This window comes from Drosophila yakuba, chromosome 3R (genome assembly GCF_016746365.2).
Source record: "Drosophila yakuba strain Tai18E2 chromosome 3R, Prin_Dyak_Tai18E2_2.1, whole genome shotgun sequence".
NCBI lineage: Eukaryota > Metazoa > Arthropoda > Insecta > Diptera > Drosophilidae > Drosophila > Drosophila yakuba.
The window spans coordinates 26,992,172-27,526,092 of NC_052530.2; the positions used below are offsets into that span (position 1 = coordinate 26,992,172).

Genomic DNA, 533,921 nt, shown 5'->3' on the forward strand with positions numbered 1-533,921 from the left:
AGCAACAGCAACAGCAACAGCCACAGTGACTGAGGCAGACAGGTCAAAGGAGCAGTTCTTGCCCCCTGCCACGCCCCCTCTCCGTCTACATCTCAGCCGCCCATCGCGTGCCACGCCCCCGCAGAAGCAGCAATAAATTCTGCCAGAAAGCGTCTTCGATTAGTTCGGAAATGGCGAGAGAAGTGACTGAAACGAATAAAAAGAAAATGTTCTAAGAAAAAAGAGTCATTTATCTTCCCAACTAAAAGATACCTCTTATTTCATAATTCAACATTTTAAAATAGGTTAAATTGAAAGCTAAAATTAAGGGTAAAATTAATAAATACATCTTAGTTTGTTGACACTTAAAAACTTTGGCATAACTAAATTTGATAACAGTTTGATAAAAGCCAAGCTGCAATAAATTTAGTTGTACACAGTAGACCCCAAGATCCAGCCAAGAATACAGGGTATTAACAGGACAAAATCACTGACCGAACCACTGATGGCAATATCTAGTCTGCAACTGATGTTCCCGGAGTTTATTACCGCTCAAAGGTGGAAATTTATAGCAAACTGCGCATTCAGCAAATTTGGGTCATAAAAGTAATTAGTGAAATCTGTTCCAGTACAGATTGGTATTGTGGGTGGATTTTAATTACCGGCCAGAAGTTCATGAAAGTGCCAAGAAGTTTCCCAGACCACCGCCATTGGCTAATTGATTTAGCTTCCATTTTATTGATCAGCAGAAAGGAGTGAAACCCTTGGCCGGCGGCAGTAAAGTCGAACACGTGGGGCTCTCTGGGGTTAAGGGCGGCCTAATAATGAAACGGCCATAAAATTAAACAGCGATTTCAGTGATTTAAGGCTCAATAGAAGAAATATATGCAGCTTTCATGCAAGATTTATTAGCAATATTTTAATGGGTTTAAGTTTCAAGATAATTATTTATTTTACAAATACTCATACTCATTCCTTTTCAATTAAATTTACTTTATTCAAATCATAGACTATTCCTCGACTGTGTATAGTTATGAGCACATTTTCATCTTAAGTGCTTAGTCATACATCGGTCCCTACAATTTCATTAATGCTTACGCTAGCAAATTTTAGTCAGGACACTTTCAGCTTCATTCCTCAGCGAGATTAATGTCCTCGGCGAGCCCTTAAGTCCGATTTGAGTCGTTAAAACTACTGCCAGATGAAAATTTTATGACTCTGCCATGGTCTTTGGTCCTATATGGTCCTTGGTACTTGGTGTGTGTGGTATGGTGCTTGTAGCTCTGCAAATCACAGTGCTGCTTATGCTCGTTGCCTGTGCGAATTGTGCGCATAACAATTAGGCAGCTTAGGCTGCTCCTCCTGTTTGCCACCGAGAAACGGAGAGCCCGACTGCATGTATCCAATGCCATAAAAATATCAGGAACACATGTTGCCTGCCGCTGATTTTCTGCAGCTTTAAGAGGGGGATGATATGGGGGCGGTCGGCATTATACGGTGGGGCAGGCGATACGCTGTCGTCTGCCAGGCATGCCACGTCTAGTTAATGAGCACGTTGCATTCGTGGGAAAGAGGCGCACAACCCATATACAGGATTTTGGGAATGATTGTTCGTTAGATGATGTCAGACTGTTTCTGAAAATGTCTCTTAACAATTTAATTTTAATATTTTTACCTTCTAGGAAGATTAAGAGAAGCGTATGCTGTTACTTTGGCATAAATTATATTTTTTTAAATTTATTTAATTAAAATATATTATTAAAGCTAAATAAAAAATCTTCAAAACCAACTTCCTCCCAAAACGCAGCAATACAAAAGTGTATTTTACCCTGCAGCCGCAAAGTATGCAACTCTTTTCATTGTGCTTTTATTCCCTGCCACTTTGAAATTCATTTCCCGTATGGAAAAGCCATGAAAACGGAAGAAGTGCAAAAGTACTGGGGCGACTTTGGCAAAGTGTGAGAGTTGACCTTAACAAGCGTAATATCATCAATCAGTGCACAAATTTGCATTTCATTTTAGCCTATTTCTGGCGGACAAGGGGTAACACACATGCTGCCCCTGCCATAGCTATCTATAGCTATATCTGTATCTGTATCTTGTCGCCGATGTCCGCCTGGCGGTGACGCCGCATCAACGCGCTTCATTGGCCAGCGGACTGATATGTAAATCTCATAAATCATGCACACCTGTCGTCGATGGCAGCGACAGTTCAGCTCGGTTTTGCTCAGGTCAGTCAGGACGACAAGGACGACAAGGACATTGTCAGCAGCCGAACAGAGAGTGGGCGCAAGTGTCCAGTTCATGTCCAGTTTTTGCAGTGGCCAAGCCTTTTCATCGAGCAGATGCACCATTAGTTGGATAGTCTTTGTTATAAAAATGTACTTTTTAAAAAATTTATAATAAGAGTTTAATAAATTTAAATGCCAACAAATAGCCACTAAGCTCCCATTCCCCATTCTTAAGGTGGCCATTGAAAAAGCGATTCTGGTCGGAACTCCCACTAATTGGTCGGCCACAACACCTGCTGCCAGCCGCTTTTTAAGGTGGCCTTTTTTAGCCAGGCTCTGAAGAGATGTTCAACTGGCGGCAGTGGGTAAAAACCACAAATTTACATAAATATGCCACAAATCATAGAGCTGCGTCGTTACAGCAACTTGTGGTCCATGTGACAGTGTCTCTGGTTATTATGAATGCATAAAAAGCGCTCATAAGTTCATTTTTTTCAACCACACTTTCATTGCAATTAAAATGCCGAAAATAAAAACGGCTAAAAACAGCTTCGAAATATATACCTAGCCCATAAAAAAGTACCAAGGAAAATTTATGTGCTGCACATGCCACGCCTGAAACTAAAGGATTTTCCCTTAAATTTTGCACGATTTTTTGTTTTGTTTGGCGGATTTTTGCGGTGTGAAACGCACGTTGCATAATAATAAAAGTTGGAGTTGTGGGTGTGGCACTTTGGTTCTTAACTCCCACCGCCACAGTGGCAAACTGCTGCAATTGTTTGTCATTAGCAAATGTTGCCTCTTCCGGGGACTTTACGAGCTCATTCCCACACCCCAAAAAGTATCCTTGTAGGCCTTGTCCAACAGCAGACAAAATTTGTGACTGCGACAGTTTGTCCGGTTGCCCTGTTGTCCTCGCCCCCATTGAAATTTGATTCTGCCCCCCGAAACGAAGGTCTCCTCTCATTTTTAACGCATCATTTAGCCATTGTATGTAGGTGCAACATTGCAGCACAAAACACAACGAAACATAACCTCAGGCTGTTGCCCGAATGAATGCATAAATGTGGGAGGTTGCAAGTGAACAAGACCGCAAAAAATCCCAAAACTACACGGAACACAGGGAATGAGTGGAGCTCAGATATTACAAGCTGAACTTGGGGATAATTTATGAATATTTGTAAAATATACATATGTAAATAGGTAAAATAAAAATAATATATTTTTAAATTTTTCATATGGACAAGAAACTATTTCCAATTTTCCATATTGTTGACTAATTTTGTGCACCTTAACTAACTTTATGGTCTCCGCTTGATGGAATTTCATTAAAAGTCCGTTTAACTTTTCACTTAAAACAATTTGTGAACACACATCAATTGGAGTGAACTCAAATCAGTTTGCCAAATAAAACCCCAACCCCAAACATACCATTTTCACAACCCCTTTGGCTTAACCCCTTCTACGTTTCCAGTTTTTTTATTTGACAAAATAACGAACTCGGTGACTGAGCGTATCCAACAACTGTATTTATTTTTTCGTCCTTTGGCGACAAATTAATTTTAGTCGTCGGAGGGATAAATACTTATAGCACCAGAGGCGACAAAATAAAAGCTACATGTTTCGCAATCCATCCATCCAACAAGAGTGTCTATAAAGTGAGGTTCGCTTTTAATTTGTGCATTTTTTAAACACACTGCTCAGTGCTAAACGGTTCACATAATGAAATGGTAAATTACGGAAAAGTTATGTACTCATTTTGGAGCTCCAATACGCGATGCGAATGGCGATGGAACTTGGCTTTATGAGCACATAAAGTTCGCCTGTTGCCACATGAGACTTCGGTCTCATCTCATTAGGAAAACTTTGCCGAGGACCCAGTGAAACGTAAATAGATTTCAGCTCAAATTGCATAGGCCCTAGTACAGCTGAGCATTATGGGATTGCATGGAATTTAATAAAAGAACAAGGGAAAAACACGCTTGACTATTAAATACGCTTAGCTTAGATGGGATAATCCCCAATATTAAAAAATATATACGAAATACGCCTTGCTTAATACCCAAAAATTCCCAATATTAAAAAAATATAAAATACGCTTAGCTTAATACCCAGAAATGCGCAATATAAAAAAATATATACGAATTCAAGGTCGGGAATATATAAACATTTAATAGCAATTTAATCAACTTAATAGCTTTGATTAAACAGGAAAAAAAGCCAAAAAAAATGTGAGGCAAGTATTTTTGGCAGCGATTATTTGTCCTTTGCTTATCAACGCACTTCCGCATCATTAAATAATTTTATCATTTGCATTATTTTCACTTTCCTAAGCACAGCAGATAATGTTGGCCATAATGATGAAGCTGCTTGGTGGTAGAAGGTTACAAAGTTCACTGGGAAAGTTATGAGGGATGGTTGGTTGTGGTGTTGTTCGCAGGCTGAATTAACTAATTTGTAATTTATGCGGCACTTCTTGCGGCTAAGTTGATGAGCAATCTTTTTTTAATTAACTATGGAATAATGCTAAGCAATTTAGAGTTTTTACCAATTCGAAAACTTTTTGTTTTCGGTGGCAAAGCACTTGAGACATAACATTTAAAAGCATGGCTTACATTTTTAGTGCAGTTCTCAAGTCTTTTAAGATCCAAATCGGAGGCATATATTTTCCACAAAAGGACAGCCAGAGTTGAGTTCACTTCAGCTACATTACAAACCCATTAAAGTTGCCAAGAGAACACGAAAAAAGTTTCTTATTATTATGGAAATGCAAATGCCAAAAGACATGAGAGGAGAAGAACATGGGACAAACGATAATGAGGACAAACAGCAGTGGCAGCAACAACTGCCACTTGCAGCTACAATGATAATGTTGCTGGCTGTTGATGACAACAACATCTAGCAACGCCAACAAATGCCAGCAACAACCGCCAAAGCAACTGCACTGAGAGAAAAGCAATCTAAATCACATGTGGTACTATGGCTATGCAAATCTATCAGTTTGTAGCAATATTGCTTGTAGAACGCAATACTTGTTGCAACACCTTATTACCTTTAAAACATTTAGCCCTGGATAACAATTACTTGTAATATCCCTCATATTTTCAGTGTAGTTGCAACCTCTACTAACAACCAGCGGAAATCAGCCAAAGAATGCGCGCCCCAGTGAAGCATTCCCTTGCCCCTTTTTTTTCGTTTTCCTCAGCCCCTTTTCCACATTTTGGGTCCCTGGGCAAAGGAACAGAATCTAAACGGTGTCCTCCGTCTGCCAAACCCACTTCTTCATTTTTTTTCCAGCAAGGATATGCCTGCCGCTGCTCATTTTCGCTACTAAATAAGACAGACCGCCGCGTCCTCGAACAATATTTTGACATTTCTTACTCTTTGTCGCGATTTTTTGTGTGATTTTTGCTTCAACATTTTTTGCACTTTCGTGCCACAAGGCGAGGTCGCATTGAAAAAGAAACATGTGGAAAAATACATCAGCCGAACTCTTCAGTAAACTTATTAATTTTATATATACCTCAGTTTATAGAGTCCTTCTAATAAAATACACTGCCACATTGAATTCATTATTTATTATTAAAAATTTGGTTCCGAAGATTAATTCTACCAGACAGCTGCTCACCTATAAAAGTAGTAAAAACCATCTGGAAAATGTCTTTTCGATGCGGTTATATTTTTGTGGAACCACTGAATGCTCCATTTAGTAGAGGAAAAGCGAAAGAAATCGCAGTCAAGTGAAAATGTCAGCCACTCAAAATGTGTGCGCCATTTCGCATATATAATAAATCTACGTAAACCGAAAAAAAATGGAATGGAAGAGTGAAGAGCGAAATAAGCTGAATGGAGTTTATTTTAGGTTTAACGATTTGGAAATAACGCCACAAAACAGGACGACAAATTATTTGGCCATCATCTGCAGAACTTTCGCATGGCATTGGCAGATTGGCGAGGGTCTGAAAACTTATTAATTTTCACAAAGTCAGCCACACGCAAAAAGTACACACACACACATAAACACACCCACAAAATTGTGAAAAACTGTGACGTTATGCACATGAGTGAGCAAATAGCAGCAGCCACATCAGCAACCAAAATGCATAGCATACTTTGTCGGGCATTAAGTAGTTGAGTTTCTGACAGGGCGGATATGAAATTAAATGGTTCCCAAGCGGAAACAAAAAAGTATATATTATATTAAAATATAATATATAAGCTTATAAATCAGTTTTTTAATGTAACATATTTGAACCATACAAATAATTATTATTAATTATGTATTTATTGGTTATTTCTGACTTACAAATATTGTTTTTAAAAAGCCAATATTTGCATTTTCTGATTAGCTTATCTTAGCGCTCCAGCAGCCGCTTATACTCGATGAGGATTTGCTCCTCCTGCTCCAAAGGCAAGTCCAAGTAGTGCAAGCTGTTTTCGGCGAGGTTCTCGTTGAATCTCTTGAAGGCATTGTAGGACTCCATCTCCGTCTTGGCCTGGCTTAGAACGGACTTGAGCATGTTCATCTTGCTGGTGGATAAGCTTACGAGGGGTGTGGTGCTATTTGTGGATGCACTAGTTGAGCTCGAAGGTCCTTGGACCTCCAGAATCTTTGTCATGGTTTCAATAACAGCAAGTAATTCCGCTTCGGTGGCGAAACTTTTCAAAAGATATTTTACGGATTTGCGGAAACTGTTGCCCGTAGTTTCCAATGCATCGCGAGCGGAAGTTTCCGAAAATCCAAGTTGTTGCAGAGTGGTGAGTAACGATTCATCGACAGGCGGAGTTGGGGCCAGATTGGCCCTAAGTTCATCCGAATGACGTTGCAGCAGATCCAAACTGCGATCGAGATTATTTTTGGTCCTTTTCAGAGCTTCCACAACCAAACACCTTTCGTAGCCCATTTCCATGAGCCGGCAAACGCTGCGCGGATTCACCCATTGCTCTCCGGGATTGGCGTCCATCATCTCCTGGTTAACTTGCCTCTCGGCAGCCGAGTTCTTGCGCTCCTCACGTACTTTCTCCCTGCGCTCCTGGATAAACTGAACAGCTCTATCCACTTGCCCGGCACAGGATCTCAGGGCCAACCTGGCATCCGATTCCTCATAGCCCATTTCCACGAGAGTGGTCAGCTCAGTGTCATTCACCTTCAGCTCATTGAAGTCCCTGGTCGCCTCCTCCAGTTTTTCGTAGGACTCATCCCGGCGATTTTGGTGAAAGAAGAGCACACCTTGCAGCAGGTGTAGCCGCATGATCAGAGCTCTTTCCGGGCAACTGGGACCCTTCATCGCATACAATCGCATGAACTGCTCGCCGTAGCTCCGGAAAAAACCCCTCTCACAGATATCCAAACGTCGCTGGGCATCCGTAAGTTGGGTGATGTTCTTGAGGCGCAGATAACACCACACAATATCCAGATTGATTAGGGCATAGTTATCCACTGTTTCCAGCAGCTTTGAGTTACACAGGTTAAAGAGTTCATCGCACTCGAGCAGCAAGAGTAGAGCCTCATCGAAGTTCTCCTTACGAATGGCAACTTTGGCCACTTCGTACATGCTCATGGCCATCAATAGCGAGCGATTTTCCTCGGGCGGCAGGAAAATCGGTCGTCCATCCTGGTCCTCCATTTCCATAAAGCGATTATCTGCATCCGCAACTATCTCCAAGTCCGCACGTATCTTTTGGATACGTTCGTGCAACTGACCATCATTCGCTCCGCCCACAACCACCATGAGCTGTTGATTGGTTTTCAGCCCCTGCGAGGCCAATGTCTTCTGCCCATTGATTATGCGTCCTCCGGAGATGCATCTCACATGACTGGCATCACCCAGGTCCAGCTTCTTGGCCACCTCCGCCTGCAGATCCGAGCCCAGTCCACCCAGCGAACACTTGATCTCCAGCATCTGCGAGGTGCCACCTTTGCGATCCACACACCGCACATTGAACGTGGCCAAGCCGGTGTCATTGAACTCCCGGCGAGCAGCCAGCTTCCTCAAGGCACCATCCTGCAATTCGGTTAGGGCAATCCTGCAGTCCGATACGCTGATGCCCAGGTCACCACTGATGTCCCTGGCCAGGCGCTCCATCTCCGCCTCGATGCTGCCCACCTCCTCGAAGTAGTACGGCTCCTCCCACAACTTGATATCGCGCTCCCGCAGACGGGCTCGCAGCTTAATGAATGTATTGTTTATCTGGGACATGTTCCGTGCGGTCAGCTACCGAATCGAACTAAATAATTTCTAAATTTATCACAAACATTTTTGACGTATTTCTCTGGGTTTGCTCCTTCTGTATTCCAAGTAAAGCTATCGTTTTAGCTCTCTAAAAATTATATATCATCACAAAGCTAAGCCTATCCAAAACGTATTTATGGTACCATATACATTGAGTTACCATACAATGAGTTAGATATTTCTAATAGCAATTAAGCTTTGATTGATACTTCACTTCCCATATCAGTAAGAAGTACTTCAAGAAACCTATCTAAACCTCTCAAGATATAGATTAGATTCCATAAAGTACCACTTACGGAACCTTAATTAAAACAGCTTCAGCTATCTAATCATACATGTATAATATAACACTATTAAATAGAATTAAATCACGAACTTTCAGATTTTTTGTTTATTATAACACTTCTTTTAGTTAGCAATTATAAAAAATTTACATAGACTCAATGCAAACATCGATGTTGGGCAGAAAAGAGTTAAAGGAAGCCGTGACCTTATTGGTGGCATTTACGAAGCAGGAACTGGTATCAGCTGGCAACTTGGCAATCAGTTTCAGGGTCTTATTAATCTTACGAGTCAGCTTCATCGATGCCTTGAACAATTTCCAGAAGCATTTCGACGAGTTTTTGATGAACGAGCCACCGGTTTCATCCGTGGCACAAAGTTTCGAATGCAGGTGCAGAATATCGTCGCTGATTTTGATGATCTGCTTAACGGAGTCCACGATCTTGGCCACATCCTTGGGAATGGCAGTGCCACAGTCATCGATGGCATCCACATAGCTGGTGCAGGCACTCAGGATGTTAGTCACTTCCTTGATGATGCAGTTGGTTCCGCGCACCGTTTTCAAAGCCTTGCGAAGGATTTTGCGGCAGGTTGTAATAAAGCCCTGTGCCTCCACATCCATGTAGTCGGTGTCATTGTCCAGTGCATCCAGCAGCTGCTCCAATTCCGATTCAAAGTCCAGTTCATAGTCCAGGTTTTCGTCCAGTAAATCTATGGCATTGGCCTGAAACAAAGTTATATTTATTATATAAAAGATACATTTATTTATTCTGCAAACTTACCCGAGTAGTCAGCAGACAGGTGGCCGAAACCAGAACCAGAAGGCAAACGGTGATGGCTTTCATTTTAGTGTTCAATTAACGATTATTTTCTGGGCCACTATCTACGATCAGTTTATATACCCACGGAAAACTACGTCCTATCAGTACTTAACATAATCAAACTGGCCTCTCATACTATCTCATGCTTTTAAATGGTTATCAGCTGGACATTTTGAATCATTTTGAATCACCTACCTTAAATACCTACCTCAAAAGTACTTGTTTCCACCTATCAACAAGTGTCAATAAATGTCAAGGCCATGAAGAAAAATATATATATTTAAATAAAAATAAATATATATATTAAAATACAAAAAAAATATATATATTAAAATAAAAAAAATATATATATTAAAATATACACCTCTTATCACTTTATTTAAATATAGCTCAACGGAAGTATTTTTAATGAATACAAATCCGAAATGATTTATTGTATGCCCCATTTAAATGCAAACGAAATGTTCGCTCGCAAAATGTCGAATTTTTCTGCTGGCAATTAGCACACAATATCCGGTATTGTCAGTGCGAAATCCACTTGGGCACCCTTAAGAATCGAGGCTCAGAACGAATTAAAGGCCATAAACCGCAGACAAAGAGGAAAAAGTAGCACCACAATTGAATGGTGGCTGCCACCAGATTCCGGGCACAATAGACGACAAAAACGAAGAAAAAATTTGTTGCCATTGTCAGCTTAACGCGCTCGGTTCACTTTGTTCGGGTTATAAATGGTAACGTGTGGTTAAGGGTTAATAACTCCCACTAGGGGTGTGTGTGTGTGTGTGTGTGTGTATGGTGTGTGGAAAATAAGACACTGCGACCAGATCCAAGACATTTTCCGGATACAAAAGAAAGTTTCTGGCTACCCGCGACAACGGCAAGTGTGGCTGCTAATGAAAAGTGCCGTAAAAGTCTGTCGTAATATCGTTTGTATGGCCATTGGTAGGGTGTTCGGTTGGTCGGTCTGTCATTAGTTTGGCACGCGGGGTCTTTCCAATTTTCGCCAGTTGGGGATGGCAATATCTCTCTGGGTGATAAAGTAGCTGACTGAGTTATTTAGGGTGTCGATTGCGCATCCTTAATTTGTTCTTCCGGAATGGCTTATTTGCTCGGGAAATGCGTTTGGCAGGAAGTAAGTATCTTTAATCCGCAGATGATTCATTTGGGAAATGGTGGCTCATTCTATGATTCATTCTATGAAATTCATTCTATGATTTCCTTAAATAGTAAACGCTACTTTTTCAACCTAACTATAAGTATAACTAACTAGTTGGTCGCAATTCATTATGCTCAGAACCTCAGACTTTCTGTTAGAGAATTACATCCTTTCACATCCTGGCTTCCAGTTTTCCTGCTCGTGTCCGTCGTCTTCATCGCATCTGCACTTGGCATAAGTTAAATGTCGAGTAAATGTGGCTGACAACCATGATGATGCATCGTTGCCTGCATGCGGCACTTTTTAAGATCCTTGTCCTGTCCTTTTTGTGTCCTGAGTTCTGAGTCCTGAGCTCTGAGCTCTGAGTCCCTAAGTCCTCAGTCCTGGGCATGCAGCGTGTATGAAATCAATGACATGTTGTCGGCAAACTTTTCTCGGCACTAAGTGAGTTTTATCCCCCCCTCGGGGCATTAGACTAATATGAACTGATTTACCCCCTCGGCCAGGTTCCGACCAAAAAGTTGACAAGTGACAAGTCACATTGTTGTACATTAAATTAATGAAATCATTCCGCACGTTTTACAGGTCATGGCCGTGCTCATTGCTCTTCTTCGATTACGGGAAACTTGAAGTGTCTCTCCGGATCTGCGGCTCATAAATATCGAGCACATTATGTCAGGAGCAGGCAAAAAAAAAAAAAAAAAGATACAAAAAAAACGGAGGGCGGAAGGATGCGGGCCTGCAGTCAATTGTTGGTCATCAATCTTTTAAACAAATGCGGTTCAATGGCAGTGACAGCAGCCAAGAGGGTTGAAATGTAATGAAGAAAAGGGGGCGGAACTGCGATGCTGAAAAGCTGACAAAAGGCCTGCAAAAGCCAGATAAAGATGAGTGGTAAAAATCAAGTAGAGCTCGTCTAACACATACCCAATTTGTGTATACAGTGTAATTGAATAATATTGTTTTTATGCGTTAAATAAAATTATCCACGCTTCAGCTTGTCGATTAGTGAAAACTAAACTGGAATTAACTAAGCAAAACGTTTGGCTCTAAAAATTTTAATTTAAATTTCTGAAATTTCTTTATAAGTTTTTAAAGTTATAAAATGATATTTCAAAAGTCTCTGGGGAAATTTATTATTGGTTTGATATTTCTCCTTTGCTTGACACTCAATATGGGAAATGCCGAGCACGTTGCAACTATTGGACACTGGAAGAAATCGGATATTCTCCTGCTCAACCAGGACATATTCGTTCAAGGACGAAAAAGAGCCAAAGTGTCGCACAAGTTTCATTACACACAAAAGGTGACTAGCAGTCAATTGGTGACTCCATTGATGATGATTAATATATTTTTCCAGAGCGATCCGCGAGTTATTAGTGCCATTGTACTAACAAACTATGATAAATCCACGTTTGGCGCCGAGGGAAGTCTGCTCGAAGGTGGCCCGAATAATGTCTACTGCTCCATTCGATTGTCCGCTAGAAGTAACCATAACATAAACTTTAATCTCAAAATTTATAGCAATAACAAAGTTTTAAAGTAAACACAAAAGTCTCTGTCTTCATCACTAAACTTAATTTTAATTTTAAAATTATGACCAATAGTGTTAAGCTGTGACTAACATGCTTATTGTTTGTGACTAAGCGTTACTAGAAATAGAACAGCTATTTCGACTTTACTCATTTTTCGATCAGCCTCTGAGTAATCATGTCGCATTCTATTAATGGCATTTTTGTGGCAGTTGCAATTGTGGCAGTGCTGAATGTGGCATTTGCTGGCCACGATGGCTCTACCACCTTTGGGGTATTGAAACCAGGTGACAAATTAATACACAAGGAGGAAATTGTCGAGGCCAAGAAGTTTTTGCGCGTCGTCACAAGAAAAGTTCACTTTAAGCCTCAGGTAAGAGCACTTAATAACTAATTTAGTTCATTAGTTATGCATTAGTTTTCCAAGCAGCCTTACAAATTGAGCGCAATTGTGATCACCGATCACAGTGAATCGAAAGGAGGAACAGCTTCGCTGCTCGAAGGAGGACCACCTGGCAAGTTTGCAGTGATTGGTTTCAGATCCGATCGAAATCACGGTCTGAATTTCACACTGGAGATATACAGCGCTGCATTTTGAGTCTCGAATGATTAATTTGAGTGAAAATCTATCCTACCGTAAGATTATAATAAGATTATAAACTGTTTCCTGGCATATCCGTTTTATTTAAATATTTTTCGCTGTGCACTTGACTCGCAGCAGGACAAACCATCCCTCGTCTGGTTTTGATGGCCATGGCGGCGACATATTACTTCCTTATTTTTGTGGGCCGGCGACCTTTCACCGTCACGCTCCGAAAAGTGAAACATTAGGCCCACCAATCGCATTGTGTGTTGTTGGTTGAGTGTGTTGTGTGTTGTGTGTGTGAGTGTGTGTGCTGTGTGTGTGAGTGCGTGTGTTTTGTGTTTCGCATTAAAACAATGACGAGGCGCAAACATTTTTAGCGCTGACAGCGAGCCAAACATCCGCCAGATAAAAATGCCCGCGAACAAGCACACAAATTTGATTGAATCAACGGCGGCGCATCGTCCTCTTCCGTCTGTATTCCTCGTCCTGGCCATTGTTACCCCTCCCCACCCCCTCCCTCTCCTCCTAGCTGGTATCCTGGTCGTTGGAGTCCTAGTCGTTGTGGGATGATAATGATAAGCGCATAAAACCATTAAGTGATTCCACTCAAATGAGCACGTTAGCAGGACTGCGAAGCTTGTTTGGACCGAATTATTCGCTTACTGGCTGATCTACCATCGCGTACACTCAAAAAAAATCATAAACTCATTGCTAAAGTAATAAAATAATATAGGGTAGAAAATGGTTCGGGCAACATAACTAAGTTTGTAATTAAAAACATACCTTTTATATCAATTAAAATATATTAATGAACATGCTTACCTAGTTGCATCCATTTGATTACATAGGACACATTTTCCACTTTGTAACTACAGTGAAGCCCACATGGGTTCACTGTAGTCGCATCCACTAATTGAATAGCTCACAAGGGCAAAATCCTCGCTCTGAACCCACGGAAAGTGAATCTATCGAAAAAAGAAACAAACGAATCGAGGTTTTTTTTACTTTCAGTCCGAACAACACGACATGGGAGGTCGGAAAATGGGAAAATGGGGGAGTGGCCGTAACTGTAACGATGACAGCGATGTCCTTAAACCGCCGGTAAAGCGGAATACGAGGGGAGGAGGGTGGAGACAGGACTCGGAATTGGAAAGGAAAGGACGCCCCGTTCATGTTAAATGGCCAACAAGGTGACAATGCAGATATAATGCTCATAAGCAGACGCCATAAAGCGACAAACGTGATGCCGACCAACGACCATTATGCTGACGATTTCGCAGGACATTTCGCGATTGATAACGCTCACTTACTGGTGAAAAACAAGAAAAAAAAGTTCGCTTATCGGTTGACTTTACGCACAATATAACAGACAGATGTCAGTGGATTGCTGAGTGATGTCGCGTAATGCGATTAAATGACAAATGAGGAACTTCCATGAAGTGGCACTTTATCACCGAATAACGAGTATAAGTTTATTATATTGCATTAAAAGTGTAAGCGGTGTACTAAGAAATAGTTTAATATATTTGAAATGTTAAAAACTCCACAATCAATACTATTTATGATTTCATTTGAGTTGAGTTACATTTCTTTCTTGTTTTTGCAATTTCCAAATGAAGTAACACAGAGTCATAAGTCCAAAAGCCACCCACATCTCCGAACGAAACTTTGTGCGGCTGACATTAGTTAATTGTCAGCCGCTTCAGTTTGCAAACATGCATTTGGCCAAAAGCCAACAGGGCCAACAAAAAAAAGAAAACGAACACGCCGACAGTGTGGAAAAAGCTGTGAAAACGATAGTCGACTATCAGATACCCGTTACTCAACTGCAGAAGTTCATTTACCCATTTTACTAGTCTAATGATTCAGATTAAGGTAGTAAATAGAATCGAAAAACTCACTACCTGCTTTCCAACGTTTCGAGCATACCCTTTTAATTAGCGCGTAAGGGGTGTAAAAAATGGAGAAACGGTTACAATTTAATTAAGTTCTTGGAAGGCAATTTGCGCCAACACTTAAAGTTGTTCCCTCGACTTGTTTTCATGGAGCTCCCAGGACTTTTTTTATGTGGCTATATGGTGTTGCACCTTCGGGCTGGCAGCAAACTAACCAGCGAACGGAAAAGTCGCCTGCTAATTACGCAAATGTTTCAACTTTAAAACGGCGATGCCATTTCACGCGCCCTGCGTGTGAAATTTATAAATGTCAACTGCAGGAGCCACCCGCCTTCACTTTGCACTTTGTTTTGTCTGTTTAACTTTTGTTCATAGCTGGCTGAGTTTTGCTGATTGTGCAGAGGCTGGTGGAACTGGTGGTAAAATCCACTCGAACCTTTATCTCCGTCTATTTTTTTTGTTGCACCGCACTTGCAATTTGTTATATTTGCTAGTTTTTGAAATTAAAAAACTCTTCTTATCCGGGAAAAAAGCAAGTGAGTAGGGACTAAAGACATTATGCTTTATGCGAGTGCAACAGTGCGTATGCGTGCTAAAAGTCCTTGTACTTCACAGATGCAATGGCAGTTGCAGGAAAAGCCCATTTTTATGCATGAATATTAAATTGCTGGTTTCGCTTTAAATTATTTTTCACCATTTGCTAGCTTTTTTTTACAGCTAACTTTTGGTATGAACACTTAACTTAACAACTTAAATTTTAATATAAAACAATTCTCTACTCTTACAAATTTTTATAGAATGCAATAGAATCGCTTTCGAAAGGTGAAAAATTGAATTTGACTCAAGGTCTTGCCAAACTTTTCCAATTCAATTTGAGACGTCGGACATGTCAACACACGGCTTTTCCAAGCAGTTATTTCCAAAGGAAAAACACAACAGACTTAGATTTGCAAAAGGGTAAGGCCCACACACACTCACAGACACACACACACACACACACACACGAGCCAATATATACATATATAATATACACGAGTACACATAAAATTGCATTACAAACACAAATACGGGTAGTACGCGTATAAAGCTCCGGAACACATTTGGCAGTTACTGTCACTCAATCTCCATTAAGTCCATCCCCAACACCTTATTGAATTTTATTGTAAATTGGAAAGAAAAAAAAATTGCACCGACTGCAAAAGGCCAAATGGGAGCTGGAAAAACCAGGCAAAACGAACAGCAAACGTGGCGCAAAGATTTGTGGAAAAAAAAGAATGGAAAATGGAAAAGAAAAGGAGAATATATGGCTGGTGTTTGCATTGGGACTGAAGTTTTCAATTAATTTGCATAAACTGCCAAACGATTATGTAATTTGTATTCGCCACATAAATTATCACGCAATGCAAATAGTTCTCAAATATGCGCCCCCACAGACAGCAAGGACTCAAATGGGCGGAGGTCCTGCGAGAAGGAGGGTCGGCTTATTAGAAGCGCATGAAACGGCCAACTATCAATAAATTACCAACTGGGGCGTGGTAACTCTAGTGTCCCAAAAACCACAAAAGGCACTCGCATTAGAGTTGTAACTTTGCTGGCTCTTTTGAACTAGAAATAAATTAGTAAATTGAATGTAATATTTTAATTTAATTTATTAAACATTATCCTGCCATTTAGCTAGGTACATAAAGTAGTAAAGTAGTTTATTAGGAACATAAAATTTTGATATTTTGTATAAATAATTTGTAAATAAGATTTACATTAGATATTTTATTTTTATATTAAATTCATAATTGTTGCATACAAGAACTAGCCTTAAATGACTATCAAAATTTTATAAATAATTTTTAAACATGATTTATAGAATATATTATACTAAATTCATCTGTTTGCATACAAGAACTAGCCTTAAATGGCGCAAGGAAATGAATATGTTACCTCCAATTCCAATCAGTTTATCAACCACGAACCGAACTAGCTCCTTTGGGGGCCTCAGCTCCATTCGTGATGCCCTTTGACAAATTTTTGGGGCTCTGGCATTTGGGTTGGCTAGGTGCTTTGCCAGGGACCGCAAATTTTATGCACGTTATAAATCACGGCCAAACAACGACGACAGCGTCGACGACGACTGCAAAACTGTTCACATTAATTGTTGCAACGTCATTTTCGGGCCTATTGTGTTTTGGCCAACACCACACCCACACCCATTGCCATTGCCATCGCCACCACCAGGCCAAAAACCCATCGCAGCCAAATCCCCAACTCACATTCGGTGGAGCTGGCCAATAAAAGGCGCATTCTGTATGTGCTCCAGACGCCTTTGTGTCACGTGGCAATTTTCGCAAAAGGAATGCCAACAATGTAGACGTTTTCCCTACAGCAAATAATCAGGGGGCCAAAAAAATTGAAAGTCCAACTACTTTATACTCGTTTTTTTGACTTACCCGAGTGCATAAAAAACTGCTGTTTAGTAGCTGGATTTGTGGATTTGTCAAAGGCTCGTCGACGAAACGCGATACTGAAATTCTGCTCATTACATTATAACAATGAGTTTTAAGCAGATGATTCAGAATCTAATCAATTTCAAAACAGGAAAGACTCACATTATTTCACAATTTTGTTTGCCAGAGATTTATCTTTAGTGCATTCATTTTCATTCGTCGGCATATATAAGTCGCAAAAATATATTTTTCTCAGAATCATTTCGTTATTCGCTCACAATGTTCGTCTGTCGCTATTCTGCCGCCATTATTGGGATCTTTATCCTGCTCCTTGGATATATTTCAAGCCAACCCATCGTGCCCTCATGGATATTCGATCCTGAAAAACTGGAAAATACTTCCCGAGAGAAACGCGCCGTTATCTTTTCTCACTATCCATGGGAACATAATTACAACTCGAAAGAACAGTAGTATGACATCTGGAAGTAGTTTAAGATATTTTCTGAATGTGTAATGCCCCATTAAACTTATATTAAATGTATTAATACAAAAACGATTTAACGATTCGTTGTTCATTTGTGCCCAAAAAGGAATAATATATAATATGTAAAAATAAAATAAATAAAATATGCAGACGTCTTAGCAACTCGATATTCGCAGATGGTCAAACAAACAGAGGAAAAATTTGAACAATTCCGTCTTTAATTGCTTAATCACGAAGCGATAAGAAACATATGATTTAAACTAATAATAAACATCGACTTGGTATAATTTTAAATACAAAAATCGCATGTGAGAAGGCGTAACTGATTTCGCCTTTGTGTCACGTGGCAATTTTCGCAAAAAGAATTCCAACGATGTAGACGTTTTCCCAACAGCAAATAATCAAGGGCCAAAAAATACAAAGTCCAACTACTTTATACTCGTTTTTTTTTGTTTGTGCTCCGCATAGGCAAATGGTTACTTGCCGGGGTGCATAAAAAACTGCTGTTTAGGTGCTGGATTTGTGGATTTGTCAAAGGCTCGGCGACGAAACGCGGATACTGAAAACCTGCCGCGTTTTTTTCCTGCCCATATTCGTAATTTCACATTTGCGACACAAAAGAGCAAAGGATATAACTACCAGTTTATGTTGACGGCAAAGGAATGCCTGAGTTAATGGGGCTGGGATTTTGCATTGGGCAATATACAAAATATTGCAAAAAATGAGCATAATTTTAAAAATTATTTCGATCTTAACTTAAAAATCGCAGTACACATAAGAGCTATTTAGATGCTACTCGAATAAGATAGAAATATTATTTTCGTATATGTAATGCGGGGAAGTATTAACCATTTAACAGCTTTGCTATCTTTTGCAGCCCAGTCTGTACGCATATGTCCATATTTACATACCAACTTTCGTAGCGTACGGATGCGTATCCATTGTTAAATGATAATACCGGCAAATACATAAAATGCAGGCCCAAACACTTGAAAGCAAAGTTATGAACTGAGGTGCTGGGGGGCCAGGCGGGTGGCCCAAAAAAACAGCAAAAGGGCGTCGTTAATATTTCAAAAACAGAAACGAAACGAAAACACGACAGAGACATAAACACAGGCAGAAGCGACAAACAACAGGAGCAGCAGGAAATGGGAGTTGTAATCTCGAAATACTTGGACAATTGCACAAGGAGCCCACACTTGAGTTTTCCGGGTCCATTCGGAATATTAAGGCATATTTGCCGCTTGGTCAGCGATTCGGGGCGGAAAGGTAAATGAGTAAGTGAGACACAGCCAAGCAGACGAGACGAGGTGAAAAGTCACCTTCGTGTGGCACTGAATTTATGGCCAACAAGGACACCTTTGGTTAATCAGGCTAGGGATACCCTGGAGGACTTGTAGATTGCATGCCAACCAGTCAAGTTACCAAAAAGTCACATACACTGTACAATAATTATTTTATTAAATAATATCTCCGAGTTCAAAACTTAGAATATGAACAAACAAGTTTCACCAAAAAATGGCATTAAAAACAAGTTGTTATTTTCAAAGCTTAGTCCATTGCATAGTTTATTAATCTCTGTTATGAGTTGTTATTTTCAAAGCTTAGTCCATTGCATAGTTTATTAATCTCTATTATTAGTTGTTATTTTCAAAGCTTAGTCCATTGCATAGTTTATTAATCTCTATTATTAGTTCTCGAAACAGTCGGTTGTATCTATGAGTGCGGTGCAAGCTTCCAATCGAAATTAAAATACCTTATGGCAAGTGTCTTAGGAATGGGTGCTCAGGATTGCAACTCCGGGAAAAGGATGCCCAGGATGTCAAGGATGTGTGCGTGTGTGAGGACAAATTAATTGTTGACAGCGCGACATCTTCGAACCCCCCAAACTGCGTTCCATACAGGAAGTTGTGGGTTAAGTGTTTCCTGACACCAAACGCATTTATCACCGCCCTATCAACAAAGTTCAGAGGTCCCACCAGAGCTATGGGTTGACCATGATGGCTCCGATTTGTCTAGGCTAAAATTCATTTCTTTCAATTTAAAAATCTCTTTCAAGTTCCCGTGCAGGTTAAAAAAATATATAGAATTTCGCAATGGCATCATAGCAATGAGTTTGAAGCTGATGATTCAGAATCAAATCAATTTTAAAACAGGAAACGAGCATCCATTTAATGATTCAAATTATTTCTTACAAATTTTTTTGTTAAAGTATTAATTTTAGAGCATTCATTTTCTTTCGTTGGCATATATAAGTAGGAAAATATATATTTTGCTCAGAATCATTTGGTTTTTCGCTCAGAATGTGCGCCTGCTACTATTCTGCCGCTATTATTGGGATCATTATCCTGCTCCTTGGATATATTTTCAGCCACCCCATCGCGACCTTAAGCATATTCAACCCTGAACTACTAAATCTCACCACAGAGGAACCCAGCGTTTTAAACTCTTTGGGTGAAGTACCATTTTCAAAAAATACAGGATCAGATGAAACCGATCGAAGTGAAAGTAATCAAAATTAGTGCAAGAGTAATGGCATCTTTAAATGTATTTTAAATGTATTAATAGAAAAAATGATCGTTTAACGTGTATGATGATTGTGCTCAAAAAGGATTAACATTTAAAATGTAAAAATAAAATAAGCAGATACGATGGAAAAATTGACTGACTAATAATTAACATATACGAATAATATGCGAATAATTTAAAATACATAAACAGAATGTGAGAAGGCCAACTGATTACCAGAGATCACTCCCAAAAAAAAAAGCCTCGAGTGCTCTTTCTCTCTCCCATAAAAGCAGATTTGTTTACGATTTCATAAACAAGCAGATCATACGAACAGAATCACTTAGTTGGCGTTTCAGAATGCACGCGACTTTAATCTCGGCTCTTGGGACAGTATATCTGCTCTACCTGTTCCTGTTCCAGGTACACCTCACGGCACAAGCCACCGTGAGTCCTTCGGTGTACGATCCTTCGGAGGTTGACAACACCCCGGAAAAAGGGGTCGAAAAGTGTGCTGTATGTCCTCCAAGAGCGCCAACACGTTTTACAAGTCAAGTAACGCCCAGCACCAGAATGAATTCAAAAAACACAAAAAGAAAAACACAAAAAGAAACTACGACCACAAATATCTACAACTACAACTATTTTAACGGTAAGGAAACTTTGGTTATAATCAAATACATATGCAACCGAGAAACAATATACGAGTATATATGTACATATATCCAGCATCAATTAAGCAAAGCACTTATATAGTTGCAATATTATTCTCCTTTTCAATGTGTACGCACTCGTCGTCTAATTACAACTAACTCAACCACAGCGCCGTAAAGCTAACTCAGGCAGAAAAGACAATTCCCAGATCAGACAATCCCAGATTAGATTGCCCCAATCTAATTTCCGCTAATCAATGAGGCTTTTGCTTATGTCCATATATGTATGGTCATGTTAAATCCATTATCATGTATACAATTGTATGTATGTATGCATGTTCCATTTGTCGACTTATGTCCATCAGAGAACGTAAAGTATTATATAGGAGCGACAATGTTTTGTTTTCATTTTTAATCAATATGTATGAATATATTTTCTTTTTTATTCGATAGTCTACCAGTACTGATTACGAGGCAGACGAGTCCACGATGTCCCCCTGCACAATCGCAAAGTCCACTGACTGACTCTTCGTTCTCGAATCGCTTATCACGGAGCCGTAAGCAACAGGTTTTGAGCTGCTGAACGCATGCCCATAGGCCACAAGTTCAGTAGACTAAAACTTGTTTAAAATCAAGGTCCTTGCACAACATGCTCTTATCAAAATGTATGCATTATAAGTGTTTAATAACATTAAAATATAAAATGTACGATCCTTATTTGAGCGTGTTTTGTATGTGGATAAGGAAGGCGCCATAAAAATGCGCCGCCAACTGTTTCAGCACACAGTCTGCCTTCTGGAGTCACCATGATCGCACGCATCGCGTTTTTTATTCTTCCTGTCCTGTTCATTTGGAGTCTGGTGGCGATTGAGGGACTGCCGAACACAGAGGATTCCCGGAAGAACCTGCTCCGCCAGGACGACCTGTTGATCAACTGCTGTCGCAGCCTCAGGATAACTGATCCCAGCAACGATTGCATGTCCTGTGAGGACCAACTCAAGGCCATGGATCCAGTCACCGAGGACTCGGGCGATGTGCCCAAAACTCCACTGGGAGTTCCGTGTTCTCTCACTCATAGAGGATGCATTGGAAAACAAATTGCTTAGGCAGCCGGTAACAATCAATCATCAATTTAATTTGGACCAAAACAACAAATATCAATAAATATTTACTCCATAATAAAGCATAAAGCACAAATAATTATATTCATACTTTTTGCAATTCTGTGTACTACAAATTCTTTTGTTTAAAATTTGAATATGTAGCGTATACTATTTGGCGACATAATTTGAATATGTTTATCGATTGGGCAGCACTGTGCATTTCGAAAGAGCTGCCACATCAACGCACAGCTGATTTTGTTATGGTTTGAAAAGTGAATCAATTTAAAAGATTGTTGTAAATTGCTTTTAACCACCCAAAAGCAAGTATGCTCAAAAAACAACGATTAAAAAAGAGAGCCACATTTATTTATTTCCTGTAACAAAGGCCACAAGCGACAGTCTCCAGCATTACCGACACCCTAAGTTCTCCAACAATAACATATCATATCGATGATCATAAACTGAAAACATATACTAGTTCTTCAGCGGAAATGGAGGCACCCAGCCGCCAAAAGTGCGCTCCAGTTCCTCGGCGACCGCCAGGCAAAGGCGATCGTTGTTTGGATTGGCCACCACTTGGATGCCCAGCGGCATGCCCTTGGAGTCCAGACCCATGGGCACCTGTGTGGCCGGCAAGTGGAGCACATTGAAGAGGCTGAAGTACGCGAAATCATTGAACTTGATCAGCGGATAGTAATGGAATGGCGCTGTCCGCGGAGAACTGTGGAAAAACAGCACACCATCGTCGCCGAGCAGCTCCTGGACAGACTTCCGGCACTTGGCCGTGGCTTCCCTCATCAGCTTCTCCTTTTCCTTGGGCAGCACACTGTCGATCAGGCCATAAATGGCCGCCATGCTGTAGTCACTTTGTCCCAGGATCTTCTTGAAGAGCTCCACGAATGGATTGAGTTCGGCGCCGTTGCCCAGCAAAAGATTAAAGTTGGCCGGCTCCTGGGTCATCCAATAGCGCCACATCTTGCCGGTCAGCTTGGTATTGGGTAGGTCGGCGTGTCGCACGTCCTTTCCGCTCACGCCCTCGAAATGTTTGCGTATCTTGTACATAACTCGTTCGGTTTCCCGGCTGATAGGATTGCACTGAGCCATGCCATTGGAGGGCACATAGAAGTAGCGCAGTCGCTTTAGATCCACCTTCTCATCCAGTTTTAGTTGGGATTTCAGCGATGGCTCCACCAGAACCCGCATCATGGGCAGTAGATCCCGCGCAGAACGACTCATTGGACCGGCACACACCATTGTTTCCTTTTCCTTGCCGGTTCTGAACGTGCAACCGGCCATATTGACCGCACCGGATGTTGGTTTGTGCCCGAAGATGCCGCAATTGAAGGCCGGTATGCGTATGGAACCGCCAATGTCCGTGCCCAAACCGAAACCCGTACAGCAGGCGGCGATCAGTGCGGCCTCACCACCCGATGAACCGCCCACGGAACGCCGCAGATCGTACGGATTGTTGGTGCAGCCAATTAGCATGTTCCTCGACTCAATCCACTTGTTGACCTCCGGCACATTGCTGGTGGCAATGATGATGGCGCCACTTTCCCGCATCAGGCGCACGCATTCCGCATCCGTGGTCGAACGTTCCGATTTCCGGCTCAGCAGGCCCAAAGTGTGCAGCTTGCCAGCCACAGCGGTGCTATCCTTGGTGGAGAAGGGCACGCCCAGGAAGGGCAGACGGCGAAGCTTCTCATCGCTGTACTCCTTCTCGTCTAGCTTGCGATCGATTTCGCGTGCCTGGTCCAAGGCTTCCGGAAATGGACCGTCGACCACCGCATTCAGATCCCGATTAACGCTCTCGATCCGCTCACAGTAGGCCTTGACTATGTCGTAACTGCGCAGCCTGCGTTCCCGTATCTGTTGCGCCAACTCCACGGCGCTCTTCGTAATCAACGACTGCTGTTCCAAACTTGGTGGACCCGCCACCCGTTTGTGCTCGCCCAGATACCAGCCCAGCACGAACTCCAGCAGGCGATCGCTCAGGATGTGGACCAGTGCCAGCAGGGCAGACAGTACGTGGCTCCAAAATGACATGATGACGCCGTTTCCAATTTCCGCTGAGTTTTGCACTTTGCGCAATGCATATGCAAACCGAAACCGAGCCAATGACCAAAACCACTGTGGTTGCGATAAACCCAAGACGTCGGGTTGCCACCCGATATGGTGGAAAGCTGGCGCGGCGAGCTTTGCCGCCAAACCAGTTTCAGTAGCAGGTACAGTGGGCATCGTGTAAAGTGGATTTTTTATCTTGCACACTGGTTGGAATGTTGTAGAAACCCAAAAACTATTTGCTTTCTTAAGCTCAATTTGCAAAATGAGAGGGAACTAAATACTTGAAATATTTTGTCATGTAAACATTACATAATTAAAAAAATAAATACATTTTCATTTCTAAATAGTTACTCCAATTTCATGAAATATTCCGATATAAGTTATACGCCCACCAAATAATAGTTTTTTAAACAAATTTTCTGTTTTTTTTTAAGTTGCTGCTGCAAAAACTAAAACCGATAACTTATAACGGTAATCGAGCGTCCTTGCTGGAATACCACGCACATCGCCCCGGCTCGCGCGCATGAACAGCTGAGCGCGGAGGCCCCCCAACGCCCCGGTCGCATCGTGCAGAGGCCGCCGCGCACTCACCCAGCCGTCAAATCGTCGAATATCGATTCGCAGCTGCTGCAGATGTTTTTTGGTCAACAAAACAAAACAGCCGCCGCTGCGCCGCCGAGCAAGCAAAAATACGTGAAAGTCGGTCAGAGAGAACCCGAAATAATCGCGAATTGTGAATTAAATGCGCTAAAATCGCGGTGGCCCAGTGCAGTGCGGAAATAAGGTGTAAAAGCCATTCAACTTGCAGCCCCAGCAGCTCGTATTGAATTTTCGTATTTGAGAGTGCAGTGTACGTAGACCGGTAGCTCGAATAGCAGATACCCTGCGTTCGGGGTTCGCTCACCCCGATAAGAAAAGCGGCCGCAACTAATCAAAAAAGTTACGCTGTTATCTGCACAGTGAATCATTACTTAATTGGCATTGCTCATAGAAAACGACCTTTCTTGATAATTCGATAGTGTGTGCCATACGTAACGCATTAGTCAGCATGCCCTTGCTACCCTACCCCGTCGGCGGGTAAATAGAAAGTTAGCGAACATACATAACATAAATGTGCATTTGCCCAGTTATTTACCATTTTTGCGTTATTTACCACTTGCAGGCGCCTATTTACAGCGAAAACCAAACAAAAAGCGCATTTACAAGCCGTGTAAAATGGCAATTACCGGTTAAAAGGCTGAAAAAAAACAAGTGTTAAATGCTACCTACTAACAAAAATAAAATGTGGAGTGTGCGTTTGTTTGTTTGCCTGGGAATCGGCGCAACTGCTCATTTTCCAACGCATTTCTTATTAATTCGACTGCCCAGTTGCCATGCACATTTAATTCCAATTTTTTTTTTTTTCCAATTATTTTTCCTTGGCATTATCTTTGCCACTCGAATTTAAAGGGTGTGTGGTTTTATGGCTTAGCCAGTGCTGTTTTTTTGCCTTTTTTTATGCCCGCCCAGGTGTTTTGGGCTCACCTGATGAGTGACGTTATCAGCAGAACTGCGAACGTGTCGTGACACGAGCGTGCGTGTCTTTATTTGCGCAGTGTATCTTTGAGATAGGTCAGCAATCTTTACAATCCCAGTCCCAGTTTTACGGCCACCACTTAAAGAAAAGTCGGGCACTGTGTAGCGACCCAAAAATGCCATATAATTCTAAATTTGTTTTATGTACATTTAAGTATCTTAGCTGAGAGTAAAACTGAATTTAAAAGGCCAAAATAACCATTACAACCTTATTGGCATACAACTAAGTTCATCATGCCACCGAAAATGACAACCAATTAGAAAATTCACAGACTCGGCTTTAAGTTAAGCGTTGTTTTCTTTTTTTTATTATTAACTTAAGGCTTTATCTGAGGGTAAACACGCGCTCACCTTTAACACGCAACATTCGCGGCTAGCCGCTGATTGCCTTAACTGCTTATGAATCCGCCAGATAATCAACCTTTGGGATAGCAAGGCACTCAGAAAAACTTATACCTTTCATGCACACGATCCCTTGGAGCAATGAACCTGTAATCTATCAGATACAAAACTGCAAGTGCACTGCACATTTCACAATTCCCACTAAATTCTTTTTCAAAACAATTCGTTTCAATTTTAGTGTAAATAGGTATCAGATTGTTACAGTTCAAATAATATATATGCTTATTGCTGCGACCCTTTGCGGTACACATTTTCTTCCAGTGCACGCGATATCTCAGCAAACAGCGAGTTTATGGCAGTGTGTTTGTGTGTCATGTCTGTTAAGTGGGGCCGCCTGCTTGACAGTTGATTCGTCAAATAGCAGCGCACTCGACGCTGTTTTCCCCTTATTTTTTTGGTCAGTCAGCTACCTCTAGAGATTCTCATTGGATCCGACGCACGTTCTTTTCCATTTCCACAGGTGAAGCGCAGCGCGATGGACAGGAATCCAGTGAGGCGGTCGGCAAACGGCGCCGTAGCAGGTGCAGGTGAATCCAGTGAACAGGAGGAGCAGACGACGTCCAGTAGTGCCGCCGAGTACATGAGGAATTTCAAGAACATCATAGCGCCGGGAAATGAGGCATCCATGACCAGGGAGTTCAATCCGCAGGTGGCATACGAATTCGAAAAGTATCTCAATCCGCAGAAGCTCAAGCAGCACGTCCTCAAGAGCGAGAAGCTACGCTCCATACTGGAGCACTATGCCAAGGAGTCGGGCACGCCGTTGAAGCAGATGGAGCGACAGGCCAGGGCGATCATCGATGAGATCGGTCTGGACCGGAATATGGCCATCATCCGGTGGTGCGGCATAGCCATCACGGCAATTGGCAAGCGCATCTGCGATGGATTCTATGTCAACTCGGCCAGCATGGCCAATGTGCGCAAGGATATGGGCAAGTGCCCGGTGCTCTACCTGCCGAGTCATCGCAGCTACATGGACTTCATCCTGATGTCCTACATCTGCTACTACTACGACATCGAGATACCAGGCATAGCAGCCGGCATGGGTATGTATCCAAAGCTATGAGAAGATACGTACAATCTTGCGGAAAATGTGTTAAAAATATTTAACGCGTTTATGTGTTACGCTAATTATACGCTACTTCACAACTGTGCTTGCCAAGTAATTAGCATGAATTAGCATTTTTGAGTGTCCACGGATTTGTTAATTTTTGTGTGCTGTTTCTAAAATAGTCGTTAACATTCTTAACTGCCCAATAATATTAATTGTTATTAGCAGGTTAATTGTAAAGTTACTAATTATATCCGTTATTTATGGTTTATTTTTATAGATTTCCACTCCATGTTTGGCATGGGCACCATGTTGAGAAAAACAGGAGCCTTCTTCATGCGCCGCAGCTTCTCCAACGATGAGCTGTACTGGGACATATTCCGGGAGTACATGTACGCACTGGTGGCCAACTACCACATCGGCGTGGAGTTCTTCATCGAGGGCACACGCTCCAGGAACTTTAAAGCCCTAGTGCCCAAAATTGGCCTCCTTTCGATGGCTCTGTTGCCCTACTTCACCGGCGAGGTTCCGGATGTGATGATTGTGCCAGTGAGTGTGGCCTATGAGCGTGTCCTGGAGGAGCAACTGTTCGTCTATGAGCTGCTGGGCGTGCCCAAGCCCAAGGAGTCCACAAAGGGCTTTTTCAAGGCCCTCAAAATCATCGACGAGCGATTCGGCAAGATGTTCCTCGACTTCGGCGAGCCCATCTCTGTCAAGGAGTTCTTCGGCCACGACAGTGCGCAGCGAATGCAGCGGGCAGGCGTGGGCGGTCACCTGCAGAAGTTGAACCGCCAGGAGGTGGAACTAGTCAAGCAGCTGGCCAATGAGATCATCTACCAGCAGCAGCGACGCATTGTCATCTCCACGTTCAATCTGCTCAGCCTCTACTACGCCAGTCAATTGTACGCCCAAAAGAGTGTTACCCTCGACGAGCTATCACGCGGTGTTCTGCATCTAAAGCGGATCTTCGAGCAGCTGGGCGCCCATGTCAGCACGACTCCCAGCAGCATAAAAGCGGATGTGATCGATGCTGTGGAGATACACTCGAATATTTTATATTTCGCGGCGGGGCGATTGCAGTTTACGCCGATGGCAGCCAAGCAATTGGCGGAACAGATCGATGTTAAGCGCCTGAAAGCACATGCCCTGTGTCCACAAACCATGGCGGTGGCTGTGCCCATGCTGGCACTGCAGCTCTACATCAATCCCTGCATGTTCTGGCTGGCCAGACCCGCCTACCTGCTGCTGGCAGCGCTCAAGGAGCAGAGGAAACAGGAGAGGCAATCGACGGACATCTCATACGATGCCAGCTTAGGTGCCCTGCATGCGCACGTGTCCACCATGGACGCACTTTTCCAGCACGAGTTCATCATTGAATCGAATCGCGAGGCAGCCGAGTTTGAGACGCATCTGCAGCTGCTCCTGGACGAACGGGTTGTGGAGGTGGAAAGCAGTGGCCGGATCAAGGTGCAGGACAATGAATGCTCCCACGTCATTCTGGCCGCCCTGGCGCCATTCCTGTGCCTCTACTACCAGCTGGTGGTCACGTTAAGAAAGGTGCGTAGCTTCTCATATCTTGGATAAATACATATTTGAAATACATACTTTCTTGCAGATCCCTTTGGAGCTGGAGTTCAGCAACAAGGATCTGCTGGTGCGCGTGCAGCAGCATGTGGAGCAGCTCCTGCAGCAACCCGGCGCTTCTGCCTCTCATGTGCACCCGTATTGCCTGGCCCTGGACAATCTGAACATTGCCATTTATGCTCTGATCCAGCGGGGCTACCTGGCGAAGTGTAGAGAATCGGGGCAGATGAAGATCGCATCAAATCCAGGAAAGTGTCTGCGAGAACTAGAAAACCAGCTTCTGGAGTACTGTCAACTAATGCCATTTGCTCAATACTCGACGGCGGCCAATCAGCAGGCCCAGTTCCACATAGCCAAGTTATAACTGGCAAACGGAAAGAGGCCGGCGGGGGAGGCGACAAGGGAGCGGGACAGCGATTCGAGTACCGATCCCCAGTTGAGTCCCAAACAGTGTAGTACAATTACAATTTCATTGCCCATGCAGTTCATCCAGTTTGTTGTCGGCCTGCTCAAGAATTGTCGCATCATCTGCATCCTTTTCTTCATTGTGGTGGTGGCGCCGCTTTGGCAGCTGCTCCACTGGATCATCGTATCCACCCACTCATTCACGTAGGTTTATGGGGTGTCTGGTTAGGATGGGTCGATTCTAATAGTATCCTCTTAGTATCCCGCCTAATGATTATTTATATTGGCATAATTAACATTCCCTATTTTCCACGTGCTATTTAAGATTTTTAGATAATGTACATAACGATTGCCATTTATGAAAAGTCAAAAGGGCTCATCAAAATATAAATATAGAAAATCAATGCTAGGATAAGATTGCCCTACAGTTTTTTGACTAGCGAAATCGATCCATCCTTGAGTGTGAGTGTATCTGAGTGCTTAGAGAATCTTGAAGCCTAACAACTGATATTTTATGTCCAGTTCGCCATAAAGCAAACGAAATTCACCAAACCGCCAAGACATACACTTGCAAAAAAGTCGAATTTCTAGCAAAAAATGTTGTATAGATAAGCCGGTTAGTGGTAGATCCCATCGAAATATATATCCCATATATTTTTAGCCGAGGAATTCGAAGAAATGTTGCCAACAAAAACGTAACATTGAATGCACACTCACATTTTGAACGATGTTTAAACAAGCAAGTCACTGCTTATTACTTAGTTGAGATTTCAAAAATGCTTCTTTAACTAGCTTCGCAGTTTTGTAAAATTCACCTGACATAAATGGGTTTAAACTTTTTAATTTTTGCATTAGAGTGATGAACGCATTTTTGTTTAATTTTAAGGCATTTTATCGTATAGGTTTCTCTTAGTTTAAGCTGGTGTTAAGTTTGTTTCAGTTTTGTATCTTAAGTTGGTTACGCTCATCAGCCATGCACTATTGTTTAAATATTCCATTGTGCCAATATTAAAGTCAGCACCACACAAAGAAAAATAAATAAAAAACTTGCCCTAGTTATAAACAACAACGGTTGATACGATATCTGATCCCACAAGGGTTTAGTTTCGATTATTTCTAGAGAAAATAACACAGCACAAAATGTCAGAGAAGTGCAATACAAATATTATGCTTAAATATATTTTTAGAGATTGTTTCGTTTTTAATTTTTGGTAGATACTTTTATATTTGTATAGAATTTAAAACAAGAAAAGAAAACCAATCCTAACTACACCCGCTAATAAACCAACAAAAACGAGAGCAATAATAAACATTTAGTCGGTGCCAGTTGCGCCTCAGAAATTTATACGAAGGCCTTCGAATTCCAGGGACTTGTGTGTGTCAGCGACAGAACTGTCGCTTGAACTGATCCAGTGTGCGTTGGCTGATGACCACGTGCATCATGAGGCGTTCGGGATTCTCCGCATCCGCTGTCGTTTCCACCACGGCTGCGTTTTTATAGAGCCAGGCCATTTCTGGTCCGCCGCTGGGCACTCGCATCTGAAGTTTTCTTCGCCCGGTGGCGCTCAATATCTGCTGCTCGATGTCAACCAGCAGCGGTTCCAATCCAGTCTGTGTTCTTGCTGATATATGATGCACGGGGTCTGCAGACGGCTGAGCCTCTAGGGAAACAAGATCGCATTTGTTGTACACATTAATGATCGGCGGCAACTGGCTGGTCGTGGAATCTCCGCTAGCCACGTTGAAAGCCAAGGAACGAAGCGTGGCCTCCACATGGCTGCGCTGAGCAGCGTGACACGGGTGTGAAAGGTCCTGGACGTGCACAATTACGTCCTTGGGGGATAATAGGTTGTTATATATAATACTTTTAATACAAAAGTAGGAGGTTTACTTACCGCCAGCATGGCGTCCTCCAAAGTGGCCACAAAGCACTCGAACAGACCCGTTGGCAAATCGGACATAAAGCCCACCGTGTCCATGTAGATCACCTCCAGATTGCAAGGCAAACAACCGGCATGAGCAGTTACATCAAGGGTGGCGAACAACTGATTCCTGGGCTGCAGTGCATCCTCGACTGTGAGAGCCTTAATCAAGGAGGTCTTGCCAGCATTTGTGTAGCCCACCACGGCAACAATGGGATAATTTTGCTGCTTTCGTTTCTGCCGTAGCAACTGCCTCTGTCGCCGGACACGATCCAGTTCCGCTCGCAATTTTCGCTCCCTGGTGCGCAGAATCTCCTTTTGCAGATCGGTCAAGGCGTATCCTTGTCGACGCGTCTGCGTCACACTGGCATCCTTAGCCTGCGCCCAAATGTAAGGCAGCTCAGCCATGGCTACCTATAAAACATGATAAGTGTTTAATTGGTTCTAGCGCTTATTTAATAATTGTAGTAACCTGTAGTTTGGCTTCAGCGCTGGTGGCGTGCAGTCTTAGTATCTGTATAACAACGGAATAGCGATCCATTACTGGCAACCGAAACTCCGCCTCCAGGAATCGTTTTTGGGCGAACGATAGTGTTCCCTTGCTGACGAACAGGCAAGTTAGCTGCCGTTCCTGTCGCAGTTCAGCGACCAGTTCCTTGAGTTCCACCAGCTTTCCACTGCCAAAGAGGGTCTTCTTTTCGAGGCTTTCCAGGGGAACCTTAAGAGCCCTGGCTACCTGCCAGTTGGGCAGGGAGTGGATCAGAGCAGAGGCCTCCGCAAGTTGATCCTCTGGCCGGACATCGACGGGTGTGTTCTGCCGTTTTGCTGCCCATTTTACGTAAGGTTGAAGGATGAGCACTTGCTGGGAGCTGGCTATGTCACGGGTGATTCTCATAGCTCCTCCAGCCACCTCATCGTAGGCACTGAAGTAAAAGGTAGCTTATATCTTATAATTTTCATTGGTTTTAAGACCTACCGATCATCTAAAAACCGCATATCCGCCAGATCGCTACTGGCTGTCCGCTCCAAGTCAGCATCCTCATCCTCCTCACTTCTTTGACCTGCCTGTATTTGGGCCTCAAAGAAGCTCTTCCTGTTGCGGATACCCTTAACTCCTTGATGTTGGGTGTACTTGCAGCGTGCGGGCATCTCCACAATCGAACGTACTTGCAGAGTCCTGGTGCTGGCCAATCGGGAAAATAGTCGAAGAGCAGACATGACTAAAGCTAATTGGGATTTTGAAGGTGTTAAAAGGTTTCCTCTTTGAGCACGGAATGCTTGTCCTCAAAGGCCATCCACGCCGCTTGGCAGGCTTTGGTGCGTGTCGATGTGGTTTGGTAGGACACTGCGGTGGCCACCAGTGAGGAGATGAGTATGTTGTACTTGCTCGGGTAGCGAATTCGGGACTGCACGATCTTCTGGGCGAAATAGGTGCCGGAAAAACCTGTAATATGCGCATTTATTATGCAATTATCAAAGATCTAAAGCTAAGTACGCACTTAAACAAAATGTGGCGAGCCCTGTGAAAAGGGAACGGGTCATGCAATCCATGTAACCATCGAATCCGGGATGCTTCTCGCGCTGCTGATCCTTCAATCGCTTAATATCGTTCATAATAAACAGTCAGAAAAATAATTAAACTTTTATTTTCATTAGCTTTTTGCCGGTGCGCGGAAATCAGCTGTTTGGCAGAGATGGGTAATACCGTTTGAAAATAGTATCGATTTTAAGTTTTAAGTCGATTGTTATTACAATTTCTAATACCTTAAAATTGTAATTTTTAAAAGCGCTTCGATATTAATAAATATTGCATTTGAAAATAAATAGATTGCCATGCTTTCTTCGTAATAAGAGCCTTCAAAAAAATAATTAAAATAAATATTTCTGATTTTAGTAACGTTTATATAGTATTTACTTTCTATATTCTGTTTATAGGAAATTAATAATACGAATATTTAACAATTTGATTTCAACCGCCACGGCCCGATATCATGAGTCAAGCCACCGATAACAGCCCGCATCGATAACTCGTCCGGCGGCCTGGCAACCCTAAAGAGTTTAGTATACCCAACTTGCAATTGCGGCGGCTTCACGCTGAAAAATAACAATTAAAGGGTCGCGAAAAGGAGCAGAAATCGAGTGGCAGGACGCGATGAAGCGCCCACGCAACCAGTAGCAGGTGAAAACAGCTGAAAAAACCGATCTAGTGCTTATATCCATGTGTAAATTGAAGGGTTTACGGATAAATAATAGATGTATCACTGGTGCCGAAGCCACACACAAAAAAAAAAAAGAGAGACAGACGCAGATTGCAAAAAAAAAGGCGAAGAGAGCGAAAAGAGGAAGAGCGATAGGTGGAAAGAAGCAGAGGAAGCGAAGCGAAGAACGCGCGGCAAATGCTGACAATAAAAATATCAGAACGAACGAAAAAAAACAAGAACATTACCTTTTGCAGGGTTAAAAAGCACAAAAACACAAAAACCAGTAACGCAACAAAATCGCCTTTCTTGCAGATCTTTGCAGTGCTGGGCGGACAAACAGCCGGTTACCTATGGGAAAGAAAAACCCCAACGCCCGTCACACAGATGCCGCAACACCTTTGACCACAGACGACTCCAACTGCTCATCCGTATCTGGGCGCGAATCCGCAACAGAATCGAAATCGAAGTCAAAATCGGAATCTGAATCTGAAACTGGGACCGAGTCCTTGTCGGCTAGATCGAAAACTAAGCAGTCCAGAACGCATCAAAATGTCAAAGCATCCAGAAAGGCCACAATCAGTAGCTCCAGTGATTCCGATTCCGATCAGGCAGTAGCCAACAGTTCAGCCAACGACGAGGATAAGGAGCCCGTTTGCAAAATACGCATTGTGCCGCTGGAGAAACTGCTGGCCAGTCCCAAAACCAAGGAGAGGCCATCCCGCAGCAGCCAACAGAAGAACATTACGATCAACGATTCCAGTGACGAAAAGCCTGTGAAAGGAAGCAGTAAGCTTGTGTTGCCGCCTCGCAAAAGTCGCAACAAGAACGCTTCTATTATAGAACTAAGCGACAGCGAGGAAGAATCTGAAGGCGAGGAACCAACACTGGTGGTCAATCCTTTGCGCAAAGAAGCACAACAGACGAAGCCAGAGAAGAATAGCAGGAGGGCAACCAAGGAAGCCACCACATCAGCCAGGGCAGGCAGAAGCGTCAACGGCGGACGAAGAGGATCCCTGTCCAGCGAAAGATCGTCCAGAGCCAGCTCCTCCCGAGCAAAATCACCGCCGAGGCCAAAACGCTGTGTTGTGCGCTTAAAGCGAGTCAGTCTGACCAAAACGAAACCCGCCCAGAAGTCAAAAACAATGAGCACGGATTCGGAAGAGGCGGCCACCACCTCGAAGAAGAGCAGGCAAAGGCGCTCCAAAAGCGAAAGTGAGGCTGATTCAGACTATGAAGCACCAGCAGCGGAGGAGGAGGAGGATGACAGAAAGTCGTCTGGTGATGAGGAGGAGGCCGAGGAGGCGCCTAACAGCAGCGACAGCGAGGTGATGCCCCAAAGGAAGCGGCGACGAAAGAAGAGCGAATCCGACAAGGGTTCCTCCGACTTTGAGCCCGAGGAGAAGCAGAAGAAGAAGGGTCGCAAGCGCATCAAGAAGAACTCAAGCGGCGAGAGCGATGGCGACGGAGATGATGACAAGCAGAAGAACAAGCGCAAGCACATTCGCAAGATCATCAAGACCAAGGACTTGGATCTGACAACCAAGGAGGCGGCCAAAGAGGAGGATGACCGAAGGAAGCGTATCGAGGATCGTCAGAAGCTCTACAATCGCATCTTTGTGAAGTCCGAAAGCATCGAGATCAATGAACTGGTGCTAGACTTTGACGAGGATTCCAAAAAGGCCCTGTTGCAGGTGGACAAGGGACTGCTGAAGAAGCTGAAGCCCCATCAGGTGGCTGGCGTGAAGTTCATGTGGGACGCGTGCTTTGAGACGCTCAAGGAAAGCCAGGAGAAGCCCGGTTCCGGTTGCATTCTGGCCCATTGCATGGGTCTGGGCAAGACCCTGCAGGTGGTTACCTTGTCGCACACGCTGCTGGTCAACACAAGGCGAACCGGCGTGGATCGGGTACTGATCATTTCGCCTCTAAGTACGGTCAACAACTGGGCACGGGAGTTTACCAGCTGGATGAAGTTCGCCAACCGCAATGACATCGAGGTGTACGACATTTCGCGCTATAAGGACAAGCCCACGCGCATCTTTAAGCTCAATGAATGGTTTAACGAGGGCGGCGTCTGCATCCTCGGCTACGACATGTACCGCATTCTGGCCAACGAGAAGGCCAAGGGTCTGCGCAAAAAGCAGCGTGAGCAGCTCATGCAGGCCCTGGTCGATCCCGGCCCGGACCTGGTTGTCTGCGACGAGGGACATCTGCTCAAGAACGAGAAGACGTCCATCAGCAAGGCTGTCACCAGAATGCGCACCAAGCGCCGGATTGTCCTTACTGGCACCCCACTCCAAAACAATCTCAGAGAATGTAAGTATGAAGGGCAACGACAGACTGCTTATCAGTTTCAATACTTTTGAGCATAAACAGGGCCACAAGAGGTTACTCTTATGAGACAGTAGGGATTTCCCCAACGAGCTTATCACGAATTGTTATGAAATCTATGTTTCCCCTTAGATTACTGCATGATCCAGTTTGTTAAGCCGAATCTGTTGGGCACGTACAAGGAGTACATGAACCGTTTCGTCAACCCGATCACCAATGGTCAGTACACCGACTCCACGGAGAGGGATCTTCGCCTAATGAAGCACCGCTCACACATTCTGCACAAGCTGCTCGAGGGCTGCATCCAGCGGAGGGACTACTCGGTCCTCGCACCTTATCTGCCGCCAAAGCACGAGTACGTGGTCTACACGACGTTGTCGGAGTTGCAGCAGAAGCTGTATGGCTACTACATGACCACACATCGGGAGCAGAGCGGCGGCGATGTAGTTGGCAAGGGCGCAAGGCTTTTTCAGGACTTTCAGGATCTGCGGCGCATCTGGACGCATCCGATGAATCTGCGGGTGAACAGTGACAACGTGATTGCCAAACGGTTGCTCAGCAATGACGACTCCGATATCGAGGGCTTTATTTGCGACGAAACCGACGAGGATGAGGCCGTATCCAACTCTTCGGACAGCTGCGAATCCTTCAAGTCGGATGCCAGTATGTCGGGACTGGCGGCAAGTTCGGGAAAGGTGAAAAAGCGCAAGACTCGCAATGGTAACGCTGGTGGCGGTGATAGCGATTCGGATCTGGAGCTGCTGAGCGGATTGGGTGGAGGACCCAGTGTCCAGAAGGACGACCCTTCGGAGTGGTGGAAACCCTTTGTCGAAGAACGAGAGCTGAACAACGTGCACCATTCCCCAAAGCTGCTCATCCTCTTGCGGCTACTGCAGCAGTGCGAGGCCATTGGTGATAAGCTGCTCGTGTTCTCACAGTCCTTGCAGTCCCTGGACGTCATCGAGCACTTTCTTTCGCTGGTGGACAGCAACACCAAGAACTACGAGTTCGAAGGTAAAGTCGTTATCACTTTCCATTCATAGGAAGTAATATAATTTGGTTTTACTTTCGCAGGCGATGTGGGTGACTTCAAAGGTTGCTGGACGAGCGGAAAGGATTACTTCCGATTGGACGGCAGCTGCAGCGTGGAACAGCGCGAGGCCATGTGCAAGCAGTTTAACAACGTGACCAACTTGCGCGCCCGCCTATTCCTCATCTCCACACGGGCCGGTGGACTGGGCATCAATCTGGTGGCGGCCAACAGAGTGGTCATCTTTGATGTCTCCTGGAACCCCTCGCACGACACCCAGAGCATATTCCGAGTATATCGCTTTGGCCAGATCAAGCCGTGCTATATTTATCGTCTGATTGCCATGGGCACCATGGAGCAGAAGGTGTACGAACGCCAAGTGGCCAAACAGGCTACAGCTAAGCGTGTGATTGATGAGCAGCAGATTTCACGGCACTACAATCAGACGGACCTTATGGAATTGTACTCGTACGAGCTGAAACCCAGCACCGAGCGTGAGATGCCCATTCTGCCCAAGGATCGATTGTTTGCCGAGATTCTCACCGAGCACGACAAACTGATCTTCAAGTACCACGAGCACGATTCGCTGCTGGAGCAGGAGGAGCACGAGAATCTGACGGAGGAGGAGCGCAAGTCGGCTTGGGCCGAGTACGAGGCGGAGAAGACGCGTACCGTTCAGGCGTCACAGTACATGAGCTACGATAGGAATGCCTTTGGCAACCAGGTGATGGGCCAGTTTGGCAATGCCTCCGGCAGCGTGACCTCCAACAAGATCTTCGGCTTCCGGTCGGACATACTGCTGCAGCTGCTGAACATGAAGATATCGAAGGATCATCAGGAGCTTAACCAGAACCAGGTCATTCAGCTGGTGCCCACCTATCTGCAGCAGCTGTACAATGAGATGAACAACGGCGATCCCACCATGTACAAGGATCTCCTCAACCTGCACTCAAATATTGTCCATCCCAGCGGGATGTACATGAATCCGCTGCTCTACGCCAACCAGAATCCCAACGCGGCTGGCTACAACCAGGGCACTGGTGGTCCGCCAATGGCGGCCGGTTCGGTGGCACATGGGCCACCAGCAGCAACACCTGCTCCGGGCTTCGAACCGGATAAGGTATACGAGATCGACTAAATTACAAAATACCCGAATCGAACCAATGCAGTGGTTACACTCTTTAATTTAATCGTAGGTAATTCGTCGACCTTGTCGATATTTCCTTTGGACTAAAGTTACAAATGTGGTTTATCCTATCTAATTACAATTACCAATTACCCATAACCGAGCGCATAAGATTATACTTTCGTCAACTCAGTTAAGTTCAAAACTGTCCTAATTCATGTGTAGACTTACATTAGATACAAGTAAAGCAAAAAGTAAAACAAAATATACAGCATCTGATTTAAATGCATATTTACACGATATAGATCATGGCTATATACAAAACACTCTGCGGATCCGGCTAGGAGATGCAGACATCTATTTAACACGCGACATAAAGATAACAAAAATAAATGGCACAGATATTACAATAAATGCGTAACCATTTTTCTCCACCAAACTTCATGTTTTGCAGATAATGGGATGGATTAATAATAATAAAGGAACCAGTATCTTTCTTCATATAGGGATTATAAAATCGTTAAGTGATATATAATCAGTTTATTTAACTACACGAGATACAAGTAGACTAATTCAGGTCTATACAAAATTACAAGCTAAAAGGAATGCATTCCCCAGTTCATTTGGGTGGCATTTGTCTGCCCATCATGCGGAGCTGCTGCATTTGCTGCGCCTGCAGCATGTGCTGTGGACTGGGTTGCATGGGTCCGCCGGGCTGCATTGCACCCGGTGGCATTCCGGGCATCATTCCTGGTCGCGGCGGAGTACCGCCCATGGGTGGCATTCCGCCACCGGGACCCTGCAGCATGCCAGCTCCAATCGGCGGCGTGGGGCGACTGTGGACGCCCTGTTGGATGTCCGACAGGCAGGCCTTCCACTCCTCGAGGCGATTGTAGTGCTTCTGGAGAAGCGTCTCCTTGCGCTGAATCTCGATGCTCAGGTCCTGATTCTCGTCCTTGATCAGCATGTAGGGCTTCAGCGTGGAGACGAGGAAGCGCTTCTGCAGGAAGAACGCCTCCATTTGGCGGGCCACGTCTATGAAGCGATTGGTGGTCTTCTGTACCTCCAGGTCGATTTCCTCCTTGTTTGTCCCAGAGTTCGGTTCCTGTTTGGTCAGCGACAGCAGGCACGACTGGAAGGCCTCCTCGAACTCGTCCATCAGGTTACCGCCGCCGGGCTCGTTGCTGGCCATGATTTCAAGAGCTTTGACAGTCGAATAAACAATTAAATACAAAGAACTTCGCCGGTTCAGCGGGAACAACAAAAAATCAGCAACACAATTTCGGCAGAGTTGCTACGTTTTGCAAAGTGATAAAGTGTAATCTTATCGATAATATATGATAGTCTACGATAAACATACATCTATCGATAGTCACAATCGCGGCTTGCATGCGGCTGTTTATGTAAACAAAAAGTTTGAAAACTAAATGACTACAAATTGTGCACCAAGATGACTGCCCAAATGATTCAACGCGGCCTGCACACCGCTCGCTCCTGTCTGTTGGCCAGAGTTCCACGTCGCGCCAATCCCGGACTGGGATACCAGCTGGAGCAGCTGCAGGAGCATCCAGCAAAGAGCGGCGAAGCTAGTGAGGATTACGCCGACCTGGAGTCGGATTTCATGGATGTGCAGAAGACGCACCGCCAATACGAGAAGGAACAGCAACAGCACCGCGATCGCATCCGTCAGTTTATGATAAAGCACAAGTATTTCCGGGACGCCAAGTTGCCCAACCTCTTGCTCCATGCCGAAAAGGAGCAGATGCGTCTGCTCCACGAGCGAGATCCCGAAGAATGGAGCGAGGAGCGTTTGGCCGAGAGTTTTCCCGCCACTCCGGACATTGTGCAGAAAATTCTGAGGGCCAAGTGGCGACCAAGAAGTGTGCAAAGGATACGCTCCCACGATGAAACTGTTATTAAAAACTGGCAGCTTTTAAAGACGGGAAAGGGTGACTTCAGTATCCCACCTGCTCTCCTCCAGCATCTGCAGAAGTTCGCCGAGCGAAGGCGACAGGATCTGCGGGAACTAAAGACGCAGGATTGGCCCACAAAATCACAATTACCCACTCCGCAAGTCAACGAATTCCGCAAGCTGCTGGGCAGCAGTAGTTCCACACCAGAAGAGACGCCTCCACCACAAATCCCATCTGGCTATGTGGCACAACCGTCTGTTGCCGAAGATGAAACCTATTTGCTGGATAAAATCCGTAATAAAAAGAAGATGCGCCTGCAGGAGCTTAAAGAGCTGCAGTTAGTTGAGTCTGTGCCCACAGTTCCAGAGGAACTGAAGCGACCCATCGAAAATCCCAGTGGCACCGGATTCCTGCCCAGCTTCGTGCCCAAGTTTGCGAGTAGCGAGATTGTGATCAGTGCCGCGGATCAGCGCAAGTATGAAATAACCCACGTGAAAACACGCATCGTTATACCCCGAAAACTGCATCGCGAAGGCGCCACTTACCGGGTGGAGGATGCCTACTACGACGATGACGGGGAGCTGCTCTACAGAGTGCCTGGAATGACCAGAGCCGGTGGTGATAAGTAGCCAAATAATGTCGCTTTTAAGAAATATTTATTCGAAAAAAGAGCATTGTTTAAGTTGTAAATTTCAAAAATTGTTAATCACTAGCTTTGTCATCATTGCTGGTATAAAAATATATATAAAACAGTTGATACACAGATTCTTAGTTACTTCATGGTCAGTGGTTAAAGGCGGTGGCGATCAAATCGCTGCCCGCCATTAGGGAGTCGGATGCCACGGTTATTTGGGCACCTGTTAGCTTCGCCACAAAATCGCAGGCGGCGATTTCCGCATAACTGGCTCCGCCCACAATAAAAACAAAGAGATTCCTGAGACGCAGGGGGAAAACATCGTGATCTGCAACTCCGTTTGCCTTCAGCTGGCTGGCAAAGGCCTTGGGCGTGGTTCTGCCGCTGTCCAGATGAAGCTGCAGCCCTTCAATCATTCCCAGCTTCGAGGACAACTCCTCGGCACTATTGGTTTTCAGCAAAATGGAGCAGAGCTGCGCCACCAATGGGATGTAGGTGCCGTTGAAAACAAAACTAGGACACGACTGCAAGCCACTAGCTTGGCTTCTGGACGAGGAACCTCCATCCTGGCCATCTCCGCTGGAGGTGAGCAGCTTTAGCCGATTAGCGTTCGCCTGGAACTCGGTTTGCTGGAACTTGGGCAGAGGTAGATTTGAGAGCAGCTTGGTTGGCGCCTTCTTCTCAGCCACAAGTGGTGGCAATAAGCCCGCCTGCGACAACTGCTGGAACACACCCAGTTCCTGGTGTCCAAACAGATTGCAGTAGTTCCTCGCAAAGATCTGCAGCTCCTCGGGCGCCACGCCAACGCAGTGATGCAACAGGCACAGCAGTCGCAGAGTGTTGTATCTCTGTCCGTCTGTGGTCAACAGCTCGTCGATCTCGCTCAGCAATCGCTTCCTTGAATCATTGTTAAGTATGTCCTCCTCCAGGGTTTGCAGCTTCCTGAAGTTTCCCATCATTTGGATCACAATCTCGCTGGCATTCAGATGCCTGAGGACTTTGCTTTTGAGCTCGGTTAGTTTGGGCAGCTTTCTGGCCACATAGTCGTGCATCTCGTCCAGCTGCATGTCATTGAGTTTCTGCAGTTCCAATCCCAGGGCTTTCACTTGTGCGTGAATCAAACTGCTAACCTGTGCGAACCTCTTGTAGCGATTATCGCCGTAGATCTCATCGGAGGTGGAGTTAAGTCGAATGGAACAGGGCTTGCTGGCTGGGTTTACGCCTGTCTTGGGCTTCTTTCCCTGGAGCAACTCCACACGCTGGCTGCTGATCTTGTTCTTGGAATTGTCTACCAGAATCTCGCCGGAACGTTGCTCGAAAACTTCTAAAAGAAGACCTGCATAGATGGCCGGAGTGAGCAAGCTGGCGGGGTAATCCTTATCCCGATCGATAACCAGCCAGCCGCCATAGTCCGGAGGATTTGTGGGTGCCGGGAGTTTGCCGAGAGTCTTCAGCATTTGCATTAGCTGCGACGAGTGATTACCAAAGCTAAGAATCAAGGACGGTTGCCCGCAAATCATCTGAAGCAATCGCAGGCTCTGGGCCATCGAAGGCAATGGAGACGTGTTTCTCTGGAGGTAGAGGCACTCGTACAGCTGAATGATAAGGATGTCCGATATAGAAACCTCTTTTGTTACTGTTATAGGTGCAGCTACTTACATTGGGCAGCTCCAAGCTAAGAACTCCCTGATCAAAGTAGATAAAGTCCCAGTTGAAGTGATGCAGTTGCACCAGTCCGTAGAGGCCAGCTTGTTCCAGCAGCGTTTGGAAATAGGAGTAGCAACTGGGCACACAGACTATGTGGTACATCTTCATGGCTATGTCCGGCATTTCCTCCAAGGCCACTGGTTGCAATTGCTTGAGTAGAGTCTGAAATGTGCCCAAAACACTGCGAATCATGTAGATGTGCACCTGATCAGCGGATCGGGGTAAAGGTTGTGCGGCATCATGTTTGTAGATCCTTTGAATGCCCTTCAGCCTGTTAAGGGGTATATATAAGTCGTATATGTTTATAAAATATGAATTAAACACCTACTTCAACCAGGAGGCAGTGACAACATGTTCCAGTGGCTTTATCAAGTCGGGCTCCAAAATCAACTCCTTTTTCCCAGGTATCGAACATAGTATGGAACAAAGCTGCAGTTGAATTACAGATAGTTAATAGTTTTCCTCTTCTGACGCACTATTTCACCTTCTCCTGGGCCACCAACTGGAATCCCTGCAGCTTTTTGTCCAGCGTCAAATCCATTCTTCGCCGAACAACACGAACAGCTGATGCAGCAGGGTAGCAAAATGTAAGGTGACGCACGCAAAATGTAAGTGACGCACGCAAAATGCAGTAAGGTTGTCACAAATCAATTATATATAGTTTTGAATTTGTTAATAATTTTCACAGTTAAATATGCAGTTTTAATAGTTATTCTTAACAATCTTTCAGGCAGACTCTGAAATATATAATTGAAATATTCAGATTTAATATATTCAACTTTTGACTTCACAACGCGTGGAGTTAATTTAAAAAACTATTTATAGCGCACAGTTTGAATTCCGACTAAATTGGAAACTTATTTCAAAGTTTATGCCTGCCGACTTGTTTACACTTAATATTTGTCTAATGCTTGGTTCGATTGTACAACTCACACGCTTTTGCCCCAATGTGCGAAGGCTGGTCGCTCACGAACTATCGAACCGGTTCGTCGTGCGCTTCCATCTCTAGTCGGGTATTTAAGCGCGTTTCGCTGCAAAAGTGTCAGTTTCGTTCCAAATTCCGAAGCGAGAGATTGTCGTGGGAGGTTGTTGCGCGCGCCCTGTTCGCATTTATGTGTTTTTATCGTGATTCTGTCAACCGAAATCATATGTTTTTAGCCAGGAGAGAGACGATTGCCAGAACAGCAGCAAAACGGGCGGTGTACTGCGGTGAAAAATTGAAAATTAGCAAGCGCACGGCACACACAGTGATTAAGGCGAATTAAATCGGAATTAAAATATGGTTAGCCATTCGAATTGCGTGAAATAAAATCGTGAAGAAAAACCAGAAAACAAATTTGTTATCGCTCTCCGTCTCTTTCTCTCTCCCATTCTCGCTGCGATTTGCTCTCCGTGTGTTTATGTCTCAGCTGTCCAAGTGTGTGTGCGTCCCGTGTGTGTGTGCGGGTGTGTGTGACGTATGTGCGTGCAAGCGTTTGTGATTTTATGTTGTTGTTTTGCCTGCTTTCGCGTGAAATTCAACAACAACATAAGCAGCAATAGCAACTACAACAAGCAAAGCAACAGCCAACAACAAATTTAAATTGAGATTTTCCATACAATCCAAAGTTACAGGCGCCTATTTTCCAGTCATCAGGTGAGCTAGCACTTACTTTGTTTATAAATAAATTGGTTTTGGCGAATGTGGGTGAAACTGTGCGAAAATAGGTGCGAAAATATCTGAAATATTTAATCTAATGACAAAAATAGCCGTGCGGTCTGGTTTGTTGTTGTTATTTTTTTTTTGGGGAATTGCAGCTTGTTGCATGTACTCGGCTTCTCTTTTGTGCCGCAGATTCGTCTCTTTTTTTACCGCTCTCTCCTTTTCGCTCTGTCCTGGTTGCAGTTTTACATTGTTGCCTTTGTCAATCATTATCTTTGTGATTTCGTTTCGTTTCATTTCATTTCGTTCTGTTTTTGTTTTAGTTGCTAACATTATTTTCTTATAGTCTGTGTGTGTGTCTTCTTCGCGTTTTCTTTGCGGTTCAATTGTTGTTGCGATACCGGTTTGTGCAGCTATCTCACTCTGGCACGCTGCACAGGTTGCCGTTTAGTTTACTTTTAGTTTTCCTATTCTTTGCGCTCCCGTGCCGTCTAATCGCATCTTCTTCTTCGCGCTCATCTTTCTAATGTCCGTGTGTTGTTGCTGTTGCCCCTCCCAATTATGCTTTATTTGTTTGTGTCTCCCTCTCTCCCATTAAAAATAAGTTTTGCTCTCGGATTTATAATTTATTGGCCTTTCGATTTATTTAAAAGTTTAATTTTTGCCCAGACTGTTCAACTTTTGTTAATTGCCCAAAAGTTTTAAAAGGTTTTTAAGTAGTTTAGCTTGGAACAGGTTTTTCAACAGAACGTTTTGTTAGGCGAGTCACGTTAGCATGTTTTAACAAAATCAGATTTATAATTTATAGGTTGAAATTCCAAATAATTTAGTATTTACGCTCATATTCTTTTTCTATTTATTATTCATTATTGTAAGTTTGCTCTCGAAAGTGAGAGAAAGTTTTAAAAATGAATCATCACAAAGTTGCAGTGAGCAATTTAGACTAAACAAATTTGAAGAGAATTGTTTGTAATTTCCTGTATAAATAAGCATAAATCAAAAATAATGAGTACTGCTTGTTTTCACTGGAAATATCTCTGAAAATAATGTTCTTTCAAATTATTATCTATCGCTTAAGGAATGTTTGTTTGTTTTTAAAGTAATAATTACATTCATATTGCAAATGATACATTTTATTAATCATAAGTGTTGTTATTCCTTAGTTTGTTTAAAAAAAGAGATTCATGCGAATTTGAAATTCCGCTGAATTTTCGAGGCCGTCGGGGTTTCTCAATTCGATTTCTAGTGCGAGATGCGCTCCACTTGCCCAATAAAAACAATAATAAGCAGCCAGCAAAGCAAATCGAAATAATTCATTTGCATTTACTTGGGTAAATAAACAACACCATCGCCCGAAGGTGATTCCAATCCCAATCCAAATCCAAATCGCACCTCCCCCATAAATTCTCTTGCCAAAGTTCGGCACTAATTAAAACCTGAAACAAATTACGCATCTACGGGGGTGAAAGAAACGGAACAAGAACTTGTGCAAACAGCAATGATTTTGAAAAAGAAAGCAGAAAGCATTTCTGCAACGTGCGTTGCTCTTGGATATTTTTTCCTTTTATTATTCCAAACCCCCTAAACCCCCTATCCCTCCAATCTTCCATTTGCTCCCCCCAAAAAGATTCTCGTTTTTGTTCGCCGTGTGGAGGCGTGTGAATTTTCGTCGGTTTGATGTCTGTTTTTGCTCTGCTCATTTCCACGCTCACACATCAAACCCAATTAGTATTGTTCTTCTGTTGGCATATGGCAAATATTTCCATTTGTCTGTTTGTGCACATATGTACATATAAATTGCTTTGTATTAGCTTCGTTTCACTCGATTTCGATTTCTGGTGTTTGGCGTAAGTCTGTTTAAAAATGTAATTATTCCCATACTTTGCGGTTCTATTTTTGGGCAGCTTTCTTCGGCACTTTTGAACACAGGTGTTGGGAAAATGTGATTGAAGTTTCTTAGCTGATTTGTGCTTTTGCTTGGTAACGAATTTCTTTAAAGAACACATCCATTACGTGTTTGTGTATTACAATTGCATTATTTTTAGTCCCAAAAAGGGACACATAGGTACATACATATATGTATCTGTAAAAAGTGAGCGTTTTATTTTAGCACACTCATCAAAAAACCGCAAACAATCGCGGCAAGTCGCACTCATGCGTTTCTTCCCATTAGGGTGACTCACTCGACCCACGAAGACAAGAGAAATAACAAAGAATTGTTCATTCTACGGCATTCTTCGTTCTTCGCTCTTCAGCTTTCATCATTTCTTTGGGGCGGGAGCACTGAGCCATGTTTGTTTTTCTTTCGCCGAACCAGAATGGCGAAAGTGAGCCCACCTCGAGTTGCGACATATGTACATATATATGGATATATGTTGAGGATATAGAATCTGGGATGGATGGCTGGGCAGCACCTATCCATCCGAACGACCGACTGACTGCCTTGGGCAAAGTATTTTGGCGCGTGTCCAAGTAGAAACAAAGAAAAGCAACGAAAGGTGCGGCAGATATAGCAAATAAATCAGCAAATCGTTATTTTGCCACTATGTTCGTGGAACTGAATTTACTTTGAAAAGTGCCTACGTCTCAACGCTCCAGATGAATTAATACATGCAATATATTCTCTATACTTGATTTGTATATTTTAGGAAAATGGTTCTTTTAATAAAGCAGATGTGTCGGAGAAACCAGTTTCAGAACAATTTTTATTTATGCATAAATTTTCAATTTAAACTGATAAATAGCAAAATGTTTGATTTTACGTTTTGCCCAAAATCAACTTTGTACCTATTTTTAGAATAAAGTAAATACAAACAGGCGATAAGATAAACAGCTCTGATCAGAGGTCATTGCAAATTTTCGACTTTGGACTCTGGAAAATTAAAAAAATTGCAAACTTAATTGGAAATTCGGGGAAAAAATTTATGCAAAGCAGCTAGTCAGCCATTAGGTTAACTTCTTTCGACACGGCCAATTCATTTGGAAAACCTAGCCACCTAGCCACCTGCCAACCATTTCACATCGATGGCTTTCACAAGTCCGGGGTTTTCACATCCTCGTCTTAAACGCTGCCTAGCCGAAAAATGACGGCACTCAAGCGCAGAAGGAAAATCGGTTTTCCTCTCTGGTCTGGATTGCTTTGGTCGTGCAATCTCCAGTTTAGTTCCCTCGAATTTTCTCACCTTTCTCAGCAATTTGAGCGCGCGGCAACGTGCCACGCATAGCTGAGAAGGCGGAAAAGCGTTTGACGCGACTCCGTCTCAGCGTTTTTCCTACTTTCCCTCGATCTGCCTGCCTCGCACCCCCACCCCCACCCCCATCCTTTGTTTATTCGGTTCAGTTTGAATTTCCCGCGATGTCGCCGACCAAAAAAAAAAAAGGCAGGCAAAAACCAAACAAAAGCGGAACCAACTAGTTAGGTTAACTCTCTTAGAAACTGCCGACGTACATAGAAGGCCAGAGTTGTCGGATCTTTAAAATCACACCTCAAGTTTCAAAACCTCGATTCTAAACAATTTATACCATTTTAGAAACGAGCCAAATACTGTTCATTTATATAAATTTTTGCGTTTTTGCAGCTATTTAGTTTACGAACTTTAACAAAAAAGCTGTATTATTATAAATATCAAATTTCTAGATATTATGACAGAAAATCTCAAGTGTCAACACTATTTGCCAGTTTTTTTTTGCTAAATGAACGAGGCGATGAAGACAAAAGGCCAGATTTGACCAATTGAAACGAGCTGAACTCTTTATTTTGCACTTTGACTCAGCAGAAATTTCTTTTGTTTTTCGTTTGGCTAGTTCCTCCTGGAGTAGACACCACAAAAAAGATACAAAAATACTTTAAGTCAAATCCACCGGATATTGCAAATTTTGCGTTTCTTCTGGTTCGGTTCAATGGTCACTCGTGATCTTATCTTGAGCAATTCTTCGTTGATTCTACTCTGATTATATTAGTTATTTTTAGGGGGTGAATATATATGTTCTGCACTTACCAACAAAAAAGAAGTATAGTTCTAACTTATATTTATTTTCGCAAAAATCAAGTAAAACTAAGTCACCATGTTTACTCGTTTTATGATCCAAAATTCTTTTTATGCTCGGGATATTTTGCGATAATACAAGTGCCTTCTTTTGGGATAAAAATGAAAAAAGCTCGAAAATCAAGCAAAACTATCGATGCATTCTGTGCAGTCAACCAAGTTGACGTTTGCTAACAAAATACGCTAGAAATATGAACAAGGAAAACTGTTTATATGTTTGTTTACCAACAAAGGCAGTACTCCCAACTCAGCCCCCTCATCTCCCCGTTCACTTTCTTCAATGTCGAAGAAATGTTGCACACGAAAATATATTCAAAAAGCTTCTGCATTTTAACACATGATTTCATATGCAAATATGAACAATGCAAAGAATATGGGGAGTAGAAACGAGATGCCGAGACGAAAATTTATGGGAAATCACAAAATTTATGGCATTTCTTGGTGGCAGCGAGTGGGACAGAGAATGCGACAGAGAGAGAGAGAGGTGGATATATAATATCTGGGAAAACTCCGTGCAGAGTTGGCAAGAAGTTGATGTTGTCTAAGCTGTTTTCCCCGTTCATTTTCCGCTCTCTAGCTCGTTTTTCACTTACTTTTCTTGTTTGCCAAAGTTATACAATTTTTTGAGTGTATAAGTGTGTGTTTTTGTGTGTGTGTGTTTGTACTTTTTGGCACGTGACAATAAATTGTTGTTTGTTGTCTCCCGCCGTATTTGTTGTTCGCTGTTCGTTGTCGTTGTCTTGTAAGAAAGCCCGTAGAGAAGTGTGTCATAAATGTCATAGTTAATATTTGCTGCTCTGTAAATTTTTTGGCTCTTTTTGCCAACTTGGGAAGCTCACTGCTTTATAAATAAAAAGTACAAAAAAAGCATAAAACGTATATCGCAGCGCTCTGTCAACCTTGACCCAGCAAAAAAACAAAGGCGTTCGCGTCGAAGTGAGATGGGGATGTTCCATGCGAGGCGATATAAATTGCACAGCCAGCAAATTTATGGATTTAACTCAGTACCCCAACCAATAACCCACAAAAGTTTCAGACGCAGTTACTCGTATTTTCAATTAGAGAAGCACTGCCAAAGACAGGAAATCAGTGCAAAAAAAAAAAAATGGTAGTGCTAATGAAACTTGATTTAAAATAGAGCGAAAATTGGAAAGCAAAAACCCAGAGGTTGCTGAAAATAGAACTCATAAACTTATTATTATTTTTTAAACTAACTGGTTTTTATTTTACTCATAAATTTATCCAATATGTGCCGTAAAAAACAATAGTGTTATTTACTATTTCATAAGCTGAACATTCATCGCGGTAAAGCTGAATAAATTTATTAAGCAATCGCACTGCATTTTCATTTTCTATTATTTATAGTGCGGTTTCGGTAGAAACTGAGGTTCCATAAATAAAAAATACTTGAAAACTTTTAAAACCCAACTTGGCCATGAAACTTGGTTAATTTTTTATAAGCCGACCATTTCTGCTAATGGTTTTGGATTTCGCACATCAATGGCTATTTGTAGTGCTAAGTTAAGGGATTTCTAATTCACTGAACTACGACTATATGTATCTTTAAAACACACTTCGCTTCCGAGTTGTTTGCTCCGCCGGCTACAATCATGCAATCAACTTAACCCTGAAACTTGTTCGCAACAATTTGCGTCGATAAAAACCACAAAGCTGAAATTCAATCGACATATTGCAGTGGCTTTCGGTTGCCTTGAACAATCGCAATCAGAACGAGCAGGTCAGAGCGAACGAGCTGATAATACGCATTAATCTCTCACCTGCCGAGCACCTGAAGAGCACCAGCTAGAATCTACAGAACTATGAAAATGAAATGCGGGAAAAGCGTGAGGGAAAACTGTAAAATTGTTCACCTTGCAAGCTCGGAAAAGCAGCAAAGCACTCACATCAAAAAAAAACAAGAGAGAACGCTATAGTCGAGTTCCCCGACTATCTGATACCCGTTACTCAGCTAGTGTAAGTGCGAAGGACAGTTTTTGGCGGTTTGTGGGCGTTAGAGTGGGCGTGGCCAAAAGTTTTTTGGCGAATATATAGAAATTTACAAGACTAATACAAAAATGAAAAAATATCAAAACATTTTTCAAAAATGTGGGCGTGGCAGCTTTGGGCGGTTTGTGGGCGTTAGAGTGGGCGTGGCAAAGAGTTTTTTTGCAAATCGATAGAAATTTTCAAGACCAATACAAAAATGAAAAAATATTAAAACATTTTTCAAAAGTGTGGGCGTGGCAGTTTTGGGCGGTTTGTGGGCGTTAGAGTGGGCGTGGCAAAAAGTTTTTTTGCATATCGATAGAAATTTACAAGACCAATACAAAAATGAAAAAATATTAAAACATTTTTCAAAAGTGTGGGCGTCGCAGTTTTGGGCGGTTTGTGGGCGTTAGAGTGGGCGTGGCAGCATGATTCGACAAACTTGCGCTGCGTCTATGTCCCTGGAGTCTGTATGCCTAATCTCAACTTTCTAGCTTTTGTAGTTCCTGAGATCTTGACGTTCATACGGACAGACAGACGGACGGACAGACGGACAGACGGACAGACGGACAGACGGACAGACGGACGGACAGACGGACATGGCCAAATCGACTTGGCTATTGATCCTGATCAAGAATATATATACTTTATATGGTCGGAAACGCTTCCTTCTGCCTGTTACATACTTTTCAACGAATCTAGTATACCCTTTTACTCTACGAGTAACGGGTATAAAAAAAAATGTTCATTATTGTTTTTGTTTCTCCTGTTGCTTTTCCGATGGCTTTAGTTTTCTGATTGCAGCTCAGTTCTTCTGCTCGTTGGCTGTATTTTATTTTTTATTGTTGGCTGGCTGCTCTTGGCCTAAAGTTGATTGCATGACATTGTTCTTAGCCAGCTCCCTTGTGTGTGTGTGTGTATGTGTGTTTGTGTATGTTTTGTTGTAGTTTTTTTTTCAGTGCGGTTTGTTTACATTTATTTTGTTGCTCACAATCAGAAGGCTTTGCTGGAACCCACCGTCCGAGCAAACCAAACCACTCACCATTTGCAATATTATCGAAAAACCACTTGAATCGACCACCTACCTACCACCACCCTTTTTGTTTGCCGTTCAACTTTGATTTCTATTTAGTTTTTCCCCTGTTTTCGTTTTTTGTGTAGCTTTATTGTTAAGGCATTTTTTTGGTTGAAAATACTTGAAGTGCATTTTCATTTCGTGTTGCAATTGATGAATGCCCGCGTAATAAACTTGAAAAATGCCCATTTCGGTGGATTGTCGGCAGTTTCTAAGGAGCTAGATTTTTCCAACTTAGTCGGTTTTTCCTCACGTATTCAGGGGGTCGTTTTGGGTGTAAACTTCTGGGAGCCGTCAGGCCCGATGGACAAGACAAATCGCTTTTTTTTTTGGCTTTGGCGGTGTGGGGTCGTTAAAAATAGTTGAAATATTGAATATAATTTGGGCCAGCGCAAAGGAAATAGGAAAAAGACTTCACACAGTGATTGGCAGCCGCTTAACAGATGTTTTTCGCTCCGAAATTAGGTGATTTCAAATGTGAGGATGTTTGAGTTTTATTCGGGTTGGTATTTTAAAATATTACCTGTCAGCTGTAATTTAGAAAATTCGGTTAGTTCAACAACTCGTTATTTGAGTTACGATTCGTAAATTATTTAGTAAGGCTTCATAAATTATTTAGTTAGGCTTCATAAATTATTTAGTTAAACTTCATGAGTTATTAAATAACTGTAAATAATTTTGTATAACTATTTTCTGTGTATGCTGTAATGCATTCAATAAATATACAACCTTCGGTGAAACCGCTTTGGCTAATAAAAATCTTAAAGGCCGTCAAGAAACCCAATACCAAACCAAAATATTTAAAAGCTAATTGGATTTTACTCAAAGTATGCTAAAGAATATAAACATTTTAATGTTTCGTCTTTGACATTTGGTGGCACCCAATGGAGTGTCCATATTGCAGCAACCACTGAGATGCATTTTAACTACACTTTAATGCGGACATTGATAGCATCGTAAAAATCGAAGAGTGTTCGCAGCACATTGTGCGAATCGAATTATTGACAATAATGCGACAAGTCAGGACAAACATTTTCGAAAAGGCGTTTATAATAATAATCGTTATTATTCGCTGATGGAAGGCGATGAACATAAAGATGCCAGGAAGTGAAAGAAGGCGAGTGGCGAAAGAGGATATCATCGCCATCAGCACTCGACTTGCATTTTATGCTCGAATTATAATAAATGAAGAGGTTGATGGAAGTCAAATTGTGTGACAAAGAATACGCTTTTAAAAAGAGCATCTTTAAGAATTTCAAATAACATTTCTCGTTCCTTTCAATATTATTATTTTAATTTTTTGTAGTAAAATTGTTCATTTTTAAATGGGGGAAAAAAATATCTTTATTTTGATGGCCTGCTTAAAAATACATTAACCCTCTGGGCAAAGAACTTTTTGCAACTTTTGTGACATTTTGCCACGCCCCCGCCCACAGCGGTGTCAAAAGAGTTGTCAACTTCAACTCGGCAGACACAGCACATGCTATTTTATAGATACACATGTATATAAAGTGTATATACATCCGCTGGATGAATCCTCTTTGCAGTCGATGGTTGCTGGGTAAAATGGCATAATTGTTGGCTTTTTGGAGGCTGTCCTTTGACACTGTGTCGTCTCTTTTAATTATGATATACAGTATGCACTTTATAAGAAGTTCTTAAATACATAGCTATAATAATTTGGGAAACATCTACATTTGATAAGGTAGCATGTGAATTTAGGTAAAATGTTTCTATTAATTTAAGTATTTTGCAAGTGTACAAAAATGCTCGACTTAAATTTCGACATTACTTCACCCATTGTTTCTTGAATATTATGCATAAATTCCATCGGTTTTGATGCTCCTGCTTTTAAAGTTATTTCCCCTTCTGCGAAATTGCGTATGTCCGCTTTTAATGCGTTATTGTCGTGGCTTTTTTCTGTTTTATTGAAGTGCCATTAATTTGTATGCATCATTATAATTAAGCATAATTACGATTAAAAAAACCAGACAGCAATTTCAGATGATTCCAACTTGATGAGCATTTTCTTGGGCATCATGACATGACGAAAATTAAATGCAAGAGTTACCAAACCGAAATTGAACCGGTCCGTTGACCCTCGGTCTCAATCTACTTAACTGAATGGAAAATTCACTCAGTTTTCCTGTTTCTTTTTTCCCCCCTGTTTGTTGCGCTTTGCTGATTTACATGGCTTTTCACAGTTTTCGGTAGCTTTATCTTTAACCCCTTGCCAGATGAGTATACTTTCTGGTCAGCTGAGTAAAACGAATAGTGTTTGGATATTACCTTATCTTTCATGGTGCTTACCTCACCTTCGGCAATGACATAATGAGTTTTTTGGTTCAGTTTGTGTGTTGCTTTAATTTTATGATCATTTTCTGTTCTGTGTGTGTTTAAAAAAACATAACTTCGTTTGTTGAACTTCCTGTTTTTGGGGCTTTGGTTTTCATGCATTGATTAATGCGGCCACGAACTTGGCTTTGCTTTTTTTCATCGCTGGAAGCCGGGTGTTAAATAATGAGTTGAATTTGGGACTCCAAAATAAGTTTGTAAGGTTAATTGCTGTTAAAGCATCACACGGGTAATAATGTTATTGATATAAATCGTGCTTGCCTTATTTAAAAGCTATATTTATTTAAGCTGATTGTTTTATACTTCCTCTGCTGGAAATTCGCGTGTATCACAGCTCCTCCTTTAGTTTGCGCCATATTATACCAACTCCAGTTCGAAGTCACGTACACCAAAACTCAAAAAAGGACGGCAATACAAATTGATTTTCGTGGCTGCTGTCTGTCGGCCAGCGAATAATCAAATCAAACCAGCTAAATTCATCTCAGCCAAGAAACACATATTCATTCAGCGTTTGCCCCTCGAAAATATACATATACAGGCGTATACATATATGTACATACATATGTATGCAAGTCATATACCAAAAAATCAATCTTTCAGTGAAGAAGAACGCCCCGAAAATTGTGGTCATTAGTTTTTGGCAAAGGAATCAAATTGGAATTTTTGTGTATGGGGGGGCCTTCCCGAAAAAGTTCATGACCAAAACGCCAGAAAACTACTTAGCCAAGTTGGCAGTGGCTGATTTTTTTTTGGCCATGGCTTTTGTTCAAACATCCAGAGCGCCACAATTCCGCTCTCTCTTGCCGACTTTTGATGCGCGGCATCAATCAGCTTGGCTCTCAACTACCCATTGTCTGAACTTGAAATCGACTTTTAAGCAGCCACAAAAGGCAGCCGGAGACAGGCGAGTCTGACCGCAACATAAAAGCCTAATGATCTCAGCCTGCGATTGAGTTACATGCATCGAATCTCTGGCGATCTCTGTCGATCTCTGGCTCCTCGGAGCCCCAGTCGAAATCCCTGCCGATTTGTTGGCCCTCCACCTCTCAACAGTTAATCACGAACTGGCCAAAAGAATGCCGGATTAAGGCGGCGTCACTTTTTTTCAAGGGGACCACAGTGGAACCAGTTTTACGGAGCGCCGGCTTCAAAGTTGTCGATTGTTTGTATTGTGGAAGTAGCTTCATACAAAAGGTATATGGATTTTTCATTAGAGCAATATACGTCTTAAATGAAATAGTAATTACTTTTACTTAACTTTATGTTTACAAATTTATTTTTCATAAGTTCAGATCAAAATATGGGATAGTTTTTATGTAAGGAACATTGGTATGTTCCAATTATAAAACCAAATGTTTTTTCTGAGACTGTTCGCATCCTGTGCTTATGTAATTATATATTTCCCAAAATCACTTTATTAGCGGTTTGGTTTCGACTTATGTTGGCATGTCTACCTCGTCGTAGAGCATCTGTAGTTTTTATTGTGTGCCCGAGCAGAGCATTCTTCTTGTTTTTGTAAATCAAGTTTTGCAGTTTTTGAAGTCGGGGTCTGGCTTTTTGAAATGTTTGTTATTCCGCCAGAGTTGGGGAGCAACTCGTTTATGGCCAAAAGGGCGAAGGGTCTAAACGGCGGAGGAGGCAGTGGAGTCCCTGCTGGATGAGCCGGGGCTCTGGATGATTGTGTCTGGGGTCGCTTTAACTTCTTCGCCTCGCGGGCTCTGGCTTTTGGCATATTTACTGTGCGGGCTGTGAAGCAGCAAAAGCAAACGCAATGCCAACAGCAACAAGCAAAACGTGCAACGCCAAAATATGCAACTGCAACAAGATCTTGAGCTTGCAATGCTGCAGCAACATCGTCGTCATCCCGTCTAGCTTGGGTTATTTTCTTGTTAGCTTCCTTGACTCTGGAGGGTTCGACTTTTGGTCTCTCCGTTGGCCTGGCTATCTGCCAATTGTTTGGCAAATTAACAGCCCAAAAGGAGTTGCCAGTTGCGAGCTATTCTCGGTTGTTACTGCATTGCTGCTGTTGCAGTTGCAAGTGCCCCAGTGGCTCGCACACTGGCGCGCTGTCTCTCCAAATGTTTGGCCAGAATAACATTTAAATATGCCTTTGTTTGGCCAAGTCTTTGGCCTTTCTTTCTCGGCAAAATCCCGCATGCAGTCGTTTGCCGTATGATAATCTTTTCGGTTGTCCTCGTTTCATTTGCGTTGCTAAGTATACTCTTACTTCAGGGCACTATGAGTACCAAAGATGTTAAATTCCGTGGTAAAATATTTTCAAATTTAACTAAGCATTTATTAACTGCGATATGTATATATTTCAATGCTGCGTTATTAATTCATTATTTAATTGTGTCTTTAATAGAGCATTCCAAGTTCGGTTTACTTATTTAGTTATGCATGCATCGCCGACATTATCTGGGTTTTTGTAGCCATTGAATTTATTCATGCATCTATATTTGGTTAAATTACATGTTGGCGAAACGCAAAAAGCCACAAGAAAAGCTACTTCGTCGAGATCGTATAATCCCTAAGTGCCCCCTTTCAACCTAATTAGTGGAGAGAGTGTGTGTGTGTGTGTGTGTGTTTGTGTGCGAGTTAGTTTTCTTTGCCGAGAAAAGTTTTTCTTGCATTTCTGGGATACATAATTAGCCAAGCAGTCACTGCTTTTGCGGTGGTTTTTGCATCTGTTTTCGTTTTAGCCTCATTTCTAAACTCTCTTTTATGCGACTGCTTTTTTAATGCACTTTTCCACTCTATTTCATTGCAGGTAAGCTCATCATTTGCATCCAACGATAAATTGCATCAGAATTGCAGCATTTGCGGGTAAACATTTTGGATCTTTGGCAGTTGGAGTGAGTGAGAGCTAGTTAGGGGATTAATTGGGATTATAAAGTAGTTTTCAAACTTATTAGGAAAATTGTGGTTAAAGCTGACCAAGATGTTTTGCAATATGCAAATTAAATCTTATTAAAAAACAGGCTTCTAAAGTGCCCAAGGATGGATGCAAATGGGATGTAAAATCAAGATTTTATTGGTGGGTATTATTCTTCAATGGTTTTACGATACTTATCGCAGTAAAATAGTTTAATTTAAGCGCTCTTCTCATATGTCTCACATAAATAGCACATTTTAAGCATATGGAGCTATATGGTGCATTCCTTCCCATTTTCCGCACTAAATTCTTTGACTTGAAGTCATAAAACAAGACTTGGATGAGCAACGAGCTATGGCCGCTGGTATAAATTACATAAATATAGAAGAAGAACGCCAACTGCCATTGCAAGTGCAACTGCCACCGCAAGTGCAACTACAACTTGCAGCGTCAACTGGGCCAAACTAAATGTCAGCAAGTTTAGCTCGGCTTCTCTGAGCGTTTTTCTTTTATGACTCTGCCGTGTGCACTCGGGTATCGGGCTATATATCTGCAATTGTACAGATAGCAGTCTACGTTTTATAGGCTAACTGCTTTTCGCTCTGCGCCTTTGGCTGACTTCACCTTTTTGCGATCAATCGGGCCAAAAGATACAAAAATCGAAAAAATTATACTAGCTGCTGCAGGTTCAAAAGTGCAATGAGAAAAATTATAAATTCAAATATATTTGAAAATAAAGTTTTAGTCATAAAATAGACAACTTATATAAGTAGTTTATACAACTAAAAAAGAAATATTTATAAATGATGTATTATTTAACGTATTCGGTTTCTTAGAATGAAGATTAGGGTTCGAAATAATTCTTACTCAACCAATCTAAGCCGGAAGTCAGTTCAAAGTGAACGGCAATCGTTGGCCAGTTTCGTTGTGTTTTCTCCACCACTTCGTGGTCATTTTTGCAGTCGGCCGAAGTTTCGCAATTAAAATGCCATTGAAGTGTTTGAGTTCTGCCTTTGCCTTTGCCAGCCCTAAGCCAGTAATCAGTTAACGAGGAGAGCCTTTCCTTTCCCTTGAGCTTTTGACAACCGGAATCGGCTTGATGGATGCGTGCAGAAATCGTCGTCTGATTGGCCGCCACGCCCCTAATTGAACAGGTGTGTGCTCAGTGGATCTGATTCACTTAGGCGATTAATTAATTCGCAACAACTGGTGTTGCACCTGGACTGTCGTCGATAATTGGTGCTGGTTGGTTTTTTTTTTTGTGTCACAATCCCAGTGTTTTTGTGCCTCACTTTGAAATTAAATGAATTGCAATTGTCAAGCGGCCGGGCATCAATAAAAATTGCTCCATTTTCAGTTTCAGTTTCATTTCCATGCCAGTCCCCCCACTTCCATTTCCATTTCCCATTCTCGTTGGCCGCCTTCCCATTGCCATTTCCTTGGCGACTTCTGCGTGTGCGGTGTGTGAAAAATGTAACAATAATTGAAATTTAATAGCCACGCCGACAGCCCGCAACCAAATGTCGTCAGCAGCCAGCGGCAGTGGCAGGCAGCAAAAAACTGTTGTAAACCGCGTCGCAACGTCGTTTCCCCATCATCAGGACTTGGTTTCCTCCTCAGCATAAATGCATAAAGATCGCTGGCAACGAGGGGAAGTCGGGGGACGAGAGGCGAAAAATCGCATTCACTTTTACTATTATATTCATAGGCGAGCAAAGTGGAGAAAAGCGTTTAAAAAGGTTCAGGCTAGACGGTACCCTGCTAAAATAATTATTAAAAAGTTTACATTTATAAAAATCTTATTAATATTTTAACACTGTAAATATATATTTGGATTGAGTTATATTGGAGTGAGTTTGACATTTTTAATAAATGTTTTTAAATATATTCTTATAACCATTTTAAGATGATTATATTCATTAGTTTACATTTTAAAAATATAAATCCATCAGTAATTTCTAGTAACTCGTTCTCAAACCTTAAGGTCCTTAAAGGAATATACCCCACAAACACTGGGTATCGAAATGCATACGTTGCTGACGTTGTCGTCATCGCCGTTGGCGGTTCATAAAAAGGAGCTGAAATAAAAGTGGGTCAAAAACTGTAAATGATATTTGTTCTACTTGGTTTAAGATGTTGTTGGACAAACTCCCTGGCGGTGGCTCCCACTTTGCATCCCGCGATTTCGCGCACATATCACATTATAGTGGGAATGCATTTGGTAAAACGATTTGTTGGCCAAAGTTCATGGAACCAGGCAACAGGAAAAGGGGACATTTGAACCATTAAAATGCTAAAATCATTCCCATAGCTGGCAACAAAAATGAAGTGTAAAATTCAACACCAACCAAATCTCACACTCGACTGCCAGTAGTGTCGTCACAGAAAATGATGTCGAAGTCGATGAACTTTGTTTGCTGCCGATGCGCAGATACAGATACAAATTCGAATACAGTGGCAGATTGAGATATGTACGTATGAAGCGAAGATTGAGAGAGCCGCAAATCTGTGAAGGGCGATAACGTTCACTGGTTGTCACTTGATCGGTTTGGGCACAGACTCCACTGGGAATTAGCATACATGCGCTAACTGGTGATCAGTTTCCAAGGTGCATAAAAACACAAAAAAACCAGACCAGTGCCCCAAAAATACCGGAATTTCTATAGAACATTTACACGCTGGCTACCGAGAAAATATTCTGATAAATGACTCAAATTAAAGCCATAAGAGCGAACAAATATAGCAAGCTACTATAAAAATACGATTTATTTTGTGTCAACAAATAATCACTCTAAGAAGAAAATATTAAGTGGTAAAATGATACACAAATTTTCTTGAGAAGCTTGAATAAATAAACAAGATTATGAAAATATGTCTAGAAACTGGTTTTATGGGGCACTTTACCATTTTGAATAAATTTATTTGCAGACTGAACACAATCTTTTATTCTTATCAAAGACACTTTTTAATGTCGGCTTCTTTAAAAGGATTTATCTAAATTTTTTAATTGCTTGAAGTGATTGTAAAAAATGATTTTTTTCCTTTCTCAGAGCTAAAAGAACTCGCATTTAAGAGCAAAAATAAGTATTTAACTCATTAAATTATTTTGACAGTGATACAAAATGTTCATCAAACGGAAAATTGTCCATCAATATGGCGAAAAGGGGAATTCAGCTTTTTAAAGCAACGGAAAAGCTTCCGTCATAATTTGCCGGCATAAATTCAAAATTCAAAGTGAAGATTTTACTGAAAGCAGAAGCAAATAAAAACAAATTGGAATTTCCTGTTAGGGCCTTTGGCTCCTGGCCAAAATCATCATCATAATCATATTCATTAGGTTAATGATTATAACAGACATTAACATCATTATCAGCGGTTGTCTGGAATTCTCATATTGTGCACAAAACCAAATAAAGTTAGCACTGAGAATTTGAATGAGAGCCTAATTAGGGACCACTACGTTGCCCTTGGCGGGTATTTTAGTACTGTTGAATTGTTTGTATAACATTTAAATGTAAAATAAATATATTCAATATTTAATACCTAATGTATAGTTCTTCTTATAACTGGCATCAGTAAAATCTATTCAATTAAATTTAATTTAATTAAATGGCAGCTAAGAGGATATCAGTTTTATTATATCCTCCATTCGACCCTTCTCGCCTCATCCCCAATGAAATCATTAACTGGTCCACCTTAACCCCTTGCCGCCCTAAGGCTTAGGCTCCAGCTAACTAATTCCTTTGTGGGTTGGGTATTCTAAAAGGATCCAAGGAGTGGGTCAGTCTGAAGTCCCCGGGCATGTCTGTAAATCATATCAAAAAGGGGTCGGGTTCACTTAGGTCTGCTTGCCGCTTAATTTATGTGGTTTCACATTGTTTGTTTTCCCGGTTATGTTTTTGATTTTTTTTTTTTAACCGGAAGTTTTTCTTTGCCTTAACTTAATTAATGAACTGATGAATTTTTGCTGCATTTAATGATGAGTTTTTAAAGTAAAGCCATTGTCCGGTTTTTTATAGCTGTATTTCTGTTAGTTAATCAATTGCATTATTTTGCAAGTTTATGGACATTGATTAATCGACTCTTCAATTTGTTAATCGCTTTTTTGTTTTTAATTTTGCATAATTGATTAGATTTACGTCGCATGCAAATATGGAAATTAAATAAGAGCACACTTATTTCAGCATTTCTTAATGGCTTTACGTTTATTTGTAATTTTGTCTTAGTCTGATAAGTGTGTATACTTAGCAGATAACTAAGAAGACTTAATCATGAAAGAACGACAATAAACTCTGAAATAAAAAGGCATTTTGTATTTTGGAAAAGTACTCAGATAACAAAAAACGTGGCCAACCACCGAAATTGTTTTAGTTTTTCTGGGAAATGTTCCTGTGCTCCGCACCCTGTGCTCAAATTTCTAATTTTAATTAAAGGAACCTTATTATCAGTATGCTGCATTAGGGGCACCAAGCCCCGTTTTCCCAAGAAAACCCATTAAATTTATGTTGAAATCCAATTAACTATCGATTTCTGATAAGAGTTTATGAAATGACACCGAAAGTTCATCAGCCTTCCAGCGGACTAATTTAGCAATAACGACGGGCCGCTGCAAATTAAGTAGTTTGATCATACAAAGTCAGTGGGGAGTATTTGGTAAAAGGAAATCCAGCCGAGCAGCCACCCTTAGGAAATTTACCCAAAAACCCAGAAGGGACGATAACAGATGACCGGCGGTAAGGTGACAAAAACCGGGGGGAGTTACTCAAATAGAGGGTAGATGGTGGGACGAACGAAACGCGATGTCCGTTGCTTTTGGACTCGGACAATACGTGCGAAAAATGTGGCAAAAAGAAAAGTGAGGAAAAACTGTGGACAGCTGGTTGACAACCGAAAGCAATTGTTCGTCCTGATGAAGAGGGTGCTGGCTGGTGCCCGTCTCCTTGCCATTGATGATGATGAGGAGCAGGGCAGAGCAGAGTAGAGTAGAGCAGAGTTGAGTTGAGTTGAGTCAAGGAGGTGGCGGCACATACCCACATCACATTGCAACGTGACTGGAGAAGTTGCCGCCCGTGCACTGCGGTTCACTTGGCCACGTGTTTTTCCCTGTGGTTTTTCCACCAGAACTATGGTCTATCCATACTATCCTCGTACTCGTACTCCCTCCGAAAGGACCGTGAAATCCCCGGCCTGTGCGCCGGATACACGCGCAGACAGAAAACGGATGTAATTAAGGATTTTGCGTGTGCCCATTGCAAAATTTTCCAAGTCTGTGTATGGGTGAGTGTCGGTGTGAGTGTGGCTCGAGTTCCCCCGGGGCGAGAGCATTTTCCACTAAAGAAGCACACTTCGAATAATCGTTTGCCATGTCCCTAACTCTATGTCTCTCTGTGTTTGATTAGCCGCCATCACAAGAGTCGGTCGGTCTTAATTGCTTTTGTTCGGAGGGACAGGACGAGGGAGTTGGAGATGGGCCTCTGATTTGCTTATCCTGGTAAATTACATGCATAGTTGCCTCCATCGCAGGTAGAGCTAATTATGGCACAGTAATGAGTTGTCTTAAAAAAAAAAAAAAGAAGGGAATTTCAGCTACACGACTAAACTGCTTGACAAAAGCCTACGATGAACCCAAGCAGAGCGGGCTAAAACTAAATTAAAATTTCTCGCCCACAGCCGAAACTCATTTCCTATGCGATCCCAAACTAACCCAAAGCAAAATCCTCGCCTAAATTAATTTCGCACATAAAACATGCCGAAACCCTAAGCATATTTTCTCCTTTTTCTGGTTAGGGTGCCATAAAGAATCACAAAATCAAGGCGAAACGAAACCAGAATTAATTTTCCCAGTTCTGCAAACCATAAAAAGGTTAGACCTAAAATCCCAAAAATCCTTTGAGCGGACTAAGGGATAGCTAAGAAAATTTGCAATCTTTCAGAGAATAAACAGAAAATGGATATATACACGCAAGTAAAAAAATATAATAAGAAATAAAACTAAACTCGACGTTATCAGTTATATCATTTCAAAAACTTCTCGCACACTAATTAGGAAACAATGAAATGGGAAAAATAATGTAATTTCGGCGAAGGCGAACCAATAAAATTCATTGACCACAATTTGGTTAGAATAACAAGCCGCAACCCCCTTGCCGAAAAGCTCAAAAAAGGGACAGATGACAAGAAGGTCTAATAAAATAAAAATCAACAACATGCACATCATAAAATAAATAAACTATGGAAAGGGAATTGGGGCTGGTTACACGACGCGACTTGAATTTCTACGCAATTTAACTTTCTTATGTAACAACGGCAAGGGGAACTCTGCCAAAATTGGCATAATAAATGCGATAACAGCGCCGAAGCATCAGCAAACTTAAGCGAACCGAAAAAAAAAGTTTGGCTAACAAGCGCCTAACAAGTATATAAGTATATGGGCATACACACATAAATATGAATGGATTCCCCGAGAAGTATATCTTTGATGACATATAGAGAGCAGAACGGCTGGCGCAACCAACTCCAGCGAATATTGAACCAATAAAGGCCAAGATTTACTCGTCCTCTTCGGCGGATGGCAGTCTTTCAGCGGGTTCTTCTGGCCTTTTCTCCCTGTGGCCGAAAACTCATTTATTTGGCCGAATGATAACAACAGCTGAAAAAAGGAGCAGCAAACTGTCAACGGCCAACGACCAAGTCAAAACACTTCCCAATTTCGAGTTGGCTTTAGACGAGCTTGGTACTTCTTAATATGAGTCATAAGTTCTACAGTTTTCCACAACTGTGTTTTTTAAAAGCATTAGTTATAAATCTATTATAATTTATATAAAAAATATGTGGATTATCTCCCTATTATATTAAATAGGTATTACATATTCGCATAATCAATTTAAATTATTAACTTGCTCATTCCTACTTAATTCTCTTTTGGCGTTTTTCCCAACATTTGGCACATCATATGGCACATAGTTAACGATTTTGTTGCTGCTTGTCGCCATTGTTATGGTCACAGCACGTTTTATATGCATCGCCTCAGTATAGAAATACAAATACATATATTGGCAGCCAAGTATGTAATGTAATCATGATTTTAAGCAGCTTTAATATTGTATCCCGGCTCCAACATCCTTACCAACCATTCGACCCACAACCCCAAGCAGTCTGGAAACGTTAAGAGGTTTGACATATAGGGGGTAGAAATATAAGGAGATATCGAGGGAGAAAGTGAAGAAGAGGAGTGCCGAATGGGGTGAGATTCAAGGGGGCCTCGCAGGCATGAAATTTTTATTGTTATGTTGAAAGTTTTTCTTTTGGCATTGAGAAGAACAGCAAAAAAAAGGGAGACTTGGGCTCATGTTATTTTTGTGTTACTCGGGAAAGATGAACTGGTCAAGCAGTATGGGAAAAAACTCGGGAAAAAAAACATATAGCTCAAAAAATTGAACAATAATCTCAGACTTTTTCTCGAGGATTTTTTTACACCACTTATCGTAATGTGCTGCATTTAATCTTTTGAATTGCGTGTCCTCAAGTTGCTGTGATTTTGCTCCGGTTTCATTCGAGTCTGTTTTGTTTGGATTTCCTCTTTTATGCTCGTCAAAATGTGACAACAAATTGCCTTTTGACGTGCTTAATGAGCGGCATTTTCCCCGTTTACTTCCCGTGGCTCCCTTTCGCTTTTCCGGCCAAAGTTTTTACGAGAACATTTGGCTTCGTTATCGGATTTTTGCATGGAAATCGCTGGCGAAAATAGCCAAATAAAGTGACAGCTCTCTGAAATGCTCGCAAAGATCAAAGTTATTTCGAGGAATTTAGGCATTTTGAGGTACCGGATACGGAAGTATGGGTATAAAATGAAGAAAATTGGTAATCAAGAGGATATCACTTTTTTAAAAATGGAAAAATATATAATAAAAGATACTACAAAAAAAGTTATGTGTAAATTTCATTCACTTTTTTTCAATTTAGAAGCGATTTATTTGCAGTCAAGTTGGCAAGAACTTAAGTGACTTTCTTTTTAATTCCCTTTATAGCCACACCTGCGTGCGTTTTATTTACTAATGCAATATTTTGGTCACATCGTTCGCCTTTTAACAAGATTAAACATAATTCAAGCTCACCGCCCCACAATTTCCGCTGCGAACTTTCCTTTGATTGTGGCAAAAAGTGAGTTTTTAGGGCTTTCAATGAAAATGTACTTTCTTCCAGCTGAACGCTTCGGTGAGCAGATCAGGTGCAATTGCAGTCCAGTCAGTTGGTGCCCCACTTAGTTCGTTCATTTATTTATTTATGATTTATTACAAAATTCTCTCTCAGCGGCGACGTCATGTAAATGCCACAGAGTGCAAACAGCTAGATGGGTAAACAACCGAAAACAGACACACGTACTTATCGAAAATTCATTTCGTTTCGTTTTCCCCATATCATTAATAATTATGCATTTGTTTTGGTCGCCACACCGGCGTTGCCGCAAAATGTAATTAAATGCCATCGCTTATCAAAAGCCAAACACAAACTGAACAAATGGAGGGACAGATAAGCTTCGTTTTGCGAGTGATCCGTAAGCCTTGACATTATTTCCGTGAACGCATTTGACCAATAAACATTTATCGTAACTTGATTTCTTTTCATCAAAATGTTGAATAAATTTTATTCAAGTCTTTTCTCGTGTTTTTCTTTTTCTTTCTGTTTACTTAGCTCTGTTTGCGACCACCTGTTTATTTGCTTTTTTATAATTTCAGTTGTCAGGGCGCCACAATTTTTATTTGTTTTGGTTATTTCTTTTTTCCAAATTTGTTGTTTAATATTGTTATGTCGGTTTGTTGACAAACGATAAGAGGACTAGATATATTATTTCAAGGGATTTGAGTGGCGTCAACTCAAACAGAAAATCCCTAGATTTCCCCCTTCACTAAACTGTTTGTAATTTTTACTCACCTCTACCTTTTAAAATGGCACTTCATTAAACACTCACTGTATTATTTCCACTAATTGAATGTAATGAAAAGTGTTTGAGCATTATTAAGTGGCCATTTCCTCTTTTTCTTCAATTTCCGTTTCCCTTGCCCTAACAACTTATGGCACAATATATGTAAGTATTTATGATTGATGTGAAAAACTCATTAAAGCAAAATTCCTCATTTTGCTAATGGCCCGATCAATTAAACTTACATTCCCATATTGATGGAACACAATAAGCTAATTACCTGGCAATCATACAAATTGTGTTAAATAATTAGCAAAAATTGTGTACATGTGTATGCGTTTGTTTGCATCCAATACTGATAAGATAACAATTGATTGCAAAATAAAAAAATGTGAAAAGGAAATTCATTTAGCAGCAAACAATGACTAAGAGTAAATAGAAAACAGGGAGTGGGAGGGCCAGACACATAAAATAACATAAAAGTTGGCGTGACAGGAAAACACTCAGGAATCACTCGAGACATGGTTCCTGTATGAACAACCCCTTTAAGGTGAAATAGCCATGATAGCCAGGATTAAATGCATGCGGGCCAACTTAATTAGAGTGGAAAAGCCTCGGGTGGAGAATGAAAACTCTAGGAATGACAATGAATACATTCATAATGGCCAGGGAAAACCTCAAGTGGCAACAACACACGGACCTGGCCACGTAAGGATCATTAATCAAATGTCCAGACAGGTGTAAAGTATGAAAGAAGCCCCCAGCCATCAACTGCTGGAAAGTCTTGAAAATAAAATGAAGTGTGCTCCTCGAAGGCTGTGCGGAAGTACAGTGGGTAATCGACGGGAATACCTTGGGGGTGAATAGGATAAAGAATTAAAAAGGCATTTTGTTTTATTAAGTCCAAGCTATTAGGCAACCCATAAAATATTTATAGTTCTGAAGATTTAATTTTCTTAGCTATTTGTAATACAAAGCATTAGCTCACCTATTAATATCTAGATTGGCTTAATACAGATGAAAGAACTGCATCTAACAAAATTAAGTGATTTTCTTATTGTTCACCTTATCAATGCCGCACTGTAAACTCCATTGCCTCTGGCTGGAAACTCGAAGATGGCGCCTGGCGCTCCTGAACACGTACTCTTCTGAAGAGCTTGCCAGGGCCGTAGGCCCAAACAAGGCGACAGACACTCCCCTGATGCCCCAACTAACTGTCCTATTGCTTCCCCAGTGGAAAGTGCCACTTGAGGCACCTTTGGCTGTTGACAATAAACATTGCGATTTACCGACGACACCGAATAACGCAGAAAACACAGACAACGCACTTTGTCAACCAGTGCGCTGTGGAATATTATGGCTGGATGTTGCTGGCGTTAGTGGGACCAAAATGGGGGGGAAAATCTAATAAGCGGCTGTTGAAAACAATATTAAGCGTCTAGGGCGAGGGACCCAGCCAAACCAGCTCGCCATTCTGCCTGCAACTCTCTGTGGCGTTCTGAAAACAGACGCACAAACACGCACACTGGAAATCTAGTCAGGGCCAGGAGGTTCAGACCCGCACCGCATTGTTGACATGGATGACATTTTAGTGTCCCAGGTGTGATTAATTCCCGTATTGTTTGTGGTCGCACGCAATTCTGCTCAGCACACTAGAAGAAACTAGTGTTTACTAAGTTTAGTTTGGAGACTATTATTTCCCTTCTACTTCCACTTAATTTTCATAAAGATTAAAACAGGATACAAGAAAAGTGTTTCTGCTTGTATTGCATTCCAATTACCTTAAATTGCACATGCAATTCATATTAATTCGTATATTTTTTTTTGGTGCCTAGAATGAGTTGGTAATGTTGTTTTCATTCCGCTTCCATGGTTTCCGAGATATAATCGCTTTCTGCACTAAATTGTGTTGATAAATAGTGAAAAAGTGCGATGAAAGCTTGAATTTCTGGCATATGGTGCTAATGAAATCTTTCTAAAGCAAATAACTTCATATTTGTAAACGTTTTAAAATCGTAGCAGGGAAAATCAGACCATTTAAAAAACTGGTGTGTTACATTTTCATGTAGAACTCGCGGATAATGTTTCCCCTAAACTTTTTACCACCATTTTACGCCCTCATTGTATGGCTAAATGTACCCCGATAACCACTTTCAACCAACATATTTATACCATTCTCCCTTCTGTCGAAAGTTCAATTAAATGCTATTTTAAGCAGCGTTATTAGTTGTACTGCATGGCAGGCAATCATTATTTTAGCGCGTAATTACTAATTTCATGCAATTTGCGAGTGATGAGTGAGAGTGGAATTGCATACCGAGAATCCCATGTATGTACGTAATTTCCATGCCTGCGAATTCACGCTGCACTTGAACTGCACTGCACATTTTATACACATTTATACGCGGAGATCAACTGTCGCTGTACTTTGTGAAAATGGAAAATAATTAAACTGGAAATTAGTAGAGCGTAACGCGGCTTGGCCCAAAACTCAGCTAAACTGGCTTTTGCACCTTTTTGTCCCGACTTTTCATTTATCTGGGCCCGCATTTCCATCGTAGGGTGTGTGGTGTGTGGAAATGGGAGCAAGGTTGTTAGAGGTGTTGCCTTAATTAGATGCCCATGTTTTTCCTTTGTCTTTGGCAAAATTTTGTAGCTTGCTGTTTGCCCAGCTCTCGCCCGCTATTCGCGTTCATTATCTTTATCGCATTCTGGTTTAAAGTGCTGCAAATCCCCTGAGAACATCGTAATGAATTGATTTTGAAGAAACTTTGACAACCTCCATGAGCCGAAAGGATTTGCCACATGAAAACATTTATGTCCAAACTTTATTGGACCATGAAAACGCATTTAAGGCGCCATTAAGAATTAAATGCTGACAGCCTAAGTCGCTTTTTGGGGTTTATTTTCAAGTGGTTTCGAGAACGATTATAATTTTCTGTTCTTCGTTAAGCGTTGTTGGTATTAAGTTGTTATACGTTTGAGGCAACATCTGTGCAATTTCTTTTGGCCTTGGTAATAATATTTATATGAATTGAGAGAAAGAAATAAATATAACAATTTAAAGTTTAAATTTAAATTTATATAGAATGGAGTTCTGTATTTCTTGTTGTGTACTTGCGTTCAGTTTAATAACAATATTTGCAGTATTAGCAACATGTGCCGCTAATTGCCGTTTGCAGTGTTGCTGCAGCTTTTTATGATGTTGTCGCTAAATGTGCCATAGCATCTTGATACAAATGGTTACTGCCATATTGCTTTTGCTGTGCTGCTGATGTTGCTTTTGCTGTGCTACTGCTTTGCTTTTTCAATTGCTGTTGCTGGCACGTGTTGCTGCTGTCGATGTTGTTGCTGCTGCTGCTGCTGCTGCGGCGGCTGTTGCTGTTGCCAGATGCGATTGCATGTGACATGCTTTCTGCTCGCCACGCGTTCTAATTTCCGAGCTGCGAACGTCGCATTTAAGCTTATTGGGCCGCATTCATGGGTTTTGTTGCTGCACCCATTTTAATTGATTTTACCGTTCGGAAACACCTCTCAATCGGCCAACCGATTCGAATTGGGAATTGCAGTTAATGCAGCTGCAACAGGAACACGATTAGTTGCCATCGTTTGACGCTGTTCCAGCCATGGCCTCTAAATTTGGCCAATTCCAGAGTAGTTGATTGCTTTTCGGGATTACCTCTGCATTACTTTCGATTGCGCTACGCGCAGAGAGTGTGTGGCAAAAGTATAATTAGAAGTGGAATTAGAGTCAGCGAAGTTAATGGAGGTGACACTGAGTACTTTGCGCAAGGATTCAAATCCTTAATCTTTTAAGATCACGAATTTAATTTGATTCATACACAAAAGCCAATCATTCGATTTAACCACAAATCATTAGGTTCTAAATACGAGACCCCAAACATCTATGCAAACTTACCTTTCCTCCAAAATAATTCAAGGCAAACAAAACTAGATAAACACAACTCGGTTGACTTTCAATTATTTGCAATTAAATTAGGAAAACCTCTTTTTGTGCAAACATTTGCGCAGCAATTAAATATTATTTACTCACCATGCCACTCATTCTCTTTACTTGCAGGTACGAGTGTTTTGTTTTTGCCATAAGACTCTGACTAGCACTGCGTAAGTCGAACAATACTTAACTACTCTCTGCCATTTGGGCAAATAAATAATAAAATTTTATATTTGAGATAAATTCAACTGACAATACAGCAACAAAAGACAGTGCTTGAATATGCAAACAAAATATTTCTTCCGTTTCGATATAAGTTTATACAAATGTAAATGTGAATGTGAACGTGAATGTGAGTTGAATAAATAGCATTCGCTGTGTGTGCGAAGTGTGCTGGGTTGGGAAAAATGCTTACACTCTGAGTATTTCGTATTTGACTTTTGATAGCCAGCCAATCGTCGCATTGTGAACTTGACACACAATCGAAAGCGCCACACTTGTTCATTATGAAATGGCAGCAGAATTTCTTAAGAACACTCTTTCCAAAAGCGTATTCACTTATGTATCTGTAGTGAGTTATAACGAAAAGGGAAACATCTGGTTTGAATTATGTTTCACTTAAAGGGCAATTGTCAGGAACCATTTTGATTATATGTAATTGACAGATTTGAAACATCATCTGTAAGGGTATTCACAAATGTATTCACTGTTCGTCCAACTCCATTTCATTAACTCACTGTGCAGTGGTCAAATTTCCAATTCAGAACGTGTGAAAAGGGTCCCTCAAAAATGCAGTGAATCAGCTCAGATTTGTTTTTTATTTATTTATTTTTTTTAAATTTGTTATTATATAAACCTAAAACAGCAAATAGTATAGTAGCTACGTGTTAAGCTAGTTAATCTCCACAAAATCGCCGCTGGATGGGATTGGCATCAGAATATTACAGATTGCTGTTTTTTTTTTAGAGTGCATCGTTGCACGAAATTTTGCAACTTGAGCAGAGTTTGTTGATTTAGAGTCCATCTGTTGGACACAAATGCGGAATGTTTTCTCGTTTGCATATCGAATGATGCAACAGATGTGTCATCGCAGGGAGTTGCTCGGAATAAATGAAAAGCTAAAAGCACGTTTTATAAATAGATGCCGATTGAGTGTACTTTAAAAGTGCTCTTATAAAACGGTTTCAACACAAGTGCTGCTTGTTATATTTCACGATATTATTTCTACTTGAAATGAGTGGTTTCAATAGTTTGTTATAATATGCAGTATAGTATTATACCAACCTGTTCGCCAGGCAATCATCCCACTGAATTGTGTTCTTCCCACGCAAATCTGATACCAAATTATTTGAAGAATACACCAGAGATTACATATTTATGACACCGTCTCAGGCTGCAAACAAAACATACTTCACCCAAATCGATTGTAAAGGTCTGGGATTTATGCGTTTTGAAAGTCACAAGAATATGAAGTGATTCACACAGCTAAACGGTGGCTGGCTGCCTCTTCAAAGTTGAAAAGCCTAACTAATTTCCATAACAAACACACAAAAGATAAGTTTTGGTTGCTGGTCTCTGTGGAGGTGCTAAAAATATGTAGTTCAAGTCCGAAGAGTTGGACAATCTATTATACATCAGCCATACAATCTCGCATTTCTTGGTTGACAAAATTGAAAACAAATTTAAATGTTAATGTGTGCTCCCAATTTAATATATGCCACAATGCGACGCCGCCTTGGAGATTAATGAAAACCCATGCTGTTTCCCCAAGGAGCGCCTGTTTTTGTTGTATTGTTTTGCATTTTCCAGTCCGAGGGTGAGTGCTAAGCACTCGTGGCTTTATACAGATATCTGACTTGCTGCACGCAATTTGCATATAATATTTCATATAAATAGAAATTTCAAGTAGCTTCGTGGCAGCTACACTCGTGACTGGAAAATTGATTATGCGGAACAGGGAATAATACAAACGAAGTGCAGATCAAAAGATAATGAACTCATTTTAATACCACGTAATTAAGCATTTATTTAGATTTATCTGATTTAATCTGGTTTACAAATGTGAAACCTCCATATGCTTTAAAACAATTCAATTATTAAATATATAACTGACAAATCTTTATTCAAAAGGTATAGTCCGTCTGTGTGTAATAACAATCAAACCAAGTGTTTTAAACTTCATGGTCAGATGTGCAATATCAATTGACTAGGTTCGCTTTATGGACCACCACTGTAGTTAATCGATGTAGTAGTTCAATAAAACGCAGTGTGTGCATGTGTGGATGCACACTGTAAACAAATCAGCAGTTAGACTGCATCTTTCTGTGTGTAGAGGCATTTGTTTTTGTGTTCTTTTTGGGTCATCCAACCAAATAAATAAAAAAGGGGTAAAATCAAATATAGTAGCACTGGCCATGGCGGTCGCACAGGAGACCCGAATGAGATGGCAGTAGGGAAGTTGAAAGAGATGGCTATATGGGAACCCATTGAACTGTGCACCCAAGCGCCGGCATTGATGTGGAATTAATAAAGCATAGCCCCACGCTTAGAACAAACAAAAGGCAGGGAACTACGAGCACACATACATGTATAGCAAACATGGCACAAAGGCGGGATTCTCGAATGGAGAAAGTGAAAAGGAAAAGAGAAAGAGCAAGAGCGAGAGCAAGAGAGACGGCAATAATTGCAGTCAGCGGCGCGACGGTTCAGCTGCAGTTTGGGTTACTCCGCAGACAGCCCCTGAGCCTGGATGCTATAAAAGCGATTTATTAATGTCAGCCAGACAAGTGCCTGCTGGCGTCAGTGGGTGCGGAGCCGGAGCTCCGGGCGGCGGAGTGGACGCGGAGCAGCACATAGTAGCTGCAACTGCAACAGCAACAGCACTGGCACCACCAGATCCAGCTTCAGTATCAGCATCAGCTGCACCACTGCTGTGGTTACAGCCCCGCTCACAGTGACATTCATCACTTTAATTAGCCAGCGGGGTGAAACTATGAGTCAGGAGAGTGTGTCAAATAAAGTCGTTTGTCTATCAATAAAAGTTAATCGTTAGTGTAGTAAAAAAAAACAATTATGAAAATCAATTTAATACACTTAATGCAACAAAAAATTTAATATAAATGAAATAAGTATTTTAGCGGTGTTTATTTTTTGGCTTTTAGCCAAAGTTTCTTTTTTTTTTTTTTTATAAAAAGTTTGTTAACTGCGTACGCATTTTATTGATTGTCCCCTTTTGATGCTATCTTGCCCCACTGTGCAATGCATCGAGCATGTTTGTAATAATGTTGCTAGTGATGAGCATCGGCTCATGTTGCTGCTGCTGCTGTTGATGTTGATGTTGGTGTTGCTGTTGTGGCGGCAACGCAGCTGCAGTTGCTTACCCTGTCTCCCTCCCGCACCCGCAGGCCATCTCTTTCGCACTGCGTGTGTGGAAGTGCAGTGTGTTCGAGTCGTGGACAAAGTGATTCATTCATTCATTCGCCTGGCAACTGCTCGCTGGCAACATTAATGTTGATTACATGCCGACAGTTTGTACATAGACTTGTCATTTGCACCATAAACGGCACCAAAGGCCCCATTTTACCTCATCGACTTCCACATGCTCCACACAGCACCAATTCGGTTCGTAAATCAGAATTTATTTATCGAAATTGTAAAAAAAAAAAATATTTTAAATCATCGGAAATACTTTAAAACACATTTAATCTATATTCAAAATATGAAGTTTAAAATTTTTGATGATTTCTAACTTCCTCCATGTTGAATATAATTATTCGGTAAATCTTTCAAGTTCAACATTATGGCTTGGTTTTCTCTCAGTGTATCCAAAATACACAGACACAGCCAATTGTCAAGTTGTTTTAATTTGAATTTCTTTTCTCGCTCCTCTTCTTTTTTTTTCCTTTATTAAATTGTTGCATTGAGTGAGATGCTGGATTTTGGGGGAACTGGTACTGGAATGCGGTAATTTCTTTCTTGCAATTATTTACTTTGCTGCCCCACGCACTTAACACCCGTTTCCCACACAAAATTTGGGGTAGGTTCCACCCTTTGGGATCGTCTTGTAGGAGTTTTGTTTGTGTTATGTTTGGTAATTACACTAATTATTATGGCAGCATTATGGGTAGCAGTGGTGTGTCAATTGGGAACTTGATTTTACCCATTTCTGTGTGCGTTACGCTTGGTTAACCCTTTAGCAACGGCATCAAAGGCCGCCGAGATGTATCTCTCAAATACTTGAGAGTGCCTTTCAGCCGAGTTGAGTGCAATCGAAAAGTTTGCATCGTTTCAATTGCATAGTTTTGCCCCAGCCCCCACTGGTATTAATTAACCAAAGCAGAACCAAGTTGATCCAGTTGCTGAGTGGCGAGCGGCGCAATGCAGGTACTCCAGTGCTATTAACAGACCGAAAATAAAGTTTTAGCCAAAGTTCGGCTTTGGCTAAATGCATTACCCAGCTCAAAGTTGAAGATGCATTCAATTCGCTGGTTAAATTTCACAACTTTCGCTCGGAAATTATCATAGTGTTATTAAATTAGGGACACCATCGAAAATCTTAACAAAACCCTAGTTTAGAATGGTAATTTATGGTAATTTATTTATAACCCTAGTACATTTGCGATATTAATAATGGAAACAGTAAGAAACATAAATCTTGCACCACGACCCAAGCAATGGAATCGTTGAAATAAAATATTAACCCAAAAAAACCTTGATGTGGGTTAACTCACAAGGAAAAACGAAATCAAATTAACAATGTTTTTGGGGACAAAGCCACAGAACGCATATTTCACGCCAAAACCGGAGAAACGACCCAAATTCTGCTGTTTAGTGTAACCGAAAAAGAAATCACGAAATTATGTGAAAAATGTGCAATATCATGTTGAACCCGTTTTTCCTTTTCCCCTTTTCTCCTAGTGGATTTAGTCCTTAAGCCCCCCAGGATCCAATTCACTGTGCTCCACTCACCATTCTTTATACGCCTTTTTCGGGTTTCTGTTTCATATTTCTAGTCATACAGTTGAGTGAATTTGACAAATTATAAAATGGCGCACAACCCAAAAATCCAAGGACTACAACGAAAACATCAAGGCGAATAACATGCAAGTTTTTGCCCATATATACATATATACGTATTATGAAGGACATGTTACTCAGTGTATACTAATGATTATTAATGTTCATAAGGATTTGGCCAAAAGTTCTCGTTTCGCATTTTCTTTGTCCGCCTCGAGGGGTTATCCTCGTACGAGTTAAATTGCCTGAGAGATGGACCTACTGTTGCCCCTTTTTGTGTTTTGAACCGAAATGTGACATGTAATTGAATAGGAATTTAATAAGGTTTTTACAATCGAAAAGGCTTGATTTGGTGGAAAAACAAAATATAAATAAAGGCAAAAGCGCAAAATGTAAACAAATTGTATCTGATCGGAATAAAATTTAGAAATTGTATTAATGCTTCCCAAAAATAAAGTAGAAAATAATGCAAATCGGAAATGACTGTTTTTTGTAGTACAAATTACGCGCAACTGCACGCATAATTATTTGCTAATTAAATCACTTTCACAGTGTCGATTGCACAACCGCAAAAACAATGCCATCAAAATTTGTTTAATTATACAGATATTACAAATATATTGTGTTTGCGCCACTATAGAATTAAACAGACTCACGCAGATTACGGAACATTTACAAAGTCCACAACATTTCACAATTACGAATTCAGAATTTTATGACGATCAATTTCTAATTGTCAACAAAGCAAAATCATACAATTAATAATTGCTGCCCCCTGGAAATCGAACCAAAATGAAATTATAAATGCAATTTGACCGGCTGACTTTAAAATCCGGGCGTGAAGGCTAACGACACATCTGATAGTCAAAATAAATTTACGGCGCTTAAAATCAGAGTTGTAAATTAAAAAGTCATGACAACAAAGTATTAATGAGTGCTTCTCACGAATAAAGCTCTTTAAGCTCTGAAGGTGAAGGTTATTAGCGAATGATAATTTGTTAACAATTTTAATTTAATCAGGAAATATGTTAAAATGGATAATTAACAGAAATGAATAAATAAAAATGCCTCTATAATCCTCAATAGAATGAATTTCATAGCTTTTTCTTTTCGACTTGACAGCGAACTAAACTAGTTGCGCTTTTAAATTGATAAACTTTGGTCTGATGCCACCATGTCCTGCACAATTTCTGCACATCTCCCACCGAGGGGTGTAATTACTAACAAAATCAAGAAACTTTTCCTCTCCTTTTGGCCAGCTAATGATTGTTTGATAAGCTCTTCCGGGGCAACAGGGGGATTGCATTGAAAGAATGGAGTGCTGCTCGAAGGAACAGAATGCGGCAGATTATTTATATATACTTGGATACGGTGCAAAAGGGGGGAAATGGACTTGATGAAGGACCCTGAATGGCGGAGCACCGAGGCATAAATAAATAAAACAAAAAGCCGTGGAAAGTGCCGAACAAGTTGCACTTGTCGTCGACCATTGGCCATTGGCCATCCGTCTCATCCTTTTATCCTTGCGCGTTGCTAGTTTGCCATTATACATATATATGTATATATATATATATATATATAGACCATTTCTTTTTGGGCTGTCCTGCTGTGCAGATATGCAAGTTGCATGACAAAAGTTTCACAATTAAAACGGCAACAAGAGCTACATTTTAAAGAGAGACTTGTGGCTGGAACGTTAAATTTTATATGCTGGCCGAGTGAAATTCATAGCCAAAGTCTATTTTATAGCTGCAACACAAGTTTTTCCACCCATTCCGCACTGCCCACTGCCCTTTGCGGAAAAGTTATCCATTTTTCTTGTTGGCTTTTTATATGTTTTTGTTTTACAGCCTTCTTTTTCATTTTGGGTTTTTTTTGTGTTGTCTGTGTTGGCTAGCCGGAAGTTGTTAGCATGAAATCTGATTTGGGAAGGCAGCGACAGGGAATTTCTGGCTTTTTGGATTTTGTGCATTGTGTCGGCTTAGTACTCGAAAAGTTAAGGGCTGGCAGATAGTTGAATGAACTGTGAAAGGGTTCTGCATTAATATAGATTTGCTCGATGATTTGCTCAACAATAAGTTGGCAAACTTTATGATGTCTGCATTAATGTGGTTTATTGTGCAAGTTGAAGTCAACATTTAAAGTCAAAAATGTTGGCATAAAACACAGTAATTCCGGACTATTAGTCATCAGAAACACACATAAAAAAGCCATTATATTAGTTTTAATGGAATTCCAAACAACACTCAAATAATTTATATTCAACTTTTGACATCTCTTAAACTACAAATGTCAAAAGCATCAACATTTTGTGGTTTTCGACAGGAGACCCAAAAATGCAAAGTTATTAACACTTAGCACACATTTAACCCTCTAACTTCAGCATTGTAATATCTATGGAAATGCTTTTTAATGACCACAGAAACGAAACTTAACTTTCGTATATGTCGATTACACAAATTTGTAGAACAAAACACAACAAAGTCGGTTTGGGGCGAAGAAGCTTGAAGGGTGTTTTAATTAAAAGTTTTCCCTTTTGGGACTTCATAACTCTTTTCTCCTCCCCTATCCATGAGTATTCAAACTCTTCTTCAGGGTATGTAAAAATATTTGGAACAATATTACTATAATTTGGCCAAAGGGAATTTCGGTAGCCGGAATGCAGATAAACATATCCTAAAGGACATATTTAACTATGAAACATAACATTCTCGTTAAACTGACATTGAATTATCGAAAGGGTAATTATAAAAAGTAATAACCCAATACTTGTTTCATGCTTCAATAATTTGATATATTCATTCCATATTAACACCATAACGTAAACCGATTTTCATAAAGCTTTGCCACCTCAATAACCACAAATTAGAACTTAAATAAAATCGAAATGGTTTTGATTGAACCGCTCTCCATGAAATATATGCACATACATGCGGATGCAATTGTATAGATATGGATTTATTGTGGAATTTTAAGTTCCTTTTTCCCCACCACAACAGAGCAGGCCGCCATTTCGAAACTAATATGAAATGCAACAATTCCGTTGCCCAAAGCACTCCCTTTGGGGGCGTGGCACTGCGGACTAAAAATTTCTCGGCTTATGAGTTTTACATGCTGTAGTATAAAGGGGAAATTGTGAGGGATTATACTCACTCTATTTTTACGTTCACAGACCGCAAAACACGTTCGAATCAGATCAATTAAATCAACTAATATATAGATATTTCTTAGTATGAGAATAATTTCCAATAACTGTCGATCTGGAAATAGATAGGTTTAGTTCTGAAAATAAAATGTATGAATGCTGATGAAAAAAGTGTAGTTTATTATTGACGCTGTAGATGAATCATGAAATTTATAATTAATAAGCATCTGTTTTATAAATCCCGCTAGTACATATTCCTGGAATTCTTTGTTAATCTACAGCTTATCTTAAAGGTTTTATTGTTCATGGCGATAGGAATTAGCAATTATACATTTCCGGCCATTATTTATAAGGCACGTTTCTACTTGATTCTACTGTTTACCCAATAAAAATGGATTGCTTTGTGTTGCCCCACAAAAGGAATAATGTGCACAAACCAATTACTTGACGAGCAAAAATCTTAGAGAAAAACAAATGCCAGAAAAGTGCTCAAATTCTATAAAGAAATTCAATTCCAAGCAGAATCAAAATAAAATATGGTGGCAGTGAAAGCGCGAAAAGATCAGCAAAGAAACTAATTTGCATGCAAAAGATTCCAAATTGAGTGAGCAGAATGAAATAAAAACATATTTTATTTTTCTGAAATTATCCTAAACCGAAGGCCAAAGGATTCCATGTTTAAATCACTTGCAATTATAACTAGGATAAGGACAAACCGAAGGCGGGATCAGCACAATTATGTAAGTCAACATACAAACATTGCACATTTAGATAGAATTTGGTTGTTGCTGCTTCTGCCGGTTGTCAAGTCAATTGCGTAATTAACATTCGTAAGCTAGTTGCAGGCAATTTGGGGGAAGGGCACCAACTCGAACCCCAGGCACTACTCAACCTAATTGAAAATTTGGGCCAAAGCCAAATAGAAACAAGTAGCAGCCAAACTGTTTTGCCTTTCAATTGGCATCTCTAGTCGTCTATGGGAGTCATAATTCTACAAGGACTTCGGACGTCGCCTTAAGATGTCCTTCCAGGTTACTTGACATTAGAATATGCTACTTATGTGGGTCCTCGATTTGGCCAGTTGGACAACAAAGCAGCAACATCATCATCGTATAAGATGTTGCACAGTTTCAATATGTGTTTAATGCCATGCTGCAAGTGGACCTAATGAGCATTCATTATACATGAAATGTTACATTCACAATTCATATAGCATTCTATTAGTTCGTATTTACGGTGACTTTAAATGAATAGATGCGAATTTTCTCAGCAATACGTAATAATTGCTTGTTAAAATTGAATTTGTCACCGCTTATAACGCTTCAATTAATTTAGTTTAATTAAATTACTTAATGCTCTACTTCTCTCTTTGCAGGTAAACCAGAATTAGGCGAATGCATCAATTATGTTAACAGTAATAACCCATATACCTCATTTTAATGTGTGAGTACAATAATCTGAATCAAAAATTCTGAAACGATGAAATCATAGGAAACTAAAAAATTGGTTGCGGCATAAAATGTTATTTGACTTTCCTAGAAATATTGTTGATAAAAACCTCATTTTAATGTGTGAGTACAATAATCTGAATCAAAAATTCTGAAACGATGAAATTATAGGAAAGTAAAAAATATGCTGCGGCATAAAATGTTATTTGACTTTCCTAGAAATATTGTTGATAAAAACAAACATATAATTCCCAAGAGGACATCACTCGTTTTGCAGTAGAGAGCACTTATATTATTTGTTAATTATTTTTACGGTGATGAATTTGCAGTTGTAACCAAATGTTGTGCTACAGTCACGCTCAAAAGTGCTTAGTGGCATCGTGATAATTTTTAGCCCAGCTCAACGACGCCCACTTAGTTTTCCCCGTGGTAATTACTAAAAAATCTAAACCGCACTTCGTGTTCGAGTGATTTTTTAGCAGGTTTAAGGAGGGAAATGATAAACATTTCGATTAGCGGTTCAATTGAGTGCACATAACTGTAGAGGAACCTGCAAAACGGGCACCTGTCACAGTGGGAAAACTGTTAATTGAATTGCCCTAGAAAATCGAAGCCTACCTAGGTTCATTAGGGAAGAAGTCGAGCATCGGTATTTCTGTAAACAACGTTCTCATTCACAAATTACACCAAAAGAAATTTAGGGTTGTAATGTTTAAGAAACCAAGTAGATTTGTATATCACATAATATATTTATATTATATTTAAATAATTTATTTCTTAAAATGAATATGAAATTGAAACACATATTTTAGTCACCTCAATTTCGTTCAGTGCAATATTCTTCGGATGAAATTCGAATTTGCTTTTGATTAGCACTCCGTAAATTCGTTGGGCAAAGCCCGTGAGTCTGCGTAACTGTATCTCGTATCTTGTATCTTGTATCTGCTAATTGCTCTGATTACCGCATTCGCTGGCAATTCAGGCAAAAGTTCAGTAAACTCATGCATGCCACAAACGCAATTATATTATAATTTATTATATATTTTATAATTTGCTGCATGTGGAGGTACTGATAGTACAGAATCCCTCGAGTCTTATCACTTCGACCTGTTCCACCTTACCCTCAGTCTCTGTAAATCCCCAAAGTAAGCAGATAAGATAGAAAATATATATTCTAAATAATAATATATTACTTTTAGCATTTTTAGCTGTTCTGTAGTTATAAAATACTGCATCTGTTTCGGCTTTTGTTTGCTTCGTAATTGCAATGCTTTGTTTTTCGAGTTTTATAACCTGCCATTAAATGTAGATTTTAATTTCGAAAAACATTTTTTTACATTTACACAAGCATTGCATTAATATCAGCCCCTCATCATCATTATAAGCCCGCAATTGATTATCAGCAATTATTTGAAATTCTGTGTGTTTATTTCGACCGCTCGCATTTCCCCTCGAAATCGACGAGAGAATTTCCCCCAGCTAAGTGATAAGCCAAACACGTTCTCATGCGGTTCAGTTGTGTTTAGACCTTGTGCTTAGCCGGTTCGACTTTGAAGAGCGAGCGATAAGTTTAGTGCAATTGTTCTGGTATGTTAGCATTATTTATCAGATTGTTTACAATTACTAGTATTGTGAAATGATTTAGCAGTGCGTTAATATGTGAATAATTACAAGAGCTCTTGAAAAATGTTTACTTGCTAACAAACAAAATAGTGAATATAAAACAATGTTTTCTCGCTGCTAAAAAGCAAATGAATCAAATATTTCGGAGTAAGATAAGAGTTTTCAAGAGTTCCAAATAATATTATGGAATTTCAAGAACTCAATTATTAAACTATATATATTTTTCTAAGAATTTATTTATGGGCTTTCTCGTCATGTTGATTCGTATAAATGTTGAACTCATTTAAAAGCTGCCACACTCAAGTGCAATACATATATTCTTTAGTCAACAGGCAATAAATCAAAGTTAATTCGATTAGCAGCCTTGAAGATGATCGCCCACTTGAGAGCCAAATAAATAAATAATTCTGTAGTGTTGTGCGACTACATAGCTTTTATTAAGAATAGCTAAATCTTTAGCTTGCTAATATCTTGTCATGGCAGAAAATCACTCAACATGAAGCAAAAAAATTTGGCTATAAATAAAGACAAGATGTGAACTTCCGCTTGAGACACGAGCCACTCGATATTCAATTGCAGAAATCTTCAAACCCCGTTTTTTGTACTCTCAAAGCCGGTTGCCAAGGTCGAGATGTTGTTATATTTTTGGCATTTGAGATAGTTTTGGTTGTGCATATAAATAATTTCAATTTATATTCGATGCGCTTCACCGAGACAGACAGCTAAACAGATAGAGCAACAGACTCAAGACACCAATTAAGTGTCTCAAGAAGTGAACGGACCATGAAGCACTTTTCAATGTCAGCACGGAGATAAAAAATGTTCATAAACCTATATCTTCAGCCACAACCAGCTTCAGCAAAAGGTCAGCCAGTCAGAAGTCAGTTTGGGGGCTCACTCAATTGAATTGTGTAACTTGAAATGTTTAAGTATAATTAAAGCAGCCCCAAGGCGGCGACCAGCGATGCCGAAGATTGAAGTCCCAACAGATCGCTTTTGAAGTTCATATTTTGAGTGGAGTGAGTGATGAGTGTGCGGAGCGGAGCCAGCTGCTCATCAGTGAGCTTTGATCTCTTACTACTCTGACTAATAGCAGAAGTACACTTAAATAAAATAGTAAAATGAAGAACTAAAACTGCCTTGTGTTAGATGAACCAATTATATCACTATAACCAGGCTATCGCATTTTTAAAAATGACTCCATGTTTGAAGGCATCAGTATTCCGCATTAATAAACATCACTTTGAACGTATTTCCATTTGACCTGTTTTTTCCCAGATTTTTCAACTATTTTCCTAGTTTTTCCCTCACCTTCCTCTCTTTTTTTCTTGTAAACGCCCTGAAACGAGCATGTGAGGCGGCATCTTCTTCAACACTCTTGAGTTCCAAGTCCTGTTCAAGTTTTCTACTGCAGCATAATTTTCAATTGCTTTGGGGAAAGGCAGAGCCTTCGGTTCAATTCAATTCGATTCGATTTTTGCCCAATCCACCGCAAACTGTCAGGTGAGAAGGTAAATGGGCAAATGGGGAAAATTCTCCATTGAAACGTATCCTGCACTGATTTTGCTGCACAAATGAGCAGACCTCGATGTGTCTGAGTTGTCATGTAGAATGGTTGTCAAATCGATGCCATGCAAAATTCCATTTTTGCCTGAACGAAGAGGTTGAAAAGCATTTCTACCTTTTCGGTTTTCGGTCAGAATATTTAATTAGGACAATTGACTTGACTCTGACTCTGATTCTGACTCCGAGCCCTGCCATTTTGTGAGTCAAAATTTGATAAACTCGTTGACGTTTAATTGTTGGCAAATGGTTTTGCATACTAAACACTAACAAATTGAGGTCGTCTTAGAAGTGAAAGAAATAAAAGAACTTCGTGTTTGACACGGAAGAGTATAGATAAACTAAACATGTATATCTTTACTTTAAAGAATCGAAATTTGTCATATACCATCCATTTAGTAATTAAACCATTTAGTTATGATAATTTAAAGAAAACGCTTGTATATGGCCGCAAAATAAATCATAATTGTGGTTAATTTTCTTCCCACTTACAAACCAAAGGCACAGGCAACACACAAACCCTGTCATCCCCAAAAACCGGCAGAAAAAACCATTTCGCATAAAAGCCGCAAACAGATGAAACCAACAGGGAAAGCCAAAAATGAAAGCCAGAAATGAGAGGAAGACCAAAGCCAGCCACAGATTCATTCCACAGGCAGGCAGGCATATGAAAAATAATGCGTGTCGTACCAATTTCATTGCACTTTTCCAGACAGCCCTTAATCTCTGTCCTAAAATTGCAGAGAAAAATATATATATTTTTTTGTTATATTTTAAAAATAGTTTTTAAATATTTGAGGTGCACAGGTTTGATGATTTGTGGTTCGGATTTATTTTTGCATATCTCTAAATATATTATTTTTAACCATCAAGGTATATTTAATTAAAACTTCCCAATAATGTATTGTGCTGTAGGCAATGTTTTGTTTACAATCTGTTTACAAAAAAACCATGATACATTTTTGTTTACTGTGTGAGGGATTTGATGGACACAGGGCATTGCACAAAAATCTCATTCGGCATGGTAGACTCGACCAGAAACTGGGTTTTGTGACGGATTCCGGGCCAGTTGAAATTAGCATGCATGTGGATATGTGTGAGCGTAATTACCAAAGGCAACAGACACTCACTCACTCACTCCCCGCTTGACAGACACCAACCACCACCCATACGAGCCAACCACTGACATTTGACCCACCTTAATCAGTGCTGGCATTGCATTATGTTTTTGGGGCGTGGCGCCATCACTTGGCATTAAATTGGCTTGCAGGCTTTCGGGCCAAAAAGCTCAATCGCTTGTCAATCATATAATCATAATAAAAAAAAAATCGTGAAAAAAAAAACAAAAATTACGCAAAAAACAACAACCCGGGGCGAGTGGACTTAATTGTTTTTGCTTGTTTTGGCTTTTGTGGTTTTGCATTATTCATGAGAAGGAAGTGGAACAACCCTTTAATCCTCCTCAAATTCACGGGGGAATTCGGTGGGTGCAATTTCCGAGCCCCGTCGTCTGTCAACTGCAGTCGGTTTAATGTTTAAGAATAATTCCCCCACTTATGTTGTCGCCCGGAATTAAGTGAATTGTCAATTTGCTTGTCAATTGCGCATTTACCCCTTGAGGTTGGTCTCGTGGTTTTAAATTTGCGGATACCGCCGCGGCGGTTTCGATGGGTCAGTGTCGGGTCGTAAGGATTGGCTTAAGGGTCGTTTACTTTCGGTTGAATTAGGTCAAAGTTGAAAGAACCTTTTACCGCATATTAGGGGTTGAATTGAAGGCTTTACAATAATGAGGACTAATCATAACATTTCGGAGAATATCCAGTTTATTAAGAAGTGGGCTACAAATTTCCTTGATTCGTGCAAATTAGTTAATGAATTTTATTGATTTCATTTGATATTCGTCATATATCACATAGCGTGCTTTTAATTGGGTTTGTCAATACACATATATATTACATATGAACCACATGCTGTAATCTAATAACCTTTAAAATTATTTTCAACCGCAGACTGCAATTAGTTTGCACTTATACATACATTATTATCTGCTGTCTCTCACCCGAAAATTCTCGGAAAAAAAAACAAAGCCAAAACCATGAATGTAGACCGCAAAAATTCCAATTCGCATCCCGTGAACACTTTGCACTATAATCCGTTTAGCCCAGGTATTTGTTTATACAATGGCGGAGGTGAAAAATATAGGAAATATCCAGGCGAACTAAAACCACACAAACCACCCAACTGCCTATGCCGATAACAAATCCCTGTCATATTTATGCTGAGCGTGGAGGTCCTTGCCTGTCGAGAGTGATGCTAGTTGTTTGGGGCAAGTCCTTTGTCAAAATGCGGCTTAAAATATTTTGCGCAAATATTTTCATGACAGGTGCATGAAGCAAATACACCCACAAGCATGCAACCAGAACTGTATTAGTGTCAGGACTTGTGTGGGTATATATATATATATATGTATATATATATATACAGATATAGGATACCGCACATCCTGTTTTAGTTTCATAAAATCCGTTAATGAAAGCCAGCTCAACCTAATGGAGATTTATTGTTTTTTGCACTTTCTGCCATACGAACTGACTGTCACATTTATTAGATTACGTTACCTGTCTTCTCCTGTCATCATTGTTGAGTTACTTTTCTGGGTTTTGGGTTCACGTTTTTTATCCGACATCATGTGCATGATGTTAATGCGCTAAGTGCAATGCGAAACAAGTGAAAAACCCAAATGATTTATGGCAAGGGGGTCACGTAAGCCAAATTTTTATAAATGTATCCACAATTTAAATAACTTGTGATTTATTTGGGGATAACGTCCGTGAGTGGCTTTTTAGTTATTGATATTTTTAGAAGGTGACTTAAGTAAAGTTGCATTTATTTAAACGACAAGTCTGTATTTATCAATCAACCTGGGTTTGTTTTGAAATGCTAATCATCTGTGCAAACTACGTGTAAGTAAATTGCTGCTTGTAACATACTTGCTACACTCCGAAATGTAATCATTCATGGGTGCTTATTATGTATTCAACTTTGATATCTAATTATTGATCGGCAAGTCTGTGTAGACACAAGAAAGAGGGAGTATGCAAAACCTTTCAAACTAATTAGTATAGCCCGCAATGAGCAGTAATTAAATCATATTCCAAAGACGGCAGCCAAACGAATCTCTACTTTCGCTTCAGTTTGTGCCTGTGTCATCTGCCTCTATCCTTCCGTCCTTTGCTATCCTTTCTCTGTTTATTTAAGCCCATCGACAAGGACTTAACCACGCACAGAGGCAGAGACAGCTTCAACGATTTGCCTCTGACCTGCTGCAGGAAGATCCAAATGAATGGTTGGCTTCCACCAGGTGAAGAAAGTGGCGAAAGGGGCCGACCACTTGACACACATACACCTACATCCACACCTACACCTACACATACTGATACAGTTACAGTTACACCAGCGGCCAAGACGGCAAAGTCAACAATGCGCCAAAGTAGAAAAGAGGGTTTGAGGTTAATGGGTGCTCAGTGCTGTCAGGTTTAAGATAGCTATAAAACAAAGTCAAATGAAGAATACATTAGTATATAACTGAGAATATTAAAGGTTTTCCTGATAAATATTTACGTGTCTTTTAAAATCTACGCTATTCTTTAATGTTTAAACTGCATTCTGTGTCAGTGTTTGCCTGAATGTCTTTTCTAGCTTTGTTTCTAGATTATTTGTTGCTGCCTTTTTCGTTTTGTTTGTGGCCAACCCCGTTGGCCAAAGGACTTTACCTAATGCTGCGGATAAGACCTGTGCACCAAGAGACTCAGTGTTATTTCTTAAATGTTAGGGAAAGTATGTAGAATAGTATGTAGATCCATAAGGAAAAAAATATATATATTTAAAAAAAATTATCTTTAAAATGCTTTTTAGAGAACATAGGCTTATGTAGGTAATATTTCTGCATAGAAAATATAAATTCATATTTTTATATAGATTTTTTTTTATTTATTTTATAGAGCATGAAAGTCTCGACTTGTTTCAAAAGTAGATTTTGTTTGTGGCAATTGTTGTTGCTTATGTTTGGCATTTAAATTCTAAGCGCCTGTCAGCTTATTGGGTGTGAAAAATCCGGGCAACGGAGCAGAGTTTTCCCTGGATATTGACAAAGGATGGCGAAAAGAGAGTGAAAACTGCAACTCTGTTATTTGATTTGCTTTTGGCTTTCGATTTCAGCTGTCACGTCTTGTCTCCGTGTGGACTTGACTTCCATCGACACCATTCCAATCTACATGGGAGTGTTGCAGTACACTTTATATCGATTGCAGTGGACTTTTCGAATTTAGTTTTTTTTCCCATGAACTTTGCGTCATTTTTGGTTGGGTTGATGTCACCTTTTAAGTTTTGTACATTACCCCGAAACTTTTTCCTGCACAGAAAGTTTAATGCAAACTGTCGACGAGCACACAAAACTAGGCAACATAATGTTCACATAAAATGATGTGCAAACTACTTTGACACAAGCACGATTAAACAGCAAATGTTTGCGTTAATTTCTGCCGAAAAATATCTGGCTTATCACATTCTAAATAATCATTTGGGAAGAGAATTTTCCCAGTGGTCGTCGTGGGGTCAGAATGTATGCCTTTCCACAAGTAAAACTAATTGAGTCTGCCTTTTCTTTCCCCATCTCGCACTCAAACTGCCCTGATAATGCCCAAACTTTTTCTCATATACAAATTTTCTCCTTCTGTATTATTTTCTAGTCTGAAGTCGGTCTGAAGTGCTATCCTGGACATTTCGTTTTAGCCGCCGCCTGGCTTCATCTAACGTAAGTCTTAATTTATGCTTAAGAGTGGCCTCAGTTGGGCCAAAATGTCTGGGCTGAAATGAATGAATAACTTTTTAGTCAATGCCATCGAAAAGTTATTTGTTTAGGACAGACAGGCTGTGGCACTGGGGCGGAAAAGACGACCCTAAAGAAAATCAAGAAAACAAAAGCAAAATGATGACAAATGATAAATGATTTTATCGCAGTCAGGAGCGAGTGTCTATGACAGGCTAAAAAGAAAGAAAGTATAGTAAAAAAAGGTTAGTTAAGATTTGGGAACAGCTTAGAAAAATAATTTTCAAATGACTTTGTCGAACAGAGCTCTGCAACTGCAGCTTTGTTATTAAAATTGTACATTATTGGGAATTTAATTACATAAAAAGAAGGAGTAAAAGAAAATTATACATATAAGAAATATATTAAATATTGAAAAATGTCAAAATATAATATATTTTTTGCTCTTGCTCCTTCCAATTTTCTGCTCATTCCACATCGAAGCCGAATATTTGTAAAAAGACCATGAAGAAAAAAGCAAGGAAGTTGTGGGGAATTAGATTTGAATTTTACGCTTGCCGAAAGCAATGATGAACATTTTTGGCTTGAATGCCTTGTTCAACTATCTTTGATGAGCTGCTGCGATGACTGCAGAGCAAAAATTATTTTTATTATGCCACCAGAAAGTGATGGCAAATGTAAACAAAGTTCCGGCAGCAGAACAATAAGCGATGATACTTTGCATAATGAAATGGATTTTGAAATGGAATTGTGTACATAACAAATCCATTCAAATAAATGTTTATTTAAAGTCACGAAATGTCTTTGAGTATCTTTGAGTTTTAGTCAGTGTTGGTCAAAAATTAAATCAGAATAGTATAATCCACCTTTCAATCAACACCTGTTTAGAGCAAACGTTGAGTCCATTTAATTGTATAACGTTCAAATAGTTTGCTTATGCTGTACCACCCTGCGTATGCGTAATATATTTGTTTTGCGGCAATTTTAAAACCATTAAACCAACATTACATAGCCCCGAGAACAGCCACTGAATTATGGCCAATGATTAGAAATAAGGTTGCAAAAAAGTGTACGAAAATAAAAAACAGAAAAAAGAAACCCGGAAAATCCTAGCTCTTAGCCCGAAGTCATAAATTAGTTGTAACCGGAGAGCAAAAAGAAGTGGCGTGGGGGGACTGTAACATAAAAACGTCTGCTTTTGCTATAATTGGCCACATATTTCGCCCGACCCGACCAGGCCCAAAACAAACCAAAAACCAAAGTCAGGTAACGTTAGTCCTGGCTTTTGCCAGTACTTGACATACGGGGATTTGTTACCATTACCAGAGGGGGAAAGGAGGAGAAGGGTGCGCGGTCCTTTTTGGGTTATGCATCCTGTAAACTAGTGCTCTGTTTTCGGCCATATCAATATATATTTTCCAGAGCATGGACATGCCAACGAGACCCAAACCGAAAATAAAATACAAGCAAATAAAATGGCAACAACTATCCCAGGTTGATGTTTGTTATGGAAATCCGGCCAGGATTGCTGAATGGTAATAATTTTGTAGATAGTTCCGTTGGGCTTCGCCTGTGAATGGAGATTTCGGGATATCACGTAAATGGAAATGAGCCCAAAAGAGATTTTGCTGGATGACGATGTGACCCGATGAATAAAGATGGTAGCGGTGGAAAAACTGTGATATTCGAGGCGGAAAAACTAGGGGAAATTAAATGTTTATGTACCTGGAAATATTACTCTTTTTACAATTCTTTAGAAAATATTTGAACTTTATTTTTTAGATACAGTTGCCCATAATTGCGTAATGCTCTTTTATAAATGCCTGATAAAACACATTTGCCAAGTTTGTTTTTCTTGTTCACAACTTCACGATGGAAAAGCAAAAGTTATGGGAAAAGCAATCAAGGTATAACTTATTGGTTGCAATCCCATGCTTAACCAAGTCAGCACTGAACCTCCTCCTAAAGCAATCAAAGAAAGGGGCCTAGAGCAGATGCAGTGAAAAAGTGACTGCAAGACACACAAATTGGCAAATGCCGATGAGTTTGTTGGTCCTGCAAAGGACCTCGCAGCTGCAGAAAAGCTGGCCCAACTAAAATGCCAATTCAATCGCTCGCAATAGGAGACACACACGAAAAACACATACAAATTGATAGAGCTTTTTTATTTTACCCCAATATCCATCCTTCTCCATTTTCTTTAAAACATATTGGCAAATGTCATTCGGTAGTCGTTATAAAACAAACACAGACACACAAGTGCAGTTATAAAGACGCATAGACGGCATACACAATGCTCTCTAGTATGCCATTCTAATAATATAAACTTTACATAAATGTTTTCCTTGCAAATAGAAGCGAGCAGCGAAACAGAATGGCTTGAGTGGGCTGCCAGCAAGGGAGAGGGGGTGGGGGTGGTTTATGTGGGGGAGTGGTTGGCCTTATATGTGAGTGGGTGTGTCTGTGTGTGTGTGTGTGTTTGAGTGTGTTTGCACTGGACGCAGCTGCTGAGCTGGCAATCGCATTGCAGTTTGTCAGGCGGCGAGACAGTCAGTCGACACAGTCAAAAAGGCTTTTTATCTCAGAAATAGTTTTGCCATTTCCACGGTATCTACATGGCACAGGAAAATAGTAGACACAAGCTACAGAGAATTGGCTATAAAAGGAGTTATTAAAAAATGTTTATATTTAACTTTGTCAATACCCTGTCTGTAAACGAACTTCCTAGAACTTCCTTAATGGCTTCACCTAGTTGTATTATTTTTTTTCCACTTTTAGTAACAGGTATCAATCTAAAATGTTTCCCTTTCCTTTCCGAAAATTTGCCGTAGACAAATATTTGGCTTTATTTGCTTTCGGCTTGATGTGTTACACATGTCGTATGATTGATTTATATTACAAAACTCACATTCGAAATTTGTTTCAGTTTTGTGATTTGTGCCTATGCTCTCTATCTATGTTTGCCACAGTTACCATTTCTTTTTTGCTTAAAATGGAAAAAACTGAAAACTGAACATGGAACCAAGCAGAAGTTTGTGACTTATCTTGTTTTCGGCTGTTGCGCTTTTTGATGGTTCTTCCTGAAAAGAAACCAAAATTGAATAATTAATCGGGATTGATTGGATGTTTGATGCGATGTGCAGGGATGTTGAGAGTGGCCGAGCTCTGAAGTTGAGACCACACAATGCAAGTGTCCTTGTGATTGGCCCCCAACATCCGTTCGCCCAACTAATTGAACAGGCTTGAGCTGCTGTCAGACACAGAGCACACATCCAGTCACATAAATAAACATGACCCAAACAACTCAGGCCACACCTGACCAGTCCTGACCAATCCCTTGCCTTCCGTTGCCGCATCCACATCCTTGCAATCGCTTCATGTGGGTCATGCCGTATATGCCGTATATTGACCACGAAATGGCAAACATTTCCGTGGTTATTTCATAGTTCAAATGTGTGTGGCTTGGGCAAATAAATAATATATAGTATTGTACTGGGACTCCTTCTACATATATATGTACATATGAATTTATGTTCGTAGGTACGTGTGTTGGACGTGGGGAATATGCGGTTTAAATGACAAACTAAATAAAATGAAATACAAAATGGCGCATGGCCAAGTGAAGTCAATGATGCACAACCACATCTTCGAAAAAAAGGGTTTTGACGGGTATATGTGCTAAAGGAATTAGTAAAGTGGAATTTTAAAAAAGCCTGCTTACTTCCTTTAAATATTAGATATTTGCAGAAGCTTTTATCATTCTGAAAAACCAACATATATAGATATAAAGTTAGTAAGTGTATTTACCCGAAATGCATAAGTTTTGTTTTATCAAGGCAAGGCTTAGAATAATGAAAAATCCTCAAAACAAAACTATTATTTTATTTTATTATTTTTTGTTAAAGAACTCTGAGTGCCTGCCATTAATTAAGGTTATTCGTGCTGGTTCCCTTGAAAGGCATTTAAAAAAGAAAGTATTACACTGTAGCTGAGATGGCTCAATTTATTTTGCAAAAAAATAAATAGCACATATCTCCGGAACGATATATTTCCTTTGGTTACATAAATCGCAAATGTGAACCCCTTATTATCCCACAATCTGGGCATTACTTACACCCAACTTTTACTCTAATTGACCACGCCCTTTGCCATTTTTTTGTTGTCAGTGGGTGGCAGATTGTATTTAACTTCTCGGCTGAGTAATATTTCAGCCATGCTTGAACTGCCCGGTTGATTTATGTCGTGTATGAAGTTGTGTTTTTATTGTTCGCCTTTATATATATATAGGAGCATTGCTATATATATTTTATTGCCAGAGGTAGGCGACGCCAGGTGGCGCCACCTAAAGTGGAACATAAATCTACGGAGTTGAAAGGGTTATAAAAACGAGGCGGAAAGTAATTTGAGGAAAGATCGAGTTCATCTGGGCGGAAAAACTGCGTAATTTCTTTCCGTATGTAACTTAAACTGTTGTACGAATAAAAACACATAATTCTCATAATAGTTGCGCCTGAAAAGGGAAACCAATTAAATGTAAACCCAGCACGAATGGTTGATCACACGGTTTATTATATTGCTGCATACGTTGTGGCGAGTGTCATATATAAAAATTGTGCTCTTTTTCTATTTTTCTTCAGTCCAATTGAGGAACAGATGTGTGAAATTGTCCCTATACCAGGAAGGTGAAAAAATTGAGCAAATAAGACGAAAAGTTGGGGGGAAAAGCAGAAAAGAGTGCCGATGGCGCGAAAAATTCCTGTTCATTATTTATTTTATGTTTTCGCTGGAGGGGCTGGTTTTATTTATTTACCTGTGCATTGGTATTTATTTAGTTTTTCAATTCAATTGAATTTCCATTAACAAATTGCGCACTCTGCTCCTCGTCAGTTCCGCATCAACGTCACCGTCATCGCCAACGCCATTGCCATTGCCATTTCGATTGCCAAACGAAGTTTCCACATTTTTCTGCTTGTCCAATTTATGGTCAGGTTTTGTTTCCTCTTATTTATTCTGCCGTGTGATCCATATAAAAAACGCTATAAAAATAAATCATCTCGTTGTGAATGATCGTTGTGTGTGTGTGTGTGTGTGAAAGCAGCAGAATTTTAGATTTTTCCCGAGTCTAAATTATAAATTTAGAAAATAATTGAGAGCAGCTCTTTGTTATGGTTGTATAACAAATTGATGTGAAATTAAGATTTATTTATCAGTGAGCAATGAATTTCAACTGTCCACTGGTATTTTATTATTTTAAATGTTTACCTACCTATTACTTAAAATAGTTGAACTATGAATTGTGAATAGTAACTTTAACTGGTGAAACTAAGGTTCTGCCCAAGTGTTTGACACATTTCCCATTTCGAAAGTGAAATTCCATTAGCATCCCGGGAAACCAAATTTCAACACTTTGTGGTGTGGCCAAAGTACTTCACTATCAGTCCTCAGATATCTGACACATACTTCCCCACACTCTGAAGTTCCAGGCCCAACAAAACCACACCACATCCTCCCACTTTTGAGGACTCTTGAATTATATATTGGCTTCATTACCCATCCAGCCTTGGCCGCCTTACAATCTGGCAAATGTTGTGTTGAGTAGTGGGTATCCTGAGACCAGAAAGGGCGGACTCTTTGACATTCCCATTCAGGCCAGTCGGTTCAAGTCGGTTTCCGTTCCATGGAGAGTGAAAATAAATGGCGTGCAACTTGCAAACCAATTAACCCACAAATTTTGCACTCAATTAGCTGTCCTCCTGCCTGCTGCATATATTACACAGTTGAAATAATTTATTTATTACCACGCCCTGACATTTTATCAAGTTTTACTACTGGTGGCCAATGCACTTCCTCTTCTTCCGCCAATTAGCCTGGGTAAAAGCAAATTATTTTCCGCTCTGGCGGAGAAAAAATAATAAATAATTGAATAAGTTACTCATTAGTGTGCCGACTGGCAGTGACTTCTGGGTGGCTGCTTGGTTGGGCACCAAACAAAAGCGGGTGGAGGTGCAAAAGTAAAAAAAAAAAAACAAAAACACAGAAAAAACATTGAAAGCAGGAAAGTACTCACAATATCCTGGTAACTGTCTGCGTGGGTGTCTCTTATCTAACCTTAACATGCACATTTAGTTGCCTCATCCGCCTTCCCCACTTAACTTCCTTTACCCCCCCACTCCACCCCCTGCAAACAAGCAACTCCGGGTCTTCTTGTCTGTCTGTCTGTCTGGCTGCGTGAATTTGTCACCATTTTGCTGGCAACCTAAGTTGCACTAACTTGTCGCTGTATCTTTGTATCTTTTGCCCTGCCATGGGGTATTATCATATTTTGTATAACAGTAAATAAGCTCTTAAATGGGATATTACAAATGAAGATTTCAAGTGTCTTACAATATATTGCCTCTGAGAGGATTTTCTTCTGATAGTTTTGTAATGCTTGAAGATAAGACTACCTTAAGAGTACCTAAATAAACTACTATCTTTTCTGTGTTTTTTTGGTCTGATTTGTTCTCCTTCCTTTGTCCTCGTTTGCTCCGTCATTTATCAATCATAATGCTGAGTAGACTCATTACTGTTTTGCGCTTAGCACTTTGCCTTTGCCCGGCAACGCAACTGCTTTCCCTTGCCATTTCCCTTAATTTTTCGCTTAACATCTATCCATCTGCCCCCTGCTGTTGCCCTGCCTTCGCCTTTGCGTAATTGCTTTATGCCCTGATTTATGCTTATCTTTAGTCATATTTTTACATTTACCTTTATCACACCATCGTGGATGGTGGGCTGGTAAGGGGGGCGGGAGGAGGCTGCTGGGTCTGGACTGCAAAACGGAGGTTGACCTAATTTCATTGAACTTAATTTTTTCCGCTCATGTCTCTGTCAGCAAAAAGCATTGAGGTACATTTATATACAGGGTGTTTTCGTTTTGTATTAAAAGATCCTTAAAGCACAAAAGCCAAAAACCACAATCAAATTAACTTGACTGCATTTCAAATGTTAAAATTTTCTGCTTTCAAAGATAAAGTATATTTAGCTTTGTTAGTACAGTACTTAAAGCTATAAAATTTTATAACAAAATATATGTGTTTTTTGATAGTTCTAAAGACACTACTGGCCACCTTGCCATTATTCTGCAACAATCATCATAAAACAAGCATTAGATAAACTTCATCGAGTCACATCTGTATCCTGTCTTCTACTCACGTTTTTGTGCGAACATTTTGCGAATGAAGAGATTTTTATCAATCAAAGTGACCATCAGGATGCTCATTTTTTCCCCGCCCAAACTAAATGGGCTGTGTGAACTGCTCAAGATCTCCATCGTTTCAATGCTGAAGCTGGAAAAAAGTTTCCCATGCCCTGCACGTAATGAGGAAGTCACAGCGCAATTAATGTGGCTCATTATTCGTTTTGTTTTTGCTTCTCTGCCACATTTCCGCTCTTATCAGTGGGGATACCATGGGAAATATACGCTCACAAGGCGTGAGGAAAGGACATTAGATAACAGCAGAAGTAGCCGAGTTAACATATAGGTTCGTCCAAAAGTTGAATAAAAATACAATTAAGCCCTACAACCAGTCCTCCCACTCGTTTTTCTTTTCTCTGATATCTATTTCACAGACTGGTATTTGTTTTGTGATGCAGGTCTCAGCATTAATCTGCAGGAATTTAGCTCGAAATTTGTTTTGGCCCAAACTGTGTTACTTTTTAGCTCCATTAAAGCGTGAGAGAGCTAGGTACAGCAGTGAATGCAATTGTAACTCGGATAAACTTTAATGCTTTTCTTCCTTTAAGCACATAAAATAAAGCAATTGTAGTGCTTCGAGTGATTTTAAGGCCAAGTGCTCCCTTAGCCTACAAAAACCTTGTACATCTATTCAATTTTTGAAATCCAGCCACTAAAATTTTGACTGCAGCTGTACGTGTGCAGCAAGTACATGTGTGAGTGTGTGTGTGCAGGGTATTGCCGCATACGTGCCTGCAACACCTAAATACATGCAACAATGGCTTACAGCAGCGAAAGAGACGGGAAATGAGGATGAAAGAGCAGCACAGAGATAGAGAGTCAGACAATGCACGATGCTTAAATTGAAATTCTTTGTTTCTTTAAACGTCCCTGGCCCTGACTATCCCACAGTTTCTATAGCTAAATCTCCTCCTGTCTGACTGACTTGTACGTCGTCGTAACAAAAAGTTCTACGCTGAGCCTTAAAGTATGCTCGGGATTTTTTATATTTAAATAGTTTTTCCCCCATCTGGTGGGGAATGGGTTTGAGTGAATGTGCTGCAGACAAAACAGAAACTTGATGGGCATGTGAGCGTTTGTTGCACATACAATGCGTGCTATGCAGAGGAATTAGAAATGTCGGAGGTAAAACAGAAAATGGAATTGCGAATGCACTTTTTCCGCGCTGTCAGTTGATTATTTTTGAAGAATTTGATGTCCTTTTCTGAATATTAAAACAATTATTTCGGGGTATAAACTAACTAGCATATATTGAATAATATTAACAACTGCAGCCTAATGAAGGTAATTTAGTAATTCAACTAATATAAATTAATATTTCACCAGTTTGCCTAACTTATGAAAATGCAAGAATTGCAGTGATTTTCATTAATTCTCCATAGCTGACAGCAACTGTCTGTCAATTGAAATTTGACTAGTGAAAACTGCACTCAACGCATACAAATTAAGTGACATGCCATGTTTTTGTAATTGGTGTTGTCATTGTCATTGAAATGCATTATTTTGCCATTGCCTGCATTTCAATGACCACAGAGCTTTTTCCTGCACTCAAAAAACAATGATTGTTCCCACTTTGATTGACAGCTAACACGTCCGAGTATCTAACAAAACCGAATTGAAATTGCCTTGCATATGGTTAAAAATGCATTCAGCTTTGGTAATCATGGAGATTTCCACATATTTTGATGAACCATCCGACAGGAAAACAAAAACTTTTTAATTAAAAGGAATGGAGAGGCGGCACCAAAGTTAAAACAAAAAAAATTTCAAAATTTGCATTTGGATGGCATATAGTATAGCCAAAGGGCACCTGACACTTGTGTCGCTCGGGTGGAAAAACCCTTTTTCCCTCTCTTTCTGCTGCATATTAGTCTACTCACTCCGACAGTTTACGAACACACACGCACACACACACACACTGCTATACATTCTCCTGGCAATTCAATTAGAATCTAGAATCTAGGCAGAGTGCACGTCACATATACACACATTTTAATTAAATAAATTCAGTGTTTGCCCGATGCTTGGGCGCCATAAACATTTTGGCGAAGAAGCATGAAAATGAAAACATTTAACTGCCGGTTAGGTTAGTTTGTCCCTTGGGTGGAAGGGCGTATCCGGTATCCGGCTGCTGCTGCTCCGGTTGTGTTTGCATAAAAGCAAGAAAATTGCCCAGCCTGCAGTTTTCCCGAGAAGTAGAAGATGCAGAAGAAGAAGGAGCAGCTGGAGGAGGAACTGGAAAAGCAACACATCGTTTTGCAAAACGTCAACAGATTTGCTTTTCAGCCATCATGCAAGTTTTCCCTGCTCACTACTCCACATAATCAAATTTAACCTGTCTGCCAGGAATGAAGGAGCTCCAAATGATGATGATGTGGCATTTGGAAAGTGGTGAAAACCCAACAAAATTCATCCCACTGCACTATGTCCGAATGCTGCAGTATTTAATTGAACTTCCTACGTACTTGCACCTCATGCATTCCGATCTGCAGAACATGCACATCGTAATGAACTGAACCAATTTGCATGTGCTATTCGGGTAATATGAAACCCATGGTAGAGCATAAATTTCTCAGCCCTTGGGGTTAATACTCAGACTTTGCTTGGGTATTTAGAAAACAATTTTCCCAGCAATGTGCATTTACCTCCAGCATAATCAAGTTCCTCCGTTGCCAGAAGTATGACAGAAATTTCAAGTGAGGTAAAACTTGCGTAGGCGATTCCATTTCACGATAATTCACTTCCCAAAATTGCTATTTCATATTTCTCATGTATAAAATTCAGCAAAACTCGAATGCTCATCTAAATTTCTCCAGGAATTTTCGAACTTTACCCTCTTTTTCCCCCCAGATGACTGAATTTTGAGTTCTCAAATATTTGCAAAACCCAACAACTTTAATATTTATCCTGCCATCCAGCAATGGCAACTAATTAAGCCATTTTTTATGGCCCACTCTATCGGTTAGCCAACTCAGTGCTGCAGCTGGCCAACACACCATCATACCAACTGTCTGAAACACCCAAAAGTCCACCGGAAAATCCACCCGCACCACCGCAGACTACAATGAACGCTGGAATGCGGGTTTTGGGTCTTCATGTTATCCTGCGGCTTTCGGTTTCATAGTAAATTATTATTATTATTATTTTACGGGGTCGAAGGAGGAGGTGAAGTGCCAGTGCCAGTGCCAGCTGCAGTTTCAGTGTTGTGGTTGCGGACAGTGTTGAAATTAAACAGTGTAAGCAGATTTCCTAAGCTCGTCCTTTTGCGAATGAAATCAAGTTTCTGGCGAATGGTTTTGCGGCTTCGGTCTTTCGACAAAATTAGTCAACAGCAGATAATTATTTATATTTTGCTGCAAAGGAACAATAACCCAGGCATAATTGCCCGTGGTTGAAGCGTCTAAATTTGTCAATGGTTTCGCCCAAACTTTTTGGAAATTCTTGTGGTCTACAGTCCAAAATATTGATGCTGTTCACCACTTGCGTTGCTAAATACGATTCATTTGCATTAGTTTGAATTGCACTGCGCAACTGTATAGGTTGGCTTTTTCGACGAAATCCGGCTTAAACTTTTGGCTCATTTAAACTTTTGTTTCCACCTGTAGATCGTTTATAAAAATCCCGCCCAGCGCAAACAAAATAGTAATAACGCTTAGTGCTCGCAAAAGTTTACGCGATTAAAATGCGAGAAAAGCCTGGACTTCAGACCCAAAACGATGGTTTAGCGGACTTCCCTAAAATCCGAAAAAAAGAGAAACTTTGTTAAAGTCTTTAATTTAATGCTTGGTTACCTTTTCTTTTCTCCAGTTTGGTTTTTTTTGTTGTTGTTAGGGCAACCAATCTCGAAATTGCTCGAGTGGCCCCCCGGAACACTTGAGCAAAGGAATAAGTTTAAAGTGTGCTCACAGCACTGCCGAAATGAACGAAATTGAGACCCAGCCGCTTACCTTTATTGTAAGGGATTTACGCCTGAAAGCATGTTAAAAAACAATAACTAGAAGATTTATTGTATGGGCCACCCGGCTGCCGTTGGTTCTGTTTTCATTAATATATGCCCAAAATGGTGCCTGCTCCTTTCATAAATTTTCCAGGTCAACTGTACCTCTCTGTATGCGAAATGTTTGCAGAGGCCTCTTTCTTAAAAGGTGTTTTTTCCATACCCTTATGATTATTGTCAGTTAGTCGGTGGACTAATTCGTATTTATAACTTACGACCAAGAGATAAATATGGCCGTTTATCTGAGCCAATTGCCCTTTAGCTAAGATGAAACTGCAATTAAAATAAATGGATTTATTTTTTTGGAAAATAAATGTTCTCCCATTACCAACACTGAAATTTATATAAGCGCTACTAGCACTGGTGATAACAAAGCTTTTACCAACACTGTGTGAATCAACCCGTTTTCAAACTGCGCATACATATATCTCTGTCTATTTAATTGTTATCCATCTAAAGCAAAATGATCAAATCCGGTGAACACTGTACAGCTTAATTGAAGAGGTAGTAACTTTTCCGCAAGTCAACTTCGAGCTTAATCATCCGTGCTTAAGTGGGGGAGATTTAGATGCTGTGGTCTATCAGCTAGACAAATCCCTGAGGCAAATATCATTTTAACAATGGCATTAAATGAATTTGCATAATTAGCTGCAGCTTAGTCAAGTGCTGGGACACCCCACGACCAACTTCCATTTATCCACGCTTTTCGCTCCCCTTGTGGCTTCGGTTGGTCCTGTGGCTATGATGCATGTGTGACATTAGCTCAGACACGTTATGCCAAATGTATTCACAGTGGGTGTGCCAGGACTGGGGGGAAATCCAGAGTAACTGGGGATGCTTAAGTTGAATTGTGAGATTTATGTGGTCCAAGGGATCTATAGGGAGGGAAAAATAATTAAACCGGCATGATTATTGTGCTATCTATAATGCGCATAGCTCTGGATCGATTTTAGTGGTTTTCGATTATGTTTACAGCTAACTGCGCACTTTGCATCAATTGGAAATGCATTTAACCAAGCAAATCCAGCTAAATCTGCATCTCAATTCATAATTCAAGCTTAAGCGAATCAAGTGAACAGCAATTTGCGAACTAATTAATTATGGAATAGCTGCAAAACGCATGCAAATAGAATGCGCTTAAGATGAAATCGCCGACAGTTAAATGAGATTGCCATAAATCTCTCAACGGCAATAAGGGGGCGAAGCGAAAGGACTTTGGACCAAGTTGGTCGAGTGAAAGTGAGATGTGAAAAGTTTAAAGGCCAAGTTAAGTCAACTCCTTGGCCAAGCATGTTTAGCAAAGTTCATTAAGCACTTAACAAACAGAGCGCACCAAGGGAACTTAATGTGCTTTGGCGTAATTCAACTAAACAAAGTACCAAAGTTCTTAGCCCAGTTTTCCTCGGTAGAGGGGAAACGAGATGGCTTGCTGCATAGATGAAAATCAAATGCGGTCATATCCCCACACACACTCTCTCCCCGAAAAGGACACCCCCATACCCACACACACACACACTCTAACCTATGTGTGCACATTCCACCCATACATGCAGGTTGAATGTTTTGGTCATTCAGCAGCGTCCTGGCATTTTTGCATTTACCGTCATCGTCCTCCGTCAGTGGCTGTAAAACTGTGCCACAGGACAATGTTGTGGATGCGGCGGTGGATCCTCCTAGTTTGGACACTTTAAAAAAAGGTCTACAAAGATAATAATAATATTATTTGGAGTTTTTAATTGCCAAACTAAAAAAACTGGGATGTTGAACAAACCATAGTTATTTCGCTTTTTCTTTTATATGTAGTATTAGAAATACTTCAAAGGCTCATTAATATTGACCCAATTGCTGGGTTACTTCATATGCTTTCGGATTCGAAAAGTTTATTTTCGAGTGCACAAGGATGGCAGATTGTAGCCAGCGAAAAGGTTCAGGGGGCACAGTTTGTTCAAGCGAACATTGTTAGCCTGCGGCCAAAAGGCTTTCAAAGTTTTCGTGGTTTGGCTGCCAAAGGGTGGTAAAGGGTGGCAAGATGGGCCAAGGGGTAAGGGACAAGAGGTGAGGGGTAAAGGGAAGCTGCTCTGAATTATTGCCAAACATGGTGGGTGGGCTGGTCCTGGCCCCGCAGAAAGGGGCAACCAATCGGCCGATGGTCTTTTGCCAAAGGATAAAAAAAAAAAGTTAATTGGCAAATGGCCAAATGAGTTCAAATTGAAGTTGGCTCAAAAGACAGGAAAAGCGGGTGAGCAAACTTGATTCATTCCGAATGAATTCAGTTCGAACGAAAGAAATAGTTGAAACTGCTGAAACTTCTAAAGAGGTTGAAGTTCGGAATTTATTTTATAATTTTAAATGGCTTTACATTACTAAGTTACTATATGAATAGAGAAACCTTAGGTGAAACAAGAAATCTATTTTAATACATTAATACAAATTTGACTGACATAAGGCATCAACATCAGAAAACCCCGAATCCCAAATTGTCATTGATAAATTTAGCCCGGCTGTCAACGCCTTTTTGTGGATTTCCCCGTTTGTCTTGTTGCTATTTTTAATATGCATCCCATTTGGATTTCGTTTACCCAGATACAGATACCCAGATACTGATCTATATATATATATATATATGTATATGTATCTTTTTGCCTACTTATCTTTGTTACTTTGAGCGACATATTTTACTGCTACGGTTTGCCCTCTTTTTCTACCTTTTCATTCTGTTTTTTTTCTCTGCCATCTTGGCCATTACCATTAGCATAAAATGGCTGCTGTTTCGCTGTCCATTTTGGGTATCCTGCACTTGGAAAGCTTCTCTAATTACGCTCTTAAAACAAAAAAGTTAATGCATAAAAAATAGCTCGTTAAATGTTTCCCCCCAGCAGCTCAATGACAACTTTCTTGATTTTATTATTTCTAAGCATTTTGCTCATGCAACAGACTCATAAAATAAATATTAAAAACTCTTTAATAATTTCTATATCTATTTCTTTGCAGATCCAATTAATTGAAATAGTACATTTGGTAAGTTTTGCAATTTTGCTTCAATTGGATTTGAATTTCAGCCTTGGTTGTATGCAAAAATATTTCTCTCAAGGACACAACTAACTAAATTGTACTGGTATTTCTCATAAAGCTTTGGGTTTAAATTTAATTTGGACAATGTATAAAGAAAGTTCAAGCTCTTAAAGTGTGAATAAAACTTCCTAAGAATTTAGCTGCTTCAACAAAATGCAGGAAATGGTTTGGCAAATGATTTGAACTTTTGCATCGTGCATTATGCTGACCTCAAAACTCATTAACTATGCTTTTTTGGGGGCGAATTCGAGCAATTTAGCGCCACAGAATATGCATTCCTTTTCGGGCTCTAATTGCTGGCATTTGGCATCCGAAAATTTGCCTGCCCAATGAAGCATGCCACCCAAATCCCCATTCCACTACGATTAAGCAAAAGATGAAGGAAAATGCAGTCGAAGCGCTGGGAAAAATGTAATTTAAAACTTTGTGCGACGTTGGCGCGAAAATACTTTTTTCTTTGGCGTTTTTTTTTCCAATGATTAAACGACATTAGGTGTGCTTATCTCAGCTCAAAATCAGTTGCACCCGCCAACCCGCATCTATGTGAAATGCCAAATTAGAGCGCCAACTTTTGATGCAACATTGCGATTGAATGTTTGGCATTTGGGGTTGAGTTGAACATGTACTCGCTTTGAAAATTGCATTCGGAAAATGCCTTTGGTTCGAAATTTCGGCGTTTGCTTAATTAACTGCTCTTATTGATTCTGGACGTGGCTTAAACCACGCACACAAGCTGGCTAATTGCCATTTGGTTTGAACCATTTCGTAGCATACTTTTGTGGGTCGCAATTATTTATCTGCCTTTCTAGCATCAGTTTATTATATTTTCGAAATCAAATTTGCTACTTGCTACTTTACCATTTAATTAATTTAATAAAAAATTATTAAGAACCATTTTATGTGCCTCAGTAATTAGTTAAACCACAACAAATGTTCGACATTTCATTTGTATTTGCATTTGGCCACAGTTTACTCAATATTTAGTTATGCTGGCATTATGACTGTTTCTCTATAGACCGGAAATCAAATTAACCACTTCTTGCCCAAGCACTCAATACTAATTCAATTAATTAATGTCGGACCGTGACCCCTTCTCCAATTATTCAACCATCAAACATGATGAACAAAACCGCACGAATATGGCTGATGAAAGCGTTGGTAAGTGGGCTAATGGCTTGATTGTCCAAGGTACCGGCCACTCAAACTCGTCCGGCTTCGGATATTGGTCCACCTAAACAATTGTCAATTAAATTTTGCTCCTGCTGCCCGGTGGTGGTTATAAATGCCAAGACACGTTCGATGCGGTGGTGGAATTTTCAATCGGTTAACACCCCCAAACCCCAGCCCCATACCACAGGACCTTCCACCCACCGGAGGTCTGTAGACGCGTCCCTAATTTGCATTAAAAGGTGCGCCATCTGGTTGCACCCCTTTTGGCCACCGGCAACTGGAAGCTGAAAGCTGAAAGCTGGCAACCAACTGTTGCTCAACCGGGTAATCAGTGGCAAAGAGGGGGCGAGGGTTGTGGCACGCATAACAGGCATTCGGGCATTGCAACCCTTCAGCAGTTGTTGATTTAATTTTATAATTTTAACGCACAATTTCCACAATAAATTTCCATTGTGGGGAGCCATGATTTGCGGGTAAATGCCTGTTGTCCTGGGAAATCATTTCGCAAATGGAATAAATTACTCACTGATCGGTGCCTGCAGCTAGAAAATAGTTTTCACCAAAATGAATTTATTATTTGACACGATTTCCAATCAACGTGAACGGCCATCAAATTGGCTAATTAAAGATGTGCGGTAACTACTTTTTTTTTTTTTAGATTTACACCAAAGCCACTTTCTATGTAGATTATCACGTGTGGGTGCAGCATGAAAATATTTAGTCAAGTGTTCGATTTCGAATTGAATGGCCAAAAATTGTGACACACTTGAGGTCTGAGCACAGAACCCAATGGAACATTTGTTTTTTCCTTTTATTTGGACAAAAATTGAAATTTAATTTCCTAATTGAACGGTTTTGCCATGTGCTTGCTTCTCCTACATCGCCCACCACTGGCAATTCCAATTTAATTGAAAATTTATCGGTTGCATTTGCATATGCTACGTTCGCTCTCTCTCTCTCTCTCTGAAATTGACATTCCCAACATGCACTTGTGGACCTTTCAAAGCCAAAAAATTGTTACGAATTGGATGTCTTCCTTTTTCCGAATTTCTTGTGAAGTGGAAGGGAAGCTTGTTTCTTTTATAGCCAGATATTCAAACTATTTTGTACTAGAGAACAAATTAAATGGGATACTACACATCTAAATCTTAGGAAACTGGCTTGTAAAAAGAATTTCCATACTGAGTAAGGGTTTTTTATATTTTGTTTAGAGAAATCCAGTAAAAATTGGCCATATAAAAGCGTCTGAAGAACGTTTAACTTATGGCCTCTGCCTTTCAATTTTCGACTGCAGCTGCATATGCTGGTCTTAATAATACATTCGGGTTATTGCGGTGCCCTTTTTCACTCCTCCCCCTGCGCATTTAATTTGCCATTGACAACGTGAAAAACTTCACATGGCATCGCTGAAATATTTGCGTGGTTCTCACCCTGCCATTTCCTCCGACGCTTTCATCAACATTAAATGACTGCGGCGCTTAATTGAGATTGTCGTGGGTGTGGGTGTGGGTGTTGGTGTGAGTGTGGGTTTGGCTCGCTTATTAATTTATTTTTTATGTTTAATAACAGGCGCAAGGCAGTGGCGCCATTGCAGAGTGTGACGCCAAAAAAAGCAGAAAAATCGCATAAAAAACGGGACAAAAATGTGGTTCGATAAAGCAGCAAGCCAATGACAATGACATTGTGAAGAGGTTGTAAATTAATACACCAACAGCAAACCGAGCTGGCATGCGCCACCCACCAGGTCATCATTATCTATCGCGTTTGTTTATCGTTGTTTATGTCCAGAGAGCCGAGTAATAGGTTCATAAATTTCCCCCCCATTTTCACGGAATAATTTCCGAATTGCGGCGTCGCAGGTTTCCTGTTTTTAAATGCAAGGCAGCAATTAAAGCCCTTTCGGGTGCAAAGAGCCACTTCTGTGTGGATTATGGATATCGTTAGCTTGCCAGTGTTCCCTCGCCTCATTTGGCGGTCGTTTAATTAATAGCAAGCTGATTAATTAGTGTTTGTGTGCGATATCCTTGGCCGCTGGGGAGCTGCAGGCTGCAGTGGGGGGAGTCACTCGGGAGTTGCTGGGGAATGCATTTCCGGGCTTAAACTGCACGAAATTGCATTATTTGCATCTACTGCCATGTAAAAGCTTATACTGGCAATGCAAATTGCCATTAATTTCATTAGTTGATTGTCGTCATGGAAATTCCCTTTGTGCATTTTATAATTGCCCGAACCGCAGCGAAACGATGGTGGAAAAATTGTAAAGGATGGGAACATGAACATGAACTAAGTGGAAATATGCATATGGTGCCGGCTAATAAATTAATTGGAGTGGGTGTGAAAATGGCGAAATTCTGTTTGTTTTGCGGTGGCTGATAAGTGCATATTCCCTTTGCACTTCCAACCATTGATTGCATTTAATTAAATAACGTTAGTTGTACATTTTACTCAGCCAGTTATAGAATAAATAAACATTTATATACTCGTTACTCGAAAGGTAGAAAGGTATACTAGATTCCCTCAAAAATATATAAAATATGATATGACATTTCACAAATATTTTATGATTACAAATATTTCGTGAATAAATTCATCAAATAAATGCCATTTATTTCAAACTCAACAGAGCCTGCCAAACTTCTTCTTTGGCTTTCGTTTTTCTCGTTATTTTCCATCGTTCCCTTATTTCATTATCCTTCAGCAATCGCTTTGCTGCAATCGAAACTTTTCAGATTACCCTAGACCAAAGCGAAGGAGCAAACAAATTTTTATATGGAATTATATTGCATTTTTATTACCTACCGCACATAAATTTTGTTTGTCACAGCAGCCGCCGGGCACGTAACATTTTAAAAAACAATTTTGTCTTGATACAATTTCTTGTATTATCACCGAAAATGTATGCAAACACACGAACTTGGCCAAAAGCAGGCGGCAGCGGAAAAGGAGACCGTTCAAAGGGGCGTATGGGCAATTTTATTTGCATGCTTGCGTTTCAACCGTTGCCCTGCGGCTCCTTATCACTTTATATACGACTGGGTGTGAGTGCGTGTGTGTGTGTGAGTGAGTGATTGTGTGTGTGTGAGTGAGTGAGTGTGTGTGTGCCGGAAGAGAGCCTCGATGGTGTGTGTAAGATATGGATTTGCTGGGAACGGGGACTCCCAATCGCGCAGGCAATCAAACTCGATGTTCCGGAACACGTATACGCCACCGTTAACTCAAATGTAATGAAAATGACAAAGGGTAAATTGATATAATCCGTTTTTGAGCTATGAGCATCGCAAATAAATGAAATCAATACAAAAACCGATTGTTTTAAATTTAAATTTTGTTTAGTTTAAATTTCGAATGTAATGTCATTTCTCAATTAAAATAGCTGGTATAAAAAGCTGTAAATATTGTGCATAATTTACATTCCTTACCTTTCTACTCGCACATAAAATACACAAAACAGACAGGTACGTAAATAATGCCAGACCTTTTTTTTTCCGGATATCAGCGTAAAATGGAGGGAAATCGGAGTGAGTGTGTGTGCGTTTAAAATTATATACATATTATACAGCCTGGGGAAAGTTGTTGTTTATTGTCTGACAAGGTGGCGCCGCTTTAATGCGTTTTCATGCCTTATTTAAAATGATTTTCCGTTTACCACTCATGAAATTACTTGCATTTATTGCATTTGTTTTGTTATTTCGTACATGAAATACAGTGTCACATAAAATTCCTCTATCCTCCCACCTGTTGCCAAGTTACAACATTTTTTACAAATATTTTTTATTAAATTTTCCGCAAAAGGCGATGTGAGAGAAAGTAACCGCAAAATTAAAACTCAATATGTGCGAAAGGGCGGGACATTCAATTAATGGACTGGAATGGCGCACACACATACACACACAGAGTAACCAAGTTGAATTAGTGGCAAACGGCAAAAGACAAACATCAATGTGTGGGTGTGCTGAGCGAGGGAGGGCGATAGCAGATGAATGGAGTGAGCGAGAGAGGACGATGGCCAATTCCCAGGACTCAAAGGAAGCCAAAGCCCCAGAAAAACGCCCTCGAGGCTCTTGAAGACAAAAGCGTAAAAGGAAAAACTCGAACATCTCAAAAGGAAGCCGAGCTATAGGGAGTGGCAGGAAAAGCATGACAGCTCAGCATATTCTGAAATGGGTAGAGTCGTTAGGTTGCTTCTTGGCAGGTCTAAGAAATGGACATGTACTGAAGAGCGATACATATGCAGATTTGGTCAAAATAATAGAAATATATATATATAAAGTTCATATCTGCACATATATTAACATTCCCCTTAAATAGAACTTTCAATGCGCTGCTACTGCATAAGCATATAAAGTATATTTGTATATCCCTAAGGTTCAAGTCTGCACATAAATTAACATTCCCATTGAATACTCATAGTCCTTCAAATGCACTGGTATTGCATAAGCAAACGATTAAGGATAAGACAATGCGGCTGATATCACAGACGACATATACAATTGCTTCAATAGCCGGAGAGAGAAATCAATGTCAGTATGACGCCCTTTGATGTTGTGGGCGTGCCCGGGGCGAAAGTAAACTGAATCTTATGTGTAATTGAATGTGTGCCTGTGTTTGCTGGGGGTTTTCCACTAAGCTCCCTAAAACCGCCCTCGACTGTGTATGGGATTGTTTAGCATAAGTTTCTTACATCCCATTTCCGGCCCCGCCTTCCATCTCTTTATGCAAATGCGTTGGCACTTTATTGCTTTTATTTATGTAATTTGTAGCATCTTCTTGTCATTTACGAAGACAAACATTTGCATTTTCCAACTTAGTTCGAGTGGGAATTCCGCAAAATAGCAAAAAGTTTGCGCTTGCTTTTTAATGTCATTTTGCTGGCAACTTGGAGAGAGCTTTGGAATTTATTGTTGCAGCCAAAAAGCCGCGGAAAGTATTTGGAATATTTTTAAGATGCCATTTTATTGACATCAAATTATTCTCTTTAATAGTTCTTAAGTATTTTTTTCATTCTAATGGCAACTTTCTAAAGTACTCAGATCTAAATTTATAAGAGAAGCTTTCTTCAGAATAGAATACTAAGTCAATTAGACGACCCTTTTTATTTTCCACACACTGAAAATGTCTGCCGCAAACATATTTATGCTAGTCAGCAAACTCCTTAAAATGGAGCAAAGGAAAACTGGGAAAAGGAAAACATACTGATAGAAAGAAGAGGTTGGGAGACACTGAGGAAAAAACGGAAAAGAACAGATGGCAGTCAGACAAGAAGGCAGGCAGAACCTCCCTATGTTTTATTGTTATGGCGATGTGTGTTATCCTTTTTTGTCGCCAAGCCTTTTCCCCGTTCGTCTGGCTTCCAATCGAGTTGTGGATCCGGATTCTCAGACACAATCTGAAACAGAATCAACGCCAGAATCTGAAACTGAACCTTAGCCTCTGGGCTCCTCACTCTGGCGGCATCAATCACATTTTTTCACAGACTTTTGGGGCCCAGCACTTTCGTATTTCCACTTCATTTTTGTCGATTTCGTGGGCAATCAGGCGCAAATGCCCACGGTAAGCTTGATTCTACGGCGCGAGAACCTGGGTGATTCACCTATTTATTAAGTTCATGACATGGCGTGAAAACAATCCCCACCCTCTGGTCATCATCATCATGACGTTGGCACTTTTGTAGTATTTTTCAGCCATTTTTTAAGCTATAGATATCTCTTTCCCCTTTTATTCGCTTTCCTTACCATTGGCAATCAAATTTTCGCCATTTGATGTCCTACTTATGCTTCATTGGAGACGTTTTAACCGCGCTTGTTCATATTGTAGACTGCTATGAGTTCCTGGAAAATCATACAAGAGTTCACTTAGACTTCTACATATTGTGGTATTAAATGTCTCAATATTTAAATCAATATACATTATTGATTTGCTTGGCGGATGTGTTAAAAACAAGAGATATACTTTCTGGGAGAGATGGAAAGTTGTATATACAATTACGACTAAATTTAACTTGATATATATTTCGGCTAATGATTCATTTCAACTTTTTGTAGGGGGAAAATTACAACGACGCAAAGCCGAGTGAACAGGTCCATTTCGTGGACTCGAAAATTTCCGCCACATTTGCCGCCATGATAAAAGAACATTTTTCCAACTGACCGAAGGCATTTAAAGTTTTCGTTTGCATTTTCCAGTTCTTTCCCTGCTTTTTTTTTATGATTGTCACGACTTTTGCCCGGCTCATCTGGCTTGTCCATCAGAATGAGGACCCGAGGCGAAGCTGCGACTCTCATTAGTTGAACAACTGAATTTGCCAGAGGCCAACTTTTCGGAGATCGGGGGAATACAGATATATACGGACGGATACATGCCTTAGCATTTCAATCGATGAGGTGGCTGAGGGGGAAAAGTTGTTCCTGCACTCGAACGCATACTAAAAAGGCCGCCAGCTGATGATGGGGAAAAAAGATGATGGTGGAGAAAAAAAATTAGAAAGCGAGAAAGTTGGAGCAAATTCAATTTTGTGCAAAAAAAAAGTTGGTCGTTCCAGCAACGAAAAAAAATCTTTTAATTCAATCGGCGCAGCGTTGGGAACTCTAGAGTTGTGTTAAGTTATTGACGTCTTGTTGTACTAGGCGTATACTTGATATTTCTCATAAATTTCTTTTCACCATTTCGTTGTATTAGGCGTATACTTAACATTTTTCCGAATTTTTTTTTTTTTTGTCGGTCCTTTCTCATCTTTCTCGTTGGACCGGAAGACGCAGATTTGCCTGCCAGATGCAGCTGCTGCTGCTTCTGGCGAAAACGGAAATGAGAAGTCATGGAGCATTTATCCAAGGATCTAACCACCATGGAGAACCGAACCCCTTGCCGCCCCTCATCGCCGTGCTTTGGGTTCTACTTTATTTTATTATTACGTTTTTGGGTCTGGGTCTGCTACTCACATTTGCATATCAATTTGTTGGCATTCGTTCGTGCTGCCTCCCCCCTTTTTTCCCCATTTTCCTATCTCGGCCCGCCCCATTTCATTGCATACTTTTGGGAGTCACTACCGAAGTGCATTTCCCATTGTTGTGTTTGGGGGGGGAAATACTAGAAGTGAATGCTGCGCGTAATCAGGCAAAAATCTGTCTAGCTTTTAGTTTTGTTTTCGCTTGGGGAGTGTCCCTACGGTTTTCGGGTCTCCGGCTTTGAAATCGGGATTTGGCATTGGGTTTCTTTGGTCCGCATTCTAATATTTTAGTGCCTTGTTTATTTGCCATTTGCTGCTACGTTTGCTTATCGCTTCTGACAAATGGCATCTGGTTAGAGGATTTCTGCTGCTTGGCTTTTATGGAGATTCCTGCGCTGAATGATTCTCATCTAAAATTTGTCTAGTATTTATGATGAATAAATCTCCAGGGACTTAGCTTGATTAAATGTGACTGTCGAGACATGATTAATGCCGTCAATGGTTCTTGACAAATATTGCTTACCCATTTTCGCCTTATATAAATTAAATATCTAGTATTTAGACTTTGCTGTATCTACTGTAGTAGGATAGATACCCTTTAGGCCCACAGTACCATGTATGTATCATGTAGTAGTTTAGGTTAACGTATGAAGCCCATGGTGGCAGAGAGAAGTATGCGATCATATCCCCGTTATAAGTAAGGACAATACTGTTGTCCCGCTCTTACTTATAAGTTAGCTTTAAGAGATAACAATGTACATACACCTAGCTCTCACGCATGAGAGAGCATAAGAAAAACGAAGAAGCAAAGCGCGGCATTCGGTCGCTGGTACTGGAAGAATAAAGTCGCGAATAAAGAAGAACTGTACTAAGCAAATCGTCGCACCGGAGGTATTTCGAGCGTTTACAACACCAGAAGTGGTCATTACTCACTATGCCTGACACCATATTAAATCAATTCTCGGTGCAACAACTAAAAAAATGGTTGGGAGCCCTTGGACGCCAAACTTCCGGCACTAAAGCGGAGTTGATAGGGCGTCTTCAAGCCATTTCTCCGGAAAAACGTGGCGATCCACCGTCAAACAACGGATCAGCAACGGAAGCAACGGATGGAGCTGCATCGCAGCTAGCACAACGAGAGCTGCAAGAGGGAGACACACCAGCGACCCCGTTAGACGCGCAATCGGCGGCGTCAGAGACCCTAGAAAGTCTGGATTTGGAGCAGTTATCGCTAGTGGATGCCGAAAAAGCCACCCTGCAGAAAATTCGTGACGAAATAGATGCAAACATGGCCGTGTTGCAGAGCATTTACACAGAAATCGACGAGGCGAACAAGAACAAGTCCGTTCATGCTGGGCAAGCCCATGACGTCATCGAAAATAACATTGAAAATGATGGCAATGTTAACATGTGCGCTAACAGCACCAATGTTAAAGCTAACAGCACCAAAGTGACCATCACTGCCGATAACATGATCGGGGGAGATACCAGTGTTGGAAAGGAGACCACTAGCAGTGACGATCAACGCCAGAGTACAAATGTAAACAAACTCTTGGAATCGCCAGCAGCAGCGCTCGCCTTGGCAAAAGAGGTCACCATGGAGTACGACGGCAGCGTGTGTGTGCGTAATTGGGTCACACAGTTCCAGAACATCGGCAAGATCTACAATTTGGACGACGCCTGCTTGCATATGCTTCTAATTGCCAAGCTGAAAGGGAGTGCACAACGCTGGCTGCACGCAAACACCACGCGAATTCTGGAGTCAACCGATCAGCTGTGTAAGCAGTTAATTGTGTCATTTGGGGTCAAAATGTCCAAAGGAGAATTGAGGAGCGCATTCCAAAAGCGCGAATGGCGTTCAGAGGAGAAATTTGCGGCTTATTTCGAGGACAAGATGATGCTGGCCAACGATATCAACATCGATCTGGAGGAACTCCTGGAAAACATTATCGAAGGAATTCCGGCACCAGCGCTACGCAATCAGGCCCGCATACAGTGCTTTTCCGAACCGATGCAGGTTTTGAGAGCCTTCTCGGAAGTACGTCTGCCAAAGCACAAGCCGGATAATAGTTCGCCAAAACGCTTCTATGAAGGAGGCCCAGCTAAGAAGGATTTGCGTTGCGCCAACTGCAACTCAAAAGGACACTTCGCCAAGGAGTGCCTGAAGCCGAAGAGAGAGCCCGGATCCTGCTACGCTTGTGGAGCGTTCGGACACTTCGTCGGACAATGCCCGGAGCGCAAGAGCGCCAATATCAACAATTATGTAAGGCAGGTTAAGATTTTTTTTCACAGTAGCTATAAAACCCCACTAATTACAGAATGCCTCATAGACACCGGGAGCCCAATATCATTTGCAAAACTAAGCAGTATATCCAGTGAAGTCAACTTAGAGTCTGCTGCTGAAAACTATTTCGGGCTAAATAAAAGCCAACTAATAATACTCGGAAAAACCTTATGTGACATTACAAAAGAAAGAATAAAATGTTATTTTGATTTATACGTAGTTCCAGACGGGTCTATGAGTCATAATGTAATCCTTGGACGAAATTTTATGGAAGCTTGCCAGCTTAAACTGGATCCAGATACTTTGGGAAGGATTACGGTTAACTCATTAAATGAGGAAACAGTTAGTACCTTAGACAATGATACAGTTAGTGAGACAGTTAGTAAAACAGTTAGTGAAACAGTTAGTGAAACAGTTAGTAATACAGTTAGTGAGACAGTTAGTGATACAGTTAGTAATACAGTTAGTAAAACAGTTAGTGAAACAGGTTATGGAACAGTTAGTATAGCAGATATCGAAACGAGTAGTAAAACAGGTAACCCTGCAGTTATTAAAACACTGAACGAAACAGTTATTCCTTTAGGCAGCGTTACAACGGATTCCGCACTTAGTCAGAAATTTTATAATACAGTTAGGCCCAGTTATGAAAAAGCAGTTAGAGAAATTTTTAGCATTGATTACCAAGAGGATGAGCAAATGAATTACATATGCGGCGCAGAAAATGACCGAGCCTTAAACTGTCAATTGAAAGAGATTATCAAAAGCAACTACTTAAATGTTAGAAAGCCTACCGAACCTCTAGTCAGATGTGAAATAAAACTATGTTTAGAAACGTCAAAACCATTTAGCTGCTCACCAAGAAGACTTGCCTACTCAGAAAAGGAGAAATTACAAAAATTGTTAGATGAATATATGAAAGAAGGGATTATACGACCTAGTGAATCCGAATATGCTTCGCCAATAGTTTTAGTTAAAAAGAAAACGGGAGACATACGACTATGCATAGACTTTAGAAAACTAAACAAGATATTAATCAAGGACAATTACCCGATACCGCTTATCGATGACCTCTTAGACAAACTAGTTAACAAGAAAATTTTTTCGAAACTTGATTTAAAAAACGGTTATTTTCATGTATTTGTTAATAAGGATTCGGTTAAATACACCTCATTTGTTACACCGTTAGGTCAATTCGAGTTTCTCAGGATGCCAATGGGGCTAAAAACTGCATCGGCAGTGTTTCAAAGATTTGTAAACAAAATTTTCGAGGATCTCATTAGGGACAACAAAGTAATTGTATACATGGACGACATCATGATCGCCAGCAAGGACACGGAGGAACACTTAAGAACCTTAAAGGAAGTGTTTCTCAGATTAGCTCAAAATAAATTAGAATTAAGAATGGATAAATGTGAGTTTCTTCAAACAAATATTAAGTATTTAGGATTCATTATAAACGGCGAAGGCATTAGGGCAGATGATAAAGGTATAGATGCCATACAACATTTTCCAATTCCAGACAAGATGCAATCCGTTCAAAGTTTCCTAGGTTTATGTTCATACTTTCGTAGATTCATAAAAGATTTTTCAACATTAGCGAAACCGTTATACGACCTCTTGAGAAAAGACGAGAAATTTAAATTTGGAGAAAAAGAAATGAGCTGTTTTTCTACGCTCAAGGAAAAGTTAGTGCAGGCGCCGGTTTTAGCCATTTATAATTTCAAAGACGAGATAGAGCTGCACTGTGACGCAAGCGCTCTTGGCTTCGGTGCCGTATTATGTCAAAAGAAAGAGGATGGAAAATTGCACCCCATATTTTATTTCTCAAAACGTACAACAGTCGCTGAGGCAAAATATCACAGTTTCGAACTGGAGACGATGGCAATTATTCACGCACTGAGACGATTTAGAATATACTTGTATGGAAAACGCTTTAAAATTATCACTGATTGTAATTCACTTACTTTAACACTGAATAAGATTGAACTGAATCCACGAATAGCTAGATGGGCGTTAGAGCTCCAGAACTACGACTATGAACTTATACATAGAGAAGGTAAAAGGATGCAGCATGTAGATGCTCTTAGTAGATGTACGAATATCATGAATCAAATACGTTTGAAGACAATTTAGTAATTTGCCAAGCCAAAGATCAAAAAATTCAAGAAATTAGAAAACTGTTAGAGGAAAATGAACATAAGTTATACGAAATGAGAAACGGAATAATTTATAGAAAATGTAACGACGGCAGACTATTATTTTATGTTCCCACAGACATGGAAGATCATATTCTATTTAAATATCACAATGAGATCGGACACATAGGTAGAGACAAAATGTTAGATATAATTTTGAAATCTTATTGGTTTCCCAATGCCAAAGACAAATGTTTAAGCCATATAGAAAATTGTTTAAAATGTGTTGCGTTCTCCCCTAAGACGGGTAAGGAGGGATTTCTGCACTGCATTCCAAAAGGTAGTCAACCGTTTGAACTAATACATATCGATCATTACGGCCCAGTCGACTCGGGTAGATCCAAAAAACATATTTTTGTTGTCATCGACGGTTTTACTAAGTTCGTACGTTTATACACTACAAAGACCACCAATACAAGAGAAGTCATAACAGCTTTAAAAGACTATTTTAGAGCATACAGCAAGCCTAGATGCATTATTTCAGACAGGGGAAGTTGTTTTACATCCAAGGAGTTTGATGATTTTATGTTAGAGTTTGATGTTAAGCATATGAAGATTGCGACTGGATCACCACAGGCGAACGGACAGGTTGAAAGAGTCAACAGAAGTTTAGGTCCAATGATAGCGAAACTGGTAGAACCAGAGAAAGGTATATATTGGGATACAGTAATAGATAAGGTGGAGCACGTTCTAAATAATACACAACACCGCAGTATCAAGCAAACTCCAAGCAAAGTTCTTTTTGGTTTAGAGCAAAGAGGAAAAATAGTAGACGAATTGAAAGAAAAACTAGAAGAATTAGATAACACTCCAGAAGATAGGGATTTAGAGAAGATTAGGAGCGAAGCAGAAAATAATCAAGGAAAAGCTCAAGAGTATAACAAAACCCAATATGACAAGTCCGCCAGAAAACCTTCTGAATACAAAATAGGAGATTATGTAATGGTAAAAAATTTCGACAGCACAGCAGGTATTTCTAGAAAATTGATTCCAAAATGTAAAGGTCCATATATGATTTCCAAAATATTGAGAAATGACAGATTCTTATTAAAAGACGTAGAAGGTTTCCAGGTATCCCGTAACCCGTACCAAGGTGTCTGGAGCATTCAAAACATTAAACATTGGATAGGCAATAAGAAAAATAAACGAACACACAATTAAACACTGTTAACAAGGTCAACAAACATATATAGTACGTGCAATTACATAAATATTTAAGATACAAAATCATTATATATGTAACTACAAACAAAAAAAAAAATGTAAACCATGATCAGGGGATCAGCTAGTCAGGACGGCCGAGTTGTAGTAGGATAGATACCCTTTAGGCCCACAGTACCATGTATGTATCATGTAGTAGTTTAGGTTAACGTATGAAGCCCATGGTGGCAGAGAGAAGTATGCGATCATATCCCCGTTATAAGTAAGGACAATACTGTTGTCCCGCTCTTACTTATAAGTTAGCTTTAAGAGATAACAATGTACATACACCTAGCTCTCACGCATGAGAGAGCATAAGAAAAACGAAGAAGCAAAGCGCGGCATTCGGTCGCTGGTACTGGAAGAATAAAGTCGCGAATAAAGAAGAACTGTACTAAGCAAATCGTCGCACCGGAGGTATTTCGAGCGTTTACACTACTTAATCTAAAGCTACGATTTTAAATATAAAACTTACAGAACTAATTTGTATTTTGCCTACATTTTTAATCAATTTAAGTGTCATGCTGTGACCCCAATTCACTGAAAAACTTCGTCGTTTTATTACCAATTTAACAGACCAAATTGTTACACAACATATATGATTGTCATCAAGAAGAAAAAAACCCCGCTGGGAAATTCCACAACTGCTAAATGGAAGCTGTCGTTTGTTTTGACATTTCGCTAATAACTGAAAATTAGTGTTTTTGCAGTCTGTGGAATTGCAATTCCCAACAAAAAAATAGAGTACCAAAATTGAGCTGAATGTAAAAAGGTAGTTAAAAATGTGCCCGGATAAATGCAAGCAAATTAAGAGTCAACGAAAGCTAAAAAATTTAGGTGTAATTTGACTGCGAATATAGAAAAAAATTTAAAAATATGTTATACATTTTATATAGTATTGGTTTGTCCTGAAAAAAGTGCTTGTAATTCCTACATTTTCCGGACACCGAATTGTTTGCAAGTGTAGTACTGACAGCGCTATTTTTGTTCTCATTTTTTGACTTAAACCGGAACAAAGCTGCATCAAAAAATTGTTTACTTGTGCAATTTAACCACTTATAGTGGGTTTTACCACTGGATATTTGCATATGCATGAGCAGGGATCCATGTAGTAGAAGTCCTTGGCTGCGAATCCCGGGTGGCTCGACAATATGGCGACACTAAGCTCTGCACTCGAGCAACACAATTGGCGCATTGAAGAGGAATTTGCGCGTTCGCGGTTTTTTGCTGCATAAGCATCCAGAGGGAGGAAAAGGCAAAATCCAGCCACTGATTATGAAGTATTGTGCCAATATTAAACTGCTAAGCCATCGTGGCTGTAGACATTGGTGCAACTAAGCCCGTTGAGTTCCCTAACGAGCAATACCAGAACATGGTCAACTTTCGGCACCCCCATTTGTCATGCAAATAACAAGGACAAAAACAAGCGAAAAAGTTTTGTGCAACAACAAGATGCAGGAAATGGTTACAGGCGCAAACTTTCTAATTGTCTAAATTACATAGACACCGCACAAACTACACCTACTACGACCTAATGAAATGGGGGTACTGGGGCTTCTTTTACCTTGGCTTGGGGTGCCCTAAAGTGGGTGGCATGATGCGGCGATGTCTGTTTGTTGTTGCGGCCAGCGGTGGGCTTTGGCGCAGCTTTTCAGCTTTTCGCAGTTAATTTTTATTGGCCAAGTCCTTGTTTGCATTACTTTTGTGCAGCGACTTTTGGGGATTTTCATTTAATTTAATTTCTTAAAAATTTCCAAACTGTATGCAGGCAAAAAAGAAGATTTCTTATTAGCAAATAGGTTTAGACAGCGTAATTTAGATTATGATAACTAAGTACTATACATTATGTTGGGCCTTACGTGTGCCCACTGTTTAAAACGAAAAAGCTGCATAGGAACTTGGTTGAAATACCCATTTGCTTGTACCCAATTTCCATGAAATTCTCGTAAAATAGAATCGCCTGTTTGGCAGGCTTCGCAAACAAATGTTCTGCATATTTTTTGGAGCGTGAAAAAATTATTAGCGCATTGAGTTCCATTGCCAATGTGTGAGAAAGGCTGTATATATATTTCAATATATCTGTATTGTGGCCCTGTCATTTGCCACTTTTGGCACATTTGTTGTGCGTAAAATGTGCTGTCTCACTCTTTGGCCTTTCGGCCATATCCCCCTCTCGCTTTCCCTTCTCTCGCATGCAATGGCATCTCCCCTGCGAGCACTTGGCATAATAATGAAAAATTAATCGGTAAAAATCCGCAGGAAAAGCATCCATTGCATACATTTCGGCGCCGGGCTTAATTGAAATGACGACAATCGGCAAACGGGCGCCACTACGCCAAAAAAGAGATATAAGTGAGAAAGAGAGGGGTGTAGGTTGAGAGGAAAGAGAAAGAAAGTTGTTGAGAGAGAAAGAGGGAGCCACCAGCATGAGCGAATAGACACGCATAAATTTTGCACAAACAGGCGAACAAGGTCCCTGAAAGTATGCAGCAAGCTGTGCATACTAATAACCTGCATTTCGGTGGTTGGCTCTGGATTTTTCGGTGGTGCCGCCACCGAAACCATTACATTGCCTCGCCCCCGGGTAACTGATGCCATTGCCATCAGCAGCACTAGGTCCCCAGACCTCAGACCCCAATCCCCAATCCCCGATCCCCGATTTCCAATCCCCAATCCCTGATCCCTGATACCCAATACCCAACCACCGTCACCAGACTCCATGCGGATTACACGCCGTTTTCTTGTTGCCTTTGCTGTTTGCGTTTTTGTGTTTGGCGTCCTGCAACTGCAGTTGGCATCAAAATTGTGCGCATATTAAGTTGTTGATTTGTTGATTTACACTTGGCCTCGCCGCTTACCACCTCCACGAAATTTCCCACAGAAATTCAACCGCAAAAACGCCGATTTAGCCAGAGATGGGTATCAGATGTGCACAGTGAATGGGCTGTGAAGTACGAATTGGAAAGCAGATGCAGTACTTTTATAATGCTCTCATTAATTTCGGTTTTAACAAACAAACATTTACAGATTCAAGACAAACTAATTACCTCCTTGGAACTTTTCTCTGCTGTTACTGTTGATAGTTGATATACTGTCCTTAAAAACAATTTCATTATCATTGTCAACGTTAATGCAGTCTATCAAGGGACACAAAGCAGCAAGAAGTGCACTTTGCCCACCTTAACTTCTGTTTTTTTGTTTCGCCCCCTTTTACCCACAACGAGTCGCATCTTCATCAGCCTTCGGATCATCTTCACCTCCTTTCACAATATCATCGTCATCGTAGTGGGCAACATCATCATCGTCGGGCTGCTCACCTTTCTCAGTGTTGCATTACCCATCTGCATTTCCGTCGTGAGCGTTGCAACTTGCGACTGTTGCAAGAAATGGCTGCTGCACCATCCTGAAGAAGACCCTGACTTTTCTGGATGGCTTAATAGCCTTTCCCGGGCTACAAAGGAGTTCTCTTGCGACTTGTTGAGTGTTGAGGAAATATGAAATTTTCTAAATTCCGGTAGTGCAGCATAACAGCATAAGTTTGTGGTAGCTTGGAATTTTGCTGAACGCAACTAGATCTTTTACACTATGTAAATTGTTGAACGAGGTGAATAATGTAATTCTTGAGGCTTTCAGTAATTATAATTTTACAATTTATAATTATTACATTCCACATTTTTTTAGAGTATGCAAACTTTCGTGTACCTCCTGGGCATTGAAATTGTTTAAGAAAGAGAAGTCATAATTGCGCTTTATGTTATATGAGCAGCAAAGTGATGTTGAAAATTCAGTTGAGTTGGGGGATTCTTTGAGTTTATGGAATGAAGAGCTGTCAGAAAGGGTCCTTTTTACTCCTTTTTTTTTGTGTTGTGCAAACCCTTCTACTGTCGGATTGCACTTCAGGTAGGTGCTGTTGTTGTACGCTCTTGCCCTGAGGCGTCTTTTGTTTGGAATGAAATTTGTATGGACTTTTTTATATTCGCATACTTTTAGGAGCTCCTCCTTTTGGTTTCCCAGGTGGTGCTTACATTAAGCGGTATTCAGAGCCCACTGAATGGAGTGCGCCCAGCCACGATTTCCACCTGGAGAGTTAATTTCGCAAATGCAGCGGCGAAGAAAAGCAAGTGAAACAAAAGCTGAAGGAAAATCCCTTCCATCGCCATGACACATGTTGGTATTGGCGGCATTCTTGTCTTTGCTTTTTCTTTTTCCCCAGTTTTCACCATCCTTGGTCATTTATCTTACGCCTCGGTCGCTGCAAGTGACCATGCAAAATCAATTAATGCCGGCGAGGCACTCAAATTGCATTGCATACCGCAGGGTTTTTTCACCGGCTATTTCCACCCATCCCACCCACTTTGCTGGGCCTCACTTAATACGCATCGTTGTTTGCACATTAAGAAGCAATCCGATACTCAAGCCGACTCGAAATGGAAAATACCGAGCGGTGGATATATATATATATTCGTACGGTGTACAAACAATGCAAAATAATTAAGAATTCGTTGGTCCGAAAAGCACACGATACCATTATCCTTTAAGTCGTCACAGCGAACGTTCGAGGGATTTCATTACCGCATGGATGTCGGCATTAACATAACTTTAATTTTATTGTAGATCAGGTAAATTTGCACGCCGGCGAAATGATTGATTGACACCCGAGATTTTATCGAAATACGCATCGTTGATTTTGCATTCAATTTTCCCTTTGACTTTTTAATTAATGCGGGCTCATCTTTAAGCATTCTTAATTATTTTTATACATTTTCTATAACAGTTAAAAGTATTGGCAATTTTATAGTCTGCTTAAATCTGAAAAATATTGTAGTACAATTTAAATGCTTTTTTGATTTTTTCGTACACCAACTAGCAATTTGTGGCACAACTGTACGTCTTTGACATCCCTTGACATCAGAGGAAATCCTCGAAAGTCCTGTTGATTTGGTCAAACCTAACATGACCGCGTAGCTTTTGGCCAGTTCCCGATGCAAATTCTCACACCGTCATCTGTCACAGCCATTTGGGTTTGCATTGCTCAACCAACTTGGTACAGTCACCACCACATTCCGCATTCCGTGCGCTGTAGCAGGTGCAAGTGGCAAATGGCGTTTCCATGCATTTAGCTGGCCGCAAAAACGCATGCAACACCTTTTGTTTGGCGATCGTGTGCTAATACGCTATGAAAAAAATGGCTCACCCCTCCTCATGTCTCCTTACCTGACACTTTGGCGTGGCTTTTTGTTTGGCATTTTGTTTGGCCAGGCTCCTTCCTTTCTAGCCTTCTTTTGGGCCTTCAGCCGCTTTTCTGCGGGCGTTAACCGAGGCTGTTTGGTTGTTGACTTTGCGCTCCAGTTGCTGGTCGCGAAAAAAAAAAAGAAAGAAAGGATGCTGTGGGCTGGGCTTGGGCCAAGGGGTTGAGTGGGATGATGAGTGTGGTGGCCGGAGTAAAAGCCAAACGAGTGTTAGAGAGTGCATATTTGCCTTTGTGGAACTATCATTAAACAAGTGAAGCCACCAGCAAAAACTGCGGAAAACTACTATGCACGAGCCACCACACAAGCAGCTCACCTCAATCCACCACACGAAACACATTAAAAGCGAGGCCAAAAGACAAATGCACCAACACAAACAAAGCAACAAAGGAGCACAGACTACACTGAAACAAAAATTATTTCAACATGTTTAGTTTAATGATTACACAGCTAAGTGTGGCCATTAAAACTACAACTAGGTTGAAACTCAACAAATAACAGTGCGAGCATATTTGTAACTAAATGTGCATTAATTAGGGTTCAGCAATTCATTGAATCATTTCTTGTTTTTGCTCAGTGCAGGTGCTGCTTTTTGACTTCTCGCCTGCAGTTTTGTAGCCCTTTTAAGCTTCTAACTGCCGCTGCTTCAACTGCAGCTTCATTTTTCCCACCGACGGCGCAGGAGCCTCTTTCTTGGCTTAACTTCTCCCACATTAGAGAAAGTCGGTATACCGGTGTCCTGGTATTCTGGTATTCTGTTATCCTAGCTATCGCTTTTAGCCCTTTCAGTCCTGTTTTTGACACGACATTTTGCATAGAACGGCGATCCCCAGGAACTACAACACTTGCAGGGCAGGAGCCACCACAAAGGATACCAAAGGAGCAGGCAAGTGTCGGTCTGTTTGCCGAAAAAATGCCTCGAGGACTGTTAAACCGATGCCTGGCATTGTCATCTCCCTATGATGTGCTCTTTTATTCTCTGGCGTTTGTTTTTCTTGTGGTTTAAGCAATTTAAGGATTTCTGTTGGGCATTTGAGTGATTTCTGATTGCACAGTTTTTCTACGGAATACCCAAGCCGTGTTTGCTGAGTGCAAATATATCAGATTATGATGCGAAAGCCCTAGGGATGTTAGCCAGGCTTAGGTATTTGCTATGAAGAGTCGTTAGTTTCGGGTTGAGAAAGTTGGGACCACAACAAAGCAAAGAATAATGGGTTTCGATGAAATTATACGAATGGGAAATTCCCATGATTAAAGTCTTCATCAAAGGACATATATTTACTCACAATTGAAGACACTTCCGTGAGTGTCAACCACATTTTTGTTTGCAAATTCATGAACTGAAACCTAACTAGTTTTAGCACTTTATTGGTTGTCAAACGCTTTCGACCCCAAAAAGCCACTGCATGGGTCCTTCCTATAAAGAGAAACAACGCTTCAATTTGTCTCAAGTTGTCAGGTCGCGTTGTTAGTGTTGTTGGTGTTGTTCCACCGTACACTTTCCACTCATCGCTGCCACTTTTCTCGCCCTGCAACTTTCATCAGGCAGCTAGTGCTGCTCTTGTCGGTGACTTTGACACCGTTTTCCACTTTTCGTTAGCATGTGAGCGTCGCGAAGAAGCCAACCAGTCCCTCCTGCCACGCCTACGTTGACATGGCACTTATTTTCTTATTATTAAGTATACGCTTAGTGGGCCGACGAGGAGATGCCGAAGCTGCAGCTGCGGAAGTGCGCCAAGTAATGATTACTTTGTGTCTGCCACTGACAAATGCCGTCAGTCAAAGTCAAAGTTGGTGATGAAGGACTGAGGACGGAGGAATCGGGAAGCGGGTACCAGGACGCAGGACGCCGCTAAGGAACAGGGTGCTGGGAAGGATGGTGGCGACGACGACTCAATGCGGAAGGAAGTTCAAGCACAAAAGGTGCACAGTCAATGTAACGGAGTCCTTTGGCCTGTGCATTCATGTGCATCGGCTTTCGATGGGATCAGAGAGGTGAAGCAGTACGTTGACAGTCCATTTCAATGCCCAGAAAGTAAGCTGTAACAAGGCAACGGAAAAAGTGCACATCTTCATTTTTGAAATTCTAATAAGAGCTTCAATTTTTCATCCCCCGGAATTCATTGTTGCAATTCCAATAAGAGTTTCGTGAAAATGAAAATAACGCTCTCACATCTTAAGTGAGTTTGACGGAACGAGGTGACTTTCAATATCGAATAGTAAACAAAATTTTGCGTTGATTTTGATAAGATAGGTATAGTGAAAATGGAATTGACGGCAAGTCGCAAGACCTCGTCTGGAGATAAAAACTTTGAAACATTGGAGGTGCAAAAAAATTTCGAATGTTAAGTGTACAGCATTCAAAGCTTTAGACATCAAAGCCTTTATTCTAAAACTTAAAAATTCTATTTGGAATGCCATTAACCAGCTTTAAACGTATTTGGAGGGACAGAAAGAGATCTTGTGTAGATAGCGAAAAATCGTTTCGCTTTAGGCCACTGCCGATTCAAAGCCAACCCCCAAACAAAATTCAATTTCCTATCCACTTAGCCAATGATTACCATGGCCCGAACACTGCACACCAAGCGCTTCCGTCGCCACCCGTCAAATCCGTCCAAACAACACATCGCCATCGCCATCGCTGTCTCTACTTCAACAGGGCTCCCCCTCCAAAAGCGATCCATCTCCTTGTGCTTGGCATTTCCGCTGTCACTCGCTTTAATTACGCCCCCCACTTCAGTGGACTTTCTGGCCAGTCGAGTGACTGGCCAAATCCAGAAATCCTCTATCAATAGATGAAATATGCCCGTCAATGCACTGGCCTCTGGCCATCATCAGTCATGGGCATATTTTGACAGTGGCATTAGTCGGAAGCTTCGAATCTTCTATCGGGTGTAGTTAGCTCCGCGCTGATTCTCATTTGCAATCGAAACTTGTCTACGGGTGACAATCAATGCGCTACTGGCTTTTGGCCAGCAGTTCCCCTTTGGGCCATAATCCATTCTGGACACTGGCTTCGCTCTGGGTTTCCTCGCTAACGATGCAAAGTGGCAATCAATATTTCTTTTGTTGCCCTCCCCAATTAATGGCAGATAAAAGTTCTTGTGTGCATATTTGGTCTTTTATACTATTCTTCTGGCCTATTTGGACTTTGTGTAATAAGCGAAAAGTTTTATATGGTCGACTGAAATTGGATGTGTCACATGCAGGCGATTTGTTAGCTTGATTGGATACAGCAAGGAAATGACAACATGGCTTGCAAATTTTGGGTAATTATTCAGTGATATGTTGATTTATTGCGGTAGGCCGGTTTTTTTTCTATATTTTTAATGGCGCATTATATTTGGAAACCACTACTGTTAGGAATTAAAAATAACTTTTGTGCCCTCCATCAATTACCATTTTGCTTAATATCACCCGTCTGGCTGGTTATCAAAGCATGAAGTGCCAAATAAAAACCAACGAAATTTTAAAGATAACGTGTCCGGAAGCTGTAGACACATTGAAAACTATTAATAGCCTACCATTGTAATTTGTATGGTTAATAGATTTCACTTTGAAAAATATTCTTCTCTGCCGGAATATCCAATAAATTTCTGCAGAATTTTGATAAGATGTCAATCAGCCATGCTTACAAAGAACAACCATGCTTATAAAGTTACTTACTTTTAATTTTGTAAAATGCTTAAATATATAAACAACTGCAAAATAAATAAGTGTGATAACAAACACTTTGTTTTGTGGTATATCAGAAATACATATATAATATTTAAAAGAATATTTTTTACTTGCCAAAATTAATTGTATAAAAATATGTTATCTTCAAAAAAATTTGTATTTAAATTGGTAGATGTACAAAAAAAAGATATACAAAATAGAAATAAGATATTTAAAAAGCAAATGGAGAAAAATCTTGATTCTTGATTGAAGACGCGTGTGCTGATTGTGATAACAATGAATGAGATAGAGATCTTGCTAGTATTACAGTTTCGCGAAAATTTCGTTAACCAATTTGTTAATGAGAAATTTGGCAATTGGAAAATGTTTGCGGTATAAATACTGTCGCCATCAGCGTTAAGTGCCCACAGTACCTTCCCAGTCTGAGGAACGTAAACTTGAACCAACTGCAGACATGAGGAATATATACGGTAAACGCATCCACAAGGTAGCCAAATGGTTCTGTAATGCAGCCCTTTTTTGGTTCCACAGCTTTTGCCCTGCTGCTTATTGCAGTTTTTGCAAGCACCACCAGCGGTGCCAGCGTTTCCGACCTTCTGTGTCGCAACAAGGCCAACGGCATTCGGGCTCTGGTACCCGGCAGTTGCTCCAGGTTCTATGAGTGCCAAAATGGCGTTGCCAAGGAATACTCCTGTCCCAAGTTCTACGACTTCAAGATCCGCAGCTGCGTAACCTATAATCCTGGTTGTGTCGAGGGCGTTATCGTTGAGCCAGAGGTCCATCAATCGGTCCGTGACACGGCCCAACCGTGCAATGGAGCGACAACCACTCCACCACCTTGTGAAACCACCACACCCCCGTGTACTAAGACCACTACACAAACTCCGTGCTCAGGAATAACTACAACTCCTACGACTACACCAGCTTCAACAACAACATGTGCTCCAACAACGACCACATCCACAACTACTACAACGACAACGACAACCACAACTACTACAACGACAACAACCACTACAACAACAACTTGTGCCCCAACGACAACCACAACTACTACAACCACAACCACCACAACTACTACAACCACAACCACCACAACGACAACAACCACTACAACAACGACTTGTGCCCCAACGACAACGACAACCACAACTACTACAACCACCACAACTACTACAACGACAACAACCACTACAACAACGACTTGTGCCCCAACGACAACCACAACTACAACGACCACCACAACTACTACAACCACAACCACCACAACTACTACAACTACAACCACTACAACAACGACTTGTGCCCCAACGACAACCACAACTACTACAACCACAACCACCACAACTACTACAACTACAACCACTACAACAACAACTTGTGCCCCAACGACAACCACAACTACTACAACCGCAACCACCACAACTACTACAACCACAACCACCACAACGACAACAACAACTACAACAACGACTTGTGCCCCAACGACAACCACAACTACAACGACCACCACAACTACTACAACCACAACCACCACAACGACAACAACCACTACAACAACGACTTGTGCCCCAACGACAACCACAACTACTACAACCACAACCACCACTACAACTACTACAACTACAACCACTACCACTACAACGACAACAACTTGCGCCCCTACAACGACGACAACAACAACGACGACCACAACAACGACAACCACAACTACTACGACCACCACAACTACTACAACGACAACAACCACTACAACAACGACTTGTGCCCCAACGACAACCACAACTACAACAACCACCACAACTACTACAACCACCACTACAACTACAACCACTACAACGACAACAACTTGCGCCCCTACAACGACGACAACAACAACGACGACCACAACAACGACAACCACAACTACTACGACCACCACAACTACTACAACGACAACAACCACTACAACAACGACTTGTGCCCCAACGACAACCACAACTACCACAACCACAACCACCACTACAACTACAACCACTACCCCTACAACGACAACAACTTGCGCCCCTACGACGACGACAACAACAACGACAACCACAATTACTACGACCACCACAACTACTACAACGACAACAACCACTACAACAACGACTTGTGCCCCAACGACAACCACAACTACAACAACCACCACAACAACTACAACCACCACAACTACTACAACTACAACCACTACAACAACGACTTGTGCCCCAACGACAACCACAACTACAACAACCACCACAACTACTACAACCACTACAACTACAACCACTACCACTACAACGACCACAACTTGCGCACCTACAACGACGACCACAACAACGACAACCACAACTACTACGACCACTACAACTTGTACAACTACCACAACTACAACCACTACCACTACGACGACAACAACTTGCGCCCCTACAACGACGACCACAACAACGACAACCACAACTACTACAACAACTACAACCACAACTTGTACAACTACAACCACTACAACAACAACCACTACGACGACAACAACTTGCGCCCCTACAAAAACGACGACAACAACTTGCGTCCCTGAAACGACAACAACTACATGCCCAGAAGCCGCTCCGACCACCACCACTTGCTCTGGCGTGACAACAACTGTCTGCCCCACTGTGGTAAAGGCGGTGGCTGCTAGCCAATCAAAGCGTAATCCTGTCCGCCAAAACCCCGTCCAAAAGCTACTTTGGGAAGTAGCCGAATGGGCCGGTTTCTCGTCCGCTAGTTCGGAGGGTAAGATAAAGGTTTCATGCTTGGGAAAACCCGACGGATTCCTGATGGCATCTCCTGAGCGGTGCAACGACTACTATATCTGTCGTCACCAGCGCGCCCTGAAGGTCAGCTGTGGTGACAGGTACTTCAACGGAATGAAGGGCATCTGCGATCTCCCCGAAAACACAAGCTGTGTTCAGTCTTAAGTGAAAACTAATTCTGCTGATACCAACATCATTTTGGAAATGTGACAAGAATTTATGGATCGAAACTTTAATTAATTATAACGACACTATTTGATCATGCACGTAAGAAAAAGCAAGAGCTTATAAAAGGCAATCGAAAAAATTACTTCAATGTTGTTTCATTTTCTTGGGGGTAAAAATTAAAAATTATTATTCGAAAATTTCTCAAAAACTGTAATTAAACTATTTTAAGATTTATTAAAAATAACATTGTTTTTCTATTTTTCAATTCCAGCATCTCAGCAGCACGTTGAGCCCATAAAATCCAGTATCCCGAGCAACGCGCACAGAAACCATTGGAGAAACCCTCACGCACAATGAAAAACGACGTCGTGCGATGGAGCAGGCAGCCAACTAGCAACACCAACAATAACAACAACAACAACAACAGCAGCAGCAGAAGCAGCAGCAGTAGAAGCGGCAGCAACAGCAGTAGCACTCACAAGCACAGAAGCAAAAGCAACAAATTAAATGCTCGCCAATTAGGGCCACATGCAGCCAGAAGTTGTCAGCAGAGAGCCGAAGCCGCAACGCAGCTACAAGATGAACAACAAACAATCATTGAATGTGATATAGGAAATTTCAATTTCGATTGCAATTTATTCAAAACTAGTTTTTTAACGCAACACAAACCGAAACTTAGTGGCAAGAGCAGCAGCAAAAGCAAATGCAACAGAAGCAGACCCTTGGCGAAAACGAAAGCGGTGCTGCTGTTAGCTCTGCAATTTAGTGCCGTAGTTTTTTTATGTAATTTTAATGTCGGTTTCGTGGCCGGAAGTGTGGCAACGGCGGCATCATCGGCAGGCGGCACAGCGCCACCATCATCCACGCCCACAGCTGCTGCACCACCGCCACCTTCGTCGCCACTTAAAGTGCATCCAAATGGCCAGTCGCCAGTGCTGCCGCCCTACGTCCTCGACTATGAGACGGGTGGCAGGGCGAAGCTAACGCCCAACAATGGCAAGTTCGCCCAGTCGGGCAGTTCCGGTGGCAATAACAACCAAATCGTCGGACACTATACCCACACCTGGGCGGTGCACATACCGAACGGCGATAATGGCATGGCCGATGCGGTGGCCAAGGATCACGGTTTCGTCAATTTGGGCAAGGTAAGCCACGCATTTCGCTAAATATTAAATCTTTCGAATCGCATATATAGCTTTCAAAAACAGTAGATAATAAGTGTGATAGCTGAAATGCTAGTCTCCGTATCTAATGCCAACCATCTTCGTTCGCTTCATTTGGCAAAGAAGTTCTGGCCAAACACCTAAAGCAATATCCGTTGAGACTCGTTAGCCAGTTTAGCATATGATTAGAACGCTCAAATGTGAGACTATTAAAAGTTTGTGCCGCTGGAGGGAAGCTATTCGTTATGGAAAGAAGCACTTGGCTCCGGCGTAGCCATATCAGTTGATATGAAGGAGCACTGCCGGACAAAGTTTCTACTGCTCTGAAATCTGTGCTTTCTCCCTTTTGCATTCACTGCACCCGTGCTTGCCAGCTTAGCTTGGTTGCCTGTCAGTCACTGGGAAAGCATCGTGGATGCGATGGGTGAGGGGGCAATGTGGGTTTGAAATGCGGGCACAGGTGTTGCCATCGGACAAGTTTAATCTGAAAGCATTTCGACCGTGTACTTTCAACTGCTACTTTGATACACACACCTCCGGCTACCGGCTACCGGCTCCGATTTCTACACTCCACTTCTACTCTATACTTGCCGGCACAGACGCGAACCCGCTAAGTGACTGTCAAGTAATCCTGGCAATGGGAATGGCCAGCACAAATGGAGCTCAAATCGCCTTGTAATGGCATCGTTTGCGATAAAACAAGGCAGTTGGTGGATAGATGTTGGCGCGGGAGTATAAGTGCCTCTAAGTATGGATTTACAGTTGCTTGCTGTAAACTGCACAGGCAGAAATCATTTTTTTTTTATCGAAATGAAGGTGTCACAAAACACTTATGAAGGTGTCTAATCTTAAATATTTAGTTAATGCGGAATTTACATGCATTGCTTCCAAATGATGGCATTTGAGAGTAGAACAGGAAGTTTTTAGGCCATACTGATTTGTCCAAATTATTATAATTATAATTTGTAAGTTCGAGATCTCTACCTCATTTTTTTTAAAAGTGTATAGCACAACCATCGAGAACATCTACCATCCATTGGGGCATTTGAAAGTAAAATGCATGCCAAACAGTTATTTTTGCGGGTGCCAAGGGTTAAGTCCTGCTCCCGCTGTTTGAGCCCCAAATGGATCCCGGCTTTTGTGTTTTCAATTGAGAAACGGAGTCCGACACGCGCAGGTGGCTGGCGCAAAAAGCCCGAGCCACGAAAAGCTCAACTGTGGCGATTTCCATTGTACGGCTCTCTTTGGCGGATCGAACGATAGAACTGGGAGAAATCGGGGATTGGGTGGTGGTGGAGGTGGAGGTGGAGGTGGCGACTTAAGTAGCATCCGCCATTGGGTCGGTGGAAATTAGTATCACTCACAATGGCGCCCGTACTCTTTCGACCATCGACTTAATTGGCAGAAACAAAAAGCGGAAAATTCAATTTATGAAGGCGGGCACACCAAACTTTTGTTAGCACTCCCAACTAGTTGAAATGGACGAAACGCGGCAGATGGGCCAACCGGACGGCGGTGGGAGCTTCGCGAAAGTTAATTGAAAATTAATTTTAAATGGCATTGTTAAAATGAATCCAATTTAAGGCCAACCTGAATGCGAACAGACACCGCCGACTCTCTGCAAATGAAATGTGCCGTTTTGCATAATTAGATGACGCCCGAAAGGGCTGTAAAACTGTAATGAGATGAGCGCCAGGCGGAAGTGGAAATGAATTCTAGACGTTCTGCCTTACTTACCTTTATTAATTGCCAACTTGATTGCTGGGGAATGAAAAATGAGCAAGTAGTTGGGCAGAGAAATGGCTCTTAGTGGGAAGTGGTAACATCAATTTAAACGGCTTCTTCTGAGACTGTGAAACTACCTTTAAAAATCTTTATACAATATATATTCTTCAATAATTATTTATTATTAATATATTTACCATCTTATGTTGCTGGGCAACTGCACTTGGGGTCCAAAAGATATCTTAAGTACCATCTTTAGTTATTTCCTATTACATCATTCTAAATTGCCATATTTGATACCCCCAAATTGGTTCATATATCAAACGCACCTCGCGCCAAGTGAAATTGTTATTCCCGCTGCCCACCTATACAATTGAAATCAAATGCCTTGGTAACCCTTCAACCTGAACCCTGTTACGCTTTGCTTCATCCAACACGAACTTTCAACCCGACGAACTTTCAGTCCGCCTCCAAACATTTGAAACATAACTCGTCGAGAGTGTTGCCAAACATTTCGCACTTGTTCGTGTTGCTGCTTTTGCTCTTGCTTTCTGTTTCTCATGTTGTAATTTCTTTTTTTGAGGGGGCGTGCCAGCTAGCGTTATAAACTAAAAACTAAATTCGCAGCACAAACAAGTTACAAGTGCCAAACAGCAGTAGCAGCAGCAGCAGCAGCAACCTAGAGCAAAAACAATTAATAAAACCATAAAGATGAAGTAGTGGGACGCGAGACTTTTTGCCATTTGCTGTAACAACTCTGGCTGTTGCGATTTCAAATTGCAGCTTGCAGGATCGTGATGTTTGTTTCCCTGAAGAAGGAAGGAGTGGCTTCCCAATGCGGGGCACATCAACAAATTTGGTGTGTCAGAAGTTTTAATGAAAACGATGCTCTATATATATGTACGTATATACCTCTCTCTTGTTTCAGCCAGTTCCTTGGCTTTCGCCCATCAAGTTTTCAGCGCAGAAAACTTTTTGGCACCGAAATTATGATGATAAAATAGAGAAAATAAAGTTTTCTGGACAACGAGAGTTGGTCGGAGATATTCGGAGACAAGAATGGCAGGAAATTGTAAAGGAATGCTCATTAAGTGCACTTTTAATTCCATTTTTCTGTTTGCTAAGCAGGGCGGAATTTCATGTAGATAAATACGGGAAAATTCAAATTATAAAATTTGCATAAAACGGTGCAGTGTCATTTTGATAGATTTATATCTGATTATATTCAAATAGAGTTTCACACTTTGGGGATCTATAAATGTGCCATGTGTCTACTTGATTAGGGACCACTGTCTTTACATTTAGGAAATTCGTGGAATTAATATAAAAGGAACCTTGATAAGAAGTCCTACATGTTGGTCCTTCAACTTCCTTTCCCTGCTGTTTGTCATTTGCTTATCTGACTTTAGTCTTCCGGTCCCTCCCTTTTTTTCACCATTTTCCCCGGCATTGTCTTCTTTTCTATAGCGTCATTTACATAACACTCACTCGTTGTCCTTCTGCTGCAGTCCTTTGAAGTCCTTGGTCCTTCTTAAGCTCCTATTGTTTGTTCTGCTGGATTGCCACTGATAAATGTTATCCCTCGGCCTTGGCCACTCATCAATTTAATTGGAAAGCAAGAGCCGCCCAAAAGATTTAACCGACTCCACTTTACCGAAATTATTTGCCTTTTTCGGGCTGATTTTTGCTTTTTTAATTAATTTACCTTTTTTCTTAAGCCACCAGCCGGGTCAATTAAATTATTGATCGACCGACGGATTGATTGATTTTGTGGCTGCCGCAGGCACACGATTGCATCGCACGCTTATTGCATTCGCGTAATTAAAATCACTGCCAGTCGCTCGCCCTTTGAGGACATTTTCCACCTGGCAGCCATATACCCTTAATGCCCTACTGCGGGTCATCTTTGACAAAGGTCAACGGCTTTTTAATAAGGGTCTGCCGGGCTTCAGAATCCGGGTTCAAAGAAGCTGCCAGGGGGCGTACCTTCGTAACCTTAAGCCCAGCTGGAGATTGTCCTTTTTGCCATTTCTTTCTTTTTGTCTCAAGGGAAACGTCATCACGGAAAAGTAAAAAGTACAATTTTCAATAAGGCTTAATTGGTTAACAATTTGACAAGTTGTCGGGCACTCAAAGGTGACACATTCGGGTCTAAGCTCTTTTTAAGCTGCAACTCCACAAAAAAGGAACTTTTCATTAATTAATTTTTAGAAGTATGTATATATAACAATCTTTTTTATAATATACCTCACGATAGCTTAATTCTTATACTGTGACCAACATTTTAAACTTTACACCAGGAGGGTTAAGTAGTTTGAGCAGCATTGCAACAACCTTAACCCCAGCTGACAAATTTTTGAAATATATTTTTGCACTTTTGCATGTCGCAAAGTTTGCCAACTAAAGCTAAATATTGTAGGTGTTCATGTGTTCATGTGACTGTGTATTGTCTGTGTACACATTTGTACGTATGTGTGTGTGTGTGTGTGTGTGTGTGTGGCTGGCGTGTCCTTTGTTCGGATTTCGCGTGGCTGCAAGGCGGATATCGTTGATAAATTTTAAGTCAAAAACTCGGAAAATATTTATGACTTAACTTTTGTTTAGTAACAAAGCAACACGCTGGCGCACTCGTATCTAGGAATTCCACCCGGTGTCCCTTGGCAGGATTTCACAATTGTCACTAAAGTTGGATCCCTATGCAAATAGCAAACAAAAAAGTGGGCCGGGGGGCGGTGGATATGCCTTGAGCTTGTTTTTGAGAACTTGTACAACTTTAATCACATGACATGGGAAATACCAGAAGTTTACATAATTTTCTGCTTTTTCGCCATTGATCCTTGGGACTTGGGGAAACTTTTTGGATGCAATTTGCCTGCAGCAGACAGCTGTAGGTATATCGAAACGGAGTGCTGTTCCTAATTGAATATGTAAAACCGAAATGCGATTGAGTGTGAAATGAGTAAGCCAACCGACTGCCAATCGAAGTAACTGCCTTTATTGCTCGTACAACCTCGCAAAGTTTCTGCAACGCAATTGAACAGACAAGTTTTGGGGCAACATATTTTATTCCACTTCTCGCTTTTTTTTCTCCTTGCATCGAGTAGAATTAAGTTTACTACTTTTGTGCCGCAAATGAATCAATGATTGAAATAGTGTGGAATGAGCGCGTGAGTGTGTGTGAAAAGTTTTTGTGCAATTGCCAATACTGCAGAAAAGTTGAAATGAAGCTAATAAATATTTCGCAATTCATTGCAAACTTTTGCGCCGAAAATTTGCATCGCTACCGATTCAATTGGCCTGAAAATTGTGCCAACGAATTTAGCTGCAGCCCATTGTTGGTTCTTTTAGCTTCGACACTGTTCTTTTCATTGGCAGTTCAGTGGTTAAGTTGTCTTACGGACAGACACCAACAAAAGTGGCGACTTTAAGGACTCCAATCAACTTGGCCATGCTCCTTTTGATGACCCATCCGTAATTTCCCAATCTTGTAACAGTGGGAATAAAATTTAACAACCACCTGACCTGCCACAATGTTCAGTGGCTGGCCAAGGAGCAACTTTGTGCGTAATGGTGATGAAGCTGATGTTTATGCTTCACGGCTGGCAGTTAAATTAATTAGGTAAATTTATGGGACAGACGCGTGGTAGCTTTTAACAAACCAGATCTTAATATGGCGATAATTTTCCACTTTTAGCTAATTGAAAAGTATGTTTTTCCCTAGCCATCTTTCACAAAATAAAGAGAAATAGCAGTTCTTACTGGCTCCAAAGAGAACATTTTTCAACGAACTTGCCCATTTTGCATTCTTTTTATTTGCTTTTGGCTTTCCATCAAAATATTCCTTATCCTTTGGCTATGCATGGACTGCATAAATATTATAGATCTCCTCTCCATCAAAAGTTCAATCATCTGCTCCATCATCAAGTTTTGAAGGGAGCACTTCACTTGACTGAACTGACCCGTCTCAAAGGAAAGTTTACTCTTTCGCACTTCATCCTCCATCCATTGCAAATGATTCTCGCATATTTTAATGCATATTTTGGGGGCGTCCTTTGCGTTTTTTCCCTTTCTATGTTGGCATTAACAAGAAATCGCTGGCAAAACATGAATAACGAGACGAAGACGTTGGAAAACCTTGCGTAAAACTTTTTTCCAACCACTCGACCAGTGCTGCTGTTGTTGTTAACGCCCAATCGCATCGTGTTTGCTTAGCTTATCTTTTTGGGCTGCCGACGGTTTTTGTTCTCGCAGCTCCTTAGGAAAAGCTGGCGGGAAAATGTGAAAATAAAAATATTTGTAAATAGGCATCCCAGGGAGAGGAAAGCAGAGGAGAGTAGACAAGCCAAAGTAAACGGGCGTTCTTAGCCTCGGCTTTGCCACGCCTCTAACTCCGAAAATGCTTTCAGCATGGGGTGTGCCATTCTTTTTGGCATCTTCAGTATCTGCCATCCATTGTCGTTTACATGCAGGCTGAAAAATCATTAGAGAGTCGCGTTTTCCCTTTGTCCGGTTGTGGATCTCTTTTCTTTTTCCCTATTTTTTTTTTCATTTCTCGGCCGTCTGGACACGCCCTGGCTTTTCGCGATGATCTCCTCCCTTTTGCTGTACGGCAATTGGCGTTTGGGCCTCAGTCGAGTGGAAAATTGCTAATGGCCAAGCGAGACCCTAAGCAATACAAAAAAAAAAAAAAAAAAATGGAAAAAAATTGAAAAGAAGAATAAAAAAACCAAACTGTGACTCCTTGCAAATGGCCGCTGTGATTTTAATTAAAAGTCCTGGGGGAAGTAACAGTCACTGGGGACAATCGACATTGGCCAAAAGTCAAAGTTGACTTGATTTTAGGGTCCTTTTAATTGCCCTCGAAAGCGGGCAATGAAAAATGTGAACGAAAAATAAAACGAAACTCGTAAATTTATACATTGCTCAATCAAGTGTAACGATTGTATTGCAAGTGCAAAAGGGAGAGCGGAACCAACTGGTGTGGGCGGAAAAGTTGGGGAAAATCACGGTAAATATTTCCGAAGCATAAATATTGAAATTTTCCCAGTCGGTCGGTATATATGGAATTTTTAGCCCTCACTCCACGCCAGAGAGCTTGGTCAAATAAATCGTTAACAATTGCAGGTCACGGGGTGACGGTGGATTGGAATCAAATCAACACTTTCCGCTTGATTAGACCAATATGGAAATTTGATATTTGACCGATGTCAGTTCGGGGGCCAATTATAAAATATTGCTCAAATATCTGGAAAAGCTTTTGTTTTAATTTGTTTTATCGTGTTTAAGCCCATCGGGATTTAGCATACAACAATATAAATTAATATTAACGCCACACTATGCGTATACTTTATGTAAAATCACTCATACGCCTGGTTGTCGCTCGGACATTAACTATGGTTATTTATTTTTAAAGATTTAAACGGCAATTAACAAAGTGGAAAATGCCATTAGAAAGCATAGATAAATTGCGTTTTCTGTTTATGTGTTTCCTCTGTGTGTTTAATTAATGCGTACCCCTTTCCCATGTCGCAATAAATTATTGATCGCCCCGTTGACCTGACCCACCTATTCCATTGCCTCCTCCTCCCATCCACGTGGCCCGCATCTCAAATGACAATTTGAGTTATTAGTGCCACATTCATATATCACGATTGTGTCTGTGGGGATGGATTGGCATTTTAATTGCCACCGACACATTCAAGTGCCATTTAACTTTGATCCCATCTAAATGGCTTCATGATTTAGATGGATTCTTATGGAAGTCTATGGCCAAATTGCAATAGAAACTAGCACAAGGCCATGTCTCTATATTTTTGGCTTACAATAAATCTTGCTTCTCTATAGTTTGCTTTTTTCTTGGCACTGACAAGCTCAAAATTAAATATGAAAACTTTAAATTTACGTTTCGTTGTCATTGATCCAGAATTGATGGCTTCCATTCTCATTTTTAATTAACTTGACGACGGCACTTGCAAGTTGACACACTGGCTATAAAACTGGCAGCGATTATTCCTTTGTGCTGTCCAAAAAATTACCAAGCCATTCCCCTCCCCCCTCTCTGTCAACCAGTGAACTGTGTCCTCGTTGTGATTTGGCATGCATTCAAAAAGTTTTACACGATACAAAAGCATTTTGTTCTGCCTGCCAACTGACATTGAAAAAAGACGCATATAACGAATGGCAATCAACGCTGCAATTATGTAAGTGTATGTGTCTGTGTCTGCTCATGTGTGTGTGCGTGTGTGTGTGGATTGTTTGTATGTGGACTGTCGCCTGTATATTGAACTTGCATGCTGACCTTAGCCTGCTTTTCAGCCACATTTCAGTTGCTTAGTCACTTTGGCACTAGAAGTATAGGATGTGCATACATGCATTCGGGTTCCAAAAGAATGAAATACTGTGTAATATTTATATAGTTAAATAAAAGCAATGTCTCATTCTCCTAACAAAAATGTAGAATAAACATGTTCTAAAAAAGATTACAAAATAAGTAGTATATCATACTACTCGAGTTGAACTTACAGAAGTTCTACTGTACTTTAGGGCAAATGTGTTGCCTACTTTTAGGCAGTCGCCGCACATGCAATCCCCTCCACGAATCCCCACCAATCCCCGCCTGCGATGCAGCCCTCGTTCATGGCCACATAAGCATGGGCTTGAGCCTTAGCTTTGGCCATAGCTTTTGCTATAGCTTTACCATCGGCAGCGGCTTCAAAGTCGCGTTCAACGTCAAGTGGCCCACTCGGCATGCCACTTGAAGCGTAATCAAAGCATTTTTGCCACTAACACATGTGAAGAGGCTGTTGGCCAGAGAGGGAAAGGGCTACATTGAGTGAATGAGGCAGAAGTGCACATATATATAGAGAGAGAGAGAGAGACAGAGAGAGAGAGAGAGAGAGAGCAACAGACACTAGCACTTGCTTAGCATTAGAGTATGCGACATCAGATTGACACTTGTCAGAATCATTTCTGTCTACACCACAGCAAATTGTGGCCCAAAGGCGGAAAAAAACAAAAAAAAAAGGACAGAAAATTAGCCAAAGGAGCAAAATAAGAGAGAATTACCCGGCCATTCCTTATTCGTGCTGGCCCAACTCGGCCAACTCGATTACAGCAAGTTCGAGATCTGTAATTCAATTAAGATTTCTGTCTCATTGCACAGCGGTGTCAAGTTCATTTGTTTCCACAGACTCGGCAGGTTGTGTGCCACCTGGCTGCCCAAGAACAATAAAACACATTAACACCTATTAGAGCGTTGTGTGTGTGGGGGTGAGATTTGTGGTGAAAGGGAGCGGGGGGTGAAAGGAGGGCTCCTGGCCATTGTGCAAATGGGAGCATAAATAAAAGCGACTGTCTGCCAAGTTATGAATAATAATGACAACAACAATGAAAGCGACGCAGAGAGAACAGGAAAGCCAGGCTAAACTGATTTAACTACGCACAGTTGTGGTCATGAGAATAGGTCATATACATTTTCTGTAATTGGATTTTAAATTATTATATTATTACATTTTTCTTGAGTTCGGATACTTGGGATTGCTGTCATTTGCTTACATAGCACAACACCCTATGATCTTGACCTGCACTGTACATGTACACGAGTGTGTGGAATGGTAATTAAGGATTTGGTCTTTGCCAAGGCAGTCCAGTTGAAATGGCCCGCCGCTTTGGGCCATTTTTATGGTCATTGTGCAATGGAATGGAAGGACTAAAGAGGAAAAAATAGAATCGTGCCGAGACAAAACCACACCTGGCTTTGTACCCAAGTCTGAGTCGGGTGAAATGGCAGGCAGGACATGGCCACAGATAAGGCCAAGTCCAGTATGTGTGTGTGTGTGTGTGTGTTTGTGTGCTTACAAATCTCTGCGCTAATTAAAAGTCATTAGAGTGTGGTATAATTGCATCTAAATGAAATGGCCGGGGAAAAGCCGTTTTCCCTCACTGTTTAACCCTCAGCTAAATCTGTGGGAACTTTCAGTTGATCCAAGGCGATAGTACAACCTTATCTGATTGCGTTCATTTTCTCCTTCCTCTTTCAGGTAAGCAACCAGTGAAACATGAAAGTGAATTGCCAAAAAAAAAAAAATAAAAAGAGGTGTAAGTAAAAAAGTGTCGGACTGTAGCAATTTGAATGCAATGCCGACTAATGAACACGGACGTAAAGTTCAAAAAGGACATTTTGTTGGCACATGAATATTTTACGAGCCAGTTTCATTAGCACTTAAGCCGCTCGAGTTGTGACCTGTGTCTCCGCGCTGCGGTTGCCATAAAATATTAATCTGTTCGAGCCGCATTACAGATGCAAATGCAAAGCGAATGAATAAATAATAGTCGAGTGTGCGAATTATTAGAGGGAATTTGGCGCACTAAGTGTTTGCCCGAAAGTTGCCACGGGTAAGCTCGATCGAATCCGCTGTTCTGTTCTGTTCTGTTCTGTTCGCTTCTTCATAAATTTTTTGCCTCATGAAATATGCAAGTGCCAAGCTGGCATGAAAATGGCGGAGCTTCCGCTGCAGCCGCTCATCCTGTCCCGCCCAGAGTCCTGCCTTATCCTATTATCTCTGGCCAAGTTCTTTTTCAAAATCTCCTTTCAGCAGAAGCCCTATGTACTCTACTGCTCCCTGTTCACTGTCGTCCTTCTGCTGTTTTGTTTAAATTGTCAGTTTGCACGCAAAACGGCGTACTTCCGGCCAGCGTTCATTTCGCTGACTTGGCCTGCAAATTACAGCCAAGTTTCGTAGCCGGCATTTCCACGCATTTCCCTTTGGCCATTTAGTTTCGCTGAAAATATCTTTGAATTCATGGCAAATATTTTGCTGCAGTTTTTTAATAAACTTTCCTTGCTGGCGCGCTGATTTTATGGTGTTGAATGATTGAAACACTTGTTTATTTTAGTTTTTTTCCACGCCCTTTTCCTACGATGGAATTTCATTGACTGCATTTTGATCACTACAACTTCATATTAGTTTTTATGAAAGAAGCATGTTGAAACGCGTTGATTTTATGAGTGTGTTTTGATTGGACGATAACTTTTAGTTGCATAAAAAACGGTGTAATTGCTTTTACTTGTTGACTTACACTTACTAAAAACAGCATTTATTTTTCAAAGTCAACAGTTTCAATAACGGCATAAATATAATTTCTATTGCTAGGGAAATATGTTACATCTTTTGGTAATAAAAAGTAATTTAACTTTTCATTTATAACACTTCCGGTTATTTCAAAGATACAGATACAATTAAGCATACGCCACGTGTCTTCCGATTTATGATACACATTTGGCCATATTTCTTCTGCCACAGAGACACGCAATGGACCCCCACAACACTTTATTATTTACTGGCATAATCATTTTAATGGCAAAAAGCCAAGCAACGGTTATAACGAACACAGCACGATAATCACATTTATTAACATTTCAACTTAATCAGCTTGGCGTCTTTTGATGTATACGCAATGGAGAGGAAATCATGACTTCGGGAAGACGTCCGCATCAGTCAGGTGTTGTCAGGAGCCCAAGTAGCAAAACAAACATTTTAATTCAAATTTTATTCAGCTTCCACTCAGTTAAGTGCAATATTTTCACCCAAACATGTGTTGGCAATTTTCCTTCTTCCTTCACAACCGCCACAATCTTGTTTGTCATGCTGTCTTGACATTAGCTTTGTCTGGGTTTTTCTTTGAAATTTACAGATAAGAAAGTTGTTGTCAAACGTTATGAGAATTTTCGTTCAGGGAACGAAAACGAAAACGAGAACGAGAATGGAATGGAGCTTTCTGCGAAGGCATCCATCATTTTGTGGCCCCCGTAAACTGCAGCTGCTGTGAGTGAGACAAACACACTAAACGTATAAAACATTTTCATTTAATTGAAACAAATGCGTGCTGCGTATCAAATGTGTTGGTTTTTCGGATACTACAACTCGAGAGCAATAAAAACTAAAACTGCCAGCCAAATGGGTTGAACTAGTGTGGCGGTTGTGTGTTTTCACGACATCATTTACCAAATGAGCAACAGAGATGGCAATCATTTCAGGTGGCGACACGTCGATGGGGCCACAAAAGAAAAAAAAAATAATAAAAAGCGAAATACAAATAACAAAAAGCGAGCGAGCGTATAAAAAGCGTTCCATATTCCAACCCCAGGTTTCGGTGCCAAGTGATATTAAAATCCATGTAAATTACACACAATCATCATCGTGCTTACGTCTGCATGTGTGCAGAACTAGCGTGCCATAAACTGACACCAAACACGAGCATTCCGCCAGACCTTTTATGGTCTGACCACAACGCCAGCGTTTGACACACTCGTTACGATAGATACAAAGATACGTAGATATTATATATATATATATATATATATATATAACATATCATACTGCAGATAATGCCAGCGACGTGCTCTCCGAAGTACAAGTGTACCGGCCACATGGATACTACACACTGTAATCACAGATAAGAGGATGCCGTAATGGAGCATAAAGTAAAGCCAAATGGCATACATGCGATTAGACCACACACACACACCACCATCATAGATATAATAGCTCGACTACATCCTGTGAGACTCGTACTATTGCTGATATCGCCTGAAAAATAAAAAATAAATACTTTTAATGCGAAATTGCCTTTAATTAAAAAACATTGGTACTTTTCGCCATTCACTGCCATTTATTTATGCTTGCTGTTCAGCTTTGATAGCCGCCGGAAAAGGGCTGGTTGTACTGGGGCTTGCTATTAAGATTATTATTGCTGCTACCCGCTTGGGTGTACCAAATGCTCTGAGGTTTCTGGGCCGAAATAATGCCAGACTCACCGGCAGGACCGCGTGGACCCCGAGGACCTGGCGGACCTGCAGGTCCCCGCTGGCCTGGTGGACCTGGCGGACCAGGAGGACCGGGCACTGGAATGGGAATGTAGGCGGTGGGTGCTTGGGGTTCCTCCTTCTCGGCAACGGCGGCATCACCGGCCAGATTCGTTGGCAGCAGATTCAGACCAGGCCAATTGAAGCCCGACTGGCCCTGAACATTGAAACCCAATTGGACTCGAGGCACCACAACGTAGGAAAGACCATTTCCTTGGTTAGAGCCAATGGCATTCTTGTTGGAGATTAACTGAGGGCCATAGGCCACTGGGAAGGCGGCCACTTGAGGAACCACATACTTTAGATTCTGATCGTTCACCATGGGAATGGCATTCGAGTAGAGGTAGTCGGGCACTTTGCGACTGTCCTTATCCAGTTCGGTGTCCGGTGCTTCTTCCCTGATTTGCGGTTCGTGGAAGGTGGGCTCCTGGTCATCGGATCTGGCCATGGACTCGCCTGGGGAATAGATGAGAATTTGAGGACCAATCGGTTCCTCGACGTCTATATCCAAATTACTGCGTCCCGATCCGACAACGCGTCGCAGGTTGGGAATGCGAGCGTGACTGCCAAAGACCAGGCCCAAGATCACTAGAAATATATAAATAGGATTTCATAGTCTAGCAGAAGTTTGTAAAATTCCTCTTTCCTTACCCAATATTTGCACTCTGTGATTCATTTTGTTGAACTGTTGATTCTTCGATTTGCGCTGGCCACTTTTATACCCAAGTCTTTGACTATGATAAAATCTCAAGAAAGGTTCTTGGTAATGGGCAAGTTCAGTCAACTTGTCGGCATCTCGTTGCTAATCAATTTTAACTGCCCATTTTAACTGGGTCAACGTGCTAAACTGGTTCGTCTAATCGGGGGATCTTCGCCATTGAGTCACTGGGTGCGGTTTCGCACAGCGAACTGTATTAGAAGGGCAGACCAGAACCCTTGGGATGTTGATATATTACAATTACTCTTTTACATGCTGGTTTTTTGGCCTTTATTTTTAAGAAATTTGGTATGCAAAAAGATTGGGTTACTTCTGCTTATCAATTTTTAGGCATCAGTTAGTTGATCAGCTTTTCTTTTATGAAATAATATTAGTTGAAGAATAGAACTTGCAAAAGACACATAATACTGGGGAACTTGTAACCAATAGTTGGGGAATTCACGATAATTATTCAACCCTTGATGCATTCCCACTCGTTTTTGTTTGTTTACCATTTCCTACTTTAAAAAACATTCATTTTCATCAGTCAGATGTGGGTTGCCCAGATACAGAGACCTGCTTTGAAATCCAAATAATGGAATGCAATAAAACAAGAGTGCAGAAAATCGTACGCGTAATAGGTGTATTCATATACATATATGTATGTATATCTGTAGTGTAATGGAATGTCGCCCGAGAACGAAATTGAAAGTTCAGCATGAAACATTTTTGGAATAGAAACCAGGCAGGGGTTTAATTGAATTAAATCAAAAACAACTGCCATGCCGACCCCTTCGACGTTGCTACATATGTATGTATCTGCTTAGCTGGCTTAGCTGGCAGCGCAGAACGGATTGAATTGAAGCACCCGCATCCGCATTTGGGGTCGCATGGAACATCTGAATTTGGATTTCAGATTTTAGATCTACGGATAGTTGGATCGAATGGTCAAAGCAGTAGAGCCAGTTGCGCCGTGGCGAGCGCTTCGTTGGCGGCTCCCGAGCGAAAGGATCGCCACTCGGGGGTCCTGAGAAATCGGTAATCGCGTAATCCGTACACCATGGCGGTACTCTGGTGGTTGCTATCGTTGCTGGTGGTGCTGATCTTACCGCCCAGCTATCACCTGGCCACGCCCTCCTCCGGAAGCGGCCAGTTGCGTCGTCTTTGGCTGCAGGATCATTGCAGTGCGGGTATTTGCACGAATGTGGTGATTGGTCGCAGTGATTATGTGATCCTATCACAGGCGCCCATCGCAGGCACCACCATGCTCACCTTTCTCAACTCGAGCATTGCCAAGATACCGCATTTGCTGTTCGACACCTTTCCGGATCTGCAGGTACTGCGCATGGAGAACTGTTCGCTGGAAACGTTCGAGAAACCGCAGTTCGAAGGTGCCAGCAATCTGATGAGCTTGTTTCTGGGACATAATCGCCTGAAGGATATACCTAAGAATATATTCTTGGGCGCCGACAATCTGGCTACATTGCATCTGCAAGGAAATCAGTTGCGGCAGCTGGGCAATCATAGTTTCCATGCTCTGAAAGAAGTTAAGGAACTTTCGCTGGCGGAAAATCAATTGGAACAAATCTCTCTTGGCGTCTTCAGCGGCATGAGGAAACTGATGGATCTAAATCTGGCTGGCAATCGATTGGATGCCCTGCCCAGAGGCGTCTTCGATCGGAATTTAAACCTAACCAAACTAAATCTGGCAAGAAACCGCTTTACCGCCTTCGAATCGGAACTGTTGAAGCTGCAGCCGGTATTCACCCAGTTGGATATTTCTGGAAATATCTTCCAGGAGCTAACACTGAACTTCACCTTGCTGGATGTGGCTATAGCTCATAGTTGCGATTTGAGGAGGTTGACTGTTTACGGGGTGATCCAAGAACTTGACTTGCACAACAACTCGCTGAGGGAAATGCCACACATTCCACTGGCCGCCAACGTGAGCAGTTTGGATTTGTCGCACAATCCGTTGGGAAATCTGCAGGGTAATCCACTGCGTAGATTCACATCGCTGTTGCGATTGAATCTTTCTGCCACCGGTGCCCACGAACTGCCAGAGGGATTGTTCAAGAAACAGAGCCATCTGCAAATGCTGGATATATCAGGAAATTCCATCTACTCGTTGAAGATCACAATCTTCGACAGTTTGAAGGCGCTGCAGTATTTCTACTTTCAGCAGAACAACTGGAACTGCGATTTCCTGCAATTGCTAATGAGTTCGTTTGTGAAACGCAAGGACATATCCTTCATGGAGGACATAACAGCACCCGAATTGGTGGACGATTATGTGGATGGCATTGCCTGTTGGTATGAGAGCGACAAGCAGTCCAAGAAGTGTGACTCTGGTGGATCGGATGCAGCCATGGAACTCTCAGTGGTGCGAAATGAGATCAAGACCTTCACCGAGTTGGTAGAGAAGAAGTTTGTGAAGGTTTACCGCATGTTGGAGGAGCTGAAGATGAAGCTATAACCGGCATTGGATTAAAGCCTTTCCTATATTACTCAAATCATATTTAATCCCCATATTTAGCCAACTATATAATCAAATATCAAGCAATGTTACTCGTATTTTAAGTTATTTGACACACAAAAGCAACATATTGATATTTTAGGACATATTACTAGAACCAATAAAGCACATTTTGGAACTCTAGGGAAAACTAAGTGTTTGACACATAATTTATACTTATTGGCACAGAAGCAATGTATTTGCTGAACTATGCAACTTTAACTTCAAATGGTTTGCAACACAGAATTTAATTAACTTTAGTCTCCTCGAAAGACTATTCAGATTTATTCTTATCTAACACTTGTTTTATAAAACTATCTCTTCGTAATCATATTTCATAATCACTTCGCCAGAAATATTTTCTGCTGCACATATTTAAAATTCTTTTGTGCATAAACGTGAAAACAGTTTATCAGGCGATAAATCCCAGGCTTCGTGGGAGCTTAAAATTCGCATTAAAAAAAATCGCTAACGCTCAATTTAATGCCATAAATATTTTATGCAAAACACGAGCGAGCCAGAAAAAATATTTATGGCATAAACACAATTTTTTCTTTTATAAAATGAAACTTATCAGCGTAATCGCGCACAACGGAGGCAGACACACTTAAAAACCGACAAAACTTAATTAAATGCAGGCACACAGAAAAATCCACAAATAAACACACGCGAATGGAGTTTTTTATGCGGTCTGGCAGCGTCAACGGTACATAGCAATGATAAAAATAAATACATTTCGTAAAGGTTTTATTTTTTTGAACGATTTTTAAGTGTGTGCGTGTGTGGTACTGTGGCAAATAAACAATTTTGGTTTTCGGCCCATTCGCAGAGATAGCGTCTATGCAAAAATGCTGCGAAAGATGAAAGACGCCATAAAGTATGCAGCACATCTTAAAGCTAGCGCCATTAATACACACTCATATCATCCCATCTCCCTCTATTGTGCGCCACTTCCTCTCGCCCTCTCTGTCGCTCCTGCAGCCTTACTACGCTTGTAAGCAACTTCCGTTTCCGTTATCCGAGGCGGCATTTGTTCTGCCATTGTTGCCATTGGAGCTGCTGCTGTTGCCTCCTTGCATCGTGCCCCTGGATTCCTGTGCCGTAACTGTGCACTGAAAGAAATGTTCAGAAATTTCTACAAATCATAATAACACATTTTACAGGTTTCTCCAAGTACGAAACTCTTAATAAGAAGAAATTTTTGATTTTATAAACCATTTATGTAATTTTTCTCTGTGTAACAAGGTTAACGCACTAGCTGTGTGCAACATATGCAGTAGACTCTTAATAGTCCTCCACTTCGGTTCGCCTGACTTTGTCCTGTCTTGGGCTCAAATGCTTTTCGGCCAAGTTTATGAAATTGTTGTTGGCAGCTTGTTGCTAATGTTGTTGCTGTTCCGATGCCGCAACTCATTAAGAAAACAAAAGCAAAGTACAAAAGTTGCTCGTTACCTAAGCGCCTCCACCATCGGCTTACCACTTTGTTGTAATTAAGTTGACTTTATTACCCAACAATGTTGTACAAATGCATTTAGCCGTAGTTTTTAGTGCTTTCGAGGTTACCCGCCTTAACCTGTAACCTTCATCGAACTTTTGAGCCCGTAATATTCATTATTTTATGGTGCAATTTCCTTATTACCTTTATTGGAAGGTGGCCAGCTGTCGAAGAAAAGTTTTCGGACAAACTTTGGTTAATGGGTCAAGGTTTCTCCGGGCGGCGAGCAAATCAAATGGGTGGGAGCGATTTCCTACCGAATTTCCTGTCCATCATTCCTGTGTATCATTTTCCACTCTGCCGTATATGTGTTCTTTTATCGCCCACCTCATTTACTTAATTTCCTGGCTATGCTCACGTACCTTCACTCAAATTCCCTTTACGTGCCACAAGTGAAATGCGTGCTTATTTGATTTGCGCAAGTGACTGGCTCACAAAACAAGAAAAAAAAAAAGAGCAGATAAACATACGTGTGCTCTAGGGACTCGTTATATTTGCATGCTCCACTCGAAATTTAATTTCGCCAGCTTTATTTCGCACTGAAAGCGAGCAAATCATTCAATTGCTTATTTGCCATTAGCCATAAACAATGCACACGCTCCACTGCGATTATGTGCGCAATTAGGCGTTGAGGCTAATTTTTATCAAATTTTTGTTTTTTCGCGAAAAACACATATAATATATTTGCTGGGAGATGGCCGGCAGCAGGCTCATAAATAAAGCTTAATGGCAAAAACAGTTGGTCAGCCTTCTGGCGGCAAGAAGTGGGTGTGGGTAGGATGCTCTTTGGGGGGTGGCATTAAATTAAAAATGCGGAAGAACGAAAGGAGGGAGCGAAAAATATGTTGCCTACTTTTGTGGCCTGTGCATAATTGGACAGCATGAATAATACACGAGCGAGTGGTTGTGTGTGTGTGTGTGTGAGTGTGTGAGCGTGTGTGTGTGTATGGGTAAGTTGCTAGTTTGGCAAACGAGGCGTATGCACAACATGCGTTTGCATAAATTCACGCTTAATTAGCTCTCGCTTCCTCACGCCTCTCTCTCTCTCTATCTCTCTCTCTTTCTTTCTCTATCTCACTCGCTCACCAACACTCTCACTCATTCGGCCAACAAAACAGGCGGCCAAGCAAGTTGTAACGCTTCTAATTAGCGGTTGCCAAACGGGCTTAAATTTAATTTAATAGAATATGTTCAAGTGGCAGCTTTAGCTGCTAAATCTGCTGGCGCAGCTGCAATCAATTTGTAGAAATCGGATTATCGCAATTGCCAGAGAGCATACACAATAAACCCTCTTTTTTTTTGGTTAATCAATGCTAAAAAACAGGTAATTGCAAGCTGAGCTATGCTCCTTTTTTGAAATGGAGGAGCACCAAATATAATCTCTCCCAAATTCAATTACATTTGCCATCCATTGTTCGTACGCTGTTTGCGTTTTGCTACCATTATTAACTGCCTTTTTGGCGCAATTAAGCTGCCACGCCCCCTTCTCCCCACCACACCTGGTCGACTGGGCGTACGTGTCTTTGGCGCAGTTACGTTTAATTTGCAACAGGCGGTGTGGTGGTGGTAAAGGGGGGGAGGGGTAGCAGGAGCAGGAGTTGCAGGAAAAGCGGCAGGAAGGCTGGCGCAACAGGAACAGAAGCGGAAAGTTGCCAAGTATTTGACTGCTAATGCACGCACGTTTTATCCTCGCCGGAGCACCGACTGGTTTCCTGTTTGTTATGTGTGTGTGCACCCGTTGTGTTTTACAACTTTTAACCAAATTGTTTAACTAAGTAGTAAAAGCGCATAAAAGCACGTAAGACAAATGTACACACAAAACGGCGAAAAGAAACATAAATTCAGGAAGAAAGTAGTTAAAATGAGTTGATACAAAGAGGCAAAGTTTTCGCAATGAATTATAATTTGTTTGAAAAGGCAAAAACATTTGCTCTTTAATTTAAATTAGGAAAAAAAATATTCGTTACAAGTTCTCTGTTTTCACTAAGGTGCGTGAGCAGCACTTGCGATTTTAAATCCTTTTACAATTGAAAAATAATGAACGTGCTCCGAAGGAATATACGATACTTCCGCTGAGAACAAAATTCCAATTGATTGATTCAAGCAAATAAACCTGGTAATTGAGCACTAAACAAGATACAAAAGGACGCCAAGAGAAATGACATGAATTCTGGAGTCTCAACCAGCTATTTGAATCTCCATTTACCAGTGCATTTAGTTTTCCCCCCCTCCGTCGAACAAGTGCATGGCCAGCTTCAGAGGAGCATTTGTCATGGCAAATTGAATTCAGCAGAAGAGGAAACGGAGCTAACATGACAAATCATTTGCTTATTATTCCCAGGTCGCTACAGCCGTCTAAAGAGGATAATGGTATGCATCTGACAAGGAAAGGATAGCCCAGGGAAAACAGTGGAAAAATCAGTAAAAGGCAGAGAGATTAGATAATGGTTCGGTCCGGTTCGGTTTGGATTTCAGATTTCAGATTTCAGATTTAGCAGCAACTTTGCTTAAAGCCACGTAACATGATATTGGCAGTTGACCAAGAGGTGGCTTTTTAGGTGGCACTGCGGTGCTGCCTGCCGCTGGAATCTCAGTTGCCAGTACATGCATTCCACTTCAGTGGACAATGTGCCACCTCCACTACCACCACCTCAACCACCATCTCCATTTCCAGCTCCACTTCCACCTCAACCTCCCACACATCCATCCGTCCATTGCATTGAGCGTTACTCGCATGGAATGCGCAGCTGCACAATTTATAGGATATCTGTAGGAGGCCAACTTAACTGGGTGTTAGAGGGTGTAAAAGGGGTCCAGCCCGATAACAAGCTTACTCTGTCTACAGCCCTCCCCCCATTCGCCACTCTTCTCTTCTGTTCTCCTTCGATTGCGTATAAAATCTTATAAATTGCAAATTGAATTTAACGATAAACATCGTTGGGGGCAGCCAGAGGCAGCAGAAGAGCAGAACGGTAGAGAGCTGCAAACGGCATTGGGCATATTGGACGGACTCGGTACCGGAATCGGAATTGGAATCGGTTCATTGTTGGCTCACTTACCCCACTTGTTCGACTGCTGGGATGGACATGCAATTGATCCTGATTCGGATTGTCTTGTGCCGCTTGTGCAGATACACAAACCACTTAGGATAATGCAGGATTGGCCATCGACTTGATTTCGTTTCTTATTTAACCCTTCATTGGGGCAACAATCTACTTTAATTCTATTGATTTTGACATAATATAAATTTATCTAAAATACCCAGTAACTCTTTTTAAACGCCTAACTAATTCATGATCTTTATATCTCTTCTCTTTTCAGGTAAGCAAAATCTCGATCGAATGAAATAAAGTTCTTAAGCAAGTAAGAAACGGACAACTATATATTTTCCATTCAATCATCATCCGTCTGCCAGACTTCATCATCTGAGCCCGTGTCTAGACTCTCTTAACTCATTTGCCACTCAAAGTGTGGTGCGTGGATTCCCCAGCTACGCATTATGTGTTCAACTTTTACAGCTCCCACATGAAACTTCCTCTTTTTTCGCTTTCTCTGCCGCCCCGTCTGTCGCTTCCACTTTGCAATTATGTAGCAGGAAACACACAGCTCACAGCCCAAACCCCACAAAACTTGCTTCATAATTTATAAGTGAGTCGAAAAAATACAAGAACACAACACAAAGGTCCAAAGAGCAGACAGCGTGGCGACGACAATGACGACGGCAAACGTTTTCCAACAGCTGGAAAAAAGGGGTAACAGCTACAAAACGAGATATACGAGAGGGGATAACTAAAGTACGGACTTGGTAATACCCTAGGGCATACATTTAGCAAACAAAGTGATTATATGTTTCGGCTATTTAATAGCCAACATGTGGTATACGTAATATTTAAAACGAAAAGTAGTTGTTCCTGCCTGCAGCTTACATTTAAAATATTGCAAAATATAAAATGTTAGCTAAATAGTACAAAATAATATAACATTTGTTCAGATAGCATATATTTAAATTCATTTAAAAACATGGCCGAAAATACTCCTTTTCACCCTTTAGCTACATGTTCGAGGGTAAAACGCTTTCTGGCTGCGAAAAGCCAAAAACTAACTGCCTTTTGTTTGAGTCCAATGCGCCATGTGTCCTTTACGGTTAGGAGTTTGTTGCTCTGTGCCCGCGTGAGTGTGTGTGTGTGTGTGTTTGCCTGTGTGTGTGTAACCATCTATCGGTGTGTGCGTGACTCCTGCTTTCGTCCTCTTGGTTTTTGTCTCAGTGCACGCTGTACGATTTAACCTTTTTTCTCCCCTTTGGCCATATTGTTGCTGGCCATTTTCTTGTTCCCGTTGTGATAGCTGTTGTTATTGTTACAAGGATTGTTGTTGTCGTGCGGGCATAAATAATTCTGCACACAGACAGACGCACATATTCACGCAGACAGAGGAAGTTTTGGACACCGATACAGTTGGCCGTTCATTGTTGCTTCTGGCTTTTTATACCCGTTACTCGTAGAGTAAAAGGGTATACTAGATTCGTTGAAAAGTATGTAACAGGCAGAAGGAAGCGTTTCCGACCATATAAAGTATATATATTCTTGATCAGGATCAATAGCCGAGTCGATTTGGCCATGTCCGTCTGTCCGTCCGTCTGTCCGTCTGTCCGTCTGTCCGTATGAACGTCGAGATCTCAGGAACTACAAAAGCTAGAAAGTTGAGATTAAGTAAACAGACTCCAGGGACATAGACGCAGCGCAAGTTTGTCGAATCATGCTGCCACGCCCACTCTAACGCCCACAAACCGCCCAAAACTGTCACGCCCACACTTTTGAAAAATGTTTTAATATTTCTTCATTTTTGTATTGGTCTTGAAAATTTCTATCGATTTGCAAAAAAACTTTTTGCCACGCCCACTCTAACGCCCACAAACCGCCCAAAGCTGCCACGCCCACACTTTTGAAAAATGTTTTGATATTTTTTCATTTTTGTATTAGTCTTGTAAATGTCTATCTATTTGCCAAAAAACTTTTGGCCACGCCCACTCTAACGCCCACAAACCGCCAAAAACTGTCCTTCGCACTTACACTAGCTGAGTAACGGGTATCAGATAGTCGGGGAACTCGACTATAGCGTTCTCTCTTGTTTCATGCCTACTTTTATGGCGCTTTTGTTAAACAAAAGAAAGGCCAATTGTTGACAGAGAAGGAAGTAAGTTAAATGATTTGTAGACTGCTTCGATTTTGGCCTTTTATTCTTATTCATGTTTTTTATCACTGCAATCAACTTTCCAACTTGCATCAGCTTTTAAAAACTCTGTGCAAACATTTTGAATCTTAAACTATAAAACAAACTACAGAGCAACTTTCAAACTCTTCTTAACTACGTATCTTAAATTTGTATATCAAATTTATATAATACATGAAAGCATGTTCTTTAATTCTCGGAAACTCTTTAAGCTGCTTGTGCACTTTTTCTTAGAAATGCAAAATGAAAGAAAATTCATTTTCACATTTTTGAAATACTTGGTGAAATTCATCCAAAGTTGCTCAACCAACTTGGCTGCCACATAAATTTTCGCCATATGATTTATGCACTCTAACGTGGGAGCACCTTCCCCACCTTCCCCCTTTCAACGAACCTCTTGTTCTACACAGCAATTATTTGGAAGCCAGTTTTTGGCACTCGCACATCCACACCAATACCACATACACCCACCAACACCCACCAACACCCACCACCCACACATGCTTGCCTAAGCGATTTCTCAATTTGCATATGTTTCACACACACACACACACGCCGGCACGCTGAAGGACTCTCTCGCTCTCTCGTGGGATCCTTGAGTTGGCCAGGCTGTGGCAGTCAATTTGTTAAATAAATTGAATTATGTTACAGTTTCGCCATATTTTTTTTTTGTTCTTTTGGGTTTTGGCTCTCGTGTTTCGACCCTCGAGTTGACCTTTTTTGGGGACTCTAATAGAATTACATATGCGACAAGTTTGATGACCAAATTCGAAACGATATCTCCTGGGCATCATGGCGTTTGCTGCTGCAAGTTTATAACTAATTAAAGAGCTACCATTGCTATGCTTTCCTTTGAAACCCGTCAACCGGAAAAAAAATAAATAAAAAAAAAAGGGTGGAGACAACAGAAAGCGGAAATTCTTATCGTTCAAATAATTCATTTGGCAAAGAAACAAAAAATAATTTTGGAAAAACATAAAAGCGGAAACTGCGGGCCGACCCAAAATAAATAACCAGAGATATTAAAATTCGGGCAAACCATTTTTGTGTGAATGCCCCCCTCACTCGCGGCTTTTGCTTCGTAAGCCAACACATGCAGAGCATAATTAATAATGAGAGCGTAGTAGCAACGCGAAGCAGAAAGCGGAAATCCAATTAACATTTTTTCGGTTACTTCCGTTTCCTGTCCAAAATTTAATTCCGGGACGTTCGCCAAACACAACAGAGTAACAAAATTAATTAAATTGTATTTTTTATTCCTACGGCACAACGTGTGGTATACTTAATGGGCCTTCATGCAACTCATTTCCCTGGCATTTTAGTGCATAGGTGGGTCGTAAAAATCTATCCCATTTTCCCATTCTCTTCCTCAGCGATAAAGCCAATTGACAAACTTGGTCCTCGTTGTCGTCTTCTATTTTTTATTAGCACTTCAGGACTATTAACGCTTCATGGGCCGCTTGCAGTAAGGTTTGACTAATTAGATTTGTGAGCGAGTATATAGTATATATTTTCTTATATGTGGGTAGTCAAGTGTCCTTCCATTTTCTGGGTACCCAGTTGTGTTCATAAAATGTCAGCGTAATAAACCCTTATTCTATTTTAGCGTCCCTTCAGTTTGGCTGACTTTTGGGTAAAGTGAAGGCATCGCTAATGGAAATTTATGTAGGAAAAAGGAAGGGACTCGGAAAGTCCTTGTGCTAGTCGCATAGTTAGAAGTTGGCCAGGCCAGGCGGTAAATGTTGGGCAGTTGAGTAAACTTGGCCTATTCGTAAGTTACTTAATTAGCGTCAGGTGGAAATTCAGGAGAATCAGTAATGTACCTTCTTAATTAGTACTTTTATGGAAAACATATTGACAGTTCCATGAAAAGCATGTTCGCAGAAATGGGGCACACAAAAACCATCGGAATAAAATGGAAACGAACTCAAAAATATTTTTTTATTTCACTGTGCTATCTTTGAAAATGTTGAATAATGCAAAGATTCGGCTTGATAAAACATTGATGCAGAAACAAAGCAATATTTATTCTTTTGAGAGAGGTCTTCATCCACTTATAATACCAGCCAAAGCTAGCCGCACAATTCCGCTTGATATGTTTGCCTTTCATCGAATACACCATGAATTCAACCAGCCCCACCCCAAAAAAAAAGAAAATAACCACCGAAAAAATACAGCAGAGACCGGAACAGAAAAGTGGGAGCAGGATTGTTAAAACCGCTGCTGAAAAGCGACTTTCAATTAATATACAGTCCAGGGTGGGGGAAAAATTCGCAGACATTTTCCCGCTCTCACATTCCGCCGCTTTTGGCGGCTCAATTCGGTGAACCTTAACGGGCAATAACGAGCAAAAGCCACAGGGCCAACACGCACTTGGATATGGTCGTACACTTCACGAAAAATCAACACACATCAAAAATGTAAAAATTGCTTCATTTGTGTTAAGAAAAAAAACCCCGTTGGAACTTTAATTGGTAATTTTGTCAAGTGCATAGTTCCCACTCTAAAGTTTTCGCTACGTTTTGTTCAATGCCCAGCAGACATTTTTTGAAAACACAATCCATGAAGAATGTAAAATACTTTGTCTCGCCCTCACACGCACTCTTGACCCGTGGGACTCGTAAATTGTGCAATTTTCTCATTGTTGCTAATTTATATGACACGCCCGAGAGCCGGCGAGCATTAAATAAGGAGAACGGGGCAGTTTGAGGGGGGCAATTGAGACAGGACGAGCAGAGAGAGGAGTTCGGCAGGACGAGCGCTAATTCAAGGCAAATAATGCGTTGCAGGCGTCAGGCGGCGGACCAAAATGGTTTCATGGCCAAAAGCCAAAGCCAGTCGGAACAGAATACAAGTGTGAGTGGGTGGAGAGTACAAAAAAATAGAAGAAAAACCCAATAGGAAAAAAAGAAAGCCGAGCAAACAAAAGGAAATAAACCGAAGCACGTAACTTTTGGTTAACCAAATGGAATATGACGGCTTTGGTTGCTCTGACCCACTCACAGCACATCCTGCGCGGGACGAGGAGTGAGGGGAGGAGTGTGGGTGTGTGGATACATCCTTATCCCCAGACACAGAGACAGACCCTCGACCTGGCAACCCACCAACCCAGCAACTCAGCTCCAGCAAACCCCACTGGCCTGTTGTGTTAGTTCAAATTACCTGAAAGTCCTTTTGGGCTTTTGAGTTGCTACACCCAGCTGCATGGCCAAATGGAATGCGCAGGATGAGCCAAGTAGACCACTGCAATTTGCTGATTTTTGCCAGGAATATGAGATTCATACATATACATGGTCTTAAATGGAATTAGAGATATCCAGGTGGTGTTAGAATTTGCTTTGTAACTGTTAGATTTCGTACCGCACTAGGAATTAAGAATTTAGTTTGCCACAATTAAAGGCAATAGTTGTGCACATGACACTTTGTCGTCAGTTAATGGCAAAATGTTGTAGAATTTCGTGCTTTGATTATTGCCAACTTTGAGATAATTATACATGTAGGCTTTGTTTTGATGTTGTGTTAACTTACAGCTTTCAACTGGGAAAGGTAGCTTTGTAATTGCACATAAAAATGTGCAAAAATATCTTAAAGTTTAACAAGACAACTTAATTTTGTTCATATTTCCAGCAGCTTGTGCCTGTCGCTTAACCGCAATTATCCTGACCACTGAAACGCAGCCACGTATGCGAAACTAATTACTAAGTAGGAGAATCTAATAACTTTATGGCATTCGCTGGCCACTCACTTTTTCCAAGTCAGTTGGTCGGACAATCCGCTTAGCTCCAGTGAAATTTTGTGTGAATTAAGACATTTTTTATGCTGCTTGTGTGTCTGATAAGAGGCAGCTAAAGGAGGAAAAAAAAAACCTAAAACTCATTTGGCCATTACATCCGGTGGGTGCATCGCTCCTGCTAATCCTGGCCCAACTTTGTTGCATTATTTCAAGCCAAGTTTGGAAACAAAACGATGTGGAAATAGCCAAGTTTTTTGCAGCCAGCTAGATGGATTTAGAGTGTGAAGTGGGGCGAAGGCTGCTGGCACATTGTATGCGAAATATATTTTGCATGGAGCCCATCTCTGCACTTTCACAGCCGAAAGTTGAAAGAATATTTAGTGCCTGGCTATAAACTGAACAATTTGCTGTCAAATTATGCCTTTGAAAGGCACAAGTTGGCCCTGGCTGCGTTGGCAGGAGGTACAAAGTGTCGTAAAAAGCGCATGAAACTGCGGCAAACACTTGAGGCAACACACAGGAGCTCCCCAGAAAGTATGCAACATTTTCGGGCGTTTTTATGGCTGACAAAGGAAACTGCTGGCCGTGATGGAGGGGGAAGAGGGGAGAGGACAGGCGGAAATGAGATGAAAACTGGACACCATGTTGCAAGCTATTTATTGAACAACAGCGGGACGGAGCAGGGGCAGGGGCAGGGACAGATGCATCTACAGAGAGGGGCGGAGATGCACTTAACATGTGTGAAAAATGCGTTCAAGGCAAAAGCGCCCAGAGAAGCTAGCTCGACCAGGTATTAGTGTGTGTTCTCCTTATTCAGCCATTGCACTGCAAGAAATTTGTTGTTATATGCTAATTCAAAAACAAAATTTAACCTACAGCCGAAAAATATATTTTAGTTAGATAGCAATAAAAGTAGTTGTTCAAAAGTGGAATGTCATACCTCGTTTAATTCGTAACAAAATTCACTATTCTCTTGTGCTCAAAAAAAAGTTCAAATTTTTGGCCAATTTTCACAAATTTTGATGATGGTTAGTATTGGTAATTAGGAGTACAAAAATGTAATTCTTTTAACTTTCTGACTATTTTCAGCTAAATTATACCAAAATACAATCGTAAATATTGAAATTTTGGCAAAAATCGATTTTCTGTTTTTTTGCGTAAATAATTATCAGTATTTTGATCACAGCATTTGAAATAGTGGTCCAAATATGAAGTGTCATACCTCGTTGAGTTCGTAATTAAATTTCCTATCGAACTGTGTTTTCAAAAAAAAATTCTATTTGTTTCACATTTTTTGCAAATTTTGATGATGTTACCCCTTACAAAAATGCAATAATTTGGCCAAAAATTATTTTAACAGAGTCGTTCAATAAGTGATTTGTTTGGTTAGTATTCGTAATTAGGAGCACAAAAATGTAATTCTTTTTACTTTCTGATCATTTTTAGCCAAATTATATCGAAAATACCAATCGTAAATATTGAAATTTTGGCGAAAATCGATTTATTGTTTTTTTTTTTTCCAAAATTTAAAAATAGTGATTGGGATAGTTAGCTATGTTTATTGGCAGTATAAAACGGACTTCATTTTAGCTGTGCCACCTTTTAGCAGTTCTTTAACGTAATGGTTAATGAGAGTCCAAAAAAACAGTTTCCATGATAAGAGCATTTTTTGCAGTGTACCTTCTTGCCGCCTTGTTTTACCGCAACAATGCGTTTATGTGTACGTTGAGGGTATTTCGGTTCTGTTGTTTCCTCGGGCTTCGTTCGCCTGGCAAATTGCCATAAAAAAATGTTTTCAAGCGCCACAAAATATGCAACACTCACTCTGCACATGCACATGCACTTGTGAATGCGAGTGTGCCAGTCTCTGTGCGTTTCTGTGTGCTTGTGTGTGTGTGTGTGTGTGCCCCATAAACTATGTTAAAATGTTGCGCATTGCATTTTCTTCGCGAATGGAACTTTTCGGGTTTGAATTAAACAACGCACGTATTTCACACCTGCCAAGCAGCCTCAGCAGCAGCAGCATCATTCACTCCAGTGAGGCGATATGATGGAAATGCGGAAGGCTGGATCAAAAGCTTCAGCCTTGGGGGCTGGCAAAACGCGTTTATCCATATGAGTGACAGACAATCGCGAGTGCCAGAGTGATAAATGAGCGATAATTTGGCTTTGCGAGAAATGCTGCCCGCATGAATTTAAATTGAAAAAAAAACTTTAAACTTAACTGAAATTCAAACCAATTGGGCATTTGGTTATTTAATGATTTAAGTCAACTGCTTAACACTTGCGTGCTGTGTTTACCAAACACTTGAAAATGGTAGTTTTCAAGCGCCGCGTCTTCAGGCTATTAACTGCCATCCAGCAAATTGAAATCCTTGTTAACACACACACACACACACACACACACACACACACACACAAACGCACATGTTGAATTCACCTAACTGCAACTGTGCTTGTGGGGATTTATTTCCAGTTTCCCGTTTTTGTTGCCTCCGATGGAGTGGAGTGAAGGGAAGTGCTATGAAATTGAAGCAAGGAATCCAAGTCCCCATTTTTCCACCCCGTCCCATCTGGTTTTTGCACTTTTCACCCAACACACGCACAACTTTCACTGATTGTTTAGACTGCCAACGCGTCGCCTCTAACTATGCAACAAATTGTTGATGCAGTTGGTGCAAAAGGGGTGTAGAATCCCATCCGGGTTTACTCACTTTTTTGGCACTTGACTTGACAGTTCACCCCTGCACTTTCCCTTCTGCACTTTCACCTTATGCAGCTTTACTTGTGTTTTAGTTTTCCAAATAGGGCTGCTGCTGCTGCATCGCTGCATCGCTGCATCGAGGGCAAAACACTGGGGAGCTGGGCCCATGAAGTGGGCGGTTGGCTAAGGAGTTTGTATAGGGAGCAACCGCCAAAACCGAAAGCCGTTAACTCGAAGAGACTGCGATGCTGTTGACAATGTTTTAAGTGCTTGTGTGGCAGCTTCGCTCGATTTTTGCTTCATTAAATTCCATCCCAGACCCGTTTTGCGCACAGACTTACCATACACCATACTTACTCACTTGCTCTATCTATTTTCCAGCTATTTGGAGCCTTCTTCTGCTTGGGTTTTCCACATTGCTGCGCAGCGTCTGTGCTTATTTACGCAAACATAAATTTCCGGCTTAATACCGGAAAACTTTGCTCATCTTTCATACTCGCCTATTTTTTCCGCATTCTCGGCTATTCAAGAAGTTTGCTTTTAGCTCAGTTTTATTTCCGTTTATTTGAACTGTGTTATTTTCGAGGCAGCTTTTCGTCTAGACGATAGAATAGATAAGAAGGGAAAATACTTGCAACAAAGGGTATTATTTGCACTCAAAAATATGAAGTCTACTGAGAATAGGCTTTTCTCCTTTGCTACCAAAATTAATCTCTTTACATTGTACTTGTTTGGCAATAAAAATTTACTTGTAGCTTTTCGTACATCCCAATGCTTTTTTGTTTCAGTGTAATGCTTACCTGCCTCGTATGCAATGTGTACTTAAAGCCTTAATTTCTCTTATCGCCGCTGGACAGAGTGTGACTTAGACACTTTTGTGGTTACATAAATCTGAACCTTTCTTTTGTTGCCTCAGTATCTGGATTTTACTCTGGTTTTAAAGGACCGAAGGACATGGTGCAGAATTGGGTGGTCTTTGTGTTGGCCAAAATTTAATTAATGTATAAAAAGTAATGGATCTGGATAAGCCGTGCATTGTATTTTACCTATAAATTGTGATGTCTCACTCCATAAATCATCTCATATTCCCTTAAAAGCATAGAATAGGCAAAATTATGGTTCCCCAATGGGTTCATAAGGGCAAAGCAAACATTTTCACTAGCTCGCATTTCTCCATTAGAAGGCCACCCCCTAGCAAAGCAAATTGATATCTCATCTCATACCTCACCACCGCCGAGCAAAAAAAAAAAATAGAAAGGAAAAGAAAAGAAAAACAATTTCATACATTTTCCTTGACGTTGCATTATTGGAAACTGTTCCACCACTGCACAAACTACAAACTACCCCGAAATATGAAATGAAATGTGAAACAAAAAGATGCGAAGCACCTCAACAAATTTTGATTAATGCATTTCAATAATAATAGTACCCCTTCCCCACCCCTCCCTCACACTTTCATCTGCCAGCTGCCAATTTGCAATTTGTTTCGCATTTGCACTTTGATGGTTTCATTTTATGGTACCGGGGGTGTGCCACTGATGATTTGCAATATGCCACAGAGTTGAGGGCGAATAAAAGGGGAGTGCAATTGCTGAAATTTGTTACGCAGTTACTTGCGAATTCTGCCAGCCAAAAAAAAAAAAGTTTTTCAATCATGACACGAGATTGAATCTGGCATATTTTCTTGAACTGAACGGGATGGCTACAAAACTCTTTAACGCTTTGCAGCGCATTTTCTTTCGATCTTCAGCCGCATCCCCGTTTAGCCCATCATTAATTGTTCCTTTGTTGGCAAAGTTTTTGGCTTTTCCCTTCACTAACAATTACATTCTTTGCCATGCATAAGTTTAAAGTAATTTAACTTCTGACGAGCTTTCCCCGCCTTCCATCCCCAAAACAAGTCGAAAAAGAAAAGAACGCGAACTTGGCCAACTCTTTTCTTTGTTCTTTTGGTTCTTAAGCGTTTTAAAATTGCAGGCCAACTAAAAAACAAAGAATTCCAAAGTTCAGTGAAGTGTGAATTGATTTTTCAAGACATAGTTTTTGCAGCAAAAGGGAAAATTATTAAAATATATAAACCTTTTTCTATAAAGATAGTGTAAAGTAGGCTAAAAACTTTCCGCTTCGAAAAAAGAAAAAATAATAATTAAGTTCTTGTACTCATGGCTGAAACAAATTGCTTTGTACTCTCGTTTGGGCCACTTGACGGGCTCTTGAGAGCGAAACATATCATCCCCTCTTTGCCAGCGGAATACCCCTTAAAACCCCATTAGCCATCGTAGAAACTCGCAGAAAGCACAGAGAATTCCCATGGGCGCCAATTGAAGTTGAGGAAACATCAGAGCCAAAAGCCCACTCAGACCAAAGTGCCCAGAAAGGGGGGGAGTGCAAGGGGAGTCGAGTGGATACCTCAGATCTGAACATGCGTTATGCCATATAAATATGGGGGACCTATGACCTGCATTGACACGTGCTGGCATCCCAACGCAACCCATTCCGCATTGTGTATTTATGATTATTGTTATTGCGCCGGTATGTGTGTGTCTGTGTGTTTGTGTGGGTGTGGGTGTATGGGCAATACATACGTGTGCGTATATATTTATTTGCCACCCGCAATTCCTGCCCCACCACCCACCTTTTGCGCCCCCCTATTTTGCGCACCTGATGTTGTTTTTCCTGCTGTCGAAGTCAATTTGTGTCACGGCCCCCGTCGAAGGCGGCTACAAAAATAGTTCAAGACAGGAGGCGGGGAAATTCAAGGAAACAACGGAAAACAGTGGGAAAAATTCTAGGGATAATTATAATATATAACTTTAGCTGTGTAGATAGATTTAGATTTAAATTTAGATTTTAGATAGTACCAGTTACACAATAACTAAACCCGAAATGCATTCTATGTTCATGAGAACTTTCTTATAGCAATGGTAGTCAGAGATACCAATTTTCTTGTGCAAATTATTTACTAAATATCTCAACTGGCATTCGAGTTATTTATCCTGCACTCTTGCTTTTTTCATTTGCACACTTGGGTGTGCCTCGTCCATTGCCAAGCATTTCAGACGTTCAAGGTGCAATAATAGCGCCCAACTGCACCGATTCCTCCTGTAAATTTGCCACCAAAGAGCCCAGAAGTCATGCGGACGAGCTTTGAGGTATGCAGCATAACTGGAATATGTTTCCCATATTGCATAGCTCCGTTTTGTGGTGCAATCAGGGGTATAGATTGCGTTCCTTTTGAGCGCCTTTAATGAGAGCAAACTGCAGGAGAAAGCGATGCGAAACCAATTACCAGGCTACGAATTCAAGACAAAACCCCATTGGAATCAGCATCCAGAAGCAGGAGGAGGTGGAGCCGAAACCTAATTTCAATCAATTTGGCCTAACAAGCGACAGATTGCCAACCTAACGAATCAATTTGATTTCCCAAACGAGACAAAAGAACTCGATGTCGTCGTACGGCAAACGGCAACAAATTTCGCATTTCGCATTTCATTACAAAACTAAAAGGCTGCGCAAGGATGCGGGTGGGCACCAAAGGATTAAGGGGGCAGCTTCCTAAATGCTCGGCATCCTCCCAATTCGGTATCTCGAAAATAAAGCAGCGGTAGCAAGTGGCATCATTACTCAAGCAAATGGGACCATCATCAGTCGATGGCCGGCGAACTTCCATCTCCATCCCAGACAACAAGTGCAATCAATTTTCAACAAAGGGCGATGCAATGCAATGCAATGTGAATGCAACTACATTCGTCTATCCCCCCGCGCCCCCTTATTTTGCCGCCCAACTACCCTTAATCCAAGCGCTCATCTGCATACAACTGCCTTGTGCCGCAAATGCTGATGCTGCCACTTGAAATGCAAAAATATTTGGAAATTCCCCGATTGCATTTGGGGCGCAGTCGACTCAACTCCATTCGAACAACAGCAGAAGCAGCAGATATCTTGATGGGGCTGTGAATGGAATCCGAGTGCGGTTAATGAGCCACTGCTGAGTCTCAAAAATGAAACACCTAAACTGTAGAAGCCCGCTGCATTATACTCTTTTTGGTGGGGTTTTTGGTCTGGTTCACTACTTCAAAGTGCTGGAATTCTGGCTTGTGGTTTTGGTTCGAACCATTCGATAATTTCGCAGTTGAAGTGCATAGCTCAGCAAGCTGCATTTACACACTCATTAAGTGGAAAATAACCTATAATCTGTAAAAAAAAAGACAGTACTGGGTGCTCTAAATATATATAATATTATGTATTGTATATCTACAAAGTATTTAAAGATGCAGTAAGCAATGCAATTTCTCTGGAAATGCTAATCGAATATGGAAAATTGGTTAATCCTTGCTCTGTAGGCGCAGTAAAGGAATAACAGATTGTAATTATAACCTTTTTTCCATTATTGGTCAGAAAGGCGACTGAAGAAGGAGCTAAAGGACCCTTGGACCTGTTAACTCTTCTCCGAAAGCCAATAAATTTCGTTTGCTGTGCGTCGACTGTTTGCCAAAGGACATGCAGGCTTATCCAAGACTGCGAATGACCAAAGGACCCCCGTTTTTTTTATTAAACAGCCAGCTCACGTCGTTTCTCCTTCCGCCAATGCAAACGAAGGCCTTTTATTTGTCCTTGCTCCTTGGCCATACAAGGAATCCGCTTTAAAACATGAAACTCTTTTTTCTCGGATTTTCGGAGTGCAGCGGCCATGGAAGTGATTCGTCAAATTCCGCATGGCCATATATTGCGAAAGGACATTTTTGGGAAAAAGGATGTCGTTTGTTTGCAGGACTCTCGTGTTTTGTTCAACGACTTTTCGCGCGAAGTGGCCTCTCGGTGGCCATCCATCTGGAGTGATGCGTCTTTTATTGGACATCGGATTGGAAATCGCATTCGCATCGCTGCGATGCACGATTTAATCCACCTTTCAGCATTTAACAGCTGCAATGAATAGTAATGCCTGCTTGTTGTCAATTCAATTTGAATATTAATTTTCACCTGTGCAACCGGTAAATGGCAAAGTGATTCGATCCCATTGGTAACTACTGAATGGCATCAATTAATATAAAATACACACTTTTCGCCACTGGGTGCTGTCCTGGCAATGTGATTAATATTCCGCAGCCAGGTTTTGCCGCATAATTTAAAACCAAAATGATTTTTATATTTTCAATTAATTTGAAACAATAAATCGAGATGCGAGGTTTGCCTACGAGAATGCATACAATTAAATTGCTGCATTAATTTGACAAAGGTTTTGTATGCAAGTGAATCGTTAATCACGGATATGTTTAATCAAATAAATTGCATTTCGCATGCAGTGGCTACTAAAATAAGTGCAAATAACAGTGCAAATAATCCAGTAAATATATTATTACCTAGTCATTATGAACCAAATGATAAGAAGGGTATTTTAAATAACCATTGACAACTTGAGAGATTTTTTCTGAGACGTTTTGGGTTACATTTGCAATCGAATATTCTGCCATCTCCATTAGGAGAAGATTTCACAAAGGGTAAGTATCCTGGATCAACCCCCGTAAGATACAGATTTGCGAAAAGATATGTATTGCTCCCCCAATTGCCATAAAAACCGAGAAATTGTGAGGGGAACTGCAACTTCATGCCAGGAATTTACAACAGCTGATCTCCTGCTTTATTAAATTTTTTCCTTTCCTTTCCTTTTGCTACCCTGAAAGGCCAGATTCGGTTTTGTATCTCACATTTAGCTACCCACAGGGGACAGTTTCGGCAATCCGAAGGGTTGGCTGTCCCACCTGATTGGAAGTGCAAAAATAAGAGGAAAAAACACTGAGGGAAACCATGTCATAGTGTATGTAGTTACAATCTCTCCCATGGAAACAATTATGTATTTTCGGGGTCTACAAGTTGGCCGAACGGGGGTAGATTTTTCCTTGGCCAGCCCTTGGGGTATATATCACCAGCACCTTGTGGAAAGCTGGCATATGCGTGGGTGTGGGTGCGGGTGTGGATTCGACTTTTTGTTTATCCACCCATAAGTGTGGCCCAGAGCTACAATACACATTTCAGTCTTAATGCATGGAAGATCATAATGAGGTTTGACCTATGGATAAAGTGGTTTCGCCACTCATAAACAAAGCGAATACAACACCGGGAGGCAAATAAAACCCATAAACATGGCATATTAAAGTGCGTGGAGGCTGACCCGCAATTGTTTGTCGCAAATTGTCGCCATTTTCTATAAATATTTTAACAAAAGGCTGGCAAAGGAAAACTTACAGCCGCCAACCGGAAAAAACATATACGTTTTTATGGCATCGTTGTGCTGATGAGGGAAACAAAAGCCAGCCAGGTATCCAATATACATATGCAAATGGCAACGTTGGTGCCCAAATGATTGGCAAACAACTCGACATGGTTGTGGGATTTCCAGACGAGAGTGTTTTGTGCCGAAAGCCAGGGATATACTTAAAAATCGAACATTAAACGGGCTTTATAAGCCATTTCTTTTTGTTGGCTTATATTTGTTATGACCATTTTTTGGCCAAATATGGCGGTTAAAATCTATTGTTAAGTTTGTAAAAATTCACACAGATGAATGTACTATTTTAATTCCGCCTTTATTATATTACTTATTAATTATCCTTTGACTCAAACATGCCGAGTGCACAAAAGGATGATCAAGTAACCTACTATGCATGCACACATATGCATCGCGTTGGAAAAAATAACAAACAACAACAAATTGTTAAGTCCCCATTTTTTCTGGGAATGTTGTTTAACCTTTTCGGATGGTGATCCCCAGCGGGGGGTGGTCGTCTTACCCCTCCCCCCTCCAACAACCCACTCGCGCTGCTTTTGACATCTTTCACAGCTCCTGTGTGACAGTTTACAGCTCTCGTAGTTCTCGTAGTTTGCAGCTCAGCCCATGGGCTTGGGGCTCCGTTCCCAGCACCTGTCATCGCTTTTAACACTGTGTAATATTTTCCAGCATGCAAGCGGTGGAAATCTCACCGCCCCTCCGCCCCCTCAGCTTGCCCACTTCCGACTTCCTTGGCCCGCCCACTTAATTGAAAATCCAAACTGCATTTCCTTCATGACGCGATGGGGCGTTGGATTGCTTGGTTGGTTGGTTGGTTGGGTGGTTTTGTTGGCGGTGAGTGCTTGTGTGCGAGCTAAATTAATTAGTAGCTAATGAAACGGGGCACATATTTATACAGGGCAGCATCCTGTCTGGCTGTCACCAGGTGCAGGTCCCTGTTTCACTTCCAGCGCCCCTCATCTGGCATTCCATCGATGCCCCAAGGCCTCCACTGGCGACGTCGAAAAATTAACCATTTTCAATGGCAATTGAACACATTGAGGTTCTTGTTCTCTTTCTCCTTAACATGGTTTCATTTTTCATGAATTTTATGTAGCTGCTCCGCCTCATGCTTAACTTTCTCCCAGTGTACGTATTAATTTAAAACCACACTCAGCTCACATAGCTGCCAATGGCTAAGCCAATGTCCCTGCTCCTTCTGCGCTCCTTTTTTCACTCGCTCCAAACAGCCATTTATCAGGGAGTTCCCCGAGGTGGTCTGCACCAGCGAGTTGATTAATTAAATTGTTGACAATTTTAAGAGCTGCCATGGAGTGGGCATTATTCACAGCTTAACATATCCCTCTTTGCCTCTAAACGATTTGTTGCTGGCAATGTTTGCCATCGTTTTATTGCCTTTTCTGTGTCATTTGTGTTGGCGGCAATGCACTAGAAAATAAGCTTCATGCGGTTAAGATCGCTTAACTTGGCCAAAAAGATTTACAACAAAGTATTTATATAGTTTACTGAAAAGATGGGTGTTTTCTTTAAGATTATGTATTGAATTTATACCATTTATTTATACAAACCACGTATTAAGCAGCTTCGTACTAGTTAATACATTCATTGCCAACATAAAATCTTATTGCTGTTTATCATTTGCTTAATATTATATTTATTTATGGCTAATGAAAGTAGTATCCTGGTGAGAGTCCTTGATTGAAGTGTGGGCAGCCTGACTGCCATAAGTCACTTTTAATGGAAACCACATCAAAACAATTAAAACTAAGCCAATTGCCAGTCTAGCCCTAAGAGCACTCAAAACTCGTCCTATATACATATATATATACGTATATGCTTTTTTTTATTTTTGCAAAAATGTGGATACCCAGTGGACTGCGTGTTTGTGAGCGTGTGCGAGGTATTAACTTAACTTTTCCACCCAACTCAATTAAAATGTTAGACAAAATTGCATATGCACAAGAGCAGGCAGCAAGTAAACAAATCCAAGTGTACATATGTGTGTGTGTGTGTGAGTGAGTGTGTGTGTGTGTGCTGCATAAATTAATAAACTTGATAGTGGGCGCGCGAGCCGGGGGCGTGGCACCACTCGTCGGACATAAAAACTAAACGAGCTTTGAACGCTGGGCGACACGTACGCAGCGAGTAGCAGCAATTAAAATTTTAGTAGTTGCCCAGCCGTGCCAACAGGGGGTTAAGGGTGTGGGGTAGTAGGGGGTTAAGGGCGGGGGGTAGTTGGGGTTTAAGGGTGGGCACAAGTTGGGGGTTGGGTGTTGGGGTCTCAGTCTGCTGCTGTCGGCGCATATGTATGCCTCGCCTATCATCCTGTGCCATTCAACAGCTCGAATTTTTCAACAAACACTGCAAAACATGAGGGGATAGTCTGGAAGCATCCTTGCTCCTGCTTTTACTTAGTTTAAAGCTAGGGAATTTTAAATCAAACTGGCCAATTTTATGTAAATGCATGCCAATAAATATAAAATAGTATTTAATACATTAGCGAAACTTTTAAGTTATGCAACTTGTTCAGCCCAACGAAAATGAAAAGTGGAACGTGTTTGCAAGGATAAAGGAGTGTGAGAAAGTGGCGGCCGGAAGGAGAAAGCCTCTTCCGCTGTTTACCAAATCAACGACGACATCCTGCTGTGGGCCTAAATAAATTGTGTTGCATACTTTTATGCGTTTACCCGAGGTAGCAAACTTTGTGATGGTTTTGGCCTAGTCCTTAATGATGTGGCAGTATTATGTTTGGGGTGGGTGTAGATGCCTGGGAATTCAGAAATTCGCTTACAATTAAGTCCAACTTAAAACACACTTATTCACACAGTTATGGCAAACCTAAGTGTGGCAAAGAGAATGGCGGCTGGAATGCATGACAATCACCTCCCAAATTGGTCGAGTTCCTGTGGCTGGCCAAAACAATGTGGGCCAACTTTATGGCCCAGTAGTTGCCATAACTAATGCTGTCAACGCTTCTGCACAACTAATTGTAATTGTAATTGCAAAATAGTTTGACTCACAGTCGGCTTCGTGTGCAGCCCTTAAATTGCAATTTGCCAAAGAATTTAGCACAATGAAATTCAATTAACAACAAAGCGCACACATTCCCACACACACACACACACACACACAAAGCTCTCAAAACTGCGGCAAAATACCAGCTACTATTTTATCTCACTTACACAGGAGCTGCGAGGAAGAGAGATGGGAAATAGCGAGGGAAAGAGACGCAGCAGTTTATGTCATGCGTCACTAAATCAGAACAATTTTGCACGAATTTCAAAAATAATAAAAGCCCATTTTAATTACACTCATGCTCTGGCCGAAAATTGTGTTATTTTTTACACTTGCAGAAAAAACATGGATTTAGATATAAATGAAGCGGGGTTCTCTTTTTTAAAAGCAAACTAAATTAATGATCTGTATTGTGTGAATAATTCATTTATGAAATATTATATTGTCAAGCAAATATTATATTTTTCGGCAAATATTTTTTTATACAAAAGATTTAATTTTTCTGAGTGCATTTGAAATGACATGCTGCATAAATAGCTTTCTGCTTTATTCATGTTTTGGGCATTTGATGTTCTCACACATAATAGGGTTTATAATAAAAGTAATGGAAATGTCCAAACCCTGACTAACGGTCTATTTCGCCAAAAACGATGTCCAGCGATCCAATAATGGCCACAACATCGGCCAAAAGGTGGGCGGGTGCCATTTTGGCCATGAGCGCCAGATGAGCATAGGAAGCTGGACGAATCTTGCAGCGATAGGGACGCGATGAGCCATCGGAGATGAGGAATGCTCCAAATTCGCCTTTGGGCGATTCAACGGCACAGTACGTTTGGCCCGGTGGCACACGGAATCCCTGCGAGAAGTGCTTGAAGTGATGGATCAGATCCTCCATGCCCTCCTTCATTCTGCTCCGCTGCGGTGGACAGATCTTCAGATCATCCACCTTGATCTCACCCGGTGGCATGCGATCGATGCACTGCTTGATGATATTCACCGATTCGCGCATCTCACGCATGCGCACCAAGTAGCGATCATAGCAGTCACCATTCGATCCCACCACCACATCGAAATCCATCTCATCATAGGCATCGTATGGCTGTTGCTTGCGCAAATCCCACTTGACGCCAGTGGCCCGCAGAACGGGTCCAGTGCATCCATAATTCAGGGCATCGTGTGCGGATATGACGCCAATGCCAATATTACGCATACGCCAGATGCGATTGTCGGTCACGACGTCCTCCACCTCGTCCAAGCGATGGTTGAACTGATTGATAAACTGGTACAGATCGTGCATAAAGCCCAATGGGATATCACTGGCCACGCCCCCCGGTCGAATGTAGGCGGCATGGAGACGAGCTCCGGAAGCTCGCTCCGAAAACTCATACAACTTCTCACGTTCCTCGAACAACCAAAAGAGTGGCGTTATAGCACCACAATCGAGCACCGACGAGCCAATGGCCATCGTGTGATTGGTGAGTCGCATTATCTCCGAGAACATGGTGCGTATGTACTTGGCCCTGGGTGGAACCTCCACATTCAGCAACTTCTCCACCGCCAAGCAGTAGGCCAACTCATTGGCCATGCAGGACACGTAGTCCAGACGATCGAAATAGGGCAATGCCTGCGTATACGTCTTGTACTCGATCAGTTTCTCGGTGCCGCGATGCAGCAGTCCAATGTGGGGATCGGCATTGAGTACCGTTTCATTGTCCAGCTCGAGGATCATGCGGAGTACTCCGTGTGCCGCCGGATGAGCGGGTCCAAAGTTAATGAGCTTGGTGCGAAAGGTACGATCGACGGGTGGAATCTTTTTACCCGTAAAATTGGGACGCTTCTTCCACTCGTCACCCTCGGGATACCAGACAATGTATTGCTGCTTATTCAGATACTCGGGATCTGGATACCAGAAGTGGGTGTTATAGGGCTTGTACGGCGGTCCGGGTGGATACAGCTCATCCCAGCTGGGGTCACATTCCTTAGCTTTCGGCTCCTCGTGGCAACCTTAAAAGTAGTGCACCTTATATTGAGTTTACCAGAAATGGAGTGATCTACGCTGCTTACCAGCTTTGTTCGATGAGAAGACGCGGCGATTGAATAGTTTACCCAAATCCGGTCTCTTGAAGGTGGACTTCAAGCCCTCAATGGTCAGATACTTCTCACTGAAACGATTCTTGTACGCCTGGAAACGTCGAATTTCGTTGGGCGTGAAGAGCTTGTCCGCCAACTTGCGCATTTCTTGCATTCCGCCAGACATGATGACCAGAGTATGAAGAACTTGACTTCTTAGGAAAATTAAAAATTTAAACAAATAAGCTCTCCTCTGCTTACTGAGATGTTAACAGCAACGATTGCTATCTCCCAACATTCAGATTACTATTGTATTTACAAGTTGTTTCGTGAACAGTCCATTAATCCATCCATGATGCTTGATCACTCCTTGCAGATCTTCGATGATCACTACCACTTCGCACATCACAAGGTCTCGAAGCGGTCGCTCTCCCCCGCCACGCATCACCAAACTCGTCTGGATGACGACGATCGCGTCCACTGGGCGAAGCAGCAGCGGGCCAAGTCGCGATCCAAGCGGGACTTCATCCGCATGCGACCCTCAAGGACCTCCTCGCGGGCCATGTCCATGGTGGACGCCATGTCCTTTGACGACTCCAAGTGGCCGCAGATGTGGTATCTGGTAAGTGATCGCAACTCCAAGCGAACTATTCATAAAAAATATAATGATGCTTGCACTGTTTTAATGTTTCAAGAACACAATAATATTAATATATATTTTTTTAATAATTAATAATATTTTTATATTTTACATAATTTATTATAATATAATACTATTCCCAGAATCGTGGTGGTGGCCTGGACATGAATGTGATACCCGCCTGGAAGCAGGGCATTACCGGCAAGGGCGTGGTGGTGACCATTCTGGACGATGGCCTCGAATCCGATCATCCGGACATACAGGATAACTACGTAAGCAGTGAGATTGGTTAACAACATTAAAACCATACTAAATGAGCATTCAATGACCTAAACAGGATCCCAAAGCCTCGTACGATGTGAACAGCCACGACGACGATCCGATGCCGCACTACGACATGACGGACTCGAATCGCCATGGAACCCGCTGTGCCGGCGAGGTGGCAGCCGTCGCCAACAACTCCTTCTGTGCGGTGGGCATTGCGTACGGCGCCAGTGTGGGCGGAGTCAGGATGCTGGACGGAGATGTCACGGATGCGGTTGAGGCGCGCTCGTTGTCGCTGAATCCGCAGCACATCGACATATACAGTGCGTCCTGGGGACCCGATGACGATGGCAAGACGGTGGACGGACCCGGAGAGCTGGCATCGCGCGCCTTCATCGAGGGCACAACGAAGGGACGTGGCGGCAAGGGCAGCATTTTCATTTGGGCATCGGGCAATGGCGGACGGGAGCAGGATAACTGCAACTGCGACGGGTACACGAACTCCATCTGGACGCTGTCCATCTCCAGTGCCACGGAGGAGGGACATGTGCCCTGGTACTCGGAGAAGTGCAGCTCCACGCTGGCCACCACCTACAGCAGCGGCGGGCAGGGCGAGAAGCAGGTGGTCACCACGGACCTGCACCACTCGTGCACTGTCTCCCACACGGGCACCTCGGCGTCGGCCCCGCTCGCCGCTGGCATAGCCGCCCTGGTGCTGCAGTCCAACCAGAATCTCACCTGGCGCGATCTGCAGCACATTGTTGTGCGCACCGCCAAGCCGGCGAACCTCAAGGATTCCAGCTGGTCCCGCAACGGGGTGGGGCGGCGGGTGAGCCACTCCTTTGGCTACGGATTGATGGACGCCGCCGAGATGGTGCGCGTGGCCCGCACCTGGAAGTCGGTGCCGGAGCAGCAGCGGTGCGAGATCAACGCTCCCCATGTCGACAAGTAGGAGATATAAATTGATTAAACCCTTCCCGTTCTTGTACTCATTTCCATTCTCCATTTGCCAGGGTCATTCCACCTCGTACCCACATCACCCTGCAACTGACGGTTAACCACTGTCGATCGGTCAATTATCTGGAGCATGTCCAGGCCAAGATTACGCTTACGTCGCAGAGACGCGGAGACATTCAGCTCTTTTTGAGATCGCCCGCCAACACCAGTGTCACGCTCCTAACGCCTAGGTAAGTGGAGCAGATGGTAGCCACCGCACCGAACTCCTGCTAATCCACTTCTTCACCAGGGTACATGACAACTCCCGTTCCGGATTCAACCAGTGGCCCTTCATGTCTGTGCACACCTGGGGAGAGTCGCCGCAAGGCAACTGGCAGCTGGAGATCCACAACGAGGGACGCTACATGGGTAAGTCGGAGTACTTTTTCTAAGTTACCGCACATTGTGCCGTCAGATCGATGCTTTAAACCTGTACCGTTTTACATGCTGCGCTTTTGTGGAACTCAACCACCGACTCACCCACCTAACACCCCATAAACCCACCCACCGCCCATTGACCCACTGGCTTTTGTAGGCCATGCTCTGCTCAGGGAATGGTCGCTGATCTTTTATGGCACCACTCAGAGCATTGGTCCCAACGATCCGATCTCGGTGCCCAAGCCAAGTGGCTCGGAGGCAACCACCCCGAATAGCAGCAGCACCACCAGCAATCTGCATCAAGCCTATTCACCCCAGTATCCCCGCATTCCACCCAATAACTTTGGTAGCTCACCCTCGGGCGGGTCCAAGTTGCCGCTGGGCAAAGTGCCTCCACCCAATAAATCCAGCTATGTGACCAACAATCCGCTGCTGAACTCTGCACCACCCAAGCAGGGTTACCAACAGATTTCCGCCACCTACGGCGTGATATTGGGCAAAGCCAATGGAAAGGCTAACAATAACAGCAAGGAGAAGACCAACAACAACAAGGGAAACAAGGGCAGCAATGGTAACAAGGGAAAATCAGGCGGATCGGGCGGCAATCGCAAGGAGCAGACCACCCAGAGCACCATCATTCAGACGAGCACCAGCAAGAATAAGTACTACCGCATCTCGCAACAGCAGCAGCAGCAGCAAAAGAGCAACAAGCAGGACAGGAATGGAGTGCAGACACAAAGACCCAAGGCCAACTCCGGCGAGAAATCCTACGATGAGAAGAATCGCAAAGTGGTGGGTGAGATCACGACTACATCCGGCAACGGATCCATCAAGGCAGCCAAGCAGGTGAAGGAGAGCAGCACCTCCACGTCGAATTCCCGCATACCCAAGCTTTTCGAGCGCTACGAAAAGATCCAGGCCATTTTCCCCGAACTAGAACCCTATGAGAACAGTTCCCCCAAGGGAAAACCGAAGCAGGCCAAGCAGGGCAAGCAATTCGAGGTGGATCTGTTTAGGCCCACCACTGGGGGAAATAGTCGGCAGGGCAATACGAAGAAATCGCCATCGGTGCCGCCGCCCTCGCAAACGATGGCCACCCTCTCCATATTGCCCATACTGCCCGCCGGCGGAAGTAGCTTCCTGCCGGATCAGAAGATCCTCAAGAAACAACAGCTGCTGATGGCCGCCGCCGGGGTCATGGCTCCTGCCCAGGAGGTGGAGGTGGAAATGGAGGAGGTGCCGGCGACTCCTGATTACGAGGCACGCAAGGACCATCGAAAGGAGGTCAACGGACCAAATGGTAGCCAACCACATTTCGGAATCACATCTGTTGCTTTTTAGTTTCATTCAAAGGCATTTTTTACGGAATTTTTATTACGACAACTTTTATTTATTAGTGTGTGATCCTTAATTTTCAACTTTTTGAACTTAGTGCTCGTTTTCCGCGTTAAAATTCGTAAAATTTCACTATTTTATGATTTTCAACTCGTCGCCGTCAATGAAAGTTTGACAGCCACTGAGTGGCACTTTCTTGTTACTTTCATCAATCAAAGTGCAACTTTAAAATGTTTTTTTTGTTCGGTTTGTTGGCCATTTGGCTGACGTTGCTATGGCAGTCAGTTTGGCAATTTTTCATTTTTATCCCTTTTCTGCCGGATTGTGATGGAAGTTGCGATTAGCTTTTGGCACTTGATCTGCGCCATATAGTGCGCTCGTATAGTACGTATATCGTTCATATGGTAGATATATATTGGCCCTTCACTTGACTTGTTTGCCCGCCTGCAATCTGCAATATATCATACATTTTATAACATTTTGCGTTTGTCGTTCGCTGTTGATTTTGTATATGTGTTTCGATTTTATTTGGATTATTGAGCCCTTGGCTAGTCAGCAATAACTAAAAGCATTTGATTTCTCTACTCTGCGCTTTCAGCACAAATCACACAATGGGATATGATATTCTATGGCACCGAAACGCCCGCCCAACCCGAGGACGTGGCCAATCCCAGCCAGTCGAACCAGTTCAATCTGTATGGCAACGATATGGCCCACAACGACGTCGAGTACGATTCCACTGGCCAGTGGAGGAATATGCAGCAGGTGAGTCCCACATCCCATTGTCTAGCTGTGAAAAACCCCTGGGTGCATGAGTAGCATATATACTTTGGATACAGTGAACGTTTGCATACTAGAAGATATAAAATCTGGACTGGTTTAGTGTTCTAATGAAATGCTTATAGCTTAATTCAAGATATAAATTTAATTTCTAAATTTAATTTATCAGTGCTTATAAGCTTCTAGTGCGGCTTTGCGAGCCTTGACTGTACTCATACGCCCCGTTGCCCTTCGTGTTGTGTTTATTTCTCGGTCTTGCGTCTTGCGTCTTGCAGTGCCTTGTAGATGCTTTGTCCGGGAGCGAGGAGATAGGTAGTGATCTGAACCCGCATCAGAATCGCGGCACTATGCTGCGTGCTTGCATGTGGCTAGCTTGATTAAACCTTCAGTCAGAGAGTCAGACAGTCGCAGTGGCTTGCAAACTGTGCTGCCTGGCAGGACACTAGTCCTTTGGCAGGTAGCCTGTTTCTCGAGTTCGCTCGAGTTCCAGTTTGTTTATTTTGATTTTTTTTTTCCATTTTTTTTTTGCCCCCAGCATGCCTTTTGTTGTTAATGTACGAAGTTACCCAGCACGCGCCAATGCACAGCAGCCAAAGTATGCAAAGTACTCGCCCAATAGCGCTCATAAATTTGCAAATACTTGGGCATACACTGTCAGCAGCTATCTTTTGGGCCTGTTTGCCGCACTCCGCACTGCTACCCTCCTCACCCCTCTATAACCAAGTCACCATCCGCCAGCATCTTAATTCCACTTTTGGCAGCCGTTTTTAAGCCTCGTTTTTGGCGGTGGGCCAGGAGGCAGTGCCTCTGTCAGGGACACCAGGACATCGAGGGGCACAGCGAAAAACTATAGCCAGCATTAAGTAGAAGTCCTTCTTGTTCAAAGCCCCTTTCACTACAACTTTCTCTATTGCATTTGACCAAAAACGCATAACATTTATTTTGAATAATAGTGGGATATATACTATATGTTGTAAGTATCATTGCTCTGCCATTTTTCTCCGTGTGCTGCGGCGGCATCAGCATTTTCCTAAACTTTGCCTACGTTTTGCCAGCCCATGGCAGCCTGGGCTTTATTCAAGTGCACTTTTGCCCCGGGCAGCCAGCAATTTTTAACCTTTTGGCACCTATTGTGCTTTAAAAGCGTTGCTGTTTCCCGCTGCCAGTGGCAGCCACTGGCAGAAAGGGATGTGCGGTAATAAAGGCGAGTGCAGTGACCTTAGTTTTTTGCGCCTCACCGCTCGTCCTGGCTGCAAAGGAAAAAAACAAAAAAAACTTTTTGCATAACAAACACTTTTCCAGGCAGAAAAAGGGGTTGGGAGTGCCTCGTCCCTAGGATTTTCGTACGCCTAGCACAACTAGCACGCGACGTCATTGCATGTGAACTTAGATAGACTTGGACAGACCTTTTTCGGATTCGGATGGGGCAGCTATAAATAAGGCCAGACGGAGCCACATACATAAGTGCTTAAAATGCCAGACAGAGCGGCAACATGCAATGAACTACAACAACTCGAATCGGAGGGTTCAAAACTTTCAGCCACTTCTGGCTGGCCAAAAAAACAAAACCAAAAGCACCGACTTTCGACTTTAAGCAGGAGTGATGGCCATAAATGTACCAAAATCCTTTACTTAAATGTATTTAATGTGCTTTTATTCACTGTTGATGACTTCAATTTTTGTGAATCTCTAACTCGTTCTCAACCTAATCTGCTTTTTATTAATAAATCACATTAGATTTAGTTTTGCTTGCCAGTCATTTAAGCTGGACTTAAGCAAGTTCTTACCACAGCTGTCTATTTGGGATGTGTTATCCTCGTTATTCGACTTGTTATTAATAATAATATTCTGATAGCGTTTTGATTGAACTTAACTGTTATGTGTTTAAAGAAGTTGAAACATCCCGAGAGAAATATTTTTAAAAAGGTCTAACTACAATTGAAGGTATCCTAACAGCTTGTGCCATCTTATACACCATCTTTAAGATTATATAATTCCCAATCTGAACCCAGTGATATCCTTTTCCATTCCAGGTGGGCGATGTGGGCATGACCCGAGATCACAGCAACACCGCCGCGTGCCTTAAGTGGAGCGATCGCAAGTGCTTAGGTTTGTCCTTACTCTTTTTTATGATCATGCAAGTCTTCTTTCTAAACTTTAAACATGCCAACGACAACAACAACAAGAACAACAAGAACATCAAATGCATTAGATAATTTAGTAACAAATGACGGAAAAGAGAAAACAGAAAATTGGCAACAGAAAAGAAACAAAATTGAACTGTGTAAAGAACGAAAAAAAAAAGGAACCGAAATGAGATGAAAAGCGAACAAAGAATTTCCATTTAAAAGTTTGATGGCAAGCAGTACGAGAAAAAGTAAAAGTAAAAAAAATAAACAAAAATACAAGTAATTTAGAGTAGGCGTGCTGTGGAGAAGGAATCACTACAAGTCCAAAAAAATATACATACTAAAAATTTTGTAGTTAAATTTAAATGTAAGCCTAGTTGTACACAACAAACACAAGCAACACACACACGCAAACACACGCACACATATTAGGGGGCGTGGCAGGATAAAAACAATGGTTGTTCTCCATTCAGTATCCTTTACATTTTGTTTGTCGAGAAAATGGGACGCACAAAGCAAATTTTTATATTATTTTAGTCGAAATGCAATTCTATGCAGCTATTTACAAACGTATCCTAAAATATATATATATATATATTATACACATTATGTTTAAGAGTTTAGTTGAAATTTATTTGTACGATTCGTTTTTATTGTTTTCGTTTAGTCTGTTTGTGTTTGTTTTAAGCCTGTTTAGTTTGATTTGTTTTTCCCATGTTTTTTTGTCCAACTGCCTGCTTCCCATGTACACAGGAAAAAAATAAGATCACTTTCGATCGCTCAAACTTTCTTATGTCAAGTCAAACTCTTCATGTCCTTCTAATCCTTTTACTTAATCAAATTTACATTGTTTTGTTGTAATTATTAATAGCAGCTTTTTGTTTGATCTGGAAAATTCTGCATATATTTTCCTGTGTAACGATCTGTGTGTATATATGTGTACATGTAAACTAAATGCATTATTTCAGATATTGCCAAGCCAGCCAAGTAGTCGCGCCACAGTTTGAAAGCCACTGTACGCAAGCTTAAGCTTTTTAATTGTATTTTTTGCCTATAATTTGAGATCCCTTCTTGTTTATTTGGTTTTGTATAAGAAATATGGTTTAATGCCATGCAGCCAAACGAAAGGAATGTTCAACACACAACACAACAACCACTGCAGTTTAGAGTTCATAGTAAAAGACTGTTTCTTAAAATTAAATCTTAAAAACTAAATCTTGGACAGCGGTAAATGATTGAAATGGGTCGATGGCGTGAAAGGATGCGAAAAATAAAAACCAAATCTAAGTAATTAATGGAAATATTTCTAGAGTTTAAGGCGCTAAGCAAAGCAAACCACTTTTGTATCAAAATTAAACGAAAACAAAACGAGAAATGGTCATGAACATAAACGTGACCAAGTAAATAATATCCTAAGGTGTAGGGGTGAAGCATAGCGTAATAATTGAAAAGTAGGCAGCAACCACTAAACAATTAAATCGTATTTATATAAAACAATTTATAAAAAGTTCCTGCAGTTTTCAACATAAATCTAAAACGCGAAACACACTAATTACTACAAATTTTACACTTAATTGCCGGTTTATTTTGTCCACAATGCAAACCAAAACACAAACAAAACATATCTCTGTTACAAATTTGTTGCTTACTTAAATCATTATTATAAACACAAATCAAAAGCAAATTGAGTGCAATAATTATTATTAAATCTTTAAAACTGTATTAAGCAGCAGCTAAAACTTTAAATGATTTCGTTTATTATCAAACCGACAAACAAAAACATATCATTTAATATTTGTTTGATTTCGGAACTAAGTACAAAAACTATGTGTTTACTTAAAAAATTTTATCCAAATTTACTTATCTCCTTTTGTGATTTATATTTCTATTCTATTGGTTTTGACTTAGATAAATATTCCCAATATCTATGCATTTTCGTTGTATGAATAATCATATCGTAACTGCACAATAAACAATACAAATATGAATGTTAATTTAATAAACAAGTTAATAGCGATGTAACGAACAAGAGGTGGAGTATCTTTTTGTTGTTGTTGTAATTAGCAAACATAAACACACCCACACACATACTTAGCCAGAGCATAAGATATAAACAAACTAAAGCTAGCATTTCTCTATCTGCATTGACAAGCAATCGAAAATAGTTGAATTAACCCCCCAATTCCTCAGTATACATGTACTTTACGCACTAGCAGCGAACAAAGCCGAAAATATTAACCAAGCCAATACACCACAACACAAAACACAAAAACTTACAAGTATTTGCCGAAAACTTTGGCAAGTGCCCACATAAATTATGTTGAACAAATTTCCAAGTGAGTTTGGTTAGGAACACAACAAAATTCTGCTCCGTTTCCAAGTATTCTGTTGTTCTTTAACGCACACGCAGTTTTGGTACTTATTTATCTTCGAGGGCCAGAATACACTGGAAACAAAACTCTGAAGCATATTTACTCTAACCACTAATTAGAGAGAAAGCCAAATTAATCTTTAAGCTTATACTAAACAAAATAAAACAAAAAAATTCGAAAGAGGAAAACAAAAAAATGAGTAAAGAAAAACTGGTACTAGGGCATGGGGTAGAAACTAGAATTAAAACGTATTAACTTTAATGCCACGAAATTGTAAAAAAAAAACATTGGAACAAAAACAGTAAATTAATGCTTGCAATTAGTGAGAGGAAACGAGATAAAATTAAACTTTTTTAAATGTAAAGAAAGCGAAACTGAAATTAAACACTTAAATTTAGTGACACAACCTCGTAGGGATGGTGGAAATTGAGAATGACGCAAATTCGAAACTCAATACAATTTTTTATGTATGTTTGTGTATATATCTATCTATATAATATCTATATGAGTAATAAATAAATGCATTGACAACGTAAAAACCAAAACTCCTTGAAGCCAATTTATTTACAACAATTAACTCGAAAACAGCAAGCGAAACATGCTCAAAAATTTAATGAATATGAAGAAAGGAGCGCTCACAATTTGCCATTGAGGTTTTCAGATTGCAGACAAGGTGAGTGTGGCTTCAACCTAAGTATTGTTTTGTTCTACTTTTTGGTTTAAACGGAAAGTTCAATTTCTCCCTAATTTCTGTAATTCGTTTAATGCGTTACGTTGCCTTTTTAACACAATAAAAACCCACATTTTCATGTCCATGATTAGTGTCTTTGCTGGTGAAGGTTAAACAAATATGCCTACACTGCCATCTTCAATCGCACACTGGTCTTTATGATTTGTTCTATTATTTTTTGAGCATGTTTTTCCTGCTGAGCTTGCTTTCAAAAAAAACTTACATCTTTAGTTGCAAGGAATATGTTTCAGTTTCGAAGATTTTACGTACGCTTGTATAAGTTTGTTTTAAAAATACTTAAAGTTAATTTGACATTAAATATTATAACTAATATTACAGCACTACAGCATTAGTAGTATTGGTTTAAAAAATAACCAATAATTAAAAACATTACTCATTTAATTGCTTGTGTATTTACTTGGCTTTCCTTTTCAATCTCAACACGCACAAACATTGCTCAATTTCATTTCGTTTAAGTTCCACTAAGCTTTTGTAACCACATTCTAACCAACTATTATCCAATACTTTCCTTTTCGCCAAATCTGTCGCTGAGGTAAATCTCATTCTAGCCACTTTGGATTATAAGTAAAAATCTTACAACATTCTCCTCTAACTTTCCACAGAGTGCAATGACTCCGCGTATATGTATGAGGACCTGTGCTACGAAGTCTGTCCGGCGCACACATATCCGCTGGACAAGTTCCAAGCGGAGGAGGATGAACTGGAGGAGGAGGAGACAACGGCTCCGGTTAATCCCTACAGCAAGCCCACCACGGATCATTCCCCGTTGATGTCGAACAGCATAGATGACAAGCAGGATCCTCTGCAGGCGGAGGATCGGCGTCGTCGCACTCCCCTCACCCAGCTGGTGGAGGTACCTTCTCGGGTCTGTGCCCCCTGCGATCGGAGCTGTTTGGAGTGCTACGGTGCCCTGGCCTCCCAGTGCAGCACCTGCTCCCCGGGCAGCCAGCTGCGTAAGATCCTGAACGAGACCTTCTGCTATGCGTATGTGGTGCGCAGCACGGGAATGGCCAGTGTGGTGGATATATCTAAAATGGACGATCGGAATACCCAGCAGTACATGACGGGCACAACTGTGCTGCTCCTGGTGTCGGTGATTTTCACCCTGATGGGCATAGCTGTGGCCGGTGGCATCGTGTATCATCGCAGGGCAATGGCTCGATCCAATGACCTTTACTCCCGAGTTTCCCTAATTCCCGGTGACTTAAGTGACTCTGACAATGAGGACGAACTGTTCACGGCGCACTTCCCAGGACGAAAGAAGGAGGTCATTGAATATCACGATGAGGCGCCTAGCAAAAAGATCTCCACGGAAGATGAGAACAGCCACCTGGTACCCTGAATAATCAAATTAATTTATTAGTTAGGTCATGCATTTAGCCATCCCCATAACCACCAGAAATTTATATATATATACATCCTAAGCGACGGACAACCACATTTTTGGTATATATTTTGTTACATTCGACGGCATTACTGCTCCTTTATTTCAAGCCAAAATAGATTAAAGTATTAAAAGTAAAAGAAAAAAATCAAAACTAATTATATGTAATTTGTATGCCTTAATAAAATGATTTTAACTTAGCTCAAAATGTTTAATCAGTCAATGAAATAGAAGTGAGTCACTGTAAAAGCGATGACGAGAATGATCACGACTTTTGTTATTTAACAACTAGTGCTTGAAACTTATTGATCGATTTACACACTTGAGGTAATCCTCAGTATGTTGATGTAAAGATAAGAATCTGTTGCATATCATGATTTTTTAGATTGCTTCTGAAGCCGTCCTTGACTTTCAGAAGGCACTTGTTGAGATACAGATACAGCTATATTGTTTTTATTGATGACTGTGTAAGTAGGTGAACTGCAATCTCAGCAGCGGTGACAACAATCAATTAGCTAATGGAAAAAATAGGAATTCAGGTGGAACCCGGCCAGGGCTTATCGGACGGGTTATCACGGAGCTGTCTGAAGTGTTCTCCCCCAGTGAGAACTGTGTTGACATCGCTCAAGAGCTTTATTTGTATAATACGCTGACCGAAGCCCCAACGAAATTTCCTCGATTTTCTTATCGCGACTATATTAGGTGGATCAACCAGTGCCTGACCGGCAGTTGTGTCTTGAGAAACGCACGACAATGAGGTTTATTTTACTATCCCTGCTGCTGGCATCCTGCTGCCTCTGGGAGGCAGTATACACTTGTGCCAGCATCGAGCAGCGCTACAAGTTCGCCAACAGTAATGTCTACGTGCGACTGCGGCGCGGTGATAAGTTGCAGTATGAGCTGATGAAGGGCGACAAATCGCTGCAGACGGTGACTTTCGACAATTTTGACAGCAGCGCCAATCTGGTGGCCACCAGCAGTGGTAGCTACCAGCTCACCGATGGCCAAACCATCGTGGAGTTCACCCTGGTCACAAGCGCAGTGGTTGCCGGCACTGGCAGCGAGATAACCCATGTGAAAGTATCCCGAGATCAGGTGCAGCAAGGCAGTCAACCCCGGGATTGTTTCCCCCTGAAGACCGGCACGACGCACTGGTTCAGTGGTCCGGAGCAGAAGCAACACTACTGGCCAGTGGAGCGACAGCGGCACAGCAACTACTCCTATCTGCCCAAGGAGCTGGACAACTTTGGTGTGGGCGAGCGATATTGGTTGAACGGCGACGGTGTCTTTGTGTATGTGGAGAGCAATACTCCGCTGTTTATTGACCAGAATACGGCTGACCATCCGGACCAGCTGTGTCTAAGTGCCATCAGTGCTCTGCCCTATGATCCTCGAGTAACCTCCGCCAAATTCGTTTACCACGTGGCCGTGGCCAAGGATGCCAAGGCAGCCCATAGGTATGCGGTGAAAACGTTCCTCGGCCAACCCACTGGCTACCCCGATGAGCGAATGGTCATGCATCCTGTGTGGTCCACTTGGGCTCTCTACAAGGCCGAGGTATCCGACGATGTGGTCCGTGAGTTTGCCCAACAGATCCTGGATAACGGGTTCAACAACAGTCAACTGGAAATCGACGATGATTGGGAGGATTGCTATGGCGCGCTGACCTTCAGAAAGAATAAGTTCCCCAATAGCAAGAACCTAACGGATGACCTCAAGGCCTTGGGTTTCCGTGTGACCCTGTGGATTCATCCATTCATCAACAACAACTGCACTGCCATTTACGATGAGGCCAAGTCTAAGGGGTATCTGGTGCTCGATCACGAGGGAAGCTCCGACACGCAATGGTGGAACAGCCAGCCGAAGGATGCAGCCATTCTGGACTTTACCAAAACGGAGGTACAGGAGTGGTTCAGCACGCGTTTGAAGCGTCTGCAGGATGAGGATGGCATTGATAGCTTCAAGTTTGATGCCGGTGAGACCAGTTGGCTGCCCAGTGATCCCGTGCTCCAGGCCAGCAGTTCCATGGTGACACCACTGCAGGCGGTGGGCGACTACGTGCGCACTGTAGCGGCATTCGGAGACATGGTCGAGGTTCGATCCGCCCAGAACACTCAGGATCAGCCCATATTCGTGCGCATCGTGGACAAGGACTCCGAGTGGGGATGGAACAACGGTCTGCTCACGCTGATCTCTTCGATGCTGCAAATGAACCTCAATGGCTATCCCTTCGTGCTGCCCGATATGATTGGTGGTAATGGCTACTACGAGAAGCCACCAAACAAGGAGCTCTTCCTGCGTTGGCTGCAGGCCAATGTCTTCATGCCCGCCCTGCAGTTCTCCTTCGTCCCCTGGAACTTTGACGACGAGGCCATTGCGATCAGCAAGAACTTCACCGCTCTCCACGCCACCTACACGCCCTACATCATGAAGCTCTTCAAGCGGGCAGTGGATTCTGGTGAACCCGTGAATATGCCGCTCTGGTGGATCGCCCCCACTGACGAGGTGGCGCAGTCTATCTATGATGGTAATCCTATTATTTAACCTTAAATTTAAGCAACTAAAGCTTACTTATTTCTCGCAGAGTTCCTTTTGGGCGAAGACATCATCGCGGCGCCCGTTGTGGTTGAGGGCGCCATCAAGCGAGACATTTACCTGCCGGAGGGCGAGTGGAAGGATGGCAACAGCGACCAGGTGTACACTGGACCCACCTGGGTGATGGACTATGCCGCACCCCTGGACACCCTTCCCTACTTTTTGCGCGTGGGCTTCACACTGGAGTAGTGAGGAAATCAGTTTATATGTTTAATCTTTTAGCGTGTATATTACAAAAAACTAAACGAACAAACTCGATAAAGTTAAATAAATGAAACAAAGTTCATACAGATAATTTGGTTAAATCGAATGGATCATATCTTTAAATCTTATTGGCCGCCATTCGCTTTCTGCTTGGAGGCGAAAAGTCACCCGATCCGGACATCGAATTAAGCGGATATTTGGGAGACATGCCATTCTGGCGAAACTGTCCGTACTCCCGCTCGAATTCCGCCGCATCCTTGGTCAGGATCTTTCGCAGGTCAATGGGCCTGCAAGTGAAATGGTTAAATAATCTTTTAAATAAAGTATAAAGTACATACTCGAATTTAATATTGTTTTGCTCCCTCTCCAAGCTCCTCTCGTACATGGCCAGTTTTAGGGCGTGCACCCGCTTGGCCGATCTGCGCCACCGCTTCCTATAGAGTTCCTTTTCGCGTGCCAGATTATTATACCGATAATGCTGCGATCTTAGTTCCCCGAGAACTTGCTTAAGATCTCCTCCTTCGTCGGACCCGTACGCCTTGAGGTCCCCAATCTGCTGTTCCATGGCCGCAATGCGCACCTTTAGCTCAGTTTTTTCGGTGTACAGCTGCAGGTTCTCCTGCCGCAACTCTCCACTGCGATCCTCGAAGAGCCTAACCTGCTCCTCCATCTCCGATTTCAGTAGGGCTATGTGCTCCTCCAGCTCTGTAAACTTCGCCTCATAGTCGATGCCCGATACATTACTTTTTTTGCTTATGAAGGTCTCGTCCAGATTCGCCTCCCCCTTGTGTAGTTGATGTAATCTGACCTCCTGGCTTTCCATCTCCTCCAACTGTTTTATGTACTGCATTTCTTTGCGCGCCAATTCCTGCTCAAAGAGATCTATTTGTTGCCTCCGCCAGGACTTGATTTTTTGTCCTATTGAGTCAATGGTATTTAAAGGTTGTTCCATGCTAAAATCATCCTCAGAGTTGCCACAATTTTTTAACTCTCCTTTCTTAGTTTTCGTAGATTCCTCAACTGATGGAGGCTTGGCCTTTTTTTTAACAATTTTTTTAGTCTGAATAGAAACCACTTCATCGGCTGGTCTTCTGTTTTCGGTGTCTTCTATGTTATCCAAAATAATTGATTTTTTCCTGATTATTTTCTTTTTTACAGGCTTTACTGTTTTCTCTTCTACAGTTTCGTAGTCCAGAGCCACAGCAGTATCCGTAACCAAAGTCTTCTTAACCTTCTTCTTTTTCACGACTTGCACATCCGTCTGTTCAATATCTGGATTTATTATCTCTATACATTTCACATCCACCTCCGCCTTGGAGATCCTTCTTTGGCTCTCCTGTGGCAGGCCTCTTCCTTTTTTTACTACTTTAGTTCTTTCGGTTATTGAATTTGCTTTCTCGATCCCTCGGGATTCCGACTGCGAAGAGTGTTCCTCGGTGGATGTAATCTCCGCATACTTCTCCTGATCCTCCTGTATCGCACTCCTTGTCTTCTTCCTAACACAATTTGTTTTAGAACGGGCAGAAGATCTTAAATTGCCCTCGGACATAGAGATATATTCTTCCGAGTTCCTCATCTCAACCAGAAGATCGTCCTTTGACAAAGCTCTTACTTTTTGCTTTTCCCTTTTTGTATGGGCAAAAGTGACCCGCTGTTCTGATTCTGTGTAAACCATTTCTGCTGGTAATGAATTGCCTTCCGACAGAGAGATAAATTCCTCCGAGCTCGGCAACTCGTTCAGATCCATGGGATTTTCACTTAGCATTGTCACAGGATCCATTTCAGGCTGACAGAAAGTGATTTCCTCCTCAAAAGAGCTTTCATAATTGATTCTCTTGACCTTGTCCTCTTCGGGTTTTCTAAGTTTCTTTTTTGGCTTGACAGATTTTGCCTGACTGAGCGCCATCTGATCCTCGTAGAGAACCTCGTCGAGCTCGGCGCGGCAAGTCTCCTGAAGAAATCTTTCCGTTTCAACCAAGGCTTGAGTCTGCACCTTATTAACCTCCACCCAACGAGCTCGAAGGTTTAGATCGCCCCTAGAGGTCTTAGGTCTTCTTTTTCCCAACGTACTGGTGGATGAATCTTCACAGATGTCGAGTTCATCGGAAACTACTAGTTTCGATTTGGTTTTGCATTTCTTTCGTATACTAAGAACACTTATGTCTGTATCTAAATCAGTATCCATGTGGTCAGCTGGTTTTACAGTTTTTGAAGTTTTTATTTTTTTGGAGGAACTCTGTTTTTTAGGAAGAGCATGTTCGTAACTTAAATCCTCGTCATTCACTTCGTAGTTATCCTTTTCCGTTTGATTAGTTAATATAGAAATATTTTCCTGGATTAGCGGGACATTGCTTGTTTCAGTTTTAGAAAACGGCTTAAATTTCCTTGACGGTTTTGGTAGGTCCTCATTAATGGTTTCTAGTTGGCTTTTACTTCCCTGCACTTCAAGGTCCAACTTGGGTTTTCTTACTTTGAGTTTAGATTGCACCGAGGATTCGCTTTGACCTGCCTTTAGTCTTTCTAACTCAGCTATCTTCGCTTGTCTTTTCTCCTCCAGCTCAAACAAGTCTAAAGAAGTGAGCTCTTCAACATTCTCGAGATTCTCTGTATGATTTCTGGTATTTCTTGATGATATAGTGGTTGAATGGGAAGATTCAACTAATTTTTTCAATTCCTGGAAAGAATTCCTGGACTTACTTGGTGAAGATGTATTGCGTTTTAATTTTTTGGTATTTGATTTCGTTTCGATTGCTTCCGTTTCTGAAGTATCTAATGGAGCTAGTTCAACTGCCTCTTCACCTTCATTCAAATTCAAACCAGAACGAACTACTGAAGCGGAAAACGTCTTTACCAAATGCTGCTCATCCTCGCTACCCAAGTTAACCTCTTTACTACTCAATCGGGTGAATTTCTTTCTCCTGTTCTGAGACTTTTGCAAATCCATCGGAACATCCGAGTCGGACACATCTTCGTGAGGCAATGATCGATAGGATCCTTCCGAGGTTGACAGCTCGGCACCTACATTCAGACTTTCTGAGGATGCGTTGTTTTGTGACTGCAAGGTTACTTCGGGGTCCTTGCGACCCTTTGGCACATCCCTGATGACGCCGCTGGCGATCGAAGGTGTTGGTTCCGGCTCCTCCTGCTCCTGCTCCTGCCGTGAAAATATCGTCTTCAGGTCCACACTAAAAGTGTACTCCATTAGTGGCGGCTTGGGTTCCCTGCCGCTGTCGGTGCGGCCAAATCGGTTAAAGGAAAAGGAGCCGTTGGCGCTGTACTTTCGGTTGTCGGAGAAGAAGTCATCCGCAGGCAGTAGATTAGTGAAGTCCATGCGGTAATGAGCTATAAAGCAATGGTCTTAGTATATAGTACTTTAATAGAGAGTATGGCTCACCTATGGCCGTGCCATTCATGTACATGTTGATGGGCAAGTAGAAGATGCGCTGAAAGTAGAGCCGCATGCTGCGCAAGGATGTTTTGAAACGCAGTCCAAGGACATCGTTGAGAGTATAGGTGTCGGATTCGTTTAGCTTCAACTCGATGTTGGTTACATTGCCCACAAAGTCAAACACCAGGATCACCGAGCTAGGTGGTTTGCCATGGTTAAGTGACTTTACTAACCCAGTCACGTTCCTCAGCTGCTTCAACTGTAGCACCACCTCGATGATGTCACAATCGACCAGCGGATCATTGCCCACCTGCAGCAGGCCCAGTTGCACCAACGACTGCACATAGACGTTGGCCTGTCATAATCCGAGAGAAATTAGATACCTTGTATGACAGTGTTATTCCCAAGACCAGCAACTCACCTGCGACTGGAGCATGCTGGCAGTTATCGAGTGTCCGGGCGACTGCATCGGCGGTGTGGGTGGCGATTTGACCTAACCAACATATTAATATTCAGTATACACCACTTACACTCGACCACTTACTTCGGTGAACTGCATAAAGTGTTCAAAGTCCTTGGTGTGGAGAATGGACTTCTTAATAATGGCCAGCATGAGCAGAACTTCCGGCTTGTGGGAACGGAATTCACTGCTGGTGCAGATGAGCTTGTGCCAGAGCATCTTCAAATGCGGACTATTCTCGCTGCCCACCGTGCCGAGCACCGGTAATCCTCGGACGGGCAGGAGCAGCGTTCCAATGGTTTTGCGTTCCGCTCCGCCGCCACGGCAGGCATAGAAGGTCATTTTGACGGGACGGTGATCTGTCTTAATCCGCTTGATCCCAGCCAGGTCGCACTCCCAGACGCAGTTGCTGTTGAAGATGATGTTCTCGTCCGACTGGGTGCCCTCCACCTCAAAGTCCACACCGTTCAGAGCGGCATTCATCACTATCTGCTCCCGTTCGGTGGCATCGCGACCAATGAAGTTGATCGCTGGACAGGACAGAAAGTAAGCTATTAACTTAAGAAAGGTCAGGTACAACACTTTTACCCACCCTCGACCACGTGGAGCAGTACGCAATAGACCTGGTCGGATTCCTTGGAGGTGACACTTCCGCTTCGGCCGCCGCTGGCTGTCATCGAACGAGGTGCCTTGAATGGCTTGACCATCTTTGTGTACGGGGATCAAATGTCGATTTGGAGAGTGTTTAACTATCAAAGCAAAATTTAAACGTGGATGCCAGCGAGTTGGTGCATCTGAGTTCCGCTGCGATCCTCCTTTTCCGTAGTTACCTCTGCTTTTATGTAGTTTTGTATGTGACTGCTCATTCACTTTGAAAGGAGGGGCAAATGCCACTTGGATTGGTAGTCAAGGTTACGCCGGGCGATTAGTATCGAGTGTGGAAAGCAGCTGGAACTAGCGCACTTAAAACAACCCCCGAGGAGTTTGAAAAACGGGGTGGTTAGCGGGATCATACATTTTTGATCATTTTTTATTATAGCTCTAAATAATACAAAATAAATGTATAAAATGGTTAAAATGTATATGTTAATACCGCGTTATCTGTCTTATATTATCGCTTAACAACATAGGTTTTCATAGAGTAAACTGCTCCAGAACCGTGCGCCTCGTGGGCTCCTGTCCTGATTCCTGACCCTCCTCGTAGTGGCTCTGCTGCATGCGATGGTTCTTTAAAGCAGTGCCCTGGATGAAGCGCTCTCCGCAGACGCCGCATTGGTAGGGACGCTCGCCAGTGTGCCGCCGGATGTGCAGGGTCAGGTCGTTGGATTGCGTGAAGCTCTTCTCGCAGTAGGTGCACTTGTAGGGCCTCTCCCCGCTGTGGATTCGCATGTGCTGCTGCAGCTTGTAGGAGCGGGCGAATCCCTTTTGACACACTGTGCATACATGTGGACGTTCGCCGGTGTGCGTCCGTCGGTGGCACTGGAGATCAGAGGATCGGGGGAAGGCCATGGTGCAGTACTCGCACTTGAAGGGCTTCTCACCGGTATGGCGACGCATGTGGATGATTAAGTTGGAGGAGGAGCTGACCGCTTTGCCGCAGAAAGCACACAGGAAACGCTTTGGTTCCTTAGGGGATATCGGTCTGTTTGAAGTTTTCGCTGGATTCGGTTTGCAGTCAGGCCCATGGAATTTTTTCAAGTGCGCACTTAACCGGTCCTTGCGGTTGTACTTCCTTGTACAAAGTCCACACTGAAAGACCTGACCTTCGGCTTTTGGCTCGTCACCAGACGCTTCCTTCGACTCATCCAGCTCCAGATCCCCATGCTTTTCATGCTGCAACTCCATGTGCTGCAAAAGGTTTGACTCCCACATGAACTTGTAACCGCAGCGTGCGCATTTGAACTGCTTTTCTCGGTTTTCGCACTGAGTTCTTTTGTGGTGGGAAATAATTTCTGGACAAACGCTCTTGAATAAGCAACTATTACAGCCGTCGGAGATCTTTTCCATCCGGTGCATAGCCTGCTGGTGTTGATACAACTCGAATTTCCGCAAACACCTCAGTTGGCACATATTGCAGGTATAGGAGGCAGGAGCTCCTGGTGGTTTTGTGTGTGTCCTAGCCTCATCATCATCAGTCTCGGAATCATCCAAATCCATCTCGAAGCCCATTTGGTTGGTAATCGAGTAGTTTTGAAGCGAGGAGTAGTCGTGGTGACTACCGGCGGGCATGGTTTCCAGATGCAGTCGCAAAGCCGCGATGGTGGGAAAGCTTACGTTGCACACTCGGCACTCCACCTTTTTTCGGCCACCAGGATTCACATATGAGTCCAGTATAGCCTCAGCATAAGGCAACTGGTTTACAATTATCCCGTGACGTGCGATGTGCTGTAAAAGATTGGCTTTGCGATAAAAGCGACGTGCACACCAACGGCATCGGAAGATGTTTGATTCCTGACCGTGCATTAATGTATGACGCGTGAGATCCTTTTGCATCCTAAAGCTGCGCTGACACTTTCCGCACTGCAGATCGCCATCTGCTTTGGGTGAATCATTCTGGATTGACAGCTCATCTAGCTGATGGAATACTTCCATGTGGAGCTTCAGATTGTCCCGCCAGCGGTAACGAAGCGGACACTTACGGCACTGGAAGAGCTTTTGCGGATTGTGGCAAAGGGTTCTGGAGTGGTGATCGAGCAAAGATTCATTGACAAATCTAGCCTGGCAGTTGGAACATACCAGGAGCGCCTCCTCCCACTTGTGCTCCTCCAGTTGGTGGGCATACAACTGATGCTTTCTCTTTACAACCACCGTACAGAGGTTGCAAGGATAGTTTGGAGATGACTGATCCTCCTCCTGCTCGGCCTCAGTATCAGTTTCGCTACTATCGAGATTCAGCTCCAGGCCGGCCTCGTTTGTGATGGAAATAAAACGGTCTAAGTTAAACTCCTTTTGCACATCAGCCATAATCCTTCCGGCCAGTTCATCTCGTTCTAAGGTATTTTCCAGATCTGGGTAAAAGGCTCTCGAGGCACTTGGAATATCTCTGTCTTCGGTAAAACTGAGTTCATATTGATGGGAGCTCATGTGAGACCTGAGATCACTGATCTTTGAGTGACGTGAGAGACAGATCATGCACTGAATCAGCTTGCAACCGTGAGGACGACCCAGTCTGGCCAGAGTCATTTCCTGGTAAGCGTCAGGTACGACAGGCTGATTATTTACGTAATCTGAATTTCCGGCGTGCACTTTTAGGTGGGACTTTAGGCCATCCTTGCGGTGGAACCTACGATGGCAATGGGGACAGTCGAACTGGGCAGCCGACTGAGGCTGATGCAGTCGTTTGTGACGATTGAGATCTTTGTGCCAGATGAATACCTACAAAATAAATTATCAGGATAATTGTGGCTAATTTTGAAAATATCGTTTACCTTTTCGCACTGGTCGCACTTCAACTTTGTGGGTTCCTCTTCTCCATCTTTCGTTTTGTTATGGTGAGTCAGTTGGTGTTTCTCATAGTTCGACTCCCATATGAACCGGATATTGCAAACTCGGCAGTGAAATCGGGAGTGTTTCTTTTCGCAGCGGTGCCTACGGTGTTGTTGTAGAAGGGCTTTGCTTACGAAGCCAGATCCACAGTACTCGCAGTGACAAGGAAGCTCAGTCACCCCATCGGAATGTGCGCTTATTTGGTGCTGCATCAGGATCGTCAGTGAACTCGTAACTTCTCCACATAAAAGACAGATGTGCGTTGGTTTTGAAGTCTCCACGTCGCTCAACTCTGACTCGGATTCAAAAAGATCGAGCTCCTGTCCACTTTCGGTGCTGGCGTTATAATAGCGATCAAAGTCCTGAACCTCGAAATCCTCAGCTATACGCGCAGCCAGATCCGAGATAGTGCACTTCAAACCGTCAGGATAAAACGACCGAAAGAACATGGAATTGTACGCCGGATTAATGCCATTCAAATCATGTTGGTGTGTGAGTAGGTGAAGGCGAAGTTGCGATAAGCTAGCTAGCGAGGTTTCGCACAAGGAGCACATTATTTGGCTGGCAATCGTTTTCTCCTCGTGGTGGGAGCACGCGTGTCTTTGAAGGTTTTCCGGCCACATAAACCTCCCGGAACATTTACGACACCGATATCTACGTATTTGGCTGTGGCAATGCGTGTTCAAATGTTTGTTGTAGATCGTTAGGCATAGGAAACCAACTTTGCAGGAACTGCAGCGCTGCCAGGGAAGCGTTGTCGCAGATTGGGAGTGGTCCTCCAGGGTGTGTCTCATCAGACGATGTTTGCGATTGAAAGACATATTGCACACCAAGCAATGGTATTTAGACTCTTTGCTGTCGCTTTCCTCATCGGAATCACTGAGTCCCAGCTCGTATCCGTGGAAATTCACAACACATGCATACTTCTCCAAATGACCTTCTGCTATTTCACTGCAGATCTGTTGCCTAATATTGTCCAAGTCACAAGGCAAGCCAGGAAAATGCTCCCTTACCACGTCACTATCCCTTCTCAAGTTGGTTAAGGTCTCCACATCTGCATGACTCCTTAGGTGAGTTCTAAGCTCCTCCATTCGTTGGAAAATCGACCCGCACAGCTTACACTCCACTCTTTTCAACCTCCCTGAGCTGTAGAGACGCTCAGCAAAACGCCACTCTTTTCCGAGCTGGAGAGCTTTCCATTTGGCTTCCCGCTTCTTGTGGCATCGTAGATGGAATATGTACTTGTCCTTGCGCAGAAATCCCTTGCCACAGATATCGCACACGTAGGAAGCGTTCTCGAAGTGGATCCTGGCGTGGCGCTGCATGTCGCGGTACCAGGAGAATGTCTTTCCGCACACTTCACATGCGTGGCGGCCATCAGTGGTCATCGCTTGGCTTTTCGCTGGACCAGGTGGACGTCCTCGACGGCGCTTAACGGGCGATGGTTCTTCAGATGGCTTACATCTAGGAGGGAAAAACACAATTAGGTTTTAGAATATTGTTGAACTTCACTTACTCCTCATTTTCGCTTTCCACTGGCTGCTTTACTTTTCGGGAGCTTCGACGCAGATGATAGGACTTCTTTTCCACTTGATCTCTTCAAGAAAAACTAATGTAGTACTGCCTAGCATTTAGCTTGGATTACACTTACTCATCACTTTCCGGCGCAGCACCAAATTCCTGATCGCTGTCACTCTCCGGTTGCCACTTCAGCTCCAAAGCCTCCGTTTCGGTGGCGTCCACCTCCACTCCGGGCTTGTTGCCGCCATCATCGAGGTCCACTTCCGTTTTAATGTTCTGCTCCGCGGGAATATCAATGGGCATTTCATCCAGACATTCCCTTAGCCGCGCCAGCAGCTCTCCATTGACTCTCCTGGCCTGCTGCACAAAGGCGTAGGCACCTTCCATTCGCGTCCAGCACTCGGTGCATAGATGTTGCGGCAGGTTGTCATCGGAGCTCTCCACCTGGGTGCAAGGATCGAGATTGTGGCCAGGGTTAAGGGTAATTCATAAGTCCAAAATCTGGTAACAAACTCACATCGATTTGCGTCAGTTCCTGGAGCACCGCATAGTAGCTTTTGGAGGCGTCTCTGTCCAGGCGAGTGGACAAGGGCAGCAATTGGTTGTTCTGCGCCGCACAGGTGCGGCAAATATCCGACGGAAGCATTTTTGCCGGGGTGAGCTCACTTAGCTCATGATTTTCGACCAGAATATTTATGAAAATCACTGAAAAACAAATTAAAACTTGTAAATGCAACAAGAGCCCTTTTGCAGTATGACCGTTGCATGCGAACATCTGTTTCGCAATGCAAGCCGCGTTTTCCAGCACTACTTACTCAGCTGTTTTTATCAGTTGGCAGGACAGACACTTTTTGCTATTTGAACTTTTAAGCAAAAAAGTTAGTTAAATGCTTTAGGAGATGACCAGGACGTGCAGAGTATGTGGCTGCGACGACGGACGCTACTGGATTGAAACGCCCGTGGAGAAGTACGCGGAGAAGACCTTTGTCCAGCTGCTGGTCGAGCTAACGCGAATCGAGGTGGGTCAATTGTCCTTTTGTCATCCAATTGACGCCCGCATTTATGTTAATTCACTTTAAATGATACAAATTATACTTAAAGGTGGCCATGGCGCAGGCTGAGAAGTTTCCACAGTGGCTGTGCAACGCATGTGCGGATAAGCTGGAGAACACCTACGATTTTGTGCTGCAGGCACGCCAAACTCACGAGCTGTGGTTGCGGAAAATCGGGGATTCGGTGAATGGGGATGACGAGATGGAGGGCATTGGGGCCTTGGAGTGCCTGCGCGAGACACCCATCCACCTGTTCGAAATAGAGGGTGTGACCATCAAGACGGAGGAACTGGCTCCAGGGCAACAGGCGCCCAAGGTGGATCCTTTAGTGCGGCCGCGCATCGTCAAACGGAGCATTGTGCACTTTAGCGACTCGGATGACGACGACCTGGATGATGTGCCTCTGCGGCAGCGTAAGATGGCCGCCTCGGTCTGCGGCTCTGACACGCCGAAGCAAAATGTTTGCGAGCTGTGCAACAAGGCCTTCAGATATGTTACCAATCTGTATCGCCACAAGCAGAGGGACCACGGCATTCTGGGCAAAAACGGAGAGGAGTATGATTTAATTCTCTGCTAGCTAGTTTGCCATCTAAAAGTTACATATGTTTTCTTTTGACAGCTATGAAGAAGACTATTACAAGTGCGAACTGTGCGACAAGACCTACAAGTACGTGATGGCTCTGGTGAAGCACAAACACAACGAGCACGGAACCAGTCTTCTGCCCACCAAAATGTCCAGGCGAAAGATGCCCGGCAGGCCGTCAACTGTGCCCGAAGAAGCCAGCCCAACCAGTCCAGCATCCGCCTCTGAAACAAGCACAAATCGAAGCAGAACCAACAACGACTCCCTGGTACACAGCATCATTAAGACAGTGCAGTGAGTTAATTGTCATTATTCATTATGCGGGTGCCAAAAATATCCAATCAATTCCCTGGGAACGGAAGTCTTTTGTATCGCAAAATGTGTCTAATAATTATTTCCTAGTCCATTTATTGAACTGACATTTCCTCAATTCTTTTTTCCAGACTCTCAGATGAGGATGGCCACAGTGGTGACGATAGCTACTACAAGTGTGATCAGTGCAGTAAAACCTACAAGTATATAGTCAGCTTGATCAAGCACAAGCACAAAGAGCACTTGGACAGGCAGTCAGACAAGCAGTCGGACGACGAAGACGATCGCCCACTGGCCTCCACATCCGCCTCAGCAAGTGCATTAGCCGCGAAGCCATCTAGAATCAATCGACGAGTCGACGGGTTCGACTTCCATCGCAGCGAGCCAAATGGCGCAAAGGAAATCATGTGCATGATATGCTTGCGACGGTTTACAAAACTGCGGGAGCTAAGGAATCACCTACAGAATCATCCCACTGATTTCGACTTTGAGGCGCATGGCGAGCCCATCGAGCGCATTGCGGAAGGATTTTTCAAAACAGCCGTCGAGTCCACGACAGAGGGCTTAAAGCGGCGAATATTCAGAGATCTCAGGATGGGCGTGTATGGTCGCTACTACTCCATCACGAATCAAGCGCGTTATGAAATGACCCTAGATAGTTCGGACACGGACAGCGATGGCGACGGCGACGACGATGTCGTCATCCGGCGAAGTTATTCCTGCGAACTGTGCGACTCCCCGGAAGCCAGGTGGCCGCGCAAGTACCTGCTACACCAGCACCATCAAACGGAGCACACCTGGCTAGACGCTCCTCATGTCTGCCAGCGCTGCGATTCGCGGTTCCTTAACCTCCAGCTCCTGGAACACCACACCAGTCAATTGTGCCAAAACACTTTAAAGCGCTTTATGTGCGACAAGTGCCCTCAGCGATTTTTTTGGCGTCGCAATCTGCGTGCACATCTTGTCGAGCACAAGAGCAAGGTGAGGGAATCTGTAGATCATGGGTTCTTAGATAACTTACATTCATTTTAAGTTATTTTGTTCATTATTTATCTTTATATTATTTAATTTAAACTTATTTTACTATTTTGTATGCTTTCAGCAAGAATCGTATCCGTGCGACCAGTGCTCTCGTAGCTTTCAAGACAAGAGCGCCGTGACCAAACATAAGCTCATGATGCATCGGGATAGTAACATGCAGCTCCTTCCCTGCCGCTGGTGCACGCGTACCTTCTACCGACCTGCCCTGCTGTACAAGCATTTACAGAGACACGGATTCACTGGTCAGGATCTACCCCTGGCCGAAACCTTGCTAGCGGATGCGTCAAAACCGGCGGGACCGAAAAGCGTCCAGTGCAAGATTTGTGACATCCAGTTTGTCAGCGTGGCGGACCTGCGAAGGCACATTTCTATGCAGGACCACAGCGATCAACCTTCGGCATACATGATCAGCACAGCAACTGGCTTTGAGCTCCTGCTGGACGATACGGACGACAGTGATGAGGAAACAGCGGGCAGAACGTACACTTGCGACCTTTGTGATCTAAACTTCCGCCGCCGACGGGAGATGAGTGAGCATCAGTACTCGCTCCATAGCTTTGATAAACTGCCACATAACTGCGAGCACTGCATTTTTAAGACGGTAGATAAGGTAAATGTCCTATTAACTTTATTGTAAGATATGTGTTCAATTCGTTTGCTTTAATCTACTCTCAGAACATGCTGCATCAGCATCTGCGCACCCAGTGTATGAACACGGAGAAGAAGTTTGTCTGCACGCGCTGTGGCTACAAGTTCATGTGGGAGGAGAACTTGGCCCAGCACCTTGCCACCCAGCATTCCAAGCAACCCACTGTTCCGGAACAGCAGCCACCGATGAGGAGAAAGAGGCGCTTCCGCTACCAGTGCCCACATTGCTGGCGTTCCTTTGTCGTTCAGCCCAGCCTGGATAAGCACATTCGCGACATGCATGTGGCCAAGAAAAATCCAGGCAAAAAGTATCTCTGCTCGCTGTGCGGCCTGGAATCACTGACCCCCAACAAACTCAACATCCACATGCGGCGCCACATGGGCGAGAAGCCCTTCAAGTGCGATCTCTGCGACATGCGCTTTACGGTCCACTACGAGTTGAAGGTGCACCGCCGGAAGCACACTGGCGAGCGACCCTATCAATGCACCTTCTGCGCCAAGGACTTCGCACGACCAGACAAACTAAGGCGGCACGTGTTCATGCACAACGTCAAGTCGTAGAGTCATGAGTTTTGAGACTAACTTAATAGTAAGGCGTAATGTAGATTGAATTTATTTAAATTTAATACTTTTATCTGCAAATTTGCTATTCATAAGCCAAAAATTTTAAAAATTTGTATATAAACTAAGTATAAGAATGCTTATGTGAGGTTAAGAAAGGTGAAGATATTGATTCAACTAATCGAACACCCTATTCTATAGAACATTGAGTTTAGTGTAGCCTACGAGGAAATTACTTTATAAAAGATTTTTCAATAAATACAAGCAATACTGTGTGAATGAGAGGGTATGGTTAGTTGTCCTATAATTGGTTTAATTAACGTAATTTAATATCTTAATATTTATTTAATGTAAGATCTCTTAGCTAAGCGTATTTTAAATAACCAGAAAAATCATAAGCCAAGCCATTAAAAACATGTATAAGGTGTGAACCAAAAACCATATGATAAAAACATTAATTCCAAATGCAATTCCCTCTCTTAAAAGTTCAGTATCTTCTAAGCAAAGTATGATGTCACGGAATTTAAGAGAATAATATATCAAGCTTTTATTCAGCGAAGCATTTTGTGGTGCAGTAACTACTTGGAAGGCATTAATATCACACGCTAGCGCATCTAAGCAAATTTAAAATGACTGACCAACCAACTCCAAAGTGGGTGACCAAGGAGCGTTTCAGCAGCCTGCTGGAACAGAGTAATCCAAACTTCAAGGCGATAGTTCAATTTGTTCCAACATCGGCGATTAGCAAGGGCGAAAATTATTTGACGATTGTGCTGCGAATACAAATTGAAATGCAGCTAAAAGGTGAGCGGGAACCTCAAAAATATCTCTTCCAATAATGCACGACACAATATTCAGATGATAGCTTAGAAGATATCAGCTACATACTGAAGATTCCCTTGGTACCGGAAGATCAGGAAAACGACTTCCACGACATGTTCGATGCCGAACAGGACATGTACGATCATCTGATACCTGAATTGGAGGACCTTTATGCCAAGAATACTTCCATCTCCCCGAAGTTCAAGCCTGTGCATTTGAGGTTTCCGGGTGACCCGATAAAAAGCGACTACATTCTGCTGGAGGATCTGCGTCAGAGGGGCTATAGGAATGCCGACAGGACCCAGGGATTGGAGCAGTTTGAAGTGGAGGCGGTCCTCAAGAAGTTGGCCCAGTGGCATGCAGCATCTGCAAAAAGAGTAGTCGCGCTGGGGGAATACGAGAAGGACATCCGCGAGAGTTACTTTACCACTGAGCACCAGAAATTGCTGGATGAATTCAACATCAATTTCTGTATGCCCTTCCTGGAGTGTATGCAGCAATATAATCTGGAGCCAGGACAGCTCGTCCTCATAGTGAGTTTGTTTTACAGCAGTTTATATACATTGTAATGCTTCTATTCAGAGCGACTACACCTCCCAATTGACGGATCTGAATATCGAGTTTGGCAAGAACGATCCTCTTGAGTTGAGTGTGTTAAACCACGGTGATTTTTGGTGCAACAACTTTATGTTCAAGTACAAGAACGCCTCAGAGGTGGAGGACGTATGCTTTGTGGACTTTCAGCTACCAAAATATGGTAACCAAAGAGGTAGCTCCAAAATATGTATTTTTCATGATAAAACTCCCTTTCAGGCACACCCGCCCAAGACCTTCTGTGCATGCTGATGACCTCCCCGAAGTTTTCGATCAAGCTGGAAAAGTTCGACTATTTCATAGAGTATTATCACCAGCAGCTGGTCGAACACCTCGCCATGCTCGATTACAATCGGAATGCACCGACACTGGCTCAGTTCCACGCCCATCTACACCGATATAGTCTCTGGGGTAAGGTCGCTATCCGAAGCTTCTTTCAGAGGCGTTCTATAGAACCTATACTTTCAAGTTGAAACCTCATCCACTTGCAGCTTTTATATGCGCCCAGCGAATGCTGCCCATAGTTCTGCTCCCGCCCGATGTTGGTTCGCATATAGGCAATATAATGGGAAACTCGGAGGAGGCGATCGCGTTCAAGCGCAAGATGTTCCTTCTGCCGGCTTACGTGGATCAGATAAAAGTCATTTTGCCGTGGCTCATTAACCGGGGTTACATAAGATAGACGGCGTGCAATGGACAAACAGGTTTCAAGAGAACGCATAGTGCAATAAAAATATTCTATTCAATTAAGACAAACAACTTGTGCACAAAATAGCTCAAGTGTTAAAGTGTTAGTAAATAAAAGAGCTTTTTATTAATAAATTTTTATAGTTTTACTTATAATTTATATGCAGGCTCAATTCAAAGAATTACAACGAAATTGTTTATTGTGAAATAAACAAAGGCAAAACGCTCTTTCTGCTGCCGAAATATTTAAAATGCTATTCGCAGAGCTTTTCAGAGAAGATCGAGAGAAAACGGCCGTGCACTACGACACCACGAAATTAGAAAGCTCCACTGATATTTAGAATCTAATGCTCAGTTTTCATCAGTCTACGCAAGACCGTCAAACTGGACGTATACGTGTTTTTTCCTCGACTTCCAAATAGTAATCCCGATTATCTACAATGACAGCTGGCAAAATACCCGATTGGGTCACCGCTGAACTGTTTGAAGATGTTCTCAAATCGAGTGTGGATGGTTACTCGAAAGTGAGAAATTTCAAACCGGTAATTGGATCCGCGGCAGGTGACAACTACGCCACTGTTATGTTGCGAGTTAACATCGAAGTGGAGCTTCAGGGTGAGTTGGTTGATTGGGTGAACTGGCATGGGTGGAGCACTGTTGACCACGGATTTCTGCCTTCCAGATGGGACCACCAAAGAAGTGTCCTACATGGTCAAGTTGCCACATCAGCAGGAGATCTACAAAGAAATTATGAAGCACACCGACATCTTCGAAATCGAACGCACCATGTACAACCTGGTGGTTCCGGAAATGGAGGCCCTTTATAAGGCGGCCGGTGTGGAGGTCACGTTCGGAGCCAAGAGCTACGAGCTAAAGAATGCCCAGACCGATCACATAGCTCTGGAGGATCTGTGCATCAAGGGATTCAAGAACGCCAATCGCCTCGACGGCCTCGACCAGGCGCACACGGAGCGGGTTCTCCGGAAGTTGGCCCAGTGGCATGCTGCAACGGCCGTAAGGGTGGCCACCAAGGGGCAGTATCCGGAAATCGTGCTGAGGGGTTTCTTCAAGGAGGAAAACAGGGCGATGATGAACGACATGATCGACGGCATGGGACAGGTGTTTCTCAAATGCTGTGCCACCTACGAAGGCAACGAGGCGTACATAGAAAAAATCGTAAGTTTTAGCCCCATCTGCGCTATAAAAATAAAGTTTACGAACTTTCTTTTTACGAATCCCACTAGAAAGCTCTTAAGCCCGCGATAATAGACGAGTTGTTCAAGATGTGCGTAATCGATCCCACAGAGTTCAATGCCCTGAACCACGGCGATTCGTGGTCGAATAACATTATGTTCCAGTACGATGAGTCTGGCAAAATCAAGGAGGTGTATATGGTCGACTTTCAGGTCTCCAAGTACGGCACTGTTGCGCAGGATCTGTTTTACTTCCTGATCTCTTCCACAAAGCTGGAGGACAAGCTGAGCAAATTCGATTACTACATTAAGGTGTACCATGATAACCTAGTTGAGCACCTTAAAATCCTCAAATACTCCAAACCATTGCCAAGCCTGCGAGATATCCACAAATCTCTGCTCAAGTACGGCACTTTTGGTATGCATAACTCAGAAGAATTGTAGAATATATTTACACCATGTATTCATAATTTTTCAGCATACTCCGTGGCCACAGGTGTAATGGCAGCCGTTCTCTTGGATCCAACTGAAAACGCCAGTTTGGAGAACTTTGTTGGCGATTCCGCCGAGGGAGTGGACTTCCAGACGAAAATGTACAATAATCCCCGCTACCGGAAGCACATGCAGGTCATCCTGCCCTGGCTGCTCAATCGAGGTGCTCTAGATGTCAATTAGGAATGTAATGATTCCATCTTCCACTGCTGGGTTCGAAAAAACAACTCTATTCCGTTAGCTAAACTTGGTGCAGCATACGCTTAAAGTATTGTATATGTATTAAAATAAAAGAAATATACGTTTATTAAAAATATATAAGTGCTTTTAAAATGGGTAATAAAATTACTATGGCTGCAAACATGATTACTGCTACATATTCCTGCGATAAGATCTTTTACTACCGCGCGGAATGACTGTCCCAAATTTGGTCAACCATTGAACTAAGGTTCTTATAACCTGAGCTATCGCAGGTTGCGTCCCATGTGATTTCAGCTCTAACTCTAAATATGACCAATTCATTTGGTCATCTCCCAGAAACATTGTTATATTAGTGATATATAGCTTAAGCCAAGTAAGTGTATGTAATATGTTTATGTACCCATAACGACCTTAAGTAAAATAGACAAAAAAAACTTGTCCGATAGATAATTAATTCAAGTTTACTCAGAAAAGCTTGTACGGCAGACTGTGAAAAGCCCATTTGTTCTACGAACTGAGTTAGGAAAGCTCCCCTCCAACGATATAAAACTATTGATCCTCCCTGCCTGTTCTCAGTGCAGTAACTGCAGAGCAACGGGGCGCATACTTGTTTTCCGCTACTGAGTACAAAGCAACTATTATCTACAATGGCGGCCAGCAAAATCCCCGATTGGGTAACTGCAGAAATATTTGAAGATGTGCTCAAGGCAACTGTGAACGGATACTCAAAAGTCAAGAACTTTAAGGCGGACATTGGATCAGCAGCAGGTGAAAATTATGCCACCATCATGCTGCGAGTCAAAATCGAAGTTGAGTTGCAAGGTAAGTAACTGGGGGCAATCCAAGTGCAAGAACACTGTCTCATTTGCTCATTGTAGATGGCAAATCGAAATCGGTATCCTACATGGTGAAGTTGCCCCACCAACTGGAAATTTTCCAGGAGATGATGAAACGAAACAACATCTTCGACATCGAGCGTACCATGTACAACGAGGTCGTGCCGGAACTGGAGGCCATTTACAAAGCCGTGGGAGTGGACATCACTTTCGGCGCCAAAAGCTACGATCTCAAAAATGCCAAAACCGACTACGTGGCCCTGGAGGACTTGGGACTGAAAGGCTTTAAGAATGCCAACCGCCTCGAAGGACTGGATCAAACGCACACGGAGAGAGTCTTGCGAAAACTATCCCAATGGCATGCGGCATCTGCTGTGCGTGTGGCCACCAAAGGACCATATTCCGATATGCTGCTACATGGCTTCTTCAAGGAGGAAAGCAAGCCCATGATGACTGAAATGATGAAGGGAATGGGCGCGAATTTCGTCAAGAGCTGTGCCACCTACGAGGGTCACGAGCTCTATTTGGACAAAGTCGTAAGTAGTAAATACTTCAATCGCTCAATTAGTCGCGTAAAACATTTAATGGTACCCTCTTCTATCAGAAAGCGTTGCAACCTGTTGCTGTCGATAAGATTTTTGAGTTGGCCAAGTTAGAGCCAACGGAATTTAATGTTCTGAACCACGGAGATTCCTGGTCGAACAACATTATGTTCCAGTACGATGCCTTTGGAAAAATCAAGGAGGTGTATCTGGTCGACTATCAGCTACCCAAATACGGAACCGTGGCACAGGATCTGCTCTACTTTTTGCTCTCCTCCACAAAGCTGGAGGATAAGCTGGCCAAATTCGATTATTATATCAAGTTCTACCACGATAATCTGGTGGAACACCTGAAGATTCTGAAATACTCCAAGCCCATTCCCAGCCTTCGGGACATTCATTTGGCGCTTTTCAAATTCGGTTATTTCGGTAAGCATTTGAGTGGGTGCTTTTCAAGAATTAGAGGATACCAATATTTATTTCCTTAGGATATACGGTTGCTACTGGTGTAATGTCTGCCGTGCTCCTGGACCCCACGGACACTGCCAGCTTGGAGAACTTCCTTGGGGACAGTGAAGCGGGAGTGGACTTCCAGATGCAGCTCTATAATAGTCCCCGGTACCGCAAGCACATCCAAGTCGTCCTGCCCTGGCTGTTGAATCGTGGCGCCTTGGAGCTCTAAAACCACCAACAAATCGACTTCCAATTTTCACAATAAACAATCGATATTGAGTCAGAACCATGTGGGGCAGTATGACAAGCTATCAGTATCTGTGTGCGATAATGGCAACGTGTATAAATAAATGTGGAACTTTCATAGATAAAGGACTTCACTAAGTTCACTCTGAATCGGTCATTTTTGGAGGGAATGTGGGTACGATAATGATTACTTAAAATGCCTGAATGACTAAACTCGTCATGCTAATTCAAATCGATGGGATCAACGCTGTTCAATTATTAGTTAAATTATTATTATGCCAGTCTGACTAACAGGTACTAAGAAAAAGATTATCAAGAAGTTCATTGACATCCAGTTGGTAAGGTGTATAGAGAGTAGTACTACTCCATATATGGTCTCAACAGAGCAGAGTAGCAAGAGAAATCTACAGTCTTTATAAGCTTTCAAGTCGTAGTCATTATATTTTTATGTTTGGGAAACACCTTTTTTGGGCATCAACAAATAAACGTATCAAAACAAAACGAATGAAGACAACTCTCCTCTGATATCAAAAAAGCTATCTGCGAAAGAGCAAACTACGGAAGCAAATCCCATTTCCCATATAAGGCATGTGGAACAGGGTAGCAAAACAAAACCGAAATAAAAGCCATTAGGCGTATCTCTATTAAAATGTTCTAGTTGCTTATCTACCTCGATTATATGGCTCACATACACAGAGAAATCTGTTTGCAGGTGGTAGTTTTTATTCACCAGCTTTATTGCCAATTCACTATGATTAGTTTGCTTAGACAAGGCACGTAATTTACAGTGTTTGTCTTGGCTTGTCATAGTACATATTATAGACTGGGAACAGACAGTGTGTAGTGTATTTTACATAAAATCTTAAATTTTTTTTTTAAATTTTATATATTCTAAATTGCAAAGTCACGCCCAATAAGAGTTTATGGGATGGTCTGCGCCATCTTTTTTTTCTGATTCAATTTGCAGTGTCATGTTTCAATTACAACTGTCTGTGGGGATCGAGATAATGATTATCTCACCCAGCTCGGATCAAAACCAACCCTATTTAAATGAAGACACTTGCATAGGCACATCTCAGTACGCGCGATCAAGTGTAGTAGAGATATTTCAAAAATGCCACCCCAAAGAAAGGATGAGAATGTTGTCGAGCGGGAGGTTCCAATTCCGGCCTGGGTGAAACCAGAGGCCTTCGAGGACCTGCTCAAGGATAATGTCAAGGATTATAAGAAGACGACGGCCCTGAGGGCCAAGGCGGGAGTTGCTGCTGGCGAAAACTATGCCACCATAATGCTGAGACTGGAACTGGATGTGGAAACAAAAGGTAAGTTCAATTTGCTATCAATATTTCGGAAAAAAAAGCTAAAGAAACCTTAATTTTAGACAAAACGCAAGTGACCAAAGCATTCATGCTGAAAACTCCCCACGACACTGACGCATATCGCAAGCTTCTTGAGGAAACCAACATCTTCGATGTGGAGCGCGGCATGTATGTGGAAGTGGTGCCCGAGCTGGAGCAAATGTACCGAGATGTGGGCTTGGAGGTCAAGTTTGGGGCTGTGGCCTACGAAATCAAGGTTAGCGAGAACTATGTTCTGTTGGAGGACCTCAGGCCACGAGGATTCAGAAATGTAGATCGCCTGCAGGGCTTGGATCAGGCCCACACCGAAAGTGTCCTGAAGAAGTTCGCCCAATGGCATGCGGCCTCCGCAGTTCGCGTGGATCTCAAAGGACCTTACGACGTCAAGTATACCCCTGGTTTCTTTGACTCGGAACAAATCAGGAATTTCTTCTGCGATCGCAGCGCTAACATTTTGCTGAAACATATTGATCAGTATGAGGGACATGCGAATTACGTAAAGGATTTGGTAAGAAAATCTGTTTTTAAATATCAACAAATGGGTTTTTTAATCTCCGGATCTCTAACTATAGCACAGTGTTTCGAAAAAGTTAATTGATGTATATAATGACCTAAAGGAAGCCAAGTCCGACGATTTCAATGCCCTCAACCATGGCGATGGTTGGTCCAACAACATTATGTTCCAGTACAACGACAAAAACGAGATAACAAATACCTATTTTGTTGACCTTCAACTGCCGAAATGGGGATCAGTTGCACAGGACCTGTACTATTTCTTGCTATCCTCAACTAAGCTGGACATTAAAACGGCGAAATTCGACTATTTCATCTGGTTCTACCACTCAGAGTTGGTAAAGCACCTTAAACTATTGAATTACTCCAAGAAACTGCCAACTTTAAGGAGCCTTCGCAATGAGCTTAACAAGTACAGTGGATGGGGTAAGTTGGGTTAGTTAACTATTGGATAATCTTCTTATGAATTAAATTTTATTATAGCCTTCATCTGCTCTGTATCCGTCATGGGAGTCGTGCTGCTGGACCCTACAGATGATACTGATTTCGATAAAATCCTTTCCAGTGAGCATCCCAGCTTTATGAATTCCATCTACACCAATCCCAGATACCGCAGACATGCGGAAGTTGTATTGCCTTGGCTGCAGCACCGAGGGGCCCTGGAGTAAAGTATCTAAAACAATCTGTGCTTTAATTTTTAATTGAAAATAAATTACATGACTCTTGCATGCCAGTTTTTCTAACTTAATATTTTGACACTAAAGGTTTGTTCTATCTGTACATTGGTTACGTAAGCTCAAACTTCGTTTTGCATAAGATGGATCTCGAGTAACAGATGCTTTGAAGGTTTTCAAATCATTTTTCAAAATGACGAAATAAGTTTTAGAAGGTTGTTACTTGATTTAATCCCAACTAAATCCCAGTAACAACATATAAGTATAAACATTTTGATCTTACTTTGGACTTAGATATATTATATAGCGCCAACCAATATCGCGGAATTTGCGAACTCACCATGAGAATCTAATCCGCGGGATGGGGGATTGTTTTAATGATTCCGGACGCATCTCTCTAGCACAGTCACTTCTCACAAATTAATATAAAACAGTTGACTGATTGTTAGGTAAGAGATAAGGTTTATCGCTGACATGAAGGCTAATTTCTCCCGAGAGTATTTAAGAGATTCGCCGAGTGCTCCAAGCTTCCAGTTAGTGCGCCCAAGTCGAACAGATTATTACAAAATGCCTCCCCAGACGAAGGATGAAGATGTTAGCGAAAGGCAGGTCGCCATTCCGGATTGGGTTGTGCCAAAGGCCTTTGAGGATCTGCTTAAGAGGAAGGTCAAGGACTACAGGAAAACGAAATCCTTGAGGGCCAAGGCAGGAGTCGCTGCTGGCGAGAACTATGCCACCATAATGCTAAGAATTGAACTGGACGTTGACAAAGAAGGTACATCATGTTCTGAAAAATGATGCAAACAATTTCAAATTAAATAAACTTATAAATAATTGTAAATTCCCCAGATAACACTCAAACAACCGAGGCATTCATGCTTAAAACCCCCCACCAGTCGGAGCAGTATCGCAAAATAATCGAGAAGACAGACATCTTCGATGTGGAGCGTGGAATGTATCTGGAAGTAGTGCCCGAACTGGAGCAACTGTATCGCGATGTGGGCTTGGAGGTCAAGTTTGGAGCAGAGCTCTACGAGATAGAGGCCAGCGATTACTATGTCCTGCTGGAGGACCTCCGGCCACGTGGTTTCAGGAACATAGATCGCCTGGAAGGTATGGACCAGGCTCACACCGAATGTGTGCTCAAGAAATTTGCCCAGTGGCATGCGGCATCTGCAGTCCGATTTGAGACAAAGGGTCCTTATCAGGAGAAGTACACGAAGGGTTTCCTTAAGAACGAGGAAATCGTAGATGCATTCTGCAATCGGAGTATAAAGGTTTTTCTGGATAACGTCCATCTGTGCAAAGATGTTGAGTCTTATCTAAATGATTTGGTGGGTACTTATCGTATGATATCCCTATCTTTCAATCTTATATCTTATCATCAATTGCAGCGTATTGTCTCCGGCAAGACCTTCGACATTGTTGACCAACTGAACAATCCGAGTCCTGACGAATTTATTGCCTTAAACCATGGCGATGGTTGGGCCAACAACATTATGTTCCAGTACAATACAAAAGGCGAGATACAGGATACCTATTTTGTCGATCTGCAAGTACCAAAGTGGGGATCTGTGACACAGGATCTGTACTACTTCCTTATGTCTTCTACAAGCTTAGACATCAAAACATCAAAGTTTGATTACTTCATTTGGTTTTACCACTCCGAACTGGTGAAGCACCTGAAACTGCTTGGTTACTCGAAAACTCTTCCCACTTTAAGAAGTATTCACGACGCTCTCAACAAATACAGTGGATGGGGTGAGTTTACAATCGTTACCCAATCGTTAGTTCAGATTTTATAAAAGAACAAATTTTCAGCGTTCATCTGCGCCGCAACTATTATGGCCTATGTCCTTCTGGATCCCACGGACGGAGCTGATTTCGATAAGGTCCTTGGTGATGAGGACGGCACCTTTAAGAAATCGCTCTACACAAATCCGAGATTTCGCAAGCATATGGAGGTTCTATTACCATGGCTTCAGCAACGAGGAGCTATGGAGTAGAAACTAAGAATGTACAATATTAAAGCGTATAAATACCTGTTATTATATAAAATATAATAAATTTAATAATATAAATTAATAATATAAATTAATAATATAAATTTTGTTTAGAAATTTTGCTATTTATTAGAGAGGTAGAACTAACTAGTGCACAGCAAATATTGTTGACCATAATAAAGGAACTTTAACACCAAGTTTTCTTATGTGAATATAATTATAACTACAGTTATTATTTTATTGTATTTACAATTATTTTAATTATCTTTAAACACCTATATGACAGACAAGCCTTTATATAGGTATATATATATATATAAGTATTAGTATTTGTTTTGGTTTGTATGCATCGTTTGAGACTTTGCAAACAAGTTGTTTTGAGAACTCTCTACAGCCGGCACTCTCTTTGTTTTTTGACCAGCTGTGGAGCTTTTGGAGCTTTCGGATCGGCACTTGTTTTGGTAGCAAACAAAAGATACAAAGGGAAAAAGTTGAAAGCTAAAACATTAGTGCAGCACCAGCCGGCATATAAACACCTAGTTTGCTCACCATGACAGAGGAGACGGGAACAGTGCCTTTGCCCACCTGGCTGAATGCGAACCTATTTGAAGAGGTGCTGAGTAAGCGTTACGGCGACAATTATGCCGGAATCAAGAGCTTCAAGCCGGAAGCCGGTCTGAAGCCGGGAGAAAACTACTCCACAATTATGCTGCGCCTCAAGTTTGAAGTCGCACTGAAGGGTGAGTGTGAGTCATTGTTGCGGCAAACAATGGAAGTTCAAATCGAAAACTTCATCATCAGATCACACCATCGAAAATGTGAGCTATATGCTCAAGACCCCACATGATTTCGAGATGTACCGCGAGATTCTGAGGAAGAACAACATGTTTGCGGTGGAGCGCGATGTCTTCCTGCACGTGGTTCCCGAGCTGGAGCAGATGTACAGGGACGTGGGCTTGGAGGTGACGTTTGGGGCCAAGGCCTATGAAATCGACGCGCCCGATGAGTACGTACTGCTGCAGGATCTTGGCCCGTTGGGTTTCAGGAACGTCGATCGCCTGGAGGGTCTAGACATGGCACACACCAAGAGTGTTCTGAGGAAGATGGCCCAGTGGCATGCGGTCTCGGCCACCAGGCTGCATTTCAAGGGTCCGTATGCCCAGAACTACTTGCAACCCACCTACGCCGATACCATGAAGGAGAACATCGAACAGGTGGCCGAAACCTTGGGCAAATACTTCCTCAAGTGCCTGCCACTTTACGATGGTCACGCCGAGTACAGCGACGCGGTTGTAAGTTTCCTTAGCTATATGCACCAAGTGGTTGCATGGGTAATCACTATATAATCTATCTGTGCAGCACAAGATACAGCCCCATATCGTCGACCTTATGTATGCCATGAACACACCTGATCCGCAGGACTTCAATGCTCTGAATCACGGCGACTGCTGGACCAACAACATCATGTTCAGATACGATGGCGAATCCAACAAACCAGTCGAGACCTATTTCGTGGATCTGCAACTGCCGAAGGTGACGAGCGTGGCCCACGATCTGATCTATTTCCTCCTGGGCTCGACCAAATTCGAAATCCAGTTGAGTCAGTTCGATTACTTTATCAAGTACTACCATGATCAGCTGGTCGAGCACTTGAGATTGCTGAACTACCCCGCTGCAAAGACCCCCACGCTGAGGTTCCTTCACACTCAGCTGTTGAAATATGGACGAGTTGGTAAGTGGAAAGCTCGCTTTGCAAAGCTGTAGATAACCAAGTTCTGATTTGCTTTGCCAATCGTAGGGTATCACACTGTCCTGATGCTCTGCCCACCTGTGCTGCTCGATCGCACTGAAGATGCGAATCTGACCGATTTCATCACCGAGTCGGATAATGGCGATGGTCTCAAGATGGCCATGTACTCCAATGCCCGCTACAAGAAGCACGTTAGCGCCATTCTCACCTGGATGAACAATCGGGGTGCCTTCCAGTGCTAGTGCACATCATATTTGGATTTAAGGATATATGTGGATACTGTAATACTACTGCTAAAGTGATTCCTAGCATTAAAGACCGATTTTGAGATTTTTAACAACATACCACATGATATGTACTGCTCTTAATAAAATACTTATACAATGATTCATTCTCATAAACAAACTAATGATTTTGAGTAATGATTACAAATTCTAATTACTAGTTGACCATGGCTAAAAATAAAAAAAAGGCTTAACTGCCCCATTAAACCCCAATCAAAGGTACTCAAAAGGCCATGTAGACCAGCATTTTGTTGGATTACTAATATTCTAATAATTGTTTATTGAGTGCGCGGTGCTCGTGCAGAAGTCGCTGGTGAACTGTCTAACTACCCGTCACATGTCACGCCCGCAAACAGCAATCAATGAGGAATCACGAAATAATTAGAGCGAATGGCGAGCCCAAAGAGGAACTGGGGTGCCCGATCCCGATAAGGAAGTCGAATCGGGAGCGGGAACAAGAAACAGTTTTCGTTATCAATCAAACAATTGACGGTGTTTGCGTCTCTATATCATATATCACTCACCTTTCTCTCTCGCTCTGGCACACTAGCTCGCACCCACTCGCACCCACTCGCACCCACTCGCGGCAATGGGAATTGCCACTCTTTTGCCGGTTTTGGCGAACTGAATTACAAAATAAACTTCAATCGAATGCAGGCGATAAGGAATTTCTTGGCCCATACCCAAATCGGGCCAATATCGCGCTTCCCGAGCACAGCGACTCGTATTTCCCACTCGACAGTTGGCCGGATTGCAGTCGATCTATTAGCCCGCTCCGTTTACCAATTAAGGAAAAAGGTTTGCTGCCATTCCCAGAACGGGGGTATCCAATCTGCCAGTTTTGACCAACAACTATCGGGAACAAAGTGCTATAAAAACATGGATGCGATGGGGTTAACTTCTAGTATTCAAACTGTTATTGTGGTGGATTGAGCGATTGGAAGTGAAATTAGTTTATAAGCAAAGAAAGTGCATGGAAAATTGTTGAAAATCCAAAACTAACATTTTATTTCGAGTAGGTAGGTTGCCCCAACTCGTGTTTCGTAATGCACTCAAAACTCACAGCAGGTGTTTCATTCGGTGGCATGTGACCTGATTTACGATTTTTGCTCATTAATTTGCGATAATTCTGATAATTGCCTAATCAATAAAAGCCCCACAAAGGTTCGGTAATTACCCGAATTGGAATGACCACAAATCGCCAAATCACGATTCCAAAAATATATGTCTAAAAAAGGGTGCATTTCCCATGGAATTGTTAGTTATATAGGTAACATGGATTTAACTGTATACTTAAGAAAATCGTACAATATCAGGTAGAGCAGCAATTCTCCTCAAGTATTAAGGAAAACACTTGAAAGTGGCTTAAGCAGCTCTGAGTATTAGCTTGAGTCATAGCCCTACTTGTTTTTCTTACTGGGGAATAAGAAAAGTTCCACAAATTGAGGTAATAATGACTTATGCAGAGATAACATCAAGGGAAATCATTCAAAAGTTATTGCACTTAATGGTTAATTATACTGCAGCAATTATGATAATTTTTCGCAAGCACTCTAGGCCCCAAATTCAAGATACTCAATTCGTCGGCCCCATTTGATATAATTCTCTAAAAATACGCAAATCTTGAGAGGTTCTTTGCTCAGTGGGTTGGGCTGAACGATTTTATTATTCAAATATTCCGCGCCTTTGGGGAAAATGGATTAGTGGCGCCACCTATGTTTGATATAGTTCAACAACCATTTCGCATACGACCTGTTAGCCATGCTAACAGTGGAGTTAACGCATTTGATTCGTTGTTATCAGCACTACGCTTGCGTTGGCTAAACATTTTGAATTCATTTAATGACAGATTCAACATGTCTGAGGCCACCAATGGACACAGTGAGGTGCCAGCCAGTAATCTTCCACCTTGGCTGTCGAAAATCACTCTGGAGAAGGCGGTTCAGGCCCAGATCGGAGACTTTGAGAAGATCATCTCGATTAGCCCACAAAAGGGCAGCAGCGATGGCGATAACTACTCCACACAGTTCCTCCGTTTGCTGGTGGAAGTGGAGCTGCTTGGTGAGTGCAGATCTATAAAATAAAAAACTTTTATTATAGCGCATAAATATTGTTCGCAGACCACAGCACAAAGGATCTTTCCTTCGTTCTGAAGGCGCAGCACAACAACGAAATGATGGCTGCTATCCTGGCCAGGTTGAAGCTCTTCCAAAAAGAGGATCAAATGTACCATAGCATTCTGCCCAAATTTGAGAAGCTCTACGCGGATGCTGGCAAACCCATTCAGTTCGCCCCCAAAGCCTTCAAGTTAGATCGCGACCTCGGAGTGGACTACATTCTGCTGGAGGATCTGCATCGTAAGAACTTCAAGAACGCCAATCGCCTGGCCGGCCTGGATCTCGATCACATGCACAAGGTCCTTGAGAAACTGGCCGCCTTCCATGCGGCATCCGCCTGCTACGTGGAGCACCATGGTCTCTTTGGCGAAGAGTTCACCGTGGGCGTTTTCAGCGAGGCTAATCGTCAGCTTCTTCAGGAGTTCAATGCCTCTGGCGCATTTTTGGCCCAGCTCAAGAAGTGGAAGAATGCGCAGAAAATTTATGAGAAGTTGGTGGGTATCTGTGGCACAAATGAGTTGAAAGATAAGCTCATTCGATTACAAATCTGTTTCACTTTTTTAGGCTGATAGCGATGACTACTTGGTGGATCGTCTGCTGCAGGATCAACAATACAATGCCAGAGAATTCAATGTGCTCAACCATGGAGATTGCTGGGCTAACAATGTGATGTTCCAACACGATGCATTTGGAACTATTAAGGAGACACTTTTCGTGGACTTTCAAGTGGGAAAGTACGGAAGTCCGGTATGTCCCGCAGAAATAGGATCAATTTGGATATACCATTCTATCAATTATTTCCAACGTTTTATTTGCAGGCCAATGATCTGTACTACTTGATATTGTCGTCGGCTGCTCCAGAGCTGAAGACTGCCAAGTTTGACTACTTGGTGCGCTACTATTTCGATAATCTTATCGAGAATCTAAAGCTACTGCAATACCACCGACCACTGCCCAAGCTAAAGAACCTGCATGCTTCGCTTTTCCGCAACGGATTGGCTGGTGAGTAATGCAATATCGATATTAAGATAGCACATTAATAACTATTTATCAACAGCTTATATGGTGGTATCCAAGGTGCTGCCTGTCGTCATGCTGGACAAGACCAGCGATGCCAATCTGGAAAGCTACATAAGCGACGAGTCCAAAATGAAGAACGCCATGTTCACCAACCCAAAGTATGTCCAGGTGATGACCGAGGTGTTGCCATGGTTGGACAATCGCGGTCTGCTCGACTGGAAGTGATTACCTCCCAAATGCTGTGGAGTAATGATTGTTATACCCGTTACTCGTAGAGTAAAAGGGTATACTAGATTCGTTGAAAAGTATGTAACAGGCAGAAGGAAGGGTTTCCGACCATATAAAGTATATATATTCTTGATCAGGACCAATAGCCGAGTCGATATGACCATGTCCGTCTGTCCGTCTGTCCGTCTGTCCGTCTGTCCGTCTGTCCGTCTGTCCGTCTGTCCGTCTGTCTGTCCGTCCGTATGAACGCTGTGATCTCAGGAACTACAAAAGCTACAAAGTTGAGATTAAGCATACAGACTCCAGAGACATAGACGCAGCGCAAGTTTGTCGATTCATGTTGCCACGCCCACTCTAACGCCCATAAACCGCCCAAAACTGCCACGCCCACACTTTTGAAAAATGTTTTGATATTTTTTCATTTTTATATTGGTCTTGTAAATTTCTATCGATTTGCCAAAAAACTTTTTGCCACGCCCACTCTAACGCCCACAAACCGCCCAAAGCTGCTACGCCCACACTTTTGAAAAATGTTTTGAAATTTTTTCATTTTTGTATTGGTCTTGTAAATTTCTATCGATTTGCCAAAAAACTTTTTGCCACGCCCACTCTAACGCCCACAAACCGCGAAAAACTGTGTTTAAGACTCTCCTTCTCCCTTCCACTAACTGAGTAACGGGTATCAGATAGTCGGGGAACTCGACTATAGCGTTCTCTCTTGTTTTGTACTTTAATAATGACTATTTAATTGCGTCATTTACAAATTGCGTTGAAAGTCAAATAAAATGATAATAATATTCTAAATGCACGTTGACTGTTGCTTCGAAATGGAATTTGAACGTCATGCTTGAAAAATTGCTTATTTCCAATTGCAACTTTATCTTTCATCTTTCGGGTTCTTTTTGCATTAGAAATTTCACTCAATAGTTACACTTCCCAACAAAATTCAGAAATTAAAATTATATACGTATTCTTATAGCCATGAAAGTACCGAAAATTCCCGACTGGGTTTCCGCTCTCTCCTTGAACCAGGCAGTCCATTCCGTCCTGGAGGATGTGGACCAGATCATGTCCGTCATCCCAGGCGTCCACCTCATCCAGTTCCGCAACTGCACTGTGCTTCTGCCCATCCGGGTGAAGGTCCAGTTGCAGGACTCCACAGTGAAGAATTTGTTCTTTCTACTGAAGGCACAACATGGCAGCGACCTGCAGGCCATGGTGATGAACCAGCTGAAGATGTTCCAAAGGGAGCAACAGGTTTACCACAATGTCCTGCCCAAGTTCGAGGCACTCTACAAGGAGGTGGGCAAGGAGGTGTCCTTTGGTCCGAGGGCATTTAAGCTGGACTACAACATCGGTGTTCAGTACGTGCTGCTGGAGGATCTCAAGTCCAAACATTACAAAAACGTTGAACGGCAGGATGGCTTCAACAAATTGTGCCTGAAGCAGGTGCTCAAGAAACTGGCCCAGTTCCATGCCGCCTCCGTCGTGTGTGTGGAAAAGCATGGCGCTTTCAGCAAACTACTGGCCAACGGAGTCTACACAAAGGCCAACCAATCCATCCTGCAGGATCTGAACGATCCGGAGACCTTCCTCTCCCAGTTGCGTCGCTGGCGTTTGGGCGATCATTTCCACAAACGGTTCGTGGAAAAGGAAAAGGACCTCGTCGATGGGCTGTTGAAGCTCCATGCCACCGACTCCAATGAATTTAATGTCCTGAATCACTGCGACTGCTGGGTAAACAACGTGATGTTCAAGTTTGACGACACCGGCCATGTGGAGGACACCGTCCTGCTCGATTTCCAGTTGGTCAAATATGGATCTCCTGTGGGTTTTCTGACCACTTGGCCTCTTAGTATTTCCATGTTTACTTAAATATATTTTTCAGGCCCTTGATCTGTACTACACCATCCTGTCGTCGGCTGAAAAGGACGTAAAACTAGCCCAGTTTGACAATATGGTTCAGTACTACTTTTACCATTTGCTGGAAAACCTCAGAGCCCTAAAATTCCAAGGCAGTCTGCCGCAGCTGCAGCATATTCGCGATGCCCTCAACAAAAACGGACTGGCTGGTGGGTAAGAAATATTAACTACATTGAATCTAATCAGTGAAGTGGTTTCAGCCTATGTGGTGGTCACTCGGGCGCTGCCCATAACGATGATGAATCAGTTTGAGGACGAGGTAAACGAACGATACGCCTCCAAAATGAAGTGCGCCATGTTCACCAGCCGGAAATACATCCAGGCGATGAAGGATATCCTGCCCTGGATGGAGGAGCGCTCACTGCTCAATTAGGGATGAATTCATGTTTCCCATCATGCAATCGAGACAATTTATTGAATGAAAGAGGTATGCACAGGCTGTCAATTAATTCAGGTACAATGCTCAATAAACTTGATTAGCCTTATCAACTTTTTGGATTGATTTCGTTTTTAAGTGCCAGTCATGTTGGTAAGTCTTTTTTAACACAATATTTCGACATTTTTGCATGCTCTTGCGTCTGCTATTAATAAAACCCATAATCACAAACTAACTTTAATGAAGCTTCAATCAAAATTGATAATATTTCTTATCAAACGAACACGAGCCAATGACACACATTCCCAACTCGGACAATCCCCCATTTTTTCGACTTGGGATGACTGTTTAATAGACCACAATGAGTTTGTATAAGTATTGAAAGATGAGTGGCGACAATGAACTGAACTATTTGTGTGGAATTTAAATGAATTTGTTGGACAACAATTAAGTTCTATGTCAACATTACTTCCACAGAGAGATGTATCTACAAAGCTTCAACAGGGGTTGTTTCATCAGTTACAGTATTCAAACTTATCTAAATCAATAAATCAGCCAATGAATTCTGCTTATTGCTTTTTCTATAATAGTTTGCTCTAATTGCTTGCCTACAATTTAATAATTACAGTGTGGTGAAAACTTATTCTGAAGTGAGTAGCTAAGAACTAAATCCATTGCCAAAAATTGCGACTTTGGTTGTATTGGTATGATAATACATAAGTGTCAAGAACTTCTGAGAAAATAGATTTCTTTGGTGAATGTCGATAATTTACATACGTAGTGATAAGATAACTCAGAAATTTAGGCGCTGGAACCTTAACAATACCATTGAAAATGGGTTTTTGCAGGCCAATTATGGTGTGAGAGATATAGGAACCCATTACATGGTCTAATCTTAACCTTTGCTCTGCATCATATCTAGTCTCGGTGGTATGGGTATGGGTACGCCTAAACCAAAACCCGTTTACGCTATCAGTTAGGCCCAAACACAGATACGCATGCACACACACACACCAGTACACGTGCCTGCGGGGTTACTATTAGTATAAAAGTTTGTGAATCGGACGGAGAGTTCAGTATTTGCTTGTCGTTGGAAATCGTCGGACACAGCAGCAGTGTTTTCTCCGAGCGGGAATTTAAATTGGAATTAGAAATCCGCAAAGTCGGTCAGTAATAAATAACAATTGTCTCAAATAAGATGGGCCGTTCGCAGGCAATCAAATAATCAAAATAATCAAAAACTAAATACTTAAGCTGTGATATTTATGCTGTGCAAACCAAAAGTGCAAATATTTTAGACTTTGCTCAGACATACACTTTCGTTAACTGTAATTAAAATGAATGAGAAATGCAACGTAACTATTTTGATTGCTTTGAACTTGAACCGCTGATCATTTCCGCCGCGAAAGTCAATTAATTGATCTACCGTTTTCAGCATCAGCCTCGAAATGTCGCCAAACAGCTCGGAAAAGCCCGTCAATCCCAATGAGCACCTACACATACCGAAGTGGGTGAATGAGGACTACTTCCTGCCGATCATCCAAAAGGATGTGGACAACTTTGACAAGATCGTGAACTTTGTGCCCATTGCGGCCACTGCGCCCGGCGACAACTACACCTCCATTATGATCCGAGTCATTGTGGATATACTGCTGAAAGGTCAGTGACTCAACAAGTAAGATAGTTCAAGACTTATTCAAGTTTATTTCCATTTTCAGATGGCAGCGAGCAGAAGGTGTCGTACATTTTGAAAACCATGCTGGAGGCAGACAGTGGAGCGGATGTGGTCAATAACATGGGGCTGTTTCCCAAGGAGAGGAAGATGTACGAGGTGCACATACCGCAGTTCGTAAAGCTCTACAAGGAGGCGGGCCTGGAAATCGAGTTGGCACCCAAGTGTCTCCATGTCGAGGCCACCGCCGAGTTGATTACCCTGGTTTTCGAGGATCTGAGTCAGCAGAAATTCAAGAATTTCGATCGGCTAAAGGGATTTGATCTGCCGCACATGCGCCAGGTGCTCCGGAAACTGGCCGAACTGCATGCTGCATCCGTGGTGGCCAAGGAAATAAATGGCCCCTACGATCCCATGTACTATATGTCCATGTACAACGAGCAGAGTCGGGATCTCTTTGAGGCTCTGGGTAAGCTGCGACAGGACCAGTACATCAAGGCAATGCGCAACTGGGAGCTCGAGAATGTCGAAAGTTTTGTCTCCCGATTGTGGAGCCCCATGGAGGTGTTCGAGATGGCTATGAATATCAACCAGGTGGACGAGAACGAGTTCAATGTGCTGAACCACGGGGACTGTTGGGCCAACAACATAATGTTCAATTACAAGGACAATGGCGAGATCGATAGGACCTTGTTCGTCGATCTGCAGATAGGCAAGTGGGGCAGTCCGGCCCAAGATCTTTGGTACCTGATCACCACATCCGCCTCGCTGGACATCAAAGTCAAGGAATTCGATCACTTCATTCACATCTATCACCAGCGCCTGGCGGAATGCCTAAAGCTGCTGAACTACTCGAAACCCATTCCGACGCTCAAGGATCTGCACATCATGATGCTGAAGTATGGATTCTGGGGTTAGTATACTTTTGCTTATATATCTTATGAGCTGGAATGAGTAATTCAATTGATAGGTCCTCTAACCTCCATGGGTGTGATGGTGGCCACACTTTTGCCCACGGACAAGGACGCCAACATTAAAATGATGATGGCCCCAGGACCCGAGGCCGACGCTGTGCGATACAAGTCCTTTATCAATCCCTACTACGCCAATGCCATGAAGCTGCTTCTACCTTTCTTCGATAACAAGGGACTCCTGAAGTCCAACTAGCTTTAATGCCGTTTTTCAATTATGGTGTAGCCCATTTGCTGTGATATCATATATCATAAGCACATGCAATAAATAAGAACTTTATTTAACTATCATACACTTCGTTTGGTTGCATTATTAAAGTGCTTTTCCAGACTTAGCCTAGTAACAAAACGCCCAACAAAGCGTAGAAAACAATCATCATGACTGGCTAAAAATGGTTTTATGTGCGTTGAGCTTGAAATGGGTCCAAATGACGTCGTCTTCAAACTTTGGTTCCGTATGAAAAATCGTTGACTCTTTGTGCGAGTTTGTGAGCTTTAGATTCATCAACCAGTGACGTACGGCAATAAACAGGTGTTAATAAACTTTTCACCTTTAATGCTTATCAATTAATTAACGAAAATCAGCCTTGGCGATAACTATTTTTTTCTTGATAAACAGTAAAACAAAAGGATTGGAATCGACCTCAGACTTACAATCTACTCGTATTGACTTCTTCGAACCAAAAACCGCACTTGTTTGCCACACTGCATAAAATCGTAAATCCATTTAATCAGCCGGAAACATTCTATAAAATAATTGCACACCCAGCAGTTGACATTGATGTCAAAAACTGCGTCACAATGAGGTTTTAATTGCCCGAGCCATTCTATATATGTAATTAGGAACACGCAAATAATTCTCATTCATTCGGCTCTCAGATGTGCAGCCATAGAGTGATGTAAATTAGCGATTCAAATGAGGCAAACATTTAAATTGTTTGTTATTCAAATTTTAGCTTGGGTTGACATGTGTTGTTTGCAAAACCGTGCCTAGCATACCGCAGAAAATGTAGTTAGATTATATGCATCTGTCAAATAAGAAAGTTAAAAAATAGTGAAAGTGCTGGGCTGACTTATGATTGATTTATTTATAAACCTTACTGGACATTTTAACAACCATTTTATCATATATTATGTGAATACTTTTAGGCACTTAGTAAGCCCAACTGATCCAAACGGGCCAGCACTATTTTGACATCTTTAATGTAACCCACAGAAAAAGAGCATTTCCTTCGGTTTTCCTCATTTTGAAGCAGATCTCCAAAGTCGACAGACTTATCCCTCAACGCCCACATCAGCGGTAGAAAGGTGCTGATAAGGAAGAACTCTGTGATGATTGTACACAAATTTGGTCATTAACTCAATCTCAATGAAAGCGGTTAACTCACCGTAGTACTTGTGCTGATGCAGACGCTGCCAAAGACCCGATTGAGTAGGCATTACCCCCTCATAGCCAATCTTTTTTAAAACATCCTCCAGAACGGCAAAGTAATAGTTGATGAGTTCATCCCAGTTGTGCCATCGATGTTCTGGCTCCAGAAGCATGTATATCGAATAAACCAGATCGAATGCCAGGGGAAACAGATTACTGATTTGAAAGTCTAGCAGCATGCAGTCCTCAAAGGATCCAGGATCCTTATACTTGAACATTATGTTGCGCAGGTGCAGGTCTCCGTGGCAAAGCACCCAGTACTCGTCCTTCTGTTGGTTTCTTCGAATATCCTTCCACTCCTCAACGAGTCGCTCCAGGAAATTGTCCTTGATGCTTTCGAAGTATGGCTTGTACTTATGCAGCTCCGGCTCCTTACCCAAAAGTTCCACAAAGAACTCCATTCCAGTTTTCAAAAAGGGCTCGTTCAGGACGTGTGGCATCTCAAACAGTCCGTGGGTGTAAGGCTCTAGGAACTCTGGTTGCTGATAACAATTCATATTAGAAAAGGATTCCTTCCTTACAATTACTTTGAAGAACTTACCTCTTGCTGCACTTTTAAGCTGGCCGCATGCCACTTGGCCAGTTTGAAGAGGACGCGGCGTATCTCCTCTAAGCTGGCGTCCCGATCCCGCAGCACAAAGTAGCCCATCTCGACCAGATCCTCGAAGATCAGGACCTGATGCGGCACCAGACTGTGGTATATGCAATTCACGTATAGCTTGGTGTTATCGCCGACCTGGCGAAGAATCCTCTCGAACTCGGGCAGCACCTTTGTGTACAATCCCATCTCGGTTTTGAAAATCGGCGATCCTCCGAGCATATCCTTCTTGTGTCCCTCTGCCTCTGGCATTGTCTTGATGATCAGCGACTTCTGGAACTCCCCTCTCCGGTTGGTGTACTTCACCTTTGCCCGGAACATGATGCTGGCATAGTGATCACCCTTCGCACTCGCCGGGGAGAAGCTCAAATCGATTACCTTGACCACGGACTCCGACTCCGATTCATGAGCTTCCAGAACGTGGGCTATGAACTCGGAGTTGAGCCACTCAGGTGGCACCAATTCGTCATCATTATACTGATTGTTATCGGGTTTCCCGGACATATTGTTTACTAACTTCTATAGCGATTTCGAGCTAAATGCTATCTGAACAAAAGCTCAATTTCAATGGCACCTAAATTGAATTTCAGAGAGAATTTCGTTTTGAATGAAATTGTTTGGCATTCAAAAAGCTTTTTCCTCCAGATAAAGAGGAGCTTTTCGTTTTGTTTTGAAATAAATTTGTGTTGTTTCTCTCACTTGGAGCACCGAAAGAGAACTAAGAGAAAGAACGTGCTCATTGGAACGTTACCAAAACACCAGCCTTATATACATACTTTACTAAACATAGCCATAAAACTTTAGCCATAAAACTTTATTGTCGATTATCGGATTAATACTGCTCTCATAAATATTTTCCTTCAGTACACATTCTTACAAATCCTCAAAATATCCAGATCTTTCAAATCGGGCCAGCATTACTTTACATTCTTCAATAAAATCCCGTAATTTTTCATCACTTTCATCGTTAGATGCGGTTTCAAGGCTAAGACCTACTGACATGGGCAAGTAGGTGCTGATAAATAGGAACTCTGAAATAGGAACTATAAATTTATGATTTCTATAATCTATAAAGATATATAAACCTACCGTAATATTTTCCACGGCTCATTTCCTTCCAAAAGGCAATAGGATCGGGCAGTACTCCGTGGTAGCCAATCTTTTTGAGGGTTTCGCGCAGAACTGAGAAGTAGTAGTTCAGTAAGGTCTCGAATTGCCCAATGCGCTGTTCCCTGCCCATTATCATGTAAATGGAATACATCAGGTCCACGGCAAGAGGAGTAACATAGCATCCTTGGTAGTCGAGCTGCATGCAATCCTCGAAGCTTCCGGTTTCCTCATTGTGCTTGAACAATAAGTTCCGGATGTGGTAGTCTCCATGGCAGAGAACGTAGTATCCAGGCTGGGGATTGGTTTGGTACTCCTTCATGACATCACGAATACGGTCCTTAAAATTAACTTCTATCTTCTCGAAGTGCGGCTTGTATCTTTCCAACTCAGGAATGCGGCCTAAGAAGTCCTTAAACGTACCCATTCCACAGGTCATAAAGGGAAGATCAACGAGACAGAGGCCATCCTTGAATTCCTTAACTAACTCTGGTCGCTAATTGGGAAATAATTTACTTGACAGTTATAAAATTTGATATTTTTCTGATAATAATCTCGTTAGTAATACCTCGTTAACAATCTTCAACCCAAGTGCATGAAATTTGGCCAACTTTAAGTAGGCACCACAAATCTCCTCCTGCGTGAGCGTGCGATTTCGCACCATGGCATAACCCATCTCGGCCAGATCCTCGAAGATCATAACTTGACGTGGCTCCAGACTATAATATATACAGTCTGCGTACAGCCTGGATGTATCATTGTTTTCTCGCAATATTCTTGCGTACTCTGGCAGGACCTTTGTATACATGCCTATTTCAGTTTTAAATATAGCTGATTCTGCAAACATTTCTAAAGCATTTTTGATAATCAGAGACTTGAAAAAGGATCCCTTCTGGGTTGTGTATTCCACTCGAGCTCGAATTATAGCACTGGCATAGTTATCCCCTTTGGCACTTCCTGGATTGGAATCCAGTTTGGTAACCTTGAGGTCCGGTTCTTTTTCGTAGCTACTCAGAACTTCTGTCACAAACTGCACATTCAACCATTCTGGTGCACTCCACTGGTCAGCCACTTCAACCACTTGAGCCATGTTCTGGTCCGCAAGGCAATATATTTAGTACTGATAGTAACTTTTTCCGGTAACACCGTATAAATTTGATATAAAGATACGTAGGGCTATAGAGAAGCGCGATGACTACAGGCCAGAGGGAAACTAAAAACATTCACGCTCTGAATTTTTTCATCGAGCTTTCAAGCTCTTTGAAACTCAACAAAATTCACAGATGGTCTTGTTTTCTATTGTTTCGACGACAAAAAGCTCACAAATTATTAACAAATTTCATGTCAAACTTCATTTTTTTCTCCTTCAAAAATTCTTTACAAATCTTCAAAATATCCCGATTTCTCGAATCTGGCCAAAACAGATTTGGTCTCTTCTACAAAATCTTCCAGTTGGTATAGTTTCATACGTGCTTCTTCGTTGTGCAGCATATCCGCTAGATCCAACTTGTGAACTCGCAATCCATTCGAAATTGGCAAGAAGGTGCTCAGCAGTAGAAATTCTGAAATTAATACAATGTCATTATTAAATCCTTTAGCCAGAGGACGACTTGAGATTACCGTAATATCTATGGCGTTTCATTTCCGCCCAAAATCCCTGAGGCGTGGGCATTGATCCTTGGTAGCCAATCTTCTTGAGAGTCTCTTGGAGAACGGATAGGTAGTAGTTCAGCAAAGTCTCCAGCTCGTCTCTTCGCTGTGCCGGTCCCATCAACATGTAAATTGAGTACATGAGGTCAACGGCCATTGGAGCCACATTGCAGCCCTGATAATCCAGCAGCATGCAGTCCTCCAAACATCCAGTTTCCCTATTGTGCTTAAACATCATGTTGCGGGAATGGTAATCCGCATGGCAGAGTACATTGTATCCTGGCTGTGGATGGTTTCGATACTCATGCATGGTCGCCCGCAATCGGTCCTTAAAGTGCAGACTTATCTTCTCGAAATACGGCTGGTATTTGTTCAGTTCGGGAATGCGGCCCAACAATTCCGTGAAGGGAGCCATGCCTCCGCTTATAATGGGACTGTCTATCAGTCCGGGCATATCACACAATCCGTTCTTGAACTCCCTCAGATACTCAGGTTGCTGGAGATAGAGAGTATAATAAATATTGGAAATATACCTTAGATTGCTACTAACCTCGTGAATGAACTTCATACTGATGGCATGGATCTTGGCCAACTTGGCGTAGGCACTGCAGATTTCCTCCTGTGTGAGGAAACGATCGCGCACAACGGCATATCCCATCTCGACCAGATCGTCAAAGATGATAATCTGATGTGGCTGCAGACTGTGGTAGATGCAGTTCACATACAGCTTGCTGGGATCCTTTACTGTTCGCAGAATCCTCTCCCACTCGGGCAGCACCTTGCTGTACATTCCAATCTCAGTTGTGAATAGTGGAGAATCCTTAAACATATCCTTTTTCACACCCTCCTCCACGGGCATCGTTTTGATGATAAGCGACTTGGTGCAGTTTCCATTCTGCGTTGTATATTCCACCGTGGCTCGAAACATAATACTGGCATAGTGATCGCCTTTGGCACTGGCCGGTGTGAAACTCAAGTTGGTAACCTTCAGATTGGAATCCTTTTCGTGGTCACTCAGCACTTGACCTATGAACTGAACATTCAGCCACTCCGGTGGAGTCATCTCGTCGGCATTGAAACTTTCCTCAGCCATGTTGTCGCACCTTTGGTTATATTTCTTATACTGCTTTCAAATTGGTAAAGAGAGAGCTCTATATATGTGAATTCGATTTGTTAGAGCTTTTGGTGTAAGCGTATATCAATGTAATGAACGAAGTTGTGAAATTGTTATCAGTTTGATTTTGGCTCGCAAGTTACCTGAAAGCTAACTAAAGTCTCTCTGTTATGTTTTCAGTTTGTTTGCGGCTTTTAAGCTTTTGAAACCACAAACGTAAACATATATTGGGCTTTCTTATAAAATAAGCTTTACGATCAATTTCAAAATTTGTTTAAATATTGAAGCATGGTGCGAAACTTAGTGCTGGCATATCGGCAGTAGCAAGTAGGATTTCTTAGTAAGAGTTTCACGATGCAGAAATTATAGTGAAGAGATGATCATATTACAAAGACATGGGTAATTGGATCTGGAAAAATTTTGAAAACTATGTAAGACAGCTCTAAACATTTCCAACTTGCCAATTGATAAATCATGGAGCTTATTCCACTTGCAAAACCCAACTATATATCTTTCATTCTTTCATCTGACATTCATTAACAACTCCTTAACAGCTCTTAACTAAACTAAACTTTTAGTGTTCCCCCGGCATAAAATCGTATAAATATTTGACTATTACTAAACTCGACTCTGTAGTTATGATCTGTTTAATATAAGTTTACAGTGCTCATCAAAACTAATCTCGCAACTCACAGGTGACGTCTCAAACAATATCAAAACTTCATGATGACTGTCTAGGTAAAAGACAAAAAAATTAAACAAATATAAATGCTATGTTTGTGTGCCTATAATAATGAGTTAGCAAAAAAAAAGCCTAATTAATAATTATACAAGCACGCGTGTTACGAATTATTTTACTACTATCAGTGCTGCAAAAACAAACGAGCTATCTATATACGATTGTTGTTAAATAATTAAAACAACAAATACTTTCTTTGTATCGGTAAAACCCAGTAATCGGTGGGCTATCACCAAGCCATCTATCAATTGATTGTCAAGGCCTGATAAGTTTTGTTAGCCATGCCAATTTTTCAAATACTCTTTAAAAGGCGAAAAAAAAGAGAGGAAAGAACAACTCATTTAAAACATGTAACCACAAAAAACACAACAAAATTTGTATATGCAAAAAAAGTTTAGAGAATTTATCAATTGATACGACTGAGATAATGTTCTCGTATAGGATTCATAAATTCGTATTACCCCACAACACGAAATGGGTTTAATGATAAGGGCCGCTAGAGAGACCCGATTTAAAGGTCTGCCGAAAGAGTCTAAAATCTCAGTTCCAAACTAGCAGTTGCCGGAGGAGGTTGTGCTGGTCAAATATAAAAACTAACATCATTATGTCCGACAGCGATGAGATCGTCAACCCAAACGAGCATCTGATCATTCCCGATTGGATCAATGAAAAGTATTTCGAAGGTGTACTGGCCAAAGACGAACCCGACCATGTCAAAGTCTTGAAGTTCACCGTAGTGGCGGCGATTCCGCCTGGCGAGAATTTCACTTCGACTATGCTGAGGGTTTATATCAAACTGGAAATGAAAGGTGAGTTGGCGATAAGCGTGTGCCAATCAGCATGATGGCTAATGAAAGATACACGGTCACGGATAAAGTTTAGGCACATCAAAATTAACTGGCAACATAATTTTTGCAGATGGTAGCGTTAAGACCAAAACATACATTTTCAAAACGATGCTGCCCGAGGAGCGAGGAGGCAGCGACATCACGGAGTTCGGACTCTTTCCCAAGGAGGCCATGATGTACAGGACGTACCTTCCTGCATTCGAGGCCCTCTACAAGGATGTCGGCTGGGACATTCAGCTAACGCCCAAGTGCCTGCACACCGAGGAGCGCGAAGGAGACATCCACTTCATCTTCGAGGACCTGTGCGTACAGGGATACAAAAACATGGATCGCACGAAGGGTCTGGACATGGATCACATGACCAAGTGCCTGCACAAGCTGGCCGAGTACCATGCGGCCAGTGCGGTTTACGAGGAGCGCCATGGTGCCTATCCCAGTGAATTCTGTGAGGGATTCGTTAAGAAGGAGGTGAAGAAATTCCACGTCGATGGGTTCCTGCTGAAGGAGAAGGCCTACAAGAAGGCAATGCTCTCGTGGGGCTTGAAAGACGCCGATAAATATATTAAGGCATATGTAGGTTTAAAATTATTCTAATTCCAAGTTCTGAACTAACAACCATATATTTATTTTAGCCCACTGTTGACCAATATTGGGCGCAATGCCTGAGTACTTTGGACTTGAATCCCGATGAGTTCCATGTACTTAACCACGGTGACTTTTGGTCGAGCAATCTAATGAGCAGCTATCTGCCGGACGGAACTCTCGAGAAGCTGCTACTCATCGACTTCCAGATTGTCATGTGGGGCAGTCCGGCAGTGGATCTGCTTTTCTTTCTCACCCTCTCGCCCAACAACGATTTGCGCATCAAGGAGTTTGATCACTTCGTAAGGATATACTGGGAACGTCTCATCGAGTGCTTAAAGGTTTTGAAACTGAAGAAGCCCTTGCCAAAACTCCGTGATCTTCAAAACTCCATGAACAACAAGAACCATTCGTTCTACGGTAGGTTTCAAATGCAATCTATTTTGCCATGGATACCTAGGAGATTTAAATGCAATTCCTTTGCAGCTTTCTTCAGCATCACAAACCACCTGCCCATTATCCTTTTTCCCACCGACAAGGACAGCAACATTCACAACATGTCCGCCCAAACGGAGGAAGGCGAAAACTTTAGACTACGTTTGCTCTCAAATCCCGCCTTTGGAAACGTTATGAAGGATCTGTACCCCTTTTTGTATAACCGTGGAATTCTGAACTTTGAGGACTACGATGTCTGATTTGTTGTGCGGCAATAAAATAGTCGGAAGTATTACGAAATCTTGTTTATCTAGGAGTATCTTAGAAGTGTGCTGATAAGCTTATCAGTATAAATTGACAGTCATCGAGTTAATCGTCGGTTATCTAAGATACAAAAATTATCTCAGGAGACGATAAGATCTTTTGATAAGCTCAGCATAATGTCGTTTGGGACTTAAATCAGTTGTCATTATGTCGCGTTCCATGAAGATCGAGAATCCCAACGAGAGTCTCGTTGTTCCCAAATGGTTGAATAAGTCAAAGTTGGAGTCCTTGATCGCGAAGGATGAACCTGATTGCACTAAGATACATAATTTTACCACTGTGGCCGCTGTGCCACCAGGTGGTAACTTTACGTCCGTCATGTTGCGAGTTTACGTGGATATAGAAATGAAAGGTAAGGTTATGGAAACCCTCTTTATAAGAACCAAGTGGTAGATCCAATTCCTCACAGATGGAACCCAGAAAAGAAAGTCGTATGTGGTCAAGACAATGCTGGACTCGGATAAAGGTGGCAAGGCGGTGAATGAAATGAGGTACTTCCAAAAGGAGCAGCTGATGTACTCCACCTATTTGCCGCAGTTCGAGAAAATCTATCGCGAGGCGGGACATCCCGTGCAGCTAATGCCGAAGTGCCTGGAAATCGGGCAAATAGATGGAAATATATATTTCATTTTCGAGGATCTTTCGACTCAAAATTACGTGGCTGTAGATCGAACGCAAGGAGTGAGTATGGAGCACATGCGACTCTCTCTTCGCAAATTGGCCGAGTTGCATGCGGCCAGTGTGATATACAAGGATAGGTATGGGCCGTATCACACTGACTTTGATAGTGGATTCGCCAGGAAGGACAAAATCCAGCTTGCTGTGAAAAGATTTGAAGTGAAAGCACCAGAGTACATGGCAGCCATGGAAACTTGGGGCATAGATGAGTGCTACCTTAAGAATTTCGTAAGGCTTCCAGTGAAGACACCTTAGAATAGCACCTTAGTTATAACTTTAATTTCAGCCCACCACTGAGCAGTATGGCAAACTCAGCTTGGAGTCCCTCAATGTGGATCCCCAGGACTTTAATGTTCTCACTCATGGGGACTACTCTCCTGCCAACATTCTGTTCAAGTACGACGCATATGGAGCCCCAAGTGAGGCACTTATACTGGACTTCCAAATTGGCAAATGGGCAAGTCCGGCCCAGGATCTGCTAATGCTGATAATCCTTACGGCTAAAAAGGATTCGGGCTATATGGAATTCGATAATTGCGTGAGAATCTACTGGGAATACCTCATCGACTGCTTGAGAGTCTTGAAGTACGATAAGCCGCTTCCCCAGCTGAGGCAACTGCAATCTGACATCTACAAGAAAAACAACACTCTCATTGGTAACGAACTTGTATAAATATTTATATTATCTTATGCTGACATTCAGCTTTCACCTCAGCTTTCTTTGCTGTGATAAATCATTTACCTGCAAGTTTGTTGCCAGTTTGCAAGGAAAACAACATGCACACATTTAACTTGGAGGACGAAGTGGGCAGGAGTTTCCGCACCAAGATGTACACCAATCCCACCTTTGTGGAGGTCGTCAAGAAGCTGTATCCCATTTGCTGCAACCGCGGTCTCTTCAACTTCGAAGACTTCGAGTGATCGCAAGTTTTTGTATCTGTTAGTAAAGCTTTCATTCGAACCTATTAAGCGAATTGTGTGCGAATATTGATTCTGGATTTTTCAAGTTCTCCACGGCGAATGTCGGGGCTGCAATGCAATTGAATGTCGGGGACCATGAAATAGTGTCCCAACTAGTACGCCTGTAAATTGAAAAATATTTCCTAAAAATAAAATATTATCTACCAGCAATTAACGCGTTGCATTATTTGTTTAAATACACGCGTAAGTATGTATATGTGAATATTTTACTCTTGAGATAACACAAAATTGTTGTCTACTTATCACGTACTCACCGTATCTACATCAGAAAGCTGATAAAAGCTATTAAGCGATAGTCTAGTAAAATAATCATGCCTTGAAGAGATAGATATTTACTAAGTTCTCAAGGTAACGCCAGAAAATGTTAATGATTATTTATTTCCAGTTCAAGCAACAGCTTTTTTCACCAAGTCAAATCGTATAATTTTTTCAAAATATACATTTTGTACTCTTACTGCTCCCTGGATTCCAAAATGGTTTGAGTTCACATTTAAATACATGTTCAGCACTAGATACGTACCCATGGGTGCAGCTACGTATGTCAGGTTATCAGGTATTCCCATCACCACGCTGCTAGCGCTGATAAGCCCGGCGCCCAGTGCACCACTGCCCCACCGCTGGGAGAATGCCAAAGCTCTGGCAATTATCACCCACTGCCTCCGTCTCCCGGTGGAGAGTGAGACTTTGGGCCAACATGACCGGCGCACGGATGCTCAGTGTTCGCACTGCGGACGAACCAGTTAGACGGGCAGTTGGCATTGCTTTTGGGGCGTTGATAAGTGCGCACCTCAACTCACCCACCTCGAGTGAAATAAAAATAACATCGCGCTTCTGAAATAAGAAAAACACTCTCGATAAGGAAAGGCGACGCAAAACAGTTGCGCCGCACACTTCGTACCGGGCACAACGCCAATTCGCAGCCAATTCGCAGCCAATCCGCTTCGAACCGTTCACCGCAGAGTGAGCTCACTCCGGCGGAATCCCAGTGCCATGCCCGATAACAGCAATAAGTTCAGCGCCTCCAGCGATGTCCGCATTCCGGCCTGGATCAATGAGACCTACTTCAAGCGGCTCCTCAAGCGCGAGTTTCGCGAGTTCCGTCGCATCCTCAACCTATCCATCATCCCGGCCACACCGCCCGGGGAAACCTACACCTCGCTGCTGATGCGCATTGTCATCGACATCGAGTTGAAAGGTTAGTCAAATTTCTCCATATAAAAACTTGAATTTAGCTATACGATCGTAAAATAATCACGCATACGCACTGTTGCCTTGTTACAAAAGTCGTAAACAAACGCTGCCACCCTATAAGTAAATATAGAAATTAATTACTATTCGATTCAAATCAACTTGCTTTACTGTATATTATTTTGTATAATATTTCAATATAACACATATTTAATCACTCCATAGATGGATTCTCACAGCAAAAGTCGTACATAGTAAAGACCATGCTGGACGACGCCCAGGGAAATGGTGGATTCGTGAATACCCTCAACATATTTCCCAAGGAGAAGATGATGTACGAGACGATTATACCCAACTTGGAACAGCTCTACGAGGAGGCTGGACTGAGTGTGAAGTTTGCACCAAAGTGTCACCATGCGGAGGACATCAAGGGAAGGATCTGCCTGGTCCAGGAGGACTTGCAAACGAAAAAGTATCGAAATATCAATCGCCTCAAGGGCTTCGACATGCCCCACATGCAACGAGTGCTGGAAAAATTGGCGGAATTCCATGCAGCTGGTGCCGTTTGGCGACAGCGTAAAGGACCATTTCCCGATGATTTTCAGAGGATATACCTACCCGCCAACTACCAGAAATCCAAGTCGTATCAGGCGAGACTCCAGAGCTACAAAACTGCGATGGCCAGTTGGGGTCTGGCCGATCACGAGCAGTATGTGAGTCGCATTGTAAGTAGAACAATCGCATAGCTCATGTTTATATTCAATAACAACGATTTGATGATGTATTCAAAGCCCTCGGCCGATCAATTTGTGCAGTCCTACGCCCGCTGCTTCAGCAACAATCCGCAGGAGTTTAAAGTGCTAAATCACGGTGATTTTTGGTCCAGCAACATAATGCTAAGCTATACTCAATCTGGTGATATCAACCAGGTGCGTTTCGTGGACTTTCAACTGTGCAAGTGGGGTAGTCCGGCTCAGGATCTCTGGGAACTTATCATATGTTCGGCCAGGCATAGTATACGAATACAGAATTTTGACTACTTCATCAGGATATACCACACACATCTGGTGCGATGCCTAAAGATCCTCAAATACGGCGAACGAGTGCCGATGTTGAGGGAGATGCATATGAGCATGATCAAGTACGGATTTTGGGGTAAGACCTTAGCTTATTTATATCCTTAAATTATGAAAAACTTCCTCTTCAGGTTACTTTACCACCTTCACGCACCTGGTGTTCATTCTGCTGCCACCGGATACGGAAGCCAGCTTGGTGAAGCTCACGCAGCCGGGGGAGGAGGGAGATCGCTTCCGGTCCAAGGTCTACACAAATCCACTCTACGTTCGCTCTGCCCTCAGCATATTCCCTTTTTTGTATAGACGCGGTATCCTAGACTTTTGAAGCTGTTTAAGTCAGTAACTAGTAAAATCGAAAATAAGTCTATAAACTTTTATTAAAAACTAAAAAAGTTATTAAGCAATGAGATTAATTTATATTTTCATTACTTATTCAATCTCGTTTAGACTGTTACTTCCTTTAGAATACAACTAAAGATGATTTTAACTATCAAAACTATTAAGAGAATAAAGCATGTATGTCTTCAACACGTAAAAATCTAAAAATAAATACCTAACCAAGTTGAAGCGTTCTAGAAAATTTGTTGCTGTAAAACCTATAGAATGAACACCTTGGATAAGAGCCAACTCATGCTTATCACAACAGGTGCCTGTATTCAGATCACGTTTTATTTATTCCACATACATAGCAAAAACAAGTAAAACATCACTAACATAAACGTTAAATATAATTATATCTCTTTTCCCCACTTAGGGCTATTGACAGAAATGATTTTCGCTTTGTTGTTATCAGCCATAAGTTCCACATTTCTCTATAAACCGGTTTCAGTGCCATGGATTCCACATGCATATACAAATGTACATATATGTACTTAGTATTATGTATACATAAATCAGCTGATAAGCCAGCGCAAAGCTGACAACAGAGAGAGCTTTGCAGAAGCTCTATCTTTCTCCCAGCCGTCACATGTTTCGCCCCACATTCTTGATTCGATAGCCCCCAGCGCAAGTTGCTGCTCAGCTCTCTGTTTTCTATTCGGTGCGGTCAGGTGACTTGGAAAGAAAAAAAAAAGAAAAAACTACAATGGGAACCGGCAGCAAGAACTACCAGGCTCCGGAATGGCTAACCGCCGAATTCCTGCAGGATGTGCTGAAGGAGCACTTCAAGGAGGAGCAGCTGGCGGTCACCGAGTTGCTGGTGAAGAGCGCCCAAGTGGGCGACCAGGCGGTGGGATTTGCCAGCGAAATGCATCGGGCCAGCTTCAATCTACAGCGGGGCATTGCACCAAAGAGCAAGTTTTCGGTGATTGTGAAGGATCATCCCAAGGGACAAACGGGTGCTGTGGCCCAGAGGAGTAAGCTCTTCAAGCGCGAGATTTTGGCATACAAGGAGGTGCTTCCACGTGTTCAGGCCCTGCTCCAAACGATTGGAGATCAAACGAAAATTGCACCCACCTGTTACTACACCACGGAAGCGCCGGAGCCATTCCTGATTCTGGAGGACATGCAGTTGTCCGGCTTCGAGAACTTCGAGCGCGGTCGCCTGCTAAATCTGGACTATGTATTGCCCACCATCGAGAAGGTCGCCAAGCTGCACGCCTGCAGCGCCCTCATCGCCCAGGAGAGCCCCGAGGTGCTGGAATTCTTCGACGAGGCGCCCATCTCCCGGAATCCCGACCGTCGTGACTTCCTCACCTTCTTCCCCGTCAACATTCGCTGCGTGGCCGAGGAAGTGGCTCACTGGAAGGGCTACGAGGAGATCACCGAGAAGATGTTCAAGCTGGCCGAGAATGTCCTGCAGAGAGCGCTGTCCATGTTCGAGAGCTCTGGCAAGGACTTCCGCGTCTTCAATCTCACCGATCTGTGGATCAACAATCTCTTGTTCCACATCAACAACGAGACCAAGGAGCCAGATGATGTGGTCACGGTAAGTTATTCATATCATTGAATCTATTTGAACACCACTGTAATTTATCTCTTTGTTTACCAGTTGGACTTTCAGTTGGCCTATGTGGGATCCCCAACCATTGATCTCAATTACTTCCTCTACGGATCCTTGAACGAGAATGTACGTAAGGTTCACTTTAAGTATATAGTGCGGGAATACCAGAGAGTGCTGCAGCAGACGCTGGAGAAGCTCAACTTCAAGGGACACATTCCCACTCTTAAGGAAATCCACATCGAGTTGATCAAGACCAGTCTTATGGGTATGCGCATTTATATCCCTTATATAAGTACTATGATTTTTTTATACTATACTATGGTTTTTTTCAGGTGTCATTGGCGCCACTTGCCTGACTCCCCTGATCTTCCGGGAGGGAGCTGGTTTCGAGAACCTCGAGGATCTGAACTCGCGCACTGAGAGCGGTGATCGTTTCCGCAGGGAAAATGTCGAAAACCCCAAGTACCGCGCTTTCCTACAGCGAACTATTAAGGAGTTCGAGCTCTCAGGATTCCTGGATGAATAATATGCACAAGGAGAACAAAGATTACGTTACATTCGATCAAAAGTATTCGGGCTTCCACACATGTAGAGTAAGCTTTCCAGACAAATATTCCATGAGTATTTTTACACCCAAATTAAAGACAAATATGTTGATTTTAAAAAAAGGAATTCTAAATTGGAATGGTACGCATGTTTATAAAGGCATCAGGAATATCAATTTATTATAACTATATGAAAAAATTCAGAGATCGATAAAGTATCCAACTTCTTCGTATTTGGGCAACAGCTTTTTGACATCTCGAACATAAATTTCACTAAGGTAGGATTTTTGTCTGACTTCCGGATCTTGAAGTATTTCGTTTACTTTAAACTCATTCGCCTTAATGGCCGCAAAAAGTGGCAGGAATGTGGTTAGAAGGAAAAAGTCTGTAAAAATATTAAAAAAGCTGGACTTATTGTAACAAGCTCATAATTACGATAGGCACTTACCATAAAACTTGTGTCGGTAAATTTGCTTCCATAGACCATCATTGGTGGGCATCACGCCCTTGTAGCCCACTTTCTTTAAGGTGTCCTCCAGAACCGAGAAGTAATAGTTAATAATATCCTTTCCGAGATCCCATCGCTGCTCCGGCTCCATGAGCATGTACAACGAATATTTCAAGTCGACTGTAATGGGACACAGGTTACAGGCTTGGAAATCAATGAACATGACCTCCCTATCATTCTTGAACATCATATTCCGCAGATGGAAATCGCCGTGACACATCACATAGTATCCATCGGGTTTAATGTTCCTTCGATGCTCCAGCATCACGTTACCCATGCGCTCTATGAGGTCCCCTTTTATTTTCTCAAAGTGTGGCTTGTACTTTGTAAGTTCAGGTATCTGGTCCAGCATTTTCAAGAAATTGTCCATTCCAGTAGTAACCATTGGATCATTCAAAACAGTTGGCATTTCCATCATGCCATATTTGAAGTCCTTCAAGAGATCCGGCTGCTCATTCAAGAGCTTCATGCTAACAGCGTGCCATTTGGCCAGTTTGGCATAAACTGTTTCTAATTCGGTCTGGGTGATTGGACGCTTGCGGATGACGGAGTATCCCTGCGGCACCAAATCCTCGAATATCATCACCTGCCTCGGCTCCACACTGTGGTAGATGCAGGGCACAAATAGCTTGGTATCGTCCCCTGCCTCCCGAAGGATTCTCTCAAACTCGGGCAGCGCTGTGGTGTAGGATCTAACCTCGGTGTCAAATAAGTGTGAACCGCTGAGCAAATCCTTTTTGTGTCCTTCCTGCTCCGGCATCGTCTTGATGATCAGCGGCTTGGAGAACTTTCCCTTCGAAGTGGTGTACTCAGCGGTAGTACGGAACATGATGCTGGCATAGTGATCTCCTTGGGCACTCGCGGGTGTGATTTTGAGATCGGTTACCTCCAGTTCCGGACACTTTTCGCTGGTCCTCAGAACGTCGGCAATAAACTGGGCATTCAGCCATGCCGGAGCCTCCAACTCATCGGCATTGAACTGTTCTGTATCTAGGCTATCGGGCATTTTAAGTTCGCGGTCTCGCAATCGACGACTATTCGGAATACTTTACGATCTGGTTGTAGTAAACCCCCCTAAGTTGCCACTCATTATAAAGGTTGGGTAAATGAGCTTTCGAAAGCGGTTTGTAGCTTTTTACACGAAACTTTTCGATTTTGTGTGAAATACCTCTATTGATCTGCTATCTTATCAATGAGCATTGAAATCGCTTTTACAGGATACATACCGCTTATTCAATAGTCACTTACAAATCAGATAGCATTTCAAGGTTACAAAAATTGTATAGAATCGAAATTAAATATATTTTTAGTATCCCCGTTTTTCGAATTATTTTGTTTTTTTGCCGGGTTCCCAAATAAATCTTCCATTCTGAAAAGCTTTCTTCAACCAAGAACAGGTATTGCTTATAAATGATGATATGCCCATAAATGTTTAAACTTTAAGCTTATATGAAAAGTTTCTGTGGCTGTCTGATAATAAGGAGTGTATTTATTTAGCTAAATGTAAAGTTATATTATTTATTCACTTGGTTTTTACATTTTTTTAAATTTAAAACAATCGGATTAAAGATTTTCAAAATACCCCAGTTCTTCGAACTTAGGCAGCAGCTTCTTGACATCCCTGAGGTATTCATCCAGAAAATAAGTCTTTTGTTTCGTTTCCGGATCCAGCAATACATATATCAGCTTAAAAGCATTCGCTTTCATGGCGGCCATCATCGGCATCATGCTGGTCATCATGAAAAACGCTTAACGAAGTACCGAAGTATAAGTTTAAAAGTCAGCAGGAGTTGTTACATTTTAGTCCCTTACCGTAATCCTTATGGCCATGGATATGCTCCCAGATCCCCTTCAAAGTGGGCATGACACCCTTGAAACCCACTTTTCTCAGAGTCTCCGCCAGCACAGAGAAATAATAATCGATATATTCCTTTCCGAGATCCCAACGCTCCTCCGAATCCATTAGCATGAAGATGGAGTAGATTAGGTCAATGGTAATGGGGCAAGTATTACTGATCTGGAAATCCACCAGCATTACGTCCTCGAAGTCACCTGTTTCCTTGTTATTTTTAAACATCATGTTGCGGACATGAAAATCACCGTGACACAGCACATAATATCTATTTGGCTGCGGATCAGTGCGGTATTCTTCCATAACTTTGCCCATCTGCTGCATGTAGTTGTTCCTTATTATTTCGAAATACGGCTTATACTTCGTGAGTTCCGGCACCTTGTCCAGCATTTTCAAGAAGCAGGTTATTCCAGTGGTCACAATGGGATCGTTCAAGAAGGTGGTCATGCCCCACATACCATGCTTGAGTTCCTTAAGGAAGTCAGGTTGCTTAAAGAGACAACAGCGCACTTAGTTAGTATTTATTTCGTAAGTGCACCCTTAAGTTACCTCATTTAAGACCTTCATGCTGACCGCATGCCATTTAGCCAACTTGAAGAAGGCTTTCTTCAGTTCCTCTTTGGTGGCAAGGCGATCTCGGATGACCGAGTATCCCTGTGGCACCAGATCCTCGAAGATCATCACCTGCCGCGGCTCCAAGCTGTGATATATGCAAGGCGCATAGAGCTTGGTCGCATCTCCTGCCTCCCGGAGAATTCTCTCGAACTCCGGCAGTGCTTTGCTGTACATGAGGATCTCCGTTTTGAAGATGGGCGACTGTGAGAGCATATCCTTTTTGTGACCTTCCTGCTCCGGCATTGTTTTAACAATCAGTGACTTGCTGAACTTCCCCTTGACGGTGGAGTACTGGCAAACAGCTCGGAACATGATGCTGGCATAATGATCACCCTGGAAAGTTGCTGGACTTATTTTCAGATCGGTTACATGCAATTCTGGATGCTTTTCATATGCTCTTAGAGCGCCTTCGATAAACTCCGCATTTAGCCAAGCTGGTGGATCCAGCTCATCCGCATTAAATTGCGATGAATCTACGTTTTCCGTCATTTTTCCAGCAATATTGCAAGCTTTTACTCGACTGACTACTGATCGATTGAGTTTTGGCGAACGTTAATGCAACGGGCTCATTTCATTCCATCCTGATTACAGATATCAAATCGCCAAAGCTTTGTTTGACAAATATATTTTTATTACAAGAGACAAGTTAATAAACGAAAGCTATATCTGCGTAATCATGACAGTCTTTTCTTGAAAATATCTAAAGCTTAACAAGTTAGAAAGCTTCTAACAAAACCTATGCACAATAACGTCAAGTCATGATGTTAGGCAAAATTTTTAACAATTATACACAAACAATACGTGCTTGCATATGAAAGCCAAACAATAATAAACTTATTATTTATATCAAAATTGCGTAAGTTGTGGCAAAAACTTACCGTTAATTGCCACTTAAGAACATTTTACAATCGGTACTTAAAAATATAATAACAGATAGTGATGAGTTGTGTGCAAACATCAGAATCAATTCTTAGTTAAGCATCGATAGTACTATAATATATGAACTTTACATATTAATTTGTAGTGCTGATTTATTGGTATTGCTATTACATAAATCAAACTTAGAACTTATGCTAGTTTATTAAGTTATAGATCATTAAAGTATCCTAATTTTTCGAATTTGGGCAAAAGCTTAGAGACATCTTTAACATAGGCGTCTAGGAAGTAGGACTTTTGTCGGGCATTTGGGTCTTGGATTGCTTCATGCATTTTGATATCGTTTGATTTCACGCCCACCATCAGAGGAAGAAATGTGCTTATTAAAAAGAAATCTGAAATGAATTAGTATAATATGGTGTTACTGCTACAGCTTTGAATTCTGACTTGACCCTCTTACCATAATACTTGTTGTTCTGTATCTGCTCCCACAAACCGCTTTGGGTAGGCATTTCCCCCTTGTAACCAATTTTCCTGAGAGTGGCGACCAAAACCGAAAAATAATCGTTTATCAGGTCCTTTCCCATTTCCCAGCGCTGCTCCGGCTCCATCAGCATATAGATGGAGTAGGTCAAGTCCACTGTGATGGGACACAGATTGCTGAACTGGAAGTCCACCAGCATCACGTCATCGAAGGCTCCCAACTCCTTGTTGTGCCTAAACATCATATTGCGAAGATGGAAGTCACCGTGACACAGTACGTAGTACCGATCGTTTCGCCGATACTTGAGATATTCATGCATCTCAACTTTCAGGCGTTCGAGATAGGTATCTTTTATCTTTTCGAAGTGAGGTTTATACTTCCTTAGCTCCGGAATTTTGTCCAGCATTTCAATAAAGCTTGCCATGCCAGTTGTTACAAAGGGATCAGTATCGATAGTGGGCATTTCGAACAAGCCATACTTGAATTCCCTCAGGAAATTTGGTTGCTAATGGAAAATAGGTTGTTAAAAGGATATTCCGGATATATTCTATAAGCAATGAAGCTTACCTCATTGATGACTTTCATGCTGACCGCATGCCACTTGGCCAGCTTGTCAAAGGCCAATTTCAGATCGCCCAGTGAGGGAGGACTATCGCGAATGACGGTGTATCCTTGTGGAACCAGATCCTCGAAGATCATCACTTGCCGCGGCTTCAGGCTGTGATAAATGCAGGGCACAAACAGTTTGGTATTATCTCCCGCCTCTCGGAGAATCCTTTCGAATTCTGGAAGGGCATGGCAGTACATGCCGATTTCCGTTGCGAATAAATGCGATTCGGACAGCATGTCCTTCTTATGTCCTTCCTGCTCCGGCATTGTTTTGATGATCAGCGGCTTGGAGAACTTTCCCTTCGGAGTTGTGTACTCCACTTTGGTGCGGAACATAACGCTGGCATAGTGATCTCCCTGGGCAGTCGCTGGTGATACCTTTAGATCGGTTACTTTCAGATCCGGTATTTGCTCATACTGGCTCAGAATTCCACCGATAAACTGAGCATTTAGCCAAGCTGGCGCCTGAAGTTCGTCGGCATTAAATTCAATATTTTGGCTCTCCATTTTATTGATTCTATAGGTTTTGTTCGAGCTGTGGTACAACCGTTCAGTGAGCTCTCCCAACTATTAGTAAAATAAACTTGCCAAGCGACGATCATTTTAAACAAAACCTGAGAAGCTTTTATTGAGCTTTTGAAGTAGTTAGCGAAATCGTTATTAAGGTATATTTTCACAATATTCAATTGCTTGTCAAACATCTTAATCTTATCTATTGAACTTTCCAGAACAGTTTGTAGGCTTTCAACTAGGTGGGCCAAACAAAAGTTGAGGTAGTAAACAAAGTTGTTATGTCCTTGCTGGAATATCATTTCCGTTTCCTGTTTTAGTAACAATATTATTTAGTAACAATATATTTTAGTAACAATATTAACAATTTTAGCTTTTTTAAAAAACATCAACATATACTTAAATATGTATAAAACAATAACAAAATGGGTTTATATAAATCAAAGCTATAGACCCTTAAAGTAGCCCAGTTGCTCGAATTTGGGCAATAGTTTGGAAACATCTTTTACGTATGTATCCAGAAAGTAGGTTTTTGGGCGGATTTCCGGATCCTGGATGAGGTCCTTCATTTTGAAACTATTCGATTTGATGGCCAAAATCAAGGGCAGAAAAGTGCTCAACAAGAAGAAATCTAAAAGCAAATTAAGGAACACATTATTATAATGTTCAAACTTTTCACAATTCATTTTTGGATGAGTGCCTAACTTACCATAATACTTGTTCCGATGCATCTGCTCCCAGAGTTTCGCTTGGGTGGGCATTTCACCTTTGTATCCAATTTTCTTGAGAGTGGCTACCAATTCTGCAAAATAGTAATTAATCAAGTCCTTTCCCATTTCCCTGCGTTGTTCCGGCTCCATCAGCATATAGATGGAATATGTTAGATCAATTGTGATTGAACATAGGTTGCTAATCTGGAAGTCCACCAGCATGGTATCCTCGTGGGCACCCGTCTCCTTGTTGTTCTTGAACATCATATTGCGAAGATGGAAGTCACCGTGACACAGGACGTAGTAGGCATCACTCCTCCGATTTTCATGGTATTCTCGCATCTCAGCCTGCAGTCGTTCCAAGTAATTATCCTTTATCTTTTCGAAATGAGTCTTATACTTTCGCAGCTCTGGTAATCTGTCCAGCATTTCGATGAAACTCTGCATGCCAGTCGTTATAAAGGGGTCATTATGTATGGTGGGCATGTCGAATAGGCCATACTTAAACTCCTTGAGAAAGTCAGGTTGCTGGTGGGTAAAAAAGTGGTTAGGAATATGAAACTCTCATAAATATTGAGTTAAACTCACCTCCCTAATAAATTTCATGCTAACTGCATGCCATTTGGCCAATTTGGTGAATGTGGTTTTGAGTTCCTCCTGAGTAACTGGACGATCTCGAATGACATAGTAGCCCTGCGGCACCAGGTCCTCGAATATCATCACCTTACGCGGCTCCAGGCTGTGGTAAATGCAGGGCACAAACAGTTTGGTGTGATCACCTGCTTCTTGGAGAATCTTTTCGAATTCCGGAAGAACCTGGCAGTACATCCCGATCTCGGTTTCGAACAGATGCGATTCGCTGAGCATGTCCTTCTTGTGTCCTTCCTGCTCGGGCATCGTCTTGATGATCAGCGGCTTGGAGAACTTTCCCTTCGAAGTGGTGTACTCAGCAGTAGTACGAAACATGACGCTGGCGTAGTGATCTCCTTGGGCACTTGCAGGTGTGATCTTTAGATCGATCACTTTCAGTTCCGGGGCATCTTCGTACGCGCTCAGAATTTTCTCTATGAATAGAGGATTCAGCCAAGCCGGTGCCTCCAGTTCGTCGTCGTTGAATTGTTCCGCATCTAACTTGTCGGTCATTTTGCTTGTTATTGTTGTTGTTCTACAATCTACTAGATAAGTGCACCACGACTGGTCTGAGTGGCGTTGTAGTCTATTATGGAAAACCCGATCACGGACTTGTCGCATTTTAAGCAAAATGCATGAGCTTTCAAATGGCTTTGGCCAAGCTTTACGTATACAACACCACCCACTGTTCAATAATCAGACGTAACTTCCTATACAAGGTGGGGCTGATCTATTAATAACGCATCAATATAAAAAGTTATAATTAGTTTTCTTTTATAAGCGAGTGTATCTATCCGACATCAAACATTAGAGATCGCAACTTCTTTTCTACATGTCACTAGATACTGGCTAACAAAAATTAAACTAAATCAAAGTTCTGGAAGCAATATATACACTTAATGAATCTTTTTGATTATTATAGTTATTGCTGATTAGAACGCTTTCCAATGAAGTAACGAAAGGTAAACAAAAGCGTAGATATTGATATAAGTTTATTTTTATTATAAGTGGTATATAGATTGTACTTTATAATTGTGACTAAAATATCTTAACCTAATATATAATTCTTCTATTTTCTTTGCATACAATTTGTCTAGTTAATACTACATAACACAGGTGAAAAGTGAAGCATTCTCATTGATCGATATCAAGTAGACCCTCTGCCTCAAAAGTAGGCAAAAGTTCGTGCAGAACCCTCTGGGCAATCGGATTCCTATAGCAGGCATCCTTGAAATTTATGGCCCGCTGGTTGGTTTCCATTAGGGCATTAAAATCGGCATCAGCAGTCTCCACATTTCGCTGGATTGGAAACACTGAAATGGATGTGTGGGCAGCTGGAAATCAGGAGAGGAATTGGCCAGTTAGCTTCTACAGTTTATGAATGGTTTCATCTTCACTTACCGTAGAATTTCTTCTGGTGCAATTGCTGGTGGAACTGATGCAAACTTGGAATTGTAGATTGGTACTGCAGTTTTCTCAATGTGTCCACGAAATAGCCGAAATAGTATGCAATCAGCTGCTCCTGTTGGTTCTGGTGAAGATCGAACTCCAGAGAGGTATTCAGGAAGTAGAAGAGATCCAGGGCCGGCGATCCCCAGGCCGTGTATTGGAAATCAATGATAACCACGTCAACTGGCTCCCCGGTCTGCTCGTCGTACTTAACCAGCACATTATTGGTCCAAAGATCTCCATGGGCCAGCACATTGATGTGTCCGGGACTAATGTCGAAGATTTTTTTGCCCAGTTCCATGTAGATGGGCACCAGGGCCTCCATCTTCTCCGCGTACTTCTCATATCCTGGCCACTGAGCCACACGGCGAGTGGCCGCCTGGAACATGCCCACAAATGCCGGTTCATAGTTGTCGGTGTAACGATTGAAGAACCCGCGATCGTAGCTCTCCAGGATGTGATTCTCGCGTTCGTTCAGCACCGCCGAAGTGGCATGCATCTTGGCCAGCTTGCGGAGCACAATTCGAGCTAACTTTTGATCCAATCCAACCAAGCGATCCGGCATCACAAAGCCACGTGCATTGAGATCCTCAAAAATCAGCGCCGAGTTGTCTACATCCACCGCCATGGTTTCTGCAAAGATCTGCTCCGCATCACCGATCTCCCGGAGGAGTGCCTTCTGCTTGGGCAAGACCTGCTCGTAGATAACCATCTCGCGGTTGAATATGTCGTAGGGCTCCATGGCATTCTGGGCAAACTCATTGCCCTCAAAGGTGGACTTTACAATGTAGTGACCCAGTTGGGAGCTACCATCGCTCCTGGTGAACTGTGCCTTCACACGGGTGAGGACGCCACCGTAGTTTTCACCCTTGCCCAGGGCAGGATTCACCTGGACCCAATTGATCCTGAGGCGTTGATCCTTGTAGTATTTGCGCAGGGCATCCTGCAAATAGCTCTCCGTTAACCATTCAGGAGCATCCAGGAAAACCGAACTTTGTTCCTGCACAGGAGTCTCGGAAACGCTGAGCCTGGGAATGGCATCAAGGGCACTAATCAGATCCGAAACCGACATATTGAAAGTGATCTTTTACTGTAGGACTTGTGAATGAGATTGTGCCTAAAACTGAGAGCACCGTCGCTTTTATGGCGAAAATTTTGGACGCCGTCAACTGTTCCCACAGCTCCTAGATATGAAACCGTATATATCCGAGGGCCCTCCGTCACAACTGTGATTAATATAACCATAAAATCACAGATTTTGAGGCTGTGAACGTGTGTGCCTACGGGCGTACAGATTACACTTTTTATTGCCTCCAGTCCGGCAATCTGAATACCCAGATTCACCTCTCGCGCCATGGCTACCGCCTAATTGTGAATTGTTTGAGTTTGCCAAAGGCAAGCCAGTTAATCTTTATGGCACCTGGTGTGAGTTTAGGGATGCAACAGTACTCGTATGTGCTTTTTTAGTAATTAAGCTGGCTCGCAAATGCTAAACGATTCACAGCCATATCATTCCAAAAGCGAGTGATTTGTTCGAATGCTAACGTCAAACGCTGCGAGAAATCCTAGGGATATACGCCAAAAAGTACTTATTTTAAATGACAGAATGAACTCATTATCTTTTTTGAAAAGTTCATTAGACTCAGGGCTTAGGTTACCAAGTGTTTGGATTTCCTTTCTGCTTAAATAATATTAAATACTATACGATATCAAATCACTTTTGTTATCTAATAATTTTTAGTTTTTTTGGACCTTTATTAAAATACAAATTGAAAATGAAAATAAAGTATGTTCCATTTTGTCTGTATAATACGTTTATATATGCATTTCCCACAACCTTATTAAACATTTTTATTCTGATTATCATAATTAGGCTTGGTAAACTTTGTAGGTCTTATACTGATAAGCCCAGTTTACTTTGTCTAGGTAAATACAAATGAGTTTTTAAACTATTTCTCAATGGTTTATAGCTTCCTTAAAAAACTCGTTTATTGCTAAAGTGAGTCCAAGTAGTAGCTTTAAACATACATCTACGAATGCTTTAATATTTATTTTAAAACATGCTTTTTACTATTTGATCACTTCTGATACAGTGATCAGACTTGTACTAAAATATTCTGTAAAAATGTAACAATTTGACGAATACTTTTGAATAAATATTTAAATAGTTACTAAGGCAGTCTAGGCAAACATGTAAGTAAGATGTCTCAGTAGTTGAACACACAATGTAATTCGTAAGCTCTGCGATAAAAAGTCAGTCTCAAGTGGAACGTGTGTAAATTGCCCCTTTAAAAACGGCTTACATAAGTCAATGAATGTCGTCGATGGCTAAATTATGATGATGAATGGGTCGACGCGTGATAAGTCGAGCGCAAAAATTAAAACGGAATAAAAAGATGAGCCTTAATCCTACAATTTGGATGCCTCAAGCCTCTAGCCTCAAGCGAAGTGGGAACTTTCCTGGGATTTCGAGTATCTTAACGATGCGAACGGTGCGCGTCTGTTCCCCGCACATAAATCCAAAAGATACTATATCTGCGCCAGGCGCAGTGTTGAGCAATTGCACGATTCTTGGCACACGATACACATATTTGAGACCTGTTGCCAAACGGAGCTAATCCCAGGCCAAACATCAAGTTTGTTTGCTCATAAAAGTCCAGAGCGTTAACCAAAAGTCAGATGAAATAAGATGTGAAAAAAACGCAGATAGGAGCCCAATACACTAGAAGAAATTAAATAAAATATGTTAAGGAAAAATAGATCACTATTAAATCAAGTAAAGAAAGTGCTAAGTGTTGACATCTAAATGACACATTCAGGATTAAAACGTGCTAAGGACTTGGTTATTATTACTTTAGACAGAAGTATTTCTCCAAGTGCAGCAAAAGATCACATACAAGGCAAAAGTTAAGTGCACTGTGACTAGTGTGCGTCACTTGGAGGTTGTATAAAAGCAGGCAGTCTACGGTTGGTCATCACGGTTCAGTCGGAAAACTAGAAGCAAATTAACAAGATGGCAGCGGCACCGGAATGGCTGACCCACGACTATATCGAGCATGCACTTCGCTCCCACTACAAGGATCTAGGACTAACCATAACTAAGCTGCAGATTAATCCCGCTTTGGGACCCGGTGAAAACTACGGCGGTGTTCTGACCCGCGCTCGAGTGGAATTCACACTGGCGAACAAGGAGAAAAATCTGCAGAACCTGATTGTGAAGACGGAAATCGATGATGACGAGTTGACCCAGGAGCTGATGGCTCCGTATGATATCTACAACCGCGAGATGACCATCTACCAGGATGTGCTGCCCAAGTGCAGGGAGCTGCTTAATGAAATCGGAGATACCGAAAGACTATTTCCCACCGCCATCTATGTGGATCGCGAGCGTATGGCCATCATCTTCGAAGATCTTTCCGTGGCAGGTTATGTAATGGCCGATCGAGTGCGTCGCCTCAACGAGGAGCACACCCACCTCATTCTCCGGAAGTTGGCCAAATTCCATGCCGCCACAGCGGTGTTAAACGAGAGGGAAAATGGGTGTCTAGAAAGCTACGATCGCGGCTTCTTTAATCGCTATACAAACGCGTATAGTGGCTACTTTGTGGGTGGTCTTCTGGCCGCCGCCCGCTGGATGAGCAAGGTGCCCACGTTGGCCCACTACGGAGAGAAGCTGTTTGCCTTGGCCCCGCACTACATGGACATCGGCAGGGAGTGCTTCGCACCCACGCCGGGTCAGGTTAATGTCCTGGCCCATGGCGATGTGTGGACCAACAATGTGATGTTCAAGTACGATCCGACTACGGGACGACCCGTAGATGTGCTGCTCATTGACTTCCAGTACTCCTTTTGGGGCTCCCCCTGCATCGATCTCCATCACCTGTTCAATACTTCTTTGAAGGAGCCACTTCGCAGAGATCAGCAGAATGGGCTGTTCCAGTTCTACCACAAGATATTCACTGACTCGTTACGGAAGCTCAACTACCGTCAAAATCCGATTCCCAGTTTGCAGCAATTCAAGTTGCAGGTGGAGCAAAAGAGATTCTTCGGTAGGTGGCATACTTAATCAGAAAATTGAATTGTTTTTTAATAATTATATATTCTTTACAGCTTTGCATTCTACGGTAGTGGTGCAGCCAGTTATGATCAGCCAAGATCCCACGGATGCCTGTTTCAATGCCTTGATGAACGACGATGAGCGTGGCACTCGGTTTAAGAACCGATTATATAACAATCCTACAGTGCAACAAAATTTACATTCGCTGGTTCCCTTCTTCGATAGAAAGGGACTGCTGGAGGTTAATCAGACTTGTTAAAGGGTTAAAGGGATATGTTTTATTGGGTTTCCACGTTTTATGTGTTTTAGGTTTAATTATAATAAACTTTCTCATTTTAAATTACATTTTTGTCTATAGTTTTTGGGATGTTTGACTTTCTAATGGCCGAGTAACTAGTGTAATGCTGTTGAGACATTTTTGAAGAAAACATAAACTGGCCAACATGTCGTATACGCTATTTTTAATGCTCTGAGATAAGATTAACACTTGTACGCCTAACTGCGTTTTAACTATTTTTAGTTAAAAACATGAAAGATATTAATGTGTGCGGTGCGATCACAAAATCAAAAGCAAATATCAAAAAAAAATCGAATTTACAATTTTTATGTTTTACTACAAAACAACCATTTTATTTGTTTGCTCACAATATAACACTTGAATTAATAAAATTTTGCAGTTTAAAAAAAAAAGAAAATAAAAGTGTATATGCATCGTTGGATACATAATTTGAACATGAAAAGATTCTCAATGTGTGGGATATGTCACAGAAACCATTCAGGAAAGGTATTCGCCCAAAAGTAGGCAATACAACATTCAGAGCTCCTCTAGAAAATAAACAGCTCGTAAATCCTCGAACAGATGAAAATAAACAGACTGTAGTAGATAAAGGAAGAACCCATATATATATAAAAGTTTATTTAAGATTGTTGTAGGCTACACCTGAAAGTATGCAGGGTAATCCTTATCTCGTCCACCCATTATCTTTGCACTTGAAAGCTTGTTTAACTAATTTCCTTCTGGGCTATTCTGATGTGAAAATCCTTGTGAAATTCATAGATGCCGACTGAGTATTATACAAACGTAGAAAGTGCACTACCAGGAAATAAAAAAAGCTATTGTGAGTCCGTAAATAGCTCAACTATATGAATGGGCAGATGGATTTATGGGCTGTGAAGCAGATTACGTGAGAACGAGAGCGATCTGCGATCTTTAGACGCCACGTCAGCGACATTCGCCATGAATTACGGCGGGCACACTTACATCATATATAGAAGCGTGCACCGAATCCCGAGATCTGGCGGCTGTTATCTCACCCTGTCAAGTGTCGCGCTCCGAGCTCTGCGGCCTATCTAGTCAGCTTTAGATACTCGCGAGTCACTGGTGTACGAATCCGAAACTACGGAATCTACGGGCAGCTGCTACGTAATTGTCTGAGCCGGCTTGCTTTACGGCTACCATAATGTGGGATCTATTGTCGGCGAGATTGCCTCTTCCGGCTGCCTATAAATGGGGCCTCCGACTGGTGCAAGCGGTCCAGTACACAAGTTGAACATCATCATGGTGGAGCAGGGCAAGGAAGATGCTACCGAATTTCATCCGGCGCCAGAGTGGCTAGATGAAGCCTACTTGGAGCGCCTGCTCAGGGATCTGAAGAGCGATCCGGGACTGAAGATCACCGATTTGTTGATTAAACCCGCCACTGCCAAGGGCGACAACTATGCCAGTGTGATGACACGCGTACGGATTTTGTATCTGAAAAGTGGCGCAAAAACTCCCGAGACTGAATACTATATTGTGAAGACCACCTATGAGAACGATGCCTTTGCCGCGGGAATATTCTCGCAGTACCAGGTCACCACCACGGAAATGCGAATGTACGAGAAGATCCTGCCCCAGTTGAGTGCCCTCATCGAGATGACTCGCCAGCCGGAGAAGATATTCGCCAAGACGCTGCATGTGGACTACGAGCACGAGGCCATCATCTTTGAGGATCTTGCGGTGACCAAACATGTCCTGGCCGATCGTCTGATCGGTTTCGATCTGGAGCACACCCACTTGGGACTCCGGAAGCTGGCGAAGATGCATGCTGCCGCTGCTGTGCTGAACGAACGTCAGCCCGGATTGCTGACCAAGTTCGATCACGGCATCTTCAATCGTCACACCCAGGCCTTTGCGCCCTTCTTTGTGAACATGGTGGGCGTGGCCGCGGACTTTGCCAGCCAGTGCCCCGAATTGGGTGAGCGCTATGCCACCAAACTGAAGAAGCTGCAAGAGCGAGTGATGGAGTACTCCACGCGGGTTTACGATCCCCAGCCGGGAGATTTCAACACATTGGTGCACGGCGACTATTGGGTGAACAATGTGATGTTGCGCTACGACGAGAATAAGCAGCCCCTGGACATGGTCCTAATCGACTTCCAGTTCTGCAGCTGGTCCTCGCCGGCGGTGGATCTGCACTACTTCATCAATACCTCGGTGCAGACCACCATTCGGTACGAGCAGCAGGACGCCCTGTTTCAGTATTATCACACGGTGCTCGTGGAAACGCTCAAGGATCTCAACTTTGGTGGCTACATTCCCACTCTGAGGCAGTTCGTCCTGCAGCTCGAAAGGGGCCGATTCTTTGGTGAGTACAGGACCCATCTGGGATGAGTTTCAAGTGCACATTAATATTGTTATTAATATTTATTTGTATCGTGTTGAATAGCTGTCACAGTCGCTCTGGTCTGCCAGGCCATATTGACCAACGACCAAAACGCCGATGCCGACTTCAATGCTTTGATGAAGGATGACGAACGAGGACGCAACTTCCGGAAGGTATTGTACACCAATAAGAGATTGCAGGACAATCTCAAACGCGAGCTGCCACGCTTCGAGCGAAGCGGTCTACTAGATGTACTCGACTGAATGGAGTCCATCATTTCCTCTTTGATATCAAATATAAATAAATACAATTTTAATTTTGAAAACAAAATGTTATGATTAGAAGTTCATTTTTAACTTCCATAATGACTATTAGTACACACAATGGATCTTCTGTAAATTGTTGCTTTCATAAAACTATATTAAATAGGACGTTTAAAGGCAGCAGATAATCAGGGCAACGGTGCGTATGAGTTATAAATGAGGCGCCATCTTCCTTTTATAACTTTTAGCCAAAGTACACAGTGTATTATTATTGTGTACCTATTCTAGGTTCTTTTATTTGCTGAAACATCTGTGTTTATCGTGTGCCGTATCGTACTTGTTCCTATTTCACCACGATTCAAGGGCTTGTAATTGTTATCTGCTAAGATTTTACTATTGTTTGCACCTTTTGTTTATCAAGAGTTTAGCACTATCTTGTGAAAATCAAGTCGAAAGCGTTATTATCAGTCATGAACACTGTGTTTCATATAAAAAGGTCAGTTATGGCCGAATGAAATACATCAACTGCAATTAAGAGTGTTGATAAGTGTTTTACCAGGAAATTATAAGCAACGACGTAGTTGGGCCAATACGTACTAGAACTTAATAATTTGTTTTTTTTAACTATTTACATGTTGTCGAAATGTGATTCTCATCACATCTCATCCAGCAAACCAAACTGATCCAGAAAAGGGAGTGTGACGCTCAGTTTCTTTTTTATGTTTTCCGGTTCATAAACGGAGTTCTTGAATCGCATTCCACTTTCGGAGCTGGACAGAGCCTGCTCAATAGAAGCATCCTCCTTGCCCTCGTACTGCATGACTGGCTCAAAAATCAGGGAGCAAAAGATGGCTGTAAATCACACAATTTAAAACAATTTTGATCAAAATTAAAGAACTGAACCCACCATAGAAACCTCTTGAGCGGAACTGCAGTTGGAAGTCGAACAAACTGGGTATCCGACCAGCAAACTTAAACTTCCTCAGTGCCTCCACCAGTCTATAGTAATAGAACTGAACCAACTCCGTTTGATGTTCCAAGCGAAGATCATCCTGCAACGACGTGGAGAAGAAGTAGTGCAGATCGATGGCCGGCGAGTTCCACACGCTGAACTGAAAGTCGATGAATATCGCATTGGTGGGATGATCCTTTGCATCGTACTGGAACATAAAGTTGGTGGTCCAAAGATCTCCATGGGCCAGTGTCAAAAAGTCGCCGGGATTATTTGTCGTCGATCTTTCGCCATAGTCCATCAAACGTTCGACCAGCCTATCGATCTTGGCCTTGTACCGCGGGCCCAACTGCTCATCCGAGGTAAGGGAGCGGGACAGAGCCTCGAGAAGATTGGTCATGATCGGTCCATATGCCCGGGTGTGCTTGTTGAAGAAGCCACGATCATAGTTCTCGGCGAAGATTCCCGGCTGCCGCTCGGCGAGAACCGATGAAGCTGCATGAAAGAGGGCCAGTTTCTCCAGCACCAGGTGGGTGTGCTCCAGATCCAGCTTCTTTCGGCGGCAGGCCACCTTGTACTGATCCAGCGACATGTCCTCGAAGATAATCGAGTCCCGCTCGCGGTCCACATTCATGGTGGCCGCAAAGAGCTTCCTGGGGTCCTTGAGCTCCTTCCTCACCATATCCGACAGTTGGGGCAGGATGTGCTCGTATATGTCCATCTCACGAGTGTAGACACCATAGTGAATGAGCACATCGCCGGCTGGATCCCGGTCAGCGAATGTGGTCTTGACCAAGAACGTGGTGTCCTGTTTGCCTTTTGATGCCTTGGTCGTGTACTCCACATTGATGCGGGTCATCACGCTGCCGTAGTTTCCTCCATTGGCGACGGCTGGCTTTGTGTGCAACTTCTCCAGCTTCAGGGTGTTATCCTTGTAGTATGTGCGCAACTTATCCTGCACATATTCCGTGGTGAGCCAAACTGGCGCTGGATGAACTTTATGGGTCGGTTTCTCGGACATGATCCTATCCGTAACTCAGGGCTTTCGCTTCTGCGACTTTGCGGACGGTTTCCGGCCACTTTTATAGCAATCTGTAGTGTATATGATAAGTATAGTGCAAGTATCTCGTGGCAACTAAGTGCGTCATGGTCAAACAACACTTGAACGATTTCGAGTCTAGTCGAATGCTCACGTTTTTTGCAATGCACTTTTGATTAGCTATTCTAGATGTATTAAATGTTCCTGGTAACCCAAACGCAACAAATAGGTATACATACTTGATTTTTTCGAAAAATTAATAATGCTTTTGGTTATACTTATATGTGCTAAGAAAGGGAAATGCAACTTGGGATTTTGTATTATCCGTTATCAAATATCGTAAAAGAGAAGTGAATTAATATTGTTGTTTGCCTTTATATTTTTTCCGAGAATTCCCCCTTATCGACTGCAGCTAATTTCAAAGTCAATATCTACAAAAACAGTTAGAAAACTATTTAAAACGGAATTTGTGCTGTTTTCATCGTTTTTACACCCCTACAAATACCTACTATTAGCACCTATTAATTATACATATACAATTAATAAAAGTTAGTAATAGTAGTGGTAAGTAATCGACTTTTCTGGTGATAATGTAACACATGTTACATATTTATTTTGCTTGTAAACTTATTTAAGACAATAATATTAAAGCTATATTTTTCCCTTTTTTTAACTTTACATCACGTCTAGTAAACCCAAATGATCTAGGAAAGGCAAAGTGAGACGCATCTTCTTCCTGATTTCCTCCGCCTGAAATGCGTCATCCTTGAAGCGCATTCCCTTCTCCGAAAGAGATATTATCTGATCCATGGACGCCTCTTCCTTGCCCGTGTACGTCATCGTTGGCTCGAAGATCAGGGATGCGAAGGCAGCTGAATGATAATATAAATGAAATTAAAGTTCCTTAAACAGGCTTTTGGAAGTAGAATACCCACCATAGAAGGCTCTGTTCCTGAACTGCTGATGAAAGACGAATAGGCTCGGCACATTTCCGGAATACTTGACCTTCTTCAAGGCATCCTTTAGTTTGTAATAGTAGAACTGGACCAGTTCTGGCTGCTTCTTCAGTCGAATATCGGATTGCAATGCAGTGGAAAAGAAGTACTGCAAATCGATGGCCGGGGAATTCCAGGTACTGAACTGAAAGTCGATAAAGATGGCATTGATTGGATGACCTCCGTCGTCGTATTGGAACATTATATTCGTGGTCCAAAGATCACCGTGAGCCAGGGTCACAAAGTCGCCGGGAACAATGGAGGTCGATCGTTCTCCGTACTCCATTACGTTGTCCACCAGTCGATCGATCTTCGCCTGGTAAAGGTGACACAGTTCCGGCTCCAGCTGCAGGGAACGGGACAAAGCCATCAGTAGATTCTTCATGATGGGCTCGTAGCCGCGAGTATGCTGATTAAAGAATCCGCGATCGAAATTCTTCGCAAAGATTCCCGGCTGTCGCTCAGCCAAGGCTGCTCCGGCTGCATGGAAATTGGCCAGCTTTTCGAGCACCAGATGCGTGTGCTCCAGATCCAGTTTCTTGAGGCGATCGGCCACCCTGTATTTCTCCAGCGACATATCCTCGAAGATGATTGAGTCCCGTTGCCGATCCACGTAAACAGTGCCTGCAAAGAGTTTCCGGGAATCCGCCAGCTCATTCCGCACCACATCCGCCATCTGGGGCAGAATGCGCTCATACATCTCCAGTTCCCTGTCGTACACGCCGTAACTCAGGAGAACCTGCGCCGCAGGACCTGCGTCGGCGAAACTCTCCTTCACCAGGAATCTGGTGGATTGCTTGTCCTTTGATTTATCCGTGGTGTACTCGACATGGATGCGCGTTATCACGCTGGAGTAGTTCTCCGCGTTGCCGAGTGACGGCTTAAGGTCCAATTTTTTTAGGAGAAGAGTGTCATTTTTGCAGTAGGATCGCAGCTTTTGCTCCACATAATCGCGGGTGAGCCAAGCGGGCACCACTGGTGTGCTTTTGTTGCCTTCCTGGGACATGATACTGACCGAATAGCGAGGTGATTGATACTTTGGTTTTTCATCGTTGGGGTTCCGCTTTTATACCTCGTCTGTTACACAAGATAAGTGCACATTTAGTATGCCAGTCTTATCTATCATTCTATCTCACTTATCTGACATTCACCTTATCATTCGATTCAACCATTTGAATTAGCTATTAGAAAATCTCTTATTACATTTCAATTGTATGCCAGAGAACTACTAGATAATTCCGAATATTGCCGTATATAACGAAACTATTTTAAAGCTCAAAAGCCAATAGCAGTCGCAATAAGAGACAATAATTTTATTAGTTGACTATAACTAATTTTTATTTATTTATTTATTGAGTGGCACATATTCTTACATCTCGTCTAGTAATCCCTGGTGATCAAGGAACGGTAGAATCAGGTGCAACTTCTTCAGGTTCTCCTCCGTCTGGTACATGGCATCCCTTATCCGCAATCCTTTCTCATCGCTGCTGATGAACTGCTCAATGGTGGGCTCCTCCTTGCCATTGTAGACCATGGCGGGCTCGAAAATCAACGACGAAAACACAGCTGCGTAAAATAATAAGCAGTTAAAAATTTTATAAAATTGCATAATTACCACTGGAAACTCACCATAAAAAGCTTTGGCTCGAAACTGTTGTTGGAACGCAAATAAAGTGGGTACCTTACCAGTATACTTCACCTTTTTTAGAGCCTCCACTAACTTATAGTAGTAAAACTGGACCAGCTCGGTCTGGTGCTCGAGACGAAGATTTTCGTGGATTGAGGTTGAGAAGAAGTAGTGCAGGTCAATGGCCGGAGAATTCCAAACGCTGAACTGGAAGTCGATGAAGATGGCATTAACTGGATGACCCTCGTCATCGTACTGGAACATGACATTGGTAGTCCAAATATCTCCGTGAGCCAAAGTCACAAAGTCGCCGGGAGCGAAGGAAGTCGACCTCTCGCCGTAGTCCATTACATTTTCAATTAACCTGTCGATCTTCGCCTGGTAACGCTGCTTAAGATCCTGACTCAATTCGAGGGTGCGCGACAAGGCTTTAAGGATATTTTTCATGACGGGTTCGTAGCCTCGCACATGTTGGTTGAAAAATCCACGGTCGTAGTTCTTTTCAAAGATACCAGGCTGACGCTCAGCCAGAGCTGCTCCAGCTGCATGGAAATCAGCCAGTTTCTCGAGAACCAGATGAGTGTGCTCCAGATCCAGTTTGCTTACCCTGCAGGCAACCTTATACCTCTCCAGCGAAAGGTCCTCGAACATAATCGAGTCCCGCTCACGATCAGCACTCACAGTAGCTGCAAACAACTTCCGGGAATCGTGGAGCTCATTCCTCACAATATCCGCCAAGCGGGGCAGTACCACCTCGTACATGTCGATCTCCCTGGTGTAGATGCCGTAGTTGATGAGCAAATGCGCCGCAGGATCTTTGTCGGCGAAGGTCGTCTTCAGCAGAAAGGTTGCGGGCTGGATATCCTTTGAATCGCTGGTAGTGTACTCCACATTGATGCGGGTCATCACGCTGGCGTAGTTCTCTCCATTTGCTGTACCCGGCTTGATCACCAGTTTCTTCAGACTTAGGGTGTCATTCTTGAAGTAGACTCTTAACCTTTTCTCCACGTATTCCTCGGTCAGCCACGCGGGCGCCTTGTGGTTCGTATTCTCCGGCATAATGTTAAGATTCTGCTAGATTTCGTCAGAGGTGCTTGGCTTTTATACACGGGCGAGATGCTCACGATTAGAATTCATCTGGATAATTCTGACGACGTATCTCGTGAGTCGTAAGCTCCTAAATTGCAAGCAATTGTAAAGATAGGCGACAGCACATATGAGAACATTTATTAAGATAGGGCTTTGCACTGTGTAAAAGTAGTACTGCCACGATCATAGAAACGCGACTGTTGTTAGAAATGCGCCTGTTGCTAGACGTTAAGCTAACTTATAAGTACAAATACAACTTTACATATCGTCCAGCAATCCCTGCTGATCAAGAAACAGCAGAGTTAGAACCATTTTATCTCGAATGTGATCGGCATGATAAACCGAATCTCTGAACCGAACTCCACTCTCGGCTGTGGACAATCCTTGTGCAATGGAGGCTTCCTCCGTTCCGGTGTACAGCATGCAGGGCTCGGAAATCAGCGAACAGAAAACAGCTAAAGAAAACTCGCTTAATGGAAATTTATTTACATTTTTATGCGCTTACCATAGAAGGATCTAGCCCTAAACTGCAGCTGAAATTCAAATAAACTCGGAATAGTACGCGAATACTTTAGCTTCTTCAAGGATTCCACCAGCTGGTAGTAATAAAACTGAACCAATTCAGTCTGGTGCTTCCAGCGAAGATGATCCTGGATCGAAGTGGTGAAGAAATAGTGCAGATCGATGGCCGGAGAGTTCCACACACTGAACTGAAAATCAATTAGTACGGCGTTGGTGGGATTACCCTGTTCATCGTATTGAAACATCATATTAGTTGTCCAAAGATCCCCATGGGCTAGGGTCAGGAAGTCTCCTGGATTTGTCGACGTCGATCGCTCGCCGTAATCCATTATAGTATACACCAGGCGGTCTATTTTGCTCTGATAACAATGTTTTAAATCTGAATTCAACTCTAGGGAGCGGGATAGGGCCTGTAGAAGGTTCCGGAAGATTGGCTGAAAGCCTCGAAAATGTTTGTTGAAAAATCCTCGATCGTAGTTTTTCTCAAAGATACCGGGCTTCCGCTCGGCAAGAACTGCTGCAGCTGCATGGAAATCAGCCAGTTTCCCCAGGACCAGATGTGTGTGCTCCAAGTCTAGTTTTTTCAGCCGGCAAGCGAGCTTATAATTCTCCAACGACAGGTCCTCAAAGAGGATTGAGTCCCGCTCGCGATCTACAGCGACGGTAGCTGCGAACATCTTGCGGGAATCCACGAGCTCGCTCCTCACCATTTTCGCCAGGTGGGGCAGAATCTGCTCGTACATGTCCATTTCTCTGGTGTAAGCCCCGTAGCCGGCCAGCAAATTGGCCGCCGGATCCTTGGCGGCAAAGGTGGTTTTCAGTAGGAAAGTGGCGCTCTGAGTTTCCTTTGAATCCTTTGTGGTGTACTCCAAATTGATGCGTGTCATTACACTGGCGTAGTTATCTCCTTTGGCTGTCGCCGGCTCAGTCTCCAGTTTCTTCAACTGTAGAGAGCCGTCTTCAAAATATCTGCATAACTTATTCCCAACATATTTCTTCGTGAGCCATTCAGGTTCGATATGGGTATTTTTCTCAGACATTATGAATCCTAACGTTAGCGCTTTAGTTTGAGCAGTGAAGCCATTTTGTGCAAATTTCCACCGTTTTATCATCTTAATTATGACTATCTACACTAAAACTAACTAATCCTTCTGGTTATGGCCCCCAATAAAGTCGTAAAGTGCATTTTATTATGAGTGTTAACTTTCCTCTCACTTCTGTAACGTAATCATTTGATCACGGGTACAACTTTAAATGTCATCCAGCAATCCCCACTGATCAAGATAGGGAAGTGTATGGTGGAGCCTTTGCCTGACGCACTCCTGCTGATATACGTCGTCCTTGAATCTTATTCCTCCTTTGCCCTCCGAAATGACGTGCTCCAGGGAAACCTTCTCTTCTCCATCATAGACCATAAACGGTTCAAAAATTAATGAAGCAAACGCGGCTATTAAATAAGATTTTTTATCAGATCTAAAACATATAATGACAATCTACCCACCATAAAAGGCTCTAGTTCGGAACTGTTGTTGAAAGTCGAACAAAGTCGGCATACAACCAGCATACTTTAATTTTTTCAGTGCATCCTTCAGTTTGTAGTAGTAAAACTGAACCAGCTCAGTTTGATTGTTTAGACGGAGCTCGTCCCGAATGGAAGTGGAGAAGAAGTAGTGAAGATCGATCGCTGGGGAGTTCCACACGCTGAACTGGAAATCGATGAAGACAGCATTGATGGGCTGTCCCTTTGCATCGTACTGGAACATAAGATTGGTGGTCCACAGATCTCCGTGGTTGAGGGTTAGGAAATCGCCAGGATTATTGGTGGTCGAGCGCTCACCGTAGACCATTATGCGATCAACAAGTCGGTCAATCTTCGCCTGGTATCGTTGACGCAGCTCCTGATCTGAGTTAAGGGAACGGGACAGGGTCATCAGAAGACTCTTCATGATCGGCTCATAGCCACGGGTATGTCTGTTAAAGAATCCACGGTCATAGTTATTCTTAAAGATGCCAAGCTCTCTCTCGGCCAGCGCTGCTCCAGCGGCATGAAAGTTGGCCAGCCTTTCCAGCACGAGATGTGTGTGCGCCAGATCCAACTTTTTGATCCTGCAGGCCACTTTGTAATGCTCTAACGCGAGGTCCTCGAAAATAATAGAATCTCTATCCTTGTCGACGTATACAGTGCCGGCACAAATTCGCCGAGGATCCTGGATCTCCCTCTTCACCAGATCCGCGATCTTGGACAGAATTCGCTGGTACATGTCCATTTCGCGGGTGTAGATGCCATATTTGATGAACACATGGGCAGCCGGATTCTTTTCGGCAAAGTTGGTCTTTATCATGAATTTGGTGGCCTGTTTGTCCTCCGATTCGTCCGTGGTGTACTCCACATTGATGCGAGTCATTAAGCTGGAATAGTTGTTTTTCTTGAGAATGGCAGGCTTGATATCCAATTTCTCCAGCTTCAAGGAATCCGCTTTGAAGTAGGCACGCAGCTTATCCTGGACGTAGTCCGCGGAGAGGTGAAGCGGCTTCGGATGAGATCTTTCCTCATGCATTTTGCGATCTGAACTGCTTCTCGAACAACCCGTCAGTGTTATCATTTCGTCAGGAGATTAGCTTATATTTGTTTCACTGCTGGGAGCTATGATAGCAACGATAGCCTGAAGCTCATCTCTCTCCGACTTACTAAAGTTACCTAAAGAAATAATTAACAATTAAAACTCAGTTATGGCCAGTTTAAATATTTTTTCTTGTATAAGTTTAAACACTTTTCTTTTATACTTCTATAAACATCCCATTTATAAAACGTATCATTTTATTACAGCATTTCGCTGACTCATGAAAACGTTTTTATTTACAATGCACTACACGTCGGAATTGTGACTTTTATTTATCTAGGGATTACACTAGATAAAGAAATAATCCTATTCTTGAGTGTCAAGTTCAGAGCATGAACGAATTACCAAAACGCCATTTGACCGATGTCTTGATGAAATGTTTTAATGTTAAATATACATATCACTATTTTTATTTAAACAATAGATTAACGGCATCTAGAAGTCCCAGCCGGCATATTCCTTAACCACATCCTTGTTCTCCTTGCGATGACGATGCACAGCACTAGCTTCTCCCTTGGCCACGCATTTCTTTCGCTGCTCCCGCTTCTCCTTGATGTCCATGTTCCGGCGTATTCGGTCGGTAATCACGGACGGGGCTATTGTGCTGGTTGTGGTAGAGTAAGAGCGCTGACTTCTCGCATCATTTAGCATTTGCTCAACCATTTTAAGACGATACATGCGTGAGTTAGGATCCAGGCCAACAAGCTCGGGAACTTCATCTGTATCTAAATCATTGGAACTGATAGACCTGGCGTCTTCCTCGGCGGCATTTGCTACCGGAGCTTCATCTTCGACTGGAATAACTTCCGGAGTTTTAACCGGCAGGGAAATGTCCAACTTTTTGGGCATTGTTTGATCGGGAACTTCTGGACCCACGCTGAGATTACCCAGATACTGCGTACACGATTCAATGTACCGACGCACTGCGTCGTCCGACTTTTGGGTGGGCTTGGCTTCGCTATAAATGACCTCGTTCTCCACCTGGCGTCGACACTCGTCAATCTCTACAGCTGCTGCGGTAACCAAGGTGGGAGGCTCTTCCTCCTCTTCCAACTCGTCTGCTTCATCCTCCTCATCTGCCTGCTCCACCATCCCGTACTCCTCAAGAAGATCCTGCTCCATCTCCTTAGTGAAACCATAGCCTGTACAGTGTACCTCAGCATCCAAATCATCCTCACGCACCAGGTCGCTGAACTTGGGATAGTCTTCGCTTTCGTAACCAAATTTGCGACGGAACATTTCACGCACGCAGTTTACATCGCGTTCAAAGAAACTAGAACATAATTTGCTATTAATACTTGAATGCTATAATCACTAAGAAGCTTACAATTCTGCATTTTCATGCGAGGTGGACATCATCTGAGGGAAATCAATCAGTATGGGCTTGCCGGCGTCCGTCACCATTAAATTAAACTCATTAAAATCGCCATGAATAACTCCAGAATTACCCAGTCGGACAATTAGGTTCATTAGATCATCGTAAACCTGTGGAGCGTCTAGAAGTTCGTGTACTTGGGTCCTATAAAAAAAATTATTAAAAGACATGCACAATAAAACAAATAGGTATTTTACATTGGCCAGCCCTTGACGAGATCCATTAACACGCAGTGGCGATTGAAATCGATGGGTTTTGGCACCGGAAAACCACGATCATAGAGCGCCGACATGTAGGCAAACTCGCGTGTGGCCGAGATGCGAGATAAGTACAACCAGGAGGCCTTGTGCCGGCGACCGTGGTAGTCTCTTTTGGCTTTCACATTCCTGAAACAAGTTCGACCCAATCGGTGTAGTTTGAGGCAAATGGGGGTGCCCTCCTCATCAGCTACTACGTAGATGTTTGACTCCTTGCCAATTCCAATCTGGTTGCCAAAGGAACTAACCGATCCACGCAATGTGAGGGACTTCAGAGCCAGGTAATCGTAGCCCGTGTTTGTCAAGCGGTAGCCATCATCTGTGGGCAAAAAAATGTTATTGCCTGAAGGTACTTCAATCTGCAGCCATACATACATTTCTTTCCCCGCTCGTAGGCCAACAGCTTGTGCTTGCACAGCTCCTTGAGCAGCTTGTGGACTCCACCTGTCTTTAGATTCGCAATAGCAGCCGCCAAAGGCCCGGGCACCAGCTCGTGGTTTTTCATGCCCATCTCGATGGCGGTGAGCACGCGGAAGTCCTCCTTAGTGAGGTATCGCAGCACTGTCACGTTTAATTTACCCATTTTCGTTTTATTTTGGCAGTTTAGCAACGCATTTAACAATGTTTTCGTTTCACACGTGCGGACACGATAGGTGGGCGGAAATCGATATGCGTCGATTGTAGCGGACTATCGATTATATTTGTATCAGGTCCCAGCAATCGAACACTGCAATGCAACTGGTGTTTTATATCCCGGTCCGGAACGGTCACACTGACTTGCACTTCGTCATCAGGGAGAGACAAAAACGGCGACATGGCTGGAGATGATCTGATTGCGAAATTCCAGGCGCTCGGCATGAGCGAGCAGAAGGCGAAGGAGACATTGAAGAATGCCAACGTGACAAAGAACCTCCAGCTGGCGTTGGCGGCGGCGGGAGGCGCCACCCTCTCCGACGGCACTGGCATGCTGATCTACCACATGGCCACCAAGCTGAAGCCGCAGACAGCGGACCATCTGCCTCTTCTGGTGCGCTACATCGTGGAGCACAAGCTGGACAACACTCAGCGCGTTGATGCCGCACTGGAGTTCCTGCTCAAGTGCGGTCAGAGCCTGAATGCCAACGTTGACGTGCAGGCCCTTGAAAAGGAGTGCGGCGTGGGAGTGGTAGTCACTCCAGAGCAGATTGAGCGCACTGTGCAGGCCAAGATCAAGGCCAGCTACAAGGAGGCCTTGTTGGAGCAGCGCTACCACTTTAACTCGTTCAAAATCCTGCAGGATGTCCGGGGAGAGTTAAAGTGGGCGGATGCAAAGTCTGTGAAGGCCGCCATCGATGTGGAGATCTTCGATCTGTTGGGTCCCAAAACCGAAGCAGACTTGAAACCTCCCACTAAAGCAAGCGAAAAGCCAAAGGCTGCCAAACCGAAAGCAGAAGTAACCCCTGCCGCTCAAACCGCTGAAGCAGCTTCCGATGGAGCCACCACCATTTCGGAACTCATGAAAACCAAGGTGCACTTCCATGCCCCCGGCGAGAACTTTAAGGCAGATGGCTACGTGGTCACCGAGCACACGGAGCGGCTACTGAAAGAGCACTTGGCCAGGACTGGAGGGAAAGTGCACACGCGATTCCCACCAGAACCGAATGGCATTCTGCACATCGGTCATGCAAAGGCCATCAACATTAACTTTGGCTACGCGGCTGCCCACGATGGAGTTTGTTACTTGCGATACGACGACACCAATCCCGAGAAGGAGGAGGAGAAGTTCTTTTTGGCCATCAAGGAGATGGTGGAATGGCTGGGCTACAAGCCCTTCAAGATCACCTACTCCTCGGACAACTTCCAGCAGCTGTACGAGTGGGCTGTTGTGCTGATCAACAAAGGATTGGCCTATGTGTGTCACCAGAAGGCGGAGGAACTGAAGGGCTTCAACCCGAAGCCCAGCCCCTGGAGGGAGCGTCCCATTGAGGAGTCACTGCGGCTGTTCGAAGACATGAAGCGTGGAAAGATCGACGAGGGAGCGGCCACACTGCGCATGAAGGTCACCCTGGAGGAGGGCAAGATGGATCCGGTGGCGTATCGTATCAAGTTTATCTCTCATCACCGAACAGGCTCTGACTGGTGCATTTACCCCACGTACGATTATACTCATTGCCTTTGCGATTCTCTGGAGGATATCACTCACTCACTGTGCACCAAGGAGTTCCAGTCAAGGCGATCCTCCTACTACTGGCTGTGCAACGCTTTGGGTATCTACTGCCCGGTGCAGTGGGAGTACGGCAGGCTGAACATGAACTACGCACTGGTTTCAAAGCGCAAGATTGCAAAGCTGATCACGGAGCAGATTGTCCACGACTGGGACGATCCCAGGCTGTTTACTCTTACGGCTCTGAGACGTAGAGGCTTCCCAGCAGAGGCCATCAACAACTTCTGCGCCCAGATGGGCGTAACGGGTGCCCAGATCGCCGTCGACCCCGCCATGTTGGAGGCAGCAGTGCGGGATGTACTCAATGTTACGGCTCCTCGTCGATTGGTTGTCCTGGAACCGCTCAAAGCAACCATAAAGAACTTCCCTCATGCAGCGCCCGTGCAGCTAGAAGTGCCTGATTTCCCGCAGAACCCGCAGCAAGGATCTCATAAGATCACTCTGGACAAGGTGATCTATATTGAGCAGGGAGACTTTAAGTTGGAGCCCGAGAAGGGATACCGTCGTCTGGCACCCAAGCAATCTGTGGGTCTCCGCCACGCAGGTCTCGTTATCAGCGTGGATGAGATAGTTAAGGATCCGGCGACCGGAGAGGTGGTGGAACTCATCTGCACTAGCCAATCTGCCGAGCAGGCCGAGAAGCCCAAAGCTTTTGTCCAGTGGGTATCGCAGCCGATACAGCTGGAAGTGCGTCTGTACGAGCAACTCTTTAAGCACAAGAATCCCGAGGATCCCAATGAGGTGCCCGGCGGCTTCCTGAGCGACATCAGCGAACAGTCCATTTCAGTGGTGGTGGCATTCGCAGATCGTGCGCTTAACCAGGCGAAGGTCTACGACAAGTTCCAGTTCGAGAGGATTGGTTTCTTCTCTGTAGATCCAGACACCAGCGCAAACCACCTAGTGTTCAACCGCACCGTGGGACTGAAGGAGGATGCGGGCAAGAAGTAATAAGCGCACGATTTTGGAAACCCACAGAGAAAATGAGACAAGATCCGTATCACATTAAAATTCGATTTATAAAATCAACTCTCATTTCTTTCCCTCCACCATGATGATGTGGTAGCCAAACTTGGTCTTGATCGGGGGATCTGTGTACACGGGATTATTGACGGTGGAGATGGGCAATGCAAAGGCGGCGTCCTGGAAGGGACCCACCATCGCTCCGCGGATCTGCCATCCGAGATCGCCGCCTTGTCGCGCCTTATCCTCGCTGTATGCTGCCGCTACCTCGGGAAACTTTTGGCCCGCCTTCAGCTTCTCCATTGCCTCGGTAATCTTGCCCTGCTTTTCACACAGGATGTGACGAACCTTTACGGCGTTGCCTCCTTTTTTCTCCTTACCGGCAGCTGTATGCAGATGGGAAAAGTCATTCAAGGGCCAGGATTTCTAGGTTTGTCGGGAGCACTTACACTTGTCTTCGGCGGCTGGCTTCTTGCCACCTTTCCCCGCATCCTTTCCGCCCTTTGCGTCCTTTTTCGGTGGCATTTTCGTTAAATATTGCTAAATGGCAAATTCCATCCAAGTAAACAGTTCGGTTGGAGCAGACACATGGGGTCAGTGCTGCGCGCCAAAATCTAGCCTAATTTATCAAACCTCTTAATTTAAAGATGTAGATATTTTTGGTAGGGAACTGTAATTGGGTCGGCCATTTCTTATGATTAGTTCATTTTTTTTTATTATGGAAACAAATTGTATAAAATAATAGAATAATTTATTTTGGTACAAATTATTTGCTTACCCTTTGATAGCCACATTCGCATCCCTAACGCGCATCGAAAGCTATCGATAGAAATCCAGTTCCACCTGTTTGCGTAATACGGTCACACTTCGATGCACTTTCTAATCAGACGTTTAACTTCGCGGTGCAGATAAACCAGCGAAAGAGATTAAAAAATCCGGGTGTATTATCTCACCCTCTCGGAAATATCACCATGGAACTGAGCTGGGAGATAGTGCTCTGCGTGGCCATTGCGGTGCTGGTTCATGTTCTGGTCTACCTATTCGTCATGGCCAAGAAACCGAAGAGCATAGTGGGTCGTCATGTGGTGGTCACCGGCGGCTCCAAGGGCATCGGACTCTGTCTGGCGGTGGAGTGCGCCATGAAGGGCGCTAATGTGACGGTGATAGCGCGCGACGAGAAAATGCTAAGTGAGTAATGTGCTGGCAAGGAAACCCCACCCAAAATACTCTTATCTCTGATATCCGATCTTTTTGACCAGGCGGAGCTGTGGCTCTGATGGAAGTGATTCGCCAGCGTCCAGATCAAAAGTTCCAGTTCAGGAGTCTGGACATTGGCGGCGACTACGACCAGGTGGCCAAGGTGCTCGGCGAGATCGAGGATAGTTTCGGTCCCATATACACCTTAATCAACTGTGCCGGAATGGCCATTTGCGGTGTGTTCGAGGAAGTCTCTGTCCAGGATGTCCACAAGCTGATGAACGTTAACTTCTTCGGCACCTATAACTGCACCCGTTATGTCCTGCCCAAGATGAAGAAGGCGGGCGATGGCATTATTGTCATCACTGCCTCGCAGGCGGCTATGTTCGGTATCTATGGATACGGACCTTATTCAGCCACCAAGTACGCGCTGAGAGCGATGGCTGAAACGATTGCAATGGAGTCTCGGGAGCACGGGGTCAGCGTGACTTTGGCCATGCCCTGCGATACAAATACACCCGGATTCGAGGAGGAAGAGAAGTCCAAACCCAGGGAGACAAAAATAATTTCTGGTGGCGGAGGTCTCATAGAGCCGGAAGTTATGGCCAAAGCTATACTCAAGGATGCCTTGGTGAGTCGGTTACCTATAGTTGAAATTCACCCAATCTAACTAAAGCACTTTTATTTAATTACAGAAGGGCAATTTCACCTCAACTGTTGGAGCAGAAAGCTGGGTGATCACCACTTTGGGTGGAGCGTTGCTTCCTTGGGATGGCTTCTTCACCAATCTTCTCCACGCCATGGTTTTGGGTCCACTGCGACTAGTTAGCTACGCCCTGCACAAGTACTTTAATAGTGTTATACGCAAATGCGCTCGAGAGGATAAGGCCAAGGTCGGCTCGAAAGTGGAGACCAAGTGAAATCTCTCTGGTCTCGCTGCCCTTAAAGTATTCCAAGTGCCCACTACATTAAATCACATTTTCATGATAAATCAAAATGTGCGATTATTTCGCATGTTTAGCATATTACGATTCCTGTATTATCATTCATTTATATATATGTGTGCATTTTAACTTTTTTATTATTGCCTTGCTAAAGTTTAAACTATTTGCATTGCGTTTTGTAGTCAAAATGACGTGTGCCTGTTCTGTTGGTGTGTGCTTCATTTAAATAAAAACAAAATGTATTTGTTGTTCAGAAAACAAGTCGTTTTTAAATTATTCCGATTTCCACAGCAGGGCACTTGGGGATTGTACTAATCGCCAAAGTAATTTCACGCATTGCCCTTATCAAAATTGGGTTTGTATCTTAAAAGCGAACAGCAAACTACATGTAGAACTCGATGCCATAAGCGATTAGATAAACACAAAAACCACGCCACGAAAGCCATCCACCTTTCCAAATAGGTCAAAATTCAACGATAAATTACTTTGGTTTTCTTTTGTCTTTCTTTATTCATAAGACGCACCCAGTGTACACTTCCTATAGTTTCAGTTTTCAATTCGCCTTTTTTTTAACATTTTGTATAGTTAACGCTAACAAAAATTGTATAATCATAATGCAAAATATATATATGTTTGTATACATATTTAGGCATATATTTATAGCTTCTAAGCATGATAATCAAAAATAATTGGATTCAAATACAGTAAGTCTACTTTTTGGATAGAAGAATCATTAAATTATCGTTAGGATTAGGATGAAAAATTAAATTAGTGCTGATCTGCTGTATTTCGGTATCGTTGAGGATTTACAATAGATAGAAAGCATTGTAAATAAATATAAATTTAAACAAGCAGTTAGATTAAACAATAAACAAGGTATTTTGCACAAAACGCCGTACGACAACTCAACAGTGAAACGAAAAATGCTACACAAACCGAAAAGGAAAATCATATTATAAGCTTGGTTCTGGTTGATGTTATGCTTCTGGTTCCCATTCCGGGCTGCTCTCGGTAGCTTTCTCTAGTAGTCCTCAATGGCAATGATTTGCGGTGGTTTGATGGACGATGCTGTTGGCGACCCCACATCCTTGGTCGCTGCGCTGTCGCTGGTTGTTGATGGTGGCGCTGCAGCTGCAGAAGAGGCGTTCGAAGGATCACCTGTTCCCGCTGGCGTCGCCCGTGTGTCCGGCGTCTGTGCGGCTAATTGTCACTTTGAGTTGCCCGCCACGGAGCCGGGTCCGGAACCCGCCAAATCGTTGACTCGCTGGTAGCGCGGCTTATTGCGGGTAAACGGCAAGTACTTGTACTTGATCATATGCTTAATCTGGCGCTTCATCGTGATGCAGAAGAGCGTGATGAAGTACATGACCAGGATGGGCCAGAATACCGGCACGTTGAAAAAATCGAAGAACGTACATATCAGTCCAATAAGCGTGCTCTTCGCCACCGACAGCCAGAACTTGAACTCCGGCAGGCGACGAATAAATGGCCGGAACTCCTCGTTGCTGCGCGTGGGGAGATTGGGTCCCTCGTCCTCATCGTCCTGCGAATACGGATCGAACTCCGGGTCGATCTTGGGCGTTAAAAAAGCGATAAACAGGTTCAAGTGGTAAATGCCAAGCGCATAGCACACGATGTACCAGCCTTGATAGATGAAGATGCGCAGCACGAAGAGCAGGAGCAGGAAGCCGGCGAACACCCAGCGCATACGTGTGTGCGGTGTGCTCCGGTCCAATGTGGATTGGTAGGTCTGCGGAGGTAAAGGATGCGGGTTAGATCGTTTCCTGGCTGGCCATTTCCGGAATCCCTTACCTGTGAGAGGCGCTGAAAGAACTTCTTAACCCCGCCGCCGCTCGCAGCACTGCTGTCCTCGTTCATCATGGTCGTTGCTAGTCTCTCATTAATCTCCGGCCCTCGACTTTTATTGTTGACTTTGACGCTGTCGTTGTTCTCGCTGCACACGTGTATCGATTCGGGATTTGTGTAATTTTCGAGGACTGGAGGACAGGGGCTGCCGGAAAGCGGCTAACAAAACACAAAATGGGCCAACTGGCAAACTAGGCGCGCTCCATTCGCTAATTATTCTCTAATTCATATTCTGCACCGCCCGTCGTCGCCGTCTTCTTCTTACTCCTTGTTGTAGGGCTGTTGCGACTGTCAGTTTGTTGAGATTGCTTTTCGCAGAGCCTGCTTGCCAGTTTTTCGTGATTCGTGGAGTTTTGACCACAGTGAAGTGCGTTTCTATGCGGTAACTAATTTAATTACACTAGAGATTTGTCGGCAATTTATTGTTCTTTTTTCACACAGAGTTCACCACGTCATTATGCTCTCTCAGTGGCAGGGCTGTCAAACTATCGGCTAGGGATGAAACAATCGATGGTCGAGCGACTATCGCCGATGGTAAATGTTAGTTTTAATTTTTAAGGTAAGTTCTTATTTATCCGCTTTTATTATTTTGAAAATCTGTCGGCCGTCATTTAATTTATATACATTTGGTCGGTTTTCTTGTGCTGATGGTGGTACTGCTTAATTTGCCTCCTCCCTAATATATCGATTGCTTTATCGGTTTCAATATTCAAATTTATTTCGCTAAAAACTTAACTCAATTTTTAATGCAGAACTCTTTTTTCTTATTTCTATAATTGTGACTTAAAAATAACATCCATAATTTGATGTGAACAAAATGGTTTTCGGATTTGCTGTCAAATTCTTAGGCCTTTCAAAAGTGATATTAATGTTTATCAAAGTTTTATTAGGAAAATGTGAAATAGCAATTTCCGCTACTATTTAGGAGGAATATTCTAACACAATCCTAGACATGCTACAATATATTTAGATCCGGTTTGCTTATGAGCTCTCCTGCTCCTCCGGCGCGTCGTCATTCTCGTCCTCCTCATCACCGTGCAAGGCCTTGGTACGTTCTATGCACGAATTGACCGTTTTTATGAACTCATCGGCGGTCTCCTCCTTGCCAAATCGACAGGCAAGGCGTTCCAAGACGCCCTCGGCGCCCACCTTACCCTCTGCGTCCACCGCATAGTTGTAACCGGCCCACAAGAAGCTCTTTTTCTGATCATTCATGTTATCCATTTGTAGGGAGGCGGAGATATTCATATTAAGCACCAGCTTGTGGATCTGCTCCTGCCGCATGACCAGTCGGAATGTCTGCAGCTCCGGGTGCTCCAGCACCTTTATCTCACCGATGCCTATTTTTTTGTTTAATAAATTTGTAGTGTGATTAAGAAAGCGACCGTTAGTGCAACTTACCTCGCTCCTTCCATTGTTTGGATTCGGGGTCAAACCGATAAAGCTTCGCCCGCTCGCCATACAGTTTAGTCTCGTTCTCCTCTCCAGTGGTGACTACAATCTCATCCGGCAGCTCGACAATGGGATCATAGTGCGGATCGTAGTTGTCATCAGTGGTGGCGTCGCCATCATCATCGCCACCTTCTGCGGTGCCAGAGTCGTTTTTGCCTGTTTGCGGCGAAGACTGGAAGTTCTTGAATGCGTTCTGATGCGTGAGGTTATAGAATCCGCCCCCGGCGGACTTGTTGAATCCCACGGCAGTGCCCGGGCTATTGGCCGCAAGGTTGGCAAAGTCATTGCCCGCCTTGTTCGCTAAGTCAGCAAAAGTGCCGCCCGGTTTGCTTGCCAAATCAGCAAATGTGCTGCCGGCCTTGTTGGCCAAATCGGCAAAAGTGCTGGTTTCCGGCAACGCTTCCGTCTTGTCCTTACTCTTTTCTTCAACGCCGGCGGTTTTATTCGAGGTTATGTCCTTTTCCTTCTCATTGTCAGCGGCTGCCTGTTTGCCCAAGTCCGTGAATGAGACGACGGGTTGCTTTTGTCCAAAAATGGGTGCACTACTGATGCCACTACCGAACACAAAGCCACCGGCTGGTGCACCTCCAAAACCTTCGGTTTTGGTGCTTCCGAAAGCGTTGGAGGATCCAAAAATAGATGGGGATCCACCGAAGATAGACTTTGGTGCTTCCTTGCCATCTGATTTTTGTAAATCAACTTTAGGGCCTCCAAATGGGTTGGCGTCTCCGAATACAGGTGCGGCAATTCCACCGAAGATCGGCTTCGGTGCGTCTTGGATCGGTGGTGATTGGGCATCCACTTTAGCGCCTCCGAATATAGACTTTGACGAATCCTTCTTCTGCTGCTCAGCGGATTTATCTCCACCGCCGAAAATGGACTTGGCAGAATCGTCAGCCGAATTTTCGTTTGACAAGCCGCTGCGGAATATAGATCCCAATACGTTTCCTTGTCCTTCGCCTGATGCTAACTTTTGAAGATTGGCTAGGGGATCGGCATCTTTTTTAGGCTCCGATTTATCTAAATTGAATGTAGTAGGCGGTAAGTTAATTTCATCTTAAGATTAATGTAGATTTGTGCATACCCGTGCTACCGAACTGGAATGCCGAGCTAGACGTTTTGCTTGCCTCCGACACAGATAAATTACCGAATCCCGAGAACGAGGAGTTATTTGCGCTCAGCGAACTGGCTTTGAATATGGAGGTGGTGGATGATAGGGAATTGTTAGGCTTGTTAGGCTGGGGGAGAGTTAGTAGGGGAAGGGTCATGGGAAGTGGAGGGATTACATCGTGCGTGGTTGCCCTTACAGTCGAGGTTTTGCCGACAAGTACTTCCGGTTCGCCTCTGTTGCTCTTTGCCTCACCACCTTTCTCTTTAAGTGGTTCATTTGAGGAACTATTTGCTTTCGTTGCTTCCGCTGATTTGGAATCTGGGGCATCTTCTATCGCCTTTGCTGTTCCATTAAGGGCATTCTTTACCGCTTCGTGGAAGCCTTGTGCCACCTCCTTGTTTTTGAAACGCAGAGTGAATCGCTCAAGGACACTCTCCCCCTCGCTAAAATCGTGTACAGCAAACATCCACGATGTTTCAGTCTTTTCCCTGTACACCACATTCTCGTTGAGCACATGGTTAAGACAGATCTTGAACACCTGCTCCCGACGCATGACCACGCGCAGCTTTTTGGTCTGCCTATGGCGCAGGATCTTCACATCCCCCAAGCCGCGCTCCTTCCACTCGCCCTCGGTCAGTCGGTACAGCTTGGCCCTTTGCACATACAATGTCTCCTCGTCCTCCTCACCTGTTTTCACATCGATCTGAAATACACATGTGTTAAATAAAAATACATACGGTTTTTGGTATTAAATAATTGTACCTTATCGGGTAATGGGATTACTGGTGCAAAGTAAGTGTTGTTCTCCTCCTCCTCCACGTGCAACTCGTTATCGTCGCCCTCATTAGCTGCTGGACTCTTTGGCTGCTGCTGGCCGGGCTTGGGCATGGAGAAGGTGAAGCTGCTGGAGCCAATTGAGGTAGCAGGAGCGACAGCTGCGGGCATTGCCGGAGCCGCAAAGTTGAAGGTGGCGGATCCAAAGACATTGCTGGTCTTGTTGGCGCCATCAGCAGTCTTATCCTTGTTACTAGCTGCTGGAGCTCCAAAACCAAAGCTATACTGGGTGGAAGCGGGCAGATTAAGTCCCGTTCCTAGTGAGTTTTCCTTCTTTGGTACCGTGTCATTCTTGGGCGCTTGACAGGCGCTGCAGTAAAGAGACTCTCCAGGATTGTTCACATAGCATTCGTTACATGACCAACTACCGACAGCGGGTTTGAAGGCGTCTCCGAATCCAGAAGTGGTTGAAGGCTTTCCAAAGCCAAGGGCTGCCGCTTGAGCTGGAGCAACAGCCGTAGGAGCTGAAACCGAGGCGGTCACAACTGCCACTACCGGTTTTTCACTTTGCTGGGTAGCGCCTCCAAAGCTAAATCCACCAGTGGCGGGAAGAGCTGCTGGGGCAAAGCCAAAAGAAAACTTGCTTGAGGAGCCAGTGGTAAGGTTTAAGGCGTTCCCTTGGTCCAGTCCCGATTGCTTGGGGGGAACAGTGGCATCTTTGGGCTCCTGGCAGGCCAAACAGTAAAGCTGATCCTGGCCATTGCTGGTATAGCAGGCCTGGCAGTTCCAACTGCCTGCCTTGGGCTTGAAGGCATCCCCAAAGCCCTTTATTGGCTTCTCCTTCTCCTTAACATTTTCTCCAGCGGCAGAAGCGGCCTTCTCCTTCTTTGGTTCCTTTCCAATACTTTGTTGCGCCTTTTGCACGGCTTCGAAGAATTCCTGACAGACGTCTTGCGACTTGAAGCGCACAGCGAGCAATGCGGTGGTTAACTCCTCATCGGAATAATCCTGACCACCCCATGTGACGGCTGCCTTAATGTTCGATGCATAGCTGAACTTGGTCTCGGGCAGCAGACGCTGATTGCAGCACAGCTTATGGACCTGCTCGCGCCGCATCAGCAACCGAATCTGGCTGGGATCAGTGCGATCCCGAAGGAGCTTCATATTACCAAGACCGCGCTCCTTCCACTCATTCGCTTCCCTATCCCAACGCAGAAGCTTGGCACGGTGCTCGAAGAGCACATCCTCGTTCTCTTCGCCGGTGACCACCTCCACTAGTTCGGGCAGGGCAATAACCGGCGCAAACTGGGCGGTGGGCACATACTCGTCTTCAGCGTCCGAGGCGTTAGACTTGTTCAATTGAGACTGCTGAGGCGTTTGGCCTTGAACTGTAGTGTCTTTGATCAAAGCCGTGGTGAAGAGGGTTGTGTTGTTGCCGCTGCCCACCGCAGAAGCGCTGCCAAAGGAAAGGTTTGCAAAAGGAGAGGCGTTGGATGTTCCAAATCCTGATGTTCCATTTGCCCCGAAGCTAAAGCTGGCAAATGGTGCAGCAGAGGCAGGCGCAGCTGTTGCAGGAGCTGCAAACAATGACTTGGCTGCCGTTGCTGGTGGGTCTGGCTTTGGCTGCGGTTTCGTTTGCTCCTGGGGCTTGTTGAATAGCGAATTGGCTGCTGGGGTGCTGGTTACAAAGCTCTTGGGTAAACTGAATGCCGCAGGAGCTGTCGCCGTTGATTCCTTGTCGGTTTTTGGGAGCTCCGCTGTCTTTTCCGTCGATTTCACTGTCTCTTTTGACTTTGCGGCCTCGCTTGCATTTATAAAAGCCACTCTGAACTCTTCAGCCAACTCCCCTGTTTTGAAACGCACCAGGAATTTCTCCAATGTAACTTGCTCATCTGCAAAGTCATTTGCTGCCCACAGAAGGGATTTCTTATCCTTGTCCTGGGTGGCAACATTTATCGTAATGTCTGCAGTGATTTTGTGATTAGCACACACTTTGTGGGTTTGATCGCGCCGCATCAAAACTCGAGAAACGCCGGTGGCATTGTCGCATAAAATTTTGATTACCCCCGTACCGCGCTCTTTCCACTCCTTGTCCGCATACCGGAAGAGCTTGGCTCGGCTGGTAAACTTGACCTCCTCGCCCTCCTCGCCGGTTCGAACCTCCACTTCATCGGGCAGTGGGATGATGGGCTTGAAATCGGGACGAGGATCGTAATCATCTGCTGAAGTATCTTGTGGCAGAGTTTTGTTAAGATCACTAGCCGCACTTTGGTTAAGCTCAGCTTCCTCCTGTTCCTTTTGTTTTTCGGCTGCTGCCTTAGCCACCTGTGTCTTGAACGAAAAAGGACTTTCGGAGGTCTTGCTGCCAAAGTTAAAGCTGAATGCTCCTACTGCTGGAACCGCTGGCTGTGCCGCTTGTGCGGGTTGTGCCGGCTGTTCCGGTGCCTGAACCAAACTTGGCTTGATATGCTGTGCTGGAATGGTCACGCTTAAAGTGGGCTGGACACTGGCAGTCGTGGGCTTCGGCAATGGATCTGAACTGGTTATGACCACATTGGCTGGCGGCTCCTTTTCCACGGGCTGATTGTTCAACGCACGGTTAAACATAGACGGCACACTAACAGGGGCGGGTGCTGGTGCGGGAACAGAAGGAGCCACTTGAGGTACATGAATAGGAGGCGGGACAGCAGTTGTTGCCGCAGGATTCACAGCAGCAGCATTTGGTGGAGCAGAAGCAGTGCCGGGAATTGGCCCCGTTGGTACACTTAAGGGCTTTGACTGCGGCACTTGAATGGGCGAAACTCCGAAGCCCGGCGTTGACGTGTTAAAGAATCCGGGTGTTGGCAGTGCACCCACAGGCTTGGACTCCAGGATGTTCAAGGGAGGCGCAGGCGCTGCTGGCTGAGCGGGAGGAGGTATCAGACTTGGCGGAGGCTGGGTAAAGTTGCCCATGGCGTCGATGTAAGGTGCTACCGAAGGCACAGTCGGCGGGGGAAACATACTCGGCAGGCCAAAGTTTGGATTTCGAGGACCTACATCAAATTGAACATTAGCATTTTGAAAATCTAATTTAAAACGTGTGCTTACCAAACATATTGGGGGGTGGAATTGATCCTGCAGCTGGAGGAGTCCGCAAGAACTGCGCTTGCGCTTGAGCCTGAGCCTGAGCAGCGTAGTAGTTGTACATCTGGTTTTGGTTAAACATGGGACTCCCGTATGGTCCCGGCAGAAAACGCTCTTGGGCGGATGGCGTGTTTGGAACCCCGTTGTAGAAGCCAGGAGTATATGGATTTGGAACGACTGGGTGGACTGCACCTTGGTTCTGGCTCTGCTGCTGTTGTTGTTGCTGCTGCTGCTGATGCTCCGCCAGTGCATCCTCAATGATGAAGAGGTCATCCAAACCTAAGGCTGCTGCAGGATCCACATCCCGCGTAGGCGTGTCTCGACTGCTGATCTTTATCTTCTTAAGCAGCTCCTCCAGCCCAGTGAACTTCTCAGTGAGGGCTTTGATTTCCTGCCGCATGGCTTCCATTCCCACACTCACATCGTCCTTGAGCACACACAGAGACTTGCTGATCTGCTTGACAGTCTGCTCCATCTCCTGACTGGGTTGTGCCACAACAATGGGAGTGACTGGGGTGACTTCCACTTGGCGACGTGAACGGTTAGCAGGGAAAGCTGCGATGGAATAGAAGTCATCTTCTGCATCCTCGTAGGCGGATGAATTGTTATGCACATCCGGACTGCCGAAGCTATCATCGATGCCCCGACTATTGCGTTCCTGTTGGAATCTACGCATCTCCCGTTGAATGGCCGAAGTGAGTGGGTGCTTAACATCATTTCTGATTAACTTTTGCGTTTGCTGCAGGCACTCCTGTCTTCGCTCCGAGTACCGAACTCGGGAGCTTCGCGGCAACTTGGAAGAATCCTCAAGGTGACGACACGCCTCCGATTGCATATAGAGGGCCATGGGCAGATCAAGCCCTCGGACCTCATCCAAAAACTGCTCATACTGTCCTATCCTGAACATTTTTGCGCTAAAATAGGTGACGGCTTCCTCAGCCAACGATTGAAGATCTTGCCATGCTGCCGTTGAGTTGGCGGATCCGTACTTAAAGACGCGGACATAGGAATCCAGCTGCTGGGTGTGCTGGCGGCGTAAAATTGAGAATCCATGCCTGTACAGGGTATCGATACGTGTCTCCAGAGAAGAACTATCCGAGCGGGAATTCAAAATCTTTCCCAACTGAAAAATGATGATGGGATCTGTTTTGGGGCCATTCACGCCGCGCACTGCCTCCAATCCAGTTTGCAGTTGAGCTCGTTGCTCGGCGCGATTACCTTCACCAGTGAGCTGGTTCGAGTTAAGTCGCACCACTAGATCCCACCAATTACTATGCTCCGGTGCGGCTAGTTGGCCCACCAGATTGGCAAATGGCATCATATGCGGCCGGGCCGCAGCATTGCGGTTTCCCAAATGGGTGCTGTCATACGCTTCACGCTGCAGCTGCAATTTCCGTCTGGTCTGAATGACTGCGGCATAGAGGTAGAGGTCCACGTCCACCTGGCTGATTGAATCGTGCCCACAGTAGTTAAGATTCTGCTTAACATCCCGCCGGAGACCCTCATAAAAGACAACGCGTGGCGCATCTCCTAGATTGTTGGGATCGGTGCCCAGGGCCAGGTAGACATGATGGGCCAAGGACTGTGGCGGCAGCACCAACGCCTGCTGTTCGTAGGTCTCGATGTGCGCCAGATTGGGCCACTCGAATATTGGCAACTGCAGACGCGGGTTTCGCACCAGATGCGAAGACGTATCCTTTAGTTTGTGTTCGGCGTGGGTAAAGAGCTGTTGGTAAAGTTGACCGCGCCAGCTCTTGTCCGAGCACTGCTGGTGAGCGCTGGCCAACAGCTCTTCGGAGTCGCCAAATAGTCCTGGCAATAAATTGCTCGACATTTTGTCCTCATTAATGTTGTCATTATCCCTGTGGCTTTCAATTTCCATTCGTGACCGGTCCAAGCAACCCAAAAGGGTTCGTCCAAGCTGGGCACATCGGAAGGCGCCATGCGGTCGCCAAATCTGTATAATTTGCTTCTGCTCCGCGTCACAATGCTTCATCCAGTGGTGGACACTCGAATCTTCGAGCGGTCGCACCTGGTAACCAAGGAGCAATAGCGGCAAGGCGGAGCGTAGCGTGCTCATCCATTTGTTTTTGTTTGCCACCACTTCACGTTTGAAAATCAGTGTCACCGCGTGAAGCAGAAGCTGGCCGGTGTAGTGGTCAGCACAGGATTGGTGGAACTCCCGCTGCGGGGCATCCTTCTCTATCGTATTGCTAAACTTGTATAGATATTGATCAAGTCTAAACAACTGATTGCTGACCTCTGCCAGACCACTGCCCTTCTCCAGGACGAGCTGCACGAGGCGATCGAGGGCGTGCAACGCGAGGTGCCAAAATCGCCAGTTCTTCTTCACATCCTTGGCCATTTCCAGCTTGACAATGACCATCCAGACCATTTCGTACCAGTCGATGGACTGGCTCGTGCAGCCTTTGGACTCCAGTTCCGTTTTCAATGCGTAGTTAAACGCCTGTTCGAATTTCTTTTTTTCCACATAGCTGCGCAACAGTTGAACGCGCACATTCACATCCTGTGGACGTGCCTGCAGTTCTTTGTGCATAAGCATCTCCAGAGTGTTGTCCTCGCCGTCTGCGGCATTGCCGTTGCTCTCCATCAGATTTACCCGCATTCGCAGGCTGAAAACATATTGGTTGTCGCCCAAATCAAGGCTAGTAGCCTGATCTAACCAGAATTTTGCTGACTCCGTGCTTAGTGCGTTGTTCTCCTTTAGCAATAGTTCGCAGGCGTCCACGACCACCTCTGCCTGCCGCGGATTGATTTGAATGGAACGTTGGTAGTGCTGCAGCGCCTTTTTTTCATCCGGCGGGTTCTGCCTACTGTAGCAGGTGGCAATCAAATTATGGCCTACTGCGTCGTCCCTCGTCCGGAGATAGCCGTTCAAGTATTCGATTGCCTTTGGGTATTCCTGGACTTTATTGTACAGTCGAGCTATCGCCAAGCCTTTGACGTCGCGCTACAAGAAGTTTTATTGATTTGTTATTTGTTTAAAAAGTATTCGTTTAAAACAGTTAAAAGGATTTTTGAAAAAGCATTTTGAGCGGAATTTGATAACCATTGTAGAAGTAGGCTTAAACTTCAAACCTCTATTCGCTTTAATTTTTAGATAGATCAATAAAAGATCGCCAAAGATAATTTAAATTTTCCCTTGTGGATGTTTAACCTCCCACATATTGAGTGCGCACTGTAGATGCTGAATGATATGAGCGGCCGCTAGCCACCAACACATAACCTCAAATATCTATTTTGATTTACGAAGAGAAGAGCAATACCATGCAGTTGAGGGAGAAGCGATGAATTTGGCAAGTATACGAAATGCAGCCGTTGAAAGAAAGGCGCGCAATTTCCTATTCAATCACAAAAACGACGGCCAAGTGACGCCGACTCACACACACAAACACACCTAAACACACGCAGACGCCGCACGCACACAAAGGCGCGCTTTCAATGGCGGCGCCTGAAGATTTCGCAACTGATTTTCCTTATGCCTTTGAAAATTCCGATGGACATTGTGGGCGTTTATTTACCTCACTTCCCGGCTGGAGCTTTCCCAATATCTTGTGAACATGTGCGTCCACCTCTTTTCGCGTTTGAAACATATCTGTACTATTTTAAAACACGTTCAATTCGCTGTGGACGAGACCTCGCAAAAATGTGCTTCGCGCTTGAGTCTTCCCTCACTCCGTCATCCGATCGACGCGGATTACTCGAACGGTTAAGTGCCACGGCCGGAAAATCACGTAGCTCCGTATGGGCAATTTCAGTCGCAACAAGCCGCACTCGTTTGCGGTGCAGATCAGAACGTATATATCACTGAAATTGAATTTAAACTTAAGCTGAAGAGCACCGAAACCAACAAAATACGTGCAGACTTAGCGCTGGAACAAAAAACGATGATTGCGCACTGCCATCGATGGGCGCGAAAGTATCGCGGTACTGGTGGCTCGACCGCGAATATCGATTGCTTCGGTGGTCTTTTATCGAATTAAGAAACAGAACGGTTTTAACTAAAAACTTAATGAATGCGAAACTTGAAATTTTATACACTAACGACTTTTCTTTATTAATTAACATTTTTTAAATAAATTATTTCATTTGCACTTTCCAGAAGAGCAGCTTTCTATCAGAGACCGCGCTAATGTACGGCAATCGCTGGTGCCAGGCCATTCCGCCGTAGGATTTCAGGGAAGCCTCCAGCAGAGGAACCGTCGACTTGGCCGCGAACACCTTGAGAGTTAGCCCGATTACCATGGCGATGACCATCTCGGAGCTGCCTGGCGCAAAGCGCACTACTCGGCCACAATCCTCGTGAACCTGCTTGACATCCGCGGGCACATAGGGTCTGTTCAGATCCCAGGTGACCACATCCCCGCCGGCCAGCGAGGTGATGAAGAGCCTGTTGCTGTGGGCCCAGTCGGCCGACATTAGGGGGAATTTGGGCGACTCCACGGAGATAATGGTCTGCTTGATCGTCACATTGTATAGGTGAATGATGCCTGCAAGGAGATTCCTTAGTTACACAGCACGATAAACACTAGTCGTAGCAAGCACACCTTTTTTCTCCGCCACAAGCACCTTGTTGGGATCCTCGGGGTGACTCTTGACGGACATGCCAGCGGAGGACAGGCCAAAGGTTATGACATTCTCACCGCCGCCAGCCGTCGTCCAGAATCGGCAGGTGAAGTCATCGCTGACGGAGGCCAGCAGCTCGCCCTCGCACACCCAGGACACATCGTTGACGTAGTCCGCATGCCCACGGAGCACCTGGAGCGTGTTGTACTGGGCCAGATCGGTGCGGAATAGTTTTAGCTGGTTCCCGATGGCCGCGCACAAAGTCACATTGTTGGGCGTGCAGTTGAGCGAGGTGTCTGGCGAAAAGGCCAGTGCACTCACGCACAGCTGTTCCTTATCGCCCAGATCGAGGTCCTGGAGGTGTGTGTACCCGAACTCGCCGCTCTCCTCCTGCGAATTAAGGGGTAACCATTCAGAATCATTCCACTTTCACTGGTTCTATGTATAAACACCCACCGGCAGTCCAACGAGCAGCAGACTCAAGTGTTTTCTGAAGGCCACTGCTATAAGATTGTAGGCAAAGTCATTGGTGCAGATCTCGTAGCAGTAGATGGCTTCATTGAGCTGGATGCTGTGATCGGGATCGGTGACAGATCGCATTTTTCTATTTATTGTTTGTTATTCCCGGGATAAATGCAACAATTAGCCGGCGCCAAAAAATGTTTATTTTAGTATGACCAAAATTGAGTTGAAGAATTTTCCAATATCTCACGCTGTTGATAAGCAGAAAATGAAAAGAAATTTTAAATATTCGCTATTATGTTTAATGCTTATCTGAAAACTTTTAAACAATATTCAAGTTAAGAGATACAAGTAAGCGAACCATTTATTGATAGAAAACTAGCTTATGTCTATTATCGACTGAGCAGCGCTTGCTTACTATCAAATATTTGCCATTTTTCCCATTATACAAATGAAGTTAGCATAAATTTTGAACTCGAAAAGCACAGGTTCCAGTGTTGGGTAGAGTGCGCGGTAGGGTTGCCACCGCTCAGCTGTTCAGCATTATTTAGTGCATTTTCGGGCAAGTTAAGTTGGCTGCGATTTACCCCACTTCCTTTTCCGTGTTAGCTGTGAAAGAAAAAACATGCCGGTGGGTTCCGAATTGCCATAAAATTGATTTTAAACACAGAAAACTCAACCAAATGATAACCAAAAGCGGACGGTTATCACCGGTGAAGTGTCCAGTGTGAATGGAGCGAGTGTGGGCCGATAGAAACCGCCCAAAAAGGCAGTAAAACAAATGTCTGGCCCGCTGCCATTGAATGTGTGCGTTACAAGCCACGCATGGCGTGCGCCAGTGAATTTGCAAACAGTTGTGAAATGGCCAAGTGAAACTGAATGGAATTCTTGGGACCTTCGCAAGGAATTGATTGCACTGCCATGTGAAATGGACGGGGATCCTTGCACATAACCTAGAACACGCGTTGGCGAATTTATGTTGTTGTTGCCTGGAGTCTGTGCTCTGCATTTGTTGATGCACCGCGAGAAAATGTGCCAATTGGCTGCCTCGAAAGTCCCAAGTGGACTTACTACACTGTATTCAGTTTTAACTTTATTTTGTAAACTACTTGCCAAATTAATTGTTAATCCCGAACTTAAAGATCAAAGTGTTTCAAATCTAATAAAACTTAATAATAGATTGCAAGTTTTTAATTGATTTAATAACTAATAACTGAGTTCATAATTATAGAATCGGTTTAAAGTTGGACCAAACCCTTTGGCGCCAAAGTAACTTCGACTTGTAACTAGGATCTGAAAAGGGTTTTGCTCCATCACACTGGACCGCACTCATCTATATGATTATATTATAATAAACACCTAAATCGCATTTATTCTAATCCTCGAACTGTTGATTTACCCACTTGCAGCTAGCAAAAGATCTTCTGCACCCTCTGCCCGCCGAGGAGAAGCGCAAGCACAAGCTGAAGCGCCTGGTCCAGCACCCCAACTCGTACTTCATGGACGTGAAGTGCCCCGGCTGCTACAGGATCACCACCGTCTTCAGCCACGCCCAGGGCGTCGTGGTCTGCGCCGGATGCGCAACCATTCTGTGCCAGCCGACTGGAGGACGCGCCAAGCTGACAGAAGGTATGTGCTCCATTCCACATGCTCCCCTGTCCCAGTGTTCACTTCTCAATTAACTGAATTTCTTCGTCTTTCTTGCAGGCTGCTCCTTCCGCAGGAAGCCACAGTAAAATGGGACTCGCGATGAACCACAAATTATTAATTTTTTAATAAAAACTATAAAACGTAAAGAAACCACAGAACCCAAAACGAGAGAAAGCTTGTAATTCAATTGCTGCGGTCCTTTGGTTCAATGTGCTTTGTGAATTAAAGAATTAACGATGTTGTGGTCGGCTAAGTGAAAAAAAAAACACAGCTCTTGTCGTATTTGTTTATAGAAAGTGGATAATTGCCAACAGGATAGATAGTGGAGCTCGATCGCTTGGGTTTCCCGATAACAACAACCGCCCACACAATGCAACTCATGTGGAAGCTCTTGTGTGTGCAAATACCCTTTTGTGCGGCAGGACTTCAGGAATTTTTCACTAGTTATGCTAAGATCTAACGATTGATTGACTTCACAACAATAAAGAATGTTTCATAGGCTTTAAAATCGGGATTTTGTGAAAGTACAAGGCTTCTGCAGATTGGGCTTCAACAGGCATTTCTGCATGAATTTTGAATTAGGCATAATTTTTATTAGAAAGTCTTATCCTGCTTGGATATTGAGTTCTTATAAACTCGATTTAAGTTATATTTATTTGGAAGAGTGCCAAAAATTTAAGTGTGTGCAATTGAATAGTTAAGGCTAGGAGCGAGGTTCGTTGTTGCTTAAAATGGCTATTAAAAAGTAACTTCGTGGTCCGAAGTTTATTTATACTAAATAAAGTCACGTTGTTAAGCGAGCCAACCTTCGAAGCAGCAAATGTAAAATGTACATTGGTTGGTGTCTGCGCTAAGTGTGTCTTATGGACGTAGTTGCCAGATATTTATCGGTGGGGCTGCCATACTTTATTCTAAACAGCCCGCAATTTCAAAAGCTTAGCGTCAAAATTACAAAATCAATTTTAAAATGAAAATTAAAAAGAGTTTTTGCTAACTGACTTTTGTCAAGCTAAATAGTAATTGATGGAAAATGTGAAAATATCAAAATTATTAAATATTGTTTGGTCTTTGTTTATCCGAAAACCAAGAGATACTTATAAAGTAGGTGGCATAAACTGTTGCAATTTATCATAAAATTATGTCATTTTATTTCTTGGGATTGAGTTTTGCCCACCACACCTGTGCGTGTAATAATTAAATTAAAGTGGAAATAAAATTCGTAATTTCGTATTTTCATTTGAAACTTCTTTAAAGCGACCGGGTCATTGACCTCTTGAGGTGACCATCAAATGACAACTCCTTGCTGCGAAGGCAGCCCTGTGCTGCTGGTCGATATGTTATCGATAAGCCAACAACAAAGCGTCTGGACGCCACAATTCTTCCTCTTCCTTCTGAAATCGCAGACTGCGTGGCGTCGCGCCATTTTAAACGGTAAAAAGAACCTGCCAAAAAGTACACATTGCAAAAGTCGAAAAATCGCGAGAATTGAGTGATATTGCTTGGAGAGGATGTTTAATGCACGTGACGTGGGTCCCGCGGACAACGATGAGCAGCAATTGGATCGCAATTTCAGGCAGATGGAGGAGCATTTGGCCTTCATGTTGGAGTGCAACGAAAACGAAGACCCGACGCAGGCCACTTGGGACATCGAGGAGTCGGAAGAAGACGGTGCCAGCTGCTCGTCCAACGTGCTGTCCGAAATGCAGGAGAACTTCGGTAGACTCCGATTGTGTGCCATCACACCACCGCGTCTCGAATTTCACGGCCTGGCTTGCATGCAACAGCTGCAGAAGCGTTCGCGTCAGTTCGGATTGGGAGGTGCTCCGGCCAAGAAATCGCGGGCTGGAGCCGCTCCAGCCTTCGTAGTGGTCCCCGGGCCAAAGCAAGAGCAGCTGCAGAAGGAGAACGTGTGGAACCAGTCTTGCCAAGACGGCGCGTCCGCGGTGCAGCCCTTAACTATGGAGAAACTGCGTTTGATTGGTCTGCGCGGCGATTGGTGAGTTTTTCTTACAGTGTACCCTACAAAATTGCAAATATGAAGAGCGCATCTTTGTAACTAATAGCGTGGAGCACAACGCCGTGCTGCGTTTGATGAATCTGTTCAGATCCTTGCATGATCACCTGACCGCCGACTTGGGCTTCTCGCGCCAAAACTCAATGCCCTCGGATTACCTGTTCGATATGCCGGTCAAGAGCTTGATGCCCAAGAGCCTGAATGTGCGCTACCAACTGCAGGTGCTGTGCACCAAAGTGGAGCGCTTCCTTGTTCAGCAGCGGCGCATCCTGGAGACCAACCGCCACTTTGATTTCGAGAAGTACGACGAGTGTGACAAGTTGCTAAAGGGTTCTGCATCCTATTTGCACACCTTCAAGCAGTTTCTAAACATCGAAATGCGCCATCGAAACGGAAACTTTGTGAGCAGCTCGGTCAAATGTAAGCTAATCATTTTTTAAGCCACCATTCAGTTATTTTTTAAATGATTTCACTATGTACAGTCAATGCACAGCGACTGGAGAGTTTGCTGATTGGTCTGCGCGAGTGGCTCAAGGCTGCGCATCTCAGTGTGCACGTGTTTAACTGGGAAATGGATCTGGAGCATCGCTATTCGGCGGCCATGACCGAAAGCCACAAGTCATTGACCGAGCGAGCCATCCTGTTGGCCGGTGCCGAACAGAGGGCGGCAAAACCACGTGGGATCAGTTTGGAGGAGCTCTTCATCGCCAAGAGATATAATCTGGATGGGGCGGTCTGTTGCGCCCTGGAGCAGGATGAGTTCCTCACCGCTCTGCTCGCCAGTCCGGAAACCTATTTCCCGCCCAGCGTGGTCGCCATTTGCGGGCCGCACAAGTTTGGGGCAGTGAACATGCAGGAGCAGTCAGAGTCGGAGGAGGAGATCGAGGAGTTTGAGGAAGCGCCATCATCGCCGCCTCGTTACATCGGACGTGTGCCTCGCTTCAGAAGCTAAACTGCAGCTGAGTACATCGATAAAAGAATGGTTACAAATGGGCAATTTATATTATTACCATATTCATGGACAGCATATATATATTTTCGAAAGAAAAGTAATTATAAAGTATAACATACATTTCAATAATTCAAACGAAATCGATTTCGTACATATCTTGTAATTTATATTTGTCCATTTAAACGGACTACATATTTGTATTCTTGAACATATTTTATAGCTTTTTAAAAAGTATTTGTAATATCGATACAACCAAAATCAAAATCCAAACTTATGTTTAAAGATTGATTACAATTTTGTATAATCCAATTCGATATATTTTAAATGTGTTCACATTTATTTGGCAAAGTTACAATCGAGGCTACTTTTCTCTTTTATAAATCTGTATTTTACTTATAAGAAATCCTTGAGTGCCTGAATTTATTTTGCAACTACGTTTTATTTGTATGAGGAACTTGACAGTGAACTATTTGCTTTGCATTTGTATTTTGAAAGTCAAATAAATATTCACGACTGTGTTTCGACTAATAATTATTGTATTTGTACTTATTTCTTAGACCACGAAGAGCTGTTCCAGCGGCAGTTTACCGAAGATCCTGTCCAGCACAGACTTGGCTATCAGTCCGAAGGCCTCTCCAATGCCCGGCTTCAGTTCATTGAAGATGTCCTGCCAGTTCTCGTTGATGAGGGCGTGCATGTTCTCGCTCAGATCCTTCTGCCCGTTGAACAGATTCTCCAGATGGTAAGTCACATGGGCGGGATCCAGCTCCACCTTGATGTCCACCACCTCGGCGTACGTTTGATGATCGCCCTTGGAGACGCGCTTGAACTTGATCAGTGCACGTACCTTCGTTTTAGCTGTGGATTCGGAAAATACACTTAAGATCGTAGATTACCAAGCATTTGTGGGCCAATCTTACTGAGCCGAATGTCGGCATTGCCCTTGCCGGTGATGGGCAGTATGAGTATTCTTCCGTCCACTGAGTAGGGTCCGCGGACTGCAATTTCTGGCACATCCATGACCAGCTCAATGGAGCGGCTGAGATCAGTGGTGAATCCGCTGAAACAGGAGAAAGTAGTAAGCAATGAGATCATGGAATCAGTACCAATTGAGGAGAATGTAGTGAGCATGGAGTTCATGAAATAAGTTCCGGTTCAGGAATAAGTACTGAGCATGGAGATCATGGAATCAGTACCAATTGAGGAGAATGAAGTGAGCATGGAGATCTTAGAATAAGCTCCAATTGATGTAAATGAAGATCAGCTCACCTCACGCGCTTGGCGACGCCCTGGTGAAGACCCACGATGTCCATCTCGTGGAAGCTCAGATCAATGTTGACCGGACTGTGCGGATTGCGGCCAATTTTGAACTTCTTCACGTGCAGCGGATCGAGTGGAATCAAGCCGAGTTCCTTGATGCCGCTCTGCGCGTAGTTCCTCAGCACGTGGTTCACCCCGTTCTCCAGGCACTGCTCGTCGCTGATGGCGCACCTCTGGATGCCCGAGGCTGTTAATTGTGCGTTCAGGATTGTTCAGCAATATTCACATATTAGGAAAAGGGGTGTGCTGTGCTACTTACGTAAATCGGAGGCGTGTCCATAGGTGGCGGCACATCCGAAGAGCAGGACGAGGGCGAGAGTTAGCTCCATAATTGCTGGCGGCGAACACAATTGAGTACTGATCCATTTAGCCGCGCACGATGCCACTTATATAGTCACTTTCGTCAATTGAAATGTATCATGTTTTTGTTGCCGTAAACCGCTTTTGCGTCTCAGCCTGACAGAATTTGACTTTAGACCGTCAGCAGTTGAGTCAGTTAAATGGATTATAAACCCAAAACCGGCAGGCTGCCTGTCCGGCAAAGTGGCTTGTTATAGCCGGCGAATTTACTTTACGATTCCCTTTAATGAACTCCCAATTAGAACTTGAACCCGTTCGGTTACAATCGCACCAGGCCAGGCATCGACCCCCATTCAAGCCATCTCTCCTAATCACGTTTTGGATGCAGTTGCTCGATATATGCAAATTGGATCGGCCTTCCCCAAAATCGCACATTAATTCCCGTTTCTGCCTTTTTCGACACATTTAATTAATGGCTACGTCAACAGAGATTCTTTGTAAAGAGGTTCGACAAGCTTTTTTAATGTAACTGCCCTTGTCAGATAGAGATTCTCTGAATGATCGGCTGAATATAGCACATACTTTCAGGCTGTCCTTGATCTACAAAGTTTTAGTTTCATTCTGTAACTTAAGTGGCACTTAATGGGTCATCATTTTGAATGGATTTATATTTGCACGAGTTTGGTATTTTACAGAACGATTCCTTGAAGCAATTATAATTTACAATGTGCTAACTACTATATATAACTTTTATTGCCACACAACACTTACAGAGTATTTCGCCAAGATGATTTGATAGTAGTTACTTGCTCTCACATATTTGAATGCTTTGATAGTAGTTACTTTTTCTCACACATTTGAATGCCACTCACGAACTCCATTAAATATAATTAATTAAACTTCTATCTGTCAGTAAGCAAACTTGAACTAGAGCTGGCGATCAGTATCTTTGAGTGGACTGAACCCACTTTCCATAGCAGACTACTGCTACTCATCGGCAAACAACTTGGCATAGGGCAGTTTGGAGAACACTCCTTTGACGACGCCCAGGTAAAGTTTGCTGAAGGATCGGTCGATTGCCTTGGCCGTCTCCTTGTAAATGGCCTCCGAGTTTTCGTTGAGGAAGACATTCATGTTGTCGCCCAGCGCCTTGTCCCCGTTGAACAGATTGCTGAAGTGGTAGTGGCTGGACTCGGGCTTCATCGTTATCTTCAAGTCGGTAACGTCCAAGTAGGTCTCGCCATTCTTCTCCAGCGGCTTGCCCGAGAAGCCGACGATTGCCCTGACATTAACTGGAGTGGATTTGTAGTACCTCGAAGTGTGGAAAATAGCAAATAGCCCAGCTTACCCATAGTCATGTTACTCTGGCCAGTTCCGCTGATTGGTAGAATCAGTACCTTGCCCTGGATGTTATAGGGTCCAACCAGTGAGAAGGTTTTCGCGACAATTTTCACCTCGTGCTTGGCGGTCAGATCCCTTCCGAATCCCCTGCAAAGATCAAGGTAATACCTATAGCATTTACATCCGTTTAAGGTGTGCCTGCACCTACTTCACTTTCACGATCCTTTGGTCCTTGATGCCATACAGCAAATTGTCGGTGAAGGTTAGTGTAATGCCCACGGGACTGGAGCTCTCTCCCTGGCTGATGACCATCCTGTCCACCTTAAGGGGATCCAACTGCTCCAGGTTCAGCCCGGGATTCCCCTCCGCAGCATTTTCGCTGAACAAGGTGTTGCACAGCTTCATGATGCACTCGCCATCGCCGTACTTACATGGCTTTGGATTTTCGGCTGCGGGGAACACAAAGGAATATTTATTTAAGTTTGAAAGGGATTTGTTCCGTGACATATCCGTGTGGTGGGTGCAATCGAATCTTACGGAATTTGGCTTCCACCGAGACAAGGAGACACAAGACGACTGCCAAAGCGATTCGGAGCATGCTAACACGTCTATAACTTCAAGTTACTGAATACGAACGGGATTTTCATCTAGTATTTATAGTGGTCCACTAAGTGCAACTCAAATAACGTCTAATGGCAACCTTTGATATTGCTTTTATCTGTGGCGTAACCGTCTGCTGTCAATTCCAGAGCTCGTTTCAGAATCATCAAATAATGACTCATCTGATTCTACGAGTATTATGTAAAGGAAGCTCTGTTAATACTTTACTTAATATTTTACTTAAAGTTTATAACATTTAATGGGGTCAGTAAGCTGCACTTCACACAGCAAGCAGACCAATTGGCAAATCTTCTTATTCCGTTTCATATTTATCAATCAGTTACATGAGAAGTTTGATACTTCAATTAAGGTATCAGACAGATTACATTCCGTCCAATTAAAAGTCGCGCTATTAAGTTGGAAGAACTTAATAACAAAGTTAAGTGGCTACTTACAAAAGGGCCAGTTCCAAATATAGCCGAATTAAGCTGCGAAAACAACGCAGTCATCGTGACCACCAGTTCTCTAGTTAGTTCTCCCTTGTGAATCGTAGGGAAGGCGGAGTAGTATGGGTGGATATTGGAACAGGTCCTGGACTTCAGTTAACTTAATGAGCAAGTGTCCCGCTTTGGGGCCCAGCCCCCGTGGAGAACAAAAGCAACTTGTTTCGCTCGGATTCGCTGCAGTTGATTGACTCGTGGAAGATTTTCACTGACCCAAGGCCAACTGGGTGTCCGATTGCCTGGGATTGGGAGTGCAGCTTTACCGTTGGCTACTCTTGAACTTGGCCACTGCCACCGCAATGAGTTCGAAAGGCGATCGCACAGTTGGGTGCACACTGATAGCACTGCCATTTGGTTATATATTTATTTGAATCTAACTCTTTAATAGAGCTTACCCTATACTTAAATAAATCAGTGCAAAAGTCCGAAAGAAAATATATGAATAGATCTTGGGTAGTATGAATGTATCTCCATCTTTCATATTATAAAGGTAATATATATATTCCTACTTTGAGCACATGTGTAGCTACACTTCTGCCCACAACTGTAGTGGGTATAGCTAGTAGTAATGCCTTTGTCATGCTAATTCCCAATCAATCGTTCAATCACGTGAGCTGCCTGCTAATAGATGATTGCTGATAGCTGATTGCTGATGGCTGATTGCCGATTTGCTGGCCAAAAAGTGTATGCGACAGTTGTGCGGAAATAGTGAGATCCACGCTGGAGCTAACAATGGAACCCCCAAATGGCAGAAGCACAACCAGTTTTCTTAGATATTTGTTTATTCTACAAGTTAAAGCTTAGCTTAGCAGTTATGCTGATGATGATGTGTCAATGGCCGGAATGCAACGCCCCATGTGTGTGAATAGCTGAGTAGCTGAATAGCTGGTGAGGAAATACACGTACACTTAAACTAATGCCCATGCCGGATGACGACTAGTTCTCCAGGAAGAGATCCTCGTAGGCGAAACGCTTGAACAGCTGCGAGAGGACGCTCTTCATGATCTCGGCAATGGCCACGTGGATGGAGGGATGCAGCTCGTTCCACACCTCCGTCCAGTTGTCGTTGAGGAACTGATTGAGGTTGCTGCCCAATGCCTGGTCGCCATTGAACAGATTCTCCAGCCGAATGTTCATCCTGGTGGGGATTATAAATCACGTTAGAGCCAACCTTGAGAGGATACGAATCCACACTTACTTCTGTGGCTCCACCAGCACCTTGAGCTTATCCACGCTCAGGTAGGTGCGTCCATTGCGCAGCTGAGTGCCCGGCTTGAACTTCACGGAGAACTTGGGATTGTGCAGCACAATCTCGGCATCGCCATCGCCGCGAATCGGCAGGATCAGGATGCGTCCATCCGCCACGTACTTGCCCTTCAGCACAATCTTGGGGAATGAGCCGTACATCTCGTACTTGCTCGTTGCAGGATCAGCTCCAAAGCCACTGGAAACACACGGAAATGATTAAACCTTTGTATTGATGGGATATGCATTAGTTTAATCAGAGAACTTCTTATAGCCACTCTTTGCTTAGCAAACGAGCACCACAATCCTTATAGAGAATCACTTGGTATTTCAAACACTTGATACTCACACAGCTCTATCGAACTTCACGCTGGACAGACCCTCCACATTCACGTCCTTAAAGTTGAGCTTGAGATTCAGGGAGCCGGTGCGTCCGTCGGAGATGTCGAAACGCTTGATCAGGAACGGCTCCACCTGGGGGAATCCAGCGGAGGGATAGCCGGTCCTCGCGTGCTGTCGGATGAGCATGTGGGACACGTTGATGATGCAGCTGGTGTCGCCCGTATGGCAGCGCGGCAGTTCGGGAGCTGCAAGGATAAGCCGCCAGTTAGCAATGCACTGGATGGGTTGAATCGAAGGACTCACGGAAATTGGAGGCACCGCTGGCCAAGCAGCAGAAGAGGGCCAAGCAGCTCAGCTGGAGCAGCATCATCATTTCTGGATCTTGGATATGGAGCACCACGCAAATTCGACCGCTCGATGATTTGGCGAACGCACGACCAGGTTCAATGGCAAACTGTAAATCGGCTCTGGACAGACGGCGGCATTTATAAAATTTCTGATCGGCCAGAACGATGGAGCGGCTACATATGTGGCCACCAACAACAACAACCAGTACACTTCATAGTTTATTCATTCCTGACTTGTCTTGGCTTGGTGTCATGTTGTTGTTGTTGCTGTTGTTGCTGGCTGCCTGATTGGTGGCTATTTTTATTTATTCGTATTCGAGTATCTCTTTCGCTTCGTGTTATGGATTCTCCTCATCATCATAGACGACATGGTGATCATTTCCATTATCATTATCATTGTCATTATCATTGTCTTTATCTTTAGCGCAGCTACCCCTAGCCCCTTATTATTAATTAATATTATTAGCATGTGCCAGCAACAAATAACAAAAAAGAAATAACAAATAACAATAAACAATAACAATGGCAGCGCTCAAAAGGCAGCGAAAAATCAAAAGTGATTCAATCAATATTAATGTTCAACTCAGCCAGTTTTCGAGCAAATATCCGATATATTTCTACTTGTACTACTCCTACAATGCATCACATATAATTTAGACTATTTCGGCATTTTGTGTACTTTTTGTGGATGCAAACTCCGTGAAATGGAATTTGCGCATTGTTCGCACTTCTAATGAAGTGCAAATATCAATAGTAATAAACATATGTATATTATTCATCGCATGTTTGCTTTGAGATCAGCGCTTGGGATGGGGAACCTTTGGGGGATTTCCTAAGTGTGCTAAATGGCCAGGCAGTCTGAAAGGGAATGATTCCTCATACTAACTACTACAGTTTATGGTATAAAATTGTATTAATATTTTTTGCACAGAATATAGTTATAGAAATGCACACCAAGGCTCCTAGCTACAGAATTTCCGTTTTGGCCATGCGAAGATAAATCTTTTTGTGGCCGAACACAACTCAATTCCGACCATAAACCAATTAGACATCGTCGGGCATTTTGGACGACAGCAAACAGGTTCCAACGGCTTCTATAATGGATTCGCCGGATAAAAGTTGCTCGGCGAGGTGGCTTCACTTCACTTTCAAAACTATTGGACAGGCGACGTTTGAATTTAATTTGGCAAATTCTTGTTAAAGACTCCTGGCGTTCGTCATCGGCAATTAGCATACGCGTTGCGATTGCTTTATATAGTATATAGAAATATATTGGCATGAAACCGGCATTCTGTTTATTTACCCATCCAATTGGCGCCAGGTGAGTCCACATATTTCACTTTTGGCCACTTTGATGTGTTTGCGCAGCCAATTCCTAGACGCTGTCGTAGACATCGAGATTACAGCACATTTTTTGGGGGCGCCAGGGAATAATATTCCGATATAGAAAATATGTTAATATATGCAAACACACTTTTATGTTCTTACGTCGTGCTGCCCTGCGAATTAATTTGGCACCTTTATTTCTCTATTTCAGTTGGTTGATTCATCTGGCGTAAACATGATTCTGTTTTTGTAAGCTTAAATACTTTTAGTTTAGTTTTTGTAAATACATTTAGTTTATAACTAGTTTAGCTGCTTTGTAACGACGTGGAAAGCTTGTGAGTGACGGTTACTTTTCAATTTTAAGGAACTCACGATGAGTTTGGGAATTTTTCGTGGCATTCTGGTTTAATGTGGATCGTTTTGAATGGCATTAACTTTTTCTGGTTCTCGATTCCGCTTCCCAAATATTTATTTCAAAGCGGAAATTTCTAGCAATGCTTGTTTTTCAACACAAAATAAGGTTTATGACGTAGATGTATAAATATTAATATTTGCGTTCGTTCATTAAACAAAATGTATGTTTTATTTGTTAATAAATGGATGTTTGTCGTATAGCTAAAGAATATTTGAACATAATAAATAAACAAAAAATATCTAAATTTTATTATTGTATTCTTTCTTTATGTAAGCAGTAGCAAGAAATAACCAACAGTAAATTTCTAATAAATATCAAAAAGGTTTCAAATTAGGTAAAAAGTTTAGTTTCGGATTTTTGTGTGTATTAAATGTTAATAACGGTTTTTGTTATTAGAAATATTTTCAAATTTGAAATTAAATTGTAACCGTCATCGACTGGTTCCGGATCACTGGTTCCCCACGGAACTCATCACCCGATGTGGCATTATCAATGGAACTGGCTACGGGCACACTATTAACCACATCCACATCAGAAGTCTAGAAGTTTGATTTAAAAACTCTCACGAAACTTATTTATAACCGGGTGAAATAGAGTTTGCATACATTCTGGAGGCGAGACAAGCTGAGGCAGTATGAGTGGCAAGCACGTAGTCGTCCTGCTGGGCAGTGTCCTGATCCTGGGGTGCCTGCAAGTGGCAGCGGCAACGGAAATGGACAACAAGACCAGTGAATTCGTGGCCACCGACGAGTGGCAGACGATTGGGGAAGGTAACGGCTAGGCGGATTAACTCTTGGATGACGTGTACTAAGTGGGCATTCCATACTTGCAGGTCAAGCTATTCCTCGGGGCCTCCACGTGCGCATCAACCTGCAAACTGGACTGAAGGAAGCCAAGCTCTTGGACGAAAGCGAACGTGGCACGGCGCTACAGAGTCAACCGGATGACCAGAAGGCTCGGCAAGATGATGACAACGAACCGCTGGCTCTGGACTACAAGCCGGACATCATAGAGGAGTCCATACGTCGCGTCAAGGAGCAGAAGAAGAGCTATGCCGAGCTACGCAAAGCGTACAAGGAGTTCCAGAAGAACTTTCGCACGGACGGAGAGCTCATCGTTCAGTTGATCGATCAGTACCGGAACTTCAGCAGAACGCCGCTGGAGTCGGAGATGCGCTCCAAGCTGGACTGCCTGGAGAATCTGGAGTATTTGCTCCATCAGATAGACAATGCCCTGATGTTCATTGACAATGGCGGATTGGAAGATGTACTCCTGCCCATTGTGGTCAACGATACCAATACCTCACTGCGTGTGTCGGCCATGCGTGTGTTGGGCTCGCTGGCGAGCAACAATCCCAAGGCGCAGATCAAGGTGTTTGAGAAGAACTTCGGCTCCCATCTGGCCCAGATTCTGACCAGCTCCGGAAATGCCGCTGAGATCTCTGCCGCGTTGCATGCCTTCGGAGCTCTGCTGCGAAAATTTCCGCTAGCTCAGCAGCGAGTGCTTTCCACCTCGGGTACACAAGCTCTGATCAAGGTGCTCCAGAGTCCAGATGTAGAGCTGCGCAGCAAGGCGAAGGTTGTGACGCTCATAAGCGACCTGGTGCTGGAGAAGCGGTCAGTGCTGGAGGCCGGCAAAGATGATCCCGAAGCCTCAACCACGATGGCGCAGTATGTGCTCCTGGAGTTCGAGCCGTGGCTAAAAACGCAGGGCTTCTGCTTGACGTTGGACACTGTGCTGGCCAAGGAGTTTCTGCAGCTGCTGGAGCAACCGGAGGTGGTGGAACAGTTTGCCACAGCACTGGAAACCACCGAGGACATGTGCATCAGCACGTGGTCGCAAAGTTCCGGTCTCAGGCATGCCCTGTTAACCGTACGCAATCGGTATGCCAACAGCGCGGACGAATACCGACTGGAGGTGTCCCAGATGCTGGCCCAACTGTGCGAAAGATTGTTCAACAAGTCCAAGCACACCGAACTGTAATCCTAGCCAATTCAATACGTTAATGTTTCATTTAATTGTAAGCTGAGTTCGAATGAAATTCGCAGCCAAACCATAGAATACGATAGCTAAGATGCCAAGTACTTGTGATGCAGAAATAATGCTCTTTGTGTAAAGCATACACTTTGTCATTAATGTAGGATAGCAACCACGAAGATCCTACGAAAATTTCTTAACGAGACTGCAGCATAGTCATGCCAAACTAAGAGTCCATCTACCAGAGTTTCGTTGTTAAATACAGTCTCCTAAGATAATTTGTAGGGTAATTTTTGTATAATAGACAGAGGCTCGAATGTTGAGCAGAGCAAAATGGTTCTGTTGTTACACGTCATTCAACTAGGAAATCTTTCCTTTTTTTATGTTACAGAAAAGATTTGTTATCTGTTGCACCAGATAGATTACGTTTTTGATTCCTTAAACCTTTTAGTTCTTGTCTACTATCTAGTTACAATAATAAAGCAACGATTTAATGTTTAATTTAAATCTAAATTTAATCTAAAATATTCAGTTTACTCCCTTAAATCATTTCAGTGATTTATTTTTGAGATGTAGTGTTAAAAGTTACTATCTTAATCAAGAAAGGAAATGTATTTCCAATCTAGAAATCGCATTAGCAGATTCAACCCCTATGGAACTACAGACCCATTTAAAGTCGCATAAGACGAGCATAATCGACCGGGCCATAAAGTAAGTCAAAAGTGTCGGAAGGAAAGGAAAAACGCCAAGGAAAGCATGTCCCAAAAAACCACTCGAAGTTTGAATGTGAGCAAAGGAAGCCGCAAGAACAAGGAAAGCCTGGCACGAAACTGTACAGGAGGCGAAAGGACATCGGAGCAGGAGAGTGCAATTATGTGCCGGCAAAGTGGAAGTCGAAGTCGAAGTCCAGCGCGGGAATTACAGCAATTAGTGGCAGTCACATGCAAATGCAATGTCACTGGGGCTGAGTCACAAAGGTGGATGGTTGGACAGGTGGAGGTGGATAGTTGGTCAGGTGGAGTGGCTGGAGGAGCGCCTGAAAGGGCGCCGGCTAGGACGCCGCCTTGGTTCCCATGGCTACGCCGCACAATGTAAACAGAGAGAGGCGCTCCGAAGCGAGCGAAAGGGGTTGCACAGCCGGCTCAGTGGAGCACAACGCTGAGAGGCAGGAGAGGATTCCTGCCCTGGAAGTCACTCATCACTTCCAGCTGGGGCGCGTGCGCAGTGGCAGCTAGCTGTTGTTGTTGTCATGGCACTGCCCCACCGCTTGCTGCTTCTTGCTGCTTTCCAGCCGAAACGCTTGACGAGTGATGTGGAAACATTTTCGACACAAGCAAAAGAGAGGCTTCCACCGTTTAGCCACAGCAGCGGTCGAAATACTAGGTGCTTGACCAAGTCAGCCTGCTTCCTCAGCTAAAATTGTAGTTGTAAGCGAATTAAATACATAGCTCAACATTAAGTTAAGCAAGTATTTAGCATTTTCTAGAAATTCTTCAAGAAAGGATTATAAAGTTAAGCTCCCCATTTTCTTTTTATCTCCCCTTCTGGAGGCTTTTCCACACTTTAGATGGTTTCTTCCGCAACCTCACTATTCTCGTGACCTATTATTGCGACCCGGACTGTCCGCATGTGTGCTTGCATGTTGATAGTGAGCACAAGTCCAACGCACACCGGCTTCACAGGCTGTTGCTGCTTTTATTGCCGTCGGTTGTTAGGGGCGCGACTTTGGCAACATTATGGAAAATCAGTTTGTGTTTGGATCGCGATGCGAGGAGCTCGTTCAGCGCAGCGGAGTACTAACTGAAAGCGTTTCGGCCAACTTTGTTCTTTGTCCGTTTGCAATCGCGGTCATAACAATGAAATAACTTACACTCAGTGCAGCTGGAGGAAAACGCCCAAAAGGATTAAGTGCGTGTTTGTAAAACATCAAATACTGTGAAGCAAAAATGTTTTAAAATCATGAGTCATGTGGAAAGGGATTTGCATTTTAAAATAAATATCTACACTTAAGGATATACCAAGCAGCTCAGTTGTTGATAAGTTTCTATAAACACTAGACTTTAGTAGGCTTTTTTTGTATATCTCAAAAACAGTTTTCCCAAAAAAGTCTACATATTGGTTTCGTATTGAATGTTGGTTAATGTTTTTAAGTTAACACCTTTATTGAAGTGCTTTCCTTTTCATCTTATTTAAACCGCGCAGCCTGCAGTTATTAACGGAATTCATTTTTTGTCCCCAATTAAATCTTCCTTGTGCCATAAATCAGTTTACCAGTTTAATAAAATAAAAAAAGTCGCCAGGGGAAAACAAGTTCACAGTCTGCGGCCCAGGCGAATATTGGAAAATGTAACCGTTTTTACACAGGTGAATGACTTTTTTGTGCGCTTCCGCGGGTTTCCGGTCAAAAAAGCGTTTTGCGTTTTCATTTTCGCCATTCGGCCAACGGCCAGCGGCCGATTTGTATGCAAATGTTTGTCTGTTCCCCCCAAACCTCTGGATTTAGCCATCAGGCGATGCAACACGCCTCCCACTCCCTGCACTTTCCTCAACCAAACACCCACTCAACCAACCCACCCACCTGCTGTGGTATGCCATAAATCCTGGCCAGGAGGAAGCTCCTTTGGGCCGTGTAAACGTAAACGGGCGTTTGAAATTCTTCCACTGGCTCAAAAATACCGGAACCAAGGAAACAACAAAAACAAAAGCATTGCCACCGTCTTCAGTGGCTGCTGTTGTGACTCTTTGAATCCATAGAGGTATGCTAGACCGATCTGCATACCCATTTTATATGGAAGAACTTGATCTATGTTATCTCAGGATTTGCAGTTCAAAGTTTAAGATTGCTGCTTATTTTCTAGTTTAAGCTATATGACTGCCTAGGTAGATGGAATATATAAGGTTGCTATAGTACAGAAATTTCTAAATAAGGTTACATACTATAAACCAAAGTTTCTGATCCGATAGAGTATCCTAAGCTTCGGTTTGGCAATAGAATCATCCCCTGTTCGCTTGTGTTATTCTTGGAGTTTCTGGCGGAATAGAATGCCGCCAATTCCGTTGGTGACAACAATGTGGCAACCGAGCAAGCGACCCAACCGCCGACTTCCACCTCCAAACGCGCCACTTGGAGGTGACATGTGTGCGACATTTGCCCCACAACCAGAAGACAATGGGGCAAAGGAAGCGGTCGGGTTGGGTGTTGGTGTTGGTGTATGCTAAAGATGAAGAACTACTTTCAGTTGCTGGAAGGTTGGGTGCTAATGTTCCAGTTGCTTTGGTTTCTGTGCCAGAGTGTTTTGTCTATCTAATAATCTTGTAATAATCTAGAAGACTCTAGCAGACATTATCCATTTCAAATTGCCATTTTGCCAATTACAGGGCTAAACAAAGGAAAAGTTGCACATAAATTCAATTGGCGAACGTTTATGGCACATCGCAGATAAACGCAAAGTTATTGCTTAAATAACAAAACAAGAGCATTACAAATGGAGTATGGAAAGTGTTAAAGAACATCGCGTGAAGTGACTGAGTTGAATCTTATTTTCATGATTTGTGCGCAAGTGTTGTGTGGCTCTGAAAAGCTGAGATACTATCAACTAACTTAATTGCTGATCCTGTATAATAACGCTGTATAAAAATGCGGATAAATCACCAATGGATATGCTATGCAATCTGCGCTCTCTGCTGTTTGAATAAAGGTAAATATATTTACTAACATAATGAATAATATATGCACTTGGAATGATATCTTGTACTGCTATGTGGCCATAGGACTTTCGTCAGCTTTGTAGATACAGTATCTTAACCATGGGCGGAATGTTGGGTTTGGTAACTGTGGCTCCAAGTGTCGTCTTTGATAATCGAAAACAAACAAAGCAATTAACCGCATGTAACCCTCGAAAAGTAAAAACTGAAAAATAGTGAAATTCCTAGCGAGACTCCTCGATAAGCCAAAGAGAAAAGTCGGCGAGGAAAACAAACGGAGACGTCAACGTCGTTCTGGTCCAACGATTTATGACGGATACAAGTTTTTAACTGACTGGGGTTTACTGGGGTTTTGGCCCACCCCCCAAATCCCCAAGTTTCCATGCCACATGCCCCATGCCCCAACGAAATCCCGCCCCATGGGGCAGCTGTCAAATGGTTTACCTTTTCTGGATATGGATACGCAGGCCGATTGTGGTCTTGAAGTTGCTCCAGTTTCAAGTTCCATTTGGCGCATTAATTTCGGTTCATTACATTGTCATACTCGAGTGCTATCGTCACTCCACTTGGGCATAGAATATGCATATATATATATATTCTTTATATGTGTCTTAATGGCTCTGTCACAGTTCAAGTTCTTCCTTAACGGGTTTGCTGACATGGCTTGACCTGTGCCACAAAATTGATTGCGAAATACTTATGTCGATGCTTACGATGTTTAACCAGACAGAACTCGCATCAGCCATGGAGCCACAAGTTGCTGCTTGGAATCGGAATTCCAAAAATAATAAAAGCCCTATACCTATACCGCTATACCTCTAGCTATATAACGATATAGCTTTGGCCAAAGTCAGTGGCCCAGACCGAGGAGTTTGTCGTTTCGTTGGCGTTTTCATGAAAATCACCAAGCTGAACGGACACTTTTTCTCTTTTTGGGCTTTCATGCTGTTGTTTTATCAAAAGCAACCAAAACAAACCGAATGAAAATTTGTTTTCTGAACTTTTTGATTGTTGAAACTTTTCTCCACCACATCCACATCTACATTCACATCCATATCCCATATGCACATTCACGTATTTTGGCCAAATTTGTTCAGCCGCCAACTCACTTTCATTTGTCTTACACTCTCCCAGTTGGCAAAAAAAAAAAAAAAAAATTATAAATAAAAATAAAAGTAGAACTTATGTAATCTTTAGATGGGTTATGGTTTGCTATTTAATCTGCACTCCATTTGGGTGAAGCTTCGCGGATTTACGCTTCAGGTATTTGCGGCTTATGGATGAGTTTTGGAATCCAATGACTCTAATTAGTCTTGGTTTTTAAATAAAGCGGATTGCATACATGCATTCGTTTACTAATTAGTAGGATAGTTGGGCAATTTCTCGAATTTCTGCGGAATGGATTCCAGTGCGTAGTCCCGATTGCAGATTACGATGGCAAAACTTTCCATTTTCTCCAGAAAGTAGTGCATGTACATTGTACATACGTGAGCTATCAGCACACATCTGAGAGATTTTGTAATAAATCCGCAGCAATTAGACTAATTTTGAAAACACACGTATTTTACTGTCGAAGAAAGTCCACGAACGGAGCTCTTCATTGCCATGTGCATTGCCCAATGACACAACAATTAACCTACAACGAAGATCTTGAAAACACTGCCAGAAGATTTCACTCTGCCACATCTCAGAGAAAATGCCGCCGGAGATGAGATGACTGCTGGTGACCCACAGTCAGGGTCATTTCAAGTCGTTTGTCAGCCGACAACCGTTTACCAGAACAATATTAAACAAAGAAAAGATACAAACTGAAGTTGTTCTGTTAACACATAGTTAGAACTTGTTCTTAAGCTGGTCAAGGGGTTGGAGGTATAAACCGGAACCATTCAAGGGAGATACTTTATACTTTAGTTTATAATTGCAGTGCCCAAAAAAAAGGTGTTATGTCACGCTGCCATGGGAGTTGAGTAATTGGTCGTGGTTTGGAACCCTAACTGCCATATAAATATGTCATTTAATATACGCAAATGTGTAGTTAGGAAAATGGGTGGAAAATTAAAGACTTTCTTTTAGTTTTTTCCAATTTGAACTTGTACCAATTTGCATACGAGGAGCGCAAGTGTTTGCAACCATTTGCATGACCATCCCAAGTTTGAGCATTGCACACTAACACAATTAGATATCAGAGCTTGTCCGGAAACGCAAATCAGCTGCGAAGCGGCCCATGAGTGGTTCCATGTGGCCAGTTACCCACATGGATATCTATCCACTGGGACCCACGATGGTGGTGGTTGCTCTTCGCCTCTGCAGCACTGGCCCAAAATTGCAGCACTTCGAAATGAAAGAAAACGGAAGCTTAGTAGAGCGTATCCGAGGTACGAGCAAACATGTCTGCTGATTCGGACAGGTGGGCTCACTGGAACACAAACACTGGACCGTCCGGTCCATCCATGTGGTGGCTTCCTCTGCCTGTCGCTGCAATTTACTTTTAATTTGCAATTATCTAGATGGACCTCGAAAGTAAGCCCGAAAGGGAGAGAGTCCAATTTGTAGACCGATACTCGAACATGGTACTTCTTACACCACTTTTTAGGTCACAGATACGAGATACTGGATACTATGGATGCTTACTAACATATACAATTTCCCCCACTTTGCAGCTACTCTGGGTGCCATTCTGGACTCACGTTGCTATCTGGAGGGCGGAGGTTCCGCGGAGAGTTTTCTTGCCACCGAGGATCTGGCGGTGGGCTCCATCATCGGCAAGCTTAGGATCAATGGCGATGCCAATGCGGAAACGGGCGACATTAATCTCTCATTGAGGGAGAAGAATGCTCCCGTTGAGATTCATCCTGGCACCAAGGAGCTGGCCCTATCGGTGGAGCTGGACAAGGAGGGTGTGAGAGGTCCGTCGTCCATCTACGTGAATGTGATCTGCATACGACGGCATTCCACGGATCCGGTAAGCATTTCATCCCTCTCTTCCAGTGATATATATATATAACCGCAAGAAACTACAGTGAATGGGAATTGTTTAGGGCAATCATAATGGGAAACCATATAGCCGGCAAGTGGAATTAAACCACAGAAAGTGGTGGCTAAGGACTTGTCGATCAGGCTAACGCCGCAATTAATCAGACGTCCTGGTCGTTGACCCACATCGAACACATTTCCTTGGAGCTCTTCCTGTCGGCCACTTCAGAATCGCATTCCGCACCGGCGAGCCACTCGTTCGTGCCATTCAATGGGCAACCAATTAACCTATATAGAGCAAGTGGCCGCCACCTTCTTGAACCCATGCCACCATGCCTCCTCCAGGAGAAGGTGCGTGTTCCCTTGGGCTAGCTAAGCTTTGTTAAATTTCGGTAAACACGATTCCCCGCGTTGCGGCTATTCGAGGCACTCCATAAACAATTGAAAACTTTGCCAGACACAACGCCCATTTCAATTTTAGAATCAACAAAGCGCTAGTTCCTACTTCAAACAGCAACTTCTGCTGCAAGTCCATTTAAACGCAAAGGAGTCACCGAAGGTGGCATCAAGATTTGAAATAGATTACCAATGCTTCTAATGCATAGTGGTTTCCGGTGAAGCCAATACATATATTTGTCATCAAATAGGTTTTAACTTACCTTTTGCCAATCGAAGGATCATCTTGAGATCGCAGACGTTGGTGTAACCACCACCACTGGTTTCCAGGTCCTGCAGGCACACGGGAATCCTTCTGGCAGTCAACCCCTTTGGCGCCTGCGGTTAGCCCCAACTTCGTGGCCATAAATTAGCCATTAAGGCTTCCGTTTGCGGGTAGAAATCTAGCCGGGGGGCTGAAGGTGGCGGGGATGTCCTGGTTTGGGTAGCGAGGTCCGCTAAACATGCAAATGTATGCAGGACATTCGGCGGCGTGGTTGGGCTTTGAACTCCTGCGAGGTCAGTGACCAGCACATGTGCTAAAAGTGAGGTGTTTGTCTTGAAGTGCACACACTCGAAAATGGCTTGTTCTACACGCGCAGAAAAGGGGTACTTGTTTGTTAAACTGACTTATCATGTACAAAATGTCGAACTGCTACACAAAATTCCTAAAACCATAAAATAAGTAATTACTTAATAAGATGATTTTGGTTTTGAATTTGAAAGAGTAAAAGAATTTGGCATTTTTTTGAGTGTAGATATTCCTTGCTTAATTTTCACTTCAATCAATTTCTCCACAGAGCTTCGTCATTCCCGTGAATGTGCGCGTAACTGATGTGAATGACAATGCGCCCCAGTGGATCGGTACGCCCTACACTTTAACCCTTTCGGAGGTGACCGTTCCGGGCACTAGAATCCTGCAGGGCGCCCGTGCCGAGGACGCCGACCAGCCGGGTCCCTTCTCTACGGTGGAGTACCAGGTGCTGCCGGGACCGTACTCGGAGTACGTGCAGTTCCTCAATCCGCTGGAGGGCACGCTGGTGCTGAAGAAGGCCCTCGACTACGAGCAACTGCAGAACTTCACGGTGAAGTTGCGGGCACAGGATCAGGGCACACCGCCGCGTCACTCGGACACGCTGCTGCGGGTGGTCATCACGGATGCGGATGACCAGAACCCAAAGTTCCAGCGGGAGTCCTACAGCGCTGAGATACCAGCGGATGGCAGGCCAGGTGAGCTGCGCATGCGGCCGGAGCCACTGAAGGCGGTGGATCAGGACGAAGGGATTTGTGCGCCCATTCAGTACACGATAGTCCAGTCGCAGGATGCCAAGTACTTCCGCATCCATCCGCACAATGGCGCCATTAGCCTGCTAACACCCATTGGCTATGCGGATGTGGCCAATGGAGCCACGTTAGTGGTGAAGGCCACGCAGATCGACAATCCAGATCGCTATGCCTTGACCACCGTCCAGTTGACGCGACCTGGCAGTCACAGTGACTTGAGCACTCTGGCCTTCGTCCAGAAGAGATTCGTGATGCGCATTCGCGAGGACACGGCAGTGGGCAATCGGATTCTAGCACTGCCCACCAATAAGCCCGGCAAACACCTCAAGTACATCATTTCCGATCCGGTGAATTCACAGTTCTTCAGCGTTGGATCGCTGGGAGAACTGGTCCTGGCCAAGCCACTCGACTACGAGAAGATGACCAAGCACGAGTTCCAGGTGCTGGCCACCGATGGCATGACCAACAGCACCGCGGAACTTACACTGGAGGTAATCGACGTGAATGACTGGGAACCGCGGTTCCGGGAAACACACTACGAGTTCATGGTGCCCAAGAGCGTAAGTGTTTGAGAAACGTTCTCTTACTTCCTAATCTTACCTTCACAATTTCTCCTCTCCAGCAGGCGCTGCAATCCCGCGCGGATTCCTTCGAGGGCGTGCTCATCGGCAAGGTGGAGGCAGCTGACGGGGATCGCAACGACAAACTGGAACTCTCGTTGCGTGGTCAGCATGCCGGACTGTTTGAAATCGATTCCACTGGAAACATCTACATGCGTCCGGAGCAACTGCAGAGTCTCAACGAGTCCACGGTCCATCTGATAGCCATTGCCACGGACACGGGCGTGCCGCCCAGGAGCACTTCCGTGCCGGTGAGTGTCACCATGGAGGGTCTGACCCTGGCGCGGTCCGGATGGAACAGCAACATGTTGGGCATGTTCGGCATGATTGTGGGCCTCTTTCTGATGATCATCGTGGCGCTCAGCTGCTACATTGTGCGATCGAAGAAGCAGGGCAAGAGTGCATCCAGCGGATTGGGACTCGGTCGGAATCGGGTGCACAGCCAGGCGCACAGCAGCGTGTCGTCTGCCAATCTGGTTACCCACGAGAAGCTGGCGGGGAATGGCAACGGCAACGGAGCCAGCGTCACCAGCGGCGGAGTCTCTGTGCTGCACATGAAGCACGGCGGTAACATCACCATGGCCAATCCGATGAACAATGGCCTGCATCACGTGGCCAGTGGAGCCAGCAGTAGCATGGCCCTCGGCAGTTCCGCCGCCCTGTTGGAGCGGGAACGCGAGAGGGAGCGGGATCGGGAGCGTCAGCGGGAGAGCTATGCGGCCACAGTGCGCAGTAAGTGCAAGTCAATCATTATCACTACCAAGGCTGCCAGTCGATTCATTCAAATTCCAAATAGAACTCAAAACTAATAACGTGGAAATTAAAAAATTAATAAACAAGACTGGCATCTTTGATCCTTCCCAGCATTCTGCCCCCATTCTCACCCGACACATTCACTATTAAAAGTCTTCTTGCCAGGCATAGTGTCGCGCGCCTCCGCCAACGGCCAGCTCTTCGAGGAGGATGAGATCGAGCACGACTCACTGCAGACGGAAAACAACAACCGGAAGGTGACAGCCACGGGAGCGGGAAGCGGCGGCGTCACCACCATCAGCACCACGCCCGCCAATGTGGGCTCCAATCTGCTATCCGCCACCGATGCCATGGGCTCCTCGGAGAACAACTTGACGGTCTACTTTTAGAGCGCAGGAGGGGGAGCCAGTTACTCCCGGCGAGCTTGTAAATATCGCTGCTAAGTCAGTTTAGGATTAGGTTTAGGCCCCGCACACGTGTATGTACATTGAGTAGACCAAATATAGCATTGTAAACAGACTCGGCACCAGATCTAGACTAAGTCCAAGCGATTTCCATTGTAAAGTTTTGCTTCCCAGAATGTAAGAGGATGCGTCCTAATAAAGTTTTCGACTATTCAAGCATGTTGGCCCCTTCCATGCAAACAGTTTACCTTACGAATCTCGTTGTTTATATTCTTGACGCTTATGTTCTACTTCGATTCTGGTGATCTTCACAACTTTGGCATGGACAAAACAAAAATAACTAGAATTAAAAACGTTTCACTGACTTAGAACAGATACTAGGGTATTACGAATTCAACGCGGGGTAAGAAAGGTTAAGTGTAATACGGAAAATAGCTCTCTGGGGTGGAAAGTTACTTTAAAATCACTATAAATTCAATATGAATTGAAGCTATAGTTTCTTAGGCATATTTGCCTGGAAATATTTTAGGATTAATGCGTTTTTTGTATGAAAAGAATTAGAGAGCCACCCCATATGCTAAGGATACATTGCAGTTTTTGTGGCATGACTCCAGACTCCTTCTATCTGGGCCTGCCTTTACCTGCCATTCCGTTTCGTCTTTCGCTTGAGCAGGTTGAAGTCTCCGTACTGAATGTGATTGTCGGTCAGGAATGGCACATAGAAGGCACGCAACACCTTGTGCGACTTCTCCGGAATGAGGAAGGGCAGGCTCTTCATCACCGACCAATCTTTGGATCGTTTCGAATAGTTGGGTTCCAGAGCCGTATACTTTCCTTCATCAAAATCGACAAGGAAATCGCAACGGTCGTAATCAAAGTACATGTGTTCATTTTCCTGGTTGAGATCGTTAAAATACGGTTGCACTACTTTAGTAGCATTTTGGCCTTCATCATAATACGCAGGGAGCATGCCCCGGAACTCGGATTTCAGAAAACGAAGCCGGAAGTTTTTGGCGGGAAAGAAGAAGCTGCCCGGATATCGATGCCAGTCTTTGCCAATGCACACGTTGTATATCACATCCGGATCGTACTGCGGTGTCGCCTTAAACTGGTTCAGCTCCAGCATCAAATCCATCGGAGCATGGTAGTTTCTGTACAGGGCAAACACCCTGGAAAGTCCTAACAATGTGCTGGTCACCATTACCAGGATGGCAATGAACATGCTGTGGTCCAGATAGTGAACTCCCGACTTAATTTTAAATACCAGCGTTTTGAAGCGGAAGAAAATGCGCTGATACACATCCACAGTGATGGCTCCACAAAGCGAGATTAAAGGATATACCGGAAACAGAAAGCGCTCCTCCTTATGCGGTTGGGCAAAGAAGACGAGAAGCCACAGGTATAGGGGAGCCAGCGATATGTAGTGGGGGAAATTTAACGTCGACTTTGATTTGGCTGGCACAATCAAATAGTCCATAACCAGCATTATGGGTAGTTGCAGTGCCAGGAGCTGCAAGGGAAAAAGTTTTAATTAAATGAAAAGGGTAAAAGATACAATAGCTCACCCAAATAATATTGAAGTTAAGGAAACCATTGATGATGTAGTAACTTAGTGGTTCCGTGCCAAATATGTTTGGTCCGTGGCTGGTGAACACATTGTACCAAACAATATTTAAAGGAGCAAATGTCAGTTTGCCAAAGTAGCTGGTATCAATGGCAATCATGGGAATGGCAACCGTGGCGCCCGATATCAGGGTCCACTGAACAAAGGTCTTCCAATCCCGCTGCCTTAGCAGCATCTCCAGCACCAGCGGAATGCCAATAAGCGCAGCAAATGGCCAACCCAGCAAAGCGGATATTGCTGTCAGGAATATGGCAAAACAGTAGTTTTGTTGCCACCAGGCGGCCAGGGCAGCACAACCGAAGTACATGGAAAAGGAGGAGGGCAGTAGAGCGGTGCTGGACACAAACATGCCCACACTGAAGAGCTGGAATATCAGCCACAGACGACCGATGTGAATTCCAAACTCCTGGCAAATGGACCTAAAATAAAGTTTAATAAATAATTGAATTTCGCGCAGGTTACTAATGGTACTAATGCTTACTTGTACATATATCTTTCCATTACGGCACAACCGAAACCCAACATACATCTCACCATGTAGAAGATAAGAATGGGACTGGGATTGAACAACTTTTGGTAAAGGTATCCGGGCACGCCCTGCAGCAATAGGTACGTGTACGATCGGAGTCCAAACTGCGGACTGTACTCCCACGTCTGGAGGCCATGGCCATTGATGATGTAGTGCAGCGGCTCCCAGTAGTTGAACGTTTCGTCGCAGTCGGCTATGTACGCCCAAATGGCGCTGCACAAGCGGGCACTCACGAAGGTTTTGAAGGCGGTCTGGACACTGGGCATTATGGGATTGGTAATCCCCTTCTCCTGCCCACCACTAGTAGGTTGGTTGCTGCGCGAGAAAACTAAACGATTAGTAAGAGTTAGGATATGCAGACCAAGACTTACCGCTTTTTGGCATCCTTATCCTTCTTTTTGCCGGCCGGTGCGGCTTCCTTGGGCTTGTTGTTGCCATTTAGGCCTGGTCTTTTGGGCGGCTTCTTCGAGAGAATCTGGTTGTCCGCCTTGTTGGCTATGTAGCGGGCGCGCGCAGACGGAGGCGCCATTATCCGGACTTATTGGGAAAATTGCCGGCGGAAAAGTTGCAAAGTATTGTATATTATCAATATTATGTGGCGCAGGTTATCGATAGCATCGAAGCTATCGTGGGAACATGCATTTGAGTTGGGGTATTCTTGCCCCAGCTCAGTTTTGTTATCGATATGTGAACGGTCGTGTGGATAGTAACGACTTTTTGAACTTGAAGTGAGGTCACCATTGTAGGTTGTAATAAACAAAAGCTCAAGTATTTAAGTAAAAATTTAATAATAAACATAAAAGAAGAAAACTGTAGAAATACAAAATTAAACAATCAATTAAGCTGAGTTCCGAATCGGCAGGTAATGAACGATAACAATGCACACTGAAAGTAAAGAAAATAAAGCCAGTTAAAGTTATTTAAGAACTTGAAAAACTTACCAATTAGAGTGCATGTAAACATGGCAAATGTTGTGTTGCAGTAAGGTTGCAGCATAACCCCCATTAAGTTCGTCGCTGCAATGATCCCAAGTCTTCCCAGCGACATGCAGAAGCTAACTGCCTTGGACCTGATCGGAAAAGTATATATATATAGTGATTTCAACAAAACTGAGAGCATCCGAAATTTACCTCAAATGTGTAGGTACCAAATCAACAATGGCGCCAATCATAATTGAAATCGAAAGTCCAGGCAGAAGAATGTAAAGGCAGAAGAGAACTAGGACTCCTGTGGGACTTTCCATGAAGTGCAAAAGGACTCCACTTAATGTCGCAACTGCAAGGGCAGCTAAAAGTACGTTTTTGCGACCCAAAGGATTAAGTATTAGTCCTTGAATCGAGAATCCAATAAGAAATGCAAACCCTACAATGAGGTTGTCTATATAGGTTTTGCTACTAATAGTATCGGTGCAGTTCTAAAATGAAAAGTTGGTATTCAAATGGGGGACTTAATTTTAAAATATTTGCATATTTACCAAAGTTTCTGTTACGTTGGGTTGTTCCACGGGTACGCTGAGAATTTCGCAAACTGTAGAAGAATTATTTTCAGCACCCGATGAGCGATTTACAATTTCGGGAAACCAAAGCTGCATTCCATTTGAACTACAAAAAAAAAATGATTTAATATTTTAAGGAGCTACTAAAAGTCAAACACCATTAAAGATTACCCGAAAAACATTCCGAATAGTGCCAAGTTGCAAAGAATGAAGTTGAATCCATGGGGTTTGTGGAAAAGTGGAATGGTAGCCCTGCAAATTTTGGATAAAATACCACATCCTTGGCTTTCGGCCAGCAAGTTTTCGCCAACTGGATCCTCGGACTTCAGTGTAAATTCATCGCAGTTCAGAACTTGATGTATGGATTTGCCCCTGTTAAATTTACTGATCCAAGCCACAGCTTCTTTGGCTTCGTTGTTCTTTTCTTGGGAGAGCAGGAGCTTGGGACTTTCAGGATAATAAAGTAATATCAAGCCGCCAATGAATCCTGGCAGCAGACTAACTAGCAACAGCAAACGCCATGGCCGGAACACAAAATCTCCCAAGGTGATGGCCCAGTTCGAGGAGAGAACCAACCAAGCAGTAGCTGTAGGGTCAGGAAATGTAGTTATTAAATCTATTGTATGTATTGAATATGTATGCATACCTGGAACATATATGGCCGTAACACTGACAAACATGGTCGAATAGTTAATCGCCACGGCGCGATGTCGCGGTATATTGAATTCACTTAGATATGCATAGAGTGCTGCTGACACCGCGCCGACACTGTATTCATATGACAATCGAATGTGAGAATTCCAGCATGGAAGAGTCTAAGATTTGTGCCATAAATTACGTTTTAGTTCGTACTCACCTAATGCCAACGAGAAGGTTTATAATGTTAAATAGCCACACGCTGGTGACGAACATCAGCACGAACTGCAGGGCATTGCTAGCGAAGTTGCCATAGAGTAAAACCCTGCGGCGCCCTATATCATCGCTGATGTAGCCCCATATGTAGGTCGATAGGAAGATACCTGGCAGTTACCCATAGCCAATTTTCATTGTTTTTCCACTCACATATGTAGTATGTCTCACCTGTAACACTAGCCGCCATCATCACGCCCTTCTCCGCCTGTGTGGTCTCGAACTCGCACTGCGAGGCAATGACAATGATACTCATGGCTTGCTGGGCTGCAACGGATGTGATGGTCAGCAGTCCGCTGACGAGCAGCAGCACCCATTGCGTTTTGCCATAGCCTGGGTTTTGGTCCAAATTCCCATTAATAGCATCAGTTTGAAGTACGACATTTGATTTGAGTTAGTTACCTATCTTCTCCAGCACCAAGTCGTAGTCCCACACATTGGCGCCGAGGGTATTGCTCTCCAGTGAGCTGTGCATCTTGACATACCTGAGATTACTGGCGACGACTGGTCAGTCGGTTAGTGCAACACTTGCTTTTAAGCATTGTATTCTAATAACCCCTCGGTAGAACAAATGAGCGACATGTGAACCGCAAACCAGTTTTGAGATTAAGGCATTTGCGATTTTGATTCAATTTAAACATTTTGCTGAGATCTCTCAGGCACATCAATGAATTCGATTTTATATGCAAACTGGTTGAGAAAATACAAAGCCAAATGCTGTGGGTGTAGTTCATCTTCATCTTGCTATCTAAGCATAAAAACACTCATGGAAATTGAAAAATTCTTCGAACTAAATGAAAATTATTTGAATATTTTGGGAAGAATATACATATATTCTCTCAGCAAACCAAAAGTATCAGGTTCTTATAAACAGTTTGCTCCGCGTGAATTTCCATTGTAAAATGTGGTTTTGACTTTTGTCCGGTTTTCTAGAGGGAGTGGCAGTCTCTTTTTTATTGTGTTTCTTAGAAAACAAGGTTATAGCATAAACTGGCCTAAAGAATAGTAGCAGTTAATTAAAGTCTAGACAACATAAGATGGTAACCGTACTTACTTGACTTGGTTATATGCTAAGCTACTAAAAACAGAAATGTTTTCCTTAATCATTTTAATTTATTGTGGTACTTAAACTAAACTTAACTACTTAAAATTAAATGGCGAATCCTAAATTGGTAACAGCAACGTCAGACTTGCACATACTGCAAAGGAAATGGGAAATAATAATTGCCATAGGTACATTCAGTTACTGAATAAGTTTTCTTACCCAGAACAAATCCGGAGAAAACTCCGAAAGTAAGAGAGCAATAGGATTCCAGCAGCACTCCGATGATATTGCTACCGAAAACACTTCCCGTGCGACCCAACATCAAACAAATGCAGACCGCTTTTCCGCGCAGATGGGTGGGCACCAGATCCACGACTGCTCCACTCAGAATGGAGACACAAAGTCCTGGCAGCACCAGATACAAGCAGAAGCACACCACTATGGCCACCTCGTCCTTTATGAAGATCAGTGCAATCGCACAGGCTCCGGCCAACGTTAGTCCAATGGATATCGATGCCTTGCGACCAATCGTGTTGATAACTAGACCCATCAGGATATAGCCAACGATTAGCGCCGATCCATAGGTGATGGTGTCTATATAGCTCTTGGTGTTTATGTGGTCATCGCAAATCTGCAATGTGCAATATTCAAGAGGAAATATGAATGATATGCCAGAACTGTGGCCTACTTATGAGCTGCTCACTCATCTAATTACTAGTAAAGTTTTTTTTACTCACTTTATTGGTTGCATTCGCTTGCATTTGATCAATTGACGCATCAATCACTTGGCAAACAGTCATTGAATCGTCGGCTGTGTTTGAGCCCAAACGATTTTGAATTTCCGGATACCAAAGACCCATGCCCGACGAACTGTTTGCGAAAGTTAAGCCTGATTATTGAAAGCAAACTGGATCTCAAAAGGATTAAACTCACCTGAAAAATAGACCACACATAATGGTACAGCTGATGACGAAGTTCAGCAGGTGAGGTCTCCTCAAAAGCGGCAAAGTTTCCTTCCACATTTTCTTGATTGTTGTAAATCTACATTGTTAGTGAATTGTTAGTTTCTGAACTCACTATTTGCCAAGCAATAAAAATAAACACTTACGCTGACTTGGATATGAGCAGTATATTTTCACCATTCGCGTTATCTTCTGTTTTCAGTTTATGCACCTTGAATTCGTGCAAGTGTTTACCCGAATTCGTCACTGCAATCCAATCGACGGCCGCAAAAGCCTCTTCGGTTTTGTGCAAGGACATCAGGATCTTGGGACTCTCGGGAAGTGACCACAACATCAATGTGCCCACCACACCAGGCAGCAAGTAGCAAATTGTCAGCAATCTCCAAGGACGCAGTGCAAAGCCATCGGTTACACCAACACTCCAGTCCATCGAAAGTATCAGCCAGGCGGTAGCTGCAATGACCAATCTCTAGTCTTAAAAGTAAACAGTAAGTGTTGGATAGTTATTACCTGGTACATAGACGGTTGATATTCCCACGAAGAGACTGGCGTAGTTGATGGCGATGGGTCGATGGCGGGGAGTGAAGAATTCCCCCAGATACGCATAGGTTGTTGATGATGCTCCCGCAATGCTGTTTGGATTGATAATATTGTTAGAGGGAGACACATGTTTCCGATGGTAAAAAGATAACGTAGTCAGATATTCACTTTAATTAACGGAATTGCAGTTATATTCAGAATTGTGAGCTGTATTCTAATAAAAAGTCTGTACCTTTCGATTATTACTATATAATATCTAACACCATGTTATAGTAATAATACCTATTGTTTGCGTAAGTTTTAAAACGATATAAAATTTTAAGTGCTTACAAAAATCCAACTCCGAAGCGGACAAAGACATACAGCCAGTAGTTCGGAATGACAGTGGAGCATAGGGATAAGAAATTTCCGGCAATCGTCGTATAGATGAGCACTGGTCTGCGACCTATGGTATCACTCAGGTAACCCCAAAAGTAGGATGAGCAGAATATGCCTGTGAAATAGATTAAGCCCACGTGAAATATGCCACTATGAAAACGTGAAAGATAAGGTTTTACTAATGCTAATTAAAATACTTTAAGTGATGTGCATGTGAAAGGCGAAAGCTCACCGATAAAACTGGCAGCACTCATGACCGCCTTATCCATTGAATTCATCTCAAAGTCGCACTGGGATACTATGGTGATGTAGGACATTCCCATGGTCTCGTTAATGACCATCATCAGCAGAAGTCCTGCGGCAAAAAGGACGATCCATTGCACTCGCCCGAAGCCTGCGATACAGTTAATTGAAAATAGCATTTTATAAGGATTAAAGGAGGTGCCAGGACATTTGCAGTACCAATTATTTGCAGCACATCCTCATATTCGTGACCAGCACTGGGACTTCCAACCGATTTGGACTTCGATTCAACGTCCTGTTGACCCGATTCTGAACTCATGGTGATTGCTTAGATTGACTTTTGAGATATCTGGCATTCCCGAACCTGCGACAAACTAAAACTGACGGAAAGCCCAAGTTGAAGTGGGTATAAAAGCAGTGGCAGTGGCAGCAGCCAAGAGGTTGGGTTATCAGACGGCACAATAAAGATAAATGGGGGTCTAGATGACATTCTGTTTGTCTATAAAATGTGTATCACTCATTTACTACGACTGAAAATCTTGGAGCACCCCTTTTTGTCGCCCACCGTTTTCTCAATTCATTAGAGCAAATAATGCAAAGGTTCGTTTCATTCTTTCTGTCATAAATTCGCGTGTCTTAACACTCTGCAACATATTTTTAATATTAGAAACCAATACTAACTCTAATTGAGTCGATAGAAATCTATGATATAGAAAACTATTTTATCTGGCCTTACTACACTAATTTATTACTCAAAACTAGTGTGCAAGGTATTTAAAAAAATTCCGCAAGTAAACACCTATTTTGCTAGGGAGTGATACCAGTGGGGCAATAACAGTGGCTAAATACAATTAAGTGCAAGCTTGGGTACAGTGGTTACAGTTCTTTCACAAAAAATATTATGTTTAATTGTTTACCCCTTAATGCTTACTATCATTAAAAGTGTGAAAACGGAACGCCACTTGGGGATTACCATCATAAATCCACCCACACAAGGCGACATTCATATGAAGATGTTCGCCTGTGTGGAAGACGACACCTTGAAGCGACCCCATGACATCCACATAGAGGTAGTTAATGTTACATTTGCCTACTAAGTGTATAGTGAATCATTTTAAAGTCGGATATGACTTGGTTGTGATATGTCTATATGATTTGGTTATGGGAATATATACAAGAGACATTTTTTCAACTCTTTGTATTGTTGTTGGCTTAAAAGATAAAAAATTCAGCTTTAAAATTTTTTTTTTAACCAAGTTAACCGTTAAATACCGAAGAACACATTTTATTTTATTTAATTTTTAAATCAAAAACATAACCGGTTCACTTTAGCGAATGTTTCCGGTTGCATGTATCGATAATACTACGTGGACTTATCGCCCGCTGACTATCGATATGTTGTTGACACGTCCAGCTTAGTTTATTTACAATTAGACCAAAATCAGTGAAGTTGCACTTTATGGCTGATTTCCAAGAACAGCTGCGGCAGTATCGCGCTCAGAAAAGGAGGAAGGAAACGGTGGACAACTTCAAGGACAAACTACGGAGATTCTGGATGTTGGGCACCGGGGCTAACAAAGATACGACAATAGAGGTACAACAGGTAAGATGCACACCAAACATATGTGTTCTACTTTGATGAGTATGGTTCATTTATGTAGGTACCTACCAAGTTTGAAGCTATTGCGGAAAACTCACATGATGAGGCTGCCAGCTCCAGTGAAGGTGAACTGCAGCCGGAGGAGCAGCCCAGCAGATCCACCGATCATCACCACAGGGAAAACAACTGCCTAAAGTACACCCTCTGGGCTGTCTATCTGCTGTTCTGGATAACTCTCTACGTGATTGCCATAAAGCTGAGCTTCGGATTGGTTTTCCTCATGTTCTCCGCCCTCTTTGGCATCTACTTCAACACCCGGACGGAGCCAAAGAAACGGAACGAGATGAGTGCCTACAGTGTCTTCAACAAGAACTGCGAAAGTATAGACGGCACCCTGAAGGCCGAGCAGTTCGAAAGGGAAATCCGCTACGGATCGGGAAGTGTACGATAGTCATAGTTCATGAGATCCCCCACCCACTGTAGTCTAGAAAATTTATTAATATAATCCATTACTAGTAGCTTTCTGTAGCTCTTTTTCTGTAAAAGTATGTATATTTTAATATGTGATACTGCTAACTACTAATCTTCTCAAGAGATCTTCATTAAACATGACATGCTGACCTTACCTTTTGTTAAGCACACAATGATACTACTGCATAATGTTCTAGGGTTTGTATCGTTTTATTGTTAAAGTATAAATTTATCAATTCTGTTCAAACGTTTTCCACAAACGAAACACAAATGTAAGTCTCGGGTTTTGCTCAACAACTGTCACAATGTTCATCAATAAATTGTTTAATTTAAATAAGTGCAGACAATATTCAGATAAGGTCCTATTTATTAGCTAATCTTACAGTCTGCGATGTACCTCACAACAGGTATTTATGTACACATTAAGTTATTGGATACACATTTCCATGCGTGCTTCTCATTAAATTTAGTAAGGCTGTTGAAATATGTTCTAGTTAGTTAGTGTTTGTGGGCCTTAGTGCATAGATTTGTGTGGCAAAGGATAGGAAAACCAACATCATAACGATTAAGTAACTATATTCGCTTATTTATCCGTGCTTGCTTTGGTGAACATTCAGTGCTCGGTTGATCAATTCCAGGATCTCTTCAGTTTATCAACTACATCTATGAGTATTGCTATGTACAAACTAAAGTAGGGATTATTCTACCATACTAGATGGGGTCCTGTAACGTTGTCCTTCGCCGTGGGGGGAGCGAGGAAAAGCTTTGGAGTTACCTATTTCCAGCCACGAAGCCACCAGTCTCACATGTGAAACTCCTGATCCTGAGCCAGCAGGAGCTCCCTGGCATGGGAACAGTACTCCGCGTGCTAGCACTTCGGCAGGAAGGACTTTCTGGAGGGCAGCAGGCACAGGATGCTCAACGCCATCACCATGTGCCAAATGGAGTGGACGATGTGATAGTTTTGCTTGGTCTGCAGAAAGGCATAGCACACCAGACCGGCGATGACGAGGGTCAGTCCGAAGGGCAGCCACATGGAGAGGTATCTCCTCGAGGGGAATAGCTTGCGAGACTTGGCACATCGAAGACCCCAGCTGGTCGAGATCAGGCAGATCCCCGTTAGAGCCGGTGCCAAAAACACCCACAAGCTCTGCTTATTCAGCTCCGTGCCAAAGGCCAGCAGGATGGCTCCAAACATGTGCAGCAGTGAGACGAACTCCGAGCGGACATGGGCCATGGCCACCAGGGTCACCCAGATGCTCAGCAAGCCGCAGTAGAAGTCGCAGAACTGCAGCACACCGATCTTCACCAGACAGAAGCTGTACTCATCCTCACCAGCGTCGCAGGCGTGATAGAAGATCGAGAAGAACATGGCGAAGAAGTAGATGACGCCTTCGGTGTAGTAGCGTCTCTTGACCGCCATGTAGATGCTCGGGAAGAAGAGCAGGTTGCTCAGCGTAAGCAGCAGTGTGGCCAACAGGATGGACATGTTGGTGGGCACCTGTGAGTCCTCCGTGCAATCCCAGCCGCGATAGCCCTTCGCGCAGACGCATGTGGAGAAGACGAATCCGCCGGACATGTAATGATAGCACCTACCGAAGCGTCCACATCTGCCTGCCACGCACGGACTGGAGGACACCGAGAAGACCACCGAAGTGTTGCAGTTCTCCACCGCCACATGCTGCTCCATCGCCGCCTTGTGGTGTTCCACGAAGAGCCGTGTCATCTGCTTGGAGTTGGTGCTGCACTTGTCGTCCATCATGCACTCCTTCACCTTGAGCGTTTCGGTTTCGTTCATCGCCTCCAGGCATTCTGGAGACCTCAAGCAGCTGGTGTAGCGGGCAACGGATTCAGCACAGTCACACGGCGGTCGCATGTCCGCCAACATGTCCTGGTGCTTTCTGATAAACTCCTTGACGCTGTCCATGATGGACACCCGTGCGGTTCCGGATCCGTGGCAGAACAGTCCCATGGTCACATACCTGCGTAAGGTAAAGGTGTATAGTGTGATGTTATGATTTCAAGTCTTCCGAACTCACCATCGTCCGCTCTCGGGGAATGGCACGTGGACCAGGCCCATGCTCTCCGTGTTGTTCACAACGATGGAGGCCTGCATCAGTCGTTGTCCGTAGCGACACTTGTCCGGATACAGCGGCTCACCCGGTTCACCCAACTGCATGCAGACCACAATTTGCATGCTCTGATTGCTGCTGGCCGAGACGACGGGCACCACCTCCTCCTTGGGATCCCCGATCAGTCGCTCGGCCAGGATGCCGCCCAAGTCCGGCGGCTGTGTGGGCGGGCTCATCTTCAGGCTGGCGCGGTGCGCCTCCTTCATGGAAAGGGCAAAGGTTAGAGTGCCGCCGATGTCGGACACCTCGCCCAGATCGAAGGCGAAACCCGAATGGGTTTGGGCCGTAAGATTGAGCGTTTCGGGCACCGTTCCATTCACATCCGGCCGTAGATCGTAGTCGAACATGAAGAATTCGCGGTACGTTTGCCGCAACAGCGAGTAAAAGTTCATTTCACGGAATTTGTTGGGCGCCCAGGGATTTGCACTGGAACTGTTGGTGTTGTTTTGCACGCTCTTGGGTTTCAGGCTATCCGCATCCTCGGTAATGTAATCAATTTGCAGGACATACGATAGGCTATGATTTGCTTGGCTATTGTCGCGCTGAGAAGGCGATTCCGATTCATCCGCCTCGTTGGCAAAGGTCAATAGGGCATAGTGCCACGAATTGGGCTGCACGCCAAAGGGAATCGAGATTTCCGTCGTCTGGTTTGGCCGGATAATGGTGCCGTGCCCATGATTGTGATCCGTACCGCCCAGTGGATAACCATTGGCACGCACATGGAAGCCCACCGGCGGACACTCGTCGCACACCTGGTCGAATATTATCCGTGCGGTGGCATCGCCTATATTGTCTGGCACATAGAATCTGTAATTGATTTCATTGTTTGCGGTCGGTGTGCTGTTGTGGTTTTCCGTGATATTTCCAAGCTGAGCAGCTCTGCTGGATTTGCCCTCCGTTTGGGATTTGGATGCGGCTTTCGGTTGCGGCTGCTTGGGCGGAATGGAGCGCAGCGGTCTGGAGGTGTTAATTGCTTCCTTTAAACTGGTCATATTGGCACCATTGAGTTCAGGTAGCACATGACTGGTTAGGTTGTCCTGGTGCTCCTGACCGCTGTTTATGATTATCGGACGGAATCGGGAAACGGACATCTCGGCGGAGAGCAGAGTGTCACATGAGGCAGCGAGTCCTGCAAAACATAAATTAAATTCATAAATATGCATGGGTCTAAACACAATGCCGAAATCATCACAATCGGATTTTTGCATATGCAAAAGGCTTTTATCTCTGGGGTAACAAAGTCAATTTTTAAAAATAGCCAAAATGCTAAATAAAATTTATGACAATGCCAGTATTTTTCTTTTTAGACTGTCTATTAAATATTTGCATACTTTGAAAGTAATCAATAGTTTAGCTGAATTAGGTGTAAAAGTCTGAAAATGAAATAGGAATATACCTTGCTGTTCAATGCGGTCATTATTGGGATCTGACCAACTCACAAACGCCACCGCAAACCAGTTGCCAATGTGAGGTCCTTCAATGGTAATGCGCTGCTGCTGCTCATCGGATAGGAACTGCAGGTCATATACCTTGAATCTAAAGCAAATTTAATTGAGTTCGATATGTGTGCTAGGAGTATGTACGGAGTTACCTCTGATCCTTGGCGAAGAAGTTCTTGGGAAAGGTGATGTTCTCAGGACTTATCACTGGATAGCTGCTCGCCTTCAGATGCAGCGTGACATCCTTCGGCTTGCACTTGCGTTCTATCAAATAAGTAGGACTAAGTTTTAAGTTGCTAAACCTCTTGTATTTGGAGTACTCACGAAAGGCACTTTTGGGATCCTCGAACGCCTTGAATGTGAAGTAGGCAGTGCGCGAATCGGGTGGAACATCAAAATGCAGTATGGACACATCCTTGTAGGATGTGTATTTGAGCAGCGAGTTCGACGGCAGTCGCACGACCAGTTCCTGATCCTCTGGCAATTTGAGCTCCTCAATCGGCACATACTTAGTGTACTCATCCGAGGGATTTTGCAGTACTGGCACACTGGAGTCCACGATTAGCCGCTGATCGATTAGCAGTAGCATGAAGACCACCAGAGGACTGAAGTTGGGACGATGTGCGAGTTTTTGAATCATTCTGTGCTGGTTAACTCAATGCACGTGCGCTACAAGTAGTGATTACGCCTGGAATGAAGTGAATTCGAATTAATGGGGCATTAATTAGTTGCGTATAACGTATATTTGCTTTATGTATGATTTAAAGACCAAGCCTGCTTAAATTTTTAAGTTTCATCGCAGTAATTTGTTTTTATTTCGCGTGCCATTTGCAGGAGCAAGTTGGCTCAACTAGAATGGGCCACATGGAGGCCATGGTTTTGTGCCCCGCCCGACAAACACAAACGCTGCGGACATGGATATAATGCTGGGCCTATACGGATGAGCATAAATGTACATATTCCCACACCCGAAAACTTTTTGGCACAAGTACAGACATAAAGCCCTTTTGTTAGCTTGTGCAAGTAAAATTGCACCGTTGCAAAAATGCCAAATTCCGGCCCATTTATGTGGCGCGACCAAAAACCAATGTGCATTCGGTGCCGTGGCGAACTTGTCCGGCATAAAAACCGAAAATAAAAAAAAAACTTCTGCACTCGATGCCTGAACTGTGCATTGTTGGCTAACACCTACTTTAATTTATGGCCGACTTGTAGCCCCAAAAGCACTCAAGAGCTATCTCCACTATCTCCAACAGACTGCAGACTATCCGTGGGCTAACCTCATGCCCACCAACAAAATGCATACTCGACCACATAATCTGTCGCATAAAAAAGCATATTGAACACAATCAGCTATCAGCTAGATTTATTTATCCATACCTGTTGCAGTCAGCTACACAGGCAATTTATTTACTTAACAAGCAGAGTACAAGGACCGAATTCTATACTGTTTATGAGCTATATGATGCATCTATATTATAAGTACATCGTTTTCAGCGAGCTTTTAATTAGGCAGCGTATGTGTTTTCTGATTGAGAGATGCGAAGCAACTGACTGAAACTGCTGTTTCGGTTTGTAGAATTCGTGTTTGACCCAAGTTCTTATCAGTGCCACTCAATGCTCTTATCGAATTATTGTGGAAACATGCCCTTATCACTTTGAGCTCACCCAGTGTGTCAAAACAATGGGCTTTTCACTCGAATATTTTGTGGAATGTGTAGTATTGATGTGTAAGTGATGCAAAAATGTGGCTCAGTTTAAAACACATGCTTTTGCCAATAATATATAATATAATATATCAAATAATATATCAAACATAACATATAATATATTAAACAAATAATGTTCCACCGAGAAATGACAACCAATAGCCCATAGACTGAAAGCATGAGCTCAGCTTACCTGTTTTGTTTGGTTATACTGCTTGCATATTGCCTTTTTTTAAATGACCAAGATTTTGGAATGTGTCTTAAGAGATGTTTTGCACTTTTTTTGGCTAGCACTGGTCCGCGGGGAAAATCCGCGTGACGCATTCGCGTTTACAATGCATTTGGGCAAACAAGTCAGTGTGCTGGCACTTGGGTAAATAAGCTGTCGCGGAAAAGCTTTGTGGACTTGTTTTGGAACTTCCTCGGCGTTTCCATTGACGACGCTGCTACTGCCATCGACCGTAGCCCAGATATTGGATGGTCGCAAAACAGATAAGCGCTTTGATTAATGAATGTGACGCGGAGCACTAAGCTTTATTGTTCCAGGGAAATGGGGGAAATCCCAAGGCGAATGGCTGATGAGCTTGGGCTGAGTGCTTGGTAACAGGAACATATGATTAGGCCTGGTTTTAATTTATTATATTTACACCAGAACTTAGGCTTAAATGTAAGTTAAACTATATTTATATGAGAACTTAGGCTTAACTGTAAGTTTAACAATTTTTATATGAGAACTTAGTCATAAATGTAAGTTAAGCAATATTTACATGAGAACTTAGGCTTAAATGTAAGTTAAACAATATTTACATGAAAACTTGGGCTTAAATGTAAATTAAACAATATTTACATGAGAACTTAGGCTTAAATGTAAGTTAAACCATTTTTATATGAGAACTTAGGCATAAATTTAAGTTAAGCAATATTTACATGAGAACTTAAGCTGATGTGCAAGTGAAACATATTTCTCAATAATATTAAAAATGATTATTTATTCTTATCTATAAACGATTAAGTGTCTAATTTGTGTTCAAGTGCACACTACTACTGATAACTCAATTAATACTAATTCCCCGATCCACAAACATAATTCCAAGAGAGAGAGAGAGAGAGAGAGAGATTAGCGGAGAGCGCAGAGAGAGACTCTGAGCAAATGCGATCCACAAGAGAGCAAGTTCAAGTTCGTTTCTTGTGGCGGCTAAACAAGTTTTTCGTTTTTCAGCGCTAGTGAGGAGCGGATATTTTTTGGGAGAGGTCTTTGGAACTGGGCTGGGGCGATCCACGGCTTCAGTTGTCAGTTGTCAGTGCGCCGAGTGGTTAAACGCATCGCCGATCGAGTCCCGCTCTGGGATCGCCCCATACGCAACCCGTGAAAGTTTGTGGATACCAGTTTCAGTGGCTTTGTGTACGATTTATATATGTGAAATTCAGCGAAAATCCCACCCTAAAATAAAAAGTAATAATGGCTGCAAATGAAAATCAAATTTAAATGATACATTATGTGCGACTGGGTGACTCACTGTTACCAAAAATATAATAAAAAGCATCCGTGTGAACTCGATAATTAGCATATTGGAATAGCCTCTTTTGTTGGCTCAAAGTGGATGTTTATATAATTAAATAATGAGCTTTTATTTTGTCGTCTTCTTATGGATTGCAAACACAGCTCACCGCGGGTTTTTCTTCAGTTTCTAAGCTTCCTTTTAAATCATTTGAATACACAAAGCATTCCCAAGCCGCTCTCTTTCGCACCAAGCTATCTGCCTGCGATCTTAAACTATTTGAACGTGTGCATATACAGTTGCGGACAAGGAAATAGAAGATTTGAATTGTGTTTAAATTAACAACATATCCAGTTCTTAAGTACTCTATCAAAGTTTTAAGGTTGAGCAGTTCCAAATGTCGCAAGCTATATGAGTTCACTTCCATATAGTTGACCATTTGGTAGATTCTTACTCAGTGTTAAATGCGCTAACGCTCCTATTACTTTGGCCGCCGCTGTTCGTACATATATTGGGGTTGTGCTCGGTTGCCCAGTTTGTTTTGCTATTGCGCCATGCACCCGATGCCGTATACGTCAAAAAGAGAAATCGCCGACCCGCTTCATGACGCGCGGCGTCTTGAGTTATATTTTCTTTTAGTTGGGCGTGATGTGTGCCCTTCACTTAAATATTTCGACTATTATATATGTAAATATGTACATACATATATGCTGGTTCATTGCAACAACCAGTTGGCAGTGGCATTTGGCGTACAATATTTCCGGGCTTAAACAAAAGCCTGTTTCCTCTTTGTTAATTTAATAAAACCCATTTCTATGGCGGAATCTGCAGAATGTGAACGACACAAACTCCCACGCGTTGATACGTTTTTATTTTCTTTTTTTTTCGATTTATTGGAACACGTTGCGCAGCAGCTTTTAATTAAAATTTCATCACCTTGTCTCAGTCCTCGGACATCTGGCAGGCTGCCTTTTAGGCGGTTGATTGCGCAATGGTTTATCACCATCACAGCCACGAAAGTCGGATAATACACTGCGGAAAACAATTAACTACCTGGCGGCGAAGGAGTCTGCTGTTGACCAGCATTGTGGTCACAGCAGCAGTGCTCTCACTGATTTCACAAGAAGGTAAGACTTATTATTTCCTTCTTCTCATATGCCAGTTATATAAAATGAATATTGTGTAGGGCCTTATTACGTAGGTAATCAATATATTTACACCAACACCCTTAACACGTCCATCTAGATTATCCATAAGATTAAATACATGAGGGTAGCGGGTCAATAGTCTACGCCTATCTTGATGTCGCAACACGTTAATGACCACAATATTGATGCGTAATTGGTGCCCGAAACAATGCGAATCGCTCTTGAAGCCCCACAATGGTCCAATTGTCCCCGTGGGCGAGAAAAACAAATGGATTTCAGCTCCGGTACTTTCAGCCTTGACCGTGAATGTTTCACCAGCTCAAAAGGCAACATTTTAGCGAAGGCGTTTGATTCCCGGTGTTTGAACTCTTTATTTGCCTAATGGGCCAGGAAATAGATTGAATTTTATTTTCATTCCAAATAAAATCCAATCATTTACGTATGCAAATCTGAGTTCAACAACTTATTTGCAAATGTTTTCGGTGCACAAAAATATAAACATTTGGAGCATTTTTCGCAATTTGGCAATATTTTGATTAGTTTCGCAACCAATTGAACATTTTCCGTGCAAAATAACCATTTTAGCAAATCAAGTTTTAATAATTTAATTGAATTTTTGCTTCTTTATCTTGGCAAAAAGCGGTAGAAAATAATAATAATCAATTATCATTAGAAAAATAAAATGTCGCGATTGGAATCAATAGTTTTGACTCGTTTCCTGGCGATAAATCTATAGAAATGAATGTTATTTAAAATTCTTCGTATGAATATGAGAATGTTAAGTGTGAGTTTCACACAACTCATCAGCATATTGTGCAACATTTAGCCGAAACGGAACACTTCTGCGAGCATCGTAATAAATGGCAGTCGTGTATATCTGGATGTGGATGGGCTTACACGCGGACAGAGTTAAATCCGCCCGAGACAGTGTTCCAAGACCTCAGACCTGTTTGGCCACGCAATCGGTTCAATTCGCAGCGCAAAAACATGCTGCTCACTTAAGCGGCGCCGTCAGACACGCTGTTGCCCAAAAAATACAAAAAATAAAAACTAAAGAAATAAAATCTGAGACTCTCCTTTAGCCGCTCTCCGGGTTACAGACGCACACCACGGATGTGGCCATATAGCAGCTACATATGTAGCCATATATCACGTATACGTATTCGTTACATGTGTGCGCATTTGTATCTGAAGGTCGAGCCAGCCAGCCAGCCAGCAGAAGAGATACAAGTGCAAACAACTCAACCGGTTATCACGTCACGTCGCTTAGGTCCATTCAATGATGCTTATGTCTGACTTATGGAGCGCCAAGAAATCAACTGAATATGCGAATATTTCACGGACATTCTCGGTGGACAATGAACCGATTGATATTCGCTAGAAAAACCAACACTTTTTCCCCCAGATGTTGCAATCTGGCCCTCAACCAAAAGGATGGGTGATGGGTAGCCATTGTCTGCACTTGGCTCTCGTTCAAAGTTTCGATTCCCAAGTGGGAGACATCCGGGTCAATAGCTGGCACTCGCAGTATCCAAATGAACTTGGCTGCCAACTGTTGGCCCATGGCATGGCATATGGAAAGGCGAGTAAAGTCGCTGTCTTAATCAATTAATCGCTGTGTCGTCATCGGTTGCGACGACGGCTTTGAATGGATTTAATAGCTGCCTGCTGTGGGATTACAAAACAAGTTAATTGCTTCACGTGAGCGCTCTGCTTTTAAATGAAATTACGTTGCTAGGAAGGTGTATTCTGGGGAAAACTGCATTTTTTATATATTTTTTCATCTAAATGTTAAGTTAAGGGGACAGTTTTACAGTAGTACAAATTCTAAGTATTAAGCCGGAGCTTATCCCAAACTTTTTATGCCAACAAATTGCGGAGTTCTGTTGTATTAAATAAATAAAATACTTAAAAAAACCGGTACTGTAACATCAAAGCATCTGGCTTATGTACAATAACCTGTTGTTCATGAATATGCCATAAAAATGCATATTAATTTTTAATGTTAATTTTCAGCTGAGGCTCACAATCAGAATGCACCGCCGATTCTGTATGTTCGCGAACGCAACTGGCGCATTTCGGAGACCGAGAAAGTTGGCCAGATAATCGATAGAGTGCGGGCGGAGGATCCGGATGGCGATGATCTGATATTCGGAATAGAGCCGCGATTCAGTTTGCCTGGCGGTGAGAACGATGCTAGTCCACCGGAGAAAATCCCCTTTCAAATCGATCGAGAAACGGGAGTGGTCACCCTCAACGAAAGTTTGGCGGGAAGGGTAAGTCAAATGAATATACATCTATTCCGATACCATTTTCAATTTGATTTTCTAGGCTGGTCAGAATTTTCTCATCTACATAACTGTCACCGATGGCTCGTATACGGCAAAGAATGAGGTCTTCATCAATATCCTGGGCGAGCGGGAGAATAGCTCCGGCTATCGACCGCAGACATCAATTTCGAACGTGGTGCACAATATATCGCAATTCCTACCACGTTTCGACCAGCTGCCCGGCGTTCAATCCATCCGGAATGGCCTGCCAAACAGCCGACCAGGAGGCATTGGATATCCACCGGTGCCCCAGAACAATATATTCGGTTCGCCGCCATTCCACAACTTCTATCCACCGCCACCGCCACCGAATATAAACGGCGTGCGGGAAGAGCAAAGTGCAGAAGAGGAGCAGCCAGAGGAGGAGGAGGTGACCCATACAACACCCGGCAGAACCAGCTCCACCACGCCGAAGAGTCGCACCAAACTGACGCCGATAGCTGGCAATAATTCAACGAGGGTCGAGTCCGCCAATCCCGCAGAGACAACGACACCGAGTGGCGGCCATCATAGTAACAGCACCAGTTCCATCAACATTTTCTCCCTCAAGTCCGGCACAATTCCGATTGTGGTCACCGTGGGCGGTTTCTTTGCCGCCATCGCCGTGCTGCTGGCGTACTTGTGCCGCCGACGCCTCTGCGCCATCAGCAGGACACTCAAGACGAGCAAGGAGAAGGAGGAGCTGGCCAAGAAGTCCAACCAGAGCCAGCTGAGCAGCACGCTGACCGACGACAGCCGCAACTCGATGGTCATGCAGCAGTGGCAAGGACCTGTGGCCTTCGCCAATCGCTATGTTCCTTGGGAGCGGGATCAGCAGATGGGCATTGTAAGTGTGGAGTGCTACTGATGTTTACTAACAAATTGCTAGGTAGGGCATCTCTTTTATATTGGATCATTACAAAGCGTTATTCAAAAGTGAGTAAAAGGAAGTTAAGTTAAGTAAAAGGAGTAAGAGGAAGTAAAACAAAGAGCGATTTAGCTGGCAAAGTGAAGAGCACGAGTGCTGGCAACGCAATCAAAAATTCATATTTCACAGAAGGTCCATTTGTAATGATTGCATAAAATTAGTGGGCGATGCACCAGAGCTTATGCAAATATCGATTGAGTTTTCACCATTTCCCATTTCCCATTTCCCGCTCCTCCTTCCTCCGTTCTGGGCACTCTGGGAGTGATTGGGGCTTAGGGCACGGCGACCCTAATCGACAGCTACTCCAGCGCAGATTTCAACCTCAGTTGGCTCACTCAACGCCTCCGCAGAGGAGTGGCCCTCGTCCTGTGCTCCTTGGCTCCTTGGGTCCTTTGGCCCCCCAGTCACACACACACAGTCATAGAGGCAGGCAGTGTAATTGACGGGAAAAAGTAGCTCAATGCAGCTGCCTGTTAGATGGGCGCCCTGTGGAGTCTGCTGGGAATGTCCTTTCATTCGATTCCCATTTATTGACAGCGAATGCCAAAACTTCAGCAGGCTCTCGCGTCAGCGACGTAAACCGATCTGCGCGTACAAATTTTGACATTTTGTGGTGCTGACAGTTGGGCTTTCTTTTCAAATTCAACATTTCAGCGCTTCGTTGAATTTTGCATACCAACTGCTAGATGCATTTATTGCACTTTTTTACTTTTTTGCTAGTTCTTAGATGTAATTTTAAAGCTAGTACTGTCATGTTAATTGCAAAACCTATAGATACCAAAGTTCCGCTCTGATTTGCTGAAACTTAAGTGTCAATCAAAGTTTAACCCAGATTCAGTGCCATCAACATTTTAACGTGCTGACAACCAGCTGGGGATCCCAACTAATCAAAGTATTTTCTCTTGTTTTTCTGAATCCTGTACGTGACACAAATGTCAACATCGCTGGCACTTCCGCTCACCTGGACATTGGACATTGGACATTGGACAACTGCCATCGATGCTTTTGCTGAAAAGGCAACGTCCCAGTTATCAACAGGTGTCACCAGTGGCGCGGACTCCTCCGCCGGAGTGCCCAGTGCCGGGACAGGTGAGCCGGGCAGCAATCTGGGTCCGGGCTGCCTGACAGGTGGAGCAGGAAGTTCCGGCGCCACGGAGAACGCTTTTGCCGGCGAGGCCAACGGCGACCGCTGGGAATTCCCCAGATACCGATTGAAGTTCTTCAATATTTTGGGCGAGGGAGCCTTCGGACAAGTTTGGCGCTGCGAGGCCACCAACATAAATGGTAAGTTTGGGTGGGATGCAAACTAATCAGGTTATACAAGTTATAAGTTCGGATAAATCTATATCCTTTGCGATAGATTAGGATCATTACTCTTTGCAAAACCAAAATATTAGCAGCCAATCGATTTGGATGAAATATATTAGGACATATTAGGAAAGGGCATCTTTGCTCTGATTAAATTCCCATTAGAGGCAGCCCTTAAATTGCAGCAGATACATAATTTCAGCAGAGTAATTTCATCAATTTCGGCGTGATGCCGAATGGAATTTAAAATGGAGCAGATTGTGCATTCAATCAGCGGAGTTGCACAAAGCAACTGGCTCATGCAATCCGCCAGTTGTTGGCCCAAATTCAAGTGCTCAGGTGCTGCAAAATTGTGCATGTAGTGGGAGTGGAAGTGGGAGTGGCAGTGGGAGTAAAAGTGGGAGTAAAAGTGGGAGTGGCAGTGGATGTGAAAGGACGTATGTACTCCACCCACTCGATATACCACATTCCAGAGCTCCAGAGCTGCACACTGAGCTCTTTTTTATGAGCACGTAGAGTGGACTACAAAACGAGAGGCAAGTGATTTCTGGATTTCTATAAAGGCAGACAAATAGCCTCGCCTGCTATGCGAAAGCCAAGTGTAATGGGTAAGCTTTAAATATTGAACAGCTAACGAGTGTAGGAGCATTGGGTGATTTGAAAATTTAAATGGAACACATCTGACCAGTAATAATTATTACTTTGCAGGCACCGAAGGCATTACAACAGTGGCTGTGAAGACTCTAAAGGAAAGTGCCACCGAAGTGGATCGCAAGGACCTTCTATCCGAACTGGAGGTAAGTTGGCTGTTTGATGGCTAATCGCATAAGGCTGGGCCAATCAGCATTTACAATTTCTTAAGTCAACCGAATACGGTATGCAAAACAGCGACAAAATCGTTACAACATCCCATGTTGGCTCGATTTCCCGGCTGCCTTTTCCTCTGTCACTTTTCATTCAATTGGTCGTTCCCTCGCCTTTCCCGCCCAGCAGAAAAAAATGGGGGAAAAAAGGAGGAAAATATCCTGACAGACTCGCTAACTCGACGACTGAGTACTGAGAAAACTGAGAACTGAAAACTGGGAGGGCTGTCGGGGCAAATCTTGCGAGTTGGTTTTTCTGGTTAGATGAAAAAGTTTTGTAAATTGAAAATTAACGATGCTGAAAAGTTTCGAAAGAATTTCTTTCCTGCTCCCGCTGCTAGCAGCTATGTATTTCCCCTCGAGTTTGGATTTAATGTTTGCCTTTTTAATGAAAACGCAAAGGAGTCCACTCCACTTATGTGTCTCACTCCAGAAACTTTCAAAATGTTTCGCTACCTGCTGCCAAGTTTGCAATTGCAGCTGTATTTAGCTAAATTCGGGAATATAATTTGACTAAGTGGTTCTGTGTTTGGACTGATTCTAAAAATATCCTTTTTTTTCAAGTAGAAACTGTACAGTTTCTTGCCTTTAGTTATTGTCAAAAAGTCCAACAATCAAGAGTTTTCTAATTTTAAGTTGGCCAATGCCTTTTGCTTTTTAACTTTGCCTGTCATTTGTTTATTGTAAATTCTATTTGCTAATTAGCTTTGTTGGAAACTCAAATTACTCAATTAAATTTGAAACCCAACTGGGCAAATGCAATTGTTGCCCGGTCACGATGTGGGTTAAATGCCAATTCGAATATGGTCTGCCCCATTGCAAATTCATGGTCGCCAAAAATACTGCGACAAAATCATTAATTTATGCCCTTGTAAGTAGCCCGGTGTCAGACTTGCATATTTAATGAGCTGGATCCTTGTGGGCTTACATATGCGAATACTCCGAAAAGTTCTCACAATCCAGTTCGCAGGATATACATATATATATCAGAATTTTAAGGCTCAAATGCCTTAAATTCAAATGCGCTGAGCTGCACAATTGGCCGCAATCAGTGGGCTAAAATATTTTCATTTCGTGGCGAATCAATAAATTTGACTGTAGTGGTCGAAGGTCCTTTGTTGCGGCGCATTTATGCTCCTTTAATGGCATCAACGCTCTCAGCCATTTGCATACGCGTGCAAGGCAATCACAGAAGTGTTGTCATCGCAATTATTCACTACTATTCCATGTACATATATATATGAATTTCAACAATAGTAAGCCATAAAGTGACAAAAGAGCTAGGGCCATTTTCCGTATCGATTAGCATTTACATACTACATACTACATATAATACTTGGGTGCATTATGATTACCTCTGGTCTCGCCGCGTTGGAAAAGTCGATGGCTAGCTAATGAGTTCAGCATTTGGGGGCACTGAGGAGCATTAATTCACACACAAACACACGCACCACACTCATTTTTGGGGGGCAAAACTATTTCGACAGCAGTTGCGGGCTGTAAACATGCAGGATACTAGGAAACTGCCGCAGCCTTGCAAAAATACGACTAGAAAAAAAGTGTGTCCTTTACCGGATACCAAACACAAGCCCAACTGTGCGCTCCGGCGCCTTGAAACAAACTGATTCCTGTTGCTGTTCCTGCCCGCAACACAATAATGAACAAATGGAAACAAAAAGAAGCACAGCATCCTCTCGCCTGGAGGAGACCACCATCCCACATCACAGATGCGAATCTACTCTCTGCATTCGAGTGTGAGCATCTCGCAGGACCTCCAAACTCTCGACCTGCGCAGTGCAACTTTCGGACTTCGAGACCTTTTGTGGCCTGGCCTTGCCCTCCTGCAATCTGACTCTGACTCTGACTCCGTGACTCTGACTCTGACTCTGAATCTGACTCTGAATCTGACTCTGAATCTGAATCTGAACTCTGGATCTGGACAGGAATGTGCTGCTATAGAGCCACTCTAGGGTTGCCGTCGTGTGGGTCGCGTCCTTCATCATTAAAGTCGCATTTGGTTCTCGTTTTCATTCTCGTTTTGGTTTTGGTTTTGGTTTTGGTTTTGGTTTTGGTTTTGGTTTTGGTACTGCAGCAACAGCGCTCTGCGGCGGCAGTATATCATGTTCTGCGGATTACCCCAGAAACGAGAATAATTGCACTTTAATTTTAGAACAATGAAAAATTATGAATGGCCCTCGGCTAGGCAGCAGACTCATTCCTCATTCCTCATTCCTTATTCCTTATTCCTCAAGTTGCCGCCGCCATTGTGAAGGCGTTAGAGACCTGGAAAATTACCGGGCTTTATTGTTTCTTTTCCTTAGTTGTTCAAAGTTTGATTTTGAAATGGGAAAGCAGAGGGTTGGCCTTATTAACTGAAATGAATGGTGGCTACTTGGCGTAATCGGATAGGCTAATAAATCAGCAGCAAAGTGGCTTAATAAAACACTTATTAATTCGACTTCGCCTCGTTAATCAAACACAGCAGCTTGATTGTTATATTTATAAGGCAATTTGTTGTTAATTACTACTGTACTATAGGTAATGAAGTCGCTGGAGCCACACATCAATGTTGTGCACTTGCTGGGCTGCTGCACGGACAAGGATCCCACATTCGTGATTCTGGAGTACGTGAACCGGGGAAAACTACAAACCTATCTACGCAGCTCGCGCGCCGAAAGGTAGGCAACACTTTTTGAACTAATTAAAAAACAAATTATAAATGATTCTTTATTTATAGGCACTATGGAAATACTCATGGAAAGTCAAATGTACTAACGTCCTGCGACCTAACATCCTTTATGTACCAAGTAGCCAAGGGAATGGAATACCTAACATCTCGTGGGGTAAGTTCAGTAGGAAAATATCTAATATAAATTATTATATATTATGAACATTTGAACTTCTTTGTACAGATTATCCATCGCGACTTGGCTGCTCGGAATATTCTCATCACCGATGATCACACGTGCAAAGTGGCGGACTTTGGCTTCGCCAGAGATGTAATCACCTCGAAGATTTATGAAAGGAAAAGCGAGGGCAAGCTGCCCATCAGGTAATGAATATTTCAATAAATCACTGTAAACAAAGGTGTTCAAGCAAGGCCTTGATTTTGCAGATGGATGGCCACGGAGTCGCTATACGACAATATATTCTCCGTGAAGTCGGATATCTGGAGCTTCGGCATACTGATGTGGGAAATTGTGACCCTGGGATCGACGCCCTATCCTGGCATATCCGCAGCAGATGTGATGCGAAAGGTTAGCATAGCTATCAAATATATTTAGTATATTTTATATATATCATTTATTTTTGCAGGTAAGGGATGGCTATCGCTTGGAGAAGCCGGAGCACTGTCGTCGCGAGCTGTACAACATCATGTACTACTGCTGGTCCCACGATCCCCAGGAGCGTCCTCTCTTCGCGGAAATAATCCAGATGCTGGACAAGCTGCTGCACACGGAGATGGATTACATCGAACTCGAGCGTTTTCCCGATCACAACTACTACAATATCGTTAGTCTTAGTGGTGAAAAGTTGTAGGTTTGCCCACACTGAATGCACTGAACCCGAATCCCAAGAGCTTTATTACCTCCAAATGACTTTGGGATCCCCTTTGGGATCTAACTGCAGTCCTGGCTCAGTAAGTTGATACTCTTACTTGCGAGAAAGGGGTTTACACTGCCATTACGAGTCGCACTGCAAGTGAATGTGAGTGCAACTGTATCTTTTGGATATCTGACAAGTCTGAGTGCCAAAGTGTGAGCTCCGGATGTGAGATGTACTTGTACCATACGAAAGGGTTTGAATTCAAAGGCAGTTGTAATTCCTCTTGAATTCCAAGTTGATTGCACATGCATGAGTGTGTGCGTTCGCGTTTTATTTATTTGACTTGTATTATGTACTTAATTTATCAACCGTGTATAGAGTTATATGTGTAATTTATATTATTGTTAAACCGAAAGTGAACTATAAATATATACCTAAAACAGATGTTCCCTCAGCACTCTTAGAAACTCTTCCATATCCTTAAACATTCTCTCTACCTTATCCTTAAACATACTTTCTTCCATTTCCTTAAACATACTTTCTTCCATATCCCTAAGCTTACTTTCTCCCATATCCTTAAATAAACTTCCTTCCATATCCTTAAACATACTTCCTTCCATATCCTTAAACATACTTCCTTCCATATCCTTAAACATACATCTAGCCTAAGCCGAATTCGTTGACGCCTAGTTATTTAGAGACTTATTGGCGTGGCAAACTTGGCAGCTCCTGCGAACTGAGTACGTGCATAAATGAAGCTGATACCCAAAAAGCTGAAAGACTGACTACGTGATGTGCATCCTGAAATTTAGCATACTCGCATCAAACGTATCGATTTCGCTCACTGCGGTAGAGAAGCACTTCTTATATAGCAGCTATATAATGGCTTTAAAATCTCTCTGTTTCAAAACTGCAGCTATTAGTCAACGGAAAGTGCAACAGGTTAGCTTGCATCAAAAACGCATCAAAGGGACTATTTGCAGCCCCTTAAAGTGCCTTGCAAAATACGCGAACTGGGGGAGTGCAAGGAAAGTATTTCATTTGAGTGCGATTTTATTTTTATTACCGAGCGGCAACAGCAACAGACTAATTGTGGCTTAAACCGAGCACGGCTTTTATATGTTCCCAGAATATACTCCAAGTGGCGCAATACGGCGCATGGTCCGCTCTTCTGGAGCACGTGTTTCAGTTGCTGGATGGATGGGAAGCAGGAGCCAACTATTGTGGCACCATATGTGCGCCTATTGTGGGTATATTTGTTGTCTTGCTGCCAGAGAGAAGCATCAATTTGAAGGAGCGAGCGGATCGCACTGGTCAGCTGTTTTACATAATCGAGGGAATAATAAAATGCACAATTTAATATTAAATGCCTAACTATGCAGATGCGTTTGTGACTAAATAAATCAGCTAGCTGTAAGTCACTGTTTTGTCATTAGCAAGTTTGCCAAATGATTTCAGATATTTAAGATGAGCATATTTAGCAGCTCCGTTGCACAAAGCTCTTTGTGCTGAGAGGACATGCGCAGGATTGTTTGTACCAAAAGCTCGAAGGACTCCGAATTCCTAGACATCTAAGACACCAACTAGGAAACTCCAAATTCCTTAACATATAAGACACCAACTAGGAAACTCCACATTTCTTGATATATAAAGAAACGAACTAAGAAACTCCAAATTTGCAACAATTATAAACCATTTTCCTTTCATTTCAAGTCTCAACTTTTAAGTAAATTTATTTCACTTCAAATCTCAACTTTTAAGTAAATTTATTTCACTTCAAATCTCAACTTTTAAGTAAATTTATTTCACTTCAAATCTCAACTTTTAAGTAAATTTATTTCACTTCAAATCTTAACTTCTTAGTAAATTTTTGATTCACTTTAAATTTCAACTTCTTAGTAACTTTATTTATAATTTCATTTTCAAAAAAAATACGAAAGTTATGTTATATGCTATGTTAATAAATACAAAACTAATCGTTTGAATTAAAGCGCGTTTGTGGCATTACAAACTACTCTAGCCTAAAGACAAGTCCAATGCCAGCATATGAACCTCTATTGCACAGCCCACCATCAACGTGGATACCCTTAGACGGACTTAGATGTAATCATCACTGTCTGGGCCGTGCAACTTGGTTTCCTCCTCCTCCCGCTCCCACTCGTTCATCTTGGCCTGCATAATGAGGTCCTGGAACGAGCCATACTCGGTGTTCTGTCGCGTCTTCGCCGTCAGTCCCACATCGCCCTCGTCGTCGTAGAAGTTATCGGAGTCGTAATCAGTATCGCGGGCCATGTCCTGGTCGGGATAATCGTGCTCCTCGGCATTGCGGGGAATGCCATGCTTCAGATAGAACGAGTTCAGCAGACTCTCGATCTTCCACGACGGCATATCGGAGACCATCTTCACGGCGATCTTGCGACGTGGCCTCTTCAGTGTCTTCTGTGGCCTGTCCGCCAGTTCAAAGTTCAGCGAGGTCTTCAGCAGGCGCTTGGATGCCGTCAGCTTCTTGAGGATGGATCTGTAGAGGCCCATGAACTGATCCGGTTGCTGCTTGGCCTTGGGCAGTGCCTTTGGATTCTCCAGAATGAAGCGATTGAGCAGCTCCTTGGTGCCCTGCTGATCCTTTTGCGATTTGAGCAGTTCAACTGGAGTGGCAAAAAGTGTTCAAGTTAGTGAAGAGTTCGAGAGCAGCTTGAATGAAGTAAGCAACCAACCTTTTTCTTGGCTTAGTCCGAGTGTGTTCTTGAAGACGCCCCAATCGTCCTTGGGTCCTTGGCTCTTGACAGGACTCTTCTCCACGCCCTTGATGTAGAGTGCCAGGCAGCTTTGCTGGATGGCCAGCGAAATGAGTATGATTATAGCTTTTCCCAACTGCATCTTCGCGTTCGATGTGCTGCGTTCGGTGGCTGCGGCGAATGTGATGTCCTGTGCGACGCGAAGCTGCGCTTATATACCACGATCCTTTCGGACTGATCCGCATCCGCGTTAATTGACATAACCGCACATCAGCGTTGCGTGGCTGCGATAATCAGACAAAGGCTGCAAAGGCGCTTGACACTCGAGACATCCGGGGCGCCTGTGCAAGGACCAAGGACCAAGGACCAAGGAGTCAGCCCAGGACGACATGTGCTTGATTGAACCAACGCCGCGCAGCGTTGCCCTTTGTTTTTCTAGGGAACACTTAGCGCGAGCCGCGGCAATTAAACGGCAAACTGAGCGCACACAAAAATTAGTGCTTACGCATCTTGCCTCAGACGGCGGCCAGGTAGCCAGTGTCCTTTGAGTCCTTTGAGTCCTTGCCACAGGACGAGGCAGAACGAGGCAGAGCGAGGCGACACCCAACGACAGGCGACTAGAGCGGCCAATGTGGGAATCAAAGTGCGTAATTGAGTCGCTTAAAAGCGCCAAATGGTTTCATGAATGTAGCGGCACTCATCGGGCTCACCAGGTAGACGCTCGCCTTTCAAATGCGAAAGGAAGTACAAATAAATCCTAGCGCCAGCCATAAACGGATCAACTGCGCCGATCTCAATCCGCTGGTCTCCGCTTCTCCGCTTCTCCGTCGACAAGCTCTGCGTTCGTTCGCTAATTATTCCTGAATGCGCGTTTTATTGACGCAATATAAATAATGCAAATGCAATTTGCGGTGCATGCAGACAAGGAGGTGGCTCCTAAAAAATGTCCCATCTAAGCCACTGCCACTGTCGCATCCATTGCCACTGCCACTGCAGCTGCGGAAGATGGGTAATTATGTAATATGCAAAGTGACAATAAATAAAGTTGGGCCAAATATCATATATAATACATAGGTAGCCAGCCAGGCGGGAGTTGCAATTGAACAATCTAAAGTGATATTATGTGAGATATGGAGTTATCTTACAACCCTCTTTTTTTATAGAATGAAAATACACATCCCAAAGTGAAAAAATTCTTATATAAAATACGTAATTTTCACAATACAAATTATCTGTAGTTCATACAAATAGGCAAATACATATTTATATAAACATTTGTCCGTTTTTTCCTGCATTGATTACAAATAAAATTTTAATTATTAAAATTTATACAAATTATATTATATATATTATATTCAATAAATATTTATATATGAATAATATTATATATTACAATTTCTCACTTCCTTATCTCATTTTTCATGTAGCTCTTGATTTTTGAATTTAAATAAACCTTAAAAATCAGAGGCTACAAAATACATGCTTACTCTCATAGTGAGTACTAATATCATTTACATTTTTACAACAAATCTTTTTAGAGCTTGAAGTTTACTACGACTTTTTCGGCTATCTTTGATTTTTGTAATATATTTACAAACTTTTTTTCAATTTTAAAAATGTTTGTTACAAAAATTAGTTGTGTAAAATGATTAACTTACATACATTTTACATATACAAACGTAACCGACGGAAAAGCAGTAGAAACTGAAATGCAAAGCAGGTTAAAGCAGTTAAAATACAGCGCTAAAGCAGCACACAAGCACTACAAAGCAGTATATTGTAATCCAGCTAAGACGCAAGCCGGGAATAGGAAGTGAAAAATTAGTTCAGAAAGCAAAGACTCGAACCGGAACAAGGAAATAAACGAAACGTTCTTATGAGAAGTTATTTCAATAGAAATCCACTAAAATCAAATTGGATTCAGGAATTGCGAAATTTCTATTACCAAATTAGATATAAATATTCATTGCTACAATGAGCAGTCTAGTACAACACAACACATGTTCCCATTCCTGTCACATCTGGCCGCCTGAAAATATATTTTTTTCTACAAACACCGTAGTTATAGAAACGAAGTTTCCTGTTTATTATTCTAAAAAGCCGGCAAACGTAACCACGCCAAAACGCCAAAATGCCGAAAGTAATATTTCAGAAGTACAAGAAGGTGGTGAGCAACATCGACCCGACTCGCTACAGTGCCAAATTCAAGGAGATCGACGAGCAGCGGCGCTCCCAATCGGAATCGGATTTCGTGGATGAAATGGAGGGCGAGTACGAGCCGGAAATGGAGGAAATGCGTACCAGTGAATTCAGTTTATCCGAAGGCGAACCCTCGCTGAATATCGGCAAGATCGATTTATCCTTTCCCGAAACAGTCGAGGAGTTCGAGAACAGTCCCCAGTGCTATCCACCCAGCTACTACACCCTCTCGCCCAAGGAGCGACTCCTTCTGCTGTATGCCGAGAACTTTCGCAAGCAATTGGTGCTCAGCTATCCAAAGAGACGAGCCATGGTCCTGGCTCTGCCCAACGAATGCAAAGTACAGGTAAAGTTCAAGTGCCCACCATCTGCGAGCTTTCGTTGGAAGGCGTTGTGATAAAATGGTAAATGGATAAATTGATAAATTGCCCCTCTTAACCAACTGGCAGAAATTCGTTTGCACCACCATCAGGCCAACGGCGTTTATTTACACGCAACTCATATCGAGTGTTGAGGAAATTGCCAAGTTTGTCGCTGATTTCATTCAGTATGAGCCACTGGAGGACCCCATCAATTTGGTGAGTTTATTGTGCCCATCGTATGCATCCTTCTTGGCTGGAAATAGATTACAAAGTTTATGGCTTCTAAACAGGCCAATAACAGCTTTTAAAACCATCTATTGAAATCCACTTTGATCATCCAACACAACAGCTATGAATAAAAAACAACAGCAGTTTTAAGAGTTTCATAAAAATTATCTAATTACTTTTTATTGAACATGTATTTAAAATTACATTTAAATTTGTAAATGTTTTTATTTAAATATCGCATTCATTTCGAATTAAGAAAATTCTTTTTGAGCACATTTCCATAGTTTTATAATATACGAAATTTAAAAACGTTTGATATCAAATGCATGCCATCATTTGCGACTCTTTCCAACACACCTTGCAGTTCGAAATGTTTGTTTCGTAACAAAAAACTAAAGACTATAACATTTTTCCTAGAATGCGAATGCATTGCGATGAACAAAACAAACCTAACTAATGTTTTTTCCATTTTCAAATGTTCAAATCAAATGCATAATAGCTACAAATAGAGTTTCTCAATATATATACACGTTAACCGTACGATTAATTAAGACAATGCAATGGATTGGATTTGTATTGAATTAAATGGAAGTGAGTTGAATTGAATAGAATGGTGTTGAATTGAATGAAATTTAGTTGAATGGAATTGAAAGAGACTGAAAGTATGCTCGATAGGTTTCACAGCTAGGAGATAAATTCAGTGGAGTCCTGCGCGGAGGAGGAGGCGTGCAGCCATGTGGTCTGTGGTCTGTGGTCTAACTGCTGGAGCTCAGTTCGTCGTACTGCTGGTACTCGCCCGTGATCTGGCAGTCGTCGGGGTCATCGTCGAGGTCACAATGTACAAATTCGTAGGGGGGGAAGAAGAGGGAGCTGAGTAGGGTGGCCGACGATCGGTAGACGGCCGGCGCATACACGTGGCACCTCGTCGATGCCTCGCCGGCATCCGCAACTGCATCCACATCTGCATCCGCTTCTGCATCTCCATCTCCATCTCCATCTGCATCTGCATCTGCAGCAAGGACACCAGGTCCTGGTTCTGCGCCGCTTGGGCTATCCTCTAACTCTGTATCCGTGGCTGGCTCCGTGGGCGCCAACTTTGGCTTTTCCTATTTGCGACGGCGACTCTTGCCCCGCCCACTGCCCTCCTCCTCGGCGACCTGCTCCTCGCTGTCCTCCGGCAGACAGCGCGCACCTGGCTTCTCGATCTTCTCCAGCGGCGTCTCGTTGCCCGACTTGATGGCGGCTATGAGGAAGCGCAGCTGCATCAGCTGCACGGCCGTCACGCGGGGATTGCTGCAGTTCTCCAGCCACTGCAGGAACTTCTCGCCATGCCGGATGGCCTCGATGTCCTCGTCCGCCGTGCAGTCCAGATACTTGGCCTTTTCCTCCTCGTCCGTTTTGTTGGAGTTATTATTGTTATTATTGTTATTGCTGGCACTCACATCGTTGTTGTTCGTGTGCGGATTGCTGGTGTCCTGGAAGCTGCCCTCCGATTCGGAGCCAGTGGCCTCCATGCCGCCCATCTTGAACAGCATATTGTCTAGGATCTTTTTGCATTCGCTTGTGGGATTCGCGGCCTCCGGCGTTTTGGTCTTCTTCGCCTTTGGCTCGGGACTCCGGCTGCCCGATGAATGGGCAATGGGACTTTGCGATGGGGTCATCACCTTGCCGGCGGCCGAGAGATCCTCCGGTTTACCGGATGCCTCCGTCTCCACTTCGCCGTCGAGATCGGGCTCGGTGGCCTCGTCCGCCTCGGGATTCTGCTCGTTGGAGGACAGACTTCGCACCGACGGCGTCTCAGTCTCTTTCGTGAGATGGGAGTACAGGATGTTCGAGGGATCTCCCAAGGATCCGCCCTCCGCAGTCGTGCTGGCCACCTGCTGCTGCAGCTGATTGGCTTGCAGGGCGGCCAGGGTGGCGGCATTGGGATTCAGGGTGTGCAGACTGGCGCCGAACGCCTTGCACCAGTTGTACCACGCCGCGTTCTTCTCGTCCAGACTGCCCGACGGCGTGGACGAGGGTGTCAGCGGTGCCGAGGGTATCGGCGGCGTCTGCGCCAGCTGGTTCATGTGCTGTGGCGTGGAAGATCTGATGGGTGGACTGGTCACGCCCATGGGTATGGTGGGCGGATAGAGGGGATTCAGGCCCAACATGGTCTGCTGCGACTTCAGCCAGTAGAGCAAGGGATCTTCGGCCAGATTGGACAGCGTCATGGGCCCGCCCATTTGCGATGGCGCAAGCGAGGGACTCGGACTCTTGATGGTGTCGCCAGGCTTGCCCTCGTTCTTGATGCTCAGATTGAGGCTGCCCTGTCCCTCCGCCGGCTTCTGTTTGGCCCAGTTCTTCACCGAGAGACCCTGTGCCGAGCGATCGCCACTGTCGCTCCTGGGGCTCTGCACCTGCAGCGGCGTTTGGGCGCTGGGCTTGGGTGTCCTCAGGTTACCAGCGCCGGCGGGAAAGCTGCTTAGGCCGGACATGGCAGCCAGGCCGGGATTCAGCTGGGCCAGCAAGTTGAGGTTTGTGGTCAGCTCGTTGAAACTGATCGCCAGCGGGGACTGTGAGATGCCCGTGAGACCCGATAGGTGCGTCAAGCTCGAGAGCGGACTGATGGCGTTCAGGGAGGGATCGGCGGCGGGTCGATTGATATCGGCACCAAACACCTTGGCCTTGACCCCGCCATTGAACGCCGCATAGTCCACGGGCAGCCCATTGTAGCCCAGTTCGGCCAGATTCTTGTTTGTACTGTAGTCCAGGCCATTTAGCGGCGATCGCTTGAAGGCCAGCTCATCGAACTTCAGTTTGTTGGAGAAGTTCAGGGGCAGGGCGCCATCCAAACGCTGGCGTTTCTCTGGCGGACCCAACAGACCACCACCACCAGCTCCACCGCCACCAGCTCCACCGCCACCAACGCCATCCATCTTGTCGCCCAGGGCGTCGGCGCAGAGGTTATCCGTGGCGGATTGGCGGGACATGAAGCGCAGCTTGTCCTCGTTCTTGCACCAGCCGCGCAGCGTGGACTCGGGCACGCCGATGTCCCTGGCCACCGATGCCTTGGACTCGCCATCGTGTATGCGCTGGATGGCATGGATCTTGTCGCGCGGCGTCAGGCTCCGCAGGGGACGCTTACCCTTTGTGCCCATGCGGATGTTCATGTGGGGGTAGCTGGAAATATCCAACTTGAGGCCGTTGTCGAACAGCTTGGCGTCTGCAAGAGAGAGAGAGAGAGAGAAGAACAAGCGTTTCTTAATTAATTACCGTGACACACTTGGCATATCGCATATTGCATATCGCATAACGCAGCGATGCGTTCCCATTCGCCAGCGGAGTAGCACATAGCGATATATATGTACTCGCCCGAATGGCGAATGCCGTGTGCGCGCGTCCATGTACTTTCAAAAGTGAGGGGATTGGGGCTTAAAAACGGACAAGGGTGTTAGGGGAGAGGGGGTGTCAGGTTGTACCAGGCTGTGCCAGGATGTGCCAGGATGTGCCAGCAGGATATTCAGGGGGTGGCGGTGTTTCGCATGTTCGCACGCTGCTCCAATAAAATCGCCGCGCGCTTTAAAATTTTACAGACAAGTCGCGGTGTAAATAAACCGCACAACCGGGCGTATGCGCTATATTGCGTATACGTGTAGGTGGTAGCATCGTATCTACGTGTATATACGTACACAGTTACACACTACAGACTACAGACTACTAACTACAGGATGACAAAATCTCTCTCTCTATGCTCTTGCAGGCAAATGAGCTGCGTCACGCCCCTTGCCTCTTTCGCTCGGCGCACGAAGGATGCCAAATTTGCAAAAAGGACTCGAAAGTCCTGTGCTTGTGTGTGTGTGTGCGTTCGTTCGTTAGTTTGTGTGTGTGTACACGGGGAGACAATGGAATATGCTAATTGGTGCGTTGCCTTCGCGCCGCGACGCGCCTGCTCCAAAATGCAGCGCGCAACGCGAGCTACGAATAAGCAACAAGAACAAGCCATTCGTCGGCCGAACTTCGAGCCGAGTCCGCAAATTTATAACTTGTTTACCTGTCTCGTGCCACTTGGCGCTGCAGCGCAGAACATCCCCCAACTTGCGATGAGATACTATGCCCTGCTGTGGAGATGGATGTAGAGATGGATGTAGAGGTGGATCCATGCCAATGCCAAGCACGCCTGTTGCGCCTTCCTGTCCATCCTAGCTCTTCTGCCTCGCTGCCTTGCTGCCTCGCTGCTTTCCATCTTCTAGATCTGAAATGTTGCCAAAGGCAACGGCAGGTGCAGCAGCAAAAGCAGCAGAAACAACAACAGCAGTGGCAGTGGCAGCAGTGGCAGTGGCAGCGTCTTTTGGGCCAGCTCTCAAGTCTTTTTCGGCCTGGCCAAAAGTCCAAGTTGAAGGCAGAAAACAGAAACCTGAGCGAGCAACAATATGCTCCGCCTCCATCTCTCCAGAAAGTGAGGCATGCAAAAGAGCTCGCCCCATGGTGCAATTTTAAAATGAAAAACACGTTTTGCGCATGACTGACACATGATTTCTTTCCCTGCATATACATATATAAGTACGTATATCTCTATATATACATATCTATATATATATATATGTGTGGCATTCAAATATACTGGCCAAGTCCCAGTTGTGTGTGTGTGTGTGACTTCGCAGAGCGAACTTCTCGAGGAAGAGAAACTTTCGAGAACTAAGAGAGCGCTGATGAGCAAACTGGAGGAGTCTTTCGTTTGGCTTTGGCCATCCATTGCAATGCTGTTTACAAATCTTGGCTGGCTTTTAACTTGCCACTTGAAATGGAGTTTACACGTTGCCAGCTATTAATTTGTGGCTCCTGAATCACTGGACTTATCTCCTTCAGTTGCTTCTTTTGGCCAACTCGTTGCTTCTTTTGGCCAACTTGAGCTTATGGCTTGCAACAAGCAGTTGGTAGAGAACCAAGAGGTGTGAGCTACATCGTTATGCCAAATGTTTAATCTGAATCTAGGATTTGCTGCTCTATTGTGTGATTTATATAAAAAGAACACTTTGTAATTGGAGTCTTGGAATTAAAGCTTAGACTAAAGCATATATGCAAATCAAGTGTACAGAGAAGATAATCTAACTTGGTTATGAGCACATAAATGATGATTTGCGTTGGTAATCACTGCTAATAGGTATGCGTTTGTCACCTGGCTGAGTCTGCGGTTTAATGCATACCCATCTAGTTGCTGCCTCCATTTCCCTGCCCACTTGACACCCAATCCACAAACTTGGACACTCTGGACTGCTCATAACCAATAGAGCAGCAAATAACTGGGTCGACGGTGGCCAGCTAAACACCAAACAGCAAACACCAAACACCTAATACCAAACAGCAAACACCAAACACCATACAACTAACACCATACAACTAACACCATACAACTAACACCTTACACCATACACCTAACTCCATTCAACTAGCACCACCCACAGATCCCGGAGCTGCGGAGATCCAGAGAAGCAGCGACCTGCCAACAACCTGCACCCAAACACATATCGAATAAAACTTTTACAGCTGTATAAAAATTACAAGGTCTTTGGCCATTCAGCAGCGGAGTCGAATGGGAAATGTGAATGGGAGTGGGATTGGGAATGGGTGGGGTTGAGATGGGGTGGAGATGGGGTGGTGTGGAAGGAAAAGAATTTTTACTTTCGCTTTCTGCAGTGGGTCCGTCCTTGTCCTAGCCGGCTCGCCATTAAACTTTTCACGAACCGAACTGGGACAGTGGGAAGTGTGTAAAAAATCTAGTAACAACAGAAAAAGATGAAAGAAATAAATATAAAAGAATTACACCAAGTTTGTCAGTGTGTGTGTGTGTGTGTTAGTAAGTGTGTGAGTGAGTGTGGAGGGGGCTAGTCTGTGTCTGGTGTTGCTGCTGTGCACACATGCACACTCACACCCATACACTTACACACAAACACACACACACCTAGCCGGGACAGGACATATGTATGCCGGAATGGCCATACCCGTCAGTATGTCTGTAATGGCCAACCGTCTGGCCATTTCATCCTACACGTGTGTGTTTCTGTGTATGAGTGTGTGTGTGTGTGTGTGTGTGTGTGGGCTAAGAGCTTCTGATTTTCCTATATACAATTATAATTTTATTGTATTTACTATTTTTTCGTTTCTTTGGCTTCGTATTGAACTCACTCGCAGACACAGAGGGGCAATGCATGTGGCAAGGACACCAAGGCGGGTCAAATGGTATGGATGTGGGGTGTGTGGTGTGTGAAGGGGGGCAGGGGGCAGGGGGGGCAGGAGAGTCTGGCGAATGGAGGTCAACGACTGAAACTAGTACTAATATGTGCAAGTGTTTGATAGCTCCATTCGTTTGTGCTAATGCAGAAAGAAATAAAACACAAAAAAGAGGCAACACATAAAAATAAGAATTCCGTAGATAAAAGAAAAAGTTGCTTTGCTCCAAACCCAATCGTTTCATAGTGTGTGTGTGTGTCTCTGGGTATTAGTGTGTGTGTGTGACTGTCTGGGATGCTTTCCTCACCGCAGTTATGTGTGTGCAAATAAACCATGTGTCTGCTGTAATGTTGGACCTGTTGGCACCAATGATCTATGTGGCTTTAAGCACTATTGCACCTTTTATTGTGTGTTTTGGTTTATGATTAGCCCGATTAATGTTGTGCCTGGCTTTCGCAGTGGAACGAGATGATTTGTTGGGGGAATCGCCTTGAACTCTATGAAGATTTCTAGGTATAATTTATGGACATTTCTATTTTAATTAACTAATCCAGCCTAAAGATTTATTCATATAAATAATTATTTATGTCTAATGAAATATAAAATTATGAATTAAAGCCGTGGTATTAAAATGGCTTTCTTAGATTTTTTCATTAGATTCCCAAATTTGACGTACCGGTCGCATTTACTTCGCTTTTTATGATGTAATGAAGTTGTTTTGCGGTAATGAAATACCAACTCTCCGTACAATTGTACTAGAAAATATAATTCTAATACAATAATATTACAACAATACCAAATAATATTATTTTTAAATTCTTATCTTAAAAGATATCGAATAATAAGAGACATTTTCGTGTTATCAAATAGTGACACAGATTCGGACCATCCGGAACTTTTTCAAAAACAATTTTTTATGAGGTATCCTAACAAAACGGATGATAGTTAAGTCCGCAATAAGAAAGTATATTTTTAACATACGCGCCTCGTAATCGTATTTTTTTTAAATAGTTTTTTTAAAGCGACGAATCCTTACATGCAGTACTAGTACCATAACATTGCAATTAAACATATAAATAACATAACCAAACCTCTCACTCGTAATCGTATACATACGTATAAAAATTGCAATACGTACGTATAAAAATTTGCAACCAAAAAGTATTGCATACATTAGGGGCCCCTAAAACCGGTTTCCTGTGCAAGTTAATATTGCATTTCAATAGATAAAATGTAAACATTTTACTGGTAAAACTCTATAGAGTATAACTATAGTTATACTAGCATTTATTTTACAAACTATAACTATAACTGTAGGTATACTAGTATTTATTTTACAAATCATAGATTCATAGATTGACAATCATAGATTGAAAGATAAGCTCGAAGTTAAAAAATCGAACTGTTTATAAAGAATAATAAAATATTGACCTAGCCAATATAAGTATATATAGTATGTTTAAAAACACAAGTATTCAGTATCAAACTAAATGGTTACTAATAATAATATTGAAGATGTTCTTGGAATTCTCGAGATCTTTCACTTCTGAATATTAATAAGCAAAATACTTAAAAATAAAGGAACTTTCATGTATATTTTCTACTCCTATTTTGTATTTTGCATAAAATATATATATATATGTTGACAACAATTTCCGTTGTTGCAAAATGTTGTCACTTTATCCCTTTTTTGAAAGACCTATTAAGATTTGTATTTATAATGCCATATAAAAATGCCTAGGATAATAGCTATGCAAATACACAAAGTAATACACTTGTATTGTTTTCAATATGGAAATGTTTAAAAATAATACGTTCTTGTAGTGTTGAAACTAAAAATATTTACAATAGTTCGTCAAACTAAAGTCGGTTTCCGATTTGTATAAATAATTTGGTAAACATGTTGCAGAAATGTCTGTTGTCAACAATAATTGAAATTCTTCAAGTTGTGTATTTAGATCACTCGGTTAACTATTATTAATTAATTCATAACTGACAATGACACTTTGCTAATTGCTCAATACACCGATTTATGCAAATACTAACCTTTTAGCTAACTTCCGGGGGCGAAATGTGATCGGTGCCTTCTTCCAGCGAAGGCGGGATAAATTCGGTGATAGCGCAGCTATTTGTATTTGCTCTGTTTATTATTATCTCGACCGGCGATGTTTGTGGTTCACACGTTACATATAGTTCACATGGATTGCAGTTGCAGTTTTTAGTTTTTAGTTGTTAGTTTTCAGTATGCAGTTAATGTTGTTGTTCAGTTGCAAAGATAACATAACATCACTCGGACAATCACAATCGAACACTGTGCTCGCGATGCGGCGTGATGTTTACCGCTGCTGTGGCGTGCGAATTTCAGCGGCAGGACATGCGGTGCGATGCGAAGCGAAGCGACCTCTCTCTCGCGCTCGTCGAAGGATATTGTGATATTGTGACGCTGCGTCGCTGTGACGTGGATGTGCGAACCTGAGCGGCTAGCGTGCGGCGACAAACTACCGCGACGGACTTGAGTGAATTTTGATTTTAGCGCGGCGAATTTCCGCACGGCGACGACGGCGGCGACGTCACGGGAAATTTAAAGTCGCACGTCCACGAAATGCGGCGTTTCGTTCTCACTCACACACATATGTGTCCTGCAGTGGTGGTTGTGTGCTGGTCAGTCGGTCTGCCTTGGTATTAGTAGTTTTGTAGTTGCCGTTGTCGTTGTCGTTGTCGTTTTTGTTTCTTTTACGTGTGCGTGAGTACACGCTCTCGCTCTCTTTCGTGCGCTCTCTTTCGCTCTCACTGCTTGCGAATTTCGCGGCCTTTTTCGGTGACAGCCAAATGTACAATGATTAATAACGGTCAAGACGGCGGCGAAGAAGTCCTCTCGCTTTGGCTGCCCCGTTCGCAATATTCGCATTTTGGCATTTTCCCATTTCGGCCGGCCCAACCACAGGCCAGTGTCCACTCACTCACACACACACACACACCTACACATATATCTGGCACACATACCAACACCAGCACACCCCCACACACACACACTCACACGCGCGGACACACAGCTGTGTGCAACGAAGACGACGCAATACTCGTGCTAGGCTTTTTGAGATTGAGAGACGCACATCCTTTTCGGCCTCCTTTCTTGCGCCCACGTGTGTGTGTGGCACAGAGAGAAAAAACGTATTCTAGAGGTAGCAAGAATAATATTATAATTTGCGAAAAATGGGAAATTCAGTATAATAATTTGACAATGGTCTTATCCTTAAGTATATATAATATATAATTTAATACAAAAAAGTTCGTTTCTGCTTAAAGTGTTTACTATTCTTCTTAATTATATTAATCTCTTATATAATATAATAATATTATATATAATCTTATTCTGTATTAGTTTTGGGTAACATTTCAAAACTGCATTTCTTTCAGTGTAAGACTGTGTGTAACCTCAGGAGGCATTTGCTTGCGCTTAGCTAAGCCATTTTCTGCTTCCTTAAACGCTCCGCAACAACTATCAAACGAGCAAAAGGATCTGCGAGAAGAACGTGAAAAACCTAGCCGAAATCCGTGTCTAATTTTCGCAGTAGGGGGTGCGATTTCCATCGTCACTGATAATTCTGTTAGTTTTCGTTTTCCCGCTGTCATGTGCTGCAGTTGTTGCTGTTGTTGCTGTTTTTGCTGTTGTTGCTGTTGTGATTGTGCGGCCAGTTTTCCTCGCTTTGTTTTGATACATGCCTTCATCGCAGATTACGTGGGCTCGCCTCTCTTTCGCGCCTCCGTTTCGCAAAGAGCCCAGTTCTGAGAGTCCTTAAGAGAGAGAGAGAGCGCGAGAGCGAGGGGGAGAGAGCCAGTGAGAGAGCAGCTTTTCGTGCTCGTCTTCGGCTTTTTGCCGCCCGAACCGAACGAAGTTTTTGGTGGCAGAGGGGGTGGTGACCCCACGGGGAAACCCCCCCTCTTGGGAAACCCACGTTCTTGAGAACAAGGCGAATCCACAGAGCGGCTTTCTTGGCTCTTTTTGCTGAAGCGTGACCGACGATCGCCGAAGGAACCGGAATTCTCCAACGGACACTCGATCGCCACTGCGGACACCAAAGATCTGGGTGTTGTGGTGGTTTCTCCATCGACTTTTGCTGGCAAATTGCTGCGGTTTCGAAATGTCAGTTGGCGAAATAATTGAACTCAAATTATGGGACAAGAAACTATTTATCTGCGAATATCATGTGATAGCGAACTTTGTTGTAAATGTTCCTGCATTTAGGCAACGTAGTTGATATAATATTTCATTTAATCTAATTAAACACCAGGTAGACATGTTAACTTGTTGTGTTTGCCATTAAATGGTAATCTATGTTATTTATAAATTGCACACTCTTTTGATAATTAGTGCACAATATACGTAATGCTTTGTATACAACATGTAAAACTTGTAACTCATTAGGAAGTTTAGTTTTCTTGTAATATTTATTGACAAGCTGCTAAATTCAAGTTATAAATGGAAAACCATATCGCATATATAGTTGTTATCAATGCAAGGCAATCTTAGACTATCAACTTAATGGCAAGTGTAAGTATTTTGACTAGTTAGTGCGAGATGAAAAACCTGACAAGTATTTGCCGCATCGTGGGATAGCCCCGAGATTACGATCTTATATAATGCGTGTACATATAGGCATTTGAGGTCGTAGACTTAGTAGTTGCTATGCAAAACATTTGCGCAGCGCACACACACACACTCGCACATACATAGCTCCCTATTTCCCTATTGTATCTGGCCAACGAAGGCGGCCACTGACCATAATAACAACAACGGCAACGAAAAAGACAGCAGCAGTGTCGCCAGAGTTGCTAGTTGCTGCCTTTCGGGAAATCGCTAAGAAAGGTTTTTGAATCCATGTCCGAAACGCACAAGCACAATCACACGCACACGTACACGCTCACGCACACGCGAACACAGGCCCAAGGATATAGTATAGTCGTACATATAAGTAGAGGCGTATACACAACAAGGAGCAACAATAACGCAGGACTACGGAATACGGACAACGGACAGCGGACAACGGACAGCGGACTACGGACTACGGACGACCACGAGTACAGATGGCCGGCATGGGGCCGCATTGGCAAGAAACATATCCTTGCCACTAAAAAGCCAAGCAGCCTGCCCGGGTCGCTTCATTTCGTCATACACACACACACACACACACGCACACACACAGGCTCACTCACTGGACACACACTGGAGCAGTTTGGCAACACGCTACCCACACAGACGCACATTCTTCTTAGCATCCGCAGGCACATCAGCATCTTTAGCGTAAATTTTGCTGCTGCGAAAATTTAGAGTTGTTGCTTTATGCCAATGTGCGTGCTAGAGTGTGTGTGTGTGCTTGTGTGTGTTTTTGGGTATATATACTTCAGATTTTCATCGGCCAACCTAAAAACCCCCCTCCGCCCCCTTTAGCCAGCGGTGCCCAACCCGACCGATTGTCCATTGTCCATTGTGTCCACCAAGGCAACATTTTCCATTTTCGTTCGTCCTCTCTTTGGCCGCCGGACTTTCTCTCATATCTGCAGCTCCTTGCCAGCCGCCTTCGTTCTAGCCACCAAGCCACCAAAACCGCCCAACCGCCCACCTCACCACCCCTTCAGATGGTCAAAACCCCCTTTTTCGAATGTGTGTGTGTGTGTGTGTGTACGTGTGTGTATGTGTGTGAGTGCGGGATGCCTTAATGTTGCTGCGTGTGTGTGTACAATTACGAATTCGTCGTCCTCGACTAAACTCAATTCACTTTCTCCCTAACTCTGGCAAACCCGCGTCGTTGTCACCGTCGTCCTGCGATGTCCTTTCACCCAACCCTCCCCCTCCACCCTCCATCAACTGAATCAACCCAACCCCTCATGTCACACCTCCGGATGGCGAAGGAAATTTTCGCGTGAATTGAAAGATGAAGGCGCACTGGGCTGGATGCTGGACGCTGGTCACCCCCGATGGTTGGTTATATGTACACGCATAGGTCCTTGCTGATTTCCGTTCAAACGTGTGCCAGTGTATGTGTGTGTGTGTCGGTGTGTCAGTGTGTTGGTGTGTGTACATATGCTAGAAGACGTGTGCGCTTGATTTTCAGCACCCATCTACCATCTACCATCTAGCAACACCCACCCGGCCAGGGAATCTGCATCCTCTCACATTGTCTTTGTATAACTGTTCCTAAAACAAAATTTTCAGTTTTGCCTTCGAAAAGATAAATGTGTGTACACGAGTTTTCTATGCATGTGTGTATGCATGTATGTGCTTCTTCATGCTTGTGTGCGTTTCTCCCGGCTACATGTACACTGGGATCTACTGAAAATATATCCCTAGATGCGCGTACTTGTTTGCACCTTGCCTTAAACTCGATTTGTCCCTGCCCATTTCAATCAACTCATCGATCATTTATTTCTATTTCGATCACTATCAATTGCGTTAGGGATTGCAATTCGTTACCGGGATGGATCAGAATTGACATTGATGGTTACCAAAGATTAACAAAAATATGCATCACCTGGAATCGAAATTTATCGAGATTTCAAAAATATCTACCATTTTATTTCTAAGAATTCTTCTTTGCTTTTGTAAGGCAAATAACTTAGTCCTTTGTAAAGGCTGAATTTGGTAAAAAAAGATGTTGCCTACTTTTAGGAGTATATTAGAACATATGTATTATTATATATTATTATTTAAAAATTTTTCTTTTTATTTCGAGTATTTGCGTTACAAGATGATATGATGATATGTGTAAGAAATAGAATTAAGAAAATATTAAAAGCACTTGCTGCAAATGTACATATTGTATGCGTAACTATTTGGTAGCTGTAAGCGATGAGGTTCCCTTCGCATACACCTGATTTCATGTAGTGCAGATATATTTGCGATGGTCAAGTAGAGCCGAGCATCGTCGCCTGGAGACAGTCTAATCCGTTGTCCGCAATTGTGCTGACCTGGGCGGTCCAATCCGGTCCGGTTCGGTTCGGTTCGGTTTGGTCCGGCAAGATGCCCATGCTGGCAGTTCTTTGCTACCTAAACCCGAGCGAAACACCCTACGCCTCCTTGGCCATTATCTGCAGTTTTGTCTAAGCTAAGGCGATTTGAGCAGACAAAACCGCAGCTCTCGCAAGTTGTTTGGACCCAGTTCGTCCATTCGTCCTGCACTTCCATGCCCTTCCTATCCTTAAAATGAGCTGGCCATGCACTACTCGTGGTATTCTATTTTGTGTGCTGCTGCCATAGCTGCTGCCTTCTATGTTCCTATGATTTGCATATTCGAGCTCGTAGCTCCTTTGTTTTAATGCGCCTCCTCCACCCCTTTGCTCCTGAGTTCCGAGTCCCGAGTCCTGAGTCCTGGCTCCTTTGTCAGGCAGCATTTACCTGGTAGTGTGTGTGTGCTAGTGTGTGTGTCTGTATGACACTGGTCTTTGGCCAGGATGCCGCGTAAGAAGAAGGCAAACGGCCAGGCTGGAATTTGTCCTTCCAATCTAAGCCAAATGCTGGCCGCCTTGGTCTCCTTTGCTTTTCCAGCAAGCAGGGAAATTGAAACAATTGAAGAGGTAGCCATGGATGGAGCCTTTGCTGCCCGGCAGCCCAACAGTCCAACAGTCCGGCATCCTGGCAGTCAGGACAACCAGACGCAGCATTTTCGACCATCAACTACTGGCCACTTACGGACTCGCCTCCACCGCATCGCATCGGCAAATGTCCTGCTGCGGAAGCCAGTGCGAGCGGGACAGCGAGCTTGAGGATGCAATGCCCGCTCGCAAGTGCGAGTGAGATGTCCTGCTTTGGCCAGAGAGCTCTAGCAACGGCAGACGAATCCTTTTCAAAATTAAACTATATGCAGCAAGTGGAAGAGCAAGGCAAGAAATGCACACAAACACAAACACACACACACACACACATTCACTAGCATTCACCACAACCGCCCAGTTTTCGTATCCTGGTCCGAGAATCAGTCGAGTGCGAGCCACATGCAAATAGCGCAGACACATGCACTTTTTCTCGTATCCTTGGTCCGTCCGCATCTTATGTATTCGGCAGAGCTTTGTTAAGATATTCTTTGCACCTAAGATGGACGACGTTAGATACGGGCAGCAGCTAGCCAGCCCGGCTCTTATATACAGGTTCAATCAGTTGCTAATTGCTATAGGTCCGAAAACAGTCATGTGCACCCACACACACACATACTCGCCACTATTTGTTTATACTCATATGCCAGGATATATAAATGAGTGTGCACACACACACACACATATATATGCTTATGCGGCGAAAATATGTAAGTGCAAAGCTGCACACTCAAGTGTTCAAACAGCGCGCCAGATTAGTTATAACTACATAGCTCAAGATGCCAAAAAGTCGACTTTATGCTACGAACTGATAATTCCTTGACGTAACACCCATCTATATAGTTTATATATGGCTTATAGGTCCCGGAAAACCCGATCGTAATACTTGACCTTTATATGCCAAACGCTCGAATTCGATTTCATTCTTGACACTCCTACGAAAATAATCACACAATTTGTTTGGCACAGTTTTTTCTACTTTCTTGTCTGCATTCTTTTTCTTGTTCTAAACCAAAAAGGATTTTGCCAGAGTACGAGAAAAAGTTTGTCTGAGTTTTTGCCCTTTTTTCTACTCCTTTGTATGTTACAAAAAGTAATTATTTTCATTTTATTTTTATGTGCCAGTCTAGCCGGTTTACTTTTACTCGTATCAATTGCAGGGGGATAAATGGGTGCTTTAAAAATGCATTAAGTCACCAACTGAGTTTTGAGCAAGTGCATTGAGAAGTATTTAAAACTTAATATGGCATAGTGTATTAAGAAGTATTTAAAACTTAATATGGGATAGTGTATTAAGAAGTATTTAAAACTTAATATGGGATAGCAGATTAAGCCTAAGACTGACGTTTTATTAGTTGCCTTAGTTGGCAACCGGAACATAATTTCCTTGCACACCTTAGATCCTTTGAGAAGGATAATTTCAATACCTACACCCATGTGAAGTGGCACTTCCTAGCCGCGCATATCCTATCCATTCATATGAACTCACGCCTGCACTTCAAAAAAGGCTTTCTCTTGCGCCTTTTTTCAAACGTGTTCGACGTTTTCCGCACTGCAGCAAAGAAGATGAAGTGGGGTGTACTATACTACCAGATACCCAGTACCAAGTTTTGTACAAAAGAAGGCATTCACTTGAATCCTCAAACAATCCTTATGCAATTTATCTTAAATAAAAAAACTTAGAAATAATTTATTTATTTGATTGGTGGTCATACCCGCTGTAAAACCAATAAGCCCCTTTGGAATAAGTGCCAAAGGGTATGGACGCCACAATGCGGTTAAATGATGGCGATATGCGCTGACGCTGTAAACTCAAGAGCGATGTCCTTTGGCATTCACTCGTCGCTAAGAAATACGAGTGCCCGCAAACGCAAAAGGATGCGACGGCGTCGAAAAGCGATAAAACGCGATTTTATGCACGTGTTGAGTGGCTGCCAAAATGGGCAGGTTCTAGAACAGAATAGATTATTATCTTATGGAATGAACTACATAGTAGGTAAACGTATATTTCTAATCGTTGTCCAAATCGATTTCAAATAATAATGTCTCGCAATGCCACAGTATAAATTTAGCTGATAAGATAACGAGGGTTAGCGAAGCTTACAAAAACGGCTGAAAATAAAAGCAAATGGACATTGCATTAACCGAACTCTGGACAACAGATGTCTGGACTTTGGTCCCCTGACAATATAATATAAGGAGGCGTTACATTCCGGCTGAACTACAGATGTTACTAAAATTCGCCAATAAATCGATATGATATCTAGGCCACAATGATTATGGCACTGGATGCGCACTTTCTTCCGGAAATGAGAGCTGCTCTTTGATCTTGTAATATTCCGTTTGTTCCGTATGCATTCATCATTTTTCGATTTTGATTTCGATTTTGTAGCCAAGACATTCCAAGTCGCTGGGCGAAACCAAATACGATGCGATACAACGCGATGTTCCCTTTTCTCGAGGGGATGAAATCGCTGTCGCTTCCGGTTGAGTGCACAGAGTCGCGGAGTTCCAGCGATGTAGAATGGCATAGCGTGTCGTGTCGCGTTGCTTGGTCAGTTCGCAATTGCGAACCTTGTCGTCTTTCGACTTCACTGACAAAAAGCAGCAGTGGCGCTGTTTTAGCGAAAATAAGTGGCCAGGGTGGGATTGCTGTCACTGCGACGCGGCAATACCCTTTAATCTGCGGGGAAACGTGGTGTAAATATAACAAATTGAGCATAAGTTCTAATGAAACAAAGCCAACAAAGAGGAGAGCACCCAAACACAATCATTTTCTTGGCTAATCTTACACTTTAAAGGAATGCACTGCTAAGTATGAAATGCTAACTTTTAAGGAACAAATGGCCATCATTGATTTGACACCAAGCAGCAACTGAAAAAAGGGAACCAACAATGCGGCAAGACATCTTACAGATACACGTCGTTCGCCATTCCCCCCGCTGACTATGCGCATATCGATTTCCTTCGGCTCGAGAGCAATTCACTCGAGATCGGGCCAAGTGCCACCGGCAAAAAAGAGCCAACGACGAAAAGGTGGCCCCAAACTGCGAACAGCGAACTGCAATCCCTATCTCATTTCCCTGGCTCGGCGACTCGGCACGGTTGCAACCCTTTGACAAAGAAAAGCGTCTCCCTCACGGAAAACTGGCAGCGGGTCTTCGCGTCCAGACGTTCGCAGGACGTTGGCTGCAGGACGCAGTACGCAGAAGGCAGGAGGCAGGATACAGAAGGCAGAACTTGGCCATATATGGTCAGACTGCCTGCCTAACTCCAGCTACCAGGACCTTTCAGCCCCGCGGCTGCTGTTTACCATGCCACGGTCGGTTTAAGTCGCAGAACATCCGCAACCACCGCTGACCCACCCATCATCCACCACCCATCTTCCAGCGCCCATCTTCCATCGCCGCCCATCTCTTGCCACCCACCACGTTCCACCGCCAAAGGTGCTCCGGCAATGGCCAACAGCCTTCGTGGCTACAATAAACTAGACGCCAATTTCGCTGTCGCTGACACGGCCATTGCCGCGGCCATTGAGCGTCGACCATCTACACATCTACACGGCGAACAATAAAGTGCTGCTTCTTACGAGCGCATAATTTGAATATATAAAGTATGAAACTTATGTTTATGCTGCATGGCAAGGATGTGCCACATGCAAAGGGTTGCCAGTGAATAAAGAACGTTTTTTGTGGCAAGTGCTGAAGGAAGTTAGTTTGTATACACCCCTTTGCATACGAGTATGTGGCAATAATTTCTCACTGTGCAGCATCTAGCCTCCACCGTCGACCATTGTCGACTGCAGGACTCTCGTCGGGTCCACTTACTCGCCTTGCCCGCGACGGAGTGGCGTATTCCTTTGCTCGAAAAGCAGACCAAAACCAAACCAAACACACATCGACTTTGTGTCCGAGTCCTCGCATCAGTGTCCGCATCTGTCTGGGATTCGCGACCCCCGTCACATCACTCGAGTTCGCAGTCCACCGTCCACCGTCCATCGTCCTCCGTCCGGAGTTCCGAGTTCCAGTCCCGATGGCCGCGACCTCATCCCACATTGGTTCTTAGCGACGTCGTCTGTCCGTCGCATTTATCCTCGCTGTGGGCAACGCCATGTGACTTGGATCGAATCTGTGATTGTAAGTTGTGCGCCGTCGTTAGGTTGCCGCATTGGCAGTCGGTGGGTGCCACTCCAGCACATCCACATTCACAGCCACATTCACATCCACATCCACATCCATATCCTCTCCAATGCCCTCAACCATCTACCAGCCACTCCATCACTTGGCTGGCCTCTGTCCACCGGGCTGTACACACGGGCTCTGTATCCCAAAGACAACGGCGGAGTTTAAAACCATCATCGTCGTATACACACTCGCTTGGCTCAGACAGCGCGATATTGAATAAGAATGCCTCCCGATGGCCGATGGCAGGACTCAAATTTAATGTACAGCTGCTCATATGTGGAGTGATGTGCTATTGATTAGGAAAGAATGCCAGCTCGTGAGTTTTATGATTTATTAAATATCATAAGCCATGCATGTGTTTTAATTTCATGGCATTCCTGTTTCCATATCATGATTATCATGAAAGTAGCGAGCTTTTCAAGGTATTGGGCACTTTCAAAACTGGGCTAATGCCGCGTGTCCCATATTAATAAATCCTGTATGTAATTCCTTCGAGGATATGAGTGAAACTATGATGGCATTTCAACCCAAACCTCTATTAAGCTCCAGCTGTAAGGCAGCGACTTTGACTGACGATTCGGGGGAATCAAATGTCTTAATTTCGCGTGTTTATATCTTAATCTTGGCCGTTTTTAAGAGCGTCTATTGGCCGGGACTTTTATGTGCCCCAGGGTCCTGGGTCGCGGAAGCCGGGAAGCTGGGAAGCTGGGCAAATAATAAAACCCCAGCGTGGTGAATGGAGAATGGCGCCATAGACATCCACGTACATCCAGGGGCGCAATATCAACGAAGACGCGCAAGTAGTGAGCGGATTTTGGACGGGATGGGATGACATGGCAGGGTTTGGATTGGGATGGGATGGGTTAGCTGGGCTTGGACGGTTAAATGGGTCCGGAAGATGGTGGTGGGGGTGTGTGGTGCTTTGGTGCTGTGTGGTGGCATTGCGCGTATTATGGCGACACTAGCGGCGCCGTGTGTCCTTTTGTCCCCAGGACAATAACACTTCCGTGCAGTACATTATCATAAAGGGGTTAAGTCGCTGATTTTCATCGTGTGTGCTCATTTAAAAACTTACACACGCTGCTCGCCCGCAAAAGGCCCGGCTTGGGGATTTCCTGGAGGAGGCGCACACCCAAAACCCGACTCCTGGCTGACGTCTTATGGCCGTCATCAAAGCAGGACGACAGTACGCGCAAGGACTCAACTCGACGGCCGAAGGAATCGCGCTGAATTTCACCGCTTTGTTTCAGCGCTCTTGTGGAAAAGATGGCAGCGGCTCATTATGCATCCCGATAAGCGATGTGCCTCCCCAGCGAGTCCTTCGCCCCCAGGTTAGTCTAACGAGGACGATGCCGACATGGTGGTGTGGGTGTATGCTACATATGAGGCGTCTTTCTGGTGGGTGTGGGGCTACTGCATTGTGTCAACGAGGGAAAGCCGCCTATGTGTGTGTGTGTTTTGTGTGTGTGTTTTAGTGTGTGTGTGTGAGTCCGCCTGACAACCCCGTCTTGAGCCGCATTGTTTTTTGCTGTGAGTTGTGACCCGCGAGCGGTGGCAGTGGCAGCCATTCAGCAGGGTGGCAACTGAAAGTGATTCTGTCTCGGCAGACTCTGTTACTTGCCACCCTTTTTCGCAATTTTTCGCCGCTTTTGGCGCAGTTTTTTTCGCTTTTTTTTTTTGTATTTCTTCCTTCAGATGGACGTTGTCGTGTTGTACCCAGTGGTCTTGGTGCAGTGGGGTATATCAGCGAGGCGGAAGGAAGAGAGTTAGCAGCATAATATGATTTAAGGGTCTGCTTATACAAATGAATAAATCCTTGAATCTAAATCCTAATGCTAAGCAATTTTGAACAGAAGTTAACCAAACTAACTAACTAGTAAGAGTGATGAGTATTTTCTTGCATGTGTTATGATCGTCTTCATAGTCAGAGGTAACTGCCAGTCGATCATCGCGACACATTATCCCTTTCGCCGACTGTAATTTGAGCCTGGGCCCCTGTGCGAGCAACCGGGCGCCCGTTGCTCCATTCTCGCTGTGCATTCGTCCCTTTGTTTTCGTCATGTTCGCTCCTCCATTGTTGCGACTGCTCTACCAGGCTCAACCAGGCCCGATCCTAATTTAACACGTTCGAATAACCTTGAAGCGTTTCTTATTACGCGCGACCGCAGTGATAGCGGCTCAGCCAGCGAGTCCAGGGTAGCTGGGGTAGCCTTGGCAGCCGTGGCATCTGGGTAGGAAGAACTGAGTAGAAAGCAAGAGCAGGAGGAGAAGGAGGAGGAGGACTCAATCGGCTGGCCAGGTAATGCCGCTTGCATCGAATTCAATTAGACGCCGCTGACTGACTGGTTTGCTGACTAATCGATTCGCAAGAGCGTGAGCCAGAATGTATTTGACCTCGAATGAGTGTGAGTGTGAGTGCGAGTGTGAGTGCGAGTGCGAGTGTGAGTGCGAGTGCGACTTGGTTCGGTTCAACCCGCTGATAGCTGATGACTCCGGGCCTCATTGTGATTCTTATGGCTTCACACGGCGATTTTGCATTTTAATGGCCTTCTGCGAAGCGACGGGGCGTAGCTGCGCAGGGTGGAAAGGTGCAGGACCCTCCACACGTCGAGAATCCTGTTTAGCTCCTTGCTTGCGACTTGCAACTTTCCCGCGAAGAAGTATGTGTTCTCAAGAAAATACTTTCAAATACTATTACCATTACTATCTATATCTTATATCTTACCATTTATCAATGTCATACATCATATCACTGTGCTAGCATCACATACCTACACATAGATCCTGCAAGATCTAGGCTTATACCAAATCCAAAGCCGAAACCAGAGCTCTGTGCATTTGAATTTTTCGAGTGCAATGGCAATTGCAATTACGGAGTGCGTATGTGTCAACGACTGGAGAGGCAGGATGAATCGAGAAATTAAGGAACCAGGAACAAGGAACCCCAGGCCCACAATAATTGGCAGCGTTTCCCGCGTTAATGGCCGCTTCGCTACGCTTCACAGATTCGGACGCACATGCACAGAATTCCTGGCAAACGGCGGGATTGTCTCCTAAGTCTTCGCGGAACGGCAAGGAAGATGAATGGCACGGGGTCACGCAGCCACCTACGGGGCAGTCGCAGATGTGCAGGTAAACAATATCGGGACAAAGGATCGCCCGAAGGCGGATTAAATGGGAGTGGGTCTCAGCGATGCTACCTCGATGCCAAGATGCCAAGATACCGAAATGCCCAAATGTCGAGATGCAATGAAAACAGACCGCTGATTGTTTTGGGCAACTGAATGACATCCGAAAATCGGGAAGAAAAACTGAAGAAAAAAGAGAAACACACGTCGCAATGAACGGGCGGGCATGAGTAAACACTATATGGTTAATACCCCCTTTAGAAAACAGCCAAGAAGTTACAGTTTCCTGGTGGGTTTTAAGCGATTCTTCAGAACTCGGATGCGGAATACGAAAATGAATAGAATATAAATAAACAAGTTAGATATAAAGATTAAAACACTATAAGATTAAGGTACAACTTTGAGATACTTTTTGTAGTATATTTCAATATTGAGATACATTTACATCTTTTAGATACATTTGAGATACATTTTATGCTATATTTCAATATTGAGATACATTTACATATTGAGATACCTTTTATGCTAAATTTCAATATTTAGTTACATTTAAATATTGAGATACATTTAATGCTATATTTCAATATTGAGATACATTTACATATTGAGATACATTTTATGCTATATTTCAATATTGAGTTACATTTAAATATTGAGATACATTTGAGATGCATTTTATCCTATATTTCAATATTGAGATACAATTAAACATTTGAGATACATTTTATCCTATATTTCAATATTGAGATACATTTACATATTGAGATACCTTTTATGCTAAATTTCAATATTTAGTTACATTTAAATATTGAGATACATTTAATGCTATATTTCAATATTGAGATACATTTACATATTGAGATACATTTTATGCTATATTTCAATATTGAGTTACATTTAAATATTGAGATACATTTAAGATACATTTTATCCTATATTTCAATATTGAGATACATTTACATATTGAGATACCTTTTATGCTAAATTTCAATATTTAGTTACATTTAAATATTGAGATACATTTGAGATACATTTAATGCTATATTTCAACATTGAACTTTTGCGATACCCTAACGAATTCACGCCGCTCAACAGGTTCACTTCCCAACTCTGGGTTCTTCCCATTCTCTATGCAAAGCGGATGTAACTTTTCCAAGGTTGTAAAATCGTATGGGACATACGATCTTGACTCCTGCTGTTTTTACAGGGCCATATATAAGGGTACATGTGCATATACATTTTCCTCGGGCAGGTAAAACGCTGCTAAAGGTAATCGAAGATTTCCTTTTTGTCTCGTGCTGCGCAATAGTTTGTGCCAAATTTCGTGGAAACTGACATGCTGTTTCCTCAGTTTTGGTCTATATACTTCTACATATTTATGGACAGCTAATAAACTCTTGTTTTGCAATTGCATATTGGCTTCCAATGACTTTTATCGGGGGATGATTTCAAGATATCGCATTCTTAGGCTAATGAGGGGAAATCATATGCTAGCCAAGGTCGTTGATAATTATTCTTAACACAAGTATAACACTATTGATTTCACAATAAAAGAATCAAATTAATGTATGTATTTTGCACTTAGAAAGATTATTCCTGAAGTGCTCATTTAAGTTATGACTCTATATCAAAAGAACTAGAATGATCAAAAGCAGTTGTGTACTTAAATCAAGTTCTGTAGTCCTACCTTATAAATGTATATATTATATATGTATATTTTACCATAAACATTCCCATGTTATCCTTCAGCCAAAGCGTCTGATTTCGCCGGAAACCTTGCTGCGCAGGCGAAAGGGCAACTCCTACGAGATGGCCACTCTGCTGGTCAGCATGCTGATTGGAGCTGGACACCCGGCGCTGGTGGTATCCGGCGTGGCCCGCGAGGAGACGATACTCAACGACCAGCTGGCCATTCCGTACCCGTATCCCATTGTCGAGGTGGAGGCCGAGGAGGTGAAGCCAAAGGTGGAGAAGCAGGGCCAGAAGTATAAGCTGCGCGGATTACCCGATTTGAAGAGTCATCTCGACGAGGACATGGCCGAGGTGCACAGGCAAAAGGAGGCAGAGGAGAAACGGATTCAGGACGAGATTATACGCAAGCAAATGGAGGTGAGGATAAACATGCACTTGCACTTGCGCATTCGCAGCGTGGATTAACATACTGGCTAATCCCGCACAGGATCTTGAGCTGCTGGCCGTGGATCGACATCACTATCGACGCAGTCATGCCTGGGTGGTGATCATAAACAATGCGCCATGGAGCATCAAGCCCAAGACCACCTACACGGATGTCAATGGGGACGTGGTGGAGGCACCGCCCACGGCCATTTTCATCGAGCCCTCGACGGGATTCATCTGCGAAACGGGCTGCAAGCAGTACATCCTGGTGGACAGCATCTGGAATGAGTACAACTACTATGTGTGCAAGCAGAAGCACCAGCGGGTGAGTGAACTGCGTTGGGATCTGCGCGACACTCGGGACTGGGAGCACATGCTGCCAGGTGAGCCGCCCGAGATGCGCATCTACAAGATGGCCTCCGATGAGAATGTGGCCGATGAGGAGCGCGACATCAGTGAGGAGAAGCATCTGGACTGCATTGGCTCCTGGGTGGAACGACTGCACATCGGACTGGCCGACTTCGAGCAACGTTTTCCCAGCTGCGAGAAGAAGATCCAATACAAGGGCGCCATCCACGAGCGTTTCTCTCCGTACTCCCAGCGCGATGGCAAGGTGATGCAGCTGACCATTTTCAACAACGACGAGTGCACCATTCCCAAGGTCAGATATGAGTACTACGAAAATCGATCTGATCTCATGCGCCACGTGAAGTACACCTATGCCACGGATCAGTTTGAGGAGATATTCAACAAGGGTCGCAATGACAGTCTAAAGTGTGGGTGTACATTGATATTCTTAATAGTTAGTAAATAAATTAATCTATACTACTTCTTTAGCCATGGAATATTTCTCGGACACGACGCAGCAGCGAAGAGTGCATTTCTATTCGGCTTCCAGAATCGATTCCTTGGAACTGTTGGTGGTGGAACCAGGTTCTCTGATACTGCACTACAAGGATCGCAGTGACAAGTGTTGGTACAAGGAATTCGAATTCACCCCAGCTGGCAATGTTCTCAAAGTGAGTAATATATATAACATGGTTAGTAAGTAAACATTTGTACAACAATTAAGTCCAACAGAAAGTCACAGAGAAGTTTCTGAAAGCCAGTGCTAATGATGTGGGCGCAAATGATATTGCAACACGCACGTTCCTCTTTCAACAAAATAAAATTGTTTTGAAATTTCATTACACATTTGGAGCACTCACCGCTACGGTAGTGGAATTTACAAAGCCACCAAGACCGGATTATGGCAAAGAGCTCGTCTACGATGAGAAACTAACGAAAATATACAAGGCAAGTGGCTGCATAATTATTATTATTATTATGTTAGCTTCACATAATTATTTCCAAAACTCCCGCAGGCAAATCCTTTAGATCCAACGCGCACTAATCTGCAACTCTATCGTTTGCTATGTGAGCAACTGCAGTACGAGGACCATTTGAGAAAGAACTTTGAGAAAATCTTCGAGGACATAAACAACATATTCGACTTACGTAGATGCGAAAAAGCTGATCCGAAACTAAAGTTCAGCATATTTGATCCACTGCGCAATGGAGCAGCCAGAGCCATCAGAATGAGACAGGTAACCTAAGGTACTTAATCATAAAGTATGCACTTTGATTCCTTATTTTGATACCATTCAGTTTGAGGAGGAGGAGGAGCTGAAGAAGGAAATTGCCAGCAAGCCCGCCGATTTCCTGGCCCCATATCTGGTGCCCTATAAGCACCAGGAGGAACTTACTCCCGAGCAGTCCCAAAATGCATATAATGCCTGCCTGAACGATCTCAAGTCGCGGTTTGTCAGCCTGCTCAACAACCTGCAACGGCACTATGAAGATGTAGGTCTCCATGTTTTATACTTCTAAGCTAATATATTTAATATTATTATATATACCAGTTAACCTCCGAGTCCAAGTCGCTGAATCGCTTTCTCAACAAATTCGAAAATCAGTTTAATAACTACGATTACAAGCGATTGGTGCAGCAGTCGAAGGATCTGGAGCTCAACAAGCGGATGGTGCAGCAGCGTTTGACACTCACCCACGAAGAGTCCCAGAAGAAATACGAGGTGGTCAAGAGCTCCTTGCTGAAGGATCCACGGCTCAATTTCAAGAAGGAGGACGTGGCGAAAAGAGCCTCAGAGAATTCGAAATAACTTTAAGAATGCAAGAAATATATAAAGTTAATTTTAAATATAACAAAATGAAGATTTATTTGTGAGTTGTAAGGGTTCAAGATGTGCTGCTATCATATTGATTATTTATAAATTTAACTCATACATTGCTTGCCTATCTTGATGGCAATTATCCACTTTGAAATAAGCGATGGCCAAGCAAATTCAATTCAACTGCACAGACGACTTTCAGATTAAATCAAAATCAAAGGTTGGCCTTTAAGATGCAGATAGTGGATTTCTGAGATTCTCCTGCGCCGGCGGTTAAGTGGATTCCAAAATGCGAATGTCGATTTCATGGCCTAGAATCATTGCCTCCGCGCGAATCATTTCGCTAAGGGCGATTCGCTGGTATGGGTGGTGTGTGAGTGGTGTGAGTAGTATGAGTGGTGTGAGTGAGTGGTTTGGGTGGAGGGAGGTGGGCGATGCTGGCGACGGCGAGGAAAATTCGTTTCAAAAAGTGACCGTTTGAAAATTGGACAAAGTGGCTGATGCTGCTGCCGTGTATGGACCCGCGCCCAAGGCACACAAGCCGCACAGCCGAAGAGTCGTGTTTGGAGGCCACACACACATACAGTCACAGTGAAATATCCTGCAAAACACACACTCGCGTGTCTAGGTGTGTGCATGTGTGTGTGTGTGTGTGCGAATGTCTGAGCTGGGCGGCTGTCCATTTAGCGCGATACCCACACCCCTGAAAAGCGCTCACACAATCGTTCACGACCCACGCACACACACACACACACCATACACACACACTTACACTCACACACACACACTCGCAACGAACTCATATGATGTCCGTGACCCCCACCCACTAAACCATGGCCACCCCTCGTCCTGATGGGACGGCGAAATTGGGTTCGTCCCTTGAAAGAATCGTCCTAAGATGAAAGTGCTGTCCCTTGTCCGCCTACCGTACGTTAGCTTCGCTGAAAATTTGCTCGTGGCATGAACACATGTGGCGTAATTTCGTCGCAGATTTTTGTTCGCTAACTGGACAAGGAGATTTCGTGCACTGCGCGAAACGGGGTGGCACTTTATTAAGAAAATGAATGGCATGCAAAAAGTAGCTTAAAATAAGTTGCAGCTTTGTTTTCAGGCACATGATATGATATACATATAATATGCTATGATAATATAATATAATAAACATGATGATGAAATTATAATGATGATGATATATGAAGATGATGATGATAATATGATATGATGCTATATAATATGAGCACTACTAAATATATAAGGCAATGCATTTTTCGATCTAGCTCATAATTAATTATGATTTTAATAGCATTACAAAGAGGTATATCAATTATTCCCTATCAAATGATTTCCTGAACTTCTTATGACTTTTAGATCTCTGCTTGAGCTGAGCCCAAGAAGGTGTCCCACTTTTCGCGCAGTGTCCTTTTTGGACTTCCGAGTCGCGGGACCCCGTAATAGCGGCTAGTCAATGTTGTGCGCCAAGGCGTGGGCCGTGGGTCCGTGGGCCGTGTTGTCGTTCCCCGCGGTGGTGGTGGACTTCCTTTTCGTCCTTTCGCCGAAATCTACCCCCCTCCGCCCGCCGGCCAAGCACCCTCCCTCGCATTGCCATCGTGAGCATCCCATCCGTGGTTGCCTCGGACTTGGGCAGTGACCGGCTTGGCTGGGCTGGGCATAAGTACAGTTGTGTAAATACACTAGCGGCCAACGCCGCGGCCCAAGAATTTGTATTTTATCAGCATCATTCACATCGCGTAGTCAAGGACTCCCAATATTTACGCGAAGTATACACACATACAAGCACGTGTGTTAGCATCTGTGTGTGTGTGTGAGTATGTGTGGGTGTCTGTGTGTGTGTAAGTGGGTTCTTGCCGTAGCAAACAGGACATGTGATGGGATGGTGGTGGTGGTGATGGTGATGGTGATGGTGGTGGGGCAACGCGAGGGTTTTGCACACGGGTTGCCGACTCTGTTCGTGTGTGAGTGTGCCTCCACGCGAAAAAACTAAGACAGGCGACTGCAAATTACAAAATCAATCGATTTTTGGCAGTTCTCACAAGGTATTTGCAAGTGCTCCATATCCTAAGATGCGATCTTAAAGAGCATTTTGTTTTTAGATCTAATTTAAATGTATAAAACTTGGCTGTTAAACTTTAAAATTAAAAATTAAAGCATCTATTCACAATCAGTGCTAACAGAGTTTCATATGCATGCCTTCTCATCAACGTTTGTTATCGTGACTTATTTAAATATTTTGTTTTCAATATGCTTTCCTTTCGATTATAAAATTGAAAAAAAAAAACCCAAGTTTTCTGCATGTGTGCCGCGAGGACACACGTTTGCGCGACGGGTGTAGTGGTGTGGTGTGGTGTGGTGTGTGCGATCCTTTCATTTTATTCCTAAATGTCCTTCCTTCAATATTTCAAACGTGCTTCGTGACGCGTCCGTTTTGCAAAGGCCGGGGCGACTTGCAAGTGGGCCTTCGCCTTTTGTCGCGCTCCGTTCTTCAGCTTGTTGTTATTGTTCGCCGCTGACATGTTGCTGCTGCGCCGCGGTGAATTGAACGCCGGACGGGGAGTGGGCGCAATGGGACATGGGTGGACGGACATACGGACATACGGACATAGCGGACAGACGGACAGACGGCGGGTCGAGTGGGTGGGTTTGGGTTTGGGTTGGGTTTGGGTTTTTTGGCGAGCAGACGGCGGGCTGTGGGGGGGAAAACTTTTATCTCGGCGCATTTATTTTTCTATTCCACTTATAATATATGCCAGAAACAGGATACACACCCACATGGGCATATATTGGATATTTATTTTGTATTCGAACGCCCGGCGACGGACAGCGAACGTGTCAGCATCAGCAGCAGAAGCATGAGGAGAAGGATGAGGAGCAGGAGCAGGAGCAGGAGGAGGAGCGGGAGTAGAATCGGCGGCATCGCCGGGTCGCCGGACGGTTAAGTGGGGTAGCCCGTTATAGGACTGGACCAGGACTCTTGGGGGAGCATGTAATGTGTGTGTGTGTGCATGCATGTGTGTGAGTGAGGAGTGTGTGTGTGTGTGGGTTTGGGCCTTCGCCCGGACAAAGCGACGGACGCTGAAAAATGGCGTGAATTCACTTGGGTGATTTGCGCGACGTCCTGCACGATACACACATTTAAGGATGATGGAAAAATGCTCCTTCACCTTTTCATTTTCTGCGCTCAGAAGTTCGTCTTGGCATATAGCAAACAAAAACGGAAAAAAATAACCCAAGAAGGTTTTGAGAATGGGACAGGCGGACATATGACAAAAAAATATTCTACTCAGATGCTGGGCTCATATTTGTGTGATTCTATGCCCGGTGATGTATTTTAATATATGAAATTCAATAGCAATTAAAATTGGTCTTTGTACTTTATTTGCCTGTAAATATTTCCTAATCAAATATAACAATATTAAGTGCTCTTTATTGGACATAGAAATATTGTGTGTCATTCTTAAAATTGGCTTATTCGCTTATCAGTGCTTTATAGAAATTGATTATCCGTCGATTTATTGGGCCACAGTTTGTGCAACTATTATTTTATATTTGGTAGTAATTAAAATTAATTCCGTTTAATACTTATGTATATCATGTGCAAGATATTCATGCTAATCTCTGGCAGTTAGTTGAGAAGCCGTTTAGCAAAGCTGCCGCAATCCATGTATCACTTCATGGTCAAGATTTTATGGGACCATCAAAAGGAAGTGTGTAACATTCGGAAGCGGTCAGTAGTCAGTGGTGAGTAGTGAGTAGTGAGTATAATCCGGTCGTGATAAACCGCTGAAAAGCGGAGAAAGTACACCTGGCGTTGCTGATTGTTATGGCCGTAGCCATTTCCATTTCCATCAAGTGCTAATATAGCGACGTGCCCGTTGACGCCTCTTCCGCGTTCAGAGCCCAGTTTATGACTCTAATTGCCCCCAACTTGGGCAAGTTGATACTGGTAACTGCTTATCTGTGTGGCCAGTTGATATGTTGATGACGTGTTTACTGCAGCATAAAGTCCCTTTTACGACCCATTTTATTTATATCCAAGCTCTGGTCATGAGCCTGTCCTGGCGCCAATAAATTTTTATTAGCCATGATGTGGCCGCTCTTGTTCCTTAAGACTGCCAGCAAACTGATTCCGATGTTTTATTGCCCATATTGTGGCCATTCGCATGTAATTCGCGTTTTATTTCCCACACACACAAAGGAACACACACACAGAGGCGGTGGGCGTGTGAGGAAATTAGTTTTCAATTAGGTTTCGCCTATTTACTTGAGATAAACGAAGCAGCGCACTTTTCAGTTGAGCTAATTTCCCAACTTCGAAGGTCAAATGTGAAGTTATATGTGTGTTATATGTGTGTTATGTATATGTGCCACATAATGCATTTCGGTGCGCTCTAATTGAGGGATTAGTTAGCCTGATTATCGGGTTCATTAAACTTTCACCAGACAATGCAAAGGGGCCATTTGCCATAATGCATTTAGCCCAGCAGGTGCGGCCACTTTAGTACATTATGTACTTGCATCATTATTGTGCAACCATGTACAACAAAGCTCTGGCTTTCAGGTGCCCACTGCATTGACATTGACTTTCATCTCATTATAATGGCAACAAATGTTTATTTATGATTGTACTTGCCGACACATGACTGCATGCCATGTGTGTGTGTGTTAGTGTGTGTGTAAGTGTGTGTTAGTGTGTGTGTAAGTGTGTGTGTTAATAGAGCAAATTCCAGTCAAACAGCCCCCGGCAGTGGGTTAAACAACTTGTTTTCCTAATTTAATGATAATGAGCTATTTATGGCTGGATATGTGGATATGTGGATACTTTGGCATCGTGGCATCGTGTGGGTGCCCAGCTACTTATGAGGCTTTCAGGGAAAGTGTTCTATGTGTTTCGTTTCCCAAGTGACGTCATCTGTCTGAGGCACATCTGAATGCGAAGGTGTTTCTGCATTCTGCATTCGGGAATGTAAGCCAACTGCATTATTTATATTAAATCGGTTAAGTGCCAATTGGCATTAATTGTTTCGCAGGCCCTCATTTGTCAGCCATCAATTAGATATTAGGTACCGGTAATGAGGGCACTTTCGAAATTGACATCCTTGATTAAAGGATATCATTATTTAATCCTTAAATATAAGCAAACTTAACTCATACTTGATGTTTCTTATTTTCTTAATGAAAATTAATCATAAGCGGATACAAAATAACAAGTAATTCTCAATTTCAAATATTCCTGATTCGTAAACAGAGATTAAGTTCTATATTTTATTAAAATAGTGCCTGATTTAAAGTTATAGACCTATTAAATGAAATGCCTGTGACTTCTGAAAAATATTGTATAAAATGGGTAGCTAAATATTATTTCTATATATGTAAATACCTATAGCTTATGTTCAAAATAATTGCTTTGTCTTATTAACAACAGAATTCCATCGCTTCAATTATAGTTTCTATTACGCATAAAGTAAGTGGTTAAAGAACGACTTCTTAAGACTTAGTTACGATGAAATGTACTGACATGAAATGCAATATGGCCACAACCACAGCTGCGATGGCCAGAGATAAGGCAAACATGATGGAAATTTGCCTAATGACAGTCACTAAGGTATTAATTATTTAGCTCAGAATTATCGGTAGCGCATATCTGGGGAAAAAGGCGAGATGCCAATTGGCAAACAAACGCAGAGATGTATGCTCGTCTTTTGATTTTCCTTCTGGCCTCAAGCCTCCAGTCTCCAATCTTCAGTATTTATGTCTTCGTGCACCGCAGTACAATATACGCAGCATGCATTTATGCAAATGCATATTGCACACACACACACACACACTCACACTCACACACACGCTCATGTAATTGCAGGCACGCGCAATTTCTTCAACTTACGCACACGTGTGCATGTGTGTGTGCGTATGTGTGTGTGTGAGTTTCTGGCAAATGAAAGTTATATACTCGCAGAATATGCATATTCCAGAGGAGGCATGCGCTAGTGTGCGTTCTCGTTCTAATTCTAATGTCCAGCGTTTGAAAGTCTTCAGGATGCGGATGCTGCTGCTTCTGCTTCTGCTTCTGCTGATGCCAATGCGAATGCGAATATGTGTATGTATGTGTGCACACACACACACACACATACACATTCAACTGTGCGTCGGCTGTGGAGTCGAGGCGATTCGAGTCCTGGCCTGGTCGTCAGATGGCTAGGATGCAGTCTTGATACATGAGCGGCCATCCAGTCGGGCATCCGTTCAGGCGCAAAATCTGATGTGGCTGCTCCTACGTTGCTTCCCTCCCCGTTGCCTCGTATCCTTTCGCATCCTTTCGCAGCCTTTTGCATCCATTCCTTGCCTTGCGAGCCACGCTCAAAACTTTCTGCCCAGGAAGAAGTAAGCATGTGCACATACCGCATACATACACGTATATATCGCTGCTAGGTAGGTGTGCTTTGCATCATTGGCCGTCCACCTCCACGTCCACATCCACATCCAAGTCCACATCCACAACCACATCCACATCCACATCCACGTCCACATCCACGGATGACCAGCAGTAACCGAAATGTACGATAAGATTTGGCACAGTGGTTCTGGAGGTCCACATCCAACATTTGTTTTCTTTTACGAACTTACTTTTATAAAATTAGCATCTAGCTTTTATTTGTATATTTAGAAATATGGAGTATAGAAAAATAAGGATTACTACTAACCATACCAATATATAATATATTATTGGTGCAGTATTTATTTATAAGTTACTTTCCTTTGACCCACTCATATATTTAATATCCCACTCTAATAAACACATTGCACTTTTAAATATGTTCTTTTATCATAAAGTAATGACTAAATCTATCAATATAATTTTTATTCCAATGACCTAGTTATTTTCTTTAACAGAAACAAGTTACCTTTTTAAATGAATAACCAACATAATTTAGAGACATTTTTAAATGAATAACCAACATAATTTAGAGACTTAATATTAAGCAGTAATTAACTGACTCGCAGCCTTTGCAAATATTTTGTTAAAAAGGTAGTAACACCGCGTATTAAGTCCATGCGGAATATATACCAATCCGTGAGATGGCAAATGGCACTTCGTAATTTTATTATCTATTCTCGAGCGGAGTTCTAGCAGTTCGCTCCTTGGACGACTGTATATACCGCTCTGCTGTGCAAGTATATGCAAATGCCAGTTCCCGAGCCTCAAGTGTCCGAATGGGAGTCCTCCCAAGCCCCAACCCCCAATCCTCCGCTGGAGAAGCTAGTTGGGATGGAGATGGAGACGGTCTTGGTCAATTGCGACGTCGGCGGCATTCGTGAAATAGCCAACTTTCGTACATACTGCGTTGCTGAATTTTTGCTGCTGCTCCTCCTGCTGATACGTCTCCATCTCCATCTCCAGCTTCAGCTTCATCTCCAGCTCCATCTCCAGCTCCATCTCCAGCTCCATCTACATCTACATCTGCAGCTCCGTCTTGCTTCGTCTTTCATCTCTGGCTCTTTCGCACTGCCGAGATGCACATGTGTGTTTGTGTATTAATTTGCCCACCCACCAATGGCTATATGCAAGCTAGGATACGGCCAAGCTGGCCATGGCAACTTGAAAAGTCGAATTTTCGCCATCTCGTTCGGACGTCTCGCGCAGCTACCTCAGCCAACAGAGTTTGCTTTTGCTTTTGCTGTTTCTGTTGTTGCTTTTGCTGCTGCTGCTGCTTCTGCTTCCACTTGGACTTCGGCTTTAGCATCAGGATGCCCAACACCAGCATCAGCATCAGCATGAGCCTCAACCTCAATTTTAGTCCTGGCGATGACGATGGCGATGGCGACGCAGCAAAACGTGACCTAGCCCGGTTAGAAACGTACCCCACATAGACTCCATCGCTCCATCGCTCCATCGCCAGTGGAGCAGAGAAAATCTCCATCCCCCTGAAATGAATGGACCACCAACCACTCCACTTGCTGCACAGCTCACCCCTTCCTTTGCCCCGCCTTACCCCTTTTCGGATCCAGCCTCCTTGCTGGCCGGACGACACGGAACCATCATCCTCATCAGCTCCGGCCGCCGATGTAGCAAGCAATCGCAAGCCGTATGCAAACAATATTTTACATAGCTACTGTCTGGAGGTTCTTGCTGCCCGACTTCGTTGGCCTTCCTTCGTGCCGAGGCCTTCTTGCTCCTTGCTCCTTGCATCCCGATCCCGATGGCCGCTCGATGTCCGGGCAATCGCACTCACACACTCACGAACAGGGACACTGAGAAAAATAACTATCTTACAGATACCACATTTAATTTTTAAATATATCTAAGCATTTTGTAATATGCGTACAATATATGTGTACAATATTTCCACATATTTCCAAAAGTAACTTAAGGTAACTTTGGTCCTTTTCAAGACCAAAAAAATATCCTGATAGATGGGCTCACATTTTTCCGGGTGTAAGGATATGGGGGATACGGATGCGAAGGGCCCACGGAGTGCTACGTATGCTGCGATGTTTGTGTTTGTGTAAATGTCCGCATCTAAATTCGCATATACAGCAGCGGTCAACTATGGAAATTATCGATCGACTTGTTTTTGGTGTCAGGTGGTCGGGCGATGGATGCGGTGGCAAGTGGCAAGGCAGCAAAGGCAGCAGAGGCAGCCGAGGCAGCAAGGCAGCAAAGGCAGCATGATGGACACGCGGCTGTACGGTAGTTTGGGAAATGCGAGACGGAGGAGGTCCTGGGAGGAGGTCCTGTGTGTGTGCCAACGAACTGGATTTCGGGGGCGGCCGATATGCCAAGGCGCAACATGGGCGCAGAGCAGAGCGCGTAGATTGAGATGGCAGTGGCCAAGTGGCAGGAGTGGCAGGAGTTGGATGGCTGGAAGGAGCTTGTCACATCCTCGGCCCGGTTGCCCAGAAGTTGCCTGCGAATTACCACTGCTTGTTCGTCGTGGTAGAAGTGGTAGTTGTAGTTGTAGAACTACCTCCCCTACCACACACTCCTTCTAGCTGCCTTTGCAACGGACACTGGGCCTCCAGGACAACGGACACAGGACACAGGACACAGGACACTGGACACTGGAGAACGGCGACAGCGAACGGCCAACGACAACGACAACGACAACGACAACGGCAACGACATCGTAGTCGGCCCAACGACTAGGAGATGACGATGGACGCCAAAGGAATGGGTGAATGCTCTGCATTTGCGAAGCATTCAGCGGAAATATTCATCCTAGCTCGTCTTTTCAGCCAAGGACCCCACATCCTTTCACCCCGTTCTCAATTCGACTCGCCCCGACTCACACAGGCACACACATCAAAAGGTTGTTGGTTGGGTAGCAGCAGCAGGAGCAGCAACAGCAACAGCCATGTCCTTTTGGAACGACCGCGGACCAACTCGAATGGCTGGAATTCATCGAAGGCGAAGGGAGCTGCGAGGGTACGGAGGCCAGAAATTGCTTATGCGACATCCACATCCACATCCCCAACCTCATCCCCAAACTCATCCACATCCCTGGCCTCGCCTGCAGTATTAGTTATGGCAGAGCGGCAAAGGCAAAGACTGAAGAAGAAGGCTGTCCAGACGCATGGAAATGGTTCGTACCCAGGTCCGTTGGATCGCTGGGTTCCCTTGAGCCAAGTCCGCAAGTCCGAGAACTGAAATATGTATTCCAAAGTGTGTGTGTATGTGTTTATTTAAATGGGGTTTCGACTGGACAAGTTGTGGGTCGCAGTCGCAGTTGGAGTTGGAGTTGAAGTTCTCCTTCAGAATCTAGTGGGGGGATTAGCAAATGTTCGTTAGTTGCTGCGGCGGTTGCCCAGCCACGTTGCGTTGGTAGTCGCTTTTTCCGACAACTTGATCTGGACATGTTCTCAAGTTGGGAAACACAACCGCGCCACACAGCTCCGCTCCGCTCCATACCATTCCGCCGGAATCTCGGCACTCCGGCGGTCTTTTGAAGGTGGGCAATGGGGCAGCCGGGGCCGTATCCTGATCAGCGAACCATTAACTTGACCGTCAGATGTTGATGGACCACCACCAGCACCACCTCCACTCTTTTTTTACCATTTATTTTCTACTATTTTCAGCAAGGACGCGAGTACTCCATTGGTTTTTATTGAATTGCGCCCTGCGTTTGGCAAAACCGTATTTGTGTATCAAGCGATTCGCTAAACCGAGTCCAGGTGCTACCAACTCAAGGTCCACTGGGCACAGAATTGAGTTTCAGACTCGACCATTAAATGGAATTTAGCCGTTTCCCATGGCTATAGTTCCCAGGGAATTATACGAGTATGAATCAAATGAAGCTTGGGAAGAATAAAACGAAGCTCAACTAAAAAACATATCAGCAATCAAGCCACTCAATATGTTTAAACTTTCTTCAACTTTCGCCTGAAACCTTCAATAAACTGCCAGCCCATTTCCATTTCTTTTAAACAACAACTGGGAAACCCTCACAAATCCTTTAAAAAGTGACCTTCTGACTGGGACTGATTGTTTTATTCTAATGCCATAAATGTGCATAAGCGATATCCTTGCTGTTGCGATAGGTCAGTTCAGGGAGTTGGTTATCAGTCGGTCAAAAGGACCTGCCTGCCTTACTGCCTGCCTGCCAGGTTTTTAAAGCCAAAAGCAACAGATATCTGTTTGTATTCACCCATTCAGATTTTTATTCATGAACTTTTATTATTTCTGCTCGCTCATGAGCTTACTTTTCTGTTCCCTTCTGTCGGGGAATCCCCATCGCTGCTCCTGTTCCTGGTTGTGGAGGAGAAAGTGGGACTGTGGGAATAGGATGGCTAGATAGAGGAAAGGACTGTGTGTGGTGCTAAAGCTTTTTTATGTTGCTCTGTATGTATTTTATTTTTTTATCCGTTTCCCTACTGCTGCCGCTTGCTGGCTGTGTCAACGGTGCAAGTGCTGATGCGGTCCTTTTTATTTTGTGCCCCACTCAAAGTTACAACTTAACTGTTATTTTATTACAACATTTAATAAAAATCAACAAGTGCATGAGTCGGCGAGAAAGGAGTTGGTCCTTCGAGCCGAGGACTCCAGGACTCCTCTGCTGCTCCTCTTCCTTTCCTTTCCTTTCCTTTCCTCTTTTTTTTTTTTTGTTCGCCACTCGTCTTTGCCAGCCAGAGATGCTATGTATGCCCTGCACTTGCCCGAACAAATGGAGCGTGATTTTGTGGCTCCATGAGGTTTATATTAAGTGTCGGTATTAAAATAAAAATGCTTGTTATTTGTCTTGGCTTTTATTTAGTCGCCGTTGCCGCTGCCGTCGCTCCTCTTCCTCGTTTTTTATCGCTCTTCCTGCAAACAGATATTGCCAATGTGAAGGAATACTATACTACCATACTGCACACGCATTGGAGCCCAGCAGGTTGGAGCCACGGTAGCGCCAGCGGCAATTCAACCGTGGGCTAATTACCCGACGGCCTCAGGAAGCGACAAAGTATCGGGTTTCGATTAGGGCCAGCATGTCGCTAAAACAGTTCGCTTAATTTGGCGCCGCTGACCGTAACGGTATTGTCTCCATCCTGCGATGCGAGTCCTGTTTTCTCATCCTCATCCACAGCTCAGTATTTAATTACGCCGATGCCCACGGCGTCGCAGCTGGATCGCATCTTAGGATTGGCGAAATCAGTGGCGAAAATCCACGGGAGCAATCGGTAAGGAAAAATTACAAAAGATATTTTTTACAAAAATGAAACAAGAGCACCAGAAAAGTTAACAAAAAGTTTCTTTAAAAAAGAACTTATGCAAACGTAGAGATATGCAAAATAGTTTTTATTTTTTAATTAAGCATACAAAAACAAGTGCATATACAGTTTGCACAACAAAGATTTAATTGAACTTGAACATATGCTTGCTTTAAATTAAGCATGCTTTGCTAGCAAATTAACCCATAACTAAACTCCTGACAAAGGCAATGCAAATCAAGTCGCAAACATTATTTTGCAATTTACTAAGCAATTTCAGTTATTTGCTCTTTGTCAATTTACCTTTTTACTTCAAAGGCCAAAAAATATTTGTGCTCAAACAATTTTATTGTAAACATGCATGTTATTTATATTTAGAGCTTTTCAAAAGAAATTAGACTAAAAGCAAAGTCTGTCCACGCTTATTGCATTAAATATCCAGTTTCAATAAAGATATTTCAACGGAAACCAATGGAAACCAAGCCAAATGCGATAAGTTGGCCATGCAGTGTAATGGAATTAATTTCCAAACAAAAGGCGTTAAGCTACGGTTAATTGCATTATCCTTCGACTTGGCAAGTTCAATAGAAATGGGTGGCAGGCGCATTTGTAACCCCGTCAACTTTCACTATTTCACTATTTTCCTTTTTGCGACTTTCACTATTTTCTTTTCGGGGGGGAGAATGGCCTTGGAAAAAGTTTCTTTCGCAAAAGTTGAGCACAGGAATTCGCATTAAATAAAGCAAGGCATAACAAATTTTTCTTTAAGTAGTCTGGCACCGACCTACCCTAATGTCTTTCATGTTTGCCCATACATGGCAGAAGCGAAATAAAAACTCGGACAGCATCCTTGCCCCCCCTCCAATCCCCCTCCACCCCGCTCATCTTCCCCCACCACTAACACAATCAAATATACACATAGATTTCATCACATATACCCATAAGTATGTGTTTAGAAGAGAAAACGAACAAAACGAAAAAAAATAGAAGTATAAATGTGGATGCACACATGGAAACGAACGTATCCTGGCCATATGTGGATATGTGCAAAGAGTTGGACTCTCGTACATCTCCGAATGTCTGGGTGAAGGGCACACAAACACAATGGGCCGACTGTCTGCCAAGATCCTCCAAGTTGGCAAATATTACGGCCGTAAACGTGCATGCATTAATGGGGATTCTGTATCAAATAATCGGAAAAAATCCCACTAAGTATGCAAACCCATCAGTACGATTGTGCGTGTGTCTGTTTCTGTGTCTGTATTTGTTTATGTGTGTGTGTGAGTGTGTGTGTTGGTGTTGGTGAGAAGCAACAGATATGTAACTGAGAGCGGCGAGTCCTTTTCTTTTGGGCGACTGAGGGTGTTTGGAACTTCTGAATTGAATATAAAAACAAATATAAAAGTTTGATGCCTTGCTCCAGTGCCGACACACAGACACATACATACTCGTATGGGGGGCACACAGAGGAGTGAGGAGTGAGGACTGAGCATTGGACCATTCGACTGGCATTGAGTCACCTAAATGGATATTGCCGGTTTCGTCTAGCCCAGATCCAGTGGCCCCGGCGATAGCCAGCCGGATGTCTGGCATTGGAGCTGGCATTGGAGCACTGTGCCGCTCCACACCGCATCGCACACCCAACGATGACATGGAATATATATTTTTATATAGACAACGTCTGCTCAAAAAAAAGTGCAAACAAACAAAACCGAAGAAGGAAGGAAAAAAATAAGGAGTCCGGCACACACACACACACACACACACTCATACCCAAAACTCACACTCACTAACTGGCACACTCACACACAAAAGGCGAGCAGGAGGCGGAGTTGGGGAAAAAAAAATTGGTTTTATGATTCAAGGACATGAATCACATTATTTTTCCAACAGCATGAAGCACACATAGACAGTGGGAGTAGGTTACAAAAAGGTGGTGCCGCCTTGGTCCTTGCTCCAAAGCTACTATGCTCCTAGTTCTGGTCCTCGTCTTGGTCCTAGTCCTGATCCTGTCCCACTTATTCAGCCAGACATCCTCCTGCGGTCGTCCACTGTTCTCTTTCGGTTCGCTGTGAAGCAATAATTTAAATCCAACATTTTTATTGCTGCACTTGCACACACAAACAGTAAGTATATGGTTTACTCGGTCCACTTGGAGTACTAAGGATACTGAGGATACTGAGGGAACTGGTGGAACTGGGGGTAGTCCTCTGCTGAATGCATGGATGATGGGGCCTTTTATGTACAGTTAGTTGGCCATATAAGTGTAAGCAAGAACACACATAAAATGAAAAATGTAAAAAAAACTTTCGATTTCGTTCAATTGTACTTTGAACCCGGACAAATAGAATAAAAAAAAAAACAAAAAAAACATTTGCGGAATTGGCAAAGAGTGAAAACTTGAAAAGAAAACGCTTTCCTTTTTACCGGACGCTTATAATGCTTTAGTTCGTAAGTAAGTCGGTCGGTGTATCACATTTAAAGAAAAACTCACTTTGCACTCAAGTGTTTGCCATTTTCAAGGTAAATGTGCCAAAGTTTGGCTGTTATTTCTTAAACAGATATAAATTCTTAATAGCAAATCATTCAATATATGGTATACTCCTCTCTTGAAAACTTAATTATGCCTAAAACATTTTTGTGGTAATCAAAAGCTGGATTTATTCACCTCTCTTATGAGTGTATTCACACTCTATTTCATTCAGCTGCCTTTATTATATACAACCAGCTCATTTAGGTAGAAATCAAAAGGCATTCGTAGTATGAGCTGTGCTAATTAAGCACGACACAATTGTTTAACTGACTTATTATGTTTGAAAATGCCACTATGTGCAATGCATTTAAATCGCAAGGCCATTGAGCTCTCGATTGGCAATGAAATCAAACGAACTCATTCCGTTAAGTATGTGCCCGGTTGTACTATGTACATACTGCATGAATGCATTTATTTACTCGCCTGAGTGAACAAGTATTTACTATAATTCGGACTTCCTGTAAGGACAACCGAATTGTGCTATGTGGCTAGACGTTATAATGTGCATTATAATTATGTACACATTTATGTCCCTATAATTGCGTTTATGTATTAGCCGGTACATGCCACTACATGTGCTTGAGTGGAGCAGGTTTGTTGCTTCTGGCTCATAAATAGTCAAGTCAACACCAATACACACACACGCATTCACACGCACACGCACACTGAGACATTCCTGCAAATTAGGCCAACACACTGCGTATTTAAATGATAATGAGCTGCATTCAGCTGCATTTATGCCGTTTGCCGGCCTCCCGCCAGCGGGGTCCATAAGTAGGTACTTAGTTATAAATGGGCATGTGCATGCAAGGACCTCAAACTGCACATGTGTGCATGTGTGCATGTGTGCTTATGTGCTTATGTGCTTCTGAACATACGAGTATATGGCCGGCAATCATGTACGGAAGTACATACTTTGTCGTAAATAATCATAACCTTGAACCTCAAATGAGGATGTTACACATGCATGGCGTCAACGGCCCCCATTCAAGGCCACCGAACCGATTAGGAAGCACTTTTTCGCAACAGGTTTGTGTTGCTGCAAAAAGAATACTCATTTCATTGAATAAATAACCCATTACTTAGCTAATGTTCAACTGGCATTGGAGCTCAGCTTCATTCATGAGAGAAAAAGCAGTCTGTAAGCTGTACGAAACTATCAATAAATTTATTTTTTAGTAAAGCAAGGCTATATAAATTTACAGATCTTAACAGCTGTTAACTAAGTTGCCTGGGCTAACATGTCGTATACGCAATTTATTAAGATCCTTAAAAATGCTTGCAACAAAGCGACGCGTGATAGTTAAGTTGTTGTTATTACAATTTTTGTTGTTATTACAATTTTTACTACTACTAGTTTGCAGTTCTGTACCATAATAAAAGCTTATAGAAACTGAAGCGATTATGTTCATCAGGTCGTATACGTAATTTTTTCAACATAGTCTAAGAAAATCATTTACGTGGTACAGAAACATACAAATATAGTAGTTTTTTGCTTCCTTCATATACATACATAAATGAAACACCAAATCACTTATAAAATATTAACGCAGTACTGTGCTAATTCGATTTATTCCCTTAAATGTTGGGCTTTATTAACAACTTAATGCCCCAATGAGTATCTGCACTTGATAAATCTACTATCAACATAAATGCCAAATCGATGCGATTAGGGCAGTTAATATGTACACCTATTTTACTATGTGAGAGATTGCGTGTCAGACTCGTAAATATATGTAAATACGGTCATCTTGTGTGTAAAAACCATCATAAAATTGTTACGACAGCTCTCCAAGTATCAGATTTTGTGTTTTTTTTTTTTTTTGCGTTGCGAAGGGTGCGTCTTACATTGACAGACTGACGGAAATGTTATTACCTTGTGAACTTTAAGGGCGACTTGTTCGACCTTCGAGAATCGATAAAATGTACATAAAAATCCAAGATCTGTTGCCTTTTGTTTGGCTTGATTTTATATACTTATAACTATCAGATAAACGCATAACGTTAAAGCTAAAATTTCAGTTTATATGTAATATTAAACATAAATCAAGGAATATCCTGAGAATCCTGCTTCCTTTGTTCCTGCGTCTTTCCAATTAAGAGCAACCTAAGCAAAATAGAATTCGATGCACCAGGATGCGTTTTGCAGCGGGAGAAATAGCGCATACTGAAATTAATTGGGGATTCGGGCAGCCACAAGGAGAAGGTACATTAGACTAATTACAAACGTATTACGGCTGCAGGACGACTAGATGGCTTGCCTTGCAGGATTGCAAGATGGCAAGATGGCAAGATGGCAATATTGCAATATGGGAAAATGCAGGCAAGATGCAGGCGACGTCTGCCTAAAATCTTAAATATACAACAATCAGAAAATATTAAAACCGACCATAAGCTCAATACTGTTGAGATATACTATACTCGCATACTTGCACACACATACATATGCATGTTTGGTTGGCTGTGTATCGCCGTGTACTTGCTGGCAAATTAATGTCTAAGCAAAATTTTGATATTTTATACATGGCCGAAAGGCAGTGGCATCTACTACTTATATACAAGATTCCAAACTTTTGCAGAGCCGGAGCCAAACCCAAAAATACATATACATATACATATGCCAACGAAGAACCCTCAAACTCACGTATATTGTTCACAGGTTGCGTACATACAAACGAATACATATATACACATTCTTAAATTTAAGCAATAGATGACCGGACATGTGTGTGTGTGTGAGTGTCTGTGTGTGAGTCTCTGTGCATGTATGTGTTTGTGTGTGGGAGTGTGTTTGTATCCCAGTAAACGTCTAATTCTCTAAAATGTGAAATTTTACAATCGCCTAGCGTACATCTTTGCGTCGTCCACTCACCACCCAAACCACCCACTCACTCACTCGCTGGGCAGTCAAGCATTCGAAAGGCCACCCAAGCCACCCACTACGCCGCCAAAAGCTGCTCGAGAACCAGAACCGTAGCCGTTGCTCTGGAAAACCTTCGCCTTCCTCCGCCTTCCTCCGCCTTCCTCCGCCGCCCCATCTAAGCATCTCCACATCGCCACATCTCCATGCCACGCCACGGCATGCCACTTCACTCCACTCCACTCCACTCTACGCCGCTCCATCCACATTCGAACCATCAAGTCGTCTATCCCAGCCGCGTGGCTTGACCAGGCCCATTCCGCACCGCCCTGAACCAGCAAGGACCACCACCACCACCACCACCACCCACTCCGGTGGTCGTGGCAATTGCCCACGACGAGTCCGAGGTCCCCAAACGCGCCGTACTCCCACTCACGTATTTGCCGCCAACGTCCGCTTTCCCGTCCATCCAAATGCACGTATACATACAGCCAACCACCCATCTACTCACTCACACACACACACCCCCGCCCACCTCCTTCCACACGCACACACCAACACACACACACACACACACATATTCACTCTTATCCTTTTCACATGTCGCAAGTCGTATGCAAACAACATTTTGCAGAAACAGTTCGTTCCTTGGTCTTCGTTTTATCTTCATGGCAGACCCTTACTTATTGTGGGCCCGGCTGACCAGCACGGCTGCCTTTGCTTTTGCTATTGCTTTTGCTTTTCCCGTTGCCAACGAACCACCCAAGCCCAAACCCAAGCCCAAACCCAAACCCAAAACCCAACCCACCCAACCCGCTCGGATCCCCGATAGCCAGAGCCTGATGTCCATGCTGGCCAGGACCGTTGACGTAGATGCTGCATACAGCAGGTGGCGCAATGATGGGTCAAAGGATTCTAAGGATGATAGGTAAGTGATTGGGAAAGCAGATATCCAAAAATAGCTACTAAAATATTACAGCTATGTTATAAGTAACTAATATCTCTAATATAATCCTAAATATTGATTGCTTACCATTTAAATGACTTTAAGGTATTCTAATCTTAATGCTTAAACCTAGTAATTTCCATTTTATACAAATCTCATAATCTCAGTGCTAGTCTTGTGGCCGCTGCTGTGCGTGTGTGCTACTAGAAAGCTTGGCTCTGCCTTCAGCTCGCTGCTGTAACGTCTAAGAGTGTGCGCTAGTATGTGTGCCGGTGGGCGGACATGGACGTGAACGTGGACGTGAACGTGGACGTGGATGTGGATGTGGATGTGGATATGGATGTGCGGTGGGTGGCGGTGGTGCGATGGTGCGGTGGCCAAAGGATGCCTCCGTCCGCCGGCCATGTGTTTGTGTAGATGTCCGCTTCAAAATTCGCATACACAGCAGTGGTCAACTATGGAAATTATCGATCGACTTGCCTTTGGCGCCAGGTGGTTGGGTGCTATGATGGAAAAGTGGTGACGAAGGCAGCGGCAGCGCCAGCAGAAGCAATCTCCGCTGCTCTGCGCCTTCGTAGTCGTAGTCGTAGTCGCAGTCCGGCGATTTGCGCCGTAACGATGGAGGGAGGGAGTAAGGAGATGAAGATGGAGATGGAGATGGTGAAGCTGGAGGTGGAGGAGGAGATGGTGGCCACATGCCCGTACTCGTATTCGATGCCCAGTCTAAATGGCAAGAACGCAGCGGCAGCTAAGAGATGCCCAAAAAGAAATTGCGGACATTTACATTATGTGTCCATGTATGAGTATGCCCACCGAATCCAAGTGTGTCCGGGGTTTTTGGGTCTGCTCATATTGAGGACACGGCGGGGCGGGGTTTCAGAGGGTATCAGAGATTGGGGACCGCAGTTAGGAGCCCGAAGCCTGGAGCACAGGAGCACGGAGGATGGAGGATGGTATGTGCCGTTGAAGCAAGCACACATGCAAACGGCATGCGGCGGTGGAATATACGTGAGCTTAGGAGTTGTCGTCGTCGAGATGTCCTTTGGTTGCCAGTCCAGACGTCGTGGTCCGAGCGAAGGACCTCCTCCAGCTGCCCAGCACTCGCCCGGGCGGGCAGCTTTTGCATCAAAGTGAAACGGGCTAATGGGACGGGCCCAAATTCGCAGCACTGAACAGAGCAGCTGAACGGTGGGAGCCATAACAACAAGGCGGAGATGTGAGTTGCGAGATGTGAGATGCGAGGAAACGAATGACTAACGAAGGAAATTGCTGATATTGTATGGAGCGAAAGTTGTGCATGTCTGGACGCAGGACTAAGGACTCAGGACTCAGAACGCAGGAGGCAGAACGCAGAACGTACAACGCAGGACTCAGGACTCAGGACTCAGGGCTCTGGTCTCTGGCAGCGGGCGCGTTTTAGTTTTGACAGGACCTGGAATGGCAGCAAGACGGAGTCAGGACGACTGACCCCACTCACTGGGATATATGCCATATATGCCCAGCGCCAGGAGAAAATTCAAATATACTCGAATACACACACAAGCGCACAGCCTGAAAAACACACACACACAACACACATACGCGCGCATAGAAACACACACATGCGAACAATGGCAGATGTCCTGCCGTGTCCGGCATCTTTCCTTACTTCAGATTTCTATTTCCAGCTCACCATCTCACCATCTCATCCTGCCAGCAGGCTGCACCGTAAGCAATTATGCATCCACAGCGGTTGGAAATGAAGGAGCGGCCATCCATGTACAAGAATGCAAAATGTGATTGTAGATGTGTATGTCGATGTGGATGTGAATGCGAATGTGGATGTGGATGAGGATGTGGATGAGGATATGACCAGGACGAAAGACCAAGGATGAAGACGATGCAGAACCTGCGGATGCAGGTCTTTGAGAAAATGCATTCGCAATACACACACACTGGCACACACATGCACACACACTCACACACACACACTCACACACACACGTCTCTCCAATTAACACACAGCACTTGCCCAACAATAGATAAGCTATATCACAAAATAGTATAATAATAGTGCAGACTTAGCAAAAACAATAAAACTCGGTGGCCAGCAGCAAGCTGTAATTGCAACCTTATGAATTTCAAATTTCACATATGGAAACCGTCCATTTCGCCGATATAAATGGTGATCTGCCATTGCAGTTGCTGCATATATTATCCTTGGTCATGAACTAAACAAAGATTACTAAGATCGAAGTTGAGCCACGAAGATTATAAGAAAAAAGCATATAGTAGCTGGAAATGAATTATGGAAATCTAATTAATTGGGCTGCTATCATAGAAGTCAATTTAACTTGTGATATTATTTCAGCAAGCGGACAAACGCCAGAAAGTATGCTATCATTTTTTACGTCTACTTATTTTCATGTTCTCAAGAAAATCAACAATCGTATTTACTTTAAAAACAGGGAAGAGCTTAACTGAAATATTTGAATATACCTAACTTAACTTTACTTATACATATACTTAACTTATAGATTTAAAAACTAACAAATAATTTCCTTGAAGTACCAAATCTAAGCTATAAACTGTCACTATTGGCACCTAATTGCAAAACTAGCAACTGCATTTAATAAACAATGCGAAGAAAAAACACTTGTTTTGACTAGTTTGCTGGTTGTTTATGATGCCCCCGTCACATGAATGGAGTGTTAGGGAACAATGTTCACCAATTAAGCCGTCAGAGTGCAGAAAAAGTGACCGAAAAATTGAGGTTGCAGCCTTGCTGGCCAGGCAGCGCGGAAAAAAAGCACAGTCTAGTGGAAAAAAATGCGCTTTTTACGCGGCGCCGCGTCAAAAACCAACAAACATCGAGGAGAACACACGCCCAAAACACTTTTCCCGTCTATAGCCGCCTAATCGGCGACAGTATCGCATGGCAAACGATGGCATGTCCTGGACTGGACTGGCACATGGCTCCATGCAGGAGGAGAATCCCTATGCCCGATTCCTTCACTTTTTACCACGCATCCAGCCGGGGCATAAAGAACTGCACGCCGAACTCCAGAGTGGCGGCAGCAAAATGGTGAAAAAACGGGTCAAGTGCATCAAGCTGCATGCCACCGGGCAAACAAGCAAGCGGTTTCCAACTGACTGCCTAATCCCCTTAAACGGCGCGTTTTTTTCGCCGAATCACTCGCAATTCTGAATTCTGCACCCTGCACCCTGCACTCTAGATGTTGGATGCTGGATTCTGCACTCCAAGGGGCGTTTTGTTTTACCGCAGCAATCGGCGCATCGGCGAAAGGTGAAAGAGGCAGTGAAATGGCAGTGAAATGGCGGTGAAATGCCACCGGCTTGACCTTTGCACACACGACTGCAGATGGGTTTTTTGCGCGACTTTCTCGCATCGCATCGCAGTGGCACGGTATCACGGCAGTTGCCAACTTAATTTCCATATGGTGCAATTTTGATGGCTCCGACCGTAATTCAATGCCGTGCGCCTTTTTTTTTTTACCCCCACGTTGTTTGCAGCTCGTTCGCGATGGAGTGTCATGTGCAGCAGAAAAAATGGGAAGTGCAGGGAAAAAACGCGGTGGTCGCCAACAGCTGGCAACAACAAGAAACAACGGCGATTTGGCCAACAGCACAGCATCAGCACCTGCCAATTGGTGGAAGATGGTCAATAAAGGCGCCCAAAGGCAAGTCACTTATGCAGGATGCCCAAAAGGGCGTCAATTATGCATGTCCATTCCAACAATGTTGCCATTAAATACATTTATTAAATAAGTTAATCCTTGTTCAAGTAATCTCAACTTTAAGTTGAGTAATATGTAAATAGTACTTAGTTTAATGTTCTAAATACTCTGCTTTTCTGTTGGACTAAAACTCATATTAAGTCGTAATAATTAAATGATGGTTGCTTTAGTCTTTAAATCCCTTAAAATCCTAGGCAGCTCAAACAAAAGTGTTAAACTGAGCTCTTGTTTTCTTTTTAAGAAAATCTTGAATGGCATCTTGCTTTTTTTTAAAAAGCAAACAAATGTTTCTATTCAAAGAGCAAACGAATGGCAAATTTAATTAAGATTTTTCCATATTTCTTTCGTTTGTGCTCCTCTGTTTGCTGCTACAAAATAATGAAAACTATTTGGCAATAATACAACACACACATATGTATGCCTAAATATCCATTTTGGCACTCAAGTGATTATAATCCATCGATAACGAGGGTGATTAAGAGTTATAATGAAATTGCCATTGACTTTGTGGCAAATTTGCCAGCTCGAAGAAATCTTCTCAAGAGTGTTGCTGTAATGACAGGTTAAATTGACTCTTTGTCCCACTTGTTGGGCAAAGTTCTTGGCTAGACTCCTTGGATCAATGATACTAAACTAAAGTAAAACTTTCCTCAAACGTCTGGCATCAGTTAAATTCTTTTTTAAGACCAAAGTTCACAAGGTCGTCCAGCAAATTCGTGACTTGGAAATTTCCTTATGCAAGTGTTATTAAATTTGCGACCAGACCGAAGGATATGTATACATTTTTTCTTTTTTATTGAGAACAAATCGGAAAGGCAAGTCGCATATGAATGAACTGCAAAACTGGGTTTTTTGTCTCACCACCCAACCAGCTTAAGAAAGTGGCAAATAAAAAACAATGGCATTGTGTGGATCCAGATGGACATCTTTTATCGCCACGTGTAAGCTGTAAAATGTATAAGTATGTCAATTTTTAATTCGCCACTGAGCACTTTACGGCTAACACTACTAGCCCGATTTCGTCCTGGACGGCGAGGTAACTAAACAAAAGGGTTTCTGTGGCCGGGGTAAATGGACTCACGCCTTTATCACCGGCCCCTGGTGTCCTCCGTAATAACCTCATTTCAGGACATTCGTAGGCTGTGCCGGTCATCCAAATCTGTTGACCACTGGCCGCACACAAAAATATATACAAAATGGTTACATATATATATCCATATATTCAAAGGTATATATAATCTGCGGCCATGTGGCTGAAACTATGTGCACGCGCTTGTAACACATATAATTTTGAATATATAACCAAGGTCTATACATATATGTACAAAAGTAAAAGTTTACTTATATATGTATGTGTGTGTGTGTGTGTGTGTTTGGCAGTTGGTATGTGCGCATAATATATTCGTAATAACATTTTCGAAACCCGGCGTAAGCATTTTTCAGCCGTTTCATCCCTTTTCTGGACACTTAGGGGTTAAGGCTACAAAAGGTCCTGTCCACTCGCCCTGTCCGTGTCTCTCTGCGAGTGTGTGTTTGTGTGTCTATGTGTGTGTGTGCCACACCTCGCGCCCCATCGCCCAGCCTCCGCAAACCGCATCTATCACAAATTTCAACTGCCAGCGGTCCAGGGAAAGGTCCCGGGAAGGTCCTGCCAAGGGTATGGGTATGGGTATGGGTTAGTGGTCCTGTCCGGTTTGTCCCGGGTCCGGTTAAGTCCACAGCCCGTTACGGGCCTGTCCCGTACGACAGGCCTAGCGACACGGTTGACGTAGACCCAATTCGACCCCCAAACTCAACTTTCCACCAACTCTACATCCCAAACCGCACGCACTCTGAGCAATTATTAAACGAGTCTCTGGAACGTTAAATTCTGTCCACTTTGGAGGCGGACCAGAGCCATCTGCGGCACCACTTCTCGAGTAGTGAGAGTGACCGACCGGTCCCGGCGATGAAAAATAGAAATCGCAAGAGTTTGTTTAACAACAAGTGAAGGGGTTCGCTTTTTTATGCCCCCCAACCCAACTTCTGACACTGGGCTTAGTGCTCACATTTAGTATGCCCACTCACACACACACATATATCTTACATGGACTTAGCTGGCAGGATATATGAAGTATATAGCTATATACTTAGCCTTAGCATGTATAGGTGTGTGTTTCGTGATTATAATAACGACTGTGGAGGAATACAATGTCGGTCGTTAAAAAGTGCCAGAACTCATTAGGTATTTCAGTATTTCCCATGGACAGTGCCAAAACTAACCCCCGAAGTTCTTACGTGGGCTGCAAACCCTTGGATTCGGATCACAGATTCCGTTGCACGTCTTGCAGGCAAAGAAAAGATTCCGATTTAGCCATTAATAGCACTTAAAAGAGTTAATTGCATATATTTTTAGTTGATACAGCCCATTTATCTAGCTTAGATAAGCAATTACCTAAGTAAAACCACTATCCTGTATGAGGTATACATAGCATTTAAGGTGCCAAACAGGAAGCGCTGCGAATTCGTCCTGCGATCGGGCATATCCTGTTGGGTCCATGTGTCATTTGTCAGGACTGCGAACCGAAAAGTTTGACACTAATACCCGCCAGATAAATACCTTGGCGTAAAAACTTTATTTGCATGTCCTGCACGGTTAACAGCGGTGACGAAGACATCAAGTCATTTGTTAAGATTAGATAAATACCCACACGGCTGCTTAATATTCATATCCGACCATCCATCCATTCATTCGAACATCCACGGTTATGGGAACCCGTTCTTGGGACATCGCTGCGGAACAAGTAATTGCAGATATGGTGTAAGATGGTGTTGGTTCTCGGCACAACCGGTATTTCGATTAGAATTCCAATGCCCTACTGTCATTTAACCGGACATCGGTATAGATGTGGAAGGACATAACAAAAAAAAAAAACAACTTCGCTTTGGGAAATTATACGACGTTTTCTCACGAATCCCGTGTCCTGTAACGGAATTTTCAACTGGGCTGATTTATTGACGATGGCTGGAACGTTGACAGGGCCCAAAAGTCCGGCGACCTTTAATCCAGTTTTGCATTGAGGCGCCGTGATAATTTTCACTCTTACCGCAGACAAGAATAAGGGTTACATAAACATCACAAATCGGACCGTGTCTTTCTAGCCCACCGATTTCAATGCTAAATAAAGAGTTTGTTTTCTATATGCAAACACTAAATGGCTTATGGGACATACGGGTTTTCATCTCTCTCTCTCTCTTTGTTTGTTAATATAAATAAGGTCAGAGGTCATCTTGTTACGACTGTGCCGATCTTGCAGCTTGCTTTGCCTATCTAAATACAGGACTATTGAAAAATGCAAGCTATAGGTTGTAAGTTCTGATATCCTTCATATGTTTTAGGGAAAGTACAATGAAACTAAGCTAGTTTTTCATTATCCTATAGGCAAGTTCAGAGATATTTGAAAAATTTCAACAATATTAACTTATAGAACTTAACAAAAACTGTATTTTACTGGTAATATCATAAATATCTTCTTACAAAAACAGCACGTAACCATTTGGAACTGATTTCGCCAAGATTTTTTTTAGTTTTTGCGGTCATGGTTTGCCTTTTTGGCTTTAAAGTACAAAAAAAGGCCTTTGCGTGTCAGAATGTATGCAACATAATAAGCCCAAAAAAGCCAACTGAAATCCGGTTTGTGTTTTTTTTTTTCGTTTTTAGAAATCAAGTAGCTGCATGGAAAACAATGCGAATGCCAAATCGTCCGTCTTGGGAATCCCTTGGCCTAAAACTCTAAGCCTCTTATCGCCGCACATTCCACGTTTCGATCAACTGAAGTCGTCGTGTTAATAACGAGACAATTCTGACAATAAAGTGAAAACTTTATCGCGCACAATGACATATTCATTAGGATGTCCTTTCTCAGGATGACATCGGTCTGCACAGCAAAAGAGCACCAAACAAAACAAAACAGAATAAAACCAAACAATCCAGCCTTTCCGACTTACACGCGCTAATCAAGGGGATGAATATCCTTCCGGCATTTCACATCGTGGTTGCGATAAGTTGCTGTGGTAAATGCAGTGGCACTGCCAAGGATGCTTTCACGACATCCTTCAGGTAGCAATCAAAATATTGTGCTAATCGTTATTCTCTGGCAAACGGCACAACAAACTTTGGCCCATTTCAAATTTAACAGCTGACCAATAGCATCTTGATGTGATTCAATTGCTCGAGGGCTTCTACAAGTTGTAATCTAAAAACAATAGTGTCTCTGAACCTTCTCCCTTAAAAAATACACATCAGTTTCAGTTGCTAGTGCGTGCATCCTAATATATAATATTAAACACATAAATTTCTAATCATTTCCCAGTGTTAAATCAGGACTTTTTCAAGAATAACGCCAGGACGCGAACCGGTTGGCAAAAACAAAAAGGCAAAGAGAAGGATGATGACAAAGTCTCTGGTTCAGCTTTGATGTTCACAAGGACAAAAGGAGCAGAAAGGAGAACAATGCTGAAATAGGGGGAGCAAAAAAATAACTATTGAAACAAAAACACTTTTTTTTCACCCAGAAGACACAATAAATTGCAATTTATACCAAAAGTTGTATTCATCATCATCATTCCGAGCCAAAAATTATGCAGTATCTGCAAAGCGCAATTCGGTACAAAAGTACACAAATCCTTGTTACTTATTTACAAGGCTCGCACATACATACATCTCATCGAAATGAAAACTCAAAAGTAATTCTGGCCGTAGAGCCTACATTTTACGGTATTGTAAGGCGTTAATTAAGGACACAGTCGCTTGATAACAATATTCGAGTGGGTGGTGACTGAAATAGGAAATAAATAAATAAGTTATCTTATGCCGCCAAAAATATTATAGTTTAGCTTAAATACATAGTAAATATTCAGTTAATGTCTTTGCTGAAAATTTCTATGCTTACTACAGGGTTTTTCATCATAACTTGGCTAAAAATTATCATACAACCAAAATAAAAACTGTTTTGGACAGCTTATTACCCATACTTAAAACTCCCATAGAAATTTGTGGAACTCCGAAAAAAAAAAGTATTTCACCAATTTTGCTAAGGGGTAACTTCATAAAAAAATCCATATTTTTGAAGGATTTTTCATCATAACTCGGCTAAAAACAGTTTTGTGTTGCTAATTATCAATGTTTTCGATCGCCATCACTTTTTGTAGGACTTGGAGAAAAAATTTTTGTTTCAAATTTTTGCATTTTTTGTAAGGGTTAACATCATCAAATTTTGAAAAAAATGACAAAATATAAAGGGTCTAAACTGAAAGGTCAATCGATTGGGAATTTAATTACAAGTTCAACGACATATTACATTCCACATTTGGGCTATTAGTTCCAATGTTTTGGCCATTAATGTATAAACTTTTAAGAAAAGTAAGGAAAACGTCCTTCGGCAAAAATTCAATATTTTTGAAGGATTTTTCATCATAACTTGGCTAAAAATGGTCATACAACCAAAGTAAAAGCTTTTTTGTGTTGCTAATTATCAATATTTTCGATTCCCATCACTTTTTGCAAGGCTTGGGAAAAAATTTTTTTCATTTCAAATTTTTGCATTTATTGTAAGGGGTAACATCATCAAATTTTGCAAAAAATGACCAAAAATAAAATTTTTAAATTGGGACACCAATCGATTGGGAATTGAAATACGACTTCAACGAGATATGACATTCCACATTTGGACGCTTATTTCCAATGTTTTGCCCATAAAATATCATTTTTAAACAAAAAAAAAAGTGTGAAAAAACGTAAAAAAAGGTCTATAAAGATTTATATGTATAATTTGTACTATTTTTCTATAGCAAAAGGTTGAATTATGCTTTTTTCTTCTCATCCTTTTTGGGATCTATTGACTGCATTTCAAAATCTAGGTTAAGATTATTATGAGTTCTGACCCAAAAGCAAGTAAACGTAGCTCCAGAGCTGGATTAGCAGAAAAAAGCCTTTTTTGCTGGCCAAATTGGTGCCAGAAGTTTAATGGATCTCCAATACACACAGACTCACTGTCCAGTCTCTGTACAGTCCAGTTCAGTCCACTCCGCTCCACTTCACTCCACTCCATTCCATTCCATGCCAGCCACTCCAAGTGATCCACCAGCTTCGAGGAGGCCGAGATTCGTGCCGAGACTGGAGAAGAATGGCCAGTCAGTTAGTCCACCGTTCGGTTTGGATCGGTTCGCGACTTAATCTGGCGCGATCGTTTTCCATCAAAGGGTTCCTGCTCACATGCAACTAATCTGATTGTAATTGATGCATGCTAGAGAACGTGAATGCGAATGTGGATGTGGATGTGGATGTGGATGGTCCATGGTGGCTCCACACGCAAAATGCAGAAGGTTCGCTTCGATCTCGTAAAGGTAACTTGGTAGCCAATTATTCAAACGCGAGGATAAGAAAGCAAATAAATTGACTTCAAGCTACATGGGCATTTCGGCGGGAATATCAAAAATGCATGTGCACTTACTGCCCACATGCATCATGTGCCTTCTGTGTCTTGTGTGCCTTCTGTGTCTTGTGTGCTGCTGTAAAGTTTAAAATATTGTGATTATCCTTACAGCAACTGCGCCTCTTCCCAAAAAAATGTCGAACGAGCTGCGCATTAAGCTCACGCAAATTCCTCGCCATTTTCATGAACGCCCCAACCATCGGCCACCGGTGCGGATGTGGTATCGATATCCCTCAGTTCCTCGGGTAATTTCATACCCGTTTCCATTGTCAATCATTGGACAATATGCTGGAGGAATGTCAGTCATCCTGCGCTTCACTTTGGGCTCGGCGGTGCATTGAACTCTTTGGCAATATTTATATTGTCATCTCAATGGGTTCTTGAAAAGTAGCAGTCGAAGTAGTAAACCTCTTCGTAAACCTCTTTATATAAACCCTAAACTTGCTAAGATATTACTTTATTACTTTAAGGACATTCAAGATGAAAGTATTATATATCTCAGAACAGTTCTTCTGCTCATTATTATTATATGTAACATATATACCTATAGATCCAACCTTTAAAGCATTTATTTGTGGCTTTGCATATGCATAGAGTGCACCATACCTCCTGGTAGTGGAACAATACCTGTCCATGGGAATGGCCACTTATTTTGGGGCACTTGTGTGATGTGTGCTGGGTACTGGGTGCTGGTCCTAGTACCGCGATCGGATCCGCAACGGATCGTGCGGGTTACGAGGCGACACAATATTGACAGCGGCTGGATCCGTCGATATGCCCAGGGGATTGGCTCGGGTAATTTAATCCTCGCCCAGAACCAGACCAGAATGCCACGAAGATGTCCACAAAACGCTGCGCGCCACACATGCAATGCGAAATGCGAAAATGCGAGTTGCGGGCTGCGAATTGCGAGTTGCGAGTTGCAAGTTGCGAAATGCGAAATGCGGAGCAAAACATGCATACAGATCACGGCTGGCAGGCCGGATGGTCGACATGGACATGGACATGGATGTGGACATGGATGTGGATATGGATGTCGATGTGGATGTGGATGTGGATGTGGCTGTGAATGTGGCTGTGAATGTGGATGCCGATGCCTGGGAGCACTGTCAGTCGCCTAATCATCGTAATAATTCGCCTCAACTTCACCCGATGGCAGCGGCAATGGGAAGCCAAGCGGAAATTACCAACACGCGATATTTAATTTTTCCAAAAGGTGAGCCAATAATTCGTCTTCATGCCGCTGGATGGCCATCCGTGGCGGCTGCTCTTTCTGCTCCTTCTGCTCTTGCTGCTCCTGCTGCTCTGCTGCTCCTCTAGCTGCTCCTCTGGCCATGGTGCCATTTTTTCGTGTTCGACTTGACCGATGCCGATGATGAAAACGCTTTCCAGGCACAGGAGTGGGGGACCAGAAGGAGGACTCATTAACGCACAGCCCAGATGCCAGGAGCTGACCTCCATCTATGGCACCTATATTAATGATCCCCCTTTAGGAATATATATTAAATACAAAATTCGCTCCGACACTTTAGTAAATTACGAGTATTTATTTCCATGCGAAGTGCAATTATTCGTATAATAAATTGAAAGTCTTCTCTGCCAAATGGAAATTCAAAAGTATCTCAAATTTTCTGCCTTAGTGTACTGCATTTCATTTGTTTTTTAAGTGTAAAGTTTTAATAAAACTATATTTAATTTGCATAATGAATCCAAAAATAGTTTAATGAAAGCTGATTCAAAAATCTGATAAAAAGTTGTGCACTATTTGTTATTCATGAAAATGATATAACTTAGAAATGTTTTCAAATAAAAACAACATGAATTTATATGCTTTTGGTTATAATTAAACAGCTTAATTCCAGATATTTTAGTTATATAACAAATTCCTGTTTTTCGATGGGTCATTCAGTTTAGAAGACTATAATTTACTTGGTTTTTTTCGGTTGTAGAAGATTCACCCATTTTTCTAACCGCTGAAATTGAAACCCCATTAAGTAGAAAAATGCTCGTTTAGATCTTGAGAGATTGACGCTTTAATTTTATTTTGTTTTGTTTTGCTGTTAATAAATATGTATTCGTTTCATTAGTAATTAGTTTATATGCTTAGTCAAGAGTTACGCAGATTACACAGTACGAAAACAAATCGATTGGAATGGCTGACAAAATGTGCCAACTAATTAAGCTACTTAACACAATTAGTATTTGTTATTATATGTACGTGTAGATGAATTGAATTTGGCTTTTCAAACAAGTAGTAGTCACACACACAGTCGACGATATTCCTAGTTAATACTAGCTGCTATAGTATGCTGATCTATTAATACCTGTTGCATTGATATTAATACGTTAATTGATAAGTACAAATGGCATTTGCATTGCGAAATGATTCCGAGTCTCATTAATACTAAAGGTGGCTAATAACAATAAAAATGAAGGTATTTACACTATGAACTACAACTACAACTATGCCATAATGGGTAAGGGTGTCTACTGTTCGGCATCGCTGGACCCGATGCTCTTGTCCGGAGTGTGGGATCTGCTGGACGCCTTGGAGGCGCACGAGCGCACGGACAGATCCTCCGGCTCGCTGTCGCAGTAGCTTTCATTGGAGGCCTCACTGTGGGCCAGTGGACTGAGGCGTTTCAGCAGCGCCTCATTGAAGGGATATGTCTCGAGATCCGGCTCCGATCCGCCGCTGGCCATTTGGTTTGGATTGTAGCCGGGTGCACCTGCTCCTCCTCCTCCGCCGCCGCCTGGCTGCATGGAAGCTGCGGCCGCGGCGAAGGCCAGGAAGTTCAAGCTGGCATTGAAGAGCTTGCACCAGTCCAGCAGAGCCGCACCCTGGTTGTCGGTTGCAGTGGGCGGGGCGTTGGCCGGAGTCACTGGTGCTATCACAGGCGCTAGATCCGCTGGATTCGGGAAGGGGGCTGGCAGTAGGGGCATTGTGGTGTCCGGAAACATGGGAGTCTTCGCCTGCTCCGTGGCCAGAGTTTGTGCTGCGGCACTGTTGGCCTCCAGGGCATTGTTGTTCTTATCGTTCACTGGCTCCGGCTGATTGGATGCGGTCACCCGCTTGGCCGGATCCTTGGCCCAGTTCTTAACACTCAGCAAGGGGTAATTGTTTTTGCTGTAATCCTCGGAGGCTGCGGGCGAATCCATCGCTTTGTTGTCCTCGGCTTTGGCTGGTGCATCCACCAGGATATCGGCAGTCTGGGGTGTGAGCTTGGAGTTGAGCAGGGCCAAAAGATTCAGCTGGTGCAGCATATTGTTGGAGTAGTCCATCACGCCTGCCTGACCCGGATGCACTGCACCCTCCGGATGCAAGCCGCCGTTCTTTTTCACAAATTCCACCAGGCTCAGTTTCTCCAGCAGGGATTCGTTTTGCACCGGATAATCGGCTGGACTGTAGGGCAGTGCTCCGAAGCCCAGCTCCTCGTAGTTTGGAGGCAGTGCCACGAACTTCGGTGGCAACTGAAGCTGCAGCTCGAACTTGGCGCGCTTTTCGGGTGGCGTATCGAGTCCCAGGTGATCGGGGCCCAGCTGGCGGCACATGAAGCGCAGCTTCTGCTCGTTCTTGCACCAGCCACGCAGCGTGGACTCCGGCACGCCGATGTCCCGCGACACGCTGGCCTTGGTTTCGCCATTGTGGATGCGCTGGATGGCGCGCACCTTGTCGTTGGGCGTAAGGTTCCTTAGCGGACGCTTGCCGCGCGTGCTCATCCGGATGTTCATGTGCTGGTAGGCGGAGATATCCATGGTTCTATTACTGCTTGCGATGGCGATGGCGATTGCGATTGCGATTACGATAGCGGTTTCGAAGCGCGGACTTTGCGGATGCGAATGCGACCACCGGTGTGCACTCCTCGAACTCGCAGAAGGATGTGATTGTGAATCCGATTCCGCGAAAGGCGAGCTGCGAACTGCGAAATGCGAACGGCGACAGGCGAACGGCGACCGCCGAACGCCAAACGCCGAGATGAGCCGACGATTTTGCGGCGAAGAGAACGGCGTGCCGTTGTTGTTTTCAACTCGACCAATCGAGTGAGGCGCCACTCTCTCCTTTCACTCTCTCTCGCTCTCGCTATCTCTCCCCACCACCACCACCAGTGCAACAACTTGTTACTCATGTCCCGCTCACGATATTCGCTCTGCTGCGCTCTCTTATCGGTATGATATCCTGACCATTATCCGCGTTCCTCTTCGCGGCCTGCGTATGTGTGTGTGTGTGGTGGTGCTATGGATCTACATATCCAACATGCTGGATGCACATTTCCGAATCGTCTCCTGCACGTGGCTGTGTGTGTGTCAGTGTGTGTGAGTGCCCGTGTGTTTATATAAAAACCAGTTATTTACCTCCCATAAACATCGCCTCCTGCGAGAGTGTGTGTGTGTGTGTGTGTGTTTGGCCATCCGCATCCGCATGTGCGTGAGCGGATCTGATACGGACGTGGACCTGGTTGCACTTTTGGGTCGCGAATCTGCCGAGAATAACACAATTCTACTCTGCATTCTATGCACTCTCCATCTGTGTGTTTGCACAAATTTCGATGAGTACTCTTTGCCCGCTATTAATGGTAAATATTTTCATTGCACCCTTATCTTGTGCACAACTTAGAAAATATATGGTCAAAAAAGTGATCACTTGTGCAACTTTTGATTTTACTAGGCAGTATTTAAAACCAAGGAGCAATATAAATGAATAGCATATATGTACCTTATCTGAAGAATATTCATTGTTACATATATGCTGATGGTTGTTTGCACACAAAATGGTTTTAAACTTTTCTTTTAGATCACTTCTAATTTTTTGACTACCACTGTATACTACTACGTACATAAAACCTTTTTAGGAACACCTTGGTAGTAACTATGATTTTACCCCTAACCCAAAAAACACTTCTTGTTATTGTAAAGAAAAACTAATAAAAGCTTTCAGCCTCGGGAAAAATATCAGCAACCTAAAAGAAAAGATGCAATTAAAGGTAAATATGTTAAATATACCAAATGATGTTATCAATTTCAAAAATTGATTTAGTAGAACAAATATTTCTATAGAGACTATTACAAAATACACTTTAAAATGATGGACATCATTAATATATCACAATGAAACTATAGAATAGAATCCTTGAATAAAATCACACTTCGCTTTTTTAATACTTTTTTTATTGTGTTATTAAAAGACACATTTTAGAAAGTAAGTAGCCTTTAGTATTATGTTTGATTTACACATATTTAAATAAATTTTCTATTAACTATAATTTATTAGATTACATCTACTTGTTGTGATTAATTTCCGTGTTGCTTTATGTTATAACTATATCATTATTTATCATTAAACAATTTTTCCTTCATGTTTATTTGTCACAAAATTGTATTTCAAAATTAACCGATTATTTTAAATGAAATACAGAAATTACACAAGAAATAAACGTTTGCAAGGAGAATAAAATCGAAAATATCAAGTAAAATTAACAATTGTAATACCGCTTTGAGAAACTCCTTGTGATAAATAAAATCAATAAAAATAAGTGCACATTTAAAGAAAAAATAAAATTGCATTAGATTTATAAGTATTTGCTGTATAAATATGAGGAAACGGTATTTATTTTAAGTCTCAATTTATACATACATACAAATTTAAATATATACATAACCTATGTTGGCAGTTAGCCCTTACATTTTGTACATACACTTTATTGTTATTATATACATAATTTGTTTCAGTCGAAGGCTTATTAAACTAATTCTGAACGCATACGTCAAATGCACATACCCATATATGTATATACCTTAATATATACTGCATGCCTTATCTTAACTTTAAAATAAAATGAGATAACTATTCGGGGTCTTCAATTGGAATACATGCAATAATTGCAAACAATTACATGTGTTTAATGAAAAGCAACTATTTTTGTAAATAATACATACTCTTGGGCAACAAATAAAGTATCTGATGGGTGCGGATATTATGGAATCTTCGTTTGCCATTGCCTTTTAGCGATATATTCTGTAACTTAGTGTAAGTCTTAAGTAACTTATTGTACCATTCATTAAAATTCGAATAATGATCACCGATATTTTGTAAAATTAGAAAACAACTTTGGTTAAATGGAATGCATTATGTAGGTGACTGTGAGTATGAAGATTCCGTTTGCTAAAAATTTACTTGTGAGTATATTTATGGAAATTGATCAACAACTCGTGAATATATGCGTGAACTTTATTCAACACCCCTTAACTTAAATTTACTTTATCGTTAGTAACAAATGTTAATAGCTTATTGATAATGATCCCATTTGCCCAATGCAACGACCCCCCTCTTCATCGAAGGTGGCCAAAGTTAATCGCGACAGCTTATTGCACAAGACTCCATTTCCATTATTTTGAATAGGATTTGGCTCTGCAAAGGAATTGATTAATAAATGGAAGAAATGTGTCAGCTAACAAGTAGCTCACCATCGTGAAAAGGTTCTTGGGTGGCACCCTCCTGCTTTTTGTTTCTGATCTGATCCGTAAAATGTGATATAAGTGCGTCTATCATGGCAGCTTGCTTTGAAAATATTTGCATTAGCTTGGACACTTGTATTCCGTTCTCGACAGCATCGAACTGCAAAGTAAATGATACTACAAGCTTGTTTTTATAACAGCGAAAATGCGAATTACCTGCAGGAAGATACAAGTGAGGCATTCGGGATCATCACTTGCACTTGGCTTTGCGTAATCCCAGGACAAATCCTCGTATCGCAATCCCAGCAAGAGGGTCTGCATCGAAAGTGATGTGGTTCATTTAACAGTGCGGATTACAACTATAAGCTGTATTCTAATATAACTTACGCATTCGTACGGATCTATTACGAAAACACCTCTCTCATTGACGGCGACCAAAACCTCCATGTCCTTCTGGTTGACCAGTGCCATGATGCCCCGAACAGGTTGCTCAATTTGACCATGAAAATAGGCGGCACTGTAAGCAAAAATTTTGAATGTTTAATCATTAGTTATTAAATATTTATTGGTTGTATTATATATAGATGTAGTACATACCCATAGAAGGGCAGTGCCCAGCAGAATTCCAGGTATTTCCTCATCAACTTTCGTGTGGTGGCAGTCTGTGGCACCCGCTTGAACTGCTCCAGGAGCTTCACCTCCGCGGAGTTCTTCTGGCTAATCGGTAGCCACAGCCAGGTGGAGCTCTTGGCCACGTGAGGGGGCAGAAACCTGGCTTGGTTCTCCCTAAATGGTTGAGGTAGCATACAAAGTTAGTATCTAGAATGTTATATAAGTTAAGGAGACTTGCCTGAAGAATCCTATTGTATGGGTGTGGGAGTTGTAGGGACCCAGTTCGATGCGCGCCTGAATGCCACCCAACATGAGCGAATGCACGGGCTCCATGATATACCTGCCAGTCAGCACATTGTTCCTGGCCTCCTCATAGAGCAGCTCCAAGATCCGATGATCCCTGCAAATAGTATGATAACAAGTTTAAAATGGGTTCATCTGGCAGCTACTGATAAGTATTACTTTATCTTCTCCTCATCTCGCTTGGAGAAGAAGACGTTGCGCTTCAAAACGATCATGGGCTCATCGAACTTGCGATCACTGGGACTGGAGTTGCTGAACTTCTGGAGCAGATTGGGCCACGCAACTCGCACTATATAGGGGCAGTGGTGGGCCTTCAGCTGCATCTCCAGTAAAGCACTTGTCATCCACAAACCGAACACACTCTGTGCCAGCAGCTTGTTGGAGATGCCCAGCTCCTCGCAGCCCAAGGCAGCTGCCAGCATCACTTGCGATGGACACTGGGCAGTGCCCTCGATCTCCATGTGCACCGCCACCCGGGACATAAGATAAACGCATGTGGGTATTACCTATGGAGTAAAAGTGCCTTTTAAGTTGCTGAAAGTGAAAGGATTGTGTTCGTATCTTACATTTTGGAGAGCACGGGTTAGATTGGAAGCAGCTTTGCCGGCAGTCGCGAAATTCGAAGTTGAGCTGGTTGCCATGAGGCGTTTTTGGATTGCGGGATTGGATTGGGCATCGTTGCCATTGTTGCACTTGTGATGTTGTGGCATGAATGAGCTATTGGTGAGCACTCCTAAAAATGTCACAAAAGAGCAGAAAACATGATACAAAACATACAAACTTAGCCTCTCTAACTAACAAAAAAGTTTTAAAAAACTTATTAAAAAACATAGTTTTTAAGTGGAGCTAGTATCTCTTACCGGATGGACTCCGCAGTTCGGAAAGGGGACAAAGTGCACTTGCATTGCTCATCATGTTGGCGCCCATGTCGGGTAGTCCGCCCAAACAGGGAGCATTCCCAGAGGCGGCCATGGCGGAGGACACCTGTGCCGGCGACAGGCAATCGCCATCATTCTGACCCGTGCTGACCACACTGGACACACTGGCCGATGAGGCGAAGGTGCTGCCCACCGCCGTTTGGATCTGGGCTGTGGTCACCACACGGTGCACGGTGTACATGATTGGGGGCACTGGCATATTCACCGAGCCCAGGGACACGGGCACCTGCTGGTCGCACGTGACCACACCGGATGGGTTCTGATGGGTTTGAGTGGCTGCCACGCGTCCACTTCCGGTGCCGTTGCCGCCGGCGCTCGGGAAGATCGCACAGTTGTCGAAGGCATCTGGTGGATCGGCCACCGGACCCTGTAATTGGGGCAACTGATGGATTGGTTCGGGGTGGCTCAGTTGGTGGTTGTGCTGCAGCGACTGCTGGATGTGGAGAAAGTTGGCCTGTTGCTGCTGCTGGTGCAGATGTTGCTGATGCTGCTGATGCTGTTGGTGTTGCTGGTGCTGCTGATGCTGCTGATGCTGCTGCTGATGCTGCTGATGCTGCTGATGCTGGTGCTGATGCGGCTGCTGATGCAGGTGCTGCTGTTGCGGTTGATGAGCTTGATGCTGCGGTATTGCTGCTGCGGCATTGTTGGCTATATAGTAATCATCGCGACACTTCACATCCGTAGTGTTGTAATATAAATGCGATCTGAAAAGTATTTACGTATATTAGTTGCACAAATATAGTATAGTATAGTATAGTATAGCAAACGCACTCATAGTCTTGAGTAGATAGCTTCTTTCGATTATACTGCAGAGTTCCCAGTGGAACAGTCATTATGTTGATATAGTTCCCAGCGTTGGCAGTATTCTTGCTGCATTGCCCACTACTGTTGCTGCACACAGATCCTCCATACGGACTACCCATGTTGCCATTCCCGCCCAGCGTTTTGCTGTTCCCACTGCGCGCCACCAAATCCTTGGAGCTGTAGCCCGTTTGCGGTTGGCCGGAGCTACATGTCACATAATCCTGGCCAGCGTTCATCCCATAGTTGAGTTTGTTCGCCGCATGCTGGGGAATGGAAGTCGAGGGATTCTGCTGCATGGCGCTCCGGCAGTAATAATGATTTGGCTCCATGTTCTTCAAAATTCAAATAATATCATAGTATAAAGTCGGTTTAGAAATGTGCACTTTACATATAAACATGTATTTTATTTAAATTTTGTAAGTAAGTTAAGTGAAACTTACTGCTGTTTTTAGTAGATCTGCTGCTAACAAATATGTTTAGTTACTGTCGACGCCTTTTTGGGGTTCGCTTGAGCAATCAGGATAGCCCTCATTTTATCTGGCAGTTGTGAATAGTTCTCAAAAGTCCATTATAAGCGAGATATTAGCTTTCAGTTGGCATTTCTGAAAGGTAAACCCTATTTCATTTGTTTATTTTAACTTCTGAAATATATACATATATCTAAGCTAGTGGGGTAGTAGGCAGGATATCTGCAGGATATCTTTGTGTGCAAATACTTTTTATTGACATGGTTAAATATGCCATCACATATTTCATTTCTGTTTGCCTTGCCGTTCTGTGTGGAATGTTTCAAAACCACAGAAAATGGAACTCAGTTCGGATATTTGATTTTTTGAGCAGGTGCAATAGAGTGTATGCTGTATACACACATGTTCGCACATACATACCTACACGAAGGTCTGTATGTGCGAATGCGAATGCCACTGCGAATATGGGTACTTTTTTGTACATCATGCTAGTTTTAGTGCTTGGAAGTATGTCAGCTGGGGCATAACTTGTAACTTTATAATTGGTGGCACGTAAACACTGTATGTTAATTCAGTTCAGTTCACACGGCTGAGGAAAAAAAACGTCCTGCCTCCTTAATCAATACATGCCTTCATATGTATGCATACACACACACACACACTTACAGACACACACGCACATATCCTTCTAACTGGGTGGGACTTTGAAGGCCATAGTTTTTCACCGAACCATAGCCTCTGCACTTTAATTTTATTCCTTCGCTAAGGATTCCTTTTCGTTGGGAAGCACTGCGTCACTGCCCAAATGTATCTACATATCGGCGAAATCCTCCACAGCGCACAAACGGATGGCTTGGAAAAAGTGTGTTACACGGATTTCGCACGAAAGATACATTTTCCGCTGTATTGTCTTTACGTTGCGATGAGCTGTGTGATTTGCTGGCTTGTTTGCTTTTTCATCGGATTTTATTTTATCATTCAACTATTTTGGCCAGGCTCGTGTAGATTTTTTTTTACTGTGACGATTCACGTATCGAACGATGACGAGAAGTTCGCGAAGTTTTTAGTACACAAAATGCCAAAACAGGCGACTTAGCACCAAAATATCTACTTATACAACACCACTTTTGAACACAGCCAACCGAAGTAAACAAACACATGCAAACTCGGGCCCCATATGAGGCGCATGCGCCCCAAAATTCCAGCTTAAAGTTCGCCCAGCAACAAGACTATCGATAAAAGCCAGTTTCAACCGTTAGCAAAATCAATATATATATCTTTTTGATAAGGAACCCAAGTATATATTTACTAGGCCAACATCAACAGCCACTTCTGTATACATCCTCTTTTATTTTTATCAACTGACATTACTTTTTAAAAGCATTTTTAACACCGCCTTTCGTTATGGCTCAACATTTTGCATACATTTGATTTACTTATTTGTGATACTTCTGCAGTTGTGGGGCCGAGAGCTTGACCTTTCCTGGTATATTCCTGGCCAACGACTCTTCCTTTATACTCTTCAGCAAGTCCTTCTCCCGAGCACTGCAGCCTTTTTCCTTTGCGAAGATATTGAGTGCTAGTTTCGCCGCCTTTCCTCTTTTTCCCGTTCCTGGGGTGAGCTTCACTTTAAACCTAGAAGGAAATAACATTTAGTAGGAAACATTTTATAGGAAGTTTGCGTATAGCTTACTTGTAGTTTTGCAAAGCCTGATAGGGAGCCACAACTGGTATCGCGAAGAGCAGCTCATCTCCTTCGTGCGGCTGTCCAGTCAGACTGTTGAGTACATCCACATCTCCGCCGACGGGCACTTCATCCCCATCGTCCAGTTCCACTGGGTTTTTGGGTGCTGCACTTTTCTCTGGCTTCACGTACTCCTTAGTTGACTCACTTTTCTCCACAGCCTTATCGGCGTTTGCCTGTGGCTTTTCTTTACCCGATGACTTGAGAATCATCATGCGAATTTCCCGCTCCTCATCATCTTGATCTTTGTATTTTTGCTTCATTTTCTTGAGTTTTCCCTTCTGGCCTCTCTTAACTTGGGATGGATTTTTGGGTTCAGTACTCACAGGAGCGACTTCCTGTTTGGCGGCCTCCTGTTTCGCCCGTGCCTTGTCTTCCTTGGTCTTCTTGGCACTTACTTGCTTCTTTCGACTTGGACCAGCCAAAATAATGGTCGTTTCTTCGTCGTCGGTTTTTTTCAGAATTTTTTCCAAGACAACTTCATTTTCTTTAGTCGCTTCGAGCTCTGGATTTAGGGAGTCGGATCTCACTATAATGCGACCTGTATCGTGCTCAATCTTAACTTCTGTGTTGGGGAAAGCCGTAATTTCGGTATTGGAACTTTGTTCCGATAGATTTGCATTAGGATTGGTATCAGCATCTTCATTATCTGACAAAAGGTCATGTTCAACTTCGGTTTCTTTAACATTTTGATCTATTTGATCATCATCCAGGCTTCGGACTTTACGCTCTCCCAAATGGCGCTCAATAAAACTATCCTCCAACTTGAAAAGTAAACTTAGACCCATGGTCAGGTGGCAGGAGGGTAGGAAGTTCTTCTTTCCTCTAATCATAAAGCTTCCCGTGGCCAAGTACTCTCCAGTTGGTGCAGTTTTGCTGACCTGATCGCTTGTTACCCAGTACGAGTTGGTCACCACTTTGGCATCCCAAGCAACACTGTATGAAATAGCCATGGATCCAGCCTCCAGCAACGTTTTGGGAGGTATTTCTTCTCCTGTGGGATTTTGAATTATAACACTCGAGGCGCCCTGAATCTCAGCGTGGACATAAATGTCTTTCGGACGCATATATCTGCAATAACAAGATTTTTTAGTTACAAAAACTGCAATCTATAAAAGTAAGTCAGGATATACCTTTTTACAATAAGCTCGTTCTGCTGCGCATCTCTTCCTCCAATAACCAAATAATTTTCAGAGCTGATGAACCAGTAAAACTTTTCAAACCAGAAAACTTTTCGTGCCTTTACTATATTGGATATAGTCCTTACTTCCTTTAGTGTCTGCTGAGTCTTGCGCTCCGCTGACTTGAGAGCTTTTTGGGAAGCGTCCACAGTTTTCTTTTCCTTTTGAGCAGCCGAACGCTTCATGTCGTAATACCGCCGGGCATTGGCCCAAGCAGACAGAGCCAAATCGACATCCACAACAGTAAGCTCTGGAGCCTTAAGATCGTCATCGTCATCTTCATCATTGTCATAAGGGTCACTGAGCATAAGGGATATATGATTAGTCTCCAGTTTAAGCTGCTTTATGGAACTAGCTACAGCATCGCCATTAGCTTGCGCCTCCTTCACAAGCTCATGAATATCCGGCCAGGATAATTGACTTGCAATAGCTGACTGAACAGCCCGAATCGCATTATCCACCAGACTTTGATTGGACGTAATAAGCTCAGCTTTCTTTCTGTCCACATCCTGAACTTTTGTCAACTCCTCTAGACGCTTTGCGTGATCATTCTTGACATTAGACAGCTTTTTGAGTGCCTCACGCTCTTGTTGCAGCGTCTTCATGTCAATCTTTTGTGACTCTTGCGTTGAGTAAAATTCATCGACAGCTTCCATAAAGGACTCAAACGTGGCCGTTTCAAAGTTCTTGAATTGGGTAAAGAGGTAGGGATGAAATTCGATGTTTCTAAAGAAAAACTCCACTTTTCCATTCTCTGTCGGCTTTTCCTCTTTCACTTGAATGATGTAGCCTTTACTTTTTCCACTACTTCCCTCTGCTATGAGCTCTTGAGCATCCTAAAAGATTGTAGAGAACAATTACATTCTACATTTAACAATAAATTATTGCACCAAAGTGTTCTTACCTTAACTGCCTGCTGAAGAATTGGCAGATCTTTAACCATATCAAATGGCTTCTGTTCCAGTTTCGTATTCTGTTGCTTCTTACGTTGCTTTTTACCGCCTTTCTCTGGCTTGTCATCCGCCTCCGGCGTTTCTTCTGTTGCTTCCTTTTTGATTACGTGATTGTCCAAGCCGTGCGAGAGGAGGACGTGCTCTATAACTGCCGGACCGCAGTCCAAGTTGGGTGTTAGAATCTGACGCAAATAATCGCCATTCCTAGCATTTTCCAACAGTTTAACTAGTGCATCCGGTTCCAGTTCCTTCGTAGGCTGTTTGGCGCGTTCCACGGGATATTTTTCGCGCATAGCGAAGCGCAGATTCTCGCCCTCCGTATGCGGACGCAGTATGTACAACGTGGTCAACTCGTAGTCGGTAAGGATCACATTACCGCGATCGTAAAGCTCCAAAATAACATGGTAGGCGGCATCGCCGGTACCAAACTGGAGGTCAACAATACGATCGCTACCCAGCTGTTGAATCTTTTCCAGACGCTTGTTCTTTAAGTGCTTCCTCAGCTTCATGCTGAAACCAGACGGGGCCATGTTTTTGGGCCATTCGAACCTAGTGGTATGGAATCTAGTGCCGGATTCTATCAGCAGAGTGACCTTCTCCACAGCGCCGGTCCCCTGCATCCGGAAGAGGTACGTCTTGTTATCCACGTCATAGATCTGATTCACTCGCCAGCCGACCAGCCTGGAATGTAAATATAGATGTGCCATTATTCCTGGGCATCGGGATTATCTGATTTGTTACATACTTTTGCAGTTCCGCCACTCCGCAGATTATATCGTAGGTATTGAAACGTGTCTTCATGGTTCTAATTGGAGTGTTGACGATGTCAACACGGAAGGCGAACAAAAAATGAATCTATCTAGCCACCTAACTTATCATTAAATATTCACAAGTTTGCTATCTACGTTAGATAAGTTGAATTCTTAACGTAAGTTAAATAAAAACCATTATATTCACTTGCGAAATTAAATATCGGTGTAAATAGCGATGGACGAACTTCAAATAAAATATATCGATTGTATGCTGTCGATGATTTGAATTACCAAAAATAAATTCGCGCCCGTATTATATTGTATAAACTACTTTTATTCCATTATCTAGGAGGTTCTTTGATTTATTTATTAATCTTTAACCTATCATTTGATTAAGTTTCAGTCAGCTGATTCCCGTTCCGTGGACCATTCCATTCCACTTCGTACCGATATCAAATGGAGAGCATTAGTTATCGGAAAGTCAAACTGCTTTGTCATCGCCAATCTTCATTTGTAAATATGAATGCGGATGGACCTGTTGTCAACGTGCACGTGTTGTTTTTTGCTAAATCCCGTGAATTAGCGAACACTCCCCGATCGAAAGTGGATCTGCCCACTGAAATTACTGCCTCCGATTTGCTGGAGCTACTGGTGTCCAAATTTGGCCTGACCCCCATTCGGGATAACTTGATTTTGGCCCACAACGAGTCGTATATTGATAACCTGAGTGAAAGAATTCTGTTCAAGGAAGGAGACGAACTCGCCATCATACCGCCACTAAGTGGAGGCTAACAAGTCCGCCATGGATCACGTTAAATTGGTTAACGACCCCATTGACATCGCCCATATCCACCAGTTGCTGGCCGATGAAGGCTGTGGAGCTTCATCGGTATTTGTGGGCACTACGCGCGATAATTTTCAGGGAAAAAAGGTGGGTTCACTATCTCGGTCAATTGATTCCATTGATTAATTTGTACTTTTCAACATTTCAGGTGGTGTCATTGGCGTACGAGGCCTACGATAGCATGGCACTCAAGGAAATGAATAAAATATGCTCTGATCTCCGATCCAAGTGGCCCGATCTAAAGCACATAGTCATCTATCACCGATTGGGAACAGTGCCCGTCTGCGAAGCCAGTGTAGTTATAGCCGCCTCGTCACCACATCGATCGGAGGCCTTAGAATCAGTATCTTTTGCAATAGACCAGTTAAAAACTCGGGTTCCCATCTGGAAAAAGGAGATTTACGAGGGCGATTACGACAGCGAATGGAAGGAGAACAAGGAGTCCATCAGGCCCAGTAAGATCTTATGAGTAACCACCATGACATGTATTCTTATTATTTGTACACTTGTAAATATAACTAACAATCCAGCATTAACAATATTATTGGATTCTCTTCTGTGCATGACTGTACATTGCAGAGAAATCGCAAAGTGCCTTCAATTATGCAGCTTGTCCCTGCAAAGTGGAGGAGTCACATGACGTCCCACGAACTCTGGTACAAATTAGAGTTAATGACGCTGAGTTAACCAAGCGTTTAGAATGTTTTGTCAACAGAAAACGCGACGAAATCAACTCACAAAATGTAATTGACTTTAAATCGTCTTTTGTTAATTCAGACAAAGACTTCAGCGATTCCTGCGCTCGAACGCAGAGCACAATTATCAAGCAGGAGCAGTCAAATTCCCATTTAAAAGGTGGGTAAACGATTCTCTATTTTCATAATTATAGCCACTCTGTTATACAAACAACTTATCACAGTTCGACGAGTAAACAATCGCTGCGGACCTCAGCAAATGGAAATGCGACCCAACTACGAACTCGAACTGAATAAACTAATGGGATCGCGTGACGGCCAAACGGATCCAAGCAAAGAAATGAGGAAATCGCTACCCAATTCACGACTGCAGGCAATTGAATCGTACATGTGCCTAACCACCGACAACGAGGAAAACATTTTCAGTAGAATCAAAAAGGTGGAAAATAGACTTCTGCAGCTGGAGTCCATTTCACCCGAGTACAGACACTTCGTAGGTTCTTAAAACATTGCCTTTTATTGCAGTTCTAAAAAAACTTCAATCTATTCCTAGACTAAACTGGAACCGTCTTCTATGGAACCCCCGCCGCCGAAAAAGATCAGAAAGAAATCGTACTCGGCCCAAGAATTAAGTGCGTTCATTCAAAAGATTAAGGATGGCAGCGAATTTACCTAGTAATAAAATCCTTTTGGCAAATAAAATGGTTATAAGCGTAGTTATTATTCCTTGGTTTGTAAATGAAGTAAATTTATTTCAACATTCCAACTATTTGTAATAGTTATTTTAAATGCGTAAATGATGAGAGTGAAAAATTCAAAAATTTTTGTTTATAACTAAGGAATATGGATAAGCGTGGCTGATTTGTTTCTGTTTGTTAATCGGTCGTCAAGCTTCATAGATTACGCCCGAAAATCTAATGGTTATTCGTTAACCGAAGGACCAGCTTACTAATTATGTAATACGTGAAATTGTTAAACCTTATTGTTGTTCTCAACTCCTAGCACAGAGTAGGGAATTGAGCTTCATCGTCAACCTTCAGTGGCTTCTGGGCGGAGCGGCGTTTCTCTCCAAATCTGTTGTTGTTTTCCTGTCTGTTTTCATAGCCGTTGCTGGGTCCGTTGTTAAAGCGCGGACCACGGAATCCCTCTCCACGTGGTCCATCATTGCGGTATCCTTCACCACGGGGTCCCTCGTTGCGGTAGCCTTCTCCGCGGGGTCCCTCACTGCGAGGACCCTCTCCGCGAGGTCCGTCGTTGCGATAGCCACCCTCTCCACGGGGTCCGTCATTGCGGAAGCCACCCTCGCCGCGGAATCCCTCTCCACGAGGACCGGCTCCGGGACGTGGTCCCTTGCGGAAACCACCCTTGCGGCCATCATTGAAGTTGAACTGGATGTCCACGATGCGCTGAAGGCGGCCCACGCGCTGGGGATACAGCGATGGATCGTACTCCAACTCGTCCTCGCTGTTGCTCTCCTTCTTCTTGCTCAGCACCACCATCTTCTTCCACTCCGCATTATCGACGGCACCTTCGCCCGCTTTGCGCAAGTTGTAGTTGGGCTTGGCACGCTGGTCTCGCAGAGCCTTCCACTCATCGAGGGTCATCTGCTTGGACTCATCCTCCTCGGGGGCGACCGCGGGATCGGCCGACTGTTCGTTGGCCGAGTCCTCTTTTTCCGCCTGCGGTGAAGTCTCCCCGACCGTCTTTAAGTCCTCAATGTCCTGCTTCGGGGAACCCCAGTTGTGGGCACCACCGCCTTCGCGTTTGTCAATTGACTTGACGCCTGTGGAGAATAAGTCAACTATTAATAGATTCCAATTGATATGAAGGAGTAAAACAATTTTCGGGATAACGTGTTCTCAAGTTAAAGAAATACAGGAATTTATAAAACAAATGACAAGTTAACCTATAATATTTAATTAAAAATTAGTAGACCTTAAAGAATTTTCCAGAAAACACATGTGTTTACAAATGCAAAGCACCAATTTCAGACCACAAATTGTGGTTGGAAACTTAATATTTACAAACACGTTTTCAAACGTTTTGCGTATTACAAATTCAACACATTTTATTGCCGTCAATGATCGAAAGTCACGTGAGAAATATGTGCTGGAGCAAGCGATATGTAATCTTGTTGCCAAGGCTTCCATTTTCTCTATATTTTGCAGCATGCCGCCATTGTAGGCAAGCATTTTCCACACAGGAAAGTAGAGAACTTCGCACTTTATAACCCACTCGAGGAGTAAACACGAGAACAAAGAACAGAATCTAGGCATAATTACCGGTTTTATCGGATCCAGACTGGCGATCGAATTCGCGCTTTCCGAATTTCTCGCCGGTGCGGGCGCGTGGAGGTCCCCTGTTATCACGATTGTTGAACTGGCGCTGTGGCAGCTCGTTTCCGAATTCTCCGGTCGATTCCTTGTTTCCGTAGCGCTGGTTGTTGTTGTTGTTATGGTTGTTGAACCTGCCCTGGTTGTTGGCTCCGTTTGTAGCTGCATTCCTGGGACGGCCCACATCCCCGCCAGCGGGACCCTTGCCACCCTTCACTGGACTCGCGTTCTTGGCCGCCGGAACGTTGGCTTTGCGAGCCGACGCTACCGGCTTGTTCTCCTTCTCGGACTTGCCCTTCGGCGCCTTCGCCGGTTCCGGCTTCTTAGGCGCCGCGACTACGGCGGGAATCTGTGGCTGGGCGGGCGCGGCGGAGGAGTCATCGTCGTCCATGAACAACAGCTCGTAGCGGTTATTTCCAGAATTGTCCATGATGTAAAATTTCTACGAATTAAAAGTGAACCAGATTTGGGGATTACTTTGCTTTCGGTGGCAACGATATGCTTTGCTTTTAAATTATTAGCACATGGCCGGCCTAGTGCTCAATCGTAGTGATAATCGGTTAAAATTGCGAAAACGCGGAGCAAATTACGCACCTCGCCGGAAACGAAAGTGAAGGTAGAAACATCGATGGCAGGACCGTCGGGGCATCGATGGACTCCTTTTTTTTAGTAAATCGATAGTATGACATGACTATCGATAGTTGCCGGTTCAATATGAGTATATATCTGTAAGAATTAAAAGAAAAAAAATGTTATATATTCGAAACAATATATAAACAGTTTTAACTTAAAATTATCCTTTAAACTTAAACGATGTTCACAGGTGTAGAAATTGTTTAATATAATTAATTGTTTAATATTAATTTAAATTTATAACCGATAGATACCACATTGTCAGTAACGGGCAATAAATACTGGTAGTAATATTCGATTGTTCTGATTTCACGTAAAATATGAGTGTCATTTATTGGTTTAAAATAAAGATTTCATATTTTAAATAGTTATATTACAATTTAGGTTTTAATTTTCCCTTTATTGAAATGCAATAAAAATTATATATATTGTAGAACCCCTGATTATATCGCATAAAAATACCGAAATGTGCTCGATAGATGTATCGATGGCAGGCCGACGTTTTGTCCATCTCTAGCAGTCGGTCCATCGCCATAACGAGAACAACTTTTGGGCCCGTAGAGACAAATGTGACATTTGTTTCTTTGATGCGTTGCCATCGAAATTCTCTGTCCTCTTCGGCCTGATGCAAGTAATAAATTCAAGTAAAAGCAAATTGTCCTTGTAATCGAAAGCGAGTACTTCGTGAATTGTGGCCATTGCGTACCGAACCGCGAGAGAGCAGACGAGCGAAGGAGCGACTGTCAGCGAATTGGAATATTGGAAGCGAAGAAGAGGAGAGGGATCTCGAGCACCCATTAGCCCCCATCCACATTCACGTCCAACGGGCCCCCAAAGTATTCGCAAGTGGTAACAGGGCCGCGTTTGCGTTTCGCCGGTGAGTCCCCAAATAAGAATGCAATCCACACACATCCGTTCCGATATTCATAAGTTATTCATAAGACTAAGTCTTAAGTGCGTGTGTTCCAGTTGGTTTCCCCATTTCCTCATGTGAGCGCGGGACATGCATAAACAAAAAAATCAATATCTTTGCCTGCTATATGCAGTTTTTGTGATTTTTTTTTTTTTTTTTTGGAGCTCGGGTTTTCTACTGTTCTGTATTTGGATTTTACCTTGACCTCTTCAGTTGCGCAAAACTGCATTTGGCAGGCGTGTTTCTATAACACCCCAAAAGTTTTTAAGTAAAAAAAAAAACAATTTGCTTTAAAAAACTTGGCAAAAATATCGTGATGTCATTTTCGAACTTTTTTGTTTGACCTTTTTTGGAGTTCTGTCGCACGGAAATCGACAATATTATCATATTCGGTCAGGCAATGGGGCTCCAAATGCTTTTATGCATATGTCGACTCTTGGTTTCTATTCCGAGTTTTTCCAGGGGTGGTTCCTACCCCTTCTCATAGATAACGTCTGGCCTAACAGTTATTTTTGCACCCTCAATAGGTATGTTCCTTATATGGTGGCATATCGAAAATGGAAACAAGTGATGTGAAACATTTCATACTCTTTGGTAGAAATGAAAAATGGATCTTGGATTTTCAAGCTGACAAAGAAGGATTCATTCACATAAACACTTCTACTCTGCAAAAAAAAGCACTTACTTGCAGAATTACTTGAATAATCTCAACCGTCAGCAATAATTATGCCAATTGGACAGATACTTCTTTAGGAATTTGTATTTGAATACAAATGCAAAGAGGTTTAACTTAATATGATACTTATGTTAAGTATAACACTTATGTTAATATTTATGAGCTCATAGCACGCACTAATATCATTGTAGATTTCCACTTTCTGCAAAAGTGGAATCAAGATACGAATTAACCATTTCGCTGAAGTCACCAATCATTTTCAGTATCAAACATTTAATGTTTGGTTCAAGATTGTATTCAGCAAAGATAGTAATCTATTAGAACTTACTATGCTTACTTATATTCATTTATTGAATTTAAATGTGGCTCGTCATCTGCTAAATTACGCCAAATTTGGCTTTAAGAAGCAGCAATTATCAAGACCTTTTTTTGAAGTTAGATGTGTTAGGACTATACCCCCGCATAGTATGTTTAATTCAAGCAAAGGCAACATACACCCCCTCTATAAATACGCAATGTTTCAATTAAATTAAATGCTTTTTATAACCGCGTTGCGGGGCTGTCATTGTATTCCAATAAGTTCCAATAGCTATGATAAGTGTTCTATTGCTGGCTCATAATTTAAGCATATGTAGTCATAGAATTTTATTGCTACAATGTTATTACGCTATTTAGTTGTCTATATTTTGTGGCAATCGAAAGATTTCTATATCAATTCTATGCAATCGCATATTCGTAAATTTTAACGACGACTCGAATTGCTTTAGTTTAAGAAACTTAGTATTTAATGATTGCGTAGATCAATAGAAAAACTGCTTATTAGTGTAAGACTACTTTTTTGTTATTACTGCTTAAATTCTATATAAAAAACATTTTTTCCTTCAATTTTATAGCATCACAATATCTGAAATCAAAAGAAAAATCAAATTTGTATCAAACCGAAAGAAAAATCCATTTTCTCCGAGCCACATGAAAATCAATTGATGTTTAAGGGTATTACAACCACAAAATGAATACCAAAAACATTGAAAACAAACCCATGGATGGGACAAAATTTCTTGATATGTTGTCAACAATATCATTGGAGGAAATATTACAATTCGAGTTTCGTCTCAATCCAACAAGCAAATGGGAAACATTGATAACGCCATCACTCCCGCTTCGGAAATACAATTGTAATATTTGCCATGTTGTCCAATTCGGCGACAAGAATTTGTTTGGCCACCTAAGTGGCAAAAAACATAACGCTGCAATGACAGCTGAGCAGCAATTGCAATTCAGAAACAAGCCCATTGGAGCTCCACAAAAACCAGTTTCAAAGGGTTCAAACACCATTGCAAATAATAACAAAAACAGCACCTCTCCTGTTGTAAAGAATTTGCCTACTCTAAACAAAAATGCACCAAACAAAAATAATACTAATACAAACACTACCGTTGTTAAGCAGGCAGCTGGAAATGAAGTGGCAAAAGCACAGCCGCCTCAAAATAAAACTCCAGCCATTGGCGCTAACACGCAAAACATTGCTAGCCCTAAGGCGGCAAGTAATCAAAGTACTGCAAAGAATATTCAGGGTAATAATCCAAACACTCAAAAGAATATTCAGGGCACTAATTCAAACATTCAAAAGAATGTTGCAGTAAACAATGCACCCAATCTAAAGAATACATCTGCAAATAGTACACCTATTAAAAAAAATACAGGGAATAATGCACCCGTACAAAAGAATATCTCTGTTATTGGTGCAAGCGCACAGAAAAGACCCAACCCGAACCCGGGAAATATTCCAGCGAAGAAGGCTAACATGAATGCGGCCAACGCCACTAACACTGCTAATAAAAAGACTCCACAGCCTGCAACGGCTACAGAAAACAAATCCCAGAATTCTGGAGGTCCTGCTACAAAAACTACTGTAGGCAATACTACTTCGCAGCAGCCAGCGAATGTTCAGACCCAAAAGCAACCACAAGCGCAAACAAAAGCACCTGCTCCAAATCCAAATCCCGCACAGGCGACCAAAGCTGTGCAAAATGCTAAATCGAATAACAAGACTAGTAATCCAGATATAGTCAAAAATCCGCTTGCCACGAAAATATCCTGTGTTCCGCTGGCCAAGCTTATCAACTCTACACCAGAGCCCGAGAACGATGTCATAATTATTGACGAACTGCCAAAAGAGGCTGCTAAGCCGCCAGAAACACCGAAAAACCCCATACCAGTTCAAACAACAACCCCGAACTCTACTATTGCGCCCAAGAAGTCAACCAATATTGCTGCGCCTCCTGTGCGCCCAGCCACCATTAATAAGGTGGTAAAGCCTACCTACGTTGCTCCCAAGGATTACCCAGCAGCCAAGTCTGGTGGCACATTTGAGTCCAGGAGCCAGAATCATGTTATGGGTCTCGTTGGAGTGGAGTACGTTTTGAAAATAGTTAGGCACTTGGCTGATAAGAATGCCAGATACCAATGTTGCCTATGCGAGATCACTGCCGATGAGCAATCGATGCACAACCATTTGCTGGGCTATAACCACCGTTTAAAGTATTTTGACAAGCATTTCCCAACGGCAATGCGTCTGTACCGTCAGTATGTGTCCCAAGTACCAGAGAGCGAGGTCTGCAAAATAATGATGCCCATTTTCGATAAGCTGGCGCATGCCATTGAAACGCATCATGGTCGAAAATCCGCCCATCTATGCTATGACCATGTATATTCCAAAGATCGCCAGAGTTTGTTCTCCCAGGTGTACAATAGAAAGCACTCGTCGGAAAAGATTGGGCCCTCGTTCACGCACGTCGTTGATGCCAAAGAGGTGGATGAGCTTATCAAGAAGGTTAGAAACAACGTTCAGCCCTTGATGAACGTTGAAAATCCGAATCCTTACTACGTCCCACCATACGTACCGCATTATGTGGGCTATCAGAATGTGCCCGAAAAGAATACAGAGCCGCCCATTGATGACGAAACGCACAAGCGAATGGTCGACAACTTTCTCAGGGACACCAGGCAAAGTTCGGGCGATGCCCAGAAGTCGCGCAATCCAAAGCGAAACCGCTCCAGATCCATCTCGCCTGATGGAAGGAAGAGGGTCGCCCACAAAAGGCACTGGAATGTGGAGCGCAGATCAGTGTCGCCTTTGCGCGATGGTGATCTTTGGCAGGCGTACCGCCACATGGTTGATCTTAAGGTGCGCGAGCTAAATGTGTCCTTCGACACATACAAATCTGACCCCGAACAGCATCCAAACTATCAGGCTGAGTGGCAAATGTTTTGGAAGCGCCGCAAGGATGAACTTATACAGGCTGGCATTAATCATCGCACGTACAACTTTCAAAACGAGTGGATTCACTTCTTTAATGCTCGCATCGAAGAATTGTACAATCAAGATATTGAAAACATTAAAATCAAATGCCGCGAACGACTGTGTTTGCCAATGACCAATAACGAACTGGCCGACGAAAAGTATCACGTTCATTTGGGCAAATCAGATGAGCCCGATTTGCGCAAACCCGAAACTAGAAATGAACCGCAGAAGATGTCAGTTGATGTGGAGCCTTCGGTTGTGGAGCCTCCCGTTGTGGAGCCACCGAATGTGATCCATGTCCTACGTCTTTTAACCGCTTTGGAGAATTACCTGGGAAGTTTGGGTCCTTTTGTTACCGACATGCTAGTGAAAGCCTTGCAAACGCAAAAGATTTATCCGGAAAAGGTACACACTTCAATTTTAACAGCCGAAAATTGTGCTATTTTGGAGACCGTTAAAGAAAAGTTTACGGGTCTCTTGATCTCCCAAATTTACGAGCCCGCTAAAGAAAGGGCGTTGAAAAGAGCTATTAATGACACCGAACTGTTGCTTCAAAGTGCCAGTAAAATTAACAATTCCAAAGATAACGATCAGCGCGTTGAGAAACCAGAGATGGCCAACAAATCACAGTATAGCCCCGATAAGCCATTGGATAAAACTGAGCTTGCGGCAAAGCTGGCTTCTTCATTGGTGTCCCAAGGCAAAACATCTATAAACCGAGAGGAACTTCAGAAGATACTTCAAGTATATACGATGATTGAGCAAAAGAAACGCCAGGAGATTCCCGCCTCTGGCAGTTCGTTGAATACAGTTCCCAGCACTTCCACTAACTTGATTCCAAATTCCAATAACAATGGTAACCTGTTGACACAACATACATCTAGAAATTTAAACATTGCAAACAATCCAATTGCAAAGCAACCTAACAATCCGACCAGTATGTTGTATACTGGTCAGAACTACTCTGGAAATGTGGCTCGCTTTAACAACCAACAACAAAGCACTAACTTAGCTAACACCTTTAACTCGAACGCGTATCCGACTGATCGTGGATTTGGCGGATCCGGCGTATCCGGCGTATCCGGCGCATATAATAGTCAATTCGGCTCTGCACTACCGGCAATCAACCCGAGCAGCGTTTTGCGAAACGATCTGACTACGTCGTCACTCTTCAACTTCAACACCAATTTGAATCCATCTTATAACAACCTTAACCGGAGGAATCCTAATTTTTAGTTGATAGTACGTAATGCGGATAGATTGATAACGAATACTTACATTAAACACACAATAATGTAATCACAACATTTTCAAATTAGCTACATTCATTGAAAATTTGTACAACATTTGAAGAATGTAACTTAAATGTAAATAAATCGATTTTATAATGGCAGTCAGTTGTTGTTAATTATTCTAGAAAAGGAAGAAGTTAGTTAAGTTACTAAATTAGTTATCAGGTTGATGTGATTTTTTTTTAAATATAATATCGATCCCTTTTATAATTAGATTTTATTGCACTGTGTAGTGTGTGTATAAATTACTTTTATAAAATAAATTGTATATTTGGCAATAATAAAAATTAAATAATATGGAATTTAAATTGTCTTTATTGTTGTATTCTACAAAACTTCAATAGAATATTCTGATTACCTCGAAACCAGATTACACATTTTACTAAGTCACGTCCAGTTTAATGGAAAAGATGATAAATTAGAACTGTGTGTCTGGTGGAGAGGTCTCCTATGTTATAATAGAATAGTAAGCACAAACGTACAGCGCATGGATCATCTATGGATCATACAATATATCTCGCACATCAGGATGAATGCCATACCAGCACGTTTCACCCAATAGGTTAATGGATATAGAACCTAAACATATGCGGTACGGGTGACGATGACCACTTCGATTGATAACGTTTCTTAATTAGGATATACACTTCCAAAACTATGACCATGATGGCTTTTTATCTCGTCGCTGGAAAATTATCGCCCAAAAACAACTACGAATCGCTGGAAATTCGTAATTTTGTTCACGCCGAATAGCTATCAGTAGTTATAATTAGATCAATCTTCTTTAAATAGGCCAAACAAACCATCTGGTACTCTACGTTGTTAAAAAAGGTACGAAATAATTATACAGTAATTACAACACCTTTTAAAAATGAACTTAATAATGAATATATTTTTAGCGAACTTGACATACAAATTTATTTAATTTGTAATGTGATTAACGTTAAAAACCTCTGGAAACAATACAAATTTTCATTTGAGGTTGTCGGTTGATGATTAGATATGGCATTTTCTATTTCCTGTGCCATACAAAATCGAGTAATCGACTGGCAAATGATAATTTTAATTGTTTTCAGTTTTTTTTTTGTACTTTTGAAGAGGGCTTTTCTTAAGTTTTTGTTTAATCTTGATAAGCATAAATCGAAAAAAGCAGGTGAAATATAGAAGCTTATAATGATAGTGCGACTATCTTATTGCTATTCTTTTATGATATTTGTGGCAAACTACTACTTATTTAAATGTTAGTGATTAATCTCAGTCCGTCCGTTTTTTTTCCATATACTTAAATGTTATTTAATTTAAATAAATTGTTAATTTAAAAGCAGCTTAGTCATCTCCTAAAATACGAGTATATAAAGTTCTCTCAACATAATCGTGGGTATATTAAATTATCATTTTATATTCTACTATTTCAGAAGTCGCTATGCCTTCTTCATTGTGTGAAGCTCTCACAAATTCTTCGTAAGTTATACAACAGCTTAAAAAAATCATTTAGTAATATATTTTGGATTTTTATTGCAGAATCAGCTTCGATTACCAAAAAGAAGATGATTGGATTACGAGTGGAAAGCTTGGTTCGCGAGAAGCAGTTTTGGTGTTTAGAACGAATATTCTCAATCCGAAAATCCGGAAAACATTGTCCGAAAAGTCCTCTGCACAAGTGTTAACGGACACAAAGGATAATGAGGAAGAGGCCGTTCAATGCCAAGAAAAACTGGAGCAAAAAGAATCTACTTCTTCAGAACCGAGTAGTAAGGATTCTCTTAGCGGTTCAACGCAACACAAGATATTCTTATTGAAGAAACCGCAACAATGTGATAAATCGGATAAATTAACTTTTTCTAGCCCTTTTAAGAAGATACTTAACCGATATTCCTCGAGTGATACGTCCATTTCAAGTGAAGGTGAAGAGCCTGCAAGTAGTAGTGAAAACAAATCGCGTGTACTTAAAACCAGTCAGAATACCATTAATATTAAACTAGCTGCCGACTTATCGAAAGAGAGTGGATACGAATCCATAGCACCTGCCAAATCAATTTCAAATACTGTAGTAAGCGAAGAAGATCCGGAGGTGACAAGCGAGGATGATGATGAAAGTGGGACTAACATGCCTGCCTCTAAACTAAAAATTACCTACAAATTCCATCAAACGGAAACCAAGTTGCTTAGAAAGCTCTTTAATGTCCATGGCCTTACAGAAGTTCAGGGTGAAAATAATAACTTTAACTTACTCTGGACGGGTGTTCATATGAAATTAGATATTGTTAGAAATTTGGCGCCGTATCAGAGGGTTAATCATTTCCCAAGGTGAGTTATATTTTTAGTTATTTAACTAGATTGAATACATTTCATTTATATGCTCAGATCCTACGAAATGACCCGAAAGGATAGACTATATAAAAACATCGAACGCATGCAACATCTACGGGGTATGAAGCATTTTGACATTGTGCCACAAACATTCGTTCTGCCGATCGAATCCCGGGATTTGGTAGTAGCTCACAACAAGCATCGCGGACCATGGATAGTTAAGCCAGCGGCCTCCAGTCGAGGAAGGGGAATATTTATTGTTAATTCGGTAACTATAAAGACAGCTTTCTACAATTTTAAACTAACGTGTATATGTGCTTGCTTTTAGCCAGATCAAATACCTCAAGATGAACAGGCGGTGGTGTCGAAATATATAGTGGATCCGCTGTGCATTGATGGTCACAAATGTGATTTGAGGGTATACGTCCTAGTGACGTCCTTCGATCCCCTAATTATTTATTTATATGAAGAGGGCATTGTGAGGTTGGCCACAGTCAAGTACGACAGACATGCCGATAACCTGTGGAACCCGTGCATGCACCTATGCAATTACAGCATTAACAAATACCATTCTGATTACATAAGGAGCTCCGATGCTCAGGATGAGGATGTAGGCCATAAGTGGACGTTGTCTGCTCTCTTAAGGCACCTGAAACTCCAGAGTTGTGATACACGTCAGCTAATGCTGAATATTGAAGATTTAATTATAAAAGCAGTGCTAGCCTGTGCTCAATCTATTATTTCGGCCTGCAGAATGTTCGTTCCCAACGGAAATAACTGCTTTGAGCTGTATGGATTTGATATATTAATAGACAACGCACTAAAGCCATGGCTACTGGAAATCAACCTATCGCCGTCAATGGGTGTGGATAGTCCTTTGGACACCAAGGTGAAGTCATGCCTGATGGCAGACCTATTGACGTGTGTGGGCATTCCAGCCTATAGTCCAGAAATGAGATCTCATTATGACCAGAAATGGTCACGTTTCCGCAGCTCAAGCTGCCAAAGGCAAGCCACTTTTCCCAGTGCCTCGCAAAAGACAAAAAAGTCAAAGAAAAAAGGACCTGCCATTAATCTTAATCTAACCGGCGAAGAGCAGCGCATATTGCGCAATGCACGCCTACAGTATTCTCGTCGTGGAGGATTCGTACGCATCTTTCCTACGGATGACTCAATGCAGCGGTATGGTAATTTTCTTGATTCCGCTAATGGCATTCCAATTTCAACACCGAATGTGCAAAGTCAGACATTCCAAACGCCGATTATTCAGCACAACTACAACCAGATGCTTCACCAAAACTTATACTCCAAGGATGGCCGGCAAAAGCAGGAGGATAATTCTGAAGCTGACCGGATTTGGCAGTACGAAAGGGCCTTAGAAACCGATTCGGAAATACCATTTGTCAAGAAGCCAACAGTTGAGAAGTGCGAAGTGGAGGGGAGACGGTTACGGAAGGTGATGCTAAAGAAAATATCCAATGGATCCGAGCTGACGCCATTTCAAGCGCGACAAACGTTCAGCATATACTTGGAATCGGTTCTGCGGCGGCTTACCGAAGATCCCAAAGACAATCACGAGAAAATAATACTTAAGTTTCTGAACAAGTTCGGCGGGTCTGTAAAGCCGCCAGTCATGTTCCGAAATATGCAAAACATCAAGGTGGCCAGCAAAGCCCGTTCGGCGATGGTGGCGAAACTTCTGGGTGACTTCCTGGAGAACTACAAACGAGATACAGAGGCCTACGTGGACTCGTTCGATCACTTCGGAATGATACCATCCAGTGCCTACAATCAGTTTCTAATGCACGCCCAAGAGTCCGATTTGGAGGCAGTGCTGACACTTCACACCAACGTAACCGGAATCATGCCCTTCCTGTACAACCGATGTGGGCTGTCAGTGCCACCCACTCCCCCGATTCCGTCTGGATTGCACGGCTTTCTGCGGGCCCTCCCCTCCATGGTGTCCTCCACTGGCATTAACAGGGAACTCAGCAAATACGATGGTTACTTCAAGAGCTTCGACAAGGAGAAAATATTTCTATGAGGCCCGAAATCGGTGGGAGTTATAAATCTAAATAGCTAATTTGTCAAGCTTTTGTCCAGTCATCCTATTGTAGTAAGTCTAATTATTTTTGTATTCAAATTTTCGCATTAAGGCAGAGGCTTACACAAATAAATATTTATCGATAAACAACGATTACTTAAATGTAATTTTTGAAACGCTTTATTAAAAATGAAATAGCTTTTATATATTTAAAAGGTCAAATTTTTCTGCCTACACAACTCATAGCTTTAAAAATATAATATACATTCTACGCCAAAGATATATGAAATCGATACTTCGAAAATAAAATGTGAAATGCACAAAACTAAGCAACTGAGTTTTTGTTTAAAAATTTTAATTTTTGCAAATGGACTTTTCAGTTTTTCTATGTTGAGTACCACAACTTGACAACAGGTGGCGATGGAAAGAGTGTTGAGAATGGAATATGGCGCATAAAACTTATTTGGAGCACTTTGTTTGGGCATCGCTTAGTAACAAACACTAACATAATAGTCGGGGTACTTGCTCCCCCACCGAAAAGTGCTCCAAAATGCAAAATGGACATATGTACAAATATGGAAAAGCTTTCGCAGGAACCCCAGATGCTTCGAAAGCTCCTGCTGGAGCTTTTCCGAGCACAACCGAGAGTTGCCAGTGGTCATTTCCTTTTTTGGCAGAAAAGTGATTATATTCTTAAGTAAATTCAATCGGATAAACATATATTCCCTTGATTCTTAAACAACACATGTAGGTGCGCTGATTGCTTGATCGAGTGCATAGCTCATCCCTGTATATAGGTCTCTGGAGGCAAATGTGCGGTGAGCAAGCAATTTATATTGATTAGTAACCCCGTCAATAAATGACTATATCTTTCGAACCCTTTGGTTGCGCAGTGCTTATCACAAGTCACCGAACACCCGCAGTACAAATTGATGTAAATGCGTGAAAACTTATGCCCAGCAGCGAGTCAGCCGAAAGTAATAACATTTTCAGAGTCAAAACCAAACAATGACAGCTGATTCCAGTGCACGTAATGTTTTTCGAAAGAACGGCGTTGCCGGCTTGGGCAACAACGGTCATGGCCGGAATCTTATTACGACCGCCAATCCATCCGGTGGGAGTAGCGCCTCGCTGCTCCAGAAGCAATTGTCCTTCAAGACGCCCGTTGGCTCCAAGCAGATGGGCAAATCCGATGAGATCGAAATGATCGACAGCGCGAACATCGAAAACTTCAATACGCGATATAATAAGGTGGGGCAACTGTGCGTATACTTCATATTCAAGACGTTAAGTTCTATTTTGAATGCGATTTACAGAACAGCATCATAGGATGGATATGCTGTGCCCCGTGCATTTGGCTGCGCACCTCGGCAGCAGTGCACAAAATGGCCATCACATCAGCCACCTTGCTGGTGACCACATTGCTGGTAGCATCGCCCATATTATTTTTGATAAGCACGGCACCCTCGCCTCTGCCCAGAGATTGCTACATGGACGGAGATCGGTGCTCGCCCGCCGTTTCAGCACCGCCCGAGTGCTCGGATCCCATCTGCGAGGCGGTGGCCTCCAGCATTCAGGCCAGGCTCAATTGGAACAAGGATCCGTGCACGGAGTTCAAGAAGTTTAGCTGTTGGCGCAACACGCCCAATAAAAATATCACAAACCTCATCGAAATGGGCAACTCCCAGAAGAGCGTCGATGCACAAATGCTGTGTAAGATACACCATTTTCCTCCATGAGTTATAGATTTAAAATATGTATTGTGTTGCAGATCTGTTCCAGAACAAGATTATGAACGGCAGCTTTGGTATATTGCACAATTTGTTCGAGAGCTGCTTGCAGCAGACAAGCAACTCAACTGTTATGCACAGGATATTCGATTCACTAGGCGGATATCTACCTGTTGGTTCGGTGGGACCATTGAGTATAGCACCCTTAATAGCCAAGATCTATGATCTCGGTCCCAGTCCGTTGGTAGACTTGTATTATGACCTCAGCTACGGAAGACGACCGCACATTCTACTTATTATTAGTGGACCCAGCACTTCCTCGACTATTCTTGAGGTAGGTCTGTGGTCTTCTATGTGAAAGTGACAATAATATGAAAATTCATTTAGCGAAAAATACGTTGGATGAGTCCGAAAGCCCCGCCTAGTCGTATTCGACAAGGGCTACCCAAACTGTTAGCCGATCTAATCGAGAATTTCCTACCCCACTTCGTGTCATATGCTCAAAGGGTCTCTGAGAAGGATACCATTTTTGAATTTATTAAGGACCTAAACAAGGTTTGTTTCAATACTAAAGAGTAAAGAATAGAGTATAAGCATTTGAACTTATTTCTTAGCTCCAAGTTGAGCACTCTCGCCGAGGATTCTGGGACAGCACTGTTTTATATAATGTATCCAGTCTACAAGACTTGTACCCAGTTGTAAGTACACCTAACTTAATGCTAATGAAATATATTCTATTAAATATATATTATTTCAGTTAAATTGGACATTGCTTATACCACAGAACTGGAGCGGACCCATCGTTGTTAGGAATAGTGATTATCTGAAAGCCTTAGAATACTTTCTCACCAAGTACCCAACTAGAGTTGCACACAATTCGCTGTTATTGCTAAGTGCTTTACAAATATTGCCACGGGACTATCCAAGTCCCGAAGTTTGCACCCGATCTACCATGTGGGCCATGCCCGAATTGTCCTCAGCCCTTTATATTGCTCAACATTCATCTGAAGACCTAAAGGACACCACAAAACGAGTAATTACTAATCCTGCTTAAGCCGAAACATTGATACATTTTTTATACCTTAATCCTACAGGCTGAGATAATTTTTAAGTCATTAAAGGCGCACTTGAAGAGAGCACCTTCTCTGAAAGGAGCGGCCCTAGTGAAGCTATCGGCATTGAAGATCCAATCACAGACCTGGGAGGGATTCTCAAACACCACGGACCTACTGAAGAGTCTTCAACCTCTGGATATTACGTCCGAGTGCTGGTTTCAAAACATCTTGGAGATATACAAGAAGAACAAACTGGAGCCGCATGATATAAGTTTGAACGGAGGCTCCCATGATGCGTAATTGATTTTCTAAAAATTTAGTTCACTTAGTTTCTAATCATACATAACTTTCCTTGCAGTTGGGCATACCCCATTGTGTCGACCATTTTCTATGACACGCTGAGCCATTCAATCGGTCGGTATACATTCTTAGTTCATTAACTTAAAGTAAACTAATATATTTTCGTAAATACTTGCAGTTGTCCCATTATCTGTCATACTCATACCCTACTTTAATGCTGTATTGCCTCCATATTTGCACTATGCTTCTGTTGGTGTTTCCATTGCCAAGGAGATTTTGCGATCCATTACAAAATCATTTGACGAGAAGGCGATGCGCTGTGTGCCGCATTCTGTGAATATATTCTCGAACTATAGCCGAATGGACATACTGATACACTCGGGAGGAATGCAGATATCATACCACTCGATGCTTTCCCTAACTGGTCCCATCAAGGGAATGGCCAGATTGCCTGGCCTGAATTTAACGCCCACACAAATCTTCTTTTTAGTTTCCGCCCAGGAACTTTGTGCTGAATCGAACTACTTGGGCATCGATACAAACGCCCCCGAATTCGACAATATGTGAGTTACAAAATATGAATAATGAACAGTAATCGAATATTGTTTACCCTGTTTTCAGATTGGGTTGGCTCGTTGCCCAGGGCGGGAGTGCGACTGAAGTTTTCAAATGTCCATCGGGATCCATGATCAATGTACAGAAGACCTGCAATGTGCTTTAAATATGATTTCACCGTCAACTTGGACTATCTACTTTGTCTACGATCCGAATTGAGTTTAGAATTAGTAGCTTTAGAGACTTACCTACTAGTATTGTTTTCTATTTAAAATGTAAAATGTATATTTTCAATAAATATACTGTTAATAAATTGTTGGTTTATATTTAAATACAAGTTTATTTCGAAAACGTGATCAGGTTAGTCGCTAACTTATTTTCAAAATATAAAAAAAATAACTAAAAATATTGATAAAATGAAAAGGCGAATTGCTGCTGCTCTACTACATGGATTTGTAATAAATCTACTGATTCCTTTAGCTAAAAGTGAAATGACCGATAGTATGAACGCAATACTCATCAAATGCCCCGAAAACAATTCAAACCAATCCTGCGAGACGCAATTGATTGTCAATATTCACATGAACCCAAGCTTCGATTTGGAAAACACGGAAAAGTTTTGGGTGGTCGACAAGGTCTATGATCCCTCGAAAGGAAGCACTTCCAAAATAATATCTCCGTATTTGATTGTGGTTAGCAGGGGTGAGCCTGTTGTTATGTACCCACTTCGGTTTCTAAAAGTCAGTACATTTTAATGATAATAACTTAAAGCAGTAACAAGTGTAGCACTTTTACCTTAGTCAATAGATAATGAGAAAATAAACATGAAGCCCTCAGAAGAAGTCAATAATAATCCGGAACTTGGTTCCCCATCCTGTACGACTAATGAAGGCCAACTTGAAACGAATATAAAAAGACAGGAGTTGAAAAACACAAGCAGATGTGAGTGATTAATTATTGGTATTTGTGGAATTATTATTTTATAAAATGTTTTATTTTAGCGAAAAGAAATCACTTTCCACTCTTTGCCGCAGGAAAATCGATGATTTCAAACATTTTCGGTACGAATAGGGACAAGAAAAACATAAAACCTCGTCGCAGGGATAAAAGAATCAATGATCACCAGCAAAAGGACCTTTCAAGCCTTGGACTTGTTCAAGTTTTGGATACTGCTGTAACAAAAAGTAGTTGAATGCCTTCAGATTCCTGATTATGTCCTTGAAAGTGTTATTTTTTCAGATTACCTAGATTCCTCTTACGATTTTTTACACCCATTAAAGGATACACAGAGTAAAGAACTGGATAAATATAACTCGCTAAAATGGCACGATCACTATATTCCTAAATCGAAGTTTGAAGACCTTTCAAGAAAAAGTCAAATGAAAAACAATCAAAAAGACAGTTTAAAGAGTTTAAACATCGCAGAGGATAATGATAAACTATTTTCCCATGAGGTAAATTAAAGTAGCAATAAGTTATTAATTGCTTAGGCAAGTTTATATTTCAGAACTCAAAAAGCCGCAAGTCACAAAATAATGAAGACAAGCTTAAGTTGTACACAAATTATGAAAAATCTGAGGAAGAATCAGTGCCCGATTATCTTTTGTAAGTAATTCCTATTGCAAACGCAAGAATTATATAAATAGTTTATACTTAGATATGATAGAATGGCGCAGGAATCTAGAAGGAAACAAATAAAGGAAAACTTTGATAAGATATATGTACCACCAAGGAAAAGTATGTTTAAATCGAATGAATTTTCCAACGGGGAAGATCACGAAAGTAATAAGTACAAGTCACCTCCCAAAAATCTAAATGATGCACAAGATTTCCCATATGAAAGTGTAGATAATCATTTTCCGAGTAGAAAAAGTGTTCCACATAAAATGGAAAATGAAAAATATAATTTAATAACATCTGGTGATAGGAAAACAAATATTCATGAATTTCCAATTGAAAGGGACAATAATTATTTACGATCATCTTCTATTGGTAAAGTTTATGATTTTCCCCAGGGAAGTAAAAACCACAATAAAAATAATAAGCCACTTTTGGATGACAGCTATATACCGCAAGAAAGAAAATATAAAAAGAAAAACTTTAAAGAATCTAATAGGCAATATAACAAACTCGATTTGCCATTGGAAACTGAAAAGGATCTCTATTATTCCAGGACTCCAGTCGAAGGTCCATCGAGTGTTATGGATTTTCCAGGTGAAATAGAAAATAAGATAAATAATTATATGGATCCAAACGGATTTTCACAGGAAAAGTCTTATGATAATAGCCTTTCCTTTGGAAATGATTTCGAAAGTGGTAATGAAAACTTAAATTTGAACGCACCCAAGAGTAATTTGTACAACCAGAATTTTAACTTTGATACAAAACTAGAGTATTCAAGTTTGCCTGAAAACAATGTTAATGACTTTTCATGGAGCCATGGAAACATTGGAGACGAAAGCCTTAATTCTATTGTAAACCGTCATATGAAACAAAAACTTCCAGGTGAGCTTAAATTCTATTACACTCAAGTAGAATCCGAAAATTTCAAATTTCAGACAATTTTGAGATCAGAAATAGTTTGAATGCGCAAAATGATTTGAATTTGGATTACTTTAAGCCGGTTAGTAGCCAGAAATATTTGGACTTCGGTTCCAAGCAGAAGATAAATCCATATCTAACTTACCCCAATACCAATTCCCACAAGTCGTTGCCCTTTCCACGTTCAAGAAACCTGAGAAGGATGAAACGAGGTGGGCTTCAAGATCGTCATAGGGAAAATGATGAAGATACGCGTTTGGATTCAAAGTATGATACCGATCTTGAATCGTTGAAAGCGCTGAACTTGAAGCACTTGGATGATAATGGGGAGATTCCATGTGACACGTGTGGGGGCAAGAATAAAAAGAAGGATGAAAAGCCCCGAACAGTATATAGTGGTGCCTTGGCAGAACCGAAAAGTTTGGAAAGTAAAATTGAGAATGGGAACCCCAAAATTGATGATGCAGTTCCTTGCGATACGTGTGGTGGTAAAAATAAGAAGCCAGGAGGGAAACCTTTGCCTGGTGGATTGCCCTCTGAAATCAACAGCTTAAATGCTGCAAGTGAGGAGCGACGGTTACCCGACTATATGATACCCTGCGAAAGCTGCAAGACAAGAAATAGGTATACTGAAGGCAACCTGGACTTCGCATCCTGCGGCTGTGTTACCAACCCAAAAGTGTGGAGTTGTGAATCCTCTAAGTTATCCCGGGCTTTAAACGATAGGTAATAATTTAGAAGTAATACTTACCTTTTGATCATTAATAATTTGGTTCTTTAGCTTAAAGGAATTGAGCTATACAGTCTTTAATATGAAAAATCCAGTTCCCTTTTTAAGCACCAAGCTGCGTGTTTTTAGAAGGCGTCACAACACGTGGTGGCTGGTTGTTCCTATAGTAACGTAAGTTAAACTTTTAGTTTTGTTAACTTAATAACTTTAAATTATTTAATTATTATTGATCTATGAAAAAGGCTTGATAGTGTATCAGGCATATTTGCAAATACTGACTTTTCGGCCGTGTTTACCTCCCACATCGATATGCTTCGCCTGGAAAAGTCAACAGGCTTTTCTAATCGAAATCTAGCTGTTCCCAAAGAAAATGATAATACATTTGCTAGAAAACGACATGCGATTACCTTAAAGGATCTACAGAATAATATTGGAAATAGTGTTCTGCTCGATGAGTCAAATAAGGACGTATCTATTCGGGAAATAAAAAATTCTTGCAACCTAAAGCTTCAAAATGAGGAAAGTATTAAAGGCCAAGAAACTAAAAGCATCAAAGGATTGGGATATTTTCCAGTTTCTATGAATGCGCTGGATAATTGTCCACATAAGGACAAAACCCTATGCCTAAATATTCGGGAAGATAAAGTACCAGGTGGTAATCTTAATAACACTAGAGAATATACGATTTGAACTGGTTTAATGTAACAATTTATTTATGTAGAATTTAGTATAAAAGTGAAGATACCTTTTCGGGAAAATGCTCTTGTGATGCGCAATCAGCATATGGTGAAAATATCAAGAATCATAACCGATGCAACCACGAAAGATGCACTACAAATTTCGATCGATGTTATAAACAAGGGATTCGAAGCACAGGAATTCACTATATTTGTTTGCAATTGCGATATATTAAAAAGTGGATCCACATCGAACAATCAAAGAAGATTATTACAACCGGATATTGGCCAAACCGTCACTTTTTTGGTGCCCTTGATAGTGGGCTCGAAGAAAAACAAGAAATACAGCTGCGATGGTAGGTTTGAAATATAGTTTGAGCTTTTCTAAAGTGTTATCTTAACTTTGAAGTGATGGTTAAGGCCAGCACAGATTACGATGAGAGTGATATGAACCTGCGCAAACCCGTTGACCCAAAAGTAGGAGTTGTGGCCAAAAGAACTATGGACATCAAATGCCACTCGAGGTGCTTTTGTGTTTGGCGTTGTCGATGTCACTGCATTGGAAAGCTGGAAACGTTCATAAACTACAATGCCTGTGAAAGAATGGATCCCAAGTCCGAAAAGGACGCTGGTCTCATCTACAACTGTCCACCTGGCAACGAGCCGAATGATGTGTGCATCAAGGATGTTTGTAGCGATCGAATTGAGGAGATCACTTGCAATCTCACCTGTAAAGTCATTGCAATTACATTGCTCATTTTGTTCTTGCTGTTTTTATTGGGTAATCATATTACGCGGCCTAAGCTTAATTCAATCTAAAATATATCCTTTCTTTACAGGACTTTTAAAGGCCATCTTTGGCATCTGCATTACTTGCATAGGTCGTTGTGGCTTCGATACAGTGCAGCCTGGCAGGAAATACGAATGCACCTCCTGCATCAGGATCTTCTTGGTGAACTGTTTCTTCTTCATCATATATCCCTTTGCCTGTTGGTGTAAGTGCTTCCGACCAAAGGCGACGGACCTCATAGAAGCTAGCTCCGATTGGGACTGCATTTCTCAAAACAGCGAAACACCCGAATGCTCCTGTGATGTAAGCACAATAATAGGGCTACAAATTTTCCAAATTTGTATATATTAGAATTTATTGTTTAGAAAAGGGAGTCCAGTTCGAGTTGCCGACTTCATGGTGGCCAGGATCTACAAAATAACTTAATGCTAGCCTTTGCTCCGCTGCATGAGAATGGTCTCTTCAAGGACGAGAAGTCCGACGACGAGGAGAGTCATCTGTTTATCCTAGAAGTGTTGGAGGAGAGCAAGAGTTCCCTGACCAAAATGGTAATCAACAAACGTTTCTTTACAGAAAATAATGAATCCCTCCTTGCAGATGAGTCAGGTCCTGGATCCTGTGCAGAATGTTGAGCAGGCCACTGAAAGTAATGCCGATGATTTGGCGGCCGAAGAGTTTGTGGAATGCCTGAGGAACTCGCAGGTGGCTTATAGGACATTGAGTTCGCCAGTGGGCGGAGTAGTCGATATTCCGGACAACTATCAGTATTGCGTGAAAGGATTCTTTGTGCAAACTATAAACTCGAACTTTGAATTCATGAGCTATCATCCATTGTCTCAGTTTGTGGGAGTCACAGAGGAGGTACTTGTTACTAATATTATTTAGTTTTACTAAACATATTAGCATACTAAACATATTCTTTAGAACGAAGTCAGGCCTCTGTCGCATCCTCGATACATTCACTCTGATGAATTCTCCAGAGTTTACGCTGATAAAATGGAGGTTCATAAGGCAGCAGATCTCTCAGTGGTTCCTCCAATGAATGTTCCTTGTATCAACATCGACCACGGAAACCACTTGGAGAGTTCCTTTGTTAAACTCGCAGCGCAACAGGAAAAAATGAAAGCAAATCAGAACTAAGCATTATATTCGTAGCTTATTTTATTAAATTTTTAATAATTTACATTCTTAAGTTGTACGTCAATTCAGTGGAACGTTGTATGCTGAGTATTCATTGTATGGAGTGGTAGTCTCTATTTGACTATCCAGAACTTCAGAAGCGCCTAACCTAATGTCTATTAAGCCACTGCCGTCTGAAACCTCACTTGAAGTATCACCTTTGGTCTGGGATTCAGGTGAAGTAGTCGTTTTGTTAACGTCATCGTAGTACTTAATAAAGTAAACTTCCGTCTGATTCGGAATTGGGCTAACTACGTCCACTGGATGGTTTGAAATTGGCGGGTTTATGGCAATCTCCGAACTGGTTTTCAGTAAAGCCTCCGCCCCTTGGAGTTCATCCTTCAAAGTCTCGCCAGGATCTCTGAATTCGTACATCGATGTATTCTCAGACGCCTGACCCTGGTGCTCATCCGGGGAATCGTAAAGGAATCCACTATTGTCCACCGCTGAGTATAAAGGGTTGACTGGCACAACTTCTAGATTGATGCTATGCTGCAGATTGTTTCCAACGATATGTGATGGCCGAGGGTCGATTGACGAGTATGCTTGACCTTCTGAATTTGCATTGTGGGCGTTGAGATTCAATTGAGATGGAGCCACATAACTTATGGTCGGTTTTGGTGTCGTATTGGGCACAATGTAATGGTAATGTATGTGCTGAACTGGTCGTGGGTTTTGTATTTGCAATTGAAAATCTGCTGAGTATGTGGAATGTGTGTTTATTTGTGATCCATACTTTATGTGCGTGGCTGATGGGTTTCCATTGATCTGCGGCTCTGGAGCAGCATTCATGTGGGGTAAATCAAGGGGACAGGGGTTTCCTTGATCAGCACTTGATGTGCGAGTTATATCACCTATATAACTTGGCGGTGTCAGGATATTTTGATTACTTTCTTTCTGACTTGAGCGGTTGACGATTCTCCCAATCGATTGAGCTTCAATAAGGAAGTTTTTTGTAGCTTCATCTGTTGAATTGAATGTATTATCGTTGTGTATGGCAGCACACTCGCCATGGAAACTTCCATATAAAAGTATATTATACGCCACAAGCACTCTTATCCCAAGCATTTTCTTATAAAGTGGACAAATGTATTCACAAGAGACTATCAACAACTGTCTTTAATCCGCTTTGCATACGGACTTTATATGGATTCCCGATTACATAAACACACTTCGAATTGCTTGGATTATGTCAACGAATCCCAACTATTTATGGGCCTTATCCAAAACGAGCTTTATTTGCTTATTTTTGGTGAAAGTCAAATCGAATGCAATTAATAGAGGCTTGCTTTGCGTGGGTTGTCGAATTAATACGTTCATAAAACCACCCAATTGTATAAATGTCGGTCTCTGAAGAGTATAAAAATAAACGAATTTGTTGCGGTTATATAAACTAAACAAATAGCGGAGAAAGCGGAATATTTTTTATAACTTGAAGAGTGGAAAACTTTTTAAACACCCCATAGCAGGCCAATGAAAAATAACTAGATGCATTACTTAGCTCTTTATAAAGATTTTATTACTATAAAATGTATTACAACAAATATGTAAAATGACAATAAAATGAGGAAAAAATACACTATTACACACATATATATGCTTGCGAATGTAGTTAAGCCTAGAACTCAGCCCCATATTGTTGGCAGGGCATTATAGTGTTACTTAATATAAATGCAAAATCACTGTAAAAATTTCAAACTTAAGGTACTACTAAAAATATTATTTATTACTTGTTTATTAATCATATTTAGATTCGATTGATATATAAGACATATATGTATATGTATGCTTTCTTGTGGTTTTATATTTTTTGTATATTTTCATGACCTATGAATGAGCTATGCAGAGACACTTTAATATCGGCTTTCAGTTTTCGGCTTCCTAGCAAATGGTTTTAACAGGTGGTTTCTAAAAGTGGATCAGGCTTATAAGTACTCGTAAATGGGTTTACATTATTAACAGTTGTGGAATCTTTGGGGACTCGTTTAAGGGAGATAAAGTCTTCAAGGTGGCTGGTACTCTGCACTGCGGCATCTCTACTCACATAAAATTTATCCGTCTTGTGAGGAGCAACCAGATGAGCCTCAGCCACGCCATCAGATGTGGGAATTTTACTAACATTACGATCGCTGAGGGACAAAGAGATGTTCTTCTCCAAAGGCGGTTCACGGATCTGTTCGGACAGTCGGCGGATATTCAGGGGGAGTTCCTCCTTTGATTGAGTGGGAATCGATAGGGAGCTATGTCTAGAATGCAATTTCTCTACTTGAAGCAATGATCTTGCTTGATCGTTTGGACAAAGCAAATTACTATGGTTTTGTTGTACAGATTTTCTAACATGGTTCGGCAATGGACTGGTTATCTCCTTCACCTTGTCCGGTAAAAAACTAGCTGACTTGCTTTGAATGTTGGCTCTCAGATCATTAGAAGGCTGGTCGAGTGACCAAATTTTATGCGGCGTATTGCGATATTGTGGAGAGAATGGAGCAAAAAGCAATCCTGGTTCTTTTAAAAATACTTGATCGTCGTCCTGCTCCGTTTTAGAATGTTTCAACTGCGGCTTTGCACACTTTGATTTCTCAGTTCTGGTCGAAATTAATTTGTTGTTTATGGAAGAAAGGGATTTCTCGCGGTAAATATTTTTCTTTGGAAGCCGTGAGACTTCCACAGCAGCGTCTGTTTGCCTCTTGACCCACGGATCGATATTGTGATGCATGTTGTTTGAATACTTTTCCATTTTCGGGGACAAGCTGTTCTTAATGTGCGAATTCTTTATCCATGGATCCGAGGGATACACCAAACAGCCCGTACTCCTATTGTTTGTATCATAAAGAAAGTTAGCTTTGTCTAGCTCCAAGTTGTTGGGGGAAGTTTGCTCCGATTTGCTAATTTTATGTGTAAGCTGTCGATAAAATTGATTGTCTGAATTACTGGAGAGCAGTCGTGCCTTTTGGGAATCTAATCGAGAAGACTTCGTGATCTCACTGTCGTCGGAAATTATGATGGCCTGTTGAAAACCACTCTTGTGTAACGTCAGTCTCGGGGACAGCGATTTTGCATCCTTTCCAATTACACTTTTCAATTGCAAGCACCCATCGGTTGAATTATCTATTGTGTTTTTTTCCAATGCCGATGACAGTTTCGGGTCTTTGAATTTACTAATGGTAGACTTGTTACCAGTATCTGAACTCAGCTTAATTTTGATTTCTTCATTTGTTTCGGATTCTGAACCATTCGATTTGTGGCCCTTCTCACAGTTGCATATTAAAGTTGATGAAATGGATAAGACGTTTTGACAGTCCTTTAGAGATCTGTTGGATGCCACTCTTTTTATACTTTCAGCGTCGAGTTGTTGGGACACTTTGTTATTTAGATATCGACCGGAAAGTTGGGTATGCTGGCTATTTAGATGTATATTAGCATTCATTGGTGAATGTGGAGAGAGTACTGGAAGTGTTGGAGCAATATTTGGTTGTTTTAATCGAGAAACAAAAAAACCGTTCGACTTTATATCATTTAATGGTGGGGGATCTTCTTTCCTATTTTGTTTGCTATGTCTGTTTCCGCACGATTTGCTTGATAATTCCCTGCTTGGGAACTGTGGTGAGAAGGGTTGGGCTTTTGAATACGAGCCCGACTGTTTTTGCTAAAGAAACTTCTGCTCGAGAGCTTTAGTAGAACTCTGGCTGGAATTTGAGGCACCTGTAAGAAGAGCGAACACACACATTAGATGTTATCACGTAGCTAATTAGAAATGAGAAAAAAAGTTATAAATTCAAAAATAGCAAAAAGATATTCACTGTTTTTCCTAAAAGCGCTGAAGCCAAACAATAAAGTGGTTGCAAGTAGAAAACGGTTTACATTCAAAGTATCAAAAAATTACTTTATTCAAACTTTTTGTCCTTACATTTTAAAACCATATTACTGAAGCATATTGCTTATAGATCGTTTTAGAACTTAATGCGGTTACTTGTTTAATTTGCCTACCCATATGGTTAAGTATAAGATGGTAAGATGACCTATGCTTATTCAATTAATACGGGGACCAGGATCACAATGCTTTAAGAATGGGGATCGATCTTGGTGCAAGTCTCCTGATAACTATTTAATTATAATCTTTGTTAAAATGCAATTCTCGAATGTATTGATGCAGCTGGATAAATAATTACATTGCAATACTTATAGTTAATTACAAACCATCGTTTTCAATCCGTTTGACATTTGTTTCCACATTCTTTTTACTTGTTTCGCTTCCTGCTGCCGGGGCAGGGTTTGGGTGTTTTGAACTTAGGGACGTACTACCGGCGGCAGGGTTTGAATTAGATATTACACCCGATGTAGTGTCGCTAACGCCTCCGTCCACATTATTCTTTAATTGTCATTTGACGAGTTCCACCGAAAGAAACTTGCGCAGTCGCTCGTAATAATGCGGATGCAGTTCCACATCATTATGCCCAGCACCCTGAAATCAAAGTTTTTCATGAGTTTGCAAATTAGGCTAAGTTTCAAGTCATATCATTAAATAAATAAATAAAAATCGATACGATCAGATCATTTATATTATGTTTTGCATTGCAACGACGAGATCCCATTGCTAATTTTTGTGTTTATGAAAAGCTATACGCTCGTTACGAGACACAATCGATATCAGGTAAAATGCTAGACTATTATAAATGAATAAAAGCAATAATTATTCCGGTTACAATGCTGATTAACAAGTGCATAACCTGCTCTAGCCAGGTAATCAATCAAGAGTAATTACCTCCACCCAAAACGGCTCGACAGTCTTAGGACACCGCTCGTAGATTCCGATGCCATGGGAAAAGTCAATGACCTCATCATCGGTGCCGTGGATAACCAGAACCGGAGCCTTCACCTTAGCCACCTTATCAATGCTGCGTGGAAATCCGATAACATCAGTATTGGTTACGATCGCAAATCAGCGAATTATCGCAAATTATCTTACCTGGGGAAGGCGTCAAAGAACCAGGTTCTCTTTGTGTTCCTAAAGACGACCCTTAGGCCGGACATCAGCGGCGAATGGAGTATCACAGCGCCGACCTCGTGACGAGAGGCCAGGTCCACAGTGGGCACAGTGCCAATGCTCTGCCCGTACAAGATGATTGTCTCCGGACTGATGTTGAATCTGGTTTAAAGGTACATGACGGGTTAGCAAAGCGGAATCAACGGGGTAAATCAGAAGTGCTCACCTGGTTCTCATCGCCTGCCAGGCTGCCTCTATGTCCGCATACAGATTCTTCTCGGATGGCTTGCCGCCACTCATTCCGTAGCCGGAGTAGTCGTACCCAAATATGTTGCAATTGATTTGGGAGCCCAGTGTTAGGTAGAAACTGCTCATCTGGCCCAAATCCACTGCATTCCCGTGGGAGAAGAGCAGCGTGTACTTGGCATTCTTGCTGCACCTGACATAGATGCAGGTGATGAGGTTGCCACGCGAGGTGCGCGTAAAGAAGGCTTCCACTTTTGATTTCTCACGTTCGGAGTACTGCCATTCGGCGCGGTCGAACAACTGCAGGTTATACCGGATATTGGTATCGTCCGCCGGGGTTAATTTGTACGTGGGCTCCGGCGGCTGGAAGGCCAACTTGGCCGCAATGGGACCCGGACACGGGGGGCAGCAAAACATGCAACAGAGCTCGCTGATACTGAACATGCTCGCTCCGTGCCTCGAATACCTTTACGGAATGCTAACGATTTCGATTTTGATTTCGATTTCTCTCCTCCAATGCACGATTACCATCAACAAAGGACTAACGGAGTTTTGGGTTCAGACTTCGGGTTCGGGCCAATTCGCGTCTATATCATCTATCCGTGGACGTGCAAGTGGTCAATGGGCTAGGCGAGGCGGGTGACGAGACAAACATAACATTTTGGGCTCAGTTCGCACACAGAATTCAACATAATCGAACGGTTAATGGATAAATTGTCTTACTGAAATTTGGTACACTCACATTTACAAAATGGCAATGTAGATAGGCAAACAACCACAAAGAAGTAAGGTGGCTAAAACGCCCTAAAAAACAACGGCGCTTTTGGTATTTACAGTGTGACCGCCTGCTCAGCGACTGCAAATAGCCAGGGAATCGAAACTCTTTTTTTATCAGGGAACGAACTGGAAACGGAACGGGGGAAATATTTATATAAAAGTTCTGAAGTAAAGTTTAACAAAAATATTTCAAATAATAATTAATTACTATTGTACTTTATGAGAGCGAAGTGAAGATGATGAAAAGTCTGTCATGAAATTTGTCTGCAAATATAATTGGTTTTTTAAAATTTGAAAAATACTAATTTTGGCATGCTTGAACTTTGATCTGGTAATTAATTGATCATTTAACCGAAACAAACCGATTGCCTATCGACTTTCGATATCTTTAAAAAGTAAATCGACGCGGATCACAACGTACTGAATTTATATTTAAATTTTTAATAATTACCGACTTTTAAAACTTACTAAGTGCATTGAAAGTACGCAAACCAATATTACACGTCAAATATTATCAATATCATCTAAATCAATATAGTGCACAGTTTCTGAATCCAAAATGATGCCAATTACTAGGATCCCGGTATGTACATATGCAAGTACATAGATAACTGTTAATGTTTATTAAACGATTACATAAGCACATTTTTTAGTTGTAAGCACATAACTTTTTGAAAGTTTTTAAGTTTTAAGTTTTTGAACTGATTGATACTAGTGCTAAACCAAAGGATATCCAATATTAACACTACAAGGATCTATTAAACCTGCTCTAAATGGAGTTCACCAGGGTTCATTAGAAGAAACCTGGTTTTGCAGGTATGGTTCTGCTGCAGGAAGAGGTCCATATATAAACTGAATCTTTATGTAATTATAAGAAGGTCCTAGCAAAAAGGACTTCCCGAACTTTTAAATAAGTTACTTCTATGTTATTATTTCAAGTATTTTAAACGTGGGAAATTGTTTTTCGAAAGATACTTTCTTTTTCTTTCTTTGAAAGGATAGACATGTTTAAATTAGCAAACAATACCCTGATGTTTTGAAGAGTACGTTTTATTTGCAAGATAAAACAAGGAACCTGAGACCGAGGACTTTTATGCTTACATGATATTCCCTATCAACTATCCTTGCTTTAAATGTTTTCTGTATATCTATATGGAAGAAGTATTCACTGTCGCAGAGTATTTCAGAATTCGGCTTACAGGTCGGGGCCACCTTTCTTGTAAGACATAACAAACTACATTCCGCGCCGTATCGACCGACGACCCCGCTCTTCCTTCCTTCAAATGGGTGTTTTATAATGTATGTGGAATTGGACGTGGATGTGGATGTGGATATGGATGTGGGTATGGATGGAGGCGAAAGCGAGGTGTTCCGACTAGGGTTGAAGTCAAACATATGTAAGGATGATTGACAGCTAATGGAAACAAAAGCAATTCGAATACGTGTGTGCATGTGTAAGATGCAAATGATTTGCAAAACAAGGTAGGAAGGCAAGTTAACCATTGCGGACCTATTTTCGACCTGTAATCGAATTAATCGGCGTCTATTTATGTATTTACAACCTGTAGTTTGTTTTCGAGCTGCAATTATCTAGGGAAACAAATAGATTAGATGTTAGTTACGTATCTTCCATGTGGCAGCAGGAACTGCAAATAAACACAGTTTTGGCTTCACGACGAAGATAATAACTATTGTTTTTTACACTTTTTTTAATGGGAGAACTAAAATAAAATCTAAACTTGACAAACCTTCGTTTGAACAATACGATTAATACGATTATGGGCAGTTCTTTATTGACTTTAGAGATCATCCAAACTCAACTGATTACAATACGGTTTTGTTTAAATACGATGAGTACACAAGTAAATAACATAAGATTACAATAATAGGACCACTAGTGAGTATGTTTTAGACATAGCATGCTTTAACTCTAGTTTAACTATAACTTTTTGAATCAAAAAACGGGCAACGGGCCATTATGAAAAAGCGGCGGTGTTTTCTGGTAGCAAGGTATGTTGCCATATTGGCCGTTGTAGAAAAAACTTGGCAAGTACAACTGATAATGCGCGGCGAGTTCGTTGAAATTGAAGGGCAAATTGAACGGCGGCTTTTCCATAGCGACGGCATCTGCACTGCCGTACTCCATGGGCACTAATCCCTCACTTGGCGAACTTGCCGGATCCGGAGCCATCAGACTCTCAATGGTGAAGGCACGCTTTGGTCGCACCGGAAGTTGGGTCACAGTCGTCGGCAGGATCGGCGGCGCAGCCTTGTAGGGCGACATTTGAGCAGCAGCAGCAGTAACAGCAGCAGTTGCATTGCCAAGCACATGACCATGCCGCACTGGATCGGCCAGTGCCAGCTGCGTTAGCTGGTCGTCCAGGTAGTGGGTCACCATCTCTGTATTGGCGGCGGCTAATTTCCAGTTTGATATATCCTTCTCGAGCTGCTTGACACGGAAACGCTTTCGCCGCCGCAGCAGGCTGCCATTCTCGAACATATCGAAGGCCATGGGATGGAGCGTCCAGTAGGAGCCCTTGCCGGCCTTGGTCACATTCCGTGGCACCTTGATGAAGCAATCGTTGAAGCTCAGATTGTGCCGCAATGAGTTTTGCCATTTTTGCGTATTCTTCCGGTAGTAGGGGAACTGATCCATTATAAATCGATATATCTCACTGAGCGGCAGCAGTCGTTGCGGCGAGTGTATTATGGCCATGGCCGTTAATGATATGTACGAGTATGGGGGCTTCTGATCACCGTAGCTCATTTTCAATGGGCGTGGCATTGCAGAGTCGTTTCAAAATCGTTCACACAATCGTTTTGTTTCTCCGTCCGCACCGAATAATTCCCTAATTCCCTATTGTTTTGTTGTACTTCAAATTGCAGTTTATTTCAGTTTTAGAGCGATGTTTTCTCGGCGACAGCAGCGTTCAGACTAATACGAGGGGCAGCAAAACTTCATGTTTTATGGAACACAAAACTGGCTGCTCGCAAAGAGCAAGACCGGATCGGAGAGCTGGCTCTCGCACACATGCCCAACCCGCTTGGTGGTGGTATATCCAGTATACAGTACCCACTATGCCGAGGGAGAAGGCATTGTTGCCCAAAAACAGGTCTCGGATCTGGTTGTCCTTGTCTGCGCGGCGTGCCAATGGGAAGCGAAGGTGTTGTTTACGGCGAATTTCGAAATGGGTTGCCCGGCCAGTTTGGACCAATCATCGCGGATGCGATTACCCACACAATATAGCCTAACACCAGGAGCAGCGTGGCGGAAAAGCGTTTGGTTCCAGCGACAAGGCAACGAGGCCCCATTTTTTCCCTTCGCCATTTTCAATTTTCGAAGAGATAGCATGCGATTCACATGTGAATGTGAGTTGTGAATTGTGAATTGTGCTGCAAAAGCACAATTTGCTATGGGGGAAAGCCCTTGATTTGCAAGCTTTTGTCAATACCTGTTTATTTTATATGAATTGTGGGCGGGCCGGAACATGAAATAATAAAGGAAACGCTCGTATTTCACTTCCCATCGCATTACTCCGCTTCAGAAAATGATTTAAATTGTTTTGGCTTTTGCATGAAATTGAAAAATAAATTATGAGCACCAGCGTATTTGCTTTATGTTGTACGTTTACCAGCTTTAGCTGAACATATCCGTACAAATAAATTGAGGTGCTTTCCGTTTTGCCGGCCATTTAGAGATAACCTATGCCCTCGATCCTTAAATTTGGCAATTGAAGGGAGCAAATAGTAACAGTTTTACTCTATAATGTTTTTAATGGAACTATTAATATATTTAAATCAAATTATTTTAATAGTAATAGGGAAAATGTACTTTTTGTTGGTATTTTGCAGTGATCATGGTCATGGACAGTATTAGCAGATTGGATGAATTATGTTTACTTTCTAGTCCAATTAAACGCAATAAAATATTCGTTTTAATTATTAAATTTGCCTAAATATCATTTAATACATTTTGCAGGCAGATTTGTTCAATTGTTTTTCGTTTATTAAAATAACAGGCTTTAAAAAGGAATTTTCCGTTTGAAATTTTACAAACAATTAAGTTTGTGACAAATGTTAACTTTGGTTAATCATATTATAATATAAAATCACGATCTTGAAAGTCATTCTTATTAATTTGATGTAGGCGTTACTGTTTTAAGTTTAATAAAAATATCAGCAGTTTGATGATGCTTGCAAAGCTTATAAAAACACTCTTATTTATTTAAGAAAAATTATTAATAATTCATTACTCCTTTAACGGAAAGTCTGCAGTCGTATGGAAATCAAAAAAATACAATTTAAACAAAACATCGGTTTTTAACGTGTTCCACAGTCTTCTTTCGTGTAACGATCCCCTTCATTTCCTGCAGTGTATTTACCATAATTACGTGATATAATCACCATGATTAGCAGTGTAAGCAAAAACACAAGGCTTATGGTAAATATTAATATAATAGTAGCTAATATTTTGTACACAATTAGTTTGTTATAAGTATCAGAATAAAATAAACATTTTCCCTTTTATAATTGGTCTGTTTCTCAATAACTTAATTCCTTAAATTATTCTGTTGACTCGGAAAATAAAAATTTAATAGGAGTGAGAAGTTTAGTTGCAGATTAAGTTTAGCTCGCAAGTTATTGTAAGATCCCATTTCAAAGCAAGGTAAAATATTATATCAAATGCACCGACTTCTTGGATTGTATAATACAATATTACAATTACCATTTCTTCAACTGCCCAAAGAAAACGCCATGCTATTTAAACAACGAGCAATAATGAATAAGGCAATAAATTATTATGATTTAGAAGCAACGCTCTACTAACTCAAAGATCCCTCCAGGCTGCCAATGAGATAATTAAGGTGTGAGCAGAAGGAGAAGAAGGGGTCTTCTTTTTATTCGTTCGTTAATTAGAGAACTTGGTATCTAGTTTCCCTAGTTAATCCCAGCGTTTAGAAGTGCGGGCTAATTGAAGTAATCTGTATGCATTAAGGTGCACAATTAAGTATTTAAAGCATCGCAATAAAATATTGCTTATTTCATATCAAATATGCAGTTTAGTAAACGAAACTGCAATCGTATCTAGCATATGTACATATGTATATTTGTAGTTTTGTGGGCTAAATGCCGGAAAGGGGTGTGCAAATATTTAAAAAAAATGCTGATCCAAATGCATTTTGGAAATGGTAATGATGTGCAATGACTCTTTATTGATCTTCATCACGTTTGAGTGGTAAAAACTTGAGCCGAACACGATCCTTGCGGTCGTTTTAGTGTCAAAGATGCCAGCCAGCCAGCATTCGAGTATTTGAGTATTGGAGTATTGGAGTCGACAGATGGCCAAGATCGGCCGTTAAGGCCAAGTGAAAAAGTGTTCTTCTGTGCCATTAACGCGAAGAGCTGAGCTGAGCTGAGCTGTTGAAATCGTTGTATGTGCCATGTATCAGCCTTTCAGTCAAAACAACTACTCGGTAATCACCAATCGATAAGTTTTTCTCCTCTTTTTCCATTTTGCTGTCGACTCTTTTTTAGCACACCGAAATTCGCAGCGCTGAGATGAAAGCTGCTCGACCCATAAACTAAATCAATTTAGTTATTTCCGTCCTACGGCTGCTCACCTCGTTAATGAAGATTAGCGCTGATGAAGATCGGAGCTGGATGTTGGGAATGGTGCTGGAATTGGAGTTGGAGTTGAAGTTAGAGTCTCGTAGAGAGTTGGCTATAATGCGATTCCAAAGTGGCAGTAATGCTACCAGCACTCGCAATGAAATACTCGCTGTATGTAAATGCGCGGATAATTCCCATCAAATAACATATTTAGCCATATTATATCGATTTAGGGCACTGTACGTCTCAAAATAAAAAAAAAAAAGAGTTCGGTGCGAAGACAAGATCTCTGTTGGTGTCGGGATAATAACCGTCAGTATTTATTTTTCCTATGTGTTGGGGATTTTGTCTGCTTTGTATTGCTTTATACTCGCCAGGAATAAATGTTTGAACACAACAGGCCGCCAATTTATTGAAGGCTAACACACTAATTTGAGGAGTTGAGTTGTGTTTACCCCGAGGATGTCTGCTTGTATCTCCTGGCTTGTATGTTTGTATGTAAGAGTATGTATATCCAACCGAGTGAATCTTCCCGACAAAGCTTAAGTGCAGTGTTCATGCTTCTACCTGCAATATGGGAAAGCTGAGCAATCCTGCCCGGTTGGAATTTTGCTGCCAACAAGCTCGCGATTTTTTATGTCCGCTCATTGGTTTTATTGGTATGAAATAACACATATGTTCTAAAATCTTGAAGCTCAAACCCATTTAGGTTTCTAAGCTTACTGGAACCATAGATCGTAACTATATTGGTATGTTCCCTTTCTTATGCAAATTAAGGAATTAAAGTATTTTATAAACTTAGTACTATGATCTGACAGGAAATATATAATGTCTAATATATATTTGATTAGAAAAAAGCCCGTGTAAATAATAGTACTATTATGATCTTAAAGAAAGTAAAAACGTGGATATAAGTTGCTTGGAATTTTCTTACCTTCCACGTATTTATGATCAAAAGAAGTGCCATAAGCTGATGAAATGAGCCTTCTTTCGCTCAGATAATGAACGCAAAAAAAAAACGGTCGAGAGGAGATGCCATGGATAGTGCAGCCAGCAGCCCAGAGGCGGATTCGGATTTCCTACTGCCCCTATTAAATGGGCATCGGTCGGCTCAATCGTTAGTGTCGACGAGGTGAGAATGAACATCGTCAGCTCCTTCGCCTGGCTTATATCATTCACACAACACCCATCGCAGCGCATTTAAATCATAACCTTATTCATGACAGAGGGGCCTGCATGTTTGTGGATGTTCCTGGCCGATGCTGCACACTGGATATGGAGCTGGAGCTGAAGCTATGGAGCTGGGTAAATGATTAGGCCGCCTGGCAGGCCAGAGATTCCCGATTCCCGATGCTGAAGCTAAAGCGCTGAATCGAAATCAAATTAAACTCGGTGGTGTTTGGTGTTTGGTGTTTGCTGTTTCTCCCAGTTGCGTGGATGTGGATGTGGACTGGGCGAGTGGACTGAAGGACTGGACGATGACGATGAAGGAGGAGGAACGCATTGTATATTTTGCAATTTGAACAGCCGCTAGTTGCCGGCACACAGACGTTTATAATTCGCAGAGGTGTGCGTGGTGGTGTGGTAAGTATAATAAGAGGTGTGCTCAGACATCAGGCTAACAAACAGGCCGCGCACAAGCAGCCACAGTAAAAATCACTTCGATGGAAGCCATAATGGCCCGGGCTCGAGCTCCTTTCTACGAACCGAGAAACTGAGATCTGACTACCAATTTAAAAATGCCGCTTTTGACTTGCGAGACAGAGTGGCGGTGCGGTATTCTTATACCATCCTCTTCTGCCGGTCTTTTCCTCTTTTCCCCCAACTTTGGGCCCGACTTTGGCCCGGTCCGCTTTCGATCAAGAAATACCTTTAGATGGTGATGCTGCGATGGTCGTTTGCTTTTGGTCTTCGGTCTTCGGTGTTTGGTGTTTGGTCTTTGGTGGTAGGCTGGTGATTTTCGCACAGTTCGTGCTTAAATACAAAGTAAGCTGTTAGAACCATTTGCTTTTCGGCCCCATCTTTGCACCTACCATTCGCTCGATTTAGTTAATACAATTTTATAATAACCAGCATAATATGGGGTTTAGGCCAACGTAACTCAGTTCTCAGTCTGCACCGCTGTCTGTCATCAAAGCTTTGGATTTTAATCGATCTGTATCTGTATCTGTATATGCATCTGTATCTGCATTTGTATCTGTATCTGCATTTGTATCTGCATCCGCATCTGGTATCTAACATCAACAATTACTCGCCTATTTTGGTAGCGCTCAATCAGTAGAGGGTATCTGCAAATTGGTCAACACTTGCCGGGCCACTTAAAAACCCTTTTCAATTTTTTAAGTATAAATATGGTTAATCAGCATCAACACCCGAGCCGAGCACCCAAGCTCGAGTGCAAACTAGTCTGTGTGTGAAACTAGTTTTCGGTGTTGAAGCTACTTAGCTTCGCTGCGATGCCTTGCCCACCTCAACTCGTGTGTCTTGTGCTCCGTGCCCGGTGATCGGTGCTCGGTGCTCTGCTCCACTGATGGATAAGTCGGAGCCGCAGGGGCCAGATACTTCAACATATGCCTGCACCGAGTCTTAAGATCGATCGCATGGGAACTTCAGACGATCAAAGCGGGATGCGGACTGAAGACTGCGGACTCCAGACTGCGGACTGCTCTAATAAAGTCAGATAAAGCCTACTTTGCACATTTTCATCATGCCGCATCGGATGATTGTGGGGGAATGGGATGCTGGGCGAAATTGGAGCTTTATAAACACTTTGGCTAACTGGCAAACTGATGCTGAATGCATTTAAACTACTCAGCGTACAAACATTTGAAATTATTCCATTCAATTGTTTTATTAGGCGTAGCCGTCGCAAAACGCTTGCCTTGAAACGCTTGCGAGTCGTGCAAAACATTTTATTGCCTAATAATTCAAAATTGTACAAATAACTTGCTCGCTTCTAACTCTTTGTAAAAAAGAGAAAAAAAAGAAAAATAGCAAATAATGCTGCAGCCAAATTGCCTCAATCAAGTGGACACGTGACACTTGTGGTAATAAATACAATGGCGATGGGCCAATTGCCCAATTGCTATTGCGGCTCATTAGCTTTCTGTGGCAAGTGGGTGCCATAAAACCCATTCTGGCCTATACTCTTATACTCTGTGGCCACAAGATGTGTTTGCCAAATCCGACGGCAACCCCATCCATCCGTGGGTATAGGTATTGCAGCTCAGCATCCCCTATCGTAAAGGCAACAGTCATTTTGTTAATGCTGGCCTACAACACCATGACGATCCTTTTAGGAAGTGATGTTTTACGCTCCGTGTTGATTTATTGTATCATTACTGTTTATGAGTTCGTGCCCCTTTTCCCACGCGATGACTTTGCAGCCTTCTTCTCGGTGTATGTGCTTTGTATGCTTCGTTTAATGAAATCAAAATCAGGTCTAATAAATTATATATTCGTTATATTGCCCAAATAGTTCAACTGCCTTGCCGAGATAAACGGCAAAAATGAAGTGTTTTGTAGCTTAAAAGAAAATCCATAGCCTTAAGCTGCCCAAGTGAGCATTTCTTTTGAAGTCGCAGCGCTCTTTTATATGTAATTATGCCTTCACCCTTTTATTTACAGATACAAATTAATATCCGCTTAAATGCTACAAATATCATTAGCCATCTTGTGCACACAAAAGCACACGTAACAACACACTAATTTGAATCGAACGAATGAACGAAATACAGATGGGCTCGTGACAAAGTACCGATTACTATTCGTTCCGATCACTCTCGAGTATTCACAAACTTTGAAATGCGCCTTTGATGTGCCGGCAATAACAAAAAACATGATGGTTTTGTTAATGGATTTCTATAAAGGCTTCCGACTGCTAAGAGAGCCGACTGCTGGAACACCCGTGGCGATAATTTAAAGCCACTGTCTAAGCCAGCATACCTTTTTATACCCTTGCGTGGGGCATGCTCGTTTTGGCCAACTGACTGCAGTCGTCGCCACAAGAGAAGAGTCACTTGGACTCCATGGAGCTTGTGACCTGATCTGGATTCGCTTCGGGTATCCTTTTTCAATTCCAAAGGTTTCAGTTCAGCTGAGCAAGCAAAGTTGTCTATATAAACAACATTTGCTATACATCTAGTGAGCACTTGTTACCAAAAGACTTGTTAATGTGGAATATATCCTTAACCAGTTAAGATTTTGAAAAGGTTTAGTTGGCCATATAAACTGCATAAGTGTGCACAAGTATGTATGCACATAAGTCGTTCTGAAAGCAAATTAAGTGTATCGAATTTTATAATTTCAACACAGACCCTTGCGATCGTACCTGTAATTTTATTCTGCCCCGATCTCTGAAAGCCGTTTACCGATCTTCTTTTGGAGGCAACAGCGATTATGCAAATGAATCTGCCCTGGCTCCAAACTACAAAGGATTATGAGCACAACTTTTGCCACGCCATAAAGTAAACAACCGATGGAAAATCAGTGGCTAGCATCGCGACCATCTGAAATCAAAGATAATCTGTATGGTAGTCTATGGAAACAAATCAATTCAAGTTGACCAATATGGTTAGTTTCAGTTGCTCAGCTATGAAAATAGTTAAGTCAACTTTTAAACCAACAATGTTGTTATACCCTAGCAGAGGGTATGTTCATTGCAGTCAGAACTATGCAATACTTGCGACCATATAAAGCATATATATTCTTGATCAGCATCAGCAGCCCAGTCGAAATTCGCTTGTTTCTCAGTTATATGTATATATAAATTTTCCAAAAGTATTATCTCTATTGCAGTATATTAGTATTAGACCACTTATCATAAAGCTGTCAAAGAAATAATCGAAAAAAAGAGGAATAAATGCGCCTACGTTATTCGTGCTCATAAAGATGTTCAATTATAACAAATTGAACACCATTTTTTAACAATATATAATTTTGTTTTCAATTTGATCAACGTTTTTTGTACTGTACAGGTTTATCGCTTCCATTCTTGTTTAGCTTCGTTTACTTTTTAGTTTAACAACTTCTATAAGAATTTAAATTTTATGCTTTATCTTAAAAACATTTTAGAACGGACACAGAAACCTTTGGTGTATTTTTGTATTTTCCAAAAGCTCTGTTTTGGTGCTCATTTATAGCCGATCTTTTCTGTTTAAAAAATGTTGCCTACTTAATGGCTTAAATATAGGTTTGAATTGATACACCTATATTTTACTGATTTTACAGCTTTAAAACGTAAACTGCGAAGCAAAAGTAATTAAGAAGCTAATGAAAAATGAATAATTTTAGTGTGTTTTTCTATTTATTTTCATACTATTTGTTAGCTTACCAAATATTTCTATGTAACTGTCTAAATATAAATAGCTACTATTTTTAAAAGGCATCGCCCCCATTGAAAGAAAAATAGTAAAGATCGACAGTAATTGTAGCTTGTTATGTTTGAAGTGATTTTTAATTTCCACTGAATTGTTAATAATTAACTAAAATCTAAATATGGCTCATAGCTTAATGATCATGAATCATAATGTTAAATGAAAGACCGCAAATATTTTTAATTTCACGGTAAATATTTAGGTAAATAATAGTGACAGAACCAAGAAGCCATTTATGGCACTGAAGCACATTGTTAGGCTTGTAACTAATTATTACAGCATAATTCATCTCGCAGCTGGAGTTGAAAAGAGTACAGATTGGACTACACCTTTGAAAATACAAATTGGACTACACCTTTCATGTGGCCGCTAATTTTCCTTCTCCACTAATTTCACTTAAGCAAATATAATTAAATCGGGCAAACCGCTGGTTGGCGTTTTCCGACGGCCCTGTACCACCATAAAGATTAGTTTTTGTTTAATGGAACGTGATATGATGGTGATCATATGCGATGCTTTTGCACCATTTGGAAAAGGCGGCACTCATCTTACAAGAAAATTACTCAAATTTTAAGTCACTTTACTTTGTTTCTGGAAACAATGGGTACTAAAATATTTCCGAACTTTGTTTTTAGTTAATCTACATTTGAATAGATAATACGAATTGGCACCAAATATTTTAAACTAATGTCAGCTGCCAATAACTTTTATAAACTTACCTGATTTCAAGCTAATTTCCCCATTAGTAATTTGATTTTGTGCATGCGTGGTAATCGAGCTTCGAAAATTGTTTGATTACTTAGTGTCTCGCTTAACTAATTCATGTAAATATGTACTTGTTATTCGCTAAAGTTGAAACTTGCGTCACGCAAGTAACAAATTCCCTGTAAATGTGTTAATTTTCAAAAGATGCAAATTGAACAAATTGGCAGCGACATAATCGTATTTCCGCAGTTTTTAAGTCATCGTTAAGTAGAATATAACTTTTTGGTGAATAGAATTTGTTTTTTAATTACTAATTTACTACATCATTGTTTAATCTTTCTTAGTTACATTGCATTGCAAATCATATAATTTAGTTGAAAAAAAAAAGTTTTCCGTTTTTCATTCCCTTAAATCTTTACGTATGTAGAACGATGGCAGAACGGAGGGTAAATAATATCTGGTTTTTTTTGCTAAGAATATGAATGCCGAGCGGAAGAAGGACTAGAAGGATGGCTAATAAGAAGGCTAAGAAACGCTAAACGGCTCGAAGCCATTATGTGCATGTGTGTATTTATGGCCAAATAACTCAGCTGTTGTATTCATTAGCCTCGTTCCCTGCTCTCCTCATTATTATTGCTGCCTTCATGTTAATAACCTGAAAGTGTTTTAAATTTCACGCGTCCTGCTTGTTAAATGCAGACATGTGTTTATTTCAACAAGAAAGGAAGGACCGACGCGTTCCACAAAATTATCACAAGACGAGAGAGGAGATAGTGGTGATATTTTTCCAGAATTAGGGGATCTGTCAGTTATTAGAGACTGAAAGGGAAATCTTGATACCACGGATCACTCGCCAAATTAAATCGTTTTCAAGTCGTTTTTAACAAAAAAATTTACATAAAATTAAAGGTGATTTAGATAAAACTCTGAAGTTTATGTTTTAAGTTTCGAATAAGAAAAACCGAAAACTTACATCAAAGGAAATCATATAGTACTTAGTTTCAAATAAATAAATAACTAAAACTTTAATAAAAGGAAATCATATAGTACTTATTTTTGGCACAAAAATTACCCCATATTTTTAAATTTTATATTGCTGAATGCTTTCTAAAGAGCTTAAATATACATATACAAAATATTTGCAATTTCCTGTAAACTTTTTAGTTTAACAAAATTCTGAAGACTTAATCAAATAGGTTTCATTTCTTTCCGATTCAAACGATGCGATTTGAAAAGTCTAAAATGTTATTCTTGTTATTCAATAATGGAATTAAAACACCGAATTTTTAAAATATAATGTTTATGAAATAAATTAATCAAACCATGAGTGAAATATACAAAAAAAGTTCCTGCTGTACGAAAATGTTGTGCAATCAACTCCTAGTTATATTGATATATGACTATATGGATATGGATACTTGGATCATTGGCTGATTTTAAAGTTGAAACAAAGACTGATCACTGAACTTTACTTACGCTCACAGCATTCACTGTTTCCACTTTACATTTCTTGTAGATAAACACTTCCTTTTAGTTGTTTAAATGTTTATATTCTTCTCAAAAGGATCGATTTATGCACTAGGTTCGATACAAATAAAATAAATAATTTACTAGTACGGATATGTGGATACAAGCTAATAAAATTGTATTTACAAGCCCTTCTACGCCTATGAATGTATACCATATGTTTTGGTCCTATTACAATTAACCTTAATACAAAAGGAACTACGTTTGGATGGATATACATATACATACACAAATATATATATATATATATATCGTTCATAAATAATGCTATATAGTACAATAGGTGTGTGTTCGTTACTGCCCCTGTTTGTTGCTACTTATCTATATCGTACGCATATCGTTGTCTATTCTATTCTGCACCTCGGGACTCCGATATTGCTGCGCCGGAGCGACGAGGGTGACGTTGTTGTAGTAGATGTTGTGCATGTTGGCAATGGGGGCCGCCATCATGAAGAGCGGATGCGAGATGGCCAGCTCGTAGGTGGTGGGGCTACTGGGCATACCCGTGGCTGGCAGTCCGGCCACATTGGCGCCGGTGGCGTAGTGCAGGAAGGGCACGTGGGCACCGGCGTTGATCGTGTGCATCGGCGGCAGTGGATCCTCGGTGCGGCTCGATCGGCTGGCAGACAGATACTCCTCGGAGGCGGCGGGCGTGGTGGGATAGCGGCTGATGCCGCTGCTGCACTCAACCACATCGATGTCGACGCGATCATCGTCGTCGTCCTCGTCCTCCGACGGATGTTCGGGCTTGTCGGGCGTGATCAGGCTCTCTATCGTGAAGGAACGCTTGGGTCGCAGGCTCAGCGGTCCCTCGATCTCGGAGCTGGTTAGCGCGGGCAGATTGGTCAGTCCCATGTCCGTTAGATTCGTGTGATCCGCACCGGACATGGCGGCGGCGGGCATTACGTGCGGCAGCGGCACACCTGGACCCAAAGAGTTCGGCATGTGTGCCGTGCTCCTGGGCAGAGGATCCAGCCTCATGGCGGCCGCACTGTTCATGTCCAGCGGCGACATGTGCGCTGCACTGCCTCCGTTGCGGGTGGTGAAGAAGAACCTATTGAGATTCGCTAGTGCAGTTAGCTCCTCGTTGAGCAGATCCTTGTCGTTCTTGTGCAGCTTGAAGCGCTTCCTCCGCCGCAGCAAACTGCCGTTCTCGAACATGTCGAAGGCCTGCGGATGGAGTGCCCAGTAGGCTCCTTTGCCGGGTCTGTCCGGCCGTCGGGGCACCTTGATGAAGCAGTCGTTGAAGCTGAGATTGTGCCGCAACGAATTCTGCCAGCGCTGGGTGTTCTTGCGGTAGTACGGAAAACGGTCCGTGATAAACTTGTAGATATCGCTGAGCGGTAGCATTTTCTCCGGCGAACTCCAGATGGCCATGGCCGTCAGCGAAATATACGAATAGGGGGGCTTCTGTTCGCCGTAGGATTCTCGCGAGGGCCGGGGCATTATTACACAATGTTTTGGGCCTAATTTGCTCCACACATCACATCACAAACAGTGTTACATATTTGCGCGCTAACTTGATTTATGAATGCACTCAAGCACTTTCTTCGTCACAGGTATTAGCGTATTATGTGAAATCCTAAATGCATGCGGCGTATTGTGCACTTGTGCCGCGCACCGTCGCAGAAACAGGAGCAGGAGCAGCAGCAGCAGCAGGAGCTGGAACAGGAACTGCTAGCAAGGAACAGCCATTGGGGGCTAGGTGGCGATGCGACATGGCGGCGTGATAGTGCGATATGGACGAGATACCGGATAGCGACAAGAAGCGACGGCAAACAAGATCGCGCCAACTGTCGGCAATAAACTCTGCGCAAGAACTACGCTCGTTATAAGCTCCGGCGACGACACTGGCTTCGCCACCACCACTACCACTGGAGCAGCTCTGCTCTGCCACTGCCACTGGCACTGGCACTCTGGCACTCTGACTTTGGCTCTGGACTGGATGGAAAAGCACTCTCACTGAGGTTTCCCCATCCGATGGTTCGCCCTGCCGCCCTCCGCCTGCCTGGTAAATTACCATCAAAAGCTGAATGCGAATACGTGAGTGGTGGTGGTGCTAGTGGTGGTGCTGGTGGTGCTGCTGATGGTGGTGGTGATGAAGGTGGTGGGCAATGGGGGCCTATAAAGCTGGAGCGAACTTGGGGCGAAGATAGCGATAGAGCGGGAACAAAACAAACGACAACAAACGAAGAACACGGCACACTAAAAATTACTGTTTCAGCAGACTGGCAGACGACGTGCCGGTTATTGTACTAAGTGAGCAATGCCGTCCGTGGTCCCCAGTCCTCCAGTTCACCAGTTCTGTAGTTCTCCAGCTCTTCTACAGCTCTGCAGTCATCCAGGGCCTCCGCGGTCCGTACGTACAACCAACCACAGTGAGCAATGCAATCAAAATATAATCACTCACATCATTGCCCCCGTGCTCTCTCCCAATCACCGCGATGCGAACATGCATCATCCCTCCGCCACGGCGAAACTTCAAAGCGGCGAGGAGAGCCAAAGCAAAGAGTCTGAGATTTACTAAACGAATAAACCAGTCTGACCAGACCGCACTGCGCCGCTCGGGCGGAGAGCTCAAGCCCCTTACCCTCCCCCTCTGCCTTCCTCCTCCGGTGGTTGCGGCGCGGCGGTACACTCGGCGAAAACCCACCCCCTTTCGCCATCGGAAAGCGCCTCGAAGTTCAAATGAGCCTATGAGTTCTACATCCCCTACGAAGGACTAGGATTTCTCTACCCTATACTGTACAAAGGTCCTGTATCATATATGAGTCCTGTATCATATATTGTACAAAGAACTATGACCATATCATATCATATATTATATATATATGTATCATATAATATATTGTTAAAAGAGCTATGATCATATAATATATATTATTGTATGTATCACATATTGTACAAAGGTTATATTATATCAGATAATATGTATGTATCATATATTGTTTAAAGAGCTTTTAGTCCTGTGGCATATCTAAGCATTATTGAATCCTGAAGGATATTACTAGAAATGCCTGTAAAGGTACAAACTTTTCCAAAGGTTTTTCTATTCCGTATTACTATACCTTTGTTAAACCTTCCTTCGATTGGGGATCTTTATAAAAGTTCATACATGTAAATCGAACTTTGCATACAAAGCTCTCCTGAAAAACTCCGTCTCAGGATTCCCCAATTCAGAGACCCCTCATAAAAGTCAGATAGTTCGATATATTAATAATAACAAAAACGTATAATGTGTAAGCTTGTAAGTGCATTCTATTAATGAAACTATTACGTTTGTTTATTACTAGCAGTAACATACATGTATAAGACGTTTCCCCATTCAACTAGCCAGTTGTTCGTAATTAAAGTTTTTAAAACACTTGTGAATTCGCATAAAACTTTCAAACATATATCTTTGAGTGAACATTAATGGACGCGAGGGTTGGGCCCAAGTGATTTCTTGCCGTGTACGAGGGGAGTATCTCGTCGGTTTTATTTAGCTTTGCCTTTGCCGCTGCCTTTGCCTCAGCTCTGGTGCTGCTCCTACTCCTGCTGCTGCTGCTGCTGGTGGTGCTGCTGCTGCTCCGGACAAAAGAGCAGCCGCCCTGGCAGCTGGTTCTGGCCATGGCTGGGACTGAGACTGGGAGTGGGACTCTGGCCAGGCCGCGACTGGGACTCTGGCTGTGGCTCTGGCTAACGGCCCAATGCGAGAGAGGTGTTGAAAAAGAAAATTACAACCACTTTACCGATTTACTGATTTTACGTTTTCATAATCTTGTTAGTTAATTTGCCTGCTTGCGACTCGGCCATGATTCCACAGAACGTAAAAGCCAAAGCACATTGCCACCGCATTCGGCGAACGTGTGGGTTTGGGCCTGTATTTTGTGTTTGGTGTTTTGTATTTTGTGTTTTGTATGTTGTGTGTTGTGTTTTGTGTGTTTCAGTGTGGGCATGGGTATGGGTATGGGCTATGGGCCATCGGGGGATTATGGAGCTCTTGGGGCAGCAGCGCGATTTGGCGAGACTCGATTTAACACTAGGATGGATAATTGTCTTTAATAGTGCGCCCGATAGAGCAGCAAATCGCAATTGCAATGCAACCTGGATGGGTGTATTAAATCGCATTAGCTATTAATGAGTCTGCATTCTTCCTGTTTTCCAAGTGCAAATTAATGATATCTGGCTAACACGAAGGCAAATGAGTAGTTAAACAGTGGCAAATAGCTGCTCGGCGGAATAATTGAATTTTTATTACGTGAACTATTGGCCTGCTTTTTGTTTCCAGTTCTGTGGAAAAAATAAGAAGGGCTTAGAACTAGCATCTAGTATAAATAATGGTAATAATTTAATTATAATATTTTTAATGTATTTTTATCATTACTTAACATTTATATAAAATCTCTGGTAGGAAGTATTTCACATATTTTTAATCACTTGTCTGCTATTTGTTTTCAGTTACGAATTAGCATGAAGTATAAATAATGGTAATAATTTATTTGTAATATTTTTAAAGTATTTTTATTATTATTTATCATTTTTATGAATATTTTTAATCACTTGTCTGCTTTTGGTTTCCAGTTAAGATAATCCCAGAATTGTAGTTTTAATAATAGTAATATTTTCTAATTTATAATTAACAGCATTAATCATATTTATGCAATCTCTGGAAAAATTATGCTCCATATATTTTTAATCGTTTCATAAACTCAGCATAATACTGCCACCCCAATTACTGCCATTAAAATTGGTTTATAAAATATGGAAAAAAAATACTTCCTGCAACGCATGCCCTAGTTAATTAGTAATTTATTTATCTGCTTATAAACAACAATCGCATTAGGCCACAATTGTGCCGTTCATAGCGATAATTAGGTGCTCGGCGAGCGAAGGTTAACAGCGAAGTGGCCCGGAGAGAGAGAATGGACTTGGACTTGGGCTTCGGCATGGGCATGGGCATGTGCATGGACATGGATATGGACATGGGATGGGATGGGATGGGATGGGTATGTGGCATGGCACTGCGAGTGGGAATAGGGTGAGAGCCAGTGCCGGCAAAGCGGGATGGCACGACGACCACGACGACGACGATGGTATCTGGCATCTCGCTCCGCTGCTTGTCTATACGAATGGGAAACCTAGGACGGGATTGGCCATCGCCGGAGTTGGCTGGTTGGGCGTGGTGGGCGTGGCCTGGCATTGGCGCATTGTAATAAAATTGTGTATTTTAATTTAAGTGGACATATGAATATGGCGACGGTAGCACTTCTGATTAACCATTAACGTGTTTTGAATATCTACACAAAAAATTCAATCAGCCCGTTAAATTACACGTTATAAATAATCAAGTTAACGCAAATTACCGCAGTTCCACACAGCCAGATTACATATAAATATGTGCCTACTTAATTTATATAATTTGAAATGTACATATTGCCAGTATTTCACCACTTAATAGCTTCATTATTACCCACACATGTGTAGCATTAATTGAGACACGCGGCCATTTGTATTATATTAATAATAATGGAGTGTCCTCCATTGCCATTTTTGTTCATATGATATTCGTACTTCATCCCCGGCGAAGAATGAGCTTTTGCAAGCATTCTCTTTTTATAACTTTTCTGGTTACCATCTTCAGTAATTAAAGTCAATTAAGAGATTTGCATTGCATACTATTTTATATCATAAATGTCTGCAAAATTAGGCAATTCAGTTTTACATAAATATACTTTGATGGCCCAAGTTAACAAAAAGAAAGGATTTCCGCCAGTTGGCAGGAAAACAATTAAGCTGCGGTCTTTAATGACTACAAATCTTCTTAATTCTGAAATCTTTGTCGACGATAGTGTCTTGATTTCTGGCCAATAAATCCTTTGTGAATCGCACTAGAGTATCCTAGAGTGAATAAAGATAAATGCATACATTTCTGAAGATTCTGAGATTTATAAGTAAAATCCAATTGCCCAGTCTAAATATTTGCTAGGGAATAGCAAAACCGTTGACAATAAGAAATGTGGTAAAAACAGGCTCTGAAGTCCAGACACAAAATAGATTGTAAAGAACTATAATCCCAGGATCATAAGAACTATATCATTATGATGTGTCATCTAACAGACATTATGAAAATAAAATTTTATTATGGGGTTTGATCCCTAACGTCTTTAAAAATTAATAACACAGTGTTATATTTAGATAACAGTTTGCTAAAGGTAAAAACTCAGAAAAGAAATGAAAAAACTCAATTGAATATTAATATAATATAATATTAGGTATATTAGTAATAATAGCCTTTTTGTATTATAACACAATGAAATTATAAATAAATGTATTTCTCAGAAGCAAAAGTATTTATACTAGCTAGTAGTGGCCAATCTGTTAATTTTTATTAGTTAAACTATTACTTTTTAAGGTAGACTAATTCTACATCTGTGGGATCCGTACAACCAAAGACATGCGAATTATTCTCCAACCCTATGAGGTTCATATAAATGTGGTTCATTTGCATTCATAAATTAAATCGAGTAATTCTCCTGGTTGTGTTTGCATGAGAACTAGCAGCTTTTCCCATCAGTCAGGACATTTCGTCCTAATTTCATTCAGCAACACCCAAGCTATTCAATTTAGGCGTGAATCATATTTAAAATTATATTTAAAAAGCATTTGCCGAAACATGAATAGGCATTCAAAATGCGCTAGCGTGACGAAAGCGAAACATAAATTTACATTTCACCCAGAACCATATTTTTAATGAAATTATAGCCGCCGAGGTTTGCTTAATCAAATGGGCATGCGTACACACAAATCCGATGTAGCAAACAGATACAAAGATACAATCACAACAAATTTCACGCCAAACAATTACAAGGCATTACGGCAATTCTGTTGGCAGAGGGATGATCAAGCTATTTAACCCGCGACCATAAATCTTTTCAAATTTGTTGCTGGCTCAGTACAGCCAGGGTACGCAGTGCACCCAGCATACCCATTCCCACCCAGCAGGCTTGACATTTGCCTTGTAAATGCGTAATAATCAGGACATCCGACAAACAGAAAGTTACGCTTTAACTCCATTCGATGCGGTATACGGTTAACAGTTGTTACCATTATCCATTTGAGGCTGAATAGCACCGAAACGGAAACCAATGAAAATAAACACAAAATAACATACCCCCCCGACCCAAAATGAAAATTGTCAAAAATTGCTCTTTCGAAATCCATTTCGCCAGCTGCAACTCGATCTTTATAATGAACTCCTAGCCGTTTTATTGCAAATTTATATTGCGAATTTCACCAAAGACTATTATCGAAATGAGTAAATATTTTGGCCGCCTTGGTGGGCCTTCTTCATCTTTGAACAGTCATCATTCACGAATCGGAAAATGATTATTCATTTAAAATCGTTTTGTAAGAAACACAATCATTAGTCTATAAAATCAAAGAAGGCACAAGCATCATTTGGCAAATTAAAACTTTGTTGTTAATATTGATGGGTGGAACTAATCAATTTGTTAATAAGTTACTTAGATAATTTGCCTTGCGTGTCTAATAGCGAACTTAAATTAATTTTTTTGCCTAATATTTGGAATCACCCACGAAGCTCTAAAATGCTATGTTTTCTTTGAGATTAATGTTGATTTTAGAATGAAAAAAAAGAAAGAAATAAATATTAAAAAAAAAGACACGATTAAAAAATCTTTTCTATTTAAAAAACACTGATTCATAAAATCTAAGGGATAAAAAAAGATAGATGTCATAAACTTTATTTGATTAGAAATGGTTTCCAAATTTATTTACTCTAAAATGTAAGCCTATTATTTTTGAACACGACAAAGTTCGTATATATGTTATAGTTTTTAAAGTAAACAAAAAAGGCTTATTTTGATCCTTTAAGTCCTTTCCATTTTAACACGCTTAAGCGGCAGTAAAAGGACTGATCAATTAAAAGGGAATAAGCCCATGTTTATTATGTTTATTGAGAAGCGTTTACAAATAATAGTGTGAAACAGGCAGTCATATTTTATTTAATATCCGACGCTGGGCGGCCAATGCACCGCACCACCTGTCCAACAAAGCGTAACAATGGCCCAAGAAGTAGTTTACATTAATGAAAGCCATAAATTAAAAATGGAAACTGCTGTGCGATGTGTCAGAACCGTAATTAGAGATATTGGCTTTAAATAATCGAGCGGCACTCATTTGTTCACTTTTTACTCGCCGACAACGCAGCGGCACGCCTGTGTTTAAGATCGAACCACAGCCACAGAAAAGGTGTTAGAAAAGGGCGATCGGCAAAAAGGTAAGAAGGTAAAAAGGCAAGGGCAAAGGCACACACGAATTCTCCTCTCTGTCATGTGAATCCGTGTGCTTGGGTTTGGGTATGGCTATGGGTATGGGTTCGGTTTTTGGTTGTGTGTCCGAGTGCTCATCCCCTTTTATTGTTCCATGGCTCTGGGATCAAGTTGTATGTGGTCCAAGTCCACAACGGACGCGAAATCGTATGTTGGTGAAGTGGACGAGTTTCCATGCTCTCCATGCTGCGGCCTGCTGACCATCGGCATTACCAGTAATAGGTGCCAGATCCAACAGCCTGTGCAGGCAGGCTATTTAGGCGAATGCGTTCCATCATTAGCATCGGACAGCTGCTAAATGATAGACGGAATTAGTATAAACACATTTAATTATATGGCTGGTGTTGTCAGGTGTTTTACACCTTATTAGATCGTGTTAGCCTTTGATCTAACTAACTGATATGGAGCAGCGGATGCGGACCCACTGCGATCCCTCCGAGTCGCAGACAATGCCCTGCCACTTTGTCTTCATTAATTTCCTAGTACTTATTACATTCGATCACTGTAAGCCCTGGAAACATGGAAATACATTTCATATTTAAAGGACACACGAAAAAGTTGGCAAATATACTGCCATTTAAGTACTCTAAAATTATGCATTACCATATATATTCATTTAAACAATAGGTATTTAGTTCACACGAAAGATCCATTCATTCCTTTCATAAGTAAAAAATATTGACGTAGGCGGCAGAAAATATTTCCAATTTTTCGTAGAAGTTGTTTAGCGCATCTGTTGGGTTCGTCTGCCACAGAAATTCCTGACCTGAAGAGGCAAAAGGGGGCGTGACCCAGATTTGAAATGCCCTTTTTCTGCAGCATTTTTGGTTTCTCCTTAGACAGATTCTGGGATTCATAACTTGAAGAGTCAAACGGTCATCGCCAAATGTTCACGACTACTGTTCGAATGTTCTTTAAAAGGTCGGTCCTCCAATAATTGTCCGTTTTTCTTTTAGAGCCTCTAATTGTTGGTTTAAATTGAATTTTAGTGCATTCTCTAGCATATTAAAAAATTCAAAGATTGAAAAAAGCATTGAATCTTGAATTTATAAAAAGTAGATGCGAATAGTCAGCATAGAATACTGTTAAACATGTTAGCTACATCTAATTGTCCAAATACTCACGCAAGAATAAATTACCGATGCAAAAATGAAAGAAGTAGTTACATTATAAGAATACAAAACATTTATTTTTCATACATTTTTTCGTATCTCACTTAATCTAAGCCTCAGTGTCCTTATTTATTATTCCCGGATCGTTAGAAAAGATGAGCCTCTTCTGCGAGGTATTCATATAAGGACGGTTAATCCATTCTGTGTCAGCTGCCTTGATGTTCTCCAAAGTGCCAAGCTTAATTTGGTACAGCTTCAGCGAGAATCTCGGCCCCACTTCGCTGAGCTCCAACTCCTTGTTCACATATTTGTACTGATGATGTCTGAATATAATCGAGTCATTGTGGTTAAGGAACGACATAACTCTTTGGGAGTTCTCCTTGGGCACTGGAAACAAGTGTTTGAGTATCTTTACAGTTCTCAGACCAATTGGCGTTTTAAAGTTATTAAATATTAAGTGTGGCTTCTGCTCGCTCATGTGTCCGATGTCGGGGATATCATGTCGCATGACCACATCGGATATGTTGAAGAAGGCAGTTGGACCATACGGAAGATGACAGACCACAAGACTGTCCGGGATGCCACGATGCTCATGGACAATTAGGAAATCGGTTACATTATTCGCACGACAGGCGTGCATTAGTGTAGTCAGCTGGTAGTTTCCTCTGTTCATCTGCTGCGCATTTGGGATTATCAGCCGCAGCTCCTTCATGAACATTTTCAATCTCGACGAGGGGTTGTGCGAGGTGGTCAGCATTATTTTCGGATCCTCGCATCCGGCATAGTGGTACTCATCATTGACAGTGCGGTCGTCTACACCTGAAATGTATAGATTCTTTTTAGTTTTAATTCAGCAAAGAGAACATCAAGAGATATGAACATTTTATAATAATAAAAGAGAATGTTTCTCAATAACAACTTTTAAATCAATATACAAAGTCTTGTAGGTAAAGAAGGATCCTATAAAAGGAAACATGTTTCGTCTAATCAAACCTCAGGATAAACGTGTATAATTGCACACTAATAAACATTTAATATGTGGTGTCGCTGTCTGCCGACTAAACACGCATAGCAATTTGCTATTTACTGATTGTAATTGTAAGTTCTACCGATAAAATCTCGACTTAAAGTGACACGAATGCTAAAGCTCTTGGGATTTTGGCGTCACAATTACACTATCTTTGGATTATTGAGACATTAATTAATAGATGTTATATTAATATTACCCTCATCCGCGTATTTCAGCGACTTGTAGGCGGTGAGACTCTTCTTCACATTTTTGGAGCCAATTGACTTGTTTTCATTGATGCTTTGCACGACGGTCTCCTGAATTTTTTGTTTGGACTTTAGGCGCTCAGTGAGGGCTTTATTATACAGGTATTCCCTTCGTTGTCTGGCTTGTTTTCGCAGCATTTTTATTTGTTATTATATTTCTGCTTGCACGTGTGCGGTTGAAAATAAATGAAAACAATACCCATACCACTCGATCACAGTCGATAACTTATCGATAGCTGTTGCTGAAACGAATGGGAAAGAAACACGGTGTATAAATCTGTACGATATGTTTATGTTCAAATCTAAATAGAAATACAATTAATAATCACTTTTTGGCTCTAAACATGTAGTCCTATTATTTATAAAATGCTTTTAAGTGATCTGCGCACTGAAATATAAAATATTTATCAGTGACACTCAAGAAAATGTTAATTGCCCTTGACATTGCCGCTATCTTGACTAACACAAATATTTACGGGTGCGAAATGTGCGCTAGTTGCAAGGTGTTTTTGCGCATTGTTTAAACAAAAATGCATTTATTATGGGTTTCAATGTAGCCGAATCGCAAGACCAAGCAATATCAATTGCTTCAACAGGTTAAATTAGGAGCTGTGCACATATCCCACACGTTGCGGTGAAAAATAATGGCATCGTCGGTTGGCGGCCTAAAAAACATAAACAATTTGCGGCGAAAACATTGTTTACGCAAACCCTCAAAATGGTAAATAAAAAAGTCGGTTTGAAAGAGTGTCGCAGTAATATTAAGTGTAAATACTAATTTTGGCACTATTTCAGCAACATCTTCACATGTGTTTGCTTTGCTTAATTGCATTAGCGATACTTTCATATTTCGTCCATCAGCGACCTTCCTTGGCAACCGAAACCAAGGGAAAGGTGGTCGGTTATAATGCTGTGTAAGTGGAGATCAGAATATATAGCCCTTGCTACAGATGCTTCCAGAAATCTGTAAAAATAATTATATTGTATTGGCGTGGGCAGGAATGTAAAACGTTTGCTTTCACCTCATTTTTTATGACCCCTTTCATTTTGGCCATACCGGTTGTTATAGTTTCCCTGTTGCCAACAATAACCCATTAGGGAAGAGCAAATATACAAGGCGTGTTTGCTTTTAAGCAGATGATTCACTTTAACTTTCCAAGTAAACAAACTTAATATTACCTTGCAGGCAGACTGGGAAACCCCCGCTTTACATCGTGGTGGTATGTTGCGGTCAGAGGGTCCAGGAGACTCTGGTTATGATCAAGTCGGCCATTCTGTTCAACTACGACGAGGAGTACCTCAAGTTTGTGATCTTCACGGAGGACGGGAAGGGTGATGAGTTCAGAGAAAAGTTGACCGACTGGCGCGAAATCAAGCCATTTACATTTGACTTTGAGATTTTGCCACTAAAGTTTCCCAGTGGCAATGAAGTCGAGTGGAGGAATCTCTTCAAGCCATGTGCAGCTCAACGTCTCTTTTTGCCGGTAAGTTAAATAATTCCCATGTGTAGTTTAACTAGTAACACACCCTTACTTTTCTAGTCATTGCTAACGCATGTGGACTCATTGTTGTATGTTGACACGGACATATTGTTTTTGTCGCCCATCTCGGATATCTGGCGATTCTTTAAGAAGTTCAATGAGACGCAAATGTCCGCATTGACGCCCGAGCACGAGAACGAAAACATTGGGTGGTACAATCGCTTTGCACGACATCCATTCTATGGCCGGCTTGGCGTTAATTCCGGCGTTATGCTAATGAATCTCACACGGATGAGAGAAATGAAATGGGAGCAACATATCGTGTCTATTCATAAGGAGTACAAGCTACGTATTATTTGGGGGGATCAAGACATTATCAATATACTATTTTACTATCATCCTGATAAGCTGTACATCATGCCATGCGAATACAACTACCGTCCAGATCACTGCATGTATATGAGCATATGCAACATGACCCACGCTGGCGTTAAGGTAATCCACGGAAATCGTGGCTATTTCCACTCAGACAGGCAGCCACTCTTTAAGAGCATCTACGAGGCCATGGAGAATTACCAACTGGGCTCCAATGCCAACACCGACTTCCTAATGCCCTTGCATGCAGCACTCAGTATACCATCCGTTAATAATTCAAGCTGTGGAAAAGTATCAAATGAAGTCTTAAAAGTGGCGAATGCAGTTATAAGTAAAAGGTACAGGGAAGTCTAGCAGTAGGGTAATTGTAATATAATAAACTAGATTATAATTAGAAAGTGTAGCGGTAGCCTTTATATTCGGATATACATTAGTCATAGGTTTTATAGAACTTGAAAGTTTTTATATACGCAATAAAAATGTATATGTTAAAAAGCATAGTACACTGCGCATCTTGCTGGTAATATCTACACTCAGATGAATATCTGAAGAGTTTAAATGAAACAATTATTTTATTTTCTATGGATTGGTGTAATAACAAAGACACTTTGCATTAAAACGGACTTAGCTAGGCAATAAATAAGGTCATGTATATGCATACAGCATTGACTAAGAACACAGGCAGGTATTTTCTAAATTAGATTTGATCCACGGAATGAATTTGCTCACTCTGGAGTAAACACCCGGATATCCTTCGCGGCCGCATCCGACGCCCCAGGACACAATTCCGACGATGAAATATTTAACGCCATTGGATAGCAACAGCGGTCCTCCACTGTCGCCCTGGCAGGAGTCCATTGAAGGCCTACCCGCACACAACATAGATGAGGTAATTCGAGTACTTTTGTATCTTTGATTTCGGCATTCCGTGATGGACATAATTGGCACCTTAACTTGATTAACTATGGATGGTAACTCTCCTCCTTCGGACGTCCGTCCCCACCCCACAACTGTTCCAATTCGTCCTAAATAAATAAGAGATATAAATAATATGCATTTCTATAGGCCAGAAATAATTACCTGCGGGGTCGTAGTTGTACCGCGGAAGGCAAACAGGCTTGATGATTTTAGAAAACGATATAGGCTTGCGAAGTCTCAGCAGGGCAATGTCATTGTTGTATGTATCGGGGTCAAAGCTCTTGTGCTTTATCACGGCCGTGACCGCACGTTGGATGGCCTGTGACTCCGAGGTAATCTCTTGATCGTGGTCTCCGAAAATGATTCTGATTTTCGATTTGCGCAGTTTCTTCACACAGTGAGCGGCAGATAGAACGTAGTCCTTCGTCAATAAGGAGCCGCCGCAATGGAACTTGCCGTCGTACACGATGCGGGCCATCCAAGGATATTGATTGACGCCAGTTGGGTTTCCCCCCACAATGCGGTTTTCTTCATTCGAGAAGCCACAATCTGCGCGAGTGAAATTTAAACGGGGCTATCACACAAATTTGAATATCACCAACAACATCACATGCACATACCACAATCACAATTCTTTAGGCTGGAATTTTCGGCATACTCAGTCTCGTCTTCGGTATCCGAAAGTCCAAAGGCATTGGATACTCCCGAACTTATGCGAAAAATTGTGTCAAATAGAAATTTACTGGTTCGTTTACTTTGGCCCGTCTGAATGGTGTTAATAGCGTCCGACTCATTGAAACCTTTTGAATATTCCAAGCTCAAGAGACTGGAATAGTTCATCGTCAACATCCAAAAAAAGATTATATATTTTAAGCTCATGTTCACGAATTAGATATCATTGTAACAAATGGGATATGCTTGTTTTTATGGCAAACTTGATGAAAAACTAACAAAATCAAAACATTTCTAATATACAACAAAACAATTGCAGAACTAAAACGTAATGCTTAACACGAAATTAACAAGGTTTGGGTTTCTGTAAATACGGCCTAAGAATAAATAAAAGTCTGTAACTAATTAATGTAACATAAAATATGTACTAAGTTTGATCGTAATGTAGCGTACGGATCGCTTAGCGCTAATACAAAATGTGAGAGTTAGTCGCAGTGTGGCCACGTTCAACTTTCTCCCTGTTGGCCACTTTCATGGCCAAGATGTATCAGCTGATCCACCAACTTTCTCATGTTCATTTTACAAAAACCTTGAAAATAAGTGTTGTATTAAAAATGTAGCACATAAAATACATTTTTAAAATTTTGTAACCCACTTCCTTTTGGAATTTTGGGACGTTTGGTCAACTTCTTGGTTTAAATTATCTTAGCAATTGTGGTATAAAAATACGATTTTTTGAGTTTTGTAACAGTAACATTTTAATATATGTGCTTTCTATCTATGCAAGTTTTTCGTTCTCCAGTCGAACAAATCGTCCACGCTACAATCTTCCTCGCTTGAACTCAGTTCCGGATCGATTTCCACCTTGGGGTTAACTTTTCGCTTTTTACTCAAAAGCAGTGTTTTCTGGTCGTTTATTTTAATGAATCTCTTCCAGTTATCGATCTGCTCGTCGATCTCCTTGATGTGCCGCTTGAGATTGATGTCCTCCTGCTCGTCGGCCACAATTACACTGGATTCCGTGTCAGCCCGCTTGATCTCCTGCTGGAATTTCTGCCATTCCTCGTCCTGCAGTCGAGCGGCTTCGGATTTGTTGGTCTTATCCTCGTCGAAGAACTTTTCTGGCAGTTTTTCGGCAGTAGTTTCATTCACGGGCTTGCTGCTCGCATTTGGCTGGGAGGTTTTCTCTTGAATGATGTGAGGATGCTTCTCCTGGCTGCTCTGTGGAGTTTTATCGGGCAGGGTGCTGGAGTTCGTGGCAGGAGTTGGAGTCTTGGTGGACGGAGCTGCTGGGTCCTTGGGAGCAGTGGTGGTGACGGGTTTCTCCACCTTATTCTGCTTCGCCTGATCCACATTCAGTTTGTGCTGCTTGGAGTTAATGTGCACCTTCCAGACGTTGGGTTTGATGGGTATCCTGCAAATAATGCAGGTCAAGGTGCCTGAGGAGTCATACGTATAGTTCTGTTAAGGAAATCAAGTGGCTTGACGTTTAATTGAAAATATTTTTTTATTTAAGAACTATATAAACAAACATTTTTAGTTTGTTTTGGTAAACACCGGCTTATAACGTGAATTACAATTCACAATTGTGGGTTTTTTGCTTTTGTAAAGGATATTTTGCCAATGGTGAATCGACTGTAACTGCTGGCTTTTTGGAAACGCTTAGTTTTTTTTGAAGGCGTTTAATATTCCCATTATTCATGTTGATTTTCTATATTTTTATGTTTTTATGCGGCGTCTGTCACTTAAGGGAATTTAACTAGAGATGAGCGCACCAGCGATTATTTAGAAATGGGCGCAGAACACGGAATGAAGATTATATTATATTGAAATGCTCTAAATAAAGGAAAAAATTGTTTCAAAGTATTTTAAATTATTTTTTAATACAACAAATAGAAGTAAATACAAATTTAGGAACACACAAAGTTAGGTTGCCCTGGTCTCGTTATCGATTGCACTATCGATAGCCAATCCGAAAACGAGTTGGCAGTCTACCCGGCAATTTTTTTAGACTACGTGTCTAAGCGAAGAATGTGTCGTTGCATTTCAGATCGGTTATAATTTTCAAGTTACTGGCTGGAATAGGGACATGAATCGGACGCCGAAGATGCTCAACAGCAAGGTGGCTGGCTACAGCAGCCTGATCACCTTCGCCATCCTGCTAATCGCCTGGCTGGCCGGATTTTCCTCTCGCCTCTTCGCCGTCATCCGTTTCGAGTCGATTATCCATGAGTTTGATCCGTGGTTCAACTACCGGGCCACCGCCTACATGGTGCAAAATGGTTGGTACAACTTCCTCAACTGGTTCGACGAGCGTGCCTGGTATCCGCTCGGCAGGATTGTGGGCGGCACCGTGTACCCCGGCCTGATGATTACGTCCGGCGGAATCCACTGGCTTCTGCACGTACTCAACATACCGGTCCACATTCGCGACATCTGCGTGTTCCTGGCACCGATCTTCAGTGGCCTGACCTCCATCTCCACCTACCTGCTGACCAAGGAGTTGTGGTCCGCGGGCGCCGGCCTCTTCGCCGCCAGCTTCATCGCCATCGTGCCTGGCTACATAAGTAGGTCGGTGGCTGGATCGTACGATAACGAGGGCATTGCCATATTCGCCCTGCAGTTCACCTACTTTCTGTGGGTGCGCTCCGTGAAGACTGGATCCGTGTTCTGGTCCGCCGCCGCCGCTTTGTCCTACTTCTACATGGTGTCCGCCTGGGGAGGCTACGTGTTCATCATCAACCTGATCCCCCTGCACGTCTTCGTGCTGCTCATCATGGGCAGATACTCGCCGCGCCTGCTGACCAGCTACAGCACCTTCTACATCCTGGGACTGTTGTTCTCTATGCAGATCCCCTTCGTGGGATTCCAGCCGATTCGCACCAGTGAACATATGGCTGCGCTGGGAGTGTTTGTGCTCCTAATGGCCGTGGCCACCCTGCGCCATCTGCAGTCCGTGCTGTCGCGCAACGAGTTCCGAAAGCTGTTCATCGTCGGCGGATTGCTGGTAGGCGTTGGAGTCTTTGTGGCCGTCGTGGTGCTCACCATGCTGGGCGTTGTGGCCCCGTGGAGTGGACGTTTCTACTCGCTGTGGGATACTGGCTACGCCAAGATTCACATTCCCATCATTGCATCCGTGTCGGAGCATCAGCCCACCACTTGGTTCTCGTTCTTCTTCGATCTGCACATCCTGGTGTGCGCCTTCCCAGTGGGAGTGTGGTACTGCATCAAGCAGATCAACGACGAGCGCGTGTTTGTGGTGCTGTACGCCATCAGTGCGGTTTACTTCGCTGGAGTGATGGTGCGTTTGATGCTTACCCTCACGCCAGTGGTGTGTATGCTGGCTGGAGTGGCGTTTTCGGGACTGTTGGATGTGTTCCTGCAAGAGGATTCGTCGAAGCGAATGGGCACAGCCGTAAGCACAGCCACCGAAGTGGATGAAGCTGAGGATTCCATTGAGAAGAAGACTCTGTACGACAAGGTACGTTATTGTTACTAGGCATCTCTTAGATTTCGTTTTAAAATCACCGTACTTGCAGGCTGGTAAGCTGAAGCACCGTACTAAGCATGATGCCCAGCAGGATATTGGCATCAGCTCTAACCTGAAGAGTATTGTTATTTTGGCCGTTCTAATGCTGTTGATGATGTTCGCTGTCCACTGCACGTGGGTGACCAGCAATGCCTACTCCAGTCCCTCCATTGTCTTGGCTTTCCACAACAGTCAAGATGGGTAAGCATAAACAAATACCCCTATCGTTTAATCTTTCTAACCCTTTTCTCCGCTAGATCTCGCAACATTTTGGATGATTTCAGGGAAGCTTACTACTGGCTTTCGCAGAACACTGCTGACGATGCTCGCGTTATGTCTTGGTGGGATTACGGATACCAGATAGCGGGAATGGCAAACAGAACAACGCTGGTAGATAACAATACTTGGAACAATAGTCACATCGCGCTGGTTGGCAAGGCAATGTCTTCGACTGAGGAGAAATCCTACGAAATTATGACATCTCTTGACGTGGACTACGTTCTGGTGATCTTTGGCGGTGTGATCGGCTACTCTGGTGATGACATCAACAAGTTCCTGTGGATGGTCCGAATTGCCGAGGGAGAGCATCCCAAGGACATTAAGGAAAGCGATTACTTTACCGACCGCGGTGAATTCAGGGTAGATGCCGAAGGAGCTCCGGCCCTCCTCAACTGCCTTATGTACAAATTAAGCTACTACAGATTCGGGGAATTGAAGCTGGACTACAGGTAAGCGGAAAAATGTTTTGTCAGGTAGCGATGCACACTAATTGCCTGTTTCAGAGGCCCATCTGGATATGATCGCACACGTAACGCCGTCATTGGAAATAAGGACTTCGATCTGACCTACCTGGAAGAGGCCTACACCACAGAGCACTGGCTTGTTCGCATCTATAGGGTAAAGAAGCCGCACGAGTTCAACAGGCCATCTCTGAAAACCAAGGAGAGAACGATTCCACCAGCAAACTTCATCTCGAGAAAGGTAGAGTACTTTGCATGCCTAAATGAACTTTAGTAACAACTTTATGCTTTGCAGAACTCGAAGCGTCGCAAGGGCTACATACGAAACCGACCGGTTGTTGTTAAAGGAAAGCGAACCTTGAAATAAACCCAAATAATAATTGTATTGATCTTTCACCAATATATATATAACTTGGTTAAAACACTTTACACATAGCACATGGTTTGGTGAAAGTGTGTCCACCGCATCCTCATGTTGAGGGCTTTAAATGCCGCCTCAAAATCAACTTTCGCATACTTCCCGACTCGTGTGACACAATTTTATCGAGTTGCTGCTTTGATGAAATTTCCGGTTCCTTCGATTTAAAACTGTTCGCGGCTCCACCATTCATTGTCTTAAGCTAGCAATTCAATAAAGCAGAGTGTACATTTTTAAACCTTAATATCATAGTTATTCATTTTTATTCGAACAGTAGCGAACTACAGCTCACAGGTCAAATAGTGCTACTAGTTATCATTGCGGCGACGTCGCTGAATTTTTCGTTCCAGGTCCCTGGACTTTTGCTTCTTGGGGGGTATGAAAACATCGGGCTCATCGAGTTCATTTTGGTTAGAAGACTTGGGCAGTACCATGTTGGTATCGAAGTTGAACTCATCGTTGGAATTGGCCAGTTGTCTGCGAAACACGGCCGCGCTGTTCGTGACCCGTGCTTTGGGATGGGATGGAGGTAGCCACGAAACAGTTTGGGTGGTCGAGTTATAGAAGTAGTACGCCCTGCAGCCCTTATCGTAGATATCCTTCCAGCCCGCCTCCAGTGGATATTTTCGCAGCAATCTCTTGTAGCGCTTGAGATACCTATGGCCGGGTTGCGAGTGCGGGGCGCTGTTGAACTTATTCACGCAATACAGCGAGCATTTGTGGTATATGTTGTACTTGTTGGGACACAGCTTGTATCCATGGTAGGACTCGTTCACGCCGATCCGCTCCTTGATGCGGTGCGACCAGAACTGCTCCTCCACGCTCCTGCGCTTGGGCTCCGGGGATATGTCCTCCTTGTACGGGTACGGAGCGCTCTTGTCATCGTCGTCGTAGTTTTCGGCTATAATCTCCTCTATAGCTTCTGAAATTGGTGTGGTTCCTGCGGATAGATGACATTGATTATCTTCTTGGGATTATATACCTATCCTGATTCCATTACATACCCGATTGTTTTGTCACAAGACCGCGCTTCTTCAGGCGCTGCAACAGTGCAGCTGGTAGGCTCATTTTTCTATTATTCTGCTACTTTTGAAGTTTAAATAAATACGGTCCAGAAAAATAATGTCAATATAAAACAATAATATGACCATGCGAGTACATGTATAAAATACCACAGGTTCAAGAAATTTGATTCTCAAAAATGGGATTTCTTAAATGAAAATGATAAAGATTTTAATATAATTATATTATAGGTTGCTAAATGTAAAATATACATATACTTTGTGTAATTTTTGTACTATTTTTTTTTTAATCCACTTGTTTAAAATTTGTATTAAAATTCCATTGAATGGTATTTTGAGCCCCAGGCCCGTACGGTCATATTATTTTCAGCTGCTCGAATAATATTTCAGGTCATATAAATTTGACTGAATATTATTAAATTCAACCACAATATGGCCGATAACGCAGAACCACTGACTTTGTCCAGAGGTAAGGATGCATGCCACCAATGCCCAGTTGGAGGAAACTCACCGCAATGCCCCAACTTTCAGATGTCAAAAGATCGATAGAGCTGCTGGAAAAGCTGCAAGCGAGTGGAGACTTCCCCACGACAAAACTGGCCGCCCTGCAGAAGGTGCTCAACTCCGACTTCATGACCTCCGTGCGGGAGGTGTACGAGCACGTCTACGAGACGGTGGACATCCAGGGATCCCACGACGTGAGGGCATCCGCCACTGCCAAGGCCACTGTGGCAGCTTTCGCGGCCAGCGAAGGGCACGCTCATCCCAGAGTCGTTGAGCTGCCCAAAACGGAGGAGGGTAAGCCACGCCCTTATCTAAGAAACTGGGGGATTCTGCTTTATCATAGAACCATTCACTAGATCTAAAAGTTTCATAGATGGAGAATACATATCTATTATACATCTTATATGGAATATTTTCCAAATGTTGCTGCTATAAAACTGTTTCCTTTTTTTCAGGCTTGGGTTTCAATGTAATGGGCGGCAAGGAGCAAAACTCGCCCATCTATATATCCCGAATAATACCTGGAGGCGTGGCTGACAGGCATGGAGGACTGAAAAGAGGCGATCAACTTCTGTCTGTGAATGGTGTGGTAAGTTATTAATTCTTTTCCCTTAACTCTGTGATTACAAACTTAACACATTTCAACACTTCAGTCTGTTGAAGGAGAAAACCACGAGAAGGCCGTGGAGCTGTTAAAGCAAGCTGTCGGATCTGTGAAGCTGGTGGTGCGCTACACACCAAAGGTTCTCGAGGAAATGGAAATGCGATTTGATAAGCAACGCAACACACGTCGTCGCCAATAAGGAACATCGGCAAAAACTTGTGCCATAGTAGTTTTTGCCATTAGACCATACTGTTATGCACGTATGAGTAAATCAAGCCCTTACGAATAACATAATTTAACACAAATACCATTTAAATATTATTTATTACAAAGAAACTCTGAAAAATTACTCTTTAATCGTAAAAAGTGAGTGTTATGTATTTGTAACTAATTACCGTGTTGGTTTTTGTTCCAATAAATGTAATTTAAATTGTCAGACAATGTGAATCTTTTCTTTATAAATTTCGGTCCAAACAATGTGCCCCAGTTATAAAATTATTTTGTAGTTTTTAGTACGACTGGCGTAGAAAATATAAAAATACATTTTTATTGCTTTTCTTTACAACGTATTACTTTTGCACAACTCAGGAGAAGGATCGGTTCTTCAACTTTTTAAGGAACTCCTTGGCCTGCTTATCACCTAGTCTGTATTCCAAGGCACGCAGTGAATCGGAATCTGAAAGCAAAAACATTCATTCATGACCAGTTTTAAGTTGTTTAGCTATATGAGGTACCTGTGTATTCTGGCCTGGATAGATTCATCATGATTTGCTCGCCCGATGGTGTCGCTGCTAAATCTTCGAAGGATATATAGCTCTCTGCTATATATTGGCTCGACATTCCGAACAAATCTTTATCTTTGATACTGAATACAATAAGACTATTTCCTTCACTTCGCTGGTGCTCACTTAAGTTTCTGTTGAAGAAATAAATAAATATACACAACACGTTCATAAAATCAATAGTGATTACTTACATACGAAACTCCTGATCGTAAAGCGGAAAACAACTTTTGTTGTGCACGTTGGTCTTCACAGTTGGTACATCGTTGAATCGACTTGTGGGCATGAAACTGGCTTTAACAAATGAGTCCACCGTACCATTTGAATCCATGGGCAGCAGATTTCGAGCATTTAAGATATTTAACTAAAAGGAACAACTCAGTGAGTGGATTTTAGGTTCTAAAATGATTGTAGCCCTACCAATAAACCGGAATCAGTTAACTGAGCCGTTACGGTGAGTTGTCCATATGGAGATGAGTCTTGGCTCTTTTGGTTCTCTAGACGCTCCAAGTAATACTGATGAATAAGATCTGCTGTCTCCAGCGAATAAAGCCTGAGCCGACTTTGAATTGAAGACAATATTTTTACGTCCGAAGTTTGAAGGTTGCCCATTTTAAAACAGTCCATCATTGTCTGAAGAGTATTGTTCAAATTTTGGAAGAAAGCTGGTGGTCGACGTTTCTAAAAAGATAATTATGCTATTTTTTAAACTGTTTAATACTTGAGAAGTCAGAACTTACGTCAAGATTTGATTGAATTAGGTCATACATTATAATGGATAACTCGGACCAAATGCCATCCAGTATCCTTTGGAAGTTAATCTCATTGAGTGTATCGTAAAGCGTGGCCAACGAGGATTCCAGGTACATCATTAACTGGTCCATAGAGTTGGAGTCCTTGGCGAGCACCTCGGCACCTTCGGCCAAGTATCGCCTAATTGGCGGTGCCATTTTTCGGGCCACAATCTCTATGAGCTCAACAATCTGATTGCGTTCGGTGTCCAATGCATTTTCGATTACAGTTTTGATGGTGCTTGCGCACCTTTCAGCCTCTAAGTTAGTTCGGTACTCCCCCAATCTCTTGATGATATCATCGATGCTAAGTTCCTTTAATAAAATACATGCTATTACTATTTCTGGTTTGATTTCTGTGAATATAACTTTTACCTTTATGAATGAAGGTAAGCTCTGGCGGATGTAATCCATGTTGTTTATAGCTATGCACCACTCCTCTGACAGAACTTAAAAAAAAGAGTTAATTAATTACAAACGGGAGTGAAAAATAGTTGGCAAGAGTACTTACTGAAATTTTTATTGTTATCATCAGCAATAAAAATGTTTTCGACTCTGCGGGACATCTGCTGGGCATAAAATATGCAACACCGACACAGATCCTGTAAAAAAATATAGTTATCAAAAACGAAAACTTAACTATAAAAAGTATTCAATCTTACATTGACAATTTTGGCTACAAAAATGTAGGAACCTTCGACCTCTGGCCAGTCAAGTTGCTGCCAAAATATCTTAATTTGGTAGAATATGGAGAGTGTGTCCACTGCTGAGGAGCTGTATTTCACTGTTTCGTCGACGGCTTTCAGCTGATCCAAATCGATTGCTTTCTGGATACGACCTAATGCCTTGATTATTGAAATATCCAGCCAGTGGGTAACGCCCCTCTCGAACCAGGGGTAAAAGTTGGCCAGTTCCAGTGGCTCGGAACAAAGAGATTCTCCTGTAAACAGAGAGATCAATTAGTGTTTTGCTAAGATCAATAATTGACTACTTTACCTAATTGGACGTAACGCTTGAGTATTAAATAGACTTCAAACAAAGTCGTGCCCATGTTTACATTCTCAAGGTTGGGCAAATATTCGAATTGATCGTCTGGCACATCCAATCTCTTAATGTTATTGCACACTTCTATTATAATCGATTTACAGATTTCAGCAAGTTTTGAGTCATAAAATAAATAAAGTACAGCGGAATAGTTAAGCTGAATTTTGCTGCAAGTAAAAAAGGTAAGTAAGTTTCATAAGCAAAATAGTGATTAATGCACAATGGCGAAACTTACTGGTAAAAGATTTTATCAAAGTATTCCATTGCACGTTGCAGATCGGACCGCACCATCTGTATCAGTTTAATGACGTACTGCAGCTTTTCGTCATCGGTCTCGGTGTTTTTAGATTGCCTGCTGCCCTCCACTATGTGCTCCAGCCATTCCCGTGTCCCTGTGTTGATGGCATCCTCAATGGCAGTGTCGATATTGCACGTTTCATCAGTGTCGTTTGTGTGTAGCCATCCGTACACCGATTTGGGGAATATGTCCACACTCTCCGGGACTTCCAGCTCCTTAATCTTCTTCAGAATATCCAGCACTTCATTGAGAGCTCGAACTATGTTCTTATCACTGGTGTTTTTGGATCTAAGTTTCCTTAGCACTGAGAAGCACGACGGAAGCAGCCGTCTCACTCCATCCCAGAATGTTTTCACATCCTCGGAATCGTTCTGCATATAGGTGATCACTGGCACCACCACATCCAGAATAGAATTGAAGAGCGTAAAATTGAGTTTGTGCGTCTCATGGATGGTGCTGTAGGCGTGCCACTGGCTTAAAGCGCAATCGAAGGGAGTTAGTCCACTCTGAGCAGCGTGCTGGGATCGAATGAGTTCGGCATTGGGACTGAACTTCCCGCTCCACCAGTAGTTGGCCACCTGCGAGGTTTCCAGCTCGTACATCAGCAGCAGTTTCAGTAGGTTCTTGTGCTCCTGAACGGCGACACTCTTGTTCTTCTCCGCACTCAAAGCCAGATTCACCAGAAGTGATCCTCGACTGCGACCCTTGCTACCCTTTTCCAGGTTATACCAAACGGTTAGGCCAGAAACTGGAATAGACTAAAGAAAATGGGGTATCAGTGTTACAATCTTTGATAACATAAGATATACTCTTACCTTTAGCGTGATAGCAGCTCTTCCAATCAATTCATTATCGTGTTTTCCCGAAGAAGCTGTTACTGCTATTTCCTTCATCAGTTTGCTGAGTCCTTTCACACCTTTCACATCCAGGATTTTGTTGACTTTTTCTTTCACGGTTTCCGCAGCATCAAAGTCCCTGCAAAAATGTAATACATTTAATGGAAATTTAGCATATAAATGTATGAATGAGAAGTTAACATAAAAATGCAAATTTATAACAAATCTACTACTACGTACTCAACATATGTATCTACTCAACCGATTTTTAAACAACATGATGATTTCTTAGGATGCCATACCTTCGAGTTAGTTCGAGTCAGACCATAATAAACCTATTAGTCCGCGATTAGTGCTTTTTAGAGTTCAAGAAGCGTTATCAACCAGATAACTTAAGTTCAATGAGTGCTGTTTATGTGTTCAATACAAACAAAATCACACTTACCACACTTCAACGATTAGAACTTCGTCACGAGCATTTTCTGTAATCGGCCTGCAATAAACATAAAAATTAATAAAGTGATATCAGATATTGTAGAAGAGATTCAAGACTCACAGTGAAAAGTGCTCCTCCCAAATGGGATTCAATGTGGCAGGCTTCACAGATGAGTTGTAACGATGGGAGCCATTCGATTCCAAGTACAGGGTAACAAAGGGATCGGACAAGCCATTTGAATCCTTGGACATTAGGTTCTCGGCCTTTATAATCTCGACATTTAGTCGAACATTGGGCGGTTCTTTCAGACGCGCCGCCTCATAAATTTCCTCGTGAGTGGCGTTCGGAATTTTGAATGCATCCTGCACAAATTCGACCAAACTGTTTGTGCACTCTTCGTTGTTTTCACAGCCAATGTTGTTGAAAATTTCAAATAATATCTCTTCATACAGATCTGTAACCTGCAAAAGCAAAAGCAACAATTAGTTGAGTCAAAAAAGCGAACAATTAAACACTGGCGACATTTATAACCCACCAAATCAGTGGAGTATTTTAATTTTCTTTGAGCAAAAATAGAAAAATCACTTTTCTAAAGGTCAAAGCCTAAGTAAATATCGGCAAATTCCAGAATACGGAAATATAAACAAATCGTCACAGGGAAATTGGAATAACAGACCCAGCTGAGGTCATGTTTGCTTAGATACATTCTAAATAAGTATCTACTATAAGCTTTCCGCAATAAAATGTTTAATGTTTCCCATAAATTACAATACAATACAATACCATATTGATATTAAGCTCCACAAATCAATAAACTTCCTAGTAAGTTCTTATTTTATATGATTTTTCTACTTTTTTTTGGCTACATTTTACATAATTCTCAATTATGGTGTGCTCTATGTTTGGCAAAAAACAAGTACATAAATATATTTAAAAACTGAAATACCCTGTGCACTTAACTCGAGTGACTCAACAATTATCCCAAATCAATGAACTTATACAATCGCTTTTGTTTACCGCCGCACTGCGAGTAAACGATGAACCGATTCCCTCAGATATACTTAAGATCAGTACATTATGGGTGGCATTTACACTGATATAGATATGGATATAGCACCTGCCATCGTCCAAACTTCGGCTCTACTTACGGTCATCGCATGGCAGACCGCCTTGGCGTGGGAATCGAGTAAATGCTTGTGGACACCGCGAAAGTGTCGACAGGAAATGCTTCCATTTCGATTCAGTATGCTCATCCGGCGCTCGAATGGCTTATTCAGCGACTGGGTGGAGCAGGCTTTCCTCGGGATCCGGAGCCTGATCTCGTCGCATCCGGTGCGCGTACTGGATCGGGTTAGGCTATTGGTTTTCGAACTGTGGTTAGACGAACTGTGGCTTTGGTTTTGGGAGCCGAACTTGCTCAGCACACGTGGTAGTGATAGGTAGCTCATGATTGATCCGTGCAACCAACCGATCACTCGATCACTCCACTATTTAATGTTTTTCTCTAGATGCAAGCGAAATATTTGGCAAAAACTCTCTTGCGAATATACAATTCGAAATAGACGCACATATTATCGAGTACGAGCGGATTCGTATGCGGATTCGGATGCGGGTGGTGGACGGTGGACGAATCGTGGACACCCACGGACTCGGGAACACCGGACTGGACACAACCGCTTCGGAGAAGAGTCTGTAGCTAAGTACGTACAATAGCGTCCGTTGTGGAGGAAAATCTTTGCGATATCCGAAATATCTTGACGTTGACCATGAGATAAAAAGTGTATGCGCTCAATTCGATTCAGATTGTTTGCTGTATTTGTGCATATGTACACGATGGTGGCAAAGTGTTTGTGAGCAATAATAAAGCAATCTTAAGAGAAAATGGTTTATTTTTGGATACAAAAAGGAAAAGCTCAAGGTGGTAATGAAAAATGTATTTTCTAAAGTACATTAAGCTTTCCCCCCGCCATTCAATTGGCCGCCGTCTTCATGTTTGCATGTTCTGTAGTGCTTGTTTATGTTGTCAGTATACATTATTCAGTTTTGTTTATACTGTCCGACTATATAGCCAAGTTCTTTTGTTTATTGTGCAACCGTTTCTATGGACACGACTTCATTTTCGGGCTTCTGTTCAATTAAACTACACCTTCCCAGGCGGCAAACATGCGAGCAGCAAAATGTTGGTATAAGATAAAACATCGAATTAACTCTGGGCGATCGTTACGCCTCGCTGCAAACTGGAAAACTGACCTATGTCGAAACTTCCTCGCTAGTCGGGCCTAGAAACTATGACGCAAATGTGACCAGGCTCAAAAGCCATCCATATTCACCAATACCACCCATGGTGGATAGCTAGTTTGCTAGTCGACCTGGTAAAACCCAAAGTGAGTGACGAGCTTTATCTTGATGCACTTTCACTGAAATCCTAAAAGCTACAGTGCATACTCCTCCATCAAGCCAAAACGAGTTCATAAAGCGGAGATTACCATTACTATATAATTAATATATATATATATAACGGAGGGCTTAAGCCATAAATCATCCTTAAAGTCCGTTTTACAAATTTGCAAGATTGAGATTCGTATGAATCACCTGTATACAAATGCAGTTGCGGTTCCCATAAAAATCACCTAGGAATATGTTAAGTACTACTCAATAATAATTTTCTTTTAAATGTAATAATCGTGTGATAATACTATAGGCTACGTTTGGTATAAGCTGGAGCTCTATTAGTTGCACCAGTTGGAATGTAGTTTCGTTTTCCGATTCGTTGTGACCTTTTAATGGCTTTGTCAACCTGATTCATAGCTCTGATTTCTCTATTACAAAACTTACATTCATTACATTATTATAAAACTTACATTCATTACAGGCGCCGAGTCCAGAACGGAAGTGCTGATATCCTTATCCGAGCTTGAGGCCAGAGTACTTTCGGTGGCGAAGGTATCGATGCTGATGCACTCTGGATCCTGACTGTGTTGGATGGTGCCATCGGGACTCTCGTCCGATTCTTCTTCCCCGGCACTGCCATTTTCCTCCAGGGGAGCCAGTGAACTTTTGAGGACACCCTCGTCGATTTGAGACTTCTGTCGCAGTAGGGATCCAAATTTTTCAAAGAATCCATCATCTCCATCTTGCAGTCTGCGAGTAAAGTGCAATTATTAAGGAAATAAGTCATTAAATGTTATCTGCTTTGGCTAGTCATAGGGAAATGGGGGTTTCATTTAGATTAGGGACAAAATAGCAAATGTAGATTTGTAGTCACCACTATATGTATTTGAAAGCCCAGTGAAAAATAACCCAAAACTGAGTCATGTTCGAGTTACGAGTGGGTGGTAAAATCGATCTGTGGGGAAGCCGAGCTCCCTTACATCACTTTTCATTTCTCACGCACACACGAATGATAATTCCACTTGATAATCTTTAATTTATCTGATGACACAGTTCCAGTTCTCCAAAATGTTCATATTCGTCTAAAGAAACACACAGTGTCGATGCGAACAAATGTTTATCTGTCGGTGAGTTTTCAAGTTTTCTACAGGTGTGCGTGAGTCTGTATTTGGGATCGATTTATTCATCCGACTTACTGGTGTTCATGCTCGGTGGGTGGATTCATTTTGAGCTCCTGCAACTTGAAGAAGAAGCCCTTCCACATCTGCTCCTCGTCCATTTGGAAGATGTTTGGTTTCTGGAGGATACTTTCGCCGGATGCTTCAGAGGAGGCACTGATTCGGAATCCAACAAGTGTCACCGGAGTGTAGAAACATACTAACGGCTTATTTGCACCGAAACCGAACCGAACAAGCGATGTGATTCATTGCCAAAGCTGCTCTCCGACGTAGATTTTTCTCAGTGGCAATAGCATTGTTGGTATTCACACGCTCTTCCGTACACTATCACACATTATAATGAGGTATGAATGTTTGTAACGTCCAACATTGGGCGAAAGTGGGGAAATGGGAAGGAACGGGATGATACACGCATACATACATACAGACACTTGTTGCCATGGTGATCGGCCGTTTTTTCTAGCTATTTAAGTTATGATTTTTAAAATATGTTTACTCTATGACTCTAGAAATTGTTGAATGAAAACTCATTAAAAGGTTACCAATGAATGGTTCTAATGCTGTATTGGCTCACGTACACCTATACTATCAAAGGGCTAGGTGTTAGTATTCTTGTAACTACCTTTGCAGACTGGGGCTTCCGTGGTCAAACTACGCACTTTACCATCCGATTTTCATTTGCCAAGCTTAGTTTTATTCATAACTATTTAACTACTTTATTAACTTACCTTATTTTATCGAATATCCTTAATTCCGAGCGCCGGAAGTAACCTTTTAACATGATTAAGTCCTTTGCAAGTTCAAAAAGTTTGATTCAATTAGCCAAAGGGGACTTTAAAATCCATCAAGCATTTCGATAATGCCAATCTAAACTATCGTGGATATTTTTTTTACACACTTTAAAGTTCTATTTATAACTATATAATCTAAAATAAACAAAGATAAGATTAAATTTGTTTTGTTTATGTATTTGGTATTAAAATGAAATACTATTATAAATAAATCTACCGAATAAATCTACCGCGTTTCGATAACTTACGAATGGCAGCCCTGCAGTCCGATAATCAAAACAAACCGTCGGCAATAACAACAAACTAATCGCATCTCTTGTTTTTGTGGGAATTATAAATTAAAAAGCCATGAATTTAAAGTATAAGCGCCGCTACGATAGTTTAAAACGATGCGTCAAGAGTTATCTGCTGGTAAGATCTTAGAAACTTGGTCGAAGTAATGCAAACTTAAGTGTATTGACTAGAAACCTTAAGATTTCTACTCACATATATGGTTGCATTATGTCGTGAACCATTTACAGGGAGTTATATGATCTATTAACACCAGAATACCAATTTTAGGAGAACGCTGCACTCACGGATGAGATCTGTCGCCTGCAGGCCGAACTATCTGTGACCCGATCTCAGAGACTATATCTGATAGAGCGACTCATGTTTCACGAGGGTTTAGAGAAGTCCAATAGTGGTCGTCCCAGTGTCTCGAATGGGAAAGCAGACGCCTCTGACACACAGAAGAAATACAGTCCTGTAGTTATGCATAAAAACCCCAACGAAGATAAGCCAAAAAGTGTCACCATTGTTCGGAAAAAGAAACCCATGTTTCCGATGAATCTGAATAATGTATTACTCCACTCACTGGGCGAGATAATATCAGTGAATCCCAATTTCCATTCCGAGAGCTGGATATACCCAGTGGGATATGTGGCCACACGAATATACGCCCATCCCAAGGATCCACGCAAAAAGTGTGTGTTTACCTGTAAAATTTTAAATAACGCCGGGATTCCCCAGTTCCAAATAATACCCGACAATGATCTGGATGGCGTTTTCTTCGGAGAAAGCGCCAATATGTGTCACATGGACCTTCTGAACTCCATTCAGCAGTCTCCCTGTGTGAAAGTTAAAATACCCTTCGACGTACAGGGCGAGGTCTTCTTTGGCTTGTCAAACCAGAAAACACAATCGCTCCTTATGATGGATCCCGCTTTTAATCAATGCACAAATTTCAAGGGATTCGCCGTGCAGAATGTTCAGTCCCTGAATAGCGTCTCATTATCCTTTGAGACGCTTCAAGGATTTCTATCTTGATAGGATCTGCCCTTACTATTAGATACTCGCGGATAAATAAATAAATGTATAAGAATAATTAGTTTGTAAATAATAACAGGTTTCATTTCTCTGGTAAATCCGTTGGGAAAGGTATATACATATGTACCTAAGGGGTACAATGGTACATGTTGTCGTAAAATGTAAACAATAAAAACCAGAAACAGCTGATCTTCCTGTTTCAATTCCATTTCGTCCGTGACCATATATACTTTCTAGCGGTATTATGGTTTTGTCGTATATCAAAATATTACATTTTTACGAGTGTTTCGGGCAGATTGGTGAAAAGCAATAGTTAAATGGATTCTGGAAACACTGTGTTCCTATTTCGCATTATTTCATGTACCATAAATCATATGTTTTATGTGTGCACTCGTGGTAATTTGAAATTAAACAGTGCATTTGTGCAATTGATTTCAACTATCGACTTTTCTATGGAAAAAGCGAAAAAACAAGCTGGCAACCTGCCGAGGCAATCGGAAATACAACCCTTGGACAGAAACATATGTACACAACACCTATCTGAAAAGTATTAAAACAATATTTTTGGAAAGTTGTTTTGGCTGGCGTTGAACTGAGCGACATTGCAATAGCAGCTGAGGATAAAGCCAACCACCGGAATCGGTCGAGATGGGGAGCATCGAAAAGGCGTGCATATCCGGATTTCTGTGCCGACTGTGTTCAGAGATGCACCGCACAGTAATACATATTTATAGTGATCATGGCCAGCGTTTGTGTCTTGTTGAGAAAATCAACGGTTACCTACCAATTACAGTGAGTATCAGCAACTGATGGACGATGCCGAAAGCTAGAGCTCACTACGCACGCCACAATCGTCAAGGATGTTTGTGTGTACCCAATGACAGCCATTCGAATAGTTTTTCCCAACTATCAGCATCATGTGAAATAATTTATTGATTTATCACTTACTGCTCCATTGCACCAGATATCTCCGACTGATCCATTGCCAAAAACCATATGCAAAACATGTCTACATCGCGTGGAGCAGCACTACTCGCTGCTGATGCGGCTGACACGGATGCGGGAGGAGCGCAAGTTTAAGTTAATCAATTACAAAGCAGAAGTGAGTAGTAGTAGTGACCCCTATAAGATTATTGCACCCAATACCTATACTATTGATTATCCAGAGAAATCCCTCGATATCCAGCGTGGAATCGGATGAGGACGTGGTGAGTTGTACACTTCAAACAAATGATGCATCACTTTACCCACTCCGTTCGGATTTTCCAGATAAATTCAGGCCCTGCTCACGAATTCCCCAATGAGGAGGATGAAGCGAGCCGCCGCAGCGGGTCGGCGAGTACCGAAGCCGAAACTGGTCAACAGACCCAGGAATCCCAATCCCAAACCCAATCCCCCAAGTCAACAGAGACTGCAGTGCCCACACCAAACAGCAGCGAAAGCCACGATGCTAGTGGTGCTGGCCCCAGCAATAGAGACCCAAAAGAGACTGGCACAGGCAACTCGGGCACGGGTAGCGCCACTCAGGAAAGAACCCATGCAGATTAATGACTGCTAACCTCGTCTCTGGTCGGTGGAACTATATATACGAGTACTTGACTATGTACATATATATAGACGCGTTTGTGTGTACGTACGTTTAGATTGGAATAAAATAAGCATTTTATTTAATTATCTAGTTAATTTCGAATACAGATGATAAGTGAACCATTTAAACGGGCTTCTTACTGCGGATGTCGGGGTATATTTTACTTAGATAGCGTATTTGATGGTTGCCAACGCCTAGTCCAACGTATGCCTCCTGTCACTTCGCTCAACGTGGCATATCCACTTTGCTTACCTCAATCTTATCGCAGCACCACTTTAGTGGCTAAATTCTTTTCGCATGATAGCAGCAAGTTCTTTGTGTTCCTTAGTTTGCATGGTTAGAGCTTTCAATTGTATGTTCCTTGATAATGAAAGTACTCCTTGTATCCCATGTATCTTGTTAATTGGAATGTGGTTAGGATTGTTTTCCCTTTGATTCTTCGCTGACCACAGAAACCAGAGAAACTACCAACACAAGAATTTGTTCAGCAGTTTGGTAATTAAACTATTTCTTTAATCGTAATTAATGAACATGTAGGGATAGTAGGTTCATTTAACTTAATTGAAAAAGAAGCATATACATAGATTCGTATCGGTGCCTGTAATACCAGCAAATGTTTGAACATTTATATGTTTTCTTGATATGTATAACTTGAACCCCGGCGACTCTTGTTCCAATTCATCGTAAACCTCGTCTGTCTTTGAAATGTTCGTTTTTATTGAGCCTAACAATACGCACGAGTCGCTGAATACTTAAAATTGTCAATCAGAATGGTATTATGATAACTTAGTTTATCTTGCTTTTCCTATCACTAATGTTTCCTGCCATATATGTATGCATACGCAAACCGATCAGGTGCATACGTATGTACAATATATAGTGGGGAAAACACTTGTGCTTGCAATTGTCGTTAAATCTTAAGTTAGTAAACGTATATTGTTTTTAGTTGCGGCTTCAATTCTGGAGGTATCACTGGAGTGTGTTCCACTTTTCGAGTTACTAAGCGCTTAAACCGTCCACTGAATTGCTTGCGAAATCCCTTAAAGCTGTTTTTATCACTTGAGGCCATCATGTCCTGGAAGAATGAAACGTATTTGATAAGTACACATGTAGTTGTTTCAGTAATATCTTAAAAACTCCGCAATAAATTGAATAAAAACAGCTGGTTTTTACTTATTATATATAAAATGTACTTAGTTACAAGCTGATCCGTGAGTCATATTCTGGTTTGGCCTTATCGCTAATGCAAATTTCAAAACTGCATATTCCTAGAACGTGCTCAGGTTTTTTTGTCGATTCATTGAATAGGTTTTTTCCTGAATGAAGCACTGTAAGTGCTTCCCCCCAAAAAGTCCTTGTCCGCTTTATGCATACTTGAGATGTGCAAATGTGCAAAACGCGAAAGTGAAAACCGGAAAACAAAAGTGGCTTAGCCCTTTCTTTAAGTGAAAACATACGATCCGGGTAAATTAGTAATTTATTAACCCAAGCTGACCTGCGATTGTACAAACATATGTGCGATCCTCTAATCTTATCTTTGAAATTCCGCGAAATGGATCTATTTATTGCCGAGCGTGCCGAAGCTAAAGCCTATAATAAATTGCCAAATGTCCGTATGTCGGTATGTTTATACCGCCGTACATACTAATGACTTAAATGGCAATTGCTGAAGTGCAAACAATTTGTTTCCCCTTTATCTTCCGCCAACACACGAGCACAAAGACTAGGAACTAAATATACTACGAATAAATGGTCGCCCGTGGAGTATCTAATAATCGTTACGTCATGATAATCTGCACTGCGGCGAAAACTTGTGCGAATGGCTGTTGGGTGGGCTATCTATTACACAGGAACTATGCAGGCAAACAAAAATACGAAAAAAAAACAACGCCATATCACAAAGATATATCTCTTTATGGTCTTAATGCGCTCGTTTTTGGTATCTGATTCGAAAGTAATATGTTATATCGTAAAATATATCATACTCGTAATATACCCTATCGTAAAGTTGTATCTTTTACTTTCAGTGTGCACGTACCGGACTCAGGCAATTGTAGATGTGCGGAGTGGGCGCCTTTGGGGGGAATGTCCACTCCGTTGGGATGGAGCTCCCATTCCCAATCCCGTTCCCGTTCCCGTTGGCGTCGCAAACAGCTGCTGCATTACTGGTCCTCACGAACGTGACGCTCTGGGTTTGTTTGGCAGGTGCTGAAGATGTAGATGATGTGGCGGATGCAGTAGCTGATACGGAGACGGTTGCGGATGCGGATGAGGCCTTGGCCCTGGACTTTCCCTCGCTCGATTCCTTCATTCTTATGTGGTCGTCCCAGTAGCGTGTGAATATATTTTTGGTGTGCTGGACGTCGGTGGACGATGGATGGTGCTGGTTGTGCTGGTGGTGTTGGTGTTGTTGGTGGTGCGGATGCGGGGTGTTCAGATAGTCGGTTACAGAAACATCACGTTGACAACATTTACTGCGGACAAGACGCATCGTTAATTTCCCACTGATACCCTCGATCGGTGCAAAGTTAGTTCATTTTTAAGGTACACGCGTATCACAGATGGTTTCTCTATCGGTATGATATGTAAGACATTTGCTATCATTCGCTATACATGCTAGCTAAATGTCGATGGGCGATGTCGACCGTTGGCGGAAGTGGTTTTCAGTTTTCAATTTTCGCTTTTCGGTATACTAATGTCTCGCCTGAATGTTGTTGGTAGTGTTTTCGTATTGTTTTCTTTTGGTTTGCAGGTAGGAGGAGCTATGTATTTAGCGGCTACCCAGCGTTACAGCGCGACTAGAATATCGATTTTCTGTACTTGGGCTGGCGTTTTGGGTGGTGAGTTAGTCATGATGGCTGCGCACTATACTTTTTTGGCTCAGCCCTACTCCGAAGTTTGCTTATATTCGGCGGTTCCTTTGTTTGTTGTGTTTGGGTTTTTGGCCAGCTCTTCTCTATTGCGACTGTTTTGCCCGAGTTGGTGTATTTATAGGAATGACACTTTTCATCTTTTCATTATTTCAATGCTAGACATAACTTACACAATATCAATTTGCTGTTGTTTTAGGTTTTTTTTTTTTTGGTTTTTCACTAGGCCAAGCGGAGGAAAACCGAAACCGAAACGGAAAAGCAGAGAAGAGAAGCAGAAAAGCAGAAAACAGAAAAAACAGACAGACGTGTCGAGTATTTTCTAGTCGTGGTGCTCGTGCAGGGGAAAAATGCGATTAATGCTGGCACTCTTCACTACAACCACACATCCACACAAATGCGACTGTTGTATGTCTGCACATTTTCTTGAACTGCTCTACACGTAAGTACGCACATTTGATTCGACTTGGACTTCAGTTCGGTTCGGATGGCAGCGAGTGTCTGAATGTGAATCTGAATCTGAATTGCACAGAACGCGACTGAACAAAACAAAAGCTACGAATCTGACTCATGTGCGCTTGACTACAGCCAAAATATCAATCGAAAGTCGCTGCGAATCGAATGCGAATGCGAGAGTGAGTCGCTCGTCGCTCTCTCGATCTCTCTCATTTACCGTATGTACCGCACTATACATATATACTCCGTTTCCCATTCCCACTCGGTTTCGTATTCGTATTCGCTTTCGTATTCGTATTCGTCTTCGTGTTCGTGTGTACTTCTGCTCGCTCTTTTTTCAAGACCTTCTGACGTCAGCTGACATTTAGCGAGCACTGTGTTTTCACCAACTCGGGCACATTTGCGTGTATTTGGGTATCGGCGGGTGTATAAATAGCGTGTTTTGAGTGATTTACCCCAAGATACGAAAAATCCAGGTTCCGAGGAATACGCTTACGCCAATGGAAACGGTTACGCTGGCTGCGAAACAATTAAAAAAAAACTCCCCAAACACGATCGCGAATCTCACGCCTTACGAAACGAAACGCTGCTTTAATTTGAGCGTACCACGCCAAACTATCATCGCACTTAAGCAATTGGCTAGATTGCTAGCCGAGTTAGCCCCTGAACTGCGAGCCCAGTTGCTAAATGGGCCGATCTAAATATTTTTGTTTGCTTGCGCGCTAATTAATTGAAAGCAATCAAGAGATAGGATAGGTATTGTCTGCGATGTGCGCCAGTGAACAATGGATCTTCTGCGATATTAGGTATATGTATCTGCATGTTCCATTGCCAGCGTTCCACCCAAAAGAGCTGCCACTTTTCGTGGCATTAGGAATTGCTGTAGTTGAATTTTCGCGCTCACTTCTCCACTAATTGTTACCACCCAACTGCTTTAAAAACTGCATGTTTTCTTTGTGTTGTTAATATTAGTTTTATTTCGACTTGTTTTTCGTTTTCGCCGGCTCTGAACCGAATATTTTGGCCACCTTTTTGCCAACAAAGAAGAGAACAACTAATGCAAAGATACCCAAAGTCGCCAGCGATGTTATGTTTTCAGCTGCAATATAACTCTGCAGTGGGCCCAAAAATTCGTTTCTGAAAAGCACGAAAGTTTAAACATTAGCTCATTTGTTTATTGTTATTAGGATAAACGTTTTGTAGTAGTAAATTCGATCTTCTCAAACCAGGAACTGTTTTAGCCAGGGTAACATTGATTATTGTAATATTGTTTATGTACAAACTGGATATTATACAACGGTTACGATTAACATTTGGTTCGATATTAATCAACGGAGTAATATTAACAATTGTTTAATGCTCGATGGTGGAATCAGTGTCTTTGTTGAATACCCTCAAACTTTGCGTTATATGCAACCTTTTACCGGGGACTAAGAATCAGTATTTGTTAACTAATTATAATTATTAATAGGTTTAACAAGTTTTATCTTGGCTCACTTACTAAACACATGTATCAGTTTCTCACAAATCCCTATAAGAAGGTCATAATCGGACTTTGAGTTTTAAATTCGATCGATGGAGAAATTCAAAATACATTTTAGTTATACGAGGAATACTTACACGGCACTGGGGATGGCGGGTACTGGCTGAGGATGGCTCTGAGTATATCCCTTCTCGGCAAACTGGACAAAGGCCTCGGGACTGTATTGCTTGGCTGAGTATTTGTACATCTTTCCCTGCCTCAAGCTGTAATGATTATGGTTAATATTATCTTTTCTCCAAAACAACCAAATCAATTAGTACTTACAAAATAAAGGCCGGTGATTCCAGCACTCCCAGTCGTTTAGCAGTTGAGATTCCAGACTCCAAGCTGTTCATGCGAGCAATATTCAGCTTTCGCTTCAGCTTTCCGCCCACGGATTCCCAGACGGCATAGAGTCGCTGACAGACGGTACACTCGGCCGAAGAGCTGGAAGTAGGTGTAGGTGAGCATATGTGCACATATACATCTCATGACGCTTAGATGGCGACCTCAACGCATGACTAATATAGCTTACAAGAAGATAAACCAGTCCCCGGTGGTGGCACCCGACGAGGCTTGAGTCAGGTGCTCAAAGTTGTCGTCGGAAAGCTCTTTGACCGCTGGCTCCAAGTTGTCATTGAAGAAGTCTAGGATTTCGTCATCGTTGATCTCGCCGTGATAGAGAATGGGTATTCCGCGCCTAAAGAACACCAAAGCGGGCTCCTTGCTGGGGTCGTAGATGGACACCAGGTTGCTGTCCACCGACTGCACCACAATGGCCGACAAGGTCTCCTCCAGCTGGGCACGTATCTTGGTGACCATATTCTCATATTCCACGCAGCGCTGGCAATTGTTTTTGTCTGCAATTAAGTGCGCTCGTTAGGCAGTGTAACCGGTGTAACATCCTCCATATGCACAGTGGACACGTAAGCTGGATTTCTCTGGCACATATGTACATATATGTACCAATACTCACTGAATAGGACAACCACATTGCTGCTGCCGGTCAGGAGTTGAATCAACTCGGTGTCGTCCACACGCCGCAAATCCTGGCCTGCAGCACATCCCAGACTCAGGGCTATAACAACAAGCGATATTAGGTGCAGCATTATCTGGCTGTGAATCTGGAGGAGCGGAGTGGATCACTGGCAAATGAATCCGAATCCGATCGGAACTTGGATGCCGACGGTCAGTGAGCCCGGCTATCGATAGTCGGCGAAATGTATCGTCGCCAGTGATGCGTAAGGTGACAGCTTTCGTACCTAGGTAAGGCGTAGGTACAAGTGTGTACCTATGATGATATTTTGGTGGGAAAGAAACAAACGAACTTAAAAATTTTGAATCGCTTAAAACCCTAATTTTGCTGAGTTAAAGATAAGTCCCCAGCTCAAATCAATTTGAGAGACAACCACAAGAGTACAATACGACATACTTTTATTCATAAGATTTTAACAAATAAATAATCAAGTGTAATACAATTTGTAACAATGCATTTATAACTAATTTTGGTATTGGTCTACGAACTTCTTCCTTCAAAATTTTCTATAGAATTTATTACAAAATCGTAGAGGTCTTCTATTTGTTGCGCTAATTTATCTGGAAAATGCCAAAAAAAAATAATAATTATTATTTAGGTTGAATGATGCATAGAAAAACACGTACCCTTATCGGTTTCTACAAGTTTGCTTTCCATTCCATCGCTCTCACCCGATCCAGACATCATATCATCCTTGAAAATGTTTTTCAGCTTCGGCAGCACCAAGAGCAGGAAAATCAAGCCGATGAACTTGACGATTTTCTTGAATATCAACAGCTTGAGCAATATCTTTCCGAGCGTATACAAGTTGATCTTGGACTTTAGCTTCTCCAGAATGGATTCGTGCGACTGGTAGGGAATGAATGGAGCTGGCTTATAAAAGGGAGGAGGTGGTGGTCCATAGGAAGGATAGCCAGCTGGCGGTCCATATTCCGGCGGAGGAGGCAGATAGTTGTTGTTGGGCGGTGGCAGGTAGTTGTTGTTTGGCGGCGGATTGTACTGGTATCCATTGTTCGGCGGAGGCAGGTACTCCGGAGCAGGAGTGGCTGGAGGTAGGTAACTGTTGCTGGGTGGGGAGCTGTAGCTGTAGCCCCCACTGTCGTTGCCTAGTAAATGCAAAAGAATCAAGTAAGTCTAGCTTTCAACTTAGTTTTTAAGGGATAATTCAAAACAGTATTCCAATGAGTTCTGTTATAAGGGATTTAATAGTTTTTTGTTCATTTAATTATATTTTGAAGCACTCAATCTTAATAAATTGTAGAGAGTCACAGATATTTGGAATTATTTTTTTAACTTCACTTTGGACTATTAGTTTTAAGAGTTGGCTATTTTGCAGCACTTGAGGATCTCTTTGTATCCTTTTTATGGTTCACACACCGAAATCCAATGAGTTCGAGTTCTGGATATCCCCGGAATAGCTATCTCCAGCACAAACGCAGATGCAGGAAGTGCATATGAGAACGACAAGGTATGCGGTACGCATTTTTCGATCGCGTTGAGATATGAGTTAAGCGGTTCCTAAAAGTACAATAAACGTTTTTCTTGCCGTCCGTCGCTTTATAAATTTGTGGCCGAAAACATTGTTGCAAAGAAAATATCAGGTGGACGACGGACGTGTGTGCAAGTATTTATAACTGCCATCGCATTTCCCCCGAAAGGCTTGGCCCCCACTTATAGGGCATATATGCAGCGTGGAGTCGAAGTCGAATTGGAATCACTTGGAATCACTTGTGTATTCTTGCAAGAAATGTGGCTACCGTCCGGCTCACGTGCTGTTCAGTATTCATGCTACGTGCAATCGCTTGGATTGTGTTGGAGATTTCGAAAGAGACGCACAGAGTTCAATACAACTTTCACTAGCCAACTTTCAAAAAGCCTGAAAATAGCAAACCGCCTATATTATATAGTGTTTGCCACTTTGTGTTTCATTCCGGCATTTGCGTACATTTTTTGACAAATTGTTAAACCCGTTTTGTGGGAATTTCGGATTTGCATAAGTGACACAAATTGATGACATTCCCGACAAGTGTTGCGAATGTAATACTTTTGAAGATACTTAGGTATTCTGCCAAAGACTGGACCGTCGTATGTACGCAGTAACTACTGTGAGCTGTTTCAATGAAAATATGATGTAGTGGGTACGCACCGTAGCTCTTAATGGGCCTTAATAGCTTTATGTCGGCGGATATGCTTATAATATAGACGACGGATCTACAACTTGGTTAATGTGCCATCACACCGCTTGAATTGTTAATTTCGAACTGCATTTATGCGCATTTAATTGCAGTTACACTGAGATTTCAAAAACTAAATCAAGATAATAATATCTTATGTTTATCTGATCATTGTACACATTATGTTTCCGTTACTTTTTATCTCAGTCAGCACCGGAAGTGACCTAGTTACGATTCAAAAACCTAAAGATAGCTAAGTATGGAAGAATATAAGCTATTATAGTTATTGCATTGAAGTTATTGGACCACTCAATTTAAGCGAAATATATAAGTTACATTTAGGTACTACATATATAAATACAATATATATTTGAAATACAAACGAGTACGGTCACTCGAAAGCTGATAATCGAAATGGCCTAGTTTTCGCCAGGCCGTACGGTCACACTGCGCCTTGACTCAATTAGTATTTACAATTGGAACGCTGATAAAAAGTGAATAAAATTTTTGCATCGCAGGCGAAAGTGGGATCAAATGGACTCAGCACAGGAAGACGCGTCCAGCACGGATGTCTTTCTGGTCACGGCTAACGTTGGCAGCCTGTTCGAGGACGTAAGTGGACGTTGAAACGGATGCGATATGTCCACTGGGCTAGGAAGTATACATGTTTACGTACGGCCCATACATACACGATGCGTAAATCGCATATTTATGTATGGACCCACTGACATACATAGATATGTATAACCGAATCCGAGCTCCCAAACAAATTGGTATTCAGCACATTAGCGCCCGCCGATAATCGAATTTCCAATCCACTTTGCAGCCGGAGAGGCTACTGCAGCTATGGCTAAGCGAATTTCTCGCCAAGATCGCCCGCGCCCAGCCCCGTTTCCTGGCCCTCCACCTCCAGGAAGTGGGCGGCAAGACGTACGAGAAGTCAATGGAGTACGTGCAGGAGTTCATCAGGTGCCTCTGCGATGCCCCCGAAATGGGCGACTTCACCTGCGTACACATCTTCATGGACGAGGACTTCAAGTCAGCCGAGCACTTTACGGTGGGTGAATCGTGTTTCTAGGTCAATCGGCACATCAAAAACCAATTCAGATGAACTGAGGCGTTAACGCAATTACAATTTCGCCGAAAGCATCATGAAAATATGAATTCAATCACTGGGCTTAGTCATGATGAATGGGTCTTGAATTCCTATATCAACAGATACGCGTATTATTTCCGGTCAAGCCCAAAAACAACATTTTATTTATTTTATTGTATTATATTTTATTTTTAGGCCCTTGGAAGTCTCTACTTTGTGCATAAGGATGTTGATTCTCTGAAGATATGGAATTTCCTAACCCACAGCTGGGAAGAAAGTCTTCAGGACATCAAAGATAAACATATCTATTCCGGAAATATTGAAACTATTGCCACCAAAGAAAAGTCCAAGTTCCCACAGCATTTCTTTCCGGAGGTAGGTTAATATGAAAACTATGAAGTAATATTATTAATTTTACTACATTCGTTTTAGTGTAAATGGTCCCGAAAAGGTTTTATGCGAACCCGATGGGAAATCAATGGCACCGTCATCGATCTAGTCAATATTCACTTATTCCACGATGCATCCAATTTGGCTGCATGCGAAAATTTCCCCTCCGTTTATTGCAAGACGCGCAGAAGAGCCCTAGTTCATACAATTGAAAGGTGACTGTTGCTGCTGCCTCCTCTTTAGCCTAATAATATGTTAATATACTTGAAATAGGTTCCATTTGGACGAACAGAATGGCACTGTGCCATTTTTCCTCTTTGGGGATTTTAATTTTAGGTGTGACACTGAAGGCGTTGTGAAAGTAAGTAAAACCTTCTAATCATATTAAGCAGAAATGTAATGACGTTTTTATTAGGAATTAACCGAAAACTTGACCCCTCATCGCGTTCAAAATGTGAAGAATGAGAACGATAAGATCCATTATCGCAACTCAACTGGAAACAACGTACTTACCGTTGGAAAGAAAGAATTTAGTCATGCCGACCATCAACTTAAGTTCAAAGAAGACTGGGTAAGTAAACATATTCCCAACACTAAACTCAATGGCTAAGTTTTCCTCAATTTTAGCTAAAGAAATTTGACAGAGAACTGGAGCCACTTAAAGACGTCCTAGTCGAATATCCAATTAAGTTCGTGCCCTCGTATCCCTTCGAAGAAGACCCAGAAATGCCCACCGACTACATGTCCACTCGCTGTCCGGCCTGGTGCGACAGGATTTTGATGAGTCCCCAAGTCAATGAGATTATCCAGGGCGATGACTGGACATATGGAATGATAGGAGAAGCTGTGTGCATGGGCGACCACAAGGTAAAGTTAATGAGTACTTCTTTTGAACTTTCCCATTTTAGTTACTACAGGAGCAATCTAAAATTACTTACAAATCCCGATTGCCTTTAGCTCTTGCACCAATTTTGACAAATATTCTTGCTCCTCGCTATTAGAGGCTTCATATGCTTCATATACTCTTTCCAAACGTCCTACACAACCAGGCTGTTTCTAATTCTGCTTCCATTTCTAACAACTATGTTTACCTTCGGCATGGTGTCGCTTAGTCCTCTTGTAGTGCGCTTACTATATCCTTTAAAATACAAATTTCAACTGAAAGAAACTAGAATCTGTGATGGAATTCACTTCGTTTTAATATCAGCACTTTACAATTTTAGATGATCTGCAAGGATATTTAAGAGCTTCGGTTTATCGAAGTAAGTTTGAATAACGTTATCAATTTTGTAGCATAGATTCTAAATCTGAACTTAGGTCAGGCAAAATTGCAGGGATTCATATGTATATAACATTTCTAAAGACACTTTCTACTTCAATCGGTCTAATAATTATTATCTCTTCTTTTTTGTCATGTAGCCTGTTTACTTAACTGTCCGTCTTAAACCAAACAAAGGTACTTATAGATCTTGTGATTGCAACTACACGAATACTTACGCCAAGCCCAACAAAATCTCAACATCACCTCTGCCCGCAGTCAAACTGAAATACTGTCCCTATGCAAATAAGCTCTTTGAGGATATAGCCACCAGTTCAAAGTTGATTGTTGAAACGGAAGCTCGCAATATGTACAATTCTCTTAAAATTAGTCAAGACGAGGAGGCGAGCAGAACGACTACCTCGAATTTCCCGAATATTAGTATTAACATAATTGATTCCGACAATATATGCATGTGCCTGTGCGCACACCTTTCTAGTAATAGTCTGTTGCAGTTTGACGACTGCAATCGAACTGGCGAGGCCATTTGCCCCATGTGCCGGAACATAATCAAAAGGCAGCCGGTGGCACACCGCTATAAGCTGCTGTCCAAGCGCCTGATGATATCGCAGGATATCATTATTAACCGCATAGATACACAGCATCTAAGCACGGACCCTGATCGACAATACGAGGATCCGTACACTCCGGAGAGCACCGAATCGCATTCGCCCTATCCGGAGATCACTAGCTCCTGCACCTCCACCTCGAGCAGTTCGCGCAGTCCATTCGAACGCAGACTAGCGACGGACAGATTGGCTGAGAGCAAAGCTGGCGAATCAGATATATCGCCCTGTCCCGAGGTGGGCGATCCGGTAGCAGAGAAACCCGCCAGAGGCACTGTAACTCCTGGTCAACTGAAATCGCGGCTAGAGACTTTAAAGCGCTTATCCATCAAAGACGAAGAAGACGACGGGGGCGAGGACGCAGTTGATGAGGCGGGAGCGGGTGATGTTGAACATGTTGGCGCTGTTTGCCTTCCAAACGCTGCTCCAAAGCGCCCAAAACGCCGCTCTAAAGTTATTCCTATGTGTTGTACCATCAACTAATTGCAGTTTTTGTTATTTTGATTTATATTTTGTTGTTAAGAATAGTATTTTAAAGCTGGAGATTGAACTACCGCTTGTTAAAACGCTATGCATTATTTTATACTTATTTTATAATAATTTATGTAGTAAGCAAGATTCAAAGATTTCTTAGCATCTGCATGCACTAAATCCATTAATCAATACTTTTTTTTTACTTATCTAAAGTAATGAAATATCTATATGCTCCTTTTTCGAAACTCATTTTTCTACATTAATTACTACCCAATTGTACCAAGTCAGAAGGTAAAAACTTTAAACAGTTTTATTAGTTTTACTGTGACCTGCACCTGAAGCTTTAATAGCCAAGGTGCACGAGAGATCTTTGAATTTACTTTGTGTAAATATAATTGTAGACCCCATGGAATCGTATGTAAATATGTCGAGCGATTGTAGTTATAATTTGTAACTCATGTGCATTTAAACGCCTTACCGAAATCTCTTAAAACCTTTTATATCTTATGTACCCTGTTCCTTTTCGCAGAAAAGCGATTCAGCCTAAGCCCGTATTAAACTATTTCTTTGAATCTGTGTTTTAAATATGTACATTGTTTATTATGTGTTCGTCTTCTTTAAGGAAATAAATTACTTTTTTATACCTCACTTGTCTTCTTTTCTTTTTCTTTTCATTTATAGTTTATATTTTTTAACGCAATTCTTTTTCAGTTTTCAATCACTAATCAAAGTTGCCAGCGGATTGAGAAAATGTTCGTTTATAATTTCTTCAAGTGCCATAATCATATATTTATACTTTTCTAGGCCCTGCGAATCCCACAGCTATCTCGAAGCTACCGGAGGGCTTGGCGAACCTGGTGAATCAAGCGCTGAACGACGAGAGCCTGTGGATGGAGCAGTCCGTGGTGGACGATTCGAGTGCATCGCACAGCTCCGCGGCCAAGTCGCGCTATATCTTGATGAAGAAGGGAACCACCGCCAGTCCGTGCAAGGAAGACCCCGACGAGGCTGGGGCTTTGGCCGCCAAGAGCGATGGATTGGATACCGAAAGTGCTATGCTGCTGAAGGAAACAACCGTCTAAGTGCTTCGCAACTTTTAACTTATGCCAGCTGAGCCAATAACTTGTACCGTGTGGTTTTGTGTTATGTACCTGTTATGTTAAACGCGTCCAATACGAGCTATTTATTTGTCACACCGCCAAGAAATGTGGAAAGCAGGCGCAGTAATAAAATATACGTACGTGGTAGTTGCATTTATTTCAGAAAAACGTTCAAAAGATGAAAGGATGAAATCTAAACCAGGCATTTAAACACAGTTCCACGCACGCATTAAGACTACGGCTAGACGACTATTCGATGAGTTTTTTGGCTTTGAAATATCTGCGGAGGTACAGAACTTGCCACGTCGCCAAGCCGAGCAGGCAGCACATACTGAAGATGCTGAAGAACAGGACGCGACTGTTGGTTTTCTCTGCAAGCACATCGGGTACCATAATTAGACGGTATTTTAGGGAATTTTGATTTCAGCCTTACCATTTGTATCGCGCATTTCCTCCTCCCGCTTGCGCATGAGAACGAAGTCGCGCACAATGGAGTCGGAGAGGTCCTCCAGACGCTTAAGATCAACTTCCAAGGGCTTCAGCTTGGAGGCCTCGCCAATCTGAATTGTCGTAGAGGAATACACGTCATTTAAGTGATGCAAAAATGGGGTATAATGTTATGACGTTTATACTTACGCCTTCGTAGCTCTTGGTCTCCACTCCCTTTTTGGTCAAGAGCGATACTTCCTGTACAATGCCGCGTTGATCTGGTTACAATATAAAACGTTTATATTATAATATGAATTATTTTACATATTAGAGTTTAGTGCAAAGCAGTTCGCCGGTCTTGACTTACGTGCAGGAACTTTGGATATGAAGCAGATCTCGTAGGCATCGTACACCTCGGACATGAAACTGAATTTGCCCTTGGTGATGTGCTCCTTTTGCGACAGGATGTGTCCCTTGGTATCGCGAGCCTGTGGGACGCAAATTAAGCCGGTTAAGTGTGTGGAAGAAGAAGTGTACTGAGCGGAAAACTCACAATGTAGTCGATGATCTGGCCGGGCACGTCAGAAACTTCGTACTCGCCCATTACCAGTTGGTTCGCCTGGATGTCTTCCTTGAGGCACTTCTGGGTGTTTGGCGACAGCTTGAACATCACCGCATGGCTGCTCCAAGCACAGGCCATCAGTAGGCACACAATTAAAGCCGCCCTCGCCATAGCTAACAATTTAAATCTAACAAAATCTACGGCTGACAAAGATGAGGTGGCTATTTTATAGAGCTGGCACAAGACCGATGTGTTTGCGATGATATCGAAGTGTCCAGAATTTTGGCAACTTCGAATCGATAGTTCGGCGATGCAGCCCTGGCATGCTGCTATTCTGTACTAAATGCTGGAAAATACTGCAGCTTAAATATTATATTATTTAACTTATATATTTAACTATATTCGAATAGGATTTAATCTTACTTTAAGCTTATATGCTTTGTATGCCCTTTAATTCTTAATATTCCACAAATGTACATTTTATTCGGACAGCCGTTAAATTAGTGTTGCTAATATCGCTTTTGTCTGCGCAACGCCGTTCGTGCAAACAGACGGCTTCGGAAGCGTTAAGAATCCTGTCAGTGTATTGGTTAATGTGCGTGTGGTGTCAGTGTATGTGGTTCTTTAAGTAAAAAATATATCGGAGTTTATAAAAACTTTTAAGCAACAAACTCTGCCTGCCTTGTGTTTTTATATCATTTATTTTAAAAGGGGTAATATAGCCAAGGGCCAGCCAACCGAATCGGCGTCGCAATACTAAGCCATTTCCTATTTGCAGGCAAAAAGTGCAGCAAATGTCAGGCGTGGATCAGGTAATTGTATTTTGCATACACACATATGTACATATGCTCGATTCGATTTATGTCGGGATTTCGCAGGAAGTTTTTCCATTGTACATAAATCAATGATTGTTCGCGGATATAAAGGATGCCTGGTAAACAAAACCGATAATTGCATTAACCTGCGGTGTGTTTCTGTTTCGATTGCAGATGAAAATACCAGGAAACACAGGTATATAACCTACCACCACAGACAGAGCGTTTTCCTATAGACAGGAACTACTCGACGGCCGAGTTTCGATCGTATTTCTTGCTTAATGTGCGGTTTTAATGCGATTTTCTCTGTTTACCATGCCCCATAATGCAGCTAAATCGGTCGAGGAGCGCAACATACCATGGAGTCAGCAAGTCGATGAGGCCTCTTACGAAAATCTATCCTCTCCCACTCACGATGAAGTCTCTGGTGAGTTCTTCGACTATAGTATATATGGATTCCGTCTAACCATCTCCTTTGATTCGAAATCCCCAACCCTCCATCTCCCACCTCCCACCTCCATATCTCACCCACAAAGGCAACGACAACTCCATGCAATTCCAATATCCGCCGTTCAACTTCAAGGAGAATTGCAACACTCCATGGAATAATATGAACAAGGGCCGAAAGGCGAACGCCAACCATGGTATGTATAGCAGTTTTCATCCAGCACTTGACTTGCACTCGGCTAGCCAGCAATCGTTCTCACTAACTGGTTTTTCGACTCGGCGAATATGCATAAGTCGGTGCACCGGGAAGTCGGGATTAGGCCGATTAGCTTCCGATTGGATTCCCTTGGGCCTTGTGGCCAATAATCTCGTTTAACTATCACAGTTTGCCAGATCAGGATAAGTAGCTTTGTACCATCGAAATTCTGATTTGCAAAGGACTCCAAATATTTCTTACATAATATAATTTATTTTTGAAACAATACCTATAACAAGAATTTAACACTATTTACTATTAGCAAAGTTACTGCACACCAGAATCTAAGGGAAATTTGTTTTAGAATCAAATTCATATAAGTTATATTAGAATCAACACTACCTTTGCCTTTAGGATGTCCTCGGCCCAATCCTCGGCAGCCATATTCCTAATAGCCGTGGTCAGGACCTTCTGGAGGTTTTCGGATTGCTTCTTGAAGATGTAGATTATTTCGTGAGTGGTTGCGTTCGGCTGCTTGGCGCACCAGCACTCCATGTTGGTGACCAGACCCAGCGAGGCGTACGGAATGCCTGCCTCCTTGGCCAAAGTGGCCTCGGGACACAGGGTCATGCTCAGCAGATCGGCGCCCCACTTGCGGAACATGTTGTTCTCGGCGACGGTGGAGTAACGCGGTCCTTCGAGTGTGAGGACGGTGCCGCTGGATTTTGTGGGGAACTGCAGTTCTGCGGCGGCATTCAGGAGGTGCTGCCTGGTGCGTTCGCAAAAGGTGGGATTCATGGGCACGTGACAGACGCCCAAGGGACTACCCACAGCGCCGTCATAGAAGGTCTGAGCTCGCCGCGACGTATAATCTATCACATCGTTGGGCACCACCAAGTGTCCCGGCTGGATGGTGTCCCTCAGAGAACTGAACGTGTTCGTTACCAGGATGTGGGTGCAGCCCATCTTGCGCATGGCCCACACATTCGCCCTGTAGTTAATGTTGCTCGGCATGATATCGTGGTTTCGGCCATTTCGCGACAGCAGACACACATTGACGCCTTCTATCTGGCCATCGATGAGCACATCGGATGGTTTTCCAAACGGCGTGCATACTGCATACTCCATGCGCTCCGCCAAATAGATGGGCTTGTCCAGATTGGCTTCGCCTATTATGCCAATTTTGATGGGGATGGTGTCCTTCTCAAGATCGCTCTGCACTTCTAAATCCGCCTCCATTGGATATGTAAATTTGGATAATTTTCGTAAAATCTGTTTGCCCAAAAGTAAAACAAAATCGAAATGTAATTCAAGTTGCTGGGCCTCCTTAAATCTGTGGAAATGCAATTAAAGCCACAAATAACGCAAGTTTCTTTGGAAGTTTCAAGAAATCACTAACTTTAAGATGTGAGGATGTGGCGTATGTTTATAAATAATGTAATATTTGTATAAAAAGGGATTCTAATACGTAGTCTTCCACAATATTTCTAGATTCATATAAAAGACATGGACATAGTATTCCCAATAACACACGACGCAACGAGCACCAAGTAAATCCTTGGAATTCCAGGAAGCCAGCAGCACAGGTACTTAACAATAAATCTAAATAATGCATTCGAAAGATATTTACTTATCCTACATTTTCAGTCGATTCGAAATGAAAACGATCAGCCGTCTACAAAGCTGGACAACAGAACAAGCGATGAAGCACAAAATCAAGAAGTTGTCGCCGCTCCCAAGAAGACAACCTGGGCCTCAATTGCCTCTCAGCCAGCCAAACTAACATCCAGAGTGAGTATCTGACTCCCTTCCATCCACCATCAAGCAAACGCACTCATATCCTTGTTACTTTCGTAGGCAGCGTCCACCACTTCCAACAGCAAGAAGAAGGGTCCTGGCATGCCACCACCGCCAATGGTTCCGGGAAAGCACAATTTAGATGTTAACGTATGGGATTTGCCGAACAATAAACCCCCTCCTGTACCATCTCCACCCTCGCCGATCGACTTGGGCTATTCTGACTTGAGCTCTGACTTTTCCATATCGAGCAACACAGCACCGCCGTTGGGCGCACGGGCCGAGAAGGTGCACAAGGACACGGAGAACTTCCTGAAGTACGAGCACAAGGGCTTGGGAAATAACAATAATTTCAGCAGAGCCAAGGTTTCGCCCACGGGTCCAGTTCGCAGGAATCTGGGACCCCAGCAGCCTGTCCACCATGCCGCCCCACGTCCAGCTACCAATGCCGGTCCATTTGGGCCACCGAACGCCAGACGACACGACGGCGGGCCGCATCCAAACCGCAACTCAGAGCGATCGGGCAACTATTCCAGTTTCCGCAGCAGCGAGTTTGAGAATGCTTCTAAGTTTGAGTACCGGGACGAGAACCAATCACGACCGGTGGAAGCCACATCTACAACCGAGGAGGTGCCTGTCGATCCCCAACTCCTGTTGGACGAATTAAAAGACAAAAACAATTACAACCCGAAAGTGTTGGACTTGAAAAAAGCCGGTTCAGCCAGGTGAATTTACTATATAAGTATATATTTGTGGTATTCATATGCTGATTCGTACTTTTCTCTCTCAGATTCTTTGTCATCAAATCGTATTCCGAAGATGACATCCACCGCAGTATAAAGTATGAGATTTGGTGCTCAACCGATCACGGCAACAAGAGATTGGACGATGCATTCAAGGAGCGACACCACGAGGGCGGCAACATCATGCTATTCTTCTCGGTGAATGGATCTGGCCATTTCTGCGGCATGGCACAAATGATGACGGCGGTCGACTACAACTCAACGTCGAGCGTTTGGTCGCAGGACAAGTGGAGGGGCAAGTTCAAGGTGAAGTGGATATATGTTAAAGATGTGCCTAACCCAACACTGCGCCACATTCGACTGGAGAACAATGACAATAAGTCGGTGACGAACTCAAGGGACACCCAGGAAGTACCTAACGACAAAGGCATCGAGGTGCTCCAGATCTTGCACTCGTACAACCATTTAACGTCCATATTCGATGACTTCTTCCACTACGAAAAGAAGCAGGAGGAAGAGGTCTCCTCGAAGCGTCCGCCAATGCATGTTCCCGATGGAAACAACCAAGCGCCGGCCCCGCTTGCCCGCAGCTTCAACCGCCAGGCGGACGACAAGGACAGGGATCGCGATGGGCGCGGTGGCATGTCACAAAAGCACTTTAACTCTGGAGGAGGAGCCGGTTTCCGTAATCCAGGGCACAGGGGCGGCGCCGAACGTGGCGGATCACACAACAATTACAGCGAGTATCGTCGAGGCTTCGACATTCAGAAATCAAGCAGCGACTATCAGTTCAAGGACCGTGATGGCCCGGACTTTGACAGAGAAAATGACTTTGGCTCCCACTACGGGTCCAATAATCGAAAAAATGAATATCAACAGAATAATACGAACAAGGCCAGGTTAAAAACCCGTGATCGTGATTTTAGTACTGAACAAATGAAAATCGGCGTGCGCTTTAAGGTGAGTTTCTTCGCAACTTTAGAACTGCAAATAACTAATAATTTGAATCGATTTTTATTGCAGGACACGGACAAGGATAAAATGCGAAGCAATGAATATTCATAAATTTACTGATGCTGCGGTAGAATTCTTTTTTAAATGATATTGAATGGACTCCCACAATCCGTTGAATTGCTTAGAGACGTTAAATTATAATTTTTAGATTTTTTAACCATTGCGTGTACAAGATAAAATCCCGATTCATGGAGAGCATATAAAACCAACATGTGGGAACTAGGATTAACGATTAAAATATGATAACATTTTTACGTAATTATTTATTACAATATTTATATAAATCTATTGACGCTCACATTGAACAGTTCATAAAAAATTAATGATCGATTTTGCCGATATATACAACATTTATAAACACCAAGGAGTCTGCTTCAGCCATTCCTTGTAGTTGCACTGTAACAATTTATACAACTTATTTGAATCTAAAGTGTACACGACTTATGTATGTATAATATAATTAAAGTAACCAATCCATCAATTACTCATTGACTAATCTACCAACATCTCTCGATATAAATGCGCTATTTGTAAGAGATTGATCAAAAATTTTCCTTTCCAACAAGCTTAAAATAGTATTTTCTAAATAATACCTACACGTAAAAGCAATATGGGCCGAATATTATTACTTTCACAGCGCTATCCAATAATTATTCGTTAGTGGAAGACTGAAACAGTATAATAAATGAAGTCATGTACGTAACAAAATTAAACCCAACAAAACATGCGAACATAAAGCGAACTCATACTCAAACAGCAACGCATTTTCTGATTAAAAACTATTATTATTAGTTTAAAATTTAAAAAATAGGATGCTAAATGAAAGGAAGGAACCAATGGAGTACAGAGGATCTTGGTTTTATGACATGTGGCAACGCAAAGTGGTAAGTAAAGTTTAAATTGGAAATTAGCGAGTTTTTCATGTTCAAATCTACCCATATATTACTATTTTTCCTGGCTAATGTTTAATTTTGTGGCAAAGGTACAAGTGCAGGTAAATTCTCTCAATTGTATTGTAAAATCAAGCATTCTGGTCACTAAAAATCAATTCTGTAACCAATGCGCAAAAATATTTGGAATTCAAATCTGGCGCCAAAAGAATGCGAGTGCCAGCCGTCCAAAGAGCATTGTGCGCGGTCTGGTCACACTGAAGCGCCCCAGCAACGGGTCACACTGCTGATCTAGAGATTTTTCGAGGCGTAATTTACACTCTACACATTTGACAAACTTCCAACAAAGGGATAAATGCAACAGCAAAAGCATCGTTTGAAATATGAGTCGAAAGGGAACGCGAGAACAAAATGATATATCGCTGATAATTGGGACGCTGCCGAAACGTCTGCAGAATAAAATCGCTGCCAGCTGCAGCCACGCAGCAGCAGCAGCAGCAACAACAGCACCAACAACAAAAGCGTTTGCGACGGAGACGGAAAACGCAGAGAATGCGGAGCCAGTGGCAACGATAGCGAATGCTTCAAGGCCAGGTGAGTGTTTGCATGACGCATCACTGTAGACACGTCCATGTCATCTCCCGATTTCGCCACAGTCGCCATCCTGAGCAATGCGGCCGCAGGAAAGGGTAAAACCGATGCCCAGGTCAAACAACCCGTTTTGGATACCAGCGGGAAAGTGGCGCGAGAAGTCGGGATTCCGGGCATACTGCGCGTGGCCACCTCGGTGGCGGGAGAGGGTAACAGGAATGGACAGGGTCAGGGTAAGTGCGGACACAGTGCTCGGCGCAGGGGTCGCAACTCGCATTTTGGCAAGGACAAGGAGCACGCTCCGCAGTCGCCAGTGACGCGGACTCGTTTGACCACCGAGCATCCGGATTGGTTTGAGCCGTTGTTGAGCCTGCCCCATGCCAAGAACATAGTCCATCTGTACGATCAGCTCATGGTCCTCAATCAGCGGAATCTTGTACTGATAGTAAGTATATATAGCTGACCTCCAAAAGAACCAACATTAAACAAACGTAAAATCTCCCCAGAACTGGAAGAACTTCTGCTACATTCATGGCCAGCTGCAGGACGCTTTCAAGCAACTTTGTTTAGAGCAATTGAAATTCGTGTGCGAGCACAAGGTTGATGTCTTCTTTTGGAAACTGCTCTTCTACAATGTGCGGGATTACCTGAAGCGTCAGCAAACGGACCAGGCGCACACCCATACGCTCCTGTTGATTGAGCAGGCCACCAAGTTCTACCGCATGCTCTACGACAAGCTGATGGCCAAGTGCGTGGCATCGTCGCGTTGCGAGAGCGCTCTTAAAGTGGTGGCGCAGAGGCTGCTCATCTGTCTAGGCGATCTGTCGCGCTACCGGGTTAACCATGTCAAGGCAACGGATTACCTGGAGGCGGCCAGGTACTATCAGCGGGCGCAGGAGCTGGTACCTGGCAATGGGGCACCTTACAACCAGCTGGCGGTCATTTCCATTTATCATGTAAGTCAATACAGACACAGTATTTTTGATTATGGTTCTAAACTTCACATTTTCCCTTCAGCACAAGCGCTTCGATGCCGTTTATTACTATGTGCGCAGCTTGTTGACTTCGAACTCCATTCAGACTGCCAAGGAAAGCCTGTTGGATCTGTTCGATGAGATTCGGCGCAAGTACGAGGAGACCGAGATGAAGCAATCTCCCATGCACTATGCAGCTGCATCAAAGAATCAAAAGTCGAAGCAGATGCGCAAGGAGGTATGGATCTACCCGGACGGCATCAGACGCCTACATCGCACCGATGACAAGGGAAACAAAGCAAAGGGCAACAAGGCCACCATGGCGGAGGTCAATCGTTACGAGGAGATGGCGCCGGAGGAGCTTCTGCCCCGTATTATGTCCCTTTATCTGTACTTGATAGGAAAACTCTACACAGGGACAGAGTGAGTACATTTTACTTTCATCTTAAAGTGAAAGTTGAATAGCGGTATTTTCGATTACAGTGTGGACTCGTTATATCCGCTGCTAAGGAAACTGCAAATCCAAATAGGCGTCGCACTGAAGCACGACAACCTGTTGTCACGCTCCAAACTGCTGAAAATAGTGGCACTCAACTTGTTCGTCGTCGAGCACAACAAACGGAAAAGTATGAATGATAAGGCACAATCGTGGTAAAACTTAATGCTTTCTATTATTCAATAGCGTCACGCCGCGAGATGCGTTATCACAGCTTCAATTTTGCCAACTCATTCTTTGGGCTCATGGTGAAGAAAACAAACCAGCTGCTGGCTGGTTTTGTGGAAGACTCTACAAACATCCAGTGTCTTCCAGAAGAAGAGTAAGCTGAATATAAGCGTGCTGATTTTATCTTTGCTAATTTATGTGCTATTTCAGTTTTACGACTGTAAACACATATCTTCTGTACGTAAATGTTTATGTACATTGGTTGGGCATCAATTTGGACGTGTGGGAACCTGTCAGATCGGAAGAGTATGTATCATTATTACTACTACTTTATAATTTGTTGGAACCACTTTTCATTAACTCTTATATTTCAGACACTCTTTCATCGATTGCTGGGCTGAGCTAAACACCCTTTTTGACTACATTGAATGCTTGACGGGAAAGCACAAACTGGAGAAAAAAGAAATACTGTTGGATGAGGATGTTGCCCTCAGCGGTTTCAATCCGTTGGGCCGTGAAACGTTGAGCAAGGATTGCCTCAAACGAGGAGCCGAGCGTCTTCAGTTTTTCGAACGTGTTCGTAGGATTGGTCAGTTCCAAGCATACTACGTTGAGCATCAAGAGGCTCTCCAGCAGCCGTTGGAATCGAGCTTCATTATTGAGCATTTAAACGCAGCGATGAAGAACGCATTGGAAAGCTTTGATGCCGAAAGTTGTGGTCTTACGGCGAACGTTTCGAAGATTCACAGTCCGGCCGTTGAGGAATTGTTGTGTCGTTCAACTGATAGCGATGTTTCCGAGCTGTGCAAGTTGAAGAAGGAACTCGAGGCCAAGGCTAGGGTTAAGCAGATATGCACCAGCAAGCTGGAGGATATTCTCAAGTTCGTGGACACGAAAATATACATCGAGGTGCGACCGCGTTACCTTCTACCGGATACCAACTGCTTTATTGACTGCCTTGAAGACTTTGAGAAGCTGTCCACAGAGTTTAAACGCTATACTCTCATTATACCGCTGACTGTGGTTAAGGAACTGGATGGTCTCTCCAAGGGCGTTAAGTTGGACTCTTACCGCAGCTCGAAGCAGACGCAGCGCATCCACCACTTTGACGAGGTGTCGTCGCGGGCCAAAAAGTCGTTAGAGTTTATCAAGTCGGCCAAAAGCAATGTGAAGTAAGCTATTGTTGATTTAGTTTCGCGCGTCAGCTAATAGTTCCTTTATTACTGAATTCTGATAATGGGTTTATTAGCGATTAGCTAATTTTATAATTCTGTCTAGGTCATTGATTTCTATTGTGATGGAAAAATCGTTTCCTGATAATGTATTGAAATTGTATTTCTGCATCAGTAGTCATAGTTGTTCGGGATGTTTTTTCTGCAGATCAATAATTCCCTTTCTATTTATTTTTCAGGTGTGCTACCACGAAGGGCTCGTTTGTCAATGCTTCGGTGTTTGCTCTAGTTGAGGAGGAGTATCTCTCCAATGACGACAAGATTTTGGCAACGGCAATGGCTGTCTCGAAAACTGCGAAATCCGAACAATGCACAGGTGAGCTGGCCTAAAGTTTCCTTCTTAACAGGTTTTCTAACTAAAAATCGTTCACAGATGGCAAATGTTTCATTCAAACGGAATTGGTGCTCATTACCACCGATCGAAATTTGCGTGTGAAGGCTCTTTCGCGCAACTTGGCTGTCAGCGCGTTGGATGAGTTCCTGCAGTGGGCCAAGGACTGCCGCGAATCAACCTGAAAGCCGACTTGCGCTGCGATTGGACCGGCTAACAATTGGAATGGACTTGCACATCGCACAGTGGTGGTGCGGAGCGAGCTCGAGCTATTATATTACCTACATTATACATAAATGACTATGTAAGTCGGGGTCGGCAGGATGCAGACACATACGCTGACTGCGGATACGTACACGACGTGGATTCCTGAGGACTGGTCACGGGTACACAGGCGCGGATGTTGTGGTGTTTCCCCGGGTTGATGCTTTGATGAAGCACATCTCGTTGGTTTCCAATCATCTAATTTGTTTTTTCTCACTTCTTCAAATTTATATTTTGTGACTTTCGGAATTAAATCATTTTGGATTGTTGTTCAATCGCATGGCTTATTAATTTTGCCTTAAGGGGTGGGAAATAAGAACAAGGCATTTTATTAGCACTGGTTCAAGGTCAGTTTATTTGTTGTACATTTGTTTTAAAGAAGTTAAAAGCCTTTTAGATAGGGAAAAAAGGTTTTGTTATTCCAGAGACACCACGCTTTCATATTAATTATTGCATTATTGTTTAGTTTATTTGAAACTAGGTAAACGGTGTACATTACATATAGATTGTGTTGCTTTGCACTTGGTATCCTAAATATGCTCTCTTTGATGTAGAAATATAAAATCTATGCAGTATATGCAAATCTAACAATCACATTCGATTAAAATCTAACATTACAAGCGACAGATAAAACAGACATCAACAACAACAACAACTACAGCTTGTTGATCATTCATCATTGGGCATCGGCGTCGACACGGGCATTAAATGCCCGACACGCATCGGTTCTCTAGTGATTTTTCAAATCGAATATTTCACGCAGCAAGGGCTCCACCTGGGATGGGTTAACATTCAAATAGACATTAATTATGAACTTGTTCAGACGCTCCACATCTGAAATCTTTTGGATTAGCTTGATAAACGCGTTTCTCGCCTCACAGCCAGAGTAAACACTCTCCAGATATCTTCGCAGAAGATAATAGTAGGAATTCTATGGGGTGCAAGAAAGTTAGCTCTGTAAACTAGAGGTATAATGAGCTCACCCACCTGTTCCAATCTAATCACGTCTTTGTGTATCACACGCGATCGAGCCGAGGTAAAAAGGACAATGGCGCACATAATCAGGATTATGTTCTCGTCCATGCGCCACTTCTCGTCAAACGTTGTGATGAACTTCTGGTGCTCCTCGTAGATATTGCCTTCGGCGAACTTGAGCAGGTCAGTGCGTATGTTGCCCATGTTCTCTTTGGTATGGGGTACCTGCGAAGCACATTATCATATCAGTCTTATAAATTATGTAGTTATTTAAATAATGGTACCTTCCAGGCGGCGCGATCGTCGTCGTAAATCATGACGGAGCGCATTATCATCATTTCTGTGCAGCCACCTTTGAGTAGGGCCACCTGGTCCTCCTGGCACATGTCACGGAATGCTGTAATCTTCTTGGCCATTTTGATAAGCCGCTTGATGGCCACCGCCGTCAGATTGATCAGCTGCAGTAGCTTTGGGTTGTGGCGAGTATCGTCGGGCTGTGGTTGACAAAACAAACAAACAAAATGGAAAAGAACGCACAGGTGGCCATTATTATCGGCGTAATCGTAAAGGCTTCTCCCTGGAAGGTGACTCAATCGAATGGTGGAGCACTGCTTATCATAGCGTCCAACACCTGGCTGCTCCATATTTCGTCAAAAAAAATGGTATCGTTTTTCCTAATTAACAATACCGAAATGTGCTAATTGCGATGAGGCGAAACAGGCAAACACTCTAAGCGACAATAAACGCCCAAATCGACGGTTGGAGACTCATGAGCGCCTGCTGGCGCTCTTGATAATGGTTGATAATGTCACAATTGGCACGCCCAGAGGCTGATAAAGCCACTGTCTGCTCGTTCTTGGCAGAGCAGACGTTCTGATTGCGCGAAAACTAGGGTGGCTCGATCAATGGGACAACAGTTCGTGGAGTTGATGAATCATGATTGGATAATTCTAAGTAATTTCTCCTGGGCAACTAAAGGTCGAGCGAAATCTTCGTTTGAAAAGGTGTGTCTGGTTTGATCCGAGAAGCCATATTTTTTAACTACTCAGTAGAAATATAAAGTTTATATTGAATGGAAGTTTTTGTGGCTTAGGGTCTTAGTTTAAGGCCAATTTTTGTAATCAAATGTACATGTGGAAACACTTGCTCGCCAACTAGACCTTAACTAGACCCTGTCGCATGACTTTAACCCTCTGGGGTAAAATGGCTTATCGGGTTCGATCAGTATTCTTTGCGCCACCAAAGCTTCTTGGAATACAAAATCCGAGCCACCCCATTGAAAAGTGTGTTTACATTTGGTAGGTGAGCATGGCTGGGAACCCAGAAACGGGCTGGCGAAGATACGGCCTATAGGCAAACATCGAGAGACGGACTGAATCACCGAATGGCTAAGAACTGCCAGGTGCCGAATGTACATATATCGCCGTTCGTACACTCTGATTAGATAAGCCATGGTGTTGGAGCTATAAATGTAGGAAGACCGATAGGCTAATGCCGTGGGCTGTTGGTTGTTACCTTAATGCGATCATCGCCCATCATCAGGGCGCTGAGGTCCTCGTCCACGGGATCATAGAGAGCCTCGCTGGCCAGTCGCAGCTCCCGCAGTTTCATTTGCTCCGCCTCGTTCAGCTCGCGATCCAACTGCAGGGTGGAGGGTGCGCAGATGGGTTGCTGCAGGTGCGACTGATTGTTGTTTCCGGCCGCATTGCATCCACCGTACGTGGACATTTCCTCCTTGACGCGTGATGCCGGGTGCTGTATGCTATTGAAGGCCTGGTACTCAATGCGGATCACCTCGGATAGCACCGATTCGATTGAGTTAATGCTAAAGTCGCTGTCCAGACTGGGCTCGTCGTTGTAGTTGGTCTGCATGAAGGTCTTCAGATCGAAGTCCGGCGAGTTGGCTATGTAAGGCAAGGGGTGGCTACTCGATGTACTCGGCTGCTCCCCGACACCGGGCGAGTTGTACTGCAGATCTACGGCAGCGTCAGGTGGAGAAATTGGCGGGCTGTTGCCCAGCATGCTTTGTATGACAGTATCAGCTCGCTCCGCCGGCGCTGGAGGCTTCATCGCCGGCTCCTTGTCCAGCAATGGCTTGCGGTCTGCTGTCTGCTGGGCTGCGTTCGCTCCTCCGCCGCTTAGGATTCGGTTAAGGATGCGCAGTGCTTCGGCTGGGGTATTCATGAACTTGTTCATTATATCTATGGCATCCTCTGGCGAGTGCATCAAGTTCTGCATAAACTCCACCACGTCCGCCGGCGAGTCAACTATCTTTGAGATAATTTCAACGCCGTCCGTGGGCGAGCTCATGAATTTCGTAAATACTGCATATTTAAATAGACAACGATTGTAAAAATAAGTTTAAAACCACAAATTCTAAAACTCTAACCTGTCAGCGCGTTGAAGGGCGAGTTCATAAACTTTGAAATGATCTTGAGCGCATCGCCTGTAAAGATTCAAGTGGTTCACAGGTCAGCTGAGAAGGCCACACGACCAAATCCTCGAAGTACCCACCTGGATAGTCTATCAAATGCGACACCAGTCTCAAGGCGTCCTTTTGTGAGCTGATTACCTTCTCCATAACCGAAATAGCCTCCTTCTGGGTGCGCATCAGCCGGTTGATGGCCTGCGAGGCCCGATCCGGGTCGGATACGATCTGGTCGACGATCTTCTCTGCCGTCATCTGCAACGGATTGACCTGTGTGCCCGGGGAACTGGCCTGTCCACCGTTGGCACCGCTGTCCGCTGAGCCGCAGCTCTGCGAATCCTGTGACCCCGAGTAGTGATCCAGGTTGCTGCTGCTGCTGTCCGCCGGCGCTTTGTGGTCCGTCTCTTCGCCGCCATCGGCGTCGCACGCATCCGTTCCGTTCTCCATGAGGCGGCGCTTGGCCCGATTGGTCTCGATCTTGCGCCGCTTGATCAGCTTGTCCTCCTCGGACATAATGTTCTCGCTCTTCATCCCGATGTCCAGGCACTTGCGCAGGCGGCATTTCTGGCAGAAGCGTCGGGTGACCACGGTGATGTCGCAGTTCTGGTTGAAGGGGCAGGTGAACTGCTTCTTGGCCAGCGCGTTCCGTCGGAAGAATGCCTTGCAGCTCTCGCAGGTGACCGCATTGAAGTTGTAGCCCAGCGCCTTGTCTCCGCACACCGCGCAGTTCTTTGGCGGCGACATTTCGACGGAGGCAGCTTTCAATTAGGGGCCCTCTGATTGATTTTTTAATTGCCCCTCTCCCGGTGGTGCGGTGGAGCAGCTGCTGGCGGAGGAGGAGCAGGCGCTGGGTGGGTGGCTGGGTTGGTGGTGGTCGTGGTGGTGGTCGTGTGTTGTGGGGGCAGGAACTCCGCGTATCAGAACAACAGTCCGCGCGACAGCATAGCAGTTAGTACCCACGTCAAACGCACGAATTGCACGCAGATTCGGCAGCTCGCGTTATCACCACATATTTTAATGAATTACTGTCCGTCCGAGCGCTCCAGCCCAATCCCAATAACAACAATCTGCGCGCCCGGGCGAATGGCAAACGCAAATATGAGCTATTGTATGACAATCGTAGCACCATGCAGTGAGAACAGAGATCCATTGTAGCAAAATATGCAAATCTATTTAATATTTCATTAAACTCAATTCTCTAACGTATAACAGCTCTTCAAGTTTATTTAGTTTATCTCACAAAACTATATATCATGCAAAAGCAGCGAGTGAATTTTCTCAGTGCATAACTATCGACACCAATCGATAACACCATCGACATACAATCGAAGTTCACCGTCTGAGGAGATTTTTGCTAGAAATTAAATTAGAATTTAATCAAATAAAATGAATCGTGTAAAGACCACGCAGTCCAAGACAGGCGAAATCATCGCCTACAGCGAGAGCGCCATCCGGAACAACATATCCGCCGTGGAGTACTGCCGCACATCGATGGCCGCCATCTCCGGTTGTGCTGCGGGTAATTGCCTCCAATTGATGGTGCACCAACTTAGTTAATGCCCCAATTCGCAGGTATTCTGGGTCTGAGTGGCACGCTGGGATTCCTGTTCTACTTCCTGTCCGTGTTTGTGCTCTGGATTCTGGTGCTCGCGAAGTCGGGCACGCAGTGGCGCAAGTTCTTCATTAACCGCAGAAACCTGCTGACCAATCAGTTCATGGGCGGCCTTTGCACCTACGTGCTCTTCTGGACATTCTTGTATGGCATGGTGCACGTGTATTAGCGCATTTACAAATCAAACACATATATAGCGAAATAAACATAGGATCTTTGGTTTAACACAACCCATCAGGTTTGTACCGCCGATGCAGCCGCTGCCGTTCCGGAGCAGTCGCACCAAGGCGTTTTATTAACATCACAATCGAGCAAAATGTTGAGGATGGTCACCGGCACCTGGTCAATGAGCATCTCATGCACCTTGAGTATTTTGTACTTCACGTTGTTCAGGCCCGTGTTATGGTCCCGCTTGCGGGTCATCTCCTTCTGGTTGAAGCACTTCTGGGTGTCCCGCTTACGATGATAGCGGTTGTGAATATGGCTAAAAATGAATGACCATAATTATTACACACGTCGACTTGCTTTGCGGAGCACTGATCTCACCTGAATGTATCATTAGTGCCAGTCTTAATGTTCTGCGGCCGCGTCACCTGTAGTCCTGCATCCCGGATGCGCACAAAAAACTCGTCGTCCTCCAGTCCCCAGCCCCAGTACTGGTTGGACATGCCGTTCATCTGCTTAAAGTGCTCCCGTCGCACCAGCAAGATCCCACCGACGAAGTTGTCGTAGTGGTATTTGGGATGCAGCTTGGGCCCGGCGATGTGCAGTGGTCCCAAGCTGCTGGGATATTCATAGTGTAGATTGTCATTCAAGGGCAACAAGTCCACGTCGTGCATGGCAATGTAATCGTACACATCGCTGGCAAACTGGAAGCCCACGTTGATGAGGGAGGCACGGTTGAAGCGGAACCTGTCCACCTGGTTCAGCACAAAGATGTGGTGGGCCACGTCCTGTCGCTTCAAAAAGGCTGTCATGTGCGGCACGAACTGGAGGAGTTCCTCAAAACGGTCCCGAAACGGCACCAGCAGTGCCATCTTGTGCACAGACGCACCATGGTCATGAGGCTGTGGTTGCTTTACATCCGCTGGCTCTTTCTTTATCACGGTTACTCCTTCGCCCGCACCGCCAAGCTTGGCCAGTGGATTGGACAGCGGGCACACGCAGTCTATTAAAAGAGCGGTTCCGGGATCAGTATTTATAGCAAGGAGTTCATGTTTCGCATACCCACCTGATCCCAATGGCATGAAACTGAGCACCGCAATCCCGCCCAGGCAGAAGCACAGGCCGCAGACGAAGACCCAGTTTATGGTGGATATATTCACCATTTGGAGCCGCTTTTATACAGAAGTCCAGTGGCTTGAACGAATTCGGGCCATAGGCGGAATATGTTATAAACTTTTTAGCTGCCGGTTGGAAGTGTGACCGCTGCTGGACCGCTTAAAAATACCGCAACGTTGAGATATACTCGATTGCTCGATTGGAAAACATCGAATTTCCCGCTCAATAAGGTAAGCTGTAACGTATTTTTAAATTTTCAAAATAACCCTGTATAGTTGCTCAATGGTGCTTAAAAGTTCTTTGCAAACTGCATTGCGAGCAACCTATTATACTACTATATGCATTTGGGCTTTAACTTTTATTTATCAAACTGCCATAGAAAAACCTGCTCTTCCTAAGAACATTATATAAAAAATAACTATAAAACATATCCGAAACATATGCGAAACATTTAATTGAAAAACACTCCACCAAAATACATTTCAATAAAAAGCGTTGTATTTATTTATTAGATTACAAAGAATAGCTGCATATAAATTATGATAAGGTATGGAAACACAAGAGCTGTTCTTAAAAGACATATCAAATAAATAGGATCTAAATTAAAATTTATTTATTTATTTTTAAAATTAAATACTTAGGGCTACAACTATAGTTAGAGATTATATAAAACTAATTGATGTTCGTATTCATTCAGCGCGATTCAAACGCTTGTAGAATTCGGCGCATTGCTAAGGCTCAAGTGACTGAAAATCCGATCCTGGCTTTTCCTTCTATTCTACGACCAATAAAGTAATGACCAGCGCGGCAGCTGGTAGTTAAAAAAATAGTTTACAAAGATAGCTCCTCTCTACGAACTTCGGCGCGATTTTCAGTCAGTCGAGCAGTAGCGATGGCCGAGAGTGTGTTTCCGGTGCCGTAATCGGTTTCCGTTTCCGTTTCAGTTTCAGTTGATCTAAAAATTCTATGTAGACTACGGTTTGGCCACCTCATTTGCACCTGACACGGGTGCCTGTGCGCAGGTGCAGCGGGCGAAGTACAAATTCAATCCGTTAAAACTATGCAATTCGTGCGTTCGTTTGTAAAATTGCTATAAAAACTAGTTCGTTCGTTTCTCCACTCTACACGTATTCTGTATATAAAAGTATAAAAGCTTGGAATAGTTCATAGAAGATACAGTTTTTCAACTCAACTCAACTCAATTTGATTCAACTTGATACGATTCGATTCCAATCTGATTCGATCTACTCTAATCTAATCTGATCTGATGTAATGTGATAAGATCGAACGATCGATCGGGTTGTGCGCGTGTTACAGGCGGATTCCGTTGCTCTTGCAACAAAAGAAGACTAGAAGCAACAATTATACACAAAAATAATAATGTTTAAAATAAGGTGACTAAAATACTATAAAAGCGCATTGGAGAAGAGTGAGCCGCCGGCTGGGGGGCAAGTGTAGAAACCCAACTGGCGGCCGAATGCCGTGGCTTCGTAACGCCATTGATTGCGATCCGTATCCGGAATATCTTCGCTCTACCTATGTGTGGTGTGGTGTTGTGTGGTGTGGTGTGCTGAGAGTCTCCTGAAAGCGATTGTATGGCGGCGGGCACAATGAACGACCTTACAAGGCACGCGCTACGTCGGCTGCTGTGGTGGCTATATGTCCTGTCACTAGGGTCACAAGCCCAAAAATACTAGTACACATACAAATACAAATAAGTAATCGATTTAAGTGAGCGCGTCTAAATTAATTGCACCTATACTATGTATACAGTACAATATCACTGGTTGCTTCGTCACCGTAACCTAATCCGAAACAAGTGGGCGTAATCCAATTGATAGAGTGCGTATGTCGTATGTAACCCAAAATTAACACTATTGCATCTGGTTCTCTGTTACACTATTGCATTTGGCCTGGCTTGTCGCCTATTCTTTTCCGGACTTTCTGTTTCGGATTTCCGGTTTCAAGATTTCTGTTTCTATTTCTGTTCTTTATCTGGTTGCTGATTCCTGGCTCTATGATTGCTATTGCTATTGCTGCTAGTTGGCGAGTGGTGCTATCTGGGCTGGTTGGTTCGTCGGTTCGTGATTGTTGTCTGCAGTGCTTAAGAATTAGTTAAATTATATTTAGTGAGCATGGCTGGTGGTTCATCTCTTGCGTCCCGACGCCACGGCGGCCATCACCTGCTGCATGGTGGGTTCGGGAACGCACTGCTGGGGATCGCACTTCATCTTGCCGTCTCCACCGCAACTGAAATCGATATAAGATTCACGTTAGTTATGGGGATATACCACATACCAAGTGCTAGGTGGCGTCATTGTATTGTACTTACGTGCAGCTGATGCAGGGACCGCTCGTGGACTCGATCTGCTCGCCCACGCGGTAGGAACGGCCGTTGATCAGGCAGCCAGTGTGCTTCACCGCCTCGCCGTGCGAATAGTGCAGGAAGTGGGGCGGCAGGGTGGTGCTGGTGGTCGTGGTGCTCGTGGTGATGTTCAGCACGGCGGCCATGGACACGGGGCACTCGTAGCGCGGACAGCAGAAGCCGGAGATGGGCTCCTCGTGGCAGCCGGCGATTGGCGGCGGGCACGATTGCTGCAAGCAGATGATGTCGCTTCGGAAGCAGAAGCAGAAGTCGCAGGGATCGTCACGTGGAATCTGCTGGGCGGACACGTACAGCTTGCCGGCGTAGCGGCAGGTACCGGGTCCGAACACCTCCTCCTCGTCGTACTCATCCTCGTACTCGGGGGCGTGGCCGTAGGGCGGCGGGGTAATCGGCTGTTGCTGTTGGCTGGCCACCGTCGTCGTGGATGGTGCGCTGGTTACAGGAGCCTCTGTGGTGCTGGTGGTGGTAGAGCTACTCAATTTGACAGTGGTGTTCTCCTCATCCTCCTCGCCCACGCGGTCGCCAATGGCTGGCGCCGTGGTGGTGCTGCTGGCCAGGTGCGGGAACAGTGGGTGACCAGTGGTGGGAACGGCCTCTTCACTTGGCTGAGTAATCTCCGAAACTACAGCGGGCACCTCAGGCTCCTCTGTCTTCTTGTCAACGGATTCCTCCTCGGACTCAACGGACTCTTCATCCTCCTCCGTGGAATCCAAGCTGGGCTTCACGACTGGCTCCTGAGTGGTCTTCTCATCGATCGATTCTGGCTGCTCTGTTACCTTCTCTGGAGTTTCCTTCTCCAGCTCTGGCTGCTCTGTTACCTTCTCTGGAGTTTCCTTCTCCAGCTCTGGCTGCTCTGTTACCTTCTCTGGGGTCTCCTTCTCTGGCTGCTCGGTGGCCTTCTCTGGGGTCTCCTTCTCCAGCTCGGGTTGTTCAGTGGCCTTCTCTGGCACCTCCTTTTCAACCTCTGGAGCTGCAGTTTCTGGCACAATCTCCGCCTCAGTGACTGGGGATTCCGATGGTATGGCAGGCGCAGAAGTAGGTGGCTTCAGTTTGGCATCACCAGTAGGCTCATCCGTGCTAGTTTCCACATCATGGTCAGCTGGTTCGGTGCTCTCTTCAGCAGCATCCTCAGATACAGCAGGCTTCTCGCTACTTGGCTCCACATCGAAAACAACGGGGCTAACTGGAGCAGAAATCTTTTCATCATCAAGAGGAGCAGCTGTGGATGGAATCTTCTCCTCATCCAGAGCAGCCTCAGTAGCTGGGATCTTGTCTTCATCAAGAGGAGCTGCGGTAGCTGGAACTTCATCATCTGTCTGAGGAGCCACAGTGGCTGGAATCTTGTCTTCGCCAAGAGGTGCCGCTGTAGCTGGGATTTCGTCGGCATCCTGGGGAGCCTCTGAGATCGGAGTCTTATCAGAATCCTGGGGAGCCGCGGAAACTGGAGTCTTGTCAGCATCCTGAGGAGACACAGTAACGGGAGACTGGTCTTCATCTTCAGCGGACGTGGACGCAGACTCATCGGCGGTATGAGGAGCAATAGTCTGGGACATGAATTCATCCATTGGCTTCGTGTCGATTTCGACAGCAGATGGAACCTCCACTGAAGGAGTAGTAGAATCAACAGCAGAATCAGCGGCTGGCGATGCCACAGTGGTGGGTGCAACTGGAGACTCGGTTTTGTCTTGCTTCTCATCCTCTGGGGCGATGGGAATATCAGTGGACACATCAATGGATGTCTTTGTGTCGTCCTGGGGAGCAGCCACTTCCTTCTCATCGGCAACTGGTTGCACAGTGGTGACATCCTCGTGAACAGCAGGTGAAGCTGGGCTGGCAGTGGTGCTAGATTCCTCCTTGGTAGGAGCGACTGTGGATGCTTCATCGATGGGTCCAGAAGTCGCAGGAACAGGTTCATCAATAGGCTGCTCGTCAGACTCTGCAGTGGTGGCCTTAGTTCCGGACTCCACTTCTTGCTCTTCCTCGGTCTCCTTTTCGGATGATTGAGGAATTTCGGCAGCTGGGGCGATAGTTGGCTTGATCTTTTCTTCCTCCTCCTCGACAGGTGAGGCTGTGGTGGCTTGTTCCTCCTTCTCAATGTCTCCACCAGCAACTGGGGCCGCTGTGGATGACGCCACATCAGACACTTCGGTTTCAGACTCAGGGGTCTCATCAGCCTTCTTCTCGTCCTCGGGCTTCTGGTCTTCAGTTTCTGGTGTCTTGTCAGTGGAAGATGGTTCAGTCGACGCGGGTGTCTTGACTTCGTCATCTTCGGCAGCTTGTGGGAAGGCAGTTGTGACTTCTGGGCTCTCGACTTCCTCGTCGGAAACGGAGGGAATCTTTTCGTCGGACGGAGCGGAGGTATCCTCATCGGCGACAACAGGAGCCACGCTTGTGGACTTGTCGGCATCTTCAACTGGCAGCTCAGTGGAGATTTCGGGAACTGTCTCAACGGGAACTTGGGCAGTCGAAGAGGGCTGCTTGTCCTCAGGCTGCTCGGCAACAACTCCTTCAGTCGACGGCTTAACTTCTTGAGAAGATTCGGTAGATCCCTCTTCAATAGCTTCAGTAGATGCTGATCCCTCAGAGGATACATCCTGCCCTGTGGGTTGCTCCTTCTCTTCGTCCTCAGATGGCTCTTCTCCAGTTGGTTTCTGGACCACTGGTTTCTCCTCATCAGTTGGCTTCTCATCCTTCTCGGCGATAGGAGCGACTGTGGTGGCTTCTTGATCGATCTCAGTAACAGAGGGTTCAACACTTGGAGCACCAGTTGTTTCGTCTTGCTGCTTAATTCCAGTCTCAGTCGAGGGTTGCGGGATCTCGGCAAGGACATCCTCAGGCAGTCCCTGAATAGGAGGCACTTCATCAGAGGTTGTTGGAGCAGTAGTGGCACCAACAGTTTCCTCTTCCTCTTCCGGAGTCTGGGCAGGAGCTTCAGGTTTCTTTTCTGGCACCTGAGATGGAGTTTGAGCAGTAGAGGTATCCTCATCCTCCTCCGAAGAAGCAGGAGTTTCAGTGCTGGTTTCCTTCTCTACATCTTCATCGGGCTTGGCAACAGGAGCAGAAGTGGCAGTTCCTTCCTCATCGGGAGTGATGCTGCTTGTTGGAATCTTCTCACCAGCAGGAGCAACAGTTGTGGCCACTTCGGACTCAGGCGTTTCCTTGCTCTCGTCAGATTCGGGAGCACCAGTGGATGGTTCGGCAGCTTCTTCCTTAGTAGGAGCAGCAGTGGTAGCACGATCAGACTCAGGCTCAATCTCATTTTCAGCTGAAGCGGATGTAGAGGTTTCCTCATCAATGGGCTTTTTACCATCTTCGAACTGTTTCTCTCCATCGTCGACGGGTTTCTGTTCATCCTCGACCTTCGATGGAGCAGCGGTGGTAACCGCGGCGGGCAATTCCTCTTCAAAGATATCTTGTGGTAGCTTGGGCAAATTGGCCTCCTCATCATCACCAGCAACTGGCGCAACAGTGGTGACCTTCTCTTCGGCCTCGACAGTCTTATCAGTGCTTGGAGTCTTGTCCTCTTCCTCTTCAGCAGAAACAGGAGCAGCAGTAGTAGGAGCATCGATTTTAGAGTCGGATTCTGATGTTTCACCAGAGGTTTCCTTTTCAACTTCAGCGCTTGGTTCAGTGCTGATCTCAGCCTCAGTGGAGTCCTCTTCATCGACTGGTTTCTTCTCCGGCTGAGCTGGGGCAAGAGTGGGCAGTGGTGGTCCTTGCACGGCTGGCTTCTTGGTGCTAACTTCAAATTCGCTTTCCACGGGCTCAAAGGTTGCGGGCACGAGATCTTCCTCACCAGCGGGCTCTGTTTCATCGGAAGCAGAAGTCTTTGGTGGAGCAACAGTTGTGAACTTGTCGGACTCCTCAATCTCATCTTCAGCTGGAGCACTGGTGGGAACTTCAGGAACCTTATCAGACTCAGGCGCCTCAGTGGCCTTGGTTGAATCCTCCTCTGGTTTCTTGTCGAGATCAGCAGCAGGGAGCTCAGGAGTCGAGGACTCGGGCTCAGCGGTGCTAGCAGGAATTTCGGCAACTGGGATCTGCGCTTCATCAGTGGGTTTCTTTTCATCGGCAGGCTTGAGCTCATCCTCGCTAGAAATGGGAGCGAATGTGGTGGCCAGTTTATCATCAACCTCCTTCTCAGCAGTGTCGGCAAACTGGGCGGGAGTTGAAGCCTCTGGCTGTTCAGTGGGTCCAGCGTATTCACCCTCAGTCTTCTTCTCGTCCTCGGGCTGGGATTCTTTTTCAATCTCTCCCGCTGGAGTGACAGCAGGCGATGGTTTCTCCTTCTCCTCGAAATCGTCAACTGGTTTCTTATCCTCTTCAGATTCATCAATTGGTTTCTTGTCCTCCTCGGATTCATCAATTGGTTTCGAGTCCTCAGCGGATTCATCAGTTGGTTTCTTATCAACCTTAGCAGTCGTGGATTCATCAACCTGTGGCGGAATCGAGGTCACTGGCTGGATCTCTTCATCGGGCTTGACATGAGAAAGAGGCTGCTCAGTGATGCCAGTAGGCATGATGACATCCTTGGGAATCTCCTCCGTGCTGATCTCCGAGACATCCTCGTCGATTTTATCGTCGATCGTATCGTCGGGCTTGGCGGTGGATTCCTGATCCTGTTCAGCACTTTCAGGGCTCTCATCGCAAATGTAAGTGGGACAGCAACCGTCCACAAGATCGGCAGCCACGGTACATTTCTCCAGGTTGGCGGGCTTCTTGCACTCCATCTGTTCGCAGGCCACAAGACTGCTGATGCATCTGCAGGACACGTCGCAGGGTGCGGTAGCGGGAACGATGGTGTTGTTGGCGTAGGTCTTGCCCTCCACCAGACAGTCACCTTCGCCCGGAATAGCAGCGGGCAGATCCATGGCGGGCAGTGGCTCGGAGCTCTGATCCTCGGCAATTGGTGGCAGAGTTGGTTTCTCCGTTTCGAAGTCGTTGCGATTGTCAACCTTAGCAGTGGTGGATGGAGTCTCCTGGGACACTGGAGTGTCCACAGGCTTAGATGGTTCCTCTTGGACAGAGGGCTCCGTAGCAGTTCCCTCTTCCTTCTCAGAATCCTTCTCTTCACCAGGGGGCAGATAAACTGTTGGTGGCTTATCGGTAGCGGTCTCATCACTGGTTTCGGCCTCACTGGTGGTAGCTTCGCCATCGACAACAGGTGGCACAACATCAGATTTGGTGGGCAGATCAGTGGCGGTCTGTACGTCTTCCTCGTCCTTGTGATCCTTGTCTGCTGGTTCAGCTTCTGGCACCTCTTGTTTATCGACGGGACTACTGGTGGTGACTTCGACTTCAGCGTCCTCAGCTTCAGTGGAGGACTCCTCCTTGGGCTGCTCGGTGGTGGTGGTGGTGGTTGTGGTCTTTGCAGTTGTGCTCTGGACAGCATCTTCGACTGGCAAGTCTGTGGCATCCTGTTCCACCTCCTCAGCATAGTCTTTGTCGTCGGCAATAGGCGCAGTGGTGCCTGCTTCTTCCTTGTCTCCAGCTCGGGCAGGAGCACTGGAAGTCGTTTCAATTGCAACATCCTGGACACCTTCGGTCGAGGTGGCAATTGCTGGAGAACTGGTCGAGCTCGAAAGATCCTCCTCAGCGACGGGCACCTCGGTGGACTCTTCGCTAGTTTCAGGCTGCTCTTCCAGGGTCTTTGGAGTGGTGACCTTAACAAACTCCTCTTCGCCACTGACGCCGTCAGTTGGAATGGGTGTTCCGGCAATGGGTTCTTTCTCAGCCTCAGCGATTGGAGTTGTGGCAAAGTCCTCGCCTTCTCCTGCTGCAACTTCTGTGGCTGTCTCGGGTTCCTTGACGCCTTCAAAGTCGGATTTGGGAGCGGAAGTGGTGGCCTTAATGACATCCTCTTCGCCCTCACTGATGGGTTCTCCGGCAGGGGTGGTTTCCTTGACGATCTCTTCTTCTCCTTCACTGCTAGATTCTCCAGCTGGAGTGGTTGCCTTGGCGATCTCTTCTTCTCCTTCACTGCTAGGTTCTCCTGCAGGGGTGGTGGCCTTAACAATCTCTTCTTCTCCAGCAATGCTAGGTTCTCCAGCAGGAGTGGTTGCCTTGGCGATCTCTTCTTCTCCAGCAATGCTAGATTCTCCAGCAGGAGTGGTTGCCTTGGCAATCTCATCCTCACCTTCACTACTGGATTCTTCGGCAGGGGTGGTTCCCTTAACGATCTCCTCTTCGCCTTCAGTGCTAAGTTCGCCAGCTGGTGTGGTTGCCTTGACGAACTCTTCCTCTCCAGCAATGCCGGCTTGTCCAGCGGGTGTGGTTTCCTTGGCAACATCTTCTCCTTCTCCGCTGGCTTCCTCGGAGGATTCAGTTGGCTTGGGTGGCTCAACGTCGTCGATGGAGGTTGGCGCTTCAGTAGACTTGCCTTCATCCTGCTCCACACTTTCTTCAGGAGCTGGAGTAGCATCCTTATCCGCGTCACCTGCCGTTGGAGCTGTTGTTGTAGGTTTGAGATCCAGCTCTTCCTCACCACTGCCCTCACTTGGCTTGGGCTCCTGTTCCTTTTCATCGCTCGCCACTGGGGCGGAAGTGGGCTTGGCTTCATCTTCGCTTGCCTCTGGGGCAGCAGTGACCTGGACATCCTTCTCCTCGTCACCGCTTCCTTCCTCTGCAGGTGTGGGCTTGCCCTCTTCCTCTTCCTCGCTGGTTGTTCCGGCGGTTGTCGGCTTGACATCTTCCTCTGAAGGCGCTAAAGTGGTGGCCTTGACCACTTCCTCTTCAGGACTGGCCTTGGCTGGAGCAGCAGTGCTGACCTTGATGAGTTCCTCTTCAGTGACTTCCTTTTCGGGAATCTCGTCAGGCTTAGGCACATCCTCTTCGCCGCTACCCTCGGGCTCTGGAGTGGTGACGATCTTGGCGATATCTTCCTCGGCAGCTTCAGTGGACGATTCCTTCGACTCCTCGGTGGACGATGGTAGATCGATTCTGGAATCGGATGGAATGCCGGCGGTGGAGGATTCGGGCTCGAAGGAGAAGTCCTTCTCGTCCGTAACGTGCACTGGTGCAACCGTGGTGATCTTGTCCTCTTCCTCCTCCTCAACCTCACCGCTGCCCAGTTCGGCGGAGGGAATGGTGGCGGTCTCCTTATCCTTATCCTCGTCATCGATGTGTTCCTGCAGATCGACATCCTCCTTGGGAATCTCGGCATGAATGCCCTTGGTCGGAGCGGAAGTGGCACTCTCTGGCGTGGTGAGCTCAACAATTTCGGTGGTGGCACTGTCGTCCTCGCAGACGTAGTTGCTCGGACAGCACTCGCCCTCGGCGGCTGGCATTGCGCGACAGGACTTTCCATTGGCCGCCATCATGGGCACCTCGCACTCCTGGACGGCGCACACGATATCACCACGCATGCAGTAGCAGTGCTCGCAGGCATTCTTGCCCTTCAGGGAGGCACCATCCGCATAGATCTCGCCATCGTGGATGCAGTCCATGGTGGTGGCTGGTGTCATGGTGCTCTCCAGGATGAAGCCAGTGGTGGGTCGCACGGTAGTGGTGGTCGTCGTGGTCGACTGGTCCACAAAGTCCAACTCGTTTTCATGGTCTGAATGAATGTATGCAAGATTTTAATGCTGAGTAAAGTTCTTAGCTGGAATATCCTTTCGAAACTTACCGCAACTGTAACGCACTGGGCAACAGGATCCCTTGTTGTAGATGGGCAGGCAGCCGTCCACGTGCAGTGTGCACTCCTGCATGACGCACTTGGTCTGGTTGTTGATGCAGTAGCACAGTTCGCATGGCTTATTGGGATTCGATGGCACCTGGGCGCCCTCCGGGTAGAACTTCTCCTCGATGCTGCAGCCGAACTTCTCGGGAATGCTCAATTCGGTGCCGGGTTCCGGCGAGTGATACGGCACGTCCACGGGTACTAAAGCGAAAGGAGTCCCATTTAGTATGGTGCAAACTCAACGGGATTCTCCTGCTGGGCAACTCACCTTCGGGGCAGGTGATGATGGGGCAGCACTGGTCCTCCCGCTTCTCCACGATGCAGTCGTGGCCAATGGGCTTGGTGAAGGGGCAGACGCGCAGGTAGCACATCAGCATGCGGTTGTGGCAGGTGCAGTTCAGACATGGCTCATTGGTCATGATGCGGTCGCCCTCCTGGTAATGCGCATAGTTGTAGTAGCAGCCCTCTGCAAGAACAAGAGATATACATGATTCGAGAGTGAGACCAACTGGTTATCGGGGCCACAGCCTGGGAGTGTGTGCTCCAACAAACAATGCCAGCTCTATGTAGCTAATAAATTCCAGTAATTAGTTATGCAAGCGGGCCATCCATACTACTTAGTATAGTATACATAGTATGTGTGATTGGTGCTACTGTGTCGTTTGGGCCATAAATAAATCGCGGCTTAGCGCCAGTTGGCTGTCATAATCACGAAGCTATTGACAATTTTTATAGCTCATCAGTGTCGTTAGGCAAAAGTCAACTGTCTTAAAATATGCGCACGTCCACTCAGTCAGTGTTTTTCGTTTTTTTTTTTTCTATTTCGTTTTGACTGACTGGCTGTCTAATTTAGTGGCTGCCACCCGCAATAAATTTCACATCACATCATTAACACGTTAAGCGCCGCAGTTTCCCCGACTTCTGTGAACCGGCTAGACCATTTTTTGATTGAAATCTCGGTTTGGGCTTGCTTTGGGGTATGGGTATGGGTATGGGTATGGGTATGGGTATGGAGCTCAGCTCACGTTTTTCAGCGTGTCTCATAAAAAGGCAGCGCTTATTTCTTTATGTTTCCATTTGTCTTCGCCATGCGGTGTGCCTCTTCACACCTCGGCTAATGCGGCTTTATGACAGCGATTGGCTCGATAATTGGCCACCGATTAGCGGCTTACGACAATTATAATTAACCACTTTGGGCACCGGATCAATCACATTATAATATCGATTAAAGATCAAAGAAAAGGGTGCACTCTGTGTAAATATGAAAATGGCAGGCTGGCTGGTAAATCGGTCACATCCGCATTGTTTGGCGAATTGGTAATCACCATAAAACACGAATGGGGAACAGATCCGAATGCATTTTTATTAGGCTCCTGTTCCTGGGACGGCGGTTATGGCCGCCAGTTAATCAGCTTCTTTCCGACTTACCCGAATACTGTTGGATCTCCGTGTACTCCTGGACCGGGGCTGCAATGAGAAGAAGGTAGACGGAATGTTTATTATTTAATGAAATGCCATAGTTGCAGTTCCCCCCATTACGGCGGGAATTTTACGATGGCCATATCCGTTAGCCATCGCCATCGCCATCGCCATGACCATAATAAATTAATTTATCGATTGCCCCGCGAATGCCGAACTCTAATTGTGGCAGCATGCAATTGAAATTGGCCAGGGAGCTACGTAGGCCGAGTTTGGCCCCCTTTGCCCAGTTTGATAGCCTTGGCCGTGGCATGATAACAGGGTCCAAAAGCCAAGAGCAACACCAAGAGCAACACCAACAGAAACAGCAACACCAACACCAACACCAAATTGCAGCAGCAACATCTTGGCTCTGTATGCGTGCAACGTGTTATTACCACATAATCAAAATGCAGCCTGGCTAGCTGCAGCACTGCATCCAGCTGGCAACTTGGCACGTAGCGGCCATTCTGGCCAAGTAACGCTGGCTGCGTGTGTCCCACACTTGGCCAACTGCATACTGGCCCCCTTGCAAAAATGGCTCAAACAAATTGTCTAAGCTGACAGTTGGCCAGGAAGGCCAGTTGTTGCTGCTGCTGTTGCTGCCACTTGTTGCAGCAGAAATGATTTGACAAATTGCTGTTTTATGAATTGCTGCTGGCGGTGCAGCACGACTTTGATTAATTGTGTCCAGTTGAAGGGTTGACAATTTCTTGAATATTTCACATTTTAATTTCCGCATACCTGTGGGGTGGCCAGTTGGCCCAATGACTCGGCTCTTTGCCCAGCTCCACATTTAAATCGAAGGCGGAAGGCAGCAGGCAGAAGGCCAAGAACTGGCCCATACAATTTGGCAACAAATTGCTGGCGAAACAACAATGAAAATCCTAACGGCAAGTGCTCATAAGCATGAATTTGGCCGCGAAGTTGCCTCGAATCCAGAATCCAGAATACAGTCTACTGAATCCCGACTCGCCTCCGAACGGCAGCCACAAATCAGAGTAGCAATTTCGAGCTGGAGAAGATGGAGGCACCAGCTCCAACTCCAACTCCAACTCCATCTCACTCGAAGCTAACGGATGTAAATTACATTTTATGCGGTAAGAACAACAACACGACTTCGGAGCCTGGCAACGCATAAAAATTCACACATTAACTGTTAAGGATTGCCGACGAGGGATCCCCCTCCAAAAAAAAAGGGGGAGTGGAGGAAGTGTTTCCCCCATTTTTGTCCCCACTTGACCGAACTTGAAGAGAATTTGGCCGCGGACTTGGCGGCAATGGGAGTCAATCATGTGGCCGGTGTGGCAGCAACTGGTAGGCCAAGACAATCCCCCAGTTGCACGGGGCAAACTTATGCAACAATTTTGCACTGCGCAAGTGCAACAAGTAAAACAAGCCGCATATACATCATCATTACGATGGGGACGCCTCAGTTGCTCGGCAACTGGCGGCTGGCGAGGATGATGATGATAATGATGGCTATGGTACACATCAAACATGGTCGTGTCGGTCCAACAAACAGAAGTCAGTCAGTCAGTTAGTCAGCCAAGTTGCTGCTGTTGCTGCTTGTGCTGTTTGTGCTGTTTTCTGCTGCATGTGGCTGGTGTTGATGTGGATGCCACAGCAGCGCACACTGTGCCAAAAAGATGCTACTCAACTTGTGCTGAAGTTCGGGCTAATGGAGTGTGTGACCTAAACTAGTATAGTTACTGATTTCGACACTTATTTGGCTTGTTGCCAGTAATTTAAACTATTATTTGTATATAATATTCCTGATTGTTAACTAGTGATTTTTCGCAGTGCAATGCGGCTTCTTCGTGTGCTCAAGCCAAAGCCAAAGTTGTTGGCGGCTCTCGGCCAAGTCGTGCATTTTGTTTATTCTAGGAAAGCGCGCGCGCACCGCCTCCGCTCCTCCAGCTCCACCATCGCCTCCTGCTCTCCCCATGATGCCCCCGTTACCCCCACCCACCTGACCATGGCCATGGATTGTGCTGCTACAACAAGTTGAATGACCCGGCGCGCATGTGTGCAAAAATGTGTACACAAACCATAAAATACGAGCCACAAGCACTGGCAGCCTTACTTACATAAGTAGGCCTAGGTGCTCCGGCTCTGGGACTCTGGGATTCGGACCAAAGTCACTCTTGCTCCCATGGTCTTCATGGTCTTAACCCAAACCCAAACCCAACTCCCAAAACCCAAACTGAGAACCCAAGTTAGAGGCACGCCTTTTGCTGGTTACGCTTTATTATTGAGTGCTGTAGGTGGACTCGGTTGCCATGGGGCAGATGCGAAAAAGTGGAAGTTTTCCCAAATAGACCCGTGTTGATAGCCGTATACTTTCCCCACCGAACAACCACCAACTACTGGGGCTATGCGGAAATGCAGGCGAGTGAAAATATTTGCCATGCCACAAATATTTCAAAGATTACAAAATAAACACAAATCTCTTTGCCGGCTTGTTGTCCCCAAATGCGTTTTTACCGCTATTCCGCAGCTGCAACATCAGCAACTTCTTGACCACACCCACCTCCAACTACCTCCAACCAACCATCTCCATCCAGGAATGAGAAGAGTAATAGGAATGGGTGGAGTACGACTGGATCCTATAGCAATTTCTCACCCAGCCAGCCTGCGTTTATCTGCCTTCTAATTAGATGCAACCAAAAAAACAAAAAAAAAAAATAAAGGAACAGAAATAACAATGCCTGTGGCAGAGGAGCAATAAATCGATCTGTAATTGCCAGACTCCTCTGGCCAGCAAAATTTCCATTGCAGAAACAATTTCCATTTTCCCTGGCCTTGATCACATAATTTCCATAATGCCGAGCAGATCAATATGGAGTGAGCGACAAGCTAACAACCGAGCTGCCTTCGAGACCCGCAGCTCGGGCTCTCCATCCCCGTATCATGTCCATGCATCAATGCTGAAAGCAGCCGCCAGGCAGCAGCATCACCAGCAACTTGCAACTAGCTAAAGGCAGCAGCAACATCAGCAGCAGCAGCAGCAGCATCATCAACAGCAGCAGCAGCAGCAACTAGCAACATCAGCAGGCGCCCTAACAATGCAACTGCAACTGCAACTGCAACAGGAAGGCGGCGGTGGAGGCCTTCCAAGCAAATGAATTTGCGAGTAATTTAACATGATTATGTCGGCGACAAGGTAGCAATGTAGACATCGAAGCTCCTGCTCCTGCTGATGCTATTGCTGCTGCTGCTGCTGCTGTTGCTGCTGCATCTTTTGCTGCTCGATTGCGACCAAATTGGACGCAGTTGCGCAAGGCTAAGAAGAACTAGTAGGTTGGCTAGGGCGCTACCTTGGCGTGACGCTGTGTTTTATTACCAAACTGGAGGAGGCTGTGGCTGCTGTGGCCCAGGCCATGATTCCTTCTAAGTAAATTATGCCCGATGGTCATGATGCCGCGAATGGAGATGAGGCTTGAGGATTGGGGATTGGGGACTGCGGCTGGGTATGCCATAAAATTGCACCAGTCGAAGGCTGTGCTTGCTCCATCTGCTGCCGGCGTGCATATGAAACAATTACCAAGGCTAAGGCTATGGCTATGGCTATGGCTATGGCAATGACTATGGCTAGGGCAATATCGGCGGAGTCTAGGCCTATTTGGCCCGTCTATATGTGGACATTGTAATTGCAGGCGGTCCCATGGGCTCGTGGTCCTCCGAACCCATCTCATATGCATATTTATGGCTGGCTGGCTGGTTGGGTTGCTCGGTTACCCGATGTCATTAGAGAGTCAGGGCTTGGTATGCTTGTCAGTTTGTCAGTTAGTCAGTTAGCTAGCTAGTCAGTGGAGCTGGAACTAGTATTCCTGACTGCTTAATAGATAATAATGAGTCTGGCCTTGGGCGCTGTAATTAAGCAGTTAAGGGAGGAGTCGAGCAGCAGCAGCCCAGCATTCTTTCCCACAGTTCCTTAGTTCCCTGTTTCCTTAAGCCCAGAGTGCTCGAGTGTCCTGGCTTTGATTTGTTTTGATGGCTTTTGCATGGCTTTAATGAAGACTCCTCCCCCTTCTGCCAGCAATCAATCCATCCGCCTGTCAGTGCTCCCCAGACTTTGACTTTGGCTAATCACTGCGCTGGTTCTCTGAAGGATTGTTTAGTGGTGCGCTCGAATATATCATAATTTTTGTTTGCGCAATTTTGCTTAGACAAATTCTGATGGCCCCAATCCGCCAGTTGGGTGGAGTAGTCATTGCTGCGCGGTCAATTATTACACCGCTAGCTGTTATTGATAACAGCGCATTGATTACAGCAATTGCCGAAATAATAGACTCGACCAACGGGAGATTCCGATGCAGATCCAGATACTGCTGCTGCAGTTGCAGCTGGAGTTGGGAAGCTGGAGGTAGAGCTGCTCCACCGACAGGTGATGGATGCCCATGACTCTCCTGTGCCCGGCAATCATGGCCAGCAACAAGTTTTCCCGCCGCGCATGCGTAACTGTTTATTAATTTGCACTGGAAAAACTCTCACGACTTGGTGTCCTTCCTGGACGCTGGAAAAAGCCGCGATTCAATTAAGTGCCACTCGAGGAGCTAATTGCTCGCTGACTTTTGTTTCCCGGTTGTGTGGCTCCCCCAGTCGATTTGTATCTAGCATTCAGTATCTAGATGGCATGGCATGGTATCTAGTATCTCCTCCCACGCTGGCACGGCATTTAGCTAATGATCGGACACCGAAGATAGTGCAGGTTCTATGTTCTAAGTTCTCAGTTCTCTGGTCTCTTGGTTCCACATTGCAGAAAGCTGCGTGTCCCACAGCCAGCCGAAAGCCATAAAACTCAATGGCCCAGCTAGCTCGCACGGGCACTCCATACATCATACGCCATGTGCAGAGGAGATCAGCAAAGCGATAATTATACAAAGTATTAGTTCAAGCGAGAGCGTCTGACTTGGCATGACCCGTCGTCTCGAAGTTGTAGACGGGATCGGATCGGATCGCAGATGGAGCTGGTGCTGGTGCTTTGGAGCCATGTAGCTATGGAGCTGTGGAGCTGGCGGTTGCCATGCGTAAAGGTGCCAGCCAGCTTGGCGAGTTGATTGAACCCCGCCAGGCGTTAGAATAGGGCTAGTACCAAGGGGCTCTAGGGCTAGATGGCAGATCTAGGGTTACACAATTGAAAGAGAACGCTCCCAGGCGACCAAGTCATTGCACCTGCCAGCGAGATCTCCCCTTTTCCAGGCAGTAGATCTGGTTGTGGTGCTCTATCTTTGCTAATTACCATCAGCTAGCCGAGAAGCCTTTGTCTTAATAGTGTCAAAATGAATTCTAACACGCCAACTTAGCTCGTCTTGTCTGCTAACTAGCCTTCTGCTACACGCAGATTTATTTAACTAGGCAATTAGGTAATATTTGGAAATTAATTACATTTAATTTAACCATTGAACAATTGTGCTAGTATGCAACATAATCTCAAATTTTGAACTTTGAATCTGTTGCTAAAGATCCACTACTTTAGTAGATAGCAATTGAATCAGAACTTCTTTTCTAAGTGTAGCTTCTGGGCAGCCAGCGAACCGAAAACTTCACCTCCCTGGACACCTCTCCTGTCAGGAGTTCCATTGCATCACCAGCAGCCAGTTGGCCATCATTGTCTTGTCTTTGGGCTTGTTAGCGTGCTGACCAGCTTAGACGGCGATGATTAGCAACTGGCGCCAGGCAGAATGTCTAATTGAGTGCCCAACCGATGTGCATCTATGGGCCAGTACCCAACTAATCTGAACCGAATCCATTCGGTTCTCCAGCACCATGCTCTCGTCATAAACGGCAATTAGCAGAGACAAAATGGCAAATTGGGTCAGGCGGCTGCTAATTGCCATAAATATGAATAAAAGCCAGCAGTGTTGGCCGTTTAATTAACATTTTGAACACGTTTTTGCTTCGACAACGTGTTATACAAAATCCGAATTAGCATATTCACGCCGAGAAGTAAATGCATAAAATGCCAAAACAGAAATAGCCAACTGGCGACCACGACAAGTTCAAGTTCAATGACATCAAACAATAATAGGGAAATACACTCGTAGCAGCAGCATACATAATATGAGCCATGATTATGGCATCCAACTTATAGCCATCGTAGCTATATATACCCCTATACCATTCAGATTGAAGGTGTCTGTATCGTTCGGCATCGCCCTGAGAAATCCCAACTGGTATTGTATTACGTATATGTAGCGTTTTGCTCTACTAAACACAACAGCAGCAGCAAGATATTCATTTGCATTTCCAGCTGCCATTGTGGGTTTCTCCAAGCCAAATAGAAATTACAGCAATCATTGGAAACCATTTCATTGTCAAGGTGAAAGGTGCACGAGGGGCATAGACTTCCAGAGTCGAGGCGTTAATGGCCAAATTGTGTAATTGCAATTGTAATTTCAGCATGACTTTGGTCTTGGTTTATTCGGTTTTCAGTTGTCGGTTTTCGGTTTTTGGTTTTTGGAACTTCAATCTGAATGTAGCCAGGTTACCGTTACACATCAAATTGCCGCCAGTTAACCGCAAGCCTATTTACTTAAGTGAAATTAGCCCCCGACCTTGGCGCAGGAAGTTGGGAATTTAGATGCTGATAAAATCGGAACGAAGAACAATCTGAACTTGCAAGTTTCCGCCTCCGATTCTGGTTCACACGCTGCTCCAACTTCTGGCCATTTAATTGGAGAGTCAAGTGCAGCGAGGCACTTGTGTAGCTTGGAGCTCAGAACATGGAACTTGGAACTTGGATGTCGGAACTCGGCGGCCCTTTGGCGGCGTGGTCATTGCCCTCGCCCCCTCAAAATGATGCGGGAATTGCGTGGGTCAGATCAGCGCAAACTAAGTGGCTCTGTGTACGGGCATTTAAGCCGAACAAATGCGTCTTTTATGAGTGTCTCGAGCCCATGGTCAATTTATCATATCAACTCGGCAGACCGACTTACCAGCTGCACTGGGAAAAACAGCTCAATTTCCACTTAATATTCGACTTAAAAGGTAGCAATTTCAATATGCACACTATGAACGATATGACCAACTTTTGAACTTGGTTTGTCACTCTTTTATACACTTTTGTAGAAGACATAGAAGAACATTTTCTCGCAGTGCACCGCATCAGTCACAGCTCAGATTTGGCTTCACACCAGCGCGATTTTGACAAATAGTTGGACATCTGGGGGAGGCTACGTTGGTGGGCCGAGCGAGGCGAAATGAAAGGAAAGTCGTCTGGCCGCTTAGCATAAATGCTTATTTATGGCCAAGAGTCAATTGGACTTGGAGCTGAAGTTGGAGCTGAAGTTGGAGTTGAAGCTGGGGGAGCTGAGGGATCTGGCGATGGGCGGTAGTCTCTAATTGTGTCACTGTCGAAAGTTTCTCCGCCCCCCATTGGCGAATCTCACGTTCGGCAGAAGCCACCAGTGGGCAGTCGGCGATATTGGTTATTGGGGATCCCAAAGCCCCAATCTCTAAGTCCCAAATCCCAAATCCCAAATCCCAGACATAGCCGTTCTTTTGGGGTTCGTGCGGGTTGGCCCGCAAGTTCGTGATCTCCGGCTCGCGTACTTGTTCTCTAAGTGGCTACGAAATTCCACAGCCACGCAGGCAACACATCTTCGGCATCGCCATCAACGCCATCATCGCCATCATTGCCATATCGGTCAATGGTCAGCGACTTTGGCCGGTTTTTGTTTGACCAGCGAGAATAGTAAACAGCAAACAAACTCGGACTCGTACTCGTACAATGTATGGAATGGAATGGGATGGCCCCCGGTGTCGTCGGGGTGTTTGCATATATGAAATATTTACGAGGAGGTGGAGTAGGAAGCTGTGGGTCCCCATTCCGTTGGAATGGTATGGTATGGTATGGTGTATGGCCAATGGAGTGGTGTGGTATATGCCACCTTACCACCTTACCATTTTACCATTTGACCATTTTACCATTTACCATTACCTGGTGCTATCAACGGCGATAAGCCCGATAAGCCGGATCCGCCGGGCCACTTGACATTGAACCTGGTCCGTGGCAGAAATGTTAATTATATGCGCGTGGCTAAGACGATGACTGGATCTTGATTAACGCTTATGCTCGAGGGCCCGATGATGACGATGCTGCTGATGACATCAGCGGGTCGTGCAATTAATATCAAACCATGCTGTACCTGGGCTCGAGCCACAGCCTCATCCGTAGCCTTAACCTCAGCTGGAGCTGGAGCTGGGGAGTTTCTTGAAGCCTGGCTAGAAGTTAATACAAGCTAATTAGGCACATCATCGGCGAGCATCATCAGCAGGGTTCTCTGAAAGTTAGATGCTTCCGCAAAACTGCCATAAAGATGGCAGTGGCCGTAAAGCGGCGATTTATATGCGCAATAAACAAAAGTATTGAAGATCTTCGTGCGGCGCACTAATGCCTTTGTAATTGGCCATAAATTAAGAAATCACAAAAACTGGCAATGGGCCACATAAAATATATTTGAGTGCCGAAATCGGATAGCAGCTAGATCGCTGGAAAGGATGGATGGACAAGGTTCGATGACCATCATCGCACTGGTGTAGGTGTCAATTGCCATGGCCAGAGCAAAAGTAAGCAAAAGTATCTGGAAGATCGGAAGATCGGAAGATTGAAAGAGCCCCAGAGCAGGTGTTCTTCTTGCCATGATTCTTTAATAAGCATGAGAAAAACAAGAAACGAACTCACGTTCGAAGTTGATTGATGAAAACGCCCCACCGAGCAAAAACGGCAACAAAAAATATAAAAAAAAAAAAAAATGGAAAGAAAAAGCCAGAGCCAAATTGAAATTGCCGTCTTTACTTCGTGGCTTATAAAATAATGATAATGTGTGGCGGCTACCGTACCACTTGGGAAGATGCTCGCTCGTTTTTATCGACCTTGAGCTTGAGCTTGAATTAAGGCTCCAAGCTGATGGCCAGTTCAAATTGCATAACTCTCGAAACGATTTGGATATCCAACCTGATGGCTGCGCAAACAATTGGCATGGATAAATTGTTCGATTGATCGATCCATCGATCGATGTACTACAGCTTTTGTTATGACGCAAATGCCACTTGTTGTGAAGTATACATGCTATATGTATATCATATCATATCGGAATAGCTATAGCAACTGACATTTGCGCTAGTACCATTGATTTATGGCTCGCAGCTGTCGGCGGCGGAGTTAGAACTACACACATGTACATATGTACATGTAAACGTAGCCGAAAGATACAAATGTATCTGTTGAGTCATGCTCGTATCTATAATGGAACAATTCAATTACCAGGCCCTGCTGGGAAACTCTGCACGTCGGCGGAGTTCATCAAACTCGCCATGGAGCCGGGAGTCTGTGCCCGAGTCTTGAGTCTCGAGTCCGAGTCCATTAGGCCGTTTTGTTGGCCCGGCTTGTTAGTGTTACCGATTTGTGACTGTGTGTAATAATCAATAAGTAGGTGAGAAACCCTGGCGGGGGCAATCTATACTTAAAACAGCTTTCCCCCTTTCTGCTCGTCCATTCACAAAACCGTATCCAAATTCTTTTCCACTTTATTTCCCTCGTTGTCAGACAGATCCATTTCCATATGCACCTCGGACATGTGTTAATGAAAATTCCAAGAATTCTGAATGCCCAATGCAGGCGAGTGTGGAGTGTGGAGTGTGTTGTGTGTTGTGTGGAGTATGGAGTACCCACGAATGTGGGTCAACGAGCTGACTATTGTCGCCTATCGTTTTGACTGGGCCAAATCAGTCAGTCAGCCATTCCGACAGTCAGTCAGTCTTTGGTCCATGGAGCTGGCAAGCCGAAGTTCTCAGTTCGACGGGACTGTCGAAACCATTGCCATTGCCATTGCCTGTTTATTGAAAGCCCATTAAACAATGGCTCTGACTTTGGTTCTGACTTTGGTTCTGGCTGTGGGCCTTCTACGGTTATGGACCGGATGATTGGTGGCTATACCCTCGAGTGGCAGTAACTACGTTTCGGTTTTGGCATTCGTTGACCGATATTTGGTATATTCTGAAGGAATATCGAAAACCCAGCCCATGGAAAACGTATTTTTTTTTTCTTTTTGGGTTTTATTTGACTGTTAGTTCTGTTTAAACAAGTCGTTAAATCGAACACGCCCAAAAGAGCCAGGAAGACACCGTTGCATCGCCTCTTATTGCCCGGGTAAATGTGAAAGTTAACACATTTTTCTTCATTTTTTTTTTTTTGGCCAGATGAGCTGGGATAATGCAGATCGCCAGTTGGCTGTTAATGATGATGGTCGAGGCCATTAGCACTTGCTTTTAATTATGTGCCCGAATTTCAGTTCCACTCGATTTCAATTAAACACATTTCTATTTGGGACACCACCCTAATTCGATTTTCGCCCTCGATTTTCGCCGAAATGCAACAGACTTTCATTCATTTGGCTGACCCCTAACCCCTGACCCCTGACCCTGGACAATTGCAAAAGGGCAGCTGTTGCCAGCTGATGGCAATTTGCCACAATGGCTTTAATTAGTGCGAAGATCCATGGATTCGCTGAATTTATGGCAAAATAATAACCAAAACAGATAGCACAGATGGGCTAAGTACGGGGTACTTAGCTGGCTAAACATAATTCACGTTGACATAATAAACCACTTACCGGCTTGTGTGGGTATCAAAGCCATGGCCAGCAGGACGAGCGCCAGATACAGCAGCTCCTCGAGTCCCGGCGGACTCGAACGTCTTCTAGTCATCTTGTGGTTGTAACTGCAATGGAAAAGGATTCGAAGTGGACGTGTTTAGTACGGGTTAACAAAGGCGTTTGGGGTGTGGGTGTGGATGTTTGACATTCTTGCGGACAGGCCATTTAACCCTTAAAAAAACCAAACAATCAAATCGGGCGGCAATATGTTCCTTAAACGACTGGCACTTCATTAAAAAAGCATGACAAGGCGCATGCCGCCCTCGAAAGCGGCGTGTCTCAATTTATTTCCTTGCTTCTTTCACTCATTTTTATTTTCATCCTTTCATTTTGGGTTTTCGAATACAATTTTCAATGGCCGCACACAAAAGCAATTTACGAGCACAAACAGCAGAAAAGCAGAAATTTTCGGGGGCGGCTGGGAGAGTTGACATGTGAGCCACCAAATACCAAATACCAAAACCACCACTAGCATCCCTCCTCGCATGTCCTGTACTATGATGCGTTGTGTCCTGTCCCATTTCGTTTGGTCGCCGTTCGTTTCGTTGTCGTCCTGACTGGCTGTTTTTCTTCAATTGTTTGCGGAAATCACTTGTTTGCCGATTTGACAGATGTGCAATTTTCCCTGACATGCCCTCGCTGTCCCTCAAAAACTCAACCCTCCTCCGGCAATTCTCCTCCTCGTGCAGAGGTCAAAAAATCGCTGGATTTGTATCTGTATCTCGACTTCCTGCGCTGCTGATTGAAAATGTCAGGCGCACGCAAAAGAAAAGTTCCCAAAATTGGACAACACTCCACCCCACCAGCTACTTTGATTTGATTTCCTTTTTCCCCGCACCTCGAAGATCCGGTGATCCAGTCGTTATAATTAGCAGGCGACCAACGCCACATATCCAACTAAAGGTATAACATATCCAACATAGTTGGATTTATTTTATTGTCGCCCTATAATGGCATCCACACATACGCTTCATATTTTCATTTATTAGCCCAGTTCGCTTGTCGGCTTTTATTTGCTTTATGTTACTTTAATCAAGTCCCAGGAGATGCAACACGTGATTCCATCGAGGGGTTGCTCCCCTCCTCCTGCGAAGGTTTCCATGTCCCAAAAGTTTGGGGGGAATGGAGTGTGCTGAGTGCTTGTTTGTTTCGGGGGGCGTGGCTGGGTGTGGGTGTGTTATGCAATTTTATACATTCCATAAAGCAATAAAACTTCCACCTAAGCACAATGGGTTCGCAAATGGCGGAGTGTTGAAATTAATGCCCGGATTTTTGCTACAAATAGTAAGGGATACAGCACAGCTTTCTTATTTGTTTCCTATTACAAAATAAATGCCAAGTTATTTCCTATTACAAAGTAAATGCCAAGTTATTATACTTTTTAAAATTCTTGACCATTAGCATTTTATAGAATATGATCATACATGATTCATGCTGTGTGGCACAATGGATATCAGATTAATAGATGGCTATCCGTTGAATTGCGAATCCCATAGTACCGAACTTGTCGCAGGGGGCATACCAACAGGGCTGCTCCTCGGTGGGCTCCCCATCCCAGCTGGAAATCTGAGTGGCTTCGGTCTTCCCACTCCCCTTAGCTCAGTTCGCTAACGAAACAGGCAAATAAAAATCGGCTAATGCTCGACTACTCAGGCTGGGGCTCATCATAAATGCGCGAATTGTGCTCATTAAAATGCAGGCAGGTCGGGTGGCGGTATGTGAGATGGGAGGATGGGAGGATGGGGGATGTGGGATGGGGGCTTCCCCGGGAGCCACAAATAGCACTGCTGCGTGCCGTGGCAACAGCGAAAATAACAAGGGGTATGCAACACACGAAGCTGCCACGGTCAGGTTGAAAGATTGCTCCATGGAGCTGGGCTGCTGCATGTTGAATGTTGGATGCTGTGTGCTATGTGCTGTGCTGGCTGATTCCGATGCCAAGACAGAAGACAGAAGACAGAAGACACCAGCATCCTCGTCTGCTTTGCAGCCGGGGAAGCGGCATGTTGATGACGAGTTGACATGACGAGCGACAATAACAATAATGATAATCTCACACCGCGCTGCGATGCTAAAGATGATGATGATGATGATGATTGGGATGAGGTTGTGGATGAGGATGAGGATGGTGAGCCCGACTGACTGACAACGGAAGCGACACAAACTGGCTATTAGTTGCCGGCCAAAATGGCACTTGTTCTAAAGCTATTAGCAACACACGAGCAACATGTTGCTGCTTGCCAACGAGCAACTACCAACTAGCAACTAGCAACTGTTGCAACCATCAGGAAAGCAAGCAGCAACTTGTTGCGGTAATTATTCTGCTGCGGCTAAATGGTAAACAATTTTTATTCTTTCGTATTTCTGCAGCATTTCAGTATTTGGGTTAAGACCAAATAAAGGGGTGGTCACCAAGCCAGCTGCCTGGCTGGCCATCTAACCATCTAGCAGCCATGTGTGTGACACAAATTCAATTTGTGAATGAAGTGACCAAAAGCCGCTGCACTCGGAAGATGGAAACTTTTACCCAAAAAGAGGCAGGCGCTTGTTAACTTGGCCAACTTGGCCCGGGGCGTATATCGGTCATGGGAAATTTGCAAGATTTTTTTTTTTTGTTTTCATATTCTGTGCTTTTTTTTTGTGTTTTTTTTTTTTGGGAAACTGCTGGCAAGGGCAAGGCGAGCAATGCATCTTCATCCAACAATGGAAATGGCCAAGTGCGTTATGAAAAATGTATTCAGGTCCAGGCGAAGTCTTCATGCGTGAAGAGTGCCGGTCGCTATTTGCATAAGGAATATGCCATCGTATGAAATGGTATGGTATGGAATGGAGAACTCCTCCTCCTTGACCGGGTCGCAATGCCCACAAAGGGTAGCCAGCGGACAGGCTGGGAAATTGCCAGGGGAGCTGCAGCGGCAACTGCGCATGCGTGGAGTTGCAGTTGCAGTTGCAACTCCCCGTTTCTAGTACCCATTTCTCATCTGTGCAGCTGCAACTGCAACTCAGCCCAGTTCAGCTCTAATATAAATGTGTGGCAAACAAACGAAAAAATTTACATTTTACCAAGGCAGCAGCAGACGGCCTCAATGGAGGGTGGGAAAATTTCCCAGCTAGGCCATCCATGGGCAGCATTTTGACAGTCGGAGCACGAGTACTCAACTGGAGGGCAGAGAGAGGAAGAGGGAGAGAGAGGAGAAGGTGGCTCCAATGGAAGAAATGGAAGAGCCTTCGTTAGCATATCAAAAGGTGTCTCTTGTCAGAGAGCTATCTTGTGTCGGCTGTCGTGTCCAATGTCTGTTGTCCGTGTCTCCACGAGATTGGTACCACGGTACCATGACCCACAAATACACTTTGGCGCACGCATCTAACGACGACCCATCGACATCGACCAGAGATCCCAGCCAGAAGATCGATGGCAATTTGCAGTTTGCAGTTTGTTGCCTGCTAGTTGCTAGTTGCAAGTTGCTAGCTGCAACTGTGCGGCCTGCAGCTTTAATTGGATTCTGGCCTCAGTATCAAATTGACATTTAGCACACAGACTTTGGCTCGAAATCGAAGCGATGCGATGCAATGCAATGCAATGCGATCCGATCCATTGCGAAGCGAGGCGATCCTGGAGATCCCCATTCCAGGTCCCGTCAGTATGCCGCAGCTTTGACCCCAACCTCACGCGTCCATCTGGCGATGGTGGCCCCCATCCCGATGCCAATCCCCATCTCCATCTCCTTCCCAATCCCACCAAGCTTATCGCATTACACTTCTTCGATTGCAATTGCAATTGCAATTGGATGTTGCATTGGATGTTGCTGTTGCATTTGCTGCTGAATGGCGTTAATTTGGTTTTGTGTTCTTTCGATCGCCGCAGTGCCACACATTTAACGGTGCAGCATCGGCAGCAATTGCAAATTGCATTTTTTGTTATTTTATTGTTATTTCGTTCTGTGCACTGACAAATTAGCCATGTCGTTTCATTAGGGTTTTATAAATTAAAATGGTTAATTGTTAGAAAATTCATTAGAATCTCCTTCCTTAAGAACCCATTTATTTTTGGGTGTTACTAGAAGCCACTGCCCCATTTCTCCCAGTGTGCCGTACTATTCTCTGGGTTGTGCACGTCATCCTCATAAATCTCGTGTCGCTGCTGCAAATGTGGCTGCTGCAGTTGTTGCTGCTGCTGCAGTTGTTGCTGCTGCTGCAGTTGCTGCTGCAGTTGCTGCTGCTGCTGCAGTTGCTGCTGCAGTTGCTGCTGCTGCTGCAGTTGCTGCTGCGGATGGTGGACCCTAACACGTGGGCCTATTGCCAATCGAGTACATCGCATAGTTGTGGCCAATTGTCGGCCAAATTGTTGCGGCTTGAACCCCGGAAAACAGCCAATTTGCCGTTGGCCTTTGGGAATGTGCGACCTTGCAATTGCATCAGGATTTAGATGATGTCCGGTGATTTTCTCGGCGACAATTATAGAGAGTGCGGTGTTAGCGGTAACAGAAATGAGGTCTGATTGTTAGATTGCCAAATTGTTAGATTGTTAGATTGGCAGATCGTTAGATGCAAATCATCGCCCCATGCAAATTTGCACTTGGCCTTAGCAGCGATCGACCTTGTGGCACTTGCGGCACCATCTTCATCTTCAGCGGCCAAATTGAAGGAGCTGGCTCGAGATTAATAAAGCTCACTGTGGCCAACAAGCACGATCTGCAAACATAACGGTGCCGAGTGTTGGCCAACAAACCGAGCAAACAAACAAACAAACGCGCCAAAACCAAAGCCAAAACCGAACTTCTTTGGAGACCGACTTGTGAGTCACTTGTCGGCATGCGGAAGCTGCCCAGCACGACTCCACAGCTTGCCACTCCTACACTCGCCGAAAAGGGGGCAGCTAGTCTTGGAAAATTACCAAAAATGTATAAGACGCTACATCTTTATCTAGGTTTGCTTTCTAAAAAGTGCTATTTACTTATGATTTTTGAGCACAAAAGTTTCGTGAGTTTCCAAAAACAGCCTGCGGATTTGTTCAAGTGTATGGCTGCTGGTTGGTGGAACGCCAACGCCGACTTGCCACTGCAACTGGCAACTGGCAACAGCAACTCCTTATCCACGGCCAGCAGCGAGACGGCAATTTGCCATTTTCGCTGTGTCGGAGGCAGCACTTGAACTGGATTAGTGGCCTGCCCGCCTTGATTTGTGACAAATCTTGATGACGCTGGCTACCGAGTGCTCGCTTGCAGCATGCGGCATGCGGCATGCAACCAGAAGCCACTGGCCAGTAGCCAGTAGCCAGTGGATACCAGTAGCTGAAAGCTGGTAGCTGGTAGCCATATGTGGACTGACCCAGCAACAGCAGAAACAGCAGCAGCAAGCACCAACTGAACTGAAACTGCGGAAGATCGTGAGCTGATTTTGTTTCGAGCCTCATTTTTTCGCTTGCCACAAATTTCTCTTTTTC

At 43.1% G+C, this 533,921-nt stretch overlaps 112 protein-coding genes and 3 long non-coding RNA genes across 143 annotated transcripts in view; 51 read left to right on the forward strand and 64 right to left on the reverse strand.

The window, feature by feature from the left end:
• Positions 1-6,425: 6,425 nt before the first annotated feature.
• Positions 6,426-8,505, reverse strand: LOC6538501 (NEDD8 ultimate buster 1). The gene has a single exon (XM_002098987.4). It carries the CDS (start codon positions 8,408-8,410, stop codon positions 6,566-6,568), a length of 1,845 nt encoding a protein of 614 aa, XP_002099023.1. The 5' UTR covers positions 8,411-8,505; the 3' UTR covers positions 6,426-6,565.
• Positions 8,506-8,801: 296 nt separating this feature from the next.
• LOC6538502 lies at positions 8,802-9,624 on the reverse strand. The gene is made up of 2 exons (XM_002098988.3): positions 9,508-9,624; positions 8,802-9,449 (listed from the first exon to the last, which is right to left on the reverse strand). The coding sequence occupies exons 1-2, from the start codon at positions 9,568-9,570 to the stop codon at positions 8,874-8,876; spliced, it is 639 nt and encodes a 212-aa protein (XP_002099024.1). The 5' UTR covers positions 9,571-9,624; the 3' UTR covers positions 8,802-8,873.
• Positions 9,625-9,945: 321 nt separating this feature from the next.
• LOC26534518 lies at positions 9,946-12,388 on the reverse strand. Its single transcript, XM_015193411.3, has 3 exons — positions 12,356-12,388; positions 12,098-12,183; positions 9,946-12,012 (listed from the first exon to the last, which is right to left on the reverse strand). Exons 1-3 carry the CDS (start codon positions 12,386-12,388, stop codon positions 11,766-11,768), a joined length of 366 nt encoding a protein of 121 aa, XP_015048897.2. The 3' UTR covers positions 9,946-11,765.
• LOC6538503 (probable salivary secreted peptide) lies at positions 12,377-12,907 on the forward strand. The gene is made up of 2 exons (XM_002098989.4): positions 12,377-12,607; positions 12,665-12,907. The coding sequence occupies exons 1-2, from the start codon at positions 12,413-12,415 to the stop codon at positions 12,830-12,832; spliced, it is 363 nt and encodes a 120-aa protein (XP_002099025.1). The 5' UTR covers positions 12,377-12,412; the 3' UTR covers positions 12,833-12,907.
• A 7,314-nt stretch (positions 12,908-20,221) lies between these two features.
• LOC6538505 lies at positions 20,222-21,515 on the forward strand. Its single transcript, XM_039375479.2, has 2 exons — positions 20,222-20,797; positions 21,252-21,515. The coding sequence occupies exons 1-2, from the start codon at positions 20,506-20,508 to the stop codon at positions 21,263-21,265; spliced, it is 306 nt and encodes a 101-aa protein (XP_039231413.1). The 5' UTR covers positions 20,222-20,505; the 3' UTR covers positions 21,266-21,515.
• Positions 21,516-22,245: 730 nt separating this feature from the next.
• LOC6538506 (fatty-acid amide hydrolase 2) lies at positions 22,246-24,083 on the reverse strand. The gene has a single exon (XM_002098992.4). It carries the CDS (start codon positions 23,945-23,947, stop codon positions 22,376-22,378), a length of 1,572 nt encoding a protein of 523 aa, XP_002099028.3. The 5' UTR covers positions 23,948-24,083; the 3' UTR covers positions 22,246-22,375.
• A 468-nt stretch (positions 24,084-24,551) lies between these two features.
• On the forward strand, positions 24,552-30,327 carry LOC6538507 (dihydroxyacetone phosphate acyltransferase). The gene is made up of 4 exons (XM_039376389.2): positions 24,552-24,815; positions 26,403-26,988; positions 27,274-28,550; positions 28,609-30,327. Exons 2-4 carry the CDS (start codon positions 26,418-26,420, stop codon positions 28,939-28,941), a joined length of 2,181 nt encoding a protein of 726 aa, XP_039232323.1. The 5' UTR covers positions 24,552-24,815; positions 26,403-26,417; the 3' UTR covers positions 28,942-30,327.
• Positions 30,059-32,122, reverse strand: LOC6538508 (putative GTP-binding protein 6). Its single transcript, XM_002098994.4, has 4 exons — positions 31,881-32,122; positions 31,377-31,827; positions 30,878-31,318; positions 30,059-30,815 (listed from the first exon to the last, which is right to left on the reverse strand). The coding sequence occupies exons 1-4, from the start codon at positions 32,120-32,122 to the stop codon at positions 30,363-30,365; spliced, it is 1,587 nt and encodes a 528-aa protein (XP_002099030.1). The 3' UTR covers positions 30,059-30,362.
• Positions 32,116-32,608, reverse strand: LOC6538509 (transmembrane protein 141). The gene is made up of 2 exons (XM_002098995.4): positions 32,404-32,608; positions 32,116-32,348 (listed from the first exon to the last, which is right to left on the reverse strand). The coding sequence occupies exons 1-2, from the start codon at positions 32,516-32,518 to the stop codon at positions 32,152-32,154; spliced, it is 312 nt and encodes a 103-aa protein (XP_002099031.1). The 5' UTR covers positions 32,519-32,608; the 3' UTR covers positions 32,116-32,151.
• A 314-nt stretch (positions 32,609-32,922) lies between these two features.
• Positions 32,923-37,854, forward strand: LOC6538510 (transcriptional regulator ATRX homolog). Its single transcript, XM_002098996.4, has 4 exons — positions 32,923-33,083; positions 33,418-35,418; positions 35,566-36,447; positions 36,508-37,854. Exons 2-4 carry the CDS (start codon positions 33,456-33,458, stop codon positions 37,599-37,601), a joined length of 3,939 nt encoding a protein of 1,312 aa, XP_002099032.1. The 5' UTR covers positions 32,923-33,083; positions 33,418-33,455; the 3' UTR covers positions 37,602-37,854.
• Positions 37,855-38,114: 260 nt separating this feature from the next.
• On the reverse strand, positions 38,115-38,879 carry LOC6538511 (mediator of RNA polymerase II transcription subunit 28). The gene has a single exon (XM_002098997.4). The coding sequence runs from the start codon at positions 38,779-38,781 to the stop codon at positions 38,209-38,211; it is 573 nt and encodes a 190-aa protein (XP_002099033.1). The 5' UTR covers positions 38,782-38,879; the 3' UTR covers positions 38,115-38,208.
• Positions 38,880-38,958: 79 nt separating this feature from the next.
• Positions 38,959-40,254, forward strand: LOC6538512. The gene has a single exon (XM_002098998.3). The coding sequence runs from the start codon at positions 39,040-39,042 to the stop codon at positions 40,129-40,131; it is 1,092 nt and encodes a 363-aa protein (XP_002099034.1). The 5' UTR covers positions 38,959-39,039; the 3' UTR covers positions 40,132-40,254.
• Positions 40,142-42,444, reverse strand: LOC6538513 (vacuolar protein sorting-associated protein 33B). Its single transcript, XM_002098999.4, has 4 exons — positions 42,328-42,444; positions 42,172-42,272; positions 41,796-42,114; positions 40,142-41,731 (listed from the first exon to the last, which is right to left on the reverse strand). Exons 1-4 carry the CDS (start codon positions 42,382-42,384, stop codon positions 40,286-40,288), a joined length of 1,923 nt encoding a protein of 640 aa, XP_002099035.1. The 5' UTR covers positions 42,385-42,444; the 3' UTR covers positions 40,142-40,285.
• Positions 42,445-42,879: 435 nt separating this feature from the next.
• LOC6538519 (furin-like protease 1) lies at positions 42,880-179,112 on the forward strand. Of its 6 annotated transcripts, XM_039376386.2 has the most exons (15): positions 42,880-43,479; positions 68,824-68,867; positions 78,234-78,301; positions 86,241-86,305; positions 100,543-100,569; positions 126,574-127,447; positions 168,175-168,420; positions 168,582-168,710; positions 168,776-169,650; positions 169,716-169,889; positions 169,949-170,067; positions 170,234-171,376; positions 172,010-172,176; positions 174,225-174,300; positions 178,046-179,112. In XM_039376386.2, exons 6-15 carry the CDS (start codon positions 126,656-126,658, stop codon positions 178,783-178,785), a joined length of 4,461 nt encoding a protein of 1,486 aa, XP_039232320.1. In that variant the 5' UTR covers positions 42,880-43,479; positions 68,824-68,867; positions 78,234-78,301; positions 86,241-86,305; positions 100,543-100,569; positions 126,574-126,655; the 3' UTR covers positions 178,786-179,112. The 6 variants fall into 6 exon arrangements, with proteins under 6 accessions (XP_039232320.1, XP_015048899.1, XP_015048900.1 ...); XM_015193413.3 differs by lacking the exon at positions 68,824-68,867; XM_015193414.3 differs by lacking the exons at positions 68,824-68,867; positions 78,234-78,301.
• LOC120321976 lies at positions 100,580-111,183 on the forward strand. Its single transcript, XM_039376390.1, has 2 exons — positions 100,580-110,999; positions 111,055-111,183. The coding sequence occupies exons 1-2, from the start codon at positions 109,671-109,673 to the stop codon at positions 111,064-111,066; spliced, it is 1,341 nt and encodes a 446-aa protein (XP_039232324.1). The 5' UTR covers positions 100,580-109,670; the 3' UTR covers positions 111,067-111,183.
• LOC6538514 (mucin-2) lies at positions 123,557-126,444 on the forward strand. Its single transcript, XM_039376388.2, has 2 exons — positions 123,557-123,812; positions 123,874-126,444. Exons 1-2 carry the CDS (start codon positions 123,797-123,799, stop codon positions 126,297-126,299), a joined length of 2,442 nt encoding a protein of 813 aa, XP_039232322.1. The 5' UTR covers positions 123,557-123,796; the 3' UTR covers positions 126,300-126,444.
• On the reverse strand, positions 138,985-141,001 carry LOC6538516 (collagen alpha-2(XI) chain). The gene is made up of 2 exons (XM_002099002.4): positions 140,706-141,001; positions 138,985-140,642 (listed from the first exon to the last, which is right to left on the reverse strand). Exons 1-2 carry the CDS (start codon positions 140,728-140,730, stop codon positions 139,879-139,881), a joined length of 789 nt encoding a protein of 262 aa, XP_002099038.1. The 5' UTR covers positions 140,731-141,001; the 3' UTR covers positions 138,985-139,878.
• On the forward strand, positions 141,700-143,417 carry LOC6538517 (carboxypeptidase N subunit 2). Its single transcript, XM_002099003.3, has one exon. The coding sequence runs from the start codon at positions 141,812-141,814 to the stop codon at positions 143,225-143,227; it is 1,416 nt and encodes a 471-aa protein (XP_002099039.1). The 5' UTR covers positions 141,700-141,811; the 3' UTR covers positions 143,228-143,417.
• On the reverse strand, positions 144,025-154,677 carry LOC26536168. Its single transcript, XR_001454035.3, has 3 exons — positions 153,153-154,677; positions 144,184-144,378; positions 144,025-144,117 (listed from the first exon to the last, which is right to left on the reverse strand). It is a non-coding gene; the product is annotated as an uncharacterized LOC26536168 (long non-coding RNA).
• Positions 166,226-168,086, reverse strand: LOC6538518 (NADH-quinone oxidoreductase subunit D). Its single transcript, XM_002099004.3, has 2 exons — positions 167,793-168,086; positions 166,226-167,732 (listed from the first exon to the last, which is right to left on the reverse strand). The coding sequence occupies exons 1-2, from the start codon at positions 167,983-167,985 to the stop codon at positions 166,354-166,356; spliced, it is 1,572 nt and encodes a 523-aa protein (XP_002099040.1). The 5' UTR covers positions 167,986-168,086; the 3' UTR covers positions 166,226-166,353.
• A 436-nt stretch (positions 179,113-179,548) lies between the features above and the next one.
• Positions 179,549-181,732, forward strand: LOC6538520 (myogenesis-regulating glycosidase). Its single transcript, XM_002099006.3, has 2 exons — positions 179,549-181,354; positions 181,412-181,732. Exons 1-2 carry the CDS (start codon positions 179,581-179,583, stop codon positions 181,609-181,611), a joined length of 1,974 nt encoding a protein of 657 aa, XP_002099042.1. The 5' UTR covers positions 179,549-179,580; the 3' UTR covers positions 181,612-181,732.
• On the reverse strand, positions 181,609-186,358 carry LOC6538521. Its single transcript, XM_002099007.4, has 6 exons — positions 186,067-186,358; positions 185,559-186,004; positions 185,436-185,507; positions 185,021-185,369; positions 181,965-184,968; positions 181,609-181,913 (listed from the first exon to the last, which is right to left on the reverse strand). The coding sequence occupies exons 1-6, from the start codon at positions 186,179-186,181 to the stop codon at positions 181,745-181,747; spliced, it is 4,155 nt and encodes a 1,384-aa protein (XP_002099043.2). The 5' UTR covers positions 186,182-186,358; the 3' UTR covers positions 181,609-181,744.
• A 116-nt stretch (positions 186,359-186,474) lies between these two features.
• Positions 186,475-191,432, reverse strand: LOC6538522 (zinc finger protein Xfin). Of its 2 annotated transcripts, XM_002099008.4 has the most exons (6): positions 191,297-191,432; positions 190,999-191,186; positions 190,612-190,925; positions 190,477-190,557; positions 188,903-190,424; positions 186,475-188,849 (listed from the first exon to the last, which is right to left on the reverse strand). In XM_002099008.4, coding segments are annotated over exons 1-6 (4,347 nt in total). In that variant the 5' UTR covers positions 191,298-191,432; the 3' UTR covers positions 186,475-186,608. The 2 variants fall into 2 exon arrangements, with proteins under 2 accessions (XP_002099044.2, XP_015048904.2); XM_015193418.3 differs by lacking the exon at positions 191,297-191,432 and having other exon boundaries at positions 190,999-191,247.
• On the forward strand, positions 191,362-195,116 carry LOC6538523 (zinc finger protein 420). Its single transcript, XM_002099009.4, has 6 exons — positions 191,362-191,500; positions 191,583-192,088; positions 192,153-192,410; positions 192,560-193,409; positions 193,531-194,079; positions 194,145-195,116. Exons 1-6 carry the CDS (start codon positions 191,381-191,383, stop codon positions 194,676-194,678), a joined length of 2,817 nt encoding a protein of 938 aa, XP_002099045.1. The 5' UTR covers positions 191,362-191,380; the 3' UTR covers positions 194,679-195,116.
• A 191-nt stretch (positions 195,117-195,307) lies between these two features.
• On the forward strand, positions 195,308-196,916 carry LOC6538524. Its single transcript, XM_002099010.4, has 5 exons — positions 195,308-195,482; positions 195,537-196,033; positions 196,083-196,257; positions 196,314-196,505; positions 196,586-196,916. The coding sequence occupies exons 1-5, from the start codon at positions 195,308-195,310 to the stop codon at positions 196,774-196,776; spliced, it is 1,230 nt and encodes a 409-aa protein (XP_002099046.1). The 3' UTR covers positions 196,777-196,916.
• A 224-nt stretch (positions 196,917-197,140) lies between these two features.
• Positions 197,141-198,782, forward strand: LOC6538525. Its single transcript, XM_002099011.4, has 4 exons — positions 197,141-197,396; positions 197,464-197,957; positions 198,026-198,392; positions 198,453-198,782. The coding sequence occupies exons 1-4, from the start codon at positions 197,222-197,224 to the stop codon at positions 198,647-198,649; spliced, it is 1,233 nt and encodes a 410-aa protein (XP_002099047.1). The 5' UTR covers positions 197,141-197,221; the 3' UTR covers positions 198,650-198,782.
• Positions 198,783-199,237: 455 nt separating this feature from the next.
• On the forward strand, positions 199,238-200,894 carry LOC6538526. Its single transcript, XM_002099012.3, has 4 exons — positions 199,238-199,489; positions 199,546-200,039; positions 200,108-200,474; positions 200,534-200,894. The coding sequence occupies exons 1-4, from the start codon at positions 199,315-199,317 to the stop codon at positions 200,725-200,727; spliced, it is 1,230 nt and encodes a 409-aa protein (XP_002099048.1). The 5' UTR covers positions 199,238-199,314; the 3' UTR covers positions 200,728-200,894.
• Positions 200,895-201,816: 922 nt separating this feature from the next.
• LOC6538527 lies at positions 201,817-203,363 on the forward strand. Its single transcript, XM_002099013.4, has 4 exons — positions 201,817-202,066; positions 202,126-202,610; positions 202,675-203,041; positions 203,099-203,363. The coding sequence occupies exons 1-4, from the start codon at positions 201,859-201,861 to the stop codon at positions 203,281-203,283; spliced, it is 1,245 nt and encodes a 414-aa protein (XP_002099049.1). The 5' UTR covers positions 201,817-201,858; the 3' UTR covers positions 203,284-203,363.
• A 446-nt stretch (positions 203,364-203,809) lies between these two features.
• Positions 203,810-205,489, forward strand: LOC6538528. Its single transcript, XM_002099014.4, has 4 exons — positions 203,810-204,064; positions 204,139-204,623; positions 204,684-205,050; positions 205,111-205,489. Exons 1-4 carry the CDS (start codon positions 203,857-203,859, stop codon positions 205,293-205,295), a joined length of 1,245 nt encoding a protein of 414 aa, XP_002099050.1. The 5' UTR covers positions 203,810-203,856; the 3' UTR covers positions 205,296-205,489.
• Positions 205,490-205,792: 303 nt separating this feature from the next.
• Positions 205,793-207,447, forward strand: LOC6538529. The gene is made up of 4 exons (XM_002099015.4): positions 205,793-206,032; positions 206,094-206,584; positions 206,652-207,024; positions 207,091-207,447. Exons 1-4 carry the CDS (start codon positions 205,843-205,845, stop codon positions 207,282-207,284), a joined length of 1,248 nt encoding a protein of 415 aa, XP_002099051.1. The 5' UTR covers positions 205,793-205,842; the 3' UTR covers positions 207,285-207,447.
• A 584-nt stretch (positions 207,448-208,031) lies between these two features.
• Positions 208,032-210,787, forward strand: LOC6538530. 2 transcript variants are annotated; one of them, XM_015193419.3, is made up of 6 exons: positions 208,032-208,124; positions 209,176-209,387; positions 209,447-209,937; positions 210,008-210,190; positions 210,262-210,445; positions 210,501-210,786. In XM_015193419.3, exons 2-6 carry the CDS (start codon positions 209,183-209,185, stop codon positions 210,686-210,688), a joined length of 1,251 nt encoding a protein of 416 aa, XP_015048905.1. In that variant the 5' UTR covers positions 208,032-208,124; positions 209,176-209,182; the 3' UTR covers positions 210,689-210,786. The 2 variants fall into 2 exon arrangements, with proteins under 2 accessions (XP_015048905.1, XP_002099052.1); XM_002099016.4 differs by lacking the exon at positions 208,032-208,124 and adding an exon at positions 208,262-208,345 and having other exon boundaries at positions 210,501-210,787.
• Positions 210,788-211,556: 769 nt separating this feature from the next.
• Positions 211,557-214,594, forward strand: LOC6538531. Of its 2 annotated transcripts, XR_006245214.1 has the most exons (4): positions 211,557-212,518; positions 212,580-212,763; positions 212,815-213,041; positions 214,426-214,594. XR_006245214.1 is itself a non-coding variant. In XM_002099017.3 (3 exons), exons 1-3 carry the CDS (start codon positions 211,673-211,675, stop codon positions 212,985-212,987), a joined length of 1,203 nt encoding a protein of 400 aa, XP_002099053.1. In that variant the 5' UTR covers positions 211,557-211,672; the 3' UTR covers positions 212,988-213,103. The 2 variants fall into 2 exon arrangements, 1 of the variants encoding a protein (XP_002099053.1); XM_002099017.3 differs by lacking the exon at positions 214,426-214,594 and having other exon boundaries at positions 212,815-213,103.
• Positions 214,439-215,924, forward strand: LOC6538532. Its single transcript, XM_015193421.3, has 3 exons — positions 214,439-214,649; positions 214,709-215,575; positions 215,633-215,924. Exons 1-3 carry the CDS (start codon positions 214,439-214,441, stop codon positions 215,827-215,829), a joined length of 1,275 nt encoding a protein of 424 aa, XP_015048907.1. The 3' UTR covers positions 215,830-215,924.
• A 770-nt stretch (positions 215,925-216,694) lies between these two features.
• Positions 216,695-218,213, reverse strand: LOC6538533. Its single transcript, XM_002099019.3, has 3 exons — positions 217,607-218,213; positions 217,022-217,547; positions 216,695-216,960 (listed from the first exon to the last, which is right to left on the reverse strand). Exons 1-3 carry the CDS (start codon positions 218,165-218,167, stop codon positions 216,779-216,781), a joined length of 1,269 nt encoding a protein of 422 aa, XP_002099055.1. The 5' UTR covers positions 218,168-218,213; the 3' UTR covers positions 216,695-216,778.
• A 245-nt stretch (positions 218,214-218,458) lies between these two features.
• LOC6538534 lies at positions 218,459-219,897 on the reverse strand. Its single transcript, XM_002099020.4, has 3 exons — positions 219,339-219,897; positions 218,753-219,266; positions 218,459-218,694 (listed from the first exon to the last, which is right to left on the reverse strand). Exons 1-3 carry the CDS (start codon positions 219,858-219,860, stop codon positions 218,537-218,539), a joined length of 1,194 nt encoding a protein of 397 aa, XP_002099056.1. The 5' UTR covers positions 219,861-219,897; the 3' UTR covers positions 218,459-218,536.
• A 149-nt stretch (positions 219,898-220,046) lies between these two features.
• Positions 220,047-226,020, reverse strand: LOC6538535. Of its 2 annotated transcripts, XM_039375063.1 has the most exons (4): positions 225,883-226,020; positions 220,971-221,543; positions 220,391-220,916; positions 220,047-220,332 (listed from the first exon to the last, which is right to left on the reverse strand). In XM_039375063.1, exons 1-4 carry the CDS (start codon positions 225,925-225,927, stop codon positions 220,148-220,150), a joined length of 1,329 nt encoding a protein of 442 aa, XP_039230997.1. In that variant the 5' UTR covers positions 225,928-226,020; the 3' UTR covers positions 220,047-220,147. The 2 variants fall into 2 exon arrangements, with proteins under 2 accessions (XP_039230997.1, XP_002099057.1); XM_002099021.4 differs by lacking the exon at positions 225,883-226,020 and having other exon boundaries at positions 220,971-221,939.
• LOC6538536 lies at positions 222,808-224,433 on the forward strand. The gene is made up of 4 exons (XM_002099022.4): positions 222,808-223,082; positions 223,192-223,694; positions 223,754-224,123; positions 224,190-224,433. Exons 1-4 carry the CDS (start codon positions 222,878-222,880, stop codon positions 224,396-224,398), a joined length of 1,287 nt encoding a protein of 428 aa, XP_002099058.1. The 5' UTR covers positions 222,808-222,877; the 3' UTR covers positions 224,399-224,433.
• Positions 224,441-226,061, forward strand: LOC6538537. Its single transcript, XM_002099023.4, has 4 exons — positions 224,441-224,814; positions 224,872-225,368; positions 225,427-225,796; positions 225,856-226,061. Exons 1-4 carry the CDS (start codon positions 224,610-224,612, stop codon positions 226,059-226,061), a joined length of 1,278 nt encoding a protein of 425 aa, XP_002099059.1. The 5' UTR covers positions 224,441-224,609.
• Positions 226,062-226,859: 798 nt separating this feature from the next.
• LOC6538538 lies at positions 226,860-228,965 on the forward strand. 2 transcript variants are annotated; one of them, XM_015193422.2, is made up of 4 exons: positions 226,860-227,316; positions 227,535-228,034; positions 228,101-228,179; positions 228,239-228,423. In XM_015193422.2, the coding sequence occupies exons 1-4, from the start codon at positions 227,112-227,114 to the stop codon at positions 228,274-228,276; spliced, it is 822 nt and encodes a 273-aa protein (XP_015048908.1). In that variant the 5' UTR covers positions 226,860-227,111; the 3' UTR covers positions 228,277-228,423. The 2 variants fall into 2 exon arrangements, with proteins under 2 accessions (XP_015048908.1, XP_002099060.2); XM_002099024.3 differs by adding an exon at positions 228,517-228,965 and having other exon boundaries at positions 226,864-227,316; positions 228,101-228,464.
• Positions 228,966-229,367: 402 nt separating this feature from the next.
• LOC6538539 lies at positions 229,368-230,995 on the forward strand. Its single transcript, XM_002099025.3, has 3 exons — positions 229,368-230,312; positions 230,376-230,592; positions 230,660-230,995. Exons 1-3 carry the CDS (start codon positions 229,470-229,472, stop codon positions 230,851-230,853), a joined length of 1,254 nt encoding a protein of 417 aa, XP_002099061.1. The 5' UTR covers positions 229,368-229,469; the 3' UTR covers positions 230,854-230,995.
• Positions 230,981-232,449, reverse strand: LOC6538540. The gene is made up of 2 exons (XM_002099026.4): positions 231,321-232,449; positions 230,981-231,257 (listed from the first exon to the last, which is right to left on the reverse strand). Exons 1-2 carry the CDS (start codon positions 232,384-232,386, stop codon positions 231,073-231,075), a joined length of 1,251 nt encoding a protein of 416 aa, XP_002099062.1. The 5' UTR covers positions 232,387-232,449; the 3' UTR covers positions 230,981-231,072.
• A 400-nt stretch (positions 232,450-232,849) lies between these two features.
• Positions 232,850-234,386, reverse strand: LOC6538541. Its single transcript, XM_002099027.4, has 3 exons — positions 233,782-234,386; positions 233,193-233,721; positions 232,850-233,128 (listed from the first exon to the last, which is right to left on the reverse strand). The coding sequence occupies exons 1-3, from the start codon at positions 234,334-234,336 to the stop codon at positions 232,944-232,946; spliced, it is 1,269 nt and encodes a 422-aa protein (XP_002099063.1). The 5' UTR covers positions 234,337-234,386; the 3' UTR covers positions 232,850-232,943.
• Positions 234,387-234,860: 474 nt separating this feature from the next.
• LOC6538542 lies at positions 234,861-236,396 on the reverse strand. The gene is made up of 3 exons (XM_002099028.3): positions 235,775-236,396; positions 235,184-235,712; positions 234,861-235,118 (listed from the first exon to the last, which is right to left on the reverse strand). The coding sequence occupies exons 1-3, from the start codon at positions 236,321-236,323 to the stop codon at positions 234,934-234,936; spliced, it is 1,263 nt and encodes a 420-aa protein (XP_002099064.1). The 5' UTR covers positions 236,324-236,396; the 3' UTR covers positions 234,861-234,933.
• Positions 236,397-236,414: 18 nt separating this feature from the next.
• LOC6538543 lies at positions 236,415-238,269 on the reverse strand. Its single transcript, XM_002099029.4, has 3 exons — positions 237,625-238,269; positions 237,036-237,564; positions 236,415-236,957 (listed from the first exon to the last, which is right to left on the reverse strand). Exons 1-3 carry the CDS (start codon positions 238,177-238,179, stop codon positions 236,773-236,775), a joined length of 1,269 nt encoding a protein of 422 aa, XP_002099065.1. The 5' UTR covers positions 238,180-238,269; the 3' UTR covers positions 236,415-236,772.
• Positions 238,270-238,645: 376 nt separating this feature from the next.
• Positions 238,646-240,233, reverse strand: LOC26535729. Its single transcript, XM_015193423.3, has 2 exons — positions 239,068-240,233; positions 238,646-239,000 (listed from the first exon to the last, which is right to left on the reverse strand). The coding sequence occupies exons 1-2, from the start codon at positions 240,185-240,187 to the stop codon at positions 238,801-238,803; spliced, it is 1,320 nt and encodes a 439-aa protein (XP_015048909.1). The 5' UTR covers positions 240,188-240,233; the 3' UTR covers positions 238,646-238,800.
• A 1,847-nt stretch (positions 240,234-242,080) lies between these two features.
• Positions 242,081-243,515, forward strand: LOC6538545. The gene is made up of 2 exons (XM_002099031.3): positions 242,081-243,164; positions 243,226-243,515. The coding sequence occupies exons 1-2, from the start codon at positions 242,129-242,131 to the stop codon at positions 243,429-243,431; spliced, it is 1,242 nt and encodes a 413-aa protein (XP_002099067.1). The 5' UTR covers positions 242,081-242,128; the 3' UTR covers positions 243,432-243,515.
• On the reverse strand, positions 243,225-244,530 carry LOC120321710. Its single transcript, XR_005561410.2, has 2 exons — positions 244,113-244,530; positions 243,225-244,046 (listed from the first exon to the last, which is right to left on the reverse strand). It is a non-coding gene; the product is annotated as an uncharacterized LOC120321710 (long non-coding RNA).
• A 96-nt stretch (positions 244,531-244,626) lies between these two features.
• LOC6538546 lies at positions 244,627-246,147 on the forward strand. The gene is made up of 2 exons (XM_002099032.4): positions 244,627-245,799; positions 245,881-246,147. The coding sequence occupies exons 1-2, from the start codon at positions 244,680-244,682 to the stop codon at positions 246,078-246,080; spliced, it is 1,320 nt and encodes a 439-aa protein (XP_002099068.1). The 5' UTR covers positions 244,627-244,679; the 3' UTR covers positions 246,081-246,147.
• Positions 246,148-246,345: 198 nt separating this feature from the next.
• On the reverse strand, positions 246,346-248,089 carry LOC6538544. The gene is made up of 2 exons (XM_002099030.4): positions 246,988-248,089; positions 246,346-246,932 (listed from the first exon to the last, which is right to left on the reverse strand). Exons 1-2 carry the CDS (start codon positions 248,051-248,053, stop codon positions 246,736-246,738), a joined length of 1,263 nt encoding a protein of 420 aa, XP_002099066.2. The 5' UTR covers positions 248,054-248,089; the 3' UTR covers positions 246,346-246,735.
• Positions 248,090-248,648: 559 nt separating this feature from the next.
• LOC6538547 lies at positions 248,649-250,110 on the reverse strand. Its single transcript, XM_002099033.3, has 2 exons — positions 249,007-250,110; positions 248,649-248,943 (listed from the first exon to the last, which is right to left on the reverse strand). Exons 1-2 carry the CDS (start codon positions 250,070-250,072, stop codon positions 248,747-248,749), a joined length of 1,263 nt encoding a protein of 420 aa, XP_002099069.2. The 5' UTR covers positions 250,073-250,110; the 3' UTR covers positions 248,649-248,746.
• Positions 250,111-250,377: 267 nt separating this feature from the next.
• On the reverse strand, positions 250,378-251,778 carry LOC6538548. Its single transcript, XM_002099034.4, has 2 exons — positions 250,696-251,778; positions 250,378-250,632 (listed from the first exon to the last, which is right to left on the reverse strand). Exons 1-2 carry the CDS (start codon positions 251,750-251,752, stop codon positions 250,436-250,438), a joined length of 1,254 nt encoding a protein of 417 aa, XP_002099070.1. The 5' UTR covers positions 251,753-251,778; the 3' UTR covers positions 250,378-250,435.
• Positions 251,779-251,894: 116 nt separating this feature from the next.
• LOC6538549 lies at positions 251,895-253,416 on the reverse strand. The gene is made up of 2 exons (XM_002099035.4): positions 252,288-253,416; positions 251,895-252,237 (listed from the first exon to the last, which is right to left on the reverse strand). The coding sequence occupies exons 1-2, from the start codon at positions 253,414-253,416 to the stop codon at positions 252,041-252,043; spliced, it is 1,326 nt and encodes a 441-aa protein (XP_002099071.2). The 3' UTR covers positions 251,895-252,040.
• A 56-nt stretch (positions 253,417-253,472) lies between these two features.
• LOC6538550 lies at positions 253,473-254,968 on the reverse strand. Its single transcript, XM_002099036.4, has 2 exons — positions 253,806-254,968; positions 253,473-253,751 (listed from the first exon to the last, which is right to left on the reverse strand). The coding sequence occupies exons 1-2, from the start codon at positions 254,905-254,907 to the stop codon at positions 253,555-253,557; spliced, it is 1,299 nt and encodes a 432-aa protein (XP_002099072.2). The 5' UTR covers positions 254,908-254,968; the 3' UTR covers positions 253,473-253,554.
• Positions 254,969-255,037: 69 nt separating this feature from the next.
• On the reverse strand, positions 255,038-257,222 carry LOC6538551 (serine/threonine-protein kinase RIO2). The gene is made up of 4 exons (XM_002099037.3): positions 256,933-257,222; positions 256,498-256,876; positions 256,253-256,444; positions 255,038-256,198 (listed from the first exon to the last, which is right to left on the reverse strand). Exons 1-4 carry the CDS (start codon positions 257,138-257,140, stop codon positions 255,361-255,363), a joined length of 1,617 nt encoding a protein of 538 aa, XP_002099073.1. The 5' UTR covers positions 257,141-257,222; the 3' UTR covers positions 255,038-255,360.
• Positions 257,223-257,309: 87 nt separating this feature from the next.
• On the forward strand, positions 257,310-259,786 carry LOC6538552 (probable glutamine--tRNA ligase). Its single transcript, XM_002099038.4, has one exon. The coding sequence runs from the start codon at positions 257,372-257,374 to the stop codon at positions 259,706-259,708; it is 2,337 nt and encodes a 778-aa protein (XP_002099074.1). The 5' UTR covers positions 257,310-257,371; the 3' UTR covers positions 259,709-259,786.
• Positions 259,758-260,327, reverse strand: LOC6538553 (peptidyl-prolyl cis-trans isomerase NIMA-interacting 4). Its single transcript, XM_002099039.3, has 2 exons — positions 260,170-260,327; positions 259,758-260,106 (listed from the first exon to the last, which is right to left on the reverse strand). The coding sequence occupies exons 1-2, from the start codon at positions 260,243-260,245 to the stop codon at positions 259,790-259,792; spliced, it is 393 nt and encodes a 130-aa protein (XP_002099075.1). The 5' UTR covers positions 260,246-260,327; the 3' UTR covers positions 259,758-259,789.
• Positions 260,328-260,582: 255 nt separating this feature from the next.
• Positions 260,583-262,119, forward strand: LOC6538554 (3-ketodihydrosphingosine reductase). The gene is made up of 3 exons (XM_002099040.3): positions 260,583-260,908; positions 260,980-261,548; positions 261,613-262,119. The coding sequence occupies exons 1-3, from the start codon at positions 260,692-260,694 to the stop codon at positions 261,835-261,837; spliced, it is 1,011 nt and encodes a 336-aa protein (XP_002099076.1). The 5' UTR covers positions 260,583-260,691; the 3' UTR covers positions 261,838-262,119.
• A 227-nt stretch (positions 262,120-262,346) lies between these two features.
• LOC6538555 (protein RER1) lies at positions 262,347-264,198 on the reverse strand. The gene is made up of 2 exons (XM_002099041.3): positions 263,674-264,198; positions 262,347-263,611 (listed from the first exon to the last, which is right to left on the reverse strand). Exons 1-2 carry the CDS (start codon positions 263,740-263,742, stop codon positions 263,069-263,071), a joined length of 612 nt encoding a protein of 203 aa, XP_002099077.1. The 5' UTR covers positions 263,743-264,198; the 3' UTR covers positions 262,347-263,068.
• Positions 264,199-264,592: 394 nt separating this feature from the next.
• Positions 264,593-274,093, reverse strand: LOC6538556 (E3 SUMO-protein ligase RanBP2). The gene is made up of 6 exons (XM_002099042.4): positions 273,730-274,093; positions 270,152-273,158; positions 267,053-270,096; positions 266,264-266,993; positions 265,129-266,199; positions 264,593-265,067 (listed from the first exon to the last, which is right to left on the reverse strand). Exons 1-6 carry the CDS (start codon positions 273,799-273,801, stop codon positions 264,709-264,711), a joined length of 8,283 nt encoding a protein of 2,760 aa, XP_002099078.2. The 5' UTR covers positions 273,802-274,093; the 3' UTR covers positions 264,593-264,708.
• Positions 274,094-274,239: 146 nt separating this feature from the next.
• On the reverse strand, positions 274,240-275,461 carry LOC6538557 (nucleoporin Nup37). The gene is made up of 3 exons (XM_002099043.3): positions 275,231-275,461; positions 274,756-275,164; positions 274,240-274,698 (listed from the first exon to the last, which is right to left on the reverse strand). Exons 1-3 carry the CDS (start codon positions 275,372-275,374, stop codon positions 274,289-274,291), a joined length of 963 nt encoding a protein of 320 aa, XP_002099079.1. The 5' UTR covers positions 275,375-275,461; the 3' UTR covers positions 274,240-274,288.
• A 310-nt stretch (positions 275,462-275,771) lies between these two features.
• Positions 275,772-277,394, forward strand: LOC6538558 (40S ribosomal protein S27). The gene is made up of 3 exons (XM_002099044.3): positions 275,772-275,867; positions 276,646-276,865; positions 276,944-277,394. The coding sequence occupies exons 1-3, from the start codon at positions 275,862-275,864 to the stop codon at positions 276,970-276,972; spliced, it is 255 nt and encodes an 84-aa protein (XP_002099080.1). The 5' UTR covers positions 275,772-275,861; the 3' UTR covers positions 276,973-277,394.
• An 859-nt stretch (positions 277,395-278,253) lies between these two features.
• LOC6538559 (protein bag-of-marbles) lies at positions 278,254-280,383 on the forward strand. The gene is made up of 3 exons (XM_002099045.3): positions 278,254-278,882; positions 278,950-279,320; positions 279,383-280,383. The coding sequence occupies exons 1-3, from the start codon at positions 278,395-278,397 to the stop codon at positions 279,850-279,852; spliced, it is 1,329 nt and encodes a 442-aa protein (XP_002099081.1). The 5' UTR covers positions 278,254-278,394; the 3' UTR covers positions 279,853-280,383.
• Positions 280,272-281,557, reverse strand: LOC6538560 (protein takeout). Its single transcript, XM_002099046.4, has 4 exons — positions 281,432-281,557; positions 281,122-281,359; positions 280,773-280,912; positions 280,272-280,710 (listed from the first exon to the last, which is right to left on the reverse strand). Exons 1-4 carry the CDS (start codon positions 281,499-281,501, stop codon positions 280,406-280,408), a joined length of 753 nt encoding a protein of 250 aa, XP_002099082.1. The 5' UTR covers positions 281,502-281,557; the 3' UTR covers positions 280,272-280,405.
• A 565-nt stretch (positions 281,558-282,122) lies between these two features.
• LOC6538561 (protein takeout) lies at positions 282,123-283,453 on the reverse strand. Its single transcript, XM_002099047.4, has 4 exons — positions 283,351-283,453; positions 283,022-283,262; positions 282,821-282,960; positions 282,123-282,764 (listed from the first exon to the last, which is right to left on the reverse strand). The coding sequence occupies exons 1-4, from the start codon at positions 283,409-283,411 to the stop codon at positions 282,460-282,462; spliced, it is 747 nt and encodes a 248-aa protein (XP_002099083.1). The 5' UTR covers positions 283,412-283,453; the 3' UTR covers positions 282,123-282,459.
• Positions 283,454-284,680: 1,227 nt separating this feature from the next.
• On the reverse strand, positions 284,681-286,002 carry LOC6538562 (protein takeout). The gene is made up of 4 exons (XM_002099048.4): positions 285,807-286,002; positions 285,511-285,748; positions 285,115-285,360; positions 284,681-285,054 (listed from the first exon to the last, which is right to left on the reverse strand). The coding sequence occupies exons 1-4, from the start codon at positions 285,874-285,876 to the stop codon at positions 284,853-284,855; spliced, it is 756 nt and encodes a 251-aa protein (XP_002099084.1). The 5' UTR covers positions 285,877-286,002; the 3' UTR covers positions 284,681-284,852.
• A 439-nt stretch (positions 286,003-286,441) lies between these two features.
• On the reverse strand, positions 286,442-287,963 carry LOC120321698. The gene is made up of 2 exons (XR_005561399.1): positions 287,154-287,963; positions 286,442-287,098 (listed from the first exon to the last, which is right to left on the reverse strand). It is a non-coding gene; the product is annotated as an uncharacterized LOC120321698 (long non-coding RNA).
• A 132-nt stretch (positions 287,964-288,095) lies between these two features.
• On the forward strand, positions 288,096-290,069 carry LOC6538563 (nucleotide exchange factor Sil1). Its single transcript, XM_002099049.3, has 2 exons — positions 288,096-288,361; positions 288,424-290,069. Exons 1-2 carry the CDS (start codon positions 288,226-288,228, stop codon positions 289,572-289,574), a joined length of 1,287 nt encoding a protein of 428 aa, XP_002099085.1. The 5' UTR covers positions 288,096-288,225; the 3' UTR covers positions 289,575-290,069.
• Positions 290,070-290,108: 39 nt separating this feature from the next.
• Positions 290,109-299,994, forward strand: LOC6538565 (protocadherin-23). 3 transcript variants are annotated; one of them, XM_002099051.3, is made up of 6 exons: positions 290,109-291,932; positions 292,947-293,266; positions 295,934-296,235; positions 297,482-298,525; positions 298,588-299,317; positions 299,504-299,994. In XM_002099051.3, exons 2-6 carry the CDS (start codon positions 293,206-293,208, stop codon positions 299,725-299,727), a joined length of 2,361 nt encoding a protein of 786 aa, XP_002099087.2. In that variant the 5' UTR covers positions 290,109-291,932; positions 292,947-293,205; the 3' UTR covers positions 299,728-299,994. The 3 variants fall into 3 exon arrangements, with proteins under 3 accessions (XP_002099087.2, XP_015048910.1, XP_039230993.1); XM_015193424.2 differs by having other exon boundaries at positions 298,591-299,317; XM_039375059.1 differs by having other exon boundaries at positions 290,109-291,476.
• LOC6538566 (alpha-1,2-mannosyltransferase ALG9) lies at positions 299,992-302,574 on the reverse strand. Its single transcript, XM_002099052.4, has 4 exons — positions 302,267-302,574; positions 301,848-302,210; positions 301,308-301,785; positions 299,992-301,252 (listed from the first exon to the last, which is right to left on the reverse strand). The coding sequence occupies exons 1-4, from the start codon at positions 302,422-302,424 to the stop codon at positions 300,380-300,382; spliced, it is 1,872 nt and encodes a 623-aa protein (XP_002099088.1). The 5' UTR covers positions 302,425-302,574; the 3' UTR covers positions 299,992-300,379.
• A 90-nt stretch (positions 302,575-302,664) lies between these two features.
• LOC6538567 (synaptic vesicle glycoprotein 2C) lies at positions 302,665-304,818 on the reverse strand. Its single transcript, XM_002099053.3, has 9 exons — positions 304,702-304,818; positions 304,471-304,632; positions 304,247-304,409; positions 304,037-304,158; positions 303,562-303,976; positions 303,370-303,496; positions 303,026-303,309; positions 302,837-302,964; positions 302,665-302,780 (listed from the first exon to the last, which is right to left on the reverse strand). Exons 1-9 carry the CDS (start codon positions 304,772-304,774, stop codon positions 302,734-302,736), a joined length of 1,521 nt encoding a protein of 506 aa, XP_002099089.2. The 5' UTR covers positions 304,775-304,818; the 3' UTR covers positions 302,665-302,733.
• Positions 304,819-305,202: 384 nt separating this feature from the next.
• On the reverse strand, positions 305,203-307,847 carry LOC6538568 (synaptic vesicle glycoprotein 2B). Its single transcript, XM_002099054.4, has 9 exons — positions 307,687-307,847; positions 307,457-307,618; positions 307,177-307,339; positions 306,817-306,938; positions 306,453-306,759; positions 306,278-306,385; positions 306,082-306,214; positions 305,564-305,975; positions 305,203-305,498 (listed from the first exon to the last, which is right to left on the reverse strand). Exons 1-9 carry the CDS (start codon positions 307,784-307,786, stop codon positions 305,464-305,466), a joined length of 1,542 nt encoding a protein of 513 aa, XP_002099090.1. The 5' UTR covers positions 307,787-307,847; the 3' UTR covers positions 305,203-305,463.
• A 1,003-nt stretch (positions 307,848-308,850) lies between these two features.
• LOC6538569 (SAYSvFN domain-containing protein 1) lies at positions 308,851-309,692 on the forward strand. The gene is made up of 2 exons (XM_002099055.4): positions 308,851-309,070; positions 309,129-309,692. The coding sequence occupies exons 1-2, from the start codon at positions 308,927-308,929 to the stop codon at positions 309,516-309,518; spliced, it is 534 nt and encodes a 177-aa protein (XP_002099091.1). The 5' UTR covers positions 308,851-308,926; the 3' UTR covers positions 309,519-309,692.
• A 37-nt stretch (positions 309,693-309,729) lies between these two features.
• Positions 309,730-324,503, reverse strand: LOC6538570. Of its 2 annotated transcripts, none has more exons than XM_015193426.3 (6): positions 324,229-324,503; positions 313,434-313,797; positions 313,262-313,373; positions 313,067-313,206; positions 311,578-312,799; positions 309,730-311,520 (listed from the first exon to the last, which is right to left on the reverse strand). In XM_015193426.3, exons 2-6 carry the CDS (start codon positions 313,747-313,749, stop codon positions 310,407-310,409), a joined length of 2,904 nt encoding a protein of 967 aa, XP_015048912.1. In that variant the 5' UTR covers positions 313,750-313,797; positions 324,229-324,503; the 3' UTR covers positions 309,730-310,406. The 2 variants fall into 2 exon arrangements, with proteins under 2 accessions (XP_015048912.1, XP_002099092.1); XM_002099056.4 differs by lacking the exon at positions 324,229-324,503 and adding an exon at positions 314,490-314,649.
• Positions 316,099-326,873, forward strand: LOC6538571 (tyrosine kinase receptor Cad96Ca). 4 transcript variants are annotated; one of them, XM_002099057.4, is made up of 11 exons: positions 316,099-316,220; positions 317,264-317,444; positions 319,482-319,741; positions 319,797-320,621; positions 321,719-321,986; positions 322,719-322,807; positions 325,412-325,551; positions 325,611-325,716; positions 325,786-325,925; positions 325,989-326,130; positions 326,189-326,873. In XM_002099057.4, the coding sequence occupies exons 2-11, from the start codon at positions 317,309-317,311 to the stop codon at positions 326,411-326,413; spliced, it is 2,331 nt and encodes a 776-aa protein (XP_002099093.1). In that variant the 5' UTR covers positions 316,099-316,220; positions 317,264-317,308; the 3' UTR covers positions 326,414-326,873. The 4 variants fall into 4 exon arrangements, with proteins under 4 accessions (XP_002099093.1, XP_015048915.1, XP_039231339.1 ...); XM_015193429.3 differs by having other exon boundaries at positions 316,102-316,271; positions 317,229-317,444; XM_039375405.2 differs by having other exon boundaries at positions 316,102-316,271; positions 317,232-317,444.
• Positions 326,874-328,236: 1,363 nt separating this feature from the next.
• Positions 328,237-330,187, reverse strand: LOC6538572. Its single transcript, XM_002099058.4, has 2 exons — positions 329,134-330,187; positions 328,237-329,064 (listed from the first exon to the last, which is right to left on the reverse strand). The coding sequence occupies exons 1-2, from the start codon at positions 329,294-329,296 to the stop codon at positions 328,517-328,519; spliced, it is 711 nt and encodes a 236-aa protein (XP_002099094.1). The 5' UTR covers positions 329,297-330,187; the 3' UTR covers positions 328,237-328,516.
• A 951-nt stretch (positions 330,188-331,138) lies between these two features.
• LOC6538575 (coiled-coil domain-containing protein lobo) lies at positions 331,139-357,372 on the forward strand. 2 transcript variants are annotated; one of them, XM_002099061.4, is made up of 9 exons: positions 331,139-331,699; positions 331,803-331,931; positions 354,802-355,161; positions 355,232-355,946; positions 356,008-356,189; positions 356,251-356,466; positions 356,535-356,756; positions 356,818-357,012; positions 357,072-357,372. In XM_002099061.4, exons 1-9 carry the CDS (start codon positions 331,286-331,288, stop codon positions 357,327-357,329), a joined length of 2,691 nt encoding a protein of 896 aa, XP_002099097.2. In that variant the 5' UTR covers positions 331,139-331,285; the 3' UTR covers positions 357,330-357,372. The 2 variants fall into 2 exon arrangements, with proteins under 2 accessions (XP_002099097.2, XP_039231464.1); XM_039375530.1 differs by lacking the exons at positions 331,139-331,699; positions 331,803-331,931 and adding an exon at positions 352,707-353,056.
• Positions 332,088-341,037, reverse strand: LOC6538574 (protein distal antenna). The gene is given in 2 exon segments (XM_002099060.3): positions 332,088-335,148; positions 340,200-341,037. A coding segment is annotated over 1 exon segment (2,397 nt). The 5' UTR covers positions 335,096-335,148; positions 340,200-341,037; the 3' UTR covers positions 332,088-332,698.
• Positions 357,373-375,589: 18,217 nt separating the features above from the next.
• LOC120321783 lies at positions 375,590-378,012 on the forward strand. Its single transcript, XM_039375682.1, has 2 exons — positions 375,590-376,596; positions 377,048-378,012. The coding sequence occupies exon 1, from the start codon at positions 375,798-375,800 to the stop codon at positions 376,512-376,514; it is 717 nt and encodes a 238-aa protein (XP_039231616.1). The 5' UTR covers positions 375,590-375,797; the 3' UTR covers positions 376,515-376,596; positions 377,048-378,012.
• A 9,587-nt stretch (positions 378,013-387,599) lies between these two features.
• LOC6538580 (protein distal antenna-related) lies at positions 387,600-389,508 on the reverse strand. The gene has a single exon (XM_002099066.4). The coding sequence runs from the start codon at positions 389,344-389,346 to the stop codon at positions 388,078-388,080; it is 1,269 nt and encodes a 422-aa protein (XP_002099102.1). The 5' UTR covers positions 389,347-389,508; the 3' UTR covers positions 387,600-388,077.
• Positions 389,509-390,778: 1,270 nt separating this feature from the next.
• On the reverse strand, positions 390,779-396,311 carry LOC6538581. The gene is made up of 12 exons (XM_015193430.3): positions 395,834-396,311; positions 395,141-395,302; positions 394,668-395,032; positions 393,819-394,600; positions 393,525-393,691; positions 393,118-393,464; positions 392,894-393,055; positions 392,641-392,829; positions 392,431-392,560; positions 392,260-392,358; positions 392,053-392,203; positions 390,779-391,996 (listed from the first exon to the last, which is right to left on the reverse strand). Exons 3-12 carry the CDS (start codon positions 395,027-395,029, stop codon positions 391,866-391,868), a joined length of 2,520 nt encoding a protein of 839 aa, XP_015048916.1. The 5' UTR covers positions 395,030-395,032; positions 395,141-395,302; positions 395,834-396,311; the 3' UTR covers positions 390,779-391,865.
• Positions 396,312-396,445: 134 nt separating this feature from the next.
• Positions 396,446-400,028, reverse strand: LOC6538582 (nuclear export mediator factor NEMF homolog). Its single transcript, XM_002099068.4, has 5 exons — positions 399,791-400,028; positions 398,997-399,726; positions 398,045-398,928; positions 396,861-397,982; positions 396,446-396,802 (listed from the first exon to the last, which is right to left on the reverse strand). Exons 1-5 carry the CDS (start codon positions 399,844-399,846, stop codon positions 396,604-396,606), a joined length of 2,991 nt encoding a protein of 996 aa, XP_002099104.1. The 5' UTR covers positions 399,847-400,028; the 3' UTR covers positions 396,446-396,603.
• Positions 400,029-400,291: 263 nt separating this feature from the next.
• Positions 400,292-400,712, forward strand: LOC6538583 (molybdopterin synthase sulfur carrier subunit). Its single transcript, XM_002099069.3, has one exon. The coding sequence runs from the start codon at positions 400,317-400,319 to the stop codon at positions 400,587-400,589; it is 273 nt and encodes a 90-aa protein (XP_002099105.1). The 5' UTR covers positions 400,292-400,316; the 3' UTR covers positions 400,590-400,712.
• Positions 400,596-402,038, forward strand: LOC6538584 (molybdopterin synthase catalytic subunit). Its single transcript, XM_002099070.4, has 5 exons — positions 400,596-400,728; positions 400,790-401,096; positions 401,221-401,496; positions 401,561-401,829; positions 401,890-402,038. The coding sequence occupies exons 1-5, from the start codon at positions 400,600-400,602 to the stop codon at positions 402,010-402,012; spliced, it is 1,104 nt and encodes a 367-aa protein (XP_002099106.1). The 5' UTR covers positions 400,596-400,599; the 3' UTR covers positions 402,013-402,038.
• A 15-nt stretch (positions 402,039-402,053) lies between these two features.
• LOC6538585 (ribosome-binding protein 1) lies at positions 402,054-404,298 on the reverse strand. Its single transcript, XM_015193431.2, has 3 exons — positions 404,264-404,298; positions 403,619-404,111; positions 402,054-403,119 (listed from the first exon to the last, which is right to left on the reverse strand). Exons 2-3 carry the CDS (start codon positions 404,097-404,099, stop codon positions 402,335-402,337), a joined length of 1,266 nt encoding a protein of 421 aa, XP_015048917.1. The 5' UTR covers positions 404,100-404,111; positions 404,264-404,298; the 3' UTR covers positions 402,054-402,334.
• Positions 404,299-405,042: 744 nt separating this feature from the next.
• On the forward strand, positions 405,043-410,588 carry LOC6538586. The gene is made up of 2 exons (XM_002099072.3): positions 405,043-405,179; positions 406,785-410,588. The coding sequence occupies exon 2, from the start codon at positions 406,901-406,903 to the stop codon at positions 410,429-410,431; it is 3,531 nt and encodes a 1,176-aa protein (XP_002099108.2). The 5' UTR covers positions 405,043-405,179; positions 406,785-406,900; the 3' UTR covers positions 410,432-410,588.
• Positions 405,043-415,170, forward strand: LOC6538587 (tubulin polyglutamylase TTLL5). Its single transcript, XM_002099073.4, has 5 exons — positions 405,043-405,179; positions 411,903-411,948; positions 412,009-412,794; positions 412,852-413,065; positions 413,126-415,170. Exons 2-5 carry the CDS (start codon positions 411,911-411,913, stop codon positions 414,839-414,841), a joined length of 2,754 nt encoding a protein of 917 aa, XP_002099109.1. The 5' UTR covers positions 405,043-405,179; positions 411,903-411,910; the 3' UTR covers positions 414,842-415,170.
• Positions 415,171-415,468: 298 nt separating this feature from the next.
• LOC6538588 lies at positions 415,469-418,794 on the forward strand. Its single transcript, XM_002099074.3, has 11 exons — positions 415,469-415,659; positions 415,735-416,092; positions 416,158-416,554; positions 416,613-416,905; positions 416,959-417,126; positions 417,186-417,269; positions 417,329-417,604; positions 417,666-417,922; positions 417,985-418,040; positions 418,105-418,489; positions 418,548-418,794. Exons 2-11 carry the CDS (start codon positions 415,850-415,852, stop codon positions 418,645-418,647), a joined length of 2,259 nt encoding a protein of 752 aa, XP_002099110.2. The 5' UTR covers positions 415,469-415,659; positions 415,735-415,849; the 3' UTR covers positions 418,648-418,794.
• A 49-nt stretch (positions 418,795-418,843) lies between these two features.
• Positions 418,844-424,402, forward strand: LOC6538589. 2 transcript variants are annotated; one of them, XM_039376071.1, is made up of 16 exons: positions 418,844-419,221; positions 419,282-419,423; positions 419,483-419,665; positions 419,721-419,935; positions 419,989-420,086; positions 420,139-420,797; positions 420,873-420,986; positions 421,040-421,748; positions 421,804-421,923; positions 421,995-422,404; positions 422,474-422,785; positions 422,839-423,210; positions 423,269-423,522; positions 423,585-423,767; positions 423,817-424,080; positions 424,144-424,402. In XM_039376071.1, the coding sequence occupies exons 1-16, from the start codon at positions 418,898-418,900 to the stop codon at positions 424,357-424,359; spliced, it is 4,575 nt and encodes a 1,524-aa protein (XP_039232005.1). In that variant the 5' UTR covers positions 418,844-418,897; the 3' UTR covers positions 424,360-424,402. The 2 variants fall into 2 exon arrangements, with proteins under 2 accessions (XP_039232005.1, XP_002099111.2); XM_002099075.3 differs by having other exon boundaries at positions 420,139-420,986.
• A 17-nt stretch (positions 424,403-424,419) lies between these two features.
• On the reverse strand, positions 424,420-425,814 carry LOC120321902. The gene has a single exon (XM_039376072.2). It carries the CDS (start codon positions 425,464-425,466, stop codon positions 424,420-424,422), a length of 1,047 nt encoding a protein of 348 aa, XP_039232006.1. The 5' UTR covers positions 425,467-425,814.
• Positions 425,815-425,895: 81 nt separating this feature from the next.
• On the reverse strand, positions 425,896-427,891 carry LOC6538590. Its single transcript, XM_002099076.4, has one exon. The coding sequence runs from the start codon at positions 427,823-427,825 to the stop codon at positions 426,293-426,295; it is 1,533 nt and encodes a 510-aa protein (XP_002099112.2). The 5' UTR covers positions 427,826-427,891; the 3' UTR covers positions 425,896-426,292.
• Positions 427,892-427,940: 49 nt separating this feature from the next.
• On the reverse strand, positions 427,941-430,477 carry LOC6538591 (alpha/beta hydrolase domain-containing protein 17B). 3 transcript variants are annotated; one of them, XR_005561633.1, is made up of 6 exons: positions 430,371-430,477; positions 429,609-430,254; positions 429,365-429,544; positions 429,161-429,293; positions 428,596-428,860; positions 427,941-428,100 (listed from the first exon to the last, which is right to left on the reverse strand). XR_005561633.1 is itself a non-coding variant. In XM_043207141.1 (5 exons), exons 2-5 carry the CDS (start codon positions 430,070-430,072, stop codon positions 428,777-428,779), a joined length of 861 nt encoding a protein of 286 aa, XP_043063076.1. In that variant the 5' UTR covers positions 430,073-430,254; positions 430,371-430,477; the 3' UTR covers positions 428,516-428,776. The 3 variants fall into 3 exon arrangements, 1 of the variants encoding a protein (XP_043063076.1); XR_006245226.1 differs by lacking the exon at positions 430,371-430,477 and having other exon boundaries at positions 429,609-430,359; XM_043207141.1 differs by lacking the exon at positions 427,941-428,100 and having other exon boundaries at positions 428,516-428,860.
• Positions 430,478-432,172: 1,695 nt separating this feature from the next.
• On the reverse strand, positions 432,173-433,336 carry LOC6538592 (fork head domain-containing protein FD5). Its single transcript, XM_002099078.3, has one exon. It carries the CDS (start codon positions 433,188-433,190, stop codon positions 432,360-432,362), a length of 831 nt encoding a protein of 276 aa, XP_002099114.2. The 5' UTR covers positions 433,191-433,336; the 3' UTR covers positions 432,173-432,359.
• Positions 433,337-443,623: 10,287 nt separating this feature from the next.
• Positions 443,624-445,687, reverse strand: LOC6538593 (fork head domain-containing protein FD4). Its single transcript, XM_002099079.3, has one exon. The coding sequence runs from the start codon at positions 445,066-445,068 to the stop codon at positions 443,944-443,946; it is 1,125 nt and encodes a 374-aa protein (XP_002099115.1). The 5' UTR covers positions 445,069-445,687; the 3' UTR covers positions 443,624-443,943.
• Positions 445,688-453,117: 7,430 nt separating this feature from the next.
• Positions 453,118-454,541, reverse strand: LOC6538594 (U3 small nucleolar ribonucleoprotein protein IMP4). The gene is made up of 2 exons (XM_002099080.4): positions 454,294-454,541; positions 453,118-453,886 (listed from the first exon to the last, which is right to left on the reverse strand). Exons 1-2 carry the CDS (start codon positions 454,478-454,480, stop codon positions 453,177-453,179), a joined length of 897 nt encoding a protein of 298 aa, XP_002099116.1. The 5' UTR covers positions 454,481-454,541; the 3' UTR covers positions 453,118-453,176.
• A 258-nt stretch (positions 454,542-454,799) lies between these two features.
• LOC6538595 (glucoside xylosyltransferase 2) lies at positions 454,800-456,757 on the forward strand. 2 transcript variants are annotated; one of them, XM_015193432.3, is made up of 4 exons: positions 454,800-455,075; positions 455,138-455,256; positions 455,529-455,826; positions 455,884-456,757. In XM_015193432.3, exons 1-4 carry the CDS (start codon positions 455,061-455,063, stop codon positions 456,550-456,552), a joined length of 1,101 nt encoding a protein of 366 aa, XP_015048918.1. In that variant the 5' UTR covers positions 454,800-455,060; the 3' UTR covers positions 456,553-456,757. The 2 variants fall into 2 exon arrangements, with proteins under 2 accessions (XP_015048918.1, XP_002099117.2); XM_002099081.4 differs by having other exon boundaries at positions 454,801-455,063.
• An 11-nt stretch (positions 456,758-456,768) lies between these two features.
• LOC6538596 (trypsin-1) lies at positions 456,769-458,414 on the reverse strand. The gene is made up of 3 exons (XM_002099082.4): positions 457,737-458,414; positions 457,279-457,665; positions 456,769-457,223 (listed from the first exon to the last, which is right to left on the reverse strand). Exons 1-3 carry the CDS (start codon positions 457,993-457,995, stop codon positions 456,868-456,870), a joined length of 1,002 nt encoding a protein of 333 aa, XP_002099118.2. The 5' UTR covers positions 457,996-458,414; the 3' UTR covers positions 456,769-456,867.
• A 105-nt stretch (positions 458,415-458,519) lies between these two features.
• On the reverse strand, positions 458,520-459,577 carry LOC6538597 (zinc finger protein 830). The gene is made up of 2 exons (XM_002099083.3): positions 459,405-459,577; positions 458,520-459,241 (listed from the first exon to the last, which is right to left on the reverse strand). The coding sequence occupies exons 1-2, from the start codon at positions 459,488-459,490 to the stop codon at positions 458,563-458,565; spliced, it is 765 nt and encodes a 254-aa protein (XP_002099119.2). The 5' UTR covers positions 459,491-459,577; the 3' UTR covers positions 458,520-458,562.
• Positions 459,578-459,786: 209 nt separating this feature from the next.
• LOC6538598 (dolichyl-diphosphooligosaccharide--protein glycosyltransferase subunit STT3B) lies at positions 459,787-462,719 on the forward strand. Its single transcript, XM_002099084.4, has 5 exons — positions 459,787-461,269; positions 461,328-461,518; positions 461,575-462,045; positions 462,100-462,298; positions 462,353-462,719. The coding sequence occupies exons 1-5, from the start codon at positions 459,878-459,880 to the stop codon at positions 462,422-462,424; spliced, it is 2,325 nt and encodes a 774-aa protein (XP_002099120.1). The 5' UTR covers positions 459,787-459,877; the 3' UTR covers positions 462,425-462,719.
• On the reverse strand, positions 462,702-463,639 carry LOC6538599. Its single transcript, XM_002099085.3, has 2 exons — positions 463,480-463,639; positions 462,702-463,415 (listed from the first exon to the last, which is right to left on the reverse strand). Exons 1-2 carry the CDS (start codon positions 463,541-463,543, stop codon positions 462,784-462,786), a joined length of 696 nt encoding a protein of 231 aa, XP_002099121.1. The 5' UTR covers positions 463,544-463,639; the 3' UTR covers positions 462,702-462,783.
• Positions 463,640-463,809: 170 nt separating this feature from the next.
• LOC6538600 (protein lin-7 homolog C) lies at positions 463,810-465,041 on the forward strand. The gene is made up of 4 exons (XM_002099086.3): positions 463,810-463,966; positions 464,029-464,295; positions 464,457-464,590; positions 464,655-465,041. Exons 1-4 carry the CDS (start codon positions 463,930-463,932, stop codon positions 464,802-464,804), a joined length of 588 nt encoding a protein of 195 aa, XP_002099122.1. The 5' UTR covers positions 463,810-463,929; the 3' UTR covers positions 464,805-465,041.
• An 88-nt stretch (positions 465,042-465,129) lies between these two features.
• LOC6538602 (protein unc-13 homolog 4B) lies at positions 465,130-473,273 on the reverse strand. 3 transcript variants are annotated; one of them, XM_015193433.3, is made up of 15 exons: positions 473,090-473,273; positions 471,654-471,933; positions 468,913-469,253; positions 468,802-468,849; positions 468,336-468,495; positions 467,458-468,278; positions 467,175-467,389; positions 466,841-467,118; positions 466,690-466,780; positions 466,554-466,627; positions 466,128-466,493; positions 465,808-466,068; positions 465,582-465,751; positions 465,340-465,521; positions 465,130-465,281 (listed from the first exon to the last, which is right to left on the reverse strand). In XM_015193433.3, the coding sequence occupies exons 1-15, from the start codon at positions 473,140-473,142 to the stop codon at positions 465,190-465,192; spliced, it is 3,432 nt and encodes a 1,143-aa protein (XP_015048919.1). In that variant the 5' UTR covers positions 473,143-473,273; the 3' UTR covers positions 465,130-465,189. The 3 variants fall into 3 exon arrangements, with proteins under 3 accessions (XP_015048919.1, XP_002099124.2, XP_015048920.1); XM_002099088.4 differs by lacking the exon at positions 473,090-473,273 and adding an exon at positions 472,380-472,626; XM_015193434.3 differs by lacking the exons at positions 471,654-471,933; positions 473,090-473,273 and adding an exon at positions 469,941-470,470.
• A 134-nt stretch (positions 473,274-473,407) lies between these two features.
• Positions 473,408-474,533, forward strand: LOC6538603 (transforming growth factor beta regulator 1). Its single transcript, XM_002099089.4, has 2 exons — positions 473,408-473,563; positions 473,714-474,533. The coding sequence occupies exons 1-2, from the start codon at positions 473,501-473,503 to the stop codon at positions 474,458-474,460; spliced, it is 810 nt and encodes a 269-aa protein (XP_002099125.1). The 5' UTR covers positions 473,408-473,500; the 3' UTR covers positions 474,461-474,533.
• A 412-nt stretch (positions 474,534-474,945) lies between these two features.
• LOC6538604 lies at positions 474,946-476,131 on the forward strand. Its single transcript, XM_002099090.4, has 4 exons — positions 474,946-475,252; positions 475,425-475,562; positions 475,627-475,668; positions 475,730-476,131. The coding sequence occupies exons 1-4, from the start codon at positions 475,109-475,111 to the stop codon at positions 476,006-476,008; spliced, it is 603 nt and encodes a 200-aa protein (XP_002099126.1). The 5' UTR covers positions 474,946-475,108; the 3' UTR covers positions 476,009-476,131.
• A 396-nt stretch (positions 476,132-476,527) lies between these two features.
• On the reverse strand, positions 476,528-479,806 carry LOC6538605 (myotubularin-related protein DDB_G0290005). The gene is made up of 2 exons (XM_002099091.3): positions 478,087-479,806; positions 476,528-477,123 (listed from the first exon to the last, which is right to left on the reverse strand). Exons 1-2 carry the CDS (start codon positions 478,537-478,539, stop codon positions 476,971-476,973), a joined length of 606 nt encoding a protein of 201 aa, XP_002099127.1. The 5' UTR covers positions 478,540-479,806; the 3' UTR covers positions 476,528-476,970.
• Positions 478,394-482,092, reverse strand: LOC6538606 (thioredoxin domain-containing protein). Of its 2 annotated transcripts, none has more exons than XM_043207120.1 (6): positions 481,873-482,090; positions 481,432-481,756; positions 481,182-481,343; positions 480,995-481,120; positions 479,830-480,511; positions 478,394-478,522 (listed from the first exon to the last, which is right to left on the reverse strand). In XM_043207120.1, exons 1-5 carry the CDS (start codon positions 482,003-482,005, stop codon positions 480,349-480,351), a joined length of 909 nt encoding a protein of 302 aa, XP_043063055.1. In that variant the 5' UTR covers positions 482,006-482,090; the 3' UTR covers positions 478,394-478,522; positions 479,830-480,348. The 2 variants fall into 2 exon arrangements, with proteins under 2 accessions (XP_043063055.1, XP_039231577.1); XM_039375643.2 differs by lacking the exon at positions 478,394-478,522 and adding an exon at positions 480,876-480,905 and having other exon boundaries at positions 480,328-480,511; positions 481,873-482,092.
• A 221-nt stretch (positions 482,093-482,313) lies between these two features.
• LOC6538607 lies at positions 482,314-483,899 on the reverse strand. The gene is made up of 3 exons (XM_002099093.4): positions 483,310-483,899; positions 482,559-483,038; positions 482,314-482,492 (listed from the first exon to the last, which is right to left on the reverse strand). The coding sequence occupies exons 1-3, from the start codon at positions 483,413-483,415 to the stop codon at positions 482,413-482,415; spliced, it is 666 nt and encodes a 221-aa protein (XP_002099129.2). The 5' UTR covers positions 483,416-483,899; the 3' UTR covers positions 482,314-482,412.
• A 635-nt stretch (positions 483,900-484,534) lies between these two features.
• LOC26534501 (inositol polyphosphate-5-phosphatase A) lies at positions 484,535-489,197 on the forward strand. Of its 3 annotated transcripts, XM_015193439.2 has the most exons (9): positions 484,542-484,718; positions 484,933-485,163; positions 485,398-485,577; positions 485,635-485,807; positions 485,866-485,953; positions 486,008-486,163; positions 486,220-486,459; positions 487,012-487,048; positions 488,755-489,197. In XM_015193439.2, exons 1-9 carry the CDS (start codon positions 484,641-484,643, stop codon positions 489,030-489,032), a joined length of 1,461 nt encoding a protein of 486 aa, XP_015048925.1. In that variant the 5' UTR covers positions 484,542-484,640; the 3' UTR covers positions 489,033-489,197. The 3 variants fall into 3 exon arrangements, with proteins under 3 accessions (XP_039231576.1, XP_015048924.1, XP_015048925.1); XM_039375642.2 differs by lacking the exon at positions 488,755-489,197 and having other exon boundaries at positions 484,535-484,718; positions 487,012-488,598; XM_015193438.2 differs by lacking the exon at positions 487,012-487,048 and having other exon boundaries at positions 484,541-484,718; positions 488,755-488,953.
• Positions 489,189-490,288, reverse strand: LOC6538608 (transmembrane emp24 domain-containing protein bai). The gene is made up of 5 exons (XM_002099094.4): positions 490,033-490,288; positions 489,847-489,967; positions 489,687-489,757; positions 489,484-489,610; positions 489,189-489,421 (listed from the first exon to the last, which is right to left on the reverse strand). The coding sequence occupies exons 1-5, from the start codon at positions 490,210-490,212 to the stop codon at positions 489,300-489,302; spliced, it is 621 nt and encodes a 206-aa protein (XP_002099130.1). The 5' UTR covers positions 490,213-490,288; the 3' UTR covers positions 489,189-489,299.
• A 318-nt stretch (positions 490,289-490,606) lies between these two features.
• On the forward strand, positions 490,607-495,537 carry LOC6538609 (YTH domain-containing family protein). The gene is made up of 10 exons (XM_002099095.4): positions 490,607-490,754; positions 490,820-490,853; positions 491,031-491,052; positions 491,188-491,283; positions 491,393-491,500; positions 492,991-493,085; positions 493,147-493,290; positions 493,357-494,021; positions 494,087-494,999; positions 495,063-495,537. The coding sequence occupies exons 2-10, from the start codon at positions 490,836-490,838 to the stop codon at positions 495,102-495,104; spliced, it is 2,103 nt and encodes a 700-aa protein (XP_002099131.1). The 5' UTR covers positions 490,607-490,754; positions 490,820-490,835; the 3' UTR covers positions 495,105-495,537.
• On the reverse strand, positions 491,751-492,917 carry LOC6538610 (purine nucleoside phosphorylase). The gene is made up of 2 exons (XM_002099096.4): positions 491,902-492,917; positions 491,751-491,843 (listed from the first exon to the last, which is right to left on the reverse strand). Exons 1-2 carry the CDS (start codon positions 492,736-492,738, stop codon positions 491,808-491,810), a joined length of 873 nt encoding a protein of 290 aa, XP_002099132.2. The 5' UTR covers positions 492,739-492,917; the 3' UTR covers positions 491,751-491,807.
• A 657-nt stretch (positions 495,538-496,194) lies between the features above and the next one.
• LOC6538611 (telomerase-binding protein EST1A) lies at positions 496,195-500,274 on the forward strand. The gene is made up of 10 exons (XM_002099097.3): positions 496,195-496,537; positions 496,600-496,979; positions 497,041-497,490; positions 497,552-497,931; positions 497,992-498,134; positions 498,191-498,326; positions 498,383-498,478; positions 498,547-499,344; positions 499,584-499,720; positions 499,778-500,274. The coding sequence occupies exons 1-10, from the start codon at positions 496,327-496,329 to the stop codon at positions 499,918-499,920; spliced, it is 2,874 nt and encodes a 957-aa protein (XP_002099133.1). The 5' UTR covers positions 496,195-496,326; the 3' UTR covers positions 499,921-500,274.
• Positions 500,275-500,325: 51 nt separating this feature from the next.
• On the reverse strand, positions 500,326-504,471 carry LOC6538612 (nuclear hormone receptor HR96). The gene is made up of 6 exons (XM_002099098.4): positions 503,489-504,471; positions 503,364-503,420; positions 502,490-503,298; positions 501,259-501,468; positions 500,987-501,199; positions 500,326-500,930 (listed from the first exon to the last, which is right to left on the reverse strand). The coding sequence occupies exons 1-6, from the start codon at positions 504,144-504,146 to the stop codon at positions 500,730-500,732; spliced, it is 2,148 nt and encodes a 715-aa protein (XP_002099134.1). The 5' UTR covers positions 504,147-504,471; the 3' UTR covers positions 500,326-500,729.
• Positions 504,472-504,701: 230 nt separating this feature from the next.
• On the forward strand, positions 504,702-505,244 carry LOC6538613 (ER membrane protein complex subunit 6). The gene is made up of 2 exons (XM_002099099.4): positions 504,702-504,921; positions 504,975-505,244. The coding sequence occupies exons 1-2, from the start codon at positions 504,789-504,791 to the stop codon at positions 505,181-505,183; spliced, it is 342 nt and encodes a 113-aa protein (XP_002099135.1). The 5' UTR covers positions 504,702-504,788; the 3' UTR covers positions 505,184-505,244.
• Positions 505,230-506,456, reverse strand: LOC6538614 (beta-1,4-galactosyltransferase 7). Its single transcript, XM_002099100.4, has 3 exons — positions 506,246-506,456; positions 505,561-506,182; positions 505,230-505,498 (listed from the first exon to the last, which is right to left on the reverse strand). The coding sequence occupies exons 1-3, from the start codon at positions 506,340-506,342 to the stop codon at positions 505,249-505,251; spliced, it is 969 nt and encodes a 322-aa protein (XP_002099136.1). The 5' UTR covers positions 506,343-506,456; the 3' UTR covers positions 505,230-505,248.
• A 315-nt stretch (positions 506,457-506,771) lies between these two features.
• Positions 506,772-533,921, reverse strand: part of LOC6538615 (titin homolog) — a 39,397-nt gene continuing 12,247 nt past the window's right edge. For 2 of the 3 annotated variants that reach the window (XM_039375640.2, XM_043207118.1), the window contains 6 exons: positions 528,437-528,543; positions 517,788-517,826; positions 516,628-516,825; positions 516,306-516,560; positions 508,628-516,236; positions 506,772-508,545 (listed from right to left, as the gene is read on the reverse strand). In XM_039375640.2, the coding sequence (XP_039231574.1) occupies positions 508,443-508,545; positions 508,628-516,236; positions 516,306-516,560; positions 516,628-516,825; positions 517,788-517,826; positions 528,437-528,530 (8,298 nt within the window). In that variant the 5' untranslated portion in view covers positions 528,531-528,543 and the 3' untranslated portion in view covers positions 506,772-508,442. The remainder of the gene's footprint in view (positions 508,546-508,627; positions 516,237-516,305; positions 516,561-516,627; positions 516,826-517,787; positions 517,827-528,436; positions 528,544-533,921) is intronic. The other variant, XM_039375641.1, reaches the window with a different exon arrangement.

Coding starts and splice junctions, on each gene's coding strand:
- LOC6538566 (XM_002099052.4), bottom strand. CDS start 302,424: ATGGCGCCTCCGTCTGCGCGCGCCCGCTACATAGCCAACAAGGCGGAC. Junction 302,211..302,266: donor GATAAGGATGCCAAAAAGCG/GTAAGTCTTGGT, acceptor TTTCTCGCGCAG/CAACCAACCTACTAGTGGTG. Junction 301,253..301,307: donor TTAACTTCAATATTATTTGG/GTGAGCTATTGT, acceptor TTTCCCTTGCAG/CTCCTGGCACTGCAACTACC.
- LOC120321976 (XM_039376390.1), top strand. CDS start 109,671: ATGCCTGACACCATATTAAATCAATTCTCGGTGCAACAACTAAAAAAA.
- LOC6538552 (XM_002099038.4), top strand. CDS start 257,372: ATGGCTGGAGATGATCTGATTGCGAAATTCCAGGCGCTCGGCATGAGC.
- LOC6538538 (XM_002099024.3), top strand. CDS start 227,112: ATGCCCGATAACAGCAATAAGTTCAGCGCCTCCAGCGATGTCCGCATT. Junction 227,317..227,534: donor CATCGACATCGAGTTGAAAG/GTTAGTCAAATT, acceptor ATCACTCCATAG/ATGGATTCTCACAGCAAAAG. Junction 228,035..228,100: donor AGCAGTATGTGAGTCGCATT/GTAAGTAGAACA, acceptor ATGTATTCAAAG/CCCTCGGCCGATCAATTTGT.
- LOC6538520 (XM_002099006.3), top strand. CDS start 179,581: ATGAGGTTTATTTTACTATCCCTGCTGCTGGCATCCTGCTGCCTCTGG. Junction 181,355..181,411: donor GGCGCAGTCTATCTATGATG/GTAATCCTATTA, acceptor TATTTCTCGCAG/AGTTCCTTTTGGGCGAAGAC.
- LOC6538568 (XM_002099054.4), bottom strand. CDS start 307,786: ATGAGTTCAGAATCGGGTCAACAGGACGTTGAATCGAAGTCCAAATCG. Junction 306,760..306,816: donor ATCAACCGTCTATGTACCAG/GTAATAACTATC, acceptor TGGTCATTGCAG/CTACCGCCTGGCTGATACTT. Junction 306,386..306,452: donor CTGCTCATATCCAAGTCAGC/GTAAGTGTTTAT, acceptor CTAACAATGTAG/ATTTACAACAATCAAGAAAA.
- LOC6538550 (XM_002099036.4), bottom strand. CDS start 254,907: ATGATAACACTGACGGGTTGTTCGAGAAGCAGTTCAGATCGCAAAATG. Junction 253,752..253,805: donor CCGAACTAGAGCCTTTTATG/GTGGGTAGATTG, acceptor CTTATTTAATAG/CCGCGTTTGCTTCATTAATT.
- LOC6538583 (XM_002099069.3), top strand. CDS start 400,317: ATGAATGCGGATGGACCTGTTGTCAACGTGCACGTGTTGTTTTTTGCT.
- LOC6538603 (XM_002099089.4), top strand. CDS start 473,501: ATGAATTTAAAGTATAAGCGCCGCTACGATAGTTTAAAACGATGCGTC. Junction 473,564..473,713: donor GCGTCAAGAGTTATCTGCTG/GTAAGATCTTAG, acceptor TACCAATTTTAG/GAGAACGCTGCACTCACGGA.
- LOC6538509 (XM_002098995.4), bottom strand. CDS start 32,518: ATGAACGATATTAAGCGATTGAAGGATCAGCAGCGCGAGAAGCATCCC. Junction 32,349..32,403: donor GCTCGCCACATTTTGTTTAA/GTGCGTACTTAG, acceptor CGCATATTACAG/GTTTTTCCGGCACCTATTTC.
- LOC6538591 (XM_043207141.1), bottom strand. CDS start 430,072: ATGTTCAGTATCAGCGAGCTCTGTTGCATGTTTTGCTGCCCCCCGTGT. Junction 429,545..429,608: donor TGGCAGGCGATGAGAACCAG/GTGAGCACTTCT, acceptor CCTTTAAACCAG/ATTCAACATCAGTCCGGAGA. Junction 429,294..429,364: donor TTCTTTGACGCCTTCCCCAG/GTAAGATAATTT, acceptor ATTTCCACGCAG/CATTGATAAGGTGGCTAAGG.
- LOC6538613 (XM_002099099.4), top strand. CDS start 504,789: ATGAATCGTGTAAAGACCACGCAGTCCAAGACAGGCGAAATCATCGCC. Junction 504,922..504,974: donor CATCTCCGGTTGTGCTGCGG/GTAATTGCCTCC, acceptor CCCAATTCGCAG/GTATTCTGGGTCTGAGTGGC.
- LOC6538599 (XM_002099085.3), bottom strand. CDS start 463,543: ATGAGCCTACCAGCTGCACTGTTGCAGCGCCTGAAGAAGCGCGGTCTT. Junction 463,416..463,479: donor TCTTGTGACAAAACAATCGG/GTATGTAATGGA, acceptor ATCTATCCGCAG/GAACCACACCAATTTCAGAA.
- LOC6538560 (XM_002099046.4), bottom strand. CDS start 281,501: ATGGAGCTAACTCTCGCCCTCGTCCTGCTCTTCGGATGTGCCGCCACC. Junction 281,360..281,431: donor TGGACACGCCTCCGATTTAC/GTAAGTAGCACA, acceptor CACAATTAACAG/CCTCGGGCATCCAGAGGTGC. Junction 280,711..280,772: donor CAATGCCGACATTCGGCTCA/GTAAGATTGGCC, acceptor CCGAATCCACAG/CTAAAACGAAGGTACGTGCA.
- LOC6538612 (XM_002099098.4), bottom strand. CDS start 504,146: ATGTCGCCGCCAAAGAACTGCGCGGTGTGCGGAGACAAGGCGCTGGGC. Junction 503,299..503,363: donor GCCCTTCAACGCGCTGACAG/GTTAGAGTTTTA, acceptor TTAAATATGCAG/TATTTACGAAATTCATGAGC. Junction 500,931..500,986: donor ACGTGATTAGATTGGAACAG/GTGGGTGAGCTC, acceptor TGCACCCCATAG/AATTCCTACTATTATCTTCT.
- LOC6538549 (XM_002099035.4), bottom strand. CDS start 253,416: ATGATAAAACGGTGGAAATTTGCACAAAATGGCTTCACTGCTCAAACT. Junction 252,238..252,287: donor TAGGGCTAGATCCTTCTATG/GTAAGCGCATAA, acceptor AGTTTTCTTTAG/CTGTTTTCTGTTCGCTGATT.
- LOC6538537 (XM_002099023.4), top strand. CDS start 224,610: ATGTCGCGTTCCATGAAGATCGAGAATCCCAACGAGAGTCTCGTTGTT. Junction 225,369..225,426: donor AGTGCTACCTTAAGAATTTC/GTAAGGCTTCCA, acceptor CTTTAATTTCAG/CCCACCACTGAGCAGTATGG. Junction 225,797..225,855: donor GAAAAACAACACTCTCATTG/GTAACGAACTTG, acceptor CTTTCACCTCAG/CTTTCTTTGCTGTGATAAAT.
- LOC6538516 (XM_002099002.4), bottom strand. CDS start 140,730: ATGAATCACAGAGTGCAAATATTGG. Junction 140,643..140,705: donor TCACAGAGTGCAAATATTGG/GTAAGGAAAGAG, acceptor ATATATTTCTAG/TGATCTTGGGCCTGGTCTTT.
- LOC6538561 (XM_002099047.4), bottom strand. CDS start 283,411: ATGCTCCGAATCGCTTTGGCAGTCGTCTTGTGTCTCCTTGTCTCGGTG. Junction 283,263..283,350: donor CTCGGTGGAAGCCAAATTCC/GTAAGATTCGAT, acceptor TGTTCCCCGCAG/CCGAAAATCCAAAGCCATGT. Junction 282,961..283,021: donor CAAAGGATCGTGAAAGTGAA/GTAGGTGCAGGC, acceptor TGATCTTTGCAG/GGGATTCGGAAGGGATCTGA.
- LOC26534501 (XM_039375642.2), top strand. CDS start 484,641: ATGGACTCAGCACAGGAAGACGCGTCCAGCACGGATGTCTTTCTGGTC. Junction 485,578..485,634: donor CACAGCATTTCTTTCCGGAG/GTAGGTTAATAT, acceptor CATTCGTTTTAG/TGTAAATGGTCCCGAAAAGG. Junction 486,460..487,011: donor TGTGCATGGGCGACCACAAG/GTAAAGTTAATG, acceptor TTTGTCATGTAG/CCTGTTTACTTAACTGTCCG.
- LOC6538597 (XM_002099083.3), bottom strand. CDS start 459,490: ATGAATAATGGGAATATTAAACGCCTTCAAAAAAAACTAAGCGTTTCC. Junction 459,242..459,404: donor GTCGATTCACCATTGGCAAA/ATATCCTTTACA, acceptor ACAGAACTATAC/GTATGACTCCTCAGGCACCT.
- LOC6538553 (XM_002099039.3), bottom strand. CDS start 260,245: ATGCCACCGAAAAAGGACGCAAAGGGCGGAAAGGATGCGGGGAAAGGT. Junction 260,107..260,169: donor GCCAGCCGCCGAAGACAAGT/GTAAGTGCTCCC, acceptor ATCTGCATACAG/CTGCCGGTAAGGAGAAAAAA.
- LOC6538535 (XM_039375063.1), bottom strand. CDS start 225,927: ATGTGTGCATGTTGTTTTCCTTGCAAACTGGCAACAAACTTGCAG. Junction 221,544..225,882: donor AACTGGCAACAAACTTGCAG/GTAAATGATTTA, acceptor ATTTGAAAGCAG/TATAAGAAATATAACCAAAG. Junction 220,917..220,970: donor GTATGAAGTTCATTCACGAG/GTTAGTAGCAAT, acceptor CTCTATCTCCAG/CAACCTGAGTATCTGAGGGA.
- LOC6538548 (XM_002099034.4), bottom strand. CDS start 251,752: ATGCCGGAGAATACGAACCACAAGGCGCCCGCGTGGCTGACCGAGGAA. Junction 250,633..250,695: donor TCGAGCCAAAGCTTTTTATG/GTGAGTTTCCAG, acceptor TATTTTACGCAG/CTGTGTTTTCGTCGTTGATT.
- LOC6538523 (XM_002099009.4), top strand. CDS start 191,381: ATGACCAGGACGTGCAGAGTATGTGGCTGCGACGACGGACGCTACTGG. Junction 193,410..193,530: donor TTGTCGAGCACAAGAGCAAG/GTGAGGGAATCT, acceptor GTATGCTTTCAG/CAAGAATCGTATCCGTGCGA. Junction 194,080..194,144: donor TTTTTAAGACGGTAGATAAG/GTAAATGTCCTA, acceptor ATCTACTCTCAG/AACATGCTGCATCAGCATCT.
- LOC6538572 (XM_002099058.4), bottom strand. CDS start 329,296: ATGCAGTTGGGAAAAGCTATAATCATACTCATTTCGCTGGCCATCCAG. Junction 329,065..329,133: donor CGGACTAAGCCAAGAAAAAG/GTTGGTTGCTTA, acceptor TTGCCACTCCAG/TTGAACTGCTCAAATCGCAA.
- LOC6538540 (XM_002099026.4), bottom strand. CDS start 232,386: ATGCCCGATAGCCTAGATACAGAACAGTTCAATGCCGATGAGTTGGAG. Junction 231,258..231,320: donor TTACCGACACAAGTTTTATG/GTAAGTGCCTAT, acceptor ATATTTTTACAG/ACTTTTTCCTTCTAACCACA.
- LOC6538594 (XM_002099080.4), bottom strand. CDS start 454,480: ATGCTGCGAAAACAAGCCAGACAACGAAGGGAATACCTGTATAATAAA. Junction 453,887..454,293: donor GCTGAAATACGCGGATGAGG/GTAATATTAATA, acceptor TATACATTTCAG/GTGTAGACGACCGCACTGTC.
- LOC6538505 (XM_039375479.2), top strand. CDS start 20,506: ATGCACGCGACTTTAATCTCGGCTCTTGGGACAGTATATCTGCTCTAC.
- LOC6538517 (XM_002099003.3), top strand. CDS start 141,812: ATGGCGGTACTCTGGTGGTTGCTATCGTTGCTGGTGGTGCTGATCTTA.
- LOC6538608 (XM_002099094.4), bottom strand. CDS start 490,212: ATGGCGAGGGCGGCTTTAATTGTGTGCCTACTGATGGCCTGTGCTTGG. Junction 489,968..490,032: donor GCCAGATCATCGACTACATT/GTGAGTTTTCCG, acceptor TGCGTCCCACAG/GCTCGCGATACCAAGGGACA. Junction 489,611..489,686: donor AGACCAAGAGCTACGAAGGC/GTAAGTATAAAC, acceptor ACGACAATTCAG/ATTGGCGAGGCCTCCAAGCT.
- LOC6538534 (XM_002099020.4), bottom strand. CDS start 219,860: ATGGCTCAAGTGGTTGAAGTGGCTGACCAGTGGAGTGCACCAGAATGG. Junction 219,267..219,338: donor GGTTGAAGATTGTTAACGAG/GTATTACTAACG, acceptor TTTCCCAATTAG/CGACCAGAGTTAGTTAAGGA. Junction 218,695..218,752: donor GAGCCGTGGAAAATATTACG/GTAGGTTTATAT, acceptor TTCCTATTTCAG/AGTTCCTATTTATCAGCACC.
- LOC6538586 (XM_002099072.3), top strand. CDS start 406,901: ATGAATACCAAAAACATTGAAAACAAACCCATGGATGGGACAAAATTT.
- LOC6538575 (XM_002099061.4), top strand. CDS start 331,286: ATGCCGAAAGTAATATTTCAGAAGTACAAGAAGGTGGTGAGCAACATC. Junction 355,162..355,231: donor TTATACGCAAGCAAATGGAG/GTGAGGATAAAC, acceptor AATCCCGCACAG/GATCTTGAGCTGCTGGCCGT. Junction 356,757..356,817: donor GAGCCATCAGAATGAGACAG/GTAACCTAAGGT, acceptor GATACCATTCAG/TTTGAGGAGGAGGAGGAGCT.
- LOC6538563 (XM_002099049.3), top strand. CDS start 288,226: ATGAGTGGCAAGCACGTAGTCGTCCTGCTGGGCAGTGTCCTGATCCTG. Junction 288,362..288,423: donor GTGGCAGACGATTGGGGAAG/GTAACGGCTAGG, acceptor CCATACTTGCAG/GTCAAGCTATTCCTCGGGGC.
- LOC6538596 (XM_002099082.4), bottom strand. CDS start 457,995: ATGAGCTTAAAATATATAATCTTTTTTTGGATGTTGACGATGAACTAT. Junction 457,666..457,736: donor CCTAAAGAATTGTGATTGTG/GTATGTGCATGT, acceptor TCACTCGCGCAG/ATTGTGGCTTCTCGAATGAA. Junction 457,224..457,278: donor GTACAACTACGACCCCGCAG/GTAATTATTTCT, acceptor TTATTTATTTAG/GACGAATTGGAACAGTTGTG.
- LOC6538503 (XM_002098989.4), top strand. CDS start 12,413: ATGTCGCATTCTATTAATGGCATTTTTGTGGCAGTTGCAATTGTGGCA. Junction 12,608..12,664: donor AAGTTCACTTTAAGCCTCAG/GTAAGAGCACTT, acceptor TTTTCCAAGCAG/CCTTACAAATTGAGCGCAAT.
- LOC6538547 (XM_002099033.3), bottom strand. CDS start 250,072: ATGTCCCAGGAAGGCAACAAAAGCACACCAGTGGTGCCCGCTTGGCTC. Junction 248,944..249,006: donor CAGGAACAGAGCCTTCTATG/GTGGGTATTCTA, acceptor ATTATCATTCAG/CTGCCTTCGCATCCCTGATC.
- LOC6538528 (XM_002099014.4), top strand. CDS start 203,857: ATGCCTCCCCAGACGAAGGATGAAGATGTTAGCGAAAGGCAGGTCGCC. Junction 204,065..204,138: donor ACTGGACGTTGACAAAGAAG/GTACATCATGTT, acceptor TAAATTCCCCAG/ATAACACTCAAACAACCGAG. Junction 205,051..205,110: donor CAACAAATACAGTGGATGGG/GTGAGTTTACAA, acceptor ACAAATTTTCAG/CGTTCATCTGCGCCGCAACT.
- LOC6538525 (XM_002099011.4), top strand. CDS start 197,222: ATGACAGCTGGCAAAATACCCGATTGGGTCACCGCTGAACTGTTTGAA. Junction 197,958..198,025: donor AGGCGTACATAGAAAAAATC/GTAAGTTTTAGC, acceptor GAATCCCACTAG/AAAGCTCTTAAGCCCGCGAT. Junction 198,393..198,452: donor GCTCAAGTACGGCACTTTTG/GTATGCATAACT, acceptor ATAATTTTTCAG/CATACTCCGTGGCCACAGGT.
- LOC6538522 (XM_002099008.4), bottom strand. Junction 190,926..190,998: donor AGGAACTGACGCAAATCGAT/GTGAGTTTGTTA, acceptor CCTTGCACCCAG/GTGGAGAGCTCCGATGACAA. Junction 188,850..188,902: donor AGTGCGACCAGTGCGAAAAG/GTAAACGATATT, acceptor TTTATTTTGTAG/GTATTCATCTGGCACAAAGA.
- LOC6538545 (XM_002099031.3), top strand. CDS start 242,129: ATGGCAGCGGCACCGGAATGGCTGACCCACGACTATATCGAGCATGCA. Junction 243,165..243,225: donor GGAGCAAAAGAGATTCTTCG/GTAGGTGGCATA, acceptor TATTCTTTACAG/CTTTGCATTCTACGGTAGTG.
- LOC6538527 (XM_002099013.4), top strand. CDS start 201,859: ATGCCACCCCAAAGAAAGGATGAGAATGTTGTCGAGCGGGAGGTTCCA. Junction 202,611..202,674: donor CGAATTACGTAAAGGATTTG/GTAAGAAAATCT, acceptor CTCTAACTATAG/CACAGTGTTTCGAAAAAGTT. Junction 203,042..203,098: donor TAACAAGTACAGTGGATGGG/GTAAGTTGGGTT, acceptor ATTTTATTATAG/CCTTCATCTGCTCTGTATCC.
- LOC6538536 (XM_002099022.4), top strand. CDS start 222,878: ATGTCCGACAGCGATGAGATCGTCAACCCAAACGAGCATCTGATCATT. Junction 223,695..223,753: donor ATAAATATATTAAGGCATAT/GTAGGTTTAAAA, acceptor TATTTATTTTAG/CCCACTGTTGACCAATATTG. Junction 224,124..224,189: donor CAAGAACCATTCGTTCTACG/GTAGGTTTCAAA, acceptor ATTCCTTTGCAG/CTTTCTTCAGCATCACAAAC.
- LOC6538506 (XM_002098992.4), bottom strand. CDS start 23,947: ATGTCATTTTGGAGCCACGTACTGTCTGCCCTGCTGGCACTGGTCCAC.
- LOC6538559 (XM_002099045.3), top strand. CDS start 278,395: ATGTTTAATGCACGTGACGTGGGTCCCGCGGACAACGATGAGCAGCAA. Junction 278,883..278,949: donor ATTGGTCTGCGCGGCGATTG/GTGAGTTTTTCT, acceptor TGTAACTAATAG/CGTGGAGCACAACGCCGTGC. Junction 279,321..279,382: donor TGTGAGCAGCTCGGTCAAAT/GTAAGCTAATCA, acceptor CACTATGTACAG/TCAATGCACAGCGACTGGAG.
- LOC6538526 (XM_002099012.3), top strand. CDS start 199,315: ATGGCGGCCAGCAAAATCCCCGATTGGGTAACTGCAGAAATATTTGAA. Junction 199,490..199,545: donor AATCGAAGTTGAGTTGCAAG/GTAAGTAACTGG, acceptor TGCTCATTGTAG/ATGGCAAATCGAAATCGGTA. Junction 200,475..200,533: donor TTTCAAATTCGGTTATTTCG/GTAAGCATTTGA, acceptor TTATTTCCTTAG/GATATACGGTTGCTACTGGT.
- LOC6538592 (XM_002099078.3), bottom strand. CDS start 433,190: ATGCCACGCCCATTGAAAATGAGCTACGGTGATCAGAAGCCCCCATAC.
- LOC6538508 (XM_002098994.4), bottom strand. CDS start 32,122: ATGTCTGCTCTTCGACTATTTTCCCGATTGGCCAGCACCAGGACTCTG. Junction 31,828..31,880: donor ATGCGGTTTTTAGATGATCG/GTAGGTCTTAAA, acceptor CTTTTACTTCAG/TGCCTACGATGAGGTGGCTG. Junction 31,319..31,376: donor GCGCTGAAGCCAAACTACAG/GTTACTACAATT, acceptor CATGTTTTATAG/GTAGCCATGGCTGAGCTGCC.
- LOC6538543 (XM_002099029.4), bottom strand. CDS start 238,179: ATGACCGACAAGTTAGATGCGGAACAATTCAACGACGACGAACTGGAG. Junction 237,565..237,624: donor GCATGAAATTTATTAGGGAG/GTGAGTTTAACT, acceptor TTTACCCACCAG/CAACCTGACTTTCTCAAGGA. Junction 236,958..237,035: donor GCATCGGAACAAGTATTATG/GTAAGTTAGGCA, acceptor ATTTGCTTTTAG/ATTTCTTCTTGTTGAGCACT.
- LOC6538581 (XM_015193430.3), bottom strand. CDS start 395,029: ATGGAGCCAAATCATTATTACTGCCGGAGCGCCATGCAGCAGAATCCC. Junction 393,692..393,818: donor CGAACTGCGGAGTCCATCCG/GTAAGAGATACT, acceptor TGACATTTTTAG/GAGTGCTCACCAATAGCTCA. Junction 393,056..393,117: donor CGAGATGAGGAGAAGATAAA/GTAATACTTATC, acceptor TACTATTTGCAG/GGATCATCGGATCTTGGAGC.
- LOC6538502 (XM_002098988.3), bottom strand. CDS start 9,570: ATGAAAGCCATCACCGTTTGCCTTCTGGTTCTGGTTTCGGCCACCTGT. Junction 9,450..9,507: donor CCTGTCTGCTGACTACTCGG/GTAAGTTTGCAG, acceptor ACTTTGTTTCAG/GCCAATGCCATAGATTTACT.
- LOC6538567 (XM_002099053.3), bottom strand. CDS start 304,774: ATGCACAGCTCACTGGAGAGCAATACCCTCGGCGCCAATGTGTGGGAC. Junction 304,410..304,470: donor GATGGCGGCTAGTGTTACAG/GTGAGACATACT, acceptor GGTAACTGCCAG/GTATCTTCCTATCGACCTAC. Junction 303,310..303,369: donor CCAACGTAACAGAAACTTTG/GTAAATATGCAA, acceptor TTTTCATTTTAG/AACTGCACCGATACTATTAG.
- LOC6538602 (XM_002099088.4), bottom strand. CDS start 472,462: ATGGACGAGGAGCAGATGTGGAAGGGCTTCTTCTTCAAGTTGCAGGAG. Junction 468,850..468,912: donor TGGGAGGAGCACTTTTCACT/GTGAGTCTTGAA, acceptor TGTTTATTGCAG/GCCGATTACAGAAAATGCTC. Junction 466,069..466,127: donor TAATTCAATCAAATCTTGAC/GTAAGTTCTGAC, acceptor TTATCTTTTTAG/AAACGTCGACCACCAGCTTT.
- LOC6538542 (XM_002099028.3), bottom strand. CDS start 236,323: ATGGAGAGCCAAAATATTGAATTTAATGCCGACGAACTTCAGGCGCCA. Junction 235,713..235,774: donor GCATGAAAGTCATCAATGAG/GTAAGCTTCATT, acceptor ATTTTCCATTAG/CAACCAAATTTCCTGAGGGA. Junction 235,119..235,183: donor ACAGAACAACAAGTATTATG/GTAAGAGGGTCA, acceptor AATTCATTTCAG/ATTTCTTTTTAATAAGCACA.
- LOC6538551 (XM_002099037.3), bottom strand. CDS start 257,140: ATGGGTAAATTAAACGTGACAGTGCTGCGATACCTCACTAAGGAGGAC. Junction 256,877..256,932: donor CTACGAGCGGGGAAAGAAAT/GTATGTATGGCT, acceptor TTTTGCCCACAG/ATGATGGCTACCGCTTGACA. Junction 256,199..256,252: donor TCGCATGAAAATGCAGAATT/GTAAGCTTCTTA, acceptor ATTATGTTCTAG/TTTCTTTGAACGCGATGTAA.
- LOC6538555 (XM_002099041.3), bottom strand. CDS start 263,742: ATGATGAACGAGGACAGCAGTGCTGCGAGCGGCGGCGGGGTTAAGAAG. Junction 263,612..263,673: donor TCTTTCAGCGCCTCTCACAG/GTAAGGGATTCC, acceptor TTACCTCCGCAG/ACCTACCAATCCACATTGGA.
- LOC6538582 (XM_002099068.4), bottom strand. CDS start 399,846: ATGAAGACACGTTTCAATACCTACGATATAATCTGCGGAGTGGCGGAA. Junction 399,727..399,790: donor GGAGTGGCGGAACTGCAAAA/GTATGTAACAAA, acceptor TTTACATTCCAG/GCTGGTCGGCTGGCGAGTGA. Junction 396,803..396,860: donor CAGGCTTTGCAAAACTACAA/GTAAGCTATACG, acceptor ATTTCCTTCTAG/GTTTAAAGTGAAGCTCACCC.
- LOC6538614 (XM_002099100.4), bottom strand. CDS start 506,342: ATGGTGAATATATCCACCATAAACTGGGTCTTCGTCTGCGGCCTGTGC. Junction 506,183..506,245: donor TTTCATGCCATTGGGATCAG/GTGGGTATGCGA, acceptor CTCTTTTAATAG/ACTGCGTGTGCCCGCTGTCC. Junction 505,499..505,560: donor GGCACTAATGATACATTCAG/GTGAGATCAGTG, acceptor ATTCATTTTTAG/CCATATTCACAACCGCTATC.
- LOC6538584 (XM_002099070.4), top strand. CDS start 400,600: ATGGATCACGTTAAATTGGTTAACGACCCCATTGACATCGCCCATATC. Junction 400,729..400,789: donor ATAATTTTCAGGGAAAAAAG/GTGGGTTCACTA, acceptor TCAACATTTCAG/GTGGTGTCATTGGCGTACGA. Junction 401,497..401,560: donor GTCAAATTCCCATTTAAAAG/GTGGGTAAACGA, acceptor AACTTATCACAG/TTCGACGAGTAAACAATCGC.
- LOC6538605 (XM_002099091.3), bottom strand. CDS start 478,539: ATGCGTCTTGTCCGCAGTAAATGTTGTCAACGTGATGTTTCTGTAACC. Junction 477,124..478,086: donor TCTACAATTGCCTGAGTCCG/GTACGTGCACAC, acceptor TCATTCTTCCAG/GACATGATGGCCTCAAGTGA.
- LOC6538588 (XM_002099074.3), top strand. CDS start 415,850: ATGACAGCTGATTCCAGTGCACGTAATGTTTTTCGAAAGAACGGCGTT. Junction 416,093..416,157: donor TCAATACGCGATATAATAAG/GTGGGGCAACTG, acceptor TGCGATTTACAG/AACAGCATCATAGGATGGAT. Junction 417,605..417,665: donor TAAAGGACACCACAAAACGA/GTAATTACTAAT, acceptor TTAATCCTACAG/GCTGAGATAATTTTTAAGTC.
- LOC6538606 (XM_043207120.1), bottom strand. CDS start 482,005: ATGCTGCACCTAATATCGCTTGTTGTTATAGCCCTGAGTCTGGGATGT. Junction 481,757..481,872: donor CAATGTGGTTGTCCTATTCA/GTGAGTATTGGT, acceptor ACTTAATTGCAG/ACAAAAACAATTGCCAGCGC. Junction 480,512..480,994: donor CCCGCCATCCCCAGTGCCGT/GTAAGTATTCCT, acceptor CGTGCTTTTCAG/AAACGAATTTTTGGGCCCAC.
- LOC26535729 (XM_015193423.3), bottom strand. CDS start 240,187: ATGTCGGTTTCGGATCTGATTAGTGCCCTTGATGCCATTCCCAGGCTC. Junction 239,001..239,067: donor GCACCAGAAGAAATTCTACG/GTAAGTGAAGAT, acceptor CCTGATTTCCAG/CTGCCCACACATCCATTTCA.
- LOC6538569 (XM_002099055.4), top strand. CDS start 308,927: ATGGCTGATTTCCAAGAACAGCTGCGGCAGTATCGCGCTCAGAAAAGG. Junction 309,071..309,128: donor CGACAATAGAGGTACAACAG/GTAAGATGCACA, acceptor TCATTTATGTAG/GTACCTACCAAGTTTGAAGC.
- LOC6538530 (XM_015193419.3), top strand. CDS start 209,183: ATGTCTGAGGCCACCAATGGACACAGTGAGGTGCCAGCCAGTAATCTT. Junction 209,388..209,446: donor GGTGGAAGTGGAGCTGCTTG/GTGAGTGCAGAT, acceptor TATTGTTCGCAG/ACCACAGCACAAAGGATCTT. Junction 210,446..210,500: donor TTTCCGCAACGGATTGGCTG/GTGAGTAATGCA, acceptor ATTTATCAACAG/CTTATATGGTGGTATCCAAG.
- LOC6538524 (XM_002099010.4), top strand. CDS start 195,308: ATGACTGACCAACCAACTCCAAAGTGGGTGACCAAGGAGCGTTTCAGC. Junction 196,034..196,082: donor CAGGACAGCTCGTCCTCATA/GTGAGTTTGTTT, acceptor GCTTCTATTCAG/AGCGACTACACCTCCCAATT. Junction 196,258..196,313: donor CTTTCAGCTACCAAAATATG/GTAACCAAAGAG, acceptor ACTCCCTTTCAG/GCACACCCGCCCAAGACCTT.
- LOC120321783 (XM_039375682.1), top strand. CDS start 375,798: ATGTCCGCTTCAAAATTCGCATACACAGCAGTGGTCAACTATGGAAAT.
- LOC6538571 (XM_002099057.4), top strand. CDS start 317,309: ATGGTTTATCACCATCACAGCCACGAAAGTCGGATAATACACTGCGGA. Junction 325,717..325,785: donor AATACCTAACATCTCGTGGG/GTAAGTTCAGTA, acceptor TTCTTTGTACAG/ATTATCCATCGCGACTTGGC. Junction 325,926..325,988: donor GAGGGCAAGCTGCCCATCAG/GTAATGAATATT, acceptor TTGATTTTGCAG/ATGGATGGCCACGGAGTCGC.
- LOC6538565 (XM_002099051.3), top strand. CDS start 293,206: ATGCGGATAAATCACCAATGGATATGCTATGCAATCTGCGCTCTCTGC. Junction 293,267..295,933: donor TCTCTGCTGTTTGAATAAAG/GTAAATATATTT, acceptor CCCACTTTGCAG/CTACTCTGGGTGCCATTCTG. Junction 298,526..298,587: donor AGTTCATGGTGCCCAAGAGC/GTAAGTGTTTGA, acceptor TCTCCTCTCCAG/CAGGCGCTGCAATCCCGCGC.
- LOC6538590 (XM_002099076.4), bottom strand. CDS start 427,825: ATGAATGCTAATATACATCTAAATAGCCAGCATACCCAACTTTCCGGT.
- LOC6538510 (XM_002098996.4), top strand. CDS start 33,456: ATGGGAAAGAAAAACCCCAACGCCCGTCACACAGATGCCGCAACACCT. Junction 35,419..35,565: donor CCAAAACAATCTCAGAGAAT/GTAAGTATGAAG, acceptor GTTTCCCCTTAG/ATTACTGCATGATCCAGTTT. Junction 36,448..36,507: donor CAAGAACTACGAGTTCGAAG/GTAAAGTCGTTA, acceptor TTACTTTCGCAG/GCGATGTGGGTGACTTCAAA.
- LOC6538587 (XM_002099073.4), top strand. CDS start 411,911: ATGCCTTCTTCATTGTGTGAAGCTCTCACAAATTCTTC. Junction 411,949..412,008: donor GAAGCTCTCACAAATTCTTC/GTAAGTTATACA, acceptor TTTTTATTGCAG/AATCAGCTTCGATTACCAAA. Junction 413,066..413,125: donor GAATATTTATTGTTAATTCG/GTAACTATAAAG, acceptor GCTTGCTTTTAG/CCAGATCAAATACCTCAAGA.
- LOC6538556 (XM_002099042.4), bottom strand. CDS start 273,801: ATGTTTCAAACGCGAAAAGAGGTGGACGCACATGTTCACAAGATATTG. Junction 266,994..267,052: donor TAATCCCATTACCCGATAAG/GTACAATTATTT, acceptor TGTGTATTTCAG/ATCGATGTGAAAACAGGTGA. Junction 266,200..266,263: donor ATTCCAGTTCGGTAGCACGG/GTATGCACAAAT, acceptor CATTCAATTTAG/ATAAATCGGAGCCTAAAAAA.
- LOC6538507 (XM_039376389.2), top strand. CDS start 26,418: ATGGACAGGAATCCAGTGAGGCGGTCGGCAAACGGCGCCGTAGCAGGT. Junction 26,989..27,273: donor AGGCATAGCAGCCGGCATGG/GTATGTATCCAA, acceptor TTATTTTTATAG/ATTTCCACTCCATGTTTGGC. Junction 28,551..28,608: donor TGGTGGTCACGTTAAGAAAG/GTGCGTAGCTTC, acceptor ACTTTCTTGCAG/ATCCCTTTGGAGCTGGAGTT.
- LOC6538600 (XM_002099086.3), top strand. CDS start 463,930: ATGGCCGATAACGCAGAACCACTGACTTTGTCCAGAG. Junction 463,967..464,028: donor ACCACTGACTTTGTCCAGAG/GTAAGGATGCAT, acceptor CCCAACTTTCAG/ATGTCAAAAGATCGATAGAG. Junction 464,296..464,456: donor GCTGCCCAAAACGGAGGAGG/GTAAGCCACGCC, acceptor CCTTTTTTTCAG/GCTTGGGTTTCAATGTAATG.
- LOC6538554 (XM_002099040.3), top strand. CDS start 260,692: ATGGAACTGAGCTGGGAGATAGTGCTCTGCGTGGCCATTGCGGTGCTG. Junction 260,909..260,979: donor GCGCGACGAGAAAATGCTAA/GTGAGTAATGTG, acceptor CTTTTTGACCAG/GCGGAGCTGTGGCTCTGATG. Junction 261,549..261,612: donor CTATACTCAAGGATGCCTTG/GTGAGTCGGTTA, acceptor ATTTAATTACAG/AAGGGCAATTTCACCTCAAC.
- LOC6538529 (XM_002099015.4), top strand. CDS start 205,843: ATGACAGAGGAGACGGGAACAGTGCCTTTGCCCACCTGGCTGAATGCG. Junction 206,585..206,651: donor CCGAGTACAGCGACGCGGTT/GTAAGTTTCCTT, acceptor CTATCTGTGCAG/CACAAGATACAGCCCCATAT. Junction 207,025..207,090: donor GTTGAAATATGGACGAGTTG/GTAAGTGGAAAG, acceptor TGCCAATCGTAG/GGTATCACACTGTCCTGATG.
- LOC6538604 (XM_002099090.4), top strand. CDS start 475,109: ATGGGGAGCATCGAAAAGGCGTGCATATCCGGATTTCTGTGCCGACTG. Junction 475,253..475,424: donor ACGGTTACCTACCAATTACA/GTGAGTATCAGC, acceptor CCATTGCACCAG/ATATCTCCGACTGATCCATT. Junction 475,563..475,626: donor TAATCAATTACAAAGCAGAA/GTGAGTAGTAGT, acceptor TTGATTATCCAG/AGAAATCCCTCGATATCCAG.
- LOC6538585 (XM_015193431.2), bottom strand. CDS start 404,099: ATGGACAATTCTGGAAATAACCGCTACGAGCTGTTGTTCATGGACGAC. Junction 403,120..403,618: donor GTCTGGATCCGATAAAACCG/GTAATTATGCCT, acceptor TATTCTCCACAG/GCGTCAAGTCAATTGACAAA.
- LOC6538557 (XM_002099043.3), bottom strand. CDS start 275,374: ATGCGATCTGTCACCGATCCCGATCACAGCATCCAGCTCAATGAAGCC. Junction 275,165..275,230: donor TGCTGCTCGTTGGACTGCCG/GTGGGTGTTTAT, acceptor CTTAATTCGCAG/GAGGAGAGCGGCGAGTTCGG. Junction 274,699..274,755: donor GCTTGTGGCGGAGAAAAAAG/GTGTGCTTGCTA, acceptor ATCTCCTTGCAG/GCATCATTCACCTATACAAT.
- LOC6538531 (XM_002099017.3), top strand. CDS start 211,673: ATGAAAGTACCGAAAATTCCCGACTGGGTTTCCGCTCTCTCCTTGAAC. Junction 212,519..212,579: donor TGGTCAAATATGGATCTCCT/GTGGGTTTTCTG, acceptor TATATTTTTCAG/GCCCTTGATCTGTACTACAC. Junction 212,764..212,814: donor CAACAAAAACGGACTGGCTG/GTGGGTAAGAAA, acceptor AAGTGGTTTCAG/CCTATGTGGTGGTCACTCGG.
- LOC6538533 (XM_002099019.3), bottom strand. CDS start 218,167: ATGTCCGGGAAACCCGATAACAATCAGTATAATGATGACGAATTGGTG. Junction 217,548..217,606: donor GCTTAAAAGTGCAGCAAGAG/GTAAGTTCTTCA, acceptor AATTGTTATCAG/CAACCAGAGTTCCTAGAGCC. Junction 216,961..217,021: donor GCATCAGCACAAGTACTACG/GTGAGTTAACCG, acceptor CAATCATCACAG/AGTTCTTCCTTATCAGCACC.
- LOC6538518 (XM_002099004.3), bottom strand. CDS start 167,985: ATGTCTGGCGGAATGCAAGAAATGCGCAAGTTGGCGGACAAGCTCTTC. Junction 167,733..167,792: donor CTTCTCATCGAACAAAGCTG/GTAAGCAGCGTA, acceptor ACTACTTTTAAG/GTTGCCACGAGGAGCCGAAA.
- LOC6538589 (XM_002099075.3), top strand. CDS start 418,898: ATGAAAAGGCGAATTGCTGCTGCTCTACTACATGGATTTGTAATAAAT. Junction 421,749..421,803: donor TCCCGGGCTTTAAACGATAG/GTAATAATTTAG, acceptor TTGGTTCTTTAG/CTTAAAGGAATTGAGCTATA. Junction 423,211..423,268: donor GTTCTTGCTGTTTTTATTGG/GTAATCATATTA, acceptor CTTTCTTTACAG/GACTTTTAAAGGCCATCTTT.
- LOC6538610 (XM_002099096.4), bottom strand. CDS start 492,738: ATGGAGGCGGATTTAGAAGTGCAGAGCGATCTTGAGAAGGACACCATC. Junction 491,844..491,901: donor AGGACATCCTAAAGGCAAAG/GTAGTGTTGATT, acceptor AATTTCCCTTAG/ATTCTGGTGTGCAGTAACTT.
- LOC6538501 (XM_002098987.4), bottom strand. CDS start 8,410: ATGTCCCAGATAAACAATACATTCATTAAGCTGCGAGCCCGTCTGCGG.
- LOC6538519 (XM_039376386.2), top strand. CDS start 126,656: ATGAAAAACGACGTCGTGCGATGGAGCAGGCAGCCAACTAGCAACACC. Junction 127,448..168,174: donor GTTTCGTCAATTTGGGCAAG/GTAAGCCACGCA, acceptor CACTCCTTGCAG/ATCTTCGATGATCACTACCA. Junction 168,711..168,775: donor CGGACATACAGGATAACTAC/GTAAGCAGTGAG, acceptor TGACCTAAACAG/GATCCCAAAGCCTCGTACGA.
- LOC6538609 (XM_002099095.4), top strand. Junction 491,053..491,187: donor GAAAATACCAGGAAACACAG/GTATATAACCTA, acceptor CCCATAATGCAG/CTAAATCGGTCGAGGAGCGC. Junction 494,022..494,086: donor AAAAAAGCCGGTTCAGCCAG/GTGAATTTACTA, acceptor TTTCTCTCTCAG/ATTCTTTGTCATCAAATCGT.
- LOC6538580 (XM_002099066.4), bottom strand. CDS start 389,346: ATGGATATCTCCGCCTACCAGCACATGAACATCCGGATGAGCACGCGC.
- LOC26534518 (XM_015193411.3), bottom strand. CDS start 12,388: ATGAGTAAAGTCGAAATAGCTGTTCTATTTCTA. Junction 12,184..12,355: donor AAATAGCTGTTCTATTTCTA/GTAACGCTTAGT, acceptor GGTTACTTCTAG/CGGACAATCGAATGGAGCAG. Junction 12,013..12,097: donor ACGTGGATTTATCATAGTTT/GTTAGTACAATG, acceptor ATTGACTGCTAG/TCACCTTTTGTGTGTAATGA.
- LOC6538593 (XM_002099079.3), bottom strand. CDS start 445,068: ATGCCCCGGCCCTCGCGAGAATCCTACGGCGAACAGAAGCCCCCCTAT.
- LOC6538521 (XM_002099007.4), bottom strand. CDS start 186,181: ATGGTCAAGCCATTCAAGGCACCTCGTTCGATGACAGCCAGCGGCGGC. Junction 186,005..186,066: donor ACTGCTCCACGTGGTCGAGG/GTGGGTAAAAGT, acceptor TGTCCTGTCCAG/CGATCAACTTCATTGGTCGC. Junction 185,370..185,435: donor CCAGCATGCTCCAGTCGCAG/GTGAGTTGCTGG, acceptor GGATTATGACAG/GCCAACGTCTATGTGCAGTC.
- LOC6538611 (XM_002099097.3), top strand. CDS start 496,327: ATGAGTCGAAAGGGAACGCGAGAACAAAATGATATATCGCTGATAATT. Junction 498,327..498,382: donor CAGTGTCTTCCAGAAGAAGA/GTAAGCTGAATA, acceptor GTGCTATTTCAG/TTTTACGACTGTAAACACAT. Junction 499,345..499,583: donor TCGGCCAAAAGCAATGTGAA/GTAAGCTATTGT, acceptor TTTATTTTTCAG/GTGTGCTACCACGAAGGGCT.
- LOC6538541 (XM_002099027.4), bottom strand. CDS start 234,336: ATGACGGAAAACGTAGATTCATCGCAATTTAATGCGGATGAGCTGGAT. Junction 233,722..233,781: donor GCATGAAGGTCTTAAATGAG/GTAACTTAAGGG, acceptor TGTCTCTTTAAG/CAACCTGACTTCCTTAAGGA. Junction 233,129..233,192: donor CCATGGCCATAAGGATTACG/GTAAGGGACTAA, acceptor TACTTCGTTAAG/CGTTTTTCATGATGACCAGC.
- LOC6538558 (XM_002099044.3), top strand. Junction 276,866..276,943: donor ACGCGCCAAGCTGACAGAAG/GTATGTGCTCCA, acceptor TCTTTCTTGCAG/GCTGCTCCTTCCGCAGGAAG.
- LOC6538546 (XM_002099032.4), top strand. CDS start 244,680: ATGGGGCCTCCGACTGGTGCAAGCGGTCCAGTACACAAGTTGAACATC. Junction 245,800..245,880: donor CGAAAGGGGCCGATTCTTTG/GTGAGTACAGGA, acceptor CGTGTTGAATAG/CTGTCACAGTCGCTCTGGTC.
- LOC6538595 (XM_015193432.3), top strand. Junction 455,257..455,528: donor GTGGTCGGTTATAATGCTGT/GTAAGTGGAGAT, acceptor ATTACCTTGCAG/GCAGACTGGGAAACCCCCGC. Junction 455,827..455,883: donor CTCAACGTCTCTTTTTGCCG/GTAAGTTAAATA, acceptor TTACTTTTCTAG/TCATTGCTAACGCATGTGGA.
- LOC6538512 (XM_002098998.3), top strand. CDS start 39,040: ATGACTGCCCAAATGATTCAACGCGGCCTGCACACCGCTCGCTCCTGT.
- LOC6538562 (XM_002099048.4), bottom strand. CDS start 285,876: ATGATGATGCTGCTCCAGCTGAGCTGCTTGGCCCTCTTCTGCTGCTTG. Junction 285,361..285,510: donor GTGAAGTTCGATAGAGCTGT/GTGAGTATCAAG, acceptor GTGTGTTTCCAG/TGGCTTTGGAGCTGATCCTG. Junction 285,055..285,114: donor GTGCTGGTGGAGCCACAGAA/GTAAGTGTGGAT, acceptor AATCCCCACCAG/GATGAACATTCGGCTGGAGA.
- LOC120321902 (XM_039376072.2), bottom strand. CDS start 425,466: ATGCTTGGGATAAGAGTGCTTGTGGCGTATAATATACTTTTATATGGA.
- LOC6538570 (XM_015193426.3), bottom strand. CDS start 313,749: ATGATTCAAAAACTCGCACATCGTCCCAACTTCAGTCCTCTGGTGGTC. Junction 312,800..313,066: donor TGACCGCATTGAACAGCAAG/GTATATTCCTAT, acceptor TATGTTTTGCAG/GACTCGCTGCCTCATGTGAC. Junction 311,521..311,577: donor TTCCCCGAGAGCGGACGATG/GTGAGTTCGGAA, acceptor TACCTTACGCAG/GTATGTGACCATGGGACTGT.
- LOC6538607 (XM_002099093.4), bottom strand. CDS start 483,415: ATGCGTACCGCATACCTTGTCGTTCTCATATGCACTTCCTGCATCTGC. Junction 483,039..483,309: donor CTCGAACTCATTGGATTTCG/GTGTGTGAACCA, acceptor TGCATTTACTAG/GCAACGACAGTGGGGGCTAC. Junction 482,493..482,558: donor ACTTGTAGAAACCGATAAGG/GTACGTGTTTTT, acceptor GGCATTTTCCAG/ATAAATTAGCGCAACAAATA.
- LOC6538539 (XM_002099025.3), top strand. CDS start 229,470: ATGGGAACCGGCAGCAAGAACTACCAGGCTCCGGAATGGCTAACCGCC. Junction 230,313..230,375: donor AGCCAGATGATGTGGTCACG/GTAAGTTATTCA, acceptor TTTGTTTACCAG/TTGGACTTTCAGTTGGCCTA. Junction 230,593..230,659: donor GATCAAGACCAGTCTTATGG/GTATGCGCATTT, acceptor GGTTTTTTTCAG/GTGTCATTGGCGCCACTTGC.
- LOC6538598 (XM_002099084.4), top strand. CDS start 459,878: ATGAATCGGACGCCGAAGATGCTCAACAGCAAGGTGGCTGGCTACAGC. Junction 461,519..461,574: donor TTCCACAACAGTCAAGATGG/GTAAGCATAAAC, acceptor TTTCTCCGCTAG/ATCTCGCAACATTTTGGATG. Junction 462,046..462,099: donor GAATTGAAGCTGGACTACAG/GTAAGCGGAAAA, acceptor TGCCTGTTTCAG/AGGCCCATCTGGATATGATC.
- LOC6538511 (XM_002098997.4), bottom strand. CDS start 38,781: ATGGCCAGCAACGAGCCCGGCGGCGGTAACCTGATGGACGAGTTCGAG.
- LOC6538513 (XM_002098999.4), bottom strand. CDS start 42,384: ATGGATTTGACGCTGGACAAAAAGCTGCAGGGATTCCAGTTGGTGGCC. Junction 42,273..42,327: donor AGTTGGTGGCCCAGGAGAAG/GTGAAATAGTGC, acceptor ATTCAACTGCAG/CTTTGTTCCATACTATGTTC. Junction 41,732..41,795: donor TTAGCTTGGAGCTGCCCAAT/GTAAGTAGCTGC, acceptor CTTATCATTCAG/CTGTACGAGTGCCTCTACCT.
- LOC6538532 (XM_015193421.3), top strand. CDS start 214,439: ATGTCGCCAAACAGCTCGGAAAAGCCCGTCAATCCCAATGAGCACCTA. Junction 214,650..214,708: donor TGTGGATATACTGCTGAAAG/GTCAGTGACTCA, acceptor TTCCATTTTCAG/ATGGCAGCGAGCAGAAGGTG. Junction 215,576..215,632: donor GCTGAAGTATGGATTCTGGG/GTTAGTATACTT, acceptor TTCAATTGATAG/GTCCTCTAACCTCCATGGGT.
- LOC6538544 (XM_002099030.4), bottom strand. CDS start 248,053: ATGTCCGAGAAACCGACCCATAAAGTTCATCCAGCGCCAGTTTGGCTC. Junction 246,933..246,987: donor CCGCTCAAGAGGTTTCTATG/GTGGGTTCAGTT, acceptor TGTGATTTACAG/CCATCTTTTGCTCCCTGATT.